We start from the raw sequence: 458,882 nt of genomic DNA, 5'->3' as shown, positions 1-458,882 counted from the left end.
CTTCTTTATGGATGTTATTTTTTTCAAATATCCCAATATAAACTACAATCTGTCTTGGTGACCCTCCATCCAAGCCAAGATGCTTGGCGAAGGGCTACTATAGCAGTGCTTAAAAGTTTGTGGATCCTTTTAAACATTCAGTATTTCTGCATCAGAATTAGAATTTTCTAATTAGAATTTAATTTAATTTTCTAATTAGAATTAGAATTTAGAATCAGAATCAGAATTTTCTAGAACTAGAAAACCTTGAATTACGCCGTGTCTTCGGTCTGACTTAAGCATGGTATATAAAATCATACATTGCAATGTCCTACCTGTCAATGAATACTTCAGCTTCAACCATAACAACACAAGAGCACACAATAGATACAAACTCAAAGTAAACCGCACCAAACTTGATTGCAGGAAATACGACTTCAGCAACAGAGTGGTCAACGCCTGGAATACTTCACCCGACTCTGTGGTTTCTTCCCCAAACCCCAAAAACTTTAACCTTAGACTGTCTACTATTGACCTCACCCCTTCCTAAGAGGTCTGTAGGGGGCGTGCATAAGCGCACCAACGTGCTCACCGTCCCTGTCCTATTGTTTCTCTTATTCTTTTATTTTTCTTATATGTACCCATTTCATGTATTCACAACTATGTATACGCTTATACTTATTATCTTGTAAACAATTGGCAAATCAAATAAATAAAATAAATAAATAAATAAATAAATGTGGCCTAAGATGTGGCTTGTTTTCCAAGTCCTAAAACGAGATACAGAAAAACCCAACTACATAAATGAATCAAAAACATGTTGTGTTGCTTCTTTTCAAGAGGGCTGCTGCTTTGTAAGCTTTTTTTTTCTTTCTTGCCGATGATCTGCTGATTTCACTGCTAAAGCTGGTTCTTTGGCAGTGCTGCTCCCTGGTTTTGAATGGGAGCCCTTACGGTGATCCAAGATGAGTTTTTGATGATCATGGACCCAGTAGGAAAAGGGTGGTCTTGAAGATTCTAATTCCCTCTGGAAGCGATTGAAAAGTCACTGGGTGTAGTCAAGCAATTTTGTTTTCTAAACATGCTGGAATTTTAACTTTAACTTTCTGACTTATTGTTTTGCTTTTAAAAGTTGAACAGTGGTTGAATGCTGACTTCAGTCCCTTGCTGGATTCCAATTACTTTTTCTCTTTTTTCCTTCCAATATATGTTGTTTTGGATAACCTCTGTCCCTTCCATATGGAAAACATGGCAACATTTGGGGTGGTGGTGAAGAGACATTAGACTCAACACTAGATTTTGTATTTTTTGAATTTGCAAATTACCTGGAGTTTATTTCTATTGAATTTTTGTTATAATTTTGTATTGAAATTTAGAGGAAAATATTTTTTTGTTCTTTGTTCCCTGATTAAATTCCACAGATTAAAATGGCTGAACAGTGTCTGAAATCTAAGAAAGAAGGATGGGAAAATATCCAGTTCCTAGATGGTTTTTTCTTACATAAACTTAATCAAACTTTAATGATTCTTCAAAGAATGTTACAACCTGAAGCTTTATCTTTGGATAAAGATATACAAAAGGACTTTGATCCAGTTCTAGATGAAAGAGATAGTCTCACAGCTGAAGACCCAATGAAGTGGATTTCATTTGTTGTTCAGAAGTTTGAGTTTGTATACTTCTCCAATATTATGGCCTCAGCTGGAAGAAAGGGAGACAAATTCTTTTCCTTTATGAAGGAATCCCTTTTATGTCTTCTTGATTTTTATTGAGTTTTGTATTTTCCATTTTAACTTTGTTCTGAATAAAAGAAAAGAAAATATTTTTTAAAAAATATGTTGTGTTGATCTCTTCCATTTCCTAGAGACCTTGTTTTCACACTATCCTGCCAAACATAAAACAAAGTTGTGTGCTCTTATGGCAGTAGAATGCTGAAGCTAGCTGCATACATGAGTTAAAGGAGACATGGCATTGTAAGGCAGAGCTGCTGGGCATTTTCCTTCCAACAGAACCAAGCAAAACATTTGGGTGAAACTAGTTTTGCCTGGCCTAGTCCAACCATGGAGATCTTTTAGGATATCTGGAAAACTTCTTTCTGCCTTAAAAGGAACGGGCTGCTTTGATTGGTACCTTTGAAGCTGTCTTCTTTCTCTCTCTCCGTCTTTAGCCTAATGCAGTGGTGGTGAACCTATGGCACGCATGCCACAGGGGGCACACAGAGCAGGGGTGGGATTCAAATTTTTAACAACCGGTTCTGTGGGCGTGGCTTAGGTGGTGGGCATGGCTTGGTGGTCATGTGACTGGGTGGACATGGCTTGGTGGTCATGTTATTGCTGGGTGTGGCCAACTCAATATCACTCACATCGAGGCACGCATCTCCTCGCCTGGCCTCTCATGACTGTGGGGATGCTGCAACAGTCTTAAGTGTGAAAAATGGTCATAAGTCACTTTTTTCAATGCCATTGTAACTTTGAGGGGTCATTCCACACAAGCAAAGTACCAGCAAAGGAGGGGAAAAACCTCCAGAGAGGTTCCTGAGACAGGAAGTCTAGTCCTGCCAAGAATGTAATAAGGGTTAACGGAGAGGCAGTTTGTAAGCAACACCAGAATATTTCCTTCCTGCTTTCCTTACAGGATTAGGCCAGTAATTTCTTCTAACAACCGTTTCTCCAAACTGCTTAGAATGTTAACAACCTAGCAAATAGGTGCGAACTGATAGAATCCCACCCCTGGTCATGTGCACTGTCGCTCCAGCTCAGCTCTGCCAGGCATGCACATGCACCTCCCACCAGCCAGCTTGTTTTCAGGTCTCTGCCATGCATGTATGGGGATGGAGTGTGCATGGGGGGAGCAGTGTGCATGTGCAGGGAAGGCAAGGTGCATGCATGGGGGCACGTGTGCATGCATGGGAGATGTGCATGCATTGCATTTTGGGTATGCGCATGCGCATGCATGTGCTTTGGGCACTCTGTGCCAAAAGGGTCAGCCATCACCATCCTAGTGAATCCTTGGCTCACTGCCAGCAATATTCCTAGCCTTGACAAACTGGGCTCAGCAGCTATGCATTCACTATTTACAGATGCATCAGCCAACTGTGGCTGATCTTGCTTTAGTTGGAAAGTCACTGTGGGTCACATTCCGTTTATTTTTCCCCAGTCAATTCCTGTAACCATATCAGAGAAAGAACACACACATGCTAACAAAAATATAGCTTGATTATGTTTATTAAAGATTAGCAAACATCAAAAGCTTTTGAGTGGTGAAAAATGAAGACAAAAGACAAGCAAATGGGGAGGAGAGAAATACATGAAGAAAAAGCAACTATTTACATTATATATCTATTTAAATATAAAAATGTTCCAGTTCCACTGGAAACAATTCTGTGGGTAAGTAACAGGGACTTTGGATAAATGAAGGGAGGGCCTTTATTATTCCAGTTTTAACCCTTCATGTGTATAAGGGCAACAGAACAGAGATGTAAAGTAGCTTGCCAAGTGATCTATCCTGTTTCTGCAGCCATGCAGAAAACAATTTAGAGGATGGAGATGAGGTCAAACTTCTGATAATGGACATTTAAATCTTGGCTACTTTTTCTTAAATTTATGGGTGACTTCTCCACCTCTGGAGACTTTTATTTTCTAGTTGTTCAAAATTCTTTGATCTTGACAACAAATAAACTTAGATACAATATTTCTTGCTTTCTTGCTGGAACTGAACGTTTACTAGAACTTTTAATAACTAAGCCCACCAATTATTATACTTTTTTTTTTGAGACATCACATATAATTTGTCTCATAATCAACCTACCTGCTAGACAGCAAAGAAATTAAAATATATTTCTCTCAACTGCCAAATTGTCCTTCTGAAACTATCAATTTACTGTTTTTCTCTGATGGAGCACTTAATATTTAAATATACATTTAAATATAAACCCACAGCTGGGAAGGTGCTGCTATATTCTAGCTAGATTTCATCCAACAAGTTAATTGAGCTGCCCATTGTCTTGGTCAACAGTCCTGCAGACCATCCTGAGGCTCCTGCTGCACTTCCATTAAACAAAAGCTTTTTGTGGCTGCAGAATCCTAGGCAGACATACAACCTGTGCTACTTCCCTTCCCTATTAAAATAGTCCTCAGCACAGTATGTTCTTTCTTGACAGAGCACTGCTCCTTTGTTGCCCTGACTGCAGAAAAGACTTTAAAACAATGAAGCTACTCCTGGTTTTTAAGATGGTTTGCTTCTCCCTCTGCTATTTCCCCAGGCAAACATAATCAGGTCATTGCCTTGTGTTCTTCTTTTAACCAAGGTGTCTTAATTTGCCTCCAAGGTACAAGAACAACCCAAAGGCTATTGAAGTAAGAGATGACACAATTTGTACAGATTACTCTTATTTAACAAGAACATCAGTCAATCACACAATATCTTGTTTCATGGGACTGAAAGTGAAAAGTGACCATTTTAGAACTGTAGAAATTCTCTTAATTCATGAATTATGTTTTTGTTTCCTGTCCTGCTTGTATGAGCTCAGACTGAAGATCACAAAGCCCAAAATGGAGTGGACAGAATAAAGACACTGCATCTTCATGAGGCATTTTGTTCTATCACCCAGGCATGGTTGGTAATGCTTCAGATCACACTAAGAAACAGTTAATTGTTAATATATTTGCTCACGGATGCCAATTTATCTTATTCACTGATCATAGAAAAGAAATTTAGAACTTGACCTCAAAAGATGCATCGCTTGTGAATATGGCTGTAATGCTTTTTTTTTTTTTTTTTGCGCTGGTGTCTCTTTAAGCTCCCACTCATTGCTTGAGAGAATCGGATAGTAAATTGCATGGAGATCTGATGTTTTGCAACCATAGATGCAATTTTCTACTAAACTTGAAGGATAAAAATAGGACTATATAAATGCTGCTATTTGGAGGAAAAGAAACATACTGGTTAACTAACAGAAGCCATGATTAATGTTAGGAGTTAGTTTCTTTGCCTTGGGGAACATTGCAGTAGCAGTCTTTTAATGGGAAGGCCATTCTATAATTTTGCTAGAAATTATGTTATCAGGTGACTTGTTTCCCCTCTTCTTTTTGCTTTCTAGTTCTTATACTATTATAGTAATAATGTACATAATAATTTATGAATTATATACACAAAAATGTAAAGTCACAGCTGCCAGTTCTTTAGGCTCACAGGTTGAGTTATTCCCAAGAACTTAGGATATTGTACACGTATCAGCATAGTACTATATACCATATGCAAATCCAAGCAACCTGACCTTTTGTAATTGACAGATGGACAATTTCATCAATGTGGACATTTTCTAAGTGCCATTTTTGGGTATAGTACCCTGTGTGCAGACAACCACTGGTTTATCTGGTTAACCATAAACCACTGGTTTATGCCATAATCTTTCAATTTCAATTTTCAGATCTTGATACTTTATAATCTTATCCAATTCTATTATTCTAGGAAAATCTAAAGCAAGCTAAAGGGTCAAAATGCTTTTTCATCCCTTGAAAATTTGGTTAACATTTCAAGTTTCACCAGAAATTTAATCAAAGAAGAAACATTAGCAATACTATTAGCAATCTTCGGCCTAACAATATTCCTGGATAATTAGGTCAGCTTGAAATCCTTCATCTCCAAGCTTTCTTTTCTGGAGGCAGTCAGATGGCCGACATGCTCATGGGTTGTTGTTGTTTTTTTAAATAAACATTGATAACAAATGAGCATTTTCTTTTTAGATACATTTAATTCTGCAACATTTCGGATTAATATGTGGAACTAAGAGAAAGGGAACTTGGAACAGTTCAGGAAATCTAAATTTCTCATGTCATACTTCTTAATCTAAGAATTCTCAGAGTTTTCATTCTGCAATGATAGCCAACTCCTTTTTTAAAGGATTTAAAACTTGCAGCTATACTATAAACATTAGAGAGTCAGGCCCTCTGTTAATAGCTACTCTGGAAGTAGCTCAGATAAGGGAAAATGATAGAAATTAATCAACTATTATCCAATTTCTATTGGTTGGAAATGCACTTTCCTCCCTCCACCTGTAAAAGGATAATTTTCTTTTTACACTCCACCCCAGTTTTATGATTGATACTACCTCTTCTGATGCCCCTCCATCTCATGCTTCTGCAGTTGGGCCTCAAACATTCCAGAAACTCATCTTTTCAGATTAACATGTAATTTTAGACCAGGCACTTTGTTGTGGAGAAAATAGAAGAAATAAGTTATCAGGTATGTTTGCCACCTTGGGTCATTTACAATTTATAATAATCAATTTATACAATATATAATTTATATTATAAATGTAATTTATAAATTTAAATTACAAATATATAATTTATAATATTAATTGATTTAATAAAGGCACGATAAAAATAAGGGACTACGTTCTTAAAAGACATAAACTTCATAAATTATGTCCACCTATGGGAAACCCAGAAGGGAAACCTTTCATATTCTCACCTTCAAATGATTTTCACTTCTGGCACTTTTCCGCTCAATTCCTCTGAGAATATATCATATAGTTGCCTTAAATGTACCCCAAACATTCTGAGTCCCAGATGAAACCAATCTCTCAGATTAAAGCTATAGTTGTATCATAGAGCTCCAGCAGACTAGAAATTATAATTATGAATTATTCCTTCTCTTAATATTCAAACCCTGCCAGAAACTTTGGTTATTTACAACTGAGATACAGCATCACTGAGTTTTCAGGTTTTTTTAAAAAAAATACTCATTTGTGCATCAATCACCCATACATGGTCATGCTACCACCCTTCAGATTTATCCCTGAATGCATTAAAGAAGGCTGACGGTTTCATATTCAATAACCACACTAAATGTTTTTAATTAATATGTTGATTACTTCAGTGCTGCTGCTGTAGGCACTACAGTTCTTTTGTTCTGACTCAAAGTGAAGAATGGAATGGGGTAGAGAGATGGGAAAATGGGAAGGCGTTGAATTTATACCAATGATGGTGTCAAGCTTTTGGCTATTATCTCAAACCAAAATCAACTCCTCTTCCAAGCTTGGGTCTCAACAAAAATTATTAAGAAGAAAGGAATGCAGTTAAAATAATCCTGGCAAATGAACTATTTTCCAATACCCATCAATTAATCTATTACATCTATTAGGAAGAATCTTTCATATTGTCCTTTTTACTGTTTGGTAAGTTTTTTCATTGATCATTTGAAGATGGTTTATAAAAATATCTCCTGACTCATTAGCCCGGGACCTGGCAAAAGATATGTGCAAATTCCATCAGCAGTGATATCCAGTATTAGGAAGTAAGAGCAATCTCATTATTTCAGAATTTGTAAGTCAAGAGGGAGCTATTGTAGTTGCAAATACTGTGTTTCTAGGAATAACAGACAATGCAATACTTTTCTTAAGATCAATCTTGTAACAGAGGAGTATTAGATCATTGACACCAATGCTCTGATTGAGACACAGTGCAATAATTAATGATTAGTCTGTAAGAGGTCTCTTCTTTTAAAATCCAGAAGTAGTAATCAAATTAGGAAACTTTAGTTTGGCCAAAGACCAGCCAAAAGTTTATGCTAACTTTTTTCACCTATGTAACAAGAGAGGACTTACAGTAGATAGTTTGTCATGATATGCATAAATATTTTTGGCAATGTTCATTCATTCGTTCACTCATAGCAATAGCATTTAGATGGCCCCATAGTGCTTTACAACATTCTCTGTGTGGTTTACAACGTTAGCATATTACCCGCAACAATTTATATGACCACCATCTGACCATGGTGACTTTGGGTAGCTAAAATTAGTGAATAATAAAAGCAACAGCAAAAAGCAGAAAACAACAATTAAAATAATCTCTTTATTTTATGCATTCAGATAACTTTGGCCTTAATTTTGATAGCCTGCCCCAATCTAATTTCCAGGGGAATGATGTGCCAAAGAATAGGTGCATAACAGAAAAGGCTCAGTTCCAAGGTCCTGTAAGATGATACTCCTGATGATGGGATTCAAATTTTTTTACTACTGGTTCTGTGGGCGTGGCTTGGTGGGCATGGCAGCGGAAGGATACTGTAAAATCTCCATTCCCACCCCACTCCAGGGAGAAGGTTACTGCAAGATCCCATTCCCTCCCCACCCCACTAACCTGCTTTCCAGCACCGTTCTCCTGTGCAGGGCAACAAAAGAAGACCCAGCCAATCAGCTGGGACTTGGGAGGCAGAGAATAGATGAGGGCAGGGTCAGTCAGAGGTGGTTTTTGCTGGTTCTCCAAACTACTCAAAATTTCTGCTACTGGTTCTCCAGAACTGGTCAGAACCTGCCGAATACCACCTCTGCCTTGATGGGATCCTGTCTGCTTCAGGAACACATACCCTTTCTGCAACAGAAAATTTCCCAAATGTGTGTAAAGATCAATGAAGACATTCTATTCATGTAATGGTATGCAAGAATGACCTTGTAGGACAGAAGAAGGAGGGACAGCAGTGGTAACAGTCTAGGCCAGGGGTGTCCAACCTTGGCAACTTTAAGACTTGTGGACTTCAACTCCCAGAATTCCTCAGCCAGCAAAGCTGGTTGAGGAATTCTGGGAGTTGAAGTCCACAAGTCTTAAAGTTGCCAAGGTTGGACACCCCTGGTCTAGGCAATAGCCAGCTAAGAGGCAGCTTAGCCTACAGGAGAAATGGGGACATGATAAACATTTCACAAGGAACCCTCTTTCTTGGAAACCAAAGATGGGAGAGGAGAGATGTAGTTGGGGCTTCTTGTCTTGACTACTTCTAAGGGCTGAGAAGCCATCTGTTTTGCAAAGAAGAAATATAGGGAAGAAGACTGCTTTTATCTGTGATATCTTAGGCATCTCCTGTCACCAGCATACCATCACTAGTGTCGTAACAATGAGGAGTTTCCTACCAAGTCGTTTTTTTTTAAAAAAAATTCAACCATCTGTTCCTGCTAGATTAAAATATCTCCAAAGTCCTTGACAAACCTTAAATCACTACTGCAAATAATTTTTTTTTCTGCTGAGACTTTGCTATTAATAACCCAGCTACCTTATTGGGAAGCAGATGAAAAAGCACAGTAACTATATTTTACTGTCATAGTCTGCCTCAACCTTTGAAACTAAGCAGATTTCTAAGCTTTTTCAGGATAAATTCTTCCTCAACTTAGTCTTCCTAGCAAGTAGCAACCTGCTTACACATTAAAAATGTATTTCTGATTATCAACAGCATATTTTGGTATCATACATCAAGATCACCTCAGCTTAGGTAGCATTTTGGACATTTAACCAAATCTTAATATTCCAGAAATTAGGAAAGGATCAATTGACTATAACAGATTAAGAAAAATAAAAGAAGGACCATAAAAAGTAACATCCTGGTTTAGGGAACCACCATTTTATTTGTCACTGTTGCCAACGCCCAGTCTTCACAATTAATTTGTGAATTGATTTGAGTCAAGCATACAAACATTTTTAAATAAAGAAAATAAATAAGATTGCTGGATAAAGGTGAATTAAGAGGAATGAAAAAGGTGAAAAATAGGACAGGGATGTAGGAACCAGCTGATATGTAAAGGATTCAGCCACTTCCTATGCAAGGAATGAATGTGTGCATGCATTTGGGGTTGTGTATGTTTCAAAAGGGATTCAGAAGAAATGGTTTTACCTTGTACAAGGATGAATGTAGCTTATGTCAGCTGTTTTTTTAAAAGCAGTTTTGTTACTCTGGTGAGCCTTAAAAAATATGCCATTGTGTTAAAGACTCAATGTAATTAGCACAACACTTAAAGCAGGATTTCCTTTCTTTTTTCTAGTCTTACATGGAAGCCTAAAAAGTAAGTTTCTATAGCACATATATTTGCATACACAGATCTACCCATCCATTAAAAAGGAGCTGATTTGGACTATAAGGTCCCGCTTGGATAAAGAGCTGCAATGTAATAGTTGATTTCTTATCGACACTGTAGAAACTCAGGAGACCATTGTGTGAGCAACCAGCTGTAAGTGCCTCCATTTTCAGGGGCAAGACCTGCCACTTCACAGGATGGCAATTATAAAGAAAATAAGGAGTCTTGGTCCTAATATGTTTTGAAATATATTTCAGAAGCAAATTAATAATTCAGTTGCAGAATATTTGTAAACCAGGTTCTTCTCATTAATTCTGAATAAAGAGATAACATAATACATGCTTGAGGGGGGGGGGGAATCACTTTGGGCATGTAGGGCCGTCTTTAATATTACAGGTTCATTTCCTCCAGAAAGATCTAATCCATGCAGTTCACAGATGACTGTCCCTCATATCTAAGAAGTAGTGCTTTTTACTGGACTCTCCTCTCCTATCCCAACCCCCAAGTTATCCCTCCTGCAGTGGTAGTATTCAGCAGGTTCTGACCAGTTCTGGAGAACTGGTAGTGGAAATTTTGAGTAGTTTGGAGAACCAGCAAATACCACCTCTGACTGGCCCCTCCCCCATGTATTCTCTGCCTCCCGAGTCCCAGCTGATCGGCTGGGTTTTCTTTTGTTGCCCTGCACAGGAAAATGAAGCTGGAAAGCAGGTTAGTGGGATGGGGAGGGAATGGGGATTTTGCAATAACCTTTCCCCAGGAGTGGGGAGGGAATGGGCATTTTAGAGTATCCATCCCCTGCCCTGCTCACTAAGTCACGCTCACCAAGCCACACCATGCTACGCCCAATAAGCCACTCCCACAGAACCGGTAAAAAGAATGTGAAAATTAATCTGCTGTAAAGAGTATCACTGCAGGAATAATCTTGTAAGTAAAGATCACTTGGCCCAATTAATGAGCAGACTTCGTTTTGCAGCACTTTTTTTTCTCCTTTAAGTTCAGAAAAATGCTTCTTGTTATATTCAGTGTGAAATCATACACCTTGGGCATGCTTCTTGCAGTTTTCATTGTTGTTAGCTTTATCTTTTAAAACATTTGGCTAAATTCAAGTTAATTTCCACCATCCTCTAGACATAACAATAGGTCACATTCTTTGAACAACCTTAAACAACCTTGAAGAGTTTTTTTTTTAATACAAACTAACTAACCTTGTGAAATTTCTTTCAGAGAAAGATGAATTTTGAAATTTAAATCAGCATGCCTTAAACTAACATACCAGCATATGTAACAAAGGTTACTGTCATGCAGATAAAGGTTACAAAAGCAAGAAATCTGTCTTCTCTGTATCTTTTATCGTGAAAATAGACACTATGTACAATGTACACTGTGGTGGGATTCAGCCGGTTCACACTGGTTCAGGTGAACTGGTTGTTAAACTACCCACCTCCACTATCAAAATGGATCCTGGGCACTGTGCTGCAATGGAGAAACAGGCAATGGAGTGGCCAGCACAAAGGAAGGAGAAGGCTGCTTTCCCTCTTTTTTCTCCATGCTCCCCCTCCTTCCCTTGTGCTGGCCACTCTGTTGCCCATTTCTCCATTGCAGTGCAGCACATCGCCCAGGATCCACTTGGATAGTGGGAGGGGAGTAATTTTACAACTGGTTCACCCAGGGTCATGGTTGGCCATCATGGGAGACTCATCCCACATGCATGATGGAGCTGGAGGGTGGGGATGGGTCACGCCTCCTACGAAAGCCAACCTGACCCTGGGTGAATTGGTTGTTAAATTATTTGAATCCCACCATTGAATGTAAACAATGTTGTGGCCCAAACCATTTAGATCTAATGTCTTGCATTTGAAGTGGAGGTCTGTGATTTCTGAAGAAATGTCACAGTTTATCTGCATGGCAGCTTTGTTCTCTTACCATAGCAAATCTCTGGCTTTTCACTAGATTAAGGAAATAGTTTTGAAGATGTTGTCCCAGAAATCTTGGATACTTTTCCTTGCTGTGCAGGTCCTTGGTGTGAGGCCCAATGAACCACATTGGGCCTGCACACTAGATAGATGGAAAGGAAAAGAAACTGTTTATTTGCAACACTGTTCAGCTAAAGGTTACAAGTTAAAGATTACAATAGCTAAGATAGTCTAAGCCCTTTATCTTATCATTAACATTCCTCTATACTAAAAACCTTCCTAACCAACTTGGTATCATGGTCTTGCCCATCACTATTATGGTCAGGCATTCCTAAACAGGAGGCAGATAGTCTGCTCAGATTGTGGTCATTTCCATTTAACAAAGCAGTTCAAATAATGGCTAACCACATCAACAGCTGCAAAGTACCATCTCCAAAAGCTATTGCTATATACTAAATAATAATGTACTAAATAATAAGCAATAGCTAAAAGAGAGTGATATTATATAAAACTGATTTGTTACGTTCATATTTTATGCAACATTATTTTATGTAAATATTGAAAGATGGTTTTGACTTTTACACTTTTTTTTCCAAAAACAACAACAACAACAACCTTGAAGGGATTCAGGATACTTATTTATTTGTCTTGCTTATTTCTTCATGCTAGAATCCTTGAAGTTTTGAGAATAAATATATTTAGAACATCTTGGGAGAAAAAATAGATCTGGGTGACTAATACACTGGGGAGGGAAAAGCTACATGTCCCTTCTCCCACCTTCCACTCCCTTCTCAAGTTCATTGATCTAGATGCTTCTCCTGATATTGGCTGCAGGTAGGAAGGTGTACTGAATTTCCAGACAAGCAACTTTGACATCTCAAAACCCTTCTGATTCCGAATACAGTACTGGATATTGTTCCAAGTTCTTCTGACCACCTTTTGGGAAATTGGAATTTTGAAGACAGGATGCTGGGGACTGCTGTCTAACTGATGCTGAGAATGGCCAAGTAATTACCATGTTTCCCCAAAAATAAGACCTAGTCTTATTTTTTTCTCTCCAAAAGAAGCATTACATCTTATTTTCAAGGATGTCTTTTCCACTGTCTCACCTCACAGCAGCAGCACTGACAGCTACACCCATAACGAGCCCATATGGCCGCTGCTGCCCATGTGTTAGGAGTGGAAAAAATGCTTTCCAAAATTTATGAGTGGTGGAAACTTTGATTTCAAAATTGCTTAAAGTTTCTGATTTTTGCATTTTTAAGAAGTATATACAACTTATGTTCCAATATGTGCCTTAATGCAGCATATAGCATATAATACAGTTTTTTCTTTTACATTTTTGTACTATATATGCATTATTTTAATTGATGTGTTCATTATGAATATAGTCATATAATTCTGCTAAGAGATTGTATGTAATTTTGTATTAAAATGCAAACTGAACAAAATCATCTTCTGAATTATTACATTCACTTCTGCTGTTTTTATTGATCATACTCTTTTCTTAGCATTCTACTTTGCAATACTTAGCACAAAATGATATTTAATTATCACTGCTTGTAATTAATGCTCTAATCCTGCATGAAAGTATGCTAAATTAGCACTAATTTTCATTTAATGTATCTAAATGATAGTTCAATATTATCGTCTCATCTATCTTGCTTCTCTTCTTCCACTACTATAAATTGAAATGTTTAACTGAACACTACAGACAAATTGATTTCTGTGGAATGTAAGTATACCCAGAAATCCGTAACTGATATAATAATTAGAAATTTGACCTAGAATTGTGGAAATCTGGGGTCAAATCTCATTCATCTATGTCTAAACCTATGACTGGATATCTAGATCATTTAACCATTGAACAACAGTGTCCTCAAGATGATATATTTCATGCAGGAATCCAGGTAACCTTCTTAGGGGCATTCTGTTACATTCTGATGTAAAATTTGTGGACGTTCCCAGAATTACAGTTAGAATTATCAACCAACTTCCAATTAAACTGATTTGTTGCTAAACAGATTATATACAGGAAGCTTCTCAGCTAATGGTTAGCACCTTCTTGGAATTAGATAAGGGCACACAGAATTCAAGAGAGATGGGACTTAGTCCACTTGTGGCTATGTAAAGATTCTAGGCTGATCCCTCTTTTAACTCTGGCCACAGATTCTGCCACTCCTTCTCCTACAATTTGGGTTTTAAAGCTAAGTTAGCTCAGTTTGAACTTCCTAACAACAAAATCTCTGGTCTAGTGTGGTTCCACATCCCTGCAATCTGTGAAGGTTGCATACATCCTTACCTTCTCATAACATTTAAAGTTCTGCCATTCTTAAACTGAAAAGACACTCACCTAAAGAAAATATTCTTGCTAGTTTATCTTTGCTGATTTATTTCATCTTCACTGGGGTGTGACTCTGATACCACTGAACAAGTGTGTCCTTGTTGCTTAGACTCTGAAGCTGCATTTCTCATAAATCTTCCTGTTGTGACTTACATTTAATAGTTCATCAGAAGAGGGACAAGTTATGTCCCACCGAGCACAATTTGCTGGTTTTGGAAGCAGGCTAACTAATCATACAATTCATCACTGACTTTTCCACTTCTGTAAAATGGCTTCCTATTCTTTCAATGAATAATTCTATTACAATGGCAATTTATCACTTGGACACTTTGGCTAACAGGAGGGCTGTGCAGTTTAGAAGCAAAGGTACTTAGCACAATATGACAGACTTTTAAAAGTACACACTGAATGGCTAGAATAGTAGCAGATGCTTGAAACAGACTACCGTATTTGCCGGCGTATAAGACGACTGGGCGTATAAGACGACCCCCAACATTTCCACTCAAAATATAGAGTTTGTTATATACTTGCCGTATAAGACGACCCCCCACTTGGAGGCGATGCGGCGGAGGCCGGCCTCTTAGGAAGTACTTTTGTTGCATGCCCAGATATGGTGCTGCCTGCGTTGGTGGGGCACTTCATATCGGGAGACCTTCCACCGTTGCTTTCCCTTCTCCCTGCTGCCGCCGTCTTCCCTTTGCTTTGAAGGTAAAGCGAATTATTTTACAAAGCCTCCCTGCCCGAGAGGGCAGCCCAATAACGCGGGAAGCTAATTTCCCGGGCCTCTTCCATTCCTCCCGACCTCCCTACACTGCGCGCCTCTGACGCGCCGTCCCTTCAGCCCAGCGACCTTTTCCACCTCAAAGAAAGGCCAGGCGGGAGCCGCCGCAGCGGAAACAGCCACCACCCTTAGCCCGCGCGGGAGAGCGGGCGAGGTTAGCGCCCGCCAGCCCGTCCTTCCTGCCTTTGGAGGCACCTGCATGGAGCGCTCCGCGGCTCGGTTTCCCCTACCGGCGGGTCCTCCTTTCGTGCGGAGGGCTGCGGGAAGCGCCGCCCGAGAGGATCTCTCCTCTCTCTCCCCACAAGGTCAACATCTGCGCTGCAGAGGAGAGGCTGCAGCCGGTTCCTCCTGCTTGCTGAGTGGTGGGGAAGCCGCGGCCCGCCCGTGCGAGATTTGGCAACGAGGGGCAGGAGGAGGCACGCACACACCTGCGGCTCACTTTCCCAGCTCTGCCCAACCCTTATGGCTCTGGCGCGTCCCTGGCGGGCAGCGAGCACCTCCCGCTGGACCCTCCGCTCATCCTGCCAGGACCGCGCCAGAGCCATAAGGGTTGGGCAGAGCTGGGAAAGTGAGCTGGTGTGTGCGTGCTCCTCCTGCCCCTCGTTGCCAAATCTCGCACGGGCGGGCCGCGGCTTCCCACCACTCAGCAAGCAGGAGGAACCGGCTGCAGCCCTCTCCTCTGCAGCGCAGATGTTGACTGCATGGGAGAGAGAGGAGAGATCCTCTGCCGAGCGCCCCGCAGCCCTCCGCACGAAAGGAGGATCCCGACTGGTAGGGGAAACCGAGCCACGGAGGCGCTCCGTGCAGGTGCCTCCAAAGGCAGGAAGGACGGGCTGGCGGCTAACCCGCCTGCTCTCCCCGCATCGGGCTAAGGGTGGTGGCTGTTTCGCTGGAGCAGCTCCCGCCTGGCCTTCCTTTGAGGTGGAAAAGGTCGCTGGGCTGAAGGGACCGGCGCGCCAGAGGCGCGCAGTGTAGGGAGGTCGGGAGGAACGGAAGAGGCCCTGGGAAATTAGCTTCCCCACGTTATTGGGCTGCCCTCTCGGCAGGGAGGCTTTGTAAAATAATTCGCTTACCTTCGGAAGCAAAGGGAAGACGGAGCGCCTGAAGCCAAGTGTCTCCTCAGGGCTCCGGTTGCAGGGAGGAGCCCTGACTGGCCGCACGTGTGACCCGGCGTATAAGACGACCCCCAGTTGGAGGCATGATTTTAGGGCAAAAAGTTCGTCTTATACGCCGGCAAATACGGTACTTAGCTTTTTTTTTTTTTTTGCAAGATACTACCTAATTTCTACAGGTAAGAGCATCATATCCCACCCACATTGAACCAGAGGTCCAGTCAAATATTTCTAACTAATAAATGTAAGAGTAATGGAAACATGGGCAGTCTTTCAGTGAACAATGGTTGCATTTTTGTAATGGTCACCACCACCACCACCACCACCATCATCATCATCATCATCATCATCATCATCATCATCATCATCATCATCATCAATAGCTTAGGGATTCCTGTGAGCAGGGCAGTGATAGCACCAGAGAAAATGGAGGCAGGATTTCCATATGGGTGGTTTTGTTGTTGTTTGTAGATGCCAAGAATGTTGAGAATCTGATTAGCTGATTATGTGTCAGCAAATTTTTGACTCCTGGTAGCCACATAGATAAACTTTCTCTGAGAAGAGCTCTCCCTAACCTGTGCATTCATCTCTACTATCAATGAGCCTATCCCTCTTGCTGCTGGTCATTCCCTTCCACTTTTTCCACCTTTATAGCAGGGGTGGGATTTTATTGGCTCGGATCGATTCGAGTGAACCGGATGTTAACGTTACATCTGGTTCACCAAACTAGTATTTCCACTGACTGGCTGGCTGGCCCTGCTCACCCCTCCCCTCCCAAGAGTCTCAATGTGATGAAGGTAAGTGCAGGAGCCGCTTGGAGGTTCTGGGAGGGGGAAAAATGGGCCTTCTGGAAGTCTGGAAATGGGCCTGTTTCGGGCTTCTGGAGGGCCTCAAGAGTCCGGGAAAGGCTGTTTTTGTCCTTCCAGAGACCCAGGGGAGGCTTCCGGACCATTGGGAGGGTGAAAAATGGCCCTCCCGGAACTACCAGAAGTCGCAAAAGGTAAAAACAGCCTCCCCTGGGCTCTGGAGGCCCACTGGAAGCTGGAAACAGGAAGTTCCAGTAGGCCATGTCCATCCAACAACTGGGCAGTGAACCGGTTGCTGGGATTTTTGAATCCCACCCCTGCTTTATAGCCTGGTCCAAAATAGGATAATTTGAGCCTGATCATTTATGCCTTGATTGAGAACACTGGGTTGATTTGTTCAATAATCCATTGGTTTGTTTCTTTGGCTATCCATGATATTCTCAAGGGTCTTCTCCAGTATCAGAAAGTTCAAAGGTATCAGTATTCTTTCAGCTTTCATTTACGTAAAGGGTTGCAGGGAATGCCATAAGAATCTACTTTTGACTTATTCACCCAACCACTATATTTTTGTAGGATGTGAGACACTCGGTTTTTTGTGGGGTATGTGTGTGTTTCTTTGGAATTCATAAGATCTTCTCCAGACTGGTACCCTTTAAATCTCTTAGGCCTTTAGTTCCCATATTTCTTATGTAGCACAGCTGACACCCAAAGTGCATGAAGTTTGGGGAAATTATGTTTGCTGCATCTGAGGAAGCCTTGGGGAATGTGATCGTGGCATGACTGAATGGAATAGGGATATTAAAAATATGAGTGACTGAATGTTATACAAACAATAATAATCCAGGCAAAAGCAACCTTTAATATGTTTTTCAGCTAATGATATGATGATATAAGTCTATTGCTCTTTAGGCTGAAATTAAAGCCTTGGTTTGACCAACCAGTAGTCCTTTGAATGTTTCTGATATAAATTATAATCAGCTTCAGTTCACAGGCTTTTTCTACTTCTGACTATATTTAGCATATGCTTTTTTTTTCTTGTAAAGCTATTGGGGTTTAACCCAGATTTATTTTAATTTAGCCAGAGTCTTACAAAGTGACCAGAGACCTTTTTATATTTTAGGTAGCCCTTGACTTATTACTATTCATTTAACGTTAATTTTAAATTACAATGGAGCTGAGCAAATGACATTTTGTCACATGATTGTGATTTGGGCCACTGGCAACTGGCTTGTATTTATGATAGAGGCAGCATCTTGGGGTCATGTGATCAAAATCGCCACCTTCCCAGCTGGTTTCTGGCAAGGATTCAATAGGAGAAGCCAGTTTCACTTCATGACTACATGATTCTGTGGTGAAAAAGGTAATCAAATTGGCTATTATTTATTTATTATTTATATTTTGTATTTCTTAATGGCCTATCTCCCTCAGAAAGGGGCTCTGGGGAGTGGTCATGTAATGCCTCACTTAACAACCACATTGTTTAACCAATGAATTTTCTGATCCAAATTGTGGTCATAAGTTGGGGACTATCTGTACTGAGATACAGTCGGCAACTATCCTATTAGTAAGTGTACCATGACTTGAAATAATGTTTTAGTTACATTTCGATCAAGGGCAATATTTATCACAGCCATTGGAAAAGAAAAAGAGTGCACATTTAACTTTTGTAGCTCCCTCAAGATCGGAGTCTTATCTGTTAAGTGTTATAAATAGTTCTGGGAGGGTTGTTATAAAACTTTCATAGCTTCAAAAGAAATATTTGTGTTCCCTAATATGTACTTTTTCCTTTATATTTTCCAATCTCATCCTTTTTCTCATTCCAGAACAATTTATTTCATAGAAGTTGTTTCCCTGATGGGGAACTTTGGTATTATGATGCCATGGCTGTTTCCAGCAGACTGGAAACAGGATTGAAATGAAGCTTCCTAATCACAAGCACCCAATACAGGTAGTCCTCAACTTACAACACTTCATTTAGTGACCGTTCAAAGTTACAACAGCACTGAAAAAGTGACTTATGGTCATTTTTCACAGTTACAACCTTTGTCGCATTTCCATGATCATGTGGTCAAAATTTGGATGCTTGAAAGCGATGGTCATTTGTATGAGCCAGTTGTGCTCCAAGGTCATGTACCTTCTGCAATCTTTTGGTAGACAAAGTGTCAGAGTGTTTGCAACGTGACTACCATTATGAAACAACCCAGGAACAAAACACAGCACACAGAAACTTAGACATTAAACAGCGGTTTATATACAACAATTATATACAATATATGTGATAGGCCTTCTTAACTCTACACAGAGTAACTCTGGATATTGGACACAAGGAGAGAGAAAACACATCCTCTTTAATGGCTGCCTTATATAAACACCTCTTAAATGGATAGAACCCATCCCCAGTCTTAAAGGGAAATACCCATACTATGCTGAATCACCTTCATTTCATCAGCTTAACATTGCATCAGACTTACAGTATATGGCAGCTATTACTGCTGCTGGTCAGCTCTTAAATCTTAACACCTCAATGAGGAAGCCAGACTAACTTAACAACCGGTTATTAACTTATCAACCATACTGTTTCATTTAGTAACAGTGGCAAGAAAGATGGTAAAATGAAGCAAAACTCATGTAACAAATGTGTCATTTAACAAGAGAAATTTTGGGCTCAATTGTGGTCATGAGTCGAGGCTACCTGTAACAACATATATTCTAATATTCAACAATATTTTGGCTGATTTAAAATAAATAAATAAACTAGTACTATGTGTATCTCAAGCAAATTCCATTCAGCAGAATCCTTTCAAATGTTAATTAAAAGCTTCCTATTTTGAACTTCAATCCTGTTTACTGGTTACCGGCTCAGCATGCTGATGGGACTGTGTTGATTGAATGGTGCTTTAATTGCAGCTAATAAGCTTTTTGCCCTTCTTGATTAGAACGGATTTGCGTCAGTGGAAAGAAAGTAATATTTAACCCCTTGCTGCTTGGGACTTCGCAGCAGACAAAAGTGCAATTCAGCATACCTTCCAGCTTCCCCAAGTTTGAAATTAACCAGAGTCCCCCCTCCCCAATAGGTTTTAATCTAAAGAAACATTCAACCTAAAAATAGCACTTTGCATCTTTGGATAATGTCAGAATTGGATTCTCAAAGCTGCAGAAAAAAGTGAGGATGAAGAAAAACAATTGGTTGCAACTGTCCTGTGAGAGTCTTGCATAAAAGATGATGGTATTGTGAGCACAAAAGACTCAGCTGGAGATAACTGAAATATTTCCAGAAATAGCTTCTCTTCACACTATCAGGCCATTTTCTGTCATCTTATTTCTCTCACCTTTCTTTTGCCATTTTCAATTCCAAATCATTTTTTCTTTCTCTCTGTGATATGCTGTTTGTAAGCCCTTTGGACCAAGAATCTTGTACTGTTTTCTAAAACCCTTAGTGGCTTTATGTAAAGATGTTGTGCCTGCAGCATTTATCCAAAGCCCCATAGACATGTAAAACTTAATCATGCGGCTCCTGAATCCTATATCAAAGGCATATTTTATGTTAGTCTTTTCTGGTTGAGTTTTTCCTCCAGACAAAACTGAAAATAATCAATGTTTAATAGGGCACAACCTTGCTAATTTACACTAATGATCTATTGCAAACTATGACATGAAATAGATAAACAGTAATGAATCAAGAGAGCCCCGAGAGATTTTTTGAGCATTTATTTTATCCTGTTCAAATCACAGTAGCCTAGACTGTAGATGATATTCAAATGAATGGGTTCATGTCTTTTTTGTATAAAAAAATAAATCTTCATTTTTGTATATAAAAAAAGAAATCTGTATAAAAAAGACAAAATATATACCTTGTTATTGAAAAAGTCATGAAGCTTTAGTAAGTGTGCCTTTAAACGTTTTTAACCAAAATAAATTTAAAATCTTTTTTGTACACATCTACTTTTCTTCTGTGGTTTTAATGGGAATTATTAAGTTTTTCTGATTTCAACATTTAGTATTAAATTGAAGAATGAAGAAGTCTTTTATTTCATATTAAAATGCATTATAAAAGGCACAATTGGCCAAGCCCATATCCCATGCCATAAATGGTGATTATATAGTATTTTAAGTACAGAAACTATCCTTTGAAAACAAATTATTAAGTTTCAGCAAAGGTTAAAATACAAAAAGGCAAAAAAAGAGGAGTTAGGGAAAAGAGATGTTAGTAAAGAAGCAAAATCAGGAGTACCACAGTTAAGAAAAAGAAAAGGAAGAAAGAGAATAACTTTGAATTTTTTTCAGTGCAAATATAAATAACTTAAACTCTTATTCTAAAATCAACAATAATACCTATTCTGTCTACAATCATACGCAGTTCTAATCCAGAAATTAATTTTTCATTTAATCCTAATTTAACTTGATTAGGTTTTATGCCAAAGTAATAAAATGAAAGGTAGGAACAGCTAGCTATACCAAATTGCAGAAAGATGTTTTATAAAACATTCATTTAAATTATAACTTCCCTTTTCAAATCGTAATCAAAAGTTGAAAAGAGACAGAGTTGTTTATTAAAAAAAAAAACATTGCAGAGATTCTGCTAAACAAAGCAGGAGAAGTCACCTTTGCGCATACAGAAACTTTAAAGTTACCAATTCCATTAAAAAAATCAAATGTTTGTTATAGCAGCCTTAGAAATAAGAATTAACAGCTAGGTCATATTAATTTATTTTCTCTCCTCTACATTAGATTTGAAATGCAGGCTCCTGTGTGTTTCAGATAAAATGTTTTTCTATGAAAGAGAAGAATGGGGACAGTAGGAAGCCTATGAGTTGCATGTGTATTACAGAAACACATTTGTAAACATTCCTTATAATGATGGGTTTGATATTCATCCATTTCGTGTTATTGTCTCGTTGCTTATACAGGTAGGCCTCATCTTACAACCACAACTGAGACCAAAATTTATGTTGCTAAGTGAGAAATTTGTTAAGTGAGTTTTGCCCCATTTTATGACTTTGTTTTGGCCACATTTGTTCAGTAAATCACTACGGTTTTTAAATCAATAACATGATCGTTAACTGAATCTGGTTTCCCCATTGACTTTGTTTGTCGGGAGGTTGCAAAAGAGGATCATATGATTCCAGGACACTGCAAGCGTCATAAATGTGAGTCAGTTGTCAAGCAACCAAACCTTTCAAAGAGGGAGCTGCTGGACAGCTACTTCACTTCTGTGTACTGTGTCCAATAAAGAGCTGTTTTCACTATACTATGAGTCCTGCCTCTTCAATCAACCCCGTACTTAACAGGGATGCTGCAATGGTCGTAAGTGTGAAAAATGGTCATAAGTCATTTTTTTCAGTGGCATTGTAACTTTGAACAGTCACTAAATGAACTGTTATAAATTGAGGACTACCTATACATGCTGCAGACAATGATATCAGAGAAACGGGCTATGAAGCACAAGTACAACTAATGACACATACATGCATGTGTATGATGCGCTATCAAGTTGGTGTCAACTCTTAATGACAACACATATTTTCTCTATTAGGATGTGTCCATAACCTGATCTTCAGATCTTCCAGGATGCAATCATTGCCTCTACAATCAAGTCTGTTCCATCATGCTGCTGGTTGTCCTCCTCTTTTCCATCTTACCCAGTATTAAAGCCTTTTGTAGAGAACTGGGTCTCTGTATATTGTGTCCATGTTAGGATAATTTGAATTTGGTCATCTGTGCCTTGAGTGAGAACTCAGTTGGACTTGTTCCATCAGTTGCTTTCCTTGCTGTCCACAATATTCTCAGGAGACTAACACTAACACACACACACACACACATACACACACAAAACTCAGTACAATTTTTTAAAAATATATTTGCATATATTGCGATTCATCAAGATAGAAAACTCTGCATATGGCATTGTGTTTTAGAATGTTGGCTCCTCAGCAAAAAATATTCCTAAATGTAAGTTGCTAAATATGGCCTGGTGATTGTGGGCCCTCTTTCTCTGTTGCCCTTATTGGTAGCTATTGGTACATTCCAATTCAAACATATTAAATTAAGGGCTTCAAATTACTCATGGCAAGTTGAGGGCACTAGAGGTAGCTGATAATCTCCTCTCATTTTTGGTGCCATATTGGTTTCATATTTCACTGTGTAACCCTGTAATCTTTTTGTATTAGGTTATAGAGTTGGCCATTAAAAGTAGCCAAATGATTTGTTGTTTTTAATTACATCTTTATATATTTATCAAACACTTCCATTTAGACTAGGGTTTTTTGTCTTGTTTAAAAAAATGATAGATTTAACTTCATTTAAAAAACCAGATGAAGGTTTCTGTAATATTAAAACTGAATCCTCTGGAGTATTTCAGCAGCAAAAGTCAAAGTGATTTCAAGTTAATAGATTTGTTCCTAGAGTTTAGATGGATATCTTTTCATTTGAAAACTAAAGTTTTGAGGTTGTCTCTTTATGAGGCATTAAAATATTATATGCTTCTCATGGAAGATTATATCTCCACAAAATGTTCTTTTGCAATATATGGAAAGGGGTTTGCATTCTAAGCGTTATGTTCTTTTCATTCTCTAGTAATTTTTGTTCTGCTGTCTTGTCCAACTGATGTATCATTTAAATTAACTCTAGTTTGTGAACATAGTAATCATGGCTTGTAAAAAGGTCAGAAAAGCCAAGTAAGCAGGATTCTTGGGTAATTTCTGGATAGTGGCCCTTCTTATATTTAGCTACTGCAGCATTTCTCTTCTGTGTATGGATTAGAGTTCTGAAAGAGCTTTAAAATCAAATCAGAAAACAAAATCAAGAAATGTGTCTGTATTTGTGCATCACATTTCCTCATATGTCACAATAAACCCTAAACAACAATATTATGGATCTGTGGCCAAACAGGATCCTGTTCCTTCATTATTTTTTAACTACTGTTCTCTGACAAGGAGGGATTCCTACAAATTTTCCTTTAAGGCAAGAAAGAGATCTGAGATGACCTTTACATTTTCAGAAATGGTTTAGCATGCTAAATGTCATTTGAGAACTGCAACATTCTGCAGACTCCAAGCCATCTTGGCCGTAGTCCGTGTAATATGAGATTTTAATCCCAATTAGGAATGCAACATCTGCAATTGCCACCTTCAAACCAAGTTTGTCAAGTCCACATAACTGCAACCTCTGGCTTAAAATAAACTCTGAAATTCTACTTCTAGCAATTCCTCTCATTCATAAAGCCCTACATCAGGCTTGTCCAACCCGCGGCCCACGGGCCGCATGCGGCCCAGGTCGCCTCATAATGCGGCCCAACGCCCACCCCAACCTTCATGAAAGATCCAGCGAGGAGGAGGAGGAGAGGCAGGCGCGAGGCGGGCGAGGCGAGCAACAGAAAAGGCGGGCAGCTGCAGCCCAAAAGTCCCACCCGCCACCTCCTGCTGTTGCCGCCGCTGCCGCTGCCGCTGCTTCTGTCCCCCCACGCCGCCGCCGCTGCTGCTTCTACCGCCGCCACCGCCGCTGCTGCTTCTGCCCCCGCCGCCACCGCTGCTGCATTTGCAGGAGGAGAGGTAGGTGCGAGGCGGGCGAGGCGAGCAACAGAAAAGGCGGGCAGCCGCAGCCCAAAAGTCCCGCCCGTCACCTCCTGCTGTTGCCGCCGCCGCAGCCACCGCTGCTGCTTCTGCCCCCGCCACCAACGCCACTGCTGCTGCTTCTGCCCCCGCTGCCGCCACCACCGCTGCTGCTTCTGCCCCCGCTGCCGCCGCTGCTGCTTCTGCCCTGCCACCGCCGCCACTGCTGCTTCTGCCCCCGCCCCGCCACCACCGCTGCTGCTTCTGCCCTGCCACCGCAGCCACCGCCGCTGCTGCTTCTGCCCCGCCACCGCCACCGCTGCTGCTTCTGCCCCGCCACCGCCGGCACCGCTGCTGCTTCTGCCCCTGCCGCTGCCGCCACCGCTGCTGCTTCTGCCCCACCACCGCCGCCACCGCTGCTGCTTCTGCCCCCGCCGCCGCCACCACCGCTGCTGCTTCCGCCCCGCCGCCGCTGCTGCTTCTGCCCCGCCACCGCTGCTGCTTCTGCCCCCACCGCTGCTGCTGCTTCTGCCCCCGCCGCTGCCACCGCTGCTGCATTTGCAGGAGGAGAGGTAGGCGCGAGGTGGGCGAGCTTTCTTCTCTCCCCCTCCCCCCACCCGCAAAATTTGGCGGAAAATTATAAAATAAAAATAAATAATTTTTAATAAATAATAAATAATAAATAATAAATAATAATTTAATTTAATTTAATTTAATTTAATTTAATTTAATTTAATTTAATTTAATTTAATTTAATTTAATTTAATTTAATTTAATTTAATTTAATTTAATTTAATTTAATTTAATTTAATTTATTATTTAATTTAATTATGTGCGGCCCAAACCAAATTTTCATCTTCTAATGTGGCCCAGGGAAGGTGAAAGGTTGGACACCCCTGCCCTACATGGCATGGGGTTAGGTAATTTGAGGGATCCTGCTCCTGATTATATCTATCCACCCCATCAGGTCCAGTAGAAGAAGCATTCTATGGGCTCTGCCTACTAAAGATAAGAGCCTTTTTGTTCTGACCAAGGCTTCCTGAGACACCAACAAACACATGTTAAATCCAAAACCCTTTTATTTTAGTTCAACGGCTGTGAATTATCATCATTCACAGCCCATAATGAATCTCATGGAAGTCTGCCAAAGTCCTTTGGAAGAAGTCTGATAAGAACACACCTTTATCTTTCTTGAAGTGCTGCCAATTAGTCTTTCAAAACCAAACAGAGCACAAATTCACCACTGAGCTTTCAGGTTCCAAACTGACCAGAGCAAACAACGCTGCTTCCTGCAAAGGATCCTGTTCCTTTGCACTTCCTTTACATCTAATGGGAGGGGCAATCATCTCCAAGCCTTATTCCTGAGTCGCCCCTTTTGTCTTAGCTGTTCTTGCCTTCTGGCAGCTCTGCACACACACACACTGGGAACAGGCTGCTCTTGTTCCTCTGCCTCACTGCTGTCAGATTCTGGAGGCTCCGGAGTCAGCACATAACTCTAAAATGCCCTGGTCCCATCTCAGTATCAGATGAAGGACCACCGTCCGAGTCCTCCCCAGATTCCCAGACTGGCCCATTTTCTTCCCCACTGTCTGATTCTGTTGCCATCTCTGCAGGCTGCCGGTGGACCACAACACTTTTCTACTGCAGCACCCACCAAAGATTATCACCCCTCCTCTGGAGGTTAGATTGGGTCCAGCCTTCCTGGCTTTTCAGAAGGTCTGAAGACCTGGTAGTGGTAGTGGTGGTGTGGAGTCTGCTAAATGTCTGGAAGTTCAATTCATGGCAATTGGACATCTTCTTTTTTTGGGGTGGGTGGGTGGGGTTGAAACATTTCACTGCTTATCCAAGTAGCTTCTTCAGTCATTTCTTCAGTTTCTTCTACTTGGATAAGCAGCAAAATGTTTTAAACTAAAAAGAAAAGTAAGTCCAGTTACCATGACTCAACTTCAGAGGTGGGATTCTCCCAGTGTAACAACCGGTTCACTAATTGCACATTTCGCTGGGCATGCGTGCACAGCTGTCACAATTACTTACCTTCAATGTTACTTCAGGGAAGTAACACAGCTGAAGCACAGCAATCTGTTCTGCCACGCAAATCAGCTCAGCAGATATAGGTGAATACAACGCCGGGGTGGGCGGGTGAGCCCACATGATCATCTGACTGAACCAGTTCGGAGCCAGTTAGGGGTTTGCCCAAACTGGTCCGAACCAGGAGAATTCCACCCCTACTCAATTTCCAGACAACTCTACCTGAATGACCAAAAGTCTTCATCAATGCACAGCCTGCTCAATGGTTATAGTGGTAGCACATTGGATTGGAATCTTGTATGATAGGTTTTCTATGTTTTTAATAATTTTTGTGAGATCCCTGGATCCTCAGGTGAGATGGGTGGCTGTATAAATTGAACAAACAAGTGAATATGAATGATTCTGTGGAATTCAAAAAACTCATGTGACTTTTTGAGTTGTTTCATTACTATATTGCTTAATTATAATTTTGATTCTATTGCTATCTAACCTTTCTAGTCAAATGAGTATGCAAAGTGAATCCCAATAATTAAAATATAGAACAAAAAGTTTTTAAAAATCAAAATACTAATATATTAATTTTGAATTTTGAAAGAGTGTAGCAGAAAAATGACAGTTATTCCCATTATGCAGAGCCCTGTTGTTGCACTTGTAACTTGCAAGAATAAACACACAGTGAACATGTACGTTGCATTAGCAATTTTAAACAACTTAAAAGGTGATCATTTTTATGGGCAGAAATATCTATATAAAAAGTGGCCTTTAGGTAAGCTAATATTACATGCAATGTAATTTGGCCATGGTTAAAAGCTTCATTTTAAAAGGACCCTGAGTTGCTGTTCCATTATTTTAGAAGAGATCAAATGTGCTTTACTGTGACAAAATGTGGGGTATAACTTAGTTTTAATTGTTAATTAATCACAGTGATTTTTTTAAAAGAAAATAACCACAATCCACATGAAGCAGAAAAATTATGAGTAATTAATTCCTATTAATTGAATAGGGAGTAGAAAATATGAATGAAAAGTGCAAACAATTGTTTTGGTTTTTTTATTCCCATGCGCCCACCCACCAGCAGCAACCATCTCTCACCCCTGAATGACACAGGATACCTTTTGAGAGAGGCTTTTCTTGCACAGAGCAGCTAATCGTAATATCACTTTATCTCCCTTAAATCCACAGTAGGTATAACAGAAACCGAAGGAAGCTGGAAAATATTTATCCTTCTTGTGTTTCTGCTTCAGTGCCAAAATAGAAATTGTCAGATATTTCTCAGAGCATTGCAGTTTTAAAAGATCTATATTTTTCACTATCCAACTCCCAGATCTTCCCAGTCTGAAAAGATTAATGTAATCTGTGCAAGATCAAGGGGATTTCTGCACTTTGTACTGATGCTCAAAAAAAGAAGAAAAAACCCTTTCAGTTGTAAATTATGTTTCTTAACTGATGCAATATTGTAATATGCCTACATTTAAAAAAAAATGCAAACATTTGGGACTGACCTAGTCTCTCTAGTCAGAATCCAGTATATTAGCCACTACAGAACACTGGTCCTTATAAGTTGATTAAACTATTTTCAGTAGAAAGTTAGTCTTCTCTGAATGCTATATAAATTAGTTTAATAATATTTTATGAAAAAGCTGAAAGAGCAAATAAAATGAGTTAAAATGCCAGTAATACATGCAACATACAATTAAAATAAAAAATAAAATGTTTCTAGAATGTTGTACAAGTACTTGATTTTCTAAAATTTCTAGAAAAATAGGCTCATATGATACCCAAAAGTCTAGTATATAGACAGCAGATGGGAAGAGTATTTCATAGTGTCACTATCTAAAAAAAAATGCTAGCTTTCATTTTTGCCGTTCATCTGATCAACCTGTTCATCTCTTGTTATTTTGAATGATTCTGCTACAAGTTCAGAATTTTTCATTAGAGTATCCATTCTGCTACAAATCTCAGAAATTGTGGTCCCAGCTGAAAATGGAGCTCCATCTTGAACATTTTCAAGGACATTTTCCATGAAATCAGTAAGGACTTACAACATTTTGGCTGAGAAATTTGAGAATTGCATTTAGATGATAGTGGGGGAAAAACTGGAGAAAAAGTACACTGACAAAGAATCATCTAAAATAATTATTGCTTAAGGAATGTGATTATAAATGACTGAAATTACATTCAGATGAAGGTGCTGTAGAGATGTCAATCACACTTCCCTATTCATGTATATCTGGCAGCATTGTAGATTTCCATGTTTAGTGTTACATTGCCATTTGGTTTATTTTCTCTAAAAAAAATATCCCATTCTGAAAAAAAGCTCTGATCAAGGCTCTGTGGCTTCTCTGAACATTTGATGGGACATTCTGCTATTTTGAATGCCTTTGATTCAAGCAAATTAATCTTAATTTATGCACAGGTAGGAGGGAAGAAAGGCTGGTTGTAATCTTTTTTTTGTTGCAGTCCTAACTATTTATTGAAATCTGTATTTGTCCTATTTGGTTGCTATACCAAACCAGAAAGTTTCAGAAGTACAAATAATTTCCCTGTAGCACTGTATTGGCTCTTCCTGAGGCAGTCTGAACTATCTGATGCAGGAAGAATATTCTTTATTGTGCTTTTTAATGATGGTTTAATGATGGTTTAATGATGCTAGGTGTCCATTTCAAATCCTGGGAGAATCCAAAAACTCGAAAGACACTACTATTGATACTGTATTGTTTAATATAGTAAGACGTGGTAGAATAGGTGGGCTCTTCCTAAAATCCACTGTCAACTCTATAGTTTTACGCGTGTTAAGTTCCAAATTGTTCAGGGTGTACCACAGGGCCCATTGTTCAATCTCTCAGCTATATGCAGACTCATCACCATCTTGAATAAGACCAAAGACTGTTGTATCATTTGCACACTTCAGAACAGAGGGATCCTTAGAAATGCAGTCATTGGGTTAGAGAAAAAAGAGTGCTAGAGAGAGTACACAGCCCTGGGAGTCAAACTCACATCATCACGGCAGCATCACATGACATATCGGGACATTTCCCCCCTTCACTAAATGGGTGTGGGCGTGGCCAGCATGTGATGCATTCAGCCTGTGGGCTGGGAGTTTGACAGCCCTGACCGCTAATTGTTTGGGTAGTTGATGTGATTTTCCCAAGCTTCACCTGTTACTTCCTATCTGTTAGAAAAATAGGAAAATACTTTGGACAGATATAGAGAGAGATGTGTTTTAGGCAAACAAAACAACTCAAATTGCACTACCCTTGAAAGAGACAGCTTTATATAGCTCTCCCTCTATGAGGGAGATAATTTTAATCAATAAATAAATATTTGCAGATTCTGTCAGAAATGGGCTTTCTGAGGCACATTAAAAAAGCAAAACTTAGGTATAACTCAGACATAGTATGAGTAATAATATGAAATCAATACTTAACAGTCCAACTGAAGCTGAAACACTTTTGCAGCATGCATCAACTATGGGGAATACCAGACCCTGGTCTTCCTTTGTGATGAAAATATGATTTATGGAGAAAAGCAACAAAGTCCAGTTTAGATTAATATAAGATACCTTTAGGCAGTTTATTGGATGATCCATTGATTAATGGTAATGCATCATGATTGCTAATTGGAATCTTTATATAAAGAGGGATCAAATCTACAGATATAAATTGCTAAGAGACCAATACAGAATAGCTGTATCTTTGAGACCTCTTCATAAGCTTCCCAGAATTACTATCCCTTGTGGCTGTTGCAAACCAGCTGGCTTCTGGGTCTAAAGATGTGGCCTCAAGCACTTAGGTTTCAACTTGCATTCCAAAAGCAATAATTATAGAAGGTGGAAAGTATACATGAGTTTTAGGTCAGATTTTTGAACACGAAACTGTCTCCTTTGGGCAAACTTTATGCATCCATAGCTCATGCTTGCGTGGTTCTTTTATTATGCTCTGAACTGTGTCCTGAGCTTGAATTGGGAACAATCTGAATGTAACAAAGGACAAGTGGAAGGAGAAACATTTCTCAATAGCCCAATAGCCTCTTTTTCTTTTGTTCAATCCCCATTTTAGAGTCAGTCTCTAAAGTAACTGTTTTCTCTCAGTTAAAATATCTTCAGCACCAGGCATTGCCCGCCATTAATACCACAGAGGTAGAATCTCTTGTCTCCATCAGATCTTCTCTTCTGTAGACTGGCCATTTTAATTTCCCACCATATTTTAAATACTGAACCATTCCTGGTTATAGTAGTACATTACAAAGCTGATCCTCACTTGAAAGTTGGCTTGTGTGTGAGAGGTATCATTTTAAGCTTAAACATAAGTGAAATAATAGCTTGAGTCTGGGTTACCAGAGGGACTGTCTTCTCCCAGTTGTCCCTATCCATTCAATCTGGTTTGGCAGGATGAGCATGCTTCAGGTCATGTTAATCAGAGAATGTCAGCTGGCTCAGACTAGAAATTAGGATGGCCCTGGTCATATTGGCCTTTTGTAAAGCCTTAAAGACCTAGCTAAAGGGAATTATTATACATGCAGGAAACCTTTTCCTTTCTTAAGTATTTTCCAAATTATAAACAAGATCTAGCCTATGTTGATAAATTTTACATTGTAGAATAGTATGATTAAGAAAGGAAACCACCATACAGTTATAGAATTAGCTCTACAATGTGCAGGAAAATCAATTAAACCAGCTGTGCGAGGGGGTGTCCCTCCTCTCTTTAAAAATAGCCCAATCCTAGTTAGACCATTCTACTCTTTTACAGATCTCACCATCACAGAAGGTGTCTATTTATATTTAAATGCAATGTAGATGAGTGAAACTCTACCCACTGTTTGTTGCCCTGTTTCTGTAGGCAATGAAAATAATTTGTAATCATTTTTTAATGGAGTTTTCTTACACATTTTTCAAAGTGGTCACATAGACCACTAGGTGGCACCACATGGGGATTCATGAAAGTTAGATGTAATTCAATGGGATTCAAGTCCCATTAGTCAGGTCTTTTTATGAGAAATGGATTTAAGCATTTTAGTTTACTTTCTATAGGGTCTTAAGCTGTAGGAGATACCTCTAAGTTCAGATACTTGCAGGAAGAGATCAGAAACTCTCAGAATGAGCTATACAGTCTTCCTTCTTTTAAGCTCTCAGAGCAGAGACATACAGAGATTACATTAGCAATATCCACAAATATGGGTCATATGGTATCTCCGAGTGGTCACTCTAACAAAAACAGCACACATTTTATGTTGTGTAATGTGCACTGTATAAAACTAAAGAAATTTACCACCACTATCACCACCACTTCAAGAAGGGAGACTGAAACACTAGTGTGCTGGAGCTGGTTTGTGAGAACTGATTGTTAAATTTTCGGAAATGTTGTAAACTAGTTGAGCGTAGACCTGAGCCACAATGGCTTGGGTACCAATCCGCTGTTGGTAATATGCTGGGCCCGCGATGGCTCCAGAAGCATCAGTGAGGAAATTATTTTGGGAAGGAGGGGAAGAGCTGGTTATTAAGCATTTACCAGCACAGCACTGAGCGAAAGTCATGTAAAACCCCAAACATGAAAGAGAGTATCTGAAATTAGGAATTGAAAGTATGGATTAGAACTATGCAGCAGATTTCAAAAAGCAATCCATTTCAGATAAACCTCTTCAGCAACATGATCAATGCCTGTTTCTTTTGTGTAGAAGGGGAATAATTAGTTGGACATCTGATATTAACTGTTAAATTATCTTAACATAAGAAGAGGGAGAAGAAACCCCCACCCAAAAAGACCTTTCAATCAGGAATTTAGAAAACAAAAGCCTGAACATTATTTTTCATTTCAAAGTACTCAAGTTTTATAAGATCTTTATATTTTTTTAATGAGAGAAAGAGTGGGAGAAACATGTAGGCTTCAATGTTCTCTCATACTATTATTTCTTTTGGGTTGTTGTTTTTTTTGTTCCAAATTAAAATAGCAGACATTAAAATTTCATGATTCACTTCTAAGAAAAGTGGAATAATTAAAAGCCTGCATGATCGATGCAGCAAGAAGCTGTGGAAACTGGAAGTAGGAATTAGTTAGGAAAAATTGTTTGCCTTCTCAACCAGTTGGGATCCTCACTCAAGAGACTTGCTGAAATTTAGTATTCGGAAGAGATGGCAACTATTCCACCTGGTCAAACTCTATGAGGACTTCTACTATAAGCTATTGCAGAAGCAGAGAACTGCCATAAATGAGCTACAAGGCTGGTTTTAAATTCAACTGCTCATTTTTCATTTCCTAGAGGTGCCTACTTTAAAGAAGCCTCACCAAGGAATGCAGTTTTCATAATAATAGGTTTCCTTTCACACAGTGTCACCACTACGTTCTCATAAACTCATTCCAAGTAAATATATTTGAGTACACCATGAGTGTAAGGGAAGATACAGGTTGGGAAAAGCTAATTTAAACAAAAAGGTTGTCTACAAAGTCCTATTCACCTTGGCATTGTGTCATTCCCCTGGTGAAGACTGGCTCTTAGGGAGAGGAGGAACAGCTGACAGGGAGTGGAAGTGTGGCTCCAGAGGTTGTGGAGGAGGCTGGAGAAGGGCAGAGGCCAGCTGAGCAGTCAGAGGAGGACCCAGGGCCATCCCCTCTCCATCCTAGGGCACACAGGGAGGAGAGGATAAGGGAGAGACTCGGGAGGAGAGGGCCTTGATCCTCTTCATGGGCTGCAGCTCTTACAACTAAATAAGAGGACGGACATACGTACAGGCAAACGCTGGAAACAAAGCGTGGAAATATCTCTAGTTTATGGTTTCTCTCTGAGTTTGGGTCCTTCCCAGTGTGTGTTCTATTATCTACAGATGTCCTCCAGCTCTTATCTTGCCTGGTTTGTGTTGCTTTTTTCCTCCTTCTCGTAACTGTTTGTGTGAGAATTTTTGTCTTCCGTCAAGGATATTTGGAGCTTAAAAGCAAAGTGAAGGAATAAAAGGGGCTTCACTGGGTTTTTGTGATTGTGTTTGTTTTGTATCCCACCCTGGGTCATCACACATTGAAGTATCTTCAGGGTTACCACTAATCCTACTTTTTTCAAGTAGAGCTGTATCTCTAATGTTCCACTTTATAGCTAGGGATTTTGGGGTGGTCCAGACCTTATAAGAGTCAGGAAGGAAGTTGGGAACTATATTTTTTGGCATATCCTCCATACTTATGGAACACATTACCACTAAAATTCAGATTTTACCACTAAAATTCAGATTTTACCACTAAAATTCAGATTTATTGATTTTATATTTTGTCCTATCTTTATTTAATAAATAAGTCAAGGAGGTGAACATAAATTATACTCTTTTCTGTTCCTATTTTTCCCACAAGAACAAACCCAGTGAAGTGTGCTGGGTTGAGAGAATAAGTAGTTCAAAGTCACACAGGCAGCTTTCATGCCTAAGGTAAGAATCTGATGACAATATAAAACTATTGCAAAGAGCAATTGGTTTTTAAGTTGGATTTAAAAGATATTATTTTATTATAGATTTATCTTAATAGTTAAGCCCATTTTTATTAAGGAATAAGTTGATTGAGAGTACTGAAACTACATTGCTTGAAATAAATCAAAATAGTAACTAAATTTGACTGTCTCTCCCACTCAATGATCATTATCATATGCCATTTGCCCCTAATTGTAAATACATAGTGAAATGTTTAATCATGATGAAACAAAATTTTATTCTACACTTTTTTATGTGGAGAGGGCACAAGAAAATGGAATTTATTCATCAATTTGATTTGAAGAAATTGCCTTGCATTTTTTTCTTCCTCAAAATATTTTAGCAAAATCATTTTTGATGGGGCAGTTTTCTTTTAAGTACTGTGTTCTAGCACTTAGGTGCAAGAGGGCAAGGGGTGTGTCTTCCCTGGCTTAAATATACATTAGTTTCAATTGGGAAAATAGTAGAATCCTTTGCTGACTTTTCCAAAGTGTTGGAAAAGTGGACATGAGATTTTTGATGGAGTATTTGGCCTGGTATAGATGACAAAATCAATATGTAAAACTCACTTGTATTGAAGAGAAACGTCAATAAAGAAGAAGCCCAGACTGCCTAAACAGAAGAGGAAATCCTGAGATACCAGGCTGGCTGAAGGTCCTGTAGTCTAGAACTAATCCAGAATGTCTAGAGACATTTTTGAATAGGAATCTGAAGAAAAAGATAGCTAGTTGGCTGGCAGGTGACAGGGCAAAGGGCCTTGTTCAGTTTAGCATGTGGCTGTTGAAACATTTCTACAGTATAAGCCCACCAGTCTTCTGAAGCCTCACTGAAACAGAACCTACTTTTTACTTTCACTTGGATTCTGCTCAAGTAAGTTGCTTGAGTAAATTTGCTTCCCTGAGTCAAGGCTTGCAAGCAATACTTGCCAGTCAAAGTTGAGTACTGTCCCTTTAATCCAGAGTACAACAAGCTCTGTTTCTGGAATGAACACACTTACTTTATGAGAGGTGCTTTTTTTTGAAGCTTTAGGAAGGTGATTGTATAATTACCAACATCCTTATCCCTGAGATTTAAAGAGACAGGTGAAAATAAAGCCATCTTCAAATCTAGTGTCAGCTCTTCAGGTTAGACCAAGTTGGACTAGGCTAGGAAACCAGAGTTATGACTACTTTTATTATATGGTTACAAAAAGAGAATCTTGCAAGTCTGAATGCACTACCCTTCTCCTTCCCTTTATGTTCATAAGAAGTAGGGATGTCATGTCTGAGATTCTGAGACATTCTCAAATTACATTTCTGCTCTGGAATCAAATTCTATTTATCTGACTGTTGCCTTGGTTGCAGCTCTTCTTCCTATCCCTCAAAGTTATTCTTACTTCATATTGAATCTACTTCTCCTCTGACATCTTTAGAGAAGTCTTGTTTCTACAGCTTAAACAGCACTCAGGGCAATGGTGCTTCCCACATGACTGAAGATTTGTTCCCTGTCCATTTCATGCAGCAGCTCCTCCCAGGTTAGTTCAGTAGTTGTCAGAAGTAAGTCTTTTAATTAAAAATAGCTTAATGTGGGACTATGGGTACCATTGAGAGGAAGTTTGGGAAGAAGAACAGAATATTCCAGAATTCTTTAGAGCCACAATTTCCTGAAGCAATGAGTTTTACACATGTCTGATATAGAGAAAAAAGAGTAAAGTACAGATGCCTCGAGATACACAAAAACATAGATAAGGCATCTCTTTTTTTAATTTCTAAAGAAACCAGATATTTTTTTTTCAATTTTCAGGGGCCCTTTAGAAGCTGATCTTGGATGTCTCTGCATGCATATGCCTGCACAGCTTGCTTTCAAATATATACACCTGAAAACAGTTGGGGGGCAGTTTCCAAGGAAACAACCAGCCAGGACAAAGACAAAGTTACTTTAATTATTTGAAAGGAGAAGCTTTACATGTGTTACTTTGCATTCTTAAGAATTACACATCATCCTGAAATCTTCTAAAAAGTGTCCTAATTCTGAGTCAGCTTAGCCAAAGAAGTTGTAGTAGTAAAGCACAAGGGAAAGCCACTAAGTCAAGAAACAGGCATGTGATACATTTAAAGTGGTTAAACGTCATATCCTTCTTCTGACAAATTTAATTGTAAACTATATGGACCAATGGGTTTCTCTGCTTAATTAATCTCACAAGATCTCTGAATCAACAGAAGAATTTACTGAACTATTAAAAAGACATCACAGATATGGAATCAGTTTTGTAGATAACAACAGCTACACAGAATAGTGACATAACTAATATGAAGATGAATGACTTAATTCTCTTCAATTGGAGAGAAAAATACATTGAGAGTAACAATATAATGTTACAAAATTCAATTAGAGTATGAATTGCATACTGGAGAGTTTTCCTGATTAATTAGGGGATTTATTATGTCCCTCCTGCTTCTAGTTGTGCAAATTAGCCTGTGTCATTATGACTTACTATTATAATGCAAATTTTGATTGACATTGTTACAATATACATAAGGATATAATGTAATATAGTAGGGTTTTTTTCAATATCCTATTCATGTCAAAATATGTTAACAATGTATTCAGTAATTAATTAACCATGCATCAGCATACTGTATTAAAGACAGTATATTATGACCAGCATATATAATGCAAATCATATGCTAATCATAATATTAATCACAGATAATATTGGAGGGACATGGTGGCTCAGTGGCTAAGATGCTGAGCTTGTTGATCAGAAAGGCCAGCAGTTTGGTGGTTCGAATCCCTAGCACTGCATAATGGAGAGAGCTCCTGTTACTTGTCCCATTTCTGCAGTTCAAAAGCATGTTAAAATCCAAGTAGAAAAATAGGGGCCATCTCGATGGGAAGGTGCGCCTTTGGCATTTATTCAAGCCGGCCACATGACCACGGAGGCATCTTTGGACAGTGCTGGATCTTCGGCTTTGTAATGGAGATGAGCACCCACCCCCTAGAGTCAGAAAAGATTAGCACGTATGTGCGAGGGAAACCTTTACCTTACATTATGTGTTGGTATGAATAGACTTGGATGAAAAATAAGGTATATAAGACACTTCAAAATGGGCCTCAAAGAAAGAAATGTTTCTCTAGGGAGCTCTTATGCAGCATATGGAAATTGACACCTTCAAAGAATTTGCAACAAGATCTAGGAGAAAGCCTGCTTCCTAAAACACCAGGTGATTCCCACGTGATCAGAATGAGGCAAAGGCATTCTGCTGGAAAAATAGCAAGCAGTGTGAGGAAAGTGTCAAGGTAGGACTACGAAAGTTTGATGGACTGGACAAATCTTCAACAGTTGTATATACAAGTAGTCCTTGACTTACAACCACAACTTTTCTGCCCAACTTTTCCGTTGTTAAGTGAATTTTTGCCTCATTCTATGACCTTTCTTACCATAGTTATTAAGTGAATCACTGCAGTTGATAAATTAGTAACATGGTTGTTAAGTGAATCTGGCTTTTCCATTGATTTTGCTTGTCAAAAGTTTGCAAAAGGTGATCACATGACCTTGGGACACAGCCACAGTCATAAGTATGAACCAATTGCCAAGCACTTGAATTTTGATCACATGATCATGTGGAAGCTGCAAAGGTCATAAGTATGAAAAATGGTCATGTCACTTTTGCACAGTGCCGTTGCAACTTTGAATGGTTACCAAATGAATTGTTGTAAGTTGAAGGCTACCTGTATTGCACAGAATGAGATACCCTGTGCATCCTTCAAGAATTTAAACTAATCCTAGTAGCTAGATTTTGGGTTGGGTGGGTATACACAGGAATATAAAGAAATGGGCCTTATACTTCAGAAAGTGAACAATAAAAGTTGTCTATCCTGCATGTATTTCCATGTGTCTACATAAAGCAACAAGTAGTACCATGGGCCAATCACAGGCAGGCTAGAAACTGGGAGGCCTGCCTTCGGCAAAAGGCTAGCCACTTCTCTCAGTACTAGAAAGAAGGCAATGGAAAACCATTTTCAAAATCTTGCCAAGAAAATTGGCACAGGATTACTAGGAGTAAACACTAATTTAAAGCATATGTACATACACAATGTCTGAGTCAAACATGATTAGACAGTGATATAAATGGATCTAAAAAATAAAGAGCAAAAATTATGGTGGCCTTCCATCTCCTCACCTCAAAGGTATATCAGTAGTCTTTGTATGAAAAAAAAAAAGAGAAGCAAGCAGGCAGATGTTTTACTCTGAGCAACCCATCAACCTTTTTTTTAAAAAAAGATACAAGAGTACTAATTAATTTTTAAAAAATCAATTGTTTGGGTTTTTTAAGATTAGGATTTAAAAATATTGATTGAAAACCAGCTGTCCCTACTGATGTTGGTAGAGAAATCTGTACAAAAGTAGTTAATCATTACAATTCAGTAAGTTATGTCTGCTTTCTTGTATAATTGCAAATTGTAATATATGTGCAACTTGAACAGAACCTCAAGCCTTTTTTTTTTCCCCCATGGAAAATTTATCACTGACACTTGCTGCATAATTGCCAGAAGCAGTCCTCTATGTAACTGGAAGATCTGCATCTTCCCTTGAAATATATTGAAATAGTTTATGGACAATTTATTTATATTTCACTTGTGGGAAATGTAATTGATAAACTATTTCCAATACTTAAAAAGGGAAGTATCTTATTAAGTCCCTGACTAGAAAAGATCTTTCGTTATTTCGTTGACTTTATCCATTCCTTCCAAGCTGCTTATGATTCCTATAAGAAAAAAAAAATACAGAGATGTAAATTTTTGTGCAAATTATTATTCCGTTAAGAATACTTAAACATATTATTCTGAATTAGCTTCCAGAAAGAAATATCTATGAGGATCTATCCCCCTTAAGCCCCTAAACTATATGATACACTAAATATCTAGTTAAAATGAAAGAGATCCATATGGACTTAGGTTTTCTAACTATATTTACCTAATGATGGGTTGGCAAATGCAACGTTGACTTGGAGAAGATTCTTTTATCAGAGCTCTTTCTCCAAAATCCTCTTTCTGGAGAGAGATAGGGGGGGAGGGACGGAGGGAGGGAGGGAGAGGGAGAGAGAGAGAGAGAGAGAGAGAGAGAGAGAGAGAGAGAACAACTGGTTTCAGAAAAACATTCAGAGAAAGAAAGTGTGATGACCCAGGGTATGGCACAAAAGCAACACAGTCAGATAATCAGCAGGAGTCCCTTTATTAGCTCCAACTTTGCCCCTAATGTCCTGGTCACCTTCTGGCTGGAGAAAAACTCTCCCAGGAGCAGCCTTTGGCTGCAGAGAATCAAGTCCAAAACTTGGTCAACAAAAACCGTAACTATAAGTCCAATCAAGGCAAGATGAGGTAATTAGTCCGGCAGGGCAAGAGAAGGAATTCCAGACATGAAGGAACTATAGTAATTCAACATGGTTGGGAGGATGCCAGGAATGCAGATAACCAAAGTCAACACAAAATAAACTCACCTTTGTTCCCAGCAGATGCCACACTCAGCATGCATCTCTTTTAAACTCCCTTCCCAGGTGTGGCTAATGAAGGGAATCAGGGCCCCTTTCTCCCCCTTAAGTCACACAACCCATGGTGCTCTCTTCTCCATTCCTCCCTGTGTGTCCTAAGATGAAGAGTGGGTGGGCCTGGGTCTTCCTCTGAACTCCCTTTCCACTGTTCTACTTCTCCCCTGCTTGGCCCAGCCAGACTTTGCCCTTCCCCAGTTTCCTCCACAGCCAATGGAACCACACTCCCACTCCCACTGTCAGCTGTTCGTCTTCCTCCCTGGATTCAGACACCAACATGACAGAAAGGGTCAAACCCTTGGGGGGGGAAACATGCCCCATTGCCACGTTTATGTCAATGCAATATTGTGAAAGTTACAGAATATAAATCTTACGTACGTAGAGCTGTTTTCTACTATTTTTGACCATCTAATTTGCAGACGGAGTATCAGCAGCTACATTCATCACCATGAGGTCTTTAAGGAACAATTTGTTTGGAAGAATGAACTTTCTTCCCTGGGATTATCTTCTAGGTGGAAAGAGACACTGTCAGGGAGAAAAGGAAGAAAGAAAGTGGGTGAACAAAAGAGACAGAAGCATTATTACAGCCCTTTTACTAGACTGCCTGAATTCCAAGTTCAGCCTTTGAAGATGAAATTTGGGATCTTGCACATGTCATACATTCTCAATCTATAGTTTCACCCATAATTATCAAAATTCTTTCTTAGAAGACTGGTAGGACATAAGTACATTTCACAGAAAACACTTTTTCGCCCTTTGAGTTAGTACTTGAAGATACAACATGGAAAATTTCAAAGGGAGAAATAGTTTGTAGGTTTGAAAGGTAAGATTCTTATTCTGAGGCAAATTTTATTTTATTATTCTTTAAATTATCCATTTATCTACTTTGATCATGAGAAGCACTTAGCTTTTGATTATCTGACTGGTGTATGATTGAAGGGGTGGGCGGGAAAGAACCAAATTATCCAACTATCATTAAGGTGAAACATTTAATCTTTGATTGGCAAGCCAGATAAACTTGCTGATTCTTTTTAGGCATTAATGCTCTACTTGTGTTTTTCTAATTGTTCTGTTATACAAAATTAAGCCACTGAAATTCATGTTAAATTGTATCAAGGATTCCAATTCAAACTACCAAGACTTTAAGAATCACTACTTAGAGCACAAATATATCCATGTGTTAACTATGTTAAAGTGTGACAGAGAAAATTAAGAGGTGAAAGCTGCAAGTGATCATCATTAACTGAATCATATTTTCTCCAATTACCACAAAGTCAATTGACACTATATGGACTGTGTGTCCAATAGTCCATTATCACTACTGTGAGAACAATCATAGGCACCATGAGACCATATTGTTATCATTCTCTCACTTTCTTTTTGCCTCTCTCCTCCCTCGTGTGTTCTTTCCTCATTTGGGATGGGAAATCTGCTCCCATGTTGTCTATATGGGTATCACCAGTAATACATGTACAACTGGTTTGGTCAACCACCTTTCCTAAAAGTCATTTCTGAAGCTGGAATACAAATGCTGACAACTACAAAGTAGGTTTACAGGGATCTAGTTATCTATTTTGGAGGGAAAGTATTACTGCTGAAGTCTTTCCCACATCTTAGAAATGTCCACTTCTATTTCTAGTTCTTTTTTTTCCAGGAAAGTCCTTTGTATTACAACAGTAAGAGAAGTACACAGGAGTCTTATGTTTTACAGCAGTAGGACCAAGGGAACAATCGTCAGAGGGAAAATAAAGCTGTCTCATGTCATATAAAAGTGAATAAACACAAAGTTCCAATCTTGCAACTCTGAGAAGCAAATGTTGATGGCTCACCAGAGCAAAACAATATGTCCTCCAAGTACACCTCACTGCATCCTATAGTTGAATTCTGAACACGAAGGAGCAATAGCCATAAACTATGATCAAAATTTTGACTTATGAACTTATAGAGAGAATTAAAGCCCACTGAGGTAAGTGGGACTTACCTACAAATATCTCTGCAAAGGCTCTTCCTTCTCATAGTGCATCCCAATGTAAAAAAAAGAACAAATCTGTGTTCAAACATAAAGATTATCAAATCTATTTTATTATTATTTATTACACTATTTCTTCCAGGCAATGTGATTGAGACCCTACATTTTAAAGGAGAAAATGTATTTTAGGTCTATCCTATCTGGGCTGCCAAACTCCAGGTAACCATGAAATGGCAGCAAAGAGATACAGGAAACTTTGTCCTGCAATCTACTGGATGTACAATTTCCTTGAGAAATTGATTCTCAAGTGCAAAAACCAGATGTACACACTATTGTTATGCTCACATCAGTGTCCAATGACAGTGTTCCATGCTAACTTTGAAACATTTCCCCTCTTTTTCCTTCTCCTTCTGAGAATTTCTAAGTTGTCCTTAAAAGGAAATTATTCATTAATTTCACAATCTAAAGTTTAGCTTTTTTAAAAAAGCTAAACAATTTACAAGGCACGCACAACCCTTGGCTGCAGTCATTTTTCAGAAAGTTCTCTCTTTTATTTTCTCAGACTTTTATAAATGTGTTTTGATTAATATCAACATCAATTTTCAAACAAAGAAGAGGGTAGATTTTACACACATTTTTCCTAGCATGTATTTCTGCAAGCCTTTATACTATATACTTTATACTTTATACAATTACTATGGATGTTTGTCTGTTTCCATATCTAATTTTCCTTAATAGGCATATTTTAATTACGTATTCTGAGCTGTGAATTTTATCACAAAAGCCTAAAAAAATTGAAGCTTGGCAGTCAGATATATTGTGGGTTGTTTAGACAGGTAAATGTGGATAAATTTAGTTCTAAACAAGTATCTTTTTTGTTCTTAGTTATCAGTATGGATTCAAGAATCCCAGGGTTTTGGATAGATACCAGTTGTTACATTTTAGCTGTTGCAAAATGGTTTCTAGAGTGGAATTGAGTCAAATTCCTGATAGGCAGGCAGTTACCTTAAAGCACAGATGCCATTACTTGTTTCTATGCTCCAGTCTTTAACAAACAAGATCCAATTCCATTATCTTTACCCTTTTTCTTGTTCCTCTTGACATTCTGCTTGAAAGACAAAAAGTAGTTCCCAGCGTGCATTGCAAACTTCCATTCTACTCAAGAGAGATGCTAGATTTAATATTCTGTTTTGTTTCTCTTTGAAAAATAAATACAAGGAATAGAGGGGAAAGGATTAAGTTGGCATTTGATCTTAAAATACAGCATGTTGCCCTGAGCACATGGACCAATTTCCATTCTGATATCCTGAAGCTTGATGGAGTTATAATGCTACCAATTAGCTCCTGAATAAACTTAGAAATTAAATTCTCCTCAATGGACAGTTAATGGAAAGGCCAAGTGTGCTTTCCAGCAATACTCAAAATATCCCTGTTAAGTAGGTCAGCTTCAGTCCTATTTTAGAGGTGGGGAACTGATTTTTGGAGACAGTTACTTGCCAGAACCATCCAATCTGTATTAATTTGGGCCTTGAAGGAACATATCTGATGGCTCAACAAGAAGAACATGTACAAAAGTGTAGAAGAGCATTTACATTTGACTTTCCTCGGTTTCTATTACTGTCTTTATAAAAATAATCAACTTGCTTAAGAAAATTCTAAGAAAATATTTCTAGAGACTGTTTGCAAAAATGAATCAGTCACAAGGATGTTTTGCTCTTGTTGCATTTTGGATCAAATTGGGAATTGGGGTAAGTCTGTGAGCAATTAACGTTAATTTGAATTGAAATCAGAATGAATTGAAATGAGAACAATATATAAAATGCCATCTATTCCAAAAGACAAGACTCCTGAAACAAATCATCCTCCATAACCTAGACCAAAGGATGAGAGACATAAGAGACAGAAGATCTGCTGTAGATTATATTATTTTCTATTGAAGTCAGAGAAACTAATCAAGCTTCTTATGCAAAAAGAGTCCAAAAACATATTCCAGAAATATTATAATTACTGAGCTAATCTTCTAATTAAGAAAGGAAGGGAGATTGCCATGCAGTTTTCTTTGCTGTTTTAGATATTGATGAAGCAGCAGAAACATTCATTTATTTTGTCTCCCTATCTCCTTATCTCATAATATATTCTTGCAAACTCATTCTTGTATGTTTATGTGTCTTGTGCTTCCAAAGAATTCTGTATTGAATTCTATGAAGCTATGTCAAGAGCATCAATCCAACAAACTCTGCATTCCCTGCACTTTCTTTTTTTCTCTTCTTCCTAGCAAGTATGGAATCTACTTGTTTAGGATCAGATGTTGAATTTATGTTTTACTGACAAAGATATCTTAATCTTTCCCTTGGTATAGCTGACAAAGTGAGGAGAGCCTGTGGCTTAGAGGTTAATATATCTACCTAATATGCAAGTAGCCTAGGTTTGAATCCAGTAAGGGTATGCTAGCTGATAAGAGCTAAATAGCTTGAAATCTATAATGTGATACCTGGAAAAAGTGTTTCTGCCCTGTATCAGTGGGGATGGAAAGCTTCCCCTTGTTGAGATTGGGCTGTTGATATGCAAATTATTAAACATATTGTGCAATATTGCCCATGATGTCTGTTCTCTAGTTCCCTAGTAGATCTGCACAGAGAAGTATCAGAGGTGATCACCTGGATAGCAGAATTGAACATCCAGATATGAGCCACTTGCTGTACTTCCATTGGAGTTTTGTATATAATTATGTGGATTTTTGTCAGGTTTTCATAATTATCTAAATAAATAATCATTGCAGCAGGATGTAATTATAATTATGACTATAATTATACTATCTTTTTGTACTAGTCAATACATTTATGTTGAGGGCATTTCAGAGGAAGTTTCCACTTATATTTAGAATTAGGATTTTTGAAGGCTTTGGCTTTTGTAAATTCTGGCTTGAATCACCCTAATCTGCACTCCTTTTTCCAAATTGTATTGCATGAGATGTTAGAATGGGATTGCCTAAGAGACCGGGAGGGGAGAGTTCATTTAGCTTTTCCTCTTGGTTAGGAGCTCTGAGAAATGTTTTTAACTAAGGGGTTCTTTAGCCTGAAAAAGTAAAATGTTAAAATGTAATAATCCTTTTTTTTTTTTTTTACTTTACTAAGATTTTACTTATCTCCACATTTTGCCAAGCAGATCTCAGTGACTGCTTCTTACTGCAGTTTTTCATTGCTGGCTGTATTTTAGGCAGCTGCTTAAGTACCCCAAATATTTGGTAAAAGCCATTTTGCTGCTGCAAAAGTGAGATGGGAATGAAAATGAGAAACATGACTACTTTACAATTGCTAAGGGGGAAAAACAGGGAAGGGGGAATTACCATTTTCAAGTGAAATAAAATAAAATGGTCATTGGAACAGATATACGTATTTATATATAGTATATTAACTTTGCTTTTTAATATTCACATGACTGGATGATGCAAATTAACGTTCTTTTTTTTTTGTCAATCATCTTGAAGAAAATTTGGGGAGACGAGCTTGCCTTGAACTGCTATCCACACCTTTACTTAAAGTTCTATATCAACCTTCTTAGGCTGGAGAATAGATTGTTGACAGAGGATAATAAATAAAACCTGAAACAAAAGAGAGAAGACCTCAGATATTGCACATTTTGTCCCTTGTAGTTCTTTGACTCTGAACTTCTAGATAGATAATCAATTTATTACAGCTGATTGCTGCTGGCAATGGACAGTTGTTTGCAAGAAAGAGAGCTAGTTTGGGAACCTTTAAATCAATGTTTTTCTAATTACGTTGCCAGGAAAAGTGAAAAATGAAAAAAGTATCCCGGGAGACTAACTGATTACTAAGTCTTCAGAGGTCTGGATTGTAAGACTATGGAAACAAGTTTTCTGTTTCAAATGCACCTAAACAATAGGTACAATAAAAGGACAGTTTAGAAGCACAATTTCACATATACATCATGGGTTACTTGATAATAAGCCTCCCATGCAGTGGTGGGATTCATTTTTTTTTTTTTTTTTACTATTGGTTCTGTGGGCATGGTTTGGTGGGCATGGCAGGGGAAGGATACTATAAAATCTCCAGTTAGGGGTGGTATTTGCCTGTTCTCCGAACTACTCAAAATTTCCGCTACCAGTTCTCCACCTGTTGAATACCATCTCTGCTTCCATGGTTGCTTGAATTTGTGAAACAACCATCAAGAGAGCAATATCATGAGGGAACTTCCGATCCTATCTAAATTACTGCAGTATAGTATTTTTCAAAGGAAGGAATTCATGTAATAATGAATGAGAATTTAATGTTCATTAAATTATATTTATGTTACTATGAATCTACTTGCATTTGTTGTCTCCCTGCCCAAATATGCAGTTTTTGCTTGCCTTTTTAAGATGAATATTTATTTGTTTGCTTATTTATATCCCACATTTATTATTTTCACATATTACAGGTAGTTCTCGACTTATGACCACAATTGAGCCCAAAATTTCTGTTGCTAAGTAAGACATTTGTTAATTTTGCCCCATTTTATGACATTTTTGTCATGTTTGTTAAATGAATCACTGCAGTTGTTAAGTTAATAACATGTTTTTCAAGTGAATCTGGCTTCCCCTTTAACTTTGCTTTGTCAAAAGGCTGCAAAAGGTGATCGCATGACCCTGGGACACTGCCACCGTCATAAGTATGAGTCAGTTGCTAAGAATCTGAATTTTGATCACATGGGGACCATGGAGATGCTGCAACAACCATAAGTGCAAAAAATGGTAATAAGTCATTTTTTTCAGTGCCGTTGTAACTTGGAATGTTACTAAATGAAATGTTGTAAAGTTGAGGACTATCTATACTGGAGTTGGGAAAAATATCCAACGCACCTTTCTCCTCATATTTTGCCCACAACAACAATCTGTGAGGTGGGTTGGGCTGAGAGACAGTGACTGGCCCAAAGTTACCCAACACACAGAATTACCCCTTCCCTCTCATTCCTTTCCAGAATACTGAATTCCTTTTCTGTGTTCACATTTTAGGCAGCAGATCAGTGGTGGAATTCAAACTTTTTTACTACCGGTTCTGTGGACGTGGCTTAGTGGGCGTGGCAGGGGAAGGATACTGTAAAATCCCCATTCCCTCCCCACCCCACTAACCTGCTTTCCAGCTCCGTTCTCCTGTGCAGGGCAACAAAAGAAGACCCAGCCAATCAGCTGGGACTCGGGAGGCAGAGAATGGATGGGGGCGGGGCCAGTCAGAGGTGGTATTTACTGGTTCTCCGAACTACTCAAAATTTCCGCTACCAGTTCTCCAGAACTGGTCTGAACCTGCTGAATACCACTTCTGCAGCAGATTTACCAAGGCGTGCATGTGTGAATGGATCATTTTAAACAGGTTGTAGTGATCAGATAATCATTTTATCTTTTATAGCCAACACTCCAAAAGAAATAGTTTTACAGTGTTTGACAAATTCACTTTGTCAAATTCAGTGCCTTAATACATAGATGTCATTCTGTAATTGCAGTAAGGAGAGGCATTTGTTAAAAACCATCACACTGAAACCAGGTCTCTGAGTGATCCTTCAACTTTCACGAATTTTTTTCCAAATAAGATTATACAGTAGTTTTAAATCCTGACTTTGCTTTCCCTCTTGCCAGAATGTTACTTCACAATGAAAAGCTGAAGGGTCACCCTCTGGCCCTCAAGACAAAAGCAGATTTCTGGAAGAAAGACTTCTGTTTCAAGAGCAAACAGCATGCTCTTGCTAGATACCATTCATTGTTTTCCTGTTGGTAGTAGCTGATGGAAAACACTAGAACAGGGCATCTTATGAAATGGGAATAGCCAACTTTGGACATGTTTGTACCAAAATAATTTTGTTTTTCTTGGGATATGCTTCATCTGAACTCATCTGTTCTATAAACTTGAAGATGGCACATGGAAAAATTCAAACATGGCCTGGTCAATTCAGTATCACAAATGTTAGACTTCTCTCTGAGGTTATGCTTGCATTAGGGTTGGTAGGCATTTAACATGGCAATCAAATTCTGGATATGAGATTGCTTGGGTTCATTTTTTATGTTGAGCACTGTGGAGGAAAGACAGAGAGAGAGTGACATATGGGTAGTAAATATAATGAATTCCTCTTATTTGAATAAAATATTCATTAATTTATTTCAATGTTTAACAAAGAACTAAATTCTGCTCAGTTTCTTTGAATATGTAAGAGTTGCTAACCCTAATTGATTTTTAAAGCATTTCTGACTGGAGGGTATAATATATGTGACGATATATATGGCCCTTCACTACTTATAGATGCCAATGCAAATATACATAATTCATGTGTTCCAGCACTATCAAAGAAAATAAACAAGTGACATTCAGGAGCAAATAGTACATAGCATGTTTCCCATTTATTAGTCACAACAGGCCATGTGGGAAATGACATTGCATTCTCCAAACACAACAGAATGAATGGCATAACAATGGTGTGGAGATTATATTTACATCTTAGGTGAAACTTTATAAGAATGATAAATTTAGAAAAAAATGCTTTCAAAACTCTTTTTGATTAGTGTTTGTGATGTTCAGGTACTGAAAAAAAAATTCCTACAAATGTCCTTTCTGAAGTTTTAACTAAAGTTTTAAAAGGCTACGTTATAAACTTAAAACCTCTGATAGGCTTCCCAAAATTGTATCATTATAGACCTATCAGGCAGGAGACCATCTCAAAATTTAATACATTGTAAAGTCTAGATAGGAACTCTGTAGCACCTGCACTGATAATAAGGCCCTGAGGGGCAACAGGAAGGAAAGTCACTGGGTTATATACCAACAGTATTCAAGGAATAGTTGTGATGAATACAATGCAGTTATATAATATATGCAATTCCTAACTGCAGCCTGCAAATCGGTCCAATGGATCCATTTAGGATTGCAGAGGTACCTTGCTACTCAACTGCTTTAAAACTCATCGAATTTGGTACTCAATGCATTATGAAATGGGGATTTTGTCTGGTACTCATCATTTGCTTGGCACTCAAATTCTAGCAAAATGCAACTTCCATAAAATTGGATTTCTTCATTTATTTCTATGGATAATTTTCATTTCACCTTCATTGAGACTGTTCTTTTCTGTACAGTTCTTTGGACGAACTTGATGTGAAACAAAGAGGAAAGACAACCACTAAGGAAAATCAGGAACATTGCTAATTATGGGATAGTCGGAGACACAACTCCTAAGTTGCCTGCCAGAAGTGGCATCTTTTTGATGTGACCACAAAAGAAGCATTGTAAAAAGGAATACATTTTGAGGCTGATACTTGGCAGGTTACACTAGCTAATATTAAGAGATGCTTTATTTTAATGGGTTATTTATCAGCTCCTTTCAAATGAGAAACTCAGGCATACTGTAATCGTGAAAAGATGCCACATTTTTTCACAGTATAGTTCATATTGCAAGTGACATACTTGAATCAGGAAAAATTCTTCTACTCTGACAGTGAAATGGCAATGCAAATTCCTTGAATCATTAAAAAAATATGATTTGGATGCTTCTCAGGGAGACAATTATTTACATTTAAACATGGGAGAGATATTTATATTTAAATTATTATTTATATTTAAATTATTATTTACATTTAAATTATTTATATTTAAACCTGTAAAAAGGACAATGCATAAATGGAATAGCTATAATGGAAATACTGCTTTTACATACTTTTAAACTCTAGAAATAAGCCTTAATCAAGCACCTAATAAACTTGGAGATCTACTCAAAAGGTGTTCGTGCTATATTCTTCGGGGTGGGAAATCCTTATTATAGGTGATTCCTAATTTCTTGCTACTTTTATCAAACATCCCGTTATTCATATTGTACAAGGGGGCATTTGAAACTCTGAAAGGAATCACGTTGTATTCCCACAAATCAAAAACCTAGAGGCCTTCAACATTTACCAAACAAAGTAGGATTAGTGCCATGACAGTCCTCCTTTTGCCTTTCCCAAACAATTTTTAACAGAGTTAATTATTCTTGCTTCCAAGTATGTATGTATGTGTGTTACGTGTATGTATGTACACATACATACACACACACACACAAAGAAGAGGAATAGAATAGAGCTTGAATGGACCTTGGATGCCTTCTAGTCCAAGCTTCTGGTCAAGCAGGAGACCCGATACCATTTCAGATAATTTATTGTCCAGTCTCTTCTTAAAATTCTCCAGTGATGAAGTACCCACAGCTTCTGAAAGCAAGCTGTTCTATTGATTAATTGCTCACTATTAGGAAGTTTCTTTTATATAAGTAAACAAGAAACTTCATATTACACAACACACACACACACACACACACACACACACACACACACACACACACACACACACATATATATATATATATATATATATATATATATATATATATATATATATATATATATGTGGATCTTTGGTTATTAGGTTTCTCTCCGCGTAAGATTCAAAGTATCTAGGCAACGTTCGGGCGAGGTCCCACTCGCCATCTTCAGGCTGGTGCTTTCGGCTTAGTGCCAGTGCAAGCAGTGTGTGACCGGAGCTGCCATCTCTCTATATATACAAGTGGTGGGGGATGGTGTGCTGGGCTGGTTGGCTGTGCTGCAGCCTCTTGATTGGTTGATGGAGTTGATGTTGGTATAATGGGCTGTGTAATGGCCTTTTGTTGTAGAGATATCCTGGATCTTGTGCAGCCTCTTGTGTTTTAACGGCTTGGGTAACACACACACACGTGAACTGGTCATTTGCTGGCTCTGGTGAACTGGACAGAGAACAGAGAACGGCAAAGCCCTCCTCCCATATATAAAAGGCACTACAGACAAAATCAGCAAGATCCTCCAAAAACACAACATTAAAACAGCATTCTGCACAAACAGAAAAATATCCACCATCCTAAGAAACCCTAAAGACAAAATCGAGTTAGAAAACCAAGGAGTATATGAAATCCCCTGCACTGCCTGCCTCACCACATACATTGACAAACTAACAGAAGAATAAGTGCACGTTGAAGAACATAAGAACTCAATCAAAAAGAAGAACCAACCTCTTCCCTGGTCCAACACCTCAAAGCCACAGGACATGAGATTGACCTTAAAAATACCAGAACTATCGCCAAAACTGAACACCACAGCAGCAGAATAATCAGAGAAGCCATAGAGATAGAAAACGCCCACACAGCATGAATAAAGAGATGACACCTCCCGCTTACCAGCCATTTGGAAACCCGCCTCATGAACAGACGAGTACCCAACATGATAAATGACACCAGACCCACACCCATGAGGGCACACAAGATGCCACCACCACACTTCCACGTAAAATCAGACTCACACCCACACAGAAGATGAGACACCACCACAGACCAGAAGCCGCACTGCAGCTGCATCACTACCCACTTCAAACTCCTCTGAACCATACATGAAGCGAACTGACCCCCACCATGAAGATGTGGCACCACCACGAACTCAAGCCAAACGAACACAGACCCAGACCCCAAACTCAAAGCCATATTAAAAACCCAAATGCTACATCACAGCCACCCGCTCAGGACATCACATCAGAAACTCAAGAAATTACACCTCAAGAACTCAAGAAGTCACAACACAGCAATGACCCAGGATATCACAGCACAAGACCAAGGATACCACAGCAACAATCTCACAAGGTCATCACACAACCCATTACCCAAGCCGCATACACAGGAGGCTAATCAAAAGAGATCAAAACACAAACGACCCAGGAGATTACAACGCAAGACCCAGGATACCACAACAAAAGAACTCACAAGCCCATCACACAACCCATTACCCAAGCCGTTAAAACACAAGAGGCTAACGACCCAGGAGATGACAGCACAAGATCCAGGATATCTCTACAACAAAAGGCCATTACACAGCCCATTATACCAACATCAACTCCATCAACCAATCAAGAGGCTGCAGCACAGCCAACCAGCCCAGCACACCATCCCCCACCACTTGTTATATAGAGAGATGGCAGCTCCGGTCACATACTGCTTGCACTGGCACTAAGCGAAGCACCAGCCTGAAGATGGCGAGGGACCCCAAACGTGCCAGATACTTTGAATCTTACGCGGAGAGAACCCGAATAAAAAGATCACATACAAATACCCAGAACCTCAGAAACATATATATATATATATATATATATATATATATATATATATATATATATATATATATATATATATATATATATATATATATATATATATATATATATATATATATTTCTTAAGTTTCGCGAGTATTTATATGTGTGGTATTCAGCTTTGTTCTGGTATTTTCCCACGTCATTATAGTTGTGCTTTTAAAGTTGTAGCAACGTTTCGGCAGAATCTCATCTGCCATCATCAGGCTTCTGTATTGTGTTAGTCTGTGAGTCAGACTTTCACAGCCATTTCTATTTTAAATTTGGTGCTAGCCTACTTCTGTGCCAGAATGGTTTTTTCTTCATCTTGATTGGTTGGGAGTCTTGGTCTGTGTTTATTGGTCTTGGAGTTTGCTGTGTTCTGCTTGATTGGTGTTTCTAATATCTTCTGTCTGTTTTGTAGCTTTTTTTTTTTGTCTTGATTGGCTGGCAACATTGTGTTTCCTGTATTGGAGGTTTTTAGTGCAGCTTGGCTCCAAGTAAATGGATGGCTATCATTTATTAGGAAGCTAAGTTTCATCTGGGTGCCTGGCTGGGGTGTGTTTGAGCTGGAGGTATCGGGGGGTCTGCTTGTGCCCAGGTGTTTGCCTGGCTTGTGGTGTGGAGATTTTTTGTTTGAGAGTGCAGGCTTCCAGATAATTGACAGTTTGGTGGAGTCATCTCTTCTATTCATGCTTTCTGGTCTTTTTTCAATCTCTATGGCTTCTCTGATAATTCTGTAGCTGGGGTTTTCTATAGTGGCTAGGGTTTTGGTGCCATTGAAGTCGATGCTATGACCTGTGGCTTTCATGTGTTGGACTAGTGAGGAAGTGTGTTCCAGCTTTTTTACTGCATTTTTGTGTTCATCTAGGCGGGTACTTATTCTTCTATTGGTCTGTACAAATTATGTGGCAGGGCATGATGCACAGGGGACTTCATATATGCCTTGGTTTTCCAGGTAAATTTTATCTTTGGGGTTTCTTAGGATGGCTACTATTTTTCTGTCTGTTTTGAAGGCAGTCTTGATGTGATGCCTGTGTAGTATCTTACTGATTTTGTCTGTAGTACCTCTTATGTAGGGCAGGACAGCTGTTCCATAGGTCTGTTCATCTTCTAGGTCTCCATTATGTCTCAGTGTGTTTTTGTGGATCAAGCCAGTGATTTTGCTTTTGTGGAAGCCGTTGGCTGTCAGTACTTTAGTCAGGGTACATAGTTCAGTCTTTATGTGTGTCTTGTCTGCCAGGCGTTTGGTTCTGGCAATTAGTGTTTTGGCCACGGAGTTTATCTGTGCTGGGTGGTGGTGGGATTGGGCGTTGAGGTAGCGGTTGGTGTGTGTTTTCTTCTGGTATATGGTGTGTCCTAGTGTGCCATCTGTTTTTTTGTAGATTAGTACATCTAAGAATGGTAGTTGTTTGTTTGTTTCTGTTTCCATGGTGAATTTGATTTTGGGGTGTGTGCTGTTTAGGTGTGTTAGGAAATTGTTTAGGTTTTCTTTTCCATGGGGCCAAATATCAAATGTGTCATTGATGTATCTTAACCATAGTTTGGGTTTGTGGGTGGCATTGGCTAGGGCTCTGGATTCGAATTCTTCCATGAACAGGTTTGCAATGATGGGTGACTGTGGTGATCCCATAAGGGCTCCTTCAATTTGCTTGTATCTTTGTCCTTTGTATATGAAATATGTGTTGGTTAAGCAGTGTTCTGTTAGTTCCATGAGGTATTTGGGTGGTTGGTATTTATTATTGATGATTTCGAGAGTTTCTTCTTTTATTGGGACTTGAGTGAATAGTGAAACCACGTCGAAACTTACAAGCAGATCTTCTTGTTCCACGTGTAGATCTTTGATCATTTCCAAGAGGTGGTATGAGTTTTGTACATGTGAAGCTGCTGCTTCAGCATGGGGCTGTAGCTGCTTTGCTAGGTATTTGGCTAGGTTTTGTAGTGGTGCTCCTCTGGAGCTGACTATGGGTCTGAGAGGTATGCCTTCTTTGTGTATTTTTGGGAGGCCGTATAGTTTGGGGCATCTGGAAGATTTTTCTCTTGGGATGATCGTCTGTTGGATCTCTTTGCTCATGTGGCTGGTTATAATTTTCTTCTTGGTTATTTTTTCCAGATATGTGGTTGAGTCTGTGTTTATGGGTCTGTATATGGAGTCTTGGAGTAGGTCTGTCAATTTTGTTTCGTAGTCTTTTCTATCCATTACTATTGTGGCATTACCTTTATCTGCTGGAAGTATGATTATGCTGCTGTTGTTCCTTAGGGCTTGCAGGGCTTTTAGTTTCTCTTTGTGCAAGTTGCTTTTGGGTGGTTTGCTTGTGCATAGGAAGTTAGTGACTTGGTGTCTTATTCTATCAGCTTCACCTGTATTTAATTTAGTTAGGGTGGATTCCACTCCACATATGATGGATTCTGTGGGGATTTTTTGGGGTGCTATAGCATAATTGAATCCTTTGGTTAGGACATCTGTTTCTGTTTTGGTGAGTTCTCTGTTGGAAACGTTGTATACTAATTGTTTCAGGTGTTGTTGTGAGTTGTTGGGGGCTTTCTTGTCAAGTCTGACTTACAGATGAACACAATACAGAAGCCTGATGATGGCAGATGAGATTCTGTCGAAACGTTGCTACAACTTTAAAAGCACAACTATAATGACGTGGGAAAATACCCGAACAAAGCTGAATACCATACATATAAATACCTGTGAAAACTTAAGAAAACAAATATTAGACCTCTACGGGGAGGAAATAAACAGCCAGACCAAAACTTACGAGAAGCTGGAAGTTTAAAGAGCAGGAATACTATGTGATCTCAAATTCCTACGCAGCTGCAGAGACAACAATGCAACACTGACCTGCTTCAAATTAACATTTCATCACAGCACAGCAGCTACTTAACGTATCCTGAAAAGAACTGAAATGGCTCTACTCAGGAATGAGTTCCATAGAAAGAGTTAAACAAGAGTCAATCAGTTAAACAAATATCTCCTAATTCTACACCTGGAATTGAGCAACAAAATCCACCCTCCACTTTGGGACAAGATAAAACAACTTACAACTTGGAGAGCTGAAACTGAAACCACTTTCAAAAATGACAAACTCCTGAAGAAACTAAAGAAATTAGAACTTGACAAGAAAGCCCCCAACAACTCACAACACCTGAAACAATTAGTATACAACGTTGTATACTAATTGTTTCAGGTGTTGTTGTGAGTTGTTGGGAGCTTTCTTGTCAAGTCTGACTCAAGGACGAACACAATACAGAAGCCTGATGATGGCAGATGAGATTCTGCCGAAACATTGCTACAACTTTAAAAGCACAACTATAATGACATGGGAAAATACCCGAACAAAGCTGAATACCATACATGTAAGTACCCGCGAAATAAATATATATATATATATATATATATATATATATATATATATATATATATATATATATATGTGTGTGTGTGTGTGTGTGTGTGTGTGTGTGTGTGTGTGTGTGTACATATATATATATATATATATATACAAACACACAAATATGTATGTGAAAGTCATATATATATATATATATATTTCATCTAAAGTCTAATATTATTGTAAAGTCTAATCAGGGGTGGGATTCAACCGGTGTTACTACTGGTTTGGTGTAAGTGCATTTTGTGCACACATTCATGCTTTGCATGCACACGCACCTGATGCGTGCTGCCCACGTGTGTACAGATTTGCAAAAAAACATCAGCTGTGCCATCAGGAAAATGACAAGCACTGCGCACAGGTGCGCAGTGTTTGAAAATCCTCTTCTTTCCTGCTTTTTCAACCTCAGCTGTGCCACCTAAAGCAGCTGAGGTTGAAACAGCAGGAAATAAAGAACAGCCAAGAGCCCAGGCGGGCGGGTAAGCCAAAGAGATGACCAAAAGGTTGTCGCAGCGAACTGATTCAGTGATTGCTGCTCCGCAGAGCTAACAGTTCTATAGAACCAGGCAGAACCGGTAGCATCCCACCCCTGCATGAAATGGTGAAAGTATTCCATCAAGCAATAATAAGACTTGTACTGGATCTGAAAGAGGCCAGAAAATAATCACTAACAATGGGTGGCAACCGACTGGGGGAAAAACACCTCTGTTTTTACCAATAGATACCAGTTCGTACAGGCAGAAATGGAAGAGTGGCCAGAAAGTGAAGTTATTTTTTATGTCCCATTATGGAGTTTCTCTTGCACAAATCACAGGCTTTAAAAGTACAGCTTGTTTTTGCATGTATGTTTGTGTTTTAAGGCACAAGGATTTGTATATTGGTTATCTGATTAATAATTATCTCAGTACATTTAGAAGCATTATAAATATTTATTTGAATTTCATATAAACATATCTCCTAGCCATATGTTACAATTGTCAAATATTTAGCTTTTTCACACTACAGCTGGAATTATCCTAAATGCCAATAATACCTAGAGTTTATCCAGATACGAACATATATTCATATATAAAACGGTCCTTCCAGTAGGGGGATGTAGAATGCTAGTTTCAAATGTTGCAGAAGCTTTCTGGCATAGAAAAAAAATTAGAAATTCAGCCATTTAATATGCCCAAAGACAAGGCGGCTGAGAGAAGAACAGACAATGTGAAGAATTACAGTGCCTGTACGGCTGTAAAATGGTTTCTCTGCTTGCAGCCTGAATAAATTAGGGCACTGGAGACTGTGAAGCTAAATGGCTGACGAATGCCCAGAAAACATTCTAGAAAAGATTCCATGGATCTGTTTAAATAAAAAATTCATGCAATTAAAATTGACTTTGGAAAGCATGGGACAATATTTTGCCCTAAGTCATCAAGAATCAGTTTCTGCATACCATGCTGTGTAGCTTCTGATTATCAGAAGTTATCCCAAATGCAAAAAGCATTTGATTGAAGCTAGAATGCTTCAACGTAATGAAATTAGAACTCCAGCACATTTAAATCTGTGTTGGTTTGTAGCCACTTAGCTGAGCTTTCAAAAGACGATCGCAGCACAAAGAGAAATGCCGATCTATCAGGGAGCTGCTGATTAGAAGGGATTCTTTTGAAGAACTAAATCTGTCTTTCCCCCTCAACCCCTCCAAAAAATACCGTAAAAACAAGAATCAGAGTTACTCACTGGGGGGAACAGTGCCTAACAATTCAAAGTGAAATCTTGCTGTTACTTCTAATAAGGATAGTTTCTGTCATCCATATGAGAATTAAATCACCCATTTCTACTTTCCCCCCCTTTTTTAAGGGGGAGAGAATCAAGAACACGTGAAGTATTAATGACACTTTATAATGGCATTATAATGACTTGGTAAGACCATACTTAGGATATTGCATCCATTTGGTTGTCATGATGTAAAAAAGATGTTCAGACTCTAGAAAGAATACAGAAAAGAGCAACAAAGATGATTAGGGGACTGGAGGCTAAAACATATAAGGAACGGTTGCTGGAATTGGGTATTTCTAGTTTAATGAAAAGAAGGACTAGAGGTGACATAATAGCAGTGGTTCAATATCTAAAGGATTGCCATAAAGAAGAGGGAGTCAAGCTATTCTCCAAAGCACCAGAAGGCAGGTCAAGAAACAATGAATGGAAACTAATCAAGGAGAGAAGCAACATAGGAGAAATTTCCTGAAAATGAGAATAATTGGTCAATGGGACAACTGCCTCCAGCGGTTGTGGGTACTCCAACACTGGTGCCCAGTTTTTAAGAAGAGATTTGTCTGAAATGATATAGTTTTCTGCCTGAGCAGCAGGTTAGACGAGAACAGGGGTCGCCAACCTTTTGGACCTCAGGGACCACCAAACTCATAATTTTAAATCCCAGGGACCATTGACCAGTTCTGTGGGTGTGGCCTAATTTGTGGTCATGTGACTGGCTGGGCATGGCTTGTATGTAAATATTATAAATATTTATATAAATATTGAATTTTTTAATTAGAAAAGAGCAACTTTTACCCACAATCAGGCAAAGCAGGCAGGCAGATTGAGTTGCTCACAGAATCACAAATTCATTCAGAGATCTATCTATCTGCCATTGGCTAGCTCAGTCTGTCACATAAAATTTGCTAGCAAGCAAACTCACAAAATTAACTCACAACACACCATGTATGTAAATATTGACTTTTTTTTATAAAAAAGAGCAACTTTTACCCAAAATCAGGGAAAGCAGGCAGGCAGATTGAGTTGCTCACAGAATCATTCAGTGACCTATTTATCTGCCATCTGCTCGCTCAGTCTCTCAAATTTGCTTGCTGTGAGTCTGCACTTAATAATAGAACCTTCAGTCCTAAGGGAGGTTCAGCTGTGCTTAAAAGCAGAGCCGAAGATCTAAAGACTAGCTAGAAAGCAAGAAATCCAACCATTTCCTGCTTCCTAGCTAATCTAAATCTCCCAGCACAGCAGAACAGCTGATGGTCAGAAAAAGGAAAAATAGCAATTTAGCAGGCAAGTTTGCAGGGTAAGGAGTGAGTGGGCGGGGACAGTTCCTGTAGGCCATGTGGGTGGTGCAGCCTTGTGTTTTTGCGCAGCCTGGATTAATTGCTTTGGGGAGGGTGCTCTGGGGGTGAGATTTCTCTGCGGCCCACCAAAATTTTCTTGCCTGGACTAGAAGACCTCCAATGTTCCTTCCAAATCTATCATTCTGTTATTCTTTCTGGAAACTCCAGTAAAATTGGCCCCGAATGTATGTGTGTAAGTTTGCATGACTGCTAAATGCTTTGTGGTGAGATGGCCAGCAAACAAATTTAACAAATAAAAATAAAATAAATGTTGCCATAATGCCTTAAATTCTGGTGAAGTCACTTCTGGATCAGATTTGACTACAGGCCATGCTGGAAGGAGAATCAAACAGAAAGGTGATGATTAAAGAATTCTACTCTCTTGCAAACATGCCTGACCTAAAGCTGCTTCATATGACTGAGAGCTGCCACAAAATTAAGATGCTTTGATTTCTTCTCTTCTCTAACAGAGTTATCTGTTCAGTATTCACCTTTGTCTTCAGGCTAGTAGGAGTTATTTCCTGCAGTCACTTATTAGTCTTCTGTGAGTATTAAGGCAACCCAACAGTGCTGACTTCTAACTAATCCAACACAACTGCTGGATGTAAGGCTGCACAGAATCTCCTTAACTAGTTCTGTGTTGCTTTGAGGAGTCTCATCTTTTCAAAGCCTTCTTTTATTTCTTTGCCTCTCAATATTACATCCCTTTTCAATCTTTTGTAGGTACTCTTATCTTGTGCCAGATTCGGGAGGGGAGAGCAGATGCTCTGATTGCACTAAAAGACACCTAAAAATGCTGATACTTGGATCATAAAAAAGCTGTAATAAGAAATGGCACTCATCATTAGAGGTCCTTAAGCTGCCTTTCCTGGCATTTCAAATGAAAAGACATTAACTCTGAACATCCTGAAATAACAGAAGAACCAGACAGGAAGAGATAGTTTGTTGTGCCTCAAAACCAAACAATTAAGACATGGTACCTATCTTTAAGGGACTAAGGATGCCTGATCAGCCTCTCCTTCCAGATGGCTCACAACATGTCTCCGTGATAATTGCTCTACAACAGACAAGCCCTGATTAGCTACATGGTCGCTAGCATACTCACTCTTCCTCTTATGCATGGGTGTCAAACCCACGGCATCACGTTGCTGTCACGTGATGTATCACACTGCTCTTATGCTCAAGAGCTGCATTGCCATGATTTGGGGAATTAGATGTAGGTAACTCCGCTCAGTTACCTTTTCAGCCATGAAGCCTTTTCTGGATTGCAGTAGAGTTCCTACTGCTCACATTATTGGATAGCTAAAACATAGTCTTACATTTGGGAAACAAGTGAAAGGACTCCATTAAGAGTTGACAACCTTTGTGATCTGAAGGCTGCAAACAGTGTCAGAATATATATCTATAACCGCAAAGGTCACAGGTAGATCTTCAAACATATGCACACATGTGAGCTCCCTTATGCATTCCCAAGATTTGTGACGCAGCTGAGATTGGTTGAGTAGAAGGCTAGAAACCCCCCTGCTACTTCACTAGTTTCCTTCTTTCTGATTCATCAAAGAAGTGAAGCTACTAGTTTTCTAGAAACATTCTACAAAATGCTCTGCTTTTTAAATATGTACTGTATAGAAAAATATTTTCACTGAGATAATTCTATTTCCATTAAACTTTGCAGAAACAAGACCTTCTTTTAAGAAAGGAATCAGCTGCAAGTCTGGTAACTGAAGAAAAGCTTGGAAAATTGGGATGTCTTGACAAGAGTTGCACCAAATTTGTCCACAAATTGGAGCTTTTCTTTAGCTTGCTGTTTGTACTGAAGGCAGCGATGAAATTCCTGTTGTTATTTCAGTTCATAATATGCGGTCTATCTGTTCAGTATTAATAATATTAACAATTCTTTTCCACCAAATAAATACGTTCAATTTAAAAGTTTATAAGCTATATCAAGGGGCTATTTTAAAATAGTTATTGGTTAATAAAACAAATCAGAAGATTAAAGTTCCAAAAATTTGCTTCTACAGTCATCATTGTTTAAAGGACAGCCAAATGATAGGCAATGTTATCCTGGATCAATGAAGAGAGCTGTGAAGAGCAGGCTAGCAGAAAAGGATGTCCTAGTTTATAAATTAAGGTATCGTCTTATGACTTAATTGTCCATTGAATTACATCATAAAATACTTTATTGATTTCAACAAGGTTCCTGGGACTAGAAATTACTCATTTGGGGTCAGAGTTTCCTTGGAAACCAGGAACACATTAATTCTTGGTAGGGAAGTGTGAATAATGGGTCAGCAGTATCTATACAAAATGTAGCTTCACAGGATGTTTCCACATTTGCTTTCAAAGCTCTCTGGTATTTAATTTGTATCTGGGTTAGGGTACTTCAGTTCCCTGCCATCCTATTATAGGTTATCTTGAACATCCATTGGTGGGGGGGAAAAAACCTCATAATCTTTCAAACCCTTTCCTTCAATAAATTTATAATGAATGCTTATCGTGATGTTAGAGTGTGTTTGTGTTTGAGTGTATATATGCTTTTGTATGCAGGGATGCCATGCTGAGGCTAAGAATCTGAAGTGCTGCACTGCACTATTAACCTACTATCCAAGTGTGCTGTGAACTAAAAATTGGACAGCCTAAAGGATGGAAAAGAAGGAATGCTTATTAATAAAGTTGTTGAATAGTGCTGTGCTAAAAGCCAAGCCTTAGGGGACCCCACAAAATCAGGTTCTAGTGACGTCTAGCCTACATTTGTCTTTCTTAGTCACAAACATATCATGAGAAACCTTGACAAATGTATAACAAAAAATGAAAGGTATACTACAGCGGAGCATTCCCTTGATCTATGAAGCTAGTCATTCTATGATTAAAATGTAGGTTGGTATTAGACTTGTACAAATAAGTTCTGATTTGATTCATATTGGTGAACTGAGTTCTGAGGTGGCATAATTTCAGTTTCTGATTAAGGCTTGAGAACAATACTATTTGATTTATGCTGCTTTGAGATTTCAAATTCGATTGAAAACAAATATCCATCCATAGAATCTGAGAATTTGTTCACTATCTTTGCATGCCAGGAGCACACATTCATCATCAAAATGGATTTCTTGAATGACTGATGGGGGCACTTTGTCTGGGTGTGCAAGTAGAGAGAGTAGAGGTCAAAGAGAGAGCCATCTAATTGGTACTTGAGTACACTTTGGCAGCTGAGACTACATGCAAGCAAAGAACAGATTGAGCAAGACTAGGGCTAGTACACAACCCTGTTTTACCCCATTGGAAACGGCAAATGAAACTGGCAACGTGTCAATGTTGTAAAAAAGCTGTCCTATCATTCTGTCACGGAGTAGCTGAATCAATTTCATATATTTCTTTGGTGATCCATAATGTCTCAGGATGATCCAGAGAATTTCCTTATTTACAGTGTCAAATGCTTTTGTTGGGTCAATGAAGAGAGTGTAAAGAGACTTGTTCTGTCCTATGCACTTCTCCTGGACTTGACTCCCAGGAACATCATTATCTGCTTTGTTCTGTTTTATAATAACCAAAGCTGAGTGTGGCAGTTAAAGAGTTAAGGGTATGGGAGAAAGCTCCATGGATTCTCTTACCCCCTTTTTTTACTTAATGGACATTCCAAGACAATCAGGAGGTGATATGCATTCGGTATTCAGTGAATAGGGCTTGGGATCCAAGATAAAAAAATCCTCTTTGACAAGAATCATAAAGAATTCTGACTTTCAACTTCATTCCTGCACCTGTACCATTCATGGTTAAGAGGAGATTTTTCCCAAGACCTTCCCAGTTTAGTCTGGGTTATATATATTTTTATATGTGAATATGTTAGATCAATGACCTAACCATAAAGTTTAAACTCTTAGTTGTGTGTTAGAATTTCAAGGACTGGTTCACTCCAGTGTATACAGTACATATAAAGTAGAATGTTACACTAGTTATGGTGCTGGGAATATTTTTCAAAACTCATGTCCAGTTCCCAGAGACTGGCTGGACAAATCCCTGCACTTTCCTTGGCAAAGTTTTTAAAAGTGATTTGCCCTTGCCTCCTTCCTAAAGCTGCTAGAAAGCAACTAGACCAAAGTCAACCATCTGTCTTTGTGTCTAAAATAAGACTAGAACTCACAGTCTTCCGGTTTCTAGCCTAACATAGTAATCACTACATTAAATTGGCTCTAGCATCCAATTATCATTGTCCTCATGGGTGGAATAGGATTGTGTTGTTTGTTGTATATAGAGATAATTTACAGTATTGTATTCTTTTATCATTTTGGCAGTATTTATGTAGCCTAGGTGCAAGCAAGCATGTCTTCATAGTGCATCTGGACAAATTCCTCAATAAAATCATTTTACAACCAGAAAAAAAACCTGTTTACCTTATAATCTTCCAGTGGCAAAATATATTTAGGAATGTTGCTATTTTTCAGATTCTTGAAAGGACACAGATAATATTTGATGACAGATAATACTCAATGAATCCCAGAACCTAAACAGTGTTTGCAGACATTAAGTTATGTGTGTACATTGGGTTTGTGTGCAATTTTTGTAGCGAAACTAGTTTTTGGGCCATCCTCTGTGGCTATCAGAAGTGCCTAAGTACCCACTTTTCAGTCTCACTTAATTCTTGGACTGTCTTAACTTTTGTACATTAACTCCTCTTCAACATTTAAATGAATAACATTTTATGTAAAATACATAATTCCTTTGTAATTCAAACTGTCATTAAGCCTGATTATTCCACTACGTTATTAGCTTAGTCAGATACAGAAAGGAAAAACACATTGTCCTTGACAAGAAAGGGAGAGAGAGGGAGTGAAGAAGAGATTGCATAAGGAAAGACAATATTAATTCCACTTCTGCTTGTCTGTATTTATCATTGTCATGTCCTGCATTTTGTTGAAGTTACTCTCACTGTTTTTTCCCCCTGCAACTAAGGGCATGATATGGTCTACTCCTCTATGCAGCCAATCTGCACCTGATGTTGTTATAGTAACTATAGCTTGCACAGGGAGGCAAAGAAAAGGCAGGTTTGAAGAAATGAAAATGCATACAGTAACCTCTCATTGTCACAAGTTCAATTGGGGACAATGAGTTTGGGGTGAAAATTTCGCCTGGACAGTGAAGGCTAATGAAGAAGAATTTTATTTAGTCTTTTTGCTAAATCTTTGACATTTGCATGTTTACTCCAGAGGATAAATAGGAGGATTGAGGTGACTATCTGTTCTGATTCAAGATGGGATGGAAAGATTGGATCCCTTGACACTTTATGGCCAATTTTTATGATTTTTCTTCCTTATTTTTAGTCTATGACATCTCATAGGGTGATGATAGCAGGTGGGTTGTAATAGAGCCCCATCTGTTTCTTTATCTAAGGTAACAATCATATGCACATTTGCCTGGGAACATACTTCTTTTAATATAATGAATTACTTTGGAGTAAACATGCAGAAGGCTTAACCTTCCTCCCTCCCTTCCTTCCTTCTAGCACAGTTGCCTTCCACACAAATAAACCATTCTGTGTAATACAAAAGTAAAAGTAGATATCTAAATATCATTCACTATGTGGATAACCCACCTTTTTATTAGTTTTCATGGCTACCTAGACACTGGAAGGGTTTTTTTCCTCCTCCCCATAAAAGCCCTCTACTGTCTGAATCCGAACTTCTTATGTATTTACAAAACTGAGGGGCAAAACATCAAAATAAATTACATATTCAATTTGCCTGTGATAGATTTTCTGACATAGGCATAGCTAGCATTTGGCAGTAATTACACCGCTATAGGCTGTCTGAATGAAGGATCCAGCAAGCATAAACAAGATAATGTTTGGCTGAGTGACTCGGATTCAAGTCTTTGCCCTGAAGAATGGAGTGTCTAAGATTTTGATCTTACAACTTACTCTTGCACCAGACTGCTTAGTATGGCATGTGACAGATTGCATTTGTACATGACGTTCTTACAGAAAAATAAGGAAAATGACAGGAATAGCAGGGTTTTCTTTCTGCCAGGATTTGCTAGAGCCAATTCCTGCCATCTGCTTTCACTGCCAAGGCTTGTCCTAATAAAAAATGAAGTAAGAATGGATGAAAGGACCTCTGAACAATTAAGGATATATATATATATATTATTCACCATTGACTGAAGAAGAGAATTTCTTTAGAAGAATTTAATGGAAGGTTTGGACCAGAAAAGATAAATGTGAAACTAGGAGATATATATTGTAATGTGGTATTTGTTAGGAATATGGATCAGAAAACTAGATGCAGATACCTAGTCTGCTGTTCTCAGTTGGATAGGAAGATATCCTACACAATTTATGTTATTCTTTCCTAAGAGCCTTTGGCAAAATTTCAGGATCTATGACCATCAATTCTCCTTAGGCCTGTTTGTAAAACTTTAACTTTCTGATTACCGGGAATATTGCATTCTACTGCTTTTAGAGTGAAACAATCGATGTGCAAATTGGTAGCTTCTTCCCAAATATAATATATGGATAAACTTTAAGGTACTCATGTAATTCTTGGATAAGCTTTCCTAACACTAGAGTAGTAGTAACTATCTGATTTTTTTCCTCTTGTACTTTTTAGAAATATGTATCGGCACAAGTTATCATTCTTTGAAATTCAGTTAATCAGCTTTTGAACATTGCCCTAAAATGGTACCACTTAGTATAAAGAATACAGTTGAATTATACATGTGATATTTCACAGCAAGAACCACTTCAGTTTCTGATTTCATCAACCAATTATGGGCAGAGATGAGAGGCTGGCAGTTTTTACTTATTGAATAATGCTTTTTCATTTGACTCCTACAAAGCAATTATAAGATTGATAGGCTAAGAATGTCATAGCTTTTAATGGGGACTGCAAGCTATATGTATCTTGACTTGGAATTAAGTTCATTTATGGTTTATTTCTGAGTAAACAAATGTTGGATTAGGCTACAACTGTATAATATTTTGGATGCAGGGGACTGGTTTTGTGGAAGGTGGTTTTTCCTGTAGACTGACTCGGGGCGGGGGGCCGTGTTGTTCTGTGCACTGACTGGATCCTGCATGTGTGTGTGGATGGGGCTTTGCTCATACAGGAGATACTGTAGATTAAGTGGATAGAAATCGGCTGTAAAAATACAGATAATGTTTTTGTATTTGTCTTCCATCACCTCACAGTCTCTGAAAGATGTGCTAGTCCTAATGTAATGTAATCATCGTAATATCAATCTACATACTACTTAGACATTATATTTTAGGTTACGTTAGTATTTGCAGTCATTTGCTTCACAAACCTTATTGTAGTATAAGTACTCAGAATGGTTCAGAGACAGATGTTTTTAAATCCATGTATATAAATAAATATATCCTCCTGGTATACCTTCTGTAGGTAAATGAATTGTGACAAGTGCAATATGTTTGTAAATGAGAAAAAGTGATTAGATGCAGTTGCATTTTTAATTTTCCTTGATGTATGTGCTTGACTGTCATAAGACTGTGTTACAAAATTGTAATAGCTTATTTATATAATAATGCACAAGAAGCTTTTAATAATGATTTGAATAAAGGAAATAGTTGGAAATTTCTACCCTAAAATCACAGTTCAAGGCAAGGTTCTTTAAAGAAATCTGAAGAGGGATTTGGGCAAAGAATTTAAAGGGGATTGCTGAAGTTCCATACAAGGTAAGTTTGGACCTCTTTGTTTGGGATGCATAATTGGCAAGGAATCATTTGAATAATTCTAGTGACATCTCTTAGAGGAATTTCATCTATCCAGAAATAATATAAATCCAAACAATAATGTTTTACCAGTTAATCAGAATGTTAACTCCAGTGTATCAGCAGTGAACAAAATAAATTTTTAGAATAGATCAGAATAGAATGGAATGGAATGGAATGGAATGGAATAGAATAGAATAGAATAGAATAGAATAGAATAGAATTCTTTACTGGCCAATCAATTATTTATTGATTAGACAATATTGATTGGACACACAAGGAATTTGACTCCAGTGCAGAAGCTCTCAATGTACATATAAGCAACAAGCGATAAATCATGATTGCAATCATAAAATACATTCATCATAAATCAGATACAACACTGATAAACATAGCATACTAAATAAGCAATTAACATAAATCATACTAAGATACTACATAAAACAATTAATATAAATTGTAAGATACAAGCAGCAAAGTTATAGTCATTAGAAGATAGGGAACAGGTAATAGGAAAGATGAGAAAGATAATAGTAATACAGCCTTATTAGGTAGTTTGACAGTGTTGTTGGAATTAGTTGTTTAGCAGAGTGATGGCATTGGGGGGAAAAACTGTCCTTGCATCTTGCAGTTGTTTTGGTGTGCAATGCCCTATACCATTGTCTTGAGGGAATTTATGTCCAGGATGTGAGGGGTCTGTAGATATTTTCATAGCCCTCTTTCTAGCTCATGCAGTATACAGGTCTGCAATGATAGGCAGGCTGATAGCAAGTGTTTTTCCTGCAGATTTAATTATCCATTGAAGTCTATGTCTGTCTTGTTTGATTGCAATGTCAAACCAGACAATTATAGAGGTACAGATGACAGACTCAGTAATTCCTCTGTAGAACTGAATCAGCAGCTCCTTGGGCAGTCTGAGCTTTCTGAGTTGACGCGGAAAGAACATTCTTTGTTGTGCCTTTTTAATGACATTTTTGATGTTAGGTGTCCATTTTAAGTCTTGAGTTATTATGGAACCTAGAAACTTGAAGGTCTCTACTGTTGATACTGTGTTGTCTAGTATTGTAAGAGGTGGTAGAATGTAATATTGTCTTAAAATCTACTATTATTTCTACTGTTTTGAGCGTGTTCAATTCGAGATTGTTCCAGCTGCACCACAAGGTTAATAGTTCAATTTCCCATCTGCATGCAAATTCGTTGTTGTCTGGAATGAGACCAATAACTGTTGTATCATCTTCAAACTTCAGTATTTTAATAGAGGGATCCTTTGAGATGCAGTCATTGGTATAGAGAGAGAAGTGAAAAGAGCACCCTGCCCTGGGTGTCCCTCTCCTAATTGTACAGGTATCTGATGTGATTTTGCCTAGCTTCACCTGCTGCTTCCTGTCTGTTAGAAAGCTTATGGTCCACTTACAAGTGTAGGCATGGTTAGCTGAATCAGTTTAGTTAGAAGAATATCTGGAATGATGGGATTGAATCTGTATCTGAATGTATCTGAATGGTCTAACATATGGCAACTTCAAATCTCAACAAATAAATGCTCTGTCTTACATATTGGTAAAAAAAATCAGAAAATAAAATACAAACTGAATAGTCAAGATCTTGTCGACGACCCAAGCTCTGTAAAGGACCTGGGAATACTCACCTCTAATGATCTAAGTGCTAGAGCCCACTGCAACTACATAGCCAAAAAGGCATTAAGAGTTGTTAACCTAATCCTACGTTGCTTTTTCTCTGGTAATGTCTCACTACTAACCAGAGCATACAAAACATTTGCTAGACCAATACTCGAATACAGTTCATCAGTCTGGAATCCTTATTACGTATGTGATATTAGCACAATTGAGAAAGTCCAGAAGTATTTCACAAGAAGAGTTCTCCACTCTTCTACTCGTTGTAGAATACCTTATGCCACCAGACTCGAAATTCTAAAACTAGAAAACCTTGAATTACGCCATCTTCGGTCCGACTTAAGCATGGTATATAAAATCATACATTGCAATGTCCTACCTGTCAATGAATACTTCAGCTTTAACCATAACAACACAAGAGCACACAACAGATACAAACTCAAAGTAAACCGCACCAAACTTGATTGCAGGAAATACGACTTCAGCAATAGAGTGGTCAATGTCTGGAATACTCTACCCGACTCTGTAGTCTCTTCCCCAAACCCCAAAAACTTTAACCTTAGACTGTCTACTATTGACCTCACCCCTTTCCTAAGAGGTCTGTAGGGGGCGTGCATAAGCGCACCATCGTGCCTACCGTCCCTGTCCTATTGTTTCTCTTATTCTTTTATTTTTCTTATATGTACCCATTTCATATATTAACAACTATGTATACACTTGTACTTATTATCTTGTAAACAATTGACAAATCAAATAAATAAAATAAAAAATAAATAAAATAAATAAAAATAAATGAATGCTGAGCTGAAGTTTACAAAAATGACTCTTGTATATGTCCTTGGAGATTCAAGATATTGTAGAATGTAGTTAATAGCATTGTCTGTCAATCTATTTGCTCAGTAAGCAAATTGGAACAGCAGATCTGAGATGGTTTTCAGGTGGGACAGCACTAACCTTTCAAAGGTTTTCATAACTATAGATGTCAGAGCACCCGGTCTGTAGTCATTCAACTCCTTGATGGAAGAATTTCTTCTACACCAGGATGATAGTAGAGTGTTTGAAGCAAGAAGGAACATAACACATTACTAGGAATTTATTAAACATGCTGATTAAGATGGGGGCCAGTTGGTCAGCACAAGCTTTCAAGCAAGAAGGAGTTATCTTATCTGGGCCTGGTGCTTTCCCATGCGTTTGTCTCTGAAATTGATCTTGCACATCTTTTTCTGTGATCACCAGAGGTGGAGGGCCCAAAGGGATGGGGTGAGTTGTAGGAGGCTTATTTGTATATGAGATGGAAATGGTGGCAATAGTTGACAGTAGTTTCCTCTCAAACCTACAGTAAAACACATTCAGATCATCTGCCAGTTGTTGATTCCCTTCAGCATGGAAAGGAGGTTTGCTGTAACCAGCAATACTTTTAAGAAAGCAAAAAATATATGTATATGTTAAAATGTCTATATTGTAATACCTATATATTGGTGCAGTGATTAAGGTATCAGGTTAGAAATCACATTGCAAGGTCTAGTCCACTGTAGGTATAAAGCCAGCTGGGTGGTTTTGGATGAGTCACCTTTTCTCCTAGAAAAGAGGCAATGACAAACCACTTTCTTGTCAAGAAAGCTGCAGAGACTTGTCCAAGCAATGTCTGAGAATTGGACAGGATTAAATATATATGTATATATAAAATATCCCACTTTATACACTAGTAACGGATCTCCCTCAAGAAGAATCTGAATAGATCTGAAAAACATACAGTCTGTGCAATCAAACAAAACAACAGTACAACAAAAGTTCACTCATGCTGTTCGGTAGCTGGCACCTAAAGAGAGTTAACTGCTAGTTCAGAAGACTACATGAAAATCAGTAGGCAGTGATTATCTGTCTGCATCTCCTATTTTAATTGTCATGTGTGAACAATTAGTCAGGGAATTCTGGGTTGTAAGTCTGATTTTTCATTATATTTGTAACCTGAAACTCAACAATCGCTAAGTAAAGCAATCATGATAAACTATGATTTGATGGTATGAGAATGATGCAATTGGTACATGAATCAGAATTGGAAAAAAGAGCAGGAATCATAGTTCTTGTGATGGTGAATCAACTAGAGATGTCCATTACATTTGGATGTTAGGAGACCACCACAGATTTAAAAAAAAATAATTGGATTGTGCAAAAGCCAGAAAATGGTTCATGTCAGATTTCTGACAATCCTTATCAGTTAAAGTCACTGTTAAAGGAAGAGGTTGATAGGAAAAAGCATCCTGGTTGGCTTCTAGCAACATAGATCTTCTTTTAATGACCCCATGATCCCTTGAGGGGTGGAGTCTGGGAAACTGAATGGAGCTGAGTGTTTACTGGCTGGATGCCCTTCCTGTTGCCAATGCAGAGGTTTTTTCAGCAGATATATTCTCAGTGTGGCTAGAGAGGAATATCTGCCTCTACCTAGGATTGAACTCACAGCCTCCTGCAACATAAATAAATAACTTTATTCTTGCAACAGCATATTGGAAATATACAGTACTATCTCTCAATCAGAAGAGGAGCATTACCCAATCTAATGATTCAATAGTATCCCTTATTCTTTGTAGAGGTAATGTTGTGGCTAGATACGTTGCTTGATTCTGAGTAATGTTTGTAGGATATATTTTATTCAAAAGATATTCAATGTCAAGTGGCTGAGACTGTAAAAAGGAACCATAGCTATCACATAGAGTAGTCTTTGACATGCCTATCTGATACCATTGTCCATTTCTACCATCCTGGTGATTAATGGGATGATAGATGCTGTACTCATATCACCCTTACATCAGGGGTTGGATTCAAATTTTTTAACAACCGGCTCTGTGGGCGTGGCTTAGTTGGTGGGTGTGGCTTGGTGGTCATGTGACTGGTGGACATGGCTTGGTGGTCATGTTATTGGCTGGGCATGGCCAACTCAATATCACTCACATTGAGGCACGCATCTCCTTGCCTGGCCTCTTATGACTGTGGGGGTGCTGCAACTGTCATAAGTGTGAAAAATGGTCATAAGTCACTTTTTTCACTGCCATTGTAACTTTAAATGGTCACTCCACACAAGCAAAGTACCAGCAAAGGAGGGGAAAAACTCCAGAGATGTTCCTGAGACAGGAAGTCTAATCCTGCCAAGAATGTAATAAGGGTTAACAGAGAGGCAGTTTCTGTAGGCAACACCAGAATGTTTCCTTCCTGCCTTCCTTACAGGATTAGGCCAGTAATTTCTTCTAACAACCGGTTCTCCGAACTACTTAGAATGTTAACAACTGATTCTAGTGAATAGGTGCGAACTGGTAGAATCCCATCCCTGGCTTACATCCAATGCCACAGGCTGATTAAACTCCATTTGAGCATAAAAACATTATATAGGTAGTCCTTGTTTAGATTAGATCGGCTGGTTGATCAACTGTTCACATTCATGAGGAGGATGAAAAAGTACTTTTATGACCAATCCTCACAGTTATGATTTTTCACAGGTCTGTAAAGCAAAAGAAAGCCAAAATAAGAAGCACACTCATGGTTTCACTTAGTGGTACTTAATCACTGAGTTGTTAGTTCAATTGTAGTTGCTAAATAAGAACTATTTATACTATTGTATATTTCCAATGAAGGTTGTGTTTTATAACACTCAAATGTTTCTTATTTTATCTTCCAATTTTTTAAATGATTCAGTTTATCTTTTTTTGTCAGAAAGGCAATCATCTAGTCATAAACATATGACTTAAACGATGCCCACACTGTACAATTTTTTACATTTGCAAAATTTGTATTTTGGAAAACAACAGCAGTCTCTTGAAACACTTGTTCCATCTACTTTATAAAATGTGAGCCTTTTAATATTTAAATACCATCTTGGAATAACAATATTTTCCTTTTTTTTAAATAAAGTTTTTTTTAATTTTTAAACACAAACATACACATACAAAAACATAAAAATATAAAATCCTCTTCCATTTTATATACATACAGTGTGTCATTTGGTTAAATATCTTTTGTCCTATCTTTCTGTAGTCATTTACTCACAACTTATATCAGTCTTCACATTGTCAAACTAACATGTTTATATATTTATCAGTTATTAATCATCCATGACTAAACTATTTATTCCATCGTTTTATATGAGATGTTCCAAGTTTTTATCCAACCATTGATAAAACTAATCCCATATCATATAAAATTGCTTATCTTCCTATTCTCTAATTTCAAATGTCAGTTTACTCATTTCAGCACAGTCCATATTTTTTTTTGATAACTTCCTCCTGCATTAAAAAAGTGATAATGGAAGTGAATAGTGCATGGTCACAGCCTGTAAAATTACAATCAATTCAAAATTGGAGACCTAATTTGTGATTTCTGAAATCCCCAAGAACTGGGGTGAATATAAAACCTGGAAAGTTCTCAGAGACAGAAGAGGTTTCCTGAATTAGAAAAGAGTTAGAAAAGATGTTGAAGGTCTTCTAGTCCAATCCTCTACTCAGGCAGGTTGCCCTGTACCATTTCAGACAAATGGCTGCCCAAACTCTTCTTAAAGACTTCCATTGTGGGAGCATCCACAACCTCTGGAGGCAATTGTTCCATTGGTTAATTGTTCTCACTTTCAGCAAATTTCTCCTTAGTTTTAGGTTGGCTCTTTCCTTGATTAGTTTCCATCCATTGTTTCTTGTCTTGCCTTCTGGTGCTTTGGAAAATAGGTTGACTCCCTCTTCTTTGTGGCAACCCTGTAGATATTGGAATACTGCTATCATGCAGTCCTTTTTTCCATTAAACTAGACATACCAATTCCTTCAACCATTCTTTATATGTTTTAGCCTACAGTGTCCTAATCATCTTTGTTGTTCTTCTCTGCACTCTTTCTAAAGTCTCAACATCTTTTTTATATTGTGGCGACCAAAACTGAATGTATCTTAGGATCCATATGTCACTACAGTGGTTGAGAAGACAAAATAAATAAAGTTATATATTTGTCCAAAATTAGGAGAAAACCTCAAAAACTATCCAAAATTAGGAGAAAACCTCAAAAACCGAAGAAGGAATTACAACTGTAGAACCATTTCTCAATGTCATGAAAAACTGAAATTCAGAATGGCGTCAGATATGAGCAGTGGTTGTTTGTGAGATCAGAAACAGTGGTGGGGACAGCTGAATGTACAAAGAAAACAATGGTCTGGAGTCAGTTCTTTAGTCATTTGCAGCAGCCAAGTATTGAAAAAGATAGGGGATGCTAAAAAAGTACAGAAAGATAAAATAGATATTTCTCTCAAGGGGATTGAGAATCAATATCATATAAAGCAGTTCCTGTCCTGCCACAATCACTACTGATTCATTATTGATTAGTCACAGATAACTGTCTCACTGATTATAATGGCTTGATAAGCAACTGTTGGCTGAGTTCAGCCCTTTGTCCTCTTAGACAAACTTTTCATGAATCTTTTCAGAGAGGATGGGAAATTGGCATGATTGTAATTCATGCAATCTCCCTTCTTCTCTTGAGACTAATTAATTATATACTGTACAAGTTTGTGAATTTTCAGTATCAATGAATTAGTGTGTGAATGGGTTGATGATGGCAGGTGCTGTGAAATGCATGGGCTTACAAGTATTCTACAAAGTTAAGGCTTGGTTGGTATAGTCTTGAATTTTCAAGGACTGATTTAGTAACATCTAATCACAAACACAGATACTGGAAACTATATCTGATTTTTTTTTCTTTCTCTAGAAGTTTTTCATAACCATCACATTACAGTTAATTCTTCACATTTCCTGGTGTATTAAAAATGTAAATTCTAATAATCCTTCCTTAATTCAATACACATCAATTAGATTTCATGATGTACTATGAAAACATTCTGGACAGAACACTGAAATAAGTAAGTTCTGTAATAATAGTCAAGTTTATATGAGTTTGTTTCAGCAGAACACTTGAAGCAAATCTTGATAAGTTGACAAGACATCTGGGATCTGATAAGACTGTTAAGACAATCAATAAGACTGTTCTTATTGATTGGTTGGATTATATAAGTAAGGCAAATCTGGGAATCAAAACATCATAAAAACTGCAATTTTTGGTAATATGGCCAGACAAAAAAAACCCTTTTGTTTGAGTACAATTTCTTATCAACAGTTTAGAATTAAAAAAATATAAACACCATATTCATATTTTGAGTGTTGGGCTTCAAAGGTGTCGCTGACCAGTTCTATAATGGGAAGCCCGATACATTAACCTGAAAAAGACGGGGTCTGCTGCTCCTGTTGTTGCTGCTCCTGCTAGATGTCCATGGAACTGACATCCCATTACGGGCACCACCACCTGACAGGAACTGGTGTGGGGGGTAGACAGTCTACAGTTAAAGTTTTTGGGGTTTGGGGAAAAAAAACCACAGAGTCAGGTAGAGTATTCCAGACATTGACCACTCTGTTGCTGAAGTCGTATTTCCTGCAATCAAGTTTGGTGCGATTAACCTTGAGTTTGTATCTATTGTTTGCTCTAGTGTTGTTATGGTTGAAGCTGAAGTATTCATTGACAGGTAGGACATTGCAATGTATGATTTTATATACTATACTTAGATCGGGCTGAAGGTGGCATAGCTAGGTTTTCTAGGTCTAGAATTTCGAGTCTGGTGGCATAAGGTATTCTGCAATGAGTAGAGGAGTGGAGAACTCTTCTTATGAAATATTTCTGGACTTTCTCAACTGTGTTAATATCAGATACGTAATGTGGGTTCCAGACTGATGAGCTGTATTCGAGTATTGGTCTCGCAAGTGTTTTGTATGCTCTAGTTATTAGTGTAATATTACCAGAGAAAAAAAGGAATCCCATCCAGTAGAAAATTGGCAGAATTGTTTATACAGCATATATACCAGTTACATGGAGTGCCTCGAAAAATTATATCGGATAGGGGAATACAGTTCACATCAAAATTCTGATGAGAATTTATATATCTGATTGGCTCAACACAAGGATTAAGTACAGCTTATCATCCAGCTACTAATGGGGTGGCTGAAAGAACTAATGCCGCCATTGAACAGTACCTCCATTGTTATGTTAATTATCAACAAAGTAATTGGGTAGACTTACTACCATATACTGAGATAGTGTATAACAATACTGCACATAGCAGTACTGGATATTCCCCTTTCCAGATAGTGAGTGGTATGGAATTTGTACCTATACCAGGATGGCCCCATAAAGGAAAAGAACAAGAATCAGAAACTGCTACTACATGGGCAAATAATATAAACAAACAATGGGACTCAGTCTGACTCGCATTGAAAAAAGCACAAGAAGCATATAAAACTCAGGCAGATAAGAAACAATCCGCATAAATACAATTTAACATTGGGGACTGGGTATATTTATCAACTGAATACATACAACTAGGCCTGGTCAGTAAAAAAACTAGGACCAAAATATACAGGACCATTCCCAGTGATACGAATTATTAATCCGGTTACTGTCAGTCTTCAACTTCCTTCACGTTTTAAAAGAGTTCACCCTGTATTTCATATCAGTCTTCTGAAACTGGCTGATATGACCAGACAAGAACCTAGAGTAAAAACCCCAGGACCCATTAGGGATGATCATTATGAAATCGATGAAATACTCAATTCCTGTTGTAGACGTGGACTGTTACAATATCTAGTTCAGTGGACAGGTTATCCACTAGCAGATGCATCATGGATACCACATACCGACGTGTCTGCATCTCATTTAAAATGGCAATTCCATACAAAATACCCCACGAAAGTGGGTGGGAGGGATGAAATCAAATGTAAATGCGATAATAATACTAGTCTCTCTATTACAGAAAGAACCATGGTAGAGGGGGCCGCATGACCAGTTCTATGATGGGAAGCCCGACACATTAACCTGAGAAAGATGGGTTCCACTGCTCCTGTTGTTGCCGCTCCTGCTAGATGTCCATGGAACTGACACCCCATTAACGAGCACCACCACCTGACAGGAACTGGTGTGGGGGGTTTTACCGCTCCTCTCCAGTGCAGCTCGGCACATTAGCTCAATGGAATGGAACAGCTGATGAAGGAAGGCTATCGGGGTTTTGGGAATTTTAAGCCGATCAGAGCTTCGTCTTAGTTTTGCTGTGTGTTTGCACAATAGATGCATATGGAACGGTCTGATGGGAGGAGTAATCGGATATGTGGGATGGAATGTAGCGGGCGTGATTAGCATTGGAAAGTTAGCTGCGTTTAGCATTGCAGGGTGGAGACGAGTGGAATTAATGGGGAGGGCGGATGCTAATTAGCAGAAAGGGGTGGGACTGGGTAATAAAAAGCGCTGAGAGGCAGATGCTCTCAGCACTGGCTTAATTCAGGTTCACCAATTGTTGCTGTGTTGGAAGAAACAGATTATAATAAATACATTCTTTCTCAACAAACTGTGAGTAAAGTAGTTTATTGTTGAAGTTTCTACGAGTTCCAATGGAGGCTAACATTGAGTATGAAATACAATTCAGCATGTATTTAACGATGCATTCCTAAGTAATATTATTTAAAATAAACTTCCTTGCAATATTTAGGTAGATTGAGGCTATAATTGTCCGTACAAAAATTCCCACCAAAGATAAAGATGTTAGCCCTGCAGGCTGCCAATACTGTCATCCAATAAATCTAGAAGTATTACTCAGGTAGGATTATTTCAAGGCTACCAGGTGTAGTATGCTATAAATTCATGGTCTGTTTTTCCATGCCTTTGAACATATGGAATAGAAGGTTGATATCCAGGAAATCTAAAGGACCCCACATTGAGCAAAGTTCACCTAATTTTTAATAGATCTTGGTTTTGCAGGGATAAATATTGTGTTCTTCATTTAGGTATGAACAAGAGGTCTTGATAGATATCAGAAAAGCGGGCCTTATAAAATAAAACCTAACTTTTGTATTTATCAAATATAGCCAAAGAAACTAGTACTACAATGGAAACCCAGAGAAATAGGTCATTTGGTAAAATGTAAAATTTAACTCATTGTCAGCCTACAGATTACTACTGATAGCTTCAAGGTCTTTTATATAAAATATAAGAGTTGATACTCTAATTGCCCTTTCATCCATTTTCTGATTTGGATTCTCTTTAATGAATGATTTTGTGAATGCTCAAATGTACTGTAAGGTAACTTTGTATATAATGCAATATGCATTGTCCATTGCATTGCCTTTCTAATTGCTATTTCATACAATAACTGGTTGTACAACCTCAGCTTGAATGAAACAGGAATCATATATCATTATCATGTGACATTTTCCTACAGTGCAATTATAGTTCAAGACTTATCAAGAAGAATATCCATTTTGAATATCACTTAGACAGTCTGCTCTTACAGGACAGTTCAGTTAATTTAATTTCAAAGATTATTGTAAAATGTATCCAACCACAAATCATTCAAATCCTTTGCTCTGAGCATGTATTCTGTGAGATTAGAATGTTAACCTGGCTGTTCCACCAACTTTTTTCTTATGCAACATGATATGTAGGAAAAATCTATGCACAAATTTCAATGGAAATAATTAGTTTGCTAGCAAGAATGCACCCTAAAATTTATATGGCATTCAGCTTTGTTCGGGTATTTTCCCACGTCATAGTAGTGGTGCTTTTAAAGTTGTAGCAACGTTTCGGCAGAATCTCATCTGCCATCATTAGGCTTCTGTATAGTGTTCATCTGTGAGTCAGACTTTCACAGTGGTTTCAGATTTAAGTTTGGGGCAGCCTATTGCTGTGCCAGAATGGTTTTTTCTTCATCCTGATTGGTTGGGAATTTTAAATCTGAATCTTAAATCTGAATCTTAAATCTGAAACCACTGTAAAAGTCTGACTCACAGATGAACACTATAGAGAAGCCTGATGATGGCAGATGAGATTCTGCCGTTTTCTTAAGTTTTCGCGGGTACTTACATGTATGGTATTCAGCTTTGTTCGGGTATTTTCCCACGTCATTATAGTTGTGCTTTTAAAGTTGTAGCAATGTTTCAGCAGAATCTCATCTGCCATCATCAGGCTGTATTGTGTTTGTATTGTGTATTGTGTATTGTGTATTGTGTTCATACATACATACATACATTCATATACAGGGAAATCTTGGAAGTTATAATTTCAAAGTGGACACTGCTACCAAACAGACTGAAGAAATATGGCAGAAGGAGAATTGGAGTCAATAGCGTGATTGATATTTCTGAAATACTAAATATTCTTTAGTGAGACCCAGACTTAATTGTCAGTGCAAATATTGGGGCCTTGATACCATATGTGAAATTCATACACACAAAGAGTTTCATTATCTTTTTTAGCATGGTTTCATCTAAACACAGATCAGAAAGGTCTTGTGACATTCTTGTGATAATTAACAATAACATGAAACCTTGAAAGTCCATCTCAGTCTTTTTGCTCAGTAAGGAAAAAGGCTGATGAATTCTCCAAAGGCTTTTCCATAAAAGCCATTTATTCTTATAATGCAAATAAAAATTAGCCCTTTCTCAAGCTTTTCATTGGCCCATTTGCAGGTTATGGTGTTTAATTAGAAACATCAATACTTTTCTCAGCAGGGTGCATGCTTACAACTTGTCCCTTTGATGCTACTTGTGGCAAAGAGAAAGTACCAATATCATTAAGGTTAATAACCTAGCAGTTTACCAGAGAAGCTCTGTGTCTTAATTTGAATTGATTATCTGAGTAAATTCACTTGGGAAAGGAGGCTAAATCCATCCAACTCATTGGTTTACAGTGTCTAAGACTAATGTATTTCCTGCTCATTGCTGATCATGCACATACTTACAAACTAGTTTGCTATTAATAGAGTAGAACCAGGCTTTCCCCATAAATCCTCTTATTACTGAGTATCTACAGAATCCTCATCATGCAACATGTGATGACAAATTTTTATATTCAAAAATATTTGTTGTGCAAGCAATCCGAGGAAAACAACCTTTTTCCTATAAGGATGGTTTTGTTGCAGTTGGTAACTCAAGAGTTGCCCCATTTCAGTAAATATTGGGTTAAAATCTGTTTTCTGGTTCCCACAAAGTTTTCTTTCTCTGAAAAAAAAAATGCATTTGCTTTTCATCATTGCCAGAATGCTTCTAAATCTCTTCCTTTTCCTACTTTTCTAACCATCCTGCTTCCTAACTTTCTTTTTTTATTGAAGTGTAGAGAAATAAGGAAGCTGCAGACAATAAATTAATAATTGTTGGGTGAAAGACAGGGCAGCCTTAGCCACTTTGTAATAAACAAGAGCAAGAACTGCCCAACCCAGGAGGATTAAACTGAAATTGTTTCCTGTTTTGAAGAAAAACAAATCCTCTCAAATTCATGTAAATTGTTGAAAAATGCTAATCAACATTTCTACCCAGTCTTCATTTTAATCACATTCTTCTAACCCTTGGAGCAGAAGCCTTGTTCTGCAGGTGTTACCACAAGATAATGCTTATCTCCAACTTGTGAATATGTTTCATCAGATGATTTCTATGATAATAAACTGCTAAAAGGCTGCCAAATTTGTCCATCCTCATCTAATCTGTTAACATGTCCACGCAGTAACAGATACAAAACAACAACAACAAAAAGGGTGTTAGTCTTATTTTAAAGATACATTAATATTTGGAAAGCAGGACAGACTTCATCAGAAAACAACTTTGTAACTCAGAGAAAAGATTTCATTAAAGAGTGAGCATCTTTCTTTTTTTTATGGGGCAAGATCATAGCGGGAACAGAGAAGAATAAATGAGATAGTGGCAAAGGAAACAGCTCAGTTTTAAAACCAGCATTTGGGGTTACTGCTTTGAGAATCCTTTGCCTTTAGCCAAGCTGGCTGGGTCTGACAGAAATGTCCAATGCTGGTGTGAACCACTCATTGAATATTCATGCTCAGATAAAGGATCTACCTCTCAACTCAGGTAATGCAAAGCCTGTCTCTATCATTGAAATGTGGCCTATAGACTTCTTAAGATTGTCCATATTTTTTGGTATTTTTCCTAGCAATATATCATGTTCTTTGGCTTGATCCTCCTTATCTTCTATTTAGAAGGCAGCAAGAAATCATCATGTGCTGATTTTGGATCTCCCAGAACAAATAAGAATTGTAATGATCTGTTGAAAAGAGTATTGGAACTTTCATTCTTTTTTTCTTTTGATTTATCATTTATTCTATTAAAAAATTCTTAATAAATATAAATAATAACAATAAAAAGAGGAAATATCAGGTTGAGAAAGGGAGATAGATAGTCACATATGATGCCCTGAGCAACTTGAAGGAAGACCAAGATACACATATAAAAATATTATTGTTATAGAAAGATTGGCAACAAGGAATATGGGAGATGGACCAAGAAGAAAAAGATAGAGAGGATAGAGAACTTCCAAGAAGAGAGAGACTAAGAGCATGACCACTAAGAGAAGCAAGAACCAACAGAAGATTTAGGTAGACCTATAATTGATAATGGATGAAGAAATTAAAATACTTTTGATAAACATCAACGGATTGAATTTCCAGATTAAGAGAAAACAAATAATGACCAAATTAACAAAACAAAATCTTGACATAATATGCCTACAGGAGATACATATCCAAAATCAACACAGAAAATACTTAGACTATCCCAAATTAGGCATACTTTTCACAGCATTGGCAGACCAAAAGAAAAGGGGGGTAGTAATTTATGTTAAAAAGGGGATAAATGCAAAACAAGTATATGCAGATGAACAAGGCAGAATTTTAATGGTACGAATAAACATATATCAAAAATAATTAGTATTGGTGGGGATTTACGCCCCCAATAATAACCAAAAGGAGTTCTACAAGAGTTTACACAATAAAATAATTAGTGTAGGTGAAGAAAATATTTGTTTAAAAGGGGATTTTAATGCCATTGTAGAAGTAGAAAAGGATTATGTTAGTATGGAAGAAATTAGGAAGAAAAAAAAAAAGAATACTACCAAAAACTTTCTTTGATTTAAAGAAAGAAATTAATCTGTAAGACATTTGGTGGAAGAGGAATTTAAATGAAAAGAATTACACATTATACTCCAGTCCACAAAAATTGTGGTCCAGAATTGATATGGTGTGGGTGAATGGGGCAATTGAGAAAGATATTACTGCAGTAGAAATAATGCCCAATATATGGGCCAACCATAACCCGGTGAAAATTACTTGGAGAAGACAAAAGAAAAGAAAAAGGAGATGGATATTAAACCCACAAATCATAAAAGAAAAAGAATACAGTCAGAGAATTAAGGATGAATTAGAAATATTTTTTAGGGTTAATTTAAAACAAAACACTAATTTACAAAATTTAAGGGACACCACAAAGGCCTATGTAAGAGGTATATCAATAGCGTGTATTGCTAAGAAAAACAAAGAAAAATGGAAGAAACAGAATGAATTACAAGAAAGGATTAAAAAATTCAAATTTGAACTCCAAGGTGACCCAAAAAATATGGAAGCAAAGAAAGAAATAGGGATGATTAGACATAAATTAAATTGGATAGCCACAGAGGAAAATGCACGTAACTTAAAATTTGTTAAACAGAATTTCTTTGAATCAACAAATAAGTCAGGCAGGTGGTTATCCCATAAATTAGATAAAGAAAAAAGACTAATCCAGCAACTTAAGGATGAGGAAGGGAAGGTGTGTTATCAGATGGAGGAGAAAAAGAAAATCATGCAAAGATATTTTGGTGAGCTCTATAAACAAGAAGAAGTTAAGGAAGAAAATATTAAACACTGCTTGGAAGGAAACGGTCTGAGCCCAATCTCTGAAGAAAAAAGAGAAACACTCAATAAAGAAATAACATTGGTAGAATTACAAAAGGCGATACAAAACCAGAAAAACAATAAAACACCAGGTCCAGATGGTTTACCTAGTGAACTATATAAAAATTTGCATGAAATATTTGAACCAATATTACTAGAGTTATACAATGAAGCACTATTAGAAGTCAGACTCCCGAGGTCCTGGTCCGAGGCATACATCTTAATTTTAAAAGATGGCACCGATCAACAATTAATTTCACATCATTGCTAAATATGGATTATAAGATATTTATGACAATATTGGGAGAAAGAATGAAACCAGTTTTGAGTGAAATTATACATCCAGACCAGAACGGTTTCCTGCCAAACAGACAAATTAAAAACAATATAAAAACAATATTAAATTCAATTGAATGCTATGAAGCACACCGGGAAAAACAGGCAGCCTTAATTTTCTTAGATACGCAAAAGGCATTTGATAATCTCAATTGGCAATTTATGTTATATCAAATTAAAAAATTGAATTTTGGTACCAATATAGAAAAAACATTACAAGAAATATACTCAAATCAAAAAGCGAGTGTACTGGTAAATGGAGACTGCACGGAAGACTTTGAAATTGTGAAAGGAGTGAGACAAGGGTGTCCTCTATTGCCCCTGCTGTTTATCTTGTCCTTAGAAGTGCTACTAGCCGCAACCAGGCAGAACTCAGAGATACAAGGGATTAAAATTAGAAATGAGGAATATAAGGTTCAGGCATTTGCCTATTATTTGGCATTTATAGTGGAAGACCCAAAAAATACGGGTCAAATATTGTTACAAATAGAAAATTTTGGGGAAATGGCAGGACTTAAAATAAATAAAAACAAAACTAAGATGATAGTTAAAAACTGTACTCCAAAGCAGAAAAAAGAACTGGAAAATATAATGGGACTGCAAATAGTAAAAAATGTGAAATACCTGGGAATTTGGTTATCTCCCCGATGTTCATCACTAAAAGAGAATAATTACGTTAAATTGGTTAAGCAAATTAGAAAAGAATTGGAAATATAGGTGAAATTGAAACTGTCTCTGCTAGGAAGAATAGCCCTACTGAAAATGAATACCTTCCAAAATTAATATACCTGTTTCAAATGATCCCGATTAAATTAGGGAAACCCTTTTTTTACAGAATTAAATAAAATGACATCTAAGTTTGTCTGGTTGGACAAGAAGCCACACATTAAAATGAAATTATTACAAGATAACAGGAGCAGAGGTGGTCTTGGACTACCAGAATGGGAACTCTATTATTAAGCAGCGGTGTTGAATTGGGTTAAGGACTGGGTGAAATTAAGAGATAGGCGAATTCTAACACTAGAAGGACATGACCTCCTGATAGATTGGCATGCATTTCTGTGGGAGAACAAAAGTAATGTAATGCCTATTTTAACCACCATTTAATAAAGGATTCACTGATTACAACATGGAAGGAAATAAAAAATAAACATTATATGGAAATACCACGGTGGCTGTCAACCATGGAGTCCATGATCCACCCAAATAGATTAGATCTAAGGAAAATGATAAGCTATGGGGAATTATTAATAATCAAGGAAATTTTAAATCAAATCAAGAGCTAAAGGAAAACGGAATTATAATTGATTGCTGGCCATATTTGCAAATCCAAAATAAATATAAAAAAGATTTGAAAGATTTTGGATTTGATTAAGGGCAAAACCAACTAGAGAAAATTTTAATAGGACTGGAAGAAAAAATTATAACCAAAATATATAAATACTTACTAGACTTTAAAATGGAAGAGGAAACAGTGAAAGGTACAATGATAGCATGGGCCCAGAATTTTGAATACAATATAGAATTAGGGGAATGGGAGATGTATATAAATATGTATAAAATGTTTTATAGATGGTATTTAGCACCAATGAGATTGGCAAGAATTTATCCCAACACAAGTCCAAAATGCTGGAAATGTAAGAAGGTTGATGGTACATTTTTTCATATGTGCCTCTAGACTAGGACATTTTGGATTCAAATTAAAAACTGGCTATAAGAGATTACTGGTTACCAGACTGAGCTCAGTCCAGAAACCTTCCTTTTTGGAATTATTAAAGATAGAATACCAAAAGAAATAAAATATCTATTGTTATATATCACAACAGCTTCCAGAATAGTCTTTGCACAGGTATGGAGAACTCTCCATATTCCTAAAGAAGAACTGATATTACAAAAAGTAACAGAAAGCACTGAAATGAATATATTAATGTTGAAATTGAAAGAAAGAGATGACTGAATATTTCCTAATCTAGAACAAATGGTATGACTGGTTAGCAAACAGAATCAAAAAATAAGACAAGAAACGTAACTGTAAGAAGCCTTAAGAATATAAAATGTAAATTTGTAAATATGTAAGAATATAAGAATAATGATTATAGTTAAAGTTACTAATTAATATTAGATAAATATAAATACAATGTATTAAGATATTTATGATAAGAATGTGTATAGATGTCAAGAATGTTGTTGAAACTATGATGTTTTATGTTTAAAATTAGAAACTTAATAAAAACATATTAAAAATATTATTGTTATAGAACTTGGAGAACTTAGAGTGCCAAAGCCTCCCTTTTATTTGATATCATATGTGCTTAATAATAATCTTTTCTCAGCTTCTAATTGCTTTGGTAGGGTTTAAAAAGCTGTTCGGTGACTTGCTTTTTATGAAATTTAAATTATACCAATTAAAATGCCCTACTTACTGGATAAAGTCCTGTAATGTTGCAGCTCTTAATATTATTCCTGAGATTTACAATATACCTGCCAGCATCGTTGCCCCCTAATTATCCAACAAAAGTGTGGGTAGTGGTAAGGCAACTCTTGCTGTTTTTCAGTAGATTGTTTCCATGTAATATCTTTTTAAAAATCACTTACAATACAATTTTAATACTTTATGACTTGACACATATTTTGGGGGTTGTGTGCAATTTTGGAAAAAAAATACACCATGCATTTGAATGTTCTTCCTTCTAAGTATACATCTGCAGTAAAATGGCCAATTAAGCATTGTCACATAGTATGAGAGCTTTTGTCCAATTTTAGATCAACACAACTTTTTGCATTCTGTTACTACACATCCTCAAACTAGTCAGACATTGAATAATTTTATATTGGCCCCATAAAATCCAGAAGCTTTTTAAAAGCATGGGTGCACATTATTGGATATCAAATTATGTCAAAGAATAAACAAGTTCTTGCTTTTAGTTTAATACAGATTCAAGCACAAAAGAAATATGCTATTACTACTTCAAAGCAATACACATAATTTTGACAGCAAAATTTACTAGAATATCCCAATGCACAAAACCTATTGAAATGGATGAAAGCTATGCCAGCACATTTCTGGTGAACTGGAACTTTAGCCTATTCCCATTCATTTCAATTGTATTTTACAGATTATCTTTAATATCATTTATGAATGTTAGGAAAAGAGATATTTGAGAGAACAAATAAGTTTAAATAACAGTAGTCAGTGAAAAGAAGAAGAGGGATACAGTGATAAACATTAGAAGATAGAAGGAAACACAAGGGCTGTCTATTTTTGAATTACTGTTATAGTTAAAACTTAATTAACAAATAAGAAATCTATCTATCATCTATCTGTCTCTATTTATCTATTTATCATCTATCTATCTCAAATTTATATAGCCTCCCAACTCCCTCAAAGGGACTCTGGATGGTACACAACAATAAATAAAACAATATAAAACTGATAAAAAAAGACACAGCATAAACAGCATTAAAACAAAAATACTAACCCTGAGCAAAGGGAAGATTAAAACAGCTTCCTTAGCAATTGAGCCATTAGGACAGAAATAATAGAAATGTGGGGGAAAGTGAGCATGTAACTGAGGTTTAAGTTTAAGGGATCTAAAACGGACTCAAATACATACCTTTGTACTCAAGAAAGTTGATTTGAAGAAACTCAAAGCAATTGGGGTTGTATTTTATGTGAAGAGATGTCCTGAGAAAGGAACTCAAGGAGCGTGGGAAATCATTAAAAAAAATAGCTACCAAAAACATAACTGCAACATTTCTAATAAAGATAAAGAAATGAAACAAAACTAGAACAGGTTGTTCAAAATCTGAACATAATATCTGTAGAGGCTACAAAAAGGGGTAGGTCTTTAAGGAAACATAGCCCAGAACTAAAGAGATGATTAAAGGTAAAGGTACAGGTTTCCCTGTCCAGTTGTGTCCGACTCTAGAGTGCAGTACTCATCTCTGTTTCTTGGTTGAGGGAGCCAGCGTTGTCTAAAGACATTTTCCATGGTCATATGGCGAGCATGGCGATATGCGAAACGTGCACTCAATGATGTTACCTTCCCACTGACATGGTACCTATTAATCTACTTGCACTGCAGGCTTTTGAACTGCTACATGGGCAGGAGCTGGGGCAAGGAATGGGAGCTCATCTCATTGTGCAGCACTTGGGTCTTAAACCTGTGTTGTCAGCTTTACAAGCTCAATGTCTTTAACTGCTGAGTCATCATATATCCTCAAAGAGATGATCACAGAAAGGCTAATAATACTCAGAATGAATTAAGGTTAGTAGCTTAACACGACCTTAGTAGCTGTATTTTCCTATAATACTATTTGGCCTGGAGGATTACAGATTCTTCCTGGGCTGGATCTTCTGGCTTTTTTAGATAAGGCACAGTAGTCTTTATCTCTTCTGCATTGTCAACTCCTCTCCTCAAGCCTTGCATTCTTGGCTCTAACAACAAGGAGATAGTAAAGAAAGTTCACCAATAAAATTTGTAACTTAGGGAAATCATAAACTCCCTTTCACAAATGTGCTGAAGAGAGAAATGAACAACCTTCTGTCAGCCATATTTTAATTTGGAATCCTGCTTTAAATGGGGGATTGAGCAGAATAGACTTAATTTCTCTACCTATTCACTGTGTAATTGTATGAACTATGGCTATATGGAGAATAAAGGGTTGGGCTTAGATACTTGGAGATTGGCAGGAACCAAGTGTTAGATAAGAAAGCCACAGAGAAGTTTGAATGAGCTGTGCAAATGCGTGTTCGCTAACTTGCAAAACTTCCTCAATGCTGGATTTGTTTCCCCTTGTGAGTAAAGTGGCTGGAGTGAGAGGGAATGAAGGCTGACAGGTGTGTGTGTGTGTGTGTGTGTGTGTGTGTGAGAGAGAGAGAGAGAGAGAGAGAGAGAGAGAGAGAGAGAGAGAGAGAACAAGAAAGAAAGAGGAAGGGAGAGAAAGAAATAGGGAGTGTGTGTGTGTGTGTGTGTGAGAGAGAGAGAGACAGAGAGAGAGGAAAGGAGAGAAAGACAGAAAGAGACAAAGAAAGAGAAAGAAAGAAAAAGAAATAGGAAGGAAGGGAGAGAGAGAGAGAGAGAAAACTCTGTGCTATTATTTTTAATTGTTCCATTATTTATCATGTGTTAATATTTTACACTGTCCCTGCACCTAGAGTGATTTAGCCCAGGGCTACCACATATTTTTCAGCGTTTACATGCATTCAATGTCAATAGTCCAGAGCATAACATACACATGTGTTTAACAAGAGTTGAAAGGGCCCTTGGAGGTCTTCTAGTCCAACCCCCAGCTCAGGCAAGAAAACTGAGGATGCCAAAGTCTGAGTAGAAATCCTGGGAAAGGTGTCAGAATAATACTTAGAAGGGACCTTGGGGTGAACCCTATACCATTTCAGAGAAATGGCTGTCCAGTCTTTTCTTAAAAACTTCCAGTGATTGAGCACCCAGAACTTCTGGAGACAGGCCACTGGTTAATTGTTCTCACTGTCAGGAAGTTTCTCCTTAGTTTTAGGTTGCTTCTCTCTGTTCAGTTTCCATCCATTGCTTCTTGTTTGCCTTCTGCTTCTTTGGAAAATACACCCTCCCCCGCTTCCTTTCTGGCAGCCCCTTAAAAGTCTGTTGCCTATCATACTCTTGGGCAAAGCATGTGAGCCATTTCCTCCTTTCAGTGGTCCATAAAAATACATCTATAGTATGTCGATAATAAAGTCAAAAAAAGGTGAACAACATTTTTACAGAACTATAGATAAGTTGAGGCTGGGTGTGACAAGGAATGACTGGGAACGGAGGGGCCAGGTGAGGCAGCCCTTGACATGAGTGACATTAAGTTGGCCACACCCACTCAGTCACATGGCCACCAAGCCACGCTCACCCAATCACATGACCACCAAGCCACGCCCACAGTCACATGACCACCAAGCCACACCCACCAAATAAGCCATGCCCACAGAACCGGTAGTAAAAAAATTTGAATTCCACCACTGGCCGGATGCATCACATGTAGGCCACACCCACCCCAGATCTACGAAGGAAAAAGTTACAAAACATCATGTGATGGCAACGTGACCCGTGAGTTTGATAGAAGGCTGCATAAGTGTGTATATGTACATAACAGGGCTTGAAGATAGGCTCGGAATGCAGCAGTTAAGTATGATAATATTTTTTATTTAAAAATAAGGCAAAAGTAGAGTCCAAAACTCCTCTTTAAGGCTTTCTGATCAGTGATATTTTTTTGGTTTTGGTTAAGTCATTGTTGTGGCTTAAAATCCCTTCTTCATGTGGACTTGGTGTTATTTGCCCTGGGCAAATATTTGTTGTGCAAATCAAAGTTTCAAATGATTTAGAAAGGTCTAGCTCAAGTTTTTGCATGTTTACTAGGAATTCTGGAAATTGGGTAAGTCATAATTACAAGAAGCATGGAGAATACTTGAGGGAAAAAGGCTTGTCTATAGCTACTGCACCTTACCTCTTGTATGCTCCTGGCCATTCAGTCAGGATCATTAACTTTGACTGCATCTCTATTTTTATATATTGTATTAATTGTTCAATCGACCGGAATCTATTGGATGAAGGGTATATATAAACATTTCAATCATAATTGCACATACATGCTGCTTTCACACAAGTCAGCAATGCTCAAAACCTATATTCAGTGAAATATAAAAATAACATAAAAACCGAAGTATTTCTGTCAGCTTTAAAATAATCTGCCATGAATCACAGATATAAACATTACCTAAAAAGCAGAATGAGAAGCTTGACTCGAACTGATCCAAGCCTTCTATTTTTTTATGCATCAAGCAGTAAAAGTATCATTTAAGCATTTCTATGCAGCTTAGTGATTAAGGTTGCAGTCCTGTGCAGATACTCGGAGTAAATCCTAATGAATAATCACTATGGGATGTATTCCTGGGTAAATGTGCATAGAATCGTATGGTAAGGTTATACTGAAAGTCCTCTGCTTAGCTGGGAGACTCACCAAACTCAGCCAAATCTCACTGTAGGAATGTGCTTCCAATTGTATAATTTTTGACCTTTTGCCAAATCTTGTTCTTTACTATATGCAGACAAACCTAAAAACTAATAATAGGAAAAATAATGTATATTTCCTATGTGGGCAGGCATCTGTTTAAATTGATTCAAGGAAGCAGGGGTGCCCATAGGTTCCACCTGTTTTTTACTGTCCGCCTGTTTTTTACTGTCCTTTAAAGAAAGCAAGTAGAAAAATAATATATCAAATTCCCACTGACCCTGCTCTGTTGCTCAGGGGAGGGAGGAAGAGAGGGGAGAGAGAGAGAGAGGGAGGGAGGGAGGGAAGGGGAGGGAGAGAGAGATTTTAACTCTTTGCTGCCCTTTATTGGTATCACATTTGTTCAAACATTCCAAGAAAGTCATAAATAGCCAGCACCCAGAAAATACCAATTGATGGTAGATTGAAACCCATTGTGAAAGGACAGCAGGAAATCTATATCATTTTTCCCCAGTCTGCCTTTTCAATTTGCTGAAAGCTTGTCAGGCCGCTATGTTTGCATTTTCTTTATTCCTAAAACTCTTGTGCACAGGGCTTTAGAGAGAAGAAGAGAACAGAAATATTCCATCTAAAATTCATCACAGAAAATTACAGGGAAGCCATCTAATGCCTGGATTATGTTAGAGGCTCTAAAAGAAAATGGGTTTGTTCTACCATCACGTTTATAGAAGTGAGGATTTGAGCTAGTACAACTTAACAAGCATGCTGTTGAGTTGAGATATATTTGTTAAAATGAGCTCTTCTTTCTTCTTTGAGGCTGAAATAAGACCCTTGCTGTAGACATCTTCCTTCTAATGTTGGTCAGAATTTTCAAGCTCAGTTTACAATCCAGAAATATATCGGAACTACTCACATGTTTCAAATTGTTCAGTACTAATTGCACCATATAGGTTTTCCTTCAATAAAGTAGAATATGAATAAACACTGATAGGTAAATTATCACTATTGTGCAGTCTTTTATTTGCTGAGCATACTTCATTATTTAAGGAAAAACTTTATATATTTGGAGGCATATGAATGATTTTGGTAATCTGAACAAAAATAAAATAAATAAATAAATAAATGGTCAGACTTACTCGGCTATGCTGTTAAGTGAGTATTTTGCATTTCTTGGAATATGCAGTTACAACAGGCAGATGGACAGTGCTGGAGAAATGTATGCTGCCATCATTTCGTATGAAGCTCCTGTTATTAGTAGCAGTCATAGAAGGATTGTAATATTTAGCTTCCCTAACAAAACTGAGAAAAGCTAAAGTGGCTTAGACCTTGTCAGTTCTTAAAGATCCTTAGGAAATCATAGGCAATTTCATATCGATGAAATATGAAATATGTATGTCTAACTTAGGGTCTATAGCGGTGGTGGCTAACCTTTTGGGACTCCCGTGCTGAAAATTGCACACGTGCTTGCGCGTACGTGCTCGCATGCCAGCATCCAGAAGGCAATGTACGCGCCCCCCACTCCTGCACATGCGCATAGGACCCCTCCTGCATGCCACTCATCTCTGTGCATGCATGCGAGATCTCCCCGTGCATCCCGTGCATCTCTGTGCATGTGGCCATCTCCCGCACCTCCCCAACCCCCACCCATGCACGCCAGATACTTGACAATCAGCTGTCGGGTGGGCAGCACATGTGCATGCACAGTGGGGCTCTTCCAGGTGACCTCTCACATGCCGGCAGAAGTGTGCCACTTCCAGCATGCGTGCCATAGATTCACCACCATGGGTCTACAGTTTCATATTATTCATACTATTTCTTTTTCTTTTTTTGAAAATGTTATTGATTTTTAAGAACAAACATAAACAAACAAAACATAAAAACATAAAACATCTTTTTTGAAAGCAGCTTGATCCCGGGTTACATCTCTTCATACAGACACAAATTCAAGTTCATGCTCATTTTTATATACCATTCCATATCTCATTACCATTCTTCATAAGTAAGTAAGTACCATTATTCGTAAGTACCATTATTCATACTATTTCATATTATTGCTATGAAATGACATGGATGTCACCAGGAGCTGAGCCTTTATATTCCATTATAATTCTAAATTAGCTCTTTAACTAGCTTGCCATATCCAGAATGCAGTATCTTCTACATTGTAGAATATAAATGCAATCCAATAAAGGTTTTGTTGGTTTTGTCATTAAAAGTTGCAGAAAAGAGCTGTACTATTGGTTAAAATGGAGGCCTTGTGGTTTGAGAAAGCAATGAAAAAGTAAATTATGAGGACAGATTTTTACAAGGTGCAGTGAAGCTCATGTAAAAGGGATTCAGTGCTTCCCTGTTAAAAATTCATCTCCATCTAAGAAATTCTAAAAGAAATATTCATGGAAATATACCAAAAAGTAAAGGAGTAAAACAAATGCCTGAACAAGACCTTCAAAATATCAAGGCCACCAAACTAAAGCAACCCTCCTTAATAGCTTCTTTAGACCCTGGCCCGATGCTGGGTCATGACTTATCTTAAATCAGCACTTGTAATTTTAAATGGAAACTAGGAAGCAACTAACACAAAAAGTGACTCTTACTGACCTCCATTTTATTAATGTCTATTTTCGTTATAAGCAGAAAAGATAAGCCATGTTATCAAAAATAAGGTGATTGGCATTTGACATTAATGCTAATCAACATTTAATATGCAACTATATAAAGCTTTTTTGTACCCTTCTTAAGTGACAGAACCTTGTGATCTGTTTCCCAGCACTATTCAAGCGGATGATATAGTTTCCATTTGGAAATTGGGTCATGGGAAATTTTCCCCTTCAAAAGAAATGACTACATTCTATGATCAGGAAATTTAAAAACTCAGAAGATAAAACAAACCTTGCATTAGTTGTGGATTGCAGATATTTACATTTCTATCAAAACTGAGAATTTATTTTAATACCCAAAATTAAAGCCACCATTAAGACTACCAAATGAGGAAGGTAGGTGACATTTTACACGTGCATTTATGTGTCAGTGGACAGCTATTTGTCTGAAAAATAATGTTGAAAATCAGCTAATTTTTCACAAACTTTTATATTGCTTCATCCCTGACGTGTAATTCTTGGTATCACTGTGAAATTGTAAAATATTTGGGATCAAAATGATCTCATTCTAAAAAGTTGCTATTGGGCACAATTTCTTGCAAGGTCTGTTGGATATTTATATTTGCATGTCTCATGATTAGGTTTTATTGTTCGGGGGAAAGGTCAACTAAAACTAGGAGTTTGAATGTTATGTATTCATCCAAACTACGTGGAGGGAATTATGGGATTTGTAGCTCTCTATATCTGATGACTCCAGGTTGGGTAATATGGAGAACAGTGTAATTTATGAGAATATAGATTCTGGCCATCCCTGCTTTATAATGCTCATGGGAACATCTAATGTTGTATAGCATCTGCAGTATTTGCATCTTTTTAAAAAATATTAGGACATTTATTAGAATGCTTGGAAAACAAAATTATACTAAGACAACACAGCTGCCAGTTTTCATTCCTAGCCAGCAGAGTCTCTGGTGAGGAATTTTAGAAGTTGCATGGAACCAAATGTCCTTTCTCCTCATCCACACTGATTGTTTCCCTCTTTTCACAGTTTCAAATAAGAGTTTCCTTGCAAAATACTGGCCCTATGACATTTCTACGCACAAAGCATGAGATTCTGCTCATCTTCATTTTATACAAGTTGTGTGACAGGGCTAGTATGTTCTGAATATATCATAGATGCATCAAAGTTCATCAAGGACGTTATATGGAATGATAAAAAAAAGATAAAACATGTTGTACATCAGGACATAAACCTGGTCTTTGGTAGTCATGCTCTGACTTCAGAAACTAGTATGTGAGTCATGTGGCTTGAGTTCATTATTTTCCCCACCTTTCTTGGCTGCCACCTTTGTGATTATCTGGGTTTTAGCAGCCAAAGCCTGGTAGTTATGGTGTAATTTTCTCCCTTCATAGCTGTTCTAACAATGAGTGTATACCTAAAAAGGAAAAAAAAATCCTAAGGCAATTCTCCTAAATAGATTAAATAATATTCTAAACAGCATGCTCATGTTAGAGAAGCTGAAAAGAGAAATCCCAAGACTGTTTTTATTGCTGTTGTTGTAGGGCATGCTTTCAGAAGGTGGCCTGGTTTTTTTATTTTGTATGTTTGTGTGAGTGTGTATGTGTGTGTTAAACACTCCTTATATAGCCTGAGGGTTAATTGTAGTAGGCTAGAGATAACATTTACACCCTGCTAAAGACTCATGATTATCACAGCAGCAAGAAAGAACCTGCAATAGCCATCTTATATAAGAACTGAACTTTTCTCTATCAAACCGCATCTTTTTAAACATCGTTCTGTACTTTTTATTATTTCTCTGTTTGGATGAATGCAAACTTTGTTTTGGTACATATTATAACACAGACAATTCTTAACTTGGAAATGCATTCATTTTACAAGGGAACTCTTCAAGCAAAGATGTGTTTACTACAGGGCAAAGGTTAATTGGAGGATTTCATGCCACCTCATTGATCATGTAATTATACCAATTAAAGGCACTGCATGGTTTTTAAAAGGAGACTAGAAAATGAAGAATTGCCAATAGACATACGCTTGACAATACCTATGCAATTTGAGTTTATTTTTTATGACTGGACAATTATGTATGGTACTGTGTATAGAAAAATAGGAAATGTAGCAGCCTCTTGTAGAATTTAAAATAATTATTACTATTTTTCTTCTTTCTGAGTCAGGACTATGGATTCTCACATTTTGTGGTGCCTTGACCCCCTGAATAATCAATGATCTTATGTGATATTTTCATTAGCCATTAATACAACTATAAGCCCATATTCAGAACAGGCTGGCTTTCCACTTGGACAAGCTACTTGCTTGTGTAATCTGGTTCTGAACCCCGTTATTTATGTTTCTTGGACCATAAATACATTTATTTGATTGATGCATCCTTTTGATTGATGTCTGGCTCATCAGGCCAATTGTTCTCCTGTAAGACAGAGAATAAGAGTGACATTCAAGCTACTTGAATGGAACACAAAGGCTGTGTGACAAGTTCAATCTCCCAGGGAGAACCCCAGGAATAACTGCCCTCTATTGGATAATAGTCACAAATGGAATCAGGTTGTTGAAGTTGCCACTGCTCTGAATACACATTATGCTGTTGTCATGAAGAGCATCTGGATTGAAGTGGGCAGAGGTGAACGTGATCCTGTCAAATTTGTGATGTGGAGGCTATCACTGCTCACAATTTGGGATCCCTTGTCCTATAGTGGTTGGGCACTTAATGATGATGCCAGATGCAAGTTCCAATCTTCCCAGTATTGTTGCAGTGGGCCTGGAGGATGGAATACTTTCATGGGGAAAAAACCAAAAAATATTAGTATGTACAAAATTACTCTGAAAAATGGTGAGTGGTGGGAAGTGAATCTGTGGGAAATTATCTACAAAATGCACCAGTAATTATAATTTTATACCTGTCTCCCAATCAGCAACTATTTTTTGAGGAGTAGATTAGGGAAAGGTTTTACACAAAACTTTGAGAGTGCTCTAAAATGGTGTGTGTGAGAGAGAGAGAGAGAAAGAGAGGGGGGACAGGGGGAGAGAGAAAGAGAGAAGGAGAGAGACAGAGAGATTCAGGGGCACATTACTTTTTGATATGAGAGGCATAGCATACTTTCTGTGGTATATCAAAAGCAGCATTCCAAAAATAAGCAGACCCATTTCTGAGTTTCAGGAATTTAAAGAGGGTGAAGGGACAGAAATGATTTCTTGAATGTTTGCAAGATTTAAGACAGTAATTTAGTTCCCATAAATAGTTCAAACCATGGTGTCCACAAGATCTCATTGATTTCATCAGAATAACAAAAGAAGCACCATGGCATCAGCTCCACCTCCTTGGAGGTGTGTATGCCATCTCATGTTACATGCAAAAAAGGAATGGGACTAACATTTCAGTGCCACAACATTTTGTTCATTGGCCTGATAATCCTTAGCCTTCTTGGATGCTACCATACCCACATTCCTCTATTTCTTTTTTTAACTTTAATGGCTTACATTTTAGACATAAGAAACTGGGGGAAAAACACAGATACAAATTCAATCCCACAATGTTACCTTTGCTTGTGTGCTGAAATTTTTGATTTAGACAACTCAGCTAAATGAGAGAGGGAAATACTAGTATACAGTGATCTCTCTGATGTCAGTGCAACATGAGTAATGCCACACTAAAGCCACAATTAGTATAATTACATTCATGAATATTTAACACAGGCTTGAACAAAGGGTTTCTTGAAGCGAGCAGCAAGACGTGGTTAATTATACTAATTAATAATCTAATTCCAAATGACACTAGCTTGAAGTATTGTCCACTTATCTATTAGTCTGAAGAGCTTGTGCTAAAAATAACAGATGCTTTTAACTTGCCATGGTTTGCTCAATTACCAGTATATAGGCCAACTTCAGATTCTGAAAACACATCTAAGGCAGAAAAAAAAAATCTGAAAGGCAGATTATTGTTGGCACGAGGTTGAGATTAATTTTTGCCCGGTAACACTGACAACAGTGTTTCTAAATGCAATTACTGGAACTGAAGAAAGATAGGCGGGGGGGTTTCTATATGTTGTTGAACTACATCTCCCAGATTTCCCTGCCAAAATGGCAGGAAATTGTGGGATTTACTGTCTCCGACGTATTCTTGGCATCACTTGGCATGACAAAGTTCCAAATAGCGCAGTCTTGGAACATGCTGGAATTTCTAGCATGTATATACTATTGAAACAGCAATATCTACGCTGGCTTGGGTATGTCATGAGGATGGCTGATGGGTGGATTCCGAAAGCTGTCCTGTATGGAGCATTGTGCAGGAAAAGCGCCCTAGAGGGAGACCACAGCTGCAATATAAGGATATCTGCAAGAGGGATGTAAAGGCCGTGAAAATGGACATTAACAGCTGGGAAACCTTGACCTCTGATTGTTTTGGAGGCTAAAGATGCAGCATGGCCTTCTCCAGTTCGAAGAGACACTTGTTTAGCAAGCTGAGGCAAACAGGCAGTCCTGGAACCAGCGAAATCTGGGGACTGGACAGAGGACAGATTGTATCTGAACTCAGTGCGGAAGGGATTGCCACTCTCAAATTGGCCTTTTTAGCCACACTAGATGCTGTTTTAGGACCTCTTATCATAGTTTTTTGAGACTGAAGTATGCCAATAAAAATAAAACACTCCCAAGCTAGGAGGGCACCAACTAAAGGATGCTTTCTGCATCTGGCCTTAACACAGTCCTCGACTTACCACACTTGAGTCCAAAATTTCTGTTGTTAATTGAGACATTTGTTAAGTGAATTTTGCCCCATTTTAACTTTCTTGACATAGTTGTTAGGTGAATTACTGCAGTTGATAAGTTAGTAACCTTGTTGTTAAGTGAGTCTGCCTTCTCCATTTACTTTCCTGTCAGAAGATTGCAAAAGGGAATTATTGTGTTCTACAGAAGTTCTATTTGTTGGTCCACGTTTTGAGCGGGAGTTTTGTTTGTTCTGATTGGCTGAGCAGCCTGACAGTGAACTATGAAAAGGAGCTGTCAGTCAGCATCAGCTGTTACCTGTTAGCTGGCCAATTCAGCAACATATCAGCGGACTAGGGTAACCTGTTTCTTTGTTCCAATAAACATTATTTCATTCTTCAATGCCTGCCTCAGCTCATTCTTAGAAAGAATATAACATTGGCGACGAGGATGGGATGCCTGCCTGAAAGCTGAGGAAGAAAGAGCCAGAGGCATTGTGTCTTTTTTTTTTTTAACCTCAGGATAGACAAGTTGTCGACTGCTCTGACATTTCTGTGTTTTCACCCATCGTCAGAAACTTGGGAATCTTACATTAATCATTTTGACTGTTTCCTAGATGCTGCTGATTTGTCTGAGATTTCAAACCATAGGAAAAAAGCGTATTTCCTAAGCTTTTGTGGGGCCGTGGTTTTTGATACCGCCACAGCGCTGTTGGCACCTCAGACTGTTAAAGCGGTATCCTGGGAAGATTTACAGAGAACTTTTAAGTAATCATTACTCGCCTAAACCTTCTAGAATTGCAAGGCGGCATGGATTCAGGAGAAGAGTACAGGCTGAGGGAGAGACTATCAGTACATACATGGCTGCCCTCTGAAAAGCAGCACTACATTGCAGGTTCCGGGATCTTGAGGATCAATTACTGGATCAATTAGTATGGCCGATTCAGCAACATATCGGCAGACTAGGATAACCTGTTTCTTTGTTAAAATAAACGTTGTTTCGTTCTTCAATGCCTGCCTCAGCTCATTCTTAGAAAGAATATAACAGGAATCACATGATCCTGGGACACAGCGACGGTCATAAATACAAACCAGTTACCAAGCATCTAAATTTTGACCACATGATCATGGGGGAGGGGGGTGCTGCAAAGGTCGTAACTTATGAAAATGGTCATAAGTCAGATTTTTCAATGTTGTTGTAACTTTGAACGGTCATCAAATGAACTGTTATAAGTCAAGGACTATGTGTAACAGGTTCATAGGTGAATCATCCTCTTGCCACTTCTCTATTCCCTTCTCACGTAATTTTTAAAATCTAATATAGCTGAAAGTTTGCAATCTTTTTGAGCTGAGCACTATTTTAATACCATTAAATTACATGCAAATTCAGGTACTCCTGAATTTGTGATTGTAATTGAGCCCAGAATTATAGTTGTAAGTTGTGCTGGTCATTAAGCAGGTCAGTCATGTGACTGTTCCCAATTTTGTGATCTTTTTTTGTGGTGGTCATTAACTGAATCGCTACTGTTAAGTAAATACCATGTTTGTTAAGTGAATATATTGTTTCCAATATAAACAATGTTTATACAATGGGTATATACAGAAAGGAAACACTGGTTTCTGGAAAAATAATAAATTGCAGTCATGTGACTGCAGGACACTGTAAACAGCCATTTTTGAGTCCCTGATGCTCAAAATATGATCACATGACCATGGGGACGCCATCATAACTTTGTACCATCATTCAGCAACCAGTTGTAAGTCAAGGTCTACCTGTATCATTAGCAGAGGTGGTATTCAGCAGGTTCTGACCAGTTCTGGAGAACCGGTAGTGGAAATTTTGAGTAGTTCAGAGAACCGGCAAATACCACCTCTGACTGGTCCCGCCCCATCTATTCTCTGCCTCCTGAGTCCCAGCTTATTGGCTGGGTCTTCTTTGGTTGCCCTGCAGAGGAGAACGGAGCTGGAAAGCAGGTTAGTGGGGTGGGAATGGGGATTTTGCAGTAACCTTCCCCTGCCACACTCACCAAGCCATGCCATGCTGCCATGCCACGCCACGCCCACTAAACCATGCCACACCCACTAAGCCACACCCATAGAACTGGTAGTAATTTTTTTTTAATCCTACCACTGATCATTAGTGTTTATAAATATAGTAAATAGTTCCTTTGTATTTACAATTTTTCTTTCTGTCACATTGAGAGGCACTTCTGGAAGCTTTGCTGAGCAACACACAGAGTCTTACATTCAAAAGTTTCATACCTCTACTTCAGCAATTGGCTGAAACTGCATGATTCACCAAAATGAAATTCACGGCAGTGGGATTCAGCTCATAATACACAGAAGCTGCTGAAATCTTTCTTGCAACAGTTTTCTGCATGTGAGCTGCATCCTTTGCATAGAAAAAAAGTATGCCAAATGAAACAAAGCTAAGTAAAAACTCACATACATTGTGGAAAATTGCACACAGCAATATTTACACGTTGATTTAATTTTATCCTTGGAGAATTTGAGGTAAGGATTAATATTAACTGTATTAATATGACTGACCTGCTTTCTGTCTTCCATCACCAGTATTTGAACAAATTCCTACAATGGCTTTCTTTGCCAACAGAGTTTTGAAAACTGTACTACTCTACTAAGACACAGTTTAGTTTGATATGTTATGATGGAGTCTTGGATGAAGTGATGAAATGCAGCTTGTTGCTTCTGCATGAAACAGCAACCAAGTAGTCTCCATCCAATTTTATCTTGAAATTGGGGGATGGAAATCTTTGAATGGGATTTGAACATGTCTAGCTTGTGATGGCAAAGCTATGACATAGTTCTGTGCTTGGGGCATCAATTATGAAAAAATGTTGGATTGGATGACTAGGAAACCCAATCCTACCTATCAATTTAGTTGTCTCAGGGCCAGTCACTTTGTCTCAACCCTAGGAAGGAGGCAATGGCAAACTACTTCTGAAAAACCTTGCCAAGAAAACTTCAGAGACTTCTCCAATCAAATCTCCAGGAGTGGATATGTTTGAATGATGTAAGAAAAATATTTTATTAATTTTTTTGATTATAGTAGTAAGATTTAATTCAAACTAAACTTAAAAACCATTTAAAAAGTAAAGGGATTTTTTAAAAAAAAAGGAGAAGAAAGAAAACAGTTCTGAAGAAGTTCTGAACAGCCTGTCTACTTACCAGTTCTTCATTCTTTGCTGTGGTGATTGCCTCCACTTTCATGGAGATGTCTTTGATTAACCATTCCACCATTGGAAGCCATGAGCTGGTCATTAAATCCTATCAGAAATGTGACAGCAGACTGCACATGTTTCACTTTCACTCCAATACTTAGACTTACATGGAAAACATTTCCAGGATTTTTTTCAAGAATCTTTATCTTTGATCACTGGTGTGTGGGGAAGAGAGAAATAATCTGGACCTCAACAGCAAAGGTTGTGCATCTCTGAAAAGATAATAGTTGAATGGAACAAGCTCAAGTCAGGACTGGTGAGAGCTTTGTTTATCAGCCATTGCTTATCATCCCTTCTAATTTTGCCTTAAGTAGTTCTTCAAAATATCACATTGTTCTCGGTTTTTAATTCCTTTTTTGTAAGCATTCATATTTAGATGCATATTTCATTCAGAATGACTGGAAACCATTATATGATATTAGCAGTAACGCTAATAGCAGCAGTGTTGGCTTCACATAACAATGGTATATTGATTGATTTTACATTAACCTCGCCATTTTTTTTTATTCTCTGATTAAACTCCACCTTGAACTTCTTTGATTCACTTCAATGGACAAAAAGGTGTTGTACACATAACCTAACAAATGGATAATCCTTTCTTTGGAAGAATGAATAAGGTCCATGCATGAATTTAACAAGGCTTTGAATCAGGAAAACATGAAATGGAGATTTTAAGAAATAATTGGGAAATGAACTGTATCTCCAAGTCCTGCTGATCTCAAAAGGGCAGTAAATTAATCTATATATCTAACATACAATGATGGGTAGGACTGCACTGTACATTTTCAATCTAAATGTATTGAAAAGAACCAGAATAGAAGATTCTTTTCTACACAGGATGGCATTTATCTCTTTTTCAAGGCACTGATTCATATATTTTAATGAACATTATTGGCTCTGTATCTTTTTTTGTCCTATTGCCAGGTTTCTTAATGAGCTAGAAACACTCTCTCTGTCACTGTGATTTTCCATAACAGAAAATCAGAAGCTTCCAAAGTATAAAATTGACTATTTCTTTCTCATTTGCACTTCCCAGAACTTGGCAGCCACATTTTTCTTCCATATTTAGATAGTTTGTTGAGTTGTCCTCCTCCTCCTCCTCCTCTCCTCTAGGTGCATGTTTGTGGATATATAAGTCTTTTATTAGAGCATGCATTAATTGCAAATGCAGTGCCTATTAGGTTAATTTTGGAAATTCCTGTCTAGGCCACAATGTTCCTTCCTGCATCTATGGTGCCTCCAGGACCAATTTGTCAAGAGATGTAACCATGCTTCAGTTTTGTCCATAAGCAAAACTCACATGGGTTTCAGGGTCTTCCATTCCCATTGATGTCATTATTCTCTGGATAGAAATCTTTCAGGTAACAGAAACATTAGGTCATGCAAATGCTTAAATTATAATGCAGATCAATGACAAGAAAAAGGCCATCTATTTCTGGAAACTTGGGAAAGATTTATTGTTATTAACCATGACGAATGCAAGGTGAAGTCTCCCTTTATGACTCTCTCAACAAATGCATTAGCTCATCTGTGAATGTAAAAATCAACTTCCAGGTGGTTTGGGAACAAGAATCTGGCTTCATCCTTCAAAGTGCATTCCAGTCTTATTGCAGAACAACGTTTCTTTAACTTTTCAAGAATGTCTTGTTCCATCACCACTATTGATTGTTAAATCATTTAATTTTCTCAGTATAATTGGCTGATGTTGCTTTAGACATGACTCCCCAGTTTCATTGAGTAGAGGAACAAGATACTTGTGTCCATTTCCTCTGTAACTTGTAAAAAACACCAACTATTCCTTTTAGGCAGGGGGTATTATCTCTACACCACATCTGCTCATCCACACAGAGACAAATTACCGTTAGGTTTCAGATTAGGCTTTATGAGGTGTTACTCATATCAGCTCATCAGTATACTACCACATCATTTAACTCTAACCTGCTGGTTTCCAGGTGGATCGGACTGTAAATTTCATTATATTTCTTTTCAGTAGCATTGTGCTTTAAGTCCCTTTTCTTTAAGAAAAGCACTGGCTGAATATTATCCTAGGATATTTATTTATTAATTAAATTTCTATGCCACCCATCTCACTAAAACAGTGACTCTGGGTAACTTACAATGTAATAATAAAGTTAGAACATACCCCCAAAAAATCCAAATGAGAAAAGCTGATTTAAAAATAAATAAAGTAAAAAGTTAAAATATATTAAGTTCAGCATGAGACCATGAGTCCATTCATGCAACAAACTACATTTAGGATTTTTCCATAGTCAGTCTTCAGCTGTTAGTACCCCTTACATAAAAGATCTAGAAATGGGTTTGCCTGAACAAACTTTTTTCTGGATTTCAAACCTTTCCTTTACTGTGGCCACACTATAGCAAACACTTCTGTCCAGTCTTCAGGTAAAACATGGTTCTCAACTGGTGAATTTCCATGTTTCTTTTCCTCTCCCTCCCATGCTAGAAAAACAGAGTCCAATTGTTTTCCTTTCATTTACATGTTCTTGAGGAATGGTAGGGCAAAAAAATTGTGTTTAACTATTTGTTGGTCCAAGCGGGAGTTTTGTTTGTTCTGATTTGAGCAGCCTGACATGAACATGTCAGTCAGCATCAGCTGTTACCTGAACGATTCAGCAACATATGTTAACCTGTTTCTTTGTTCCAATAAACATTATTTCAAATTCTTCAATGCCTGCCTCAGCTCATTCTTAGAAAGAATATAACATTGGCGACGAGGATGGGATGCCTGCCTGAAAGCTGAGGAAGAAAGAGCCAGAGGCATTGTGTCTTTTTTTTTTTAACCTCAGGATAGACAAGTTGTCGACTGCTCTGACATTTCTGTGTTTTCACCCATCGTCAGAAACTTGGGAATCTTACATTAATCATTTTGACTGTTTCCTAGATGCTGCTGATTTGTCTGAGATTTCAAACCATAGGAAAAAATTTCCTAAGCTTTTGTGGGGCCGTGGTTTTTGATACCGCCACAGCGCTGTTGGCACCTCAGACTGTTAAAGCGGTATCCTGGGAAGATTTACAAGAACTTTTAAGTAATCATTACTCGCCTAAACCTTCTAGAATTGCAAGGCGGCATGGATTCAGGAGAAGAGTACAGGCTGAGGGAGAGACTATCAGTACATACATGGCTGCCCTCTGAAAAGCAGCACTACATTGCAGGTTCCGGGATCTCGAGGATCAATTACTGGATCAATTAGTATGGCCGATTCAGCAACATATCGGCAGACTAGGGTAACCTGTTTCTTTGTTAAAATAAACGTTGTTTCATTCTTCAATGCCTGCCTCAGCTCATTCTTAGAAAGAATATAACAGGAATCACATGATCCTGGGACACAGCGACGGTCATAAATACAAACCAGTTACCAAGCATCTAAATTTTGACCACATGATCATGGGGGAGGGGGTGCTGCAAAGGTCGTAACTTATGAAAATGGTCATAAGTCAGATTTTTCAATGTTGTTGTAACTTTGAACGGTCATCAAATGAACTGTTATAAGTCAAGGACTATGTGTAACAGGTTCATAGGTGAATCATCCTCTTGCCACTTCTCTATTCCCTTCTCACGTAATTTTTAAAATCTAATATAGCTGAAAGTTTGCAATCTTTTTTGAGCTGAGCACTATTTTAATACCATTAAAATTACATGCAAATTCAGGTACTCCTGAATTTGTGATTGTAATTGAGCCCAGAATTATAGTTGTAAGTTGTGCTGGTCATTAAGCAGGTCAGTCATGTGACTGTTCCCAATTTTGTGATCTTTTTTTGTGGTGGTCATTAACTGAATCGCTACTGTTAAGTAAATACCATGTTTGTTAAGTGAATATATTGTTTCCAATATAAACAATGTTTATACAATGGGTATATACAGAAAGGAAACACTGGTTTCTGGAAAAAATAATAAATTGCAGTCATGTGACTGCAGGACACTGTAAACAGCCATTTTTGAGTCCCTGATGCTCAAAATATGATCACATGACCATGGGGGACGCCATCATAACTTTGTACCATCATTCAGCAACCAGTTGTAAGTCAAGGTCTACCTGTATCATTAGCAGAGGTGGTATTCAGCAGGTTCTGACCAGTTCTGGAGAACCGGTAGTGGAAATTTTGAGTAGTTCAGAGAACCGGCAAATACCACCTCTGACTGGTCCCGCCCCCATCTATTCTCTGCCTCCTGAGTCCCAGCTTATTGGCTGGGTCTTCTTTGGTTGCCCTGCAGAGGAGAACGGAGCTGGAAAGCAGGTTAGTGGGGTGGGAATGGGGATTTTGCAGTAACCTTCCCCTGCCACACTCACCAAGCCATGCCATGCTGCCATGCCACGCCACGCCCACTAAACCATGCCACACCCACTAAGCCACACCCATAGAACTGGTAGTAATTTTTTTTTTAATCCTACCACTGATCATTAGTGTTTATAAATATAGTAAATAGTTCCTTTGTATTTACAATTTTTCTTTCTGTCACATTGAGAGGCACTTCTGGAAGCTTTGCTGAGCAACACACAGAGTCTTACATTCAAAAGTTTCATACCTCTACTTCAGCAATTGGCTGAAACTGCATGATTCACCAAAATGAAATTCACGGCAGTGGGATTCAGCTCATAATACACAGAAGCTGCTGAAATCTTTCTTGCAACAGTTTTCTGCATGTGAGCTGCATCCTTTGCATAGAAAAAAAGTATGCCAAATGAAACAAAGCTAAGTAAAAACTCACATACATTGTGGAAAATTGCACACAGCAATATTTACACGTTGATTTAATTTTATCCTTGGAGAATTTGAGGTAAGGATTAATATTAACTGTATTAATATGACTGACCTGCTTTCTGTCTTCCATCACCAGTATTTGAACAAATTCCTACAATGGCTTTCTTTGCCAACAGAGTTTTGAAAACTGTACTACTCTACTAAGACACAGTTTAGTTTGATATGTTATGATGGAGTCTTGGATGAAGTGATGAAATGCAGCTTGTTGCTTCTGCATGAAACAGCAACCAAGTAGTCTCCATCCAATTTTATCTTGAAATTGGGGGATGGAAATCTTTGAATGGGATTTGAACATGTCTAGCTTGTGATGGCAAAGCTATGACATAGTTCTGTGCTTGGGGCATCAATTATGAAAAAATGTTGGATTGGATGACTAGGAAACCCAATCCTACCTATCAATTTAGTTGTCTCAGGGCCAGTCACTTTGTCTCAACCCTAGGAAGGAGGCAATGGCAAACTACTTCTGAAAAACCTTGCCAAGAAAACTTCAGAGACTTCTCCAATCAAATCTCCAGGAGTGGATATGTTTGAATGATGTAAGAAAAAATATTTTATTAATTTTTTTGATTATAGTAGTAAGATTTAATTCAAACTAAACTTAAAAAACCATTTAAAAAGTAAAGGGGATTTTTTTTAAAAAAAGGAGAAGAAAGAAAACAGTTCTGAAGAAGTTCTGAACAGCCTGTCTACTTACCAGTTCTTCATTCTTTGCTGTGGTGATTGCCTCCACTTTCATGGAGATGTCTTTGATTAACCATTCCACCATTGGAAGCCATGAGCTGGTCATTAAATCCTATCAGAAATGTGACAGCAGACTGCACATGTTTCACTTTCACTCCAATACTTAGACTTACATGGAAAACATTTCCAGGATTTTTTCAAGAATCTTTATCTTTGATCACTGGTGTGTGGGGAAGAGAGAAATAATCTGGACCTCAACAGCAAAGGTTGTGCATCTCTGAAAAGATAATAGTTGAATGGAACAAGCTCAAGTCAGGACTGGTGAGAGCTTTGTTTATCAGCCATTGCTTATCATCCCTTCTAATTTTGCCTTAAGTAGTTCTTCAAAATATCACATTGTTCTCGGTTTTTAATTCCTTTTTGTAAGCATTCATATTTAGATGCATATTTCATTCAGAATGACTGGAAACCATTATATGATATTAGCAGTAACGCTAATAGCAGCAGTGTTGGCTTCACATAACAATGGTATATTGATTGATTTTACATTAACCTCGCCATTTTTTTTATTCTCTGATTAAACTCCACCTTGAACTTCTTTGATTCACTTCAATGGACAAAAAGGTGTTGTACACATAACCTAACAAATGGATAATCCTTTCTTTGGAAGAATGAATAAGGTCCATGCATGAATTTAACAAGGCTTTGAATCAGGAAAACATGAAATGGAGATTTTAAGAAATAATTGGGAAATGAACTGTATCTCCAAGTCCTGCTGATCTCAAAAGGGCAGTAAATTAATCTATATATCTAACATACAATGATGGGTAGGACTGCACTGTACATTTTCAATCTAAATGTATTGAAAAGAACCAGAATAGAAGATTCTTTTCTACACAGGATGGCATTTATCTCTTTTTCAAGGCACTGATTCATATATTTTAATGAACATTATTGGCTCTGTATCTTTTTTTGTCCTATTGCCAGGTTTCTTAATGAGCTAGAAACACTCTCTCTGTCACTGTGATTTTCCATAACAGAAAATCAGAAGCTTCCAAAGTATAAAATTGACTATTTCTTTCTCATTTGCACTTCCCAGAACTTGGCAGCCACATTTTTCTTCCATATTTAGATAGTTTGTTGAGTTGTCCTCCTCCTCCTCCTCCTCTCCTCTAGGTGCATGTTTGTGGATATATAAGTCTTTTATTAGAGCATGCATTAATTGCAAATGCAGTGCCTATTAGGTTAATTTTGGAAATTCCTGTCTAGGCCACAATGTTCCTTCCTGCATCTATGGTGCCTCCAGGACCAATTTGTCAAGAGATGTAACCATGCTTCAGTTTTGTCCATAAGCAAAACTCACATGGGTTTCAGGGTCTTCCATTCCCATTGATGTCATTATTCTCTGGATAGAAATCTTTCAGGTAACAGAAACATTAGGTCATGCAAATGCTTAAATTATAATGCAGATCAATGACAAGAAAAAGGCCATCTATTTCTGGAAACTTGGGAAAGATTTATTGTTATTAACCATGACGAATGCAAGGTGAAGTCTTCCTTTATGACTCTCTCAACAAATGCATTAGCTCATCTGTGAATGTAAAAATCAACTTCCAGGTGGTTTGGGAACAAGAATCTGGCTTCATCCTTCAAAGTGCATTCCAGTCTTATTGCAGAACAACGTTTCTTTAACTTTTCAAGAATGTCTTGTTCCATCACCACTATTGATTGTTAAATCATTTAATTTTCTCAGTATAATTGGCTGATGTTGCTTTAGACATGACTCCCCCCAGTTTCATTGAGTAGAGGAACAAGATACTTGTGTCCATTTCCTCTGTAACTTGTAAAAAACACCAACTATTCCTTTTAGGCAGGGGGTATTATCTCTACACCACATCTGCTCATCCACACAGAGACAAATTACCGTTAGGTTTCAGATTAGGCTTTATGAGGTGTTACTCATATCAGCTCATCAGTATACTACCACATCATTTAACTCTAACCTGCTGGTTTCCAGGTGGATCGGACTGTAAATTTCATCATATTTCTTTTCAGTAGCATTGTGCTTTAAGTCCCTTTTCTTTAAGAAAAGCACTGGCTGAATATTATCCTAGGATATTTATTTATTAATTAAATTTCTATGCCACCCATCTCACTAAAACAGTGACTCTGGGTAATTTACAATATAATAATAAAGTTAGAACATATCCCCAAAAAATCCAAATGAGAAAAGCTGATTTAAAAATAAATAAAGTAAAAAGTTAAAATATATTAAGTTCAGCATGAGACCATGAGTCCATTCATGCAACAAACTACATTTAGGATTTTTCCATAGTCAGTCTTCAGCTGTTAGTACCCCTTACATAAAAGATCTAGAAATGGGTTTGCCTGAACAAACTTTTTTCTGGATTTCAAACCTTTCCTTTACTGTGGCCACACTATAGCAAACACTTCTGTCCAGTCTTCAGGTAAAACATGGTTCTCAACTGGTGAATTTCCATGTTTCTTTTCCTCTCCCTCCCATGCTAGAAAAACAGAAACCAATTGTTTTCCTTTCTGTGGCATGTTCTTGAGGAATGGTAGGGGGGAAAAAATTAACACTTTTACAACTCTTCCTATCATGTGGCAGAACTATTGTTAATTCCATCCATTTCTTTCTTTTTTCTTTATTTAATAAATGTATAAGAAGTCCCAGTTTGCGCAACTCCGGGTAGCTTAAAAATACATCAACAAAAATTATAGTAAAAACTCAGAAAACATCATCAAAAATCCAACAAGAGTGATAGGAAAACAAACCTACCAGGAACATCACACAAGGTATCCCTCATCCACTCTGAGGGCCTGGAGAGGGATAGAGTCAATTTTTCAGGGTTTGTTTAAAGAGAGCCAGGGTGCCACGACAGAGAAGTAAAACAAAGAAAAGTCAGCATCTCACCACTTTGCTGAAGAAGAACACATTAAAAACAAATGGCCAACATTTTGCAATTGCTGAACCTGATTTTTTTAAAGGTCTACCTTTTCATGGAAGACAATCTTTCCGCTTAATATGAGAAGCTGAAGGACTGTCTTTTCCCAGTTACATCCGTTGAACAGCCTAAAGTGAGGAGACAGTGAATAATGTGGGTCCCATCCAGAGGTGGTAATCAGCAGGTTCTGACCAGTTCTGGAAAAAGATTAGCAGAAATTTTGAGTAGTTCAGAGAACTGGCAAATACCACCTCTTGACTGGAGATTTTACAGTATCCTTCCCCTGCCACGCCCACCAAGCCACAACCACAGAACTGGTGGTAAAAAAATTTGAATCCCACCATTGGTCCCATCTTCTAAGGAGATACATTTGGTGGGACCCAGAAGAAGGGCCTTTTCTATGGTGGCTCCCTCCTTTGGAACATCATCCTCACTAAGATTAAACTGTCCCCCACTCTTTAGAAAGAACTGTTTTTGCCCATGGGATGGCAAAATGATGCACCCCATCATTTGACTGCTTGTTGCAGGGGGAGGGAGGTATTGTTTTTACTCTTTTTATATTAGGATTTATTGTTTGTAAGCCATCCAGAGTTACTGAGAATGAGAAGATGGCCATATACATTTCTAAAGAAATAAATAAAAAGCAAAAGGTGAGGAGAGCCCTCACCAGCCAATTGTAACAGAGACATTTGTATAGGATCTAGTGAAGCACAGTTGGTGGATGAAGCACAGTTGGTGGATTGCTTGCACCACCAGAGTGGGGAAACTACATTTAATGAAAGCTGGAAAATTCAGGTGGAGATTGGTGAGAGAATGGTGTCGCTTTTCCTGCCTGAAATGATAGGTAAGGAGGAAGTAATCAGCCCTTATTTTCATCTGCATTATCTTATCAATTAATAGGACAGGGCAATGTTATTTAGTTTTTCTGGGTCTACCTTCTGGAAAAGGTGGCTACTCAGGTTGCTTTAGGTTAAAAAATGGTAATGGTGGTAATGGTTAGTATTGCACAAAAGCACAATAATAGCTTTCTTGCTTAAAAGTTCTGTCATTCCCAAACAAATTCATCAGCATAATAAAACAATTATAGTTCATTTCATTTTGAAATTTCAAGATGGGAAAGACAGTGCTGTAAGAAACTGTACCTACTTCAGAATTTCAGAATTAATTTTGTAAGTGAATCACTAAATACAATGCACCGAAGAATTGCCCTGTGGTAAGATGGGTGGCCAATACATTTTACAAATAAATAAAATATAAATTAGAAATAACTTTTGTAATCGAATGGACACTACATCACTATGTAAACCTTTGTACACTCACATACCTTGGTAAGTTTTGTCTAATGATGATGTTTGCCATCCTCTATGAAAGAGTAGTGCATTTTCTTCAGCTGTTAAGTTAATGTCTTAGTATCTTTTTGCTGACTTTTCATTCCAGGGTCTTGGGTACAGCATTTTCAGGGAAAACTTTACACCAGGCACAAAGTGCTGATGCCCAGAATTCTCTAATTAATGATTCAAGTCTCTCTGGAGTTGCTTCTGTGGCAGCCAACATCTTGCCCAAGACAACTGGCGAGAGATTAAAAAGGAATTCTGAAATCAGACCTAGATAGGTTATGTACTGAGCATTTCCTAAGCAAAGTCTGGATAGTTTGAGGATAGAACTTCTACACCACCATTTTCAGTCCTGAATCATTTGGAAATAGCTAAAGGTGATTTTTGAGGGACTTCATGCCTGTTAACGTAAAATGCTGAAGACAAGGTGGGAAACTCTCTGCCTGCCTACCTAACCTTAGCAGTGCTCCTTCTTGAATCCATTCAGAAGAGAAAGGACAGGGAAAAAACCCCACTATCCAGCACATTGGCTGCTGGCATGTTTCATGCCAGTGAGACAAACTGTCTAGAATAGAATAGAATAGAATAGAATAGAATAGAATAGAATAGAATAGAATAGAATAGAATAGAATAGAATAGAATAGAATAGAATAGAATTCTTTATTGGCCAAGGAATTTGTCTTTGGTGCAGAAGCTCTCAGTTTACATACAAACAACAAAGTGATAGGTCATAAATCATAGTTACAATCATAATCATAAGATACAAACAACAAGTGATAAATCATATTATACCAATAGGAGAAGGTAGTGTGAAAGAGAAGAGGAGAAAGAGAAGAAGATGAGAAAGAGGAAAATATGAGAAGGATAATAGCAATACAGTCTACTACATGGGTAAATTTCTTTAGGCCGAAGAAAGTGCTGTGGGAATTACTTGTTCAGCAGAGTGACGGCATAGGACAAAAACTTTATTTGTGTCTAGTTGTTTTGGCACGCAGTACCACATAGCGGCATCCTGAGGGGAGAAGTTGAACAGGATGTGAGGAATCTTCTCAGCCCTCTTTCTGGCTTGTGCAGTATACAGATTCTCAATGGAAGACTGACTGATTACAATGTGTTTTTTTTTCCTATATTCCTAACCATCCATTGAAGTCTGTACCTTCAATGGATAGTTGAGAGAGGGAAGATCTTAGAGAAGACAGGAAGAATAAGAGACTCCTTTCTTAAACCTGCTCAGCTAGGTCTTCCTCTCCCTTCCCTTCCCATTGTAATGACAAAAGATGCGTTGCAGTGTCCCAATGAAAGCATTGCCCTTTTGCAACTCAGGTACCGAAGGGCTGTAATTTGCATTGTGATGCATGTTATTTTATTTGATGGTTTATTTATTCAATTTATAGAGCTGTTGACTCAGCCCACAATTGCCAAAGCACTAGTTAATTTTATTCCTCCCTCAGGGCTATGGAAGGGGAATTGCAAAGCCAATCGTACTAGCATTTCCTTTTCAGAAGCTAAAAATTAGGAACTGGAACAGGGTTGAGTCAGAAGTTGTTTCTAAGTATAAATAGAATCATACTATCTGAAGCTTTGCAGAAGTTTTAACCAGACTGCAGCACTGAATTGGAAATAAATCAGTTTGTTCTTCAACACAGCTAACATCATGAGATCAGGAAGAGTTGGAATTGCTTTGTCTTTCATGGAGAAACCAGTTGGGGAAGTGGATGGGTAGGCCTACCTTTGTCTGGAATTGCTACTGCAGGTAGAATTCTTTTGTGATACATTTATTTATTTATTTATTTATTTATTTTATTTATTTATTTATTTATTTATTTATTTGCCAATTATTTACAAGATAATAAGTATAAATGTATACATAGTTGTGAATACATGAAATGGGTACATATAAGAAAAATAAAAGAATAAGAGAAACAATAGGACAGGGACGGTAGGCACGTTGGTGCGCTTATGCACCAACTTAGGAAAGGGTGAGGTCAATAGTAGACAGTCTAAGGTTAAAGTTTTTGGGGTTTGGGGAAGAGACTATAGAGTCGGGTAGAGTATTCCAGACATTGACCACTCTATTGCTGAAGTCGTATTTCCTGCAATCAAGTTTGGTGCGGTTTACTTTGAGTTTGTATCTATTGTGTGCTCTTGTGTTGTTATGGTTGAAGCTGAAGTATTCATTGACAGGTAGGACATTGCAATGTATGATTTTATATACCATGCTTAAGTCAGACCGAAGACGGCGTAATTCAAGGTTTTCAAGTTCTAGAATTTCAAGTCTGGTGGCATAAGGTATTCTACAACGAGTAGAGGAGTGGAGAACTCTTCTTGTGAAATATTTCTGGACTTTCTCAATTGTGCTAATATCAGATACGTAGTGTGGGTTCCGAACTGATGAACTGTATTTGAGTATTGGTCTAGCAAATGTTTTGTATGCTCTGGTTAGTAGTGTGATATTACCAGAGAAAAAGCTACGTAGGATTAGGTTAACAACTCTTAATGCCTTTTTGGCTATGTAGTTGCAGTGGGCTCTAGCACTTAGATCATTAGAGGTGAGTATTCCAAGGTCCTTTACAGAGCTTGAGTCATCAACAAGATCTTGACTATTCAGCTTGTATTTTATTTTCTGATTTTTTTGCCAATATGTAAGACAGAGCATTTATTTGTTGAGATTTGAAGTTGCCATTTGTTTGACCACTCTGATACATAGTCAAGATCTTTTTGTAGGGTAGCAGTATTGTCTGTGGTATTGAACAGCTTTACATCATCAGCGAAGAGAACGCAATTGCTCTTAATATGATCACAGAGGTCGTTTATGTAGAGTATGAAGAGAGTTGGTCCTAGAACACTGCCTTGGGGGACACCACTATTGACAGGTACTGGATTTGATAGTACGCTCCCGATTTTGACCATTTGTTGTCTCTTTGACAGGAATGCTTCTATCCAGTTATTCAGTTGTTCAGACTAGTTATGACCAGCTGAGAAAAGAGACAACTTTCAACTTACAATAAAGGAAATGTTCCAAAAGTGCTTTTTCAAAAGGCAACTGGACTTTCTTTGTTTTTTGTTGAAGATGTTTCGCTTCTCATCCAAGAAGCTTCTTCAATTCTTCAGTTCTCCATAGGCAGTAAAAGAAATGCTCAAAAATACGCTGGACTATTTGGGAAAGTGAAGGTCCTCCAAACTATCCAAGCTGAATAGCTTCAGGTTTTACTTTGGAAGTGCAGAGTCACAGCTTATGAATCTGAAAATATAAATGTGCTTTGGGCAGGAAGTTCAAATAATGTTATCAGGGCTATCCTTTTTTTTTTCCTAGCCATATAGCTTTCAGTAGACAAGTAGAAGGAATTTATGAGTTTATTTCAAATTAATCTTCAATACTAAGATTAAAAATAAATGTATTCAAAGTGAAGTTATAAACTGTTCAATCCCAAAGTTCTGGGCCATTTACAAAAACACACTGTAGGAATATAGTACAATGGTAAAATTAATAAAACATGAACGCTTCAGTGAAAAGCTATGTTTTGAGCCCATTCCTAAACCATAATTAGTAAAGCAGACAAAGGATTCTTATCTCAGACTTGATTTTAGATGACTACAGGATCACATCAACCAAGTTTTCTTGGAAACAAAAAAATATTAAGAAACAGGAAGATTGGGTATCTTCTTTTTTTTTTTTAACAAATTTTTATTAACTTTTAAAGACATACAAAACATACAAAAATTCAAGACATAAAAACATAAAAAATCTCTTTTCTGAAAGTTGCTTAATCCCGGGTCAAAACTCTTGGTACAGACACACATTCAAATTCATATTCATTTTACATACCATTCCATATCTTATTACATTTTCATTTTTCTATATAGCTTCTCCTTTCTTTTAAATTTTCTCAATTTTATTTTATTTATCTCCTCTCAATTCAAATCATAATATTTATTCTTTGTCTGTTCTATTTCCAACTATCCGTTTATCTTTCTTCTTAAAAGAAAAAAAAAGTAAAACCTTCTCCTGTACACTGATTGGAGTATGACGCCTATGTCTCTTTCCCCTATATTTATAATACTTAATTTAAAGTACATAACTTACGTTGGGATTCTGTCTGGTACATTCTAACATTATACAATATCATCAAAACCAATACAAATCTATTCATTAATATTAATATTTATTCATATCTTAAACATCTAGCACATTTCTTATCAATTAGATCACATATTTCTATGGGAGCATCTATTTGCCATATTAGTTCCATCCCCCACATCACATATTATAAATCATTATTACATTACATGTTCCCCTCTCCTTCTTCAAACCTCATTTCACGAATAGTTTCACTATTATAACATAGCCTAATCATTGGTATTAACAATCATTTATATCTTTAGACATTTTACACATTTCAATTAATTATCATAGCTTTATGGGAACACTTCTTATACTTTCCAAAATTACTCCCCCCCCCACATCACCGATCTTAAATCATTATTTCATTAAAGTACTCCCCTCTCTTAACAAAAATTTCACTAAATTATACTAAATATTTATCACATTTTAAATTACATATTATTTCCAATCTTCTATAATTATTTCTAAATACAAATATAAAAATGCAATCTTATGTACCCTTCTAGAATCCCTTTTCCAATAAAATCTATCCATTATCTCTGAAAAACTTTTGTTTTTTTGCATTTTGCTCCCCATCATTAAAGTTTCTTATTCCTTCCTTTCTCCCTTGCTTCTTCTTCTCCTTATCCTCTTTACCCCTTTGTCTCTCCACCTCCTTTTATCCTGTTTTCTCTCTTTCTGTTGTTTCCTAACACAATATCCTCTTTTCACCTTATTCTTCTCTTTTTGGATTGTTTCCCCAGGTCTTAAAGTCTTCTTCTCCTTTTTCTCCTCCTTCTGTTCTTCTCCAACCAAAGTCACATGTTCTTCAAAAATGGCTTCTTCTTTATCCTGCTCATACGATTTTACATAAGCACAAACCGCCATTTCTATAAACTGAAAAAGAGTGCCAAAAACATCTTTTCCTTCTCGCTTTTCTCTTTCATATTTTTGATGTATAAGTTCTAGTTCATCCACAACTGATGCCATTGTACAGAGAATTTTTTTTCCCAAAACAACCACCCAAGTGCTTTTTAATCTGAGATAATTCTCATAAAATCCAAAGTCATCAAACAGTCCAATCAGCTGATTCTTTTTAATGCTTTCTCTTTTTCCACTTTCTCTTTTTGGGATAAAGTTTGATCACAAAGTTCTCTTTAAAATATATCTTTAGAAACTCTTATTGCTGTTTAATAGCTCTTTAAAATTAGCTCTTTAAAGTTTTAGGCAGTCTTCTCCTTATTTTCAGGTTGCTCCAATTTTTTTTTTTCCTCTCCCTTCCCACTCACAGCCAAAAAAAAAAAAAAGATCTTCTTCTTCTTCTTTTTTTCCCCTTTGAATATTCAGAAATCCTTGCTCCTTCAATATTTATTTACCTCCAGAACAAATTCCTGGATTTCTCTTATGGTTCCACTGCTGTCACGTTAGGGAGGAGAGTGAAAGGCAAGAAGAAGAAAAAACTTACTCTTTTGAAATGTTCGCCGCTTGTATCTCTTTCTTGAAACAAAGTATCCTTAGCAGCCTTCAAGATTACAGGAACTCTCTCTCTTAGCTTTATCCCAGTCAGAAGCAACTTCCACAGCTCTTCCCTCTTCCTCCAGCACGAATCTTACCCGGCTGCTGGCTTCTTTGAGGCGGCCATTGCTGACCGCCGCTCATCCACCTCAGGAAAAAGGGTTGTTCCGGCTGGAAAGGGGGTCTGCGTTACCCCCAAACCTCTGTCCGGATCCCTCTCTCTTCGGCTGCCTCTACAAGGCAGCCATATCCCCCAGACCTATTTAGATCGGGGCACCTTGGCAGCGAACGCGCAGGGATCGCAGAGGCGCAAATTCCTGCCGCTACCGAAGCCGCGCAAAACCGGAAGCCCCAGATTGGGTATCTTCTGTTCCACAGAAAGGGAACCATCACGGAGAATGTTCATTCCATTGTCACAGCAGATGGCATTGCCTCAGGGAAAGGACATCAGTAAACCTTCTCTTCCTAATCTCAGTGGATCATCAGATTCAATCCAGAGACAGAAATATGTGTAAGTTATTTGCCATTACCTTTACTATGATTTCTTTTACTTTCCAGTTTAGCCCACACTTCGGGAACTTCTTGGCCCATTCATAGAATCATGGGGTGGGAATGGACCTCAGATATCTTCTAGTCTACTGCCCTGCTCAAGGCAGGAGCCTCATACTTTCCTAATCAATTTTTGTTCAGTCAGTTTTTTGAAAACTTCAAGTGATGGAGCACCCACAACCAGTGGTGCAAGCTATTCCATTGATTAATTGTTCTACTGTCAGAAAAAATCTCCTTACTTACTAGGTTGGACTGACTTAATGAATTGACTTGTTCTCTATAGTGCCATCGGCCTGCCCTCTAGTGCCCTAGAGAAAAAGCCAATCTCTTCTTCTTTGTTACAGCCCTGTAAATATTGGAAAACAGTTATCATGTCCTCTCTAATCCTTCTCTTTGATACCTAGCTCCCTCAACTGTTCATCATACGATTTTGCCTATACTCTGTATCACCTTTGTTGGTCTTCTCTTCACACTTTCCAGGGTCTCAACCTTTTTTGTATCATGGTGTACAGTGGATATCTAAATTCCACCGATAATTTGATTCTTAATACAGTTCCCAATGGAAAAAAATAGGATTAATCATATTTTGTTAGAATGTTTGTGTTGTAGGACCAGCAGAAGATGTCCTGTTAGTAAGCATGCATCATACAGCAGGAACTTTGGACAAGGTTTCCTAAAGCTTTGAAAAGCACAAGGAGAATTTTGAATTGTTATCAGAGAGCAATTGGCAATTAATATAGCTATTTCAGCAATAAAGTCACCACTCTCCTGACATCACTAAACTCTGAACCAAATACAATATCTGAATCACCTTCTTACAATATGCTTCACTGGTATACATTTTTCTCCCTCAAAAAGGACTCTGCCCCATCCAGGAAAATTCTCAAGCTGATCCTTCAAGTAAAACACAATCCCATACAGGACAGATCTGTTTTCTGGTCTCTTTTAAGTCCAGCCCACAGAACAAGTAGCAATTTTATTTTCTCTAGATTTAGTATTAGACTTTATCTGAATGCACTTATTGTATTCATTTTTGTAGCCAAGAGGTATGTATCAACTTTTGTGATGTCCAAGCCTGGGATTGCAAAAAAAGAAAAAATGAAAGAAAGAAAAAGAAATAATCTATTTGAAGATTACAGAAAAGCAAGCTGAAGATCATCTGCACCTTTATGGCAACTCATTTCAAACCTCTGGAAAAGTGAACATGGAAGTCAGGATGGAGCATTGCAGGATCCCCCAAAGGCATTCCAAAAGATCCAAACAATAGTTTACCATTACCATTCTATAGGTAATCTCTGTAGAGACAGATGTGGAACTATTCCCAACTGCTTCAAGTATTGCAACAGGATACAGTGGTCAATCTAAAGGCATGGGAAACTACCAGAGTCTCAAAAGGATCACGCATACTTTAGCGTTTAAAGTGCCAAACTGAACCCCAGGACTTTCTGTCCTAATCCATCCTGAGCCACAAAAGCTGACTTAGTGACTTTGAGCTAGTTGAACTCTCTCTGCTTGTTCTACTTGACAGAGTTGTTGTTGTAGGGAAAAATCAGAGAGGAGAGATCCTGTATGCTTGATTACTTTATCAGGACTATCATAACTATTTCCATCTGAAATGCAGATCTAATCTTTGCATTGGAAAGATATATAAATATTTTGTTTCCTTACTGACTATAATGTTATACCAGCATCCTGTCCTAGTGGCTAAATATGGAATATTGGAGAGGGTCAATAGTTTACTTGCACCAATATTTCTTAGAGACATCTGTATGAGGATTTTTTTTTTTTAAAGCTAGCCTCCATGCCATATTTCCCCTTCTTCTCCCGAAATAACACCTCCTCTTAACACAAACATCCATGTGTTTCTCTGTCTGAACAATTGGTATCACTTATACAATATGGTCAGTGGTTGGAATTCAAATTTTTTTACTACCGGTTCTGTGGGGCGTGGCTTGGTGGGCGTGGCAGGGGAAGGGCTGTGAAAATATTTACAGACCCTTCACATTCCGGACATAAACTGTTTCAACTCCTTCCCTCAAAACAACGCTATAGAGCACTGCACACCAGAACAACTAGACACAAGACCAGTTTTTTCCCGAACGCCATCACTCTTCTAAACAAATAATTCCCTCAACACTGTCCAACTATTTACAAAGTCTGCACTACTATTACTATTAAACTTTTCATCATTCCTTATCACCCATCCCCTCCCACTTGGGACTGTATGACTGTAACTTTGTCACTTGTATTCTTATGATTTATATTGACTGTTTCCTAGTATGATTTTATTGCTTATTGTACCCTATGGCTATTATTAAGTGTTGTACCTTATGATTCTTGACTCTTGATGAATGTATCTTTTCTTTTATGTATACTGAGAGCATTTGCACCAAGACAAATTCCTTGTGTGTCCAATCACACTTGGCCAATAAAAGAATTCTAATTCTAATTCTAATTCTAATTCTAATTCTAATACTGTAAAATCTCCAGTCAGGGGTGGTATTTGCTGATTATCCGAACTACTCAAAATTTCCATTACCGGTTCTCCAGAACTGGTCAGAACCTGCTGAATACCATCTCTGAATATGGTTCATTTCCTTAGTAATGTCCAGAAATGTATGTAACTTTTAAAAATACCCTTACCTTTCAGTTTTGCATGTGCCAAGCACCATGCACCAATCTCACAAGGCTTTGGTAAGCTAGGTTTTCAAAAGTGGGAAACAATTATAATTATGTTTCTCAAACTCTCTAAGAACAGGATATAAAAATGCCAGTATCTTACTGTAACTTCCACCTGCTGGTTTGCATCTGGTAGGACACTGAAGAGTGTTGCTCTGCAAAGCATATTCATGTGAAAACAACTATGGGCATCTTAATAATAATATTCACACAGACCATTTTTTATGACAAGACAAGAAAAAAAAGTGCGTGTGTTGTGTAGGATTTGCTTTGCTCTTGTTTTAATTCCATGGAGTGTCTTCCATATTTTGAAACAAAATCAGTTGTTTTTTAATGTCTTATTAATCTAGGCAGAAAATATTTGTGCATTCAATTTCCAATTCTATTTTCCCCATCTCCTATAGTAGGAGAAAAGTTAACATCCAAATCTCGTTCATATTTTTAATCTTTGATGGAAATACTACTTATTTGTTTGTGTGCTTACAAAAAGTCCAGCTTTGATTTTATTCAATTGCAAAGAAATGACCTGGTCCCTCTGAGCTAGGGAACTCAGGGCAGCTGGTTGTCTTCCATATCTCCTAGAAGCCACTGATCAAAGAAGGCTAGCGTCATGCCCCATCGGAGCCTGAATCTGCAAAAGAATGAGCTGGAACTGGAGCCGATGGAGAGTCAGGCCACAGTCTTTCATGGGACACCTTGTAGGCAGGGAGGGATGGGCCAGGATGACCAAGAGAGGCTAAGCAGAGAACATGAGAGACAGAACTCAGGTGATGAGCAAGGACCGCCCCCTCCTGATTCTCGAGCACAGAGAGTGGAGTGAAGGTGGGAACAGTGCAGGCAGATCCGACTACTCGGGAGGAGAGCGCCCAGCCCCTCTCCACAAGGCACACCTGGGGACTGAGACTTAAGGAGATGCTGTGGGGAGGGGCATTTGTCAGGAACAAATGCTGAATTCATGCAGTGTTGTGTGCCGTTGCCAACGTTGGACGTTTCCTGGACTTCTAGTTTTATTTTTTGCTTCCTGGATTAATTGACTTATTCCCTTGCCCTGATGGATTTCTTGTTTTGCAGCCGTTATGCTCACAGCATTGTGCTGGACTACTTGCAGCCAGAGGTTGCTGGAGGTGTGTGTTTGTGTGTGTGTGAACACTTTACTCTGGAACTGGCCAGAAACGTAGCAATAAAGGAGCGATTTGGAGCAATAAAAGGGCAATTTGAACTGTCAGCTGACGGTGTTGTCCTGTGCCCATCACAGCTAGATGGAATGGTGCAGTATCTAGACACTTACTCATAGGGTCAGGAGCTGGATTCTCACGTATCTAAGTGATAAGCAATATAAGGTTTGAGAAGATACAGGACAGGCCCATGTAGTACTTTACATTCAAAGGTAAAAGGTGTTGTGAGACGTTTTATATCAAAATATATTTTATTCTTTATACTGTTTCCATCTTCCCTTAAAATATTGAATCCACATTGGACTGAAAATCAGTGTCTCCACTAGATAACTGACAGTCAAGCTAAAACTAAATTAATCAAGTTAAAAATAGCAAATAGGGAAAATCTTTTATTCAAACTTTCTCAAAACCCCAAGTAATCAAAGGATAAGGTCTGTAAATACAAACTGAGTTAATTAAATTAGTTCTCCCAGCAGAACTGCATGTTCACAAGAATAACCACTATAGACATACCTACACACACATACATGCACACACACACACCCCTCAACTATTATCCTAGAATCAGCACGTAGATACTTCCACAAGCTCTCCTATTTAATTGGATTGCTGTGCCCCATTACACTGCAGATGCCCCTAAAGGCAAACTCCTTGCTTTTAGGAATAAATAGTTCTTATTTCCTCACAGCTGTCTAGATCTCATTTTTATTTGTTCTTCTCCAAATCTGCTCGAGTTATTCTTCTGATAGCGTTGTTGGAAGAAATATCCTTCTGGGTTCAGTTCCAAGTGGGGAAAAAGACACTGGAAACACGGAGGCTGTTTGGAAAGATGGTTTGATGGTGGAGAGGACAACATGGCTTGGAGCTCCAAAATGAAAAGGATGATCACATACTTCAAGATGTTGGGTGAAGGAAAAGAAGGAAGGGCTGAGATGATGAGAGTCCCTTATATACCCTCTGTTGGGCCCTACCTTAGTGTTTCCTGTTCCTGTGCAAGAAATGTATCCCATTGGCTGTCAGATTCCCAGGGGTGGTGGTAGCTATCTTTGTAGGCTTTGTCTGGACCACATGGCTTCACCTGAGTGCTGGCTGATGCAATCTTCCCAGGCCAGGTGGTGGAATGGGCAGAGGCCTTTATTATGTAAAATACTCTGGCCCAGGCCTTAATGTCCCACCCATTAACAAAGGTGGGGGTCAGTTTCTGCTTCTGAGGTGAGTTTCTGCTTCTGAGGTAAGTTTCTGCTTCTGAGTTTCTACTCTTTTTACGGGAAATATTCTGCCTTTTTAATATTTCCTAAAATATTTCCTTTTCCTAGGAGAGGGGTGAGTGCTGACTTCCAACAGTGTTATGTTGAAAGTGGATGAGGTGTGTGTCCTGATGATGTGTATCCAGATCACTAGAGGATTGGGTCCAATATTTCATGCTGGATGCGGTCCACTATTTCACTGTAGTAATAGTGGAACATTAGGCTTTGGTTAACAATAAATCTCAAGATGGAAAGATTCATACCACATATTTCCCAGATACTTGGACTTTAAATCTCAGTATTTCCCATCCAGGGCTAGAAAATCCTAGGAGTAGGTAGGCATATTTGGGCATACCCAGGTAAGGGAAGAATGCTGGATGCCATGCTCAACTTTTTGTTTGGTAGCAAGAAACATTGTGCATCATCTCAACTAGAGTTGAAGTGGAATTAGTTTCTTCTTTTCCCTGTGCATTCAATACCTTTCTCTAGTGCTGTTGCTGAAAGTTAATTTTGTTCCTATTGTTATTGCTGTTTGCCCTGAGCCTTTTAGATGGGCATATAAATCAAGCTAAGTAGATAAGACTTCCTCTTTTCTTACAAAGGAAAGACCCAGGAACCGTGCTACAACTGAAAAGTGCAGTCAGTGCAATCTATTCATTGCTTTCAACATACAACAATGCACACGGAACTAAATGATTCTCATTGCCTGTTGATGAATATGCTAGCAATGTTCCCTCTTCCTTAGTCTCGGATCAGAATGTGAGAAGTGGAGCAGCAATGAAACACAAGATGCACAGGAGAAATCTTGATGGCTTTTAAAAATTCAGAGTGAAATTGAGCTGAAACTATTGGCTCACTATTTCTTAATAAATATTCATGCTTCAGTAGCAGGCTATTACAATTTTCCCATAAATGCATCATGCCCATGACTTAGCTTTAGTGTGTCTTTTTTTTTTTCAGAAATACTCAACGTCCATTTTAGCCATAAGGCACATAAATATTTAACATGCATTTATTTAATAACAACAGAGAAGAGAGAGAGAGAGAGAGAGAATGCAATATCAATAAGGCGATGGGGAGGGCGGGAGAGGGAGAGGAGGAAAGAATGAAGTTAACCAGACCAGTAAATAAAACCGGGGAACATAACATGTTCTATAAATTGGTTTCCAATGGGCAGCTATTGCACTTTTCTATTATAAATATTCTCTTCATTTGCAACTAAGCCAGTTTTGTACCTTGTGGCAACTCCAGCCACATTTTAAAGTATGGATATTAGCATCAAGCCTACGATGTTTATTATCAGATTAAGTTGTTACATACAGAATAGTGTCTAGTTTAAAGGTCTGGGAATGACCAGCTGTGGTAGCAAAAGCTCAAAATGACAATACAGACCATGATCCAGCAGCAGAGCTATCTACAAAGTTATTGTTCCAGCTTCAACTGTTGACTGAATCAGGTGCTAATGTTAATGGTGATGGATGAAAAAGAAGAAGAAGAAGAAGAAGAAGAAGAAGAAGAAGAAGAAGAAGAAGAAGAAGAAGAAGAAGAAGAAGAAGAAGAAGAAGAAGAAGAAGAAGAAGAAGAAGAAGAAGAAGAAGAAGAAGAAGAAGAAGAAGAAGAAGAAGAAGAAGAAGAAGAAGACTTAGCTGGCATAATTTGAAACAAAGAATTTAAGAGAGCCTCCCTTGTCCTTTTTGGCAGCAATTTTGTAAGTCTATCCAATCCTCTAAAGAGGCTCAAAATTCCTCTTAAAAAGAATATGTGATGGATGTAAACAAGGTTTGGCAGGAAGAATCAACCAAAATTGGGATTATTTTATTTATTGATTGATTAAATTTATACAGCTGCCCATCTCATGAAAAGTAACTCTGGATGCCGCACCAATAGTTAATAAAAATAATAATGCACATATAAGAACTGACATTATAAAAAGAAAAGTCAGCATTAGAAATGGATATATATATATATGTTTTCGTAGAATTTCACGGGTACAGGTATGTAGGTCTAGGTGTGTTCGGGTCTTTTCCCATGTAAGATTAAGATCTTAATCTTACACGGGAAAAGACCCGAACACACCTAGACTTAATTGTGCTTTTAAAGTTGTAGCAATGTTTCAGCAGAATCTCATCTGCCATCAGGCTAGTGTGTTGGGTTCGTCTTCGTCATGTGTGTCAGGCTTTTGCAGCAGTTTCTATTTTAAATTTGGTGCTAGCCTCGTGCTTTGTTTGAATGTTTTTTCTTCATCCTGATTGGTTGGGAGTCTTGGTCTGTGTTTATTGATCTTGGAGTTGGCTGTGTTCTGCTTGATTGGTGTTTCTAATATCTTCTGTCTGTTTTGTAGCATTTTTTTTTCTTGATTAGCTGGTAACATTGTGTTTTGTGTATTTGGGGCTTTCGGGTGAATGGCCGGCTCTCATTTATTAGGGAGCTAGGTTTCATCTGGGTGGCTGGCTGAGGTGTGTTTGGGCTGGAGGTATCGGGGGTGTCTCTTTGTGCTCAGGTGCTTGCTTGGCTTGTGGTATGGAGATTTTTTTGTTTGTGAGTGCAGACTTCCAGATAATTGACAGTCTGGTGGAGTCATCTCTTCTATTCATGCTTTCAGGTCATTTTTTAATTTCTATGGCTTCTCTGATAATTCTGTAGCTGGGGTTTTCTATAGTGGCTAGGGTTTTGGTGCCACTGAAGTTGATGCTATGACCTGTGGCTTTCATGTGTTGGACTAGTGAGGAAGTGTGTTCCAGCTTTTTTACTGCATTCTTTGATGAACACAAAAATGTTCATGGTTGATAAGGTGGCCACCACAGCAGAGAATCTGAGATATGCCAAATTTACCCTGAAGATGGTATCCACAGCATGTCCTCTCTGCTGAATCTCTTTTTTAAAAAAATTTATTTTTAAAAACAAACATACACATACAAAACATAAAACCATCTTCCATTTTATATACATACAGTGTGTCAATTGGTTACATATCTTTTGTGCTATCCTTCTGTAGTCATTTACTCACAACTTATATCAGTCTTCACATTGTCGAACTAACATATGCTTATATATTTATCAGTTATTAATCATCCATGACTAAACTATTTATTCCATCATTTTATACGAGATGTTCCAAGTTTTATCTTAAAATTTGTGTTATACTTTCAGCCAGTGGTTATATATATCTATATTATGTTATATATCAATCTATTAAATTTCTGTCACAAAATTATTTAGTCTATGACATTACCATGCCTTTTTATACAACCATTGATAAAACAAATCCCATATCATATAAAATTGCTTGTTTTCTTGTTCTCTAATTTCAAATGTCAGTTTACTCATTTCAGCACAGTCCATTTTTTTTTTTTGATAACTTCCTCCTGCATAGGTATTTTGTCATTTTTCCAGTTCTTCGCAAATACAATTCTAGCCGCTGTTAAAACATTTACAATCAAATATTTCAGTTCTTTATTGTATATGTCCGGTATGACTCTCAATAAAAAGATCTCTGGTTTAAAGTCTATATGTTGTTTTATCATTTTTTTCCAACCATGTGTGGATTTTAGCCCAATATTTCTTTGCGTCCAAACATGTCCACCACATATGGTAATATGAACCAGGTATCTGATGACATTTCCAGCATTTATCCGATTTATTTTTAAACATTCTTGCAAGTCTTGTTGGGGGTAAGTGCCACCTGTAAAACATCTTATACAAATTTTCTTTATATGCAGTTGACTTTGTCATTTTATAATTCTGAGACCACAATTTTTACCATTTTCCTAAATCAATCCCATATCCAAAAATTTTCTCCCAAGCAATCATTGCTTCTTTGACTTGTTCCTCCTCCAATTTAAATTCTAATAGATGTCCATAAAGTTTTTTAATTACCTTTTCATCAGTACCCATCAAAATTTTATCTAAATCAGTCAACTTGTCATAAATACCTTCTGCCTTAGAGTCTTTATCAAACCTGGATTGTATTTGCAAATATGAAAGCCAATTCATTTTTATACCTTGTTCTTCCAACGCTTGCATAGATTTAAGTTCACTCTTTTCATTCAATATCCCCCCATATCTAACTGTTTGTTCCTTTTTATATATTATTGGATAAGAAAAAGCTTCAATAGTTGATATCCATGTTGGAATTTTTAAGTAATATTGTCTTTTTATCTTCTCCCAGTTCAAAAACAATGCCTCACGAATATGAGGTCTTCTGAAATACCCCTGTGTTTTAGTTCCCTTATACCAGAGAAAGCCATGCCATCCCAGCAGCAAGTCATGGCCTTCTAAAGTCAATAATCTTCTGTTCCTTAGTGTTATCCATTCCTTTACCCACATCAAACTTGTCGCCTGGTAATATAGCTCCCAACTGGGCAAGGCAAACCCTCCTCTTATTCTTGCATCTTGTAACAGTTTTAATTTTATTCTTGCTTTTTTACCCTGCCAAATAAATTTCAACACATTTCTATTTAAATCTTCAAAAAACTCTTTCCCTAATTGAATAGGAATTGTCTGGAATAAATATAAAACTCTAGGCAATATATTCATCTTAATTGTGGATATTCTCCTAATCAGTGATAGTTGCAGTTTTCCCCATTTCATCAAATCTGTCGCAATCTGTTGTTTGAGTTTAACATAGTTATTTTCCTTCAGCGTACTACATCTTGGTGTAATATGAATCCCTAAATATTTAACCTTGTTCGTGACCTGTATTTTTAAAATTTCTTCCAACTCTTTCTTTCATCTTGCTAACATATTCTTTGTTAATATCTTTGTTTTGTCTTTGTTTATTCTCAAACCTGCTACTTTTCCATATTCTTCTATTTTTTCTATTAATTTGGGTGTTGTTTCCATTGGGTCTTCTAATATAAATACCAGGTCATCTGCAAAAGCTTGCAATTTATACTCCTCCTTTTTAATTTTCATTCCTTTTATTTCTTTTTCTTCTCTGATATTCCTATACAAGACTTCCAATGTTAACACAAACAGCAGAGGTGACAATGGACAGCCTTGCATTTTCCCTTTTCTTATATCTATGGATTCTGTTAATTCTCCATTCACCATCACCTTTGCAGTTTGTTCGTGGTATATTGTTTCAATGGCTTGGATAAATTTCTTACCAAAGCCCATTTGTATCAATTGCAGTAAAATAAATCGCCAACTCACATTGTCAAAGGCTTTTTGAGCATCTAGAAACATCAAGGCCATTTGCTTCTCAGGGTGAGCTTCATAATATTCCAGAGTATCCAAAATGATTCTCACATTGTCTTTGATTTGTCTCTTTGGCAGAAATCCATTTTGATCAGTATGAATAAAATTATTTCAGTATCTTTTTAGTCTTTCTGCCAAAATTGAAGCAAAGATTTTATAGTCTGAGTTCAATAAAGATATAGGTCTATAATTTTTAACTTGCTGTAGGTCTGTACCTTCCTTCGGTATAAGTGTAATGTATGCTTCTGACCATGTTTTGGGTATTCTTTTCCTTAACATAACTTCATTCATAACTTCTAAAAGATGAAAATTCAATATTTCCTGAAAAGTCTTGTAAAATTCTGCTGGCAAACCACCTGGACCTGGTGCTTACCCAGCATTCTGTTTTTTTTAAGGCTTCTGTTAATTCCATTATTGTTATACTTCTAACATTGTTTCAATGTTTTTGGGTATCTGAGGTAGGTTCGCTTTTTGAAGATATTGTTTAACTTTTTCTTCTTGAATATTCTCTTGAAAATACAGTTTTCCGTAGTAGTCTTGTATAATTTTTTTCTTCTCCCCATTTCCATAGCAAACCTGTCCTTTATTTATCAATTGACTAATTCTTCTTGCTTCTCTTTCCTTTCTCAATTTATAAGTTAGCCATCTGCCTGGTTTATTTGCATCTTCAAAGTAATTCTGTTTAGCATTTTTAATTTTTTGTGCTCATTCCTCTTTTTCCATTAGTCCCATTTTATGTTTAATTATATCCATTTTATTTTTAATGTCTTTTTTTGTGGGAACTTCTGTAAATCTTTTTCCAGTCTTTTATAGTCATCCTCTAATGTCTTAAATGTCCTTTTCTGTTTTCTGTTTCTTCTCCTAGTATAATCTATTATCAAACCTCTTGTGCAGGCCTTCATTCTGTAAAGATGTATCCTCTTTTCTATTTTCTTTGAAGAAGAAAACAAGTTCTTTCTCTATTTTCTGTTTAAAGTCTTTTTCTTTCAGTATCATATTATTTAAAGTCCATCTAGATCTCCTCTTGTGTCCTTTCCACTGGATTATGATCTGCCCAAGTGTTTGTTTCTATTTCAATCTGTCATACATTAGTCAATAATTCTGCTGACATCCATATCATATCTATTCTAGACCAGGATGTGTGCCTGTTTGAATAAAAAGTATATTGCTTACTTTCCGCATTTCTCTCTCTCCATGCATCTTTTAAATTAAATTCTTCTGTTATTCGAAGGAAGGATTTTGGTAGTATCTTTCTAACTTTCTTTGTTGTTTTCTGTGTTTTATAGTCCAACTGGTCGTTAATTATTCCATTAAAATCTCCCATCATACAAATATTAACATAGTCCAATTCAATTTTTTTTGTATGTAATTTTCTATGGAATTCTTCTTGTTTATCATTTGGGGCATAAATTGCAATTAAAAGTGTTTTATCACTGTCATCTGTTAGTTCCACCATCAAAATCCTTCAATCATCATCTGTGTAAATTAGTTCTGCCAAAATTGTTTCTTTAATATACAGGTGAAACTCAAAAAATTAGAATATTGTGCAAAAGTTCATTTATTTCAGTAATGCAACTTAAAAGGTGAACCTAATATATGAGATAGACTCATTACATGCAAAGCAAGATAGTTCAAGCCGTGATTTGCCATAATTGTGATGATTATGGCTTACAGCTCATGAAAACTCCAAATCAGAAAATTAGAATTATTCATAACTTCTAAAAGATGAAAAACATTAGAAGTTTATTGCAATCAATAAAACAAGGATTGTACATAGAACAATATCGGACCTCTGAAAAGTATAAGCATGCATATGTACTCAGTACTTGGTTTGGGCCCCTTTTGCAGCAATTGCTGCCTCAGTGTGGTGTGGCATGGAAGCTATCAGCCTGTGGCACTGCTGAGGTGTTATGGAAGACCAGGATGCTTCAATAGCTGCCTGCAGCTCTTCTGCATTGTTCGGTCTCATGTCTCTCATCTTTCTCTTGGCAATGCCCCATAGTTTCTCCATGGGGTTCAGGTCAGGCGAGTTTGCTGGCCAATCAAGCACAGTAATCCCATGGTCATTGAACCAGGTTTTGGTGCTTTTGGCAGTGTGGGCAGGTGCCAGGTCCTGCTGTAAAATGAAGTCAGCATCCCCATAAAGCTCATCTGCGGAAGGAAGCATGAAGTGCTCCAAAATCTCCTGATAGATGGCTGCATTTCCCTGGACTTAATGAAGCACAGTGGACCAACACCAGCAGATGACATGGCTCCCCAAATCAACACAGACTGTGGAAACTTCACACTGGACTTCAAGCATCTTGCAGTGTGGGCCTCTCCATTCTTCCTCCAGACTCTGGGTCCTTGGTTTCCAAATGAGATGCAAAAGTTGCTCTCATCAGAAAAGAGGACTTTGGACCACTGAGCAACAGACCAGTTCTGTGTTTCTTTAGCCCAGGTAAGATGCTTCTGACGTTTGTTGTTCAGGAGCAGCTTGACAAGAGGAATACGACATTTGAAACCCATGTGTGGGGGGCTCTTGATGCACTGACTCCAGCGTCAGTCCACTCCTTATGAAAGTCCCCAACATTTTTGAATGGCCTTTTCCTGAAAATCCTCTCCAGGCTGCGGTCATCCCTGCTGCTTGTGCACCTTATTCTTCCACACTTTTCCCTTCCACATAACTTTCTATTAATGTGCTTTGATACAGCACTTTGGGAACATCCAACTTCTTTTGCAATTACCTTTTGAGGCTTTCCCTCCTTATGGAGGGTGTCAATGATGGTTTTCTGCACAACTGTCAGGTCAGCAGTCTTTCCCATGATTGTGGTTCCTACTGAACCAGATTGAGAGACAATTTAAAGGCTCAGGAACCCTGAGCTTGAAAGGCTGCCTCTCTGCTGCTGACAAAAAGGACTTTTCCTGGATCAACCAGGGACTTTGTGATCTCCCTGGGATTGACAGTATGTGCCCTCCTCAATCACCATCTCTATGGGACGGTTTAGGTCCAGTGGGACCGTCCTGCAACGGAGATATCAGTCGCAATCTTGGAGCTTCAAGATCGCACGCTGTACCGCTGAGACGCCAGCTCCAACCCCCCCCCCCCCATCTCTGCTGAATCTAATGGGTTGTGCTAACAAAATAATTGGTCCTTAACCTGTGCCATGAAGGCTTTAAGGGTTAAAACCAGCACTCTGAATCTAGTAATAAACTAAAAATGTATTAAATGGTAATAGATGAATGAATGTATACTAGGCATACAAACTGAAGCATACTGTTTGGAGTGTGCAACACACATATTATGTTGTTTTACCATATGCATAGCAAGGAATTATGCATAAAGTGCACTTTAAATAAATAAAAAGCATATATCTTGTGAGTTTATGTGTACTGAATGAACAATATCTCCCAAATATAAACTTGCACAGTATTTTTTTGGGAGGGGAGCAAAGTCATAAATGGAGTAGGTTTGAACAATTCAGTAATAATGCCAGTATATTGAAATTCCAATAAAATAAAAATAATGGAATCATCCCATCTGTTCATCATATGATTCTTGCAGACTCACATATTGATTTCCAGGTGTAAACATGCTCATCACAAATTCCTGGAGGAAAAGCAATTTTTGGCATCATGACCAGAATTAGCAAAGAAATATACAGCCAATTAAAAAACCAGTAATAAAATTTCCAAAGAACAATTTTGTGTAAAATAATGTGCATATTTACATAATTGGGACCTTAATTTCAGAAGCTAGGCATGGATTATAGAGTGATCAGATGTAGAGAAATCAAATGAGGTACATAGATGAGTCAGTCAAGTGTTGGCTTGTTCAGAAATTCTATTTCTATCCATGCACTGTTCAATTTTTAAAAAACATATAATGTTGCTCTTGATAGGCATTAGAACGTAAAAATACTTCGTTCAACAGATGTCTCCTTGAACATATGCAGGATCAACAAACTACAAGTGGTGCTTGAAATGTGATATTTACTAAGAAGACCTGCACCATCAGGAATCAGACAGAGTTCAGGCAAATGATTTTTATTAGCAAGAAAAAGTGACAAATTAAAATTTAGTACATTTGGGATTAGTAGACTTGATGTAACCCATTTTGAGATTTGTTTCACTTCCATTTCAAGTTTAGTTCTATGACAACTGTTAGGGAGAAATGATGTTTAAAGCAGTGGAGAGTTTTAGATGCTCTTACTTTTAATAACAGAATAACAGAGTTGGAAGGGACCCTGGGGTCTTCTATCCAACTCCCTGCTGAAGCAGGAAACCCTACACCATTCCATACAAGTGGCTGTCCAATCACTTCTTAAAAACTTGCAATGCTGGAGCATTCACACCTTCTGGAGGCCTGATTTTGGCACCTTTCAACAGTGATTTCTTTCTATAACTTTCCTCATGTGAATTACATTACAGAGATGTTATAATATACAATTGCCAGATTGCAATTAAAATATTATGGTGGCTAGTGAAATATCAGAGATACAAAAAAATCTAGAAAATCAACTGATGCTCATGAAGGCTGTCATACCCCAGCGTATAACTTTTATATACTGTTGTTGCTCTCTACCCCCATCTAGTGGCTGGAGAGACAAACAAGTATATTGTTTGAAGCTGACCCAACCCATTTACCCATCAGCCCGCACTTTCAAAACAAGTGCACGCTGGGAAGCCAGATTCCATTTCCTTTAGCATTTGGAGAAGGCAGAAGCACAAAGAAGAATCTGTGGCACATGGTCATCCAAGGACAAACCCACATCCCACACACAGAGCATTGCTGGTGAGATTTAAATTGCTTGTATTTATTAATTGTTATGTTCAGCAGTAACTTTATACTGTCTTTCTTTAATTTGGTTGTCATTGTATGTATCTTTATTTTCCCAGTTTCACCATATCCTGTTCTTTCAATAAAGCATCCAGATCTACCCACATAGTCTGTTTTATTGGAGGATAGGTAGGTTTAACTGCATATCAACCTGCACACAAACTAACGTGTAGTGAGGGAAGAACAAAAGCTATATTCCATGGCTAAGAGAAAGGCTCTTTGCTAGTTATTATAAGATGACATAATGTTGAACAGCTTCTTACTTTAAATGTAACTAGTGTAGCATCAATTAATCATTCTATAAAAATATCAACATTCAAACTAGGAAATCCAAAAAACAAAACAAAAAAAATACCAACCATCAACACCTAACCCAGGGATGTCAAACTCATGTCGTCACGGCAGCATCACGTGACATATCAGGACTCCCCCCCCCCTCGCTAAACTGGGCATGGGCATGGCCAGCACATGACACAAATGGCCCACCGGTTGGGAGTTTGACAGCCTTAACCACTATAAAACCAAAAGGGCTTCTAAAAATAACAAATATGTCTTTGTAATTGAGTGACATGTAAGACCCTCCAAAGTAGGAGTAGCTTAGCAAAGTAGGAGTATCCAGGGGTGGGATTCTATCGGTTCTGTCCGGTTCTATAAAACCCCTTGTTAACTTTCTAAGCAGTTCGGAGAACCGGTAGTTAGAAGCAATCTCCTTTTGTTTTTTCCCCCACCCTTATTACATTTTTTCCAGAGCACCTAGACTTCCTGTCTCCGGAGCTTTGAGGCTTGGCTTTCTTAAAGGGGAAGGTTTAAGATTTTTACACTGCTGTTGGGAGGAAATACTTCCCTGGACAATCAGCACTTTGAAGAAATATAATTGACTAATGAAGCAAAGCTTTTAGTGACAGGGAACCAAGATGAGTGACATTCAGCAAGGCTTCTTGGCTAGCTAGGAAGATTGACATTCAAACGTGAGTTTACATACCCTTTCTGAGTTTTGGTCTAAACCTGGTTTTTGGTGGTTAATTCTGTGCTTGTTGATGTTTAATCCTGTGTTTATTGATGGGATAATTTTCCCTATTCAGCTTTAACAAGGAACAGCTACTGTTGTGATTTAATTATTTGTATTGTGTTTGAATTTTTTCCTGCCTCATGGTTTCTTTTTCTACCTGGGGAGGGGTCTTTCTCACTGCTTTAGTACTATCTGGCACTGTCCTTTTGGGGTATACTTCCAAGAGGCAGGATGCAAACTTGGCACTGAATTTTTTTTATTGCCTTTCTGGGGGGCATGTGACCTTTCCTTAAATCTGGATGATTTCCTTAGGATATCTTGTGAGGTGAGTGAGACCAGCTTTAAGTGGTGCAAATGGATCTAAGGATTGCTTTTCCTGGGTGTGCTTTTTCTGGAGAGCTTAAATGACCTCTCTGCTAAAGGGTTTCACTTTATGAGGAGGAGATGACTGCTTGACAGTTATCACTGCATTTTAACTATTTTCATTCCTCAAGGTGCTCTAGCACCCTGCCTGATTTGTAACTCTGGCTTGCAGGTATTTTTAATCTAATGATTGGTATTTAGGGCAGCTTTTTGCAAGCAAAGAATCTTTTTGTATTTTTGTAAAGGTAATCCTTGACTTACAACCGTTCATTTAGTGACAATTCAAAGTTACATGGCACAGAAAACAGTGACTTATGACCATTTTTCACACTTATGACTGTTGCAGCATCCCCACTGTCATGAGAGGCCAGGAGAGGAAAAGCACCCCTTGACATAAGTGATGTCAAGTTGGCCATGCCCACCCAGTCACGTGACCACCAAGCCACACCCACCAACTAAGCCACGCCCACAGAACCAGTTGTTAAAAAAACTGAATCCCATCCCTGAGTATCCCTGTTGTCTTCATTGGATGAAGAGAAAAATAGTTGTAGATTTTGCTGCAAAAAATAAGGGCAGAGATGTTTTAAGTCCCTGCTGGGAAGCTGCACTGCTGACACTTGTAAGCTGAATCATTCTACCTGCTGTTTCCTAAGCATGATAATGTGGCTGAACATTCAATTAAAACCATATTATTGATTTACAAGGAACGATGTAAGAGAGCAGAGTTCTAAGTCCTGAAATATTTTTTCTCTCTTTATCCCAGTTTATTCTATTAGAATGTTTAGCACAGTGTGCAGAGCTTAGGGCTTGGTTTTATTTACTCTTCAGTCAATTTGAAGTCAATCTCATTAATGATCTAATTAGAAAAATGTACCGTTTTTGGATGGTAAATCTCAAGATTTATTCACGTTTTAGGAGTAATCAACATTTTATTTTACTGTGTTGGATGCAGTTATTTGCACTATGCTTCTGTTCTGTTTGTTTGTCATAGATCAGTGATAGATCAAAGTTAATGCACCAGAAACTTTATTATTACATGGCCTTTCTTTTCTTGTATGTGCTTGTATTTTATCACATTTATTATGCACCGGGCATACGTTTTATCGCCTGACATTTTAAAGTATCTTTATTTTGTGTAATGTACCTTTAGCAGTAAACTGTCTAATTTTAATCATACCAACAATAAAGATACCAACCATCTATATACCAAGATCTTATACTCAGTACTGAATAACCCATCCCTTTTTTCCCTGCTACAAATGTTGACATAAATTTTATGAGCAATATGTTTTGGGATGACTCCTTTAGACTGAATCCTAAAGTCTGGAGGACAGGTTTAAAAAAGGAATCCCTGTTAATGACCAAACTCATGCATTTTACTCAGGAGTAAGCTCAACTGATGAGTACATAGTGATATGTCTTCCTAGAATCAAGTCCCAATGAATTCAGTAGAACTTACTCCTGTGTAGGAATTAATTTGAGCACTTTATCTTATTAAGTGCCCATCAACTGTGGGCCATAAACTTCAACCTAGCAACTAGATATGAATACAGTATGCATTTGCTGAATGCTGATATACATAATCAATATGCATCATGTTTATTAAAGTTAGATCATTAACAATAAAATTTAACCAAAGTTTTTATCTTGCATTAAAAATGATATTTATATTCTTCCGCTATAATCACAAAATATTAACAGATCACAGATATTGTGACTATGTCTGCTGTCCTTCAATCAAGACCCCAAATCAGATGAAGCAAGACTAGGGTTTATATTTCCAGCAAGACTCCATTCCAGTTCTATCATCTCATGTCTATAGATACTAACAAACCAACCTCAGCAACCAACTATAACAGTGTGTTGCATTCTTAAATACAGATGGAGACCAACAGCACATACATGGAGATGCTTATAATTATAATATATAATTCAAGAGATCAAACCAAATTTTAGAAGTTAAAACAGCAGGAGAAGCTCACCTTCTACCAGGAAAATGCCATTCACTATTGGCAGTGGAAGTTACTCTGCCCCTTGCTCTCCTTTCTCAACTGTGTTGTGTTATGTTGTGTAGCTTCCAGCACACCATGCAGCCCAGCCAGAGTAGCCCATGTGTCCCCGCATCATTAATCCTGCCATACGCAAGTAGGAGTCAGGAAGGCAGAGTTACAAAACAACAACAACAACAACCCAGCATAGAGTTATATTCTGTCAGAAAGATGGAAACTGAGAGAAAATCTCCACTTCCTCCTATGAATGTATTATGCATCTTAGGTCCTCAAAAAAGATCCAAGGTTCTTTTTAAACAAGGTGATATTAAGCATGTTTCCAAAAATTGCTTCATCTTTGGACAGACCCTTCCAGGTTGCGATCAAAATGCTCTATAAATGCTTTTGCTCAAGAACCATGTGACATGGAAGACTTGGACAATGGAGAGTCCACGATTCTCACTTGTACTTTTAACAGACATCTCATCATTCATTCTTTCTCTGGTTGAAAAAAGCCAATATGCCTTCCAGTACATTTGGTCCTACCTAGGAGAGTAGCTAGGACATTTTCATGGTACATCAGCTTTATTTGCAGGTGTATAATAAAATCTTATAATTCCAATAGAAGGTAATATTTGGGGCTCAGGGTTGAACTATGGAGTTTTTGGAGCTGGCAGACATTTTATTATCCAACTAGGTAACATTATCCATTCCAGCATTTTGATGTTACCTACTTGGGCAATGAAATAACTTCCAGGAAACAAGCTCAGAAAGTTCCAAGAACTCCACAATCTTCTAATAGTTTTCTGAAAATGGAACACTGATTATTCTGAGTTCCTTAAAACAAGATCTGTCTATAGGAGCCATCTGAGAATGCTGGTAACAACTGCTATCAATTGCTGTCCTGGTTCCCTTTGCTGATTAAAATCATACTGTGCTAGGCAACAAGGATCTATAGCAGGGGTCCCCAACCACCGGGCCGCGGACCGTACCGGGCCGTGGAGCACTCTTTACCGGGCCGCAAAGAAAAAAAATTAAAAAAATGGCGGCTTTCTTCGCCTTCGGTGAATGCTGCTGGGATCGGGGATCAAGGACACAAATGAAAGAAGGGGAGGGAGGAAGCAACGAAGCCTGTCCTGCTCTCTGGCTCAGCTCTCTCAGTCGCTTTCTCGCTCCTCCACCAGCCCAGGAAGAAACTGCTTCAAAGAAGCTGGGGGGGGCTTTTCCTGTCGCCGCAGCTTCCCGAAGCGCCCGTTTCACCCCACCCGCCCGCCCGCTCGCAGTTCAATCCACAGTGCTCCGTTCTGCCTGCCTGCCTGTCTGGTTGTTTGGGAGCAGCTTGGCTGAGAATAATAACTATTCGCCTCTTTTTATCAGCCGAAGCTGCTCCGAAGCGAAAAGGCAGGCAGGCAGGCGACAGGTAGAACGGAGCACTGTGGATTGAACCGCGGCGGCGGGCGGGTGGGTGGGGTGAAACGGCGCTCGGGAAGCTGTGGCGACAGGAAAGCCACCCCACCCCCACCCCGGCTTCTTTGAAGCAGTTTCTTCCTGGGCTGCTGTAGGAGCGATAGAGTGACTGAGAGAGGAACGAGGCAGACACCTGAGGGATGGGGCTGAGGAGGCAGGACCAAGGCGCTCCCTGAACTTGGTGGTTTGCTGGCAGGCGTTTTATTACCCGACTAGGTAACAACATCAGATGTTACCTAGTCAGGTAATGAAGCGTCTGCAAGCAAACTACCAAAGTCGGTTCTCTCTCCTCCTCCCCCCGGTCCTTGAAAAAATGTTTCTGCTTGAAACCGGTCCCTGGTACAAAAAGGTTGGGGACCACTGATCTATAGTATATATTCAGTGGTTCCTTGTGGCTCAGGGGATCCCTTTGGTTTCAGAGGCCAAAGTAAGACCCATGAATATGTAAATTATTTTGTTCCTGATCAACATGATTACTGCTTTCTCAGATCTTCTGACATCCTTGCCATGTATTTGAAGAACTGCCGCCATTTTCCTGCTGTTTTTTCAGTTTTTGCTTCTGGGCACTAGAAAATGTATTAGAAGTCAGCCCCTTAAATTCAGCAGTGTCCCAATTCTGCATGAGTAAAGTTAAAAGTTTACTTGTTCAAAACAGATAAATGTGCTTTCTATGTACCACCAAAATTATATGCCTCTCGGCCAGTTACAATCACGACAACAATGGAATCCAATGAGAAGTTGACCTACATGTTTTATGCCTAGATTTTAAGGATATGATTATTTTGCAGATGGATAGCTTCTTATACAAATCCAGAAACCACACAATGAATAAGTATGGCTGTAAACAATTAAATGGGCTATGTATTAAAAATGCATGTGAAAAGCAGAAAACCCATTTTCCCATTTAGAATGAGCAAATATAAATGTCACAGCATACTTGAGAGCCACTCCTCTGTTCTTGCTTGTTAGTCATTTATATTAATACTTAAGTTGTGTGAAGCATTAGGTGCAAAAGCAGAATATATCACTTACTGTGAAACAGGAAAAATCAATTTGCATGGAACTGACCTCTTTTTTCTCCTCCAAATCAGAAACTCATTTCTCATAACCAGTGTTATTTGTTTCTATTATTAGCAAGATTAAAGCACATTTAGGTGAGCTGCAGCCCAGCTATTAGATGCAGATAAACATTCTAGGTGGTGTCATACTTATTATGGAGAACTAATTAAAAATGAAGTGATGAATTACCATGGCACCAAATAATCTTCCCCAAATAATATTAACCTATTATTCCAGTACTGATTTCAAGTAGGAGATGGGTGACTAGGTGTTTTAAATTTGATTGCATTATGCTTACTTATTGTGTTAAATAGACACTAAGGAAATAACTGAATTATAATTCACTTTTATTATTATTTTTTAAGTATAAATAGTTTCTAAGTAATAAATGTCTTGGAGGAAAGTGTCCTTTACAATGTACCAATAAGAATGAACATCTGGAAAAAGACAGTCTGCGGAGTTTCTGGATCAGCCTGAAAAGATATGCAGGTTAATGTTAGATTGAGCCATACCAATTCTGCATTTGCTCATATATTCAACATTCTATCCAATTTTTCAGCAAATCTTCAATAAACATTTGTGGAAAATATGCAGTTCCTGTTGTAGTATTTTAATATATCTTTCTGCAATGAACAAGCTGTTCATTATTCCTAACTATTACAGAGAAAGATATGTAGATAGAGAGGACAGAGAATGAGACAGAGGTAAAGAGAGAGAGAGATAACGAGAGAGCAGTTTATATCACATGAGATCTTTATGTATGTGAAGTTACCTATCCCAAGTACATTTGGTCCTTCCAATCTGGACAAAAAAGATTTAGAAGAGTCTTCAAACTTGGCAAGTTTAAGACTTTAAGGACCTTGGAGTACTCATCTCAAATGATCTAAGCCCACTGTAACTACATAGCCAAAAAGGCATTAAGAGTTGTTACTCTAATCCTACGTAGCTTCTTCTCTGGTAATATCACACTACTTACTAGAGCATACAAAACTTTTGCTAGACCTATACTTGAATACAGCTCATCAGACTGGAACCCATATCATGTATCTGATATTAACACAATTGAAAAAGTCCAGAAATATTTCACAAGAAGAGTTCTCCGCTCCTCTACTCATTGCAGATTACCTTATGCCACCAGACTTGAAACTCTAGACCTAGAAAATCTAGAACTACGCCACCTCCGGTCCGATCTAAATATAATATATAAAATCATACATTGCAATGTCCTACCTGCAAATGAATACTTCAGCTTCAATCATAACAATACAAGAGCACACAATAGATACAAACTCAAGGTTAACCACACCAAACTTGACTGCAGAAAATACAACTTCAGCAACAGAGTGGTCAATGTTTGGAATACTCTACCTAACTCTATGGTTTCTTCCCCAAACCCCAAAAACTTTAACCTTAGACTGTCTACTATTGACCTCACCCCCTTCCTAAGAGGCCTGTAGTGCATGTGCACTAATCGTGCCTACCATCCCTGTCCTCTTGTTTTTTATTTTTCTTATAAGTATCTATCTCATGTATTCAAAACTATATTTATTCTTATACCTGTATCTTGTAAGGCGACAAATCAAATAAATACTAAAAATACTAAAAAATACTTGTGACTTCAATTCCCAGAATTCTTCAGCCAATGGTGCTTGCTGGGAAATTCTGGGATTGAAGTCTACAAGTCTTAAACTTGCCAAGTTTGGAGACCCCTGATTTAGAAGGTTCTATTGGAGAATGGCTTGTCCCACAAAACAAAGGTAGCTATTAATCTCATGGTATTCTGGATAGTGGTAAAATTTAGCATTCTTAGAGATTGAACAGTGATTAAGCTACTATTTCCAGAAAATAGGAACACAATTGATATTGTTTTTATTATTGTTACCTTCCTTATCCAGCCTGATGGTGTCAGACAATGAGACAGGACTTTGACAGCATTACTAAGGTGGCTCAAGACTGGGATGTAAATTTGCTGTACTCATTCATATATGAGTGAATGAGCGAGATAGAGTGTTTCTATGCAGCTTACTGTTATATACATTTTTTTAAAAAATGTCTTTAAAAACTTCAAATTACTGATTTTTCTGTCATTGTTTTTACCACATACCAGTTTTTGTATGCAATGTTTCCTGATAGAGAGTGATTTGTATAAATATCTATGCTCAGAATGGTGGACATCCGTGCTGTGGTGCAGACTGATTTTGTATGTCAATTATATTTTATAGATAAAATAAGTTCATGATGGATTTTATTTGTAGCCTGAGTTAGAAGCCAAGCTTTTATACATGGATTGCTTGCATTCCTTGGGAGCAGCTTTGCAAAGTAAAACCTTCTGGGAACACTGTATAACCACAGATGAATCAGAGGCCTTATACTTTATCTGTAGATGCTTAACAAGCTTCTGCAAATGCCACTGCTATAAGGTATTTACATATACGACAATAGCATTTAAAAACTACACTCCCAAAAGTACTTCCAGCCAATGGTGTCAATCTGACTAGTTGAACCATTATGCTGACTACAAGGGAAAAAAATTAGATTAACACAATCAGAAAATACTGCCATTCAAAAAACAAGCAATTCCATATTCACAAATATTGGAATATTATGATGTTATCTGCTGAATATTTTATTCAGCAAGTATCTCATCTGATGTGATTAAAATGTTACAGCTGCACCTTCTTTTAAGATTCTTTTATTGACTTTTACCATAACTACAAAAAGAATTATGCCTTTGGGGAATATCTGTTCACATGCACAAAAGAAGCAACTGAATTACTAACTTGTTTTTTTTCTGAACCATCAACCTATCCCCATCTTCACTCTATAGAGGATTCATTGCATTGATTGGGAGAATTCCTAAAATTACATGGAAATATAGCTTCAAGACCATGGCCTTTGCTTTCCTTTACTACCAGAATTATAGCGTGTACCTTGCCATATCGGGGTGGACATGACTACCAGTCTCTGGAAAGGTAGCTTGTGAGCAGCAGAAGAATTGAGTTTCAGCAACAATAAAGCTTTATTGGTTTCAATGTTTCTAAAAATACAAACATACATAACTCATCCATACCCACTGACATATTTCCTGCTGAGAGTTGAGATCAGCCGGGGTTCAGGGAAGGCAACTCTGTAGGGGTCCAGATGTCTCTTCAAAAGAGAGACATTATACATATATTGTCTTTGCTAGCAAAATTGTCTATTACATATTCCGTTTCACATCATCTTTTGTTGAGCCACTAGGTTACTGTTATTTACTGGGTCAAATATGACTTGCTACATGGAAGTTAGTTGTTAACTTATTTATACTGGTTGCTAACCTCTGGTCTTTGATCTTGATGAATCATGGCAGTTCCCACACCATCAGACAGAGGCAATGATATCTCCAGTATGGCTCCCACTAATGTCATTTAAACAAGACTTAAAACTTGATTCTTACCCCAGGTTTTAGGCTAAAGTGAGCAGTATACTCCTTGTGGGATGATGTAGTTGTTAGGACTTGTGCTATTTTTCCAGACATCTGTTTTCTGGAGGTGGTGACGGAGGTGTTTGTATTTCATTATTTTAAATTATGTCATATTGTATGCTGCCCAGAATCATAACTGAGTTAGATGGTTAAATAAATAAGATGTAAATAAATAACTTTCCAGTCTCATGCATGATCTTAGCAGGTACTCAGCTGCAGACACCATTCTTCCATTTCCAGGCAGTTGTTAAAGTTGTTTTCTTCTCACATCCCATCTGCCTATTAGTTTTAACTATCAGTAGTGACTGGTTGCTTGCTATCACTCAACATTTAGAAAAAGGTCAAATGAAGTTGTTTTCTGCAAACGTACAGTGCCTACTGAATATATTCTCAAAGGTTGGAAGCAAATTGCAACTGGAATAACAATCCTATTTGCATTTAGGGATATGTTCATCATCTGCCCTTCCTGCCATTTTGTTTTGAACAACAATCTCAATTATTTTTGATTATCGCCATAGCTTGTTTAAAGTCCCCTCTGTATTGGGGAATCGCTGAGAGCTTAAAAAGTTTTGGATCTGAGAAACTGGATTAGAATGTCTCAAACTTGGCCACTTTAAGTTGCATGGACTTAATCTCCATGATTTACTAGAGAATTCTGGAAGATGACATCTACACATCTTGTGGCTGAATTGAGAAGCAATGACCTAGAGCCATGAATGTCCCACACTTTTCTAATTCTCCCATCATTAAACTATTTGTTCGTAGAATGTTTTCTGTGGTTCACCTGGTTGGGAATAAACCCCATTGGACAGAATAGATTTGACTTTCCAGTAAAATAGTCGAAGGATTGTACAATTAAACCTGAACTGATATTGAACATTCAGAGTTTCTGGAAAACAGCTTAACAAAGCAAAGCACGTAGGAGGTGGTGTGTGGGGGGTTGTGAGAAAAGATTTGTCACTATTCCTTGAAATCATTAAGATACTTGATCACAAAGGAAAGATGAGTTTGCCTCCTGCTTGGCCATCTGGATAGGGATGAAAAAGTAGTAAATCAAAAAAGTGAAAATTCTAGGAGATGAGGGTCATCAATTTTCAGAGTGCTAATAACAGAAGTAAATTTAGATGCCAGAATGAAATCTTGCTTGCAATCTATACCACTTTTTCCCTCCAAACTGTCAGTGCATTTGAGAAAATGCTTTTAAACCCTAGTTTAAAAGCTCTGAAATCTAATACCAGTGTAGCTATTTACGTTCCATTAATGAATTAGCAGCGCTTTTTTTTTTATTCTGCAGACTAAAATAATACCTAGGCTTCAGAATCTGTTAGTACAGACCCAAAGTAAGGATGGAACACAGCTAAATCTCTATGTATATTTACTTAGAAGAAAATCCTAGTGATTTTAATCATAATTACTCCAGTGTAATTTTGCTTAGGAACAAACTCTTTAACTACCCACTTCATTAAAAATAGAGGAATAAGACTTTTCAACATATACTGCATATAAAGTTAATCAGGGTTAATCAATGAGTTTAATCCAGTCTTCTCAATTTGGTGCCTTAGAGGTGCTGGACTACAAATTCAATACCATAACCTGGCAAAAGGCTCATCAGGAATTATGGGAATTTTACTTTAACATATCTGAAAGTTAACAAGTGTTGAATGCTGATGCAATCAAGAAATGATCCACTGTTAATAGTTCTTATTGCCTACTAATATCTACTTATGTGACACATTGGGTTCATAGGCAATCCCTTGAATTTTTAAACCAAATTCAAGGGGACAGAAGACACCAGAGTTAGGTCTTCTTACCCAATCAATCATCTCCATCTTACTGTTCTTCATCAGGAAACAATCTTGCAAGATGTGCCCAATTGCTAGGATTGTGTAAGCACATAGCAGTTAGACTGATGGTCACCCAGTAACATCAGCACACTCTGCTCATCACACAGCAGCTGCCTGCTTAATATCTGTGCATCATGCTGACTTTGATATCCCTGTCTCCCACTAGCTGACAAGAAAGTAAGGAAAGTAAGGTCTCTCCTGGTTGAGCTTGTCTTTTTGGGGGTGGGGGTTGGGGGTGGGGCTGTTTCATTATGTCTATCTAAATTAATATTCAGTATAAATTCATGACTCAAAGAGCCCACTTGAGAAAAGGAATACTATACAATCCTAGGGGACCTTACAAGGTAGAATAATGGGACCTGTTTCTTCCTTGAAGCATCTTTGCATCAGGTTGCATCTTCCAGATCAAAGAAAAAAATGTGGTCCTTCCTGAATATCTTTTATTTGCTCATTATCTGGCTATATATTATTCAGGATTTCCCAACCATAGGCTGTTTGTGTGTTATTTATTGATGGTATTTTAACATGTCAACAATGAATTAGTTTTTAGGCTGATGGCAAGAGGTATAAATCATTCAAACAACACTTAAAACAAAACAGTAAAAAGCAACAGAATGTATTACCAGTATAGAGGAAAAATGGCAAAGTAAAATATTACAAAAAGCTATTGTATGTACTTGTCCAGTAGCCTCAAGCTTTGTTGTTGTTTTTTTGCAATTCCAAGTCTCTTAGTTTCACTGAACATTTAATAAAAGAAAAACTCACCCCAGAATGTTATTGCAAAAATGAAACTGTCCTCAAATATTTGGTGCTGACTTGTAGAACAAGGCACAAGGCACAAACCCTGCCAAGTTGTCAAGTCCTAATAAGTCATGCAATAAAACACTGTTGAAATCATTAATAAAGCAAATATTACACTTCTGAAGAAAGAAATTATTTATCCTCATGCATGATAAAGGTCCTGAAATTTCTGGGCTAACTTTATATTTCCACTGAATATTTCATGACAAAAGTACTTGCTTAATGAAGTAAGAGACAACAGTAGTAATAAGCCTAACAAAGAGCTGTATCGTGTAGTACTGTATAGCTTCCATACTAACTTGCTCACTATGACTTACCTTAAAAGTGCTGGGCCAAACAAAGAATCGGATAATTCCAGGGAAATGAGGATGACATGATTTCCATCAGGGAACACTTTGAAGTCATGTGAAACAGAACTGAAAGACTAGCAAATGTGGAAAGAGCACTTAAGTGCAGAATAGAAATCAGTTTGCTTCTATTCTTGTGCAGAATCAGTTAAATATATGATAAAAAGGACGATATGGAACATTAAAATTAAAACTGTATCTATCACATTAATGATTTTACATGACTTAGATATAGAAGTGGAAGGCTGAAAATGAAATAAATTGAAATGAAATAAATTCTTAAATAAATTGTAATAATTTCCCAGTATTCAAAAGAATGCAGCAATGTCCAAGCATGATGTTCGGTTTTCAGTGCATTGATTATGATTGTTGGTTATTATTACTACCGTGTTTCTTATAAAATAAGGCCGGGTCTTTTTTTTTTGAGCCCTGGAAAAATGGCTAGGCCATCTTTTCGGGGGTGACTTAATCCCCCCCCTTGCATCCTCGCCTTGAGCGCCCCGTGGGCAGCCATGCCTTGCCACCAGCCGCTCCTAACGGGCTATCATGGCGGAGTGCAGAGAGCTCCCTACTCCCACCAAGCACCTTTGCTGCAAACCCGAGACTTTCGGCACCCGCCGCTGCTGCTTCCTCCACTGCCATTGCTTTCCCTTCTGCCCATGCCACTGCTGCGTTTGGAGCTGCCTCTTCCGCGTTTGGAGCTGCCACCATGTTTGGAGCCCCGCTGCCATTTGGAGTGCCGCTGCCGCTCTAAACATGCTCCAAGCGGTGGCAGCGCTCAAAACATGGAAGTGGCACTCCAAATGCGGAAGCAGCAGCTCCAAATGCGGCAGCAGCACTCCAAATGCAGCAGCAGCACTCCAAACGGCGGCGGCGCACCAATCACACTCAAGCAGCAGCGGAGCTCCAAACATGGGAGCGGCAGCTCCAAACATGGCAGTGGCACAGGCAGAAGGAAAAGCAATGGCGCCGGAGGAAGCAGCAGTGGCAGGAGCCAAAGGTCTTGGGTCTGCAGCAAAGGTGCTTGGCGGGAGTAGGGAGCTCTCTGCACTCCACCATGATCGCCCGTTAGGAGCTGCTGGTGGCGAGGCATGGCTGCCCGCGGGGCGCTCCTAATGGCAAGTCCTTCCCCCCATTTTACATGTTTTCAAATAGGCCTATATTTGGGGAGAGGAGCTTAATTTCATTTTATGCCTAGAAAACATGCTGGGTCTTCCTATGGGGGGGGGCGTATTGTTGGAGAAACACGGTACTGTTATCACTACTGTTGTTGTTACTGCTGTTGTTGTTAAAACTCATAGTTTGGGTTTATTTTTATTATTTATTTGTACTTAATAGGGATTGAGTACTAAAATTTGGAGATTTCCAAGGGTTGGCCATATGTTTTCCACCTGAAATAGAAATTTTAGAAATTGGATGGATGGTAATAAGTTTTTCTCTTGCAATCTCCTACCTGCCCATTCCCTCAAAATCTGCTTCCATTTTAAAAGCCTACAAGTTGAAAATAAAGGATAAAACTACTCAATTTTACTAACACACATAAAAAGAACATATATTATAAGTGTTTCCAGAACTTACAAGTGAGCAGGAAAACATTTGCCAATTGCAGATCTGCTCTGATTGATAGTTTTGACAGATGGTTAGACTCATAGGTTTAGCCAACTGCCAGAACTCATTCCAGATCACTCCACGTTTTGTCAGGGCAAACCTGTAAATTTTATCAAGCGAAACAGGATCAACTGTTAGTAACAGTCTCACCTTGTCCTTACAACCCTGATCACCTTGTTGGGTTGTTTCCTCCTGCTGTAAAAATGTAGTGAAATAACTTGACTAAAACAGCATTTTCTTAAAACTGTTGTAAAACAATTCAGTCATTGTACTTCTCTGGCCTATTCCACTCCAAATATTAGATATAATAAATTATCTCTAATGAACATCACCTCAGTGTCCCTATGTGTTGCTAAAACTTTGACTAATCTTCCTGTGGGAGAGTTCAGTCTTCCAGAGACCAAAAAAAAAAAAAAAAAATCAGCTAGGAAATAACAGGAAGAACAAAATCAAAGATAGCAGTTGGTGATATTGGCAGTGAGGAAGGTGGATTCAAAACCCAAAATGGGCTTGAGATGCAAGGGCTATCCCTTTTGTCCATGCTTGTTAATGACATCACACATATGTACAAATGGGGAGAACTTGCATTGTAACAATGTGTCTTGACAGAAGAAATATTTGTAGCTCAGGGTTGGGAACTGTAGGAATCCTACAGTTGATGCTCTCTGAACTTGGTTGTTTTCTTGCAGGCATTTCATTACCAAACTAGGTAACTTCATCAGTGATAGTAAGAAGTGGGATTTGCTCTCATTTTATATGCTACTGAATTGTCCTGTCAATGTTGGTGGGAATGGTCTTAGTGGTTCCTTGATTAGGCTGCTATTTACTGTGACTTTGTTTGTCTGAGTTGCTGTTCCTTGATTGGGTTATTGTTTACTTCTTGATTGTTAAAGGTAAAGGTTCCCCTTGCACATATGTGCTAGTCATTTCCAGCTCTAGGGGGCAGTGCTCATCTCCATTACAAAGCTGAAGAGCCAGTGCTGTCCGCAGATGTCTCTGTGGTCATGTGGCCGGCATGACTAAATGCCAAAGGTGCATTCCCACCGAGGTGGTCCCTATTTTTCTACTTGCATTTTTACATGCTTTCGAACTGCTAGGTAGGCAGAAACTGGGACAAGTAATGGAAGCTCACTCTTGTTAGGAATATAAGTCACCTAACAGGTATTTGGGTTGGAAATATATAAACCAGGATAGACATTTTAATACTGTCTCTTTAAGAAAATGCAAAACTATAATTGGGTGTGTTTTCTCAAACGGCCATAAGATGGAGCCAGAAACCTGGGTTGTTTAGTCTTAGTCTCAGAAGAGAGTGTGTCTGAGTGAGTCTCTGTTTCCTTCTGTTGGAGAGTTTTGCTGTTCCTTCTGTTGGAGAGTTTTGCCATTCCTTCTAATTGACTGATATTCCTGGATTTGATGTAAGTCTGATACTGAACTGTTTTTGACACTGGACTTTGTTACTGGATTATCCCTGGACTGAAAACTGACTGATTTAACCGTGAATGACTTTGGACTGCTTATTTTTGAACTTTGCTTAAACCTTTATGGAAAGTAAAAAACAACATTTACTGTACAGTGTATCTGTATGCTGTGTGTGTATTATTCAAACACTACTCTCAAATATGTGTCCCTGTATGCGCTCACTCTCCTAACGGGGAATTACCTCAACAACTCTGTTACGCAGCGCTAGGGATTTGAACTGCCAAACTGCCGACCTTGTTGGTTAATGTTAACTTTGGTGTTAATCTCTGCTCAAGTGGGCGTTGATTGCTAGTAAGAATGAATTTGAGGTTTTTAATTATCTCTTCAGAATGGCATGTAGATGTTGTTCAATTCTATATGCCTGTGGATAGTTGATTCATCAGCCACGTTTCCAGGAATTCTATGGTATGTGTTGTGACATTATAGAGCTTTCATCATGTCTTCTGACTGCTAGTTGGTATTCATAGATGCACTCTTCTAATCTGCTTTTTTTTGTCCTACCTAGTGGCTGTTACACTCTATATATGTAGATGACTCCTGTTTTTTCTTCTGGGTCTGATGGCTCTTTTGGTTTACTTAGGATGTTTTGAAGAACTTTAGTTGGTGCTCTCTGAACTTGGTTGTTTCTTGCAGACATTTCATTACCAAACTAGGTAACATCGTCAGTGCTAGTAAGGAATGGGATTTGCTCTCATTTTATATGCTACTGAATTGTGCTGTCCCCTACTTTACAAAATACATTAAATGCACTTCAAAATTTTCACAGAAATAATCATTCTGTGATTATTTTAGGAGACCTAAGACATTTTCATTGAACTCCTGGCTCCCATGAGCCACAAAATACCTTGCATAATAGGATATACAAATACAATTCATTTTTCCTTCTCTTGTGATTAGAACTGTGATGACCTCATTATACAGTTCAGTGAAGCCAGAAGAAGTTCTCCATTCCTTTGTGAAAGGCCCTTGCTTCAATAACTTAAAAAAGGAATTGCTTTGGTTTTTAATGAACTGTAATTGTAAGGGCTAAGGGTACAGGACTGAGGCTGGGGAGACATGAACCAGCAGTTTTTAGAAAATGTAGGCATATTTCAGTTGCTTCCTAAATCCAACAAGCAACTTGCCAAGTATCCATTAGTTTGAACAGGTGGAGGAGAAATCCTTTTGTTTAAACTCTGGAGAATAATATGAGAAAGAAAGGAGAGAAAGATAGAGAGAGACTCAGCAATCAACTGCTGTGTTTGAGGCTTTATTCTTGTCTATGATAAAGATGTCATTCTAGCTGAGACATTCTTCAAATCCAGCCAGCAGCTGAATTTAGGATTAAGTGTCTAGAGACCTGTGATTTACTGCTGAGTCCTGGTGTGAAGCCTGACACCATGCTTAGCAATCTGAACATATTAATAAAGCTTTACCTTGTATCACACTGATATTTTCCCAGATTCCCTACCCACTTCCAATCTCTCTTCTTCATATTCCCTTGGATGAGTTGTTCAGAGGTAGCATAGGATTTTTAGATTACTTTGGATTTTAAGAGCAAATAAAACTGGACACATTTTCTTAAAAATATAGAAGATGGGCCATGTTTAATCTGCTAAAATATAGTAGGCAGACTGCCTTAATACAATCTTAAACAGTAACTTTGTGAAGTACTACTGTGGAAAACACTATTCAAAATAGACCAAAGATGAACAAGATTTAAGCAGGAAATCCTCTCAAAGTGTGATTTGGTGCTCATGCTGAGCTCACTATCAAATAACTATCTATGGCAAGGGTGTCAAACTTGCAGCCCACGGGCTGGATGTGTCACGTGCTGGCCCTGTCCCCGCCTGGTTTAGCAAAGGGGAAAAAAGTCCCGATATGTCATGTGATGCTGCTATGACACCGCGAGTTTGACACCCCTGATCAATGGCTTCTCTTCCTCTAGGTTGCACTTCTGGAAATAGCATATGCTTTTTTCCCCCCCTGGAACATATTAGGATGAGCAGTTTGGAATAGTGGTAAGAGAACCAGACTAGGAGATTGTGAGTTCCAGTCCCATCTTAGGCACAAAGCCAGATCAATTGCTTTGGACTAGTCACTAGATCTCAGGCCTGGGAAGCCAGCAATGGCAAACACTTCGGAAAACTTGCCAAGAAAACTAAGTTAATTTAAGGGACAGATGCTGATTTTTTTTTTAACATCCCAGGGTTGTTCAGTTGAAATTGCCACCTCCCCACCAATTGCTTTTTAAGATCTGCAGGAAAATCCCTTGGAAGAGGCCTCAGTTGCTTCACTAGATTGCAAGATGACAGGTCCTGTTGTTGTGTTCCCAGGCTAAGACACTTTGGTGAGAACTCCTTTTCCCATTTTCTTAGCATTTAAACTCTGTAGAGATGCCCCTCTTTCATCAAACTTTTAATTGTAACATGATTTTATTATGTATTTTAGCATTAGTTATAAAGTGATTTTAATTCTTTTGCCTACAAGCCACCTTGTTTTTTTGCCGAGGTATAAATGTTGCATATATAAGTCATGCATAGATATCCTACAGCTAAAGGCTAAACTTCATGACATCCAGTTTATTTTGGCAGATGGAGCTTTTTCATGCTTACTTTGACTTAAGTTATATTTTAGCTTTGTCTTGAAGTTTTCTAACATGCTGTAATTTGTCATCCTATATTCCTTCCCCTAGATTCTGCATGCATTTAAAGCAGTAACACCTCAACATTGTAGAAATAACTCTGACATTTCATGTCTTGGCACAAAGTTTAATTATATTTAGTGATGTAGCAGTCATCCTTCCTTAACTAGTAAAAAGAAAGGGAGAAATCTTTCTTTGAAACTTTCTTGGTGAAAAGGCAAGATATAAATAGAATAAAAATGAAATAAAAATGCAAATTTCTATGCTACTTGGCAAGATAAAAATCTCAAACTTTTTCCAACTTCCTTGTCAAAACTTCTCATGTGCAGTTAGAAGAAAGTTGATTGAAAAAATTATTACTTATTCTAATTTTTGAAAAGTATCCCACTAGAAAAAATTAGTGTACAACTTTTTGCTTATTTCTCTAGAAACTATGTTCCATGAGACTGGCTTCCTATATTTGATTAGCAAATAATTAACATTAGTCCAGGACCAGCATTACTTTATCAATAAGGCTAGCTCGACATTACTCTTAATTTGTGTTTACTACTCTTAGTTTGTGTTTTTAAATGAACAGAGGTTTAACATGATAATCTAAATGATACTTTCTAATTTGCTGATTATGTGCAAAAACAAAATAAAACAAGTTTTATCATTCCTGTTATTTCAGCTGTGATTAAAGTTGCCTCATGTACTTTCTTCAATTGCATTTTGCTGAACTTCCATACTTGACTGGGTCATGGCATGGCGAAACCCAGATAGTAGCAGTATAACTTTCATGTTACCTCATATTATCTTTTTAATGTTGGTGTGGGATATTGGAAGTGGCTAATGGAGAAGGGAACATCCATTCCTCCTTGTGCTTTCCTTCTCCATCCTGTTTAGCTATATTTTAATTGATAAATATATATATATACTATACACACATCCAAATCTCAATGATAATCTTTTTCAATGTTAAAACAAGAAGAAAAAAAGCAAGCATAAAATAATATCATATTTAATTCTGACTTTCCCCTTCTTTGTACTCCAACTAATGTGCAGTTTCTATTGGCATAAACTTCAGAAATCACATTCTGTGTGTGTTTACCTTGCTTCAAAATATGTAATATATATGGAAGCCATTCTGATTTGGGCTAGGGATGTTTTGCGGGGATGTTTTTCACCTTGGGTGGAGCCTATAATAGTTTTTATCAGAGTCTTCAGTATGATATGAAATTGGATTGAGTGCTTGCAAAGTAATTTTGTATTTGATACTGCATCTTATTTGACAACAGATGAAGTGCTTTGCCACTGAATACTTGCTAGCTCCTCAGATTAAACTAAAAGAAAAAATGTGCTACCGCATTATTTGGAATTGTTACTATGAATGATATTTATTTGCTTCTTACCGAGCTCTACTTTCACATTCCTGAACATTTTCTTTCAAATAGAATATCTTATAGAAAGATGGGAAGAAAATCCATCTGGTAGACAGATAATTCAAAACAAGATTGCCGAAGCAGCTGGGTTTTTAAAAATAATGCTTGTCAGAAGCCCATAAAAAAGGAAGTCCCAGAAGAACACATATGGAATAGGTAGGGTGTTTATGATCCTTCCTCATTCTCATCTCCTTGCTGAGTTTCATTTTACTGGACCCATCTCAGGGGTATGCCATTAAACGCACAAAAATTGGTTCTTACCAGTTCTAAAGCAAGAACTTGGTTTATTATTGAAAATAATATGCTCCGCTTCCCCTCCATTAAACAATCTCATGAGATGGGACCCAAAAGATGCCCTTTATCACTGCTCCTTTCTAGTAGAACAGCATACTGTACTTTGCAAGATCTAGATGGTCTTGACTCCACCAGCCTTTGCAAAGCACTAATGGCACTGGCTGTTCCTTGGATTTTGGGCCAGAATACTAAACAAGCCCAATTCTGATGAATTTGTTGAAAGATACAGCCTTGGGTACAATGTGTTTTATAAATTTTTGACATTTATATGTGTTGCTTTTAATTCCAATGTTAGCTATGCAGAATAGGCCACATTAAACAAACAAACAACTTCTTCTTCTTCTTCTTCTTCTTCTTCTTCTTCTTCTTCTTCTTCTTCTTCTTCTTCTTCTTCTTCTTCTTCTTCTTCTTCTTCTTCTTCTTCTTCTCCTTTCTTCTTCTTCTTCTTTCTTCTCCTTCCTTCTCCTTCTTCTTCTTCTTCTTCTTCTTCTTCTTCTTCTTCTTCTTCTTCTTCTTCTTCTTCTTCTTCTTCTTCTTCTTCTTCTTCTTCTTCTTTCTCCTCCTCCTCTATTTTTAAGAAGTATGAGAGATGGGCTAGTTAAATTTCATAACTCTATATTTCTTCAAAAACGATTGTTAAATGCACCTGTATTCAATCACATTTCAAGATATTATAGGCTAACCTGAGATCTGCATTATAACCAATAGAAAGTGTAGCATTTAAGAAAAGCTATGCCAGTATACATTGTTTTAGGTAATTCAAAGACAGAACATAGAATTATTCAAGTATAATGAGAACACTCTTCCAAACTAGGAATGTACTGCCAAATATCTGACTTAGAGTTTCAAATTAGTATTTGCAGTCAATCTATTCAGTCATAGTTTGGTGTCTCTGGAAGTCAGTTCTTCCATCTCAGCCAGCTTTGTTGTCTCTTTTCCATTCTGCAGCCAGAAAACCGTCAAACAGATTTGTGTAAGGCTTTCCATCCAAATGACCCCTTTTTCCTGTATTATTTGTCAACGTGTAGGCACCAAAAAGCTCACTCACTTTTAGTCTGATAGCTCAGAAGTAGCAACAAATTGCATGTTATTTACAGAAACTGATAGCGACATTAGATGCCTGATTTAAAGGTCAGGAATAACTCCCATTCTAATTTCTTGGCTGGCAGAAGCTGTGGATTGTGAGACTCCCTGCCACAATAATTTATTTAATCTCTTGTGTGAAAGAGTCCAAGGCTGAAATTACAAAGTCCATAGGACTAAGATGATGTTGCTTCTTTTATTGAGTCCTGTTCAAAAGATAAGATTTGCCCTTTACCTAGAAGTAATACTTATAAAATAATAGAAGCACTTTATGTAATATAATTTATTAGATGTAAATTATATTAGATAACATGCTTCCTAAATTGTTTAGTATCATACTGTCTCTTTCTATGGTAGCACTTATCACCACATCTAGGCTGCCATTTGAAGGCCAATTTGTGTATTGATGCCAAATTTTTACCTTCCATGATGGCATGAGGATTATTCCTTAATGAAGATCTTATGACTTTTATTGTTTTATCAATGTGTAAAATACAAATAAAAATAAAAATAGGAAGTTAAAGGAAGAAAAAAGAGTGGGGAAAAGAAAATATGAGATACAAGGAAAGAAAGAAAAAAAGTGTTGATTTCTGACTCTTTTTAACACAGTACAACTCTAAACTTTTCTTTAAGCTAATACATTTTTCTTTAATTTTCTATTAACATAGATACTTTCAAATACACTTTCAATAATACTTTGCAAACTTCATAATTTCTTAAGCATTTATATAAAGGAAAAAATACATTTTCAAACTTTAGATTAAGACTTTCTTTCAATTACAAATATCAGACTGATAAAAATCTATCCTAATTCCAACTGACTCATTAAGTTTAAGTCATTCCTTACAGCTTGTCTTCATGGAATAAAATCATTTTCTTCTCTGGAATGTTTGTCAAGTAGTTTTAAGCTTCTCTTTTTCTTGAGGATTTGTCAACCTTGTTAATATCCATGAGAAAAAAAATCTCAAACTTGTCCTTTTAAAAGTTACAGGTTTTCTTGGAGCTCTTTTTTCAATTGTGTTGGGAGGTTTATATTTAAACCATCATAATAAAAATTGATATCAGATTTATATTCCAAAATTGCAATTGACTTCTCTGAATTGTCAGCTACTTGTGAAATTGCCTTGGTAGTTTGATAACTTTCTATACATATTTGCATTTCTGAAGTAGTTTGATAAGTTTTTTTTTTTTAACATCCTTGGAGCAAAGCTGATTATGAACATGGATTTTATTTGAAAATTTTTCAAATGCATCTCTAATAATTTGCTTTTCCATCTTCTTAACTCTCTCTTTAATCAAAGAGTAGCTTTTTTGTAAGTCACTTAAGAATTGCTGGTCAATCAGGAATCATAAAAATTGGAAAGTTTTAGCCACCCACAGCAAAGCAGACCAAGCTACAAATTACTAAAAATAATAAACTAGGAACCCGGCTTTCTGTCCTTTTATTTCTCCATCAACTTTTTTTTTAAAGTCCACATTTCCTTATTTTAGCTCACCTTCAGCATTCTTCTTTCTGGTTGTTTAACAATGTAGAAATCCCCCGAAATGGTGCTGATCTCCAAAAAGGAATAACAGGCTGTTATTCAGCTTAATAAAGATTAAATGTCCTTTAAAATGATTAAGAAATGAAAGGCACAACTTACTCTACATTTGAAAAATAAATTCCAAAACATCTGCTTCTTCAACAATGAAGGTAGGCAGGCTGCTTTGAAACACAGCCCCTGAAGCTACTTAGAGATCTTTGGTATGTCAGAGGATCTTGTGGGATAATTCTAAGACTTTCCATAACTCAAGAGAGTCATATAAACTAAAGGAATGCCAGGACCTTCTGTTGGTAAGATGAAAAAGCTACTTCAGGGGAAAAGCCTACAGGGATCCTTTCCTGGGTGTTGTCAGTTGGCCATCTTTTCTCCAGACTTGAAGATTGATGGCTTTGCTCTTGAGGTGCTTGAAAGAAAAATAGGTACATACTGAAAAATTGAGTCTTTCTTTTGCTCATTGAACTCACTGTTCTGTTTGACAGATGTGAAATCACCTCTTCTTACTCCAAATAATAGAGACAGATGAGTTGTAGGGTTTACAAATTGATAGCAGACTATTTAATCTCTTAATAGTACAGTTGTGCAGGCAGTTATGAAGAAGAAAGATCTTTTTTATTACTAGTTCTACAAATGGCTTCTCCAAACTTTGCTGTCTACAAACATTTTGATAACAAACCTCATTATTCCTAGTAATCAATCATCGAAACCTGAGTTGATGCAAACTGTAATCAGAAACCCGATTATGGTGTCCCCTTCCTACCCGCATATGCCAGTTTGTATTCATTTTACATCTATTGAATTCCTGTACAACTTTTTTTTTTCATCTGTAGCTTGTTGGAATAAACTGGAAGGGAAGCATCATATTTACTCTTTTTTGTATTTACAAAACCACCTCTGACACGTTATTTGGTTGATTAAATGAAAATTATACTGCTTGCCATTATTAGACTTCATTGTCATGGTTAATTTTAACAAAACTGCTTCAAAAGATCAATATTTCCCCTGCGTGAGGTCCCTAGTGAGGAAAGATGTATCACATTTCCAAGAGACTTTTTCCCCCTATATAGATATCAGTGTTTTTTAACCTCAGCGACTTTAAGACCTGTGTATTTCAATTCCCAGAATTTCCTAACTAGAGTGCTGGCTGGGGAATTCTGGGGGTTGAAGTCTACAATTCTTAAAATTGCTGAGGTTCAGAAACACTGCTATTGATATATCTATATCTATATATATATCTGTATATCTGACATAAACACAGTTGAGCGAGTCCAGAAGTATTTTACCAGAAGAGTACTACATTACTCTGTTCACAACAGAATATCCTACACCACCAGACTTGGGATTCTAGGCTTAGACAACCTTGAACTATGCTGGCTAAGATTGGACTTAAGCATAGTACATAAAATCATATGTTACAACGTCTTACCAATGAATGAATATTTCAGCTTTAACCACAACAACACAAGAGCACACAACAGATATAAACTAAATGTAAACCACTCAAAACTCGATTGCAGGAAGTACGATTTCAGCAACAGAGTGGTCAATGTCTGGAACTCACTATCTGGTTCTGTTGTCACCTGCTCAAACCCCCGCTCCTTTACCCTCAAACTAACCTCTATTGACCTCGCCCCATTCCTAAGAGGTCTGTAAGGGGCGTGCATAAGTACACAATCGTGCCTACCATCCCTGTCCTATTGTCCCCAATTATTAGTTCCTATTTCTTGTATTTAAATTTATGTTTATTCTTATTTCTGTTGTATTGTAAGCTTTTGACAAATAAATACAATAAATAAATAAAATAAATAAAATATCAGTATGCAGGTAATCCTCGACTGATGATCCCAATTGAGCCCAACATTTCCATTGCTAAGTAAGACAATTGTTAAGTGAATTTTGCCCCATTTTACAACCATTCTTGCTACAGCTGTTAAGTGAATCACTGCAGTCAATAAGCTAGTAACAAGGTTGTTAAATGAATCTAGCTTTCCTCTTGACTTTCCTTGTCAGAAGATCACAACAGGTGATCACGTAATCCCACTGCAAATGTCATAAATAAATGCCAGTTGTCAAGCATTTGAATTTTGACCATGGGTATGCTGCAATGGTCATAAGTGTGAAAAATAGTCATAAATCATTTTTTCCAGTACTGTTGTAACTTCAAACAGACACTAAACAATAGATTGGTTGTAAGACATATATATCCATAGATGCAAATCTAATTTTGACTTATGGGAAATGCATTTGTAAGGAAAAACAATTGTTTTTGTGAGAATCAGCTTAGGTGAAGCAATGAAATCTAAATTGAAGTAGCTACCTTCCTGGTAAAAGAGGCATGAAGCTTTGACAGCAAATTACCAGCAACTGATATTTCATGTCTTCCCATGAGTGAAGCCTGCTCTTGAGGAAAGAGCCATGAGAAAAGAAACAATGGAAGGAGCAAATGTTATACCAGCTGGACCCTTTTTCTGTGATTTGGGCATTGTGGGCACTTGTTTTTGTTGTTGCTTCTTTTGAGTTAGTGTTGATTCATGGCAACTGCCTAGACAGACTGTATTTTTGTAGTTTTCTTTGCAAGGTTTTTTGTTTACAAGTAGCTAACCATTGCCTACTTCCCAAGGGCTGAGGGGTGGGGGTGGGGATTGGCCCAGGGTCACCCAGTTGGCTTTCTGCCTAAGGTGGGACTAAAATGTACAGTCTCCCAAATTTCTAGGCTGGTGTCTCAGCCACTACATCAAGTTGGCTTTCTGCGGAAGCACATAACTTATCTTTTTTTTCTCTTGTAGAATATAGAAAATGAAAAATGACTCACTGTGGGAGTAGCCAGTATGCCTGGCAGAGGATGAAGGCTCTTTGAACATGGAGACAGCCTTCAAATCAAGGTTTCCTTTTTTAAGGTAAATGAGCCTTCTTTGTATGAATATTATATTATCCCTTACTTGATGGTTCAGAAGCTTTAGCAACACTCTTGCATATCACACTAAATGTGTATTGTGAGGATATAGATTCATAAGCCATTTTTCCTTATTCTCTTGCTTTGCTTAGAAAGTGCAGAGACTATTTTTTTTCCAGTGTATGGTTATTTTGGGAAAATGGGAAGGTGAAATTCAAAGGCTCCTGCATTATGGGACTGATTTATAAACTGAAACACAAAGAGCCCGATTTACTAAAGAGCTATTTAATTTGTCCCTTTGGCAAACTGCTTTTTCTTTGAGGCTGAAGGCAGCAAGATGATAGTGGGAAGGCAACATCCTAAAGCTGGTAACATAAAATGGGAAAGAAGTTCAAAGCCGTACATCAGAAAGAATAGCAATGACATAGCAACAGCAATGACTCAGAAGAATGAGTCATGGCAAGAGAGACCTCTGAAAGAAAAAAACATCCTTTCTCTTTGCCTTGTTAGAGAAGAGAAATAATCTACAAGGGATGGAAAGATTGATTGAAGGGTCTCTGGAATATTTGAAAGAAAGCCACAACTAGACCTCAGCACTTTGCACTGAAACAGAACTAGCATTAGCAATGAAATATGTAACCATAGAAATCACTTTAGATTGGATACCCATTTCAGGAATTTAATGTTTTAATACATTATTTTAAATTAAAAAACAACACTGCTACTTAGCAATTCATGCACACAGTCCTCTTCTTGCCCAAACAAGCAAATACAAACAGAATAATAAAACATACATTCATCCCATTTTTAATTTTGCATTTAGCACAGTTATTAACCACTTATGTTAAAACCTGAGTACTGTACAGCAATAATAAAAAATAAGAGGCAAGAGCACAAAGAGTGTAAAAAAAAAAAAGTTTAAATGACCAGCCAAAGAAAATGTGGCTACTATACTTTACACCCTGCAGAAATGAATATGAATTACAAGTTTGAACATTGTATCCAGATTATTTGGTTTTATATGTACTAACATTTCCAAATATAAATATATTAATATAGTGGCTGCCTAAATATGTCTCGTTACTATATTAGTCTTAAGAATAGGAAAGGTCATGGTGCTGATTCAAAGAAAATCCATACTTTTACCTTTTCCAGCTGGTGGCTTTGGGTCAGTCACTCTATATCAGTTCAACCCATCTCATAATTGATTAACAATCACAATTAGGATTAATAACTGGGCTGTTTTGGGAAAAAGAGACAATGAAGCCATTTGGTACCTGAGTTGTATAAAAACTAAGGTAGACTTAAATCTAATAAATAAACTATTTTTGCAAGTACAGAAAACATGAATTATATTTTGAAATTCCTACTTGCATGATGTCACAAGGGACTTATCCATGCATCATTAGTCTAGTACTGAGGTCTCCAACCTTGGCATTTTAATACCTGAGAAGGTTGCTAAGGTTGGATACCCCTGGTCTGGTATACATTTATGCATAATGCTAAACTGTGGAATAAAAGAAGGAATGTGACAGTTGAGGCAAAAATGGTGAGTGGACATAATGAAGGATTGAGATATCAGGGGCTGGCTGAAAGAGAGGTTCTAAACATCAGCTTTGAGCATGAAACTGACTTCAGTATTAAACCATTTATTATGTATTCACTCCATTAAGCTACCCTTCCTTCCTTTAAGAATTCAAGGTATGTTACTACTACTTGTGTTCTGTTTAACTGTCAGCTAAGTTAAGATGAGAAATTGTGGCTGTATGAAAGGTATACCCATGGAGAAGTTTTTACAAAACAATTATGCTATATGAAAAGAAGAATTAGAATAAGAATTCTTGTATTGGCCAAGTGTGATTGGACACACAAGGAATTTGTCTTGGTGCAAATGCTCTCAGTATACATAAAAGAAAAGATACATTTGTCAAGAGTCAAAATCATAAGGTACAACATTTAATAATAGTCATAGGGTACAATAAGCAATCAAATCATACTAGGAAACTGTCAATATAAATCATAAGGATACAAGCGACAAAGTAACGGTCATACAGTCACAAGTGGGAGGGGATGGGTGATAAGGAGTGATGAGAAGATTAATAGTAATAGTAGTGCAGACTTTGTAAACAGTTGGACAGTGTTGAGGGAATTATTTGTTTAGCACAGTGATGGCTTTCGGGGGAAAACTGTCCTTGTGTCTAGTTGTTCTGGTGTGCAGTGCTCTATAGTGTCATTTTGAGGGAAGGAGTTGAAACAGTTTATGTCCAGAATGTGAGGGGTCTGTAAATATTTTCACAGCCCTCTTCTTGACTCATGCAGTATACAGGTCCTCGATTAAAGGCAGGTTGGTATTAATTGTTTTTTCTGCAGTCCTAATTATCCTCTGAAGTCTGTGTCTGTCCTGTTGGGTTGAAGAACCAAACCAGACAGTTATAGAGGTGCAGATGATACTCAATAATTCCTCTGTAGAACTGTATCAGCAGATCCTTGGGCAGTTTGAGCTTTCTGAGTTGGTGCAGAAAGAACATTCTTTGTTGTGCTTTTTTAATGATGTTTTTGATGTTAGGTGGCCATTTTAGGTCATGTGATATAACAGAACCTAGAAATTTGAAGGTCTCTACTGTTGATACTGTGTTGTCCAGTATTGTAAGAGGTGGCAGTATGGAAGGGTTTCTTCTAATGTCTATCACCATTTCTACGGTTTTGAGTGTGTTCAGTTCCAGGTTGTTCCGGTTACACCATGCGGCAAATTGTACAACCTCCTGTCTGTATGCAGATTCATTGTTGTCTTGAATGAGACCAATCACTGTTGTGTCATCTGCAAACTTCAGTATTTTAACAGATGGATCGTTTGAGATGCAGTCATTGGTATATAGGGAGAAAGTGGAGAAAGCACACAGCCTTGGGGGGGCCCTGTACAGGTATCAGATATGATTCTGCCTAGCTTCACCTGCTGCTTCCTGTCTGTTAGGAAGCTCATGATCCACTTACAAGTGTGTTCAGGTACCGCTAGCTGGTTTAGTTTAGTTAGAAGAATGTCTGGAATGATGTTATTGAATGCTGAACTGAAGTCTACAAAGAGGACCCTTGCGTAGGTATTTGGAGATTCAAGGTGTTGTAGGATGTAGTGCAGAGCCATATTAACAGACAAATGGAACCAAATGGAAGAACCTCTTCATGGTATATCATATCAAGTTCTTCATACAATTGTAATCAACTTGTTTTGCAAAGATTTACATACAGAAGTATAGAAAAGCCATTAAATTGGCCAGACATACAGTATTTAGTTCTCTGCTTCTATTTTATGAAGGGGGTTTCAAAGAACTTTGACAAGCTTCTCAGATCTTTTTTTGTCATGGATCGCTCTATGAAGATTGTTCCATATCACAAAAATCCCATTAAAATGTGCTTTGAATCAAATTATTGAAATATTGCAGAAGGTTAATAAGCTAGATGGCTATGAAAGGCTTTCAAATTCAATGAATAAGTTTCATCACTTCCTGAAGCACAATGAAGTAATGGTCAAATTAATTTCATCCTGAATTAATACTAAAGGTGTATTAAGTTCCTTTCCATTAATCAACTAATCTTTTTGTTGATTAATCAGTTGGTTATTGGCCTATAAACAGCAACCAATATAAGAAAACCAAAAATTATATGAATTGATTCTTACCATTGTCTTCCTTAAAACCCTGCTCATAAAGACATAAGGTATGAATCTTTGTCTACTTTCAACCTTATCATCTGTTTGGCTCTAACTCTGAGCTACCTACATTCTTGGGAAGAACTGAGGGCACAGAACACATCCCAGTGACTGAGACTGTCACATTTTCTTTTAGAGATGAGGAATCCTGAAAAGAATCAATAGGATCTTGAATTGCATAAATAATTAAGTTTATATTAAATTTATATTCAAATGAACAGAAGTTTACCTCCACAATTTATTTTTCTATATAAATGGAGAAAGGGAAAGGGGAAAGAACCATAAGGAAAACAGTCTGCATATATGTACTTCTGCTTGATTTACACACACATACGTACATGCCAAGAATTGAACCAAGTTTTTAAGTTTATTGCATGCAGGGAGAATTTCTAAAATCATTTATGGAACTGACATAATATGTACATCATTTGCTGTAACTTCGGTTTCATTTAATCTTAGGAATTATCAGAAAGTACCTTCTCACTTTGCAACCTGTTTCCACACACTTGCACACACTTTAGCTAAAAGAAATACCTTTTTGTCAGGGGTGGGATTCAAAAATCCCAGCAACTGGTTCTCTGGTTGCTGAGTGGCCATGGCCATGTTGGGCGTGGCCTACTGGAACTTCTGGGAAGCTCATTTTTCGCCCTCTTGGCTCCAAGGCCCTCCGGAAGCTGGAAACATGCCCATTTCTAGACTTCCGGAACTTCTGGGAGATCCATTTTTCATCCTCCCAGAGCCCCCACACAGACCCTGCACTTACCTGCATCCAAAATGGGCCACATGAACACTCCTGGGAGGGGCAGGGTGGGAAGGGCCAGCCAGTTGGTTCAACTACCAGTTTGGTGAACAAACTTAGTTTGCCCAAACTGGTCCGAACCGGCTGAATCCCACCCCTGCTTTTTATGGAAAGATAATTTTCAGGGACTAATTTTATGGAAATCTATAGTGAGTTGCTTTTTTTAAATCACTTTGCCAAAGTATTCCTTGGAAACAATTGTATGAAGTGACACCCTGCTTCCTGACACTGGTGTGACACAGCTGTCCAGTTTTGTTTCAGGTAGGTGAGAGTGACTTCTTTGCATCCAGAGTTCTCAAATGGAGGTGCTGAAGTGAGTCAAATCAGCAATACCTGAACTCTTTCAGCAGCATTGGGGGCATTTATTCAGTCAGGCAAAGTATCAAGGCAGATCAGTACATTACAAAAAACCCAACCTATAAAACAGAGAAGTTTTAAGTTCCTTTCTTGCATCCTGCTGGCAGCTTGGATTCAAGACCCAACTGCTGCATGATGAGGTGAGTTCTTATTTGTTGCCTTAGGTCCTGCCCGCCTAGTAGTTCAAAAGCATGAAAATACAAGTAGATAAATAGGTACCACTTCAGTGGGGAGGTAGCAGCTTTCTGTGTACCTGGGTGTATAGTCATGCTGGCCACATGGCCACAGAAGCATCCTCAGACAATGCTGGCTCCCTCAGCTAAGAAATGGAGTTGAGCACCACCCCTTAGGGTTGGACACAACTGGACAGAGGAAACCATTACCGTTGCCTGGTATCCTGAATATATAGTGCGTTATATCTACAGGTTAGAATTATAAAGCATCCTTGCAAAAGAATTTCAAGCTACCACAGGTAGAATGCAAAACAAAAAAGTGGCTTGACACTTGTGAGAAGTGACCTCTATAACCTCTACAGAGAGTTCAACAGTGAAAGCCTATTGTTCCCTTGTGAGATTAATTTCACTGCCTAGTTAGTTGTAGATCACTGGTTGATAAGAACAGCAAGGTTTAGAAGAGCCTTTCCCAATTTGGGAAAATGTTTATTTAAAGAGTCATTTCCCCCCCTCAAGAATTTGGCAAGTCCTTTGAAGCAGACACAGACAAATGGTTTGATGATAACAGCTAAGTACCACCATGCACTTGTCATTATTAGGCTTGTTTCAGCCTCCCCGATTTCTCTATTTCTACCAGGTAATAATTTTCAGAGCTATTCAAAGTCTCCAAAAGCATGCAATGAATCCAAATTAATGTCTACAAGAGTAGGCCATGCACTATCCTCAACAATTTAGGAGGATAATTTCTACAACTATTGTCCACATTGGGAGCAGTTGACAGGATCTACCCACCTATGCAGAAATCTATATCTAAAAGGATTCCCTACAGGCATGCTTACATTCTCTTATTTATAAAGGGACCACCAAATTCAACGAGATTTGCTTTTCTATAGGAAAAGGACTGCATTGTTAGTATTTTCATTAATGATGAAGCCAAAATCCTTGCCAGAAGAAACACGAAAGCAATTTAGGCACTAATACAATTTACATTGATTGGAGATTGAATAAACCAGTATAGGATTATATCACTCATTTAGCCAAAGGGAATATTCTAATCTAGCACTCTTCATTTTTCTGTTTGATGTTTTTCTACCAGGTCAGAAGTTCCATATGTTTTCGGAATGGAATGGAATGGGAGGGGAGGGGAGAGGAGAGAAGAGAAGAGAGGAGAGGAGAGGAGAGGAGAGAGAGAGAGAAGAGAAGAGAAGAGAAGAGAAGAGAAGAGAAGAGAAGAGAAGAGAAGAGAAGAGAAGAGCTGGAAGGGATCTTGGAGATTTTCTAGTCCAACTCCCTGCTCAAACAGGAGACCCTATACCATTTCAGACAATTGACTGTCCAGTCTCTTCTTTAAAAATACCTTCTTAGATTGTGTGAGCAACCTTATGGACCAATGTGCTAAGAATGAGGTTCATGGTGGTGGCAGAATGGGTGTGTTGCCCTTTGGAATACCTGATCTGCTAATTTCCAATGTGTTTTCCAATGGAAATGGGAACTATTCCACTATCATTCGAGAACTCCTGCATTTAGCATTTCAAACCCCATGTGGATATACCTCTTCTAGTGCTAGAGTAACATCCCTTATTTTATCATCTTTACCTGTCCCATTATGCTCCCTTCCCCCTGAGAAATATAAGGCTCTTTGTCTGGCTTTGTTATATTTGTACAGTTAGCAATCAGAAGCCTGACAGCCCTTCAACTAAGGAGATTGGAGCTAAATCTTCCAAAGCTTTGAGAGAGAAGATAATACCTTTATTTCATGGAAATTGGTGGCAACTGCTGAAGCAAGTGAAGCTAGCAGAAGAATGGTCCACTTTGTTCCCTGTTCCATTTTTTGGGTCCTTCTGAGAAGTAAATAAAATGCACCAGCCACTGCCATCATTACATCAGCCTGATAGATTCAGTCTGTTTCAAATTGTATCCTCAGCATGGTGCTTCTCCCCTTGGAGGAAATAAAAAGTTAGGGAAAGAAAAGGACACTGTTCTCCTTTACCTGCTGTAAATCATATGTTTATGTGAATGAGCCTTTTATCTGGTATAAGCATCCTCTTTATCATTTGCCATGTTTGTTAACATTTTTAAAAAAGCTTCCCTGTGCAGGAGGTTATGAATACGTCTCTAACATATTTTAATTTACTACTGAAGACATTTAAAGACTTGCTTCTTGTTACTCTCCAAAAAGCATCTGTGTGAACAAGAATGGAACCAGCTCTCCAGATGATTGCATCACAATTTGAGAATACTATCATCAGAACTTATTTTGGCTCTGAAATGAGGAATAGGTGTGCCAATGGGAGCAATTGCAGTTGTTGCCACTGCCTGAGAAGTAAGAGTTAGTTAGGTTTAATACTCTGCAAAAAATGATATAGTTGCACTGACAGATGAAATATATACTGTACGTGTAAAGTGCTAAGACAACAGTTGCATGAGGTATGTAAGTTAGAGCTACCTAGATTTCATTTAAATATAATTTAAAAAAACTTTGTGATAATAAGATTTGTATAATGGTGGACCAGTCTACTTATGGATCTTGTGGGTTCTCCATCTCTTGCATATTTTTATTTTATTTATTTATTTAAATAATTAATACAGTCGTCCATTTCACAAAAGTGACTGTCATGCCCCTGGTGGACTGACTCTGAGGAAGAGGAGGAACAGCCAACAGGGAGTGGGAGTGTGGCTCCAGAGGTGGTGGAGGAGGCTGGGGAAGGGCAGAGGCCGGCTGAGCAGTCAGAGGAGGATCCAGGCCCATCCCCTATCCATCCTAGGTCACGCAGGGAGGAGATGATCAGGGAAAAGTGAGGTCTACTCAAGAGGAGATTACCATGATTCTCCTCGTGGCGTGCAGCTGGGAGCTATGTATATAAATTTGTAACTACGAGTTAGAATTGCTGGAGTCAAAGTTTAGTGTTTACTTTGAAAGAGGTTTATCTTTGCTGGCGTTCTTCCCATGGACTCTCCTCAGTTATTTTCCTGGAATTTATGATTAGTTATCTTGGCTTGCTTCAGAATTCTCATCAATGTGGTTTGTTTTGGTTTTCTTTTTGCTTCATTATTTATTTTTGTGACTTTAAACTGTGCCTAATAAAACAGTGAAGTTAAGTTGAAGGCCTTACCAGACTTTAATGTATGTTTTGGGTTTTGGGTTATTTTGAGAGAATACCGGTCATCACAGTGATTTTGGATGGCGTACAAGATTTCAAAACAAGAACAACACTTGAACAGCATCCGTAATACCCAATGTGACAAATACAATCCCATTCATTTAAAAAACCCCACAGTACTAACCAGTAGAATTTGAGTAATAATCTAGTCCTGTGATGGTGAACCTATGGCACGCATGCCACAGGTGGCAAGCAGAGCCATTTGTGTGGGCACATGAACCCCAGCTAAACTTACCTGCATTGTTCACGCATGTGCTTTCCAGTTTTGGCCTGTTTGAGGCCGTTTTTGTCCTCCTGAGGCTAGAGGGAAGCCTCTGCAGCCTCGGAAGGCCAAAAAACGGTCCTTCCGGAAATACTGGAAGTGCCAAAATGGGCCCATTTTCAGCCTCCCGGGGTTCCTGAGGCTTCCCTCGAGCCCCTGGGAGGGGGAAAACAGCCTCCCCCGGCTCCAGAGGCCCTCTGGAGGCTGAAATTTCCGGAAGGCCCATGTTTTGGCCTCCCGAGGCTGCAGAGATTTCCCTCGAGCCTAAGGAGAGCGAAAACAGCCTCAAACGGGCCGAAAATCAGCTGGGAGGTACGCACATGTGCAGTGCAGGTAAAGGGGCAGGGGTGTTGCGCATGCATGCGCAGGGCGGCAGGGGCAGGGGTGGGATTCTACCAGTTCGCACCTATTCGCTAGAACCGGTTGTTAACATTCTAAGCAGTTTGGAGAACCGGTTGTTAGAAGAAATTACTGGCCTAATCCTGTAAGGAAAGCAGGAAGGAAACATTCTGGTGTTGCTTAAAGAAACTGCCTCTCCGTTAACCCTTATTACATTCTTGGTAGGACTAGACTTCCTGTCTCTGGAACTTCTCTGGAGTTTTTTCCCCCTCCTTTGCTGGTACTTTGCTTGTGTGGGATGACCATTCAAAGTTACAATGGCACTGAAAAAAGTGACTTATGACCCTTTTTCGCACTTACGACTGTTGCAGCATCCCCACAGTCACGGAAGGCCAGGCGAGGAGATGCGTGCCTTGATGTGAGTGATATTTTGTTGGCCACGCCCAGCCAATAACATGCCCACCAAGCCACGTCCACCCAGTCACATGACCATCAAGCCATGCCCACCACCTAAGCCATGCCCACAGAGCCGGTTGTTAAAAAATTTGAATCCCATCCCTGGGCAGGGGGCATTGCATTGTGAGTGCCAGCACGTGCTCTTTCAGCACACCTCAACAAAAAGATTTGCCATCACTGATCTAGTCCAAACTCCTGGTTTTCAAGGATGCTAACAGAGTCAGGGACATCTGGATTTCTAGAGGGATGGTATTCCACGGGGCATGCACTGTCACAGAGAAACCAAGATGCTGGGCTCCAACAAGATTATATTGAGGAATAGTGCATATTTCTCAATGTTGGCAAATTTCAGAAGCGTGGGAATTTAGCTAAACATTTGAAGGAACTTCTAATGGCCTTAGCCATTCAATAATGTGTCAGTATGACTCAGAAGGCAATAGGCTGTTAAGATTTTTAAGTAGTGATTAGATAGCAAGCTAGCAGGGATATTATACTGATACATTTCCTGTATCAACCAAGGAATTGCTTAGGTAACTTCAGAGGCATTCCCAATTTTAGATTATGTTATAATCCACTTTTTCCTGGTTTGAATCTGTTCATCCATTTAGTTTAGTTGCAGAAGTATTTTATATATCTGAAAAGAAACTTCTCTCCTATAGCCTGACCTAGCTTGGATGCAGGTTATCTTGAAGACCATATCTGCGAGTTAGATCTGCCTATCCTGATTTAGTCATCAGCCACAGAATCGTCTCTCTGACACAAGTCAGGAAAAGAGGAGCACAGAAGATATCTCAATTGTAAATATTTAGAAAAAATTCTGTTTGTTTAAAATTCTGTTTGTTTTAATTATGACATCATTGTAATTGTTTGGATCTGTTGTTTTCCAAGTGGATCAGAGAAAAATATAGTACGTATAATACTGTACTATATGGCTGTAGATTTCTTGGATCACACATTGGTGATATTTGATGTTTGGTGGTGTTTGAAACCATTTTTTGTTTGTTCAAGCAGATTTGTTAGTGAATCATAAATCTCCAGCAGCTTGCTATATCAGGGGTCCCCAACCACCGGTCCCTGGACCGGTACCGGTCCATGGATCATTTTTTACCGGGCCGCAAAGCTTGGGCGCCGCCATCTTGTTTCAACGGCGCTTCCGGGTTTTCGGTTGCTTCCGGGTTTTCGGTTGCTTCCGGGTTTTCAGTTGGAAAGCGGCGTTTGGGTGCTCGCACCTTAGTTTCGTCGAAGCGGGGGGCGGCTTCGAACGAAGAGCCGTCCCGATGGCGGTGGAGTCTCGCGTTACTCAGGTACCGGTCCGTGGAAGAATAAATAATTGTGAAACCGGTCCCTGGTTCAAAAAAGGTTGGGGGCCACTGTGCTATATGATAAATTGTGTCTATATGCAATATTTATGCAGTTACATAAAGCCCAAAAGCTATATGTGGCAACCTTTCTGACTTTTCAAGGGATTGTGAAGCATGTGTAAGACCAACAACACTGTTATATCAAATTGTCTTCAAGAAGATCAGAGCACTTCTGTCATATATGTCTATGCTCTTATTTTAGGGTTTCAAGCGCTTGTTGCCTTTCACTTTTTCATTTATTTCTTTTTCTTTCTATTGGACTTACCAAATATAAAAAAGATATTTGAACTAAGATTTTCCCCCAAGGATTCATTGTGCCTGCTAAAGGGTTTAGAATTCCTGAAATTAAATAACCATCTCTGAAAGATTCTTCATTTCCATTTTCAGCTAAGAGAAGGCAGGGAATCCTGAGGTATAAAGATTCTAATCCAGTCTAATGCAAATAAAAACAGTGATATATCCACTGACAATGGCAGGTGCACTAAACCGGTTCAGTGTGTCAGTAAAAAAATACAAAAAATTACCAGATAGATTCAAATTGTCTGCCATAGCTAGGCTTATATATTAGCCTAGCTGAATGGACATTTAAACAACAGCTTGTTTATAACTGGAATTTCCATTATGAAAACTGCTATTCAAGACAGGGATTTTGCCCCAATGGAAGAGGTACAAGATACAGTACATACTTATTAAACATCAGAGGAAAATTAGACTGTCTACTATTGACCTCACCCCTTTCCTAAGAGGTCTGTGGGGTATAAGCGCACCATCGTGCCTACCGTCCCTGTCCTATTGTTTCTCTTGTTTCTAAAATAGAAATTAGAAGAAGCTAAATCCTACCTTGACAATAAGATTTTATTCCTGGGTGAAAGAAACATTGAAAGATTTAAAAGTTCTTCATTTTACTGCTATCATATGACAAATGTGTGCATAACATATATAGAGATTGTATAACTGTATACAGAGTTATGATAATGTTGGTGTTTTTATGTCTTTGAAATCCTGGCCTTCGTTCACAAGATCAAGTTTTTTTTTCAAAGTTTTTATTTTTTACAACAAACATACGAACAAAACATTAAAACATAAAGCCCTCTTTCAATTATATACATACAGTGTGTCAGTTGGTCACAATCTTTTGTGCTATCCTTTTTTTACCATTACTCACAAGTTATATAAATTCTCACCTTATCGGTCTAGCTTGTGCTTATATAATATCAATTATTAAACATTCATTTGACTATTTTTCCATCATTTTATACAAGATATTCTAATTTTCATTATGATTTAATCTTATACATTCATCCAATGGTTATATATTTTATATTGTACTCTTTATCAGTCTATTAACTTTTATTGTAAAGCTTACTAATCTATTTCTTTACCATGTCTTTTTATCTAACCATTGATAAAATAAATCCCATATCATATAAAATTGTTTGTCCTCTTGTTCTCTAATTTCAAATGTCAATTTACTCATTTCGGCACAGTCCATGATTTTCTTAATAATTTCCTCCTGCATAGGTATTTTTTCATTTTTCCAATTCTTAGCAAATACAATTCTAGCTGCTGTTAAAACATTTACAATCAAATATTTCAATTCTTTATAATATATTTCTGGTATAATTCCCAATAAAAATATCTCAGGTTTAAAGTCTATGTGTTGTTTTGTCATTTTTTCCAACCATGTGTGGATTATAGTCCAATATCTTTTTGCATCTGAGCATGTAAACCACATGTGGTAATATGAACCAGGTATCTGATGACATTTCCAACATTTATCCGATTTATTCTTGAACATCCTTGCAATTCTCGTCGGGGGTAAGTGCCACCTATAAAACATCTTACACAAATTTCCTTTATATGCAGTTGACATTGTCATTTTATAATTTTGAGACAACAATTTTTGCCATTTATCTAAATCAATCCCATATCCGAAATTTTTCCCCCATGCAAACATTGTTTCTTTTACGTGTTCTTCCTCTAATTTAAATTCTAGCAAATGTCCATAAAGTTTTTTGATTACTTTTTCATCAGTACCTGTCAAAATTTTATCTAAATCAGTCAACTTATCATAGATACCTTCTGTTTTAACATCTTTATCAAATCTAGATTGTATTTGCAAATATGAAAACCAATTCATTTTTACATCTTGTTTTTCCAACGCTTGCATAGATTTAAGTTCACCCTTTTCATTCAATATCTCACCATATCTAACTGTTTGTTCCTTTTTATATATTATTGGCACAAGATCAAGTTTTAAAATCTGGTAGAGTATAAGGCTGCAACAGCCTTCTCCAGCCAGATATGGCTAGATGCATTAGAATTCAAATTCTACATTGAACATGGAGATGAAGTTCCAAAACATTTAAAAAACACTAGATTGGGAAAGTTTGCAGATTATGTTGCAATCTTCTCTATCAGCAGGATCCTTGGAAATATTACAGAAGCAATGTACATTCTTCCTTTGTCTCTCTTCCAGCTCCATTTCAAGATTATGGTGAAGATGAGAATTTTTTTGCAAATCACCAGGAACGTTGACATGCATGACAGAAAATGTCTGATTAAAAACACTTATTTCTCATGGAAATGTCTTCAATCCATTTATTGAGGGAAATATGTTGTATCACATTTGGAAGCTCATAAAAACATGAGACAAATTGAACAAAATGGAGAAAACACCCTTTCAAGTCCAGAATTCTACTGTTTATTTAGCGGATACATAGATGGTAATGGAAAATCCAAAAGCATGATATGAATACAAGAACCCCTGTGCCTTTGTATTCCCTAATAATTGAGGTTTGAGTTGTATTTTCTGATACTAGAAGCAATTTATAGTGTAGTGACTAGTAACCAAACCCAAAATCTTAAAAGCTTTGCTGCTATAACAGTCCAGCTGCTATTGGCTGTTTTGTAATGCTAGGAAAGTAAAAGCAAACTGACTATACTTGCCCACACTTGTGAAGACAGCTGGGAGCTTCTTCTAAAACAGATGCATGAGCTAATAAAGACCTAATTACTTATTTGATTTGAAAAGCACTCTTTGTTTTGAAGGCGAAACCTGTTTTGAAGCCTTTGTAAGGCCCTATTGCCCTTCAAATGTGAGAGCGTGTCTTGGAAGGGAAAGGAGGGTAGATAATTAAAGTATATGAACTCTACCCAAAGCTCCAATTTTTTTACCACAGTGTCACTCTTCATTCACAAAATCCAATATTTGAATGGAAAACATTCAAAAGAACTTTCATTTTTGCACATGAACCATCAACCTGTTCTGGCACACACATAAAGATGACATAATCCTAACAATTTCATGCATGTTGTCAACATGCTTTCCCTGATGTTTCTACCATTAAAAAGTTTTGAAATATTCCCAAATAAAATTTTGCCTGAGATGTGGTTGTCAATCTCTCCTGTAATTCCATTCACAACTTAAAGCAACATGTGGGCAGGAATAAGGAAATCTGGTCTGAAAGAGCCCATGTAAGATAAAGGCATTTGTGATCTTTCCCATAGCAGTTCATCTCAACTGTTAGTGTTTAATGCTGAACTACTGTTCAACTACTACTTCAAATGGCAGCTCAGCCTTGGCCCTGTCATTATTTGCCCAGCTGCTGCACTCAGTGGAGCAAAATACTCTGCAACATGTTCTCTTACTAAATGAATTTGTCAGTAGAGTGACAGGAAGTTGAGCTGATGTCAAAAATCAGTTGTTAGCCATTGGTACCAAGTCATAGTAATTAGTCTCATTGCTCCCTGTGTTCTGGTTCATTTTAAAAAATTAAAAGTTGCTTTCAAGCAAAGGAAGACAAAGAGGGCCAATATCTATATCTGGAATGGGAACCTAGGAAGACTTCACAAGTAAAAACTTCACTATTTCTGACAAAACAATCATGATTTGTCACCCACTCATGAACACCATTTTGGGCAAAGGCGAGACCTCCGTGGGCAGCAAGATTTACAGATATATTCAAAGGCCATATCTTTGCTACAGTCAAAAGTAAACAGCAATTCAGCCACCCACACAGGCAAACAATTTTTTTAAAGTGCATCTCTATAGCTCATAAACTCCTGAAAAATGTAATCTTAAACGCAGTGGGAGAAATAGTGGTGCCATCAGAGTAGGAGTTCAAAGCAGAAATCCAGGGCCTTGTTGGAGAATTCATAGAGTGCATTTACCTCCAAATGCAGTGGGACTTTTTGAAGTAAATGCAGTATTAGGTTGAGGTCTGCTTCTTCTTAGAATCTGGCTAACCACATTAGGAACAGTATGCCAGATTAAAGGGTTTTAGGACTGACCTATGTTTCTTCCTATGTTTTTTCTATTTCTACTGTATGTTCAGCTCTACCACTTTAAAATGTCTAATATTCAAAATTCAGAGTTACCTAACAGGATCTCCTAATGGCATTATCCTTACTAGTTCTGCATTAAAATTTCCCCTCAAACTCAAATGCTGATATTCAGGTAAATAACAATATATATCTTCTTTCTTGGGTCAATCTAGTTTATTTGTTAAATTTACCTATAATTCTTTAAATTGCTACTCAAACATTGCCATAATAACCCATTTTTCAAGACAGCACTATGAGTTACCCACACATGCTCCATTCAGGAATCAAATATTTCATAAATAATTATTTAATTTTCATACATACATACATACACACACACACACACACACAATACATGAGAGAATGATCAGTTTTCAATACACAAAATGAAATGTTAGTGTTCTACTTTGATTATCACACATTTCTGAATTTTGCAGAACAATTCTCTAATTTAAGAAACAAAAACAAAACAAGATTCATCCAGGTGAGTATATTTGCTGCTTACTTTGCACAAACTCAGACCATTCATCTGTTCATGTTGACTAAGTCAACCTGTTATTTATATTTCTGAATATTCTTTATACTAAATGGAAGCAATGCAGCCAATTGGGTCATTTATTTAGGTGGCGGGCTCAAAAAGGGTCTTTCTTCTAGTTCTTTTGGGAGCCAGCCAGTGATAGTTATCATGAAATAAATATCAGAATTAATACCATTCAAAAATATGGGCACCATTGGGTGCAACAATCACCATTGAGGCAACAATCAAAAACTTTCTTCTTTCATTTGTTTTCATGAAAACAACCCACAGCTTTGGACAATTCTCTGGATATATAGTCAATATTCAAAGCCCCAAAATAATTACAAGACAGTTAACATAAGGAGAAGGATATAGCCTCCAGATAATGCACTCAGTGAAATATCTTGATTTGCATTTGACAGGTAACATTCAGAAATATATCAAAACAATTATGTCAAATTATGGCAAGAAATGATCTTGAACAGTGGAAAAAAATTTTAAGCCTTCATTGTTAGAACCAATTATAATAATTAAAATGAATATATTATGCAAGACAGATTATCTGTTTCAAATGGCACCATTCAGCAGAACCTTTACAAGAATGTCAAAAAATGGTTAGCAAATTGATAAGGAAGCGTTAAGGGTTAGGAGTTAAGAGTTAAACTCAAACTTTTTCAATCTCAAAAGAAGTTGTCTGGTTCTTTCAGACCTCAGACTTTATTACATAGCAACTTTTTTCATGGTTAACAGACTGGATAAAATTCCTGAATAGTAGAATATCAAGACTGGAAGAAGCTAGGGACTTTCAGTGGGGAAATAGCAGATTAAAGAGATCTTTTTTAAAAAAATACTTTATTGATTTTACAATTAAAATAGACCAACAACACACACATAAATGCAAGAGAGAAAAAGAAGACAAGAAAGAGGAAAAAAAGAATAGAAAGAAAAAGATAGAAAACAGTTAAAAATATTTTCATCTTCAACAGTTCGTGAGACCTCCTTTTTATCCTTATTTTATACCATATACACAATTAATCCTTACATATATCTGTATATCACTACTATGATTCTATCATATCTTATTTTGCCTTTTAGTGTGAAACCTATCTTTGATCTATCCATTTGTACCAGCAGTTCCAGCTGTCGTAATATATTGAAGTGTCTTTATCTTTTAATGCCAAGGTTATTTTGCCCATTTCTGCACAACTTGAGATTTTTTGAATAATCATCTCCTCTGATGGAACACGAGGCTGTTTCCAACATTGTGCAAAAGCCAATCTGGCCGCTGTCAAAATATGTATTATTATATATTTCACTTTTTTTTGGTAGTTCTTTATCAAAGTTCCCTAATAGAACCCTAATAGAAAGGACTCTGGTTTAAATTCGATCGTTCTCTTGTCATTTCCTCCAGCCAATTTCTAATTTTCTGCCAATATTTTTGAGCTTCTGTACAAGACCACCACATATGGAAGAAAGTTCCCTCTTTTTTTTTTTTTTTTTTGCATTTCCAGCAGTTCAGACTCATATTGGGGTGCATCTTCGCTAATCTTGAAGGAGGAAGGTGCCACCTGTAAAACATTTTATAGGCATTTTCTTTGTACGCTACTGATTTTGTGGTTTTGTTATTTCTACCTCAGACCTTTTCCCATTCTGTTAAGGTGATACTATATCCTATGTTCCTACACCAGGCTATCATGTTCCCTTTAACAATTTCTTCCTCTAATTCTACCTGTAATAAATAATTATAATTTTTTTTTTGCCTGATCCTAATAAAATTTTATCTAATTGCTGGAGTTTATTATTAATTCCAAATTCTTTCTTGTCCTGTTTGTATGTACTTTGAATTTGAAGGTATGCCCACCGATCAATTTTTAATCCCTGATCTTGAAGGTCTTGCCACGATTTCAGATTTCCTTGCATATACAATAGGTCTAAATCTATGTATTTCTGACCTTTGAATTCACATCCAACTGTTTCAGATTTAATATACTGTTAGACAAGAACATTGGATATTTCTCCTCCTGATTTAACATTAATCCCTTCTTTCTCAGATGCACTCTGAGATGATTCTCAGTGAAACTGCAAGAGAAAGCACCGTCTTGAGCTAAAACAAAAATAGGACAATTTTGCTCTGACCATTTAGATCCTAGGTCCATCTCAGAATTATTTACTGTATCTGAGAGCAAGTCTTCATGTTTCCTCAGGAAAAAATTTGCATCAACTGTTACCTTTTTTAATGCTAGAACCAGAAAGCAGCATACCAAACCTGTGCAATAATACTAAACTGTAGCCACTCTTGACTTAATATGATATAAATGCAAAGAAAGGTTTGTGGGGGGAGGATTATGGGAATCTAGGAATGCAGGTGAGGCTGATTTACAATTTGGATGTCTGTGCAACAAGCACAAGTCATAGGAAGTCCAAATAAACTTCTGTTAAAATACAACAAAATGAGTTGTTTTGCTTGGTTTGCTTTTGGGCTTTTAGAAATCAGTATAAACTAGTTTCAGAGTTATACAAATGCAATTCCTTTTAGACAAGATATATGTTGTGAAAAAGCAATATATTGCCGTAGACACCACATTTTTGCACTTTCTTCATTATATAAAGCAAACTGATCCTCAGATTGTCAGTTTCCCATCTTTTGATGGAAAAGACAGTGTGATCAATATATGTAAAAAACACAATGTCAGCAACAACAAAGAAAGGACCGAGTATTGTCCAGCTACCTCAAATTTCCTCCTACAATAGCTCATCCTAATAAACCCATTTGTATTTTTTTCTAGTATAAAATGACAGTAATTTAGGGATGAATTAAGCAACCTAGTGAAAGCTCCAGCTAAAGACTAGGTGGGTCCAAGTGTGATTTATGATTTATATTATGATATAATAATTTTCTTCCAGGGACAGCTTTCACATTTTAGTCATGGCACCTTAATGAAGGACCATGATAGTACCTCAGATTCTGAGGCTCTGTGGAAGAATTTTTGGAAAATAATTTAAATCTAGGCAGTGATTTGAGAATGGTTTGGTATGCAAGAAAAGCCTTTATTGGGGGTTACTTGATACAATATAATTCTGAACTTAAGAGGAAAATGCAAGAGAAAAGATAACGTATTTCTGAAGGGATTAAAAGAGAAACAAAGAATTAAAGAATTCTAAAGGGAATATAAGTATTTCTCAACAAATAAAGATCTTACAGCAACAGTTATCCATATTAATGATAAAAGAAATGGAAGTAAAATTGAATTGAAACAAAGAAATTTTGAATTTGTGAATAAACCAGAGAAACCATAGGCTTATAAATTATGAAGAGAAAAAGAAAAGAAAATGATACTGAATTTACAAAAGGGACATATGATATTAATGAATAATGTGACTACAAAAATATAAATATTATTCTAAATTGTAGAAGACATGACATTTCAGTGGAGAAAACACAGGAAATCTCAGAAAACAAAATCTGCTGAAGATACAGAAAAATAAAAGCAAATTATGTATGGAAATGTAATAAAAGAAATTTCAGAAGCTCTGAAAAAGAGGAAATCAAGAAAGATACCTGGACCAGATAAGTTATTTTTAACAGAATAATAGAGCTGGATGGGATCTTGGAGGTCTTCTAGTCCAACCCCCTGCTCAAGCAGGAGACTTGATACCATTTTTGACAAATGGTTGTCCAATCTCTTCTTTAAAAACTCCAGTGTTGGAGCACCCACAACTTCTGAAGGCAAGTTGGTTGACTGTTTTTATGCTGTCAGGAAATTTCTCCTTAGTTTTAGGTTGCTTCTTTTTTTGTTGAATTTCTATCCATTGCTTCTTGTCTTGTCTTCTGGTGCTTTGGAAAATAGGTTGACCCTCTCTTCTTTGTGGCAGCCCCTCAAATATTGGAACATTGCTATAATTTCACCCCTAGTTCTTCTTTTCACTAGACTAGACACACCCGATTTCTGCAAATTCTCTTCATATGTTTTAGCCTTCAGCCTTCCTCCCCCAATCGTTTTTGTCATTCTTCTCTGAACTCTTTCTATAGTGCAGGTGTCAAATTTGCCATCATGTGATGTTTCACGATGTTTTTTCCACCTTCACAGAGCTGGGGTGGGCGCAGCCTGCATGTGACACATCCAGCCCATGGGCACCAGCTTGACACCCCTGTTTTAGAGTCTCAAAATCTTTTTTATATTCTGCTGACCAAAATTGGATGCAGTATTCCAAGTGTAGTCTTATCAAGGTATTATTAATTAGTAACATCACTTCTTGTGATCTTGATTTTATAGGTTTGTTAATACAGCCTGGCATTGTATTGGCTTTTTTGGAAGCTGCAGCACATTGCTGGCTCATATATAAGTAATTGTCCATCAGAACTCTAAGGGTCCTGTTGCAGTTACTGCTATTGAGCCAAGTTTCACCTAGTCAGTACCTGTATATTTGGTTTCTCTTGTCTAAGTCCAAAACCTTACCTTTTTATATATTGAATTTTATTTTGTTAGATAGGGTCCAGTGTTCAAGTCTATCAAGATCCATCTGGATCTTGAGTGTATCTTCTGGAATGTAGACTATTCCTGTTAGTTTGGTGTCATCTGCAAATTTGGTGAGTTTTCCTTCTATTCCCTCAATTAAATTGTTTATGAAGATATTAAAGAGTACTGGGCCTAAAAAAAACTTGTGGCACTCCCATGGCATATTTGTTTGTATTATAAGAAGTTTGAGGATAAACCTTTACAACTTCCACAAAGCACGATCAATTCTTCTTTATAGGGAGAAAAGGCACCAGATTTGGAAAGATATTAATATACAGTTAATGCCTAAGGAGGTACAAGATAAGCAAGGGACTGCAGACCAGTATCATTACTGAATAATGATTGTTAAATTATTTACAGTGATTTAGCTAAAAGACTGAAAATAATTGTGCATGAACTTATTGATAAGAATCAATGTGGGTTTTTATCTAAAAGACAGTTAAAGGATAGATCTGTGTTGGATATTTTAGAATATTTGGAACAACATAATGAAAAGCAAGCCACACTGATCTTTTTAGATGCAGAGAATGTTTTTCACAATTTTGAACTGGATGGTCATGTTAAAAGTTCTGGAAGATATGATTCTTGGAAAGAATTTTATAAAATGCTTGAAATTGTTTTATACTTTATAGACAGAATAAAAATAACTAATGGAGATTTAACTATGAGAGATACAAAAAGGAACACGATTAGGTTGTCTACTCTCCTCTCTTCTGTTTAATTCTTGAAACATTGGATAGAGACATAAAAGAAGATGATTGTGGATTGTGACAGATTTAATAAGAATTATATAAATTAAATGTTTTGTGCATTAAATTTACTTTTAATGAGTAAATTCAAAAATGTGGGGGCATTAGCAGGTTTCCAGATTAACAAACAGAAGAAAAAGTTGTTATCAAAAACATGAAGATCAAACAGAATTGATGAATAAAGTGAGCTTTCAGATTGAGACTAAGGTAAAATACTTGCATATTAATATGTCAAATATAAATTGTATATTATTTCAAAAAAACTATGTTAACACATGAAATGAGGTTAAAAATGTTAAGATGGGATAAAGTACAATTGACACTGCTGAAGAAAATTTCTGTGATCAAGGTGAATGTTTTATTTAGAACATTATTTTTGTTTCAAACAATACCTGTTTTGACAACTGATTTACAATTTAAACACTGTGAGAAGGAAATAATTTATATAGCAAGGAGTAAAAACTCTGAGGTTAATATAAAGTATGACACAATGCAAAGAAAAGAGGACAATTGGGTCTACAAAAAATAGAAGGAACTATTGGAGTTAGAAGGACACAATTTGAGATTTGGGTGTCATAGCAGTGGTGGATATTGCTAAATTGACTTTCTTAGAACAAAGACCATTTCTATGTTTATGGCTAACAACAAAGCTATTTTTTTCCCCAATGAAACAGAAAAAAGTGCACTTATGACTTGTGATTTTGGTGATTAGGAAAAAATATGTAATAGAAAAAAGTAAGGTTATTTGTGTAATCATAGAGTAAAAGATAATTATAATCATACTAATATTTGATAAAAATGAAAAAGGAAGCTTTGTCCATTTTTTTTCTTTCTGTACTTCTGTCTTTTTCTGTCTTTATTACGTATTAGCTTGTGTTTTCATGGTATCTTTAAAACTTTTTATACATATTTATAGAGAGAAAGACAGAATAAGTGCACAGCAGACCCAAAATAAACTTTTGTGTAACATTTGATAATATGATTGATACTTTTAAAAGTTTGTAAATGTAAATATGGAAGCATTTGCTTTTCGCTGAATAATTTTTCTTTTGATTATCAAGAATGTATAACATAAAGAAGCTTTGCTCTATTTCCTCTCTCAGCACTTGGCAGGAGAGTTTCTCTTGGGAAAAACACATTCTAAATTTTTACACAGCTATTTTTCATTTTCCCCAAGTTATACATTTTGCACTTGCTCACTGGAACACTGAAACATTAATTAACACTTGCAGCACATGTGGAAGATTGAAAAAAATGCTATAAAAAGTGTTGAGGATTATAAATAAAAGAGTGGCTTTATAGCTAGGGATAGAAAATATACAACTTAAAATGTTAGGGCTGCATGTAATCTTCAAAATCCTTGGATATATCCCTCAGAGTCCTTCCACAATACAGCCACAAAAAGATAAGTTTTAATGTGATAAAATTACTGGGACATTACTGGATTCATGGGAAATTCTTATTTAATTCACTTAATTTAAATTACATTAAACTCAATAAAAATAATAGGTTTTGTCTTGACCTTGTCACTGTTGGAATACAGCCTGCCCTATACCCTTAAATGCCAAGTATGTTTCCAAATGATAACTTAGCTCTGCTGTTGGCTTCAAATTTTTGTAATCTCTGAATATTTATGCTTCTGGATTATCTTGGTTTTAGAAAAGCCTGAAAATATCCACAAAAGCAGCATTGTAGATTGATATTATTCTGTGCTGATTTCTTAAGCTCTGGGAGCAAGCAAGCAAGCAAGCGTAGGGGAGTTTGCTTAAGTAATGCTTAGGTTTAAATAGGATAGGCTAGCACCATAATTAAAGTGGTGCTGCACATTCTCCAATCATCACAAAGTATGTGTGTGTGTTCCCTAATATGCTTTCAGAAGTATTGCATACTTCCACAATAACCTGTTGCTGTCCACCAACTCTCCAAAGGGGCTGGAAAATCTTTCCTACCATTCATGATGTCACTGACCACATTGCCTGTGGCCCCTAGGAAGTCCCTCTCCTCCAAAAAAAATGAAAATTATTCCCAATCACAAGAGAATTCATGTCTATTTATGCTTTAGATAAATCACCTCAATGCCCTGGTGATAAACTGGGCTTTGTCTGCCTCCATCTGCTCTTCACATTGTTTCTTATTGGTAATCATTTGTAAACTGCGGTGGTCAAAGCAGGTTTAATCACTGAAGTGCAATAAATAACTAGCAATGAAACTAAATCAATAACCTTTCTCCAATTTATTTTTCTTTTTGATGCTAAATACTAATGTATGAATATCAAGGAAACTTCTCTCTATGGATTTGCCAAATATTAAATGCTTTCCTTAAATGCTTTCCTTATTAAATATCTTCAAATTATTCAATTGTTTTGATTGGCATATTTGTTTACATGTATGTTATGAACTAACAAAAACCAATTAATAAAACTTATTAACCTCATGATAAGCAGGCTTGAAATCCTGCACTTTGGATTGGCCCTTGGATAGCGAACAGGGATTGGTCCTCACGGAGCAACCTGATTGGCTATTAGTTTAACATCTCTCATTGGGCAAAAGTTAAGCACTTGGACACAGGTCATTGGTTAATGGGTCAGTAGCTAGCTCTATAAAAGGGCTGCTGCTGCCCAAGTTTTTTCGCTCTGTTCCTGATCCTTAATAAAGAGTTGAAGTTCACTAATTCTCTGACTCGTCTCAGTTCCTTGCACCCATGCCCAGAATATAACAATGTAGAAGCTAATGTTCATCATTTGCAGACTTTATTTCCAAATGTGATATGGTAATGATTGAAATGCATTGCCTACAGACAACAAATAATTAAACTGAAATGTTACCCTCAAGCAGTATTCTTAAGAGCCATGCCCTCTGCCAATCTGCTAAAACGTACAGAAGAAGAAATAAAGAAAAACCCAAAGGAAAGCTTGTATTTAGCTATCATAAAGAAAGAATTAAAATACTTTTAAAATGTTTTAAATGAAATTATGAGATAGGAGGAAGAAGTACTAACAGAAAAAGAGAGAAGTAGGCCACAGAAGAAAATATAGTTGATCTTAAGTGTTCATTCTCTTCCTTTTAGCATATGGGATTAGAAGTAAATATGAGCTGGACTTCTGACCAACTCTTAAGGAATCTCAGAGGGAGGGGGGGAAGGCATGTATACACAAAGCGAAAAGGGAGAATATGAAGGAATCCTGCCGTGTGATTCAAATGATAAATGTTCAGAAAATCAGTTCTTTGTTCATAAGCCAAAGAATATTTCCTTGATTTATGCTGACCAATTGATTTAGCAAGTAATAGAGCTGAGCTAAGTTTGTCTGATAGAGTTGGACAAATACTCTGAAACAACAACAAAAAAGCTTTGGAATCAGGAGATTTTATGAAGCACCTCTTTGCAAACCACAAAAACACATTTCCTCCTGATGTGATTTTTTTCCCCTTTTCTTTGTTGTCTTCAGCATATAGTCTCTTCAGCATATGGAATGGAAGGAAGGAAGTTATGAGGAGGGAGGGAAGAAATGAAAACTGAAAAAAAAAAAACCAAATTAAAGGACATTCAACTGGTTATGAAGATGGTGAAAAATAACTTTCTTGGTCTCAATCACAATTCGCAAGAGAAAACATCATCACACAGAATGATTTGAGATGAGACTCTGGAGAACACTGAAGCATGCTTCTAAGCAAAAGTGGATATTTATCTCTTTTTGTCTCTACCTCACAAAATTTCAAAGGTCTGTAACTAGGACAACCAATGATGACCTGATTGTAAGGGTCACTATTATCTGTGGAGAGCACTATCAGTCACTACACATAATGTTCTTTTTTTTCTTCCCTTCCTTTCTCCACAAGCCATTTTATATGAACAAGTGTCAGATTATTATTATTATTGCTTCTTTTAGACGGTTGCTGTAGAAACTTCCCTTGTGCTGTAGATGACATTCACAAGCTACAGAGAGGAGGTAGAGCTTTATAGAATTGCTTTAAATGGGATGGACATGTTAGGGATATGTGTATTACTTTGTGGAATTATAACATATCCTAGATCTAAAGTGTCCTAGGAATATGGGCTTTCACTCAAACCAGAGTGTAGTTATAGTAAGTTATTATAGGGATCAGACATCTTTCTAACCAATACTCTGTAGTGTGCGGAATAGTAAATAAACTGGCAGGACACTATCAGTATGATCTGACAATGGAAGAAGAGGGAGAATTGCTGCTTCTGGGGCTGATGAAAGCATCTATCAAATCTCCTTTTACAAATATGTATTTATCCAAAGGGTCTGTGTACACTGATGTGTATGCGTAATCCTGTTCCACTTGATAGGAATAGAGTTTCTCTTTGTGAGAAATATCTCTGCATGTGTACAGATGGCTTCTGGTGAGAAACAGGGTTAGTCCATGAGGTAGCAAAATATGTTCTTTTAGGTCATTAATATGAGAATGCAGTCTTTTGTTCCATGCCATTAATTGCTTATTTATTTACCAATGGCCATTTTTCTCATTACTGTCTGACTGAATTTTCATAGGGTCCCCAGAACCTTCAATATAATAATACAGAACCTGTCTTAATTGTTGAGATTTTGGCTTTTAACACTAGGAAAATGACTAGTACATGTTTAAAGAGCCATGATTAAATGATAAGAAGCAGAGCAATATTTACTCATGTAAAAATAATAAATCCATTGGAAAGGTTACACCCAATAACATGTCAATGGAACTACAGCACTTGTATAAACAAATTCTTTAAGAAAAATATGTAATTTTGAAGTACATGTAACATGCTCCTGTAACCAGAACAGGAAAACAATGTGGCAACTCCTAATAAAGCATTTGTTCTTTTTGCCTCAGTACTTTCTCTGAAGGATGAGCTTCCTTCCAAAGTTCATACTCAGGTATATCTCTGCACTCTCAGTTTTGTTGCCTGCAATATATTGGCAGTGCTCCAAAGCTAACATACCACTGACATGCAACCCTGTCTATTCAGGATTCTGATAATGTATTGAAAACTGAGTGCAAAAGAAAGCTCTGTATCTTTAAACCTTGGATTGAAAGTATTGCCAGCAGATAAAGTTTCCGTTACAAAATAAACCCTGCATTTTCAGAGGTTTCTTAAAATCTTTCCAAGACAACCTCCAAACAAGAATAGATTGTCCACTGTTCCAACAGAGGCATTGCCAAAGACTAATACAGAAGACTGGGGCAGGATGTGGGAGGAGCCAAGATGGCAACCCACTAGCTGCATCCCAGTTTACAACAAGCCTTACCACTTCTGCCTTTTTCTGACACTCCCAAATGCAAACCAAAGGCAATGAAAGAACCTGGACCAGCCCCAGCAACATTACCAGAACCCATAAAACTAACAAGGCATTAAAAAAAATGAGAAACTATTCTTATCTCCTCATCCCAGAGAAAATTAAAAATATGACTAATTAATCTACAACCCCAGGACCCCTTTCACTTCTAAAGACTATAATAATGCAGCACTGGTCAGAATCCTGGCTACCTCTTCAACTGACCAAAGATTCTGCTCAAATCATTCCCCAAACAAGGAGACAGTCTCCTGGCACTAGCTTTCAGTATCCTAGCAATTATATCACTATAGTTATTTCCAATAGGCTTGCCTTCCATCTGCAGAAATAGAACATAGAGTAACAGAGTTGGAGTTCTTCTAATCCAACTCTCTGCTCAAATAGGAAATCTTATACAATTCCAGACAAATGACCATCCAGTCTTTTTTTGAAAACCACCAGATGGAACACCAACAACTTCAAGAGATAATCTCTTCCCCTGATTAATTGTTCTTACTGTCCAGAAATTTCTTTTTAGTTCTTGGTTAGATCTCTCTTCAATGATCTTTCCCTATTATCTCTTGTCCTGCCCTCAGTGGTTTGGTGAATAAGTAGATTCCCCCTCTTTAATGTTGAACTATGGTGCTGGAGAAGATTCCTGCAAGTCCCTTGGACTGCAAGGCGATCAAACAGGTCAGTTGTAGAGGAGATCAACCCTGACTGCTCTTTAGAAGGCCAGATCCTGAAGATGAAATTCAAATACTTTGGCCACCTAATGAGAAGGAAGGACTCACTGGAGAAGAGCCTAATGCTGGGAAAGATTGAGGGCAAAGGAAGGAGGGGATGGCAGAGAATGAGATGGCTGGATGGAATCACTGAAGCAGTCGGTGTGAGCTTAAATGGACTCCAGAGGATGGTAGAGGACAGGAAGGCCTGGAGGAATGTTGGTGGGGTCGTGATGAGTCAGACATGACTTTGCAACTAACAACAACAACCTCTTTAATGTCAATGACAGTCCTTCAATGTCTATGGAGATTCTGAATAATCCAGGTCATAATTGTCCCAAAGTTGCTTTTACAAAAAACAACTAGACTGTCTTGTTTTTTTCTTTGAAAACATTTCACTTCTCATCCAAGAAGCTTCTTCAGTTCAGAACTGAAGAAACTTCTTGGATGAGAAGCAAAACATTTTAAAGGAAAAAATGTTTTGCTTTTTGGAAAGCACCTTCAGGACAGCTATTCAAGTACTGGAAGACTGTTATAAAATCACCCCAGTCCTTCTCTTCACTAGACTAGATTGTATTATCTGTACAGTAGATCACATTCTGGAGGGAAAGCTTTCTATTTTTTTTTACCAAAAAAATAATAATCTTCTACCTCTTGATAGTTTTCTTCTCTTGCAATCTCCCTTTCCAAATCAAAATTGAAATTGTTCTTTTCTTCAAAATGAACTAACTGAATGTGGTAGGCGAGCTTGCTTTTAATTGCTTCAACCCTGTTTATTATGCAACTCTACTCTTATTTTTTGAAAAGATGTCAGTTAATCTTATTTCTCAAGTCCTTGCTTCAAGAGTATGTGGAAAAAATGAAATAAATAATAAAATATAATAGTCTTTTATCAAATCAGTTTCTGAAAAATAGTTTAATTTTCTGATTACCCATCACTGCTTTTTAGCATCTGTGAAAGATTTAACTTGACAGCTACCATCTTATTGTAGACAGAAAATTCTGTGCTTGACAACTAGAATTTGCATGACATTTGCACAACACTACTTTTATTGAAGCTGCCTTAGTCCATTAATGAGCAAGTGTGAAGCCAGCCTCTTTTTGAATGTATGAATTCTGTAATAGTAAGAAAAAACAACAACCCAGAAATGGATCCAGAAGATGGGGGGAGAGTCCTGGTGCATTCTTAGAATGGAAATCTAGGCAAGACCAATTTTGGGCATATTTATATTTTCCAGCTTGTTTGAATATAAATTAAAATTGTTCTATATTTCAATCTGGTATGACACAATTTTGTAGAATTCGCAACAGATCATTAGCTTGTTTAGGGGAAACAGGCAATAGCAATAACACTTATATACAACTTCACAGTGCTTTACAGCCCTCTCTAAGCAGCTTACAGAGTCAGCACATTGCCCCAACAATCTGGGTCCTATTTCACACTATAGAAGATGTGAGTTCTCCATTGCTGATGCTTTCTAAGAAACTGGCAGATGGTTGAATTGGTTTTCCTGCATATTGCAATGGGTTAACATTGATTGTGCTTTTGGCTCCTTCCAACTCAACAATTTATGTAATTATATGATTTTCTGTGGAATAGAATTAAGTAAAGAAAAAAGACTCCTTTACCTGAGATTATTTAGGCCAAATTTGCTAAGGAAAGTATTTCCTATATAGTGTTGAGTTCTAAATATACCATCCTGCTTAGCCTTAGCACAGTAAAGGTTGAAACTAGGGCCTGGATGTGGACATATTTTTTTTATCAAAAGGCTTCAATTTCCTATAATTGCCTTTTGGCACTTCAGGCAGTTGGGCCGTCATGTATTGGCCCCAACTTATGGATTCCAGTGGTTCAAAAGGAAGTTAGGGAATGTTATTGGACAGTAGACAGTTTGGTCAAGTTAATCATAAATTGGAATAGTCAGTGTCAGAGGCCTCGGATTGCATAGTCTATCCTTGTGCATTTTGGTTTTCCAAGATGCTCCAGAAGCTGAAGCACTAAAAGAGACTAAAAGATGCCTGAAGCATGGCTAGAGGAAGACAAAAAAACTAATCTGACCCATTGAAATCCATTTAGTACTCATTGAAGTATCCTTGAAAGGGTACTAAATTGGACCTTCCAGACATAACTCTGCCACTCAGAGTTGTTTTGAATCTGGTGGCATACAAGTTTAAAATACGACTATGATTGTGATTCAGAGTCACATACAGCCCTGAACAGGGCCTAACTCTTAGAATTTGTTTATCTAGAAGACCCTTAGAAAATTCCTAGAAACAAAGTCCTGCATGCTGGATGATGCAATGATCTTTCGGTGAACTACAGATTTCTATGAATATCTGGAGGTAAGTATTTTATTTATTTTTACTTATTTATCTAATTTGATTTGTCAATTGCTTACAAGATAATAGGTATAAGTACTGTATAAACATGAGTAAGAATACAGGAAATAGGTACAAATAAATGGGGACAATAGAACAGGGATGGTAGGCACAATGGTGCCCCTTACAGAGCTCTTAGGAATGGGGTGAGGTCAATAATGGATAGTTTGAGGTTAAAGGAGTGGGGGTTAGAGGATATAACAACAGAGTCATGTAGTGCATTCCAGGCATTGACCACTCTGTTGCTGAAGTCGTACTTTCTACAATCAAGTATGGAGCGGTTAACATTGAGTTTGTATCTGTTGTGTGCTCTTGTAATTTTGCAGTTGATGCTGAAGTAGTCATTGACTGGTAGGACATTGTAGCAGATAATTTTGTGTAACCAACATGTTAATGCCCAGCAAACCAGGAACTTATTTGGGTTCTAAACAAGATTATAAATGAGATAAATACCACATTAATGTATGTTTGAGCTTGTTATGGAGAGTTTAGTGATGATAGTCTGTATAAAATCAGCCTGGGTGTCATATTTAAAAAGATTGCTACTTTTGGTAGCATTATGAAGTTTTGTGTGCATATGTGCCTTTGAGTCAATCTTGATGGCTAACAAGGACATGGACTTGTTTTCCTGGTAACATTTTTTGGAAGTGGTTTCCCCTTGCTACCTTACTAGGGTTAAGAGAGAGTAACTTGAACACGTTCCATGGGCAAGATTGGAAGAAGTAGAGAGGGAGGAATCCTTGCTGATTCTCTTTGAATCAGCAAGGAATAAGAAGCCATTATTCAGTGAAAAGAATCTTATATACAAAATATGAACACATTTCTGCAAAAATGTCTGGATGAAGGCCCATAATTATAGTCTATCTGAAACAGTAAATGGTTGTCTCACCAGTAAGCCTTTATTAAACTAACTGCTTTTCAGGTAAGTGTCTGGTTTGTCTTATTTTGGAACATGACTCAATTTATTCAAAAAGAGTTTCATCTGTTATGGCCTCTACATTATAACAACACTGTCTTCTGCTGTTGATGTTGAACTGCTGTGACATCTCATAAGAAACCAGGACCTTGTATAGATCTATAAACATGCTTATAGGGAGCAATTACTCCTTGACTTTGAATGATGGAATCGATACATACATATTCTGAAGAGCCTTAGCTTTCATGCCTACTAGTGGTGAAGACTATATATGGAGAAATCAATTTGCTTGTCAAGATGGAATTTTCTGACTAACCTAAAGCCTTGAAATCTGGAATGAAACATGTGGGCGAATGAAAAAAGGTCTCAGATGGAGGTCACTAAGTCCAAATTATATTGGTTTTTTACCATTGGTTACATCCCTAGATAATGCTATTTATTTATAATCAAATGAAAATACTTAATGTAGAATGGGGAACTAGTAGTTTTCTAGACCATTTAATTTCTGAGCAGATTATCTAGGGGATGAAAGACTCAGGCTTACTAATCAATCCTGCAATGCTTTGAATGTTATTCATTTTCAGTAGCAACGGTGGTGCCACCACCAATTTTCTGTATATTGACATATTATCATAACAAAAAGTTTCCCTTCAGTGTTTATCAATATGCCTTTGAAAGTCATCACCTAGAAGAGAATAGATAAGAAAAGTTTTTCTACATAAACGTGATTAAATGTATGATTACAATGAATGATTTCTAAATAGTAGCTTTATTATGGATTAAGACAATTATAAATATGGAAATTGTGTAGGATTTACACAATGGAGCAAGAACTTTAATCAAATAATCTAAGGAGGAAAGTGACTAGAGGTTTTAATTCTTCTTTTCTCCATGGAATATGGAACAATCTCAAAGGTTGTTTTTTTTAATAAAAAAAACATCAAACTTTACAAAAGAAAAAGAGAGAGAAGAAATCTCTAACAGTCATTTGTTTTTTTAAAATTCTAAATATGTAGGAAATAAAGCAAAGATCTGCTCAGTTTACAAACTTGTTGAATGGAAAAAAGAAATCCAAAGATAATAGTATGGCACTAATCTTTCATTTTCCCTGACTCCAGAACTCACCAGAATTTTTCAGAAAAAAAGATCTGAATTGATTTGAAAGGAAACGATTATCTTCATGTAAATTTGATATATGCATAAAAACTGAAGTGTATGCAATCACTGAGTTTGTACAGAATTATAAAGATTATAATTATTTTTTATAAATATAAAAATTATTTCACATCCTGAAATAAAATCCTTTGCTCACGCCCCCCCCCCAACTTCATTGAGCACTTGAAGAAATTTCAGAATTTTGTCTAAACTATTGGGAAGATGGTATCTTCCAACTAGACACAACTTTTTCTGTCTTTTATTTTAAAAGAATAAAACATTTTCCTATCAATAGATGATAAGACAAAAATCTTGTCTCCCTTAATGTTGATTTCTATCAAGGTTAAGGAATGCATATTCCTAGTCTAGGAAACTAGCTGCCATTCTTGTTAAAGCAGGCTGGGGCATTTCATTGGATGAAACCAATTAGCTCCTGTTCTTCCACTTCATTAAGGGAGACATCTTTGATTTGGGACAGAGAGATTAAACCAAAGAGTGTGCAATATGTGCCCTGATTCTCTATGGTGTAGCGCATCGTGGGTTCCTATAAGTTGTTTTGTCCTCTTTTCATTGACTGAAATCTCCTGTTAAACTCATCTTGGCCCTCTTTTGGCAAATCTATGTAGTCTTTTCAGTAAAGACTCTGGAACAGCAGGTGCTCTGGCTTTTACAATTAGATTTACTTATGAATGCTGGACCTTGTAGAACTAGGTTCTTTGCTGAGTCTGGCCAACAGATATTTAATCTTTCTTCCACATAGCCAAGTGTTTTCTATCTTATCTTCTTTTTGATCCATTCATTCTTTAGGACTATTTTCTTTATAAATAAATTGTCCCCATTATATATCTATAATATATTCATATGAATATATTGTCCCTTATTGATTTCCTACCAAAAATTTACAGTGTAACGCTTGTAGAATTGCTGTAGTCTAGTGGTTCAGGCATTAGATTAAGATCAGGGAGACACAGAACATCCAGACTAGCAAGTTTTATTGATATCACTGAATACATTTCCTTGAATCATTTAAAACAACCAGTATAACTATAAGTTTAAAGATTTGTATTTTTTTTAATATTGAGCAAAAGATCAACTATTTTATTGAGTTTGGAAAGTTTTACATGGATTAAGAACTCAAATGAGCTTGATTTAAGACTTTCAGCTTGATTGAAAATATCCTCTCCATGGCAAAATCCTTTGTTTACATAATAAGACTTTGAAGATTAGAGACTTCAGAACACCAGATGGCTACTTAAAAGAAACATTTGATTTATGATGACAGGAGCTTTTTGAACTATTTAACTCTTTCATAGTATCTCTTGGTGTTATTGCAGAGGAGCAAGCCCCGATGAATAAAACTGAAATTGATTTGCAGATGAAATTAAAAACTACATCTTAGAAGGAACTTAAAATAATGGATTTACAGATAAAAAATGGTGACTTAAAATTGATAAAGAAATACAAATAAATCAGATGAACCATCTGGATTATTTCCTTATACTGAATTTACAAGAGGGATTTGTTGGAGTTGCTATGCTAGAAGTACAAAGGGGCTTGATAAAGATGATGACAAGAATTTTAGAGGTGAGAAAAATGGAGCATGAGAAGAAATATGCTAGAAATTTGGGGATTTTAAAGATCGTTTACAGAGAGAAGAAAGAATACATTGGTTTATTCAATCAATGCTATAGCCTTCTTGATTAGAACTGGATAAGTATGGTTATTTCTGGTAATGTTTAATTATTTTTTGAATGTGAGTGGAGTGATTTATTTAAATTCTTGTGTGTCCAATCACACTTGGCCAATAAAGAATTCTATTCTATTCTAATAAAAGGAAAGGAAAGATTCAGATTGTATATAGTAGATGTCATTTGTAATATTTACACTTTTATATCTGATAACCCATACTGGACTTTTGCTGTTTAATAGAGAGAGATGATGTTCTAGGGATGTATTTAGAGGAACTGGAGTGTGATGTGCAATGATTTACACAAATACAAACAAATCTAATTTATGCCAACTATAACTCTCCACACAATTGTTTTTTAATCTTATATTACTATATATATTATATAATATTATATATTGTATATTATATTATATAATATAATATAATATATATTATATAATATTATATAATATAATATAATATAATATAATATAATATAATATAATATAATATAATATAATATAATATAATATAATATTATATTATATTATATTATTATATTATATTATTATATTATATTATATTATATTATATTATATTATATTATATTATATTATATTATATTATATTATTATATTATATTATATTATATTATATTATATTATATTATATTATATTATATTATATTATATTATATTATATTATATTATTATATTATATTATTACTCCACATCCAACTCCACCCCATCCAATCCAACATCACTCAAAACTAGGCATGCATGCCCATAACTACCTCTATTCCAACCACAACTGGCCTTAAAATGCAAGCTACTCAATGCAAGAAGCCTTGTAAATAAAATACCTGAATTTCTCCTCTTACTAAATACGGCTAAATTTGACATTATATTTGTCTGTGAAACACGGCTCAATGCATCTCTCCCTGACTCCATTACCACAGTAAGAGACTATCATGTTTACCAATCAGATCATGAAATCTGTAGAGGAAGTGGTGTTGCTATCTTCTATAAAAAGTCCCTACATCTAAAAAACATCCAAATTACCCAGGAGCTTGCTATTCCTGAGACCATCATCTGTGAACTGTCCTTAAATATCACATTTCGGTCTTACTATGTTACAGAGCCCTGATTATGACATCAAACATGCAAACAAGCTAAATACGCTACTAACATGGGCAGAATCCTGCCCACACACTTTTATCTTTCTTGGTGACTTCAATCTACCTCATATTAACTGGACCCTTAACAAATGTACACCTGAACCCACACATGCAACCTTCTACAATGCAGTAACAAATCTGAGACTAGAACAACTAGTAACCAACAACACTAGACTTAACAACTGCCTCGATCTCATCTTCTGCAATAATTTGAATTCAATTTACAGAATACAAATTAAAGAATGCTTTTCCAACAGTGACCACAACATGATTGACTTTTGTCTCAAAATACGTCCACACAAAAATCATCACAATGACAGAAACCCCAATTATAACTTCAAAAAAGGCAACTATGATCTTATAAACAACGATCTCTCATCCTTTGATTGGCAATTTCTATTCTCTGGATGCAATACTGTAGAAGACCATTACAACATATTTTTACTTGAAGTCAAAAGAGTCATCAAACTATATGTACCATTAACAGCTCCCAAAAACAGAAAAAACAAATTACCCAAAACAATAAGGAAGTTTCAATCCAAAAAGAAATCACTTTGGTGGAAAAACAATTCTGGCCACGTTGCCAACTTCAAAAACTGATACAAAAATTTATGCCACCAGATAAAAACTGAATGCACCAATTATCACATTAAACAAGAAGAAAACTTTCTACGCACCAATTCCACCCGTGCTTTCTACAATTTGGGAAACAACAAACTAAAAGACTCAAGGTCCTAATGGTAAAGACGGCAACAACGACACTATTAATGCCAACCTCTTTAACACATTCTTTGGCTCAGTATTTGTAAACAGCAATGGATCATGCCCAGTATTTCCTAGTCGAACCACAGACAACTACAATAATCTAATACATATCAATTTTACAGAAGACAATGTTGAAAAAGCACTACGCAATCTAAAACCATCTCTATCTATTGGGCCGGACGGAATATGTGCCTACTTCTTTAAAAAGCTACCCATTGCCATAGCCGAATCTCTAAGCATAATCTTTGAAAAATCTTTCAGCACCAGCTCCTTGCCAAAACTATGGTCACAAGCCACGATCCTCCCCATCTTCAAAAAGGGAGACCCCAGCCTAGTTGAAAATTACAGACCAATCTCTTTATGCTGCGTCACCTGTAAAGTTATGGAATCATCCTCCACTTAGAAACAAACAACCTACTCTCTAATAAACAATTTGGTTTTAGGAAAAAACTATCCTGTAATCTGCAACTCTTACACTGCAAAAACATATGGACTACACAACTTGATCAGGGCAAAGCAATAGACATAGACTTCTGTAAAGCCTTTGATTCAGTGGTACATGACAAACTACTCCTAAAACTAAAATCTTATGGTATCTCTGGACACCTGCATAACTGGATAGAAGCATTCCTGTCAAACAGACAACAAATGGTCAAAATTGGGAGCGTCCTATCAAATTCTGTACCTGTCAACAGTGGTGTCCCCCAAGGCAGTGTTTTAGGACCAACTCTTTTCATACTCTACATAAATGAGCTCTGTGATCATATCAAGAGCAACTGTGTTCTCTTCGCTGATGATGTAAACCTATTCAACACCACAGACAATACTGTTACCCTTCAAAAAGACCTTGACTATGTATCAGAATGGTCAAACAAATGGCAACTTCAAATCTCAACAAATAAATGCTCTGTCCTATATATTGGCAACAAAAAATCAGAAAATAAAATACAGGCTGAATAGTCAAGACCTTGTTGATGATCCAAACTCTGTGTAAAGGATCTTGGACTACTCATCTCTAATGACCGAAGTGCTAGAGCCCACTATAACTACATAGCCAAAAAGGCATTAAGAGTTGTTAACCTAATCTTACATAGCTTTTTCTCTGGTAATATTACACTAATAACTAGAGCATACAAAACATTTGCTAGACCAATACTTGAATACAGCTCATCAGTCTCAAACCCACATTACGTATCTGATATTAACACAGCTGAGAAATTCCAGAAATATTTCACAAGAAGAGTTTTCCACTCCTCTACTCGTTGCAGAATACCTTATGCCACCAGACTCGAAATTCTAGACCTAGAAAACCTAGAACTACACTGCCTTCAGTACGATCTAAGTATGGTATATAAAATCATACATTGCAATGTCCTACCTGTCAATGAATACTTCAGCTTCAACCATAACAACACAAGAGCAAACAATAGATACAAACTCAAGGTTAATCGCACCAAACTTGACTGCAGAAAATACGACTTCAGCAACAGAGTGGTCAATGTCTGGAATGCTCTACCTGACTCTGTGGTTTTTTCCCCAAACCCCCAAAACTTTAACCTTAGACTGTCTACTATTGACCTCACCCCCTTCCTAAGAGGTCTGTAGGGGGTGTGCATAAGTGCACCAACGTGCCTACCGTCCCTGTCCTATTGATTCTTTTATGTTTTTTTTTCTTATATGTAACCATATATTCATAACTGTGTTTTTACTTATACCTATTATCTTGTAAGCAATTGACAAAATAAAAATAAATAAATAAAAAATAAATAAAAATCAATTCCATCTAAGAAAGTCTTTCTTGATTTTTTTCTTTTCTCTCAATCCATTTATCTCCTTGATTCAATTTTAATCCATTCTCAGTTATAGCCAAATCAATTCAGTGTATTTCTTTTGTAGTCATCATTTCCTTTTTATTTTCAAAATCCAGTAGAAGTCCTACATTCATTCAGCACCCATTCACAGTTGACCTTCTGTTTTCTAATTTTGCCATATATACTCAAGTTTTCTGTTCTCATGGCATTCAGCTTACTTTTATTTTTCTTCTGATATTCTCAACTTTCCTTTTCATACCAGTAGGTCATACAGAGAATCAAAAAGTTTCATATAGCTACCTTGAACTTTCATCCAGTGATTTCCCCTTCTTATGTCATACAGACTCACATTTATCGTAAATGACTCAGGTTTTCAGCCAACACTATGACATCAAACTCAAAGAGATGAGGAAAATTACTTCTTTTGCCCAACTTTAGCTTACACATTGTACACTAAGATTGCCCAAGAAATAAATTCAAGACCCTGTTTGTCTGACCATACATCTTTCAGAAGACCTCTTTAAGGTGAGTGGGCCTCAATCATATTTTTTTTAACTTGTGTTTCCTAGGAAACTTAATATAGTTGAATACTTTGTTAACATTATCATATATGTATTTTAAGTATTTTTTTCATAAATGAGTTCAGTAAACAGGCATATGCACACATTATAAGTCATTTATTAAGAACATAATCGGTTCCAAGATCGAATCTAGGTCGGTCACTGGGATTCACTCTTCTGAGCTTTCGGAGTCATGCTGGAGACCAACTTTGGGGCAACTTCTCTCTACTGGAATATGTGATTTCAGCTATTCTGTGAGTTGTATGCATGTGGTACCTTCCTATTGGTTGATTGGTGTGTTGATGGCTGGCGATTGACTGTTGTTTCCTTGTGATGTCAAGCTCACAGGTCCTAAGTACTTGATAAGCTGGTGGTAAATCAACACTCCTGTTAACTGACAAGGTGCCCATTTCCCAGGCTTCAACCATTTCCCCGGTCACCTTTGTACCTGCATGGCCAATGATTTTAGTATCATTGGTTGTTCTAGCATTCTAAGATATGTTTTTCTTATAAGAGTTATTTAAATTTCTGGCTTAGGTAAATATTTATTGAATCATTCTTTTACTAGGAGCTGTGGTGGTGCAGTGGTTAGAATGCAGTATCGTAGGCTAATTCTGCTGACTGCCAGGGGTTCGATCCTGATCAGCTCAAGGTTGACTCAGCCTTCCATCTTTCCAAGGTCTGTAAAATGAGGAGCCAGATTATTGTGGGCAATATGCTGACTCTGTACACTGCTTAGAGAGGGCTGTAAGTCTAAGTGCCACGTGCTACTGCTATTCAATAAGCTATCAGCAGAAAGACCAGTAGTACAATTAGAATTTTTCTTAGATTTTTCTGAACTATTGAAAAAATTAAAGCACAGATATGTGTTATACCTGAACTGGAACCAAAAGTGGCAAACAGCAGAACACTGCATCAATGAACCAGCTTACAGGCTCTTTATTATTGCTGGGCTTATTTATTACCAAGTTCAGGCATTCAATATGAGCTGGACTATAAAATGTACTTCAGGGAAGCTCCTGGTTGTAGGGGGAAAAATCACATTAAAATGTTCCATCTCAAAGAAGAGGCTTACCCATGGGACGTGGTTATACTGCTGCATGAGGATAGAAACCAGGAACTGGCTTGTACATGCATCATTATATTGAACACACTTCTTGGTTGAATGGAAACAGAATTGAGCTTTCACGCCAGCTTGGCTGCAGCTCCCTCCTACCCACCCCTCCTCACATGTGCTCTTTTGCTTCTTCTAAATAGTTGGCATGATCTCCCAGTGTGATGAAATGGGGAAACAAACATCTTGGCATGGCTTCTCTGTGGGGGAAAAAAACCAATCTGTGGCTAAATGTCTCAGTGGTACAAGATATTGCATTCAATTCCTGAATAACTAATCAGGCTGAAAAACCTGAAACCTGGACAGTTGCTGTCAGTCAGTGTAAAAAATACTGAGTTAAATGGCCAAGACACTTTATCTAATATAAATGAGCACCTAATGTTTATATGACAGGTCTAATCACCACTGAGCCAAAGGAGGAAACAGAAGGACTTCAAATTACAATTAGAGCTAGCCAAAATCAGAGCTCTCTGGAACATCATGGGAACATGTTCAAATCTATCAGCACAAGGAAAGAAGACCAGGTAAGGTCTCCTTTTGCAAAGGTACCTTGTACAACTCGTACTTCCTTTCATTTGGAGGAGTCACCATTTCTTTGTCATCTTCTTCTTGGCTGTGGCCAATCTTGGCTTTGGTATACATGAGTAATAAAAATGTGTTTTTATGCTGCGGGGAAGAAAATCATGCTGGCATATGCTCTGTTTCAAAACATGGATCAGTAAACCTAAGAACAAACTAAGGGCAATTTGTTCCCATCCACTCTCTGCTTACAAGAGTGCGTTCTCTTGTACCAATGCCGTTAAGATGTTTGCTTTTGTCAATTTTACCCTAAGGGCTATGTAAGTACAACAAATTTTGTTAGAATCAGAATGGAGTGCATTATTCCCATTCTCTCCTCAGATCCCTCTGGTAACAATAAACTTAAATTTTTATGAGCAAATTTCATCTGTTTAGCTGAGCTGGTTAAAAATAATGTGCTTGAAGCAGTCATGAGGCCGATTACCACCAACCATCATTCTTATGTGGCATTCTGTACATAAAACAAAACTAATGACCTAAAATTTGTCTGCACTCAGAATTCTTCCATTTTTATCAGTTTCAGTGACAGATCATTGGATATTCTATTAGTACTCTTCATCAAGAACCACCACTTGTGACATCATATCATATCATATTACATCATATCATTATTCTAAAAATAATTTTCAGCTTTAATAAAAAAAGGAGCAGTCTTCCCTGTGCTGGCTGATGATAATTGACTTTTATATTTTAGAAAGAGACCCTACAGAAGAAACATCAATACATCAGACTCACTTGAACAACTCACCTCCAGCCACAGCTGTTTCTACTATTGGACATGTTATTCAAGACAAACTGTGCAAGAGATTACAGGGCCTAACAAAATCTAGCAGAAGGATCATCAGCCTTGCACACCAAGGTACACACATAAGTTGAAAATGCTGTTTGCATTCCACTGGAATGACAAGAGTATGGATTTTCCTCAGTTTAAATGTGTTTTAGCATATAATGATGCTACATATGTACACATGATGAACTTTTTGCCTTAGCTGCACAATATTGAAATGTCTTATTACTTGAACATTCTTGAATTTGAGTTACAGTGTTTTCTGTTACCTGGAATGATATTTGGTGCCATGTGGGAAGAAACTCCATACATAAAACGAGTTTTGAATTAATTAGAAAACCCATTCATTCTAAAACATATATAGGAAATTTGGTTATTTTTTATTTTCCTTTTATTTCTCCACTTCTTGATTATTGTCTTCAATATGTTCCATGTTATATCCAATGATATAATATATAATGTGTATATACATATATAAAAAGCAATACAAAGTTATGGATCTTATGTCATATATATATATATATATATATATATATATATATATATATATATATATATATATATATATATATATATATATATATATATATAGTTTTCTGAGGTTCTCGCGGGTTTTGTATGTGGATCTTTGGTTATTCGGGTTTTCTCCTGCGTAAGATTGGAAGTATCTAGGCAACATTTCGATGAAGTCTCATTCATCATCTTCAGGCTTGTGTCTTGGCTCTGTGCTTCTCAGAGTAATGTGTGTTTAGACACATTACTCTAAGAAGCACAGAGCCAAAGACACATGCCTGAAGATGATGAATGAGACTTCATCGAAACGTGCCTAGATACTCCAATCTTACGTGGGAGAAAACCCGAATAACAAGATACACACACACACACATATATATATATGTATGTATGTATGTCTAGGTGTGTTCGGGTCTTTTCCCGTGTAAGATTAAGAATATCCTGGCGACATTTCGGCAAGGTCCCATTCGCCATCCTCAGGCTGGTGCTTTCGGCTTGTGCTTGCACTGGCACGAAGCCGAAAGCACCAGCCTGAGGATGGCGAGTGGGACCTTGCCGAAACATCGCCAAGATATTCTTAATCTTACACAGGAAAAGACCCGAACACACCTAGACCTACATACCTGTACCCGTGAAAATCTACGAATATATATATGTGTGTGTGTGTGTGTGTGTGTGTGTGTGTGTGTATGTATGTATGTATAAAATAATAAATATATGTCATAAGATCCATAACTTTGTATTGCTTTTTATACAAAAATATTTGGTGGAAGAGTGAAATTTTTGTTCTAAAATATTTTTCTGATGTTGATGCATGCTTATCTTTGTTAGCGTCTTCTATTGAGGATCAACACAGTTGCTAAGTTCATATATAAATTCACAAAATTTTTCCCAATAGAAAATGATTACCAAGGTGGTGAAAAACCACCTTGGAAAGACAGAAGGGGAGAGCTTTATTCTCAAGCTCCCCAACTGTATCTATCTTCCAATATTTCCATAGGAAATATCCATAGTTCTGGCAATGTGGTGAGGCCATTTGAAAGATCATGTTTCAGCCTGACTTCCCAGTTCTTGAGGAGGGGGTTAAAGGTTGGGGTGTGAGCCTTTTCTAGAATCCTCAAACATTTTATTACAATTTAGATATTATACTTTACATTTTAAACATTAGAGAAATATACGTGCTATAGGTTGCAGTTCTGTTTCTTCAGGAGGCTGATTTGGACTGCAGTTTGAATGATCAGTTTTATATCATCTACGTACAAGTACTTACTTGTTAAATTAAAATACTAGCATTTCACTGAATATTCTTAGTTTAAGAACATCTTATAGATTTTTGAAAGATGTTTTAATAATTGGCATAATAGCAAAATGAATAAGAACATTAACAGTATTTTTTAAAAGTTTTAATTTATACATATTTATCCAAGAAAGCCAACTCCCACCAGCCTAGATATTAGCTCATTTCTTTTTGTCAAAATCAAAAGTATATCATCTGAAAACAATAAAATTGTGTGATTTTTGAATCACCCCCAAATTTATTCTTTTTGACGCAGTAAAAAAAAATCTAGTACATCAGTGGACAAGTTCTTAAAATATTTATTTCTTTAGTGTTGCTTTTTACTAAAAAGATGACTGTTTACCAAAAAGCTTTATAATGAAAACCAAAAGTGGATAACTTAGTCAGCCACAACATAACTTTGGGTGATATCCAATTAAGTTTCCCACCACTGGAATATCAAGACAATGCCCACTGCAGGTCTAAAGTATCGAGAAGAGGGAAATGGTGTATCCTATACACATGATGTATCCTATACACAATCTTCACTAGATGTTGGATTTTCTCCCTTTCTTAAAAGATATTATGAGATGCAGAAACATTTACGTAACATGGTACATGCTATTCCGTAGAGTAGGCAGTATAAAAATTGGTTCTTCTTGTCCACACATATAAATCTATTAAAGTTCCAGATGAACTTACACACCATTTTCACAGTCCAAATTGCTATTGTAAAATTCACAGGATACAGAGTTGTTGGACTGTAACCGAAAACTTCACATTTCTCTGCAGTTTTCTCTAAACCTGAACTGCTAAGCTGTATGCTAATTTTATAGCACTGAAACATTTGTACCCTAATTCCAGAACCTGTTAGTAGGAAAGTTTGGAACTGATGAAAATATGAATAAGAAGAAAAACAAAAATGGCAACATTTTGCCAAAGTAAAATAACAAAGCATAAAACTTAAAAAAATATGTTTGTGTCTTATTATTTATGTTTTGTGAATGTAGCACATCAGCTATATTATCTGTTCCGGTGTATATACAAAATAGATCTGAAAATGTTCTGTTATTGAATCTATACATTAGAAATGTTCTATTGATTTAATTCTAATGAAAAAAATCTTGTAACTTCACAGAAATAAAATGATATACCATGCCATCACAATAGAAAGCACTAAAAAATTAAGTAACATACAGATATGTGTGTATGTGTGTGTGCATATTGTGCAAATATATTTTACATTAATCTTGTTTAAATAATTTTGATAATATGAATGCATTTTCCTGTCTGTTAAAAAAACAAAATTATTTTCTAAATAATCTTTGGAATACTGATTTTTTTTAAAATAAAACTTTGAGCTAGAATCACCAGATCATCTCTTGGTTGGCATCATGGATTTTTTAAAAAAGCAGCATAGTAGCAAGAAGCTTAGAAAGTACTAATTTTCTAATCCATAGACCTGCTGCCTTTCAAAATCTCCTGTACTCTAGCTATCTCCTGGAAATTTGAAAGGGTGAACAAGTACACAAAGCACATGAGAGTTAAACTGGCCATACAATAAAACTGTGATGATAGATCATGCAGAAGGAAGGTATTCTCATTGAATCTGAATGTTCATAATTTGGATCAATTTTCATTACTGAGGTACATATATTGTATAAAATCTAGAGGTGATGAACAAACCCTCTGTTGGCTAAATCCTTGATTTCATCAATTTTAGTTTCATAAATGGAGATTGAATAGAATTGATTAAGACTTCACTGGCTGAAGTCTGCCCAATAAAGTATTTACTGTAGTTTAATCAAAAAGAATCTCCATAGATAGTATCTCCTAATTTTGAATAGATGGTTTAATAATCCCACATTTTAAAAAATCCTGAAAATGTAAGCAGTTGTTCAATTTAAAATAACATATTATTATAGCAATAATTATGATTGTTCCGAGGACAAGTAAAAGTGATCAAGAAAATGCAAAATTAAAATATTCCATTGTGAACAAAATATATTAACACAGAATCTCAAAGTTGATTATGAAACAATTCAATTGTCCAGTATTAAACAAATAATATTAAAACCTGTTTTACATAATGGACAGTGTAAATGACAGTAATTAAAATAAGATATATAACTGGGTTTGCAAAAGGACAGAATTTTCATGATTTAAATAAAGATTTGGTAATATTACAGAACTATATTTCTCAAAGCATACTGCTTCAAAAAGCTGCCTCTCTCATTTGAAAAGTTTATTTTAAAAGGCATTTTGTGTACACCATTACATAATGTGTGTATACATGTTTATGCACAATGAGTATAATATATATTCTTTCACAATATATGTACACGTAGGATTTTTATATATATATGTATATGTAAGTATGTATATATATTATATATAGTGTAAAAAGTCTTCTGTACACATACAAAATAACAGGCAAAATAGCATTTGCTTGTTACAGTCCTTTTGTTAAAAAAAAACGAAGTAAAAGTCCATTTAGTTGACATAGTATAGCCAGTAGATTAAGTTGAAAAGAGAAAATGTGAAAGGAAACACCATCCTTGACCATCTGTCAATTGCATTCACATCTGTTAGATCAGGAATTTTTATTTTTAGCTGAGAAGATCTTCTCCGCAAATGACTCTTCTTAGTGTGAGTGCTAGTTCTGTCTAATGTACGTCTCCCAAGAATTTCTCGGTGGGAACTCTGCTTTCTGTACTGGATTCCTGAGTTATCAAAGGATACTGCTGAATTATGTGGATCACTGACACTTGTTGTGATTTCATTGCTTGCAACTTCATTGTGAATTTCAAGGGATGTTAACAATATGTTCCCATGCATGTCCACCTAGTTAGAAGCAAATTGATAATTAATTATTAATTAATGTAATAATTCGAAAGTAAGATATCATATTCAGAAATGATTTACATTCATATAAATGCACACAAAAATAAAGTGGACTATTTTAAAAGAGCATAAAAATAAAACAAATGCAGTATTTGTTTGAAACAGTATTTTTTCCATCTTATATTAGAAACCATCCTTCTTCCTTTTTTGCCTTCATGACACTAAACTTGCTATGCTACCCGATTAAAAAATCTCAGTCATTGTTACAGTATTATCTTTGTTGCTTTAATTTTACATTTATATACTAGGGGACGGGTATGTATTCATGCTTTTTATTGCTCAGTAGCACTGTTTAAAGCAAACGGAATTATTTGACTTTACTTAAGTTCACAAAAGTACGATGGCTTTCTCTAACATATTTCACAGAAATTATTAGTTTTGTGCAGCTATATTAGTCTGAAAATAGAGAAAACAGAATGAAATCTGGATGATGGGGTTGTTTTCTCATGTTAACAACATTTTTAAAAAAACAAAAACACAAATTTTATTAGTTTTTAAAGACAAACAAAACATAAAACATAAGAACATAAAACCTCTTTTCTGAAAGCTACTTGTAAATTTTAACAAGGCAAATAAAACATTGTTTTATGCAGCATTAACACATTTCCATATAAACACATACATGTCTTTTTCAAATTTCTCGTTATTTCTCCCTTTACTTTCATTCAATTATATTTCTTTTCTATATTTGTCTTTTTATATGTTTTTATTCATTATACTTATATTTTCATCTGACTTGTTTACAATTATTCTCTTCTAACATTCCTCCAAGGTTTTATTAATTCTCAATCAAACATAAACACACAAAAACACAAAACATAGAAACATAAAACTTCTTTTTGGAAAGTGGCTTAACCCCGGGTTACATCTTTTTGTACAGACCTAAATCAAATTCATGTTCATCTTGTATACCATTACTTATCTTATTTACCATTCTATATTTTCTATATAACTTCTTTTCACTCTCTTAATTCTATTTTATTTATTTCATCTTAATTTAAATCATTATACTTGTATCTTTTGTCCGTTCTTTTCCAATTATCTATTTATCTCTTCTCTTTAACACAAAATTTCTCCTGTAATCACTAATTGAAGTATGACGCCTTTCTATCTTTCCCCAAAATTTAACACTTAAAATAATACATAATTTCCATTCTGATTCTGCTTAGTACACTCTACATACTACATTTTAAAATAAGAAAACAACAAACCTATAATATAGTTAAATATATAATTTCCATTCTGATTCTGCTTAATACATTTTAGATACTACCTTTTAAAATAAGAAAATAACAAGTTTATAATGACATTAAAACAATAGCACATTAAACTCTATCATTAAATCTTAGACATTTTACACATTCCCTTTAATATTTCATTAAATATTAAAATATATCATTAAATCTTAAACATTTTGATATTTTAACATTTTATTAGTTCTTATAATATTCCAATTTTCTATTTCAAATACAAATACTACAATACAATCTTGTGTACTTTTGCAGAATCTCTTTTTAATTGTACTTTACCCTTTGTCTCTAAAAAAATCTGCTTTTTCCCATCTTGTTTCAAGCCTTTGTTACTTCTTTTCCCTTTTTCCCTTCCTTTCTTATCCAATCTGGCCTTTTTACCCCCCCCCTCTCTTAACCTCCGCCTTTTTAACCTCCCCTCTCTGTTGTATTCCTCTTTTCTGTTGCTTTCTGACATTATATCGATTTTTCACCTTATTTTTCTCTTTCTTGGTTGTTTTTTTGAGTCTTAAATTCTCCATTTTCCTTCCCCTCTTCCTCCCTTCTTTCTTGGCTAAAGTTATTTGTCCATTAAAGATGGCTTCTTCTTCTTCTTGTTGTTGTTGTATTTGCTGGTAGGTAGAAATCGCCATTTCTAAGAAATGAAAAACAGATCCAAAAGAGCCCTTTGCCTTCTTGTTCCTCTTCTTTTAATTTTTCAAATTCCATTTTTAATTCTTCCACAGATAATGCCATTGTAAGGTTTCTTCTTCTTCTTTTTTTTAAAACAACCCAAATGTTTTTAATCTTAGTAGTTAGTAGAGTAGTTTCCAAAAGTCCCAAAGTCATCAAGCAATCCAAACAAACACAAAATGTTTCATTTAGCACCTTCTTCTCTTCACACTTTCTCCTCCTGGGGCAATATCAATTACAAAGTTCCAAAATATATTTTTGAAGTCTTATTGCAGTTAATTTCTAATCTTATAAATTCCAAGCCGTCTCCTCCAGCAAGATCTTAATATAAGTTTTTTTTTACCTCTCCCTTCCCACTTATAGCAAAAAACTTTTGATTTTTACCTTCAGTGCCAAAGCAGGTTTTTCAATATCCATTTGCTATCTCCGTAAGGAAGGAGAGTGAACTTTCCCTTTTAACACTTTCATTCGCTGCTTTCACAGTCTCTTTTGGAAACAATATATCATTCAAGAATTTTTTTTAGTTCCAGGGTATTTAGATATATCTTAGAGTCCCGGTTCAGCCAAAGAACTTTCACTTTCGGACACTTCCTCCTGCACGATCTTGTCCGGCTGAAGGTTTCTTTGTGGCGACCATTGCTGACCGCCGCTCCACCGCCTTAGGAAAAAGGAGTCTAGCTGGCTGGGGAAAGGGGTTGCGATATCCCCAGACCCCTGCCTGGGTCTCCTCTGTCTTCCGTTACCTCTACGGGGTAATGACAGCCTCCAAACCCGGCTGGATCGGAGGCACTTCAGCAGTGAGGGCAGCAGGAACAGCACACGATCGCGGATTCCTGCCGCCGCCGAAGCTTTGCAACCGGAAGTCCCATGTTAACATTTTTGTGAAATGATATGGTTATGAAGACTGAAATTGAATTGCATTTTCAATTTATATTTTTCTAGTTTATAGATGAAATATAGTGTTTCTCACTTTTAGTTATCAAGACACTTAAATCATGTCCCTCTGCCACCTTATGACCAATATCTACTGTAAGACTGACTTTATTCCTGTAATTAGATTAAATCACAGGAATGTGTTCCTCTAGTTCTTTTCAGGAGAAAAACACGCAAGTGTGAATTGTATTTTCACTAATGGGCAAACTTTATTCAACCTCATTAACAAATCCAAATTGTACTGTTTTTATGGTTCTAATGCAGATTGATTTCCTTGGTGCTGCTTAATGAACACATACAGTTTTTCAGAGTTTCAGTATTTGTAACATAGGACCAGTTAGGAAAATAACTGGGTTATACTTAAATTTCCTTTCACCTTCTCATTAAACAGCTCATAATATTGAGAAAAAACAACTACCAGCCTCTCTCTATTTTTACCCTAGTGATGTAGGCTTGGATGTAGCTGAAGCCTGAGATGTTGGTTTTCCTTCAAGAAGGTAGCTGATCCACATCCAAAAATCCACTAGTTTAACTGGCAGTTCACAGGAGTAGAGAATCTCCATTCTCCCAACCTCACATTTAGACTGATCATAGAATCATAGGATTGAAAGGGAGCCTTGGAGGTTTTCTAGGCCAGTCCTCTGAATGGAAAAGCAAATCCCTTGTTAATTTTCCCCAGCTCCTTTAATTTGGGCTCCAATATACTCTGGGCAAAAAAAAAGAAAAAAAAGAATGGGGAGACAAACATAGGAGTAACATGGAATTAATTAAGATTCAGAAATATGAAGATAACAAATTTAGCAGCTGATTTATCTCAAATCAGTAAGTATTAGAATGGTTGTTGTCATTAGCAGAATCCAGAGATATCCACTAAAGCAAGGGTCTTCAAACTTGACAAGTTTAAGACTTGTGGACTTCAACTCCCAGAATTCCTGAGCTAACATGACTGGAGGAGGAATTCTGGGACTTGAAGTCCACAAGTCTTAAAGCTGTCAAGTTTGAAGATCCCTGCACTAAAGTATATCAAGATGGTTATGAATAGGCAAAATGGTATCACACAAGAAATAAAAAGAAAAAAAAATGTATAGCTTTGCAAAACTCTTTCACACTAAAAACAGGGGAAAGCCCATGACTCACACAATTTGAGAACAACTAGCAAAAAAACTATTTTCCTTAGATCTTTTGTACAATACAAGATTAATTCTTTCTAACAAAGTCTGAACACAGATCTAGCATTTCTTCAAAAAGACACAAAGCCTGATTACGTAGGATCCCGTATGATGCCGATTATCAAGTGCTCCCTAATATCTGCTTGTGCTTCACTGCTATGTGGTGACCGACTGCCATGAATTGGGGGGATGAAGGAGGGAATGCTTAGGGAAACTAAAGTAAGTGCTGTATGTCCTTAAAATGCTGCCTCAAGGTAACTCAGCTGGAAGAAGGAGGGAGCCACATATCAAACTACCAAGCTTGATTGACAATTATGAATACATCTAGCCTGAACCTGATTGGTTGCTGGGGGGGGGGGGAAATGAGGGACAGCCAGGGGAGGGAAGAGGGGTTTTGGCATATGATTCTCAGTTCTGACTTTGCAATACTGCAATACACTTGATTTCTAATAAAACTATACCTTTGTTAACCTATGAACCAAGGACTGTTTCTATTTAGAGATTTAAGTTGTGGCAGGCCTGACACTGATTTACCCTTTGAAATCAGGCATTATGTGGATAGATGCCTCAGGAAAGGACACCACTTAGAGCCCCCTTTTTGATGGAAATGGGAAGTCTAAATACATGAAATACAAATAAGTAGATAAATGGGTCTAAATGCAGCTGGAAGCAAATGGCTATGTCTGATAAGGAAGGAACATTTCCACAGCAGCCTGATACGGCCAATAAATCCTGGCTGTTTCCCACCTTTGATCCCATCAAGAACTCATTACTGAGGAAATATGATAAATCAATCTCATGGCAAAAATTCCCCCATAAGAGGGAAAACGCTACTTAAAACAGGAACATCTAAACACGACTTTAAATTTTCTCTCCTATGTTTTAGGATGACATAAAGGTAACTTTATTCACCAATTCATCAATTTGTCAGCTGCTTCAATCACTGAAGTAACTCTAGGAAACTTACATATTATTGCAAATGACAAAATGGAAATAATAATAATTATATTTTTATCCTGTTATTTATATTGAGAGAGGGGGGGAGGGGGAGACGGAGGGAGGGGGAGGGAGAGGGAGAGAGAAGGAGAAGTTGGGGAGGGGGAGAGAGAGAGAGAGAAATGGACAGAGACAGAGATAACGGGAGAGAGAATGAATTCAGGTGGTACACATACCTAATATTCCTGCTGTCTATTCTTCCCAGATCAAGCACCCAGTGAGTTGGTGAGTGACTGGCCCAAAGTCACTAACCAAGAAACTTATAATATGCTTTATGGGACAGGTACAGCAACAGAGAAGGCATATAACCTACATCCTGAAAGATGACATAGTTTTACAGTTGGGGCCTGAAGCAGGCCTACTTTATGAGATGTTACTCATGAGCAAAAGCGACAGGAAGACAGTTCCACAGATAACCAAATCTGAAGCCATGAAATGATTTAAAGGTGACACCAACCTTTTGAATTGCACTTGGAAGCTCCTAGTACCCAGTGCAGCTTAGAGAGCAGAGTTGTTACACAGGCAAATCAGTGAATACTCAGAACCACTCCCATCACATCTCATCCCATTCAACCAATTGTACAATAGCTTCCTGGCAGCTTTCAACAATAGAATGCACTATAATTGTCTTCACAAGAAAAATTTCATTTTTTTAAATTCTGCAATTGAAGGTGCATGAGGACAAACCTACAGATCTATTAAAGCCTTTGAAACTGACCTTCTGTTTCTTGAGTTCTTAAGAGATGGCTTTCCAAATTCTGTCTTGAATACATACAGCAAAGGAGATTGGTTTCATTGTTGAATGTTTTTACTATTAGAAAGTAATACAGGAATAGGAATAACTTCCCTATTATATTCAAGTGAAACCTGTATTTTACTGTAATTTAAGTCTATTATTTTATGTCCTGAACTTTGAAATGACGGAAATGGATGCTGACTTTCTTTCTATATTATTCTCTCAAGTATGCTAATCACTTTTCCTTGTAGAATGTATACCCTCAAGTTGGAAAAGACTGAGACATAATAAGAGTTGAACAGTCTCAACTGTTAGCATGCTCTTGTCTTCAATGAGCAGCTAGTATCTGCTTTTCTCTTTTATTTGGAACATATATTATGACTATTAAGAATAATCTTTGAAAGAGAAGCTTCAAAGGGTGCAGAAGTACATATAAAACATTTTTTCCTAATTATCAAAGAATCAGTATCTTTGGCAAGGTTTGCACAGCTTTTGAAAGTTGCCAGCTGTACAGTTCATCTTTACTGGAAATTAAAAAGAGGATTCTTAAAAAGTTTTCAATTGTCATTCAAGTGAAAAATTAACTTGCTCTTTGTTACTTAAGGATATGCTACCTAACTAACTAACAGCTTTTCTATCTTGCTGAAGCTTTACTATATATATATTTGTTCTAGAAAGCTACTATAACACTGAGGTATTAATGCAGTAGACATTAGATCTCACTTTATCTCACCAAAGACAATAACAAAACTGCCATTGATATCAAAAGCCTTTTCTTGCACAAGCAGCAAGCCTTAAAATCATACTTATTATGATCTCGGGTACTAGGAGATAATTCATATTGCCTAACATATTTTATTCCTTTTTTATTTTGTATTTAATATGGCAGGAATATTAAGGATCATTTCAAAGATTCTAAAACTATTCTATTAAAAATATAATGCATATATTTTTCATCATGTTATATATAATATACTATATGTATTCTTTTTTTAAAAAAAAATCAATCCACCAAGCATTGATTTAGGAGATATAACACAATAACACGAAGATGACCTTACTTTTTTACTTTACAGAGCTCTGTTTTTCATCCAACTGATGCTTTTGAATGAGCTATAGTTAACTATTCACTGAGCCAATTTAAACCACATTAGCCAATTCTGAAGCCCAGGATCTAGGTGCAAATGAAATATGGCAATCCTTGCAATGCCATAATATTAATCATCTGTCATACTGTCATAGCTTGAAAGAACAAAGGTTTGCAGCTCAAATTTGTGTAACCATTTACAAATCTACTATCAAATGCCAATATGGTAAAATCTTGGACCAGCTATTATCTATCCATAGATAGATAGATGATAGATTATCTATCTATCTATCTATCTATCTATCTATCTATCTATCTATCTATCTATCTATCTATCTATCTATCTATCTATCTAGATGGTATTCAGCGTATTTTCCCACGTCACTGTAGTTGTGCTTTTAAAGTTGTAGCAACGTTTCGGCAGAATCTCATCTGCCATCATCAGTCTTCTGTATTGTGTTCGTCTGTGAATCACTGATGAACACAATACAGAAGCCTGATGATGGCAGATGAGATTCTGCCGAAGATACTCTTAATCTTACACGGGAAAAGATCTGAACACACCTAGACATACATACATACATACATACATACATACATACATACATACATTATTCAGCTTTGTTTGGGTATTTTCCCACGTCATTATAATTGTGCTTTTAAAGTTGTAGCAACGTTTCGGCAGAATCTCATCTGCTATCATCAAGCTTCTGTATTGTGTATTACAAAGCTGAATACCATGTATGTAAGTACCCGCGAAAACTTAAGAAAACAAATATACAGAGAGAGAGAGAGAGAGAGAGGAGAGAGAGAGAGAGGGAGGGAGGGAGGGAGGGAGGGGGGGGGGAATAGATATTCATGGATTCTCAAGCCCTTATTCTATTTTGGCAAAGAATGTCATTAGCTCATTGTCTATTTTATATTATTAGTGAAGGATTAACGGCTTAAATACTACATAATCACAACCTATGTTACTTTTCAATAATTTAAAATTTAGCAATCACTGATGCAGATTGCTTTAGAATATGTTCCTGAATTTCAACAACACACCATTATATAAATTTGCTCAGTGATAAATTGTATCCATGTAATGAATGTCATAAAAATCTACATATTGTAAATGTTACGGAAGTTTGGCTTTTCACCCACTTCAGATTACACTTGTGATTAATATTTGGCTTTTATCTAACAGAACTGTGTTAATGAACACTTTCTAATTGAAGGAAGTTCCTGTTACAGATTGATGCTGAGTGCAATACAAAAGATCCTGCTCAGAAAAATCTGAGCACAAATAAACATTGCAAAGAAACACCATGTGTTTATTGATGAGAGTTCCAGATACATGCCAGTTTTTTTAAAAAATCTTTCATCTCTAGAAAGCCAATCCCAAATTTTAATTTTAATCTTATACTCTTCATTGCATCATACAATCTGTTTAACATTTGGTGCAAATTATTAATTAACTCAATGTATCCAATGATACCTAAATACATTAAACAACAATAAGGACATAAAAAAATAATAATAGAGTTGGAAGGGACTGTGGAGGTCTTCTAGTCCAACTCCCTGATCAAGCAGGAGACTGTGTATCATTTCAGAAAAATGGCTGTCCAGTCTCTTCCTAAAAGCCTCCAGTGGTGGAGCACCATAACTTCTGAAGGCAAGCCATTCCACTGGTTAATTGATCTCACTGTCAGGAAATTTCTCCTTAGTTCTAGGTTGCTACTATCCTTGATAAGTTTTCATCCACTGCTTCTTGTCTTGCCTTCCGGTACTTTGGAAAATAGGTTGAACCCCCCCCCCCCTTCTTTGTGGCTGCCCCTCAAATAATGAAGCACCACTATCATGTCACCCCTAGTCCATCTTTTCTTTATGTTATTTTTTTATTGTACAATTTTCTTGGTTATGTATAAAATTTCTATATTCACAATAATAGTATACCATCTGGATACAATCTCGATTGAATACAGATAGTAAATTTTATACATACAGTAGTTGTAACTATTATTCCTAATACCTATTCATCTTCATGTATTCCTGTTGAAACTTTTGTGTTATTTGATTAGGCCCTCTGTTCAATTTTATCTATAATCCATTAATAATATCCAACATTATAAACATCTAGTAAACATCACATTTATAACCATTAACTTCCAAATAATCATAAGGTTTACTTATCTTAATTATTCAATGTTCATTATTCAATTACACAAATTACTTCATCTTTGTTTACATATCTAGATTTCTAACTTCTGCTGCTATTTTATACCCATTAATAGAATAGTTCCCAAATTAAAAAAGTAATCTTTTCCCCTTTTCTAATTTCTATCTTTATACTATTTCTTAATGGTATAGCTCCTGTATTAAGCAGTATTTTGCATTTATCTTTCATCTCTTGCCCGTTTTCGTACCTCAACTCTTGTTGACTTCTTGGCACATCTCCCATATTCCTCCCACGGGATCTTGTATTTTCTTATCTCGTTCATGATTGATCTCAGTATTACTTCTATCTCTGCTGCTTCTTCACTCTTTTGAACCTTCAATACACCTTTTAATAATCTTTTCCTCACTTCAGGGGTGCCTTTCTGTGTATCACCTTCTAACTTTTCATCTCTTAAAGTGTAATTCACCATTTCTATTTCAGCTTCGTCTGTATCTTCTTTTTTATCTCTTTGTATCGCTTGTCGTTTTCCTTCTCCTATCCTTTCTTTTGTTCTTTCTATTTTATTTTCTGTTTCCTGAATTTCATGTTTGTTGTTCAATGTCTTTTGGTCATAATTTTCTGGTCTCACAACTACATTATGTATAAATTCTTTTATTTCCCTACGGTTCCTTATCATTTCCTGTGTACCTTGGAGCATCAATAATATTTCTTTTAGTAAAACATTTATTTCCCCTTGTAGTCCCATTTTGCCTTATTTTAATAAATTTAAAATTTTACTCAGTAATCTGTCAAAATCCCAATGTCACAATTATGTCACACCAAGATAGCTAATATTAGAGTAATTCACACAATCACTCCATTAATTAGTCCCTTAACAGTCTCCATTTTGTTTCAAAACTACAAGCTTTCACACTCTCATACTGTCCAACATGTTTACAATCCTCAAGGTTCTAAAAGTTGAATGTTTTCACAGTCTGTCTCCAAGCACCAAGTATAATCAGTTGCAGGTGTTTAGTGTATTCCAGCCAATCTACCCTAGTCAAAAGTTTAGCTTCATCCACTTTTTCCAGCTCTATATTGCTTTCCTCGGCCAGCAGGTCTTACTTTTACCTTTTTTCTCCACTTTTACTGCAAATAAAATGTCTCCAAATAAAAATATTTTCCAGTAATTTCCCAAAGTTCTTCAAGTCAAGGTGGTAGTAAGAGTATAATCCAGAATTTTGAAACAATTTAATTTTTGCAAAGCTAACCAATCCAGTCTGTTCTTTATTTTTAAAATTACTTCTGACTACGATTTCTTTTCTTTCTTTTCCAAATCTGACAGCAGCTCCAGGTCTTTAGTCGCTGCTATTTACCTCCGTTGAGTTCCACTTTCCAAAGGGGGTACTTTAGGGAAAATTCCATGGCAAAAGTTAGAAGAATTCTTACCCAGACCAAGCACACTGTTACAGGATCTTTCCTTTCTTCTCTTCCATTTCAGCTGTCTTTCATGGCTTCGGTTCACCCATAATGTATGTCTTCTCTCCTGCCAGTTGAAGGGGTTTTCTTCAGGTCAGTTGAGGAGATGGTGCTCTCTTTGTGACCATCGAAGTATCCACTCTACCCTCATCATCCATACAGGTGACTTTTGGCCCCTGTAGAGCCCATGGACTAATGAAATTGGTGGGACTTTACGGAGCTGCCGCTCGTCCTCACTACCTCGCCACAACATCAGCTGCCTTCTCCATCCATCTTTTCTCTAGACTAGACAGACGCAATTCTTGTAAGTGTTCTTCAATATTCTTGTATTATTCTTACCACAAGTCTTACTCTTACTCAGCAAGTTACCATCTCCATACTCCCAAGGAAGCTTTGATTCCATTCTGTTTTATTATATGAATGTGTTTTTCTTATATTCATATTTTTTTTCAATAACCTACTGAAGAGCACATTTCTTTCCACTGTACAGGTGCCCTACATTTCCCAAATTTTGTTGATATTAATTCTTGTATTTTTCATTCAGACTGCTGCCAAAACAGGGTTTTATAAACTACAGTCCATTGCAGTACTCTTTACTACATTTACTCTTTACTACCTTTTTCATTATGTAATTTGGAAGTTTGGCCTCAAACAATGTAATCTAATCATGTTTTATTTCTGATTTTGCCAGTGTTTGGTAGATTTTTAACTCAAACATTTTTACATAATTCACTTTACCCTCAAACACTTAATAGTAAAAAATCTCTTTAGAGTAATAGAAAATGCAAGCAAAGATGTACAAATACAAAAGACAAAAGTTAACCTGATATATCTTTAGAAATATCCCTACCTGTAAATTCTAGCACTCCCCATTAGTTTTTTTTAAACTCAGAAGACTAAGTTTAATTAACATTGTTTAGTATTTAATAAGTGTTATTAGTTTTTAACATTCATTACAAATGAAAAATAAGCATTATAAATAACAGGAAAGTGCTACTGATATGCATTTGCAAACTATCTGATAAACTATATTTAATACACTATCAAGAGCTAAAAATATTGCTACTACAGTTTTGTTAATATTAAAAAAAATGACCTTTTTCTAATGCATTATTAAAACTACATAAATTGATAGTTTTAAAGCAGCAATTTTTATTAGGATTTCACTAAACTTAGTGTATATATCAGGTTTGCCAATTTCTATTTCTTGTTTTTTAATATGATTGCCATCTCTAATTTTTTTAGATGAATGTTTAGGCTACCTGAATCCCGAGAAATATTAATAAACAGTTGAAAATGACCTACAGAAATGAAAAAGACATCACATTAAAAATGGAATGTAGGGAAAAGGGAAAAATAAAAAAGTGCCTCCAATCTCAAACATAAACAGCCTCCTATTTTAATTAACCAAAGGAAACTAATTTTTGTTAGGGTAAGCCAAGACATCTCTCCACAACTAATGAACAAAGAAGTATTTAAACACATTCCCAGTTTTAGTTTTCATATTTCTTTCTTGTCAATTCAACTTGCACGATCTGTTTCATGTGTCTTCTCTTTTACCAATGTGGCTACTTTCCTTGAAACACACGTAGACCCAAAACAATTAGAAGGCAATAGAAAAGGGGAAAATGTTAACAGTAAAATATAAAATGAATCCTGTTGGATATAAGTCCAATGATCAATCTTCCACAATGACCAAGTAGCTACAAGACAGCTCCTTCTCATTTGCTTCTTAGCAGGTCCTGAAATAGCATAGGGCTTTCAAGACTAATAGCTATTAATGCACACACACACACACATACACCAATGGACCAAAGGCTTATCATGGGCTGAGTCCCTGAGGTCAGTCATATTATTTGCCAGTCTTGATCTAGTGATTTATCTTGGTTGACAAATACATCCCACAACAGTAATTTGAAATGATTTGTATTTCAGAGCTCTTAAAGAACCTGGGGGATCAAAAATTACATAAAATTATGAAGATGTTAGAGATCTAACAATCTACTGTAGTTCCAAATTATGAATCTAGTCCCAAATCATTCAAATTAGAGACAAACTCTGAAATTAGATGTGTCTTTAACATCTTACGCTGGAATATGTTTCTTATGTTAAAAAATAAGTTGAATACAGTACCATTTTCTTCACTGAAATCAAGTCCTATACTGAGGCAGAACCTAGATTTCACATGAATTATAATTATCTCAAAATATGGCAGGATTACTTTTTCCAAAATTAAAGTGAGAATAAAATGCCCTTAAAATAATACAGTATAATTCTACATTTGCCTCAACTTTCTTTCAACTGCTCTGGATAATCAACATTTACTAGAAATCAGTTAGAATAATGCACAGAGTTTTACTATTAATTTAAATACTTCTTTAAATTGCCTAAGTATTTATTTCCTATTTAAACTTATCTCTTTATACAATACAACAATTCCTAGGCTTGGAGTTAGCTCTTGAGATCGTAAGTGGTCAGTCACAAGGGGCAAACAGCCACAAAAGGTGTGATCCTTAGAACAAGAAAGAGCTCCACATAATGTTCGTCTTAGCAGAGGATTGCCAGAAAATGGATTTTTTTTATTTCTTTCTACCATTAATAGCAGGAAAACAACCAGCTAAATAACTTGACTGGCCAGCCAGATTTTTTGTTTGTCACCACGAAACACATCGTCTACAATGAGACACTAGGAAAGAGAGAGCAAGTTTTATATAAATATTAGACATCCTCCCACTTTACTGTGGGAATTGTGTGGTCTGTGAGAATAACCTCTCTTCCACTCTTTATTCTGGCATATTCCAAAGGGCCTCCTCTCTACAGGGTGAAAGAAGGCTCATCTGTCAACCATCACTGCCTCCAGCCAAACCTATTTCACCAACAGGCATCCCAGATCCTCCGTTGTCCTTCCCTCACCACCCAATGTGATTAAGAGATTTCAAATTTTAGCCTTGGTTCCAAAGCAGCCAATCTTCACTTACCTGTTGGGTCCTTGTGGTGTAGGGACCATAGAGAGGCAGGAAAGATAATGAGGAAGGGCTGTCCCATCTTCCCTTGTATCACACAAACTATGTGTTTCTGGGAAGTATAGCCACAAGGCTTGGTGATGCTTGACTGGCTACAACTTTCCCAAATATCATTTCCACATTCTATAAGTTAGCCCATTTGATTCAGTAATTATTGCCCTATAGCTTCCAATTTTGCCTAATTGAAAGTTACAAACAGACATGAGAATTTTAGTAGTACATTGTATATGGCGTGCAAATAAGTGATCGTATGTGTGCATATGCACAAGTGCATTTCCAATCTTAAATTAGAAAATTTGTAACTCTGGAAATTATAAAGCTCATTTGTATACAAAACATATGTTTTTTTTTTTTACTGCATACGCTTTGGATGTAAGTGTGTTCCAATTTCCCATTTTCTTATATTCAAATTCTTTACATCTTTTTTTACCAATTTAGTAAATAAATGAATGTAGGTACATAGTTACCATTACTGAATCAATTAAAATTAGTATTATGTAAAACTTTTAATTTCATATATGCTCTCACTTTTTTAAAAAACCTCATTTTTCTCTGCATTAAATTGTACCTTTTAAGTCCAAGAAAAATCATGTTGCAGATCTCCTAATATAATCATTTTTGTATATATTAATGTATACATTATAAATATTTTTTAAATAATGCAAATTATGCAATAAGTATAATTTTAGTACTATATTCAAATATATGTTTTAATTGGAGAAATATTAATTTTTAATAGTATATGTAAGGTTTTGTTTTCATTAATGTCAACTATGAAAATGCATATTAAATATTCCTACTTTTAGAGCTGTCCTTTCCTGTTAATGTTATTATAATAGTACTTATAAATGCAATTGCAAAAACAAAATATCAAGAAATTTTACTGTTCATTATTCTGCTGTGCTAAGTAAAGTAAGACAAGTATGACTAGTCTCTCTGACATATTTTTCTTCTTTTTGATAAAAGTAGTTTAAATTACTTCAGGAAACACAGAGCTTAAGGGAAAAATCTTAAATTCTCTATCATGATCACATATTATTTCTTTTTATTCTGTGATCAACCCAGAGTTGCTTAAAGTTGGAAGGAAGGAAGGAAGGAAGGAAGGAAGGAAGGAAGGAAGGAAGGAAGGAAGGAAGGAAGGAAGGAAGGAAGGAAGGAAGGAAGGAAGGAAAACTACACTAAGATCAATGATGGAAAGACAAATTCCTGTGATTGTTTTTCACTCTTGTGATTTTGAAATTTGCCAAATTTGTACAGTGTTTTAGGAATTTTTGTGCTTACTGCATTCTGATATATGCTATATATTTTATATTGATAAACTGTAATGAATATAAAGTGATGCTGATGGCTAATCTAATATATCCTGTATAATCTAATATACAATCCAATAGGCAAGGTAATAATACTTAATTCCGTTGATTGGAACTATCCTTTGAAACTGAAAATAAGACAAATTTGTAGAAGATATGAAAAACCCTACCCGATTGCTTTCAAACTTAGAACGATCATTGTTTGCTTTGGCTGTCTTTTCAGCAAGTTTCTTCTGCCTTTGAGGGCCCTTTCCAAAGAAGATATAGTTGACAAAGGCATATTCAAGTAAGGCCAAGAAGACAAACACAAAGCAGCCCATAAGATACATATCAATGGCTTTGACATATGGAATCTTAGGCAAAGTCTCTCTGAGATGAGTGTTGATAGTTGTCATAGTAAGCACAGTTGTAATACCTAAAAAGAAAGAAAAACAAAAACAAGTAACTTTTTTGCATTATTTTTCTAACTTATTTCTGTAGCAATTTCCAGGAGTTTTCCAATAATGTAAAAAAAAAAAAAAACTAAGTAAAATTGCAAGAGAGGCAACATTCTATCTAATAGAAGAAAATATATTAGCTTAGGGTTGAACTATGGAATCCTTGGTTGCTCTCTGAGCTTGGTTGTTTGCTTGTAGATGATTTGTTACTCAATTAGGTGACATCATCAGTATTGTAACTATGAGATGCCTAGCAATATTGATGGGCTGTGGTTGAATCTGTTTGTGTGTTGTGAGATTAAAAACTTTCATTTTGTGTTCGGATTGCTAGTTAGTGTCACTGTTTATATTCTCTGCTAGCCTTCTGCCTGTCTTTTTCTACATAGTCTTTTAGCTTATACAGCTTTTACCTTTAATGGTTTGTGAGCTACAGTAATGCCGTAATTGTTTCTGAGATGTTTTTAATGTATGGTAGTGTTATCTTTTACATAGCTTGTGTTGGTTGTGCGGGTTGAATGGTCAGGTACTTTTGATAAAATTGAGTGAGTATCCATCTTGTTGAAAGTTATTGGATAGGTGGTCTGTTTCTTATTTCATGTGTTCTGGGTTGCTGCAATACATTTGTGCTCATCTGAATAATGTTCTTACAGCTGCTTTTGTGGAAAGTAGTGGAACACTTGGTTGGTATGGATAATGGAGAATTTGGTTGGTGTGGGTGGTTTTTCGATAGAATTCTATTTCTAATTTGACCTTGTTTCCTCTGCTGATATCCAAGAACAGTAGTGTATTGTTGTTTTCTTGTTTCCTTACAAATTTTATTCTTTTGAAGTTGATTGTTTAATAAGTCTTCTCTACTATTATCCCAGCCATGCCTGACGACACTTATAAGTGAATCATACGGTTTCTAACAGACAGAAAGCAGCAGTTGAAGCTAGCAAAATCATATCACATACCTGTACAATTAGCACCCCCCACCCCCAGGGCTGTATGATCTCTCCTCTTCTCTTCTCTCTCTATACCAATGATCTCAAAGGATCCCTCTGTTAAAGTACTGAAGTTTGCAGATGACACAACAGTGATTGGTCACATTCGAGACAACAACAAATCTGAATACAGATGGGAGGTTGAACAACTAGCCTTGTGGTATATCAGGAACAATCTTGAACTGAACACACTCAAAACTGTATAAATGACAATAGATTTTAGGAGAAAACCTCCTATATTTCCACCTCCTGCAATACTAGACAACACAGTGTTAACAGTAGAGACCTTCAAGTTTCTAGGCTCTATAATAACTCAAGACTTAAAAAGGACTCCTAAGATCAAAAATGTCATCAAAGTGTGTGTCACACTTGGACAATAAAGAATTCTATTCTGTTCTGTTCTGATCTACTCTACTCTACTCATTCCTTTTTTACTATGTTGAATTTGTCATCTACATACCAGCCACTATTTAGGACAGAAGATTAGTAGAGCTCACCAATGAAGATTAACTAGAAATTAGAAGATATGATGAAAACTTTTTAATCATACCACACATGGATAGAATCAATCAAAATTTCATTTGAGAAATTGTAAGTATCCTAGAAAAAATCCAAATCCAAAAATGTTAAATGAGAAAATGAGAAATCTTTGAAGCTTGAAATTCAGACAAATTGGCCATTAAGAGACTCTTAGAAATAAACGATATTTACAAACCAAAAGAGGTATAAAAAAAGCAAAGAAGTATCAAAAAGTCCAGAGCACATCCTGTTCCAGCAGCCAACACCCAGATAAGCAGGGATTAACAGTATACCAAGTCCTCAGGAACACTTGCACAGCAAGAAATCTTTTAAAATAAGACAGAGAAAGGGAGAAGGGGGTAGGGAGAGAGAGAGAAAGAATTCCAAATATTTGAAATCAATGAAGCCTAGGGCTATCCTGATTTCCTGGAAAAATAACAGAAATGTCTCGAGTACTGGTACAACTCTCACAGATAGACTTCATAAGCTGTAACATTTTTTTCCTGAAATATATAATAAAAAAAAATCAACTGAATGCATCAATTATCACATTAAACAAGAAGAAAACCTTCTATGCACCAATTCCACCCGCTCTTTCTACAATTTTGTAAACAACAAACTAAAAGACTCAAGGTCCATCCCACTCCTGATAGGACCTAATGGTAAAGACTGCAATGATGACACCATTAAAGCCAACATCTTTAACACATTCTTTGGCTCAGTATTTGTAAACAGCAATGGATCATGCCCAGTATTTCCTAGTCGAACCACAGACAACTACAATGATCTAATACATATCAATTTTACAGAAGACAATGTTGAAAAAGCACTACGCAATCTAAAACCATCTCTATCTATGTGCCTACTTCTTAAAAAAGCTATCCACTGCCATAGCCGAACCTTTAAGCATAATCTTTGAAAAAATCTTTCAGCACCATATCCTTGCCAAAACTATGGTCACAAGCCACAGTCATCCCCATCTTCAAAAAGGGAGACCCCAGCCTAGTTGAAAATTACAGACCAATCTCTTTATGCTGCGTCACCTGTAAAGTCATGGAATCAATTATTAACCAATCCATCATCCTCCACTTAGAAACAAACAACCTACTCTCTAATAAACAATTTGGTTTCAGGAAAAAAACTATCATGTAATCTGCAACTCTTATACAAACAACCTACTCTCTAATAAACAATTTGGTTTCAGGAAAAAACTATAATGTAATCTGCAACTCTTATACTGCAAAAACATATGGACTACACAACTCTATCAGGGCAAAGCAATAGACGCAATCTACATAGACTTATGTAAAGCCTTTGATTCAGTGGTACATGACAAACTACTCCTAAAACTAAAATCTTATGGTATCTCTGGACACCTGCATAACTGGATAGAAGCATTCCTGTCAAACAGACAACAAATGGTCAAAATTGGGAGCGTCCTATCAAATTCTGTACCTGTCAACAGTGGTGTCCCCCAAGGCAGTGTTCTAGGACCAACTCTTTTCATACTCTACATAAATGACCTCTGTGATCATATCAAGAGCAACTGCATTCTCTTCGCTGATGATGTAAACCTATTCAACACCACAGACAATACTGCTACCCTTCAAAAAGACCTTGACTATGTATCAGAATGGTCAAACAAATGGCAACTTCAAATCTCAACAATAAATGCTCTGTCCTACATATTGGTAAAAAAATATCAGAAAATAAAATACAGGCTGAATGGTCAAGACCTTGTTGATGATCCAAACTCTGTAAAGGACCTTGGAATACTCATCTCTAATGATCTAAGTGCTAGAGCCCACTGTAACTACATAGCAAAAAAGGCGTTAAGAATTGTTAACCTAATCTTATGTAGCTTTTTCTCTGGTAATATCACACTACTAACTAGAGCATACAAAACATTTGCTAGACCAATACTTGAATACAGCTTATCAGTCTGGAACCCACATTACGTATCTGATATTAACACAGTTGAGAAAGTCCAGAAATATTTCACAAGAAGAGTTCTCTACTCCTCTACTCGTTGTAGAATACCTTATGCCACCAGACTTGAAATTCTAGACCTAGAAAACCTTGAATTACGCCGTCTTCAGTCTGATCTAAGTATGGTATATAAAATCATACATTGCAATTACTTACCTGTCAATGAATACTTCAGCTTCAACCATAACAGTACAAGAGCAAACAATAGATACAATCTCAAGGTTAACCGCACCAAACTTGATTGCAGGAAATACGACTTCAGCAACAGAGTGGTCAATGTCTGGAATACTCTACCTGATTCTGTGGTTTCTTCTCCAAACCTCAAAAACTTTAACCTTAGACTGACTACTATTGACCTCACCCCTTTCCTAAGAGGTCTGTAGGGGGAGTGCATAAGTGCACCAACGTGCCTACTGTCCTTGTCCTATTGTTTCTTTTATTTTTTTATTTTTCTTATATGTATCCATGTATTCATAACTATGTTTTTACTTATACCTATTATCTTGTAAGCAATTGACAAAAATAAATAAATAAATAAATAAATAAATAAATAAATAAATAAATAAATAAATAAATAAATAAAGTAGTATTCCAGTGTGATCTAATTACATGCATTATTACTATTAAAAATACTGCTGGCAAACTCACAAATTTAGAAAGTGAATACTAAAAGTCTTTAAACTAATGCCTCTGGCAGATGTTCTGAGCAATACTTCTATACGTGTAAAAGCTGTCCAACTTGAATCCCCCTTGATGTATGCTGAGTATCCTTCAGTGTAAATTGAAGCTATAGTACAGTAAATCCAGAAGCTACATGCCTGAAGGCACTTTGACCAGCATTTTCAGCAGTGCAGAGTTGCTCTCTTACACTATGCTAGCTTTAAGGACTTGGCTTTAACCAGACTTTCATCAGTTGTGTCATCAAGTAAATCAGGGGCCTCTAAGGGAAAGATTGATTAGGATTGGAAGAAAAAGAAGGCATAAACCATTTTATTCCACTATCTTTGCATTCTTCCTTCAAATTTAAATAGACCTTAAATTTAAATTTAGGGTACCACAACCTTTCTCTAAAGTCAGTTCTTCCATACCATTCTTAGAGTAATAGAGAAACTGAGCTCCATTTGAAGAGTTCAATTAACAGATTTTATAAAAATTGTTATATATTTAAGATGAACCATTACTGAATCAATCCAAACTAATACAATATTTATATAAATGATATTGACCTATTAATACGTTGCAAATTCTAGTAATTGACATTTGATATTGCAAATGAAGTAATGTCCTATTCATCGCCATTTCATACCAAGAGCTACTCTTGCTGCTGATGCATCATAATTTATCCAGAAGGATACCCATGATAAAATGGTAATCAATATTGAGGGCATGTAGGTCTGAAGAATAAAGTATCCAATATTCCTCTTCAACTTAAAACTCAGTGATAGTCTTGGATAGGAACCTATTAAAAAATAGATAGGCATTAAGTTCTCATTGTTTTCTTCATGATAATAATAAGTTGGAATTCTTTTACCTTCTATCTAAAAATCATACATTTAAATTACTTGCCTGATATTTAAAATGTAATGAATAAAATATACTAAACATGTTACAAAATTATTAGTAGAGCCTATCACTCCCCAAGACAAGCATGGGGTAGTCCCTTTTGTAGACAAAAAATATAATATAGCTATTGCCAAAACACAAATATTAGTATTAAATATTTTAATTCGGTAAATAATATTTGATTGGCTATGTGGCATTGGCTATTATTAGTATCATTAATATTGATCTTAGTATAATCCAGTATAATAAAATATTGTTTACAATTAGCATAATAAATACTACAGTGGCATTTCTCAAACTGCTTTAATTATGAATAATTTGAATAATAGCTTGACTCAGGATAAATAACTTGTTCTGGAAAGCTGTTCCTGAGTTTCTGCTCTCTGTTCAAAATAAGGTATAATCCTAAATTTTATAACCCACACTGCCAACTGACTGCTTTGTATATAATCTATTACTTGCAGCTTAATTAGAGCACATATTTCTATTCAACGTGTTTATTTTTTAGAATTTCCTATTAAAAATATTTTATTAGACTGGAAGTCTTGACCAATATTAATTTTCTAAGTCATATACTATAGGTCAGGGGTGTCCAACCCTGGTAACGTTAAGCCTGGAGGACTTCAACTCCCAGAATTCCCCAGCCAGCTTTCCTCCAGGCTTAACGTTACCAAGGTTGGACACCCCTGCTATAGGTAGTTCTCAACTTATGATCACAACTGAGCCCAAAATTTTCTTTTGTTGAAACACTTGTTAAATGAGTTTTGCCCATTTTTTACAACCTTTCTTGTCTCAGTTTTTAAGTGAATCACTGCAGTTTATAAGTTAGTAACCCCGTTGTTAAGTGAATCTGGCTTCCCCATTGATTTTGTTTCTCAGAAGGTCCCAAAATGTGATCCCCTGACCTTGGGACACAAATATGACTGTTGCCAAGCATCTGAATTTTGATCATTTGATCATGGGGATGCTGCAATGGTCATAACTGTGAAAAACGGACATAAGTCATTTTTTCAGTGCCGTTGCAACTTTGAATAATCACTAAATGAATTGTTGTAATTTGAGGACTATCTGTACGTCGTTTCAGATGCAAATATTGTTTTCTTTACTTAAAAATCATCAAGCAAACTAATCAGTTTTAACATTTCAGACCCAGTAGCACCAAATATTTGTACAAAAAATAATGAACTAGCTCTATCCCCATTTTAATTACCTCTTATATAAACACAAAATATAGGCATGCATTAGGGAGCTAGGAATAATGGAAATTCAACAATTAGGAAATACATGCCTGTGGCAAATTTAGCATATCTGGACACAAGTTTATATTCCACAATAGAAAATTGCGGAAGTTCAATTCTTTCTACTCCAGTAACTGCATTCTCTCCACCTCTCCAATAAAAGTCTATGTCATCCGTTGTGTAGCCATCTGGAAACAAAGCAGAAATGTTTTAGTATCCTGTTCTCAAAATATACAATAGCCTCACTTTTCTCAAAACTTTCATTCTGCCCTAAAGAAGAAAATAAAATTTACCACTCCTAAACTTTCAGTGAGTCAAGCATAGATTCTCCAATATTATTATTAATAATATGAGTGTATATCCATTCTAAACTATGTTATAGGCTGAGATACAATTTGAGGAACAATTTTTCTTTTTTGCTTCATGACAGCAATTCATGCTGTTTCATATGAAACTAATAAATATGTGCTATATGATTATCATAAAAATGTGAAAATTCATTTTGAAAAAACAATTTCTGTGTACAATAATGCAATAAATGTAATGATATTGATGGTTAAAACAAGATAAATGGATAATTTCACAAAATGAGAATAAATGTTTCACTATTTCACCATATATCAGAACATCAATTATGCAAATGAGCTTGTAATGTTGTTTTACAGATTAAAACAGTTGAATATACAATATTATAATTATATGTTGCTGACTATATAGGTCATGATTGGCTGGGATGATTAATCTGTAAGAAATCTATTATGAAGTATTACTTGTAAAATGTATAGTAATATGTATATACTAATGATCAAGCATTAGTATTAGATGGCAATAAAGGATGTTTGATTCAGATCATTTGTCAGATAATGTAAGGTAAAGGTAAAGGTTTCCCTCGCACATATGTGCTAGTTGTTTCTGACTCTAGCGGGTGGTGCTCATCTCCGTTTCAAAGCTGAAGAGCCAGTGCTATCTGAAGACGTCTCCGTGGTCATGTGGCCAGCATGACTAAATGCCAAAGATGCATGGAATGCTGTTACCTTCCCACCAAAGTGGTTGCTATTTTTCTACTTGCACTTTTATATGCTTTCGAACTGCTAGGTTGGCAGAAAGTGGTACAAGTACCGGGAGCTCACTCCATTACATGGTGCTAGGAATTCGAACCGCCAAACTGCCGACCTTTCTGATCGACAACCTCAGCATCTTAGCCACTGAGCCACCGCATCCCTCAATGTGGGTACTGTAGGTGACTATTTTTACAACAAAATACTTGGGCAATTACAGATCAGTTCTAGATAGATATAGACAGACTTGAAGACCATTCTGCTTAGAATGATGTGTCTTTGCTACATTTTTATACACTTTAGTAAAATGGTTGCGCCTGTAGTATAGACTATATATGGCTGGAAATCTCAAAAGAATTGTAATAAAATTCTTTAAGTCTGGAAAAGAAAAACTATGTTTTCAAAACATGGAAATGAAAACCAGATTGTCCTCCAAATCTGTCTTTTAAGTGAATCATTAGTCTAGCTACTGGTATTAAGGAATCTGAAAAAAGATCATACTAGTCCCAGAATTGCTGTCTTGCTATACACATTAACAATGAGATATATAATACCGTTATTAAGTTTCCAAAATTCTATAATCTATTTAGCTTTACTTGAATTTAACCAAGGAAAATTCAGTGTATATGACATATAGGATGGATCAATTTTTTTACATACATGCTCTCAGGGGTGGGTTTCTACTGGTTTTGTCCGGTTCTATAGAACCGGATGTTATGATTCTGCGCAGTTCAGAGAACCGGCAAATCACGCCCCTGGCTGGCCCCTCCCCTCCATCGGCCCCACCCTTTCTTGCCTACACAAACAGCTGATGGATGGCAGGGTGGGGAGTTGGTCCTGGCAGCTCCGATGCCACCAGAATCGCTGCCATTGCATTCCTTGGGCACCATTATCGCCATTCCCGTCTCGCTGCTGCTTCATCCCCCCCCCCCCAGGTATGGCAAGCCCTGGGCCGGAGCTCAACAGCTTGCCTTTCCTCCCCCTGCTATGCTTCCCCCTTGGGGAAGCGAGGCTGGGAAGGCTGCTTGCAGCGAGGGAAATATGGGGGGGAGGCGCGCTTCACAGATGTGTTGACAATGGTGCTGGAATCCCCTTCTCCTTTGTAAAATGAACGAAGTTTAAAGGTGCCGCACAGTGCGAGCCTGCTCGTGACAAGGGAAATATGGGGTGGACGTGCTGTGCAGCACCTTTAAACTTAGCGCGCTTCACAAATGGCACCTCCTCATTGGTGAAGCGCACTAAATTTGGTGCTAAGTTTGGTGCTGCGTGAGGCTACTCAAGGCAAGACGAGAGGAATATGGGGGGTGGGGGCGCGACTTTTCTCCCGAGACACTGACTGACGCTGCTGCTCTTGCCATGGAGGAGAGAGATGAGAAACAGAGAGGGAGGGAGAATGAAAAAGAAAACTATACTACAGTAAGTATCCCAGAAGCAACATCTCCCTTCCAGTTTCCACAGCCCCAACCAATTTCCCACGCAACAGGAGGAGAAGTTTCATCCATGCAAAAGCTGCATGACAGGAACAAGAAATTTAAGTCTTCAAGTTCCTGTTGAGCCTCAACATACCAATGTTCTCCCCACCCCCACCCCGCTTTGGGATGATTGTGTTATTCATCACATGCCTCACCTTCAAAACATGCATTCAATAGTCCAAAACATAAAATACACATGTGTTTAACAAGAGTTGAAAGGGACCTTGGAGGTCTTCTAGTCCAACCCCCAGCTCAGGCAAGAAAACCGAGGATGCCAAACTCTGAGTAGAAATCCTGGGAAAGGTGTCAGAATAATACTTAGAAGGGACCTTGGGGTGAACTCTATACCATGTCAGAGAAATGGCTGTCCAGTCTTTTCTGAAAAACTTCCAGCGATTGAGCACCCAGAACTTCTGGAGACAGGCAGTTCCACTGGTTAATTGTTCTCACTGTCTGGAAGTTTCTCCTTAGTTTTAGGTTGCTTCTCTGTTCAGTTTCCATCCATTGCTTCCTGTTTGCATTCTGCGTCTTTGGAAGATACATTGTCCTCCTTTCTTTGTGACAGCCCCTTAAAAGCCTGTTGCCTATCACACTCTTGAGTAAAGCATGTGAGCCATTTCCTCCTTTCAGTGGTCCATGAATGTACATCTATAGTACGTAGATAATGAAGTCAAAAAAAGGTGAACAACATTTTTACAGAACTATAGATAAGTTGAGGCTGAGTGACAAGGAATGGCTGGGAGGGGAGGGGCCAGGCGAAGCACCCCTTGACATGACATATACACATGCGACACACACACACACATAAAATCATTGCCCATTTTGAATACATAGTGGAAAGTAAGAAAGAATATTGGATACATATACACAAATGTGAAAAAAAACTGCAAAGAAATAGGATTATAAAAAAAACTGCTTCCAATCTTAGCAGTTGTAGATGAGAGAGAGAAAGAGAAATGAGAAACAGAGAGGGAGAAGGAGATGGCAGAGAGAGAGATGAGAAAGAGGGAGAAAGAAAGAAAGACAGAGACAGAGATACCTGTTTGAAAGAAAATAGAAAAATGGCTCTTTGAGTGTTTAAGGTTGCAGACCCCTGGGTTAGGCAAATGCCATGGTCGTTAAGTGAACCTTGTGGTCATTAAGCAAACACTGGTTGTTAAAAAGACCATTTTCCCCAATGGGCATTTTTAACCAGAAACCAGAAGGAATTGTTGGAAACTGGCAAAAAACAGAAAACCTCAGTCACAAGACTGTGTGGGATGTTGTAACTGGTCACAAGTGTGTGTCTCTCTGTGTGTGTATATATGATTGTCAAAACACCAAAAACAGGCCAAGTAGCTCTGTGGAGGTCAGTCATAAATTAGAACACTTGCTAAGCAACTGGCCATTAAGCGAGGACCTGGTGATTAAGCGAGGACTACTTACATCCGGTTTACCTGTCACATCACCACATGGCCACACCCACACCAGTCACATGACCACCAAGCCACACCCACTAATTAGGCCATGCCCACAGAAACGGTTGTTAAGAAATTTGAATCCCACCCCTGCATGCTCTCTATATGGCAAATCAGTTACAGTAAAAACCATGTAATGAAAGGGATGATAAAAAAATAACCAGAAAAGAATGGATCCATATTTTTTAATTACATTAATGCATTTTGGAGAGAAATAGTAAATATCTTATACCTACATATTAGTAATTCACTAGCAGAAAGAAATAATAATGTTTTTTTCTTTTCAAGCTTTTAACTACTGCAAATTTGTTGGTGACTTCATCAAAATTGATCTTTGTATATATCCTGCCTCAATAGGCAGGATATACAGGTTTGTCAATAGGTCTTCACTTATAAAAGAACACTTTCCATTCATTTTATTTTTTAAATTTAAAACATTCTTTCACATGAGGCAACAGGCGTACAATACTTAGGAAAAGGCATAAGCAGAAGGATAGGTGCAGAGATTCATTAAAACTCCATTTCACAAAAAAATCCACATCAAAGATGCTGTCCATATCTTTGTTTCGATAAAGGAGAATATTTGTATCTCAGGGTTGAAATGAGGAACCTTTGGTGCTCTCTGAGATTGCCTGTTTTCTTGTAGATGTTTCATTACCTTAACTGGTAACATTATGGTAAGGAGTGCTGTTTGCTGTCAGTTTATATTCTGGTGACTTGTCTATCTGTGTGGGTGGGAGTGGTCTTAGAGGTTCTTTGGTTGGGCTGTTTACTGATGGCTCTTTGACAGTTTCTTGATTGGGATATTGATCAGACCAACAACACCCCAATAAAGAAACTTCCAAAGAGTCATTAATGAACAGCACAACCACAGAATCTCTAACATCACTTCCACCCATACAGACAGGCAAGCTCAGGAAACACAACAGACCCCTTGTATCTTTTTTCCCCCCCTTTGCTATCAGTTCTGGCTACTTTCCAAATTTTCCATTAAAATATCTTTAATAGTCACCATACCTTCCTATTACATTTGGGAAAAATTTCTAAAGATTTTCTTTGTAAAAATGATGGAAATGGCTTGATGATAATGAACAGTGGCACTATTTGATTCATTGCTTCAGAACAAGATTCAGAAGAGCTATGATTCTGATAACTCACATCCAGAGACTTTGGGATTTAATTTCCACCAGGTTTTACAGCCAGTTATAAATACAGATGTCCCACTGTTTGCCTTATTATTTGCAAATAAGTTTGCAGCAAAAATAAAATGACTTCTTAACACTGTGTTGGTGTTTGGTAAAGATTTATAAAACCATGACATTGTTAAGTGTTGACTGCCTCCTTTGCTCTTTTGTCCTCTCAATAACCTGTAGAGTATGATCCATCCTTATTTTGAAAAGGTTTGTTTTCTTAAGTGGTTTAACTAGAAAATTGTTCTGGAAACCATATTGGTAAAGCAATGATATCAGAATAATTGAAAATGGGCGTTGGTTCTTACCTGATACGCCCTTCTCGGCGAGCCGCGAGGAGCATCCAGAGACTGGGATGTGCTTCTGAGTCCTCTTCTTGCAGGCTGAGCTTTAGATGAGGAAACGCTCCGCCCCTCACGTGGTATCGCGCAGCGTCTCCCCAGTTTTTTGCGATAACGAGAAGAGAGGTTATTAATTCTATCTAATCTACTATTGGCTCCTTGGCTGAAGCAAGATTCCCCACCAGACGGAGAAATTAGGGTGGGGCTGGATGCTCCTCGCGGCTCGCCGAGAAGGGGCGTATCAGGTAAGAACCAACGCCCATTCTCCCTCGAGCCGCTCGGAGCATCCAGAGACTGGGACATACCAAAGCTGGGCTGTCCCACGGGTGGGACTCCGTCTGGCCCGAAGGCCCCTCCGGATCACTGATGACCCTCTGTAAGACCCGTCGGCCAAAGAGGCCTCCGCTGAGGCGTACGTATCTATTTTATAATGTCTGATAAACGGGGACGGAGAGGTCCAGGTGGCTGCCCGACAAATGTCAGCGATGGGGGCTTGCGTGGCCCAGGCCGCCGAGGTGGCTGCACTTCTGGTGGAATGGGCGGTTATTCCACCCGGAGCGGGCAGAGAATGGGAAAGGTAGCACCTCGCAATAGTAGCCCTGATCCAGCGACTGATGGTGGAAGGAGAAACCTTAAGCCCCAGTGACCTGGGTTGAAAGGATAGGAAGAGGATTCCGACCTTCGCATGGATTGAGTGCGCTTAATATATATACGCAAGGCCCTTCTAACATCTAGGGTGTGCCAGAGGACCTCCCTGCCCTGGAGGGCCTAGGGCAAAAATTTGGTAGAACCAGTTCCTGTGACCTATGGAAGGAGAGTTAACTTTGGGTAGGAATGGGGGTCAGGACGAAGGACCACCCGATCAGCGTGGAATACACATAGATCGCTCCTAACTGACAAAGCTGCTATTTCGAAACTCGACGAGCAGAAGTAATAGCTACTAGAAAAACTACCTTAAAGGAGAGAAACTGAAGGGATGAATCCCTCAAGGGTTCGAACGGGAACGTGTGAGAGAAACGAGGACCTTGTTGAGGTCCCATGTGGGGAACCTGTGAACAGTGGGAGGGCACAGGTTGGTGGCACCCCAAGGAAAGATCTAATTCGGGGTGATGAGAAAGGGAACCGTAGTTATCACAGGAGACCACGGTTGAGAGGGCAGAAACTTGTCGTCTCAGGGTGTTAGGTGCGAGGCCTTACGGAGGCCTTCCTGAAGAAAATCTAGGATCTGAGCCACTGAGGGAGAGAGGGATCAATCTGAGACCCGCTACACCACTTGCAGAACCCTTTCCAAGTGGCATCGTAAATTGCATGTAGTGGAAGGTCGCCTAGCGGCCAAAATAGTGTCGATGACTTGACTCGAGAGATTCTCACTAGTCAGACGGATCCGCTCAACCTCCAGACGGCTAACTGGAGCCATTGAGGCTCGGATGCAGAAGGGGCCCTGAGAGAGGGAGACCCTGTCCGGGGATCCTCCATGGGGCGCTACCGATAAATTGCGGAGATCCGCAAACCACGGTCGCCTGGGCCAATAGGGAGCCACCAGGAGAAGGTCTGCCCTCTCCTGAAGAAGTTTCTGTATTACCCTGGGAACTAACGGGAGCGGAGGGAAGGCATATAGGAGCCCTGGGGGCCATGGGCAGCGCAGAGCATTGTGATTCTCCGACCGGTGAGATGGATACCGGGGAGAAGAACCGTGGAAGCTGAGTGTTGGACGGGGAGGCGAAGAGATCCACCACCGGAAGGCCGAATATTCTGGACGCTTCCTCGAACAGGGATGGATGGAGACGCCATTCTGCCTGGTCCACCGTGGCCCTGCTCAGCCAGTCCGCCTGAGTATTGTCTACTCCGGAGATGTGTTCGGCCTTTAGTGATAGGAGGTTGGATTCTGCCCAGCGGCAAAGGCGCCGGCTTCCTCATTAGCTGGATGGACTGGGTGCCGCCTTGCCTGTTGATATGGGCCTTGGCCGTGACGTTGTCCCGTGAGAACGAGGGCGTGATGTTTGCGGATCTGAGGAAAACTGCGCAGGGCCAGATGGACAGCGTGAAGCTCTAGCCAATTGATGCTGCACCTTTGCTCGGACGGCGACCATCTGCCCTGAGCCGAGAGCGAGTCGAGATGAGCGCCCCAACCGGACAGGCTTGCGTCCGTAGTGACGGTGAGTCGTTGAGGTTCCGCGAAGAGATGGCCTCTGTTGATGGCGGGATTGGTCCACCATAGAAGAGAGCGTGAGGACCCTTGGAGGACCCTGACTCTGGCCTTGAGTTGCTTCTTCCGGATCGTTGGAATGGGAGCAGGAACCACTGGAGGGATCTGCTGTGTAGACGGGCCCAGGGAATAATAGAGATGCATGACACCATTTTGCCCAACAATTTAGAGAGGTCCAGTAAGGCCACCCTCCTTGAACGCCTGATCTGTTTGACCAGGGCCTGAATGCTAAGGAACCTCTCCTGGAGAGGAAAACTCTTTGAGAAACCGAATCAATTATGGCGCCCAAGTGGTTGATTCGGGTGGAAGGGGTAAGTTGGCTCTTTTGCCAATTGACTAGGAACCCGTGTGCCTGTAAGGTGGAGAGAGTGACCCTGGTATCCCTGACTGCCTGGGATTTGGACGGGGATAGAATAAGGATATCGTCCAAGTAGCAGTGGAGGCGGACAGGAACGCTCCTGAGATGAGCCGCCAGAGCCGCCAGGACCTTGGTGAAGGTCCGGGGGCGAGGCCAGTCAAAGGGAAGGGCCACGTATTGATAATGAAGGCTATTGTGACAGAACCTGAGGAATTTGAAATGGGAAGGCCTGATTGGAATATGGAGGTATGCCTCCGAAAGATCTATGGAAGATAACCAGTCTCCCCGCCTGGTGCCTAAAAGAATTGATTGCAAAGTGTGCATTTTGAATCTACGCTGGATAAGGTGACGGTTGAGCCGTTTCAAGTCCAGGATGGCTCTCCAACCCCAGAGTGTTTGGGCACCACAAAGAGATGGGAGTAAAACCCCTTTCCTCTCTGATCCGGAGGGACAGGTTGAATGGCCTGGATGTCAAGAAGATGATGGATGGCTGCATCCATTAGTGCACGTTTGGAGGGATCCCTTGAGGAGGGGAGGGAAGAGAACAATCAGGGGAGCGGACCTGAACTCCAGGCGAGGCCAAACCTGATTGTGTCCCTAACCCATGCATCGGAAGTGGATATGTCCCATTGGGCGGAAGTGGCTGAGGCGGCCGCCAACGGGGGAGGAAGAGGCTCTACCTTCTGCGGTAGGGCCTTCCTCCCGATCCCCGAAAGGGTCTCTTGTAGCCGCCACCGCGTCTGGATCTGTCGCCCGGGTCCGGCGGTCCTGGGATCGGAAGGAAGGGGGTCTAGGATATCTGGGCGGGAAGGGGGTTGGTAGAAGGGGCGTGGAAAGCTCCTCCGAAGGGCTGAGAGCCCCTGGCCTCCGACCTTCAAAGGAGGGCAAATACTTTCTCTTACTGCGGCCCTCGACCAGCAGTGGTTCCAAAGCTGGGCCAAACAGTTTATCTCCCGTAATGGGGCAGTGGCCAGCTTGACCTTATTCTTTACGTCCGCCTGCCAGTGTTTGAGCCATAGCATGCGTCTAGCCGTGACATGCGACGTGATGGCCCTGGAAGAAAATTTTACCCGACTGGTAAGTGGCGTCAGCCGAGAACTCGGCTGCAGCCACTAACTTCGCTATATCCTGGTGAGCTCTGAGATTGGAAGCAGGGATGTGGTCCTTGAGCTGGCGTAGCCAGCGGATAGAGGACCTCGTGAAAAATGAGGGGCGCCGTAGCTGACTTAATGGCCCAGGCGTCAGATAGGTGAGCCCTGCGTAGCGCCTGCTCCGCCCGCCTGTCCTCAGGTTTCAAGGCCTCAGGGCCTCACTAGGGGTAGAGAGGAGGCTAGACCCACAATGGGGTCATCGACCTCCGGGATATTCAGGAGGTTAGACAGAGCCGAATCGAGATTAAAGAATCTCTTGTCTTGGCTAGAGGGAGTGGGAGGGTCCCTGAGGAGGTAAGTTGCTTGCTACCAGATCTACGAAGATGGGAGGGGATGGGATGACCTCAGCTTCCACCACTGGTTGGGTGAAAATGGAGTCTTCCGGGCCCTCTGGGACAGGGGGTTTCTGCAGCGGACTGTGAAAGAAGGCCAGAGACATTCTTGGCCTTAAGGAGGAGGGACTTGAACATATGCGGTTTAAACAGCCCCCAAAGGAGGTTGGTCGGGAGAAGGGTCCTCGTCCTCCGACATCTCCCCTTCCATGATGTCAGCCTCTAAGAGGGGTTCACTGTGTAGCGGGAGGATCCCATCCGGGAATCCTCTTCCTGAAATCCCCAAAGTCCCCTTCCTCCTCCACCTGGGCCCCAATCGGAGGAGGGCTGTCCCTCTGAGAGAGTACCTGATCAACTGGGGGACCGGTTGTGGAAGGGATCTGATAGATATCGAGTCGTGCTCGGAGGCTCGCGGAGAGAAGCCTGATCTTGTCATGTGTTGTAGTCCCTCTGCTATGCCCTGGCGGATGGCTGATTCCATCCAAGCCCTGATGTGAGGAGGAACCTCGGAGGTAGAGGGTTCATCGTGGCGCAGACCAGCGGCTGTGGGTGTAAAGGTGGCCTCGGGGTCCGTCTGGTCGGAGGTCCGGGGGTCGGAAGACCCTGAAGCGAACTGCGCCTAGGTAGGGAAGAGGGGTCTGAGGGAGAGATTGAGCAGAGGTAGAAGGGTTTGGAGGAGGAGGTATTGACGGCTCCGAGCGGGACTCCCTTGAACGCCGGTCAAACTCTTTTTCCAACGCTTTGTGGCGCCTTAAGGCGTCACGTTGGGCGGCCTTGGAAGGTTCCTTGTCCTGTCTAGAGCCCTTAGGTTCCTTGTCCTGCCTGCGCAAGTAGTGGGACTTTGCCTTAGCCTTCAAAGAAGGACGTTTAGAGGATTGTCGTCTGCCATGTTAGATACAATTACTAGCAAAGGCGGTTGGCACGCCCAGATCAGGCCTGGATGAGGCCGGGTGAAGGTGAAGCTGGCCCTCTCCCCTTTTGGAATTTGTTGTGTACAGAGATAACAGTAAGGTATCTAAGAAATATAGTATGTACAGAAAAATAGATACTCTAATATAAATCTTCCTTATCCTTTTGATTGATTTTTATCTTTATTATGCTTTGTACCAAATGTATATACAGGTTATCCGTATATATTTATATATGTACGAAAAATATTATTGTACAAGACAAAAGTTATTTTTTTTTTTTTTTTAATATATTCCTTTTGTATATGTATAAAGTATATATATATATAGATAGATTTTTTTTTTTTTTTTTTTTAAACAGTAACCGTAACAGTGAGAACTTCGTATATCTCAGTACAGGCCAATTAGTCAAATAAACACCTGAGGCCTATGGTAGAAGAAGAGCCTCTGGCAGCAGGCCTCCAGACAAGAAAAATAAAACCGGAGGGGGCTGCAACCGCCCGAAAAAGCGGGCTGCGGGAGGCCAACAAGTAATACAAGGGCCAGCCAGGTGGAAGAAATGGGCAGCTAAGCTTTGACCCAAGGCCTGGGGCTCCATTCGCAGCTAAAGAAATTCAAAATGGCGCCCGACCACGATGCGGAGCCAAAATGGCGGCCGCAAGCTGAACCGTCGGGACGCCGGGACGGAAGGAGGGCTTCGCTGGTCAGCACAGCGCCTAGGGCCCTAGGGCGATGACCCTCCCGATCGGTGTTTAAGGTGGGGGAATCCAGCAGTAAAAGAAAAACGCGTGCCACGAGGCAACGCGGAGGCAGCGAAGCGATCAGATAAGGGTGGGGGGTCGCGCTATGCGCGCGCTGCGAGCCGCAGCCTTGCCCCCAAGGCGGGGAAAATTTTCCCTTAAGTCCAGACCCTTTGCGCAGGAGGAGGAAGGAAAAGCAAACCTTATCAAGACGAGAGGGTTGTAATAGTAAAGAAATGTGATCAGCCAAGGAGCTCTCTGAAACACAGCCTGACTCTTCGAGGCTGAGCAAAAGACTGGGGGAGGCGCTGCGCGATACCACGTGAGGGGCGGAGCGTTTCCTCATCTAAAGCTCAGCCTGCAAGAAGAGGACTCAGAAGCACATCCCAGTCTCTGGATGCTCCGAGCGGCTCGAGGGAGAATATAATTATCTTCTTTACCAAAGTGTTAGTCTTCACTAGCATCTATTTTTTCCCATTTTTCCCTGTTGGTGTTTTCTTTCTTCTTTCCCACTGTCAATACTTATAGAAGATGATTCCTTGTTGCCTTTGAGCCTTGGAGCATATGAATTTCTGTATTGTTTTTAATGTAATTCCTTGGATGTATCAGCTACTTTTTCTTTTTCAGACTGTTTGTTAACTATAATCATTGCTGAAGTCATTACGTATTTCAGAGTCCAGATCCAGACATTGCTTCAATCACCCCCTCTTTTGATATTTGATTTTTTTTTTTAATTGAGCACCAGTGGGTCAATGGGTCATATGAATACTTTAAATTTCTTTAAAAAAATTAAGAATAATTACGAAACAGTGCTGCTGACAACTGAAAGTTGCAACTGCAGACCACTGCAGAGATTAAAAAAACAGAAGTTGATGATATGAAATACACCCAAAGTGAGCATGAATGATTTTGAAATATTAAGAACTCTATGCATATAATGGGCATGAGAAATTAAATCAATATTAGTAATAAAACTAAAACAATTATTTTGCACAACATATTTCATATACCTGAAATTAATAGAAATACGTACAGCTTTCTATTTCCAATGTACAATTTTGTTCATCTAATGGGTATCTTCTCAAGTCCATCATACAAGCTGCAGTAGTTGTGATTCTAAAACAAAACACGACAAAATGAATTATTACAGAAACAAGGAATAGGAAATAAAACATTTAAATAAATATTTAGAAATAAAAATAAGAGGCAATAATAGTAAGAGCTACTAATTTACTAGCGCTTATTGCTTTTCCTTCTGCATAAGTACAAAACAAATATGTACGCAATGCATTTTATTTTATCTATATTTTCCTTTGCTTTATCTAAAAGTTAATATTTTAGAAAGCTAAAAGTACTAATAAACTATTTTAGCTAGTATTTTAAATAGTAGCTATTTATTTATAACCATATATACTGTTTTTTCCAAATAGGTTAATAAAGTGGTTTCATTAAAAAAAATTATACCAAAAAATTCTAAAAACACCAAGATTAAATTTTCAAGCTAAACAACATAATTAAGCAATTTTAAATAAATATGGGATCATCAAAGTCAAAACAAATGAAGGATAGTTTTTCTACATCTGAAAAAAATAAATTATAAATGAGGCTGAGCATGCATACCATCTATCAGTGATTCACTGATCTATAGAGAAAATTAAATGTTGCTTGAGACTATCGCTTATCACATTGTTCTAAGTTGGGATGTTTATTTCTGTTTGTGTCTCCTGAAAACAGGAGAAACAGGAATGCTTAAGCTATGTGGAAACTAGGACAGTATATTAATTTGATTTCAAAATCAATAAGAAGTGAACATAGTATTTGTCTGAACTTGTCAATGGTCCCAAGTAGGTCAGTTAGAAAAGAAAGACTCTTGGATCCATTGTTAAAGAAAGTACACTTTACTAAAGCCAAAGTGGTTACAAGGCAAAGCTGGATTTGAGGTTTTCACCCACAAAACATGTGTTTAACTTTTCCTTTCTTCCCTGTTTCCTCTTTGCTTATCTTGAGCTGTCCAATTGTATTTAAACAAAATGTTTTGGTACCAGTCCGTGGCTTGGCAGGCTGGATGGTGCTGCATTCCATGAGGTGACCTTGGAATGGCCAATGGTTCTCACAGGATGGCACAAGTAATTTCTATTCCTTTCCTGCTACCTCTCCTTATCCCACCCCACAGTTCCCTCTCTTGTTGCTTATAGCAGACTGACAGCAAGTGAAGCATGACTGGAGAAGCAGCAGTCCTTAGAGAACCTCACTGAAAAGTATTTTTGCTCAAATTGTATGGGCAATTATAGAACCTGGGAAAAACTTAGGTGCCTTAAAGAACTGGATTTGAATCTGAAATGATGCATAACCTGAAGCAGTGTTTCAAAATCTTGGTAACTTTAAGAAGTCTGGACTTTAACTCTCAGAATTCCCCAGCCAGCTAGGGAATTCTTGGAATAGAAGTCCAAATCTGCAATACATCTTAAAAACAAGGTTGAAAACCCTGGCCTGAAATGAACATATCTATACTGCTGTTAAAAACAGTGTAAGGATCAAAATATTATAGGGTAAATACAAATGATAAAATAGGATTAGTATTACAGAGGTTAAGTAGTAACAGCAATAGGAATAGTACTTAGACTTATGTACCACTCCATAGTGCTTTACAGCACTGAGCAGTTTACAAATGGCAGCACATTGCCCCTGACAATCTGGGTCCTCATTTTATCAGTCTTGGGAGGATGGAAGGATGAGTCAACCTCGAGCCAGTCAGTAGCCACAGTTATATTTGTCTTATATGATTTTATATCTCTATTCTTATGTCAGTTGAGAAGGCCACATCATATAGATTTTTTTTTTTTTAAAGTACCCTTGCTTGCTGCTGTTGCTATAATGATTTTTGTTTGTTAAGTTTATCTGGGTAAAAAAAAAAGCTGCTAAACTATTACATAATTCACATAGATGAATCTTGGGTTCAGATCCAAATCTGGCTCATTTGAAAGAAACAGACAATGTCTAAATTGGAATTGACTTCTTACAATCAGCACCCATCTGAATCTTCCCCATTTTGACATATAAGGACTCTAAGGTAGGAAAAAGAGTAAGTAGATGAGGTACTGTAATTTGGCAATTTGCAGTTTTATTTTTCAACCATAGTGCATACCTTTATACCCGGGGTTGGATTCAAATTTTTTTACTACCAGTTCTGTGGGCGTGGCTTGGTGCGCAAGACAGTGGAAGGATCCTGTAAAATCCCCATTCCCTCCCCACCCCACTAACCTGCTTTCCAGTTCCGTTCTCCTGTGCAGGGCAACAAAAGAAGCTCCAGCCGATCAGCTGGGATTCGGGAGGCAGAGAATAGATGGGGGCAGGGCCAGTCAGAGGTAGTATTTGCCAGTTCTCCAAAGTTCTCAAAATTTCCGCTACCGGTTCTCCAGAACTGGTCAGAACCTGCTGAATACCACCTCTGCTTTATACCACAACTTTCTAAGCTCAGTACTTTGAAAAAGGATTATTAAAATGATATATTGCAGAGCATTGCTGCCATTCAATAATCTTCATTATATATGAAATCTGGTAGACCTAAGATTCAGTATATTCTGGAAACGTCTGCCAAAGTTTTTCTATGTCTTTCTAATCTCCATTTGTTCTTTCTGTTAGATAATGGAACAGAGACACATAAGAAAAATAAAAATAAATATTTTAAAATTTAACATTCCCTTCCTAAACTGTGAACCTTATCTTTCAAAAATTGGCACCTTTCTTGAATCAGGAAATTACTTAATTTTCATAGCAAAAATAATAAAAAGAAACCCTACAGAGTAAAAAGAACCCCCAAATATATTATATATTTTCCCAAACGAACATCTTTTTCTACCAAAACCATTACATCAGTTCTTCTAAACATTTTCAAATTTAATGTGCAAATTGAAAAAGTTCTTTAACTTTCCAGTAAAAGTCTTTAACCTACCTGTATGAAACGTTGCAGGACTGATATTCTTATAAAAGACAACTATATGTTTCTTTTTATTTTAGGTAAAAAGATTCCATTCAATTTCAAATATAACTATGTCTATACATTTCATTCAGTTTTAAATATAAGGCTGTTGCTGACAGTTTTAAACACATAGGTTACATAAAATAAAACCCTGCATTTGTTACTCAGAATTTGTCAGGTTTTATATTAAGAAGAGTCTCCTTTCCTGCCAATATAATCTAATTCTGTTAAGAAAAGTAAAATGTGAGGCCTTTTGTAGATATCTAATGAAAATCAATGAAATGCAAAGAACTGAAATTTTAAATGGAGGTATGTTTGCAAATCAAGGTGAAGATTTGAGTCGAAATTAAATCAGTAGGACAATTACATCCATATGAGGGTAACTGAACCAAATGGTCAAATTCAATGTAATATTATTAGTCCAATGAATAGTAATCACTATACTAGTATAGTATGGTATAATTAATATAATGTAATATAAACCACAATAGTCAATTGAAGCTATGGAATACTCTTTTATGCCTAGAGTCATAATGTAAATTAGGTACACTTTAACCTTCTTTACTTATTATCCATATTAAGGCCCAAGTGTGTCCCATTTTCACTGATGTTGGTGTGATTTTTTTTTCCACCACAAAGTAAATAATAAACATGCTACTCTAATTTGGATTGTAATTACAAAAATGCAGAGTAGGAAGAACAATTCCCCTCCTCTTTCCTGCTATTCACTATCATTGGAATAGTTTTGTGCATCATGAACCTGAGAATGTAGTATGAAATATAAATGTTGTTGAGCTGATTTCAAAAATCGTCATCTCAATAGCAAATTCTACATACATGAATGGTCTTCTTACGATTATACTTTCACAAAAATGAAAAGTGAAAGTGAAGATGTCTGGGCAATGAATTAGGATAACTGTATCGAACAGCAAATGTTCATTAGTGCTATTAAGGATATATAAAATTAACTTTAGTGGTGATTATCAGCAGATTTTAGATCTGTGCATGGGATCAGTCTCTGAAAAGTCCTTGGAGAACATAGACATGAAAGATTTCAAACCAGGTACATCCTTTTGTAAGTGTTGCAGAGTGGTGCAATGTTTGCACGCTTGCCTACTTTGAAGGAGTCTTTGGAGAACTGAAGTGTTACAACACCTTTATTGAATTATCAATTGTAAACAACATTGAAGAAGCTACTTGTAAATTCTCTATGCACCAAAGAGCAAGGTATTAATGTCAGAAATACTATAAAAGAACTTGGCATTAATTATTCCTTATGGAGAAAAGAATATATGAAACAGTGACCATTTGATTTAGGGTTGCTGGTGCAAGGAAGCTACAGATGTACTTTATTGTCCTGGTGTTACACACAATAGAGGCATTTAAAAGCTATGACCATTACATTAGTACTACTTACTCCTGGACTACAACCTTTTGGCCTGAAATTGTTGTCTGCACAAGTTCTGACAGTGTCATGCTGAGAGGATTGAGTACTAGCATCAATGAGCTGTTTGGAAGTTTCCTTTAATAAGCTGTGATTTTGACATTATATTTTAAATTTTAAGAAGGCGGTTTTAAAAAAGATGAAACTTTTAGGAAATATATGGAAAAGACAATTGCCCAGTTATATAAAGTGGCAAAGAGGAAATATCGATAATTAACAGCAATATACCTCATTTACTAGTTCATCTTTTAATCAAAGTTATTTACACAGCAGCGGATCAGCTCAGATCTTTCTCTCTTTTAACTGAAAATACCAAAGACTTAACTTTTGAGTTGAAAATCATGTGTTTAACAACATATTTACAGCTCTTCTTCAGGTAAGATAATTTTCTTCTAATTTCCTTCTATTAACTGGAGATAAATTGAAGGCAAATTGATTCTGGTTGATTTAGTAGTAACTTAACAGTTATTTATTTTATTTATTTATTAAATTTATATGTCATTCATCTCACTGTCAAGCAACTCTGGTAGATTATAAATTCATTTACTCTAACTTTAGAATAATATGGACAGGTGTATTTTGATTTATATGACATTTAGTAAAGGTAAAGGTTCCCCTCGCACATACGTGCTAGTCATTTCCGGCTCTAGGGGACGGTGCTTATCTCCATTACAAAGCCGAAGAGCCAGCACTGTCTGAAGATGTCTCCTTGGTCATGTGGCCAGCATGAATAAATGCCAAAGGCGCACAGAATGCTGTTACCTTCCCACCAAAGTGGTCCCTATTTTTCTACTTGCATTTTTACATGCTTTCGAACTACTAGGTTGGCAGAAGCTGGGACAAGTAACTTATAATAAATGTTCCTAAACCTGCACATGCAAAAAAATAAACCTAAAGTATATTTGGGACTTTGAATAAGTCAACCTTTTTCAACAAAAAAAAATTTTTTTGCCTCTGGAGGAATCCTTGAAATAATTTTGAAGATTTCAGATAACTTTTGTGTAAAAATTATAACTACAATTTATGGTACTTTAGTGTGATCAATAAACTGTGTCATGACATGTAAAAATTTAATAGTATTGTGTGCCAGCTGATTTTTATTTAAATCAGTACATCTTGCTGAATTCCTAATGACCTTTCATGAAACCTAGAAGTCTAGGCTGAAAAAGTTGAGATTGGCTGCTTTAAAGCTACATAATTACTTATCTAGCAATTGTGTTTATAGGATGAGAAATGTATTAATCTGTAGGTGGATCATAATATTCCCATAGATTTTATTGACAATTTTAATAACTAATTTCAGGGTAAACAGTTTTATTGAATGAGTATACAGAGACTGATGAATATCAACAAAGCGTAAGTTAAATGAAAGATGAATTGGATTGACACAAGGAAGGGTTAAATATTTCTGAAGAATTTACATTACAGAATATGGATGAATGGATAAATTTATAAAAACTGGAATAGCTTCACAGCTGGTCTATGACTTCAGGATATTTTTAGTAAACATCTGTCAATGCATGAATAATTCTCTAGGCAAGGTGCTCAGGCATATTTAGCATAAAGAGAATGCCTGTTTTCAGTATAACAGCAACAACTGTAACTTAGAAGAGACATTAAATAATCAAATAATAATCATGCCCCAAATCACAGCACATTAAACCAATGGGCAAAGTAATTTTAAAAATGCATCATTCTGGTTTATAAAAAATATATTATAGTAATCTCTTATTATTCAATAGGAAAAAAAAACATAATACTCAATTTTTTAAGATATCATTAAATCCATGCCAAAGATAAACATAATGTTTCATTTTCTAATTACTTTAGAATAAACATTCTTTTCAAAAATAGAAAAATTGCTTATTTCCATAATCCAATCTTTAGTACGTGGAATAATGTCAGTTTTTCAATTTCTCCAGATAATTTTAGGCAACCCTTTGGTATAACAATGATTCTTCAAAGATACTCAGGTTTTAGATTTTAAAATACAATTCAATAAAATATTAACTCATTACCCAGACTGCTTCTTGAGGGAAAGAGGCGTTCTAGAAATATGAATATTAAATAAATAAATAAACAAACAAACAAACAAATAAATAAATAAATAATATCTTTATTACTGTGGGATTCCCATATAAATATTATATGGAATATCACACACACACACACACACACACACACACAGAGAGAGAATAATATTCCAAAAAAATGCAAGTGATTCACAAGACCACATCGTATGAGTTAATGTATCTGTAATATTTTTATATCTCCAACAAAGGAAATTGTATGGTTTTTTGTGGACTTCTATAAACTTGAAATACAGTTTTAATCAACTGTAATCTCAAATCTATTGAAACCAGTTTAAGATTTTAAAATTTGCAACTCTTGATGTGACATTATCAGATATTTCAATTCTTTAGTCCTGAAATCCCAGAGGTGTGAACTTTCAAAAGTAAATAAATGTTGTAGACTACGTTTAGTCATGGACTCCATCACATTAAAAAGTGTCTTGGGTATCCTAAAAATGGCCAAGATGACTATTCTACTTTTTATTTTACTAATCTACTGGCCAGCCATCAAATCTCTGTAATTGCCAGTTATGAGCTGAGAGTGGAGGTAATTTAATTGATCACCTCCAAAAAAATAAGCTAAAATAAAGTAAGATAAGATAAACAAAATAAGCTAAGAAGGTATGACTTGTACTTTGCAGAACCAATTTCAATGACAAAAAAATAACAAATTACACTTTTATTGAGGAAGAAGAATGTGAATTTGAGGGGGAACAAAAGCATCTTAGTTGTTAAAACAGCATGGGCATAAAAGACAATAAAATACCTGAAACTTCAGGTGTAATATGTCACAGAGTTCCATTACGTTAAAAGTGGTTTGGATAGAAAGAAAACAATAATATATTGGGAAACATATTTTAAACAGAATAGAATTCTTCCCTTGCCGAGTGCTGAGTAATAAAGATATGTTTTTAATTTTATTTTACATGCATCATAGCAACAATTATCCCCAAGTGAATTATAGTTAAATAATAACTTTAACTTATTAACTGTAATAATGTGATTGTTACAACACTTACAATACACTTTTCTATAAATACATTCCTGTATTTATGTGTTTAGAATGAATTATTGGTAAATAAAATAACACAAAACCATTCTGGAATGCTGTTGTTTTTTTGGTATAGTATGACTTCCAATAATACATGTACATGAATAGAATTCGCAAATATAGTGGGGAAATCACAAGCCACAATTTGTAAATTTTATAATAAATGTAGTTAATTTCATATGGTACAGAGGGCTAATGAAAAACAGGGCGTTAGTATGGTATGGCTTGAAAAATATATATTTAAAAATCCTACTTAAAATTGAAATTATATCTCCAAATCAGTGGTGCCAAACCAGTAATAAAAACTGCTACCAGTTTGGCTAAACTGGTATTTCCGACTATCAGCTGGGTGACCATCAGCTGTGCTGCATGATTTAGATTAGCTAGAAAGCAGGAAATCACTGGATTTCTTCCTTTCTAGCTAATTTAAATCATATGGCACAGCTGATCACCCCGCTTGCTTCAAAATGTTTATTTTTTCAGTGCTTCCCTGAGGCCTACTAGGCGAAAAATGGGGCAAAAGAAAGAAAGAAAGAGAAAGAAAGAGGGAGGGAGGGATGAGAGAAAGAAAGTGGGGGGGAGAAAGAAAAAGAGAAAGAAAAAAAGAAAAAGAAAAAAAGAAAGGGACGGAGGGAGGGGAGGAGGGAAAAAGGAGAGAAAGGAAGGACCATAAACCATGGCACTAGATGCAGCTTCAGAGGATGCTTTGAAGCAGCACAGAAATCCAGGGCTGGAAGGTACCTGGAGGTCATCTAGTCCAATCCCCTTCTCTAGAAAGTGAGTTTCTGTCTCCCCCCCCCAGTCACATGACCACATAGCCACGCCCATCAAGCCACACCCACAGAACTGGTAGTAAAAAAATTTGAATCCCACCACTGCTCCAAATCACTTGTTTAGAAATGGCCTATGATTTTCAGCCAACTGAATGTTTTGCCCATATGTATGCAAACTTTGTGAAAATCCAAAGCTACTTTGTGAATTTAAGTCAATTAATAGAAGTATTGTCCAAGATAGATAGGAAGACAATATGCTTGACTGATTTCTACAGGTCCAATTCATACATCACTCTGCATAATTTGTTGGCTTAAAAATTATATAATGGAATTAATACAAGAAAAAAATGGTCTTGTCAGGGGTCATTTTCCTGTCAGATAACAACTCTAATTCAATAGCAGGCTAACATAATATCCTCACCCTATGCCTAAATTCTAGAAAGAATTTCTAGTTAACATGCTTTTGTATCCATATAATACTATATCTTAAACCAATGTTAACATTTATTCTAAATTGGTTATACAATGTCTTTCAAGTTGAGCACCACTTAAGTCCATTATTATTTTCAGGAAGAGGTGGATGGCTGCCATATGATGAAATGCATGACATAATGTCATGATAGGAACCTGATGTACTTATGTGCAACATTGCAATGCAAGTAAAGACTGGAACCAGAACTGTGGCATCATGATACATTTTTCATCACTGTCTTAACCAGAACTGGAAATGGATATGTATAACTCACCAAAGCAAATACAGTTAAGTGGGAAAAATCAGGGAAAAACAAAACAAAATGGAAAACTAATAATATGGTACATATTTTCAAGATAAAAACTCCCACGTTCAACTATGCAGCAGAGATTGGGAAAATATGCTGCCTGAACTTCTGCAGAGGTAAAACAGTATACAAAATATTAAACTGCTTGATTCAGCATTAGAAAGTAGTTTATAAAGTTTTCCTTAGTGAAATGTTGCAAAATATTTGCTAAGGGTTGCAACAGCAAGGACAGTGGGTTGCATGAACTACAAATAAATAGAGAGACTTCCTCATTCTTAAACCCAGTTCCCCCCATTTTCATTACAACGTAAGGGGAAAGTCTGGAACCCTTTTGATGAATTAAGCTACCTTACAATGTATAGCAAAGTAGTAATGTTCCAGTCGTAATCAATATAAGTCTAATATTCAAAAGTTCTCCTGCTGAGATGATGAATCCCAGCAGATAGAAATTACATTATTCCCATAGAACAGAATGAACTCCTATATTTACATTATTATCAGGTCACGATGCTGATGTAAAATGGGCTGGAATAATGTAGTGCCTACAGGAAGAAAGGCATATAGGAATCATTTTACTTGTTCATATTGCTCCTATTAAATAGGGCGGCATAGTTATGTTCCTGCCTTCCCAATGCATTTTCCATGAAATTGGTTGTAGAGGCGAAGACTTTGGCACTCATTTGCTCCCCCCGTGAAACTCTAGGTTTGTTCATATGAATTCCACATGCAGCCTACTTTTCCAAGAACAAATGTAGACCTCGTTGAATGTATAAGCAGAGAAAGGTTTTGAAAATGAAAATATTAAAACAAAATTTTCCTAGATAAACTTCGTTCTTGAAGAATTTAACATTTAAACTTAGTCACTTGAAGAATTACTCTCCAAATTTCATGAAATAAATTGAGGCTAATTCTCTGAAATGTGCTACTACTTAATTCCAAACTTATCAATGTTTATGAGGGAAGCAACCATTAAGCTGAAGCTGAAGTTGTTTTTATACTGATCCTTCATATTAATAATGGGCAATTCCAAACAAACAGAAGCTTTTATTTCAATTAAGGAAAGAATGAATGAAATTTATATCAAAAGGAGCTGCCCTTCAGGAAAAGCCTTAAAAGCCTGATTCTGTGGGTTAGCTTTGCAGCCTGATGGGGGATTCTATGTTGGAGGTGGTTGATGGACTAACAGAAAAGATGCCACCGCTGTACCAATCTTGTTTTCCATTTATCTCTGTATGTAATGTTTAATATTTTATATTAAATATTAAACCATATTAATTATGGTTTTAATTCTAAGCCAACCAGAGTTGCTTTACAGAGTGAGATAGCTAACATACACTGTATATTTAATAAATAATAATAAAACAAAACTCTTTACTGAGAAGAGTCACAATATTTTAGATTTGAAACATCCAGACAATTACTATAGTTACATAAAATTCTATCTCCTAGCTGCCATCTATTTGGTTGTCCACATTTACAGCGTAGATATGGAAGCTCTAATTAATGCAGGCCTTGCTATGTAAACTGGAAGAGAAAACTCTTTTTTCTGTCAATACCCAGGCCATTTTCCAGGACCTGTATTACCAACAAACAGGATCAGAGTTAAAAATAGACAAAATTGCCTGCTGCCTCTCATAAATACCAAGTCTCTTTTTCACACATGCACATAGAAACCATATAGGGGCACAGTTTTTCTACTATGCTTAGAAAAAGAAAATGACTTTTTTTTTTTTGCGTAGTTCTCTATGTCTAATCAAATTTTCAGCTCTTGTGTAACTTTTATTCTGAACAATACATTCATTGGCAATTGAAAAATTAAACATTGACAATGCTACTTAGTTTCTAGAGACATCTTTTTAAAAAGCAATGAAATGCATAATATGTTATGCATATTATGTTCTAACCTAATATCTAATGTAACAACCTTGTACCAACCCCCTGGGATGATCAATATATCATACAAAAGTGAATAATTCTTGATTACATAGCTACAAACCTGAGGCCGTATAATACTGTGCCATCTGGATGAAGGCGAATCATTCGATTCTTAACAGTAACACCGTGCACAAATGATTTCTTGTCATTCAGAAAATAAGTATCAGGCACCCATAGTTGATCTGCTACTCTGTTATCGAGTGTAAGGTTGAGAGGAATCCCAGCATAAACCAGTCTTTTATCTCGCCAGTATTGTTGAAAATACATTGTTAACGTGTAATCCTGGTGGAGAGAAGAAGAAAAACTGAAGTTAAGTCTTGGTTATGTATTGAACTTCTAGAATCAACTTTAATATAATCTTAGATGTAGTTAGTTAGGTTGTTTCAAATAAAAAAATAATATGTATTTATTTTTTATATGTATAGCATTTTTCTTCCTAAAGGCCTGTTCGCCTAGTATTGTATAAGCTTCAATGAAACATCTCTGGATTGAAATAACCCACTAGCAACAGCTGAACTAATGTTGATGCAGCATTTTGCTTTTGGTTTTTCGATCTTTATAACTAAAAGAAGAAACAACTTCACAAAAATATGCCCAATACTTTAGAAGAAAAGCTATCTTTCATGGGAAGTAAATGTCATTACCGTTCAGAGCTACAGCAGTTATATTTTACTTTCCCAGTGCTCAGGAAGAGTTTCTATTAGGTGCATCATCAAAAGGACAATATGCCCCCTGGTGTTTTCTGCAATTTTCTGATGTGGAAGTTAGGAATAAATGCACTCTTTACTAGTGATGTCTTAATTAAAGCTTGGTTTTAAAAGTAATAAAACTGGAAAGTATTTTTATTGACTTGTAATAAGTGACTTTAAAAAGCTAAGTTACTAAAACCCACAGGTATAAATGCATAATACTAGATAAGAAATTATAGTACAATATTAGTAATTATTAAACCAAAAGCTGTTCTTGTTGTAAAAGAAAATATATATTTAGAGAAGCATGCCTTAGCTTTATTACACTCTCCTTGAGTTATATATCAAATTTCCTATTTAGAGAAGTCTGGTCCAGAAATTTTTTTAAAAAAACCCTTTCCCACTCAACAACTGAAAACAGAATTCTAATGCTGTACTACAGAATTGGAGCTAGTAGATAAACAGTTGGTTGTTTTTTTTTTGACATATGCCATTCTATAAACCAAATTGGAAAATAAAGAATGCACACATTCTTATCTATATAAGATCTGCCTTATTGTAACCGTCATAAATTCTGCACAAATTATTGACTTGGTTTGTTTGAATCAGAATGCATGCTTGGCTATCTTTGAAAAACTTTGCACGTTATTGTAAATTATCTGCCACCACATAATAAAAGCTGCTATTCTAAAGCCTATATTTCTTTTTGGTGTATACATAAATATATTATTGAAAATGTATTTGGTGAGTATAAGCAGAAAGTAATAGATTCTTATGTCAAGCAAGTAGTCATTTCAAATAACTACAGCAAACCTCCTTCCCAGGCAGAAGGAAATAAACAACTAGCAGATGACCTGAATGTGTTTTACTGCAGGTTTGAAAGGAAACTACAGCCACCTACAACCCCCATCTCAAACACATCAACAACAGCCAAGCCTCCTACAACTGGCCCCAACCCATTGGATTCACAACCTCTGGTGATCACAGAAAAAGAAGTGCAAGATCTATTTCACAGAAAAAAGCCAGGAAAAGCACCAGGGCCAGACAAGATAACTCCTTCTTGCTTAAAAATCTGTGCTGATCAATTGGCCCGAATCTTCAATAGATCACTAGAGATGTGCTATGTTCCTTCCTGCTTCAAACGCTCTACTATCATCCCAGTGCCAAAGAAGCCCTCCATCAAGGAACTGAATGACTACAGACCAGTTGCTCTAACATCTATAGTTATGAAAATCTTTGAAAGGCTTGTGCTATCCCACCATCACAGATCTGCTGTTAGATCCCATGCAGTTTGCATACTGAGCAAATAGATCGACAGATGGTGCTGTTAATATGGCTCTGCATTACATCCTACAACACCTTGAATCTCCAAATACCTACGCAAGGGTCCTCTTTGTAGACTTCAGTTCAGCATTCAATACCATCATTCCAGACATTCTTCTAAGTAAATTAAACCAACTAGCGGTACCTGAACACGCTTGTAAGTGGATCAAAAGCTTCCTAACAGTCAGGGAGCATCAGGTGAAGCTAGGCAGAATCAAATCTGATACCTGTACAATTAGCACAGCACCCCAACCCCCAAGGCTGTGTGCTTTCTCCACTTCTCTCTATATACCAATGACTGCATCTCAACTGATCCATCTGTTAAAATACTGAAGTTTGCAGATGACACAACAGTGATTGGTCTCATTTGAGACAACAACGAATCCGCATACAGACAGGAGGTTGTACAACTTGCCTCAGGGTGTAACTGGAACAATCTGGAACTGAACACACTCAAAACCGTAGAAATGGTGGTAGACTTTAGAAGAAACCTTCCCATACTACCACCTCTTACAATACTAGACAACACAGTATCAACAGTAGAGACCTTCAAATTTCTAGGTTCTACTATATCACATGACCTAAAATGGACACAACATCAAAAACGTCATAAAAAAAGCACAACAAAGATGTTCTTTCTGCACCAACTCAGAGAGCTCAAACTGCCCAAGGAGCTGCTGATACAGTTCTACAGAGGAATTATTGAGTCTATCATCTGCACCTCTATAACTATCTGATTTGGTTCTGCAACCCAACAGGACAGACATAGACGTCAGAGGATAATAAGGACAGCACAAAAAAACAATTACTACCAACCTGTCTTCAATTGAGGACCTGTATACTGCAAGAGTCAAAAAGAGGGGAAATATTTACAGACCCCTCACATCCTGGACATAAACTGTTTCAACTCCTTCCCTCAAAACGACGCTACAGAGCACTGCACACAAGAACAACTAGACACAAGGACAGTTTATCCCCGAAAGCCATCACTGTGCTAAACAAATAATTCCCTCAATACTGTTCAACTATTACGAAGTCTGCACTACTATTATTGTTAATCTTCTCATCACTCCTTATCACTCATCGCCTCCCACTTGTGACTGTATGACTGTAACTTTGTCGCTTGTATCCTTACAATTTATATTGACTGTTTCCTAGTATGATTTGACTGCTTATTGTACCCTATGACTATTATTAAGTGTTGTACCTTATGATTCTTGATTAATGTATCTTTTCTTTTATGTATACCGAGAGTATTTACACCAAGACAAATTCCTTGTGTGTCCAACCACACTTGGCCAGGAAAGAATTCTATTCTATTCTATTCTAAAATAAAAGGAAACTAACTGACATAGCAGCTAAAAGCAGAACAACTTCATTTTGACATTTGAAGACAAACTGACCATAATAACACAGAAAATTAATTTCCATTCATAGGAACAGACAGAAATGAATGATTAGATAATCATTAATTGATTAGATCCCATACTGCAGTTACTATTATCTTAAGAAACCAAGTCTTCAAATTCAAACTTAGAAATAATTTAAATGAAGAAACTGCCAATAATATTGAAAGATATAAAATGATCTTTTTCCATCAGAGGCATGTAACAATGTTGCCTCATAGGACAATATTATTAATATCTATTCATTAGTAAAGAATGTGTAGCGATTAGTAAAGCACGGTAGTGATTTTTAATGCCTTTGGCAGAGAGACACAATACAAATTCGTTAAATAAGGTACAATATATCAATTATTTGTAGCATGAAGATTTGTGTCACACAAATTTTAAATTGGTATTTAACAACTGAAAGCAGAATAGCCATTATTTCTTGAAACTCATATACCAGCTAAACAGAAGTAAGCCATAGTTTATGGTCTGGATTCCCATTTTAACCTGTAAGTTTCTAATAAAATAGTTAAGCTCATAGTGAACCTCTTGATTGGCTAGAAGGTTTGAATTCTCCCTAGTCTCAGAAAATAATCCAGTATCTTTGAACTCAGGAAGTAAATCATACTGAGTTGAATTATACATTTTCCCAATAAGGAAGATAGTATGAGACTAGAATGAAACAGATGAAGCAGGCATGTAAGCAGGGTGGAATCATGCAGTGGTGGAATTCAAATTTTTTTACTACCAGTTCTGTGGGCGTGGCTTATTTGGTGGGCATGGCTTGTGCTCATGTGGGTAGGTGGGTGTGACTGGGTGGGTGTGCTTGGTGGTCATGTGACTGGGTGGGTATGGTTTGGTGGTCATGTGACTGGGCGTGGCCAATTCAATGTCACTCACATCAAGGGGTGCCTCACCTGGCCCCGCCCCTCCCAGCCATTCCTTGTCACTCAGCCTCAACTTAACTATAGTTCTGTAAAAATGTTGTTCACATTTTTTGACTTTATTATCTACATACTATAGATGTACATTCATGGACCACTGAAAGGAGGAAATGGCTCACATGCTTTACTCAAGAGTGTGATAGGCAACAGGCTTTTAAGGGGCTGCCACAAAGAAAGGAGGACAATGTATTTTCCAAAGAAGCAGAATGTAAACAGGAAGCAATGGATGGAAACTGAACAGAGAGAAGCAACCTAAAACTAAGGAGAAACTTCCAGACAGTGAGAACAATTAACCAGTGGAACTGCCTGTCTCCAGAAGTTCTGGGTGCTCAATCACAGGAAGTTTTTCAGAAAAGACTGGACAGCCATTTCTCTGACATGGTATAGACTACACCCCAAGGTTCCTTCTAAGTATTATTCTGACACCTTTCCAAGGATTTCTACTCAGAGTTTGGCATCCTCGGTTTTCTTGCCTGAGCTGGGGTTGGACTAGAATTTTCTTATATTTTTTGAGCCCGAAAAAATGGCTAGGCCGTCTTTTTGGGGTGAGTTAATTCCCCCCTTGCATCCTCATCTAGAGCGCCCTGCGGGCAGCCTCGCCACCAGCCACTCCTAACGGGTGATCATGGCGAAGTGCAGAGAGCTCCCTACTCCCACCAAACACCTTTGCTGCAGACCCAAGACCTTTGGCACCTGCCACTGTTGCTTTCCCTTCTGCCCATTCCACCACCACGTTTGGAGCTGCCGCTTCCGTGTTTGGAGTGCCGCTGCCATTTGGAGTGCCGCCGCAATTTGGAGCACCGCCATCATGTTTGGAGCTGCCACTTCCGTGTTTGGAGCTGCCGCCATGTTTGGAGTGGCGGCGGCGCTCCAAATGGCGGTGGTGCTCCAAACAGCGGCAGTGCTCCAAACGCAGAAGCAGCAGCTCCAAATGCGGTGGCAGCTCCAAATCTTGGACATGGCAACTCCAAACAGCGGCAGTGCTCCAAATAGCGGTGAGGTTCCAAACGCGGAAGCAGCAGCTCCAAACGTGGCAGCAGCTCCAAATGCGGAAGTGGCAGCTCCAAATAGCAGCAGTGCTCCAAAAGCGGCAGCACTCCAAACGTGGAAGCAGCAGCTCCAAACACAGCGGCAGCTCCAAATGCGGAAGCGGCAGCTCCAAACGGTAGCGGTGCTCCAAACAGCAGTGGTGCTCCAAACGTGGAAGTGGCAGCTCCAAACATGGCGGCGGCATGAGCAGAAGGGAAATCAACAGCGGCAGGTGCTGAAGGTCTTGGGTCTGCTGCAAAGGTGCTTGGCAGGAGTAGGGAGCTCTTCGTGCTCTGCCATGATAGCCCATTAGGAGCAGCTGGTGGCAAGGAATTGCTGCCCGCGGGGCGCTTCTAACGGCAAGTCCCCCCGCCCTTCCCCCCATTTTGCATGTTTTAAAATAGGCCTAAATTTGGGGGGAGGGGCTTAATTTCATTTTATGCCTAGAAAACATGCGGGGTCTTCCTATTGGGGGAGGTCATATTGTTGGAGAAACACGGTAGTTAACTTGATAGCTTGAAGCACTCCATAGCTTCAATTAACTGTTGCAGTTTATATTACATTATATTAATTACATCACACTATAGCAATCACTGTTCATTGGATTAATAACATTACATTAGATTTGACAGTTTGGATTAAATCCAATTTATTAATAGAAGGTTAGTGTACAAAGGTGTGTGTATATGTATGTATATGTGATGAATGATGAACTCAAATAATTGTATTTTAAAAGAAAAACGCATTTTTTAAAAAAGTTTATTTAACTTAAATTCCTGCCCGAAGTTTTTGAGTTTGCAATGGGTAGTCTCAGCCTTGGCATTTGCTTAAGGTCAAAACTGTGAAAAAAGTATGATCTCATTCCACATTTGAATCCCTCTATTGCCAGATTAACATCTGAAGACGTACGATTCAGAGGTAAAGCCGATGAGTATGAATTAGCCTTTTAAAAAAAAAATTAGGGTAGTGCAATGCTGGCTAGCACATTCTGCTTGATATAATCTCTTCCCATTTTTTCACTAAGGGTAAATATTGTCTTTGATTTTCAAATGGTCCTTTGATATCTCTACTATTTTTTCTATCTACAGCAGCAGCTTGTGTTTCATGTAATCTAGTGAACACTTTGGTCAAATGAGGACTTGGTTCTCAGTCCTTGTCCAACACCTTATCCACCACATTACTGGATTTTTCTCATAATGTGCTAAATACTATATCCTACTCAACTTAAAATACTTTTGGTCTACAACTTCCAAAATTCTCACATAATTATATTCAAATGGTACAAAAATTGTATCAGTTTTGATATATATCAAATATGACATATCCATATGCTCAATATATCAAAACTGTCATTTTATAATTATTATAATAATTTTTGTCATGATAATGTATAATGGTTTTCTCATCTCATTGTAAACATGCTGGGAGACATAATATAAATTGGGTGAAAAATTCATTTCATAACCAGTTCAGATTACAAAAAAAAAAAAAAAATGCCATAAAAGCCAAGCAGAATTCTGCCCTCCCAATTTATATTACTAGTGCATTCTCTGATGTGCAGACTATTTAGGAAAAAAAGTACAATTGTTCCACAAGAAATAGGCTATTGAATATCTCTGATATGTGTATGCAATGCTATTCCAAGTCTTTATCTAATTCATAATTGTGAATGGGTTAATAATGTAACAATTTTGTTCAAAAATCAAATATATACACACACACATACACATGGACGCACACATATATGCATATACCAAATGTATTAGAAGTAACGTTTAATTCTTTGGGGATTTTGCAATTACATGGGGACTGTATATAAACTATGTCATCTGAAAAATGTTAACAGCTGTTTCTAATTATTATCTTTCTAAGCCAGTGTTTCCATAATATGACCACATACATGATAAATTACACTTTCCTGAAATGAAGGTAAAATAGGCAATACAAAAACAAACAGTATGTGGCTGATTAAAATAGTATGCTTTCATGTAGAAGCTAGAAAATTAGTCACAACAAATACTATCACTTTAAATGCAAAACAAGACAGATGTTTTCTTATTCTACCACATTTATATAGAATATTCCCAGTGTAATTTATGATAGTTATAATGTTTAGAAAACTTTTCCATTCATCCCTTTATCACAAAATATTGTTGCAATATTGTTAACTAATTACTGATATGACATCACATGTTTTTTGTCAGGCAACAAATTACAGTTAGTTATGATAGATGTGAATACAGTTGGTATAAACACCCTTGAAAGGCTACAATATTGTACATGACTTTATTATATAATATACAATAGACATTTCCATCTTTGGATATACATAAGTTAATACAGAAATTATCTCTGATTTCTGCCTGTGAAAATAGTAATTACCCATGTTAGTCAAAAGATCAAGAAGTGATGAAAAAAATGAACATCTGAATAGATAGAACATTGTTACAGTCATAGATCAAAATACAAGGAGCAACCAAATATTCACCAAATGTACAATAGCATTTACAATTCCTATCTTTCCATTAATGAAACTTTTTCCTGATCATAGTATAATTTCAACAGCAGCAGCAGCCAAAAACATACTGAAATATTTACTCTTTGGCATTTTATTTCTAAATTTAAATTATCATTGAGAAGTATATTAAGCTTTAATTTCAATGCACTATACATATTTTGACTTTTAGCTACAGCTTTAGGATTCAAAAAGATAACAGTACACTGATAAAATACACCAGTATAAAACTGACAAACTGAAATCATATGACTAACAAGCAATATTAAGCATAGGATGATTTTAACCATTCTAGGAAGCAGCAAATCAAAGTTTAATTTATGAAAAAAAATTAAAATTGAATAATATATTTAAAAAGTTTTAGCTAGGAGATGTTAATTAAAAGTACAGAATTTTTAGGAGTGTGACTCATAATTAAAAGTGATCTAATTAATTGGCTACTTATTTAAGACTAAGAAGTCTGATTCTTCAAGGTCATTGAAGTTATTCAGTATATTCCAAAATGAAATATGTTGATTATATAATGAGGGTTAAATACCAGCATTACTGAATTTAGTGTGGTTTCTAGTTTATACACAAAATTAGGAAATATTTTAAAGTCAGAAAGAGGTCCTGAGAATCATTCCAGATAGAAGCATGTGAATTTTTTTAAAATTCATATTTTATTTACAGTTTTCCTTTCACACCATACGTATTTTGTGGAAAGTGTATTGACTGGATCAATTTCTTTTTTAAACAATGCTAACAATAATAATACAAATAAGTATTCTTCCAACTTCAACAATACCATTCTCTCTTTATAATTCTTTATCATTTTTCCATTAATTTATTTAAGCACAGATAGCATTTCTTTTCACCATGTAATTATCCCCTATTAAATCAATAATATTTAATATTTTAAAAATTACTCATTATTCCACCATAACTTCAATATCCCAAATATCTAGAACTACTAATAAGGCCAAATATTGACAAAATTTAATCAATCCTAGGATTATATCTCAAAGTCCCCAAAATTTCTAATCCTTAAAAGTTTTAAGTTCACAATATATTTTAACACACTGTTAACATTAATAATACAATTAAATTACCTAATCCTAAACTTTCACCTTCTACTTGAATTAGGTATTGGCTGTAAAATAAGCCCAACATAGTATGTTGGCAACATACTCTACGGGAATTATTTCTTCACATCATTCTCCTTCAGGATTGATATGCTTTGGAGATTAAGTAGTGAAGATTATTGACATTACAGGTAGTGTTACTCTGTCGTGCACTCTGAGAATTGCCTTTTACATTTTTATAAATATACAAAACAAGTTAATTGTAACTTTAATTTTAATATACAGGTAGTCCTCAACTTACCATCATTTGTTTAACGATGGTTGAAGTTACAACAGCACTTAATAACCATCCTCAAAGTTATGATCATTGTAACAGGGATACAATCACATGATTGCAATTTGGACGCTTGGCACTGGTTCCCATTTCCAATGGCTGCAGTATTGATTTATTTATTGCAAGACACATTCACATCATATTTCAGTTAAAAAAAACAACAACAGGGTTGCAATGTCCTGTGGTCACATGATCACAATTTATGACCTTCTAGCTGGTTTCCGACAAGCAAAGTCAATAGGGAAGCTGGAGTCACTTAATGACTGATCCACTTAATGATTTTAATAAAAATGTCAGAAAATTAGGTCCAATCATTAAGTGATGGCTCACTTAGTGACTTAGCAACTTCCAATGCTAATTGTGGTTACGGGGAAAATAGAAGAAGGGAGGTGTATTGGATAGGTTTGCCACCTTATTTGTGTAATAATAAAGGTGGTAGATGGATAAGTAAGTAAGTACTACCTTTACTTCCTTATTTCCACAAAATATATGGAGTTTAATTTAGATCAGCATTCTGTAACCTCACACTCTTTGCAGTATTCAAACATCTGAGATTTCAGCTTTCAGGATTTCTGGCCAGTATAACTAAGATGGTAGGAACTCTGCACATACCAATACATAAGGAAAGCAACTGACCTCATGTAAAAAACAACAACAGTATTTCTGTGACTATGATTCCATTGCTAACTATTGCACAACCAGGCACAAAAACATCCAAACTTTAACTATATTCCTGTACTTCTTTTGGCAATTTATTTTTTGATAATAATGCTTTATAATCATTATGAAAGGGAAAAGAAAATACATTCTTCAAATTGTAAATCAATATATGAAACATAATTACAGCACTGTAAAATATGTTGTCAAATTAATTCAGAATGCCACCAGGAATATTTAATCATATTGTTACCAGCACAACTGTTACAAAAGCAAAAAAAACATGATCCCAATAGTGGAACCCAGCAATTGTCTTATCAAGAACTAAAGGCACAGGCATCTCTCAGGGGGAGCAGTGTGGAGGCAAAGAGGTTTGGCATAAGTAATAATAAAGCATACCTTGCAATGTTGCCCCTCGAATTCTGTTTGTCACTTACAATTACAACACAAATCTATAAAGGCAGTTTGAAGATCAGCTATTGTGCTAACCGGGAAGCGAATTGATCAGTATATTTATAGATAAGTAACTGTTATGTATAAATTGTTAAGTCCTCATAGATATGATTATATAAAAGAAATGGTTCTGTATTTAACAGTGAACACTTTCCATTATAAAATACAAAGTAATGCTATTTTAGTTATATTTAATAGTACTATACAACAATATTGTTTTGTGTGACTCAATAGGCGAAGAGAAAATACAGCAGCATTATAGCAGATTTAGCTACAGAAACAGCTATTAGCTGGCTCATTACCATTCCTCAGATATAGTTAAAGGTTATTTGAATTTTTATATACCATAGCAAATTTTTCCTATACCCTTTTATATAAGTAACAATATAGCCATAGCAATAGCACTTAGACTTGTATACCGCTTTACAGTCCTTTACAGCCCTCTCTAAGCAGTTTATAGAATCAGCATATTGCCCCCAACAATCTCGGTCCTCATTTTACCCACCACAGAAGGAGTCAACCTTGAGCCTGATGAGATTTGAACTGCCAAATTGCAGGCAACCTGCAGTCATCAGAAGTAGCCTGCAGTAGTACTGCACTCTAACCACTGTGCCACCACAGCTCATAACTTGCTTTTATTTTTTTAAAGGTTATGTAAATATACCAACCTTTTTGGAATCAACTTTTATTCTGCTGATTATGACAGTCTTGAATATCTTTATACTTGAGCTGTGTTGACACATCCAGAAGGCAAACATGTAATTAATGTAGAATAAAGAACTGGACAATCAATCATTAAAAGGCCATCAGCACTTGATATGATGGGAAAAAAAGTATCAGTGCTATATCACAGGAAGCACTTCTTGTTTTATTTATGGCAATAATAATGTTAATGATTATGAATTAGGATATACTAGCCGATAACCCGGCATTGCCCGACTATTTATTTATCCCAATCCTGTATTAGACAAGAAAATCCTGTAGTCAGGACTCACGCTTTGCACTGTCTGTCACGCAGCATCACAATTCTTCTATTCCTCCACAAGAGGGAACCCCCTTGTGGAGTACTGTGAAGCCGTTACCATGGCAAGTCCACTGTGCTGTACACTAGAAGCCATTTTAAGGCACCTCCCCCGGAGGGGTGTTAGGGGTGTCTTACCCCCACAGTATTTGTTTCCAGAGGGTAAGTCATCTGTGAACCAAGTTTGACTGAAATTGCTCAAGGCATTCCAGAGTTATGCCGGAACATACACACTTTTATAAAATAAAGATAGATTATTTATGTTTTTATTTACTGTATCTTATTATATTTTACAGAGTGATGGTAGTAAATAATTTCATTTCATATTACAAATCACAGACAGATATGGTGGGCTTCTTATTATCATAGCAAAGATTATTATTTTTTTTTCACATAATCAAGTCACTTTGATATCAGTGACATATATCTAAACCTAACTTTTCTGATAATAGATAATACGTATGGTTCAAAGTTGCTGTGTCGTATTGGTAGAATTCTAGCATGAACTGCAACTGCAAGCATTTTATACCATACCAGGTAATATAATCAGTCCATGTGACGAGGGATAGTAAAATTTATTTGTTGACAAGGGTTATTTATATCTTTCTTTCACAGATCTTTCTTTTTTTTTCATATGGAGGGGCGGTAAGTGACTACTATAAGTGAAAGTTAATTTGCATGTGAATAAAATCTTTGGTTATACACTGTATTTTGATCAGTCCACAAGCTTATGGTATATATTGAGATTATCTTGGTTTAAGTTACATATTCCTAACAACTCTTACATTTTTTTATCTGACTTGCTCTGAAATTTCTACAGTTGACTTTATATACTTGTCTGTCTGTGTGTATAGATATAGCGCTGTATATTTTGACTGCTACTTGGTGCTTGTGGATATGTTCTACTAGTCTTTTGCCTGCCTATACTAGACATTCACAGTCTTAGCATTTTATTTTTATGATATATGTTTTACCTTTTAATAATAGGTAGAAAAATATGGAAACATCTACTTTAATGCCTGATAAAGGAATTAACTTTTGTCCAAGAGTGTTTATTTTTATAATCTGGTAAAATATTTTGTATGAGGATATTATATCATGATGGAGAAGCATGGAATGATTCACACATTACACCAAGCCATATTTCTAGATGGTGGTTTCTTGAATATACCATATGACCTGGATTATGCATAATGCAAGGCCATAATCCAAGATTTATAAACCATACCATTTGGGTTCATACCAAGTAGACATACAAAATAATATTATGGCTACAGGGGATTTATTTATTATTACAATTTTGAGGCCACTTCACTCCATAATGCCCTCTGGGTGTCTTTCACACAAACATTAAAGCAATGTTGTGGCTGAGAAACTGATTGGTCCAAAGTCACCCAACTGGCTTTCATTCCTGAGTGAAAATAAATTGTGTCAATTTTAGGAAGTTTTGAACATGTACATATATAAAAAGCCCTTATATATACACTTTTTGTTGCTATTTTCTTCTATTATTTTCTTCTGTTCAATTAAGTAAACAAATGCAAATGTAACTGGCTGATTAAAAGAACATCCCAGATTACTATGCCATACATTTTAGAAGAGTCATCCTGTAAGTGAAATCAGGATATTATTAGGCTAGAGAAGAAACTAAGGCTCAGTTTTCAAGCTATGTAAAGCTTTAAAACACAAAGAATTTGGCAACTTTTGTAGCACTAATCAGTTGTATGCAAAACAGTGAGGTAGATGTACAACTATTATATATATTAACAGTCTAGTAATTTAATTCTGAATTAGCTCTTTAGAGGAAGGCTAAAAAACATTATATTAAGATACTGCATTTAACGTATGATAGCAAGGGTTAATAGCCTAGAAAAGAAAGAACATAGTACAGCACCCTTCACTACTGGAACAACTTACCCCTTTCCTAAGAGGTCTGTAGGGAGCGTGCATAAGCACACCAACTTGCCTACCGTCCCAGTCCTATTGTTTCTTTTTTAAATTTTTCTTATATGTATCCATTTCATGTATTCATAACTATGTTTATACTTATACCTGTTATCTTATAATCACTTGACAAAATAAATAAATAAACAAACAAAATAAATAAATAAATGCCACACTAATATTCTGGCATCCAGGTGTGTCTCAAATAGTAATTTCAAGATGCCACAATGCTGTTATTTTAAAGACAGTGCCATTTTCATTTTGCCTGAAATGACTTAATTCATTAGTTTTCACTTTGTTCTTATCAGCAGTGTCTATACAAGGAGGAAAATTATGATAGCAGCCTGTATTGATGTAACATAGGATATGCCCATTTTCTACATGTGTTGAAATAGTCTATATCTAAGACATGTATGTGCCCCTTTACAAGTGCAATCTAGCATTTTCCTCTTTTCTGTCTATGTGCTCTTGGTTGTGTGATGAGTCATCTACATGTCTTAAAATAAAATCCATGACTTGGCACAGACCCAACCAGAGGTGGTATTCAGCAGGTTCTGGCCAGTTCTGGAGAACCAGTAGTGGAAATTTTTAGTAGTTTGGAGAACTGGCAAATACCACCTCTGACTAGAGATTTTACATTATTCCTCCCCTGCCACACCCACCAAGCCAAGCCCAAAGAACCGGTAGTAAAAAATTTGAATCCCATCACTGGACTCAACCACTTTTTTTCAGTACAGGTAGTTCTTGATGTACAACCACAATTGAGCCCAAGATGTATGTTGCTAAGGGAGACATTTGTTAAGTGAGCCTTGCCCCATTTTACAACTTTTCTTGCCCACAAAAAATAATTGCAGTTGTTATGTTAGTAACAAGGTTATTAAATGAATCGGCTTCCCCGTTCACTTTGCTTGTCAGGAGGATACAAAAGGGGATCACATGATTCCAGGGCACTAGCAACCACCATAAATAAGAGTCAGTTACCAACTATCTAAATTTTGATCATGTGATCATGGGGATGCTGCAACACCTGTGCAAATGGTGATAAGTCACTTTTTCAGCAATGTTGTAACTCTGAACACTCACTAAATGAACTGCTGCAAGTAAAGTACAGGGTATTTGTGAAAATATCATTTTCTGACCAGTTCTGGAGAACTGGTAGCAGAAATTTTGAGTAGTTCGGAGAATCAGCAAATGCCACCTCTGACTGGAGATTTTACAGTATCCTTCCCCTGCCACGCCCAACAAGCCACACCCACAGAACCGGTAGTAAAAAAAAATTGAATCCCACCACTGACATGGCCCTTTGGCTTCAGGAAACCATGCCATATTTCTATGGGAACACAAGGTTTAGCCTGGTAAATTTTGCAGATGGTTAAATACCTTTTTTGCAGCTAACAGCAATTATGAGGGGCATAACAGAAGTAAATGAGGCTTAGAAGGGAGTCATGCGCAAAAGAAATTGAGAAACCTGAATCTAGAATGAATTTTAATGAACTGAAGAGCAGATATGTTTATTAGCTGACTTTTTTCCCTGGATATGCAAAATACCGCTAAGTTCTTAATCTTTGTTTCTCATTGTTTCGCAGTCTTACTTCCATCACTACAAAAGTATTCACCAAAAATAATTAACTATGTAGCCAAAATTATCCAACTTTACCTTTTCCAAATTTCCATTTTTAAGTGGGAGAATTGAACCATAAAAGTTTCCTTTCAAGTAGAAGTTGACTCAATGGCTGTATTTATTTAGTATTTATACTCTTTCTAGGATCAGGGCCTTGATGAGGCAAAGGGGTTAGGGTTAGGGTTATGTGCCAACAGTAAGCTATAGTGATATGATGAGGTTGAAGAGTTTTACAATGATGTGCCTGGTATCAAGACAAAGATGCTGATACAAAATACTAATGGGTGACTTTAATGCAAGAATTGGAAGAACAATAACTGGAGAAAAAGTGACTGGCTGGTATGGAAGTGGTGAATGAGATAATAGAAGCAATAGATTAGTAGATTTTGCTGAAGGACAGGAACTTTATAACATGAACTCATTTTACAAGAAAAAGGCTAGCAAAAAATGGACATGGAAGAGATAAAGACATCAAAAAATGAAAGTTAAGAGTGAAAAGCTGTTATAGAAGAACAGCGATTTTGAGATTAATTTATCAAATCGCTTCACTCTATTGCAAGATTTGGAAGAGATGAACATTACAGATCAAAATGAACAAATGGTCAAAAATGTCCTCAAATTTGCTATATCTATATCACCACCAGAAAAACACTTGGTTCAGTCAAAAATCTCTGATGAAACTATTAATTTAATGAAAAAACAATAGACAATAAAGAATATTGCATGTTTCACTAATTAACTGGAGTATGTTAAACTTTGCAAGACCATAAGAAAAAGTATCCAAGAAAAAACACATCAGTATAACAAGAAGCTTGTGAAAAAGGCAATTGAAGAAAACAATTAATAGATTTATAATGCAAGATTATAGATGTAAGAATGAAGTTTTTGCATTAAAACAAGGTGACTCTTAAAGTAGAACAAGACAGGAAATGTTAAAAGAATTGGAAAATTCTACTCAGAGCTATACAAAGATCAAGATCACTCAAAAGTAACACCCACAAAAGAGGAAATGCCAAATATTCTAGTAAAGGAAGTATCAAGTGCCATAAAATCAATGAAAAATGGCAAAGCTTCAGGAAATGACTGTGTTACAGTTGAAATATTGAAAACTAGCTGTCACCATTTACACAAGATACTAGTAAAACTATATTCAAGATGCTTCAGAGAAGAAAAATAACCCATGCATGGAAAATGCTGAAGTGATTCTTATACACAAGAAAGAGACCCAAGATGGTTTAAAGAACTATCACCCAATAAGCCTTTCAATCGTCTAAAAAAGTTTCACCAAGATAGTAGCAAAAAGAATATTGAGAACATTAAATCATGCACAGCCAAAAGAGCAGGCAGGGTTCAGAAGAGGTTACAGTGCAATGGATCACATCCAGGTTGTTCAACAAGTTATTGAAAGGCAATGACTTGCATTGAGTATACCATGCCTTTGTGCATGGCTTTCATTGACTGTGAAAAGACATTTGACTCAGTATTCAGCAAACAATAATTAATGCAGTGCTCAGCCAAGGCGTAGACACTACTTACATAAACTTGCTATAATCAAGATATGAAAAAACAATACTGACAATTTGTCTTAATGATCTTTAAGCAGAAATCAACAAATTAAGAAGTATTTTGCAAACTAGATTGGGCAAAAGATGGAATATAAATCAATGACATCTATTTAAATCACTTAAGATTTGCAAATGATGTTGTTCAAGACCCAGAAGAGTTACAAAGACACAAAGCAGCATAACCATTTGGCTTAAAAATAAACCTGAAAAAGAGCCAGTTATATTTAATAAATTTGCCAAAGAAGGAATTTTTTTTTAATCTGGAGAAGAACTAGTTGTAGTAGACCACTACATATACCATACCACTACATAAGAACTAGACGTAGTAGACAACAACATATACCTTGGCCAACGAATCTCAATGCAATACCAAAAAAAAGGAAACTGAACATTGTGTTAAATGTAGTTGGCAGGTGTTTTATAAGTTAAGCATAATTTTCAAAAATTCTGAAGAGAAAAGTTTTGGATCAGTGTGTGCTACATGTTCTAACATATGCCAGAGAAACATTGACACTAGCCTCACAATCAATAAAAAAGCTACAAATGGCATAAAGAGCCATGGAAAAATACATGCTTGGCATCACGAGGCAAGATAGAAAAATCTACACATAGATTAGAGAATAAATGAAAACATACAATGTCCTCAAAAGAGTAAAAGAATTGAAATGGAAATGGGCTGGTCACATAGCAAGAAGAACTGATGGCAGGTGGAACAAGGCAGTCACAGAATGGATTCCACTTGATAGAAAAGCTTCCACAAAAAAGTCTTAAAACAAGATGGAGAGACAAGATCAGCAAGTATTGCGGGCCCAAATGGCAAAAGAAAACTCAAGACCGTATTGGTTGGAAACATGCACAAGAGGCCTTCATCCTCCAGCAGATAGACAATGGCTATAATGATGATGATATAAAAGGAAATATTACAAAATGTCAAATATAAAACTATACATGTATATATTATACAGAGGTGTGAAGCAATTAATAGTGTAAAGGAGGCACCAAATTATAACTGCAAGCAGAGCTACCATTGAAAATATAACTCATGACTTTTATCTTTGATTTATTATATAGAAGGCACTTTAGCAATACATATAAAGCACATTAACCTTTACATCAAAATATATAGAGTTTTCTAAGGAATATTGAAGCAATCATGATTTATTGCCCTTACAAATAATTTGCCAATTTAGAGGAAGATGAAGATATATGCAAAATATTATTTAAAAAATCTAGGATGATGCAGGGGAATTTACTGAGCTATAATGAGAAACTCTGTTTTTATCTTAGACCTTTGAGATCTATGTCCCAGATCCTCCATTGAACAAACTAGCCCTAAATTGCTTTTGGTGAAATGGGAGACTATATAGATTTGATATGTAAATAAACTATGGCTTTATCAAGAGTGAAATCAGATACTGATAAATGAAAGCTATAGTAAACCAGATTGAGAATGGTTTATCTTCTTAGGAAAAGTTAAAACCTATCAAGTAAAGTGAGGTAAACCGAACATATATCTCAAAGAATTTTTTTCAATCATTATTTGAAATGACAGACCTCCAGAAAGGTCTCTAAGAAAATGCAGGCCAATTCCAGCTGGATAAGGGAGTTAAAGTGGGATAAGAATGCTGGATTATAGCCTTTAAACTTTGGGTTGACTAGCTAATAATTTAGAAGCATCCTTATAAATGCATAAATGGTGCTAGTATAAGATCATTAGATAGTTGTTACTATGTTGACATGCATTTTTAATCATTGAAAAAGATGTTTTGAGGACTCTTATAAGGTCCTTTCTTTGATTAATTGATCTTAGTTGAGAGTGGATAGCTAAGTACTTAAAGGTGGAAACTTGTTCAATAAGGTTAGCCTTTCATATTCCACCTAATCATGATATGTTTTCTGGTGAATATTAAGACCTTTGTTTTAGACTAATTGATATCAAGATATTTCCCATAGTACACTAACACTTTAAAGCACAATGCATGTCCACCTGGGATATAGAATAGCCATATCATGGTGCAGGGAAAAATGGAACAAGGCAATAGGCAAAGATAGAAAAAGTAAAATTAGCAAAGACTTCAATCATATTATTAATATATAAATTACATCTTTTCTAGAATACATCTTTGTTTTATTCCTTTTATGATAGGGATAGATTCAATTAGCTCTTATTTACAGTTCAAGTAACCAATGAATGACTGACAAGTTATATTTCTGTGTTTTGCCCCTTCTGAAGAAGTATATAGGCATGTGCTGTTCTATAAGAAATTTGTTCAGAAGTAGCTCTGGCTAAAATATTCTGAACCTGTTTGTGCAAATAAAACTAACTTATTTTTGGATTCCAAGTTGTGAGTCTCGTAATTTCCTGCAACAACATTGTAATGCTTAGATTCGTTAAAAGGAATGAAATTTAACTTTTTCTTCATACAACTTTTGTAAGATGCTTGTAAACTGTCCATATAATTTTGTATCAGTTATGTGTACAACTTTGAAATTTAAAAAGAGGAATAAAAAGAGTAGGAACAATTTGACAGAAGTATATTTCAGTGTTAACCATTGGGGGGCGGGGAGTAGACTAGAATGATTAATAGAAATTAACTGAGACAATATTGCAATGTTGGTAAAAGTTGTTTTATAACCTACATTTTCCATGAAAGTTGCTGAACCAGCAGAACAGCAGATATAATTACTGCACTGCCACATTTGTGGTATTGGTTTGGGTAAGCTATTTTATTTCCATTAATACTGTTCATGAACTAGAGTGAAAATGACAACACATGTACTACATAGTGGCCTAGAAGGCAGTCTGTTAATTCATGCTAAAGCTATAATGGAATAGTAAATAAAGTTTTATGAAAAGACAATTCTGAGGGCAATACGTTTAACTAATCAGTATCCCGTATATTGTTTAATCTTTAAAATGTAAATTTATACCCAATATAGAAGTATTAGTCAGAGAGGGGTTGAGGCAGCAGAAAATAAGCAAAAGTGCCGTGTTCAATAAAACAGAAATTACATACAAGGCTTTTAGAATTAACACTTCCATGGTTTTTAGTTCTATTGAAAAAATTACCTATAATGGTATTTTGGAATCACCATGGGAGACAGGGCAAAGACAAGCAACCAAGGGAATAGTCAGATGGCAGTTGAGTCACAAAAAGAATGTCAGGGGAGAAAGGACCTTAGAAAAAACCCTCCCTAGTTTCTTGGGCTGTAAAGGAGACAAGGAAATATATACTTTCTTTTCAGATTTGCAAGATTTAATGTAGCAATAACAATAGCAAAAGTACTTAGACTTATATACCACTACCCAGTGCTTTTACAGCCCTCTCTAAGCAATTTACAGAGTCAGCATATTGGCCCCAACAATCTGGGGCCTCATTTTACCGACCTCAGAAGGATGGAAGGCTGAGTCAACCTTGAACCTGGTGACCACTCTGTTAAGCCTGAATTCCCCAACAAGTATTAAGGAAAACAAACTAAACAGAATGCGTAGCATAGTCAGATAGGCAGACAGGTAAATGTGTGAGATAAGTTTGTATTTTAGTTAACACGCAGTAAAAAAAATACAGATACGCTTGTGCTATCAAAAATATAGTTTATTCCATTAGGAATTATAGCATAGTCAAAATAAACGGTCCATTAGTCATGTATCATTTCAGTCAGTCCAGTCGGGGATACTCAATTTGTAAAATCCGTGTTGAATAGCCAATGTCAGTTCACTTACAATAAATCAGTCCGTATTATCTCTTCTCTCCGTTGAGAAATCAACACTCCTTTCTCTCCTCCGTTCCAGTAAGGAAAACGCAGTCATCAATCCATCCAGTAATTAGGGATCATTAAGCCAGAGAGAGCGAGCTGCAATTGACTTGCTTCTTTTATGGTGCTTTTATAACCACACCCTTAATTACATTCTTGTAGTTAAAGTTACACACACTTTAACCAACAAACCATGATAACTTATTTATTATTTTTTACCCAAACCAGTTAGGGTAAACAATGTTATCCCTAACACACTCTAACCATTGCACCACCTTGATTTTAATACAGCCTTAAATCAAGTAGAATTAATACGTCATGTTTCCTGTCTGACATTACTCCCAAGATTTCTGATATTGTCTCTGTTTAAGGTACAGAAACTGTTATTTATTTGCTTTTAAGAAAAACAACCACCACCTAATATTTATTTCACTTTCTTTAATTTCCCATACCTGAGTGAAAGTGGGGCACTTAATTGTAACTATTTCAGCACTGGCTATTAGGCTCTGCCTTAAGTCAGGAAATGAATAAACCAAACCACCAAAATCAGGGCACCTGTCAGGCAAGGCACTTTAAAAGTGAATTTTCTTTATTATTCCATAAGAAAAGGTGCAAAAATTTGCTATCAGTGTATCTTAAGGCAGTGAGAGAATGTATACAATCATCTCATTAATGTTAACCTTATTTAAATAAAACAAAAATATATATTGCATAAAGTCAAGGTCCCTTCTGTTGCATTAGAAAACAATATAAAATAATCATTATCATCATCACCATCATCTTTAAATGTATATTATTTTCTATTTTTTAATAAGAAACTTTATAACTTTAGTTCACATGGTACTTATAAATAATATATGGCAAATTATCATGTCACATAACTATATATTTTGCTTCTTGAACTCATATTACAGCAAATTTAATGAATCATATGAAAAGTCAGATTTCTTAAAAGGAGAAAGTTATACTCAAACTATCATGAGGTCTGATTATCTGGAATAGTCATAAAGTTTCATAGTTCCAGGTACACATCCTAAAAATATATCATATTTCTTGCAGTACTACTCAAAACAGAAGCTTTTTATTACAGTCCTTATTTCCTTCAGCTGTAAATTTTTCCATTCCAGTTAAATGACCCCGAGAGAGCCCATTCTGCAGCAGACTGCTTTTGGCTTCTTGCATAAATCTATCTTGTATAGGTAGTCCTCCCTGACCAACTGCAACTGGAACCAGCAACTCTGTTGCTAAACTATGTAATCGTAAAATGAAAAGTAATGTGAGTACGTCCGACTTATAATGTCAGTTTGTCAGTTCAAGTTGCAACTATTAAGCAAATCAGTGCAGTTTATATGCAACGTCACTGCAGCTTCCTGCCAGTTTGCCACTGATTTTGCTAATAAGAAGCTAGTGATGAAGGTCATAAATGGCAATCACATGACTACAAAATACTCACAACCAGCCAGATCAGTCTTGTCATGCACAATCAAATGAGAGAAACCTTATTATGAACTAATCTGGCAGCCGGAAGCCAGGGCCTCTGATGGTCTGTTGAGATGAAGAAACTGGAACATGGAACAGGTATAAAATATTGGTCCTGTCTTCCCCGGAGGAGGCTCTCTCCTCATCTCCCACCAATCTCCACCATACCTGTTACTAATACAATATGGCCCACCCATATCCCTCAGTATCCACATCATTTTCCCTAAAAGACTCTGTTGTTATCGCCTCAACCCCTCAAAGCTTCAACCTCAAACTGTCGACCGTGAACCTCACCCCATTCTTAAGAAGTCCTTAAAGGGGGCGTGCATAAGCACACCAGCGTGCCTACCGTCCCTATCTTACTGTCCCCATTTATCTGTATTTACTGTTAAGCCTGGATTCCCCAACGGGTGTTAAGGAAAACAAACTAAACAGAATGTGCAGCGAAGTCAGATAGGAAGACAGGTAAATGTGTGAGATAAGTTTTCTAGTTAACACGCAGTAAAAATACAGATACGCTTGTGCTATCAAAAATATTGTTTATTCCATTTAAGAATTATAGCATAGTCAAATAAACGGTCCATTAGTCATATATCAATTTCATTCAAGTCTTGTCGGGGATACTCTATTTGCAAAGTCCGTGTTGAATAGCCAGTGTCAGTACACTTACAATAAATCAGTCCAATCTTTATCTTCTCTCCGTTGAGAAAAATCAACACTCCTTTTTCTCTCCCCGTTCCAGCAAGAACGCAGTCATCAATCCATCCAGTAATTAGGGATCTTCAAGCCAGAGAGAGCGAGCTGCTATTGCCTCGCTTCTTATATAGTGCTTTTACAACCACACCCTTAATTACATTCTTGCAGTTAAAGTTACACACACTTTAACTAACAAACCATGATACCATATTTATTATTTTTACCCAAACCAGTTAGGGTAAACAATGTTATCCCTAACATTTACTTCCTTTGTTCTTGTTATCTTGTACATGTTTGACAAACAAACAAATAAATAAATAAATAAATTCCAAAGACCCAGGACCTTGCATAATGACTAATTAAATTAAACTCAGGGAAGGAGAATCTAAGTACCCTGAGGTCCTTCAGATCAACTGGCTCTCAGCACTCCCAAGTCTCCCACACGCTGTTAAGCCCCAAAGTCCTGGTTGGCCTTTGCAGATGCAATGTCCCAGGCAATCACATGATCTGTGTGATGAGAGACACTGGCAGCACATAGATGAAAATACAATACAGCCCAACAGGGACAACCAGCAAAAACAGCCAGCATGGCAACAAGCCTGATGCAGTTCCAGTCCATCCTCAACGTTTTTGGCTTTGAGGTCCGGAAGCACAATAAACACATCAACCCATGGGTGTAACCCAGCCTTGAGCCTATTCCATGGATGTTCTGCTGAGCCAGTCCACCAAGTGTCCCAATGAGGTCATATGATAGTCCCAGCCTCCAAACCTCATAACATATCCTAAAAATCACAATAGTGTCTTCTCCAACTGACTCCAATCTCATGCAATCCCAGGCTTGCTCAGGCTCACTCCTCTAGCTGCAAAACTTCCCATTATGTCCAAATCCCTACAAGTTTGATGTGGATAGGCACAGACACAGATACAGGCATAGGCAGGGCATGGCAATGGAGTAGCTATAGCCAAACTGGCCAAGAGCAAACACAGTCTGCCTATCGGCTCCAACAGCTGAAAAAAAAAAAACATTTAAAGAGCCAACCTGAAGTCGAATCCAAGCCCAATGTCAAGTCTCATCCAAGTAAGTGCCAAAGATGTTAATTTTTTTAATGAAAACACATATCTGAGAGGATAATCGACTGGCTCCTGTTTTCCATTATTTTACTGCTGGCTGGGGAATTTTATGTTAGTGCCTAGATGCCACAAAAATATGTCATTTAAGTTTTAAGATAAAAATATTATTGTATCCATTATGATCTCACAGATATAACTAAAATCCACTTGACTAAATACTATTTAAAGCAATTAATTATTTATATGTTTTAATCTCAATTCTTTTTGGTATATCGGAGCATGATGTAACACTTTACATTGAGATTAGTCAACTAATCTGCTCTGGATAGTGAAATAGGCGGTATATAAATTTAATAAATAAATAAACCATATAGTTCAGATTTCCTCCCACATCTATATTGATGTTTTTATAACTCACATATAAAACTGTTTTCATGGAATCTACTATTAAGAGTAAAAGTAATCTCAAGACTGGGAAATGAAAGAGACCGAAATGTAAAAAGCAGTTTTATTCTGTGGAAAAATACATTCACCTTTAGAACCAAATCATGTGAAAATCAGGATAATGTGGAATAAGCAGATAAGTAAAGCACAGACTTCCACACTCATGCAATGGCATTTGGAACAAGGCCCCTCCCCACCTTTTCTCTGCCAATGGATTAAACTAGAGGTGCATATCAGCTTCAATAAATAAAAAGTACTTAAATACATAAATAATTTTTCTCTTTCCCACATAAGCACATTTTTACGTAGAGCCAGAAAATTAACTCCATCCTTATTCTTTTATACTGTTAAGTGGATTTACATGAGAGCAGTTATTAATATGAAGATGAGGACAAACCTCATCCATCAAGAGGATACAATTTCAATAAACAATGGTCCTATTAAAAAAAAAAAGCAGTGACATTAATACTTTAAGTAAATAAAGGGAAATGCTTTCAAGCAGGACAATTTGTTTACCTTAATTATTTGAATGCTACCAGAGTCTTTAACAGTATATGAAAGTTCATGGTTTCAAATAATCCTGGGCATTGGTTAATCATATGATTGGTCCTCATAGTTTGTACCTAGTAATACAATATGGTTCCTTTAAACTAAAAGGGGGTTTGAAGCTTATCGTGGAGAGTGAAGATTTGGCTTTTTAGGATTCCTTTCATTGCTCAATGACCTTTGTTCTACAAAACATAATGTGTCTTACTGTTCTTAGTGATACTAAAATGTTATTTATATATGTCAAAGCAAAACTGTGCACTGTAGTAATAGAAAATCTTTACAGCATTTGATAAAAGGGGATCTCAACAGATATTTTCAGAATATAAAAAATAAGTGCAACACAGTTCTATTCAAAAGCTCAGATTACACCATAGAGATATATTCACATATTGATTTGCAAATTTACTTTCTCTGGAAATAAAAAAAAGATATCCAAATCTAAAAAGCATACTGAGATATTTACAAAAAGTTGAAATGTTATACTAGCAATGTAATTTTCATGTATAAGCAAGAAAGGAAGCAGACTAAGAAATAAAATAAAAAACAATCCATATATGCTTTTGTAATGAAATGTCTTTTTTTAACCAGCCTACTGTTAGAAGTGCCATTTTGCCTAGAACCATTTTATATAATAAACAGACTCTAAGAATCTAAGATTCTATGAAACTACAAGAAAAAAAAACCATGTATTATGGCCAGTGCACTCAATTTGTAATAAAATTCATTGCAATTCATTCATTGTTACTGCCCGAGACCCAGATGATAACCAATCTGTTTTTATAATAGTTCAGAGTAATCCTTCCCTATTTTGTGGATTATTTCCACTCTAGGGCATTGTGGATGCTATTATCATAATAGACCAACCCCTGCCACTTTGTCAAAATAATAGCCAAAAGTGAAAAGAGACATGGGTCTTAGAGTCATTCTGTCATAGCATGGGAATTAATTTGAAAGCTGTAAGAGGTTATCTCATGATTTGCTAGACTTTATACTTTGGATAATAGGTGCTGATTAATTAAGAAATTAAGATTTTAAAAAATTACACTTACCTATTGAGTATTAGAATGGAAGAAGAGCAAGTAAAGGAAACAATGATAGTGTGGGCTAAAACCTTTGGTTATTCTATAGAATTGGATAAACGGCAAAAGCTGTGGGATAGAAATTATAAATTAACAATGTCTACTGCATACAAAGAAAAAATATATAAAATGTTCTACAGAGGGCACTTTCCACCAGCAAGATTAGCCAAGATGTATAAAGATATGTCAGCTAAACGTTGGAATGGTAATCAGACTCCAGGCTCATACTACCACATTGGTGGTTTTGCACAAAAGTCCAAACATATTGGACAAAAATACATACTTGGATATAAAAAATGATAAAGGAACATGTAGATTTAAAACCAGAAATTTTTCTGGTATTATACCAAAAATATAATAAAGGGACTATGTATTTAATATGAAATGTGTAAACAGCAGCCAGAATTATATTTGCACAACATTGGAAAGGTGGGGAGATCCCCACAGATGAGAGTTGAAAAAAATACTAGAATGTGAAGAAATTGATAGATTAACACTTGAAATTAAAGAGAAAGAAGATATGGAATATTTTGAAATAAGGGTTTCGTTTTATCCACAGTATGGTTAAATAATAGAACATAATAGCAGTTAGAACATTTAAAATTATAAGCAAAGGATTAATTTTACCATGAGGGTTTATTATGATATGTTTATTATCAATATGATCTAGTATTTATAATTAAGTATTAATATTATGTTGAGAAAATACTGTTATTATATGATCACTACTAATGAACATAATTATGATGATGATGATGATGATGACTATTGCTTAAACCAGATAGCACACTGTTTATATAGGCATTGAAATTGTTGCTCTTTCTTTATATAGAGTAAAAATAAAAATAATATTTGTAAAAAAAAAAAGTAAGTAGGTATGAACATTAACATGACAAGATACATTTTGGTGAATAATCTTTTAGAAGCTGATTTGGGAGATAAAATGGTTAGATAAGATTATGATCTTATGGTTGTTTTTTCATAGGTGTCTGAGAAGGTAATATGATCCTTTGATGCTGAAGCAATCTGTAATGTTCCCTATCTTCCTACCTTGTGCATTGTGTGGGCAAGACAGCCCAACTTATCAATGTGTTTTGTCAGGTAATAAAATAATTCAGCATAGTCCAGGAAGAATGGCACTTCATTTCCTCTGCAATGCAGAGAAATATTGCCATCTCACTGACTGAGGGCAATGCCATTACTGATGATGCAACTTAGTTGAATCAAAGAAGATAGTAGTATCCCATACATTATATGATTTCTAATTTGTCTGCAATAATTCAATAAGAGAAAAAAGTTTCAGAAAAGCATCAGATGGCCAATATTCCCTTTCCTCAAGAGCTATTATTTCTGTGCTCTCCTACAAGGATTTACAAGCATAAAATCCACTCCACTCCAATAACAATTAAAAATTATTAAGGGCACAAGTGTACCTGCAGATATTTCTCTTGGTGATGCCAGGGTGTATGACCCACCTGATTTTATTATTTTTCCAAGTTTCATTCAATTAATATACTGTAACATGAAGGTGACATATGTCAAAGCATAGTGTCAGCATTTCCAAAAATTCTTTTAATTTTCTTTTTTAAATGGAGCTGCAATGATACCTTGTTTGGAAATGTGCTTCCCATCTAGAAAAAAGAGAGATACTATGGGTTTGCAAGGCTATATTAGAAAGCTAGAAAGAGTTTGGAGAGCAACAAGAGTTTGGTTTTGTTTTCTGGTAAATGTTAGTTATGGAACGATAACATGTTGTTTATAGAATAAGGAAGATAACCTTGATGTAAATATGCCAAGAGTTGTTACCTAGGCAAAACTAGCTGAAATGTTTTTATATCCAGAGTAAGGAGATAATGTTCAGAATTCACTGGTGCATGAAAAAGAGAAACTAAGTACAACATAATAGACTTGTAAGATTATGTTGTTATAGCCATACTCAATAGCAGTAGTTTTAATTTCTCTGTGAGTTGGTTTCCTGGTCTGGTTTATCTAGTTTATGTATCTATAGATAGTTCATCTATTGAGAGTCTCAGATCTCAGATAAGCATCAGCAGCACCCAGTAGTAAAGCTCTTTCTAAACTATGCTGCACGGCTATTTCAAAGCATTTGCTTTCATGCTAAGAACAGACCACACCATTGAATCTGCTTCATGAAAAGTGAAATAAAGCTACATCTACCACGCCTGTTTAGATTGCTTCTTCCAAGCTATTGCAAATTGAGCCTGAACAGCCATACGAAGGAAACCATGTCATCCCCTAAATGAGGATAATTATGTTTCCTGATGGTGTGAAAATGTTGTTGAAGAAAATCCAAATAATGCAGCACTGAGTTACTACCATACTAATTCAAGCATAAGTTTTTAATTTTACATTTTCTGCTGTAGTGCATCCCCATGAAAAAGACAGTCACAGAAAAGTTTAAGCAGAAATACCATGTATGGAAGAAAGTGCTGAAACACTAATGTTCAGACATATAATTATACTTTTGATATACTACACGTACTGACTTCTGTTGTAAACGAATACTTTAAATATAGTTCAATAAGAATCACTTATACAGCTGTTTCATCAGCTTTGATAATTTTGCTATTAATGCTAGTTTTTAAAACTTCAAAATATTAAAACTAAATATTAACATCCACTGAAACCACTTGCCCTTTGATAATTTAAACCCTTAAGCATAAGATTAAACCTGGCTAACAGTAAAATTCCATGTATATTTTCTCAGAAATAAGTGCTGTAGTCTTCCATCAAATTATGGGTTAACTTGGCTTCAAACCTTACTGTCGTCTCTAGTACTAAAATTTCTTTTAAATCAGTTTGGACATCTGCTGATAATACCATGCATATTTATTCACTAATAAACACAAAGAAACAAATAATTGGAAAATATCAGCCTCCTTCAACCCATTATCCAAATAAGTCAGATCACTATCCCTCTTTTTTAAACTATAGCACTGCAGTGCAGTTTAAGCATAGTTTTAAATCTCCTCAACTGATAAATCTATGTCACTATATATTTTATGAACCCATATTTTATTTCAGCTGGTCTTTACTGGAGTATCTTCACTCTTTTTCTGTGCATAATAAAAGCCATTGCTGCTTTAATGCCACAAAAAGGAAATGAAGAATAGTATGCTATTTCCTGTGGCACTGGCAAAAAGCTGCAGAAATGCCCAAGGAGGGGAGAGGAAGGGGGCAGGCAGAAATTTGGAATGTTAGAAGGTTTATAACTCTATGATACTAAATTTTCAAAACATTACTTTATTTCTCCGTTTTCTGAATTTAAATATAAATGGTCAGCTTGTTTGACAAAAGAGAATTAATACCTTTTGAAGCCTTTCCTGACATAACCAATACATGTAGTCCTTGACTTATGACCAAAATTGACCCCCAAATTACCACTGTTAAGGAGACAGTTGTTAAACGTGTTTTGTCCCATTTTTCCAGCCTTTTTTGCCATAATTGTTCAGTGGATTACTGCAATTGTTAAGTTACTAACGTGGTTATTAGATGAATCTGGCTTCCTCCCTAACTTGGTCTTCAGGAAGTTGCAAAAGGTGATCACATGACTCCAGGACATTGCAACAGTCATCAATATATACCAATTGCCAAGCATCCAAATTTTCATCATGTGACGTAGAGGCGCGGCAATGTTTGTATGTATGAAAAACAGTCCTAAATTACTTTTTTAAAGTACTCTTGTAACTTCAAATGGTCACTAAATGAACAGCTGTAAGTTGAGAAACTAGCTATAATAAAATGTACCATTTGATGCTGATTCAGTGGTCAGTGAGATGCAAACTCTCGTGCCAGAAACAAAACACATGTTAAGTTATTGCTCATACTTTTTCTATAGCTCACATTTTTTATGCCCATGACTTTCTTTAATGTCCTCAGCTAGGACATTTACACTGTGGCATAGCTATATACAAATAATGCCCCATAACCCTGCCATGAATTTTCTAGTTTAAAGCTGATCTACCAGAGAGACCTTAAGATGTTTGGTTTCAACAAGGCCAATGGTTGAAAGCTATTGTTCTCTCTCTATAGTCTAGGATATAGAAGGGATCTCCAACCCCCAGGCCATGGACCAGTACTGAGCCACACCTTGTTTGGAACTGGGCCACATAAGTGGTAGGCAGCTCCATTTGCATGAGCATTTGTACGTGGGTGTGCATGAGTATGAAACTCCATTTGTGAGAGGGGCAGATACACCTGCCACTTGCACAAATGGAGCTTCATGTGAGCATGCAAGTCCCTGCTGCTCGTGCAAATGGAGCTGCACATGCGAGCATGCCCGCCTGCTGCTCATACAGGATTCCATTTCCACTCCTCCCTCTCCCTGCCAGTCCACACAGCCAGAAAGGTTGGGGACCACTGGGGTATAAGGAAATGCTGAGAAAAAGCAGTCAAGAAATTTTAGAATATAAACAGACACTTACGGCAGATTGAGACTGCTACAAAGCAAAACTAGAGCATACAAAATATTTGCTAGACCAATACTTGAATACAGCTCATCAGTCTGGAACCCGCATTACGTATCTGATATTAATACAGTGGAGAAAGTCCAGAAATATTTCACAAGAAGAGTTCTCCACTCCTCTACTTGTTGCAGAATACCTTATGCCACCAGACTCGAAATTCTAGACCTAGAAAACCTACAACTACGCTGCCTTCGGTCCGATCTAAGTATAATATATAAAATCATACATTGCAATGTCCTACCTGTCAATGAATACTTCAGCTTCAACCATAACAATACAAGAGCACACAATAGATACAAACTCAAGGTTAACTGCACCAAACTTGATTGCAGGAAATACGACTTCAGCAACAGAATGGTCAATGTCTGGAATACTCTACCTGACTCTGTGGTTTCTTCCCCAAACCCCAAAAACTTTAACCTTAGACTGTCTACTATTGACCTCACCCATTTCCTAAGAGGTGTGTAGGGGGCGTGCATAAGCGTACCAACGTGTCTACCGTCCCTGTCCTGTTGTTTCTTTGTTTCTTTTTTCTTTTTTTCCTCTTCTTCTTTTCTTTCTTATATGTATCTATTTCATGTATTCATAACTATGCTTATACTTATACCTGTTATCTTATAATCGCTTGACAAAATAAATAAAATAAAATAAAAATAAAATGATCTGGTAGCCTCTAGTGCAGCTACTCCAACCTCGTGGTCTCTAAATGTATTGCAGGGCCAGTATGTTCCAGCTAGCATAACCAACATTAAAGTGAAAGGCCAGTCACAGCAAAAATTGAATATATCTGGATCACATTTTTTAATACAGTTGACAGTTAAACATATTCCATAGCTGGAATATGGAATATGGAAAGCCATGCTCTAAGTATCCTCATTCCCATGGATTTTATTTCAGGATTAATTATTTTTGTAGTATATCATTCCTTAAAGATATGATTGTACTGGGAAGTTTTTTACGGAAATAATGTTTCTATCTTGAACCAGATGGACAGTTAAAACTTAAAGATCTTCAAATATGATCTGAAACCAAGCTCAGAAGTACAGAGTTCAGAATCAGGTCTCTATATTATTCTGTGCAGTACAATATTTCTCTATATTATGAAATTAATACTCAGAATATTAATAATTAATAGCAATTTGAAACTTTCAAATAAAAATCAGAATTAGACAAAAAAAACTGCCTTTAAGATTCAACCTATAGCAATTAAGAGAAACTGTAAAAAAATATATATATATAGCAGAGTTTTGGATGAAGAATTTGTAATCTTTATATAAACTGTAGTGGTCAAAACAGAGCTTGACATCTTCTTTTGAAAGAATAAATTTAAACTTTAAAAAATGTTGAAATGATTATTAATTGGAAGCCAGCTCCCTTTCTCCCTGCTGCTGAATAGTTAAAGAAGAGGTTGGATACGTGAGAAGAGGGAGACCATACGTGAGATGAAGACAAACTAGAAAGAAAAAATGTGAGTGCTTATTTGCTTTTAACAGATTTCAATTTTGTAGCATGTAGAAAATATAAGTGAAATTAAAAAGCTAGGAATGCTTACATTCAACATGCTGTCTCATATATTAAGTAAACTATATTTTGTATACATACAACAACACTGCTTTATAATGAATGTCATAAGTGTAACCACAGGCTGGGCAGTAATTTGATCAGCACAATACACAAACTGAATGCTGCATGATATTCATTCTGCACCACCCTATAAAGAACGGCCCTATAAAGTTGATAACTAAATAAATATGGCACAAAACTAAAACAAGAAGTTAACATACTTGCACAATTATGCCTTCACATACAATTTTGGTACAGGAAGACACATTATATAGGAAGATAAAATCTATAAAAAGCACGTGCAGAGTATCCATGAAGCCATGGGGGTAGGCGTGACCAGTATGTGATGCATCCAGGTCACGGGCCATGAGTTTGACACTCTGGCCTAAGAAGAGCAAGCAAGATTAATGCCAATTTATCTTGCACCCAAAATACTTTATAAAATACAGCCTTTATAAAATTAGGCAAAGAAGTGTAGCATTGGTCCGAAATTCCCAAAATATAATCAGTATATAGAAATAATTTTAGCCATGCTCTGCCAATGGATTGCCCTTAATGTCTAAAAATTGCCTTACCAAGGTGACCAAAGGTTCAAGAATTAAATTAAATAGCAAGGGATAAAGTGGGCAGTCCTGCACTGTACCACATTGTAATGAAAAAGAACCTGAGAATCAAGAGCCTTTGATTTGTAAAATAAATCTCAAGTCCCCGAATAACATCCCATGGAAATATATATCTAATCATCTCTTGCTTCAAGAATCCATCTCAGCCAAATCAAATCTGCATCTAATACAGGTGAAACTCGAAAAATTAGAATATCGTGCAAAAGTTCATTCATTTCAGTAATGCAACTTCAAAGGTGAAACTAATATATAAGATAGACTCATTACATGCAAAGCAAGATAGTTCAAGCCATGATGTGTCATAATTGAGATGATTATGGCTTACAGCTCATGAAAACTCCAAATCCACACTCTCAGAAAATTAGAATATTGTGAAAAGGTTCAATATTCTAGGCTCAAAATGTCCCACTCTAATCAGCTAATGAAGCCATAACACCTGCAAAGGGTTCCTGAGCCTTTAAATGGTCTCTCAGTCTGGTTCAGTAGGAATCACAATCATGGGAAAGACTGCTGACCTGACAGTTGTGCAGAAAACCATCATTGACACCCTCCATAAGGAGGGAAAGCCTCAAAAGGTAATTGCAAAAGAACTTGGATGTTCCCAAAGTGCTGTATCAAAGCACATTAATAGATAGTTATGTGGAAGGGAAAAGTGTGGAAGAAAAAGGTGCACAAGCAGCAGGGATGATTGCAGCCTGGAGAGGATTGTCAGGAAAAGGCCATTCAAAAGTGTTGGGGACTTTCACAAGCAGTGGACGGAGGCTGGAGTCAATGCATCAAGAGCCACCACACACAGACGGATCCTGGACATGGGCTTCAAATGTCATATTCCTCTTGTCAAGCTGCTCCTGAACAACAAACAACATCAGAAGTGTCTTACCTGGGCTAAAGAAAAACAGAACTGGTCTGTTGCTCAGTGGTCCAAAGTCCTCTTCTCTGATGAGAGCAACTTTTGCATCTCATTTGGAAACCAAAAATCCAGAGTCTGGAGGAAGAATGGAGAGGCACACACTGCAAGATGCTTGAAGTCCAGTGTGAAGTTTCCACAGTCTGCATTGATTTGGGGAGCCAGGTCATCTGCTGGTGTTGGTCCACTGTGCTTCATTAAGTCCAGGGTCAATGCAGCCGTCTACCAGGAGATTTTGGAGCACTTCATGCTTCCTTCCGCAGACGAGCTTTATGGGGATGCTGACTTCATTTTCCAGCAGGACTTGGCACCTGCCCACACTGCCAAAAGCACCAAAACCTGGTTCAATGACCGTGGGATTACTGTGCTTGATTGGCCAGAAAACTTGCCTGACCTGAACCCCATAGAGAATCTATGGGGCATTGCCAAGAGAAAGATGAGAGACATGAGACCGAACAATGCAGAAGAGCTGAAGGCCGCTATTGAAGCATCCTGGTCTTCCATAACACCTCAGCAGTGCCACAGGCTGATAGCTTCCATGCAACGCTGCATTGAGGCAGTAATTGCTGCAAAAGTGGCGCAAACCAAGTACTGAGTACATATACATGCTTATACTTTTCAGAGGCCCAATATTGTTCTATGTACAATCCTTGTTTTATTGATTGCATGTAATATTCTAATTTTCTGAGATTGTGGATTTGGGATTTTCATGAGCTGTAAGCCATAATCATCACAATTATGACAAATCATGGCTTGAACTATCTTGCTTTGCATGTAATGAGTCTATCTCATACATTAGTTTCACCTTTTAAGTTGCATTACTGAAATAAATGAACTTTTGCACAATATTCTAATTTTTCGAGTTTCACCTGTACTGCTAAGTCCATTCTATCCTTGGTTACATACATTCTGTCAGTTAGTTACATACATTCTATCAGTTATTCTGTCATAAATTATCTGGTGCCTGACAGTTTTTGATAAACCTGAATTGGGAGGGATGAATTATATCTGGTAAGAACTTCTGCAAGTTTGATAGTTAAGATCTTAGTATCCATAGTTCCTGGGTGAGTCATGGCTCATTGAAGATGGCTCCACAAACAGTGGAGATGATGACCGCAAAGAAAAAATGAGGACCAGCAAACAGACTGATTCTTTGGAACTTTTCTGGAGAATGAGAGGATGCAAAACTGCCCACAAGTGCTCCAAATTTTGCTTGCAAAAGAATTTTTATTCATGGATATTAGAAACCTTTAAATTGCCAAGTTTGATTTATGATTTGATTGCTTATTTGTACCCAATGACTATCATTAAGTGTTTACCTTATGATTCTTGACGAATATACCTTTTCAAGACAAATTCCTTGTGTGTCTAATCACACTTGGCCAATAAAGAATTCATTCATTCATTCCTTTGACATCTGGTGAGTTTGACCTTCTTTCTTTGATATATAGAACTTTTAGAGACTTAGAAGTTTTAAAATGATAATTTGTGAAAAGAAAAAAAATTAAGAAAACTATAAACAGACTAGGAAATCAGAGAAATTTGAATGATTTGTACTTTTAAGTTTTGAAAAAAGAAGCGTATAATTAAAATAAAACACTTTAGAGAAACAACTAAAATGGAACTTGATCCACATTAGGAATGGAAATTCTTTGAATGCTGCAAATGGATACTAGAGAAGACTAAATGTCCAGGCAATTTTTTTGAAAAGTAGAAGTGTATTATCAATCTTTAAACTAATATTTTAAAAATGGCCAACCATGATATAACTTTTGAATTACTTACAGAGTTCTTTGAAAAATAGATTGAACTATTAATAAATAACATCTGCAAAAGTTTAATATGGAAATTACATTGGAGAAAGGAAGAGATGCTGCCAAATAACAATCAGATAAGAGAGGCAGGACCCTTCGCCAGTGGCTTGATGGTTAGATAAAGAACTGAGAAAGGATCTGCCCTAATGAATCAAGCAGTTAAAAGTGGTGGAAGGTACAAATACAAGCTTTGTAGTTCCGGGCTTGAAAGCTGGGGTTAAAGTAGTCTAACAATAAAGAAGATTTAGCTCATGTGGTTGGGTTTCCTGCCTTGTTTACCAGTGAGGGCTACCCCAATTTTGTAAACCTCTTACACTCTTCCAAAACTAGAAATTTCAAGAATGGCCTCTGATCCTCTAACTGTTGAGCATCTGGCAGTGACATTGTTTCAGCACCAATAGCAAGTAAATGTACAGATGACCAAATACACAGTGTTATTATACATATAGACTGGGTGAAACCAGGCTCAATAGCAGTAACTGTGAGAGGGATCTTGGAGTCTTAGTGGACAACCAAACTAAATATGAGCGTAAATATGAGTGTACAGCAGCAGCCAAAAAAGCTAATGCAATCCTAAGTTGTATTAACAGAGGGATACAATCAAGATCAAGGGAAGTACTAATACCACTCTATAAAGCCTCAGTAAGACCACACCCAGAGTACTGCATCCAGTTTTGTTCACCACATTATAAAAAAAATGTTGAGACTCTAGAAAAAGTACAGAGAAGAGCAACCAGGATGATTAGGGGACTGGAGGCTAAAACATACAATGAACGGTTGCAGGAACTGGGCTTGGCTAGTCTAGTAAAGAGAAGGACCAAGGGAGACATGATAGAGGTTTTCCAATATTTGAGGGGCTGCCACAGGGAGGAAGAGGTCAAGCTATTTTCTAAAGCACCTGTAGGCCAGACAAGGAATAATGGATGGAAGCTGAACAAGGAGAGATTTAACCTGGAAATAAGGAGAAACTTTCTGACAGTGAGAACTATCAACCAATGGAACAGCTTGCCCTCGGAAGTTGTGGGAACACCATCACTTGAGACTTTCAAGAAGAGATTGGAGTGCCATTTGTCAAAAATGGTGTAGGGCGGGGGGTTGGACTAGATGACCTACAAGGTCCCTTCCAACTCTGATTATCTGTTATCTGTTAACTAAGGCAGCAACTGGGGCACAATTTGCCTCAACAACAGATTACACCTCAACCAATGTTTCTGCAATCCAATGGAAACTTGCCACAGAGGTATGGAGGTGATTAGGATCAATTCAACAGTCAGTGTGAAATGTTTATGGTAGGTAGACAGATTAAGTTTGCCACTGATCACACCAATTTGACTTTTGTGCTGAGCCAGCTGAAGGAAGCAGTTGCTAAGTGGGCAGTATCATTCACTGAGGGGAATGATCCCGTGATGGACAACTATCAAAACTTCTTGCATAAACTCAAAGGACACTTTGGGGATCCCATACAGAGAAGAAATGACAGCGAATCAGGAAATTCAGAAGCTCAAGCAGGGCACATATTCCACGCTTAATGGAGATGGAATGATTTAGTCTTAGATAACCAGTTTAGAAAAATACTGGCCAATGACCTGAAAGTTTAGCTGGTGAAAGAAGCACCCCGATTACCCTGGAAAATCTCTATTGACATTGCGCAATTAAGGATGCATGACTGGAAAAGTTGAGGCAAGGGAGAAACAGGAAGAAGAAAGGAATCTACAGTCCGTCTTTCCCCAAGGTCATTGCCACATTCCATTAAAGAAAGCATACAGGCTTTCTAGAAGATATTAAGATAGTTTTAAAAAGCAACTTATACTTGACACAGACATAAAGGAACTTGTAAGTATGGAATACAATAAATCTGAAATGATTGCTAAAATGGAAATATGGTTGACAAATCAAGAAAAAGACTTGGACAAGGAGCAATTGTGACAAGAAATCCTGGAACAGTGTTTATTTTCTGGATTTACCAAAAAGTTTGCAGAAGGATCTGAAGAATCTTTTGGAAAGTCATAGATTGATGGAAGATCAAATCCTGCAACATCATTATAAAGAATAAAAGGCCAAGATTGTGAAGCATAAAAGGAAGGAGTATAAAGTTGGACTATTTGATCTGGGATAAATTATATGTTTGGTTTTTATGTAGCTTCTAGCTGAATTTTCACTGAATCGGGACTTAAAAGATGGAATTTTCTGGATTCTATATAGATATGAGTTAGGATATTGGAAGATGTTTTTTTTAGTTTCTGATTTTAAAAGAAGATGATATTATATCAACTTGTGCTTGGGGTGATGAAATGTGAAAGCCACTGATTTATTATTATCGTTTTTTCTCTTTTTTTCTCTCTCTTTCTCTCTTACTTTTTAAACTTTTCTCTAATCTTTTAGTTTAGTTGTATTTGTTTTACTATGTCTAATAAAGTGCCAATAAAATTATTTAAAAGGAGATCTTGTTATCCACATTAATAAAATAATACATAAGTAAAATAAATCCATAACTGGCACAAAATTTAGGATTTCCACCTGGTTTTAAAATCAATCTTATATATCTCATGGGATGATAAGAGTTGACTATTATTAAAAGATTTATTATACATTTTCCAAAATTCAGAAGCTAATTATTTGCATAAGGGTCCCCTGTCTCTTCTAGACCATAAACTGACTTGTAAAAAAGTAAAAGCAAATTATTAATAGCAGCAGAATTAAACATAGTTTGGCTATCCTCCATAGCTATTTAAGAAATTAAGCTCTGCTGATTTTGTTGCTACAGACAATGTGTCAGCAACTTTCTAGGTCTTTCACCAGACACCCAATACTTTAATTTTAATCTGCTCAATGAAAATTCTACCTTCTCAGCATGGAAATCCCCTTAACTAGCAAACACAAATTCTTTATACTACAAACCTGCTCTTAGATTTACATAATCTAAGAGACTTTTTTAAACTGTTTTTAAGCTGCTGATGTCTAATATTTTTTTCTGGTTTTTTGTTAAGAGACATAAGCTTACATACAGTCTTATAAGATTCCATATATTCTGAACAGAATATCTGTTATGATTTATTTTTTCAAAAATTGGGATGTTAATTGTCTAACATGACTTAAAATATTCATCTCCTGTAACAAAGAAGTATTAAAATATTGCCTTCCACAAACTAGCTTAAAGTTTTTAAAGGGAATGTGTAATGGGAATGTGATCTGAAATAACAATAGAATAAGTAGAGGAGTCTAGGACATATTCCATAAAGTAAAAAATAATATATTCTAGTGCACATTTATCAGCCTAATAAGTAGGTGTATAATTTATAACAATGGGATGAATGTTATATAGTACATCTATCAATTGAAACTATTGCTTATAAACCTGAAATACTTTTCAGTTTTGATTACAGCTGTATTTTGTATTTCTATTCATTTTATATTCATCAAATATGTAAGTTTCTCCACAGAATCAGGTAGTCAGAATACTATATTATATATTATTTCCATTATGAACATGTGTTCCATAGTAAGGGGCTCACCAAAGAATCCACTTGAAAGAATGGTCATGTGAACTTTTAGTATTGGGGCAGGAGAGTTAGGGTAATACCCTGTTTCTCCAACAATATGGCCTCCCCCAATAGGAAGTCCCAGCATGTTTTATAGGCATGAAATGAAATTAAGCCCCTCCCCCCCAAAAATTAAGGCCTATATTAAAACATGCAAAATGGGGGGGAATGGTGGGGGGGCTTGCCGTTAGGAAGTACTTTTGTTGCACACCCGGATATGGTGCTGCCTGCGTTGACCCCGATACGAAGTGCCCCAACAACGCTGAGGTCAGCATCCAAGCCATCGCCGCCCGCCCGCCCGAAGATGCAAGGGGGGAATTAAGTCACCCCCAAAAAGATGGCCTAGCCATTTTTGGGGGGATCAAAAAAAATAAGACCCGGCCTTATTATATGAGAAACACGGTAGTGTATATTTTGAGAGCAGACAACAGAATTTCATTTTGTATGTGGGCCAGCATGCTCACAGCAAAAAAAAAAAAAAGAGAGAGAATAAAGGTTGTCCTACCCTACCCTACCCTACCCTTTTTATGGAAATACCTGTAAATGTTAAAAGATGTTAGCACAATGATAATTATATATCAAATGTTTGAGATATAACTGTTTTATCAGGAATTATTGCCTAAACAAAGAAGTAGAATGACCAAGAGTGGACAAAAAACAATGAGAGCAAGTCAGCCAGGAGGCAGGCTGTTACCTGGTATGACATGGGACTACAAGGGAAAGTAGGTCAAGAATGGTATATGGGCTGCATGAGAGGAAAATTGATAGAGATGGTTATTTTATCCCTCTTTGTTTTAATTCCATCCCACAGTCTTCCCCACTGTAATTTCTGACTGTATCTTTTCCCTCTCTTTTTCAATCTACTCCCCTCTCCCTCACAATATTTCCATCTCATGGTTCTAACAAGGATGAAAGCATAATCCTTCCAGTCCATCATTATTTTTCTCCTAAATTTATTTTTAATTCCACTTGATTCAAACTTTTCCTTTGATTCTCACTACACTTTATCTTCTTGTTTTCTTTCCTCACCTTCAGCGGGGAGAGGGGACGAGAGAAACAAATAAAAAAACCAGAATTGCTTTTTGTCAGATAAAGGCCTGCATACAATAATGCAAATGACTGCATTCATGCAAGAGAAACTTAAAATTTAGTTGACTTCACTTTCATTTGCAGCCTCTGCAAGTGATTCTTCATGGACACTGCATCAAGGGAAGAATTCCATTTGTAACTACTGTAATCCATATCATATATCTTCATGTGTTCAAGTGCAATGTATTTTAATTCTTTACTAAATCCTTCAGTACCCAAGATATTGGGAGAATGATTTTAACTAAAATGGAATGATTTTAAATTAAATGGAACTAGTAGCCCATTCTTCAACAACTGCAATTCCTGGCAGATGCAAAAATTATGCTCCTACAGCCTGTCTGATGATCTGTTTATTGAAAACATGCAGATCCATCAAGTTGATTTAAAAAGGGCACATACCATTTACGCCATCAAAAAATCCTTCATAGTAGCCAGATGTGTTTAAATCTAAATGGAGGTTAAGGTATTATATGACATTCATGCAATAATTGCACAACCATTTTAGTATATTACACTACTTTCATTTTTATTTTCATTTTCATTTTCATTTTTAGCTTGTGGTCAAAGTTCTTTTGACATGGACTCTTGTCAAGCCAGGCATCTATATATGCTATAGCATGAGTTACCCTTCTTTTATTATCAGAGGGAAGATAATCAAGTGAGTGAAAATGGGTCTTCTAATTTCAAGATGAAGCACTATAGCCTTTTTTAAAATGTAAAGATGAAAAACAAATATCTTGTTAATGGATAAGAACATTATTTATGTAAGCTTTTGACTTCTATTTTGAAGCCTAAGCTTCTTTATGTAATTCTGAAAGCAATTTGCAATGCCTGCTAGATAGATGTGCCAGGAAAAGAGGATACAGAAGGAGCCACTTACAATGCATCAAAAACCTCAATATCTACATTTTAGAAATATCATACATTTGGTTACCAAGTTAACCACAAGTAGATATATTTTCATCACAAAACGAGTTTTTTTAAAAAATATATATATATATGCTGAGGATAGTTTTCAGAAGAATTTTTTTTTTTTGCTTTTGGCTTATATAAATGTTTTTTTTTTAAGTGGGAAGATATTAGAACCCTAACCCTAACTTATGAAGGAGTGGATGCAAGTTTGCCTACATTCAATCTTAGTTGCCTTTTTGTATACCTTATTCACATGGCTCTAGCACAGGGGTGTCAAACTCATGTTGTCATGGAGGCATCACATGACTTTTTCCCCCTTTGCTAAATTGAGCGGGGGTGTGGCCATTGCATGATGCATCCAGCCCATGGGCCAGGAATTTGACAGCTCTGCTCTAGCAGTTGCAGATGGGAATAGAAATTAGTAAAGAAGAAAAGCTGAAGCTTTCATTTCCTAAGCTAAACTGCTTTCTAGAATATTATTCACCTGAATAATATTACTGATTGACAGTGGTTTGAACAACAGAACTGGGACAAAAAAAATGACCCCTTCCCCAATACAGGCTAAGCAACTCAATGACATGGGATTAATATGGAGACGACATATTTTTTTATTCTTCACCTTATTTTATCAATATTCTACTTTCTCATGCTGCTATTTACATTGACATTCACCTGCCCCAATTTCATTTCTGCTACAAAGGGTATTGGCACTTATTTTCAATTTGTTTTCCTATGCTGTGCATTTGTCTCTTCAAAAAAAACAAAATTCCTCAGTGCTTTGGTCAGTATATACATATCACAATGGATTAGATTCTTTTCAGTGCATGTTTATAGCGGACATAGGCAATTTTAAGAAGCAAATTAGGAAAAAGAGTAGCAGGAGAGGAGATGAACACGAATATAAATAGCAAGTATGAATGCATGTATGACAAGAGAGAGGGACATAGAAAATAATGAGTGCTATTGGACAGATTAAAAACTGAATCCCTGATCTAGAACATGAATAAAATTAAACTTTTTTTGTTCAAAAGAAAAAAAATCTACATGTAGGATTATTCTCTTTAAGTCAGACAAATATAATGCTAACAATGTATCTCCTATAGCTGTGGAGAAATGATGGGTTCAACTCGTGTAGTTTAACATAAAGACATAGAACTCCACTTGAAATCGCACAAATGGTTAAAGAATATAACTGAAGGAAAACTAACCAGTTTAATACCAGCACTCTGGTATTTAATCATATGGTATAAAAATAAAAGTTGGCACTATTAGTAAATAGGCCCATGGCCATTATAGATAAACTAGTTTCGTAAACATTAGTTTGCTGGTATTGTATAAGCGTAAAAAAAAAATTAACAAATGATTGTTCATTCACACATTGGCATCTGATCCTGCAGAAAAGATCCAGTGATCATTGTTAAAGAAACATCTAATAAAGCTTTCTGTGGTTAGTATACTTTAAAAAGTAAAGGAATCATTTTTTCACAACAGTTTGGAGTTGGAAGTGAGATTTGAGAAGAGTATATTTGAGGGAAATGAGATTAGGGTATTGATGGAGCAAAGTATCTCCATCTTGTCAATATCCATATGTGCTCAATATGACATGTATGAAAGGAGATTTATTTATCCTGAAGATGTTTTACATGACATGATTAGGTAACTCCTCCAATAAGACATTTAACAGGTACAACAAAATGTCTAAAAGATGCACAAATTAAAACTGAAAGGTCTGAGACACCAATGTTAATCTAAAGAATTTAAAACTAAGTACATAACTAAAGTTTTTTTCTGATTAATAAAATGAAAGTTTTAATCACAGGAATTTCAGGTGAGGAGTCTTAACAGATTCTCCAAAAGAAAATATGTCATATATTTTAAAATGCAAATTAAATTTTGGCTATGAAACGTTTGATCTGATTAGCATTGCTCTGAGAAAAAAAGCTTTAAATAACTTCCACCCTTTATCCTTTTCATATTCTGAGATAAATGCCTTTTTTCAGTAAGCAGACAAGTGAAACAGTGCACAGAAATGGTGCTAGTGCTGGTAGTGAGGATGATGATGATAAAAATTGGTTCTGAATTGTCATTTATTGAGAACAATTCCTAGGTTAACACACAAACCTAATTCAAAGTTTGTGTTTGCTCTTCACTCAAATAACTTTTATGTTAACATAGATGCATTTTATCTTGTTGTGGTCTTTTGATGTTATATATCAGGGATGTCAAACTGGCAGCCCATGGGCCGGATGCATCCTGTGCAGGCCACGCCCACCTCAGCTCCATGAAGAGAAAAAACATTGCAAAATGTCACATGACAGCAATGTGACGCCATGAATTTGACACCTGTGCTATATAGGGTACTATTGTTGTCTTTCCTAGTATTATAATTTTTAATGCATTCCTTGCACACAGATACCAAAACATTCTAAATCTTATCTATGAATTGCTTTTATTTTTATATTCTAGATGTCTATTTCAATTTTCTTCAAGACTTATTTTTTTTCTCTTTACACATATCAAAGACCTTAGATTGTAAGTAAAATTTGTCCTTGAAACATCAATAATCAGTTATATTATTTTATTATAACAGTAATTTCTCTAAGTTTTCTTAAAATATAAATGGGCACATTGGTAAATATCATTAATTATTTCTAATGTTCTAAAATTTCTGCTTGCTAATTTAGTTTACAATCTGCCTTGTCCAGATAAACTTTCACCCAGTTCATTCAAAGTCCTATTTTCTTCATTGACTCTTGTCATGTTGTATATTTAGCTCTTTGCAGTCTGCAGTATTTCAAGAGTATATTTCTACACAAGCACATATTTAAGTCTATTAAGATGGCTATAAAAGAATGGGGCACTTCTTTTTTCCTATTATTCTTCAGTGTTATGACAACTTGTTTTACGTGCTGATAATTTATGTGACAAATGAGGGTTAAAAACCACACGACTTTAGATCAAATAGCGGTAAAAAATGCTTTTTCATGCTTTGAGAGTCACATGTTTTAACTATTGTCAGATAACGGGAGATGGCATTAGCTAAAGGGGAATGCTACTGAATGCCGATATATCACTTTCTTCAGACCTTCAGTTCATGCCACTAAAGAAGCATGTAATAATATAACAAGTCATGTTCAAGCTCTACTAACAGTAGTTCTGATAGTTTATTATTGTTTAGTTTGGATTTCCTAAAGTTGAAATAATCAGTATAAATAATAAATAATAAGACTTCTTGGCTATGTGGAATAACTATTCTAAAAAGTTTACTAGAAGGTTTTTATGGTATTTGAACATTTTGTTATGTTATTCCCTCATTAATACTCCGCAAACTTTTAACTGCCATTAATAAAAAATCTAACTATTATTCAAAAGGAAATTGAGCAAATACTGCATACTGTGCTAGATAATCAATCTTAGATTTATTTTTAGCTGATTAAGAGAGGTTGCAAACTCATACATTCATCTTGTTGTTCATGGATTAATGCCCATGGAAATATAGAACACAACCTTGATTTCATCCACCAACAAATTTCATTTGTTACTTCCAGGTTCATCATTCTGTTAATTAGTTACCTTCTTCATTTCTCAACCTATATTTAGAACTTTTTTTTTTACAAAGTTGTAGTTCTAGTTGTCTTAGTTTGTATTTCTTTAGGACTAAACTTTATGTGTTCTTTTTTGCAAAGCTATTAAATCATTTAAATCAGACATACAAAACATAACACAACTTAGCCCCCTTTAAAATTTAATCATGCCAGTCATATTATTAATGGTTCTAGTCTTTTTTAAAAATGTGAAAATATTGTAGAGAAATATAAGTCAGCATTCTTAGAAAATATCCCTAAATGGAGCCATTATATTTAAGTTAAATGGTCACATAGACATGATGGACATAGGAAACACTCAAAATACTCATATCTATAGAATGTTTTCACTTAAACTATGAACATACATGTTGCTTCAAAATGATTTTCTAAAAGAAGAAAACCAAGCAGCAAGACATAATTTCCAGAAATATCTGCAGGAGGAGGCAAATGATAAAACAAGCATCACAGTGTTACATATGTAATGAATTAAGGTTGCACTGCCACACTAATCAATCGATCGATCGATCATCTATATATCTATTTTAAATAACCACCTATTCAACAAAAATGATTCTGGGCACACACACAAAATGAGATAAAACAATAAAGTGAAAACACCTAAGCAATAAAGTATAAAAATCCATGTTAATAAATAACATAAAAACCAAATATACAAGGTTGATTTTTAAAAAATGGCTACCTCAACAATAGAGCCATCTCAACAAATCTCCAGTACCCTGGGATCTTCAGGCTTGGTAACCAAGCCTTGAGGGCCTTTTGGAATATCAAAAGTGATGGAGCTAATCTAACACATCTCCTGGTATTATATTTCATGTAGATATTAAACATGAGAAAATAAAGTATTTTACATAGTAGGTGCTGAACACAGGACCTTTCTTCCCCAATCATCACTGACTGGAATTGATCCTGAAGAAAAGAGACAAACTAGCATAATGGTGTGCCCCCCACATCCAATCCTCTGAGCTAATTGAGAAGGATACCATAGTCAGCGGTACCTCAAGCCACTTAGAGATCAAGTAGGACATAAATACCCTAGCCTCATTCTGTTCATGGCAGAGGCTATACATAAGCATGATCAATGCTGTTTCTGTCCCATTCCCAGGTTTGAAACCTCACTGAAATAGCCTAAATAATCCACTTCTTCCAAGATCCTCTGAAACTGTTGCACCAGCACCTTTTCGACCACTGCACCACAAGAAAAGGTGATGAGTGACTGCACAAAAGAAACTTTTGCATTAGGAAAACTTGCAAAAATTAGCATTTTCTTAATTAGTATTTTCCTATTGTCATCATAAAAAATTAGTATTTTCCTATTGTCATCTAAAATATGCATTTCTGCAAACGGATTTCTATAATATAAATTTTTGTACTTTATAACTGTATGCCCACAACAATATAACCCTGTACACTTTTAAACTGGAAAAGTAAAAAGAACAAGTTCATAAATACTACTGCATTTTGATTTATATGTCTTCATTTATCAAACATATAATTTAGTAGAAGACAAAGCTTTCCCCCATCCCTTCCAGGGGATTCAACCAGTGCTACTACCGGTTCTGTGACAAAGTTTTGCACGCGCTGTGTGCACATGTAGATAACATTAAGCTGTGCTGCCCAGACAGCTGAAAAGCACAGCACACAGGTGCACAGTGCTTGAAAAGCCACTTTTTCCTGCTTTTTCAACCTCAGCTATGCTGCACAAAGCAGCTGAGGTTGAAAAAGCAGGAAATAAAGGACAGGTAAGAGCCCGGGCTGGCGGGTGGGCCAAACAGCATCAAACACAGAATCAGTTCGCTGTCTGCTGCTCTTCAGAGCTACCGGTTCTATAGAGCCAGGCAGAACCGGTAGCATCCCATCCCTGATCCCTTCCAAATATTTGGATTGTAAAAATTGGGAGGGCATGTAAAGGAATTGAAGTAGGTCAATGCTACGAAATTTTTATTTAAAATAAATAAAACAATTTAAGCACTCTCAGGTAAGAAAATATTTAACTTCAGCCTTTGACTGACAAGTCCATGTATTTCTTCATTATCCAAATCTTATCACTTCTTCACAGCTCTGAAATCAAACCCCGTATTTAAAAACTGCTAATTATAAAATAGTTTCTTAACTTAGCAAGTGATGGCTTTGAAAAAAAATATTAATGGCATCACTTATATAGAATTTTAGAAAATACCATCACATATAAATGACAACTCCAGAGCAACAATAATACAACTGAAATAAATCCTGATAATATTTGCTTGTGAAATGTGGATAAAATTCCATTTATTTAGGCCAACATATAGTTGTTCATGTAAAGGAGATACATAAAGTTTTTAATAGAATAAATTGAACACTTTATCTGATGAATTTAAACACTGTACTCAGAATCCATATATAACATTGATTTAAATTAAAATTCTATAATTTAACATTTAGTTGATGAAAATACAATTTTTAATAAAAATAATTTACCCAAATCTGATTCTAGTTTAAGACTAAAAAAATGCAGAGTTTAAACCTTGTATATGAACAGTAACATAATAAATAAGTAACAGTAGCACTTACTTAAGGTTAAGCACAGAATGTTCCTGCTTGCACTTTCCTACCTCTGTGCTACTAATAAACAGCATTTGCTGATTAGTTTAGCTTAATGTGTTTCCTAACACAGTTACTTACTAATCAGGAAAAAAGAGCGAAGGAGTCCATGGATAAAGTCATGTTTTGCTATAAACACAGATAAGCATAACATGTGACTTTTTAATATATTTTGTGTTTTAGCCTTATTCCCCCCCAAAATGTGAATGTGGCTGATTTCAAATTAGAAGAAGACGACTAGATCAGGAAATGATGCAGATTTTTAAAAAGCTTTCTTTGAAAAATTAGGCCACATTTTAAAAATACAGATTTTCTCTTTTTATTTCACTGAAGTACATTTGTATACTGTACATAAAATGAGTTCTCTATATTGCATGATCAAATTGCAGAATCCACATTAGATTGAATAATGAAAAGATCAGTCTATATATTAATTTTAAAAAATTTGCTGTATAATAAACATCACTCTAAAATTCTAAACTCATCGTTCTCAAACTTAAGCATATATGTTAATCTTGCAATCATAGCCTGCTACATATATATGTTGCCTTTTCTTTTTTAAACTCTTCAGTTCTTTCTTTTTGAGAATATTATCTTAGTCAAAGCACAACTTGTTTAGTATTTCCTTCCCTCCATGTACTGTTTTTAAAATTCATTACTTATTCATTCTGCATGGCCAAACCACTCATCACACTTCTTTGATATTAAATCCACATTAATTTAATACCCATTAATTCTTGACCCTGACTTTCACTATTTTAGCTCATACATTGTATTCAACTGAGTTTTACATAACTCCAGACTTTCTCAACTCTCACTTCAGGTAACAAAGCACATTCTTAAGCAGTCATTTTTGTTGTTTCAAAAAGCATTATTTTTGCAATCAACTACACACATTATCTTAGTATCCACCTATTTGTATTTTAATGTTTGATCATCCATTTCACCATCTTCATGTACTTATCTTCAGTAAACATTCTACTATGGCAAGAAATATATGTATATGTTCTTTTTAAACAATTTACTCTATATCCACTTTCCTGTCAAACAAAACTTTTCTGGTCTTCAATAACATTATTTTATTATCTTTACTCTTTGTTGCAACATATAATCTAGCTAATATTTGCTGCAGATCATTTAGGTTCTTGGGCATTGTATGCATACAAAAAGTATGTATATATTAATATTGCAAATTAACACATGTCTAATATCTCTACGGTAATTTGTTATACATTTATTAATAATATATTAATAAATCCATTAAATAATCAAAGCAATACAAGAGTTTTATTCCTGCTCAACACCAAAATACTTGCTAATCATTACATTATTTTCATGCCTAAAATGCTACACCTAACAACCAATTTGTTCAAAACTTTCCATAATTCAAACATACAGCTAGTCCTCAGTTAATCACAGTAAATTGGGACCAGGTACTCCATCGCTAAGTGACAAAGTGATAAAGCCTGATGTAACATAACCATGCTGACTTATTACAGCAGTTCTCACAGTTCCAGTTGTGGTTGTTAGGTAAATCCTATGTGGTCACACAATGTCATGTGACCATCATTTGGGATACCTCCTGCTAGGTTCTTTGTTGGCTTCATCAAAAGTCAGCAGTAAAAACTGCAAATGGCAATCACATGACTGCAGGATACTGTGACCATCATAATTGCAAGCTGGTGGCAAAGTGCCTGAAATGTGATCATGTGGTACAGAAATGCTGAAATGTTGAAAAAGCACTACGCAATCTAAAACCATCTCTATGTATTGGACCGGACGGAATATTTGCCTACTTCTTTAAAAAGCTATTCACTGCCATAGCCAAACCTCTAAGCATAATCTTCGAAAAATCTTTCAGGACCAGCTCCTTGCCAAATCTATGGTCACAAGCCACGGTCCTCCCCATCTTCAAAAAGGGAGACCCCAGCCTAGTTGAAAATTACAGACCAATCTCTTTATGCTGCGTCACCTGTAAAGTCATGGAATTAATTATTAACCAATCCATTATCCTCCACTTAGAGACAAACAACCCACTCTCTAATAAACAATTTGGTTTCAGAAAAATACTATCTTGCAATCTGCAACTCCTTACACTGCGAAAACATATGAACTACACAACTCGATCAGGGCAAAGCAATAGACGCAATCTACATAGACTTCTGTAAAGCCTTTGATTCAGTGGTACACGACAAACTACTCCTAAAACTAAAATCTTATGGTATCTCTGGACACCTGCATAACTGGATAGAAGCATTCCTGTCAAACAGACAACAAATGGTCAAAATTGGGAGCGTCCTATCAAATTCAGTACCTTTCAATAGTGGTGTCCCCCAAGGCAGTGTTCTAGGACCAACTCTCTTCATACTCTACATAAATGACCTCTGTGATCATATTAAGAGCAACTGAGTTCTCTTTGTTAATGATGTAAAGCTATTCAACACCACAGAAAATACTGCTACCCTTCAAAAAGACCTCAACTATGTATCAGAATGGTCAAACAAATGGCAACTTCAAATCTCAACAAATAAATTCTCTGTCTTACATATTTGGCAAAAAAAATCAGAAAATAAAATACAGGCTGAATAGTCAAGACCTTGTTGATGATCCAAACTCTGTCAAGGATCTTGGAGTACTCATCTCAAATGTCCTAAGTGCTAGAACTGTAACTACATAGCCAAAAAGGCATTAAGAGTTGTTAACCTAATCTTACATAGCTTTTTCTCTGATAATATTACACTACTAACTAGAACATACAAAACATTTGCTAGACCAATACTCAAATACAGCTCATCGGTCTGGAACCCACATTATGTATCTGATATTAACACAGTTGAGAAAGTCCAGAGATATTTCACAAGAAGAGTTCTCCATTCCTCTACTCGTTGCAGAATACCTTATGCCACCAGACTTGAAATTCTAGACCTAGAAAACCTAGAACTATGCCACCTTTGGTCCGATCTAAGTATAGTATATAAAATCATACATTGCAATGTCCTACCTGACAATGAATACTTCAGCTTCAACCATAACAACACAAGAGCAAACAATAGATACAAATTCAAGGTTAATGGCACCAAACTTGATTGCAGGAAATACAATTTCAACAACAGGGTGGTCAATGTCTGGAATAATCTACCTGACTCTGTGGTTTCTTCCCCAAACCCCAAAAACTTTAACCTTAGACTTTCTACTATTGAACTCACCCCTTTCCAAAGAGGTCTGTAGGGGGCGTGCATAAGCGCACCAACGTGCCTACCATCCCTGTCTTATTGTTTCTTTTATTTTTCTTATATGTATCCATGTATTCATAATTATGTTTTTACTTATACGTATTATCTTGTAAGCAATTGACAAACCAAATAAAATAAATAAAAAATAAATGCTTCAACTGCCACAACTTCAAGAACTTATACTCAAGGCATATTTCCCAGTATTCCAATATTTGAGGGGCTGTCACAGAGAGGAAGAGGTCAAGCTATTTTTTAAAGCACCTGTAGGTCAGACAAGGAACAATAGATGGAAATAGATGGATCAAGGAGAGATTCAACTTAGAAATAGGGAGAAATTTCCTGACAGTGAGAATAATCAATCAATGGAATAGCTTGACTTCAGATGTTGTGGGTGCTTCATCAGTGGACAGTCAGTTGTCAGAAATGGTATTCGGTCTCCTGCATGAGCAAGAGGTTAGACTCAATGACCTAGAAGGTCCTTTCCAATTCTCTGATTCTATATTCTGTATTCTGTCTGACCATAAGTCCAATTGTCCACTGCTGTCATAACTTTGAACAGTTGCTGAATAAAGGGTCATTAATCAAGGACCACCTGTATTAATTTTATTCTACACTTTCTCTAAATCAATAAATATAGAATTAATGTTAGCACATTTGTACATTTCTTAATGGTATTTCAAAAAGCAGAAATCTGGGTTGCATATTCTTGCCCAAAATAATTTCTCTTTCACCTCCTCTAAATTTATTCACATAATCCCTTGCATACTTTTTTTCAGAATTCTGCCAAATATCTTCCAAGGTATACTTAGCAAACTAATTGGGTACATCAAAAATCATTTCATCACATTTATTTTTAATTTTAATCATTCTGGTGAGATCTTCTTGTCTATCTCTCTTCATTCACTTCCAAAACAATGTTTGGTTCCTATAAAATCACGCTAAATTTTTCCCCTATCTTGTAATATTAAATGTACAGTATTTTGTTTTCTTTTATCACATTGCTTGCAACTACCGTATCATTGTACAATTTACCCAGTATCTTTGTCTTGGGCTCAGTTTTTGCAACAAATTTTCTCCTATATATATATTTTTCTCATGCACAGCTTTCTGCATTTCACTATTCCATGAAGAATCTTTTTTAAATATTTCTCACTAAAGCAATCCCATACACTTATGTGGCACCCTATTGTATAATATTAATTTAATTCACTTCCATGCATTGCCCAAATTATTTTTCAATGCTTTTCATACAGAATTTGAGTTTTCGCTTTCTACTCTTGACACCACCAAATAGTATCATTCAGAATTTCTCATCATTTTTGTATCCTTCTATCCATTCTAACTTTCATTTTAAAAACCCACATCTGATCGATCATTCCTTTTCTGTGCATATGCATGAACAGATATTTTTTTAAAAACCCAAAACTCTCCAAGCATATTTTTTTTTAAAAAAAGTTCACCACTGTCATTCACTTGAGGATCTATGAATATTCCGTCACTTTTTAAATACCTTTTGTGTCATTCCTGCCCCTCCATTTTTATCATCTGACTGAAAAATATTCATCCCTCACCTTGATTCTTCCCGCCACCCAAATTCATCCCTGATTCTTCCATTATCTTCTGAAGTATAGTAGGTCCAATTGACCCACATCTGATAAAATTTTTATTCCCGTCATTCACATTTAAGCTAAGTTTTCATTTCCTGGCATACATTCGTAAACTAGCCCAAAAATTCAATAACCTTTTTTCAGGTCCACTATATCCTTTCTCCCGTCTCTGTCTGTCTCTCTGTCTCCCTCCCTCTCTTCCTCCCCCTCTCTCCCTCCCTCTTTTTAATTTCAAAAATATATAAATATTTTAAGTTTCTTTCAAATGAACGGGTTTGTCTGACAAGCAGTCTGTTTGCTTAATGACCACAGCATTTGCTTAACTGTAGCATTCAGTTAACAGCTGCCATGAAAACATCTGGAAAATTAGTTCTGGTCATGTGGAAATCTTGGCTTATGACTGCAATGTCTTATGACCATAATTCTGGGTTGAGCAGCAGTTGTTAAGTCAAGAACTACCTGTATTATATACATTGTGGCCTATGCTCCAATCAATACTATAAAGGAAATAGACAGTGCACATTTCTATGGCAACAGGCAACAATCCATTGACACGATATCTTCCCTCCCCACCCCAAAAAGTTTTACAAAACAGAGGAAGCTGAAATACTAAAGTTAGAAGCAAAATAGCATAAAGAACAGAGGACATCTAGTTTCTGCGTACTTAATGAATCATGTGATAGACTAATAGAGTATGCCAGGAAAATTTGGTGTTTATAGCACATATTTTATTCCAACGATCTGAAAGGCAATTCAATGCATAGATATTACAGGATGGACAATGCTGAAATAAAATTGATTATTTATACACTGTACACAAATATGCTCTATTCAGTTAGTAACAAATTGCCTCATATAACTGCAGCTCAAAAAGGCCTGCTTGAAAAAATTACAACTTTATCTTAGAAAGTAAATAAAATAATCAGGCCAATAGGATATGATCTCAGCAATATTTCATATGATTATGCAGCAAAAGTATAGATTTATTGCATTAGATTGGATAGAATACTACAGCATATTGCACTGAAATTTGTGACATCATTAAAGAAGCAAATAAAAATACCTTGAAATGCAAAAGACAGCAAAATCATTATCTGCTGACATGTACAAAACAGCAAAACAAAGGCAAAAAAGAAAAAGAAACAGACAGAGACAAAAGAAAAAATGCCCAACTATGCACCGAGTAAGAGAGAACAGGAAATTATATCTAAATCAAGACTGAAAAAAAACATGAGGATAATAAGTAAATGGTAAAGCAAAATAATTATAAAAATAAGAGAAATTAATGAAAAATTTAATGGAAAGCATATTGAAGATAACACATACTAAGAACTGAACTCTAGAGATATTTTGAATTGCAAAGACCGAAAAATACTAATAATAACAAACCTTCCTGAGTTGGTGTTAATACTGCAGAACTACCATTATTTAACATTTTACAAGAAGATACAATTAAAGTGCTAGCCTTGTTTTTTTAAACAGAGAGTGGCCAAGGAGTTGGGATGATGAATTTGTATTCCAATATCCAGAAAAAAAGAGAGTCGGTCTGATATAGTGGTTAAGGCATCAAGATAGAAAGCAGGAGACTGTTTTAGTACTGCCTTAGTCATACATACACACAGCTGGGTGACCTTGGGCCAATCACTCTCTCTTAGCCTTGGGAAGGAGAAAATGGCAAATCACTTCTGAAAAACCTTGCCAACAAAAGCAGGGACTGTCCAGGGAGTCTCTGAGAATCAGATATGATTGAACAGAAGGGAATAAAAAATTCAGAAAATATAGTACTAGCATGATCAAACAACAATCACATATTTATTGATTCATAGGGATTATGACTATCACCATGAAATAAATCCTCTGTTTCTTAGGGATAAAGATTATGGCAGGTCTAAACAAAACATTGAGGCTCAAAGGCACCTGATAACCAAGTTATATAAACCACGAGTTTCTAATTGGGAAAATAATAAATAAATTGTGATAAGTGGAAAAGGCTGGTGGTGCTAGACAAACTTGTTGAAAATATGCTAGGCCACAAATGAAATAATGGAATACATTGCACATTGGAAGTGCTAATAATGAAACTAAAATCTTTTGGATACATAGTGCAAAATTAAGAGTTTCTAAAGAAAAAACATGGTACATGGAAAAATGAAAGACAATAAGAAAAGAATGACAAGATGAATAAGAACTGCCACTAATGTTATAAGTATGATATTAGAAGAACATAAATAACGAATTACTAATACAGACGTTGTAAAATGACATCCATCAGGTTACAAAGAGGTAGAAGCAACTCAATTCATTAAAAAAAAAAACCAGCTGGAAGAGTAACATACACATTGCACTAGCCAGGACTTCCAACCAAATAAGCATCGTTACCATCAGCCAGTTGGTTAATATATTATCACTGCATAAGAAACCTTCAGAGGAGTATGTGACTTCAGGGTTGTATTTTAAAGATAAACATTCATCATAATTCTAGCTATAGTTATGACCACCCTGATTTTACATTTTTTGAGGTGGTCATTAAGCAAGGACCAAAGTTATTAAGCAAACCAATGGTTCACTAAGGGTGTGGTTTTGTTGACAACCAGAAAACTGCCAGATTTCAACATTACCATTGTAAATCATGGTCATGTGAATGTACCCTGTTGCTGAGCAGACAAAGGAGTATGTCATCACAGAGGAGCAGAGCATCCATTGGAACTTTGGATTTGAGTCGCAAGTCCTTTTTCATTGTCTGTCGTAACTTCAAAGACAACTTGTACCTTGGACGGAAGCATATGAGAACTGGAAAAGACTATGATAAATCTTTTCCATATTGTTATGTATATGCATGGAGATATTAGAAATCAAACCCTAGTTGTATACTCTTGTCTAAAGATCAATGCAGTCTTTCTCTCTGAAATGGTGGTCCTCTTTCACTAAGCACACAGTTTCAGGATGAATGGGGGGAGAAATGATATAAGAGGAAGAGAACGTTCTCTTAGCCAGCCAGATCAGTCAAATCAACTGTGGTGAGCAATAGGGTGACAGATATCACAGCCAGATTATCCTCACTTGCAAATCTGAATCAAGGGAGCCATTTCAAAAATTGTCTTTCCCCAGCCATTAATGCAAAATGTATTTTACTAGTTCCAAAATAAACCTGGACTCACTAGTCTCATTTTGGCATTCAGTAGATTGTACAATCACATAAATTGTTACTGTGGTATACATAACAGTTCAACTGAAATCATGATCCATGGCACTGAACAGAGTAATTTGGAACAGATTTTCATTTACTCAAGCAGAGGGTAAAACATATGAACAAACTGCTTTCCAACTGCCAGTTTCCTTGAATCTCTGTCCCTGATCTATTTATTTATAGCTTCAGTATGCTGTGAATGATAATGTTGCAGCAGTTGCATCAAAAAGAATATAAATCTTTCCACTTTTGCTGTATGCAAAATAGGGGGAAGAACATGAAAGAATACTGGATTTAATATCTACTGGCCTGATTTCAAATCAGAGTGATCACAATCACAAAGTTTTAACCATGTAACCCATTCCTAGTTTACAGCAGCTACATGAGGATCTTTTGTGAGCTATATTAGCTATATTAGTTTATTTTACAAAAAAAGATGCAGCAAAGCAATATTATTGGTACTTATTGAAAATCAGATTTTAAAAGGGCATTATTTGAAAACTCTGGCATCAATTTTTGTCAAATGGCACATACTTCACTCATCATAGCTCTGTAGCTTACTTACAAATTGTGCTCCAAGGCTAAAAATTATGCTAGTGTTTCCTTGGCTAGATTTTAAGAGCACGTTGCTCCATTTTTCCAAATACTTCTCCAGATCTATATTAAATTGACCATTGCAAAAGATCTGAATGTATTCAGGGTATCATACCAAATAGTTTCAACCTATCCCAACTTCTGCCTAGAAATTAAATGGAAAATTTTGTGTTTTTGCTGTTATATGATCATCATTTTGGACTAAGAAGTGAGCCAATTAATTTGATTACCTAACATAAAACAAGCATCCTTTTGCACTGGAAATTTCAATCAGTATTTTTAGCTGTCAAGAGATCAATTAAGTTGATGGAAAACTAGTTAGAATATATGCTCTGGGCTTGTACCATGTTTGCATTCATTATTTTAGATAGTTATTTTAAACTTTTTTATTATGTGGCCTAGTTTAATGAATTAGGTGCTCACAAAATTCAAGTAACATCTGATGAACGAATGTGATTAAACAGCAGTTGTCTGACAAAGACTAGGCTTGAGAAGACCTCTTTGGGTGACTCATAGCATACCCTACCTCACAAGCATACCCTACCTTACCTGACATTGTAGGGCTAAACTTAACAGAGTTGCCCATATATGTTTCCCTGATCTCCTGAAAAAAGGTAGAATGGCAATATAATGAATATTTATTCTAAGTTACAGTATAAATTGCATGATACAATAGGAAAAGATTCTAGAGACAAGTTTAGAAAGCATACCAGGCAACAATTTATGTCAGTACACGATATGTATTCTCCCAGATGGTGGAATGACAGCAACAGCATGCTGGCTTTAGTTTGAAGAATTTAATTCATGTAAACTAGCACAGGCATATTTAGATTTAAGCAACTTTATAAAAGATAAGGCTATGAATAGCTGCTATTCAGAACACTTACATATTTCCTCTAGAAACAGGACTCAGATATTCTGATATCACTTTCAGGAGAATATGTGTAGAAATGTGCTATTTCACTCAGGTTCTGTTGATATATTGGTATTGTGTTGGTCATGGTGGAAACAGAAACATACTAGGGTCTTTGATCTGATTCAGCATAGTTCTTTTAATGCGTAACTTTGTAGACCAAGAATAAACAAGATATGGTCTTCCACTGCAATTCCCAGGGATCACAATCAGCATTCTAAATACCAAGAATACTAGGAATTATAAAAAAAGTAACAGTATCAGAGGCACACATCTGAAAATAAAATAAAATAAAGCTAACAGATAACCAACATAATAATAGCATTATAGAGACTATATCAAGAAACTATAGGACAAAGTAGAATTGAGCCAAAAGCCTTGAAAACATATTTGTACATCTTTAACTTTCATATAATGTTTTCCAATGTATTGAGCAATCTTTGATTTGTCTTCTTTGGTTTGTCAGTAGAAATCTGAGAATCATGGCCCTAGGTGAAGTAGAAAATTGATACATTTAAAGGGAACCATATATTAGGTTTTTTAAAAAAATACATATTGAATGGACCACTGCAAACAACATGAGTCTGTGAATGTGGAAGAAGAAAATTTCTTAGTAACAGAGTGACCTTAATATAATTATACCCATAATCACAGATGGATTACCATATCCTGATTTGTAGATTTAAGTAAAGTCTTACTAATCATCAAATATTTTCCTCAGAACATCTATTGCTATTGTGATTATTATTTTCCTACTCAGCATTTTTCATGTAAAGAAGCTAACAGCTAATAAAAATAAAGATAAGCACTCTAGAGTAATTAAGAGAGAAAACAGAACATACATTTTCCAAGGAAGCGGTGGGGAAAAAGTTAAACCATCTGCTCCCCCTCAAATATACACATACAGGGCTTTACATGTCAGTCAGCAACAGAAGAAACATATGTAAGGAAACAGACATATTTTTAAAAGAAGATATTCCATAATATTGGCATATCAGTTGACAAGCTTCTATCCATTCGACTTATCCTAACAACCCAAAATGGACAAGAATGAATTAGGATCTCTGATAGGAAATTTAAAAGAGATAAGTTTCCAGAAGCTTAGTGTTTTAATGTAAAAACCAATATTCTAAAGGATAGTCAAATACTGTATATAGAAGTAAGTGATTATGTAGCATGCAATATATGTTTTTATCAGCCATCCTCAGAGAACACTCAAGCTACATCGTTTTTGATCCACTAACACAGAGGTCTCCAAATGTGGCAACTTTAAGACTTGTGGACTTCAACTCCCAAAATTAGCTGGCTGAGGAATTCTGGGAGTTGAAGTCCACAAGTCTGAAAGTTGCCAAGTTTGGAGACTTCTGCAGTAACATTTCAGGTCAGGCTATCATTACAGGGTCAGTCCCTCCATGCTGAATCTGGATATTGTTAATACATAACTGATCTCAGCAAATCAAAAGAATAAATTTAAAAAGGGAACACAGCTGATATACTAGCCAGAGCTTGTTATAATGCATTCTTAGTCTTTCCGTTGCCAGTAAATTTGCAACCAACCTTGAATCAAGAATCAAATATCTCAAGAAAGAATGAAACTCAATCTAATGAAAGCTGTATATTTATCCACAGAATGACAATGTACAATATTTTGTTTCATTGAACTATTATATTTAGATTTTTTTTAAAAAAAAAAGCTCTCTAAATTTGCTAATGGAACTAAGAAAAGGAGACACAGAATTTCAAACGGTTGAGGATTTGTGGCACTTATACAAGAGTCATCAGCAGAAGAAAACATTTAACTTTGCTACCCATCAATTTTTACTTAATTCCTCAGCAGGCTTTAATTCTTTGTCTAGCTGTCCCCAGAACCTAGAAGAAAAAAAACTTTTGGAAAAGCTTTTTTTATGCAAGATTTTGTGGTTGTTAGAAAAATCTAAGTACTTCTACTGTTAACTATTTTCTTTCCCTTAGTTGCTTTTTTACTTCTGAATTGCATTATCATAATAAATATAGTATAGTAAAATGTGTGCTAAGATAGTGTTATTCTCTGCTATAAAAGCAGTTAAAAGTATAAAATCTTTTTTTTAGATCTGAATGGTAGCACAATGTTTTATGTACTCCAATATTGTGAAGTGGATATTTCAATAAGTGCTTTCCCAATATTTTAAAGAAATATAAGTTAAGATATACACTAATGTTTTTGAGAATAAAATAAAATAGATGTTATTAGAACTTTAGGTTGTTTATACATATTTAAGTAGAAATAACTTGATTAAAATTAGAGAAACAGGCAGTTCTTGCAGATGGATAATGAGTAGAGTAGAACAATTGAGTGATTCTGGCTCCCAGTGTTTATCCCATCCCATTTAAAAGGGTCCCCATTCTAAAATAAATTTGGTTAAGTACTTTTCTTTTTCAGACAGAAAAACTATGTCTTGATCTCTTATTAAAAGTCACTGTCAGTTAAATAAGAAAAAAAAATCTGCCTTCTTTTTTAATTCACATGTAATGTTTTTAAGAATCATGGAAACACAGAAATTTAAACTTTGTTATTAAATGTCAGACTCTTAAGGTCACAGATCATTTAAAGTCTTAAAAAGTACATATATCAATCATCTGTCTTTCTTTACTTAGTAACCATTAATGGGCTGACATTGTTTATCATGTTTCCTTTCCACAAAATATACCTTTAAGTTTTCAGATAAATTTTAAAATGTATACTTTTGGAGCAGAGACTCAAACAACAACAATACTATAAATATTATTTATATAAATGTTAAAATAGAAAAATTGTTAATTTAATCCAGATTTATAGCAGACTGTGCATTATGTTTCTTGAAGAATTGTAGATTGACAAATTTCTGAATATTTGTTATATTTTTGAAAATTGGGCATGTGAAAGAGAGAGAACCTTTATGTATGTTATTTCTACTTATATTATTTCAAGCACTGGGAAATATAGTATCCCTGCCATTAAAAATAACTGTATAAAATAAGAATTAAAGAAAAAGTAAACAAAGTAAATTACATTGTGTTTTATATAGTTAAACCTTGTGATTTTTTAAAATATATTCTAAATATTTTCTAAACCAGTTTAGATTCCCTATTAACAAATTAAAGTTGTACCTTAAGAGTATACAGTGCAGTTAATATACTGTTTTATGCATATACCATTTTCCCCTACACACACACACACGTATTCTTTTTTGTTAGTAAAATAAATCTAATACAATTCTTGTTTCAAATAAGGGATTAAAACTTATCCAACACTAAAGACCTACCGAAATCACTGCAACTTGCTTTGGAGTAGGCATGTATATGCTTATGTACATGACAAAATGAAAGTGAAGTACACTTAAATTGCTAACCTAGTTAACTATATGTTAGCAATCTTCATTGGAGGAGAGACTGGCTTTTTATGCAAAGCTTTCACATCAATACAAGCAGTAGAACTCTGTAATGACATCTGCAAGCAGTGAGAATGACAGATGCATCTACACAACTGAAGTTCCATTTCAGCACCTGAGACAGCGCTCTGAAATCTGGCTATATTCCCTCCAGTAGCTTCAGCATGCAGTCCATTCTGCTGCCATCCAAAAGCTAACTGCATATGGCACACCCAAGCCAGCCATTACACTTGATTTTGCTGCATTATAACTTCCCAAATCAAGAAAAGGTCTATCTCAACAGAGGAAATATACCATCTAAAACCATCATGGGAGTAGTACACTAGATTGTAGACAAGGGACCAATAAACCTCAGGTTATCTACTGACCTGGTTTGCTTTAGACTCATGCACAAACTTTCCAGTCACTGAAGGAGATACAGTGGAGGTGTTTTGCCAAAAGCTCTTTCATCTGGGGCTCTGTTATCTAAAGGGCCCCTTCTTCAACCTGTTTCAGCTCCCTCAAATTAAAATTAAAAACAAACAAACAAACATTCTGCACTTGAGCTACCAAGACAAAATTCAGAATAGGCTAAAATCCATCCATTTGAAGGCAACACTTTCTCATTTCCAGATGGAAATAACTAGAGGTCTACTCACCATGTTGACTTCAGAGACCTTGTCGATACTGGCAATATCTATGTTCATCCCGACATTCACTGGGGGGCCTTAATGAAGGAAACAGACGGCGGCGTCATTTTGACATGCGGTTGCCTGGCGCCCAGGGCTTGGGGGACTATCCTCGGCAGAACCCTCACCCCCAACCCATTTAACTCACACCCAGCACCCCTAAGGGAGTAGGGGGAGCCTCCCCAGGGCCTCTCACCTCCAAAATCCGGTCTGAGGCGAATGTCGTAGCCTTTCAACAATTTATCCACCGTTTCTTTCACGAAGGACATATTCCCCGGATCGTTCACACTGTGGAAGAAGAAGGAGGTTTGAGGGGAAAGCGGGCAGGGAATCAGGGAAGGCGGGCATTGAGCCGGGAGATGAGAGAAGGCGGAAGAGATGGCAGAGGGATAGGGAAAGTGAAGTAACGGGATGGGCCAAAGAGAGCGGCCGGGACAAGAGAAGGCGAGGAAAAAGAAGTCGAAAGGAGGCAGAGACAGCGGAGCAGGAGGAGTGAGGAAGGCACAGGGGTTGTAGGAAAGCTCTGGTCAGTTCTTTTCCTCAGCGAGGCGCAGCCCTCCTTGCTTCTCCCTCCCTCCTCCCCGCCAGCCGCTGCTCCTACCTCTGGGCGCAACAGACCACGGCCACCAGGACGGGAGCGGAGAAGAAGCCGAAGAGCCTGCTTCCCCCAAAGCCCCACATCCCTCCGCTCCCGGCTCCCTCGCCGCCGCCGCTGCAGCCGTCGCCGCCGCCGCGTGCGGTTCCGGCTGCCCGAGAGCCGCTGAGGAAGAGGCGGAGGCGAGCGTCCCCTTTCTCCTCCTCCGGCACGTCCCCCCTGCCGGTAGCGCCGCGAAGCTCCTGTGGAGAAGGCGGAGGAGGGCTTCTCCTCCCCCACCCGTGCGCGCGCCCGGTCGGCCGCCCGCCCGCCTCGCCGTGCAGAGCCTCAGCTTTGCTGCTCACGGCACCGACGAGATGCGGCCGCGGGGGGGGCTCCGAGGGGTTCCTCCTCCTCCTCCTCCTCCTCTTCTTCCTTTCCCCCAGGAGAGTTCTGCCGGCCGGGGACGGCGTCCATGGATTGCCGCGGAGGCACCCACGAGCCGTTTCGCCCGGACGCTTCGTCCCGATTGCGCCCACCTCCGCCTCTCTTTCCCTCTGCAGCGGGAATCGGCGCCAGCCTTCCCCTCCCCCCACGGCTCCTCGCCGCTCTGCTGCCTCCACTGAGGCGGCAACTTGGCGACGAGATGAAACTGTGGGCGCACGCTGAAGAGCCAAGCCGGCCTTAAGTGAGCCGCGGGCGTGGAGATCCCAAGCCACAGGTGAAACCGCTCCTGAGGCGTTGAGAGTGGAAGAGGGCCGGTACCTCTCGCTGCCGCCTGGGTGGGGTGAGGGAGCTGGGCGCAGGGCAGAAGAGATCTGCCCTGTTGCTCCTTGGCTCTCACCTCGCGGCCTGGCTAACCCTGAACGCCTGTGCTGACTCAGTACAGGGCACCTTTGTAAGTCCCTCCGAAGTACAGGGACTGGGCCTACTTGCTACTTGCTTTTGCTCTTTCCTTTTATATATATATATATTTATATTCCGATAGATAGATAGATAGATAGATAGATAGATAGATAGATAGATATAGATATAGATATAGATATAGATATAGATATAGATATAGTTTTATCAATGGAATAAAATACAAAACAGGAAAAAAATAGAAAAAAACATACATCCAACAATAACAACAAAATTTGTACAAAAAATAAAGGGGGGGAGGGGGGAAATGACCCAAACATCAAATAAGTACAATATTAAACATAGAAAAAAAAATCCAACCTGGCTGAATGCTGAAAAGATTTTTTTAAGTGATAAATTTTCCTTCCCTTACATAATGGGTCTGCAAATAATTATAAACTTGCTCTTTCTAATAACCTTTATCATCTGTGATTTCTTTCTTTCCATGTTCCTAATAAATTGGGTTCTAACATCTGTTGATAATTATTCATTTCTAACATGTATGCCCTTATCTTACTTTTTGCAGCTCAATCACTTCAGAAATCACTCTTGGTTTCTAAATCCCAACATTTTTTTCTTTCCTCCACCTTCCAAGTATGATGTTGACAGCACCGGATCAGTATGGGGACCCTCATGGAGCTGTTTCTCTTAAAGATGACCTTGAGTACTTGACTTGCAGCACTTTGACTGCTGCCTAAGAGTAAACTCTTTCACTGGAGTTCTCTGCACTAATTCAGGAGCTTTAACTGCCCTAGCAGGTAGGGAAAACCTAGCTTGATGACTTTGCAGCTCTTCTTTATAGGAATGGCTTGGAATTTAGTTATTAGCAGTCAAATGAAATATATTTGAAAAACATATGTACAGGAGGATTTGGGAAATATAAACCATTTTATTTCCTTTTGGTACTAACTGAAGGAGAGATGAGATTTTTTTGTTTCTCTAAGAAGTAGCTGAGAGGAGGCCAATTATTTTTTGCATTTTGTCCTTGTATTACTCTCAATATAATCACAAATTATTGTCCAACTTCTTTTTTGATTTGGGGAAAAGAAATAAACTGAAGCACAGAAATGTCATATCAACCTAGCAGCAACAGCCAAATTCTAGGAACAGTAAAACCCCTACACATATACACAAATACTTATGTACTTCCTGATTAAGAATCAACTCTTTGTTCTGCCTTACTAAACTCTAAATGAATATTTCTTACAATTTCTTATTGCTTTTCATCTCTGACAAAAACTCTGTACCTCCATGCCCTTATTGACCTTCTAATTATTTAGGAAGCTATCTTTTCTGAGTTTCTTGAAAAGTGTTAAGCTTAACTTTTCTTTTGGCACAACATCTAATTTTGAGAGGTAAATTAAAATGAATTGCCAGACAAGTCCCTTTCACGAGTAGAAGGACACTATCCCTGCACTGAACTAAAGATCAAACATAGGAAGTCTATTGATGTCTCCATGCAGGCTTTCTCCAAAGATCTCCATGCTCTGTGATAAGTGGCAGAAATGGAAAGACACATGATTTTGGAGTAACGCCTTATGGCCTATTTATTCATATGAAGGTTTTTTAAAGGATATAATTCATGAAGGAGATTTTTTGAAATGGAGGAACACATTCTGGGTGATGGGCTATCATGATTGGATATGCAGATCTGGACATGTAACTTTGTCTACAACTAAATCTGGTTGGAAAACCATCTATCAGAACAAAAATTATCATTGGCAGCATTCTATATTTATTTATTTAAAATATTTATGTAACTGCACATCTTATATTGAACTTTGGGCAGCTCCCAAAAAGAAGTTAAAGGAATATCAATATACCATTAATACATACATATATCTATTAAAATCACAAACATTAAAACCTGGCACCAAAATTAAACTTTCACTTGCAGTCATCAGTAAGTCCTCTGTCAATCTCACCCTATCCCATTGTGTGAGGGAAAATATAAGTCTCAAAGCTTTTCAGAAAGGAGAGCCTAGGAAGGTAGATTTATACCTTAGTCTAAACATTAGAATCATGAGTATGTTCAGGGCTAAGAGACAGAGACAAAATGAGTATCACACTGGATCATTCATTGAATATTCATCAAACCTTAGATAACCTAAGATATAGTATTTGGCTTCTCAAATACAAAATATGCAAGCATTTCTTTCTCAGTGTCAGCCCAGACAAAGAGCTTGTGTGTATGGCTTTAGGCTCAGTTTAGAATTGACTGTCCTGGCTTCACTGATGCAATCATCCATATATTGTACATCTAGAAAAATGTGTATTACTGTAGAAATGGGGCCAGGGCATTAAAAGATAGGCCCAAAAAAGGTAAATAACAAAAACAGAATGAAAAAATATAAAATGTGATGCAGAGAAATGAAAAAAAAAGTTTTCTTCCTTTCAGTGGAAAGAACACTAAAAGCTAAATGGTAGGAGATTCAGGAAACAATAGGATATATTTTTATACATGCTGCATAAGCACTAATTTATACTATCACACTTGCAGTGAAAAACTACCATCTCATACTCTTTCTCCCTCTCCCTCCCTCCCTCTCCCCACTCTCCCTCCCCTCTCTCAGGGTGGAGTGTTTATGGAAGGCAAAGCTATCAACATATTAGCCATATTTCTTTGTTAAAGGAACAAAAAGCTGCATTAAATGTAAGATGAAGCCCAGATCTCCTTTTCCCTTTCTGTTTATGTATATTCAAATTCTTTTCGAAATTTATAATACATGTTTTCTTAAGTGAAGTATTTTTAACAGAAACTATAAGATTGTGTTAAAGAGATGCACATAATCAAGTATCATGTTTTTGACTAATCCCCTATACAGGCAAATTGGAAGGAAATGTAAGGTGTGAGCAAATCAACACTTAGAATAAATGTGTAAAATCTGTTATATTCATTTAATTAAGATTGTTTTCCCATTTAGCATTCTTACAAGATGTCTTTTTGCTGTGTGAAAAAGTTAATTGATTATGGATATTGGATGTTTGCTTTTTTTAGATTTTTATTTCCTTGTTAACACTCTACAAATGATACATGTATTAAAAAGTCTTTGGGCAGAAGATGGTATGTTTCAATTATGTTGAAAACAAGTGAAATATTAGAAACCAACCATGGCATGAAATCTTACTTTTAACTACACATTAACTTGTTATGTCCTGATAAACATTGTCAACAATAAATCAGATCCTATAAACACTGATTTGAAATCAAACCCAACTGAATACAATGGAACTGCTTTTGTATAAAATAATGTAAGATTGCTCATATTTTGATCATGGTGCCAGTCAAGCTAGAGGAAACCTCCATAACTCTTCCTAGAATTTCAGTCAAAGTTCTGTTCTTTCTTAAGTATTTGACTTCCCTTTCTTTTATACCCCAGGAAATAATCTAATGTTTTAAAAAAACTTCATTTTGGCATAACTTTAATGCAAAATTAAAAATATTGTGAATTAATATTTATAAATTATTTGCAAGTGGAGGTAAGGTACATTAGTGATGAAAGTAGCCAATATACCTATCCAGCATAGGTCATTTCTCTTTAGTAAGGCCGAACCATAGAAAAATTATGTGACTGGTTTTCTAAAGAGCTTGGAAATCAGTGATATTGCTGCCTCTGCCGTCATATTTGCTTCTTGTTGTTATTTGGGTTTTAGCTAAAATCCTTCTGTTTCAATGGAGGCGATGAATAATTGGTTTCAGTGAATAAGATAGAAAATTTAAAATGTTAATTAAATTTGTAAATGTACTACATTAAAATGTTAGTCCATCCTTCTAATGCCTAGTCATTGCGGCTTGCAATACCAATATATCAATTCATGCATCACAATAAAATATTAAAATAAAAATATATTAAAATGTACCAAAGCCATTATCTTATTAGTAAAAGGATTGGGATTTTTCTATAGTCCTTGATTTAAAATACGGGGCAAAGCTTTATACAAAAAATAACGAATACTCATGCCTATAGTTGTCACTTAAATTGACTACTAGGCATATTCTTAGTACACATTTTTTTAAAAAATGTACTATTCCATTTGGAACAAAAGTAAACCTATTCAAAAGCCTGTTTCTTTTATGAATTTCTTATAGCCAATTAAGAGCTTCCATAAATCAGTTCAAAACATTAATAGATTCATTAAATGAAAAATTACCCATCACCACATATAGATGGCAAAACATCTCACAATTTTATTTCCTGATATTACTGTACAAAGGTAAGTGCATGTCAAATAATCCAGGGAGTGGCATGTAGCTTTTAAGGATTTAGTCTGGCCTAGCAATAGGGACAATGGTAATGCTGGTAGAAATTATAGCCAACATCCATGGGCCAAATGTTTACTGATAGTCTTAGCTACATTATGGAAATGGCTCTCAAACAAAGGTATCATAATAAAATAATGTGTTTCTGTTATCAATACTGTTTGCATTGTAACTTTTATATACATACATGTGCATGCACATGCGCACACACATACACACACACACACACAAACACAAACACACCAGGGTAGTATCATATGTGCTAAAAGATTCAGTAGAACTAACAAGAACATAGATCTATTTTGTTCCCAGTGAATCTATCAAAGCAATTAAATCTGCTTCAGCATCAAATATAGATAAAGGTGAAAGTTTCTAGATAATGTCTCCCAGCAAATAAGTCATTGATTAAACACTACTAAATGCCTAGAAACTTTATCCCAAAATTACCGGCAACTTTAAAATTCCAGGCAATTGCCAGAATCCCAACAATTTACAGTTTTAGAATAAATAGCATTTGTCTAAAATAATGGGAATCAGGACATGCCTTTCTAAAAAAATAATGCATATTATAATTAATAAACCTACTACAGTTTATTCTAAGGATGTATTTGTCACTCAACCCAGCCATACGGTTGATTCATCAACCATATGCCAGTCCCAAGCCCAGATAAATGGGGAGGGTTAGAGAAAGCAATAGTGAACTATCCTATAAAAAAATCTAACCAGAATACTTTATGGCAATAACTCAACATGATTCAGATATGGATACCAACAGTGTACTCACCAGGCTGGAAGCTACTGGAGAAGAGCAAGGGCTAGTTTGTAGTAATCAAGGATTTTATGGCATTGTTGGAGGAAAGACTTCAGGAAGCCGAACAGTTGATGGTGCCTATGTTGAAAAAAAGCTGCCTAGGCTGTACCAAGTTATATCAAATTGGAACATGGAATGTTAGAAGCAAGTTTCTTGGGAAACTCAAAATTTAAAGAGAAATGATTAGAGTGATCATAGACATCCCTGGCACCACCAACAGTGGTCAATTCAAGATGAGTTTATGGTTTATTTTTCTGGAAATGATTTTATCAGATGAAAAGGAGATGCATTCTGCATAAGTAAATAAATGACTATATGTATTGAGAATTACCAGGCATATAATAACTGTACGATATCTATCCAAATTTGAGGCAAGCCACTCAGCATACTACATACTACAAATCTATGCTCCAATTGTAGACTGAAATGATGATGAAATTGAACTTTTTTACAGTGAGCTTCAATGTGCTCTCAAGCAAGTACCACAAATAATCTTTTGTATATTATGGATGATTTTAATGCAAAGGTAGACCAAACAGAAGTTTCAAGAATAGTAGGCAAGTTTGGGCTAATGTGCCTAGTGCAATTTTTCCAGGAAAATCATCTCAGCATAATGCACACATGATTTGTTCAACACAAGCAATGTTTATACACCTGGACAGCACCAAATGGACAACATCGAAATCAGATAGATTTTATTTTATGCCAACAACAATGGAAAGGTTAAGTTCAATCTATTAAGACAATTCCTGATGCTGATTGTAGCTATTAACAGCCCAAATTGCAAAGTGAAAAAAGACATTATTCCCTCCCCAAATGTAATGTGAACAACATATCATCTATGTATGCCATAGAAGTTAAGAATAAATTTGAACCACAGAATCTGGAAGCAAAATATCCAAATCAATAGTGTTGAGAGATCCAAGGTAACATCATGGAAATTGCTGGAAAGCATCTGTCATTCCAAAAACCAAAGACAACAAACAAATGTTACACCATCAAAATAGCTGACAAGAGAAGGGTGCCTAAGGCAAAGGTAATATGAAATTAAAAAGCTGAATGCAATTTCCCAACATAAAACCCAAAAAGACAAAAATAGACAGTGGGAGGATCAGTGTCAAAAGCTGGAAGAAGCTAACAAGAAAGGACATACTAAGATCATGTTTGCCATAGTGAAAATGATGTGATTCAGCTTTTCAGCACAGCAAGGATCTGTTAAAGACTGCAATGACTAGTAGGAAATCAGGAACAGGTGGAAGGAATATACAGAAGGACTCTATAGAAGTTTGACTTACCATCAAGATGACAATGATGATAGCCCAATTAATAAAGAACCAAACATCTTGAGAGAAGAAGTAGAATGGGCCATGAAGAAATTGCCTAACTAGAAAGCCCTAGGTATTGATGAAATACCTATGTAATTACTAAAACCAATGCCAGTTAACATCATCACTGCCCTGTGGCAAGAGATATGGTCTTCCTGTCAATGGCCTCCGGACTGGAAAACATTTGTTCCATTAGCAAAGAAAGGCGATGCCAGAGACTGCTCCAACTATTGCATGATTGCATTGGTTTCTGATGCAAACAAGATTCTGTTTAATACAATCAAGCAGAAACTACAGAATCTTATCTATCAAAGATTTCCTGTCTTTAGAAAGGACTGAAGCACTCGAGATCAGGGGTGGGATACGACAGGGTTAACTACTGGTTCGGGATTTACGAGGTTTGGTGATTTATGATGTGCTTCCCCGCACGCTGTGGCGTGCCTGTAAATCGTCATCAGCACACTGCCTGCCGAGAAGCAGCCTTTGAAACAGTCCTCTTTTCCTGCTTTTTTAACTGCAGCTGTGCCTCGTTCGGCAGCTGAAGTTGAAAAATCAGGAAATAAAGATCAGGTAAGAGCCCGGGTGGGCAATAACTTCAGCAGACATAGAACCGGTTCTATGTCTGCTGCTCTTCAGAGCTACTAGTTCTACAGAGGTGGACAGAACCGGTAGAAACCCACCCCTGCTCGAGATCACATTGCCAATATTAGATTGATTATGGAAAAGTCACATGGATATCAGAAAGAACTATATATGTGTATTATTGATTATGGAAAAGCTTTTGACTGTGAAGAACACAATAAGCTGTGAGTGGCTTTGCATGATCTTGGTATCCCCTTGATCCGATTTATCACTTCACTGTATACTGATCAGAAGGCAAAAATGAGAAGACTCTGTGGTGACATGGATTGGTTCAGGATCTGTAAGGGAGTTAGACAGGGATATATTTTATCACCATTTTTGTTCAATCTGTATGCTGAAGTGAAATTAGATCTGGAATAGCCTGATGTTGGGATGAAGATTGGGGGAAGAACCACAAATAATTCAAGGTACATAAATGATACTGTCAGCTTTGGAAGCCATATTAGCACCAGACGCTTCCATATTGCCACATTCTTGAGCCTGGGAAAATGGGAGGGGAGAATTTCTTGGAGTGTATGGGGTCAGACATAATAGCATTCTTCTCCTAAGTCAAGGTCATATTATTCTGCACCTGGTTGTGGGGACATCTCAAGTTGGGATAGATGGTGATTGGGGCATGTGATGTGATGATGGGTGCATGGGGTGGATTTGTAATTTTTTACTTATTGCATGGAAACCCGGAGCTTTCATATTTGGGATTTCTCAGATATGCCAATTTACTACCCAAATAAAAAAGAACTTTTGAGAGGATGTCTGCCTCGGTCTTATTTGTTGGAGTGGAGGTTTTCTAGAACGCTGACAGATACAACTGTCAACTCACGAAGCTTTCCTGACCTGCTCCTGAGTTGCCATAGGCAGGGGGATGGAAAATTGTGCCTCCCACTTACACCGAGGAATTTATACCTCAGCCAAAACAAAACATATCCTAGCCAGCTGAAATCAAGGCCATCTCCACAGAGACCTGCAATAGCTAGAAGGAAGTGACTTCTACAACCTGCAAAATTGCTTTATTGAGAAATGTGACTGATGACACACCTTAGGAGAAGGGAGCAACAGGGTCAGAGGCAAGGCGTGAACTGGGTGAATTCAGAGCTGGCTTCGCTTAGGTTGTGCCAACATGGCGCTCCTAATAAAAAATTGGATTTTTAATTTTTTTTGCAAAATGGCTTGAGGCTCTTGATTTTATTAGGGCATTGGTCGGAACCCTTACATTAATACTATTGGCTGAAAAAAGGAACACCTGGAAAAAATGATCTGGAAAATCAAGGACAAAAGTAAAAAAAAATAGGATTGAGTCTTAATATCAGGAAAACAAAGATAATGATGACAGCTGCAGATGGACATGAAATGTATAAAATCAACAAAGAGGTAATTGAATTAGTTTATCTGCCTTGGGTCAAAAATCATTCATAATGACAGATTTACTCCTGAAATCAAACACAGGATAACCTTAGGCCACAGTGCAATGGTTAACATGAATAGATCTGGCAAAGCGGAGATATTGATATAAATACAAAAAGCAGGATAGTTAGAGGAATAGTCTTCCTGGTAATGATGTATGGGTGTAAGAGTTGGACACTAAGAAAGGCTGATCAAAGAAGAACTTTGGTGCTAGTATAAATTATTGCATATACCATGGACAGCCAGAGCAACCAAGAGAGGTACTGAATTATATAAAACCAGATACTTCACTAGAAGCAAAATCACAAGACTGCATCTGATTTATTTTAGCATGTCGTGCATGCAAATTCTTTGGAAAAGTCAGTGATGCTTGGAATGGTTAGTGGAATAAGAAGAAGAGATGTGGCTTGATAAGTGATACAAAGATGAATGTACAATAACTGAAAGAAGCTGTGCTTGATAGATTAGTGTGGAGAGCACTTCCCTATAAAGTCAACAAGAGCCTGAGACTACTGAATGGTTAAAGCAACATTTGTCACTCTTTCTAATTAAATGTCTTGATCACTTATCTTCAAGTAGATAAATCAGCCAAGGATAAGCAAGGATAAACAACCCCAGAAATTTTAAGTTACATACATTAAAATTTCCCATAAGACTCAGACAAGCAATTTTTAATTAATTTTTTTTATGTTTTTTTTTTTTTTTTTTTTTTAATTTAATTTTTTTATATTTTTTTTTTTTTTTTTTTTTTTTTTTTTTTTTTTTTTTAGGTTTTTTTTTTTTTTTTTTTTTTTTTTTTTTTTTTTTTTTTATTTTTTTTTTTTTTTTTTTTTTTTTTTTTTTTTTTTTTTTTTTTTTTTTTTTGGGGTTTTTGGGTTTTTTTTTTTTTTTTTTTTTTTTTTTGTGGGGGGGGGAGTAGAAATGGGTTTATTTTTTTGGGGGGTTTTTTTTTTTTTTCCAACATTTTCCAACATTTTCAACATTGTCTTCTGTAAAAATACATTATTTGGATTGTTTAGTATAAACTATTCAAACTTTGGATTATGTCTTAATGTGTCCCAATTTAAATAGTAACTTGATCTTTTCAGATATTAAAAGGAAATTTTATTATTTATTTTCTGTAGTATTCCATATTACTCAAATTTATACAGAACTGAAATAAAAACCAGAGTTGATAACATCTGTTTATATAGATAAGTTTTTTCTTTAATATCTATGTAATAATTTAATTTAACTGCATCGAGAATTTTGAAAAAAATAACACTATAGTTCAATTACAAACTATTATAGTGAATAAAGATGACTGAATTTATGGAAGAAAATTTATGAAGTTTAAAAGTAAATAAAAGATGTCACTGAGCATCTCACTTTCAGTCAATTCAGCACAAGTAAGACTAATAACCTGTTGGTAAGATTATTCCAGAATTCTATAATTTAGTAATTCTTGCATAGAAATTCCTCATAATGCCTGCAACTTTAACTAGAATACATAATAATGTACAATATGCTGCCTCATCTAAGATATGTTTGGCTGCTACTCTCATAATTTCTAGACAATATGGATAATGACAGTGCTGGCTAAAGATTATTATAATTGTAGAACAAGACATAGGAGAGGAAACCATACTAGAAAGAATCAATGTCTACTGTACTTAAAAGGAATTATTTAAGTCAAGGACAAATTGATATCAGGTTGATTTTGTGTCATGATGCAGTAGAAGTGAGAAAGGCAAATGGGAATAACTGACTATGAATATATGTCCTACCTGAATATTTTCCATGCAGAGAGACATTTGTGCTGTATTCCTTCATTAATTTAGTGTCACACCCAAACATACGACAACTAGACTTGTAAACATTTTCCATTGATAACAATGGTGGCTATGTTAAATTCTAAAGCAATAGAATTTTGGTAGTAGGACTTGAACATAGGAGGAAAGAGAAAAATAAATGTATAAAAATGTCTATACTTGAAGAGATTCATTGTGCAAAATGCCTTTAAAAAAACAAGATAAAATATTTTAAATAAATATATGGTGATTCTTATGTATTAGTTTAACTATTAAACCTTAGGGTATTGTGGTTTTATATTAACAAAAGGATTGTACTAGTACAGCAATTAGTGCTCTGGAAACCGATAATTCTAATGCCACGCTGGGCACAAAGCCAACTGGGTGACCTAGTGCCAGTCACTTTTTCACAGCCCTAGGAAGGAGGCAGTGGCAACCCACTTCTGATAAATGTTCCCAAGAAAAATGCAGGGACTTTTGCAGGCAGTCTTTGAGAACCAGACAGGATTGAACAGAAGAAGAAAAAAATCAAATGACAATCGCTGCATAGAAATTCATAGCAATAAGGCTTTAAAAGTTCCACTGAAATCAGTGAAGACAACAAGAGGAATTATTCTGTTGAGAGGCAAAGCTTAACTATTCATTCTCTAGCAAAAAGACCTTAAAAATTCTCCCAGAATGACAATGAAGAACTAAAATAGCACCCACTGTTAGCAAAACCTTGTTGTCAAAGCCTATTTTAAAGCCTGGTGGGTTAGGGAAAATTCTGATCTCTGCTGATGTGTGATGAAAGCTTTTCCTTTTTTTTGTTTCTTCCTAAGGATACAGAGTTGGACATATAGTTTGGGGTAGGGATAAAGGCTTAGGACTGTAAAAAAATGGGAGGGGGGAGAGAGATATGGCTTTAGAAGAAAGGTAACTGTTAGGGTATATGGAAAGAACAGTTCTAAAAGCTCTGCAGGCTGGAAAACATATGATCCAGATAATTCTTCATGTCTGCCATAATGAGATAAGTAATTGCCAGCATGGCATGCATTTGTACAATTTAGTTATCACAATGGCAGGAATTGATATTGTAAGAGATGAAAGCCACATGCAATCCCTTTAAGTGAGGATCATTTCCACATGTTTGTCATTTGTTTAAGACCTGTGATGCCATTCATTTTTAGACCAATCTGAGTTTATCAGAAATGGCTTCATGAATGCTATTTTTTGCACTACGGCTAAGCTGGAAGGGACTTAGACAAATCTGATATCCATTCATTCATCTACTCTGAAATCCTAAGAATTCAGATTACTTTTTAGTACTGCTATAGAGGCTAAGAAGAGGAAGTGAATCTACCGTGTGTGTTCAGAGAACTTTTGGCGGACCACTTTAAAAAAGTACTACAGATCACAATGTATTTTTTTTAACTTGCAGTAAATCTGATACAAGACTTTCAAAGCAAAATCATGTATGTGTGAGAGTCACTACTGTAGTTGACAAGTTGCCCAACTTTATCAGCTCTTTTTTTACAGTACTATTCATTACATTTATATTTCATTATTTCACATCTTTAAATATTTGCTTGATTCTGTTGTTTATGCTTATTGATGAGAATTGTATTTGCTTCTCAGATCTTTAAAATTAATCAGTTATATAACTGTCACTGATTATCTGATGATTATGCACATGAAATTTTCCACTGCAGGCTACCTATTGAATGCATGGTAAGAAGGTCAACCAACGTGGCATAAATACATAGAACACCTCATGGAATATCGCTGCAAAATATGTGCCCAAATATGTAGTTTGTAGCACAAATAAAAGTCATACGTAATTAGAATATATATATGAAAGAGAGAGATTGATTGATTTTAATTCTTTAGGTGCCCTACCTACATCTTACAAGCTATATGTAATAAACAGCAACTGGATAAATAGCCAAAACCCTCTTTGTCCTTATTAGTCAGGGAGGAACGTTCAAGAAAGGAAATGTCAGCTTCTATGAATAGCCATACATTTGGATTACTTATTGTTTTTTCAATGCATCATTTTCAGTACTAAGCAAGGTACAATATGTACTAGCGTGCTTCTTTCTTTCCTTGATATATTAAACACATTTTAGTTTGAAGTGAAAAACAGTGGCAGAAAGGTGGGTGGAGAAAAGGATAGTGTGCTGTCCAGACAGTTTAGAGTTGATGGGATTTGGGATAGTTAGTTAGGATTTGTGAGCTGTCCCCTTAAGGGAATGCATCATAGTAAATGTAGTTAAGGTATCCTGGGAAATGTAGTCCATGTCATGTGGTCACATCTGTAATCCTGATTGGTCATTAAATTGACCCTTGTTGGGTTGGGGGAGCTGTGGACAGCTGTGAATTGGCAACTGTCAGACCTCTTCCATAAAATGAAAATAAGTCAAAGTAGTTTTTGTGGAACTTAATATTTTGATTAAGACAAACATGAGTACCGTGAGTTGAGTCCCAATAATTGTTCATAAATATTTTTGAGTTATTAAAGGAGTTTTTCCTTTGTTTAAAAATATTATTATTATTATTTATAAATATCATTATATCAATAGTATTACTTGTAAAGGAAATATGAAAATATTTGCGGAGGCAGAAATCCTATAGAAGTAAAATACATTCCTGTAGGAGAAGAAGAAGCAGCACCAACGTTGGAGACATGAGAGGAATCAATCTGGAGTAATTATGTTCCCACAAACAATCCAAGACCAGCTTCTCCCCTTGAATTCCATTGACTCTTATCAGCACCAATACAGTGCTAACCATTAGTTGACCAAATTTTTGTGTATAGGCATCAACAATAAAAATTTTTAACTGAACCTTAACTTGCAGTCCTGATTCTTTCACTTAACAATTCCTGGTTTTATGGTGGCTTATTTTTCTTCCAAATTGGCTAGGACATGACCATTCAGGTTTGCTATTACTTTGCATATATAAAGCAGCTTCCATTTATGGAGTCATCTAAGATTATGCAGGTAGCAACATAAATTTGAAAGTCTTATAGAGATCACTACAGATAAGAAACCACTTTTAATACTCACCTTGCGCCATAGATTGCATATAACTTTTTGTTCTCCTCAGCAGCATTCCTAAAAATAAGAAAAAGTATATATTTAATCCTTATTATCCACATATTGTATGTTGCTTTTTCAAGACTGCTTGTTTCACTTGTCACTTCTTTTTCCCACGAGAGAGTAAGGAAAGAAAACTGAAGAAATGTTTCTGCATCCAACAGTGTCTGATCCTGAAACCATTGTATTAGAAACTGGGTAATGTTGGTTTCAGGCAAGACTTCCATAATTATTAAACAAATGATAGCCTATTAATTGTCCAGCAATTTCTTTTTTAACTAGTTTACACTGTATTCTTTGTTACTTGGCTATATCAATGGGTTAGGGTTATAGAAAAAACAGTTCTATGAATGAATGTACTATTATTATTCAACCAAATTGATTCACTGTAAGACAAAAGCCTCTTCAATGAAGGCTAATGATCATAATCTAGCAAGCTGTAAGGGAGATGTTTTCAACTTTGAGCCAGAATGACTGGAGCAAAATGATTGGACCAAAGTGATCCAGATGATAGCTTTCTATGCCTAAGAGGGGACTAGAACCCGAGTCTCCTCCCTCAGTGATATTTTTATGTGTCTCTATAAATATACACATTTAACCTTAGACTGTCTACTATTGACCTCACCCCTTTCCTAAGAGGTCTGTAGGGGGCGTGCATAAGCGCACCAACGTGCCTACCGTCCCTGTCCTATTGTTTCTCTTATTCTTCTTTTATTTTTCTTATATGTACCCATTTCATGTATTCACAACTATGTATACACTTATACTTATTATCTTGTAAACAATTGGCAAATCAAATAAATAAAATAAATAAATAAAACATAGAGGTAGGGTATACAAAAGGTTAGACCCTATAGACAATTTATTATATAAATACATTAAATATTCAGATTGGTTACCATTTTATTCTAAACACATTTCTCTGAAAAAAATGTTAATAAATTTAATAAAATGTGGTTGGCCTATAAGGCCTGACTTTTCATACACTCTGTGTTACATGTAAAATTACCTGCCTATTTACATTGAAAGCAAAAAATAAAATAAGAAGCAGCATAATCCTGTTTATACTATAAAACAGTTTTATAAATAGCTTCAATTTTTTTAAATCTACATAGGTGATTCCTTAAACCGTCATCACTAATCTTTAACACCACAGCTTTACCATTTGGAGAAAATTAAAAAATACACAGACTCCCTATGTGTATATAATATTATTTTATAGTTTCATATGATATATTGTCCATATTGTACTGTTTCTGGAAAATACCTTAGTTTCTTTAAATTGACAGTAAAATCTTAAGACTTTTCAAAAGGATCAGTTGTTATAATAGTGAAAAAAATATAACATATAACCTTTGTAACATATTAAAAATATCACTGTCACTGTATACATTATTCCTAAATATGCTTAAATCATAAAATGATTTTGCTTTAATACAAATTTACAGGTTTCCTTCTCTATAGAAAAACATATGTTTAATGAGCCATGGTGGCTCAGTGGTTAGAATGCAGTACTGCAGGCTACTTCTGTTGACTGCCAGCTGCAGGAAGTTTGGCACTTCAATTCTCACTGGCTCAGGGTTGACTCAGCCTTTCATCCTTTCGAGGTCAGTAAAATGAGGGCCCAGATTGTTGGGGGCAATATGCTGTCTTTGTAAACCACTTAGAGACGACTGTAAAGTACTGTGAAGCAATATATAAGTCTAAGTACTACTACTAAGTACTATTAAGAAAAAGTCCTGAAATGTTTTTATTTGATATTCAGAAAGCATTCAATTTTAAGTAATTGTAACATTCATTGTTGTTTTATTGAATTTCATATTTTCTGCTCTCATAAACATAGCAGTAAAACTATCTGACATCTTATCACCAAACCATTGATATGATATCAGTTTCCAATAAGTTAAAACACTCCATGGGGAATTCAGGAGATTCAGGCAGTTTAAATGAGTATAAAGATTTATGGCAAGCTTAACCTGTCTACAAGAATCTGAAGTATTAATGGTCAAGGGAAATTAGTGGGAATTAAGAAGGAATTCAAGATAGTCTGGAATTAGATCTCTTGTGGGTGCGAAGGGAGTCATAACTAACAATGTATTTGACCGCTAGCTCAGGCTCAGCCTGGTCATCTTCTACATCCACTTTTGTTTAGAAATGGAATAAAAAGGGATTACATAATCATAACGCTGAAAACATTGTTTGAATGAAAGCATAGCCATGCTAAAAGAAAGGAAAAGTATAGCTTTAAAATGTAAGTATGTTTTAGTTTGTTATGGCCAAGTCTTTCCAATGTGCAAATATTTTAATCTGGATTCCCCAAATTAGAATAGGGATAATTGTAGGTCAATAGCTTACAATGTAGATGATTTTTCAGGTTCAAATACTTCCTTTCATTTGGTGTTGTCTGGTCTTCTAAAATGTAAGAGGCTTTTTTTAAAAAAAAATCATTAGCAAAAGAATCCATAGAAATTATTTTTGAAATATAGGAAATAAACATAGTTCACAACTTTACTCTATACTGAGTATGCCCTAAATCAGCCTCAAATATTGTCATCATATTGGCAAGTGTAATTTAAGTAGCAATAAGATAGAATCAGACACATAATATCAGTCTTCTGTTCACAAACTATACATTCCAGATCATTACTGTGCATTAGAACATTTAAAAAATATAATCATAGGAGATATAGAAGCAAGCTTGGGTTTTTGACTGTCATTTAATTAGATGTACATTTTTGGAAGGCAAAAGTATTGTAACTGTCATTATGACTGTTTGTTCATTAAAAATTGCTACTATAATGTTATTAATAGCACCAGATAGAAGATGATTGATAACTGGTATTGCTGAATGGAAGCCAGAGAGCATAAACCAATATGAACTGCACACAGCAACCCAAAGCCTGTACTAGAAAACTGTACTAGAACATTTCCCCCCAATCTAATGGGCTCAAAGGTTGAACCACGAGCTAAAGAATGTGACATGTTGCTGCATTCTGAGTTCAATAAGGGTGTTTGGTTATGTATTCAAAGAACATTGTCTAAATGAGTATAGCTTGAGGTACTTTTTCATGGCTAAGTGGACTTCAGTTCTTTAGAATGTATTTCTTCTGGGAACTCCTAAAAGTCTCAGACCATAGCTGCAGGGTGTATGCTTTGTGTGTGTAGCACTTATTTAAACATTAAAAAGTTTGACTCTTGAGATCCTTCAGCTTAGTATTGTGTCAATAATAACATTATTTATTTCCTCATTCCAACTAGTTAAGACTAAATATTGGAACAGAGAAAAATAGCAGAGTGAACCTAAGTGCTTTTGGCACTGTGGAAGCAAATAAGAAAATACTGTTGGAAAAGCCATTCAATAAAATCTAAAGAGTTTTATATTTTACAGTTTTAATACATGCTAGCGGGGATTTATGAGTTGTTGTATAATACTTCTGGGTTGGATTTATGAATCAGTTCTTGCCATGAATGAATGATTGAACAAGTGTATTCAAATGGCATAAATACAACACAACCAGCATTATGGGGCAGTAAATATAGTGGGCCTATAACCAAGCAGACTCAAGTTGATGTCTACCTTCAAGCATGGAAACTCATTGGATAAATGGGCCAGTCACTATTTTTCAGCCCAACTTACTCACAGGGTTATTGTTGGTGAGAAAAAAATGGATGAACTTCTATGTGCTCCTAGAGGAAAAGCAGGATATAAATCTAATCTAATACATAATAAATAAAACAAAAATGGATGCATATGGGTATTCAGAATCAACACTGTGCCCTTCTATCTTCTGTAACTATTAGTACAAGACTTTGGTGAGCCTTATTTAAGAGAAAATGAATGAAAGAAGACTGACATTTCTTTCTGGAAATCATTCTTTGTAGTCAGAGGTAGATGGCATATATAGCTCAGATAACCAGCTTTGGTCCACACGCTTGGAGTTCCTCTTTTTAGACTCCTTCAGAGGGCCCACACCCTTGTTACCATAGAACAGAGGTGGGGAACCATGGCCTTTGTGACTTGTGGAGTGGACTTCAGCTCCCAGGATTCCTGATCCAGCATGGCTGGTTCAGGAATTCTGGAAGTTGACGTCCACAAGTCATAAAATGGCCATCGTTCCCCACCCCTGCCATAGAAGGTTATATTATACATAGCATTTCTTTTTTTTTCTTTTTTCTTTTTCACAATGCAAATCGTTTATTTATTATTTATTTGCCAAGATAAACTGCATAAATCAACAGGACAAGGTTTAGCTGCTCTCGCTTAAGGTGAGCTTGTCAAAGAGGTATTCTCCCATGCCATTCTGGGGTAGCCCCAGGCGCTTCAAATTGGTACAGTGGTCTCCCAGGAGCTTGATGGCCTTCACTTGCTCTTCCAGGAATTCATTCTCCAGAAAGTCAGAGAGATGAGGGTCTACTTTCTCAGTTGCCAGCTTGTGCAGATCCAGCAAAGCCTGGTTGACCTCTTTCTCCAGCTGCAGGGCATGTTCCAAAGCATCTAAACTGTTGCCCCATTCGTCTCTCTCTGGCTTCTTGATATCCTGCAACACAATACGTCCTCCTCGCTTGTTTTGGTATTTCAGAAACTTGTCAGCATGTTGTCTCTCTTCCTGGGATTGTTCCTTCAAGAACTTGGCCAGATGGCTCAAGGCTACATCATCACGGTCAAAGTGATAGGCCAAGGACAAGTAGACATAGCTAGCATGGAGCTCAATGTTCACCAAATGGTTTACAGCAGCCTCACATTCAGCATGGTAGTTCTGACGGATTTGAGAAACCATCATGAGAAGAAGAGGTTCTTCCTAAAGTTCAGAGGGTCAATGGGTCTTTATTACATAGCATTTCTATGACATGTGTGAAGAAAATTAGCACTGCTTCTGACCAGAAAAGAAAAAGACCAAACTGAACTGTTAGAGAGATAAGGATAGCCCTGATTATATTGGAAACCAATTGTAGTACAAGTAATATCAAGAAGAAAAAACAGCAGAGGTAATTATTACTCCTAGGAAGGACACCTGAGGGTGAAACCTGATTTCTCAATACATGCTACTTTCCAGAATTGAACTTATTCCCAGAATTGGGGAAAATACCATTAGCAAGACAAAAGCATATAGTATTCATCTCATAGACAAGATTTATGAATGAATAGATGAATTCCTTGGGATTCCAAAAATGCTTTTCACAGAAACAAAGGAAAAAAGATAGCTTAAGAAGTAAAGAAGAGCCCTGAGACAGCTTGCATGCTACCTAATCTTTTGAGATGCTCATGCAAACAAACAAAAAATGTTAGAAAATTATTCTATGCAAGTTTGCCATTGCATTTTTCCTGAGATCATTCAGAGATTATATTTATTTAGCTGAAGAATTATAGATATTATACTGTAGCTGCCATTGGTTATCTTTGTCTCATTTCTTCCTTTTCCCATTTTCCTATTTATTTATATCTCTTTATTATTTTTATAAATAACTCAAGGTACTGAACATAATAGTGATTCTTCTTCCTATTTTCTTCACAACAGCCCTTTGAGTTGGGTTGGTCTGAGGGATAGTGACTGGCCCAAAGTTACCCAATCAGCTTTCATATCTATGATCCACACCAAGCCTATAATGCCTGTCTTTAAACCGCGCCCCTTCTTTTGCCAGAGAGACGATCAGTAGAGAAAGGGGGAATCAGCAACCTAAGACGCAGCAGGTATAAATTGGAATCAGAAAGAGATATCTGTAGAATGGACTGGCTGCAGTACTTGGAAAAAACAGACCAAAATCCATCCAGAAAAGTTTGACCAAAGTGCTGGAATTCCGGACGGTTCAGGCAAGAGTTATTTTGTCTCCTTTTCCTTCTTTAAACTAAGAACAACCCTAAAAGTGAAAGTAGCTGTCTAATATCCCGAGCTTTCCAAAGTAGTAATAATGAACACCTGTGCTGCCATGTCCACTCCTAATCACTCCTTTGTGGTTTAAATAGACTTTATAACATCTTCCGTGGACAGCCAGCCATCTGCTTTTGCATGATCAAAGTTTTCCAGCACTTTAGACCTGATCTGTATGCTAATAAGAGGCTATTTTACACTAATTTTCAAAATATCCAACTGTTTCATGTTGTTAACTCTAATAATTAGTAACTTTTATATGGGCAACTTTCCCAACCTTACCTGAAAACCTGGAAATTAAATATATGATCCTGCCTGAGAAATATAACTTGAACACACATGGTAGTGATATGACTACATACATTTAAAGAAATAATTCCTAAACAAATTAAGATTGTTCCAATTATGGATATATCACATACCGGTATTTATTCTGATTTGGAATTTGAAACCTAAAATGAATTCTTTTTCTATTATCTATTGTATTTTTGGACATAGGCATGATTTAGAAAAACATACAATGTTCTCTTATGCAAATATACTTTCTCCTATGTTCTAATAATGCTATTTCATATAGCACACAGAATCAAGCAAATTGGAGAGAGACAAAGGGAGTAGATAATGTTTCTGGTTAATAGTATAATGGTATCTTGTAATACTTCTGATCCTCTTACTCCATGGGGCAACAAAAAGCAAGCGGTCCAAATGACTGAAGAAACAGATTTATTAATACAAAAAAAATGAATCTTGCTACAGAAAAAGTTTACTTCATCAGAAGCATGAAAAAAGCTACATTATATACTGGGTACTGTAAAAAAGATTGGGAATCCATATTTAAGATGCCATTAGATAACAAATAATTTGTTCTTTAATTTTGTATCTTAATGAAATAGATGTTAATATAAACCTTTCAATATTCTGGTATATTTCCAATGCTCCAAAGTAGTTCTTAGTGGACAAACAGCTTTGTGCAAAAGGAAGGACAGAGAAATTCAAAAACCTTCTTTGTTTCATAAACTAACTTACTACCAGTCTTCTATAATTAAACTGCATACAAAAATTAATTAGAAGTTAAATAGTGTATACATTTTACTCTGAAAAGTACTCAAGTTTAACACTATATTAAATACTTTTTATATTGCATTCATCCTTTTGTAAAGATAATACTTTTTATAAATAATGACTCTCTTTTAAATGGTTTCCTTTTATTAACTTTTCATAAATCCTGTACATTCCATGTACTAATATTAAATGTTCACACATCATTTCCTATACAAGCACTGACTCCAGGTATCACATTGTGGCTTATAATTCTACATTTTATCCCCACACTAGAAGACAGTTGAAAGCCCACAAAGACACCAGCACAATCTATCTTTCCATTTAAGTTTCTCAGCAATTCATGTCAAGAGAAACACCCGGTGAAAGAATTTAATCCCAGAGTGATTGTGCCCACACAAAACAAAATTGCAGACTTTTTATTTTAATTTTTTGAAATCTATTGTTAATGCCTTGTAAGTATTTCTCTGACATGGACATTTTACAGTACAACTCCTCATAGATAAAAATGTCATCCCATTTTATTTTAAAGTTACAATCAAATATCTGTAGTTCAGGGTAGAACTGTGGTGTCCTTGGTGCTCTTTGAGTTGGTTGTTTGTATTACCTTAGTTAGGTAAAGTTTCATTACCCAACTAAATAACATCATTAGTGATGTTATATGCAGTAGCTTTCCCTGTCAGTTTTCATAGGGTTGTGGGTTTCTCCTTGGGGTTTCCTTTATTGTTGTTTTCTGTCTGGTTGTTTGGTGTTGATTCCTGCTTATCTGGGTGTTGGTCTCTGTAAAGGATGAGTTCTTATGTTTTTGTTTTTCTTCTCAGCTTTTTTTGTCTCTTGAATAGTGTTTATCTCTATGCCTATTAAAGACTGATTTGTCTGCCACTTCCAGGAATTTCCTAGCATTTTTTGAATTTGGCTTGGCCTAAGATGTGAACAGTTTTCCTGATGAAATTGTGGTGAGTCTCTTCATGTATTGTGAAATGAAAGATACAACCATTTTGCTATTTCAGTACAAGTGAATTTTCCTTTGAATTGGGCTCTCGCCACCTCTTCATTTGAGTCAAAAAGATGCCCATAACGACATTCATTCAATTTGGGAAAAAGATGGAAGATGTGTGACACCAAGTCTAGACTATGAAGCATGATAAGATGGTGAGCACAACTTTGCTATTGCCTGTTTACTCTCTACAATGCCTCAGTGAATTGCCTGAGTCGTTTACAGATATTTTGTTTCCAAGAACTTAAGAATGTTTCAGCTTTCTTTCATATTTCTGTCAAGATTACCTTTACTGTTTATACTTCAGGTTTCCATTTTGCAAGAAATAGCATCACAACTTTTTCTCGCCAATTGAAGTTAAAAAAACAAATGGTATAGTAAATGTAAGAGCTCTTCGTTCATCTGTTTTGGTCACACAATATTGGAGTCATTACTTTTCACTGAATCCTTGCATTTATGTTATAAAAAAACTAAAATGGGCATTTTGGGGACAGTTTAAAGGAACCCATTTTTCCCGTAAGCATCCTTAAAAGCACCCCAAATGCAAAATAATCCAAAATGCTTGTCTCTATTTGTTTTGGGAGGCTTTGGAAACATAAATGGGATGCTAAGAACTGTATCTGATCCTTAAATATTCAGACCATTCAAGAAAATACTAATTATACTGGTATCTTGGTAGTCATCATTAATTGGTTCTGGAAGGCATGATGAGTACAAAAAATGATGAGTACCAAACAAATTTTTCCCATAGAAATATTGTAGTGAATCACAATGCAGCCAACACTGACTAGTTCTACTTTGTGTATTGAGTACCAAACAAACAATTAGTATCAAAACAAAATTTTCATGTCAAAATGCATACCAAATTCAATGAGTTTCAAAGCAGTTGACTACCAAGGTACCACTGCAGATGGTGAAAATTACTTGTTCCAACTTGAATTCAATTCTTGATGTTATTATAGAGATAGGTGAGGAAGGCAAGAAGACAAAGATTAAACTTAAGTACAGAGAATACTTTTTAAAACATTACACTGAATTCCCTAGAATTCACATCATGTGCAACAGAAAATGTGTTTTTAAAAAAATAACCTGCAATGAATATCAGCTATGGGGAAAAAAAAAAGAGAGAGGAAAACTGGCCTGGTATGTCCTCAGAAGACAAGTCCAGCAGATCAGAAAAGCATTTGAGATGAGTTGCATTTCAATAGTGAAACAAACACGTCTAGATAGAAGCTGAAGATTTGCTCATTTTCCAAATTGACTTGGGCAAGTTTCCAGCCACAGGTGTTTCAGAATCCTTTGTAGAGGAATTAATGAGAAGATATTATTTGAAGAACATTTTAAAACTGATTCTCAACATCAACATCATGATGGGTGAGATTGAAGAAAGAAATCAAAATAATTTGCTACTGAGTGTCATCTGGCTCTGTAGGTGTTCCAGGCAGCAAAATGAAATCACAACTTAAATTCAGTACCACTTCCAGATCCATATGGCTTTTTATAACTCCCAGCTGACTGATACATTACTATGTGATATGATGTTTTTTAATCTTCATGGAGAAGAACTCCCTATAAAAGAAACCTTATTAAAATTTAGAGGGACTTTTTCCTTTTAACTGCAATGAATGAGAAAAATCTAGTATGCGTTATATGTATACCAGAATTCTTGCATATAGATATGAATGTATTTTAAATGGAATAGGCTTTCTTGCTTTAATGTACTATTTCAACAGAAACGTACTATTTCAGCAGTAATTAAAGCGAATCATCTAAGCTTGGTAATAAATATGGATAAAATGTTTTTCTGATATTTTACGGATGCTCTGTGCTTGCCCCTCTCTTCTCATTTTATGAAAGAACATAAAGGTGAACTACTAAAAGTGACTAGTATGGGCAGTATAAATGCCATTTATTTGTATTTAATTAGATTGTGCCCTTTTTCTGTCTGAGAAGAAATGGCATTAAGGTGGGAACAAGATAGAGAAGGGGGAACCCATAATATTAAAGCAAAGGACAAACTACTTCATTGGTGAAGGTGTCCCCAGCAATTTGAGATTTGTTATTTCCATTCTGTATAGGATTATATATAAAGTCATTTATCACAGTACTACCTGACCACAATATTTTAATATGACTGTGATCCCTTAGATCTATGAGTCTGAGAGAAACTGCAAATAATGAAAGCAAGTGACTGAATTTTGGGGAGAAGTGTAGTTACCGCCTCACTTCCAGAAGGATGAGGTGTACACTAGGCTTGGTCCCATCATGGGCAAAAGATTAACATTTGTTATGGAGAAATTGTCGGCCTATAAGACTTTCAGGGATTCCTTCTTGTTCTGCAGTGCTTGTCCACTGCCTCTTTTTTTCCTTTTTAGAACTGTCCATTCACTTTCCGAGGAAGAAAAATAACAAAGTTTTATTTTATTTATTTATTTATTTGATTTGTCAATCACTTACAAGATAATAGGTATAAGTATATACATAGTTATGAATACATGAAATAGGTACATATAAGAAAAATAAAAGAAACAATAGGACAGGGATGGTAGGCACGTTGGTGTGCTTATGCACACCCCCTACAGACCTCTTAGGAAAGGGGTGAGGTCAATAGTAGACAGTCTAAGGTTAAAGTTTTTGGGGTTTGGGGAAGAAACCACAGAGTCAGGTAGAGTATTCCAGACATTGACCACTCTGTTGCTGAAGTCATATTTCCTGCAATCAAGTTTGGTGTGGTTAACCTTGAGTTTGTATCTATTGTGTGCTCTTGTGTTGTTATGGTTGAAGCTGAAGTATTCATTGTTGGGTAAGTCATTGCAATGTATGATTTTATATACCATACTTAGACCAGACCGAAGACGGCGTAATTCAAGGTTTTCTAGGTCTAGAATTTCAAGTCTGGTGGCATAAGGTATTCTACAATGAGTAGAGGAGTGGAGAACTCTTCTTGTGAAATATTTCTGGACTTTCTCAACTGTGCTAATATCAGATACATAATGTGGGTTCCAGACTGATGAGCTGTATTCAAGTATTGGTCTAGCAAATGTTTTGTATGCTCTAGTTAGTGGTGTTGACTCGCCTATCCAGGATTTAAAGTTGAAAATGAATTGAGAGTGTATTTGAATTAACTTGAATTTGAAATTTAAATTTGAATTAACTGAAAGTGAAATTGAAAGGGCTCAATTAATAGGAAAGGCAATTCTACTCCTCTACACTCCTTGCATGATAAGACATTTTCTTTCCTGTGTTTGCTGCTTCCAATGAAACCCTGGATCCTTTGTTCCTTTCCTAATCTAAAATTATTAGGATGGGTTTTTTTTTCCAATTTAGTTTATGGTCAATAACAAAATAATACAAAATAAATAAAAATATGCCTTATAAGCATAGTATAAAAATCAGTCAAACAGAGATAGTATATGTTGCTGGGTCAGAATTTAACTTCTGATCTTGAATGAAGCATAAAAGAATTTCCCTACTGTCAAGCCTACAAAGTTAGCTAAGAACCCCGCCCCTGGGAGTCTGACAGCCAATGGGATACATTTCTTGCACAGGAACAGGAAACACTAAGATGGTGCCCAACAGAGGGTATATAATTTAGGGACTCTCAGTTTCTAAGCCATTCTTCTTTTCCTTCACCCAACATCTTGAAGCATGTGATCATCCTTTTCACTTTGGAGCTTCAAGCCATGTGAAACCATCTTTTCCACTTTGGAGCTTCAAACCATCATTAAACCATCTTTCTAAACAGCCTCCATGTTTCCAGTGTCTTTTATCCCAGTAACCAGAATTTTGTACATTCTAACTGTATGAGGTTTTCATGGCATCGATGACCCATTGGGCAGGGCTGGAATTTCAGCCAACTGAATCACCAATTACATGACTTGGAACATTGCATATTAACGTTATATGGGTAACAGTGCAGCACTGATGTGCAGTAAGGGCATACCAGAGATGGTATTCAGCAGGTTCTGACCAGTTCTGGACAATCGGTAGTGGAAATTTTGAATAGTTCAGAGAACCGGCAAATACCACCTCTGACTGGAGATTTTACAGTATCCTTCCTCTGTTACGCCTGCCAAGCCATGCCCATAGAACTGGTAGTAAAAAAAAAAAAAATTGAAACCCACCACTGGGGCCAGGAGGCAACAACATTTAGGGTGGCATGATTTTGTGCCGGAATGGGAGGAAAGCATAGCAAAGCAGCTGTGCAACTGTGGCCTGCATCAACCTTATTTATTTTATTTGACTTATATAGATGCCCATCTCACAAACACGACACATAATTCTACAGGGGTATAAAGATGCTCTTGTCAAGGGTATTCAACAGTTGTTACACAAACACCGGCTTAACTCTTGTAGTGAGAAGAGAATGAGAAAGATGCAACTCAATTTCTTTGGTATGCAGGGAGGGGAAGGGTATCAAATATTTGCCACGGAGGGCTTCCTATGTCTATAAGGCTCTTCATTCAAATAAGAACTCTGGCTTCTAAATCATGGGGAATCTTCATGGACCTGTGTACTACAGGCACTCATCTGTCACATATAGAGAGACCAAGACTAAGATGAGCTTAACATGCTGAATGAAAAAGACTAAAAGTCCCCAATACATTTACCTAAAAGTAACAGCTGCCTGCCACAATGATCTTGCTGGAGCTTGAGAATGCAAAGATTTTCTTGTGCTTACAGAACAAAAGTCTTTAAGGGCACTTCCTCTGTTGCCAATAGAAAGGGGAAAACCAAATGAAGTAGCTCAATACTTCTAGAATCTTTTGCCTGCTTTCAGCTGCAGCTTATAGGGATAAGCTAGGTAAATAGCAATCTATACATACTTAATTGATAATAAGATCACTGAACTCAATTACTTTGCACAAAGTAATTGCTTACATTGCTGACTACAGTTTTATGCAGTCTTTTTCTATGATAGAGTACAAACTTAAATGTGTGTACAAAAATAGTTCATGTGTGGGAGAGTGGCATGTGTGTATATTTGCAGTGAAAAACTAACTTACATTACAAGTAGGGATGGCTTATAATGTTACAAGCAATTAATCTTCATCAATATTCAATATTTCACAAATTACAACATATATATCATTCCTTTAAGCCACATTATACAAAAGAGAGAATAAAAGAAAAGCCAATTTGGTCTAGGGTTCAGGCATCAGACTAGAAACCTGGAAACTGTGAGTTCTAGTCTTGCCTTAGGCATGAAAGCTGGCTGGATAGCTTTGAGCCAGTTAATCTCTCTTACCTCACCGGGCTGCTGTTGTGGGGCAAATAGGAGGAGGAAGGAGTATTAGATATATGATTGCCACCTTGAGTTATTTATAAAAATAATAAAAGCAGCAAACAAAGAAACAATAAAGAAATTAATCTAGTTTACACTAACATTACTTAGTATACTCCTACATATTTGTTTGTCTTTCAAAATTATTCTTCCTTGACTACTATTCTTGCTTTTAGCATATCCATACATTGATTTAAGTTTTTTTTTTCATTCTTGAAACATCTCACTTCTCTTTCTCATCAACTACATCAAACTGTTACCTTGTTTGTCTTTTCTTTCAATGTACACATTTAGATCATATATTTGGAGAAGATGAGTAACAATCTTTGTCATTTCTGTATGATCTATTTGTACATGAAATTCTTTCAACATTCACTTCTACATTAAATCTATATTCGTTCAGCTTTGCTTCCTCCCTCCCTCCCTCCTTCCTTCCTCTTCTAGGCTGTTTACTTACTAATGACTCTGGGAAACTTGGGAGGGTTCAAAATATAAACAATATATTAATTAATACCAATAATAAAAAATAGTCCTACTAAGGTAGAAACAAATATTTGCAGCATAAGCATCACTTTCAGCAGAAATGTACTTTATCCTAGCCTGGAAACTGGATACAGAATCAGACTTCAAGGCTGTCTTGATCTCTTTTTTTGTTTTTCACATAATACATTCAATTACCTTCAATACTGTTATTTTTTTCACTGCTGCATTACACAACGGGCAGAAATACATTGTTACACTGAGCCATTTTTACTATATTTCTTCAAAAGACAACATTCCCCTCACTGACTTTGTACCAGCCTTTGCAAGTCTTAAAATTCATGTTTCAAATCAGCAACCACCTTTAAATTCACCAGAAGCCTATAAATTTACTAATAAATATACTGTATTAAATACCAAAATACATCGTATGTTTTATTCTCTGATCAATTCTGAATCATTCAATAAACATTCAATTTATTTTCACGAATGCTTTATTTCTGCCCAATAGTTTTATCACATTCAACAGTCAATGTTACCTTTGGGTATAATAGAAAAGCAAACAACCAACTCATTTTCACTTTGCAGATCTTTCACTATATAGAAATGTATTTATAAGTATCTTGAAAATGAAAAAGTGAAAAAGAAATAACATTTGATAGAATTTCCATTCAGAAAATTCAATAAAACAAACAGAATCTTAAGAAAGAAAAAAATCAGTCTGGTATTAGGGATAGTCCTGCCTAGTTTACATTTTCAAATGAATTTTTTTTAAAAAAATAACATCTTATGAGAACATCAGTATATTATTTAAGGTATGGTATTTTCCATTAGTTTTGTTCTTTTCAGATTGCTTACATATCTTTGCAATTCTGCTGACCTATTAAACCAACTGCCAAAATGAAGATATATCTGAAGCAAGTGTTAACACTGAATGCAATCCATCCCCCAAAGTAATCACTTTTGCTGCTGGAGAAGAAGGAGGAAAAAAATTTCAGGTCAATAAGAGCCACAACATGACAATCACTTCTAATAGATGAACAGTACTTGGCATCTTCTTAAGTTCCCATCCAAATTCAAAACAGGGACAGAAAGCAGTGGTGTCAATGACACAAATAAAAATAGCCAAGGCAATTTTGTCTTTTCTTGGTTTAGGACAGAGAAAGTATAACACATACTCATATTTATAAGTGTCATTCTAGCTGAGGTGAGGATTTTAGAAAGGCCAGATTCTACTGGTTTTGTCTCATAAAATGATAAACAGTTTTTCTCATAAAATGAGAAGCAGCCTTCTTTGTTATATCACACATGAGACAACAGCATTGCAAAACTTGTGAGCATAACAAATATTTCTTTCAAGGTGCATATTTTATTTTAATGAGGCTATATGAAAGCTACTTTCATATTGGCTGTAAGCTCCATCTTTGCAATATTAGCAAATGGTCTAAATGATTTAAATTAGAAATGTAAATATTGGGCGGTATGCCAGAAGCTGCATTTCAAAAAATGAACAAAAATCCACTATTTTAAGTGTAATTAATATTTACAGTTATTCCATTCTTAATAGTGTGTCTTCTCACAGACTATTAATAGTGTTCACAGGTACTCTGTGAGGTTCTCAGACTGAAAATCAGTTTTCACTTCGGATTTTCATGTAAGATAGAAGTGTTGAGGTTTTTATATCAGAAATATAGCAGTGAGAGGACAAAGAAATCTACGTAACTGCACTATTTTGAAATTTAGGTCACCAACAGGACTAAATAAGGCATTCTGCATTTAAAAAAAAAATCCCACATGTCTTTGTAGGAAAGGATAAATTCACAACTTAAATTCTGCAGAGCTGTTGCCAAGAAGTTAGATGAGACAATGGATGGACAGCCTCCTGCATTTACAAGCCTTTAAAATGTGATGCTTTCCAATAGCCATGCTTTCTGTTAATAATGAGAATTGATTTACCACATATCTAACACTAAATTAGTACCTCTGCTGTAAGGACTTGTCACACATGGGAGTTTGCTACTTTAAAAGGTTTCCATTTGTCCCCAAGTAATTTGAATGGGAGGGCAGCTGAGAGCCCATTAAGCCTATTTTTTCTGCTCCCACAACCCTGAGGATTCACACTACAGACCCTGGTTGACAAAGTAGTAGATTTTTACCTTTACAATGTAATATTTAAACATATTACTCTTACTTACTAAGAGCTTTTTAAAAATCAAATCTTACAGCCAAATATGAGACTGGAATTTGTGGCTTATTTTCCAGTCTCATTCACATCCCCTGGACTCCATGGTATTCTCTCATCTAACTACTAACAAGTCCAAATCGATTAGCTTTTAGAAATAAGTCAAAATAAAATAATAAAATAGAGGCAGAAATCCTGCCCCATATCAACCTGGACAAAGTAATATTATTATAAAACTAAAGTGGGGGGCTGTGAAGGCCAACACTAACAATATTTTTAAAAATGTAGACCCTGCTATAGTTGATGGGAAGGGATAGGAACACTGGTGTGAATTGAATTCAAAACTCATTATTTTTATATAATATCATTATAAGATAGGATGCAAAACATTATATAATACAATGTTTGAATTAATGAATCTAATTTCATTCGGAAAAAGAGGTATTAGTAAATGTTTCATTATTATAATGTACACAACACACACACACACACACACACATTAGCATCATTATATTCACATATTAAATATGGTCACTTAATCACTCTTGTGATTCAAAGCCACATCACTTTTCCATTTTCATTAGTTCAAAATGTAGCATGCGTTAATTTGCAACTTGGCTAGTAAAGTTTATGAAAGGAAATCTAATTTCAATACTTGTAATTATGGATTGATTCAGTTGAACTCTTTCCCCTAAATATATTAGGGGATAATATATTAATTAAAGTATTCTAATCTGTATGACCTCAGTGGAATGTAAAACTGCAGTATGCATTCATTTTCAACTGAGCACATGCCAATAAATGAAAAATGAAACTTTAATATAAATAAAAGGGCTTTAATATAAATATCTCTGCAGTTTTACAAATTATTTGTTCTACATTTTTTTCTAGATGCAATAAATGCAGAATGACAGGTCAACATTAAAGTTTACACAGAACATCCTATTTGTGGAAAACTTTTGTCACCAATTATGATTAGCACTAATCAGCAAAAGAAATAAAAAAACTGTTATGCTGCATCTGAGTCACAATTTAGCAAGTAATGCAATACAAGAATTATGTCATCAAACCAACATGAGAAGTTTAATTGAAGCCTAATAGCCTTCCAAACATTAACAAAACTAATCAAGCAAAAGTCTTCAGAAACAAGTATTAAATAAAAATATTGCATAATTTAATACTGGTTGAAGTAAAACCAGGTTGTTCATTGGAAACACTAATAATGAAGCTAAACTTAAACATTTTGGACTCATAATGTGAAGTCAAAAGAGATATGAGAGAACACCCATACCAAAAGGCCATTCAAAAAGACCATTTGATGACAAGATACTCTCATTGATTCTCAAAGCAAAAGCCTACATGAACCCAAGAAAGTAATTACTTACCAGACAGTTCTGGCAAAAATACCCCCATGGCTAAGAAGATTCAGAAGTCAGCAAACAATTGGTAAATAACAGTGCTGACAAATACAACAACATTTCTCTAAAGGAACATCATGAGCCTTTGTACAAGATCTTTATGGGAAACATTAAGCTCCCTAGTGGAAAAACCTGCTGTTTTTTAAAAAAGTTATGGGAAAGGTTTTTCCAGCAAGCTTTGGATCAGTGTGATGTGTGAACCTTCATTCAATATGTAATATGTTAATTGTATTTGTACAACCCTTACATGGTGTACTATGTTTTGTTATTGTTAGGATTGGGTGTTTTTATCAATTCATTTGTACGATGAGCTATTAAATTTTTTAAAGTATCCCTGGGTTGCTTTTGTGACTATGAATCACATCTCATCACTTGAAATTAAATGCTATATATTGAGGTCTGGCTGGACAAAGAGAGGTGTTCCTCCTCACTGAGATCTATCCAGCTGGGTTTCATGGCTTGAATTAATCCCAACTTTGGGGCAGAAGAGATGACATGGCAACTGGATGCCGGAAAGAGCCTTCCTGTTGTGGGGGATGCTATCTTGCGGGTCAACTGTGATGTCTTACTGATCTAAAGGACAAACTAGACATGCTGCTGTTGCACCATTCTTCCAGCTGCATGGCTGTATCCTGAATCCAGATGCTCATGTTTCATTGCCCAGAGTGTTGTAGATTTGCCCAGGGTGAAAACATGATTCTTCTGGAAGGCCTTTGAGTTTAGCCTGATTATCAACCCCATATCTAACAATTTTATCATGTTCCCCTTGTATTTCTGTTAATAATTTTTAGCTGCTCAGAATGTCAGGTCAGGCTCTGATTACATCAGATCACACTATCTTACCCCCAAAATATTATTGCACAGAAGCACAAGCGTCAAGTTGTGTTGTCAACTTTTTGCTGGCATGCTCAACTGCCATTTCTATATTGTGGATTCACAGACATTGTCAAGAGGCTCCCAGATTACAAACCATCAGAGCACCAAATATTTGTGCAGTCCAACATTCACTGGGATTAAATCAGTTACTGTAGTTTCCTCAACATTTCTAGAACTCACTTGGAGGACTCACTGGGGTAGACAACAGGAAGCTGTCCCTCCAGTTAGAAGATGAGTATCAGCAGCAATGCTTACAATGAAGGAACCTAAAAGAGGTAAATTCAGAGGAACAATTTATTTTATAACAAGGTGCAGTACATTGTCACTGCTCTTCAGACACCATTCTACGAGCACAAGAGTATTACCAATTGCACACCTAAGCATGGTAAGGAAAGTGAAGCAGGAAACAATCTCAAATAGTTCCAAATGGATTCTGATAGCTGACTGTCTTCTGTTAGAGGTGAGTATTTGTTGTACCATACTTTTTAATGTTTTTTTTCCTCAGCAGCTGAATGCTACACAAAGCAATTCAGTAACCTAATAAAATGGAAACTGGAACAGAATTTGGAGTCCACATCTTCATTTCTTGGGGCCTACATGGAAGCTGTTTTAAATGATTGGTGTAACTAATCATCAGTTCTTCTCAGATGAGTTGTTAACAGCCCTTCCTTGATTCTGCATTCTTAAACTTCTTTGAAGGTGGGAAGATGGGAATTATGACTTTGAAAGTGGTGGCCTCCATCAGGGACGAGGAGCTTGAATATCAAAATGGGTTTCACCCAAAATTTCTCATATAAGCCTCCTGGCTCAAAAAGCCTATCTGACCACATTGTTGTTGAAATCAGACTGTGCTGATCAGTCGGTTGGAGTCTTTACCAGGATCTTCAATTGGTCTTTATCCCAGTCCACTATTCCATCTTGTTTGAAGGCTTCCACCATTGTTCTGCTGCCAAAGAAGTTCCCTATCAATAACCTCAACGATTACAGACCAGTGGAACTCACTCCTATCACTCACTCCTATCAACTCACTCACATCATGAAGTGTTTTGAGAAATTGGCCTGCCGGCACATCATTTCTGGTCTTCTGCATATGTTTGATAAACACCAGTTTGCATACAGAAGAAATAGATCTACAGAGGATGCTATAGCCATCACTCTTCACATTGCTCTGACTCATCTAGAACAGCAGGGGGGCTACGTGAGGATGCTTTTTGTAGATTTTAGTTCTGCATTTAACACAATTCTGCCACACAGACTAATGTCTAAACTTCTGGATCTTGGACTTTCTTATTCAATCTGCCTTTGGATTATGGATTTCCTGCCTGGCTGCTCACAGAGTATCAGATTAGGTAATGATACCTCTTCAGCTCTTATTCTTAACACTGGTACACCACAGTGTTGCGTGTTGAGTCCCTTATTCTATACTCTTTATGTGCATGACTGCATTCCCACTCACGCTAGTAATACTATTACTAAATTTGAAAACGATACAAGAGTGGTGGGACTCATCTTCAGGGGGATGAGTCTGCCTACCGAAATGAGGTGGACCGGTTGCTTTCGTGGTGTGAGGACAATAATTTGGTCCTCAACACCAATAAGACCAAGGAGTTTATAGTGGACTACAGAAGGAACAGATCAGACATCCAGCCCTTGCTTATCAATGGAGACCAAGTGGAGCAAGTGGCCAGTTTTAAGTTTCTGGGTGTTACCCTAAAAGAGGACCTGACCTGGGGTGCCCACATTGCAGCCCTGGTCAAAAGGACTCAGCAGATAATATACTACCTGAGACTTCTCAGGAAACAACGGCTGAATGAAAAACTGCTGGTGACCTTCTACTGCTGCACCATAGAGAGCATTTTAACATACTGCACCTCTGTATGGTTTGCCAATTGCACTGTGGCAGATAGGACAGCACTTAACGTCATTGCCCAGATCATTGGTTGCCCTCTTCCCTCTTTGGAAGAGCTTTATAGCACCCACTGCCTTAAGAAAGTTCAAAACATTCTCAAAGATCCATCTCATCCTGAGAACCCTTTTTTTTGAACTATTACCATCTGGCAGACGGTACAGAATAATAAAAACAAGGATAAATAGGCTGAAAAACAGCTTCTATACCAGGGCATTAGCTCTGTTGAATTCTACTGTATAGTGCAGTGTTGGTGTGGTGTTAGGGGTTTTCAATTCAATGTGTGGAGCGTAAAGGATGTGTATTTGTGTTTATTTTCATGGTCATGATGTGCACTGAAGATGGTGTTTGATTTCGTTGTACGAAGTGCAGTGACAATAAACTAAACTAAACTAAATCTACTATCTCAGTAATCTACTAGTCATGATTAATAATGCAAAAGAAGCGAATGCAATTTCCTATAAAATTCCAGAGTCAAAACTTCTATTTCAGATGTATTTGTGCAATGATATGAATCTGCAACCATACACTTAATTTTTCTAAAGATTGGCAAGCCACATTTTTCTATCAAAAGGTGCATGTCTTTGTGTCAATTAGAAATACTTATATTGAGAATATTTGCACAATAACCCTCCCTCCCTGGAATTCTACTAACTACCATTAAAAAGGCTTTTAGGAACGAGAGTATCTTTAAAATCAATAAATCAGAAAAGCTGTGTAAATGGGCAGATACTATTGGAAAGATTGGCTAATGAAAACATTTGCATTTTTTTTAATTTTTCCAAAATTTTGTGGCATTTTGCCTAAAACAAACAGCAAAACAAGCCAACCCTTTACTAATCCATACATCCCTAAATAAGATGGGAATTTAACCATAATTGAGAAAATGCTGTATTTTTGGCAAAAATATCATTTTTCTAGGATATAGAAATATAGAACATAGTTTTGCAGTTTATATTATCAATTTTTTTTTACGTGCTCTTGTATGTTTCACAGGAGCTGGGACAAGGTACAACTTTTCTTTCTTGATCACAAAAAACATATTCATTTCTCCTTAAACAGTCAGATACAGCTAGTGGCACAGAGGCAAATCAAGTCTTTCTGTTGTTCATTCACTTGATCAGACTTCACTTTGTAGGATTATCTGTCAGTAGTTAAGTTGTTACTTTGGTATCAAAAATGAAGCCTATGTGGACCACATGGCCTCTGGCGGAGAATATTTCCTTATCAAAACATCAGAGGAATATCATCCCATTTTAGCAATTCACAAATGTCACTCATATCTAGGAAGTGAGATAATGAAGCAAATGAATAACTCTTTATCCATCCGGGTGTTCTTTAACAAATCTCTGAAATACCGGTAAATGTTGTATCACCAGCTGAGGGGCTAAGAAAAAAAATGTATCATGGCCAAATGTTTTCTCCTCTCAACAACAACCGCAACAAAAAATAAGCTAAACTTTCTGAAAGTATTTCATTTAACCCCTATTAGATAGAAATTATCCTCTTTTTTATGGTCCCTTTTTGGTGCTGTTCTGACATAGTTGCTGCCTGGTGGCACAATGGACATATCAACAGGATTATCTGCTAGTAATTGCTTTCATTGAGTTGCTGTAACCTTATGCCTGGGTCAACAGGGTAGAATCCAGCCACTTTGTCTTTTTATTAGGCTCTTTCCGACTGTTCTTGCCTTCTGCTCTACTCTAGAATAAATAGCTTGAAAACTGCTTCTCAATGTTTTTTAACATCATCACCCTTTCTTGGAGTCCATCCATATCGCCTTCTGAATAAAATGTTTGAAGTACAATTATCTCATGATAAAACAGCTGTCAAAAGTTACTTTAGAATGGAAGGGTTGAAACGTAATGGAAATATAAAATATACTGCTTAGAATCCATAGGGCAAAGCTATTCAGGCATGGTAATCTGTCATTTGAGTGTATGTGCTTAATCTATGAATGGCTTCCATCTAAGCCATAAACTTTTTTTTTCTTCCTAAGCAATAAATAACAAGCCATAAATGCCTAAATAAAAAATTGGAACATGTATTTTATCTCTAGGATTGGAAACAATAATCAGATGATATACAATGAAATGTATGTAGTATTCCTTTGACGTTGATAAATTGCTTTTTGTCTTTTGCTTGTTTATTGACACAATTATAGAGTGATATGCACGTCTGCACAGGTTTCAGATTTCTGCACAGAATAGATTATCCACCATAGGCAGAGTAAGTGCTCCACCGCCTGTCCAAACAGCCTTACTGGTATCTGCAACAGTCTCTGAGGCGCAAAACACCCTCTCTCTCTTTTCCTTCATCATAGGTTTCTATAGGACAATAGTACCCTCTAATGGTCCAGGTATAAACTGCATAGATTTATATGTCACGTTTCATGCTAAGTAACAGGAGGAAAATGCGGACTGAACAGATGGGATTTAGCAATATGTGCCTGTAAGATGGTAGCTATCATGGCAAGAACAAGCTCCTAAAATTAAGTTGATATTTATCAAATGTTCTGTTTTGCAGTGGGGTGAACTTTTCCATTTTCTTTGAAAAGTTAAAAAAAATCCACAAGCTTTGACATTATAGCTGTCATCCAGTTTCTAGAATCTTTCTTGCTAATGGTTTCTCTTATTTGTCACATGAATATTCATCTAAACTATGTGCTTAAGAAAAAAGGGGAGGGGAGATCTGACACATTAAAAGAAGTGAAATGTTGAGACCAGATCAAAGTCGAAACAGATGAGAATTAAATCAAGACACTGGGATTCTCTTAGGATTCAGAAAACAAAATTCTAGGCCAGTTCCCATATTTGCATTTTGTATTTAATGATAAAGGTCATTTTCTTTCTTACTATCTCATCTAACCTACATTTAAAATCTAGGATAGGCTGATTTACATTTATTAAATGAAAGTGGAAAACTGGTTGAAGATTCATTTGATCCCATGGTCTAGACACTAAAAAGATCCTATTTAAAGAGTTTTTAAAAACTAGGGGTTTTTTTCTCATTAGAGTTACACAATTGAGATAATGCATCTTCCTGTTTGTCTCTGGTGGTTTGAATAACAGGAATTTGCCTCCTTCGAAGCACAGCTATTTTAACAAATGTAGTCCTGAACACCTATAACTCACATGCATTCATAATCATTTGTCAGTCTTAACTGCTATGTGACAGACTCTGTAAACATTTAAAGCCATGAATGCTGCGTACAGATTTGTTTAGCCCAGTTGGTAACAAGGACTCTTTAAAGCAGGCCTAAGTCTGACCTGGGTTGTAATATTTAAGCCTGTCATCTAATAATTACAGCTATCGTGTCATTACATAAATGTGTAAAACTGCTCTCAACTGTGTTTACGCTTCAAGACATTCTATAAGAGTGTAAAGTAACAGGTAAGATAATTGTGATGCAAACTGGATCTTGTCACTTTAACAATATTTTTATTGTTAAAACTATTAACAATAATTCATACTTTCCTTCAAGAGATTTCTTTCAAGATTATAATATTAGGCTGCAAGCCAAAATGGTGTTTGCTTTTCAACTGGACACTCATACTTTTCATTGAGACCCTATGTCTCCAGTTAATATTCAGAAATTAGTAAACAATAGAGCTATCCTTATGCCCCTTTTTTCTTTATAATTGCACTGTTGTTCTAAATCAGGGCTGTCAAACTCGTGGCCCATGGGCTGGATGTGTCACATGCTGGCCAGAGGTGGTATTCAGCAGGTTCTGACCAGTTCTGGAGAACCGATAGTCTGACTGGAGATTTTACAGTATCCTTCCCCTGCCATGCCCACCAAGCCAGCCCACAGAACTGGTAGTAATTTTTTTAAAATCCCACCATTAATGCTGGCTCCGCCCCCACCCAGTTTAGCCAAGTGGGGAAAGTCCTTATACATCACGTGATACCACCGTGATGACGCGAGTTTGACACCCCTGTTCTAAATGATACACACTTGAGAGCAAGTTCATATTTTAAAATAAATGTCTATGTAACAGTTCCCAATATTTTTCATATGAATAATTTAAGTTCATACTAGAATATGAAATTGGAATATCTGTGTAGACTTTATTTTTAATTGTATGGATTTTAATATTTTCAGTTCTGAACATGCTAACATAGAGTTGGTAGCACTATTAGTTTGAGACTGCTTCATTCACTTGCCTTTAAATTTAGATGTTTATAAATGTTTACCTATAGCAAAGATTCTCGCCTTCCTTGGTTTTCATTTTTTAAAAATAATAACAATAGTAATCTTAGTGAATTTTATATATATATACATGTTAGATAATGGAGTTTATGATAAGCATATCTATAAGCAAGAGGAGAGCAAACTGAAACAGTAAGAATGCAGGGACACCTAAATTAAGTCTATGCAATCTCACAAAGAAATCAATGCACGTTGAACTTTGGAAAAAGAGGAGAAGTTTTAATGTCAAGCACTCAAATCTCTCTGAGGCCAATGGACAGTTTTACAGAAAGAGATGAATATTCTTAAGGGATGCCATTATGAAAAAATGGTCATGGACTGTGTCTGATAGCAAGTTACTGTTAATATATTTTTCGTATTGACAGGTGTAGATGTACCTATTAAGCCACCATACCTTGGTGAAAGATATAACGGAAAATAGGTTCTTGCAGGATTCAAAGTTACAGAAATGAGCATAGTTCATGGGCCAATTTGTCATAAAGGTGACTCAAGCAGCATCTTCCAGAATCCTGATTCCCTTCACAAGTAGTTCAGTGAGTAGTTTCCAGAAGAGGGCTACAGCCTTAGTGAAGAATAAGCATTTGGGGTTCATTCCAGAATATATACTTTCAGTGCAATTGTCAGCATTTTTTTCCAGAAATAATTCCAGCTTAAAGATGCCTATGCTTCCACCATGAATGGGAATTTATCCCCTCTCAGAACAATACTCTTAGTTCTTTGGACAAAAAGTTACTCAATTGTCAGACCACTCAATGCTTGAGGACATGATAAACCTCCCCCCCTCCCAAGAAGTGACTACTTCCATGCTAATTGAGGTGATTTTTTTGCTCTCGTTTCTTCCAGTTACACCAATTCAGAGCACCTGCTATCTTCTAACTGGTACTGTAGGTTGTCCCAATTCTGCCTGAACATACATTGTCTACTTACAGGTAACAGTTTTCTGAGATTTCAGTGATGGCTCTTCCCGAAGCCTTTGGAAATGTCAGGGACCTTCTGTTTCTAAGGATGTGTTCTGTCACTAAGCTAGAGCTCCTGGGATGGAAGGTCTTTTCATACAATGAAATCAATTCAGATACTGACCATTTTATGTATATTTCTAGAGTTTCATAGAGACATGTAAGCCATAAGCAGTAAGCCATGCTTTAAATAAGGAGGTCATGGGCAGCAAATTAACTATTGCCAAGTAACATATCACAAAACATACGACTCTGCAGTAGCTGACTTCATCAAACATACAAGGTTTGTAATATGTGAACCAAACTATAATTTGCTAGCAGAAGTAACCAGGACAAAAAGAAAAGTGGGGACTAAAATATATCTCAGGTTCCCACACCTCCTGTGAACTGAGAGTTACAAAGGATTATTATACAAAGAGGGATAGTTGGGAGATGTAAAGAGGGCCAAAAGAAGAGCTATGCCAGGATTATACTGTATAATCCCACTGTTGCTTTCTCTAGGAAGTCTGCCAAACCATCTTACTTTGTTTTCTAAGGCTGAGATCATAGCATATGACCATAGCAAGAAATGCATTCATCTATATCCCATTCCATCCTTTGAAAACAGATTTGGTTATTAGACAATGCAACAATATTTTTAAGAAAAAGGCTTTGCTGTTCAATTCAAAATTACACTTCAAACTGAGTTCTATCCAGAGACAAAGAGCTGGGATTATAAGAAACTGAGGAATCTTCTGGCTAACAGAACCTGCATGATCCCAAAGGAAGGGTGACCCAGGAAGTCCTGTACTAAACGGGTGATGATGTAGTAGTGTCGTTGGTGGAGTAGGGCCTGTGGCTCACACTCTCCTTTGCTCCTCTCTGACCTAGAAGAAACAGAATTATGGCTGCTGCACTTCTGAAGAAAGTGTGTCCAGATTTGTTTGAATTTGGAAATTTACATCCAGAATGTTGACTGAAGTGCAACTGGAATGACAGAATACTGCTACAAATATTTACTTAGAACTAAATTGTAAGTATTTATTTAAAAGTAATATAGAGCAAATTCCAAAGTAACGTACATTCGTGGAGTTTCATTTCCCTCAAGTACTTGGGACTGATAAGCTGTTATCGTTTCACTAACCATTCCTTCTGCCCAAAACAATCCACCAATCTCATCTGCTGGGGATATTCATTATCCCTCTGACGGCACAATCTTGTTATGTGACACACACACACACACCTCAAATAGCGAACAGGCTAAATCGTGTGAGGACATAAGAAAACGATATGAATCCAGCGTTCTAATTTCCTATAGTATTTCTCTTATCCGCACCTATCGGTCGAGAGGCTACGGATTCTTAAAAACCGCACTTCAGTCCTGTCAACCTGGGTCTACCCTAACTGAAGAATCCCAAACAAAGGGTGCACAAACTACCCTCCGCCTTCGGAATCCTCCGTCCTCGAAACAATAGCACTCCGGGAGCGCTTGGCTAAGCAGCTTTTTTACGTATGTAAAAATAGGGGCGCAGCAATTAAGATGAACTATTTTTGCTCCTCTTGCAGCGGCCTCTGTCGGCGCCGCGCCGCGCGGCAGTCGTTCTTCTGCCAGTCCAGGAATAGCCATGTGGAGAGTACGAGGGAAAGGCTAGCGGGGATCGGGGAAGATCCGAGGCGAAGGAAAGAGAGAGGAGGAATCGCCGGGAGCCCTGGAAAATGGGAGGCCGCTCGCATCAAAGCAACTAACGCCCTTCCCGGGATTTCTTCGGGGGGGGGGAAAGCCTGGGGGGGTGGGGGGGGGGACGAAGATGTTTTGTCACCGGTAGTAGTATCAGCTTCGAATTCACCGGCGGCAGCCCTAGCGGAAAGCGATCGCGGAGAGAGGCGCAATTCGCGCGGCCAGTTGGTAAGCCGACCCATTATTACTATTTTATTTTTTTTTAACCCCGGGTGATGAATTGGCGGGAGCCTTTGCGCTATTCTGTCGGGGGGGATGGCGGCTGGCCACGAAAGGAGGGGAGATGCGGAGTCGGACAGAGCCGGCGACCGGCAGACCTTCCTCCGGCCCGAAGGCAAGAGAGCAGCTCCGCATATTTGGGAGCAAATCCGGTTCCTCCAAGGGCCCGTTTTGGTTTCGACGGGGGCCACTCCCTCCGCCTGTTGGGGGGAATCTCTTCGACGCTCCGGATGGTGAGGAAGGGCAGGGAGAGTTTTGGTCGGGGCGAATGAGGAGAGCCTACCCTCTTCGCTTTGCAGAAAAGGGGGAAGAGCGCAGCCGGGCCGCCCTCGGGGATGGCGGCCGACCCTCCTCGAGTTGCACTTCTGCAGGAGTTTGTAGGAGTTGGGAGCGCCCGCGGGGGGCCAAGGGAGGTTGGCGGGCGGGAAGCGTGAGCCGTCCGAGCGGCTTCATTGCAGCGCTGGGCGCTGAGGTGAAGCAGCAACAGCAACAGCAGGTGCAACCGCAGGATACCCAAAAGCCGCCAACCGGACGGTGCGACTGGATCTGGCCGCGGGCCCAGCCCGTTCCCGGTCGGTCCGAGGAGGTGCGTTCCTATTGAGGTGGTGGTGGTGGTTGGGTTGGAGAGATTTTGTGCGCATAACCCGGGGAGGGGGATCAGCCAGGGCTCTGGCGAGAGGCGGGTAAGTGAATTTTAGGACGCGGGAAGGGCTAGGAAAGGAGCCTAGGAAGGCTGCGGTTCTGCAAAGCCCTCTTTCGCTGACCGAGGAAGAGGGGAGGGGGATGAAGAGGGGGAGAGGGTGCCCACGGAGCAGAGCGCTGGTGTGTATGTGTGGGTGTGTGTATGAAGGCGCCTATCCACGATTCCAGAGTGTGAAGGAGGCAGAGAACTGGAGATCGTTTCTAAGCGAGGCAACGTCGCCGACAAGTAAACCTGATCGGAAAAGCGTTTTGTTTTAATTTTAAAAGAGGCCGAGTCCTTCCATCAATCTCTGTTGTCACTTGACGGTTTCCAGAGATTGATGGCTGCCACATCACTTTAAAAAAAAAAAAAAAGCCCTTCGCACACACATCCCTGGCATTCAGTGCATAGTATCTCCAGCAAACTATGACAATTCTGGAGCCATTAAGATGTTTCTGAGCAACCCAGTTACAATTAGCCTGCTCCTTAGGGATCAAACAAGTAGGGAAGCAACCACTCAATTTGGGGCTCAGGTATTGTCCTTTTCTCCTTTCTCCGCCCTTCCTGTGTGATACACTGCTAAAGCAAATATCAGTATGGCCTTTGTTTTATTTAAGACAGCGCTGTATGTTGGCATCCTGAATTTCAGGGCAGATGAGCCACCTTTCTAAAACTGAGAAAATAAGTAAGCCAAAAGAATGATTTTTATGTAGTGTGTGCACACACACAGCATCCATACAGAAATAAAGAGACAAAGGATGGATTAAACAGCCATTTTGTAAAAATAGACGTTCCAATCAGAAAAGGGTGTATTCCTTATTTATCTGATTGATGTGAATAAGAAATAAGTTTTATATTGTATATCTGGATAGTCATCTAGGTAGAGTGTAGCCCCAAAGATCCAATTGTACTTGTGATTCAGATGGGCCAGGTGATTTAATTAATATATGGATCTTTCAAATAGGATGAGACTTACATCACCTCACACTGGTTTGGTCATCCAGATATCTTGAATAGACCCTTGATTGATTGGACAAATACTGTAGTATGTATTGCTTGAAATCTAGCGTATTAATTGCATTGAACTAAGCATTTACAGTGTGGCACTCTTATTTCATGCAGCTCCAGAACAAAGGTGATAAAGGCACACTACAACAAAATCAGCCAATTCTATTAACAATTTCATTGGGAATGGACAATGGGATGCTTCCTGATTTTATCATGATCAAAAACTGTTTTCTTCTTTGGATTTCCATGGATTTAGTCAGTCATTTTGGGTAAGTATTCACTAAATGACTTTCTAAAAGTATAGTTTAGTAAATCTTTGCCAAACTGCAGGATTTCAAAGTTTCTTTTTGCTTTTTAATGTATATAAAAACCACGGCTTCTTTAAAAATAAAAAAGACCTAAGAGAAATATCGTAATACATTTTATGGCCCTCAATGACAGAAGGGAAGAGTTTGGGACAAACTGTTTACAATTTTACTCAACTGTAAAACAGCAATAAGATGGGCATATTCTGAAAGCAAGTCAGATGTAATTCATAAAACTGATATCAAATAAAGTACATATTAGTATTTCTACTCCAACATTGTTCGATGTATCTAGCTCATGGTAGTTATTAGAAAGAGAATGTTAGTTAATTAGTAGGTAGTCTGTATTTTGAAAGTTACAGCAACCAGAATAGTATGTCTTGCTCATTTGCTTTCTCTCCAGCTTCCCTCCTGTTCAGAAAGGAAATGGACACATTACCAAGAGATGCATGTTCCCTGAATATATGTATCACATTTTTATTTTTATTCATTTAAAATATTTATACGACCATTCTTCTTATTCAGCAAATTGTTACAAGTTTTGTTAGTAGATGTTTAATAGCTTATCCTTCACTTGTTGCCTACTAGTGACAGTTGCTTATAAATGCACTTTCTGTTCTTCTGGTGGTGAGCTCTGGTGGTTTCCAAGCTTTCGATGCAGTTACATCTCGCCCAGTTTCTGCCTGTTCTGTTCTCTCGCAGTGTAATGTAATGATTATGAAAACAGTATGGGACAGAGATGGAATAAATCACTATAATGAGGATATCAAAGAAATACCAATGGAACAATTTCCTTTTGTGTCCATTCTTTCTGTTGAGGGCATTTCTATCCACTTCTCCAGAATCAGGATTATTTCCTTGCGGTAGGACAAAGACTGGCTAGCAGGCATGAGAATTGTAAGACGAGACAGACTTAATGACCATGAGAATTAGTGTTATATATAGAACAGTTAATTTTGTTGAGTTTTGCCTAGGACAGGGGTATACTGTACACGAATGATTTATGGGATAGTAAGATATTCACTGATTTCTGGTTAAGACATCTTAGGTATGCATTCTAGTATTTTACTGCATTGGGATTACAAAAGTCAGTGCTACCGTGTAAATCATCTGGATAGAAAAGTGTTGCCAAATGTCAAGCTTTAGATTGAGGGAAGGAAGTTGTGATGTTGTGCAGCGATCACTAATTTTTCTTTTCTTTTCTTTTTTTGTTCAATCATTTCCGATTGTCGGAAATTGCCTGGATAAGTCTCTGCAGTTTTCTTGGCAAAGTTTTCCAGAAGTGATTTGCCATTGCCTTTCTCAATAATTACAAGAAATAAGCCTTAAGCAAATGATGTTAGTAGATCTCAATACAGGTAGTCCTCAACTTACAACAATTCATTTAGTGACTGTTTGAGGTTACAGCAGCACTAAAAAAAAGTCACTTTTGACCATTTTTCACAGTTATGGCCATTGCAGCATCCCCATCGTCACGTGATTTATATTTGGATGCTCGACATCTGACTCACATTTATGATGGTTGCAATATCCTGGGTCATGTGATCAGCCTTTACAACCTTCTGAGCAGCAAAGTCAATGGGTAAACCAGGTTCACTTAACAACCCTGTTACTAATTTAACAACTGCAGTGATTCAGTGACAAAAAAAAATCAAATGGAGCAAAACTCACTTCACAAATTTCTCACTTAGCAACATAAATTTTGATCTCAGTTGTGGTTGTAAGTCAAGGTTTACCTGTACACGCTTAAATTCTGAGGTCACATTGGTCTATCTAAAAGGAAAGGTTGCAAAAAAAAAATTCTAATAATATGACATAGTTCTAATTAGATATGTATGGGGCTCTTCTATAAGATAACATAAAATGTCCTAAGTTAAGGGTGGACAGGGGGACACTTGAGAAACTGGGATTGTTGTGGCGGGCCAAACCAGTAGGACCAATACATTGCAGTGAAGGTGTGTAGGTGTGTACATGCGTGAATTGGAAAAAAAGTAGCGGTCAGCTTCAAAATAAAAGCAATTTAGTTGTATTGTGTACAAGGTATATTCCTATTTACACTGATTTATAATCTCTGATTAACCTCCTGTGGGCTGGACAGTGCTGGATGTGGCCTGGGGACTGTGAAATAACCAAGTGTGTTCTAATTACTTTAAACAGTCTCCACTTTCCCCTCCTCCATGTCTCCTTTCCTTTCAGGTACTTTTCATTTTTCTCTACATTGATACTTGTCACAAACCCCTTAGAGAATACTTTAATTATGTGTAGAAAAGAAAATGACAATCTTTAAAGCATTCCTACTTCTGCTGTTGTTGTTTTTTTTAGCAGGAGGATCTTGAGTGGGTTTTATAATCTGAAGAATTTTAGTAGGAATTTAGGTTTTAATGAGAAATATATTGAAAAGCTTTTAATTTTAAAATAAATAAATGTTTCCCCCCCCACTAGTTAGTGGAAATCAGTCGAAAAGAATAGTGTTATAATAAAGATCACTTAACAAGTTCTAGATAATTTGAAAAGGTAACATATATTTTCATTGTGCCTGGCTTGTCCTGTGACTTTTCAGCTGGTGGCATTACATGTCCCAGTTGAAAGTAGATAGAATGAAAGTCAAGTGGTTGAGCACTATTGTCTCAGTGGAAGCCTATTAGAAAGCTCCCATTTGAGAGTCAGTGAAAGAAGCCATTGTGGGATGAAACAACAGTTTCTATTGTTAGTTCACATAGGTGTGGTGTCCTAATTCAACTGTCATCACTGGTCCCAGCTGAATATAGTTTATTTGCCTAGTTCAGTGGTCTCCAAACTTGGCAACTTTAAGACTTGTGGACTTCAACTCCCAACTTCTTAAAGTTGCCAAATTTGGGGACCCCTGGCCTAGTTGTTTGGTTGTATTCTTGCAAGGAGAGGCATATTCCATTTGTCCAGGGACTGGGAAGGGATACATGTAATAAAACATAGGCTTAAAAGAAATACAGTAACTGGATCACTCTCCTGGTTCTCAAATATATCAGTGAAAAAGCAAAATGAATGAAGTTCAGGAAGAGTGGTCTGAGGTGAGCTGTAGTCCAGAGACAATAAAATGTTTAGTCCCCAAAAGGGAAAGTAATGAGCCACATCCTATTCATACTATGGGCATTATGTGATTACAAAAATGTGTTGATTTAATAGTCATTTTACCTAACCTGAAGCTGAAGGTTAGAAGTGTCTATCTAGTGTTCATTGAAGCCCCACCAAACTGCTTTTATTAAGATACGTTACAAGAAGTCATAACTTTCAGTTCTGTACTGATTTTTATTGTTAGTTGCTATGACCATTAAAAAGGCAAAATAAGTATAGAAGGGAGATTTTGATTTTTCTTCCACTTCACTATTTGAATGTCTTTTTATTTTAAATTTGAGTACATTTATAATTTTTTAATCAATTGGAGTGTTGAACAACTTGTTCTTATGAGCGTACTTAGTCAAAAGGAATTAAAAATAGAGGATATTTGTGTATGGTTGACAAATTTCAAGAGGAAATCTTAAAAACTGGAATAAGAATGGTTATTGACAATAGTTGCTCAAGGCTGGACAAGGAGCAGTTGATTTAAAATTGTTGAACAATAAATATAGTTACATATTTTTTGCTGAAGCAGCCCAGTAAACCATTTTAATAGAAGCAAACATTTTCTGGGTGATGTTAAAATCTGATTCTGCTCTGGAGTATGTAGCACTGTTAATAAGATAACAAATATAGTTATTCAAAATAAGAAATGTAATAAATTATTCCTAATTCCTTCTAAGAATACTGAGAGTCAGTTTGGTGTAGTGGTAAAGGCATCAGGATAGAAACCAAGAGGCTGAATTTCTAGTTCAGCCTTAGGCACGAAGCAAACTAGGTGACCTTGGGGTAGTCACTTTCTCTTACACTAGGAAGCAGGCAATGTCACTTCTGAAAATTGTAGAGCCTTGTTCAGGAAGTCATCAGGAGTTAAGACTGATTTCTAAATAAAAGTTAAAAGTGTTCTTGTGTAAGTTTTGATAAACCTTTTTTCAAAGAACAGTAAAAGGAAGTGAGGCTTTTCAGTATTTTATCAGCTTGGCAGAGATAGGCAATTGTAGTCTGTGTTATTTGTCCTTAAAAGTTTTTAGCAAAATCATTTTTAAATGGATAACATTTGCCAAACAGTTCCTCTTAATCCACTCCAGGAGTGAAATTCTCCATGCACTGCATTGTTGGCTATAGACTATTCTGATGCGCAATTGAGCAATGCAGGAGTTTGTGAAAGTTTGCATAATTGAGCCAAAGAATTTGGTTCTCTTTTTAGCTGCAGTTTAGTAACTACCTTGAGAAATATTTGGGGATTCCGTAGAAAAGCCATATAGATCTTCATAAGGGTTTCTCTAATAAATTGAAGCAGCATTTTCAATACACCAGTTGACACCAATTGTGTCCATTTATCACATCCTGACATTTCAGTAATTACTTTTTGTTTTATGGTATATTTTGTAAAAGTAGTAAACAGAAAACCAATATATTGTAAGCAGTGCAATATATGATTTTTTTGTTTTCTTTTATAGTAAGTGGAAATGCCTTCTTTGTTTTAAATGAATGTGTAAGCTGTAGAATAGTCTATTTTAACAATTAGGCTAGAAAAGCAGGAATGTACAAGTTCTGGAAATTAACAAATCAGAGTGTGTTATAGATTTGAAATATATATCCTAACTATTAATTTTATGAACACTGATTTCTTAACGTTAGAAAAAAATATCTCCATATTAATTTTAGCTAAGTTTAATATTATAGCAATTAAAATAAAAGTTATTAATCTACTTTGATTTATCGTGAAGGTCTCAGCACCTAGTTTGTGCTGGGTGATTTTGGAAGCTAAGCAGGGTTGATCCTAGTTAGTACCTGAATGGGGCAATCTTAGAAAACTTTTATCTCTTAGCTCACCTAATGAGTGTTTCAACGTTTCCTGGAAGAAGGCAATGATAAATTATTTTCATAATGCTGCCAAAAAGCTGCATGGATGTAATATCCATGTGGTATGCTTGTATCTAGGGTCTCTCTACATTAGTTATCATGCAAAACCAAAACACAATAATTACACCTAACATCAATCTTGTCAGGACACGGACATAAGAATATTACCACGTTCAGTGCTGTTGAGCCCCCATATTTGATAACCTGCCATCTCACACTGACAGTAGCAAGCAAAAACCAAAATAGTCCTTTTAGGTTTTTGTTGTTGTGGTGGTTTGAATAGTTTTCTTTTTTTTTTTTTCTTAACCTTCCATTGATTTAAGTAGGAGGGCAATAAAATACCATTTGAAAATATTGTTGAAGACTCAAAGCTGCTTCTCTATGGCTTTCCAAATGCCTTGTTTTGGAGGCACCACAAACACTAGCAAAATTATCTGTGGTGTATCTATAAAGGTAAAACTTTCAAGTTGAATTTGATGCTTGGAGACTCTGTGGAGATAATCATGCACACCTTTCTAAGACCTCCTTTGGTGAGTGGATAGAAGTATATATTTACTTGACAGTGCCACAGAAATATTGATGAAGGATTGAAAGTTGAATTCCTTGCTGCCAAGATTTTCCTATTTGGAACCAGCATGAGCAGAAAAAGATTTCTGAGGTCTATATCTATACCTATATCTAAACATGGGTCCTACATCTATACCTGAGCAACTATCTATGGAAGTACACCTGTGAGCTTTGTGTTAGGCACATTAAAAAAGCATCCCTCCTTATCATAAACTCCACATTAAAAAAGCGTCCCTCCTTATCCTAAACTCCTAAAGTCTGTGGAACTGGAGGTTAGGAACATTTTTATGGCCTTAGTTTTGAGGATCTAGCCCTGAAGTTTCCAGCTAATTAATTACTTAATCTATTTATTTTTCCTTTCCACCATACAAGAAAATGTACCTCAGTCAATACTGGTAGGTTTTGATTAGGTAGGTTTTGATTTCAGGGCTGGGCATCCACACACAAATTCATTTGGAACAAGAATTGTATCTTTCTTGACAATTAAGGGATGAGGCAAAATAATGCCCAGCAATATTTTCTCATCCCTACTTAGAAAGGTTGGTAGTTAGACAGTGAATAATATTTAAATAACACTCAAATGTCTGCCTGCCTGCCTGCCTGTCTATCTATCTCACAAAACAAATTTTCAGAATGGTTCACTTACAAGGAGTGGGGGAGAAAATAACATCGAAGAAAAAGAGTATAATGAAAAGAAGAGATTGAAAATGCATTGTGTGAATTCATGTAACAAAAAGACTTTCAAATTGTAATTATATTTCCCATAAAAAATTACAACCCGAGGCAATCTTCGGAGGTTTTCTGGTGTCAATACCTAAGATGTTGTGAGCAAACTTATTTGGCTCTGTTATACTGATGATTAACCGAATAATTGCAAACTATGTTGACTAGCCTTCAATGTGTCAAATATATTTTGTTGTCCCTGTTATAATCAACCTACACAATTACCCCTATGCAATTTATCTTTCTTTCTGTGGAAAAATTAGAAACATAAACATGCACCTATCTAACTATCCACTATTCCATGCCATAGAGATATTTCATGCATAAAACAGATGTTCCCTGGGTGTTTATGAAGCAAGAGCAAACTAAAGCTTCTGCCTTAAGGTGACCTAGAATTCTGTTGATTTTAGAGGAGAAATGAATCCGATGAAGGTTATGAGGATAGATCTGCTTTTCTAGATCTGTATGTGTAAGATTTTGTCATAAAGAAGAGATCAGAATAGTGACGTAATACAAATAGACCTTTCTTCTTGGACAGATCTCCCATGACTTAATTCTGAGGCATATCCGGGTCATTTTGCACTTTTAATTTATGAGAAATAGTCAGTATGACAATCATGAATTGGATATTAAATAATACTACCAAACAGAAAAATACACAGTAATGTGTGAATTGCTATTGTTTTAGCAATCTTGTATTATTATTTTTTGCTGCAAAGGACTAGCCCAGTTACCTTGAATTGGCATAAATCTCTATTGGTAGGAAATCTACTGTCTATCCTGCCTCTGTTGCCCTTGCTTCAATTCTGGCAACATCTAACTTTCTTCAAAGCAGTGGGTGACAAAGCCTAACTGATTTTACCCACCTTTGGGTGTTGTCAGAATAAGAGAGAAAAAGAGATAATTTAACTGGTAGAGCCAAGCTACCCATTAGCCCATGAAATATAGAGCACATCTCTCATTTCCACAAAAGAAAACAAACACATTTGTTTATCTTGGAGAATTTCCTTCTATTTTTTTTCTTTACTTCAATACTGTAAAGCAAGTTCAGATGAGAAATACTGATTAATCAATTAATTTCAAAGCAGAATGGACATTTTTGAGTTTTCATAATGAATTATTATATCTTACATAACCTTGAATTAGAAAGTTTTCAATTTTTAAAAAATTGTTTTAAAACCTGCAAACCGTATTTGACGAAAACCAATAATCAAGTTCTACATACAGTTATTCCTCACTGTGGGTAAACAATGCTTTGTGGAAGTTACTTTCTTCTTTCCTAAAAATGCTAGACTGCTTCAGGCTATTAAAAAAAAACACCAATATCTTAGGTGATGTCAACTCCTGGTGACTACCCAAACATTCCATGTAATTTTCTTGGCAACAACATGGAAGTAGTTTGTCATGGCCTTTTTCACAGAATATATGGGATTTTTTTTTTCACTTCCTAGTAAGCTTTTAGTTCTGGATATGAGCCCAGCCATGACTTACCCTGCCTTAGTTTTTTTCAAGGCCAATCATACTGGCTCATGGGTTATATACATATCTCTAAAATACATATTTTAAAATACATATTTTAAAAGGTAACCTCTGCTATTTATTTTACTTCAGTTCAATAAGAACAAAGTCATTAAAAGCAAAACTTTTCCAACAATTTTCCCAATGCCTCTTCATTGGTAGGAGAGGTTCCTAAGACGATTGCAGAAATGTGTTCTCTATGGTAAACATTTTCCCTTTTTCCATATTGCTGGAGAAGCATCTATAATAAAGAGAATTTGCTTCAGAACCAACATTTATCTTGAAGTCTAAAGCAACTGATTAATTTTAGTTGCATTTATGAAAGAAGCACATTAGGAGAAACCTCTGAAAGCAGTACAGTTAGTCCTCAACTTACAACCATTTGTTTAGTGACTGTTCAAAGATACAACAGTACTGAAAAATGTTACTTACAACTGCTCCTTGCACTTATGACCATTGCAGCACCCCCAAGGGTATGTGATCAAAATTTGGGTGCTTGACAGCCAGCATGTATTTATGAAGGTTTGCAACTTCATGGAGTTACATGATCACCATTGGCGATCTTCAAAGTCAAGGGGGGAAGATTTATTTAACCATGTAATTGATTTAACAATTGCACAAAAACAGCTTTAAAATTGGATGTGTCTCAGTTAACAATCACCTTGCTTAGCAATGGAAATTCTGTGGTTGTAAATTGAGAATTACCTGTAGATGTTTAAAATACATGGTGGTGTTTTAAACATTTAAAGGACAAATCTGCATCTAAAAGCTCCAAGATATTTTATATGATCTGAGCAAACTGTTTGCTGTTTTAAATGAACCCATTCAACAAAACTTTACAAAATTCACTTATCTCATTGTAGCTAAATATTATGGCAAAATAATGCAACAGGAATACATCTCTTTGGGCTCCAGATTCATCTTCTGCTTTTGGTCCCTGTTGGTAGCCAGTTCAACCCCCATGAGCAGACTTGGACATTTTATACGGCTGTCAGGCAGTCGCAACTGGGCCAGTGGCATTGGCAGCATTGGTGGGGCAGTGTGAGGTAGCAGCAATGGGGGGCATTGGGGTAGCAGCAGTGGATTGGTGGTGAGGAAGAGCGGAGTGGTGGTAGCATTGGGGATGGGGCATGGTGGGCCTCCACAGCATTCCTGGTTTCTCATGTGGCCCTTTGGGAAAATTAATTGTCCACCCCTGGTCATGAATTTATAACATGAATGGAGTTCCAGTTTGCAGCGCTTCGGGGCAGGCAGGAATCCGCGATCGTGCGCGGTTTCTGCCTGGGCTCACCGCTGGAGTGTCCCGAGCCAGCTGGCTTCGGGGCTAAGCCACCCCGTAGAGGTGGTGAAGACAGGGGAGACCCAGCAGGGTTTGAGGGGAGCCGCACCTCTCCTCCTCAGCTGGCTAAACTCCCTTTTCCGAAGGCGGTAAGAGCGGTGGTCAGAAATGGCCGCCTTAAAGAAGCACTCAGCCAGAAAAGAAAGTGCAGAAGGAAGTTAAGAAGTGAAAGTTTTGACTGACCGGGATAAGAAGCAAGAACTAAGGTATCCTGGAATTTAAATTTCAAAAAAGATACATAGCTCCCAAAGAAGATTCGGAAGCAGCGAATGAAAGTGAAAAGGGAAAGTTTTTTTTCACTCTCCTTTCTTACGTTGACAGCAGATGAATGAGAAATCGGAAAAACCCACTTTGGTACCAGCAGGTAATTAAACTGGAAAATTAAATGCTAAGGGGACAATAAAGATTTCTGAACTCTTGAAAAAAATTTTTTTCTGTAAGTGGGAAGGGAGAGGAAACGAATAAGAGTAAGATTTGGCTGGAGAAGGCTGCTTGGAATTTAAAAGAATCTAAAGTTAAGCCGCAATAAGACTTCTAAAAGATACATTTTAACTGGAACTTTGTAACTAATTTGCAACCCCAGGAAGAGAAAGTGAAAAAAGAAGAAAGTGTTAAATGAAACAGCTTGTGTGTATTTGGATTGTTTGGTGACTTTGGGACTTTTGGAAATTACATTTGAATGATTAAAAACACTTGGGTGGTTGTTTAAATTTTTTTTTACAATGGCATTACTTGTGGATGATGAATGAAATTTAAAAAATATAAAGAAGAGGAACAAGAAGGGAAGGGCTCTTTTGGCTCCATTTTTCATTTCTTAGAAATAGCGATCTGTACCTATGAGAAAATACAAGAAAAGACTGTGCAACAAGAAGATTGGGACAAAGAAGAAGCCACCTTTAATGAACAAGTAACTTTATTTGGGGAAGAAAGAGGGGAAAGAGAATAGAGAATTTAAGACCTTAAAAAACAACCAAAAAAGGGAAAAATAAGGTGAAAAGTGGATATAATGTTAGAAAGCAACAGAAAAGAGGAACACAGAAGAGGGAAATGGAGGTGGAGAGACAAGGGGGTAAAAAGGGCAGAGAGAAGAAGCAAGGGAGGAAGGAAGGGAAGAGAAGCTACAAAGGTTTGGAACAAAATGTAAAGAAACAGGACTTATTCAGAGATAATGGGTAAAAATATAACTGAAAAAGAGATTCTGCAAAGGTACATAAGATTGTATTGTTATACTTGTATTAGAAATAATGTTAGAAAATTGGAACAACATATGATTATAAAATGGGATAAAATACTCAGTGTAATTCAGTGAAACTTTTTTGAATAAAATAAAATAAATGAAATGAAATAAATGAGAGAATTGAATTAGGAAGGAATGGGAACATTTAAATTACACAATGTTTTAAAATATAAGTGAAATGGGGGGGAAGTAACTACGGAAAATTTATAAGTGTTCCCATAGAAGCATGATACTTATTTGAAAAGTAATGTGTAAAATGTTTAAGATTTAAATGAATATTAATTTTAACAATAGAGTTGAACTGGTATGGATTGTTGTTTTAATTATATTATATATTTATAATTTCTTCTTTTCTTAAAATATAGTGTGTAGCTTTAGAATGTACTAAGCAGAATCCGAATGAAAGCTATGTATTATACTAAGTGTTATAAATTTAGGGGAAAGATATAAAGGCGTCATACTCCAATCAGTGATTACAGGAGAAACTTTGTTTTAATGAGAAAAGATAATAGACAGCTGAAACAGGACAGACAAGGGATATAAGTATAATGATTTAAATTGAGATGAAATAAATAAAATAGAATTAAGAGAGTTAAAAGAGGGGAGAAGCTATATAGAAAATGTAGAATGGTAATAAGATATGAAATGGTATATAAAATGAATATGAATTTGAATTTGTGTCTGTACGAAGAGATGTAAGATGTAAGATCAAGCTGCTTTCAAAAAAGATGTTTTATGTTTTCATGTTTTGTGTTTTGTTTGTTTATGTTTGTTTTTTAAAAATCAATAAAAATTTTGCGGAAAAAAAACCATGAATGATAACAGAGATACATGTCTTCCTTGATAGTCTTACTGTTTAGCATTCCTATATTGGGTCAAAGACAAGTGAGATTTTGGCAAGTGGGTATAGCATAGCAGTAAAATGGAACAATAAAGTGGAATTTATAAGAAATATTCGTTATGATGTTTGAACCTTATCCTTGAGTTTTCCATCCAGAATTTACTTGAGAACAGTGCAGTCTTTGCTCAGGGAAACAATTCTGATTAGAGAACATTTTGCAGGATTCTCAATTTTATGTCCAAGCTGCTGGAGAATACATTGATCATCTACTTTTCATTAAAATGAAACAAGTAGTCTCTATTTGAGTTGATTAGTTTGTGAAAGGTTAGGCATCTCCTTGAGACATATGGCGTAGACACCATAGGTAAAATTTGAGCAGCGATTTAAAGAGTGATTTATTACTTCATTATATTTTGAAGTGAGGGTTAGCTGCTGACATGAATCTGTAACATCAAACAACATTAGCTTAGTCAGACATCCAATGGTTGTCTAAATTCAGTTTGTCTCACCTTTCATTGACAAACTATGCTTGTGTACATTTCACTTAACATATAAAGAATATGTCATATTAAAAAAATTGTAGAAATTTTAATTGGTGAATTATGTGCATGCCCCCTTGTGTGCATTCTGTATGTGTTATTCCACAATAATTCGGTTCAATTGACATGTTTACAAACTAAATTCAATATCTTAAAGTGCCTTTTCTCTTTGTAAGTTTGTCTGCAAATAAGTGAATAACTGAAATCATATATGGGGACATAATAGTTGTCTGTGGTGGGATAAAATTCATATATACCAAATGTTTCCATGTGTTTTGGTATTGTTTTATCAGAACAATGTTATATTTACCCTAAAATCTTTTCATCAATTAATCATGGTAGTTGGCAAATAAAAATCATACTGCTTTAGAATTCAGTTATTTTTTCTCAGGTAAATAACCTTTAAAAAAAGTGTTAACATATTTTTCATGGATATGTGCTAGATCAAACAAAGGTATATTCCCGTAAGTGTTATTTCATTAAATTGATCAAAACTAAAAAGCTGAATTAAGCACTGGAAATCATTAAAGCATTCTAGGTCATACCTCCTCTTCCTGTTTTGTTTTTGTTTTTTTGTTTTCTAATTGTTTCTTATACGAAGCTAAAAATAGAATTAAAATTACAAGGAAACTCTACAAAGCATTAGTTGTTTAAGTCATAAAGGATTTCATCAGAAAGTGTCAGCAGTTCAGGTGAGAAATGGAACCATTGCAATTTTTCTTTTCTCACTAACTTAGATTTTTTATCTTTGGATAATTCTACAATCTATGTTTCCAGAAAAAAAGAGAACATAATAGTGTGTGTAGAGTAAAGAAACACGAGCTTTTAACAGTCCTAATATTTCTTCAAAGAAAAGTATCTTTCCTTTCCCCTCCTATTATTTTGAAAAACAATGTTTTAGGGCTTCCTTTTCCTGCATTTAGAGAAGTGACATTGCACAGAGGGTTTAAGTCCTCCCCACGCTTCAACCAGACTAGCAGAACCATAATTACATTCACTGCTTTTGTGCGTGGTCTGCATTTGACAATGTGCTATTTTTAACTTCTAAAGAAATGTCCAAGTTTAACCATTTCAAACAGATAAAATGGTCAAAAGGGGTTGTTTTACTCATCTGTACTCATTGTTTCAATTGTTAAAATCACCATAAAATCACAATTTTCATATATGCTCATTTAGGGCAGAGAAAGTGAGATCAAGATGAAATTGAGGAGTTTTTGAGGAAATTGATTTGATTGCCTGCCTCAATACAGATTTGTAAGATTTTAAAAGCCACTTATATAAAATTTACAGATACAAATAGGTCTTTGAGAAATGGTATGCTACTTCTCACTATTACTGTGTTACACCTGCAGCTTCCGTCTCTCAAGTTCTTCAGCTTAAAAAAGTAGCTAGGATTTGTGAAAGGTCAATTAAAACAGAAAAGGTTTTGAAAAGGCCAGAAGGGGTGGGTTATAAAAAGAAAAGAGAAAAAGAAAGGAAAACAAGTACATTTATACATGGTCAGTAGCTGCAGAAATGACAAAGTCCTACTTGACCATTGCTCTTGGCTAAACTTGGCAGAAAAATTGGGAATATAATTTGGCAGTGTTTTTCTCACATTCTTTATGGTAGATAAGAATGAAATAAAACACAATAATTTGAATGCCCATTGCAGTATGAAGAGTCCTCAATTTAAACTCTAGTCTGCTTTATCCCATGCTATAGAAATTAATGGTTATTTGATTGATTACTTGGTGGCCTTGGGAAGCTGAGACATGTAGAAAACAGCTTTCTTTTAATCTAAGGCTAGAATTGTTAGACTCTTTAGCAACTGCCTAAAACTAAAAATTGACCAAGCAAGATTCTTTAAGATATATTTAATAATATTTATTGAACTCAGAGGGATGTAGTTAGAATTCCGGCAGCTGAACTTTTTTTCAGTTTAGAACTAATCTATCCTGATGTATCAATACCTCTTATTTTCTTTCTAATAATCTTCCTGTAAAAGAAAAACTTGCATCTGACTTTTTACATAATGGTCTGCAAAACCATTGCCAACCTGAGAAGTGATTTAATCATCAAGTTTTTTTGGTTTGAAAGTCTGTTGAATATTTTTTAAAGCAGGTGTACAGAATCTGAAACTCCTGAGCTACATGTGGCTCCCTAAAGCTTTGAAAAGAGTTTCAGAAGTTTTTCTTTAAAAAAGATACCACCAAATAGTATTTTTACATGTATTAGAATGTGAGAAATAATTCATTACATAACTGTGGAATAATCCAATTCACTTGAGTTAATTTAAACTAAGTAGAACTATATAACCAAATTAAAATTTTGTTTGGCCCGATCAACAACTTTTTGAATGTAAATTTTAAAGTATCTTTCAAAAAAACAAGTACAACAACAGACCTAGAAAAAGTGGGTGCTTCTATTGTACAGAGATGCCTGTCCTCCCACTTATGCATTACATATTTCTAAATTTATTTAGAGTTTTGTATGCTAAATCATATTAATGGCCCAAGGTGGCTCCCAGAAATACAAAAGCACAGTGCAAAATAAAAGTTAATGCATTATTAAAACAGTAAGATGCTTTATATTTACATCATAGAAATATAAGTTATTCAAAAGAGAGTTAAAACAGTTAAAGCCTTGGTAAAAGCTTTTATCTGTTTGAGTGCCTTCTCTAAAGTCTAGTGAGATGTGATAAGAAAAAGGGTTTGTTTCAAGTCCAATGGCACTTTGTTCCGTAACTTGAATCTGAACAAGAAGAAAAGAAACATAAATAACTGTACAATTATTTTATTTTTACTGGACGAATATGCTGCCACATTCACAGCTAATTCTTGTGTCAAACGTAACTATTGGAGCTGCAGTGATCTAATCATGCAAGACAGACTCTGTAGGATTAGGCAATCCTGCAAGATCCTTTATCTAAAGCTGTGTAAGGCTTTATACATCATTAGAAACATTTTTAATTGGCCTCAAAAAGCAACCAGCAACCATTGAAGTTGTGTTAAATGGATGTTGTCAAATCTCAAGAGATACTCACGCTACCCGTGCTGCTGGGTATTCTAGCCCAGCTGCAAGCTTTAGACTGTCTTTCGGGCTATTCACAGAGCATAATTTCTAATACAATAATTCAAACTGGAGGCTACCAGCATGTGAGTCACCAAAGCTATTGGTAAGTTTCTCCTGTGATTGGGGATGCAGCTGGTTTAACAGTTTAACAATAGAAGTTAACTGTTTTCCTTGTCACTTGCTCCATGATTGTCCAGCGTCAATGGTAGATCCAAATTGGGAAACTGATCTACAGAGAGAAGTCAATTAATTATTGTCTGTACTTTGTATTTATCCATTGAACGTAATCAAGACTGTTTAGGGTAATGGCCATTCAGCATGGGACATGAAGCTTTAAAAAAACAGTGTACCTAACAAGTCTAGGGTCCTGCTCTTCGGGGATTTTTATAGAGGTTCTAACTGTATCAACTGTTCAACATTAATACAGATTATTTCAAAAAAATGTTGCAAACTGCCCTTGTTATTCGTGAGTATCAACCATGCATCACATTTCCTGAATTTGCAGGGATTGATGATTCCTGAGGCTCTTTCCGGCACAGTGATTTCTGCTGATAAGGGAAAATATATGCAGAGGTGTGTGTGTTTGTTTACAGGATATAAATGAAGAACAAATGCACAATGGTGGAATATAATGGCAGAAAGCTTCTATAAAACGGTTAAGTTTTCTATAAAACAGTTAAGGCCACACATTTTCCTGTAATTTCCCCTGCGAAGTCTTCCATTATCCAGTCCTAGATGCTTACTATCTTTATTGTAAACCACCAGGAAATGTTGATAGCCAGCAATAAACCAATCTAAATAATTAAATGAAAATTGAAATATAAGGCAACCTCTAGCCAAGGTTGATTATATTTACGTTCTTCCTACACTCTCACTTTTAACAGCTTCTCACAGATGCCAACAGCTTCAGGGAAACATGACACCAATGATAACATTACTGTATTCACTCGGATCCTTGATGGCCTATTGGATGGATATGATAACAGACTTCGCCCAGGTCTGGGAGGTATGATAAATAATACAATCATTTTTATTTTATTATTTATTTATTTATATCTTATCTTTATTATTTTTACAGATAGCTTAAGGTAGCAATGATATCCTTTCTCCTCCTATTTCTCCACAACAACACCACTGTGATTTGACTTAGGCTAGGAGAGAATGACTGGTCCAAGGTCATCCAGCTGCTTTCATGATTAAGATGGGAGCAGAAATCACGAGCTTTGTGGTTTCTAGCTTGACGCCTTAACGACCACTAGACCAGATTGGCTCTCAATGCACCATACTGAAAGTTTAGTATGTAATAAAGAAAACACTTCTTTGGTGTGGCTCCTTGGTTATGACACGTATTTATTTTAAACAACAGCAACCTTCCTGCTGTCCTTCTTGTAATAAGTTCAATGTTTCCTCCCCAGAAATAATTTCAGAAATGCTTCTGTTTGCTTTATGCCCTTGGTTGGTTCATTTTATCATTCAAGGTATGTTTTTGTTGTTACCTTTTAATGTAGATATTATTACCATTCACTGCCCTTTGAATAAAGGAGAGTATACCAGTGTTTTAAACATAAAGATAATCGTAGGGAGCAACATGGCAAGACAAGGGATTAGTCAAAATACGTGCTGAGAGCATATTACAACCTTCCCAAAGGGTGGTTTCCTTTCTTTTATTTTTTTTTATCTTAAAGATTGTTTTATGTCTTCCAGTCAGAATTCATGCTTGTCATCTTGAGAACAATCACAGTTGCCGCTTTCGTGTTTCATGGGGATAGAGAGGAGAAAGCTTGTATTTAAAAGCAAGCTGTAGGGTCTGTGCTGCCAGACTATATGAAAATCACCTGCAGTCGCATTTAATATGAGGGCAGTGGGGATTAAGTAACCGGTAAGAAATGTCCCCATTTTGGAAATTTTGGAATTAAGAGATCATAAAACTCTTTCAGCATGTCCCCAGCACGGTCCCCTTTCCACCTTTCCTGCTATAAGAGGACAATCTGTTTTGTGGAAATGCCACGGAAGAATCTTCTAAGGATGGATCACTTTTTCTCTACACATCTACTTGTTCGCATGCCGTCGGGAGGTTTAAATGGCCTCCCGAGATTAATACCAACGTTTCATAAAAACAGACACAAAGAGCTATCCCATGAAGTTAACTAATAAAATTGATTGTCCTCTGCCACTGATTTTCTAGTAAACAAGTTTCTATAAATGACCAAATATTTTAGACTTCAGTAAATAAATCAATGGCTTCCTTAATGGGTAAATCAAGAAAGCTAGTTTGCAGGGGTGCAGGAGTGTCAAACTCAAGGCCTGCTGGATTTGGCCCCACAGGGTGCTTAGATCTGGCCCGCAGGCCTGGAGATAGCAAATGAACGGCCCACAGTGCCTCTGCCACCGAAAACGAAGCTCAGGAGGCCCCAACCTCTGTTTTTGCTGGCAGAGTGCTGCAGGAAGCAGTTGTGGCCGAAAACAGGGTGCAGGGGATGACACACGGTCTCCCCAAGCTTCACTTTTGGTAGCAGAGGGCTGCAGGAGGCTGTTGCGGCTGAAAATGAGGTGGCTCCCCGGGCTTCATTTTCACTGAAAGAGGGCTATCGAAACAAACTAAAAGCAAACCAAAAAGAGAGAAACGTTTCTATTTTTGCATTTGATCATGCAGGAAGGGACAGGAAAAGAGAAAGGGAAAAAGAAAAAGAAGGAAAGATGGGACGAGAGAAAGGAAGGAAAAATAAGAAAAGAGGGGAAGGAAGAAGAAAGGAAAATGAAGAGGGAAGGAAAAAGAAGAGAAGGGAAGGAAGGAAGGAGATTATAATGAGAGTGAGGGAAGATCTCAGGGGATCTCAGGATCTCAGGTGCCCCACACATGAGTGACATCAAGCTGGCCAGGCCCACCTCTGGCCCTCTGAGATCAAACACAAACTCTGATGCGGCCCTCAATGAAATCGAGTTTGACACCCCTGGTGTAGTGATTGAAATTGGATATTCTAGTTCTGCCTTAGGCATAAAACTAGCTTAGATGACTTGGGACAATAATCCTCTCTTAGCCCTAAGGAGGAGGCAACGGCCAGCATTTTTGAAAAACATTGCCAAGAAAACAACAGAGACTAGTTCAAACACTCAAAAGGAATAAAAAACTGACTTGAAGTTACACACACACACACACACACACACACACACACACACATACACACACAGAAACACGGAGGGGGGAGAGACGGAGAGATTGAAGTAAATAAAACGTGAGAAAACTAGGCAGAATATCATTATTCTATTTTCTAGAATAATGACTAAAATTTTTGATGTGTGAAATCATGTGTAGATGTGATTTGAAGGAGACTATGATTTGGGAAGAGAGGAAAATGTAATATAACTCAAATATAACCTATATTTACTGAAACTGATTCTCTCTCTTGTGTAGGTATTTGTTTTGCTTTGTTTTTTTTAAAAGAACCTCACTAGTATGGATGTGTGAATTTCCTTATTTCTGTTTTGTATATGTGTGATTTTCTTCAAAATCTCTCTCACAATCCCCACACATTTATACTAAAATAAGATAAAACTGGAAAGTCAGTTGCATGATTTTGGAGGAAACAACATCATATGCATCCTGACTCTTGCGTTTCTTTTATATTTTACTGGCAACAGTGTGGGAGGACAACTTTATGGTATTACTTAAGAAAGAGATTTGAGGGGAAAAATACTTCTAGAAATAGGTAGAAAAAGAGTTCCATGAATCTGACACAAATCTCAAGCAGTTGCCTAACAACTCCAATTACAAATTCTAAAATAACAGGCCTTATAAGACAGCTTAAATCTGGCATAGTTCCAGATAATTACTTCAAGAGTAATTTATGCAATAATTTGGAATGGTGAATCCCTGTACTTGCTTTTCCCTTTACCTATGTCGAACACTGTGGGCAAACACCAAAGCATTATAGTGACATCTATCTGTAAAACAATGGCCAGCAGTTGCCAACTAACCATCAGCCTTTTAAACAGAATAATTACTGTAAGTTCTCTGTTACATAATACATTTCCTGATTAGGTCAGTCTAGACTAAAGCATATTTTGGCAGATGAGCAAACATGTTTTAGAGTTGGACATTGTATATCCTTGACCATGCCCTCATTCAGCAACATCTGGTTGAAAAATATTAATCAAAGCCAGGCTTTGCATTATATAATCACATTTATTCATCATGTTTAGGAGTGCACTTCATCTTACTTCCAGGATAAGGTTGTGGCATAAACTCATAAATCTATGGGTAGAACCTACTAATACTAATGCATAAACTTGATGAGAGTTCTAGAATAAAAGGTCTGTTGCTGTATGCAAAGTCATTGCACTAAAGAGATTCTAGCTTGAAAAATAGGGAGATGGGGATATATTTTTCCCCCAGTTGTTTAATTTGTATATTAACCTTCTTGTGTCCCAAATAACTAATTTAGAGCACCCTCAAAATGAAGCAATAAACATGAGGCACTATCTATATACAATAAACCATATTGTATATAGACAGTGTAGTGTTTATATAACAAACCATTTATTGGGTTTCATTAAAACTAGTGGCCTAGCCCAGTGATCCCCAACCTTTTTTATGCCGCGGCCCGGTATCCCCAACCTTTTTTATGGTGCGGCCCGGTACCGGCATCAGCTGGGCGCCGCCATCTTGTTTTGATGAAAAAGTGCTTCCGGTGAGCTCACCGGAAGCACTTTTTCATCAAAACAAGATGGCAGCGCCCAGCGCTTCCGGTGAGCTTTTCCGGGTAGAAATGGATTTCTACCCGGAAAAGCTCACCGGAAGCACTTTTTCATCAAAACAAGATGGCAGCGCCCAGCAAACCAGTGGCCTGGTAGGACTTGTTCCACGGACCGGTGGTTGGGGACCCCTGGCCTAGCCAATACCCTACCCTTTGAGGTTGCCCTTGAGATCAGCTCCTCTAAAACCAAGATCTTAATTTTTGAAAAACAACCTGAAGTACATGCCTAGTGGTTAAAAGACCAGTTTATACACCAGGCATTTTACCTTCCCAAATAATAGCAACATTAAAACTTCATTTGGTCAAAACACATATGCAGCTACTGTGGCCCTAGAGGCAGGCTTGATCAAAATTGAGGCAGCTGAATGGATTTGCATGTATGTATAGTGGTTGAATTTAATGTCCTTTTCAGAAGGTCTGGTTCTCTCCTTAATGGGACAGTTGTGAATCCATAGGGAACAAGGCAATTCTGCAAAAATGGTGATGTCTTGTTACACTGCATTTTTATAAGAATGCAAGTGTTCACCTTATAACTCTATTTAAAAAGTATCCATGCAGTTCTGTTCATTCCATGTTTGCTTCTATTATAAAACAAATGGCAGTTTCTTTGAACATGGCCAAATTTTGCTATCTTGTTTATAAAACAGGCATTTTTGATTGCATGGACAATCCTGCCATAAACAATGTTGTTTTATTTTGTTTTCTCTGCTGTTAATTTGTTGGATTCCAATCATTGGTCATAAAAAAATTAGTACAAAGAAAAACATGCATCATGAGATGCACCCAAATTATATCACCTATCTATCATGATGTGTGTGCTTTTGTCATGACTTATAGCAGATTCCTTTGAAAATTTATATTTAAAATTATAGTTTGACTCAGAATTAAGTGTGTTTCTAATCCAGAAATAAAAATATTAGGAGATTTTCCTTTTAGTGTTAGGGTGGGAAAAAATAGAACACATCAGTCTGTTTATAGTTAGCATTGTTGTGCATGTGTGCCTTTCAGTCATTATTTGATTCCTGGTGTTTGACTGGACAGGTCCCTGCAGTTTTCTAGGCAAGATTTCGGTTTGCTTGCTTCTTCCTAGGGCGGAGAGGGTATGATTGGTCCAAGGTTAATCAGTAGTCTTCATGGCTAAGGCAAAGTGAGAATTCACCATCTTCTGGTTTCTAGCTTGAAGCCTTAACCTCGGGCTCCTAATTAATTAAACTATTTTTATTTAACATTAGGAATCTCCAAAGTTGAAAAATGGTATATCAATTAACTATATATGATAGTGGCAACTATCAAAATTCTAGGTATTTTTTTTAAAAAAAAGATTGTGGTAAAATACTATAAATCTTTCAACATTAAAAATAATATAAACATTTTCAAAGTTGCAAAAGTTGTAATGGATTTTTTTAATCTTATTAAAATTATGGGAATCAATAATTATCAGGAATCAAAAATTGACTTGAAAGTAGAAAATCAATCTGTCAAGTCTCCTAAGCCATATTTGAATAGTAAGTACATTCTGCTTTCTCTTAAACAATGGAGGCATTTGGAGGTTGGGACAGATCCAAAAATGGCAAGATGGCAATCGCACAGTTGAAGCCTGTTAAGGTAATGAAGATTTAATAGCTGACCAGCTGTTGTAAGGCTGTAAGCCAAGATGAGTCAGCAGGGTACTGCTGCTTTAAGATGCGAGGCCATGAGAGGGCGTCTCTTTTTCCTCGTGTTCAATCTCCAATGTAGTTCTCTGTGTAGAGTTGAAGATTGATTGATTGTCTGGTATTTGCCTAACACATGTATGTATGTATATGTATATGTGTATGTATATGTGTGTGTGTGTGTGTGTGTGTGTATGTTATTCAGCTTTGTTCAGGTATTTTCCCACGTCATTGTAGTTGTGCTTTTAAAGTTGTAGCAACGTTTCGGCAGAATCTCATCTGCCATCATCAGGCTTCTTATGGCAGATGAGATTCTGCCAAACGTTGCTACAACTTTAAAAGCACAACTACAATGACGTGGGAAAATACCCAAACAAAGCTGAATAACATACATGTAAGTACCCGTGAAAACTTAAGAAAAAACACACACACACACACACACACACACACACATATTCTTAAGTTTTCACGGGTACTTACATGTATGGCATTCAGCTTTGTTTGGGTATTTTCCCACGTCATAGTAGTTGTGCTTTTAAAGTTGTAGCGACGTTTCAGCAGAATCTCATCTGCCACCATCAGGCTTCTGTATAGTGAACACTATACAGAAGCCTGATGATGGCAGATGAGATTCTGCTGAAACGTCGCTACAACTTTAAAAGCACAACTACTATGACGTGGGAAAATACCTGAACAAAGCTGAATGCCTATATACATATATATATATATATATATATATATATATATATATATATATATATACAATATATATATATATATATATATATATATATATATATATATATGTGTGTGTGTGTGTCTGTGTGTGTGTGTGCACGCGCGCATGTGTGTGTGTGTGTTTTCTGAGGTTTTCGCGGGTATTTGTATGTGGATCTTTGGTTATTCGGGTTTTCTCCCGTGTAAAATTGGAAGTATTTTGGCGACGTTTCAATGAAATCTCATTCGTCATCTTCAGGTTTCTGTCTTCGGCGTTGTGCTTCTTGGAGTAATGTGAGCTTGCAGCTGCTTCTTCCTTTTAACTGCCAGTGGGAGTGCGACTTGACTGGGTGGGGGCTTGGCTGTGTTCTCATTGGTTGGGGGCCTGGCTGTGATCTGATTGGTTGGGGGTTGGCTGTGTTCTGATTGGCTGGGGTGTGTTCTGTTCAGGTGGGGGCTTGGCTGTGCTCAGGTTAGTCTTAGTTGTCGGGGGATTTGAGCTGGTGAGCTGTGATCCTGTTGTTTAGCTTCGCGTTCGTGGTCATGCCACATCTTCATGTTGGGCGTCAGTTCACTTCATGTATGGGTCGGAGGGGTTTGAAGCGGGTAGTGATGCAGCTGCGGTACAGCTTCTGGTCCGTGGTCGTGTCTCATCATCTGTTTGGGTGTGAATCTGCTTTCTACGTGGAAGTGTGGTGATAGCATCTTGTGTGGCTCTCGTGGGTGTGGGTCTGGTGTTATTCTTCATGTTAGGTACTCGTTTGTTAATGAGGGCGGGTTTCCAAATGGCTGGTAGGAGGGAGGTATCATCTTGTTTATTCATGCTGTGTGGGCGTTTTTCTCTCTCTATGGCTTCTCTGATTATTCTGTTGTTGAAGTGTTCAGTTTTGGCGATATTTCTGGTATTTTTAAAGTCAATCTCATGTCCTGTGGCTTTGAGGTGCTGGACCAGGGAAGAGGTCGGTTCTTCTTTTTTGATTGAGTTCTTGTGTTCTTCAGTGCGTGCGCTAATTCTTCTGTTGGTTTGTCTGGTGTATGTGTTGGGGCAGGCGGTGCATGGGATTTCGTATACTCCTTGGTTTTCTAACTCGATTCTGTCTTTAGGGTTTCTTAGGATGGTGGATATTTTTTTGTTTGTGCAGAATGCTGTCTTAATGTTGTGCTTTTGGAGGATCTTGCTGATTTTGTCTGTAGTGCTTTTTATATATGGGAGGAGGGCTTTGCCGTTCTCTTGTTCTCTGTCTTGGATTTTGGTTGGGGTTTGTTTTTGGATTAGGTGGGTAATCTTTCTTTGGAATCCATTGGCTGTTAGTACGTTAGTGAGAGTGTGTAGTTCGTTTTTTAGGTGTTGTTCGTCGGCTAAGCATTTTGTTCTGGAGATGAGTGTCTCGGCTACGGAATTGATCTGTGCTGGGTGGTGGTGTGAGAGTGCGTGTAGATAGCGGTTTTCTATGTGTTTTCTTCTGGTAGATGGTGTGTCCTAGGGAGCCATTGGATTTTTTGTATACTAAGACATCTAAGAAGGGAAGTTGATTGTTAGCTTCTGTTTCCATGGTGAATTGTATTTTTGGATGTAGGCTGTTGAGGTGTGTGAGGAAGTTGTTCAGTTTTTCTTTCCCATGGGTTGTCTCACAATAGTAGTCATGTTGTAAACACTCTGACAAAGCCCTTCTGCCCTTTTTTAATGGATACATATTATTGAAGACTATTTGTATTACATGCATGATGCACCTGAAAAAGAATGTGGCCATGGTTACCTATTTGTGTCAACCATCTTGACTATTTTCGATCCCCACTCTGCAGAAGTCCTATTAATCAGCTCATATTATAAGCTGATGTTTTCTGAAAGAATAAAGGAGGTTAACTGTAAGTTGTGCTGAAAAATAAATGTACTTCATTGGTTAGACGATCAGCATTGGTTTTTCGCAAAACCATAAATGCTGTGGCAAATGCAGCTACCTAGATATTTAGCATTCATACCTTGAAGGCCAAGCTAAGTCTTGTAACAGATGTAAGCTATATTATTTATCCCCAGTGATTTGTTATGAAATTGGAGCATCTAATGTCTTCCCCTGGAAATTTGCCCCTTTGTTTTATTTTTCTTTGTATGTTTACATATATTATTGTATGTTTACCATAATGTTGCATGTATCCAGAAGCTGTGGTAGTGCAGTGGTTAAAATGCAATATTACAGGGTAACTCTGTCCACAGCCAGGAGTTCGATCTCGACTGGCTCAAGGTTGACTCAGACTTCCATCTTTTCAAAGTTGGTAAAATGAGGATCCAGATCGTTGGGGGCAATACACTGACTCTATAAACTGCTCAGAGAGTGCTATAAAGCACTGTGGGCAGGATATAAGCCTAAGTACTATTGTTATGTACACTGTATGTGAATCCCAACAGGCAGCACATTGCTCTATTATTTGAAATAATTTAGATTCCTGGATGTAACTTTTGCTTGGATGCAATCTTGCACCCATTTTATATACATATTTCTACCTGTGGTCAGAACTTTTTCCCTTGGGTTCACCTACTGTAATATACACTGACAAAGATTTTGTGGTATACTTTATATAGAAGTGATGAGTTATTATTGTATTTCTCAGAACTAAGATAGGCAACATTTTTCAGTTTTTTCAGTTCAATATGCCTACCAGAATTAAAATTGCTAAAATCTATTGGTGTTTTGAGTGAGATTGTTGAAATACAATTTTCCAACGTAAGACGTGTGTCAACCCTGAAGTTGGCTGAGCTCTGGCCATTTTCTTTTGTAGCTTTTCTCTAGGGAGTTTTCTTCTCACAGCTTCAAGGCTGACACAGCCTGGAGCGAAGGGGCCAGGGAAGGGGTGTGTAGAGATTGCTGGGTTGTTGTAGCCAAAATAAAATTCTTTCCCCTGGGAATCAAGGATGTTGGTGCAGGTGTTTGAAAGAAGGAGACTGAGGTCACCCAGCAACTGGACTATAGGTGCTGATTGGACTATGTGATGGATAACTGGGGGGAAGTAACAAAGTTTTACTTTCAATTGGGTGTAAAACCGGCGGGAACCTAGAGCCAGTTTTCCACCAAGAAAATGCCAATTTGGTATCCAATAAAATGTTCTTTGAGGAATACGCCTGCCTCAGAGTTCTTATGGAATGGGACATATTACTTGCAACCTTGAACAATAGGTTTTCATTTGCTGTCTATTTTAAATTTTTTAAATTATTTTGGGGACATTAGTGATGCTTTTTAAAGATGTGCCAGGCATATTGCCACTTTTTGGTCCAGGATTTGAACGGTATTTTGCACTCGTATTACTGTCAAATGGTTTGATATGGAAGTCAGGGAGATGAAAGCTCTTTCCTGTTTTGAGTCCCAGGGAATACTCTGCAGAAGTTCTATTATCAAGAACAAAGCTAAAGGCAGCTCTCTCTCACTCACCTGCTAATATAGCAGCTGTTGATTTTTTTACCACATGCTTTTCTTTTCCAATAGAGAGAATAACGGAAGTGAAAACAGACATCTATGTCACCAGTTTCGGTCCAGTTTCTGACACTGAAATGGTAGGTAGGACTGCACAGATTCTAAGCTTCTCCTATGATTGCTGCTTGGATAATTTGACAAGTGGATCCTTATGAGTGCTTATGCAATTCTCTCTCTTTTTATACCAGGAGTATACAATTGATGTTTTTTTCCGTCAAAGCTGGAAAGATGAAAGGCTTCGATTTAAAGGCCCAATGCAACGTCTCCCTCTTAACAATCTCTTGGCCAGTAAGATCTGGACCCCGGATACCTTTTTCCACAATGGCAAAAAATCCATCGCTCATAACATGACCACTCCCAACAAGCTGCTGCGCCTTGAGGATGATGGAACCTTGCTGTACACAATGCGGTGAGCCTTATGACAGCTGATGTACTTTGAATCTCGTTCTACATTCTTCATAAAAGCAGGGAAAACCCTCACACCTACATAGGAGAATGTCCAAAATCAGCGGAAATCACCATCACACTTTTCGGTTAGCAACTAATGTACAATGCTGAACAAAACAATATTTAATGAAACCCTCCCTTTCCCCACAATATTAACCACTGATTTAAAGCTTAAACTAGAGAGTTTAATTTGCTCCTGCTTTTGTACATTTTTTGTTAGTTGAAATGATCAAAGTTTAGGATGATTCAAATAAATTTAATTAATTAATACACATGAGAAGAGGAAGATGTGGATAAATAGGTATTTGAGGAGGTATATTTTTCAGATCCTGGTGGTTCTGAATTTTATTAAATATTAAAAACTGTCAAAAGTTCTATTTTTTAATAGCAAAATGTAAAGGTTTCCCTGTCGGTCACGTCTGGCAGTATGGCATGGTGCTCATCTCTGTTACTTGGCCAAGGGAGACAGCGTTGTCCAAAGACAATTTCCATGGTCTTGTGGCCAATATGGCTATATACCAAAGGCTCAGAGAACACTCTTACCTTCCCGCTAAAGTGGTACCTATTAATCTACTTGCATTTGCATGCTTTAAAACTGCTAGGTGGGCAGGAGCTGGGCATGTAATAGGAATTCACCCCATTGTATGACCTCAGGACTCGAACATGGACATAATAGTAATGTTTTTACTATTAGTAAAAACAAGTAAAACTGGAAAAAATAAAATGAAAAAAGTAGGTACAGAAAAGGGAGAAAAATTAGAGAAATGGAAAAGAAAGAAATATACAAATGTAGTAAAGAAAAAGAAAAATATGTAAAAAGGACTTACAATCTTTATCACATGTATGAATAATTTTAGTAATGTATTACACATTCTTTTAAAATACAACAAAGGATTTCTTCCCATATCTCATCTCTTATCTATAAACAGATCCTTAAAGCCGCCCCATTTCAGCAAAAGTCCATCACTAGTGATAACACCATATCTATTTCAACCTTTATCAAATAAACCAACTTGATTTTACTTCTCACCATCTTCTGACCATCAAATGATATCCTAGAACTTAATTTCCTTTCATATATTCTAGTCCTTTCTTACAAAATTCTTCCCAGCTTTAACAAGATTCTTTAGTAAATCCAATATAGGAAAATTATCCCAGTCACTGTCTTGTCTTAATAATTAAAAAGGATATACAAACAACAAAAATCAACTAGTGTCTTTTGTGTGTCCAATCTAACATCTTTTATCTCATTATTCTTGTAGCCCATCATTTTTAAATTCAGTCCTTATCATTTGTGTTAAAATAATATAATAATTTTATATTGTAAGATTAATTTAATTAATTTATAATTGAATAATAACACAGACACACATTTAAATATGACTTGATTTTGTCAACAGGTAGAATGTGTTCCTCTTCCATAGTATATTTTAGATATAATCTATAAAGTCAGAGACTATTAAAATTAATTTCTGGGTTCATTGTTCAAAGATAGCATTCAATATTCCCAATGTTAAAATATTTTATTTCATTCTGTATTTGTAAGTCTAGTTTGAGTGCTATTCCCTTTAACTGTAATCTTTAGTTCTCTTCAGTTCCCTCTACTGTCCAATTTTTAAAGTCTTATCTTATTATTTTTTAAAAAAGCAAATAAAAACAATAGCATTTTCCCATTCCAGGGACTCTTTATAATTAATTCCAAAATCTTATTACAAACTTTACTCTTACTCCATTTACAGCTTTCTAAAATCAAAGTTTAATTACTCTTTTTCAGTGTATTAATTTTTTTAAAAAGTTCCTAAACAAGTAGTTAAAACTTATTTTGCTATGGATTGAAGGAAACTTACCCAATGCTGTAAAACTTTCCCCTTTGGAAGAATCTTAATTAAACATTTTAAAATTTATATTCTGAGTTTCTTGGAATGTACCCACCTATTTCTTATGCTTAGAATTAGGACTATCTGACTATATTGGTGTTTTTCAACCTTAGTTGGCTTCTTGGGAAACACTAGGAGTTGAAGCTCATACATCTTAAAGTTTCAGAAGTGGAAAAATGTGGTTCTACAAGAATGCAGTATTTGACTTGCTTGACTTTTCAAGAGATAAAAGGGCATCAAATTTCTGCTTGATATTATGAGCTTTCAATCTAGTCATTTGCTCTGTCAAGCTTTGGACAAGCCACTTTTAAACTGAGGATCAGCATATCTTTTATCTCTCCATATTTTATTAAATTAGATAGTCTGAACAGTTATTCCAGATAATTATTTAACCAACATGTTTGATGTACTGGAAAGATTTTTGTAAGCAAGATTTAATACTTTTCTTTCTTTCTTTCTTTCTTTCTTTCTTTCTTTCTTTCTTTCTTTCTTTCTTTCTTTCTTTCTTTCTTTCTTTCTTTCTTTCTTTCTTTCTCTCTCTCTCTCTCTCTCTTTCTTTCTTTCTTTCTTTGTTTTTTTCTCTCTTTCTTTTTCTTTCTCTCTCTCTCTCTCTCTCTCTCTGTATGTATGTATGTATGTATGTATGTATGTATGTATGTATGAATGTATGTATGTATGTATGTATCACAATTAGAAATCTCACAGAGCGACTCCATGTTAGCAGAAGTGAGATTGTACTGCAGAGTCTTGCTAAACTAGGGACTATTGAGTTTGTTTGTTCTGATTGCCCTGTCCATTTTATACATCTTGGCACTGAGTCTTAATTATCCTCCTGCTGTTAAATTGTTGTGGCTGGCCCATTGTGGAGAAAATTTGTCTCCTATTAGCCCATGTGTCTGCAGAAATATCTAGAAAGATAGTTAAGTTTTATGCTGTTGATATTGCCATCCCAAGTGGGCAACCGTTATGCCTTCCCAGTTATTAAATATTGAAACGCCTCTCATGCTAATTTATTTAATATTACGCCTTAGACCATCATGTTTTCTTATATCCTCTTGGGTTTTTAAATTCTATTTCTAAATCCTTAAGTGTGTTCACATTTTTTCTACAGTTTGTTACTCTTCGTTTTCTTATTTTTTGGGCTAAGTATCCTTTGAACATTGGTCTATTACTGTTAATAAAGTGGATGAAATAGTTTGGATTTAGGCCATCAACAGCAAGAGAGCCAACTGCCTTATCACACTAAGCTTGTGGCTAGCAAAAAAGAAGAAGCAGCAGCACATTGCTGTAGCTCAGTGATCCACACTCCTTTGAGAGTGGAGGCCATTAGTTCACATGTGCGACTATCACTACTATGCCATTACCTATGTTATAGCTAATCCTTGACTTATGGCCACAATTGAGCCCAAATTTTTTGTTGCTAAGCGAGACAGTTGTGAGGTGAATTTTGCCTCCTTTTACGAGCTTCCTTGCCATCGTTGTTAAGTGAATCATTGCAATTATTAAGTTAGTAACATGGCTGTTAAGTAAATCTGGTTTCCTCATTGACTTTGCTTGTCAGAGGTCACAAAATGAACACAGGGACACAGCAACTGTCATAAATATGAGTCAGTTGTCAAGCATCAAGAATTTTGATCCCAAGACCATTGAGATGCTGCAACGGCTGTAAGTGTGAAAAATGGTCATAAGTTTTTTTTTTATTGGCATCGTAACTGACTGGCCACTAAAGGAACTGCTGTAAGTCAAGGATTACTTGTATTATACCACTGGAAGCTTCCCCCACACTGTAGATTAGAGCCTCAGTTTGCAAATGTGCTGCCTTCTGCACCAATCCTGCTCACTTCTTGCCATGGTAGATTCTATTGTGCGTATTATATTCAAAATAGACTTTTAATTTGCTTTGTTTTTTTTGAATGTAGATAGGAAATACAAACATAAGATGTAAGTCAATGACCATTCCCAAAGCCCTTCAATTCCAAGGTTGCTGTAGGACTGAGTAATAAATCACAAGAATTAAATCCTTAAGAAAGCATCATTGTTGAAAGGACAGGACAGTTCAACGTATGATGCAGGGCACAAAAAGTGAGTTTTGGTGAACAACATCACTGCTACAGTAAACTTTAATTCTGAGATTGTAAACATTGGTTTTCTTTATGGGGAAATGTTTCTGTGGGATATAGTACAAGCCTAATTAAGTTGCATAAATGACCTAGTATTATATAGAATAAAAATGATAAGCTAAATCATGCTGTAAGTAATGATGCAATTACATTACTATTAATTAAGAGCAGTAGCAATTATAATTGATTGGAGTATGAATTTAAGATTTTTAAGTCTTTGCTCTTGCTAGAAGCGAACTTTGTCTAAATTTGAAAAAAAAAACAATTTTCACAAGGGGTAAAATCCATATCTGAGCAGTGTAGGATAATGAATAGTATAGATTTGTATATAAGGGGGGGGGGAAAACAAGTCATGCCTTGCTTGTGTGAAACTTTTTGGCCAGTTGTGTAGACTTGCATAAGATATAAAATGAATACACTATTCTTTCTTATAGGTTAAAATATGCCCAGATAATGAAAATATGTTTTTATCTGTGTTTAATGATTGTATGTATGTATGTGTATGGGATTGTTTTGCTGCATTAGATTTTCAACAACTCTCTTAGATACTATAAATTCCTTAATGGCAAATCCTCCCCCCCTCTCTCTCCCCCCCTCCCTCCCTCTCTCTCTCTCTCTCTCCTCCCCCTCTTCCTCCCCCCCTCTTTCTGTTTTTGATTGTATAGTCTGTAAATAGCAAATACCTCCAACTTAACCACCAGAATTACATTATAAAAATCAATTTTTATCAGTGTGCTTACTCCATCCTATTTTAAATGTACATCATTTTTCTGCAGATTCTCCTTTCAGTATCTAAACATTAAAAAGAGCCCTGCTTTTTGGTTCTCCCAATAAGGCAAATGACTGTCTTATTGGCACAATATGTTGAAATCTTTATGAGATAAAATTTGTAAAAGTATGCTAAAAATTGTCTCGCCTATCCTAAATTTAATAAGGAGATGTTCAACAATCCTAGTGTGGAGAATAAGGAACACATCTACAAAACGTTGAAGAAACAGAATTTTTTTTTTTACAGTAGTGAGCTTTTATAAAATTGAATAAAATTATCTTATCCTTATTTTTCCATATATAGAAGCATGGTGCACCTGTGTCATTAACCCTGAAATTGCAAGTCAACATGTACACCATATCATGTACTAGTGTGAAGTTTCTGACAGGTTCAATCTGTTTGTTAAAAATAACATGCAGTGCCTGTAACTTCCACTCAGTGGCGGCATATCCTCACCTTTAGTTACAATAACTTAACTGAAAAATTGTGCTTATTAATAGAGAAAAACATTGAACACTTCTTTGGCTTTGATCATGAATATAAATCCATACAGTGAATCTGGTGGTCTTTGATTTCGTGTCCCATAATATACTTAATAAAAAAGGCACTATAATTGCATTAAGTATTAAAATTAATTAATATAAAATGAAAGAGTTCTTTTTTATTATCCCTGTAGAAGAGGCTGGGTTATTCTCTCTTAAAAAGAAAAACAAGCTTGCTTTAATTATGAATCTGGCAGATTCCTGCAGAGAGAAGCTAGTGTGCCAGATGTTGTGTAATGTCTTCACAGCTGTGTGTAATGTCATCTAAGGTATAAAACTGACTTGCTAAGCTGCCTCTGAAAAAACCTCACACCTTCTACAAAAGCCCATTTATTTAATTAGCAGGAGTTTGTTTTGCTTTAGCTTTAATATTAGTAGTTTAATTATACCTGATATAATTACCGAGAAAGATAACAAGAAAGCTCAAGATGCAGTAAAAAAAAAAAAAGTATGAGATAAGGAAGTAATGTTAACCTATATTATATTCCCAGATCCATCTTGGAGATGATGGTTAGACTTTAGAAGAAGGCCGATTTTTATCATGCCAGAAGTTGTAAGACATGATAGAAGAAAGCTGTTGATCTCTTTTGATAAAGTATTTGTATTTTGGAGATTATTATTTACTTCCATGGAAACAAGGGTCCAAAATGCTATGTTAAAATACAGTACAGCAGTGTTTTTATGCCCCAAGTATAAAGCTTTCGGTGATGAGAACAGCAGTGGGATTCTATCTGTTCCACTACTGGTTCGGTGATTGTGCATGCATGCATGAGCACTTGACGTGTGTGTACAGCTTTCCCCACAGCAGCTGAGGCCTGAGGATATAGAAGAGAAAAGCGCAGGGCCAGGTGCGAGGGCGAATCCTGCGCTTTTCCCTTCTTTCTCCTCTCATTGTCCTTTTTTTCCTCCTCTCAGCTGATCCTTGGAGGCTTATTTTACTACTTGTTCAGCCTAACCGGTCCGAACCACCACTGGACAAAAAGCCCAAAGTATGTGAAATAAGTACCTATTTGCCACTTTGTCTTGTAATCCAGTACTTTTGTCCCAATGACAGAAATAGTATTGCGTCTGCCCCTTTGGTACACGCATACACTGTCACAACAGGCATACAAATGGGTCAAGATGTATATCATGCCTGCACAGTGCAACTTTTGTCATATGCCCCTCCATCCTCTCTTATAGATGCCTCTTAGGAAACCCATACACACACACACATACACAGGTGTATCATTTCATACATCGCTTCCACTGGCAGCCATCACTTCTCTTACAAAGTTATCTTACAATCACTACACCGTTTTAGTTGCAATTTAATTTTCTTGGGAATACCTGTAAACATTTTAAAGCGATTTGAAGCTTTCAGTACATTGGTTTAATTTCTAAGGATAGAGAAAAACCCAGGGCAGAGGAAACTTTGAACATTAATTTCAGAATGCTCTTGAAGCTACAAAGTCCTATCGAGAAGAAGCTGAAATCAATAAGCTGCCTTTGATCTCATTACAGTTGAGCAGGGAAAAAAATGAAAATAAATGTCCTTCATCACTTACAATGGGAGAACGAGAACTGGTATACTTTTAGCTTTAGCTGGTGATTTTGTCTTAGGAACAGAAAAAACTTTAGATTTTTCAAGTCATAGCTGCTGAGATATCGTCCTTAAGTTTCCATTGACTCTATAATTCTGACCTTCCAGCAGAAACAGAAAGAATGCTCATATTGTACAGTCACACCACTTCCAAGAGAGTGATAGATGATAGATAGATAGATAGATAGATAGATAGATAGATAGATAGATAGATAGATAGATAGATAGATAGATAGATAGATAGATAGATAGATAGATAGACAGACAGACAGACAGACAGACAGACAGACAGACAGACAGACACATCTCAATCAACCTCTGTATACAATTCTGGCAGAGATTTAGCAGCTGTTTTCTTCATAAGAGGCCAAAGAAAAACGAGGGTGTGCTCCATAGATCTCACAACCCATCATGTGGTTGTGGAAATAAGTGCTCAAGTATAGTTATATATAGGTTCATAATACAATCCAAATTGTTACAGTTCATTAAAATCATGTGGTTCTGCATTAGGCCTAAGAAAGATCTGAATTCCTTTTGGGAACAACTTGCAGGCTAGGTGGGTATATTTCTTTTGGGAACTACAGGGAGATTCAGTTTGTGTTGCTGGCAGATTGTGCCCTGAATGTATTAAATACATATACAAGTTTCCTCAGAACAGCCACCTAGAAAAAGTTATTTTAAACAATAAACCTGTACAGTGAGATATCACTAATTTTATGAGCCTATGACATTTTTGACATCGATTTTCCCATGGAAAATAATAGCAGTGTAAAAATGTTCTACCCCATATTACTGACCACATACATCATTCACTATTGATAATAAAATGTTGCCTGACCTGCATATACAAGTTATAGCAGAACTTAAATAGTAATATAAGCTTCTCAGAAAAGGACATCTTACAGCACTAGAGGCATTTTTGTATTGACAATCACAGGAATGGAGAACATCTGTCTCACCAGGTGTTTTTAAATCAACTGCCTGAAGCTAAAGCAGTTTTGGAAATTAGGATGTATGGGAGTTACAGCCCAACCGAATCTTGAGGACAAATATTGCCAGTACCTAGACTTTTACTACTAATGATTGCATTGAATTCTTATTTTAAATTCAGAAATGGAGATCAAAGAACTTAAGAGTAAATAAAAATGCACCCATTTGTATTAAGCTGGATTCAGAATGCAGAGCTGCAGAGACAAACTGATTTCCTGGACTCTTTAGAGCTGAGCAGAAGGCAGAAGGCAGAAAGTAGGGCTTATCATTCAATAGTCAATAGTAAAGGCAGGAAAAGGGGTAGTTTCAGAAGTCAGTAGGAGAGTAATACAATGATTCTGGGTTTTTTGGCCATAACTCCTGTGGCTTACCTACATAATTTGTAAAATTATTTATTCTTTTGGAGCCTGTTGTTATTATATTCATGGAATTGGGGTGGATCTTCCATAATAAAGTCTTGTATAATGTCAATGGTAAATGATCCCATCTCCCCCAATCCATTGACCAAAGGAATCTCTGACAACCATGAGGATCATTCTTTACCCTGTTCTTTCTTCTGCTATTGGAGGTGATGAAAGCATTTCCCCAAACAGCCCAGTAGCCTTATTACTGTACTGTGGCCCCAAAACAGTAAAAATGTTCTGGGCACAAAGTTTGCAGACTGTCTATGAGCAGGAAATTAGTAGACGTTATGGTGCCTGAATTCGGAGTATTGATATGTTCCTGCTCATCCACAGTAAAGCTCTGCAGAGTTCAAGCATTAAATGCTGGAGAAAATCCACAAAGAGCTCACCAGAGTTGATCGAGCAGAAGTCAGTAAAGGTTGAAAGCAGAAAAGGAAGACATTGTGTTTTCCAATATCAACCTAAAATGGCATTTATAGAACAGTAAACTGAGTCACCTTTGTGAAACAGCAGACTGAGTCCATAGGTTGTCTGAGTTTACAAACTCTGTCCCATTTTGGGGTTGCTGCTTGGTTCCAGGGAGGTCCCTTTACTTGAAATCCTCTCTCTTAATTCCATAATATGAAGGAGAAAAGGATCTCATACCCTATACTACTACTGGCAAAGAGCCGAAGAAAAATAAATAAAAATGAAATAAAAAATATAGCGCTCTATAATGTGTAACGTGTGAGTAGAGAAATCAGCACACGATACTTTAGCGACAGATCAGTCTCACTGTCAATGATTAAAATTATTTTAAGCAAAAAAAGAGACAGAATGCAGACATTTGTTATGCTGCTTTAAGTGGTCAGGTGAAGAAACAAGGTTGGAAACAATAAACACGGAATGCTGCTGAATCCACACACTTTTTAAAAGAAATTCCATAGAATGCTATGAAGGACAATGAAAGTTTGTGTCAGGCCTGCCATCTTCACCTTCCTCACTTTGCTGGCACACTGCCAAAAAGTGCAAGGGAGGGGGGAAGGCAATTCGGGAGGTAAAGGTGGGACATGAGAATGGGAATGAAAAAGGGAGAGGTGACAAGCTGACAGAAACCAGTCCTTCACTCTTAAAGTTAAGATTCTTCTCAAGTGAAATATAACAGCATTATTATAGATAATTAGAGGGGTGGAAAAGATCATGTGGAAACAGGGAATACAAAAGTACCAGATTTTTAATGCCTATTTGATTTTCACGTCATACTGTAACTGTACATACAACAGGATCTTTGTAGCAGAAAATTCAGGAAGATTTTTCCTTAACTGTGAGGAATGTCGGTGTAATTCTCTGTGAGAAGGTTCTTGAGAAACAGGGAGGAGGAGCCGCAGACAAGATATGAGGCATGGCGGCACAGTGGTTAGAATGCAGTATTGCAGGCTAACTCTGTTCACATTGCCAGTAGTTTGATTCAATGGTGGGATTCTAATTTTTTTACTACCGGTTCTGTGGGTGTGGCTTGGTGGGCGTGGCAGGGGAAGGATACTGTAAAATCTCCAGTCAGAGGTGGTATTTGCTGGTTCTCCAAACTACTCAAAATTTCTGCTACCGGTTCTCAAGAACTAGTCAGAACCTGCTGAATACCCACCTCTGGTTTGATTCCTTCAATCCTGACTGGTTCAAGTTGACTCAGCCTTCCATTCTTCCAAGGTGGGTAAAATGAGGACCCAGATTGTTGTGGGCAATGTCCTGTAAACTGCTTAGAGAGTGTTGTAAAACACTATGGAGCAGTATACAAGTCTAAATGCTATTGCTACTGCTAATGGTCAGACAAACAACAGTTGATCCCACAGAAGCAATGTGGGAGGCATGGCAAACATCTTAGGAGGAAGTCTTCCTAATTTCTTGGACTGTAAAGATGAGGGGGAGAGAGATATTTTCAGACTTGCAAGATTTTGTTACTGTACCCTTATAGTAAAGGTAGTATTAATACTCATGATTGATACTTCTTGTCTCAGCTACCTCACAGAGCTAACATTTGGTTTACAAAATCATGGCTGGGATTTAGGAATTATAAAAACATTATATTATTACCGTATAATATACTCATTTACTATATAATAATCCCCCCTGTTGCTTTAAATGGTGCATCCATGTCAGGCAGCTGATTTCTAATATTATTAAAAAGTCGCTAATCATAATGAAGCATCCTGAAAAGAGAAAATGGAGCTCTTCAGAAATTTTCTGCTAACATAAATAGATTTGGGTTTACACACCTTAACGCACATCAACAGTTCTGAAGCCATTTGCTGTTTAGTCAACAAATAGTCAGTTCAGGCAACTAACTGATCTTGGGATTCACAAAAGAGCATTTACAGCTGGAAAGCGAAATGTTTTGGATCAGATGCTAGAAGCCCTTTAAACAGATATTCTTTTACTACTTGTCCTGTAAGAAGAAGATTGCTCTGTTCCTGACTTAACCTAAGACTTTCTGCTTTATGTTCACCCAAATTAAATTTCATATGATCACTTTCTAATTATATGTTTAATAATTTCTGTCACAAAAAAAGCTATTATTTGGTCATAACTTTTGAAGAGTCCTAGAGTTTGTGTGATTTGCATGTACCTCAGAGACCTTAGAAGATCAAGTTGGATGGCCAATTGTCTCTCCACCCATCACTATCCAGCACTAATATGAATTGCAATTTCCTGTAGCCCAATGCAATTTACCACTTTGAAACCTTCCCTAAGGAGCAATTATCTCCCTGATGCTGGCCTCCAAGATAAAGATCCTGGTCAGTTGATTATTTGCTTGTGCTTGATGTAATATGGAAATCTTAAAGGAATCTCCATGGTCTTTGAAGTCCATTTGACATTTCCTACATTTGATGTGGGGCTGGCTCTGAAGTGATATAGATATGGAAGATTTCCAGGACTACTGCATTTATTGAGATTTAAAAATATAGTTCCTTCTTTGTCTGCCTAAGTTGTTAGCACTAACCATTAAAATTCAGTGAAACCTCAATTTAATAGATCACTTGGGATGAGAAGTTATCCATTAGAGCCGTGGTGATGCAGTGGTTAGAATGCAGTACTGCAGGCTAATTCTGCTGACTGCCGGCTGCCAGCAGTTTGGCAGTTCAAATTTCACCAGTCTCAAAGCTGACTCAGCCTTCCATCCTTCCGAAGTCAGTAAAATGAGGACCCAGATTGTTTTGGGGCAATATGCTGGCTCTGTAAACCGCTTAGAGACAACTGTAAAGCACTGTGAAGTGGTATATAAGTCTAAGTGCTATTGCTATTATTCCCAATTATCCATGAAGTTGGAGAGAATATCATCCATGGCAGTGCCATTATGCAAATTATATAAAATACGATAAATACATGGCATGATGGCTCAGTGGTTAAAGACACTAAATTTGTTAGCTGGAAAGCTAACAGCTCTGGTTCAAGCCTCGAGCACTGCATAATGGGGTGAGCTCCTATTCCGTGCCCCAGTTCCTACCCATCTAGCAGTTCAAAAGCATGATAATGTGAGTGGATTAAGAGGTACCATTTAGGTGGGGAGGTAACAGCATTCTGTGCACCTTTGGTGTATAGCCATGCTGGTCCCATGACCATGGAAAATGTCTTTAGATAGCACTGGGTCTCTCGGTCAAGAAACAGAGATGAGCACCGTACCCTAGAGTTGGACATGACTAGACAGGGAATTCTTTACCTTTACTTTAGTATAAATACATCAGATTATTTTTTTGGGCTGTTAAGTCCAAAATCAATTTCATTGATATCTGCTGAGTCAAGGTTTTGTTACAGCAAGAAAACTGTTAATTATAAGTCTGAGAAAATGTCAATAGATGTTCAGTGCTTCTGTGCCCTGGAAGTCATTTAACTATCAAAATAAAAATTCAAAACATCCTGACACTGTTCACTTGAAACAAAGATTTTAATTTCTGAATCAGAGGAAAAACTTGAATTCTGTCTCTCTTCCTGTTAGATTAACCATATCTGCGGAATGCCCCATGCAACTTGAAGACTTTCCCATGGATGCCCATGCTTGTCCATTAAAATTTGGAAGCTGTAAGTGCTTTATTCTCTTTAATATGATTTCTAAATAATATTTTTATTGAACTGCTGTGTTTAGTAAGGGCAGCATAATTTAGTCAAGAATTTGACACCATATGTTTTCCAGGCTTATTCCTAGCACTGAGGATTTTCTGTACTTATAAAGGAGTTCATACACATTTCCCTGGCTGAGATGTATCTTGACATACTGTTGTGTGTAGCTGATCACATATTGTCAAATATTGCAATGTGCTGCTTAGCTGACAACCTTTGAATTTAGAAATGTGTATATTGAAAGAACATACTAGCACTTGGTAGAGGTGCAGTGAATATCCCAGATGCTAGGATGTTGATCTGTACAGTGATCAGAATAATGCAAGAAATGGTTTTTCCTGTGATACTTTCTGGAAGCAAAAGTTGACTTTTGAAAAAGCAGGAGAGAATTATGGAAGATTTTGAATTCTAGTGTTGGAGAAGACTCCTCAGAATAGTAGGGATAGCTAAGAAAACAAACAAATGGGTAATTGAATAAATCAACACACAATTCTCACTCAAAGTGCAAATGACTAGGTACAAATTATCATACTTCACACATACAGGGTAAGATTTAGCTCTTTTTACAAGTCTGTCACGTTAGCAAACATAAAAGGAAAGGAAAGAAGAAGAGGGAAGCAACAAGTTGCATGGAATGAAATACAGCAGTGATAGGTAGACATAGGAAGGCCTGTAAGATAAAGCTGCGGAAATCTGTCTACATGAGAGACTCAACACTGACTTAAAGATAGATACATAATCTACCAAGAAATCATATTTTTGAATAAAAAGATTAATTATATCTCTTGAAATATGCATTTAAATGCAGATTAAATTTAAATTATTTTTAAATTCAATTTTCTTTAACAGCAGATGTTTTTAATAGAGATTAATATTAGAACCTAGATGGAATATAACCAAAAAAGGCAATCTATTCCTGAAATGTTGGTAGTTGATTTCTGATCATCTTAGTGGTAGACATTCATTCTCTGCACTGGGATGATTTTGTAACTAGCAGCCAGAAGATTGAATGGCTCTTATCAGAAATGAAATGACTTATCCATAGTTTTGCTGTGAGCCACAAGTAAGGATACTTGAAGGTTATAGGCAGTACTATTTCGAATATTTCAAACAGAGCAAAAAAGAGGCTAATAATCTATGTATTGTCAAGCTTTCTTATGAACCTTGTCAATGGAAGAAAGTGTATTATGAAACTTTTCAAAGAACATGAAAGAAAAACTACATGACACACTTATTCATCAGAATTTGAAAGCAGAGGTCCTGGTATGATTGTAGTTTAGGGTTTTTATATTTCTAGGCAATGACAAATCCCATTCATTCTCAAGAAACATTAGCACAAGTTTTGTGTATGGTGTTGTTGAATGTCCTATGCACTGCATAGTAGAGACATAGTAGGTTTTTTTTTGCTCAGCATGCTTTTTGTCTTTCCTCAGCTAATACAGGGCAGGATTTATTGTTCTTTGTACAGTTGCAGATATATTACATTTTGACATGCCGTAATCTGAGGTCCAGGTTCCCAGTTGTATAGCAGTCACCTGATGAATATATGCAAATAACTCAACATAGGTAAAACATGCCACTGCGTAGACGCAATGTGGAGAAAATGTATCATTCTTGAAAAATATATAGCAACAACTATTTTATTTATTTATTTGGTTTGTCAATTGCTTACAAGATAATAGGTATAAGTAAAAACATAGTTATGAATACATGGATACATATAAGAAAAATAAAAACAATAAAAGAAACAATAGGACAGGGATGGTAGGCACTTTGATGCGCTTATGCACACCCCCTACAGAACTCTTAGGAAAGGGGTGAGGTCAATAGTAGACAGTCTAAGGTTAAAGTTTTTGGGGTTTGGGGAAAAAAACCACAGAGTCAGGTAGAGTATTCCAGACATTGACCACTCTGTTGCTGAAGTCGTGTTTCCTGCAATCAAGTTTGGTGCGGTTAACCTCGAGTTTGTATCTATTGTGTGCTCTTGTGTTGTTATGGTTGAAGCTGAAGTGTTCATTGGCAGGTAGGACATTGCAATGTATGATTTTATATACTATACTTAGATCGGACCAAAGGCGGCGTAGTTCTAGGTTTTCTAGGTCTAGAATTTCAAGTCTGGTGGCATAAGGTATTCTGCAACGAGTAGAGGAGTGGAGAACTCTTCTTGTGAAATATTTCTGGACTTTCTCAACTGTGTTAATATCAGATACGTAATGTGGGTTCCAGACTGATGGGCTGTATTCAAGTATTGGTCTAGCAAATGTTTTGTATGCTTTAGTTAGTAGTGTAATATTACCAGAGAAAAAAGCTATGTAAGATTAGGTTAACAACTCTTAATGCCTTTTTGGCTATGTAGTTACAGTGGGCTCTAGCACTTAGTTCTTTAGAGATGAGTACTCCAAGATCCTTGACAGAGTTTGGATCATCAACAAGGTCTTGACTATTCAGCCTGTATTTTATTTTCTGAATTTTTTTTGCCAATATGTAAGACAGAGCATTTATTTGTTGAGATTTGAAGTTGCCATTTGTTTGATCATTCTGATACATAGTATCTTTTTGAAGGGTAGCAGTATTGTCTGTGGTGTTGAATAGCTTTACATCATAAGCGAAGAGAATGCAGTTGCTCTTAATATGATCACAGAGGTCATTTATGTAGAGTATGAAAAGAGTTGGTCCTAGAACACTGCCTTGGGGGGACACCATTACATGTGACAATTACACCGTCTCATCCTAAGGTTCTATCACTCATGTTTCCTGCTTAAATAGCAAAGTATGGAGTAAGTATAAGAGAAAGTGATTGGAGCAGAGAATATCACAGATGTGGAGGTAAAAAGAGGTGTTGCTTTTCAGTTTGGATTTAATATTGTTATGCATGATAAATTCCCTTCCCTTTTCAACTTTGAGAGTGGGGTTAAAGATGCTGCTAAGTGTTTATTCATTAAGAAGCATAATATGGTTAACATGGATCTTTTGGGAGAGCACAGTAGGGAAAAATAATGCTCCATTTTTTTTAGCTATAATTTTTCACTGAAAATCAGGGAGGGAGGTTGCTTCTCTGTTTTAGTGGCATGGTGTGGAAGTAGTTTGTGGGCCATTGAAAGGGGACTCTTTATTTCTGCCATACATTGCTGCAGCTGGGGGCGCCTGTGCTGGGGGCTGCCTTATAACATATCGCCCTGTGAACTAGCACTTTATGTGATTCTTAAGGTCAGGTACAAGGCATTCATTCATTACATATCTGCCACTGTGAACTAGAACTTTATGTGTGCAACATTCTTGTTAATACCATACTGCATTAACTTTTTGAAGACCTGGCCCACCAACACAGCCACAGAAGTCCTTTCTGAGTTGTTGGCATGTTGGTTAATCCAGTCTTAACATGCACCCATTCAGCTATATCTGGCTAGGAAATGCTGTTTAAGTTTTTACCTTGTTCCTGGTATTCTGAATGTATAGTAGTATTTTTCTTGTCATGACATAACAGCCACAGTCATCTGCCATGTCCTAATTTGCCAGCAATTTAATTCATAAATAAACAGGATCATGAGGAGGGAGAGAAGTTTGAATACAAAGCCCTTAATCAAAGTACTTGCCAGACTGGCTCCTTTTAGTTATGTAATCAAAACAGATTTGTAGGTGTGTCATTCAAGTTGATGTTAGTAGTTTTCTAAATGTTTTATATGGTACCAATTTAAATATAACCATCTTACCAGACCTTAAAAAAACCCTGGCCATGCTAATTTTATACAAACCATACCCAGCTTTACGATTACAGTCATAACAAGTGGTAATAGAGGAGGCAGTGCATGCTTATGCAGATATACAAATTAGGGCTCCGTTTAGAAGGGTTGCCAGGGGATATAGGTAAAAATAGGAAAATATGGGGCTTGGACAGATAGGAGAGGAAGGAGCAAGAGAACCAGACAGGGCAAGAGAATAACTATTTCCTTTTCCCTTTTTAATTCCTGCTGCAGCCATTTTCTGCTTCCTGACCTTTGCCAATTAATGCCTAAGTATTCTCCAGCTGAAGTCAAGAAAAAGGAAATGGCTGCAGCAGGGAAGTAACTATGGAGAGTGGGGGAGAGTGGTGGTGTTACTTATTTTTGTCTTTTTTCCTCTCCTGCCCACCAGGTCCACAATATTCTCCTCCTTTCATCTGGCCTGTTAATTAATGGTTATGGAGCTGGATGGCTGGACTTGTAGGGAGAAGAGTGAACAGATCAGGATCAGCAGGCTCTGAAAGAATTTAGAGATGAAAAAAAACCTGCTGTGAAAAAGCAATCTCTAATTGTGTATTTTTTTTTTAAAAAAATACTCTTCTCAAAGCCAAAGATTCATCTTCATCCTTCTGAGAACCTGTTTTTAAATGTAAATGATCTGAAACTAATTTATTTTCTGATTAATGTATACATAAAACTAGCTAGATACACATGCTTCACTACGAAACTATGTGATCGGGCTTAGTTTTGGGGGAGGAAAATAAGGGGGGGAAATTCTACCTCTGCCTACCAAGATCTATTGGTATTCATCTGGCTAGCTTCCTGTTAGTGCGTGAGAGAGTTGAGGGCTGTTTGGAAACTGAAACAATATTTGCTGTGTCAGCAAATAGAGACATCAAGGAGCTTGGGCGTGGCTTAGCTCAACTGTTCTGTACTAAAGCTGGTTGCTGCTCTGAAACGGAAACTCCTCTCTGCTTGTGTTTTGCATTTGGAACAGATTTCTTTTCAGGTGGGGAGGGGGAGTAGAACTCCTTAGCATCAGAGTGTGTTAATAATAATATACAAAATACTAATGCTCTGATGGTCATTTCGAAGAACCCTTTCTTAGTGAGCACCTAGAAGCCAAGAGGAACATATGTACCAAATTTCAACTTTGTAGGCATTATGGTTCTGGAGATTTTGTGATGATGTATGACTGGTATTTCGCTTTTATATATATAGATTAAATGCAAATAACTAAGAGGGAAAATATTACATAGAGTTGCAAATAGGTTTGGGGAGAATCCTGTCATAAAACTTCTCTTCTGAGATTGAGAAACTAGTGCTGTATGTTTAAAAAAAGGCACACGTTTTTTCATTTCATTTAATTGAAAATAGATTGCTTTCTAAACCTTTATTTTCTCAAAGCTGATAAAGTTTTCATATCTGGAGTCCTGAATGCTTAGAGATAATTTAGTTTTGAACTGACCAAAGAGCATGTGAAGGGTGGGAGGCTGTATCGAGTGGTGGGATTCAGATTTTTTTTTTACTACTGGTTCTGTGGGCATGGCTTGGTGGCCATGGCAGGGGAAGAATACTGTAAAATCTCCATTCCCCACCCACTCCAGGGGGAAGGTTACCACCGGTTCTCCAAACTACTCAAAATTTCCACTATCGGTTCTCCAGAACTGGTCAAAACTTACTGAATACCATCTCTGGATGTATCATCTTTTTACATCTGTGAGTCTACTTTGACTGATAGGCAAATGGCAAGTGATGGATGACAGAAACTTCACACACAATCCCTTCTTCTGCTTTGTTGTGAGTAAAATTAGTTCCTGTGTTTAAGAGACAAAGATACCTTCTATTTGTATCTTTCTTGTGCTTCCCTCAGTTCAAGGTGTAGTTTAGGTAGAAGAAGGTTATGTGTATCTGAATCTTTTTATTTCAAATGCAATGTCTTTTAGCATTCATTGATACCTGAGCTAAGCCCATACCATACTCTTTTCAAAACAAATATTGTTTTTTTCCCCCTTGAAGTTCTGAAAGTATTTGATATTGTTTCAGTTGTTCTAGGCATGCTAAGGACCCATGGCCTCTAAAAAGGGCTCCCACTAAATTAAGATCTCCAATAGGAAAGGCCTTGTTTTTCATTGTACAATCATTCTATCCAAGCGGCTATATCTCTCAGGTTCCTTGTGGTCCCTTTATTCCCCAAAGAAACTATCACAAGTAAATTTCTCTTAGGATACTTTGCCAGAGATAGCCCTAGGAGCTGCAGAATGTGATCAAACTGGGGGGGATGTTACCGTTCTGCCTGGCTCTATAGAACCGGTAGCTCTGAAGAGCAGCAGACAGCAAACCGGTTCTGTGCTTGCTGCTGTTTGGCCCACCCACCTGCTCTTACCTATCCTTTATTTCCTGCTTTTTCAACCTCAGCTGCTTTGCGCAGCACAGCTAGGGGTGGGATTCTACAGGTTTGCTCCTATTCGCTAGAACCAGTTGTTAACCTTCTAAGCAGTTCAGAGAACCGGTTGTTAGAAGAAATTACTGGCCTAATCCTGTAAGGAAGGCAGGAAGGAAACATTCTGGTGTTGCTTACAGAAACTGCCTCTCCATTAACTCTTACTACATTATTGGCAGGACTAGACTTCCTGTCTCAGGAACTTCTCTGTTGTTGTTTTTCTCTCCTTTGCTGGTACTTTGCTTGTGTGGAGTGACCATTCAAGTTACAATGGCACTGAAAAAAGTGACTTATGGCCGTTTTTCACACTTTCGACTGTTGCAGCATCCCCACAGTCATGAGAGGCCAGGCGAGGAGATGCGTGCCTCGATGTGAGTGATGTTGAGTTGGCCATGCCCAGCCAGTCACATGACCACCAAGCCATGACCACCAACTAAGCCATGTCCACAGAACCAGAACTGGTTGTTAAAAAATTTGAATCCCACCCCTGGGCACAGCTGAGGTTGAAAAAGCCGCGGAAAAGAGCCTTTTCAAACGCAGCGCACCTGTGCACAGCGCTTTTCAGCTGTCCGGGTGGCACAGCTGATGATTTTTTCACACACGCGCGCAGCACGTATGCACGCACAAAACATAGTCACCGAACCAGTAGTTACACCGATTGAATCCCACCCCTGGATCAAACTTGTGCAAGAAAGAAGCACCAATAACATGACTGATAACGGTACCCCATCTCCATGATTTTTTAACAATACTTTTGCTAGACTTAAATCTCAGAAAAATATATTCTCCTCTGATCAGTGTTTTATCTTCCTTTCTGTCCCCAAAGTTATTCTGTGGTATTGAATAGGAATTTAAGCTGCTGAATAAAAGCAGGGGGTTGTGAGAGAATATATTTAAAGCAAAAAAGGTTAATTGGCTTTCTTTCAAGGGCATTCAAGCAAAACTATGTGAGAAGGAAAATTTTACCCCATTTTCTTTGTCTGAACAAATAGATATCTAGATAAACGAGAACCCTTGCTCCGGCAATTGGTGCACATTCTAAATTACATTGTATATAGAGCGTTAAGGCTGTTGCATTGAAGATGAATTTGTTAATGCTTGCCATTGTTTTGACAGTGATTGCTGTGATTGTAATCTTGCTGTGATTGAAACTTTTACATTCTTCTCATTCTTGATTTGAGATTTTTATAAATTTCCTAAACAAGGTGTTTGTGTGTAGGTATGTGTGTGAAAATCTTGTAATATTGACTTTCTGAAATATATAAACTGGATTTATTTTGTGGCCACCCTCTACCCCAAGAGCATAAATATTTGTTGTATCAGCTATAAGGAATAAGTAAGATGCTTTATTATTAGAGGCCATTATCTTCTGTTTATGCAGTTTCTATGCATACTATGCTGTCCAGACAGTTTAGAGTTAATGGGATTTGGGATAGTTAATTAGGAATTGAGAACTATCCCCTTGAGAGAATGCATCATGGTAAATGTAGTTAAGGTATCCTGGGAAATGTGGTCCATGTCATGTGGCCACATCTGTAACCCTGATTGGTCACTGAATTGACAATTGTTGGGTTGGGGGAGGCTCCCTCACTCTTGCCTGAATCCTTTACCATGCAGCCACTTCAATCATCATGGGGATGAGAGTTTATTATCTTTCTACACCATAATGCAGATATGGAAAGGATTGGACATTAAGAAGAACCTCGTCATAACTGTGAGTTGATAAGGATGCCTGATGAACCAATAAAAAAGACTTTGTATGGATGCTTTGTGGAGTTTGTCTGCTTTATACTCATCCAGAGAGTAATAAGCAGAACACACACTGAAGCATGACATTTTTAGCTAACAATTTGCATCCTTCCCATTTGCTTCCTAGAAAAGATGATTTTTTTGATTAGGTCTTTTTAAATCTATGCTTGAAATGTGTATTCGTAAATACTACTAGATCAGGGGTGTCAAACTCACGGCCAGCAGTCCGGATGCGTCACATGCTGGCTCCACCCCCGCCCGGTTTAGTGAAGGGGGGGAAAAGCCCTGAAACGTCACGTGATGCTGCCGTGACGATGTGAGTTTGACGCCCCTGTACTAGATAATAGCTACTGTAAATAGTCTAAAATGGTCAATCTAGCACACTTGTTCTGATACCCTAATTATAGGCAGACACCTACCTCAATGTAGATTATATGCAGTATATAAGTATATATACTACTTAATCTTAATTGATCCATTACTTGTGTACTAAAATTCATCCTTACTGCTTAGAGAAGTGGAATTAAATGGTTTTTGTTAAAGTTTAAAGTCACCAAGTGTGCTTTAACAGTGTTTTTTAAAAAATCAACACTCGTGCTTAACAATGTTTGTGTCAGTAGTAATGAATTTTTGAAATGGAGATACCGTGTTGCCAGCGTATAAGATGACTTTTTTGCCCTGAAAAACATGCCTCTAATTGGGGGTCGTCTTATACGCCGGGTCGTCTTATACGCCGGCAAATAGTAATTGGGAAGCACTGCGGCTGCCGCGGCTGAGGCACTTTTGCGCCCGTGGAAGCGAATCCCGTGAAGCCGAAAGGAGCAGCCAGCCTTCTCCCAGCTCCCAAGGAAGCGAGGCTCGCACCGCCGAGCTCCGCTGAGGTATCCTGCTGGGGCTGTCAGGAGTTGTTACCGCTGGCACGGCTCCGCGGCTCCAGTCCGCGTTGCCTCGGGAAGGGAAAGGCAAAACCAGGAGCCGCTGCTGCCATTGCAAAGCGCCGCCGCGGCTCTTCCTTTTGCCTTTCCTTCCCGAGGCAACCTTGACTGGAGCCGCGTGAGCCGCGCCAGTAACAACTCCTGACAGCCCCAGCCGGATACCTCAGCGGAGCCCGGCGTGCGAGCCTGCTTCCTTGGGAGCTGGGAGAAGGCTGGCTGCTCCCCGGCTTCACGGGATCTTTCCACGATGCACTAAAAATGCCTCAAAAAAAAAAAAAGTGCAAAAGTGGGGGGGCGGGGGAAGAGGCGAGTATGTAACAAACTTATTTTGGTGGTGTTGGGGGTCGTCTTGCGCTGGGTGGTCTTATACGCCCTATAGTATTTAGACAGTTGGAAAACTTTAGAAAACAATTATCTTTGGATGGGAATGGTTCAAAAGGATGTTAAAAGAAATATCTAACATAACTTGGCTTTAACAGACTTCAAAAAATGGTTTAAATAAGTGTGACAACCTGCTTCATATTAACTCCCAGAACCACCATCTGCAATGGGCAGCTCCTTTTTTTTTTTTTTTTTTACACTGCTTGTTATAAAATGCATTTCAGTGTTAAACTAATTTGTGGCATTTCAAGATATTCCTTCTCCTTTCTGTTTCCATGACATTTACATTATAAGTGATGAGGTTGTAAAGGGAATTGTTTATTGTCTCTTCAAAGACCTTAAAAATTGGGACTTGCAAGGACTTATTCAGACTCTGGTAATCAGCATAAATTATTGCATTGGAAAAATCCAATTGGTAAATGTTTCAGGCCTAGTACAGGTTAATGAGCGATGTTCTGTGCTATTATCATCAGTTAATTGAAAAAGGTTGAAAAAATGTGATTAGAAGTAGGTCATCCCATTTGCCATGAGACTTTTCCTTCTGTTCTGAGAATAAAAGGGAAAGATATTAAAATGAAAATAGGAATCTTAAACAGAAAGAACAAAAATGGTCACTTCATTGAAACCATTACCTAGATGAAACTCCCGGAGGCATTTAGTTGCCTAAATAGATACCCAGAGCATCAAAGGAAGTTATTGATCATTCAAATAACGGGAAATATTTCCAAGAATAAAATTTCTATTCCCTGAAAAGCATAACCACAATTTATTCCAACACAGGGAAAAGGATATCATGCTAATAATGGAGTAATAATGAGACTTCAGTGGAATTTGTAGAGGAAAGTGTCTTATAAACTAAACTAATTCCGTGTTTGAATCTGGTATCTTGCTTGTTAGATTGTGGAAATGATTCATATCATACCATTTTTATAAGCAAGCTAGTTACAAGCCGGATGGCATGTTTATTAGGTAGATCCACACAATTAGCTTAATATTGTACTGAAGTTATGCTAATTAAATATTATTTATTATTACACTGGATATATTAAATAGAGCTTTGTCTTGGGCCTGATTCAACAATTAATGAATTGGATCAGAGGATTTGATCAAAGGAAAGGAGAGAACTGGTAATAAAACTCCCCGGGGAGCATAATAGTATTTTTCAAATACCACATAGAAGAATATCAAAGTCTCTCTATTGTCTCAGTGTAAAAGGCCCAAAATAATAGTCAAATCAAATGAAGGTTCATGTAGTATTGCAATAGAATTGTGAAAGGGGATGCACATAGTTCTTTATGATTTGTGATTCAGTTTCCAGATTTCATAATATGTATGGTAATCCTCTGAGCAGGCCTTTGAGGAGGGCAGGGGTGTCAAACTCAATTTCATTTCATCAGGGTTGTATTTGATATCGGAGGGCGGGGTGTGTGTGGCCATGGTGGACATGACATGGGACTACACCTCCGCACGCCTGATTTTATACACTTATAAAAATAGAGAGGCGTACATTTCTGTGATTTTTTTTTAATATATACCTTATCATCCTATGAGAGAAAGACCAGGTCAAGAAACTGACTCCATATGAAGACTAGAAGTATAAATTATTGATATAGGCTATAGCAGCAGAATCCAGCAAGCCTGAAAGGTAAACTATATTACCTTTCCTCCCTATTATAACCTTTTGAGTCAAGGACGGCCTCCTGCGGCATTCTGGCAGCTAAAACAGGGCCTGGGGGTGTCCTGTTTTGGGCCTGGATGGCTTCCTGCAGCACTCTGGCAGCTAAAATGGGGCGCTGGGGCATGCACGGCCCCCACAGCCCATTTTGGCTGCCAGAGTGCTTCAGGGGGCCGTCCAGGCCCAGAATGGGGTGCAGGGAGTGCATGCGGCCTCACTTGCTCCATTTTTTTTGTAGCAGAAGCACCATGGGCCAGTCCTTTGCTATTTTCAGGTTGGCCCCATGGGCCAGATCTAAGCATCCCGTGTTCCAGCTTCGGCCTACAGGCCTTGAGTTTGACACCCTTGCTCTAGGGCAGGGGTGGGCAAACTTTTGGCTCGGGGCCTCATTGACTTTAAAATTTGACAGACGGGCCGGGTCAGCACAAGATACGATACATATAAAAAACTGCAAAATCTCCGCAAAATCAAGTCACTGCGCCTAATGCGTTACCTGGTGTCGAAATGCCTGTCATTACAAGTCAAAATCAAATGAATGCAATCATTCAATCATTCACATCAAACCTTAATTCTGTACCAATCTTCGGGCGGGCGGATTAAAAGACCAACGGGCCGGATGTGGCCCGCGGGCCGTAGTTTGCCCACCCCTGCTCTAGGGGCACCTTTTCAGTGGCTGTGATTTTTCCTTATCGCCACTACCATCATCATTTATACTGAACTGCTAAGCACATAATATCTTCTAAGTTGTAAAAAGCTAGGACGCACTTTATCAATCTTACATCTTCAACATATGTGGAGTCTAAACATGGCAAATATGGGTAGGCTGTGGTAGGTTGGGAAAGTCTGAGATGTATTGTTTTCCTTTTTAACAGACCAGTTTTCTTGGTCTGAATTGAAGAAAATATTCAAATTATAATGGTTATTTCAGTGTCATATCACATCATCTGCTGTAGCCATTTGCTAGGCTTCAGAAGATAGCCATTCCAATTATATGTCTGTAGATATATGTCCGTATGTTAGCCATTTTTTCCTAACACCAGGATCTCATTAGAGAGACATTAGAGCTCATTGTATAGGAATATCTTACTTTTCAACCTTAATGAGCCTTTTTGCTCCATTGCCATTCCCGAGAGATCATCTTATAGATACTGCTTCAGAATTACAGTCTGAATTCTATTGGCCATCCAAAAGTTGTTAGCAGCTGATATTTTATTCTCATTCTTGGTCCTGTGTTCACCTCTAAATTGAATAATGCATCTCTTTTATTGCATTAACTTCGGTGGTGTGTTTATTAAAGAAGTAACGTTCTGTGTACAATTCTCTTGCCTGTTCTCATTATTTGGTTTAGAAAAATATACTTCTTCTTTAATCTCATATGACTGAAGACAGTGGCAGCATTATTTGGATTGGTTTCAGTTTAAATTCATTGTCCCAGGTCACAGTTAATCAAATTTGTGTTAGACTAAGTACCAATAGAGTTACAATTTAAGAAGGAGGAAAATTTCATAAAGACTCACACCATTTCTTTTAACAGAAAATACAGAAGACAATTAGGGTTTAAATGCCAAGAAGTACATCTGAAATGTTACTAATGAAAAATAAGTTTTCAAAGTCAATATAGAAAATATCACGTATAAATTTCAGCAATTTTCAGGTGCTAATTTTTATGCTATCAAAGCTCAGTCAGGAACCCTTCAATACAGTCCTGTGAAACTGGCGGTCCACGGGCCAGATGTGTCACAAACAGGCCACGCCCACTCCAGCTCCGCGAAGGCAAAAAAACATTTGTGATACTTCACAATATGTCACATGACGCGATCAAGTTTTACACTGCTGCTTCAGTACATCAAATGAAGTTTCACAATGATCAACCTTCACCTAACTTCAAGTTGCTGAGGTTGAGAAACACTGATCAGGTGTTTTCATCATTGTAGGCAAAATAATATCAGAATTTACTAGAATTTCTGATTTGGTAAGAGTTTCATAGAGCTTATTTTGACATGCCCATGCCAAGGCCAAGTACCAGATCAGTTTATAGCATCAAAATTGCTTTAGGCTTCATCGTGACACTAAAAGAAGGAAATTGAGGGAGGTTTCACATCCAATTTGACTGAGATTCAGTGCAGATGCTTCTATAGTATTTTGTTTCTGTAATACCAGTTTAATTATGTATCTCAAGCAGTGCATTTTATTAGGACTTTGTCTAGTAGGAAAACAAGTGACATACAAACAAGGAAATTAAGGTAACATCTTCCTAAGTTGAAAGATATCCATTATAGTTAGCAAATAGGTATTCCTGAAATGGTAGCTCAATTATGGATTTTAATAAATTAATCTCTTTTATTTATATTGCTAATTGTGCACAGTAGAATAGGATAATGTGAACTCTACATTCATCAGATTCCTGGGGGAAATGCCCATAGTCCTAAAACTCTAATCTCAGAAGCCATGAATATAAAAACATGGATATAATAATTTATTCAAAAACATGGCATGTGAAAATAAAATAAAAGAATCTGATCCAGAGAAGAATATTGAAATAGGAATTTCCTTTTACTAAAAACAAAGTGTTTCTCAATAATAGTTGATTTTAAAAGAAAATAGCTTAAGTAAAAGTGTTGTTTCTTGCTTTCAAATCTTTCCGATGAAATCCTTATCGCGTATTTTCTTATAGCATATGAAATTTGAAATCCTCTTTGGTAAATGAGTTCACTGAAGTCATTCTGTAAAAGCATTTAATCATTTGTAATTTACAACACAACTGTTTGCTTTTTTTAAAGAACACTGTATTAGGAGAAAAAAGCCCATCAAACAATGGTATATCAAGACTGTAAATGGTATGCAGAACATTGTATGACATAAGAATTATGGAATACAGGAAATAGTAGAACTAGAAGTTTAATAAGGGAATAGAAGTGGAATGTGTTTAAGAAACGGAATGTCCGTTGGGAAGCCTTCCGGGCGCGGGGCCGCCTCTTTTGAAAGCGTTGAAGCTCACCGGGCGGTAAAAGTGGCGGCCGTTGCACCGGGCTGGCGCCCAGCGTGCGAACCGTGGCGCGGCGCGGAAAGGTTGGGGTCCTGGTTTAGGAGACGCTACTGAAATTCCTGGTGAAATAAAACTCATGTACAGAATTCAGAGACTGAAGAGTATAAGGCAGAAGGAACAGATGAGATGAAAAGTGAGAGGAAACATCATTGTATGTGAAGGAGTTACATACTGTATATATACTTAGAGTCAGAAATTTGAGGATAAGGGTCCAACTAAGAGCATTTAAGTAAGGAATATAAGGAGTAAGAATTGTGAAGATATGCTGTATTAGAGTAAGATGAGTTGAAGATCTGGATAATCACTTCCTGGACCTTACTAAAGAAGTTCATCAAGAAGAATAATGGGATAATTCAATTATGTAGACATCTATGGGAAAGCTAAGTTAGCCAAGGCTGCAGGGTCCTCAGAATTACTTATTGCTCCTGTTGACTGCTTCGTTTTCCTGAAAGTTGAAGAAAATAGGATTAGTTGTTCCTGATCTGATGCTACCAGTAAATAATTCCTGGTTAAAGATGAAGAACAGTGGGAATTTTGGGATAAACAAGCTATGTCATTATAGAGTGTAAGATCCCATAGAAAGATAGGATGGAGTATAGCTGCATGTGCAGGTTTCGGAAAGCTACTTTTGGCAAGTTTAAAGAAGTACTAGACAGTGTTACAGTTTACACACCATTCCAATGAGGAAAACCAAATGGAATATTCCTTAGGAAACCATTGGGAATGGATGGAGAACTGTAAACAAAGCAAACGATTTCTTTGGGTTTACATTGGTGAATATAAGTAAGGCTGGAAGTAAATCATTGGTTGTTACTAACTATTCTCACTGTCATTAAATAATTTAAAAACTGCAAATTCCAACAAATCTCTGAACTGTTTACAGAATGCATTATTGTTTTATAAACTTCCCACCTTTTATTCCTCTTTCAAAACATATAATTTTGATGCATTAAAATATCTAAATAGTTGGATACAAACAGTTAGCCTGCTCATACAAAAATGCTATTTACACTAAAATATATTCTACATAATCCCTACTGTGTTAAAAAGCAATCCCAACTTTTTCTATTCAACCACTTGAAATAATTTCTTTCTCCTCCTCCAATACATGTGGAAACTCTATTGCCTTCCTGGTAACTGATGGCACATTTGAACCTTCTCATGAGCTCAGCCTAGTCATCTCCTATAGTGAGAACGTTTTGATCCCATTGCGGCAAATGCCCAGGCTATTTAATGTCTCCAATTTTGCTTTGATTTCACTGAAAAATAATAGTCATATGTACAAAAAAACTAGCGCTCAGCCTTGGGGTAAAAATAAAGTTTTGAAATTAAGAGACTAATATAAAGATGTTAGCATCACATTTTAATTTCATGCTACAGTATCCAAAATAATTGAGAACAAACAGGAACAAATGCTGTGCAGGAACAATAGGAAGATTTCCATAGCTATCATGTCTCCCAGACAATCTTTAGCAATGGCACATAAAATTAGACTTATGTTTAGCTTTTGTCAACAAAATTATGGAAACAGAGCTGCTGGAAATTTCAGAAAGCATCCTCAAACAATACCTGTTGCTTGCTTTTCAAAGATACTACATTTCTCTTGGTTCTGCTCTAGTGTATGGCATCATGGAAACAATCAGATTTAGTTGCACGATCCTGAGAACATTTGAAGTTTGTACTGTATTTTTTAATGCAGTATAATAGAGAAGAAGGAGGGCAGAGATGGCTCTGCTGAGAGAGAGAAAGTCAAGCCAGCATTCCCAAACAGAAGACTTGGATTGTAATAAAGGGCAGAAAATCATTAATTATTTTATTTGAATTATGACCAGGGAAAGCTTTAAAAGAATGCTTGATGAGGCATGTTAGTACAAATAAAGTATTCATCAGACTCTCTGAGCTAGAACACTCTGAGTAGCTGCTTAAATGGGTTTCCCAGATTGTCTTTGAATGCTCAGAAAATACTTAGGAGTCATTTCTGTTACTATTTTTTTAAAGTCATCCTTATTTAAAAGTTTTACCAGAAGTCTTCCCAAGGTCTTAATGGATAAACAATAAAACTCTGATAATACAATCCTCAACGTATTTACCTCTCAGTTACTTCTAGTCAGTCTGCACAGAATTACTGTGTAGAATCTCTAGACTGAATTGCAAAAACAGAAGCAAGAACAGAAATAGTGCTATCAATGAAAGTAAAAATAGCAGTAAGGACAAAAACAACTGATGCAAAAGCAGCTGTGTGTTCCACTAAAAGCCGGAGAAAGCTTTTTAAAAAGCATTAGCTATTCAAGATAGCTAACCAAGTGACACTGCAAGAGGATGTCCCACAATTGGCTCCAAACCAACATAAAAGAACAATCGCAAGATCTCACAATCTGAAGTTCAGATAACATTAAGAGTCTCTCAACTGCTATGGGCAAAAAAAACCCTGAATAAATGAATTATGAACATCCTAGAGAAGGATCTCTGACAGGGTTCTTAAAAATTAAGTTCATTTGAGAACATTTTTAAGTACATTACTCTAAAGCTGGATAGAGTTTTATGTAAGTGTAAATCAGGTCTGTGAATCGCATTGAAAAACCCTCCCTTTAGAATCCTTTAAAGAATGACTGCTGCCAGGTGACCATTATGTGTTATGATTATTGCTTGTTAATAGACACACAGAGTACACTTTCATCATCCATGCATGTACTGGGACTTGTGTTCTCCGATAGTTCATTTGTATGGTGGAGTTGAGGATAATGAGAAGAAAAGATTGGTAACAATTTGTAATTGGGATTAAGAGGATAGAAATATGTCTTGATATCTAAAGCTATTCTGTTTAGAATTTTGCTGTCTGTTGTTCAATTAAGAATTGCCTGGCATTGTAGACATTGCATAGATACAATAAGTCTCCAGTGCTTGGACATCTCATCAACAGTGCTTGGACATCATCATATCATATAGGAAGAAACATATAGCCATTCTGTTGTGGTAATTCTGGACATTAAGATTTTGTTCTGATTTTATTTTGTCTGAAAACAAAACCACATTCCAGGGCTGCTGCTCACTTTGTGCGAATTCCACAATAAAACTAAAAAGGCAGCCTAGACAGAAGTGTTCAACTTGGTCAAGCAGCATTGATTCTGTTCTATTTTATTTATTTCTAAGCTTTAAATATAATATACAGTTAAGGATTCAACCTCACTGTCCTTACGAACTACTTCTCACACGTATTGTTGCCCTTTGGAGTATTCATTTTTCATTACTAGGAAACTACAGAATACCCTTCACTGGTCTATTGATCCTGAATTTAATAAGCTCTTTGTTATTTTATGATTATGAATATTATTTTAACTTCCTCCTGATATTGATAAATGCTTTCATTTTGTCTCCAGAATTTTGGCCCATTACATAGTCTTTACTCATCTGTCTCATTGGAATGAATGCTTATAACATTAATTCTTACATCCCTTAGTTCTGTTCCCTCTTAGGGCTACATGTGGGCTTCATGTAGATTTAACAATTCCAATTTTTTTATTTCTTGAAAGAGATTTTTCAGTGCAAAATCTGAAAGCTAAAATGTTGTCTCCTTTCTGGTTTAACTTGTTGAATTGGTGCAGCTTTCTTCAACTTAAATCTAATACTTTTGTGAACAGGTTCAGGATTCCTCACCATTAGCCATACTGGTCTAAGCTAATGGGAATTGTAATAAAAACATCTGAAAGAATCAAAAGCGTAAATGTTAGTGTATGAGTTAGTGTATGGTACTCTGTCACAGGACTCAGAACAGTGGTGGGATTCAAATTTTTTTACCACCGGTTCGGTGGGCGTGGCTTGATGGGCGTGCCTTGCACGCATGCACACACTTTGTGTGCACACACATGCCAAACGTGCACTTTGTGCAGGTGCAGAGGCATTCCAGCACACCTCCTGCAAGCCTGCACTTTCCCGGTCGCTTCAGCAGCTGTCGCACGGCACTGAGTATGGAAACCCAGGAAGGCGGGTGGGCCCAACAGCAAAGCAGAGGAGAGAACTGGCTCGGTCTCTGTTGCTTATCAGTGCTTATCAGTGCTATCGGCTCGGCAGAACTGGTAGAATACCACCAATGACTCAGAAGTGGGTAGATTGTTCTGCAATAAAATATTGATGACTTTTTGTGGATGGCTTGGTTTTAAAGACAGCTGCAAGAGATTTGCAGCAGTTCCAAAGCATCTCTCACACTACTGCTGGTTTTAGAGAGCTGATTTCTTCACTTGGTTTATTAGAAACTATTAGAAAATTGGATTTACCTCTGTAACACTGCAGTATTGCAAAGCTTCTGGATGGGCTATTTTTCAATTGGTGTAAAGTTTTGTTTTGCTATCTTTCCTGGCTCCTATATTCAAGTCTTTGTTCCTCCTGAATTAATTCCATCATTGATGTCACAATTTGAAATCTCTCCTTGGTTTTATTACATTCCTTTTAATTTTACTGGGTGTCGCTGACCATATTGAAAAGGTCATCCAACTCCATAATGATTCTGGGTTGCGTAGAATGTTAAAAACAAAAATATAACAAAGAAAATAATGATGATGTCCAGCAGAGAAAAAAGCACTAATACTAACCTGTATGCTAAAAGTTTACTAAACGTTTTACCATCTACTCGAGACGCTTTAGGGCGCACTCTACACTAGAGAAAATACTCATTTTTTTAAAAAATATGGGCTTTCTGTGGGGGGGGCGGGGGGGGGGGGGACCAAGGACACAAAGGAAAGGAGGGTAATGACCAAAGCCGTCCTTCGATATTGGCAGGAGGGTAGAGGACTGGCCCCCCTGCCTTGTTAATTACTTCTAGAGGACAGTATTATTCCACGCTGCTCCAACAACCAGAAACTAAGTCAGGCCTGGTGGCGGGCGCGGCGGTGGGGCGACGGCCCGCTGGCGTCCGGGGGGGGCCGTCCTTGTTCGTGAACGGTCCCTGGTTTGGAGACCACCAGGGGGGGGGGGGGGGGGGGGGGGGGGTGCCGGGGTGTGTCAAATCAGATGATTCGGTTTAATTGGTAAACCCTAGCTCTGTCCAATCATACTGGATTGACAGAACTATCGGAAATAGGTTACCTGTTGCAATTACCAACTACCTGTTGCAATTCTGAAACCCAATAGAGATGGGGATGTTGTTCCAGAGAAGAGGGATATGGATTGAGAAGCCTAACTCTAAGGAAGCCTGTTGATATTCTAATGCAGGGAATCTGGAGGGAGCACGTTGTAAATGGGTGACATGATATCCATGTCCTGAGCCATGAAGAGCTTTAAAGGTGACAATGAGCCTGTTGAATTGTATGTGGAAGCTGACTAATAACCAGTTCTGCTTTCAAATTAGAGGTGGTGCCATAAGTTATTCAAGGATTTGGGTCTTCTACAGCCAGAAATCTAAATTCTAAGAAGTTAACCTGCTCTGTATACATGATAGAATCTCTTTAAAAAAACATATTCTGTCAAGTACTTTTGAAATCAAACAATTAAAACTGCATTAGACACTATCCTGGTTCCTTGCAACATTCTGATTCTCTTAAGTTTGCCTTTTTCCACTTCTCCCCTCTTTCTTCCAGGATATTTGATAAATCGTACTCGAACATGTTAAAAATTTATATCCAAGCTCAAGTTGGATGTAATTCCTCCTGATGCAGTTTGTAGTCAATAAAACTGTAGTGAGTAGTGGCAGGAGACATTACAACAATATAAAATGATTTTGAATCCTTGGCTGTATCAGATTGGACCAGGGTGTTTGGCTTTATTTGTCTTCCATACAAGAACTCCAGTCTATACAGTACTTCCTAATTACTTTTAGTTTTTAAAGATGTTTCATCCAACTAGTACTATTAAAACGCTGAACAATGTCTTTAAAAAAAAACATTATAGTGACTAAAAGTTGGCAAGTGTAGCAGAAGAGCACACAAAAGAAAACAATAGTGGCTAAAATAGCCAATTTTGGCAGCTTTCTTTTGAAGGATAATTATGCAGCAACAGCAAAGCACAGTTCAAAATAAACTTTCAGGCTAATTCCAGATCAAATGTTGCATCCCAGAATAAATATTCACTATAAATATTAACATAACTGAGGAGGGACAATTAAATTTTAAGGATAGGGAATAGATGCAGACCAGATAAAAGTCAGAACCAACTTCCAAGCAAATGCTTTGTTAAAAGTCTCACAGGAAGAGCTAATAGCATCCCCAGTGGAAAGCAGAACAAATTATGTCACACAGGAACAATTTTTTGTAAAATTGTTGCCACAGTCCAAAATATTTTTATTTGCTCAGCTTTACTTTTTCACCCAATGTCTGGGACAATACAATCATCCACGAGAACAGTTGCCTATTAAAAGGGAACATAATTTGGAATGCACTGATGGTTAATATGATGTCCCTGAACAAACCAATGTCAAGATGTTTCTTGGAAAATAATTATGCACACCAATAAACCAACATTTGAAATAAGAACATGGTGTCTTCAACAAATAGTAGAAGCAAAAATTAAATGGAACCTATTTCTTAAGAACTAGGTTTTTTTTAAAAAGAGAAACAACATTTTAAACAAGAAAAATAAATAGTTTTTCAAAAAGGAAACTCTTATTGCATATCTCTACATAATATGGAAAATAAATATCTATATCCTTTGGTGTTAAAGGATTGTTGAGATAATATTTTGAAATAATTGAATACTTGAAATGTATTCCACAAATGGTAAGTGGGAAGATCATCTTGCCTGTAGATTTGGACAGCTCAGATATGGTTTCTGCCAGAGAAGCAGGATGATGCAATGGTGTTCTGCCTTCCCTTCCCCAAATCACTGTCTGCCTTTTAAAATCAACTTGAATACATTCCTACTTATGAAACTCATAAAATAGGTGTCATGGACTGGTTTAGAGTTATAATCTAATTCTAGCATTCTGAAGAACTTTTCTAAATTCTAAAGATTGTTTGTCCCACCTATTAGATCCCTTATTCAACTTCAGAATTTCTTCTCTACCTTTTCTTCCAGCAATCAGCTGTAAAAATATTATTGGAAATGTTCACAAGGTCAGGAAAAGAGTTTCCTGATCTTATAAACCTTTGTAATTTTGGAGGGTTTTTAAATGATTCCTGTATCATTTTCAAAGAGCAGTGGTTTCCCTGAAAGAAACTTTATAACTGAAATCACTTGGAAATAATTCCAAACAGTCCTAGAACTGACTAAGTGGGCTCAAGTCCATTTCAGGCTGAAGAAAAACCTTACCATGCAAACATACCTATAATACAGGTAGTCCTTGACTTACAACCATTTGTTTAGTGACTGTTCAAAGTTACAACAGCATTGAAAAAAGTAACTTATAACCATTTTTCACATTTACACCCATTGCAGTATCCCCATAATTAAAATTTGTCTTAATAGCAGGACTAATTGTCTAGGAAAACCATACCTTCTGGTATGTTCAAACACAGGTTGGATAACCATTTTTAATTTGGAAATTCTATACCGAGTATGCATTTGATGGCCCAAATTTCACCTCCATGTTCATCCTTGTATCCCATTTACAATTTGCTTTATGTACCACAGATGCCTTGCCTCCTCTTCAGCCTTGGGTGTGGTCTTCTATATCTATTTTGACTTGGGTTTCCAGAAGAACCAGACCCCCGATACCTTCAGATTTATCTCCACACATAATGTCTTGACTGGGCATTATGCAGGCTCCTTAAATTCAGGTGTTTCATGCCATTCTTCTGGGAGAATGATGGGTCTGTCTTAACATGTCCTCAATAGCAATACAAAAGGTGCTAGACCTGTCTATTTAAATAGGATAGCATTATGATTTATTTAAACCATGAAAGTAGTCAAGTTTCTGCCAGTTGCTCTTTGTTGGTTATATCCCAAATGAGCATGTTACAGTTTTTTCCGTTGCTTTTGCATGGCTATATTTATTTACCTCAGGTAAATAAAGCCTGTTGCTTTCTGTACCCCAAAGTGCTACAGGCCACAGCCACCACATCATTCCTTTCCAGCACTTTTGATTATTCACAAAAACTTTGCTTGTTTCTGCTTTTAAACTGAATTATAGATCACAGACAGCTGAGGGGCAATGGCTTAATCTTGTACTATCAGCCACTTGCAATATACTGACATTCACCCGCAAGTCACTGATCCTTCCCTGTTTATTCATTCCACACCAACCTACATATCAATAAACGGAGGAGAGATGCAGGGTGACATAGAAAAATCTCCGAAAGTTTTTTTTTCAGATTTCAGCCTGCACCCCTTCAACATGTGTGCAACCTATCAGCTTAACTATTTTAGGGGATGTGGTTTTAGCACTCTTCTGAAGAGCCTTAGCAGACATTTAAACAAACAGATCAGTAGACCTATGCTCAAAATAGCTAAGTAACAGTTAACTGATTCAGAGAAGTTCCACACCAGTGACTTTGTCACTCTGCATTTTGCAGGATGATTGAAGCCCCCATTCAAGGTGCCAATTTACAATTATCCAAGCCCTTCCCATCACGTCTCAAGGATTGCAAATAGTGGTGGTCTTTTCTCTGGAGCAGATGATACCTGTTATGAGGGAAAACCAGGACCAAAGAATCTCGCTTCCCTTATAAAAATTGAAGGGAGAACAGCTGTTCCTCGGCTCATCCCGAAGCAGAATAGGATGCTGTTTGGCTGGTGCGTATTATGTCAGCCTACATTTCTGCTAACCCAAGAACAGAGGTATGCCAATCAACGTGGTTCTGAAGAAGAGCTGTCAAGGAAAGAGGAAGGAAGAGAAAGAGAAAGCAAGCAATCTTCTGAATTCAGTTTTCTACTCAGCTGTTCTCATCCCTTGTCCACCATCCTAAAAATCTGTTTTGCCACAGGAAAACACAATAAAGAAGCAAAATCATCAGATGGAAAGCTTTGGTTTCATTTTCCAGCCATTCTATAATTTAATTAATAAATATGATATCATGATACAGGTGTTTCTTGAGTCAGTTGTTCCAAGCTATTGTAAAATATGGCTCCATTCACACTTTTTACACGTATCTGCTTATAGACCAAAACTTACTGTACTTTCTCCACTATTCCTGGGTTGGGCACAATTTTACATATTGCTACCCAGACAAATAAAAAGGAATAATTATCCATGTAAAACCAGGAAATGTATATATTAAGTCTTTTCAACATTACAAATTGCATCTTTTTATATGTCTTTTTATGTTGTTGCTACATGCTAATGTTGCCCTGTTAAACACTTATATTTTTGCAAACATGTAGTATAAATATAAGGTAACAATCTAACTTATGAGAACATAAAAGAAAAAGGAAATGAGGAGGAATGAGGAAAGGAAATATTCCAGCAATAGCCCATTCTCTGTGGAGGAGCCACATCAAACATTTACTCTATTCAGGAATTATCAGATTAGTATAGAGGTCTTGGTTTGTCTTTGTAGTGTATGTAATAGTAATCGTATTAACTGAAATAAAATGATGTGAAATGTATCAGGCGTTCTTTATTTTCTCTTTTTCTTACAGCTTTCTATTGTCATTGACTTAAAATATCTATTCCACAACTGTTGGAGACATGGATATTAATTTTTATGCATTACCTATTTTTCATACTTTAATGTTGCTAAAGTTCTGTGCAACTTTAGAGATATTTTAGTTTTTCTAAATTTGCTGCTGTGATGAGATCTTTTGAGGGAATGACAACAACCACAAATAAGGAGAATATCTTTTTCTTCCTTCCTTTGTCACACAAAGAGCTTATTATGCAAAAATAACCATTCTGTATAAATAAAACCATTGCTTAAACCCACTTATTTCTAAATTTCATCACTATAATTCTTACTATGTGCCTATAGGTTTATTTTTTCTGTTATGTATTTAACTTTAAGGATTGTTAGCCACAATTTGTATGACTTAGAATACCTTATGCCACCAGACTTGAAATTCTAAAACTAGAAAACCTTGAATTACGCCGTCTTCGGTCTGACTTAAGCATGGTATATAAAATCATACATTGCAATGTCCTACCTGTCAATGAACACTTCAGCTTCAACCATAACAACACAAGAGCACACAATAGATACAAACTCAAAGTAAACCGCACCAAACTTGATTGCAGGAAATACGACTTCAGCAATAGAGTGGTCAATGTCTGGAATACTCTACCCGACTCTGTAGTCTCTTCCCCAAACCCCAAAAACTTTAACCTTAGACTGTCTACTATTGACCTCACCCCTTTCCTAAGAGGTCTGTAGGGGGCGTGCATAAGCGCACCATCGTGCCTACCGTCCCTGTCCTATTGTTTCTCTTATTCTTTTATTTTTCTTATATGTACCCATTTCATGTATTCACAACTATGTATACACTTATACTTATTATCTTGTAAACAATTGGCAAATCAAATAAATAAATAAATAAAAATAAATAAAATGACTTTGTATTAACTCCTTTCCCTCCTCTCCCCTTTCTTTGTTATTTAGCCTTGTGTAAATTACTAGGCTCGGCTCCTTTCCCAACTCTAGATGGTAGGAAAGCTTTGAGTTCAAGCCACCATGTATTTGGCTAATTTTGTGTCAGGCTGGCTGGAGTTTTTAGGCTTTACAGCCAGACACTGGATGCTGCTATCCTGAACAGCTGGAGGGAATTTAGCATCTCCCAGCTGTTCAGTGTTGGCACTTCTGGAGAAGATGGCATGGTTTCCAAGCTCTGCCACTCCTTTTAGCATTCCTCTTTCGAGCATCTGAAGCTGCCCATACTTTTTTCAGACTTCCAGACACTTTTTCCAGCTGCCTGACCCTGAAGCAAGTTTACTTTGTGTTGGCCATTCTTGTTGCCTCTTCTCACACCTGCAACTTTCTTTTTTCCTTTTGTCCAATTCACGAATGTGTATTGTGCATTGTGGATAATACACAGACTGCATCTAGGTGCAGAAAGTACCTTTCATTTATAGCAGGAGCACAGGAGTGCTCCAACAATTCAGCCTCAAAATCCAGGTGGAAAGAAAGGAGGAAAGGCTCTGGCAGATCACTACAAAGCTCTGCTTCCACAGTTAGTAATCTAAGCCCATGCTAATACTAATCTTTTGCTTTTTCCTATCATTTACATTGCATAATTTGTGATCGGCCACATTTAGACAAATCCAGTCCACAATCTGGATTTTATGATGCTTGATAATGCTTCTCGTTTGATAATACCAGGCAGGTGCCAACCCAAGACTTTCAGAGGGCTAATGGGCTAAGCAAACTGAACTGCAGGCAGTTAAAAGTGAACTGCAGGATGCTGCAGGCAAGACTGTGATACTTGGCTGGTAAAAGAGGCAAACATCAACCATAGGACTATCTTTGTTTTCCATCTTGTATTCATGCTTTGATATGCACATAATGCTGCAATAGTGAGAAAATCTCTTCAGAAGGATTGTATATATGTGTATTATGGCAGAGAGGGAAGCCACCCCAACCTGCATCAACTCTGATCACAATCTATGCAGAGACAACATCTGTTCATTTAATTATTTATTAATTATTTCTACTTTTGCTCTGAAATAATCCCTGCCCTTTATGTGTGTGTGCATAGATGATTATTCCAGCCTTTTCTCTACACGCAGAGTGGGATAATGCAGAAATGGAAATGTATCTGCTTTTTGTAATATTCAGAATTGTCTCTAGACTTTGGGTTAATGTGGGCATACTATTTCTCAGTTTCTGATTTCCATCTATAAAATATCATAGTAATTGAATCACACAAAACAGATGAGGAAATATGATTCTTGTGGATATTGAGACCTAAGGCAGGTTATCAATTTGTAAGACACAATTGCTTGTCTTTGCTTTTGTTAATAATCAAAGCTTCATTTCCAGGAAAAGGGAGTGAACATAGGCCAAGTTCTTTGAAAGCTCTTCTTTGTGTTTCTTGTTAAACGAGAACTATTTTTAGTTGAAGTGAACATTCTATTACTTTATATAAATTCACATATCCAGCAACTGAATATTAATAATGACAAGAGAATTTGAAACTGAACCTTGGCAGAAATTAAGCTTGACTTTTCAGGTATAAGTCCAGTATATGAATATTAATGTTCAAACATCACTTGTCTACTTTTTCTTTCTTTATTTTAACCCAGACGCTTATCCCAATTCAGAAGTGATCTACGTGTGGACTAACAGCTCAGCAACTTCGGTGGAAGTAGCAGAAGATGGTTCTAGGCTTAACCAATATCACTTGATAGGACAAAGTGTAGATTCTGAAAACATCAGTACCAGTACAGGTAACAAAATTGTCCTTTGAATTGTAGTACTCAGGAAGGAAAGGTCTAAGGTTCATGCTCAAGGAAGGGCACTTTTTCAAAATAAGTCATATTGGTTGGTTTGCCCTGTGGTGTCCCTTTCTCTATGCCCAATATGAATCTTCCTCAGCATTTTCATACATGTTTGATTGTTACTTGTACTTGGCCTATTTCATTCATTCCTGTATACACACCACATTCATGTATCTCTTTTACCCCATTGATAAAAGTATCTCGAGCTGGGAAGAAGATAATAAAACAGACAACAATTTTAAAAAACTTTATCTCAGTAAAATGAACAAACCATAAATAAAACAAACCACAAATTCTACCATGGTCATTCATTCATAAATATCAAATGAAAAGTCGTTTAGTTGCCTGGAATCTTTAGACAAGGTAGAATGCAAGTGCATATAAATAAAGTAGGTACTTTACCACTAGTAAAACTCCATCATGAAAAGTCAGTCAATTTGGCATTAGATGCAAAGAACCCATCTTACATCGTCACTTAATGCAATTTCTTTTCCATTCCGTTCCATCCTCAGATTACAGCAGATTAATATAGGGAGAAGCAGTTTTTCGGGCAGTTTTTATTGTTTAGACTCTCTAGATGAGTAACAGAAGCAATACTTCACCATTCACACTTTATCAGTCATGATTGAATTGCTGAATGATACCACTGAACAGTATTGTGACAGGAAGGGTAATATAGAAGAACTATATGTGATATTTGACTTAGGATGGCTTGTTCTTCTGTTCAAGTTACTATGAGTTCAGGTGATAATCATGTATATCTTTTACCAGTGTAAAATCAGATTGTGATTCAAATTTCAATAAAGCCATAATAAAATTCACATAATATAAGGTTGGATGTTTTCTCTGTAATAATATTGCACCATGTGACATTCCCTCATAATTAAGGTCTGATTTTCAACTTCTTATTGTATTGAAATAAACAAAAAAGAAGGTGCTTCATGCTGATTGCATGTTTTGAGTTGCACAATATTAGGGCATGCAGTACTTTGGATGCAATTCAAAATTTGAATGAACCATGAAAATAACTCTTTAAAGCAGTTTCATCGACTCTAGGATATATGGTTGCCCTTAAGAATTGCTGTGTGATGCTGGAGAGAAAAATATGGATGGTTTTTTTAAGGGATGGGTATATCACCACAAGCTCCTTGCTGTGTTTTGGGAATTGGATCTGAAGTGCTGGACAGCCCTGATAGATGTTGTCATTTAATTTGTACATGCTGAAATGATTTATGCTTAACAATGTACCCAAAGGTAGCTATAGATAGGATGGTTAATTGGAAATAAAAAAGGTTTTATTATACTTAATCAATAGAATTATGCCTAGATATAAGAAAAATTAAGGCCATTTAGTATAAAAGTACAATGAAAAATTATCAGATACCTATTAAATTTGCCACAATTTTATAAATGGATTGTTGGTTAAAAAACACATTCATCAGATGTAGCATGCCTTTGCTTCTAAAAAGCTCTGCCTCTTCCATTCTGCTAAAGAACATTTCTTTCTACTGGATAAAACAGATGTAGTTGACAAACTATCCAAGCTTGAAAGAAGCACTAGGAACGGAGAGCTCCTTTGCAGTTACTTAAACTGCTCTGTCTTTTGCTAGCTTATTTTCCCACAGGAGCCAAGAAAGCATCTCTACATCGATTTCTTCCCCCATCTCAACAATATGTTCAATAAAAACTTCGGGGCAAAGGAGAAGGGAAATGTGGCAGCTGGGGGTGGCCCTGCTCCATAATATGTCTAGACCCCCACCTGTGGGGAAAGGGATGCTAGGAGTCACATTTCTGTACCTGGAAAAAATGTGCTGAACATGGCAGCACAGGCTTAAAGAGCTTTCATGCCAGCCCAGCCATCCACATGAAGATTTCAAGGCAATTGTTTCTTGTTTCTGGAGAAGCGTGCATGAAAAAGGACAGGTGATAAAGAGGTATAGGACCTGATTTATGTCCTCCCCTTGCTTCTGAGAATGAAGTAGAAGTTGAAGGGTCCTGGTAATTAGATACAGAAGACCCTGCCTAAGAGCTTGGAATCAGGTGGCTCCATGCTGTGTTTTCCTCTCTAGATTTTGAAGGAATTCCAATAAATTGATGGAACAACCCAATAAAACACTGGACTTGCTGTTTGTGGCCCAGGTTCCCACAGCATGCCAGCAGGGTTCCCTGTTAATTTGAAACTTAGGGATAAAAGAGGTCATCTGCTTGTTACTCTGTAGGGAGAATAGATATTTAAGTGATTTTTAACAGACCCAGAGGCAAGCGTGTACACACATATACACACACACACATATCCCCTGGAAAGATTAAAGAATGGCAGTGCTTAAAGACTTGCCTGCTAAATCAGTGAATGAACAAACTGTTCCCAAAATGACAGCCTCCTGAGAACTCAAGTCAGGTTTTTTCAGAAAGTCCACGCAATCTCAAAAGCTTTTTTCAGAAATTCCACGCAATCTCAAAAGTGCAAAAATAAAGAGAAAGGAGCAGCATTGTAAGAGAAGGTGCAAACATCACAGTCACCTTAACACAATCAGGTTAAAGAGCACAATATCTCCCTTCTGCTGTATTCCACAAAGCACTCTGAAATCGAGAAAGCTGTAGCACTAATTTTCCTTCATGAATGGCAATCAGAAGGTGAGAAAGACACAATTCTAGATCACTCAAAGACCACAAGATCTCACAAGGGGGAGGGGACATTGACTAGTAATATAAGTTCATCGTAAAATATTCCTTACCAGTTCACCATTATAGCAGCATTATTCTCTGCAATGAATGGCAGCTCCCCTTTCACTTTCACAGTCACCAAGAAAAAAGTCCAGAAGGTTTCCTGAAGCATCTCCTAGATCTGTGTGGAGAAGTTTTCTAAGAGCAAGATGTCCACAGGGAATGTGCCAGGCTGCCAGGCACTCATCCAGTTCTTAGCATTGCTTACCAAGGCTTCTGGCTCACGCTACACTAAGGACCAAAAGAGATTCTGAGGACAATCCACAATCAGAGTTTCATCCAAGAATTACCGTTCACGGTAATCCATGGGTGCTGAACATAATATATATATGTATAGCTTTCTTTCCCCTCCCTCCTATTTCCCTTTGCAATTGTCCCAGGTTACCTCTGATCAGGTTGAGCTCTCAATACAGCATTGGTCAGAAATAGTAGGACACAGATTGCAACTGAGGATTAACAAAATACAGAAATCCGATTTCACACAGGGAAAGTATTAGTCAACTAAGGATTTTCTGGTCTTTAGCAAGCTTTTGGGATGCCTGTAATCAGGATTTCTAAGATGTTATTTCCTTTTCTGAAGCTGAAAATATAAAAATAACACATACATTTATGTGTTATTTTTGTCACTATTTCTTAAGCTAGACAAAGCCATATGTGTGTGTGTTATATATTAAAATTGAATCACATCAATTTTTATTGTAGTCAGAGACCTGTACAAAATCCTAAAAAGGACAAAGAGACAAGGCAAGGATAAATTTCTCGTTTTATTTACACTTTGCTTCCTACATTCAACTGCTACATCTTCATCTTGGTCCAACTAGGGAGAACCATCTCTGGATGCAGGTTTCCCCTTGCTTGAGGTTATGAACTAAAGACAAATCAGTTTGTACCATGAAGCTGTTAATGCAGCTTCATGTCTGGTCCAGCTGAGAAAGATGCTGTCCTGTTTGAGGCAATCAGATGTTTTAAGAAACAAAAACAAAAGCGATTCAACCTGTCTCGGAATGGATGAACATTCCTGGGCCTTCTAGCTTATTTTTGAACCCTGTTGGTACAACAGAGGAGTGACTTTGCAAAATGCTGAGCTATAGAGGAGTTTTAGATTATTTTTCCTATAATAATTAGATCAGGTTGGCTGGGGCAAATATTGGTGGTATAAAATATGAGGATCACAAGTTTTTAGACTTAGTTGCTTTGTATCACAGAAGTATTCATACAAAAAGAGGAAAGTTCACATGATACTACTTAGCTTTTCCTAATCATCTTCCTATAAGTGACTTTCCATAAACTTTTTAAAAACAGAACTACTCCACACAGTTCTTTATTTTAATTTGTGTTAAACATGTTTTTGTATGCATTTTCCCCCATTTTTAATGTATGTCTTTCTTAAATATATATTTCTTTGTGAAAAAATTTCAAGGTGCCAATCCCTGCTAAAGCACATGTTCTATGAGATAGTTTTTTATCTTATTAAAATCTGAATGTGTGGTTATCATTAGTTTTTTTTCTTTTTTAATGTTTTTTATATTTTTACATTTTTGTATAGATATAATTCTTTTCACCCAAACATTTCAGTTTCGTTAAATAGGCAACTTTTATCCATCTGATCTTAAAATTTAGGTTTCTAATGCTGTTGTGGAGATGTTACACACAGTTTTCCATCATAGTATCCAGAATTCATTATTTATGTCATATTGTTCATATTGGGTCCCATTTACACCCAGCCATGGCTGGTCATATGTGAAGGACAATGGTCTTGAATTCTCTTTCCATGTGTTTATTTGTTGAAGCTGAATTTGGAGCGTCTTAGCATGGGAAGAAAAGAGTGTCACCTGAGTTTAAATAATCATTGTATGCTTGAGAATATGATGTGTGTTCTATACAGTAAATTGTAGGGCTGTGCAAATGCTTTTGAAGAAATGCTTCACAAAACACAAAAGCACTTTAAAGGTCATTAAAGCAATTGCATCTTTGCTCCAAGTTTGCATGTTGTTGCTTCCAGCTGTCTCTACATGCAAAGCAAAGGGGCTGCTTTAATGATTTAATCCTTTTAATAAAAGGCTCATTCGGGCAGACTTGAAAATTTGCTTTCTCGCTTCCTCAAGGCAAGCTGAAAGTATGTTAGTATGTAAAGAATGGTCTTCATAGCATTGCTCTTACCATGTTAAGTATAAGCTGCCATCACCTAATGAAGTATTTATTGATGCTGCTGTTCTGGGCTGTGATAGTGCTTTTGTACAAAAAGCCTCATTTGTACAAAAACAGACTGTGTAGAGAAACAGACGGTGTCAATCACCAGACCACAACATGCAGAATGACTGCAGCCAACTCATGCTACAACCACCCTTCCTTTCCTTTATTTATTTGTTTATTTGTTTGTTTATTTATTTATTTATTTGATTTGATTTGATATGTCAATTGCTTACAAGATAATAGGTATGTATAAACATGAGTAAGAATACAGGAAATAGGTACGAATAAATGGGGAGAATAGGACAGGGATGGGAGGCATGATGGTACACTTATGCACACCCCTTACAGACCTCTTAGGAATGGGGTGAGGTCAATAGTGGATAGTTTGCGGTTAAAGGAGTGGGGGTTTGAGGATGTAACAACAGAGTCAGGTAGTGCATTCCAGGCATTGACCACTCTGTTGCTGAAGTCGTACTATCTGTAATCAAGTTTGGAGTGATTAACATTGAGTTTGTATCTGTTGTGTGCTCTTGCATTGTTGTGATTGAAGCTGAAGTAGTCATTGACTGGTAGGACATTGTAGCAGGTAATTTTGTGTACTACACTTAAGTCCCACCATAGGCGGCGTAGTTCAAGATTGTCCAAGCCCAAAATTTCAAGCCTGGTGATATAGGGTATTCTGTTATGAGCAGAAGAGTGTAGTACTCTTCTCGTGAAATACTTCTGGACTTGCTCAATTGTATTAATGTCTGATATATAGTGCGGATTCCAGACAGATGAGCTGTATTCGAGTATTGGTCTAGCAAAGGTTTTGTATGCCCTAGTTAGCAATTCAATATTTCCAGAGGAGAAGCTTCGTAAGATTAGATTTACAACTCTTAATGTCTTTTTGGCAATGCTGTTACAGTGAGCTCTAACGCTTAGATCATTAGATATGAGTACTTTTTTGCCTCCTTGATGCCCCGCCTCAGTTCCGCTCTTGCCTTGTTATACCAAACTCTGTCCTCAGACCTGAATGCCATATCATGTGTCCTGAGAAGTGATCGTACGTCCTTGTTCATCCAGGGCTTCTGGATTGAAAAAATCTGGATGCACTTATTCACAGTAATCGTATCCACACAGGTCAAGATGTAAAACAGTACAGTTTTTGTATATTCTTCCAAATCCTCTTGTTCAAATAAATTCCAATTGGTATTTGAGAATCAATCCTGCAGCTGATCAAGTGCTCCTTTTTAGAGGTTACTAATGGTACATATAGTTTAATGACTCTTTCAAGTTCAAGTAAGAATGCATTATAATGGTCTTCTGTAGTATTACAGTTAGAGAAGAGAATGTGCCAATCAAGAGATGATAGGTCGGCATCTATGAGATCATAGTTGCCTTTTTTGAAATTATATTTTGGAGATCCATCATTATGATCTTCTTTGTGAGGGCGTAAATTGAGACAAAAGTCAATCATACTATGGTCACTGTTTGAAAAGGGTTCTTGTATTTGTAGGCCATAAATTGAGTTTGAGCTGTTGCAGAAGATGAGGTCGAGGCAGTTGTTGAGTCTAGTGTTGTTAGTTACTAATTGATCCAGTCCCAGTGTGGTAACGGCATTGTACAGGGTTGCATGTATGGGTTCGGATGTACATTCATTTAGGATCCAGTCTATAAGAGGTAGATTGAGGTCACCAAGGAAAATAAGAGGGTGTGCACAAGAGGCAGCCCACGTCAGCAGTGAAGTTAGTTTGTTTGCATGAACTATGTCATAATCAGGGGCTCTGTAGCATAGTAAGAAGCGGATAGTGGTATTTAAGGACAGTTCACAAACGATGATCTCTGGAAGAGCAAGCTCCTGTGTAATTTGAATCTTTCTTAGATTTAGGGATTTTTTTATAGAAGATAGCAACTCCACCTCCTCTATGGATTTTGCAATCTGACCGATAAATGTGATATTCTCTGACTGTGGTAGTGGAGTCTGGAAAAGATGCATTCAACCACGTCTCACAGACAAATATAATATCGAATGTAGCTGTGCTTAGTAAGATGAGGAATTCATGCATTTTGTTTGCGAGGCTTCTTGCGTTGAGTAGTTTGCATTTTAGATATGTGGTAGTGGATCTGGAGGAAGTAAGGGGCATGCATGCCTAATGTTGGATGTTGGGGTGATGGTTATTGGATGTAAGTTGAAGGTCTTGCTTTTGATACATTCTGTGTGGTAGTCAATGTATAGGTTAGTATTTCCTTGTTCTTGTAGTCTTTTGAGTTCAGGGCGTAGTTTATAGGACCATACATGTTGCTGTAAGGTTAGGTCAGGACGAGAATGGAGATTTTTGTGGTTGATGTTGCTCTTGGCAAGTGAGTTTATGTGTAAATGAATTTTCGTTTGCTTAATTCATTTTTGCAAACGACCCTGCAGAAGTGTGGGGCCAACGAGCCATCACTGTTTTTGAACTCTGGGCATCAGCTCTTTAAGATGCAATAATAGAGACAGGATCTAAAACCATAAGCAACTAATACTATTACATTTATTATAAGGTTACAGTAACAGAATCCTAGAACCTAGATTGTTGAGGGCAATACACTAACTCTGTAAATCACTTAGAGAGGGTTGTAAAGCACCGTGAAGCTGTATATAAGACTAAGTGCTATTGCTATTGCTAGCTTACAAGCACTCTCCTCCTCTGATACTTTGACTCCCCAGAGATCTAGGGAAACCCCTGAAATACTTTCTTCACTTCCTTTTTACTTTGGACTCTGGTCTTATTTATCAGACCATTGTCTAGGCAGCAGCTCTTCATCCTGTCTCCCAAGGTTATTCTCCCAGCCTTATTATGTCATGGCTAGTTTTGATGGATACCACTAAGGCAAGGAAACTTTACCCAAAGGCAGAAGCCAAATCTGAAGCCCGTTGCCTTATTTATACAGGGAATACATGGAGAGACACAATAGTTTTTGAGAGAGAGAAAAATCGTCACATAAAATTCCACTCTGTCCAGCAGCCAAAGCAATAGCGGCCATGGAGGAACAAAATCTCACAGCGCACTGGGAACGGGGTGGTTGAAGCCCAAGAGATTGCTGATCCACCAAAGACTATGCAAACAATTATTTACACAAAGAGATTTTCCCCCTTCATTTTCTTCCTTCCTGCATTGCAAGGCATTCTTTTAAAATATTTGCCCAGCTTTAGTAAATCATTGCATTCTCCAGTGAGCTGTTCCAAGCATCCATGTCTGGGAAGTGCTACTTGTGCTGTTTGATAGGCTGAGTTAAGATCTGAGAACAACTCCTCCTTGTTGTTCCTCCCAGTGTCTCCAGTTTTAGCTCAAGCCTGCACTAGCTGTGTTTTTCCTGACCAGGATATTTGGAACGACCTTCCAAGAGAGAGTAGTTTCAAGTCATGGTGAGAACGCAGCCACTGGGCTGCCTGTCATCTTTTCCAACAGGAAAAGGGAATATATTTTTTTATTAAAATTAGACCAACGCCAGTTTTTTTCTTCATCAGAGTTAAGGAGTTAATACAAATTCATACACATTCTTCTTCTTCTTTTTCATTCATTTTCTTCATAACCCCTGCCTCTGTTGGATGTAGAGAAAAAAAATGGGATTAATCTGGTCTTCCAGAATTTGCACAAGAAAACAAGTTTCTAAATAGTTCGCTTCCTTTAGCACCGGTTCACAATAGCTGCCTGCATTCCATGCAGCTATACAATTATAAGAGAAAGAGCCTTTCCCTGGAATTGCCATGTTTCTCAAATGGGTGCCCTTGAAATGATTTCCTGGGGCAGTACATCTACAGGGAGTCTCAACATGTAGTGTCACTAACACAATGATCTTCTGCCCCCTGCGGAGAGACCCTGGCAGCACCGATTGGCTTGCTGCTAGGAATGTGCTACAGTGGTGTAAAGACTCTCCGTGAGCTGTGTTGTCTTCCATCATAAAGAATCTGTATGGCATCTTCATTTAATGAAGAAGCTCTGTCGTGAAAGCCTTTCCCGCAGCCTCAGCACTGAACTGTAACATGCAGGCTGGCAAAGGCTACAGAAGTCAGTGTTCTTGTTGACAAATGTGCCAGTAGCAAGTCAGAGCCTCTGGTCTGGATTATTTATGAAGCTTGGATACAAGGTCTGTGATCTCAAGGCTTAGAAATAGGATCAGGTATGGAGGTTTATCTTTGGGGGGAAGAAAAACGGCTCTTGTGAATCAATCTCCAGTCCCCTGCCATTTGCTAGCATGCAGCTTAGTGGCTGATTATTAGCATCCTCAAATCAACATTCTGCTTGGACTGCTGAAGTGGCTTGTGGAGAAGCTCCTTAAATGGAAGGAGTTAATAACTGTTCAGTTTTTTCTTGCTAAGATACATCTTTATTTTCTCTTACCTAGGGGAATACACTATAATGAGGGCGCATTTTCATCTGAAAAGGAAGATTGGTTATTTTGTCATCCAGACTTACCTTCCCTGCATTATGACAGTAATCTTATCACAAGTATCATTTTGGTTAAACAGAGAATCTGTCCCTGCTCGAACAGTCTTTGGTAAGTACTCTTCCTTCATTCTTAAAAAATCCTTTATTCTGGGATTTCCAAACCTAATTTCCTTTGCAACAGAATGCAAGGGGAATCTCTCAAGAAAGAGGCAGTGCTTAATTTTTCCTGACAGTAAATTCCCCCTGCACCTGTTCCCAATCCAAGCACTTTATCACTTCTTTCTTCTTCCCCCTCCAAGGAAGATACAAAATGAAAGTAACTCTAGACACTCTGTGAATCAATTCATGCCCGGTACTTTACTTGCTTTTCTTTTTCTCCATAGAAAAATTGAAACGTATAACAACATAGGTGTTGCAGAATAGAATAGAACTGTGTATTACTAGAGAACCAGTAGAAGGATGATGTATATCAATTAGTTTGTGGTCTGACGATGGTTACTTGAGAAACCTAGCTACCAGTAAGACAAAATCCCAGGTATAACAATTCAATAATCAGAACTGTCAGCCAGATGGCAGATAGGAAACACAACCAGATGAGCTAATTCTACTTTTTTGTAAGGCTACTTCAGCAGAATCTTGTAAGTCTGAAAGTAGAATTCCTCTCCCATTTCCTTACACCTGAGAGATTAGGGAGGGTCTTTTCTGAGTCTCTCCCCACACTATCTAGTTGAGGACTATCCTGTCTCTTATCTGACTGTTCCCTGTCTGTGCCTCTGGGCCCACTCTCCCAAGGTCATTCCCATATACCATTACGGAAGTAATAATGCAACATTCAGTTATGCAAGGTAACCCCTGTCCTTCTCTGTAGTCTCTTTTGTCCAGTTAACTGTCTACAGATCACCTGGGTCAGGTTTTTTTTTCAAGTAAGTGCCCTCCAGTTATATTGGAGCATATAGCAGAATTTCCAGCTTCTTTTCCCCATGTGACTGCACCTGTTTTGATACAGTACAATGCCCCATCTTGGATACTTTAGGCAAGCTATCTAATCCTTCCTGGGAATAGGTTAGTATATATACTGCTCAAAAAAATAAAGGGAACACAAAAATAAGACGTCCTAGATCTGAATGAATGAAATATTCTTATTGAATACTTTGTTCATTAAATAGTTGAATGTGCTGACAACAAAATCACACAAATATTATCAATGGAAATCAAATTTAGCAACCCATGGAGGTCTGGATTTGGAGTTACACTCAAAATTAAAGTGGAAAAACACACTACAGGCTGATCCAACTTTGATGTAATGTCCTTAAAACAAGTCAAAATGAGGCTCAGTAATGTGTGTGGCCTCCACGTGCCTGTATGACCTCGCTACAATGCCTGGGCATGCTCCTAATGAGGTGGCAGATGGTCTCCTGAGGGATCTCCTCCCACACCTGGACTAAAGCATCCCCCAACTCCTGGACAGTCTGTGGTGGATTGAGCGAGACATGATGTCCCAGATGTGCTCAATTGGATTCAGATCTGGGGAACGGGCGGGCCAGTCCATAGCATCAATGCCTTTGTCTTGCAGGAATTGCTGACACATTCCAGCCACATGAGGTCTAGCATTGTCTTGCATTAGGAGGAACCCAGGGCCAACCGCACCAACATATGGTCTCATAAGGGGTCTGAGGATCTCATCTCAGTACCTAATGGCAGTCAGGCTACCCCTGGCGAGCACATGGAAGGCTGTGTGGCCCCCTAAAGAAATGCCACCCCACACCATTACTGACCCACTGCCAAACCGGTCATGCTGGAGGATGTTGCACGCAGCAGAATGTTCTCCACGGTGTCTCCAAACCTGTCACGTCTGTCACATGTGTTCAGTGTGAACCTGTTTTCATTTGTGAAGAGCACAGGGCGCCAGTAGCGAATTTGCCAATCTTGGTGTTCTCTGGCAAATGCCAAACGTCCTGCACAGTGTTGGGCTGTAAGCACACCCCCACCTGTGGACGTCGGGCCCTCATACCACCCTCATGGAGTCTGTTTCTGACCGTTTGAGCAGCCACATGCACTTTTGTGGCCTGCTGGTGGTCATTTTACAGGGTTCTGGCAGTGCTCCTCCTGTGCCTCCTTGCACAAAGGCGGAGGTAGCAGTCCTGATGCTGGGTTGTTGCCCTCCTATGGCCTTCTCCACATCTCCTGATGTACTGGTAGTGCCTCCATGCTCTGGACACTACACTGACAGACACAGCACACCTTCTTGCCACAGCTCGCATTGATGTGCCATCCTGGATGAGCTGCACTACCTGAGCCACTTGTGTCGGTTGTAGGCTCCGTCTCATGCTGCCACTAGAGTGAAAGCACCGCCAGCATTCAAAAGGGACCAAACCATCAGCCAGAAAGCATAAGAACTGAGAAGTGGTCTGTGGTCACCACCTGCAGAATCACTCCTTTATTGGGGATGTCTTGCTAACTGCCTTTGCTTTCCACCTGTTGTCTACTCCATTTGCACAACAGCATGTGAAATTGATTGTCAATCAGTGTTGCTACCTAAGTGGACAGTTTGATTTCACAGAAGTGTCATTCGACCTGGAGTTACATTGTGTTGTTTAAGTGTTCCCTTTATTTTTTTGAGCAGTGTAGTAGCATGCATTCTGTCTACCCTACAGGATACAGCAGACTAAGAGACAGATAGTGTGCACACCTAAAGTTATGTTTATTACAGTATAGTAATAGTACAGTAACAGAATCTTGTAAGTCTGAGTATACTTCTCTCCTCCTTTATGTTATCTTCATATTTATTAGAGAGGGGCTGTCTAAGGTGGTTTCTCAAATTAGTTTCTTGGAATTGACTTCTTGTTGTCTTGGTAGTGGATCTTTCCACTTTCCTTCAGGGTTATTCTCTATGACATCTACAAATTAACTTTGAAAGTGACCTATCTGAAAAAGTTTTACATACTACACATTTTAGGTAACAATGAGGCATGGTGGTTTAATGGCTTAATGAAACTGGAAATGGTCTTTACTCTAGTGGTTCAAGTCCTAGCACTTGTGGTGGCGTGAGCTCCCATTCTTTGCTCCAGCTTCTGCCCACCTAGCAATTTGAAAGAATGTTTATGTGAGTAGATAAATAGGTTACCACTTCAGTGGGAAGACAAGCCGGCGCTTCGTGCAGATAGTTAGAATCCCACTGGCGCTGGATCTTCCCAGTTTTGATGCCCATTTGCGAGGTGGCTTCTTTGGTGGAGGGAGAAGGTCCTGGATAATACAGCAGAAAAGCTGCTTGTCTTCCTTTCTTGTGCAGAATGTGGTGCACTTTGGAAAGCATGTGAGTGTGAACCAAACAGGGCTAGCTAGTAGTTAGGCAGCTAAATTGTTATTCTGTATTAGCATTATAGTCTCCTGACTAATGTAACATCATCATATGCTTAATAAATAATAAATAAATACATTTTAGGTAACTTGTATCTTTTTCTTTCTCTTTCTCTCTTTTTTTAAAGGCGTGACTACAGTTCTTACAATGACAACGTTAAGCATCAGTGCCCGTAACTCTCTACCCAAAGTGGCTTATGCTACTGCGATGGATTGGTTTATTGCTGTATGCTATGCCTTTGTCTTTTCTGCCCTGATTGAATTTGCTACGGTCAACTATTTTACCAAAAGAAGCTGGGCCTGGGATGGCAAAAAAGCTATGGAGGCTGCAAAAAAGAAGGTGGCTATTTTACAACTCCTTGAAGAAGTAAATTGTTAAATATCAAGGGATATCACAAGTTTTCTAGATATCCTGTTGGATTTTTTTTCTCCATAACCTGTTTGGATATTTACATTCTTCTACTGCCCCTTTCTGGACTATGAGTTGCCCTCATTATTATATAATACAATTAATTGCCTGAACATATCTGTTACACTTAATGGTTCCATAATTCTTTAGCCCCTAGTGACAGATTATATTTACATATATACCACAAGAAGTAAAAAGTCAAAACAAAACAGGCCATACAATAGCAAGAAAGGTCCATAAAAGATGTTATGGTAGGCACAAACTCTCCTAGGGAAAGAAAGAACATGAAGACAAAAGAAAGGGAAAAGTGAATTTAGGGGAATAATATAAATAAAAGTATTCATATGTTCTTAGACTTTATTTCAAATGGAATTGAAAACTAAGAAACTCAACTCAAATGTTTAATAAGAGCAATGGAGGCTGAAGTAGCATAATAGATGTTCTGAAAGAAAGTTCCACGTTTAATGGATGGTAAGATTTTTTTTTTAATTCTTTCTGGATTAAATGTTAAATCTTTCACCCCTAACCTGATAAACCACTCTCAAAAAGAATTTAACCATGTATTTAAAAACTGCTTTAGATGTAACTAGAATGGTGATGCTTCCATCATTACTCTCCCATGTAAAAATGATGACTTTATGAAACCATTCTTAAAGGCTGTGCCACATTATGCTTGCAGAATAGAATGGAATAGAATAGAATAGAATAGAATAGAATAGAATAGAATAGAATAGAATAGAATAGAATAGAATAGAATAGAATAGAATAGAATAGAATAGAATTCTTTATTGCCCAAGTGTGGTTAGACACACAAGGAATTTGTCTTGGTGTAAATATTCTCAGTATACATAAAAGAAAAAATACATTCGTCAAGAGTCAAGAATCATAAGGTACAACACTTAATGATAGTCATATATAGTCATAAACACTTATCCATTTAATTAACTAGGATGCTGCAAATGACAATGATAAAAATCCAATGAATATTCTATTATACATTGTATAGCCAGAGATTGTAGGGACTCCATATAAAATGCATTTTTAATGACCAAGCATCTCTTTTAAAAAATAATAATAATACAGTTTTCCAATGTTGTTGTTGTTGTTGTTGTGTTTCAGAAAAAAGAACGTGAATTAATGGCAAATAAAGCCATAAACACCTATGCTGCTGGAAAGATGACGCCTACATTAAACATACCAAAGGACTCCACCCCTTCAGTCATCTCCAACTCTGTTTCTTCTCCAACCATACCCACTGAGAAATCAGCTGAAAACAAAAAGACATATAACAGCATCAGTAAGATTGACAAAATGTCCCGAATAGTTTTCCCCGTCTTGTTTGGAACATTTAATTTAGTTTATTGGGCCACATATTTGAACAGGGAACCTGTTATTAAAGGTGCTGCTTCTCCGAAATAAATGGAAGGACTTCCAGATCAAGTGTTAGCCATACTTGCAAAAACAAATGCTACCAAGGAGAATTTGAGGTTCCATAAGATTTTTGACCTTTGGGCAATATTCTTCAGGAAGTTTTTGCATGTTTAACAATATGTACAAAATTATTCTTGCCTTGATTATTTCTACATGTAACCTCAGATGTTTGTGACAATTACATAAATGGCAGCAGACACTAATCTTTTTAGGACAACAGAAGACTTGGAACATAGCTTCTATGCTGCTGGGTATCCTGCATTGATAGTTTACAAATGAAATAGGGTATATTTTTTAAACTGTTTGGGCATATAGTATATCTGCCATTTTTTTATATTTCGAATGTACATTCATGCACATAGTGGGACTGTGAACTTTGCAACCTGCAGAGGTATTCTTACAAGCTGTTTCAGAGTTGGTCCATGCTGGAACACTCTAGCTCATAGTCATGCTGAATGCACATAAAGTGGATTAACAGCACCTCCTAAGAGCACATGCCCACAAGCAAGTTTTGGCAGACCACTGAAGTCTACACTCCTCCCCTGATAACTTGGATGTGTGGAACAAACATTACCGCTCAAGTGTCACAGGCACAGATTTCTTTTTGCCTCTGAATGCAACATTTTTTTATGAAGGCCATCTACACTTTGAAATACAAATCTCTGAAAACTGGACTGATTTTCCAACCTATTGTCTGTCCTCAGCTTTGATACATGGTAGCAGTGCTCGGTGTGTAAAACTGTCCAATACTTAATACTGATGAGAACTGCTAAATATTACTGGTGCCCGTGACATACGTACTATAGGGGATCCTGAACCCCTGTGATGACTGCCTTGGGTAAGACTTTTCTAGATAATGTCTTAGAATGCATAATATTCAGCAGTGTACGAGAACTGGCCTTTCCTTTCTTTGCATTGTAAAAACTTGTGCAGGTTTTGTTGAACCAGGTGTAGCGCTTTCTATAGGTATATCAGCCACATTCTCTTGATTCTGGTCCATGACTTGGCATTTGAACTGAGTGACTTTCTGCAAATCAAGTGGCTCCCCCCTTAGTGGCTTCGTAGTCCCAGAAGGCTCAAGTAGCTTCAGAATTTAGGACTTTGAAACAGTAGTGGCCTAAATGCACTGTTGTGCCTGTAAAACAAGGTAAAGACACTGAAAGCTCCCATCTGCTCACCTGGACTGGTTAATTCAAGCAGACTTCTTTACTTCTATGATAAGGCCAGTCCTGGCAATAACGCTGTGGTTGCCTTCTCCAGATGCCATTTTGGGTTCACCCCTTTCCACTATTCTTTCTTTGCCATTCTGAGAATCGTAAAAACTTCCCCGTGGCTACCCCTTCTAGGCCACCTCAAATTTTACAACAAGCCACAACAGTGGCCATAACAGAGGTTAGTCATATGTAATTTAGCAGATTTAGCTGCTTCATTTGACTACTGCTTGCAATGAAATGGTATTATTTCCAACATATGTATGGTATTATTTATTTGGCCTTCCTACAAATTGCTTCTTTTTTTCCTGGTTAATATTCAAACTATAGCATCCTTCCAAAAGAGCAACATGCCACGGTCAGTATGAAAAATTAATATAAAACTATTAATCAGTCCATGTCAGTAAAAGGTTACTGCAATGATATTGCTTGCATTGTAGCAGGCCACAAGAAGAGCAACTACAGAAATCTCAGTTGACTACCTAGAACTTTGGGTATGGCTAGTCTAGACAAAAGAAGGATTGAAATAATACTGGAATACTAGTATTTAAGGGGCTGCCATATTCCAGTATTTGAGGAGCTGCCACAAAAAAAGAGGGGGTCAACTTACTTTCCAAAGCATCAGAGGGCAGGACAAGAAGCAACGGATGGAAACTAATCAAGGAGAGAAGCAACTGGAATTAAGGAGAAACCTAAGAGTGAGAACAATTAACCAGTGGAATGGTTTGCCTTCATATGTGGATGCTACATCACTGGGGGTTTTTTTAAGAATAGACTGGACAGCCACTTGCCTGAAATGGTATATATGGTCTGCTCAGTATAGGGTCTGCTGTTTAAGCAAAGGGTTGGATGACAAAACCTCTAAGGTCCCTTCCAATTCTATTCTGAATTGAATTGAAACTTATAGATGTAATACGCTTTCAAACTCTGGCACACAGAGGAAGATTTATTTACTTAATTTAGTATAATTCTCCTCATCCCAAATTATAAAGCAGTTTTAAAAATGAATGCAAAACAGCATGAATTAGAACAATGTGGAATCAGTTTACCAGTTGACCAATCTACCAAAATTACCCACAGTCTGAATCTTACTAGCACATAAGAACAAAATCATAGCTCATTAAAGCCTTGACAGTTTCCAAAAGTTTGATTTTCTTGTATGGAGGATAAAAAAAAAACATGCTGTACAAATTATATATCAGTTAGGATTGCCTAAATTGATGGATCTCTGCATAGGGGTACACAAAAATGTCAAGCAAAAAAATAAAATTGTTTTACCCCAATAGTGTGTTGGAAATAAATCATGCAGAGAGCAAATATATTGTCACCTTTCATGACAGTGGGATGATAATTTGGTGTAGAGTTTAAGATACTACTTGGCTAGAAACCAAGAAACTGTGAGTTTAGTCTTGCCTTAGTCAAGAAGCTGGTGTGTGACTTTGAGCCAGTCCCTCTCTCTCAGCCCTAAGAAACAGGCAATGGCAAATCACTTCCGAAATCTTTCCAAGAAAACTGCAGGGACTTGTCCAGGCAGTTACCAGGAATTAAGATTGACTCAAAGGCGTGTGTGTGTGTGCACGCACGTGTGCGCACATGCACACAAAGACAATAGACTTCTTTACATAGACTTCATAACAAAATGTGCATGAATCACTTTTTTTTTTTTGCCTTTTACTGCATTTCAGTGACACCTGGCAGGGTGGGACATCTTTCATTGATGCCATTGTTCCAGGATCTCAGTCACTGTGAGAACAGGCATTTTGATATCCATGGAGCTGTTTTAAAATGCACTTGCTAAGACTCTGTTCAGTGATTACTTGAATTTTAAGGCCATTATCTACATACCCATTAGGAAAGTGAGGGATTTTACCTTTCAGGGAAATACAAACTTTGATTCAAATTTAAGCTGCTCCTTGGCTCCTTAATCATCACTGCTCTTAAACAGTCATAAAATGTATGAGATTACATTTTAAAAGTAGACTAGAACAATACCCAATTTAATTCTTCATTTTTATAAGAAAAACGTAAATATTTTAGAACATTTCCCTCTAGTATTCAGACAAAATCCTTCTACAATATTTCTACTACAATAAAGACAAAGAAATGAAGTTCCATTTCAAAACTGTTTCAAACAACTTCACCAGTATTTGGTTTGGTACCATGCCTTTTGGATAACTTATATTTCCAATGTTGTTTGCTTTGTTTGTGAATGATTAACATGCAGTCCTATGCATGTATACCTGGGATTAATTCCCACTGAGATCCATAGGACTTCTGAGAAAATGTGAAGATTACTTAGAAAAGCTGCAGTCCTATGTACACAGAGTTGGAAAAGAACACAACACATGTATTTTTGTGTAACTATGCCTAGTACCAGGCTGCATATGTAATTTGAGTTTACTTCAATGGGTTGTTTTTCCTTGCATAGAGACATTGCTTCAGAAGCTTTTGTAATTTTATCCTACTGTTTAAATTAAAAAAAAAGAAAAGAAAGACAAAGACTGTTTAATGTCATCTTTTCCCAAGTTTGTTTGTCAGGGGAACAAGTAGAACCTACCGCAAATGTTGTAAAGTAAAATATTCAGGTCCGGTTTTCCATCTCTTTTCTGTAGTCCATTCATGGGAACTGAATACTCTTAATTCAGTTGGGACTTTTTTCAATCCTTACCCCAAGTTTATTGTACTTCAGGAAGTGTTGATACCAAGCCTGTTGACATCACGTGTGCTAGTTAATGATGCTTTGATTATCAGAAGCAAACAGGTTCCATTTGTTCTTTTTCACATTGGGTTATGATTCAGTTGATCACTTACATGTCCTGTATCATTTGAGACCCCTAATAACCTAGTACAGTAGCTGAATTATCTGGCCAATAAAAGGACAGGAAGAGAGCAATCGTTTGGATTTATTCACTTATTAACTTACTTGAGATAGCCAAACACAATATAAGTAAAAATCAAAAACAAAGTAATCTGTTTGAAATTTCATTGCAATTCTATGTAATAAAAAAGTCGAAGGCTAAAAAAAGATAAAGTTTTTCACTATCCAATGATGTCCAACTCTAGGGAGCATTGCTCATCTCCATTTCCTAGTTGAGGGAGCCAGCATTGTCCAAAGATGCTTCTGTGGTCAGGTGGCCAGTATGACTATACACTGAGGTGTACAGAATGCTGTAACCTAACCATAACCATTCCCACCAAAGTAGTACCTATTTATCTACTTGCATTTGCATGCTTTCAAACTGCTTAGTTTGGTAGCAACTGGAGCAAGAATGGAAGTTTACCAATTATGCAGTATTTCGGTCTCTGCCCACCTGGTCGACAGCCCAGCATCTCAACCACTAGACCACCACATCCCCTTAATAAAAATATAAAATAATTAATAAAAATTAATAATTATAAAAGAAGTAGCACAAAACAGCATCATGGCGCCTAGAGATGGCGCTCTTACCTCAAAATCAGGAGGCTGTGAGTTCAATCCTAGGTGGTGGCAGATATTTCTCAGCGCAAAGCAAACTCTGCAAAGGTGTCAGGAAGCGTGTCTGACCAATAAACACTCAGTTCTATTCTGTCATGCTGACTCCACCTAGATGCAAGGCATTACAGGGTCATTAAAAGGAAAAAAATAAAAGAAGTAGCACTTATCAACTCAGCAGTAACCTATTTACATCCCAAAGGTCAACCTGCCAGCAAAAGGAGAAGAGGATGAATTAACAAGACCTCCAGATTAAACATATCCAAAGACTTGGAGGAAAACTAAGCTAGATTCCCATTAAACAGTTCCCTGAATGTGCAGAGGATGATACCAAAAAAAATCTTAAGAGCTTAAAAGTACCAGTTAACTTAAATAGCAAATACAGCCTTTAAATTATCCTGGCCTCAAGCTAGATAAGAAGCTATTGGTGCAAACTGATAGTTTATTCCAGTCAGTAAAATAAAGTTGTCTTATAACATGTTCTTGTGTTAATTATATTCTAGACAACCACTAAAATATGGGCTACTGAATTAAGGCCTAAACAAGAGTTACCTTAGCTGTGCACCTGTCTTTTCAAAATGGCTTCCAATACAGATGGACCTTGGATCTTACAACACTCAATGCCAAAATGTTGAACAGATTCACTAACAGCTTCCTACATATTTAAATAACATGAGAAGTGTTATCAATCCTTCTGAGGGTTGCCATAGGCTATTGGTAATTATGCAGAATGGAAGCTTCCCAGAATTAAGTGTCAAAATGTTCCTTTCAAGAAGGACCAAACAATGCCATAGGTCCTATCTTCACTCTGGCATAGAGGTATTCACCCTCTCCCATCTAGTTTCCAGCATAAAATGCCTACTAAGGGGACAAAATCTGACTGAATGATAGCTTGACCTGAATAAATTTAGATAATCCATATCCTTCAGATGTCAGGAACAGAGAAATAAATTCTTCAGCATTTTGTGCATCAATGGAAATTAGTGACTGGATTGAAATGATCAAACATGTTTTGGTTTTTGGAGGAATTTTGTTAAGGAAAGCAAAAGTCAAATTAACAAGCAAGAAATCAAATCCACTAATTAGTACTCACACAACCACATGGACATTTTTAAAACCATTCATTAGCAAGAACAAAAGAATATTGAAGCTTTGTCATGGTCTTGATACAAAGTTTTCATCGCTGTTGAAGCACTAGTAGCATTCACATAAATGACCTCAGGACTTCAAATATTGTTTCAGTCAATCTGAGGCTTTTAATTAATTAAAGCAGTCATTTACTAAGTTTGACTTATACCCTAAGCATTCTCTTCCTAGACTTCATTCTTTTATACAAAGGCCTTAAGGAGTAGCTCACAATTATGTCTTAGTTATTTATCCATATACTTTCAAGAGCTCCAGGTAACTTGCAAAAATATAATTAAAACATCTAAAGAAAATATCCCTTAAATATTATTGACACAGTACTGCACAACATTTTTAAAATGTGAAGATAGTAAGTTTTCAATCCCTTCAGAATAATAATAATGCTTCAATTTACAATATGGGGTAAACTCTGCCAGAGAAAGTAATGTACCTATAGCAGAACCTGCAAACAATTATTCCATGCTAGTTCAGGGTAGACCATAAAGAACTAAGCAGACCTGTACATAAATTGGTCCTATGCTATACAATAAAAAGTGGAGAATAAATAAGGTGGGATGAATTACCATAATTTTCCCTTCTCTCCTTAGCTGGAATGAACTAATATAGCCAACACAGCACATGATAACATAGACAGCAGTCACTGCAAATTACTGAAGGACATCATTTTGTAGGTTCTGTGGCCCGTAAATTAGCCTCTGGTGTGGCATAGGATCATGTATTTATTTGTAAGAAATAAAGCCAAGTTGTGTGTGCCACTTGATAGAAATAAAAATTGCCTTCCATTCTCAAGGTTGAAAGAATATTCAGCTGGCACTCTGATTGGCTTCCGTGTGCGGTAGAGGGTCCAATTCTATCTATCACCCCAGGCAATATATTCATCCCATTTGTCCCCACAGAGACCAATTCTGAAAGTGCATTAATGATCCTGGCTCACATTTGGCAACTAATTTTGCCCTCCAATTTTCTTCTTCTTTATATACAGGCATTCCAGTTCTGGTATTTTCTCTGTTATCAGAAACAGCTGCTGAAATGTAAAAAAAAAAATGGTAAGAAAAGTTGTCAGCTATAAATGGAATAACATTTCACTATAATGAATGATACAGTGGAGAAAGACGAAGTTTTAGATTTTTCATATAGGCATGAAGGTCACTGTGGCCTTAGACCTTACTTGATTCATAAGGTTGTAGTTATTTTTTTAAAAAGTGCTGTATGTTCATTGACGAAAATACTAACAAGCGGACTTCCGGTTTGCCAGGCTTCGGCGGCGGTGGGGTTTCGCGATCGTGCGCGATCCCTGTTGCGCTAGCCGTCTTGGTGCCTCCGATCCTGATGGGTCTGGAGGATAAGGCTGCCCCGTAGAGGCAGCCGAAGATAGGGGGGATCCGGACAGGGGTTTGGGGTTTTCGCAGACCCCTCCCCACCCGGCATAACCCCCTTTTCTCAAGGCGGTGGAGCGGCGGTCAGTAATGGCTGCCACAAAGAAGCCGGCAGCTGGACAAGATTGTGCTGGAGGAAGAAGGAGAAAGTTTTGAAGCGAAAGTTTTTTGGCTGAACTGGAACTATAAGATGCATTTAATATCCTGAAACTTTTGATTTTCTGAACGATACTTTGTTTCCAGAAGAGATTTATAAGCGGCGAGTGAAAGTGCTGAAAGAGAAAGTTTACTCTCCTTCCCTATGGAATTAACAAATGGATATTGAAAAGCCTGCTATTTTATAGAAGGTAAAAATTTAAAGCTTTTTGTTATAAGTGGGAAGGGAGAGGACAAAAGAGAAATTTATATTAAGATCTTGCTGGAGGAGATGCCTGGAAGATTTTGAGATTGGAAGTTAATTGCAATAAGACTTTAAAATACAGATTGGGTTTTTTTTTTCCCTTTCCAATTGATATTACCCCAGGAAGAAAAAGTGTGAAGGGAAGAACTTTGTGCTCTGTTTGGCAGCTTGATGACTTTGGGATTTTGGGGAATTGTTCTAAGCTTTGAATTATCTTGGTTGTTTTAAGAAGAAGAAGAGGGGAAAAAAAAGAAGAAAAGGTTTATAATGGCTTTATCTGTTGATGAACTGAGAGAGGAATATGGAAAAATAAAGAAACAAGGCAAGGACGCTTTGAGAGAAATTTTTCGCTTTTTAGAAATGGCACTTGCTACTTATCAGCAAACACAACAATTGATGGAGGAGGAGGAGGAGGAGGAGGAGGAGGAGGAGGAGGAGGAGGAAGAAGAAGAAGAAGAAGAAGAAGAAGAAGAAGAAGAAGAAGAAGAAGAAGAAGAAGAAGAAGAAGAAGAAGAAGAAGAAGAAGAAGCAGCAGCCATCTTTAACGAATCTACAAAGTTGATTAAGAAAGGAAGGAGAAAGAGAGGAAGGAAAAAGGACATAAGACTTAAAAAAAACATCCAAGAAAGAGAAAAATAAGATGCAAAATCAATACAATGTTAGAAAGCAAAAGAAAAGAGAAATACAACAGAGAGGGGAAGCTAAAAAGGAGGAGGTTAGGAGTAGGGGGGGGGTAAAAAGACCAGATGGGATAAGATAGGAAGGAAGAAGGGGGGAAAAAGCCACAAAGGTATGAAAAAAGATGGGAAAAAGAATTTTTTTTTTAGGGATAAAGGGTAATGTATAACTTTTTTTTCAAAAGGATTCTGCAAGGTACATAAGATAGTATTGTAGTATTTGTATTAGAAATAGAAAATTAGAATTTTATAAGACTTAAGTAAAGATTAAAACATTAAAGGTTTAATAATGATGGATTTTAAGATTTAATAACTATTTTCTTTCTCTCTTAGGTAGAATGTACTAAGCAGAATCAGATAGGGAACTAGGTGTTACCTTAAATGTTAATTTAGGGGAGCGATGGAAAGGCATCATACTTCGATTAGTGATTTCAGGAGAAATCTTTTTTTTTTCTACTATAGGGAATGAGATAAATGGATAATTGGAAAAGAATGGACAAAAGATACAAGTATAATGATTTAAATTAAGATGAAATAAATAAAATAAAATTAAGAAGAGTGGAAAGCGGGGAGAAGTTATAATGAAGATATAGAATGGTAAATAAGATAGGTAATGGTATATATGATGAGCATAAATTTAATTGAAGTCCATATAAAGAGAGGTAATCCGGGGCCAAGCTACTTTTTAAAAAGAAGTTTTATGTTTTTGTGTTTTGTGTGTTTATGTTTGTTTGAGATTTAATAAAACCTTGGAGGAAAGCTAGAGGAGAATTATTGCAAACAAGACAGAGGGAAATATGAATATGATGATTATAAAATGGATAAATATAGAAGAAATGTAATTGAATAAGAGCAAAGAGAAACAATGAGAAATCTGCTAAAAGATATTTAAGTGGAAATGGGATATATTAGAACTATATTGTATAAAATAATGTTTTATCTGCCTTGTAAAAATTTATAATGGAAAGAGGTTTAATGTCTTCAATGCTTAATGATGTTTTGTTTGTCTTTAAAAATTAATAAAATTTGTTTAAAAAAAAATGCTAACAAGCATAAACTGCTACAAGAAGACAAACTTTATTTTGAAGCACTTGCCTTTTTTTTTTCCCCCTTACCGTCTTATAGTGCAGTGTCATTAAATTTTAAGGAATGATTGAAGTATTTTATATAGAATGGTGGAATGTATTTTCTCAAAATATATCTGACTGTATAAACTACGGAGGATGATATGCATAGTTTCTAGTTACAATGGCTATGTTTTGTTCCTAGGAGAAAGGCAGAAGTGCCAGATTGCCAGGCAAGGTAAAAAGATGCTGTTATACTTATGACTTGTTTATATAGATTAGATAAATATCATGCTAGGAAGTCTTTGCATCGGATGGCGGTTCTATTTTTTTTTTTTTTAGATTGTGAGCAATAAACAAAAGTAATGAGAAAAGCTTTTTAAAATATCAAGCTTGTGGTTTAACCTGCATCTCTGACATCCTTCACCCACTAACTTTCAAGCACAGTTTTAAAAATCCTTATCTTAAGACTATGGCAAGTAAGACCCGGACTATTCTGCATGCATGACAAATTTTATGACAATTGCTAGGTCAGGTTTCCTGGTATACAGGTAGGCAAATTCTGGGAGAGATTGGGATGACAGTGTCACATGAAAAGATCTGTCATTGGTGCCCCTTGTAATAACCCCTTTTGGCCATTACAGGTAGTTCTCAGCTTATGACCACAATTGAGCCCAAAATTTCTGTTGCTAAGTGAGGAAGTGAGTTTTGCCCCATTTTATGACTTTCCTTGCTACATTTGTTAAGTGAATCACCACCGTTTTTAACTTAGTAACACAGTTGTTAAGTGAATCTGTTAAGTGAAGCATTGACTTTGCTTGCCAGACATTTGCAAAAGGGAGTCACATGACCTCGGGACATTGCAACTGCCATAAATGAAAGTCAGTTGTCAAGCATCCAAATGTAAATCATGTAACCTTCAGGATGCTGCAAAAGTCATAAGTGTGAAAAATGGTCATAACTCACTTTTTCCAGTGCCCTTGTAACTTCAAACAATCACTAAACAAACTGTTTTAAAATCAAGGACTACCTGTATTAGCAAACCCTTCAGTTTTCTATGTATGGTTATGGCAAAAATGTAACATTGCATGTTTTCCCCACCTTCCATGACCATAATAATGAGGAGCCTTGGTGGTGCAGTGGTTAGAGTACAGTACTGCAAGCTACTCCTACTGCAATTTGGCAGATCGAATCCCACCAGGCTCAAGGTTGACTCAGCCTTCGAGCCTTCCGAGGTGGGTAAAATGAGGACTCAGATTGTTGGGGGCTGTCTCTTGTCTCTTGTCTTTTGATTGTTGCTGTCTCTGTAAACCACTTTGAGAAGGCTGTAAAGCATTATAAAGTGGTATATAAGTCTAAGTACTATTGGTATAATGGTCTACATCAGTGTTTCTCACCTTTGGCATCTTAATATTCTATTCCCCTGAAGACTGTGACAGAGGAAGAGTATTTTCTTTTCTATGAATACATTTTCATTCACATAATAATTCTTATCTATAAGTAAGAAAAGCTTATTTAGGTGAAGTGGTCAAGAAAGTCAAGATGGCAGCTATTATTGCATAATTGAAGTCCTCTCTCCTTTTTTGTTGTTGTGATGCATGTAAAAAAAAGAGCAAGGATTCAAATATCCATCTACCAAGAATCGTAGCACTTATCTTGATTTTTTACTCTTTCCATGGACACCATTATGTTGAAAATAATGCACTCAGTTAAGCATGACTGTTTTAAATTTAAATCAAGAAAGCATTGTTTCTATTATCTCATTTTATGTTATACCTTATCTTACTTTCTTTGTTCTTCATTGTATACGTAGCTTTAATTGTTACAACATTTGGAGCAGCATCCCGCAAATACAAAAATTAATACAGTTAAAATTATAATTAAAAGCCATCATTATAACAAATAAACTACAAAAAGCTTGGCAAATGAGATGAATTTTGTGCCATTTTCCTAAATTTTGAGAAAGTAGGAACCAAATGCAACTTCTCAAAAAGTGCATTCTATGGGAGATGGTTCTTTCTTACACAGACCTGATAGTTGAGCTTCTCATATTGAGCTTCTCATATTGAAGGTACCTTCAGAAGATCTTCTCTTGCTGATAGAAGTAACCAAGCAGAAGGGTTATAAAACAGCATGTAGTTCCAAGATCTGATGACCATCAGTAACAATATTTCCTTTTAATATTCTCAAATATCCATTAATGCTTAATGGTCTCAAATATCCATTAAGTACAAAAATATATCATTACAGCAATTCATTTTATTTGTTATAATTAGTGCATTGCACAAATGACATACAGTACATGAATGTAAATAACAATTTGCGTCGTGGTGCAAGTTACTTAAATTACTGTGGATATGCTAATGTTAAGGTGACATTAAGATAAATTTAACTTGTTTTCTCCACACTACATGGACAGAAAGGACTTTTTAATTATTTTGGAAGGATGTCTGAATGAAAATCTGACATGTTGCTTCAACAATCCACAAAATGGAATCCATGACATCAAAGTTCATTGTACTTCAATTGTCATACATATTGTGGAGCAGAGAATAGGAAAATAAGTCTTATAGATATTACCTCTAGAGCAGTATTTTTTTACTTTTAAAAGTCCCAGAATTCCTCATGACTGGGGAATCCTGGGAGACGAATTCCACATATCTTAAAGTTGCCAACTTTGAAAAACATTGTTTAATAGGCACTTTATGAATGCTACAGGGAGAAGGAATGCTATTGTGATTACTAAGCATTTAATCTTTTAAGAAAGTTAAGTAGTACTATGCAACTTTTCCAACTTTAGTCATATCTTAGCTTTAGCATATAACGATGTTATCATAGTGCAAAATAATTGAGCTGTCTAACATGCAGCTCAATCCCATCCATATTGATTTCATTTAATGTTCAATAGAATAGAGTTCAATTGAGCATATTTTCAAATAAATTAGGAAAATTGTAGGGCCAATCAATTCTATAATATTTATGTAGAAATATATTTTTCACTGTTCATTGATTCTTTATCATAATAAATATATAAATTATACTTTTCATACTTATTTGAGAATAATTTCTAGTAGAATTAGTTAAAATTTTGAACCATTTTACATGAGATTAAGAAATCAAAGGAATTATCAACTCAGTATACCACTGTTCTTGGGCTGTCCTAACTGTATTCACTAAAACCAGGACTTCGCGCAGTCCTCTTTAACTGTTAGTCTCATCCTCCAGGAATTAATTGGATAGAAATGGAACCAAAACTGAAAGGGAGAATGCTAGGCTGGTAAACCACTACATCTTTCCTTTTTAATTTACAGATTCACCAATGTCATGATAAAATAGTGGTTCTATTATTTTTTTAAAAAAAAATTTCCAAGGGAATTTTGAGAATTTCCCCCCAAAATTAGTAATATCTTAGATATTTGCTCTCCCAGCGTGAATAAAAGGAAGGAGAATCCATAAATCAGGGCTATAGCAGGTGAATAGAACACCATGCCATTACCGCAGCCCAAATGTAAGAATGGGCTGAAATCCCCAAAAGGAAATCATTAAGTTACTTTTGTTTTTGCTGGTTTATATATGTATTGCAAGCAGAGTGGCATGGTGGCCTAGAGATGAAGACACCTGCCTCCCATTCAGAAGGTTGAAGGTTCAATCCAAGGCAGCAGCGGCAGTTGTTTCTCTATCAGGGTACAAAGACAAAATACCTGCTGTGAGTTCCACATAGGCAACAGGAAGGACATCTGGCCAGTGAATGCATAGCTCCATTCAGTCACCTCAACTCCACCCCAAATAAAGGGATTACAGGGTCGTAAAAAGAAAAAAAATACATGTATGTCAAGCAGTTTAAGGCAGAGCCCTCAATCTGCAATCAATAAAGTAAGTACTTGGCCTTGCAAGAATCTGGCAAAGAAGAATTCAGCAGTCTTCAGGCTTGAGAGAATCCCTATATAAACATAGCTTCAGTTTTCTCTTAAGGCCCTCAAAAGGGCAGCCTAAAGATGGAAACAAAAGGCTTGAAGTGGAGGACAAATTATTGGTGTAACCTAGTTGAGTAACATTTGATAATTCTCTGTTTAGGAAGCCAATTACCAAATGAGAAGGATAGTATTTTGAGAAATGAAATTTACAGCCAAGTCAAAGTATGAAGTCCAACACAAGAAAGTATGCTTTTCAATAAATTGGTCCTATCTCATTAGGTTCACCCATCACCACCATCCAAATTTTTGCGTGCAAGATTTGCCAGAAAGAGAAAAGGCTACACAGAGTTTCAGATTCAAAAACAAAATGGGTACAAGCGGCACTGCTAAAATTCCTTTAAAACAGTCACACTCCTGAAATGATGTAGCTCTTCTCCACAGCTATCATGTAAGTCTAGGGGGTGGGGGAACCCTCTGACAGTCTTGAGAACCATGAACTACAGATTTAAATGTCATAATCAATGTTTCTGTCTAAGATTCTAGAAGCGACAAGAGATCCTTTATCCAGAGAACTAAAGTGTAAGACTAGAAAAACATCTTGCTTTGCTCTAAGGAAATCTTCCCATTTTAGAATCAGAAATCTATCCAGGGAATAAAAATGAAATCTTATTTGGGACTACCGTTTGAAGGGCTTCAGCGACAAACAGGAATCTGCGGTTGTGTGCGGTTTCTGCCTGGGCTCGCCGCTGGAGCGCCCTGAGCCGGCTGGCTTCAGGGCTAAGCCACCCCGTAGAGGTGGTGAAGAAGGGGGAGACTGCTAGCAGGGTTGAGGAGAGCCGCATCTCTCCTCCTCAGCTGGCCAAACTCCCTTTCCCGAAGGCGGTAGGAGCGGCGGTCAGAAATGGCCGCCTCAAAGAAGAACTCAACCGGAAAAGAAAGTGCAGGAGGAAGATAAGTGAAAGTTTTGGCTGATCGGGTTAAGCTGAAAAAACAACAATTAAGGTACCCTGGAATTTAAATTTTACAAAAGATACATCGCTCCCAAAGAAGATCGGAAGCAGCGAAAGAAAGTGAAAAGGGAAAGGTTTTTTTTCTTCTCTCTCCTTCCTTACATTGACAACTAAGAGATCGGAAGAAGAAATCGGAAAAATCCACTTTGGCATCAATAGGCAATTAAGCTGAAAATATAACTAAATGCCAAAGGGACAATAAAGATTTCTGGACATTAAAAACTTTTTCTTTTATAAGCAGGAAGGGAGAGGAAAAGAATAAGGGCAGGATCTGGAGGGAGGAGACTGCCTGGACTTCAAAAGAATCTAAAGTAAATCTTCAACAAGACTTCTAAAAGATACATTTTAACTGAGATTTTGCAACTAAATAGTAACCCCAGGAAGAGAAAGTGTAAAAAAGAAACAGCTGTGTGTATTTGGACTGTCTGGTGACTTTTGGATTTTTGGTTATTATATTTGAATGACTAAAATCAATTGGGTGGTTGTTTAAAATTTTTTACAATGGCATCACTTTTGGATGAATTGAAAATGGAACTTAAAAAATACAAAGAAGAGGCACAAGAAGGGAGAGGTTCTTTTGGCTTCGTTTTTCAATTCTTAGAAATGGAGATCTCCAACTATGAGAAACAACAAGAAAAGACTGCAAAACAAAAAGACTGGGACAAAGAAGAAGCCATCTTTAATGAACAAGTAACTCTATGTGGGGAAGAAAGGGGAAAGGGGGGAAAGAGAATTGAGAATTTAAGACCTAAAAAAACAGCCAAAAAAGGGAAAAATAATTTGAAAAGTGGATATAATGTTGGAAAGCAACAGAAAAGGGGAATACAGAAGAGGGAAATGGAGGTGGAGAGAGAGGGGGGTAAAAAGGGGAGAGAGAAGAAGAAAGGGAAGAAGGAAAGGAAGAGAAGTTACAAAGGTTTGGAACAAGATGTAAAGAAACAGGACCTATTTAGAGATAATGGGTGAAAATCTAACTGAAAAGGGATTCTGTGAAGGTACATAAGATTGTATTGTTATATTTGTAATATAAATAATTTTAGAAAATTGGAAACAACATATGATTAAAAAGAGGGATAAAGTAGTTGGTGTGGTTTGGGGAAATGTTTGTGAATAAAATAAATGAAATAAAATAAATGAGAAAATTGAATTAGGAAGGAATGGGAACATTTTAATTAGTCAATGTTTTATAAAATATAAGTGAAGAGGGGGGGAATTAACTATGGAAAGTTTATAATTGTTACCATAGAAGTATGATATTTATTTGAAAAGTAATGTGCAAAATGTTAAGATCTAAATGAATATCAATATTAATGATAGAATTGAATTGGAACGGATTGTTGTTTTAATTATATTATACATGTATAATCTTTTTTTCTTTTTTCAAGAATACAATGTGTAGTTTTAGAATGTGCCAAGCAGAATCCGAATGAAAGTTATGTATTATATTAAGTGTTATAATTTTAAGGGAAAGATATAAAGGCATCATACTCCAATCAGTGATTACAGGAGAAATTTTGTTTAATGAGAAAAGATAGTAGACAGTTGAAACAGGACAGACAAAGAATATAAGTACAATGATTTGAATTGAGATGAAATAAATAAAATAAAATTAAGAAAGTTAAAAGAGGGGAGAAGCTATGCAGAAAATGTAGAATAGTAATAAGATATGGAATAGAATATAAAAATGAGCATGAACTTGAATTTGTGTCTGTACGAAGAGATGTAACCCAGGATTATGCTGCTTTCAAAAAAGATGTTTTACTTGGTTTTTTTTGTGAAAACTCAAATAAAACTTACCAAAAAAATAAAAATGAAATCTTATTTTACAAGAGTCTTCCGCTACAATATAGGTAACTCAGAACGAGACTAAGTAGATATCTATAGGACAAATGTTTATGTTGCTATTTTCCTTGTTTTAAAAATTGAATACGTGTAAGGGTCTAAGACAGGGGTGTCCAACCTTGGCAACTTTAAGACTTGTGGACTTCAACTCCCAGAATTCCTCAGCCAGCATTGCTGGCTGAGGAATTCTGGGAGTTGAAGTCCACAAGTCTTAAAGTTGCCAAGGTTGGACACCCCTGGTCTAAGATGACAATAATTAACTTCCTTTTACAAAGCTTCAACTATATTTTTGCCAACTTCTCCAACTGTCACTATCAATAGATCCTTGAATTCAGCAATTGGTAGCTTCCCTTCTGTAAAAAAAAAAAAATTGAAACATTTTAATGTAATTTCATACAGTAATTATAGTAACTCACTTTTTATGACCCTATATTTTGGGGTAGAGCCGGGAAATGGATGGAGATGAGTGTTTACTGGTGGATGCCCTTCCTGACACCATGTGGAGCTTTCCCCCTAGGGGGGGAGAAACATCTGCGGCTACCTAGATTTGAACTCTTCATTCTAAGTAGGAAGCAAGCATCTTCACCACTAGGTGACCATGCCGCTCGTATAGTAAATACATTTTTCTGTATATAGTAAATACAGTAAGTAATAAAATACTAACCTGCTAATGTTATCAGTAAATTAAATGTCTGGCTAGCAGATGTTTCTAACGTATCAGACTAAAATTACACTAATAAAGAATGCTGCGTAATGTTACATTGATTACATTTCAAATTTCTCCCAGTTTGTTTTTTAAGCGCACTAACATGGCACATGGTTTTTGTATCTCTGTGTTGCAGTGTGATGGTTTTGTACAGGCTTTCTGAAATTAATGCTTTTGCAAACTTCTATGTTGTAATGCACTTTTCTTTTGATTTCATCTCTCTGTTTGAATTTGGATCCAACCTGAATATAAAAATGTTATTAGGAAAGCCATGTTAGTTGATTTGATTATCCAACATTAACCTTGACATCTTCTATGTGTTTTGTGCAGTTATTTGTAATTTACTCTTACAAATGATGAAAATAATAAATAACTGGATCTGAAATTGACAGAAACCTTGAACCATGGTTTCTAGTAAGGAACTGTATGCGGTCAGTGTATCATGTGTTACCTTTAGTACATTTCTTATTATTTCTAGGAACCAGCAAATCCTTATTTTAAATGGTGTATTTTGATCTGAAATGATCTTCTTATATTATTTGTAATCTTTTCTTTTGCAAATAAGTTCCCAGCTTGTTATAAAACTATTGTAAGACAATATGTCTTTGAGTTTCAGTGTGGTATATAATATCTGTTTTTCTACATTGTGACTGCTTGTAAATTATAACTGATTTCCATCGTGTTTGTAATAACATTGGACAAGCTTGTTCATTATATCGTTTTATCCTAGCCAAATGGAGATTTAGTTAAAACACCACAGGAGAAATCTTTAAAGCTAGAAGATTGTGTTATTAGATTTTGGAACTTTGCAGTACTTGCTGGATAAATCAATTTTCCTATTTCAGGTTTCAGGCTAATTAATGGGTGTGACAAGAAAAAAAAAAGTAACTTTCAAATGATACCACTGTTTGTAGTGAAATGATGCATTGCAATCAAATATTATCTTTCTGAAAATGGGTTTTCTAAGAAAGACTTTGGGAGGAGGGAATTGTACAGTAAACAGAAAAGTGTGCTCAGAAAGTAGTCCTGTTCTCTGTACAGAGTCATTCATGTTGATGACAATAGAGCAGAGATGGCTTTTGGCCAATGATGAACCCTGATAGTTTCATAGTTCCCTGAGTATAGATACTGTATATTGATGATGATCTATAGCAGTAACTCAAACTGATATCAGTTTGGAAGCCATTTTTCTTTGAGGCTTCTGGGCTGCCACATTCAGTGCCTGGAAATTTGGGAGGAGGATTTTAAGGAGTGGTGGAAGATTAGCCATAACAACATTCCTTTCTCAGAAAGCCAAGGACGTGTTACTCTGCACCTGGAGGGGAGTGACTGGGGAAAGTCTCCAGTTGGAACGAAGTAATGATTGAACCATGTGATGGACTATTGGGTGTAGGACTTGGATTTTGGATTTTCTCTGGGCTAGGGAAAACCCAGAACTCTTAGATTTGGGTTTTCCCCAGGTGTGCCAATATGACATCTCTAATAAAATGGATCTTTGAGAAGAGGATTTTTTTTGAGGTTGTTACTTGGAACGCTGACAATTGAGACATTCACAGTCCTCATCACAACAACCAACACCATAATGAGGATCCAATCTGGGTCAGTCACCGGGACCAGATATTTAATCTTCTGAGCTATTGGGGGGCTATACAATATCATACAAAGTATAGGCCAAAGCATACATTCTGCTAGAGAGAAGTTCACTGTTGATGGACTCCAGCATGAGTCTGAAAACTCAGAAGAGTAAACCTCTGGTCCCAGTGACTGACCAAGATTAAATCCTGGAATATTATCCTGGGACATCTATATTTATTCACAAAATCATAATCAGGATATTTGGAGATTATTTGAACTTCACAAAAAAAAAAAAACCCACTACCAAATGGTAAACAGAAAAGTATTTTATCAATATAATCATCCACTTTTAAAAGTTATTTTAATTAAACAATGGTACAGAGAGAGAGATTTTTAAAGGAGAGGATTAATACCCAAGAAACTTTGAGTACTTGATTGTTTTAGTGTGGTACGTGTACATCTCAGCTCAATACTGCTCAACACTGACTGAAGCACATAACTTAATGTAATGTGTTGGCTGCCCCCCATTGGATTTTAATTTCTTCTTGAATCAGAATTCCAACATTGTTGCTTCTCTTATGCAGTATGTGGGCAATGCCAATTACTAATCTATATACTACTAAAACTCTCGTGTCTGTTTGCAACATTCAGTTGGGTGTAATTAGAAGGTGTAAGGACAACAATTATTGAGCCAAGGTAGTTCAAATGGACTAATTTACAGAATGCCAGGCCCAAGACTACTGCGGGAATCCAATTGGGAAAGTTGTGCCTACTTCTGCTACTTCTTCAGCATTGTGGCTCCACTGCCGCAGTCAGGATCGGGAGGTCCCATGATCCTCATTTCCCACACTTCCTGACTGCTTCCCAGAAATCAGTGGGGAAGCCAGCGGGAACTGTAAAACAGATTGTGATTGCCAACAATCCCTGCAACCTTCCCAATAGTAAAAAATTTGCTTGTGGCAAACTTTCAGGGAGAAAGTCAATGGAAAAGCTGGCAGGAAAGGTTACTTGGGTAGATCTTCACCACCCATGCAGCCTTCCCTAATCCCTCTGCACTTGTACTCTGCAAACAACTCATGCAACCACTCATTCCCTCTCCCACCAGGCAGCCACCACTTACCTTCCTGCTAGGAAGAGAAGGGAAGGGAAGGGAAGGGAAGGGAAGGGAAGGGAAGGGAAGGGAAGAAGGGTGATTTCAATCGTTCCCTGCAACTTTCCTGCAAGAAAATTCAATGGAAAAGTTTACATGAAGACAGAAGATGGTCCTGCTGCCACTGGTTTTTTCATTCACCCATGTTCATTCTGTTTCTATGTTTCTAGTAAGGAAATATCTCTGAATTGACCCAACAGGTCATGAGTTGCCTAGTAGCTTTATAAATTCTATTCAGAATAATACCTTTATAAGTGCTCTTGTTTATGAATCACACTCTTTGATTTGTCTCCCTTTCTTTGTTAACGTATGGAGATGGGCAGAAACATTTTGCCTGTAGCACCCAATGCTATATTTTGCATGCCTTTGAATTCCAACTTTGTCAAACTATGGATGATAGAAATTGCTGTTCAACAATATTTGAAAGGCAGTAGATTATCCATTGAAAGAGAATATCTACTTTCGCTATTCCTCCAGAGATTTTCAGATATGTGAAGTACAAGTAGTCTTTTCATTAGTGATGTAGCATTTCTTATTTTTCCTCCTCCTCCTCCTCCTCCTCCTCCTCCTCCTCCTCCTCCTCCTCCTCCTCCTCCTCCTCCTCCTCCTCCTCCTCCTCCTCCTCCTCCTCCTCCTCCTCCTCCTCCTTAGGATACCAGTATAATTTTACATTATATTTTCATACTGGAATGTTAGTGCCATCAGTAAGTTTCTTCATGGATGTATTTATCATTTGTAACCACAAAAACATGATCCTACATCAAAGCCCAAATATGATGTCTCATGCAGATTTCCTATCTTGATGTCATTTCAAACCATGCTTTTCGGTAGAGTTGTGCAGTAGTAAGTTATCTGGAGATGGTCCTGAATAGCGTGTGCGTGTTCTGTGGATGCCAGTCTTCTGTCTGCTTCCCTTAATGGGATATTTAAAAAGAGAAAGGACTATCCTTTGTAAATGTACCTGATGGGCACTGAAGATTTTCTACTAAAGCACAATGATCCAAGAACAATTTGAAGCTGCCAGCCTAAAATTGATAGCAAGTATTTTTTGTAAATAGAACTTCCCATAGTTTGCTTCTAGCTAAATCTATGGGAGGGGAGAAATAGGCTCAGCTGGCAACTAAGCCTTAGTAACAAAGACTTTCTCTCTTCTTGGATTAGCTGCAAAAGAATCCTGCAGTCAAATAAGAATTATGAAGGACGAAGATGCCTGTTGTCATTTTGCAGATATGATGGATTTTTATTTGGCAGATGCTATGAAGGCATAATAAGTGGTCATGGAGCACATCAGGAAATTCAAATAAGGAATACAGATCTAAGTTTAGCATTTATTTTGCATTCAGAATTGGCCTGTGTGTATAGGAGAGGGTGGTTTCAGTGTGTGGGTGAAACAGTAACAAAGGGGAAAAGAGTTTAATTTTGGGAATATTATGAAACTGGCTATATAAAAGGGACAAACTCTGTTTAAACCAGAATGAAACTAGACCATGGTATGTAATACCAAAATGGTGGCTGAGCAGCTTTCAGGTAAATTTTGGAGAAAATCAGAAATGTTTTATGTTAATAGTACATCAAATTGAAATGTTTTAGTGGCTCAATGGGAAAGACAACTTGACCATGACAAGGGCAACTGTCATGCCCCTGTCGGAGTCTGAATCTGAGGAGGAAGCCGAACAGCCGACAGGGAGTGGGAGTGTGGCTGTGGAGGAAACTGGGGAAGGCCAAAGTGCGGCTGGGCAGAGCAGGGAAGAGGTAGAACAAGGGAGAGGGAATTCAGAGGAAGACCCAGGTCCACCCCCTCTTCATCCTAGGGCATGCAGGGAGGAATGGAGAAGAGAGCAATGTGGGTTGTGTGGCTTATGAGGAAGGAGAGAGCCCTGATTCCCTTCATTAGCTGCAGCTGGGAACACAGTGTATAAAAAAGGCAAGCTGCATGCAGCAGGATGTTGGGAGCCAACATGACTTTATCTTGTATTGTCGTGGCTTATCTGTGTTCCTGGCGTCTTCGCAACTGTGTGAGTTTTTCCATGCTTTCAAGTGTTAAATTCTTGCTCCTGCCCTTCTAAACTAATTACTTCAGTTTGGCTTGTTTGGACTTTAAGTTACAGTTTGTGTTTACCCTGTTTTGGACTTAATTTTCTGCAGTCAAAGGCTGTTCCTGGGAGAGTTTTTCTCCAGCCAGAAGGTAACCTGGACATTGGGGGCAAAGTTGGAGATAATAAAGGGACTCTTATTGTTTATTTGACTGTGTTGCCTTTGTGCCACGCCCCCGGTCATCACAGCAACTTTTGGGATTGAAGTGGTATATTAGTTCTCAAAGAACACTTACGGACTTCACAACTGGTTCCTGGCACTATCATACATGCACACCCACACATATCATTTATAGTTACAAAGATGCATATATAGCATATACATGATGGTTGAACAAAGATTCAATTTCTCACCGCTCCGAACACCCTTCTCAAGATGTTTGATTTTCTTCTGCTATTAGCAAGATTTGACCCTTCAATGTATTAAACTGAAACTTAACACATCACATTATAATGTAGCATGATGCGGGAACCTTGTGAGATTCTCCTGCTGATATTAACCGTAGGCAAGTTTGCAGCCTGGGGTACTATAACTGTCAGAGTCTTTACTAATATTGCTGATTTGCAGTGTTTGGTGGTAGTTTTAAAGAAGTTTGAATTGGAGCTGTAGCACAAAACTCATGATCCACCCACTTCTCTTTGGAATGCTGTATACTTCAGTTAAGATCTATCAAGCCAGATTCCAACATAGGAAATCTAACATATGAATAAATGCTGGAAAATCACTTCTGACAATATGCCTTCCAATAAAGGAGACTATGTGTAGCTCAGGGTTGAAATTAGTAGTCAGTTATTGTTTTCTTCTTCCCTTGTGAACTGGATCCCTTTGAAGATGTTGTGGATAGTTTTGTGGATGTCCTGTAATTGGTTCTCTTTTACTATGGTGAACGTGCTGTCTACATACTTGATTCATATTGTAGGTTGTATTTGGGTTGTATTGGGTTCAGAGGTGGTATTCAGCAGGTTCTGACCAGTTCTGGAGAACTGGTAGTGGAAATTTTGAGTAGTTGGGAGAAATGGCAAGTACCATCTCTGACTGGCCCCGCCCCCATCTCTTCTCTTCCTCCCGAGTCCCAGCTGATTGGCTGGGTCTTCTTTTGTTGCCCTGCACAGGAGAACGGAGCTGGAAAGCATGTTAGTGGGGTGGGGAGGCAATGGGATTTTCCAGTAACCTTCCCCTGGAGTCGGGTGGGAATGGAGATTTTATAGTATCCTTCCCCTGCCATGCCCACCAAGCCATGCCCACAGAACTGGTAGTAAAAAAAAATTGAATCCCATCACTGATTGGGTTGTATTTGTGGAAGTGATTCCAGATGTTGTAGTATGACCTCCGCTATGAATCAAGTGCTCCACTACCAAAATAATGATCCAATCTGCCACAAGAGAACCTGTGTAAGAAGTCTATTTGGATGAGCACAAACATATTGCAGCAACACTGAACAGTAGAAAAAAGAAACAGATCATCTATACAACATCTTCCAACAAAATGTAAAGTCCTTCGTGGCTTGGGACCAGGTTATCTGAGGGACTGTCTCTTGCCACTACAGTGGGAAGGTGAGAAATGTTGCGGGCCCCATCCCGTAAGGAGGTACATCTTGTGGGATGAAGAAGGGCCTTCTTCATGGTGGATCCCTCCCTTTAGAATATCATTCCTTCAGAAGTTAGATTGGCCCCCATTTTGACACTCTTTTGTAAGGCCCTGAAGACTTGGTTTTGGCAGTGGGTCTGGGGAACCCAGAATATGGGGGAACCCATCAAATGGCTTATTTGACTGTGAGTTATCAATGATGGTAGGATGGAGTGTTATGTTTTTTTTATTTTTATTGTTTTTTAAATTTTAAATTAAATTTAATTTTTTTCTATACTGTGCTTTATTGTTTGTAAGCCACCTAGAATCGTATTGAGTGATTAGACAGCAATATAAATTTTCTAAATAAATAAATAAAATGGATATCCATGCAACTTCAGCAAAAAGTACCTCACCACTCAATCCAATATAGTGCAACCAACACAAGCTGTAAAAAGGACAACACTGGCATACATCTAAAGCATCTCAGAAACCACCAACAGACTATTATAACCACATGGCATCAGTGTAGCACTGAGGCAGAAGACTAGTAGAGCACATCCATAAACACCAATTAGCAGTCAGGATACATGATGAAAACTCTTTAATTTCACAACTTATGGACAGACTTAACCATAGCTTCAGCTGGGAAACCATGACCATCCTGGATCAAGCCAAGTCCAAAAATGCTAGAGAATTCCTTGAAGCCTGACCCACTGGCAAATTGCCCATCAATAGGCACGTAGACATAAACAACACCTACAGGCTGTGCAAAAGAGACAATCAAGCCAAATAGTGAAGAAAAAGACCAAAAAAATCTCCCCACCAGCAATAAACATCCAGATGAGCATAGATGAAGTCCAAGATTAACATCAGACCAACAATCAAGAAGTAAGCAATACCCCAATCAAAGGTCTGCCAAACAAGCTAACAATTAACAGCCCAACCAAAGAACCTCAAGACCATTCTCACCAATACTGACAGGGCAAACTGCTCAGAGGTGGTATTCAACAGGTTCTGACCAGTTCTGGAAAACCAGTAGCGGAAATTTTGAGTAGTTCAGAGAACCAGCAAATACCACCTCTGACTGGAGATTTTACAGTGTCCTTCCCCTGCCTCGGCCACCAAGCCACGCCCACAGAACCGGTAGTAAAAATTGTTGAATCCCACCGCTGAAACCACTACAATACTGAATACATTGAGAGCAAATCACATTCCCTTACTAGCACTGATGATGTTACCTAGTTTGGGTAATGAAAGATCTGCAAGAAAAACAACCAAGCTCAGAGAGCACCAAAATGCCTTCCATTTACAAAGATGTGTGAATCACACAGTTTATCTATCACACTTGTCATATAAGTTATTGCTGTCAGACAAGTCTACTGTTCTCCAGTGGGCTTATCTAGCCAGTATAGAAGTTATGCTTCACTTAAATAATATCTGAAGTAGAAAATTAGAGGAGGTATATTGAATGAAATGTAAATCAGGAATAAGAATCCTCAAACATCAAGATATTTTGTATTAATCTGAATAACTTTTTTTAAAACAGGGGAAAAAGCACTTTTTATAACATGCATTTAACTAATTTGCATGAAATATAGTGAGGTAATGTAACCAAGAATCTCTATGCCATAGAATTTATAGCCTACAGTATTATTTTTCTCCAAAGCAGAATTTATTTAATGTATGGAGTAGGAAGCAGTAGGAATTAATTTACCTATTACTCTATTGTGATGTGAAGGAGTTGTATAGAATTGAAAGAATGCTCTTGAATATGCAGAAAATTGGGTCAGCTAAATTGATATAATGCCAAAATTAAATGTAGAAGCTAAAAATGGATTTCCTTAATATATTTAAATTAACCAAGGTCAACTTATGTCTGAGCAGCTTGCTTAAGACTGTTTCCTTTTAAGAAAAATAAATAAATGTGAATCTTCCATCTTTTTAAATAATATATTTATTGTGTGGCACAGAGAAATATTCCTAAGAAATATCACAATTGCTCCAGAAATGCTTCAAAGATTTAAAAGAAACCTCCTTGATTGAAGATTTTCTTCAAGAAAAAGAAGCAACAACCAACTCTTCTCTTTAAGTCTGCTAACTGCAAGCTTTTTTATTCCCAGCAAGTAAGAATCTGTGGTTTGGAGCAGTTTACAATACAGGCTCTCCAAGCAAACCAGTAAAAATATTGAGACAGAATCATGATTTCTTATTTCTGTAATGATGTTTATTTTGCTTACTTTTTTCTTGACTCAGACTATGCTGATTTAGTAGCCCCCCAAAAGGAGATGGTAGGACTCTGTCACTTCAGCTGTAACTATTGGTAAGGTTGTCCCTTGCAGCAAGATAGGCGGCAAACAAATGTAATGACTAACTGAAATTGGGCCCTTCATAAATAAATTGTCGAGAGAACCTTAAACTTTGGAAGAGTGGATTTCTCTTGGAGAATGTTTTGCTTGGGAAATCTTTAGCATTTCCTCACCTGCAGTGGGAAAGAGATGGTTGTGCCATTTCATATCAAATCCTACACACGCAGGCTTGTGAGCCTCAAACCTTGGGAGAAGATTGGAAGGTGAAAAAACGAGACCCTGACATAATCAATTTCAAAGGTCAGCAAGTAGGGTTGGAGCCCTTGGTCCATTTTTCCTGAGCACGGAAAACTGGTTAAAACATCCTATGTTTTTTTTTAATTTTTTATGATTGTGGTTGCTAGACTATTTAACCCAGGAAACAACTGATCTGCTCATTCCCTGGTTTGGATTCCCAACTGCCTTGTAAACTGCTAAACCTCTTTTTTTTCTTTTTTTCTTTCTTTCTTTCTTTCTTTCTTTCTTTCTTTCTTTCTTTCTTTCTTTCTTTCTTTCTTTCTTTCATCTTTCTTTCCTTCCTTCCTTCCTCCCTCCCTCCCTCCTTCCTTTCCTCCTCCTCCCTCCCTCCTTCCTTCCTTCCTTCCTTCCTCCTTTCCTCCCTCCCTCCCTCCTTCCTTTCCTCCCTCCCTCCCTCCCCCTTCCTTCCTTCCTTTCCTCCCTCCCTCCCTCCCTCCTTCCTTCCTTTTTCCTCCCTCCCTCCTCCCTCCCTTCCTTTCCTCCCTTCCTCCCTCCTTCCTTCCTTCCTTCCTTTCCTCCCTCCCTCCCTCCTCCTTCCTTTCCTCCTTCCCTCCCTCCCTCCTCCCCTCTTCCTCCTTCCTTCCTTCCTTCCTTCCCTCCCTCCCTCCCTCCCTCCTTCCTTCCTTTCCTCCTTCCCTCCCTCCCTCCCTCCTTCCTTCCTTCCTCCCCTCAGTTGTTTCAAACATTAGGATCAGCTAGTTGCTCAATACTTGAGAAGGAAGGAAGACAGGAAACCCCATCTTCCTAGGGACTAGAAACCCCAAAGTCTTCTCTCCGCGATTGCCTCATCGCGGTCAGACGCAGCCCTGAATATGAATGAACTCCTGGAGCCTATCTTGGCTCGGTCCGTGGGCGGGGGGCAACGGCACTCTTAAGATGGAGAGGCGCTCCCGTTTGCGCCCACCCGAATGAAGAGCCGCCGCCCGCTCTCTGCTCGCCCCCCGCTCGCCGCTCGCCCCTCGCCTCGCCAATCCTGCGCTTGGCAGGGACCCCTCCCTCCGTCGGCAAGGACGGCCGAGGCGATGTTGACGAGGCAGGGGCTGGCTGCCTCCTCCAGAACTGTCGCGGCGGAGCCCGCCGAGCCCAACAGCCTCGCCGCCAAGCGCAGGCGGCGCTGACACCGGGAGGGGCCGCTGCCCGCCGCCCAGGGAAGCCGAGCCGGGGCTCCCTGTCCCAACTTCCACTTCGCCCGTCTTTTGCCTTCGGCGGCGGACCGGATTTGGAAGGCGACCACCCGCGTACCTGTTGGCCGGCCGGTTGGGCGGGGGGGGGCGGAATCCCGCGGGCCCCCTCTCCGATGGTGCGCGACCCCGTGCAACCCGCCTCCCTTGGCAGAGCCAGTGCGTGGCCTGGGGCCCGGCGAGGTCCAGAGGAGGGGTCCCGCTCCGAGCTTCGGGACTTCTTCCCTTCTGCCCCGCGCCGCTTGATGTGTTTTCTGCAGCAGGCGGCTTGTTTCTCCTTCTGGGACGAGCCCACCAGCCGAGGGACCCCCGGCTAAGGCAAACTCCCGGGACCGCGAAGGGCGGCGTGATTCCTTCAGGCAAGGGACTGTCGCCGGGGTGGGTGAGGGAGTGAGCGTGGAAGGGGAGAAGGACGGACTGGAGCGCCTCTGACCCACCACCTGTCAGAACCTGCGGAAGATCCTGGCGGCCCTTTGGATCGGAGCATCTCGCGTTGGAAAAGGCGCTTTGGAGACGCGGGGTTTTTCTTGCCCAGAACAAGAGAGGGGCAAAGAAAAGCGAGATATATACATATACGTCTGCTTTCTCCTCCACCCACCCGTTTCTGAAACCCTCCAGCACCGTTTCCTGCAGGGTTGCTGCACTTTCCTCCGGCTGCTCGGATCATGTCCGCTAAGCTTCTAGTGGTCTTCTTCCTCCTCTCCGTTTTCCAGGCCGGGTAAGTGCCACTAGCGCATTTGTCACCTGCTAATCTCTCTCTCTCTCTCTCACCCACCCCCTCCTATCTCTCTCTTGGGTTTTTTGTTTTCTGTTTAAAAAGAGATTTCCCTAAAACAAAGAAAATCTTACAGGCAACAGATTCATCTACCCCTCTCCCGCCCCCCGCCCCCCCGCAGCCCTTTCCCTTTCCCTTGGTGCTTTACAGGACAAGGAAAATAACTTGGTACTTTGGTGAACGCCCGGCGAAATAGAGCAGGTGCGTGGGTAGGCGCGCACTGAAATGGATCAGGCACACACAGTCGAAGCGCAGTGAAATTGACTTGGATCTTGACACCAGCAACCCCGCCGCCACATCATAACTGAGTACAGCTGCGCCCCCGCCCCCCCCCAGCTCTTCGCCGCCCGTTCTTATTACCCAGGTTTGGGGAGGCAACGCAAACCCCCTCTCCCCTTCACCCAACCCTCCTTCCCCCGCCCCCAAACCGGCCGGGGTCCTGATCCCTTCGAACCCTTGTCTCCCTACCCACCGCTTTGAATTCCTCTCTCTCTCTCTCTCTCTCTCTCTCTCTCCCTCTCTCCTCCCCTCTCCCCTCTCTTCTCCCTCTCTCTCTCCCTCTCTCTCTCCCTCTCTCTCCCTCTCTCTCTCTCCCCTCTCTCCCCCTCTCTCCCCTCTCTCCCTCTCCCTCCCCTCTCTCTCTCCCTCTCTCTCTTCTGCGGAAAGTTTTCCTCTCGACTTCATTTGCTAAAGAAAACCCGAAGTGAGGTTTCCTTCCCTTCCATTTCTCCCGCCGTTTTCAAGCTCGGGAGGTTGTCTGGGTTGTCGGAAACGACCACCGAGGGAGAAATGCCGCATCCGGACGCGTTGGTAGGACTCCAGGGGGTGACGGCAGGCCGCCTGGGTGCTCCTTTTCCTATGGCTCGGATTCCGTGTCTTCTGTCTTTGGCCGGTCCGAATTTGGGAAAGAGAAGCGAGAGGGTGGCGGTTAGTCGGTTAGACCTGCAAATAAAGGGACCGTTTCCCTCAATTAAATGAAAGAAATCATCCCCAAGGAGAAGCCAGACGGTGTGGGAACGTGGTGAGAGCAGGAAGCTTTATTGACCGTGTTTGTGTCTCCACAACTGATTTTGGTATGTCTCCAGAGGTTCGTCTCCTTGGATGGCTCAAAGCGATTGCCTTGAGTGGTATTTTGTAAAAGGAGATTATCCAACCAGGTAGCTTCCTTTCAGAATTGACAACATAATGTCACCGAACCAAACATCTACAATCGCCATGTCAGTTGCCCAAATGATGGTGGTTTGGATCTGTTTGGGACTTCACTTTTCTTGGCATTCCACTGCCCAGTTTTCGCTCCCTGCCCTGCCCTGCCCCCTTTTCCATTCTCACGAGCAACCCTTCCTGAAATGGCAACTCGTGGACTGAAGGAATGGTTCATGATTTGGTTCTATTTATTTGAACTGCTCAGGTTACTAGTGGAGTGGCATCCACAGATTTCTAAACCATCCTAAGAGGGTCCAGCATCTTTTCCCCTTCTAATTTTCAAGTCACCAAATATACATACAGGCATGTACAACCCCAGCATTCTGAATCAGCTGTATGGCTTTAAAGGAAAGTTTGGAGGATAAGATTACAAGTGGCTGCTTTTGCTGAGTGCCAGATGTTTTCTTTCATTCATCTGTTGGGGAATGCTAGTTAGAAGGTGGTTCGCACTTGAGTCTTGCTTGGAGGCTTCATGGAGTCTGTCACTCTGGAATAGATCCATGAACTAGAGAGAGATCCAAGTAGGATCTTCTTGAATCTTATTTTAATCAACTAAAAAGATCTACCTGGTTAATGTGCAACACATCACAATGATTTAAACTTAGATTTTCTTTTCTTTTGAAAGGCAGATGGCAGGCTTCATCTTACAAGATGAAGCATTCCTTCAAATGACATGTTTTTGAAAAGTATATAAAAAAAGTATGGACATTTTTCCTTATGCCAAAATTATTATTAGGAATAAGCTATGTTTTCCTTCCCTGTCCCTCCCCCCTCCCCCATGAATGATAAATGATAAGGCAGAGGAGGTGGAGTTAGGATAACAAGAAAGAGAGAGAGCATTGTTTTTTGGGTAAATTCTAAGCCCATGCTAATATCTTGAAGGTTTAGTGTTTAATGCACAATTTATAAAAGGATCTCAAGGGAGATCCTGTGAGATGTAGCTTAGTTGTTCATTCCCCCTATTGCTCCAATGTCATCAGTGGCAGTGGAAGGTAAGAATGATTAAGGGCATTGTTCCTGGGGACAAAAGCAAATCCCACTAGCCATAATAGTTCATGTGTGTGTGTGTGTGTGTGAGAGAGAGAGAGAGAGAGAGAGAGAGAGAGAGAAGGAGGGAGGGAGGGAGGGGGGGAGAGAGAGAGATGTCTGAGGACACACTGAAGCAAAATATTAGTCTACTTCTTTTACAGGCATACGTTTGAGATTTCAGATAAACATTAAATGAGGTAGATCCATCATATGGAGATCCCAAGATCAGGAAACACTGATATGATCACAGAAGCGATTGGCAGATCTAATTCTCGGAATAAACATGGCAGGAGGATGGTTGCTGCAAAAGATTATCACAGTTTATTCCTCTGGAAACCATTACAGCAGATTTTCCATCCAAAAGTTCTTTCTTAATATTCTGTGGCAGATATTGGAACAAGGTGTCAAGCAACCTATTCAATCATCATTTTCAGCAGCAGTTTACCTAAATGGGGCGAGGGCCATTCTTTTAACTCTTCCTTTTCTCCTCTGTAGTTATTGCTGGGTTCTCCGTGTATCTAAATTTACCAACTTTCCACAGAAAGCAAATGTAGCAACTCCAAACTAGAAAGGATGCATGATGCACATCTCCAGATTTTGGTATTTTCTATTGGAGGAAGAGTTGTGCATTCCTAAGAGAAGAATCTGGTTCAAGATGCATTTCTTAATTGATTTTTTTGCAAGCGCAAAGTGGAGAAATAATGGAGAAGTTCACCTGAAGACCTCTTACTGCAGATTGTGTGGGCTGCTTTTTGAGGCTACTCAAATAGCTAAGTTCCTTGCCTAACCTCTAGTTCCATATTCTTAACAAGTCTTTGGGGATAAGAAGTGACGCCATGTAGGTGTTTTCATGGCTAAGATGTGGCAATGCTCAAATCCTGGACTATTAATGCTAGCTTTAAAACTGATTGTTGCAGCTAGGAAACAGTTTTCGGGATGCTTCAGCTTGGTAGTGCATTCAAGAATCCATCTTCTCTCCTGTTCCCACTTTTCTGGTTCCTAACAGGTCTGGAGTCATATTTGTATGATAAATACATACATCAACCCAACCCAACTGCAGTGAATTAACACCTGAAGTTTAAATGTTCCCAGCCCTCTTATATCAGGGCTCTGATGGACCAGACAAATAACACTTTTGTCTATCAAATGCTCTGTTTGTTTGTTTTTTTGTTTGTTTACAGACAAGACTACTTTTCTTATTATTCTTATTTTTTATCTTCCTATCAGTTGGAAATTGAGTTTTTGCCAAACATGTAGCTTTCA

At 37.2% G+C, this 458,882-nt stretch overlaps 4 protein-coding genes and 2 long non-coding RNA genes across 10 annotated transcripts in view; 3 read left to right on the top strand and 3 right to left on the bottom strand.

Annotated features, from left to right (window-relative positions):
• The first annotated feature begins 91,120 nt into the window (after positions 1 to 91,120).
• On the top strand, positions 91,121 to 195,177 carry LOC148130549 (uncharacterized). Its single transcript, XR_015749984.1, has 4 exons — positions 91,121 to 91,351; positions 192,984 to 193,094; positions 193,923 to 194,053; positions 194,803 to 195,177. It is a non-coding gene; the product is annotated as an uncharacterized LOC148130549 (long non-coding RNA).
• A 1,811-nt stretch (positions 195,178 to 196,988) lies between these two features.
• On the bottom strand, positions 196,989 to 416,221 carry GABRB3 (gamma-aminobutyric acid type A receptor subunit beta3). Of its 5 annotated transcripts, XM_087967119.1 has the most exons (11): positions 416,206 to 416,221; positions 415,832 to 416,051; positions 319,471 to 319,518; positions 304,913 to 305,004; positions 304,687 to 304,754; positions 244,423 to 244,643; positions 233,362 to 233,444; positions 221,166 to 221,303; positions 219,621 to 219,773; positions 214,557 to 214,801; positions 196,989 to 199,528 (listed from the first exon to the last, which is right to left on the bottom strand). In XM_087967119.1, the coding sequence occupies exons 2-11, from the start codon at positions 415,930 to 415,932 to the stop codon at positions 199,178 to 199,180; spliced, it is 1,500 nt and encodes a 499-aa protein (XP_087823245.1). In that variant the 5' UTR covers positions 415,933 to 416,051; positions 416,206 to 416,221; the 3' UTR covers positions 196,989 to 199,177. The 5 variants fall into 5 exon arrangements, with proteins under 5 accessions (XP_087823245.1, XP_087823246.1, XP_087823244.1 ...); XM_087967120.1 differs by lacking the exon at positions 415,832 to 416,051; XM_087967118.1 differs by lacking the exon at positions 416,206 to 416,221 and having other exon boundaries at positions 415,832 to 416,198.
• LOC113411584 (ferritin heavy chain A-like) lies at positions 323,704 to 324,307 on the bottom strand. The gene has a single exon (XM_026666719.2). It carries the CDS (start codon positions 324,279 to 324,281, stop codon positions 323,748 to 323,750), a length of 534 nt encoding a protein of 177 aa, XP_026522504.1. The 5' UTR covers positions 324,282 to 324,307; the 3' UTR covers positions 323,704 to 323,747.
• Positions 346,533 to 429,093, top strand: GABRA5 (gamma-aminobutyric acid type A receptor subunit alpha5). Its single transcript, XM_026666720.2, has 10 exons — positions 346,533 to 346,623; positions 348,479 to 348,633; positions 364,331 to 364,452; positions 374,046 to 374,113; positions 374,222 to 374,442; positions 386,735 to 386,817; positions 412,902 to 413,045; positions 422,382 to 422,534; positions 425,911 to 426,122; positions 427,311 to 429,093. Exons 2-10 carry the CDS (start codon positions 348,548 to 348,550, stop codon positions 427,608 to 427,610), a joined length of 1,389 nt encoding a protein of 462 aa, XP_026522505.1. The 5' UTR covers positions 346,533 to 346,623; positions 348,479 to 348,547; the 3' UTR covers positions 427,611 to 429,093.
• On the bottom strand, positions 427,404 to 429,518 carry LOC148130548 (uncharacterized). Its single transcript, XR_015749874.1, has 2 exons — positions 429,444 to 429,518; positions 427,404 to 427,458 (listed from the first exon to the last, which is right to left on the bottom strand). It is a non-coding gene; the product is annotated as an uncharacterized LOC148130548 (long non-coding RNA).
• A 25,210-nt stretch (positions 429,519 to 454,728) lies between these two features.
• Positions 454,729 to 458,882, top strand: part of GABRG3 (gamma-aminobutyric acid type A receptor subunit gamma3) — a 420,264-nt gene continuing 416,110 nt past the window's right edge. The window contains exon 1 of the mRNA XM_087967117.1: positions 454,729 to 455,330. Within this exon, the coding sequence (XP_087823243.1) occupies positions 455,278 to 455,330 (53 nt within the window). The 5' untranslated portion in view covers positions 454,729 to 455,277. The remainder of the gene's footprint in view (positions 455,331 to 458,882) is intronic.

The sequence above is a fragment of the Notechis scutatus genome, chromosome 5, assembly GCF_049901735.1.
Source record: "Notechis scutatus isolate UNSWTSFEM ecotype Mainland chromosome 5, rNotScu1.2, whole genome shotgun sequence".
Classification (NCBI taxonomy): Eukaryota; Metazoa; Chordata; class Lepidosauria; order Squamata; family Elapidae; genus Notechis; species Notechis scutatus.
The sequence above is the reverse complement of the archived record's forward strand: the minus strand, read 5'-3'. Positions and strand labels throughout refer to the sequence as shown.

Bases quoted from the DNA above. Each gene is read 5' to 3' on its own strand.
- GABRB3 (XM_087967119.1), bottom strand. From the start codon at position 415,932: ATGCTTCAGGAAACCTTCTGGACTTTTTTCTTGGTGACTGTGAAAGTG. The intron at 304,755-304,912 runs GTGAGAGGCCCT...TCCTTCATTAAG, and splicing joins CCTCAGACCGGATTTTGGAG to GCCCCCCAGTGAATGTCGGG. The intron at 233,445-244,422 runs GTTTGTAGCTAT...GTTTTGTTTTAG, and splicing joins ACAGTATTATACGGCCTCAG to AATCACAACTACTGCAGCTT.
- LOC113411584 (XM_026666719.2), bottom strand. From the start codon at position 324,281: ATGATGGTTTCTCAAATCCGTCAGAACTACCATGCTGAATGTGAGGCT.
- GABRA5 (XM_026666720.2), top strand. From the start codon at position 348,548: ATGGACAATGGGATGCTTCCTGATTTTATCATGATCAAAAACTGTTTT. The intron at 374,443-386,734 runs GTGAGCCTTATG...TCTTCCTGTTAG, and splicing joins ACCTTGCTGTACACAATGCG to ATTAACCATATCTGCGGAAT. The intron at 422,535-425,910 runs GTAAGTACTCTT...CTTTTTTTAAAG, and splicing joins CCCTGCTCGAACAGTCTTTG to GCGTGACTACAGTTCTTACA.